This window comes from Chiloscyllium plagiosum, unplaced genomic scaffold (assembly GCF_037043375.1).
Source record: "Chiloscyllium plagiosum isolate Xiang-an unplaced genomic scaffold, Cpla_swu_hap1 HiC_scaffold_6, whole genome shotgun sequence".
NCBI classification, from domain to species: Eukaryota; Metazoa; Chordata; class Chondrichthyes; order Orectolobiformes; family Hemiscylliidae; genus Chiloscyllium; species Chiloscyllium plagiosum.
The window spans coordinates 99,050,896-99,575,694 of record NW_028270144.1 but is presented as its reverse complement, the minus strand read 5'-3'; the positions used below and the strand labels follow the sequence as shown (position 1 = coordinate 99,575,694).

Here is a 524,799-nt window from a genome sequence, read left to right as displayed (position 1 = left end):
TTTAAAGATTTGTTTTATTGCTTACCAATAAGAATTTTGCACAAGTAATCTGTATATATCTTCTTAAATTATACACTCTCTCCTTAGCAACAACTTATAGGAACTTGGAATCCTTATAATGTGGAAGCAGGCCTTTCAGCTCATCATGTCTCCAAACAGCATTCTGGCCCTCACAGACCCAATCTCTGTAAGCTTTCATTTCCCATGGCTAATCCACCTAGCCTGCACACCCCTGGACACCACACACAATTTAGAATGGCAATTCCATCTTACCTGCACATCTTTGGACTGTTTGAGGAAACAGGAGCAGCCGAAGAAAATCCATACAGACGTAGAGACAACATGCAAACTCCACATGGCTGTTTACTAGAGAGTGGGACTGAACTAGGTACCTGGTGCTGAGAGGCAGTAGTTCTAACCACTAAGCCAAGTGTTGCCACAATGATCTATAGCATCATTAAAATAGCAAAATGCTCCACGGTATTTTACAATTGGAATGAAACCCAAGGAGGAGTGGGAAGCAAGAGAAATTACCAAAATTACAATCAAAAAGTTAAAATAAAATGAAGAACAGCAAGCATCAGAAATCTGTAACAAAAATTGCTGGATAAACTAGGGCACTGAACCAGAAATGTAAACTGTTTCATTTCCACAGATGCTGCCAAACCTGAGTTTCTCCTGCAGTTTCTGTTTCCATAAGGCCTTAAAAAGGTGGAGAGACATGCATGAAGATGAATGGATTGTTATAGAGGTTTAAGATGTCGGGTGAATGGCTGAAAATTCTGCTTTAAATTATAAAGCAGAGAGAAGGGAAATATATTGTAATCTGGAATTAGAATAATGAATAGTCTGCTGCATACCTCTAACTAAAGAGGAGAGTGTGGAAAGAGGTGAAATGAATCATAGCACATTTCATACACAGCAAGTGATTCAAATTTGAGGATACATCCAGATCCTGAGGTCTAGGAATGGACAGAGTGGATTGACTAGAATCTATATGGTGAAAATAGATTTGAAAGTAAATGGTAACTTGACCAAAGTTGTGTGTAGATATGTCCAGAGTTTAGGTTGCAAAATCGTTCAAGCCTGATTGTCTGTGTGCTTGGCTATGTCAAGTTAGCAGTTTCTTTAATTTGGGATCAGATCTCACACTGTTAGGATGATACTTGATGATTACAAACAGAGCTTAATCTATTTTTTATTTGTTAATATTCTACTAGGTGCATTTTCAAGTGAATTGCTTATTACTAAGATGGTAGCTCTGTGGTTTTGGCTAAATTAGCATTCGGTCAGATAGATATTTCCAATCAACCTTTTCAGAGTTGTTATTATACGGATTTCTTTGTGAAGGATATTAGGTAATCACTTTTATAAATGTTTCATTTGTGAGGCGAACACTTAGCAGGATCCCTGCTGCTTATTTGATGCGACTGAGTGCTTCAGCTGCCATTTGAACACAAGAGATAATCATTTTTCAAGAAATAAAGATTTGAATCTACAATTCCTGTACCTTAGAACACGGCAATGTAATCTGTACCAGCATGTAATGAAATTCCAAATGTTTCTAATTCAAACCAAGTATAATCATTAATGTTATAAGATTCTTTAATTTAATAACAAGCATAAAGTAGACAATGTTTGTTGCTTATGGTCTGACATCATTTCATTTCTAAAGTAAAGAACACTGTATTCCTTCAGCCTTCTGCAAACTTTAAATTGTGTTCTTGTTGACATTCCCTCATGCACTTGTTTATAGTCAATGTGATATTTTTCAAAGAAGCACTAAATCAAAGAAAGGACACACTGAAACCCAATCTCGAGCTATGTAATGTCAAAAGCAACACAGTTAGAAAGGCCTTGAGACCCAGTGGCAAAAGCAAGCGAGCTATAATACATGACAATCGCAGCAAGTATGATCAACAGTCTATTAATGTCCTGAATAAGCAGCAACAGCCATCAATCTCAGACGACCAATGTCGGTCTCTATGAAATAGAAAATAACATTTGTTCCCCAGAATCACTGAAATTTACAGGAGAGAAAGCCACTTGTTGCACCGTGCCCATTCTAGTTGATAAATATACAGTCTAATTCCACTTTCCAGCATTTAATCCATGGCCTTGAAGAGTTTTAAAAATATTGAATCAGTTTTCATGAATGAAAGGCTTATTTTATGTTAGCCTATCTTAGTTTTTTCCAATAAATTTACACTTCAACTGCATATTCAAGACCCTTAAATATTCGGCATCAACATTAGCAGTGTGAATGGGAATGTTGTGTCCTAAATGGAATTTTGGGTAATTTCTGTTCAACATATTGCTCGCTAATTACATGGTGGGTGGCACGGTGGCACAGTGGTTAGCACTGCTGCCTCACAGCGCCAGAGACCCGGGTTCAATTCCCGCCTCAGGCGACTGACTGTGTGGAGTTTGCACGTTCTCCCCGTGTCTGCGTGGGTTTCCTCCGGGTGCTCCGGTTTCCTCCCACAGTCCAAATATGTGCAGGTCAGGTGAACTGGCCATGCTAAATTGCCCGTAGTGTTAGGTAAGGGGTAAATGTAGGGGTCTGGGTGGGTTGCGCTTCGGCGGGGCGGTGTGGACTTGTTGGGCCGAAGAGCCTGTTCCACACTGTAATGTAATGTAATGTAATCTAATCTAATCTAATGTGGTCCTCAGGAACTAAACTCTTCAGGATACTTATAGGTGTGGTCAGTATATTTGCATATGACACCAAAATTGGAGGTGTAGTGGACAGCAAAGAAGGTTACCTCATAGTTCGAGGGATCTTGATGGGCCAATGGGCTGTGGGGTGGCAGAGGGAGTTTAATTAAGATAAATGTATGGTGAGGCAACACAGGGCAGGACTTATACACTTAATGGTAAGGTCCTGGGTGTGTTGCTGAACAGAGAGACCTTGGAGTGCAGGTTCATAGTTCCTTGACAGTGGGGCCCCAGATAAACAGGATAATGAATAAGGCATTGGTATGCTTGACTTTATTGGTCAGTGCATTGAGTACAGGAGTTAGGAGGTCATTGTTGTGGCTGTACAGAACATTGGTTAGGCCACCTTTGGAATACCTTTGGAAGATTTACAAGGACGTTGCCAGGTTTGGAGAGTTTGAGCTAAATGGAGAGGTTTAATAGGCTGGGGCTCTTTCCCTGGAGGGTCAGAGGCTGAGGGGTGACTTTATAGAGGTTTATAAAATCATGAGGGGTATTACTGGGGTAGATAGACAAGGCCTTTTCCCTGGGGTGGGCAAGTCCAAAACTAGAGGGCATAGGTTTAAGCTGAGAGGGGAAAGATAAAAAGGGACCTAAGTGGTAGAGGGTGGTGCATATATGGAATGAGCTGCCAGAGGAAGTGCAGGCTGGTACAATTCAACATTTAAAAGGCACGTGAATGTGTATATGAATTAGGAAGAGTTTACAGGGATATGCACCAAATACTGGTAAATGGCACTAAATTAATTTAGGATATCTGTTGGCATGAATGAGTTGGACTGAAAGATCTGCTTCCATGCTGTACATAAATCTATGACTCTACAATACTGGATGTGAATGATAAGCAGTCAAATAATTTATCCTGAACAGTGCTTCCTGATTACCACATGAGGTTGAAATAATTAAGTTTGTTCGCAGATATGATTCCTGATTTGTATTTTAATGAATTCATTCATTTGAACTCAGCAGGAATTTGATAGTGGACAATTTGTTTGTCTTAGCCCTCACAGACCTAGATTTTCAGTCCTGAGACAATGAGGCAGAGTTGAGACTTGCTGATTTGCCGCAGAGGAAAAAGTGCCTGGAATGTCATGTTTCTTCATTGCAGGCACAGGCTAGTGTTGAGCTTAAGTTTCTCCCCTGCACACAAATTGGAGGGGCTGCTGAATGCTGACTTGGTCCGGGTAAAAGAACTCCCTCCATTTTCTGGAATCTTGCCACAGTTACATAAAAATTAGGCCCTCTCGTCCCCCTACCACTACACTCTATATTTCCATACCTGCCAACTCATGTCAATCCATGTCCATATCTAGTCCACTCCTCACCAACTACCCTCCCCACCCCACCCCCCCCTCAACCTCCCTCCATGGACTCTTGTAGGACCTGCGCAACAACTCATGATCCCCATTTAGCCCCCGGTCCCTTTTAACTCCTTTGCCAACTTAGTGCCAACTAATGACCATAATCCTATGCCCTCCGCGTACTAATACATTTAGTATCCACCCGAGCAGACCTCAGGAGCTATCCAGAGACAAAGCAAAAAGCTGTAAATGTTACATACTTCATTATAAAATAATAAGATAAACAAACAAGCCCTTCATGAAAGATGATTCAAAAGATTTAAATCTTTTTGAGTACTTAGCTTATGAAAAATATTTGTGTTTATAATGTGTCAGTGCTTAATTCAAATGGTTCTGCTGAGTTCAGGTTCTCTCTCTGTGTAAAGCATGTCCTGCCCCGGTTAGCCAGCTAGCAACATTAGGGTCTGTTGCAAATGTGGACAGGACTTCTGAATTCAGCTTCTCAGCACAGTCTGCACAACTTGTGAAAATTTAGACCACAGTCAAAGGAAAAGGATTACAATTTTGCTAATAGTTTTGATTGGCTAGTTGATTTTGGACTTCTAAAACTGGGATGATTTAATACTTTTGCTTCTTGCCCAGCTGGGACATTCCAGGACAATCTAGAATTCTGAAGATAGACTGCTCATTATGATATGATGTTAAACGGTTTCAAATTTGCAAGTCAGCAAAGGGACTTTATCTAATTAATATGAATAGTATGTTATTGTTTGTTAATTTCTTTGTTACAAGGAATGTAAAGAAACAGATTAAAATTTACTGCAAATGTAAAGAATTACTATATCGTTTGGTTAAAAATAAACTTTGATCACTTCACGAGGGAGTGTGTGCATTAGTCTGGATTCCAGAATAGAGATGTCATGTGTAAGATCAAGAAATATGGGCATTCACTGTTATGACCCATGGGCTGCATAATCATATGACTTGACATTGAGCAGGATCACAAGGTTTGTGGTGACTGCGAATGAAAGAGAGCAGTACTGTTGAATCCAAAAGTTATAATTGAGGTCAGCAAGACAGACCTTTTCTCCAATGCAGTCTCTTATCTTCACATATAAAAGACAACCAGCACTATTATTAAAGAATATCTTACTGCATCTCTAGCTACAGCAAATTCCCTAGATTCTTTTGCGGTCTGCCTGGTGCTTTGATTTTACATCTATAATCAATTTCCTCAGCCTCACTCCATTTTTAATTGTAGAAATTTCTTTTTAACAAACTTAAAAGTAACTTAAATCAGAAGTACAAATATTTAGCTCTTCAGCTTTACAAAGCAATTTTGCATTTGGAACTTTCAATGCAAAGGACCTATCACTTAGATCAGTAAATAACTTGGGTGTTTCTCATTCCTTCAGCTGAGGTACTTCAGAGAAAGAGGCCCTTCAACCATTTTGTCCATACCCTTCAGCATGGACGAGATGGACTGCAAAGTCTGTTTACATGCTGTACATCTCTATGACTCTATAATCAGACCTTTTGTATAGGAGTTGGGACATTATGTTGAGATTATACAAGATGTTGGTGAGGCCTCTTCTGGAATACAGTGTCCAGTTCTGGTTGCCCTGTTACGGGAACATTATTATTAAACTGGAGAGGGTGTGGAAGAAATTTACCAGGATGTGGCTAGGAATGGAGAGTTTGATTTATAAAGAGAGGCTAGATTGGCTGCGACTTTTTCCACTGGAGCATAGGAGGTCGAGGAGTGACCTTATAGAGGTGTGTAAAATCATGAGGTGTCAAGATAAGGTGAATGGCAGGTGTCTTTTCCCTAGAGTGGCAGATTTCAAGACTGTAGGGCATATTTTAAGGTGAGGGAAGAAAGATTTAAAAAAGACAAAACAGGCAACTTCTTTGTGTTTTTATATACAGAGTGGTTCGTGCATGGAACAAACTTCTAGAGGAAGTCGCAGATGCAAGTTACAACTTTAAAAGATGTGCACGTTAGACAGATTGGCCATGCTAAGTTGCCTGCAGTGTTTCAGAATGTGCAGGCTAGGTGGGTTAGCCATGCATGGTTACAGGAGTAGGGGGATGGGTCTGGGTGGGATGCAGTTTGGTGGGGATTCATTGGGCCAAATGGCCTGTTTCCAGACTAAAGGGATTCTATAAATTTATGACATTTAGATAGATGTATGAATAAGAAATGTTTGGAGGGATATGGACCAACCATTGGCAGGGGGTCTTTGTTTAGTTTGGGATTATGGTCAACATGGACTGTTTGGACTGAAGGGTCTGTTTTCATGCTGCGTATCTCTATGATACAATGGATGTTTAAGTCACTTCAGATCATAAAAACTAAAGAAACCTGTAACAGTGTTAAGTCATCATATTAGAGGAGAAAGTGAGGTCTGCAGATGCTGGAGATCAAAGTTGAAACTTTATTGCTGGAACAGCACAGCAGGTCAGGCAGCATCCAGGGAACAGGAGATTCGACGTTTCGGGCACAGGCCCTTCTTCAGGAATGAGCAGAGAGTGTTCAGCAGGAGAAGATAAAAGGTAGGGAGGAGGGACTTGGAGGAGGGGCGTTGGAAATGTGATAGGTGGAAAGAGGTCAAGGTGAGGGTGATAGGTCGGAGTAGGATGGAGGCGGAGAGGTCAAGAAGAAGACTGCAGGTCAGGAAGGCGGTGCCGGGCTGGAGGGATCCGGCTGAGACAAGGTGGGGGGAGGGGGGATGAAGAAACTGGTGAAGTCCAAGTTCATCCCCTGCGGTTGGAGGGTTCCCAGTCGGAAGATAAGACGCTCCTCCTCCGACCGTCGGGTTGTTGTGGTTTGGCGGTGGATGACTCATCCACCGCCAAACCACAACAACCCGACGGTCGGAGGAGGAGCGTCTTATCTTCCGACTGGGAACCCTCCAACCGCAGGGGATGAACTTGGACTTCACCAGTTTCTTCATCCCCCCTCCCCCCACCTTGTCTCAGCCGGATCCCTCCAGCCCGGCACCGCCTTCCTGACCTGCAGTCTTCTTCTTGACCTCTCCGCCTCCATCCTACTCCGACCTATCACCCTCACCTTGTCCTCTTTCCACCTATCACATTTCCAACGCCCCTCCTCCAAGTCCCTCCTCCCTACCTTTTATCTTCTCCTGCTGAACACTCTCTGCTCATTCCTGAAGAAGGGCCTGTGCCCGAAACGTCGAATCTCCTGTTCCCTGGATGCTGCCTGACCTGCTGTGCTGTTCCAGCAATAAAGTTTCAACTAAGTCATCATATTACTTTACTAAATAGGAAAAGTACTAACAAATCAACACTTGAACTATGTAGATCAGCTTATTTTTACAAGATAAAACCCTCATGATCAATCACTGTAATACACCCATGACTGTGTTGCCAAATTCTGAATGAATGCCATCTACAAGTTTGCTGACAATACTACCATGGTATGATAGATATCGAACAATGACGAGTCAGAATACAGAAAGGAGACAGATGGTTTGGTAACATGGTGCAATGAGAACAACCTCTCTCTCAAGGTTTGTAAAAATAAAGAACATGTCATTGACTTCAGAAAGAAAGGAGGAGAACACATCCTCCTCTACATCAACGAAGTAGAGGTTGAGAGGGTGGACATCATCAAGTTCCTAGGAGCGACAATAACCAACAACCTGTCCTAGTCTTCCCATGTAGATGCAATGGTCAAGAAAACACAACAATGCCTCTTCTTGCTCAAATGCCTCAGGAAATTTGGCATGTCCATAAGGACCTTCACCAACCTTTACAGATGCACCATTGAAAGCAAAGTGGCTGGGTAAATAACAGCCTGGTATGGCAACTGCTCTGTCCAGGACCATAAAAAGCTAGGAGAAGATTGTGTGCACAACCCAAACCATCACGGACGCCAACATTCTATCCATTGATTCCACTTACACAGTTCATTGCTGTGGGAATGCTGCTAACATCATCAAAGACCCATCCCAGCCCGGTAAAGCTCTCTTACAACTTCTTCCATCAGACAGAATATACAGAAGCTTGAACACACGCACCAGCAGATTCAGGAACAGCTTCTTCACTGCCATTATTAGACCGATGAATAGACTCTCTAACTTGCTAATGTTGATCTTGCCTAGTACATGCCCTGTGTGATGTAATGTATATGCCTCTAAGTTTTCTTTTCACCCTATGATCTGTATATCCCTGCTCATTATGATTTGTTTTTTCTGCTTGTAAACAAAGTTTTTCATTGTACTTCGGCACAGTGACAATAAATAAACCAAATCAAATCTTATACAGCATCAAATGACACTTAAAGTATCATCAAAATATTTAACACTAACCTGTCAGAATGTAGCTGACATCTCAGCAGGCTTGACTCAGTGTTCACAAGGTCTGAATCAAGGTGAAGTTTCCAGATACTATTGGTCCAGTTGAATATCAGAGCCCAGGAAATACACATTCTTCCTAGTGCTGGTTACAAGGCAATCCCAACGTCAGAAGATCTGCAGCCTGACTTTAACCTGAACTTCATTCTTCCCCATGTAAAGATTGTGTGGGCCTCTTTATATCCAGAAAACTTAGCTCTGCTTCAGAGAAAACAATATTTAAGTGACTCCTGACTCGATTCCAACTCCAAGACACAAAAATCCAGCCTTGTTAATGACCACTGTTGCACAAGGTATTCCATATTTGTGTTTGACACATCTTCCATGTAAAATCTGTCTTTGCTCTTGCCTTAGGAATTTTTCATTCTCCTCTATTTACTAAAAAGAATGCCCATGGTATCCAAAAACAGTGTCTTCATTGTCGAGCACATTTTCTTGAATGGTACAAGTGCAAAAATTAAATTCTGGCCACAAAATGAAGATCAAATTCACTGAAAACACAACATAAGTAAATTAGAAAGGATCAAAAGACATCTTCAAGGCTGGTCCCAAAGCTTCAGAATCACTGTCTAATCCTACAGGTCTCACCATGAATGAAGTACAACTATACAAAAAGTACAAGGCGTTAAATTTTGGGAAATTAGTTCCCTTCATCAAGTTTACAATAATATTTGTTCCATGGACAGAAACTTTGGGATGATATACTTAAAGCACAAAGAAAAGTGCAAAAGCTCAGTAGCTTAAAGCTCCCTAGTTTATGCTGCCTATATATCTGGTGTACTGGAGTGGAATTTCAATCCACAGTCTTTACTGAACCAGATTTTGTGCTGCTGTCATTATCAAACCGATTTCACAATTTTCCTGTCGATAGCACATTCAAATGTTCAATCACAGTGAAAGTAACACGACTAACAGCAAGTAAGCAAATAGCTTGACAGCTACGTTATTTGAAATTTTAAAAATCTGTCAGTTTGAAGATGTACCAAAATGTGATACTTGAAGTAAATTATGTGCCTGCCAGTCAACCAAATCCTTTTCTATGAAGAATATTACCAAACTGTCCAAGTCAACTGTAAAAAAAAACTGTTTTCATATCAATTAGATTTAATGCATACAAGTGAAAAGATTTATTTTCATAGTATTACTGCCCATGAATTATTGTTAAGCATATAAATTACACACTAATCCTACAGGTAAAGGTTTATGGACTGATTGATGTATTATTCTGATATTGTAAATTTTGATCAAGTGAAACTCACCAAAGCCTTTTTTTTTAGCTTCATGAACCAAGCTTGCATGGAAAAGGAAGAAGTTACTCTCGATCTCTCATGAGTTTAGGGGAATTAGAAAGGAATAGTACAAAAGGTAGAATGATTGGTTGAACACTACGATAAAAAGTTAACCTTGTACAGGTACACAATCCTTTATCCAAAATCCAAAAAACTCCAAAATCCAAAGTTTCTTCCATGGAGTGTCATTTTGGCATGCGAACAGGTGACCCAACTCCACACTCACTCGAACCAAGTCACTCAGATGTGACATGGCAGCGTGGCCCAGCACTGGCATGCGTCAATTGTGTCTCAGCACTCATACTATGCACACATGCATCTGCTGTTAGGTCATTTCTTTTTTATTTCATACTAAAAATGCCATTTATTTCAAAATCTGAAAAATTCCGAATTCTGAAAAACAAATGGCCCCAAAGGATTTTGAATAAAGGATTGTGTATCTGTACTAATTCTACTTGGTAAAATACTAAAAGAACTAATTTAACGTAAAGACACATGAAAGTATGCACCTTCAACTAATCGAATCAATACCTTCCTCAGACTATTTGCCCTAACTCAAATTAATTCTTTGTAAAAAGAGAAATCCTGCAAAAAGATGAAATTCTAATTCGTCTTTTCCCCAAGGGCAAGTGTAAAAGGCCAAAGTATTGATGCGTCTTTTCCAACCAAAATGTTCTGAAGAGGAGTCATTAGACTCAAAATGTTAACCGTTTCTCTCTCCACACTTGCTTCCTGCTTAGTTTCTTCACCACTTTGTTTTTATTTGATAACATTCATAAGCTGTGGTTGTGAAATAGTTTCTTATTAATCTACACATTGAGTCATGTCTAGGAATTTGCTGCCAGTGGTAACAGGATGAAATTTATCATTCTTTATACAGACCGGCCGCCATATTCGCGGGTCCGGTTTCCGTGGTTTCAGTTACCCACGGTTTGCTGCGATCCGAACATATTACAGGGAACGTTCCAGAACCAGGGGGCTGCTGCGAAGGATACGTTTCCCATTCATTTAAATGAATGGGTCTGCGATTATCCACGGTTTTGGGTTTCTGTGTAGGTCTTGGAACATATCCCCCACGGGTTGTGGGGGAGGAGGGGGACTACTATACTTTATGTTGGCTCTCAAGCACCATATTATGGTAAATACAGACCACTTCCTGTACAGATCTCTACACAGGGGTTCTGTCACATGTATGAGCATGGCAAGCAACAGTATGACTCCTAAATTATATACAAGAATCCACACTGAGATACAGAATCTAAATCAATCAATAAATAATAGAATAATGTAAATCTGACAAAGAAAAAAGAATCAAGAAAGACACAGAAAAACATCAGGTCGGCATGAACGAGTTGGACTGAAGAATCTATTTCCATTCTGAACACCTCTATGACTAACTAATCTAACAATAATTAAATTCTTAAAGAATGAGATTTCACATAAAAAACAATTCGAGCTAGAGAGATTCTATTTAAGAGTGAAGAAATTAAGACATGTCACAGCATCAAAAAAATCTAGTTACACTGGAATGCACTAACCTTAACATTTTATCAGTGTGCTGAATAGGTGTGTATCCCTTACAGAGATCTCAATGAAAAGTCTCTTAGCAAGGTGCCTGTGTGTACCTATTTGTAGAAGGAAGAGTAAGTTGTGTAGCAACTTCCAGGTTTCCATGTTTAACTGTGCATACATAAATACCTGAATTTTTTTCAAAATTTGTTCCACAATACCAGTGAGCACTAATTTTCATTACCCTACTTTTATTGAAAAAATCCAGGTCATTTGTTCGACAAACAATTGACCTCGAAGTCTATATGTTCACTGTGTGAACATTGTTTATACTGTTTATACCACAGGCATTTCTTACTAATTTAAGACCCTATTATTCCTAGTTCAGACTTCAGATAGAACACCTGATGAAACAAAGCTGCCATCTTTTGCTAAGCTTTCAAAAACATCAGCGATCAGTAAAGTGTGGGGTTGGGGCTGGGGATGGAGAGTGAAAATGTGGGGTTCAGTTGTCAGCATAGCAACTGTAGATATGTAAGGGCTGTCCATATTTGAAACACACAAAATGGCTGACAAGGCATTGTCAGGGATAAACAGAATTAAACAGCCTGTTTCAGCATTAAATGAAACAAAGGTATATTTGAACAGGGTTATTCCAAGGTGAATGGGCAGCCCTATACAAACAGCCATCTGTGACAGTTTGTATCAGAGGATGACTAAGGATAGATACAAGTTCATTAAGATATGACAGATGATTGATTCCAGCCTCATTAATGAAAGGATATTGTCCCATTAGGTGAATAGTGCCAGTTCGAACAAGAGAAGTACATCTCAGTCCATGTGACAGTCAACCTAACTCATTATGCAGCTATGAAAACAACAGCTGAAGTTATTCTATGGTAATCAGTTGTTTCTTTGAAGTTATTCACATTAATAAGAAATAGGTTCAAGTTAAAGATTCTTCTGATAATCAGAGATAGATTTCAACATAATTACAGATACACATATATAACCAAATATAATAGAAGCATTTGGGGGGTGGGGGGAAGAGGTCATTCAAACATAGATGTGGAAGTTAATTAGTCTCAGGAAATACTTTTCATATCTCTAAAAAACATGCCTGGCACATCCAAAAAGAAACAGATTGGTCGCAATTTACTAGTTAAAAAGTGCTAACTGTGAGAGTAGCTGTAAAACTTTACATACAACTTACTTTATAATAGGAATTAACACTAAATCTTATAGCAATTAGTTAGAACCAACTGTCTTTTGCATATATATTATATACATGTATATAAAATTGGGACAATGAATGATAGTGCTCGCAAAGGAATACAAGTAGTCCCTCAGAAATAAGCAAGCCTGGGACAGGTCTGAAGGAGTATAACCAGTAACTTTGGAATGCAAATTAGTAGGATGCATAGAAAGATCCCATGGCCTGCAGATTACAGTGTCTGTGAAATACCATAAGAATGTCCATCGTTGAGTAGGTGTTTCACAGGATTGGATGCATAGAATAAGGGTAAGGATGCAGTGACCATGTTGTATGTGATTATTGTAATACTAGATGCATAAAAAGTCTGTATTTCACCGCAATAAAACAGAGCATGTTATTGATTTCTCTTCCAATCTGAGCTAAAGATTAAGGAATGACAGGGTTCTCATGTCAAGGCCAGATTTGGGGAAGATCTTTGGCCCTTTCCCCGCATTAAACCGGTCGTTTCTTGAATAGGAATAAAGTCTGCCACATGCCTGAATCCTGCCTGCCTCCAGTTGGAGTGGGGGTGGGGTAACACTCACACAAGATACAATGTCAATCTTGCTTAGGAATAATGAATTGGAGATGCCAGTGTTGGACTGGGGTGTACAAAGTTAAAAATCACACAACATCAGGTTATAGTCCAACCTGTCCAAGTGTGCTTCCAATTAAACCTGTTGGACTATAACCTGGTGTTGTGTGATTTTTAACTTTGCTTAGGAATAATAATGCCAGAGTGACTCTATGTGAGCACAGGTCACTACATTTAACAACACTGATTGGAAGAAATGGGAGTGAGGGGAATGGGATAGAGGGAAATCACTGTCTTAAACAAAAATATAAAAATAGAAGATTCTGAACCCTCAGATTGATCAATGTTAGACAATTGGTAATTGACAGTAGTTCACAGTCTTGTAATCTTATTCAAAAAAGATCTCTCTCTCTGTCTCTCAGTCTTTGAAGAAGTGACAGTCTGTTCACTGAGAAACTAAACAGCATTAAACTGAATTATCACTGAGTAACAGTGTAACAGGAATCACTGCAGGAGTATTTCAGGGTTGTATTCTAGATCCAAACATACTCAGCTTCTTCATCAATACCCTTCCCTCCATCATAAGGTAGAAATGAGGATGTTCACTCATGATTATGCAATGTTCAGAACCATTCATAATACCTAATATACTGAAACAATCAGTGTCCGTACGTAGCAAGGTTGCTACAGCTTCCAGGCTTGGGTTGTTAAATAATAAATATTATGATCCCAGCTGATGTTATTATCAGACAGGTGAGATCCCGGACTGAAACCTGGCTCCATTGACCATATTTTGATTTGATTTGGTTTTAACTGGTCTCTCACTGAAACATAAGCATGCAACATTGCAAGTTTTGTTTTAATGGGAAAATAGAATTTTATTAACATAAATCAAACCATTACTTAATAATACAAATTCAAAAGATTTTTAAGTGCACAGTAAAAGAATAATCCTATTAATCCTAAAACACTCCTTCGTGCATTGAAAAAAAAAGAACAATTTTGTATAGTACACAACAGTAGTAGTAGTAGTAGTGGTAGTGGTATAAAGGGTGCCAGTACCGAAAATAGCATTCTTACAATACTCACAGCAGAGTCCCCATATTTAACAGTTTATTAAGTTTAAGTCACTTGTGACTTCCTCTTTAAGATTGGAATTGTAGATAGCTTCCTCCTGGAGCTATTATACACGTTAGCGTCAATGTACGCAACTTTAAGTAACCTATTCATGGCTTTATCCCAACACTTCTGATATGAAACAAAAACTAACTCTTCTCTAAGGTAATCTAGTTTGGTACGTAATAAAAACAAATTACTGCGGATGCTGGAATCTGAAACCAAAAGAGAAAATGCTGGAAAATCTCAGCAGGTCTGGCAGCATCTGTAAGGAGAAAAAAGAGCTGACGTTTCAAGTCTAACTGATTCAGTTGACTTGAAACGTCATCTGACTTGAAACGTCAGCTCTTTTCTCTCCCTACAGATGCTGCCAGATCTGCTGAGATTTTCCAGCATTTTCTCTTTTAGTTTGGTATGTATCCTTCCCTTCTCAGGTGCACTGGTCTACATCGCTATCTTTAAATCGAGGACTTCACGGGACTGCTCGAAACTCAAAGTTAAACTCAAACATGTTTCCCTCTGAGCTATGAGTGTTTTCTTAAAGTCAAATTCCTTTAGTTTCAAAAATAAATTCCAGAAGTATTTAGCAAACCTTGTGGAACCATTATTTAACATTCTGGGTCACAGAACAATTCAAACAAAGAAAAATAAATCCATTAGTAGTGCATGAAAGCTCATTCAATCTAAGATCCAGCCTCAAAAACCGTTTTAAAGGAAATCACCATGGCTACAGAGAAATTTGAAAATTAATTATCAACTTCAAACACACAGAAAATCCATAGGTGTACACAGTGAACTACCTACAAGATGCATTGCAGTAACTCACCAAGATTTCTTCAACAGCACTTTCCAAATTCGTAGCCTCTAATCTAGAAGGTCAAGGGCAGAAGACATGGGAACACCACCATTTGCAAGCTCCCTTCCCACTGACATTGCTAAGTCAAAATCCCAGAACTCCCTTCCCAACAGCATTCTAGGTATCTTTACAGTCTAAGGACTGCAGTGGTTCAAGAAGGCAACTCGCCACTACCTTCTCCAGAGCAATTAGAGATGGACAACAATGCCACCATCCTGTGTTGAAACTACAAAGCAACATGCTATCTATTCATTTTGTTGATTGATGATTGCTGGTCAACTGCTGAATAGCTCTGCTTGTACTTAAGCATATCCATTAAAAAATATTGTGCCCAACATTATAGTGAAGAGAAAACCTGTAACCAATACATAGCCTGTGATGAATCCATGGCTTGTGGCCTGGCATCATTCTTGATGATTTAGCAAACAGTTCATTCACATAGCACCATTAGAATAATATGATCAAGGATTAGTAAATAAATGCACTTTATATTTACACTGAATTGAATGTGAAACAGTTCAATGAGCAGAGTTAGGTATCATTCATTGCTAAACCTGCACTGTAAGGTAAGCTCCCTTCTTCAAACAAATATTTTTAATAAGGAGCACATTAAATGACTTGTCTGATTCATCCAGAAGTGTGTGTCATGGCATTAAGATTTAACTTTCTTACATTATCCTCAACTCTAAAGTCAGTTCTTTGGACGAATAGCTACAAATCCAAGTTTTTCAGGGAGAACAGGTCACTGCAGATTGTCCACCTTTTGGACTGCACTGGGGTTTCCTCATGCAGTGCGGTCAGGGGAATCTTGCACTTGCTGTTTTCAGTAATGAAGAAAAGAGGCAGGGCTGGCAATTTTGTGTCACACCAAAGTTTCTGTCAGTATCATTGCCCTTGGATACGATTTAAAGAATAATCTTCAGAGTTTCACATAACTCACCATGATTGGCAGAGATGGGCCTCGAATTTGTTTGAAAGGCTGGTTTCCTTTGCTCCGCAATCACCACATTTTTAAATCATCTCTCCAGAAACTTGTGCTTGACAGCAGCCCAAATTTCCTGTCCCCACTTAGCAGGTAGCATGACTATGCTACTAATGGCATAAGTGCTCATCTATTTTATGTCATTAACCTGATCTCATGGTGGTTAATCTGGTAGTTGGAATCAAAGGCAGAGTGGTCATTGGGTGAAAGTTGGAGTGGCAGTGGAGTAGGACCTTTGTGTTTTCAGACCTATTAACATTTATCCCAGGTTTTTAAAAACAAAATCAAATGAGCATAGTTGACAAGTATGATCTACTTAATTTCCGAGTTCACTTTTAACAACTTGAGAGAAATGTTATCAGGCCATTAGTCTAAGAAACACAAGACTTTCTGATGCTGGAGATAAATCACCCCATTTGTAGTGAAAACACAAGCTGGTGCAGCTATACTTCCTGATTAGCCACAATTGATAACAATATCATTTCACAAAGATTGTTAAAGAGGCAGACAGTACTCTAAGTTTTTTTTGTAAACACTTCCCTTTGCATACAGAAGATCAAATGCGAAATTAACCATCATAGTTGAGGAGGATTACCTTGCATTAAATTGTATAGACAGTGTCATAGGAACACAGGAACTGGAGTAAACCATTCAGCCCTTCAAGCCTACTCACTATTCAATGAGATCATGATTGATCTGTGGCCTAACTTCACATATCTGCATTTGGCTCATACCCCTTACTACTTTGCTAACCAACATTTATATAACTCAGACTTACAATTAACAGCTACAAACAACATCCAGCATCCAAAGAGAATTCCAAGCATCTATTACCCTTTATTTGTAAAAATGAGATCGTAATTCCAGGAGTATACCGCTAGTTCTAGAGTCCCAACCAGAGGAAATTGGTTAGATAAACTGTCTATTCCTGTTAGTATCTTGAAGATATCAATCAGATCACTCCTTAACCTACATTCCAGAGACAACAGCCCTAACTTGTGTAATCTCTTCGCAAAATCTAACCACTGATGTCCAGGTATCATTCTTGTCAACCTACCTATTTCTTCCTAAGGTGTGGTTCCCAGATCTGCTCACTGTACTTCAAGTGGGGTCTAATCAGGATTTAATAGAACTGAAGCATAACTTTTGCATCATTGTATCCCAGTCCCCTAGACATAAAAGCCAGAATTCCATTAGTTTTACTTTCTGCACCTGTACGTAACAGTTTAAAGGTCTATGCACCTGAACCCGCAAGTATCATTGGACTTCCAATGTATTTAAAACCAGCTGGAAAGTAGTTGATCTTTTTTTTGGTCCAAAATGGAAAACCCCACACATGCTTACACTGATCTCCATCTGTTGTGGTTTTGCCCATTGGTTTGTCAGGCATTACTTACCAGTCGTGAGCCCATGTTGACTTTCCCTGATAAACTGAAATTTCAAGATATTCAGTTACCCCATTCTTGATTACAAACTCCAACAATTTCCCCATCACAGATGTTAGGCAAACTGATCTTTAAGTTCCTGGCTTTCCTCTCTAACCCCTCTTTAAAAAAAAAGTGTGACTTGTAATTTTCCAACCTGGATGGATGACTCCTGTAACAAGGGAACTCTGAACGATTACATTTAGGACATCTATATTGCAAGCCCCTACTTCCTTTAACCCCCTCGGATGGAAACTTTCAGGTCCATGGATTTGTCACTCTTTAATTGCTATGAATTTCATTACCAATGTTTTACTTACATCAATTTTATTTTGTCTGTTCCCAATCCACAATTAATTTCCACAGAACTTCAGGCAAGCTGTCATCTTTTGCTACTGTAAATATAGAGGCAAAGTAATTATTCATCATTTCTGCCATTTCTCCATGGTTATTGACAATATCCCCACTTTTAGTCTCGATGGTGTCAACATTGCTCTTGACTATTTGCTTTTCCATTATGTAAGTAGAAAATTTCTTCTTATTGATTTTGATTTATCTAGCAAATTTCCTTTCATAACACCTTTCAGGAGCTCTTATGAGCCGCTTTGTGGCTCTTTGTTGGTCTTTGTACCTTTCCTGTTCAGCAGGATGGTTTTTTTCTCTCTCATGGGTTTAAACTAAACTAATCAAAACAGGAGTCAAATCAGAGGGCAATTTGGATTAGGACGTATATTTTTGACATAATTTTAAAGTCACATATAATGTCTTACTTGTATGAAACTCTAGTTTTATATATAAACAAAATGGCAAAATCTCCAGAGATTTCAGCAGGAGTTGGTTGTAGTATATTAAGTGATCCTTCAGTAGATGTGTACCATCACTGGCAAGAGCTTGCAATTACAGCATGACAGTTTACATGTTGTAAATATGGTCATGGATATTACTGATACAATTGTTGACCGAAAAATTGTGATAACAGAAAATACCGTTTTGTCGATAAGCTGCATGCAGACATTCTTATGAGAAATTTCTCAGTTGTTTTTAGAACAGTCTGTTGACAACCAACACATCCATATCAGTAAAAGTGTGTTCTCATCCGAACTGACACTAGTTGTATCCTCTTATGTGAAATTAATGTCTAAATTACAGAGATAATTACATTTAAATATTTCATAATCACACCAATGTTATTCAATTTTCTAAATTAATTTCAAATCTATAATTTGCTTATTTTTCCAACTTAATTATTCTCTTATTCTGAGGTTTTCTACTGTTTTCTTTCCTATGTAGATTGCCACACTCCTGTCAGAAATTTCAGGTCTCCCCTGAAGTCCTTTACCCATTCTTTAATTAATAATAGATGGCAGAGTAGGTATAAGGATTAAAAATTCCAGTATAATTAAGACTAGAGACATTTGTTATCAGGACATAAATAACCTGCCTATAATGAGAAATTAGGACAACTGGAATGATTTCTTGCAATTATAAGAGATTAAAATGAGTGTAAAATTAATCCTAGGATTAAACAGGATTGGATAAAAGTCAACATTTCGATATCTTAATGCAATTTGAGGCAATTGTTCAAATTTATCCTCAATTGAGGGGTTTGATTAGCTTGGATAGCTGGTTTGCAATGCAGAGTGATGCTAGTTTCAATTCTCACACTGGCTGAAGATACTGTGAATAACTCTCCTTCCCAGCCTCTCCCCTCATGTGTGGTGATCCTCAGGTCAAAGAACCACCATGGCCTCTCTCTGATGAGAGCGCATCCCTCTGCTCTGGTAAGACTATGGAGATTTTATCTTCAACTATTAAAAAGTTTGACTTGTAATTTTCCAACCCAGACAGATGACTCCTGTAACTAGGAAACTTGGAAAGATTATAATTAGGGCATCTATAATGTGATTAACTTGGTTTCTTCCAAAGCATTTTATGGTACAAATAAATCACATTAAAGACTAAAACACTTCCTGGATTGTACATTTGTAATGTTTCTAATGTACAATGAAGTATGGCTAAGTGTCAGTAAACCTTAATATTCACATTTAAAAAGGAGGAACATGACTTTACTGCATCTTCCTTGGGCCCTACTGTTTGAGTTTTCCCCTGACTGACTGACTATACTGATTCAGTATACACAAATATCGATCAAATGGGTATATGATTTGATCTAATTTTAAATAGAACTCCTACAGGAAAGCCATCCATCATTTACAATTTCATTAACATTCACACAACTGTAATTAGATTAGGTTAATTATTCTGTTGTATATTCTTAATCTCACCATGAATTAGGTTTGAAAAGAATACTGAAAGCCATTACAACATAGTACTCTTTCAATATTTTAGGCATTTGGCAAAGGCAAAGTAAAAACACATACGTTTATGCAGCACCCTTCACAATCAGAGCATATCAAAAATGCTTTTCAGGCAAAGTACTTTTTGAAATGTATTCAGTGTTGTACTATAGGTTAACAACAGCCAATTCACACACAGCACACTCCCAACAAACATGACGAGACACACTGTACTTGAAATGTTAATTTAAGGAGAAACATTAGCAAGGACATTAGGGAGAAGTTTGATACTGGTCTGGGTTGCCTCATTATAGGCAGGATTTGGAAGCTTTAGAGAGGGTGCAGAGGAGATTTACCAGATGTTGCCTGGATTGGAGGGTATGCCTTGTGAAGAAAGGTTGAGAGAGCTAGGGCTTTTCTCACTAGCATGAAGAAGGATGAGAGGTGACTTCATAGAGATGAAGGGCTTTTGCCAAAGTGTCAATTCTCCTGCTCCTCAGATGCTGCCTGACCTGCTGTGCTTTTCCAGCACCACACTCTTGACTCTAATCTCCAGCCCTTACTTTCGTCAGAGGTGCACATGGTGTTGAGAGGCACAGGTACAGTGAACAACCAGGGCATTAATGGCTATCAGGAGGGGACATAATTTTAAGGTGATTGGAGGAAGGCTTAGGGGAGATGTCAGAGGTAGGTCCTTTACACAGAGTGCATGGAATGCACTACCAGCAATGATAGTAGAGTCAGATACATTAGGAACATTTAAGCAACTCTTGGATAGGCACGTGGAAGATAGTACAATGAAGAGTATGTAGATTAGTTTGATTTTAAACTGGGGTATAAGGTCGACACTCCATCGAGGGCCAAAGGAAGGGCCTATACTGTTGTATTCGTCTTGGTTTAAAAAAAAAGTGCTGCGGGACCTTTTACATCCACGTTACAGAATAGAGGAAACCTTGCTTGAACAGCTAACTTGTTAGCACCTCTAATAGGTTCACAGTTCTTCACCCTCAAATTAGATCACTGCTTCCCAAACTTCCACTCCCGCTGTCCTATTACAAGGCTTGAAGACGATCATGTACGAGGAAGACAAGACCAGGAAGTGGGGAATACAGCCTTCTTGATCCTCCTTTTAGGAAGTTCTGATCCAGATTTTGTGCTCAGGTTTCTAGGTGTAGATCAAGACTCCACTGAGATACAGCTGACATGAAGGAAGATGCTTTCTGAAGTTGAATTAGCACCAGAATGTGAAAAACAATCCGGAATTCTAACCATGCAATCATTAAGTTTAAAAAAACACTACACGTAACTTTTTAAACCAAGTATCCATAGAAAGTCAACAACCCCTGTGTTTCAACAAGAACATTCTGAATGTTACAACTTCCATGGCGACCCATTTCACAGTATCAGCTCCTATTCTTGACAGCCTCTTAATTTCTTGAAGATTTACGCATCACTTTGAATTGCTCGCTATGTTTCATAATAAATTCTTTTTATCTTCAAAAACTCAGCTGTTTTCGATTTCATGCCTCATTCACGCACCAGAGCTGAACATACATTTTACAAAAAAAAAATTAAAAATAACCTCTACCCAACCTAATTAGAATCCTAGCACCCTCCCTATATTCACTGCGAGAGGGGCCCCCCGCTGTTCATTGTTCACTCGTGATTAACGTGGTGGTAAGTGGCCTTAGAGGAAACGTAATGTAAGGTTTCTATTGTAGATGATGTACTTTTGCTATTTTTATGTTCCTAATTAATTTCCCGTACATTTTGTTTTCTCGTTTTTTAAGTGCTAACCAAGTGAAATGGTATTTACCCCAGCAGAAATCCGTGCTGTCTCCTGACAGCACTAAAAACAGACAAGAAGGTTGTGTTTTTCACGTGCAAGGGAACTTGCCAAGTTGATTGCCTTCCTCGCCCACAAAGTGGCGTCCGCTTCCCCCAAGCAGTGCTGACACTTTGCTTTCTTTCCAGTAATAAGTTAAACAGATGCATCACGTTAGCCATGCTTTGTTGTTTAAAATAAGGGTACGCATTGATTTGTTGGTTGGTAAACAGAGCGTCTATAACTAAAAGTTATACTATTTCACATAAATTCATCTTAGGCGGCTGTGGCTCGTTGCATGGCATCCCCACTTTCGAATTAGAAGGTTGTGGGAGTCAAGTCTCCCTCCAGAACTTTGATACAAAAATCAGTGTAGACGTTTCAGTGTCGTATTGAGGAGTGCCATCTTTCAGCTGTGGCATTAAACTGAGGCACTGCCTGCCTTCTCAAACACCTCAACATCTCATGGTGCTATTTTTTAAGAGCATTTGTTTGATGTCCTGGCCAATATTTAACTCTCAATTAGTAATGCAAAAGCACAACACCATGGATGCTGAAAATCTTGAAATAAAACGATGCTAGAAATACTCAGCAGGTCAGGCAGTATGTGTAGATTTGAGAAAGGCAGAGGCTCATCCACCTGTAACATTAACTCTGTTTTTCTTTTCACAGTTACTGCCTGACAAGAGTATTTCCAGTGTTTTCTGTTCTTACATCATGAACAGATTTTTAGGTCATTTTTCACATTACTGTTGTTAGGAACTTGCTGTGTTCCCATTAGCTGCCATATTTCTTACATTACCTCAGTGACAACACTTTAAAAGTGCTTAGTTGTCTGCAAAGTGTTTTGAGATGGCCAGTGATTTTGAAAGATACCATATAAGCTTCTTACTAAAAATGTATTTTAATATTTCTTGTCATCCTTAAATCTCAAATGCTCTCTGGTGTTTAAGTTTTCAGCACAGTTATTAATGATGTGGATTTGAATGCCTTGGTACTTCTATCCATTCTTTCCTGTAAATCAAGTAGAAAACCACACTAGCTTTTAATCATCTCAAACCATGAAAAAAATGAAAACATGTATGACTTCCATATAGGTGGGTGTTAAAATGTAATTATTGTAAGCTATACATTTTCTTTCATGCATATATTTGAATAAAATCCAAATATATTAACAACAGTATCTGAGTGCATATATAAGGCACTATTCTATGGGCACTTTCAGAAAACAACATTGTTCCATAAATCCCACAAATCCATAGCAATGAATGTAAACTAAGATTCCAGCCACCACATATTCTATTTTAAATACTGTATACATGTTTTCTTCATCTTTCCTCCTTTTCTCTTGAAGGGATTGATGTATTGTTAGAGGAATATTCTGATAATGTTAATTGTCTTCTGGCATTTTATCTAATTGGCCATTGTTTATTTCTACTTTTAATACTTGGCTTTAAATTACTTTAAGGTTTCTGTTTGTCAGTGTTGTTCCAGACAAGAGATTGTGTAACAGCAGTTTTGAAGGCATTCTTTCGGGAATAATAAATATACTCATTATGCAGAGCAATTTGAATGGTGAAAAAAGATTTTCAATGCACCAAATGGGAAAAGATTTCTGTAATCATCACCTTCCCAAGTTTAGATATACAGCTATATATAAATTAAAAACTGGCTTTAAATGAGGCTGGTAATTGCAATTCTTTGTCTAGGTAGAGTGTAATAGCCAATAAAGAGAACTATTCTTGTTCATCTGCATGCTCATTAAGATAATTTCTACTGGCAACTATAGTTGAATTGTTTGACTGTGCAAGTAAAACAGGATGCAGAATCCTTTTTTAGATGGTTCTTTGACAAATTATAGCAAACCTGTAAATTTCAGTTCCTATAGATCAGACTTTATGAATAGTTTCAATAGCTAGCCAGTGTAGATATGTGAAATTTTGGTGAAATTGAAAAAAAAAATTATATGAAAGTAAAGTACTGCAGGTGATCGAAAATAAAACAAAGTGCTAGAAAAACTGAACAGCTCTGGCAAGACTTGTGGAGTGAGAAACAGAGTAAATGTTTCAAGCCCAATGACTCTTCTCCAGAATTGATTTGCTCTGTAATGCTCCTAGGTCATGGTTCTACAAGATAAGTCAGATTCCAGAAAGCTGACTTGATAGTTTTAAAACAAAAAATTTGGTAATTTGATGGTCATTTACTGAAACTTAATCATGCATGAATTTCTTTTAAAGCAGAAGTCTATTGCGCAAGAAAACCTGTTTAAATATCGACTGTAGTTTGAAAGATCTTAAAATGTACAGCAAAACAAAATCTCATTGTGATTGCTGACACTACCCATCACAGAAACTCAAATCCAGAGAAATGGCTGCTCTATATCAAATCTTTAACTTTGACTTAACTGACTTTCCCCATTCTTTCCAGTGTATTATAAGTACTTTCACAAGAATACTCTGAAAACTGAAAGCTTCAACTTTCTCTGCTTCTGACAACCTGTAGATTTTTTAATCAAATACTCCTGGTCTAGATGTGTCACTAATTAAACTTTACTACTGAGGTAACTGTGCCTTTGCCTGAACTTTAATACGCTCCTTTCTAAGAAATAAACTGTATTTGCTTCAGACTCCAGTTAGATCTGTTCCAAACTGCCCTAAAACCTTCAATCTCTGCATTTCTTAAGCTAAAATTCAATCCTTGGTTATCCTGAACCAAAAATAAGTCAAATACCATTAATCTGTAACCTATATCACTGTAAGTAATCTAATCTAAATCTAAATATGTTAAAAACCACAACAGTAGACAATTGTTCCATACTCTGCAGAGGTATTTGTTATCAAACAAAACCATACTTTGTGAAGGGGTTGAGCTGTTGCAACTAATCTGGTGTTGCATTGTCTTATCAGTGGTTGTGTTACAATATTAAAGTTTGTAATGTTATTATATTTTTGGGTTGTAACTGTAAATTTGGTGCAAATGAAGTGTGTCTTGTGACCTTATCTGAACTCTAAATTCCAGTCAGGTTGTGTGGTTTGATTGTTGGGAACAAGGGACAAGGTATTTATGCTTGTAGACAATAGGAGAATTCTGAGTTTATCTTGATAGACCTTTAGTCTCTGAAATGTCTAGGTAAAAACAATGACTGCAGATGCTGGGAGCCAGAGTCTAAATTAGAGTGGTGCTGGAAATGCACAGCAGTTCAGGCAGCATCCGAGGAGCAGTAAAATCGACATTTCGGGCAAAAGCCCTTCATCAGGAACCCAGGCTCCATCTCTCTGAAATGTCTAGAAAGGTGTTGTTGGTATTGGGTTGTACACAGTTATGTTGTCGCAATCACATGTGTTATAGTGACACAGGAGACTATTTGGCCCATCATGCCTGCACTGGTTCTTAAAACAAGCATCATTCTTTAGATCCAATCACTTGCTTTTCTCCAAACCATTGCAAACTATTTCTACCTAATGCCCTGTTGAATGCCTCAACTGAACCTGCATCCACTGCATTTCCAGGCAGTGCATTCCATACCCTAACTATAAACTGATTTTTTTTTTTCTCACATCATCCTTGCTTCATTTGCACATCACTTTAAATCTAAGCCCTCTCATTCTTGTTCCTTGTGTAAACAGGAACAGTTTCTCTCCATTTACTTTATCCAGCCTGCTTATTATTTTGAAAACCTCTGTGAAATCTCCTCTTAGCTGCCTTCACTCCCAGGTGACTACTGCCCAATTCTTCCATTTATCCTTACAATTGAAGCTTCTCATTCTTGAAATGAGAAATCTTTAGAACTGTACCTCCAGTATTGACTTCAAAGTACGCCACCTCACACTTCTTAGCACTGAACCTCATCTGCCACCTATCATTTCACTCACACCAACTGTCCACACTGTCTTCCTCACAGTTTACAACTTCTCCAAGTTTCATATCATATGCACGCTTTAAAATTGTCTCCTGCACACCAAGACCCAGATCATTAATATATATTAGGAAAACCAGAAAACTGACCCCTGGGGAACTCTACTACAAACCTTCCCTCAGGCTGAAAAATATCCGTTGACCATTGTTGTCTGTTTTCTACCACTTGGCCAATGTTGCTAGTGTGCCTTTTATACCAGGTCTCTGGCATGGAGCCTGTCCCCGTTACTCAGAAGGGAAGGGTGAAGAAGAGCAGAGCAGTAGTAATTGGAGACTCGATAGTTAGGGGCACAGATAGGCGGTTTTGTGGGAACGAGAGAGACTCACGTTTGGTATGTTGCCTCCCAGGTGCAAGGGTACGTGATGTCTCTGATCGTGTTTTCCGGGTCCTGGAGGGGGAGGGGGAGCAGCCCGAAGTCGTGGTCCATATTGGCACCAACGACATAGGTAGGAGGAGTGCCGAGGATGTTAGACAGGCTTTCAGGGAGCTAGGTTGGAAGCTCAGAGTTAGAACGAACAGAGTTGTTGTCTCTGGTTTGTTACCCGTGCCACGTGATAGAGATTCGAGGAATAGGGAAAGAGAACACTTAAATGCGTGGCTACAGGGATGGTACAGGAGGGAGGGATTCCGGTTTTTGGATAACTGGGGTTCTTTCTGGGGACGGTGGGACCTCTATAAACAGGATGGTCTACACCTGAACCTGAGGGGCACCAGTATCCTTGGGGGGAGGTTTGATAGTGCTCTTGGGGGGGTTTAAACTAACTCTGCAGGGGCATGGGAACCCAGATTGTAGCTTCAGGGTGCAGGGCCTGGAGTGTAGGGAGGTTAGGAACATGGCATCAATTTCCAAGGAGGGTGTCTGTAAACAGGAAAGTGGCTTGAAGTGTGTATACTTCAATGCAAGAAGTATACGAAATAAGGTAGGTGAACTTGCAGCGTGGGTTGGTACCTGGGACTTCGATGTTGTGGCTATTACGGAGACATGGCTAGAACAGGGACAGGATTGGCTGTTGCAGGTTCCAGGATTTAAATGTTTTAGTAGGGTCAGAGGTGGGGGTAAAAGAGGGGGAGGTGTGGCATTGCTTGTCAAAGATAGTATTACAGTGGTGGAAAGGACGATGGATGAGGACTTGCCATCTGAGGTAGTTTGGGCTGAGGTTAGGAATAGGAAAGGTGAGGTCACCCTGTTAGGAGTCTTTTACAGGCCTCCTAATAGTCCTAGAATCATTGAAGAAAGGATAGGGAAGGTGATTCAGGAGATGAGTGACAGTAATAGGGTGGTTGTTATGGGGGACTTTAACTTTCCTCATATTGATTGGGAAAGCTATAGCTCAAGTTCGTTAGATGGGTCAGTGTTTGTTCAATGTGTGCAGGAGAGTTTCCTGACACAATATGTAGACAGGCCAACAAGAGGTGAGGCCATACTGGATTTGGTTCTGGGTAACGAACCAGGCCAGGTGTTAGAATTAGAGGTAGGTGAGCACTTTGGGGATAGTGACCATAATTCGGTGATTTTTACTCTCGTGATGGAGAGGGATAAGTGTGTACTACAGGGCAAGAGTTATAGCTGGGGTCAGGGAAATTATGATGCGGTGAGGCATGACTTAGGATGTGTGGCTTGGAAAAGTAGACTCCAAGGCAAGAGTGTAAATGATATGTGGAGCTTGTTCAAGGAGCAACTATTGAGTGTCCTTGATAATTATGTACCTGTCAGGCAGGGAGGAAAGGGTCGTGCGAGGGAGCCGTGGTTTAATAAGGAATTGGAATCCCTTGTTAAATGGAAGAGGGCGGCCTATCTCAAGATGAGACGTGAAGGTTCAATTGGGGCGATTGAGAGTTATAGGGTAGCCAGGAAGGACCTGAAGAGAGAGCTAAGAGCAGCAAGGAGGGGACATGAAAGGTCCTTAGTCGGTAGGATTAGGGAAAACCCTAAGGCTTTCTATAGGTATGTTAGGAATAAAAGAATGACTAGGGTAGGAATAGGTCCAGTCAAGGATAGTAGTGGGAAGTTGCGTGTGGAGGCGGAAGAGATTGGGGAGACACTGAATGAATAATTTTCTTCAGTATTTACTCAGGAACAGGACATTGTCGTCGATGTGAATACTGAGTCACAAATAAGTAGAATGGATGGCTTTGAGGTATGTAGAGAAGAGGTGTTGGAAATCCTGGAAAAGGTGAAAATAGATAAGTCCCCTGGGCCTGATGGCATTTATCCTAGGATTCTCTGGGAAGCAAGGGAGGAGATTGCAGAGCCATTGGCCTTGATTTTTATGTCCTCTTTGTCTACAGGAGTAGTGCCAGAAGACTGGAGGATAGCAAATGTGGTTCCCTTGTTCAAAAAGGGGAGTAGGGATAACCCTAGTAACTATAGGCCGGTGAGTCTCACTTCTGTTGTGGGCAAAGTCTTAGAGAGAATTGTAAGGGATAGGATTTATGAACATCTGGATAGGAATAATGTGATCAAGGATAGTCAGCATGGTTTTGTGAAGGGCAGGTCGTGCCTCACAAACCTTATTGAATTCTTTGAAAAGGTGACGAAGGAGGTTGATGAGGGGAAAGCGGTAGATGTGGTATATATGGATTTTAGTAAGGCGTTTGATAAGGTTCCCCATGGTAGGCTACTGCAGAAAATACGGAGATATGGCATTGAGGGTGAGTTGGAGGTTTGGATTAGGAATTGGCTGGATGGAAGAAGACAGAGGGTAGTAGTTGATGGCAAAGTTTCTTCATGAAGTGCCGTCACTAGCGGTGTTCCGCAAGGATCTGTTTTGGGACCATTGCTGTTTGTCATTTTTATAAATGACCTGGAAGAGGGGTTAGAAGGTTGGGTGAGCAAGTTTGCGGATGATACGAAAGTCGGAGGAGTTGTTGACAGTGAGGAAGGATGTGGCAGGTTACAGCAGGATATAGAGAAGCTGCAGAGCTGGGCAGAAAGGTGGCAAATGGAATTCAATGTAGCTAAGTGTGAGGTGATTCACTTTGGGAAGAATAACAAAAAGATGGGGTACTGGGCTAATGGTCGGATACTTGGTAGTGTGGATGAGCAGAGGGATCTTGGTGTCCATGTACACAGATCTCTGAAAGTTGCCACCCAGGTAAATAGTGCGGTGAGGAAGGCATATGGCGTACTGGCTTTTATTGGTAGAGGAATTGAGTTCCAGAGTCCTGAGGTCATGTTGCAGTTGTATAAGACTCTGGTGCGGCCGCATCTGGAATATTGTGTGCAGTTTTGGTCGCCATACTATAGGAAGGATGTGGAGGCACTGGAACGGGTGCAGAGGAGGTTTACCAGGATGTTGCCTGGTATGGAAGGAAGATCGTATGAGGAAAGACTGAGACACTTGGGGCTGTTTTCATTAGAGAAAAGAAGGTTTAGGGGTGACTTGATTGAGGTGTACAAGATGATTAGGGGGTTAGATAGGGTTGACAGTGTGAACCTTTTCCCGCGTATGGAGTCGGGTATTACAAGAGGGCATAGCTTTAAATTAAGGGGGGGTAGATATAGGACTGAAGTTAGGGGTAGGTTCTTCACTCAGCGAGTCGTAAGTTCATGGAATGCCCTGCCAGTAGCAGTGGTGGACTCTCCCTCTTTATGGGCATTTAAGCGGGCATTGGATAGGTATATGGAGGATAGTGGGTTAGTATAGGTTAGGTGGGCTTGGATCGGCGCAACATCGAGGGCCAAAGGGCCTGTACTGTGCTGTATTCTTCTATGTTCTATGTTCTATGTACCATGACCTATGACTTTCCTCGTGAGTCTGTGCTGTGGAATTGATTTAATGCCTTCTGGAAATTCATTTGTACCTCATCAAGCCTTTCCGTTATCTCTTCAAAAAGGCCCAGCACATTTCTCCTTTAGAAATCCATGCTGGGTTTATTTAAAGATAAAAAGGGGGGGGGGAGGGGGGCTATTGGGATGAGGAATAGTATGTGACCTTCTGCCAGGCTGCTTGTTTTTAATTCTAGGAGATCATGTATTTTAGTATAATTTTTTTTCAGACACAGCCCCGGTGACAGTGTTCAATCCCACTGGTCTGGTACTGGAGTCTAGTACAGAGGATTGTATTTGATCCCACTATTTTGGAATTAAGTTGGACTGGTGAAGGGTTTTCAGATTAGTCATGATCTGCACTTAGAAACCTTCTGTTTGAATGGGCTGCTTTGGGCTTCACAAGGCCCAAAAGTTCAGGCAGGTGTCTTTGGTGCTAGATGGATGTTCATCACTCATTAAATGAGAATCTGTAGCAACAACAATTTTCAGTATAAAGCCAATGGAACTTTGATATTCTGCATCAGATTCTCTACTTTGCTCTCAAATGCAATATTGAGTTCACTTTTGGTCCTCTCCTATGATGAATGATACATAGACCCTGATAAGGAAGGTCACTGAAAGTCTTCTCTAGTTTAAGAGCCTTTTTGTATTACGATAGCTGGGTTCTGTTATTCTAGCAGTAGTTGGATATAAGCTATGTCTGCTTTGAACATATCATTTGGGAACAGGAGTATACAATCTGGCCCTTTTAAGCCTTCTCCACCATTCAGTAAGATGATGTCTGATCAAGTTGTGGTCTCAGCTCCACATTCCAGTCTGCATTCCATAATCCTTAGCTTTATTCATTTAAGTCAGCTTTGAATAAATAAATATAAAGAAGCAGCCTCCATTATCTTCTTCAGAAGAGAATTCCCAAACAGTAACAACCCTCTGAGAGAAAATAAATTCTCCTTAACTTTCTTAAAAAGGAGACCTCTTAAATAATGTCCAAAAGTTTTAAACATCTCCACAAGAGGGAGCATTTTCCTAGTATCCATCCTATTCAGCCTTCACAAGATCCTTATAGTTCTGTCAAGATCTCTCATTCTTCTCAACTCCAATAGATATAAACCAAAACTGTTCAACCTTTTTTCAGAAGATAAACCTTTTATCCTATGAATGAGCCAAGTCAACCTTCTCTGAATTGTGTCTAAAACAATTGTACGCCTTTTCATATAAGGAGATCAAAACAGTACACAGTGCTCCAGATGTGGTCTCACCAAAGCCATGTGTTGCTGCAGTTAAAATTCCATATTTTTATATTTATTCCCCTTTCAATAAACAACAATATCTCATTTGCCTCCCTAATCAATTGCTGCATCTGCATTTAATTCATGTGCCAGGATACCCAGATCCTTCTGTACTACTAAGTCCTGCAATCTCTCTACACTTAAATAGTATTCTGCTTTTCTGTTCTACCTGCCAGGATGGACAAGTTCATATTTATGTATGTTATAGTCCAGCTGCCTCGGTTTTTCTAACTCACTTAACCTGGCTTTATTCCTCTGCAAACTCTGTCTTGGCTTAACAGCTTAATTTCCTTGAGGAGAAAGTGAGGTCTGCAGATGCTGGAGATCAGAGCTGAAAATGTGTTGCTGGAAAAGCGCAGCAGGTCAGGCAGCATCCAGGGAACAGGAGAATCGACGTTTCGGGCATAAGCCCTGAAGAAGGGCTTATGCCCGAAACGTTGATTCTCCTGTTCCCTGGATGCTGCCTGACCTGTTGCGCTTTTCCAGCAACACATTTTCAGCTTAATTTCCTACCTATCTTTGGTGTTGCCACCAAATTTAGCTACCATATGTATAGTCCTGTCATCCAAATTATTGATGTAGATTGTAAATAGTTGAGGCGACAGCACTGTTCCCTGTGACATTCTGCTAATTACAGCTTACCAACTTGAAAGAGATCTACTTATACCTCCTCTTTGCTTCCTGTTAGCTAAAAATGTGTTGCTGGATTCTATCTCGGGCGACCGAATCAACACGGACATTTACTATAATCCGACCGACTCCCACAGCTACCTAGACTACACCTCCTACCACCCTGCCCCCTGTAAAAACGCCATCCCATATTCCCAATTCCTTCGTCTCCGCTGCATCTGCTCCCAGGAGGACCAGTTCCAATACCGTACAATCCAGATGGCCTCCTTCTTCAAAGACCGCAATTTCCCCCCAGACGTGATCGACGATGCCCTCCACCACATCTCCTCCACTTCCCGCTCCTCCGCCCTTGAGCCCCGCCCCTCCAATCGCCACCTGGACAGAACCTTATTGGTCCTCACCTACCACTCCACCAACCTCCATATACATAGTATCATCCATCGTCATTTCCACCACCTCCAAACAGACCCCACCACCAGGGATATATTTCCCTCCCTTCCCCTATCAGCATTCCGAAAAGACCACTCCCTCCGTGACTCCCTCGTCAGGTCCATACCCCCCACCAACCCAACCTCCACTCCCGGCACTTTCCCCTGCAACCGCAAGAAATGCAAAACTTGCGCCCACACCTCCCCCCTTACTTCCCTCCAAGGCCCCAAGAGATCCTTCCATATCTGCCACAAATTCACCTGCACCTCCACACACATCATTTATTGCATCCGCTGCACCCGATGTGGCCTCCTCTATATTGGGGAGACAGGCCGCCTACTTGCGGAACGTTTCAGAGAACACGTCTGGGACACCCGGTCCAACCAGCCCAACCACCCCGTGGCTCAACACTTCAACTCCCCCTCCCACTCCACCAAGGACATGCAGGTCTTTGGACTCCTCCATCGCCAGACCATAGCAACACGACGGTTGGAGGAAGAGCGCCTCATCTTCCGCCTAGCAACACGACGGTTGGAGGAAGAGCGCCTCATCTTCCGCCTAGGAACCCTCCAACCACAAGGGATGAACTCAGATTTCTCCAGTTTCCTCATTTCCCCTCCCCCCACCTTGTCTCAGTCAAATCCCTCGAACTCAACACCGCCTTCCTAACCTTCAATCTTCTTCCTGACCTCTCCGTCCCCACCCCCACTCCGGCCTATCACCCTCACCTTGACCTCCTTCCACCTATCGCATTTCCAATGCCCTTCCCCCAAGTCCTTCCTCCCTATCTTTTATCTTAGCCAGCTGGACACACTTTCCTCATTCCTGAAGAAGGGCTCCTGCCCGAAACGTCGACTCTCCTGCTCCTTGGATGCTGCCTGACCTGCTGCGCTTTTCCAGCAACACATTTTCAGCTCTGATCTCCAGAATCTGCAGTCCTCACTTTCTCCTTCCTGTTAGCTAAGCAATCCTTTATCCATGCTGACATGTGACCTGATACCATGTCACAACCTCCTCCTCAGGCTAAACCACCACCAGTCATTTCTCTCTAATAGAGAGCAGCTCTATGGTCCAGTCAGACAATGGCAACTTTACTTGTAGAGACTCTGTCTATTAGTTTTTAAGTGTTAACTGGTTAGCTTTCTCTCATTCTCTGATTTCTGCCTCATTATCTTCTTAGTCAATGTTGTTTTGGATATTAAAATTGGAGAGGTTATGGGCCATGAACAATTATGTACGAAGCATTGCACTATATTAGACAATCAGGAGGAGTTATCAATACTTGGACTAATTGATATACTTGTGTAGTTAATACAACTGTAGAAGTCCAATAAAACATTTGACATATTGCTATAGGTGGGAGGTTGAACATGTTCTACTTCATAGTTATTATAATGCCCTATTTTTGTTTGCTTGTAATTCTCTGAGAGAGTGCCCCAGATTTTAAAAACATTTCTGCACGACATTGCTTGGAGGTTTGGTTGAAGTTTTTGTGCCTTTTCCAAGAGATTGCAGAGCAGAGGTTTGTTTTTGGGGTTGCAGCACAAAATAGTGTGGAGAGGAGCGGGCAAGGCGAGGAATCAGCGATAGGCAGTCAATATCACAGAGAGGAGTGGGTGTTATGAGGACTCTGCAACTTCATTTTGAGGTTGTACAGAATGTTGGTGAGGCCTCATCTGGAATATTGTGTCCAGTTCTGGTCACCCTGTTATTGGAAGGATATTATTAAGCTGGAGAGGGATCAGAAAAAAGTTACCAACACCTCAGGAGTGTTGCTGAACAAAGAGACCTTGGAGTACAGGTTCATAGCTCCTTGAAAGTAGAGTCGCAGGTAGATAGGAGAGTGAAGAAGGCATTTGCTATGCTTTCCTTTATTGGTCAGAGTATTGAGTATAGGAGTTAGGAGGTCATGTTGCGGCTGTACAGGACATTGGTTAGGCTACTTTTAGAATATTGCACGCAACTCTGGTCTTCTTCCTATTGGAAGGATATTGTGAAACTTGAAAGGGTTCAGAAAAGATTTACAAGGATGTTGCCAGGGTTGGAGGATTTGAGCTGTAGGGAGAGGTTGAATAGGCTGGAACTGTTTTCCCTGGAGTGTCGGAGGCTGAGGGGTGACCTTATAGAGGTTTATAAAATCATGAGGGGCATGGATAGGAAAATTGGACAAGGTCTTTTCCCTGGGTTGGGGAGTCCAGAACTAGAAAGCATAGGTTGAGGGTGAGAGAGGAAAGATATAAAAGAGACCTAAGGAACAACTTTTTCACCAGGATGTGGTGTATGGAATGAGCTACTAGAGGAAGTGGTAGAGGCTAGTATGATTGCAACATTTAAAAGGCATCTGGATGGGTATTTGAATAGGAAGGGTTTTTAGACATATGGGCCGGGTGCTGGCAGGTGGGACTAGATTAGTTTGGGATATCTGGTCGGCGTGGATGAGTTGGACCGAAAGATCCGTTTCTGTGCTGTACATCCCTATGATTCTATATTGCTGGGAATAGAGGATTTCAGTTGTAAGGAGAGGTTGAATAGGCTGGGACTTTTTTCACTGGATCGAAGGAGGTTGAGGGGAGACTTTGTAGATGTTTATAAAATCATGAGAGGTATACATAAGATGAATGACAGGTGTCATTTCCTTAGGGTTGGGGATTTCAAGACTAGGAAGAACGTTTTTAAGGTGAGAGGAGAAAGATTAAAAAAGACAGGACAACTTTTAAGAGTGGTTTGTATATGGAATGAACTTCGTAATGAAGTGGTGGATGCAGGGACAGTTACAACATTTAAAAGACATTTGGATGAGTATGTGAATAAGAAATGCTTGGAAGGATATGGGCCAAGCACTGCTAGGTGTGACTGGTTGGGATTAAGGATGGCATTGACCGGTTAGACTGAATGGGTTTGTTTTCGTACTGTATAACTCTATGATTGGCAGTCAATATCACAGATGAGGTGAGGACCTGGTGACAAGTGGTCAGTATCACAAACAGGAGTGACCAATAAAAATAAAAATTTTAAAAAGTTACATTGCAACAATATTAAAGAGGAAGGTATCAAGCCCTGTATAAAGGTGATTGAATGAATGTATTTATTGGTAAAATTTCTGACATTGTGTACTGATTCCTGTTATAAGTTTCAATAAAAACTAATTCTTATAATAAACAAACTATGGTACTAAAGTAGGATCTTTAAGTATTTGTCATTGTTTAAAGTTTTTTAAAAATATGCATGTATGAATATGTGAATATGTAGAATTAGTTTGCAATACAGAAAAGTTTGAACCTGTGATATTAGTATTAAGAATAATTACTGTGCTGTTTCTGCAAACTTTCAATTAATTACCATTCTAAGAAAATCTTCCTTTCCCCGTGTTGCCAATCCCAACATCTTTCCTTGTTTTGACTAGTAATGTTCTTTCCTAAGTGTTTACAAATTTTGGGAACAATTCCCTTCCACAGTATTACCAGTTAACCCCTAGGAATAGGGCGGCATGGTGGTTCAGTGATTAGCACTGCTGCCTCACAGCGCCGGGGATCTGGGTTTGATTCCGGCCTCGGATGACTGTATGGAGTTTGCACATTTTTCCCGTGTCTGTGTAGGTTTCCTCCGGGTGTTCCGATTTCCTCCTTCAGTCACAAAGATGCGCAGGTTGGGTGAGTTGACCATGCTAAATTGCCAATAGTGTTCAGGCATGTGTAGGTTAGGTGCATTAGTCAGGGATAAATATAGGGTAGGAGAATGGGTCTGGGTGGGATACTTTTCGAAGGGTTGGTATGGACTTGTTGGGCCAAATGGCCTGTTTCCACACTTATAGGGGTTCTACAATTCTTTTCTTTCAAAAACATGTTAGGTTGGTCTATCCAAAATGTGGCCAAACTGAAGCATCCCTCACTGCCTCTTACAATCTCCTTAAATGTGCCTTGTTTTGATTGTCACATCATTACCTCTCCATTGTTGGATTTCCTCTTAACACCACTTCCATTGTCTTATTATTCATGATCAGACCCACTAAATTATCAACTTCCTTTCTAAAGAAAGTATTGAATGATAAGACAAATTGTTATCAGTAAGGTTGCAGTTGCACTGTGGAAATTCAGTTATCACCAGTTTTCCTTAAAGAAATGCGATCTCTCTTAAGAGCAGTGAATGGCTCCACAGTGTCTTGCAATACCATTTTGAAAGCTATGCTCTCTATTTTACAGCAGAACATTGGTGGATTTAGAGACATGGATTCATTGAATGAGACCCTAGTAAAAGATAATTTAGTATCAACTGTAATTGGAAGGTGAGTTCATTCTGAGTTCATATTACAAGTTCAGAAATTGATAAAACTAACATGAAAGCAATCAGGATCACAAGGAATCCAGCCCAAAAGTTATTGCTTGGAATGCTTTGAATATTCTGCATACAATTATTTGTGATTTTATTTTGGTTAATTATTTGTGGTTTATTTTGGTTATTTCTGTTTCAGCTCAATTTTGTAATTACTGGTTGAACTGAAATGAGATCATTTTTCATGTAAAAACAGTGAATTCCAATCAGAAATCTATTTATGGAAGAGATTTACATAAATCCATCAGTACACGTGACAACAAATCGACCAATCAAATCTAATAGCTTGAATGTGAATCACAATAATTCCGCTATGAATACTTAAAATAATGACTTTCCCCAAGTAGAACTATTTTCTTCATGAATGGGAAAATATTTCAGGTGATGATTAAATTTTGGCCTAGAGGTTACTCTTCTTGAAAATTACACAAGCTACAAAAAAGGATCATTGAACTCTATTGCAGATTTCATACAGATCTTTTTGTGGTGAATAAAGGTACTAATTTGACAAGTCAAGCCCTTCATCTCTTCATTTCAATTTCTTGGTCAAGAGCAACTGAGTTAAATAATAATGTCTGTTTTCAGAGCAGTAAAGAGGCTGCAAAAACAGTGAAATATGATATGATTCAACAACATTTGTGCTTACTTAGCTCAGAATCTGAAGAAAATGGTGCATTACATGAAATAGAGTCACCCGAATCCCCATCCTCAGAACCCACCTGCAAGAAACGTTGTGTGGATGCATTATTACATAGTGACATTGAACGGATGAGAAGGTAACAGGTTGTTTGTTGAATGTAAGATTAAATTAAAATTAATTGGAAGTGTGCGTGTCAGAAATAAATTGTGATTCCACTTCTTACTTATTCTCGGGAGGTTGGTGTCAGTATTCATTTCCCATCACTGATTGACCTTGAGAAGTTGGTGGTGTGCCTTCTCCTCCAACAGTTGCAAGCACTTTGGTATAGCTGAGTGGCCTACCTGGCAATTTCAAAGGGCATTAAAAAGTCAACCACATTGCTGTGGGTCCAGTGTCACATATGGGCCAAACTGGGGAAGGCCAGTAGATTTGTTTTCCAGGTGAACTAGGTGTTTTTTGTTAAGACAATCCAATAGTTTCGTGGTCATAATTACTATTATTAACTTTCAGAATCCAAATTGATTTAATTAATTGAATTCAGATTCACCAGGTTTGAACTCAAGGCTGCACATTATTTGTTCAGGTCCTTGGATTACTTATCAAATAACAATAAATTTGATCCAATACTCATCATAGGGATTATAGGCATTTAGGTTGTCCAGGAAAGGGAGAAGACAGGAGAGGTAGTTTTATGTATTTTCTATAATTTGGATGTCAGTAAATTTGAACCAGTATCTTGGGAAGGCAAAGTATATATTTGAACTCAAAAGCAAGTAGAAGATAGAATTAATAATTAGGAGTGGCTAGAAGGAGAAGATCATGGATTTGTGAGAATAGGGAAATCCTAAACTGATATTCATGCAAAGCGACCGCTAGCGGTGACAATAGCAAATAATGAAGTGCACAATAATGAAGATGTTAATTATCCAGTATTATAGCAGTGAAAGAATGCAGTGACCACTTTAGTTAGCACAGAAAATGGGAATAGGAATGCAGATTTTGATAATGAGCAAGAAAACAAGCAAAAGAAAATGGTGTAGATGGTAGATAGTTTAATTGTGGAAGTCTTAGCCAGTTAGTTCTCCATTCTGCTTTGAACTGGGACTTGCAGTGATCATATATATATATATATACATACGCAAGAGCACACATTCGGATGGAATACTTTGACAATAATTGTATTCTGATGTGACTTAACAAAACAATATTTGGAGACTACATGACAAATGGCTTATTCTCTGTTATACTGCCCTTGTCTGCTGGTTAAGATATCTTTGCTTTAATTTGTAACTTGGGACTTTGTGTGGATTTAAATGACCAAGTTTCAGGTTATTGCTGAGATCTAAGGACACTGCTAGGTTAACCAGCATTTACATGCCAACCAGAGAAGTAGTAGAGGCTGATTATAATTACAACATTTAACAGGCGTATAGATTGGTCTATGAATAGGAATGGTTTAGAGGGATATGGGCCAAATGCTGGCAAATGGGACTAGATTAGGTTAGGATATCTGGTCACCATGGATGAGTTGGACGAAAGGGTCTGCCTTTCCATGCTGTACATCTCTATGACTCTGTCACCACCTGAGAGTCATGTTTTATTTAGAGCCAGAATGGCAATGCAGTCATCCACAATCTGCAGGGCATAGCTATTGACTGAATAGAATGAAGACCCTGGAGAGAAGTGGTTTACCAACATAGTGACTTTATGTATCTTTGAAAAGGGAAAATGTTTGATTAGACAACTAACCCATGTAAGTGTGATATCAATAGTGCACAAAATAGTCAAAAAATTAGTTCACTGGATTATGGCCAATAATTTATTCATTGATTTAGCACCATTTAGAAGCATTTGATGTTGTTCTACAAGTTCTTTGAGATGTTAAAATTTAAGTAGAAAGTGAAACACCTTACATTTAGACTTTTGACATTGTCAGAATTTTATTTCAAGTTAATGGGATCAAAAGGCAAGTCTCAGCATCATGAAAAATAAGTAATAAACAATTATGTTAAAAAAAATCAACTTTTATTTAAAGAATAATAACCATTTGAAATCATCTATCAGGTGTGGATATTAAATTAACACTTGGACAATTCCAAATGTAGTTACAATAAAGGCAGCAGGAGAACATTAAAGTTCAAGCCTAATGGCCTTGACTCATATTTCAATAAGTCTTTCTTATGTTTTTATTGGAATTATGAAGGAATTCATAACGTTTTTGGCATTTACTATCAGGGAACGCATTAAAGATTGCTGTGACCAGTTACGAATGCTGCTGCCTTATGTGAAGGGTAGACGAACTGATGTGGCATCCATTCTGGAGATGACTGTGGAATATATGAGATACATTTATGGTAGAATACCAAGCAATGTTATATCACAGGTAAAAAAAACCGATGAAAATTAGGGGGTGAAAAAAGAAGAATATGCAGGTGCTTTTTAAATTCAAGTTTTTTGTTTGATAATTAAAGCAAAATATCTTTTGGGAATGTCACAAAATTGATTTTGGTTTTAAAAAAGGTGTTTGAAACTTTGTGGTAATAAACAAACAGGCTTTTTCCTTCTGAATAGAACATGATGTGTACTCATGAGCAATGGTGAAACAGAGTTATGTGTGTAACTGTGAAATATTGGACTACCTTATTTGTATGTTGAAATTGTGAGCTATAATCCGATTTCTGTGTTAGGAAGAACATACCTGGTGGAATTTTTCAAGCCCCTGAACAAAGGTGATTCAGTTGGGAAAATAGGATGAGACTGGCAGAAAAGGACTTTGTGACATAGAGAAGAAAAAGACTGATTTTCCAACCAAGTATTGAACAGAGAAACAAAAATCTTGATAGTATACAGTGAGAGGTTGATTTGCATCCATTTGCATGAATTAGTATGTCATTATTACATACTCTCACCCCACTGATATGAAGTTTCCCTTTCTCCTACCTACTTGATAGAAACCAAAGGCCAACAACCCTCAATATGAAAGTCAGAGGGTGAACCTCACCACATGCTTCTCCAACCCTCCATCTTGGGCAGAAGTCACCAGCACCTCAGGGCATGCTCCATGGACAGTGACTGCTTGCACCCTGGCTTTGCTTGGGTGGGGGAGAGGTTGGAGAACAACGCAGCGAGATGTTTGACCTGGTTAAGCTGTAGATCTGTGGCACAGGGGGTAATGTTGAAAGATGGGCTTGTAATTCAAAGAGGTGTTTTGGAATGTGTAGAGGATCAGAACTGATGGGTACAATAGGGGGTGACTGGAAGAAAGGAACATAGAGGCTTGGTGGGGCCTGTTCATTACCACGCTGAGCCTGTGACTCACTCCACCAAGCCTGAGTAGCATTGCTTTCAAAATTAATACAATTCTTAAATAAAAACTGGAAATAGAAAATGGTTGTGACCATGTCAGCATGGGTAAAGTAGTGTCATTTTTTTGCCTGGACACACTTGTGAATGATGACAGTCCCTTCCAGTGGCAGTTACATTAATCTTTCACAGTACAGGCTGAAGTCATCTGTAATCATAATACCCTACAGGTAAAGTACAACTGTGTGGGATACAAATCCAGGTCACATGCATATGAAAAAGAGTAGGCCACTCATCCCTTTTGAGCTTATTCCGCCGTTCAATAAGACCATGGCTGATCTGATTTTAACCTTCCTGCTATCGGTAGGATGTTGTGAAACTTGAAAGGGTTCAGACAAGATTTACAAGGATGTTGTCAGGGTTGCAGGGATTGAGCTACAGGGAGAGGCTGAATAGACTGGGGCTATTTTCCCTGGAGGGTCAGAGGCTGAGGGGTGACCTTTATAAAGGTTTATAGAATCATGAGGGACATGGATAGGTCGAATGGACAAAATCTTTTCCCTGGGTGGTGAGTCCCAAACTAGAGGGCATAGGTTTAAGGTGAGAGGAGAAAGATTTAAAAGGAACTTAAGGGGCTACTTTTTCATGCAGAGGGTGGTACATGTATGGAATGAGCTGCCAGAGGAAGTGGTGGAGCTGGTACAATTCTACCATTTAAAAGGCATCTGGATGGGGATATGAATAGGAAGGATTTAAAGGAATATGGGCCAATTGCTGGCAAATGGGACTAGATTTGTTTAGCATATCTGATTGGCATGCATGAGTTGGATCATTGGGTCTGTTTCTATTCTGTATCATCTCTATGACTCAGCTCTATATTCTGCATATTCCTGATGATTTCCCATCCCCATAGTAATCAAGAATGTATGCCTTAAAAGATTTAAACATTCTACTTCCACTGCCTTTTGAGCAAGTGAATTCTAAAGACTTGCAGTCATTAGAGAGAGAAAAAAAATCCCATCTGTGTTAAATGGGGAATCCCTTCTGCTTAAACTATGATCCCTGGTTCTAGATTCTCTCACAGGAGGGAAACAGCCTTTTGACATCTACTCCCTCAGGATCTTATATGATTGAATTAAGTTAGCTCTGACTCTTTAAACTCCAGAGGATATAGGTCCAGCCTGTCTAGACTTTCATTAGAAGCAATCTGCTCATTACAGGTATCAGTCTAATTCATTGCTTAAGTATGGTGATCAATACTGTGCACTGTAGTCCAAATGCAGTCTTGACCATGTCCTTGGTCATTGTGGATTGAAGATAGTCATCTCAGTGAAACAGGAGTAATCACACCTGGCATTAGAAATGGCACCTATTGGCCACTATTCACAAGATAATCCAAGATCTCATCACAGAATCACAGAATTGTTATGGCACAGAAGGAGGCCATTTGGCCCATTGTGTCTGTCTCTTCAAATGGGCATCCTTGTCTAGTGTCAGTGCCCTGACTTTTCCCCATACCAGTGGTTCAATTCAACCTGCATCTACTTTTAGGCAGCCCATTTCAGATCATAACTGAAAAGATTTTTCTCACATCACTTTAAACCACGCTTTCTAGTTTTCTTCCCTTTTATAAGCAGGAATAGCTTCCCCCTTTCTACCCTATCCCACCACACATTTGAAAACCTCTGTCAAATCTTGTCTCAGACCTCTCTCTAAAGAAGAACAACCCCAACTTCTTCAATCTCTCCTCATGGCTAAAGTTTGACATTCCTGGAATCATTCTTGTAAATCACCTCTGCACTCTCTCCAATCTCATCTGGTCCTGGTGCCTTGTCAACTTTAAGCACCAACAATCTATCCAAGACTTCTTCCTTACTAATTTGAATTCTTCTAGTGACAGGGATTCCTCCTCTGTCACTATGGCCTCAGCAGCATCCTCCTCTTGCCATACCCCCGCATCCATCTGTAAATCCTCTTTTTAATCACTCTGAATTCCTTCTTTAACCACTCTTTTATATGCCTCCCCGATAACTCTGGGACTCCCCTTCATGTTTGCTGCTCATATTTTCTCATAATTCTGCTTTACCTCTGTAATTTGCTTTATCACCTCCCCTCTATACCTTCAGTAATCCCCTGGGTTCTCAATTGTATTTCTGCTTTATACCTGTCATAATCCCACTTTTTCTTTATAATGTTACTTTATATCTCCTTTGACATCCAGGGGTAGCTTGCTCTGCAATCTGTCAACACTTAGATAATATACTTGTTTTATATTCTTCCCGCTAAAATGAGTGATTTCACATTTCTCACATTATGCTCCATTTGCCAGATCTTTGCTCACTCACTTAACCTATCCAGGATTTGTTTGTCCTGCCTTTCCCATCTGAGGGAATATGCCATAACTGTACTCAAACTGTATCCCCTTTGAAGGTAGTCCATTAGTTAGTTACTATTTTCCCCACCACTCTCTCTTGTTCCAGTCAATTTTGCACAGCTCCATTCTTGCCCCATTAAAGTCAACTCCTCACCAGTTGAGTTTTCCCACTGAATTGTTGCACATTGTTCTCTAACACCATCCTGAACCTTATGATACAATGATCACTGTCTCCTAAATGTTCTCTGACACATGATCCACTTGGCTCAACTCATTTCCAAAGACCAGGTCCAACAATGCATCCTTCTTTGTTAGACTGGATACTATACTCCTGTAGGAAACTCTCCTGAACACATTTTGGAACAATTGCTCATCACAGCCCATTACATTATCAGTATCCCAGTCCATATTTGGCTATATGAAGTCCCCCGTTACATATATCTGACAGGCTGCACAAAGTTATGCAATTGATTTCCTCTCCCCTTGAACTGTGCATATTCATCAACATGTTTTTAAATGAAATGTTTGTCTTTCTTGGGTGATGTAGAGGATGGAAAGACAAGGTATCATTCATCATTAATCGTACAGCATTTATAATCTCATACTGTGTTTGCAGGACATGGCTTATTTTTTGGCCCAATGACCCTTCTAAGGAAGGATCACTGGACCCAAGACATTAACTCTGATCTCTCTTCACAGATGCTGCTAGACCTGCTGAGCTTTTCCAGCAACTTCTGTTCTTGTGTGTAAACACTGACTGTTTGGATTCTTAAAAAACATTGTGCTGTAAATGCTCTTGAGACCTTTTCTCCTGGTAGGAAGGTTTTTTTAGCCTTGACCTTTTTATAAGGCATTTGAAAACTATATGGGAGCTATGGAATACTGCTGCAATAATTCTCATGTTGTTCCGTGTCAATTTAACTGCTCTTTTCAGAGATTACTTGTTTATCGCTCTGCTGAAAGTTTTTTTTCTGCTTTTCCAAGTGATTTTTCTCCTATTGAGAACCAAATTTTGATTCCACAATTTGGGACATGATCAATTTTGAAAAGAATAAGAGAAAATGAGACAAGTTCAGACATTTATTTTTAAATGAGTACCTCCTGCACAGATTTCCTGGTTTGTTAGTGAAACAAAGGCATGAATCAAAGTGGCACTTCATAGGGCTTGGTAAAGTTCTTAAGTCCATTACGAATAGATACTTAGGGCCTACAGATTTTTTTTTCAATTTCCTTTGGAAAACATTGACAGCAATACTCCTTCTGAGAGACATGTTTGTACTGCCTGGAAGCATTCACACAGACTTTGGTGACCAAATGCATAAAAATGACACATCAGGCTATCCATTGTGACCATGTCTTAAAACAAAATATTTCTGCAGGAAAAATAGTCACTTTTACTCAAACTTGACTTGAGATTATGTTTTAAGCTGTGAAAAGCAGAAAGATAGAAATGACTCAAAATGAGAAAAGGTCGCTCATCTTATTATCCATGTTGCATTGGCAGACGGTGTTGAGGTTACTCGAGTAACAAAACCTGAGACAAATTATTGATTCCATGTGGCAAGATTGCACATGAATATTCCTAGATTGTCACTCTTAATTAAACCTCAGAATATTTATAGATCCTCAAAGTGGCACTGTCTATTGGTCTGTAAGCATTTTTTTATTACTTGTAGCCCCAACTGCAAAAAATCTGATGTATCATCTGGGTGTTTTGATAATTTCACAGGTTTAAACCTATCTATATAACCTTTTAATAGTATTCTGTATGTGTATTAATCTAATTTATTTCTGAAAGTATTAATCAAGACTACATCAGCAGCTTTGTTTGGAATTTAATCACCTATGCACAATTGTGTGGGAATCTTACCTCACTTGATACTAGTTGATTTTGAGATTCTTAGTTCTCTGCTTCTTTCTAAAGCTTTCAAAAGCTTAATAAAGTAATGCAGTCCTGAAGACACAATGGAATTAAAATGCAGTGCACAATATTCATGTACAACAGCACACAAACGTCCAAATGATCCATCTAGCTAAAGCTTCAAGCACCACCTGCCCACACATGGCAAGATCAGCAGATCATACATTGGATGGAATTAACAGCCATGTCTGAACCTATTGACCTATAGTGGAAACAGGTAATCCTCCATCCTGACTGTCTAAGAAGAAGATGGTCATAAGATGTCTATGTAAATATAAATTACAAATCAGAAATGCAATCTTATAAATACCAAAAAAATGGATCATAATTATTTGCAAAGTTTTCTATGGTCACTCTAGTCTTTTCTCATATCTGAGAATCCCTGGATTATCCTGGTCATGCTTCTGAATTATTTCAGGTGCACCCTTTTTCAAAAAAAGGTTGTGAAAATTGTGCACATCAATTCATATTTGATTGCAGCAGTGATGAATAAATGGTTAATATAACTTCCTTTGACTTATTATAAAGTGTCCTTGAGCTATATTCTGGCATTTAATTTGCTGTGTGGATAATTGTTCCACACTGATTGGAAACTTCCAGTGAAAAATCATGCCTCAATCCTTTCACCCTTTCATTTTCCACTCTTGCTAATAAGGCTCACCATACACTGCAGGGATACACCTATTGACCCATTAATCTGTTTTGGCAATATCAAGATCAAATCTTAACTTCTCAGTGCAGTTGGAATATAACTTGTACAATGGCCACTTTTTGTATGATTCTGAAATAATTTGGTTATTTAAGATTTGGCCATCAGTATATTTGTATTTGTTTTAGTTGCATTTATTTTATGTATAACCTATCATTTGTAGAATGGCTTGACAGGGTTACACTGATGTTAAAAAGAAATATAAACCTAAAAATTGAGCAGTGTTAATCTTTGAAAGCTTTAATATATGTTTGCATTAAATTCATGTCTCTTCAATTTTAAAAAGTGTGTAATCTCTCTGTAAAATGAATAGGTTAATATCCCCAGTTAAATATATTGTAGAGGGAAGCTTCATATAACTGCATAAAGCATTCATGAGATTACATCAGTCAAAGAGGTTTCTAGGTTATAGGCTTAGCATAATTCTTCTCTTGCTTGAAGTTGATAAATCATTTCCCATCTACTAATGAAAGATCACTTAAAAGAGTCCAGGTACTCATATACATATTAATTCTCAAAATAGCACATTAATTTGTGGAATGTTTTAACATTTCAGATTATTGAAATCTTTCAGACAAATACAAGATATTGTAAGTATGTATGGAAACCAAATGATCATAAATATTCTCAAAATCAGTTGCCACCCAGGATTGGTTTAAAACCGAGGTAAGAAACATTTAAACATATTAGTTGCTGTGTGATATTTTGTAAACATGATTGGAAACTATTCTTTGCAGAAGTATCCACAAAGTGGTACTGCTACATACTTTAATATTTGTAAATTTATTTGGTAAAGTTTGAATCTATTCTACTTATCATAAAAGAAAGTATATTTTAAGGATAGTTAGCCAGCACATCAAAATAACTTTGTGCTGTAATGATTTTCTTTGGGAATGGAATGTGAATTTCTAGCAGGGCATTTAGTTTGTTGCTGCAAAATTGCTAGTGTGACATTGTTTGTTATTTATTTAAATTTATAGCTCTGATGGACAGTTTAATGCACAATTAGCTGAAGTTTCATTGGCTTGTTTTGGAAGGTTAAATTTAAATGGATGTAGGCTGATTTTCATGAAATAAATCAGTGTGAGATTGGGGTCATGCTGATAATGAAGAGCAGCTTTAGGAGACTATCCCATTGTAGGCTAATTTTAGTGTTTAATAATTGATTTCAGAACAGTGTGTGCTACTAAAGGGAGTGTAATGAATTAGTGTTGAATTAGTGTTCTGGTTTATTTTACAGGAAGAGTATCTTCATGGATGATTCTTCAGAAAAAGTAAAACTGAATGCACAGTTTGCTCCGTACCAATATATGGAAAATGAATATTTCAATAATTACAGTACAGTTGGTATGAATACTTTCTAATTATACACATTGTTATAAAGGGAGTTAAAAATCATTGTGTCCAGTGTACTATCAGTTAGTTCAGTTTTCTGGACTGCTGGTTTGTGGTGTAGCGTGATGCTAACAGCATGGATTCAATTCCTATACTGGCTGAGGTTACCATGAAGGAATCTCCTTCTCAACCCCTCCCCTCGTCTGATGTGTGATCCTCTGGTTAAACCACCACCAGTCATCTCTCTCTTTTGAGAGATCAGCCTTATGTTTTGGTGGGACTGACGTGACTTTACCTTTACCATGGAAGGAGACTATATTGATCAATGTAGACCAATTTGTTTACTCAAAAATGAAAAGAGAAAAAGCTAGGAACTAGAAGCAATAACGAGTAGCAATTGGCATGAATTTCAGCTTGGAGTGTCATGTTTGACTGAATTGATTAACTTCACAGAATTTAAAGAGCAGATAGGGGCAACGTGATATTATTAGATTTTCAAAAGGCCTTCCAAAGCCAGACAATACAAAACAAAACAGAGTAAAGGTTAAGGGTAACTATTTGGATTGGAATAAAAAACAGAGAGTGGTCCCTCATGGATTGATGCTGGATGCACTGTTGTTTACACTTTACATTAATGATTTAGATTATGAATCAGAAGTATGATTTCAAAATCTATTGACAATTCGAAATTGGAAGTTGTTGTCAGTATTAAGAAGAATGTGATAAGTTATTATTACAAGTTATTAAGACATTATTACATTTGAAGAATGGGCAGTTCATTGGAAATGAATTTCAATACAGATAAATGTGAAGCGATATAGTTTGGCAGATAAATAATGTGTCACATACTGCTTGGATATTAAGGCCTGGATTTTTTGTGGAGTGAGAAAAATTCCAGAACTATTTAAAATTGGAGGATGGAACCCAATTCTGGCAATCTAACCTCTGTTCACTTCGACTTTGCTGAGTCAGGATAAGGGTGAGGGTAGTGAGCCCACACGGTTCCACTCCTGACAAGGATGGATGGATTATGGGATTGGCATATCACAGACAACCATATTTTGAAAAGAGTCAGGGCAGTTTTACATGACTTGTGGTTCATGGATTGTGGAGAAATCATGAACTATAATTTGGATTTAGGAACCTTTCAAAGGGTAAGTTTAAAATATCTGACCTTTGAACCTTGAAATAACGGCACAGAGGTTGGTAGCCTGTCACCAAGTCACCCGTTATTGATGTGTGCATTGTGCTTGACACTGCTTCGGCTTCTTCAGAGCTAGCTCTGAGTGAACAGAACCTGAGATGCTCCTGTTTATATGAAGGGTGTCCAGAAATTTTAAAACCACAACTGACTCTTTCAGTGGTGGCACCACCAGTGGTGTATCTGCCAGTGGAAGGCAGCTCAAGGCATCTTCATTTTACACACCTAGAATGAGAACCCACCACTGAATTCAACCTAAAGCTATCGACAGCACGGCCTTTATTCTTTTTGAGTAGCCCCAGCAGGGGTTTGTGATCTGTTATTACAAATTTATGTCCAGAAGGTATTGGTGGAACTTCTTCACACCAAAGATGACTGCCAAACCTTCCTTCTTTATCTGGGTGTGTTTGCGCTCTGCATCAGCCAAAGTCTTGGAAGCAAGCACTATTGGGCGTTTCTTTCCGTTGGGCCATCTGTCAGCCAATACTACCCCGATATCATATGGGGAGGCATCATACATCAGCACCAGATCTTGCTTAGATGATAATACCTGCTTCATCACTTTCCTAAAAGCTATGCGACTATTTTCAAGGTGGACCCTTTTTCATAAGTAAGGGTGCCAGGATTGAGGCCTGATTACATATGAACTTTGCATAATAACTCAGTACGTTGACAGGCCGACGAGGGGAGAGGCCATTCTAGACTTGGTGCTTGGAACCGAGCCGGGGCAGGTATCAGATCTTGTGGTGGGAGAGCATTTTGGTGATAGCGACCACAACTGCCTCACATTCTACATAGCTATGGAGAAGGACAGGATTAGGCAAAAATGGGAGGATATTTAATTGGGGAAGAGGAAACTATGATGCGATTAGATATGATTAAGGAAGCATGGATTGGGAGCAATTGTTCCATGGTAAAGGCACTATAGACATGTGGAGACTGTTTAAGGAATAGTTGTTGCAAGTGATGAATAAATATGTCCCTCTGAGACAGGCAAGATGTGGTAAGATAAAGGAATCTTGGATGACGAGAGCAGTGGAGCTTCTCGTCAAAAGGAAAAAGGTAGCTTACATAAGGTGGAGGAAGCTAGGGTCAAGCTCAGCTCTAGAGGATTACAGGTAGACGAGGAAGGAGCTCAAAAATGGTCTGAGGAGAGCCAGGAGGGGGCACAAGAAAGGCTTGGCAGAACGGATTAGGGAGAACACAAAGGCATTTTACACTTATGTGAGGAATAAGAGAATGGTCAAAGAAAGAGTAGGGCTGATCAGGCATAGCATAGGGAATTTGTGTGTGAAGTCTGAGGAGGTAGGGGAAGCTCTAAATGAGTTTTTTGCTTCTGTCTTTACGAAAGAAACAAACTTTGTAGTGAATGAAACCTTTGAATAGCTGGTGTGCATGCTGGAATGGATAGAGATAGAGGAAGCTGATGTGCTGAAAATTTTGTCAAACATGAAGATTGACAAGTCTCCAGGCCTGGACCAGATTTGTCCTCGGCTGCTTTGGGAAACGAGAAATGCATTTGCTTCGCCACTTGCGAAGATCTTTGCATCCTCGCTCTCCACTGGAGTCGTACCTGAGGACTGGAGAGAGGCAAATGTAGTTTCTCTCTTCAAGAAAGGAAATAGGGAAATCCCCGGCAATTACAGACCAGTAAGTCTTACATCTGTCGTCTGCAAGGTGTTAGAAAGGATTCTGAGGGATAGGATTTATGACCTTTTGGAAGAGCATGGCTTGATTAAATGCAGTCGACATGGCTTTGTGAGGGGCAGGTCATGCCTCACAAACCTTATCGAGTTCTTTGAGGATGTGACCTGAAACGTTGATGAGGGTTGAGCTGTGGATGTGGTGTATATGGACTTCAGCAAGGCATTTGATAAAGTTCCCCATGGTAGGCTCATTGAAAAGGTCAGGAGGAATGGGATACAAGGGAACTTAGCTGTCTGGATACAGAATTGGCTGGCCAACAGGAGTGGTAGTAGAAGGAAAATATTCTGCCTGGAAGTCTGTGGTGAGTGGTGTTCCACAGGGCTCTGTCCTTGGGCCTCTACTGTTTGTAATTTTTATTAATGACTTGGATGAGGGGATTGAAGGATGGGTCAGCAAGTTTGCAGACGACACAAAGGTTGCAGATGTCGTTGACAGTATAGAGGGCTGTTGTAGGCTGCAGCGGGACATTGACAGGATGCAGAGATGGGCTGAGAGGTGGTAGATGGAGTTCAACCTGGATAAATGCTAGCTGATGCATTTTGGAAGCTGAGTACAGGATTAAGGATAGGATTCTTGGCAGTGTGGAGGAACAGAGGGATCTTGGTGTGCAGGTACATAGATCCCTTGAAATGGCCACCCAAGTGGACAGGGTTGTTAAGAAAGCATATGGTGTTTTGGCTTTCATTAACAGGGGGATTGAGTTTAAGAGTCGTGAGATCTTGTTGCAGCTCTATAAAACTTTGGTTAGACCGTACTTGGAATACTGCGTCCAGTTCTGGTCGCCCTATTATAGGAAAGATGTGGATGCTTTGGAGAGGGTTCAGAGGAGGTTTACCAGGATGCTGCTTGGACTGGAGGGCTTATCTTATGAAGAGAGGTTGACTGAGCTCGGACTTTTTTCATTGGAGAAAAGGAGGAGGAGAGGGGACCTAATTGAGGTATACAAGTTAATGAGAGGCATAGATAGAGTCGATAGCCAGATACTATTTCCCAGGGCAGAAATGACTAACACGAGGGGTCATAGTTTTAAGCTGGTTGGAGGAAAGTATAGAGGGGATGTCAGAGGCGGGTTCTTTACACAGAGAGTTGTGAGAGCATGGAATGCCAGCAGCAGTTGTGGAAGCAAGGTCATTGGTAACATTTAAGAGTCTACTGGACATGCATATGGTCACAGAAATTTGAGGGTGCATACATGAGGATCAGTGGTCGGCACAACAGCGTGGGCTGAAGGTCCTGTTCTGTGCTGTACTGTTCTATGTTCTAATTCACCGAACCAAGGAAAGTCTGAAGCCCATGTACAGACATGGGAGCCAGTTCACTTATGATTGCTCTCACTTTATCTTCCAACAGGTGTAACCCAGTTTTGTCAATTCTATAGCCCAAGGAGGTCACTTGGGATGTCTGGAACACACGTTTTTCTCTTATAAGGTGCACACCCACCTTGGAGAAATATCTGAGGACGATGTCCAAGTTCTTTAAGTGCTCTTTATTGGTCTTCCTTGTTGTTAGCACATCATCCAGATAAATGGTGACCTGGGGTAGACTTTGTAAAATGTTTTAGATTAGATTAGATTCCCTACAGTGTGGAAACAGGCCCTACGACCTAACCAGTCCACACAACCCTCCGAAGAGTAACCCACCCTGACACATTTCCCTCTGACTAATGCACCTAACACAATGGACAATTTAGCATGGCCAATTCACTTGCTTGCACATCTTTGGACTGTGGGAGGAAACCGGAGCACCCGGAGGAAACCCACGCAGACACTGGGAGAATTGTCTACTGAAAAATGACACAGGTTGATGATACCCCAAATGGCAGTCTCGTATATTGGTACAAACTCTTATGGGTATTAGTTGTAGCATACTTCTGGGAATCATCATCCAACCACAGTTGCAGCGATGCATGGCTCATGACCAGCTTCATGAAGGACAGCCCTCCTGCCAGTTTTGCACATAAATCATCCATGCGAGGGAGTTAGTATTTATGCAGCTGTGAGAAATGATTTACTATTTGTTTAAAATCCCCACAGAGGCAAACTGAGCCATCAGACTTCACAATCAGTGCAACAAGTGCTGCCCATTCTGCAAACTGGACTGGTTAGATGATTCCTTCACTTTCCAGTCTCCTGATTTCTGCCTCTACTTTTGCACATGTGGCAAATGACACACAGCGGCCCTTGCTGAATCGTGAAATTACTTCCTGGTCAACGCGCAAGTTGGCCTTGGCTCCTTTGATAGTCCCTGGACCTTCCTGAAAATCTTCCAGGTATTCAATTAGGACTTCACTCAGGCAGCCATTTTCTAATCAAAAAAAATGTTGAGCTAATCAAGTTGAATCTTTGTCGAACAATTTAACCCCATCAGTGGTAACTGAACCAGCTGCTTCTCATTAGAGACTAGATCTGAAGTTGTATCTTTAATCTGTAAAGGTTCCCTGATTGTAGGTTCTCAGTCTCGTCGAGGCCTTAAGCAAGCTTCAGGTTTGGAGTCCATGGTGAATTTTATTAAAAACTGGTTCTGTGATCACTGATACAGATGCAAAACCTCCATTGGAACCAACTGACCATTTAGCTACATGTTTATTCCGATTGGTCTGATTTGAATGTTACTAAGCAATTTAGCTGTTCCAAGCCAGATATAGATGCACTTTCCAGGGTGTGCACTCTCCTGGATACTGGCCTAAGAGTTCTCGTACTTATTTCAGGCCTCGTGGGACTCTTTTGCTGTCTTGAGTCTGCACAGCAGCAAGAATTACTGGCTGGTCTGGATCCTGAAGAAAATGTTAACTGTTTGGTGGAGGCTTGAATTTGTTTTGGAATTTTGCTGTGGGATGACCTAAAGTCCCTCTGTTGAGGATGTGCCCTGAGTGAGGCTATGCTATTGCATTCCGTCAAGTGGTGTCCCCCAAGTGCAGTTGGCCTAGTGATGGTGTCCACTCCATCAACATGCCCTGTAACGTATATACTCCACTTGCCACATTTTCTAATGACAAAGCCATTTGTAGTGTCTGTTTGACGTTCAGTTGGGCTTCAGTTAGTAAGCACTTCTGCACGGTCGCATCATTGATCTCACATACCAAACAGTCTCTCAACATCTCATTAAGGGTTAAATCAAAATTACAAGCCTCTGCCAGTCATCTTAATGTCATCAAAAATCCCGACACTGATTCCCCTGGTTCTCGAACTGCCAAGTAAAACCGATAGCATCTCAGAATTAGCAGAGGCTTGGGGTTGTATATTCCTTAGTTGTAAATTCATGAAATTTTGGAATGTTTCAGTACCTGGTGCCTCAGAAAATGTTAGGCTCCTAATAACTGAAAAAGCTATGGGCCCACAAGCTGTCTGGAGAATTACCTATTGCTTTTCATTTGCTCCAATACAAGGCAACCTCAATTATCCGAATGACACGGGCGGGGAGTATTTTGTTCAGATAATCAAATATTCAGATAACACAGTTCACCCAAGCATCGGGACCTTGACATCTTGTTTGGATAATCCGAAATTGGGATAATCAAGGCTGTTCTGTATCATTTGCCCAGAAAAAAAAATGCATGTTTTCCATATGCTTGGCCCAATCTTCAATGGCAGAATCAAACAAGTCAAGCTTCCCACATAATGGCATGGTGCCAGAAATGCTTACCCCAACTCATAAGGTTACTGTTACGAGTGAATCTCTTTAAGTGTATTTTTCTTCTCATTGCAACTGAAATAACTCCAGAGGCCGGTATCCCATCACCAAGTCACCCTTTATTTACATGTATTATGGTACTTTGCCCTGCTCCAGCTTCCTCAGAGCCAGCTCTGAATAAACAGAATCTCTGACACTCATGTTCTTATCTGTCAGCCAAGGCTCCCTGATTGGACCAGATTAACTGCCACAATCAGGGAACTCATACGCTGTGGGGTCCATCTAGCTGAACTTGTTACAATAACTATACCCCTATTTTGTACATCAAGTATGTGGGGCGAATATGCATGGAATAGCCATGAGTCAGCATGTGGGCTATACGAAGCCTGAGAGAATTGGCATGGGAAAATGGAGCTGGCATTATGAGTGGTCAGGAGGTGAAATTCTGAGTACAATGCACATTCTGGTTTCGATAACATGGAAACAATATGGACGCATTACAAAAGTACAAAAAATGATTAGCGAAGGTGATACTGGAAGTGAAAAGATAGCTAGGAATCGTTTCACTAGAAAAAGGAAAGATGTTTTGATAGAGGGCGCCAAGATAATGAAAGGGTTTGTGAGAGCAGCTGTACAAAAATCCATTCGGCTTGAAGTGAATGTCAAAATTAGCGGTTGTAAAAATAAGAAAAAAATTCTTCACCCAAAGAGTGGTCAGAATATGAAGCACATTACCACAAGGAGTAGTTGAGGCAAGTAGCATAGGTGCATTTAAGGAGAAACCAATAAGTACTCAAGAGAGAAATCGATTTAAGATACTCTAATAAAAAGTGAGAAGAAGAGTGGAAGCAGGCTTATATGGCCCATGTAGTCTACAGCACAGAATAGCCAAATTCATTGCTATTTCGTGAGTGAAATATGCAAGAGAAATGATGTTTTTAGATGTAGAACTTGAGTAAATGCCACTATTGTGCACCTACTGCTAACCTCACCATGTTGGATTTCATCTTATTACTAACATCAACTATCAATTTGATTCTCTAATTTTAATTCGCAAGCAGAGGAGTGGCAAAATATAGTTGATTATTTGAGCTAATTACCATTTTTTGCACATATTTCAAAAAACGCTCTGTTTAAGTCCAATATTTGAGTGATATGTAACACACCATTGAAAGGTACTACACCAATGGCTGGGGTGTCAACACACCTCAGTAAACCCTGGTGACTATATCGCACGCTGGGAGGGGGAGTGACAATTGCTTCCCAGGACCCTTGACAACTCTCCCCACGTCAAGTCTGCTTCATCCAGATCAAATAGGCAGGTCCCAGTAAAGTCTGCCCTCCAGTTAAACTCCTGGATGGGGCTAATTATGGTCAGTGCTCTGGCAGTTTTTGGATGTGGGACACTCTACATAATGAAGGTGGAAGCCATGACTTTGGATAAACAGGTTGTCTGACAATCCTCACAGTGTGCTTGTGACTTTCCGAGCTAGCGGAAGTGTTTTTGCCCCTAACTTTCAGCCACTGGGCAGCACCATTGCCTCTGCTTATAATTCAGTCAGCTGTGCGCATACTGGTTTGTCATGGTTACATTTAACAGTGGGGCACTAATTGTGAGGTATTTTGACTGTCAGGAGGATAGGGACATAAATGCAAGATGTTTAAATTGAGTATTCAAAATTGACTGTACAGTATTTGTAGTGAACGTTGTTTTTTTCTCCCTAGCTGCAGGTCACATGATGTACAACAGCAGAGTTAACGAGGCTGCATTTGAAACAAATCAATACTGGGTTCCTGCTACAGAAAGATTAGTTCCACAAATTCAGACTAATACTTTGTCTCCAATTATTCCTCCTTCAACTTTTTTTCCTAGACCATATGATGTTCAAAATCTTTCACTCCCTAATCTAACAAATATCTCAATCTTCCCTTCTGTTCTGTGCCCTAATGATTCTTATTCAATATTTGCAGATTCTAATGGAAGTTTGTGGTCCGCTGGTATTGCCAGATCTGATATCGGATCCTCTCCTTTTCTATCTTCTAGTAATTGCTCAAATTATTTATCTTCACTTCCTTCAGATTATTCTGCCAACCCTGTTTCTATAGTTTCCACCTCTCCTGCACAGACAGCAGGAAGAAACATTCAGCTCTGTCCTGTTGACACACCCTCTTCATCGGTAATTCTATCCAATAGCACAAATCATACACAACCTACTGTCTCAGCTGTATTTCCAGCAAAACCTCTTGCAACAGATTGGACAACCAATGGAGAATGACCAAGAATGGAAGAAAGAGCTACGTAATTGATTACATTATCACTCGAAGGTATGCTACTTGTTTGCTATTGTACATATAGCAAACTTAATTATATATATTAATCAAATTTTGATAACATGGTCATGTAAAATATATTGGTGGTTGAGGAGTGGGATTCTTCACCAATTCTGACAGAGCAGGATCTCCAACTGCACTTCCTTATTCTCCCCAACCTATTTACTCGGTTGGAGTTCATTCATGGGCATCAATGGCATTATTAACATTCAGATGTATCCCCCCAAGTACACAGTCTTGACCATGTTACAATAAGAATGCCGCTACCGCAGCAAGTTATCTTAAATAGCTGAAATGCTCCAAACATCAGAAGAAAAATTCCAACTGAACACCTCAGCAGACGCACTAAACTTCAGTTAGTCGAAAGACTTACTGTAGGGAAAGGAGGCCATTAAAAAGCATTAGATGAGCATTTAGGACCTAGGAAATCTTATAAATGTGTTGGAGAGATTAAAATATACACATGACATCTGGGAAAGGAGCACCCAGTGACGTTTCTGGTGAAGATGTGGGGAATGGACTAAAATGGCACCAAATTTTTCAACATTGTTTACCTTATTCCCAGTAGATTTTGTATACACTTTCAGAGAAAAAACAATCTCCCATAACATCAGCTGTGCTCATAGTAATATTCTGGTTTGCAAGTCAATAGTCTTGAGGTCAAACCTCACTCTATGGAATTGATCTAGATATAAATGCAGTGCTAAAGTGGGTGTTGCAATATTAGATGCACCATGTCTTGAAGACCACTATTCAAATGACAGCAGAAAATATGTTTTGGATTCCTGACCTACATTTATTTCTCAACCAAAATGCTAAAATGGATTGACTGGATTCTGACATTCTGGTACCAATGAATATTGCTAGCCATTCGTTACACTTACACTTGCATACAGATATTTTATTGCCTACTGTACCAGAATGTGTGATATTTAGAAATCCAAATCAGTGCACTACTCTCTACAGAGGTTCTTAACCCTCTTTGAATAGGGCAAGCAACTACATTCTCCTTGACTACTTGAGCAGTTCTTATTTAGGCATGCAGAATCTAAAAGAGCGAATTAAAGTTTGCATAAATTTAATTCATTGTCAAATCTTTTAGAAATTGACATCAAGAGAAGGAAAATAATAAAACCTAGATAAAATGGCCAAAAATAAAAGATATATATTTTTAAAAATTCTACTTAGAATTAAAGTCTGAGGGCATGAGATTCCTCACTGATTTTATTAGTTTTCAGTGCCAGAGATTTGATTTGAGATTTAAACCACCCTGTTAAAACTACAGTTATGTTTAATTGACCCAGGACTAACTTATCTGGCACGTTTAGTGAGTAACTAATGGATAATTATCACAAGCTCAGGTCCTTCATGTATTTGAAAATATATTTCAGTGAGATAGTATTGTGCAGCTTCTGGAGGAGCTGGGAACTCTAACAACAAATTCCTGATCTCTGGATTTAACAGTGATATGGAATTGGTGCAACTTTGTCTGACTTACCACTTATTTTAAAATAATGGTAATTGATATAATTTCAGGCCATCTTGTGTTGATTTCTGTAGTGGCTATACAGCAGGATTGGCCTGCAGCAATGATGTAGACACGTTGAGATCAAACCAGTATTGATGATCATTTCGTAATGTTTGCTACTGAAGAAAATCTGCTGTGCTGCAGCAGTCTGGCCAATGTGTGACTCCAGATCCATAACAATGTGATTAACTCATAACTGCCATCTTGAAATGGCTAGCAAAATACACAGTTGTATGCAAGAAGGCAGTTGACCGCCATCTTTTTTTGAGGGCTATTAGGGATATACAATTAAGTCTGGCCTTATCACTGATGCCACTACCACATAATTTTATTTTAAAAGGCGTGTTATATAGTGATGAATGCCATTATCTTCCCACTTTGTACACTGCTGGTGAATGCATGCATACCAATACATTCACCACGTGGCACCTGTTAAATCTTGAACTAAAAGTGTAGTTGGATGTCTATTTCGAATCAAAATGACACTCGTGGAACTAGAAAACTAAGGAGTCAAATTTTGCAGCTAGATTGCTTCATGGGTTGCTTTGCATTACAAGGTCAATATTTAAAAAATAAATTATATAAATTTTCATGGGCACTAATGATGTTTATTTAGCAGAGCAGTTCCAATGATTACATTATGATGCATTCCCACCTCTTAGTATCATATGTTTGGATTGTGACATGACAAACTACAAACCTGATGATATCATTGACTAAACTTTTGGAACTTGCAATATTCTAGTTTTCTGTTTTATTTTTGGAGCATTTATTATAAATGACTCAACTCACAGATAAGTGCAGTATGTTGATTTTCATTTTTGTATATCTATCTATCTAGGGAAATTAGCCTGCCAAATATTACCACTGAATGCAAAGAGGGAGGAAGAAATTAGGAAATGGTTAGAAATCTAAAACCATTTAAAGGAAAATCTTTGAACACAAATGACAATCATATGACAATGATAATGATAAATGATAATGACAATGGTTGAATTGTATAATGGCACCTGCATTAGTTATTTTAATTATTCTAAGTCCTATTATTTTGACTTATTCTACAGAAATTGTTTTCTCAACTTTAGTCAGTGCTCAGATTTGTGACTGGTGCTGGACATATCTCCGTTATATTTGGTGACTGGAAATTCTGTCTCAGTCAAGAGTTCAGCTTTGTTGGTGAAAGAAGCAAATACACAATTTCAAGCTTATTACTTGTAAAATGAGATTACTAACTTGTTATTGAACTTTATACAAGCTAAAATCTATGTGCTATTATAATTGTGTTATATCAATATGTAGACAAAGGCTTTTAGTCTCATGAGGTAAATAGAAAGACAACTTGGAAATTTTCAGACAGTTATTTTGAGACCAGCAGAGTAATTCTAACCTAACCCCCAGAAACATGATTGCATTGAGTAGAATATCTGTTTTGAATGTGTTTGATTTTTCGCTCCGTTACCTTCATTATAAAATTGGGCAAGATGAAAATTGAGTGTTTGATCTGAATTCACCCCATTGCTGCTGGACTGTTTCAGTTAAAGTTGCCTCCTTTGTGAAAGTATTAGGTTTGACAGTTAGTTGACCTAAGTGCTTTTGTTATTAAGTGAGAAAAAGTTACATATGATCTTTCAGAATAAAAGATTGATTAAATATAAATATTCAGAGAGTAAATGGAATTTTATTTTGAATAATAGAAAATGCAAATACTATATTTTTGTTTTGGGGTTTCTAAATTTTATAATGCAATGTAGGCTGGATTTACATATTACACTTGTACTTATACTAGCAGACAATGGAATTCCTATCTAATATAGGCATTATCAATATCTACCATATCAGATTTAAGATATTTTTCTTAAAATGTCATCAACACAGTGAAACAGACAGGAAATATTATCAAATAGTAAGTATAGGTTATTTTAAACTTATGAATATATTTTTCACGAAACATATCAATTGTCTTTGGAATGTGTATCCCATTGACAGTGGAACAATTGTAGCATCTGATGAAATCTTTATTGGACAAAATAAAAGAGAAGCTCTCGTGCTAGGGGGCTGAATTTCTTTTGATGTAGAAATTTAAAATTCATTGTTGAAGAAAATGTTCCACTAACTGGATTGAGCTGAGAAACTCCTTCCTCCAATCTTGTTAGTTGATTTTTTTATCAATTGCTCTCTCAGTAAAGCGATAGTCAGTTATAGGGATGGGACTATAAAACCCATTGTCACCATCAATGTTATGTTATGTTATTAATCACCATATTCCAATTTATTGCTGAAACAAAATTTGGAAACATATTTTGCTGGTTTATATTTCAGGTTTGGATCCTTCAGGGCTCCATGAGGTCTTATGTTCTTAATAGCCAACTTTTTCTTGTTAGCTTTCATTTCCCTGAAGTGTATAATTTGATACTAGCAATGCTAACAATATCTAATGTATAAGCAGTTTCCAATATGTTGTGTAATCTACCCAGTTTGTTTAGTTGCTGTACTTTGTTTAGCAGCAATAATTTAGTGTTATTGTGATTTTTTTGAAACCGAATATTAATTATAAATGCAAATAAAGGGTTGTGATTATTAGAAACTTTATTGCTAAAATGCATAAAAAATTGCCCCCTAGAAAGAAGTCAAAGCCTTGATGGAGATTATAAATTCTTTCTTTAGCTTTTATTTGCTTGGCAATTGATGAGTTTTCCAAATATAAGCAAAAAGAGAACTGTGTATATTTTTTTTTTCCTTGATCACTTATATAATGGATAGATGAGTGTGTAATTCGAGTGAAGATTTAACATTTGGACTGCACAAATGGAGCACAATGTACTTTTTTATTTCTGTATATCTGACAATTTATTATGTTCAGCAACTGTATGACCATGGCTCAGGTTCATTGATTCTTGGGAAATAAGTAAGTATTTCAAGTTCCTTTCTTATATTAAGTTGTCACATTACACTGATGTTCAATAATTAACCCAGACATAGTATTCTGACAATTGACAATACAGTTGTAGCCTTGCTCTGAAATGTAATATAAAATATTTAAGTAAAGTATATATATTTCAATATTGTTTTGTAGTTTTATATGGTGTAACTTCTTGACTGTACTTCCAAAATCCACATCTACCACAAATAAATCACCATCTCCTTCTCAAGCAATTTCCAGTTTTATCTACATTCCTTATGAATGAATAGTCAAAAAATTAAAAATTGTTGCATTGTTGAAAATATCACAACTTCTGCTATCAAATTATTGCTCTAAACTTTTAATTATTATTTTGGTCTAGATTTTCAAGTAGATACACACTTAAAATAATTTTTGTGCAGTATTTTGAAGCCAATATGGTAATAGTTTTATAAATCTTCTGAAGTTGGAAACTAAATCTAATAGCATTGCAATTTTTAATCTGCTGTCAGCAGTCTGTTAATTAAGTTTATTTTCAAAGGACAAGGTGACAATGCAACTGAGAGGGGAAAGGGCATAGAAACTTCAGAAATTTGGCACCACAAAGAGAACTAGTGGTTGGGCATTGCAAGTACCTCATGACAGTTGATATTGCAAATTTAGATGGGAAGTATTAACAAAGTTGCAATGGTATTTATTGACATGAAAGCACCACAAAATAAAGGACAATGCTTGTGCATTCTACAGACAATTTTTAAAATATGAATTTAATTGAAACACTATCTATTTAATGGTGGAATCTACTTTTGAATTTATCAGATTAAATAAAATTTATTAAATAAGTCATTATTTCTAACTAATGGGGTTAGACATATTGTCCTTCAAAGCAATTATACACACAATTACACTTACCTTTACATTCATTGTAGGAACATTTTCTTGAGAACTACTGTTAGTTTAAGTATTTCATTTATTCTAAAGATTTGGTATTCTACTTTTACAAAGAGTAGGGAGAAACCTTATTTTGCACTATTAGTGTTCAACTCATTTCTTAATTCTTGATCAACATAATACTTATATATGTATTTACAATATATTAATGATTTAGATGAGGGAATTAATTGTAATATCCCCAAGATGACACAAAGGTGGTTAGAGGGAGAAAGGTAAACAAGATGTATTTGGACAAGTTTGAGTGTATGGGCAAACACATGACAGATGAAGCATATAAATGTGAGGTTATCCATTTTGGTACCAAAAACAGGAAGGCAGATTATTATCTCAATGTTGATTGATTGGGAAAGGGGAAGGCACAACAAGACCTGGGTGTGCTTGTATCCCAGTGATTGAAAGTAAGAATGCAGGTGCAGCGGACGGCCAAGAAACCAAATCATATGTTGATTTTCCTGTCAAGAGAATAAGAGTATAGGAGCAGGGATATACTACAATTGTACGCATTTGTGAGACCTGAAATATTGAGTGTAGTTTTGGTCTCCTTATCTGAGGAAGGATGTTCTGTCTCTGATACATCGAAACAGAAAATAAAAGCAGGATTATGTTGTTCACCCCTTCGAGCCTGCTCCACCATTTAATATGATCATGGTTTATCATCCTACTCAGAATCCGATTCCTGCTTTCTCCCCATAGCCTTTGATCCCTTTTAGCCGTCAGAACCATAAAGGAAGGAGTGCAAAGAAAACTTACCAGACTGATTCCTGGGATGGCAGTCCTGGCACATGAAGAGAAACTGCATCAGTGAGGATGGTATTTACTGGAGTTTGTTAGAATGAGCGGGGATAGCATAGAAACCTATAACATTCTAAAAGGACTGGACCTGGATATACTCTAGTGTTAATTAGCTTAGTTGGTTGGACGATTAGTTTATAATGTAGAGTTATGCCAATAGTGCAGGTCCTGCTTTCTCTCTCTCTCTCTCTCTCTCTCTCAAGAGAGAGTAGCCCTTTGGGACTGTTTTTTTATTCAGGAAGTATGATTCCAATGACCATGGAGTCCAGGACCAAGGTTACAGTCTAAGGATAATGAATAGGCCAATTATGATGTTCTTCACCTAGAGAGTGGTGAGACCATTGGAATTCTCAGCCACAGAAAATAGTTGAGAACAAAACATTGAATGTTTCGGAGAAGGAGTTCAATATAGTTCCCATGACTAGATATCAAAGACTGGGAGAAAGTGAGAATGGGTGCTGAGTTGGATGATCAGCCATTGAATGTTCGAAAGGTCAAATTGCCTACTTTTGCTCCTATTTTCTATGTTTATTTACTTTATTCCTAGCAGATATAAAATTACCAGTACTCTGACAGATGTCCCATTATATCCAATTAAATGATAGCAAACACATGGTGATTCTTAACCATTTAATTGCTCAGCTGCTACAAGCTGTTGTTGTTAACTCCTGATTATGTTTGTCATTATCAACCGTGACCACTCCGGCTTTGTCCATCACTCTTTTGTTCTGGAATTCCCACGTGTTTGTAGATTAATGAATATTGCTCAGTAAGCAAGTAATTAACTCTCCATCGGATTACTTGTTTGCACATTATCATGATTTTTCACTGTTTCTTTTCCTCCATTAAAATGCATCAAATTACACTGTTTCAACTATAAATTGTAAAATGAATAACTCTTCCCATAAGGTAGGCTTTCTTTTGCCAGATATTCTTATTGTTTGAGTAACGTTGCAAATTCAATGATCACAAATAATCATGAGAATGTGCTCATTTCTTGAAAGACTTGAATATCCATCTTCCTCAGTAGGTTTAGCTATATTCAGCGCCAAGAAGAACCTTTGCAGCATGCAAAAACTTCCAATTTTAGCAAATAATTTAACATTAAATCTGTCCAGGCTCGACTCGAACATCAATTGGAAACCCTGGATTTCTTGAGGTGGGAGGACAATTTAATTAGGCAGGATAGTGGTGATTCAGAACACTACCGCCACCACCTGAATTATGTTGTGGGTGAAAAGGTTCACCCTTGATATTCCTGCCCCACTGCCAGTGCCAACCAAGGGCTTTCTCTCAGCTCCAGTGGAAAGTAAGAGATGCCTATGTTACTGGTAATCCAGTGTTCCCCGGCAGACCACATTTAAACTACAGCCCTGTTTTTACCCTCTAATCTGTCTGGACCTATCTCAAAGGCCACAAAAAGTGGGATCCCATTGAGTCTGCCATTGAATGAGATCATGGCTGATCTGAAAATCCTCAACTCCATTTCCCTGCCTCTTCCACATAGTCCGTGATTCCCTTACTGATTTTGAGGAGGCAAAGGGGATGTCTTTTAAACAACTCTGAACAAGCAAGCTACACACCTGACAAAAATGGAGGGCCCCACCTCCCACCCCTGCCCTGAACATACCGGTGACAGGCTGCGTTCCAAATGTTATTCATTTGTATCATGCTGTTTCTTTTTACTGCTTTGGTGATATTATCAGTTAGGGTTGATGTGAAATTTGTACTGTGCATGGGAAATCCACTGTACAGTTATTTTCCAAACATGTAGAGAGAGGGAGGAAATAACATGTTATTCAGGAGGGATTTACGGAACACCTGGAAACAGTCAGATTATAAATCCATCGTGCCACACAGCCGTGCCTTCATCTCACATGGTGAGAAAATAATTATAAACAGAAATATTCCAGTGGTCAGCAGAGCAGCACAGATTGGAGTTGTGTGCCTGGACCATACGAGATCTCTAATGCAGCATGCAACAGCACCCCACTCCCACACCCAAACTTTTCCTCTGCTATGTTGATGACTGTATCGGTGACATTTTGTGCTTTCATGACGAGGTTGAATTGTTCATCAACTTCACGAACACCTTCCACCCTGATCTCAAGTTCACCTGGACCATCTTGGACACCTCCCTCCCCTTCCTGGACCTCTCTGTCTCTATCTCCGGAGACCGACTCAACACGGACATGTACTTCAAACCCACTGACTTCCACAGCTATCTGGACTACACCTCCTCCCACCAACCCTCTGTAAAAAGGTGATCCCTTACTCCCAATTCCTCCACCTCTGCCGTATCTGCTCCTGCGAGGAGCAATTCCACTCCAGATGGCCTCCTATTTAAAGGACTGCAATTTCCCTCCCATGTGGTCAGCAATGCACTCCATCGCATCTAGTCCAGTTCCTGCACCGTTGCCCTTGAACCTAACCCCCTTCAACTGCAACAAGGACAGAATCCCCCGGTCCTCACCTTCCACCTCACTAATCTCCAGATACAGTGCAACATCCTCCACCATTTCCACCACCTACAAACTGACCCCACCACCGGACATATATTTCCCTCCCCACTGCTATCAGCATTCCTTCATTCCCTTCGTGACTCTCTCATTAGGTCCAAGCCACCCACCAACCCACCCTCCACTCCTGGCACCTTCCCTTGCCGCTGCAAGAGGTGAAAACCTGTGGCCACACCACCCACCTCACCTCCATCCAAGGCTCCAATGGATCCTTCTACATCCAGCAGCGATTTGCCTGCAAATCCAAACACCTCATCTGCTGTGTCCATTGCTCTCGATGTGGTCTCCTCTACATTGGGGGGAACAGGATGCCAACTTGTGGAACATTTCAGGGAACATCTCGGACACGCACCAAACAACCCCACCACCCTGTGGTCAACCACTTCAAATCCCCTCCCACTCTGCCAAAGACATGCAAGTCCTGGCCTTCTCCACTGCCAAATCCAAACCACCTGATGCCTAGAGGAAGAACGCCTCATCTTACACCTTGGGACCCTCCAACCACATGGCATCAACATCGATTTCAGCAGTTTCCTCATCTCCCCTCTCCCCATCTAATCCCAGATCCAAACCTCCAACTCGGCACCGCCCTCTTGACCTGTCCTACCTGTCCATCTTCCTTTCCACCTATCCACTCCCCCTTCCCCTCTGACCTATCACTATCATCCCTGACCCACATCTACCTATCATTTTCCCAGCTACCTTCCCCCATGCCCACTCCCACCCCCTATTTATCTCAATCCCCTTCTCCCCTCCCACATTCCTGATAAAGGGATTATGCCCGAAACATCAATTCTCCTGCTCCTCGGATTCTGCCTAACCTGCTGTGCTTTTCCAGCACCACACTTTTCGATTCTGATCTCTAGCATCTGCAGTCCTCATTTTTCCCAGATCTAAAAGACCCATCAGCCCTCTTCTTCCAAACTGAAACCTCCTTCATCCCTGTCACACCGAAGGCCCACTCCCCACCGGAGCTGACATCCAATCCAGCCCAATGTGCCTCCACCCTGCCCAACCTCTGTCAGTCATGACAACACCTTTTGTTGGACTGAACACTTGCAACAATCTGCCCATCAGAAACAAACTCTCTGCATTACTGCCAAACATGACTCTTGCCTGACCCAACAGCCCGTCACTCCAGTCAGACCCAACTCACGAACCCCCACCCTTGGCTCCCCCACTGCATCTGATGTTTTCCACCCCTCTGACACTTGACACCAATCCTCCAGAAACATCTATAGCTCAACCACCCAATCTTAACCTACCCTTAGTACTCCATTGCTTACTTGGCAATCTAACCCCCTTAACCAATTGCCACCCTAACTCCTCATGTACCTTAAAGTGTCTGGCTGTGCTGCTGGACAATGAAATCTTAGAACCTAGCACACTGACTGTTGCAAAAAGGAATATGGTCTCACATCCCCCAACTATCTTGCCGCATGATTTTAGTACACTCCACATTTCAGAATCAGCCAGGATCAGAATTCCTCACTAGACATGTGGAGCTCAGAACACAAGGAAGAAAATAAAAGTGCAGTCTCAATCTGGCTGTAATTGTCATTCCTTGGAAAATTCATGCTATTAATTATCTTTTCCCATAAAAACTTTGTTGTCATACATAGTAGTTTTTCTTTTGGTTTCTTAGAATTTCTAAATGATTACAGTTTACCTGAGGGACTCCTGCAGTTTTGTGATTTATATCAAAAGACAGTGATAACCAAAACTTTAACCAATACAGTAACATAAGGTTAATTGAATAGAATAATTAATGTTCCAAAATACTCTGCATACTATTCTATAATGTGATTCCATGCCTGCAATTTTTTTCTGTGAATTTCGTTGACTTGTCATTTTAAAGGTGCCTCTTGTGTTTTAAAGATGGTAAAAGAAAATCAGAGCACGTGATCATTGTGATATTAAAGACTTCCAGAATGTTCATAACTGTTCATGGACTGAATGAATCAACTAAAAGATAAACTATCATATATAAAATAACTCTGTTTGGAAGAAATTATTATGGAACAAAGACAAGCTGTTACAGAGGCTCAAGCAATTAGCCATGTCTTGGCAAGATTACGCAAACTAAACTGCTCTGACACCTGCTTGATAAACTGAATGCTTTATCACCACAAAAGGCAAGGAGGAATTTAAGGGGTTAACTACAGGAAAGCTGCATCTTTGAACTGACAATTAAGGCCAGATGTAACAGGAAACAAAGGAACTACTTGATAAGGGAGCTAGCTGCAGACTTGCAGTAATTGGATGAAAGGACATTTTAAAAAAAACATCAGTACATCACATCAGAGACAAAGGACAAAAATGTGTATAAGAATCAAACACCAGAATAACTCAACAGCAGAACTTTGAAGAACAACACTGTGCAATGATCAAATGCTGGAGACTCTCCCCACCAGTGACAGAACACTATTGGTTGAAGTCCTGGCTGGATGTCACCATTAACCATATAATAGCTAAGTTTGGTCACAATCTGAAACATGGTTACTTGAGGGGTCTAATATTTGGTTGCTACATGCAATAAAGTTTGAATTATTGTTTCAGTACTTGATTATCTGTGAGATTTCTTAATAAGTAGCTGAATTAAAGATAACTTGTGGTCATTTACCCACAACAATTGACATCCCTGGATGGGCTTTGGTAGGAAGTGACTTTAAGTTGCTCAGAATTCAAACTTCCCAGCCTTGTATTCTCAGAAATCCTGCCTGAGCTCAAATTAAGAGGGCAGCTGCCCCAAGTGACAGCCAAGAAATCAAGAGAACAAATGAGGATAGAAGCAACAATTTTCAGATTTAATTGGAACATATACATTTTTGTATTATTGAATTTAGCATTGGAACATAGCTTTAAAATCATGGCAGACAATCAATCTGATACAGTATTGGGAAGCTTGTAACGTTATGAGCCCCAGGATACCAGATCATTTGTTCATGTCAGTCAGTAAGTCCGTGGGAAAGTGTGCACCCAAGAAGACAGGCTAATGGGAGTTTGTTGTCTGTTTGCAGAAACACGGTACATCAAGTATGTGTTCAAGCAGAGAAATGCTGAGATAAGTGAACTGAAGTCAGAAAATGCAGAGCTAAAACAGAACCTTGATACCTTACAGACTCTTAGTCAGGCAAGGGCTGTGGGCTGTTTTCCAGTTGGCAAACACAGAGTTAAAGGGAAAGGTTAAATCCCTAGAGATTGACGGTCAGGTGAGGATAATTTACTTCTTAAATGATCAAAGTGAATTTGAAACAGCAAACAGAAATTCTGGGAAGGTACAGAAACAAGTTCAAAAGTCAGAAATCAGGACTAAGAAATTTGACAGTAAATGTAAAGGTCCCCAGGCAACGCTAAAATTACTGCATCAAACGCAGCCTGAGCAATAAATGCAAAATGCTGATCACTGTAAATGTCAATATGAAATGCCAAAAAGAAGTGTCAGCTTTCCAGCCAGAGAGGATTTCTCTGTGCTTTGGGATCCATACAAAAATTAGGAAAAGAAGGGTGCGATTCTGATTAGGAATTGGTGAAGGGTGAAGCTGTGTATTATTCCGTTCAGGTCAGGGAATATGATCATAATCCTGACCCCGATACCCCTCTGCTATACTCAGATAAAGGTTCCCTATATCTAGCTACACCAGTCTGGTACAAGCCCAAATTAAAGATAATGATTTAATGAAAATCCAGTAACACAAATGAGCACACAATTTGGTGATAAAAAGATGTTCTGAAAGGTGAGATAAACAAATGGCAGAATTTGAAGCTGGGTTAGTTCAGGATGTCAGTAAACTCAAGAGTTGGTCACAAGAATGGCTAAGGCCTATCTCCTGGAGTGTCAAAGGAGTGTGACATGTTTTTCTAATACACCTTCAACTTAAAGAGGCTGGAATGGGAATTTAGTGAATGCCAGACACTAAACCCAAAGATTTCCATAACCCTGTGAATCCAGAAAGAGAGAGAGAGTCAGAGATGGGGGGAGTGGGGCTGTGTGCGGGCGGAGAAAGAGAGAGACCGAGAGAGAGATAGAGAGACGGAGCGAGAGGGAGTGAAAAGGGAATAAAGCTAAGTTCGAACTGCAATTCTTTGAGAAAGTAATAGCATCAAGGTAAATTTATTTGGAGCAACAAATTGGTCAAAGTGTCTGTATGGAATATTTCACAGGCAATAAGTTTGATGAGTACAAATTTTGGAAGAACAAAATTCAGATTAAAGATCTGTACAAACAGAAACTATAAATGAGAGCAGGAATTACCCTGATCTTTTGTTTTTGAGCTTTAGATAAACTATGAAGCTGATTATTGGAATTGTATTGGTGGCTTGGCTTTTGCAAGTGAGGTAAGGAGTCAGCAGCATTTGGGATCCAGTGCTCAGCGGAGTGGCTATGGTATGCATACATAACCAAACATTGATATGTGCAGACTGACAGGATTGGAAGATCCCTCTGCCTACAACATCAAGATTTAATTTGACATGCAATCCAGAAGTCACATACATTTATACTGATGATTTGCTCAGAATGTAAGATCATACTGGCACTTAGATCAGAAGTGACTGAAAACTCTATAGACTGTTCTACAGGAAAAAGAAGGACCCAAGGAGGGATACTTATATGAAATACAGGTAAAGCATTGTATGAAAATGTCCCTCATGAATTGATGCAAGTTATTCTGAATCTCTCAGGTAATCAGTTGCCATCATGGTGTCCATACTTTTAACTAGCATTTATAAGGAATTGGTTAGAGTTTTGTTTATCAAGAGGGTTACACATGCATTAATGGTGCAGGCATTTCTACAGTGTTATAAATGATTGATTAAATCAATTAATTTCTCAAATTAAAGGTCCAATGAATGATAACACTAAATCTAGTAGTCAAGCAGGTGACATCATGAACAGTGCTGCATTTCATATTGTTGACATCTTGGAATAACATGCTGGTGTGATTAACAAGCTAATAAAGGAAGCAGGAAAGAGCAGTTAACATGAAATAAATGCAACCTTATGTAATATATGTAGCAATTGGATATTGGATTAATACGGAGAAAATATAAATCAGATGAAAAAGGGACAAGTTCCCACTTGGGTTGATGCCACTAAATTAAGGAAATTAGCTGATGGGACAGGAACTTTAATTAAAATCACTACCTGTGAGCTAAGGAGATTAACAAAAGTGTAGACAAGTGACTCATATATGGGAGGGAACAGAATAGGTCTTATATTGGGGATACTTGATATATCTAAAGATGACAAACCATTAAATTTTACACAAGTATGAAATATTGGAGTGATCCAGAACACCATTCTAGATGAGAGTTAAGGAGTTTCTAACTTACATGATAGAAAAGGGCGGGGGAGGGGGGAAGACTTGTAGTTACAGCACATATGGAATGCTAACAGACTGAAAAAAAACTATTGTTTGTCCTTATCCCATTCAGACAACTGGACAAGCCATTTACAGAGGAACTTTGATTATCTGGCATTCGATTATCCGAATTTCGGATTATCCAGACAAGATCTCACTATGCTGATGCTTGGCTAAACTGTGTTATCCGGCATTCGATTATCCGAACATTCTATTATCCAAACAAAATACTCCCTGCCCAAGGCGTTCGGATAATCGAGGTTCCTCTGTACAGTTTTTGAATCCAGCTGTAATGGCTGGTAATTAAGGTAATTCTACTCTCAAAATTTCAAATACCACTCAAGACAACGTAATCAGAGTTGGATATGAAGGTGAAGGATAATACCATATCACAACATCTTTAAAAGAATATCATTTTCATAACCTATCTTGTCCCATCACTGATTCGACATTTTGCATTAACCCTCAAATGCCCATTCGTATAGGAATAATGTTGAAAATCTGTGAATTTTAAAGAGATGGATTTAGCTAGAGAAATGGCTTGTCTTATTAGAAAAGGTATTTTGAGAAAAGCACATAAGCTACATGTTAAAGTTCAGCAGAATAGTCAATCAAGACAGATGTTAAAAACATGAAAGAACATTCTTGGTGGGATGACAGCTGGAATTGAGGATCTAATGGAGACACAGTCATGTGGGGTTTGTGTTATTTCACATCGTGTAGTTCTGTTAAAACATGATAATCTTAAAACTGCAATCTAATGCATACTTATTGCCTCAGTTTTGTGCATGTTTATTATTGTTTTGATTTATTTACTGATCATTCTTATGTATTTCATTTATTGATAATTAGTTTGCATATATCTGTACCAAGTAATGAAATGGTACATATTAAATTGGACATGGTGTAGCGATGTCAACTTGGTTATGAAGAGATGTGGTTGGAAATGGCCAATTACTAGTGTTTGTTCATCATATTAAGAATAATGAACAGAGGTGGAATCATGCTAATGTAGACTTCCAGAACTTTAATAACTTTTCATGGACTGAATGAATCAACAAAAGATAAACTATTACAATAACTCTGTCTAGAAGAAACAATTAAGGAACAAAGACAAGCTGTGACACAGAGACTCAGGAAATTAGCCATGTCTTGGCGCGATTACATAAACAAAACTGTTCTGACACCTGTTTGATAAACTCAATGCTTTATCACCACAAAAGACAAGGATTTAAAGAGTTAACTACAGGAAAGCTGTGTCTTCAAACAGACAGTTAAGGGCAAATGTAACGAAACAAAGAAATGACTTTATATAATAATGCAGCAGCTTCCAGTAATTTGGATGAAAGAACTTTTGAAAAAAATCAATATATCACCTCAGAGACCGAAGGATGAAAATCTGCATAAGAATTGAACATCAGAACAACTCAACAGTAAAACTTTGAAGGACAACACTGTGCAAGGATCAAACCCTGGAGAACACTCCACCTCCACCCCACCTTTGAGTGATAGAAGGTTGAAGTCCTGACCAGATTTCACCATTAACCGGGTAATAGCTAAGTTGGGTCGCAGGCTTGTACTTGCTTACCTGAGGTGTCTTATATTTGGTTTCTACAGGCAATAAGCTTGAATTATTGTTTCAGTACTTGATTATTACATTTCTTAATCAGTAGCTGAATTAAAGATAACTCCAGTTAAGAGAAAACTGAGAATTGACTTTATGCATTGTCTTGACCACAAAAATCTGAGTAGCCCATTTTATAAAGAAGGTAAAATAAGAGGAATAGGACAACAGCACATTTTGCAGACAAGGGAAATGCTATGTCAGTAAAGTAACTTTTAACCGAGAACATCTTCTGCCTTTCTTGATTTTGGTTTGTTTTACTTCCATACATGTTGATATATCTAACCGCAGTGAAAATATATAGGACAATGTTTAATTAGAGCCTCTTTTAAAACTAATTGTTTCCATCTATTGCAGAATTTCAGCTGACTTACTAAAATTCTATTCATATGTCTTTTGTGATATACTTATGGTTTTAATTAATTTGAAATGCTTGCTGTGTTCAGTGATCTATAAACAAGGTAAAACACTCCTCTGCATGAGTTTATTAAGCTGCTTTGTTATTCCTTATTTGAAGAAAACAAGCAGCATCTTGTTCAATATTTACCGCTTCAGTAACATCACTAAAACATTTATCTCATAATGTTTTATAGGAATATAGAACAGGGGTCACCAATTCAGCTCCACACGTCTGTTCTATAGATTCATACTCTGCACAAATTGCTCCCATGTTTCCACCAATGACCACACTTGAAAGCATTTAATTGGCTGTAAAAGCACTCTGGCTCTACCTTAGTTCCGGAAAGAAACTTCACGCAAATGCTTTTATATTCTGGTGCTACTGCACAGATGGAGCTATTCCCACCTGGACACAAAAGCATAAGACTGTGGATACTGTACATATAAAGTAAACAACTACAGAAAAATGTTTGGCCGAGTCTGTGGAGAGACAAACAGGGTTAATATTTCAAGTGTGTGATCTTTCATCAGAACTGGGCAAATTTAGAAATGTGATAGATTTTTGGAGGGCTAAGCCATTTCTTAATAATTAATCATTCTGACTTGATTAAGCAAGTGAGGAATTGCATTCCGTACTATTTGAGTGTGGTTACTTGTTAAAAATGTCTCTGTAATAAAGGAATTACTTAACTCAGATCAAAAGCAAGGTTAATAGTTTTATTGTTTTAGGGCTCAGGCTAATGTAAACATAGATTTGTGTAGCGAGGACAACTTTTAATTAAATGCACAAGTTTTGTCTTTGAATAGTTTAGTTTGTTACAAAATATATAACAAACTTATGGACATGTTTATGTTTGCATAACTTTAGAATTTGCTTCATGAGTTCTGTAGTCTTGTAGCTGTTTGATCCTTTTGGATGTATCATTTGGAACATTCAGGGTGATAGTTAATTGCTGGAAGGTGACACAACATGACAGACACACAAATTGCTTAATGTGCTATCTCATCCTGGTTAAGGTCGAGGAAATAGTTAAACCTATGTTGAAATATAAATTAATGTTCTTATGTAAAGAGGAACAAGCTGTTCATAAAAGATTGCTCTCGTAAGATGTCTGACATATGAAAGAACGACAATTGGGAGTGAAATTACTAAGATGACCATTACTTTTAAAGGGACTAATCTGAAATTGATGATACATGACCCAGGCAACTGAAAGTTGACCATTAACCAATCATGCACTGTGCATACATCACTTAGACAATGAATCTAATCATTAGATTAGATTTTTTTTTAGATTACTTTACAGTGTGGAAACAGGCCCTTCGGCCCAACAAGTCCACACCGACCCGCCGAAGCGCAACCCACCCATACCCCTACATTTACCCCTTACCTAACACTACGGACAATTTAACATGGCCAATTCACCTGACCTGCACATCTTTGGACTGTGGGAGGAAACCGGAGCACCCGGAGGAAACCCACGCAGACACGGGGAGAATGTGCAAACTCCACACAGTCAGTCGCCTGAGGCGGGAATTGAACCCGGGTCTCTGGCGCTGCGAGGCAGCAGTGCTAACCACTGTGCCACCGTGCCGCCCACGTAGATTAGATTACAGTGTGGAAACAGGCCCCTCGGCCCAACAAGTCCACACCGACCCGCCGAAGCGAAACCCACCCATACCCCTACCCCAACATTTACCCCTTACCTAACACTATGGGCAATTTAGTATGGCCAATTCACCTAACCTGCACATCTTTGGACTGTGGGAGGAAACCGGAGCACCCGGAGGAAACCCACGCAGACACGGGGAGAACGTGCAAACTCCACACAGTCAGTCGCCTGAGTCGGGAATTGAACCCGGGTCTCTGGCGCTGCGATGCAGCAGTGCTAACCACTGTGCCACCGTGCCGCCCACTAATCATGTAACCAGTCAGAGTTCAGAGACATCTCAGATAATGCCAAGAGTTGTGGTTTGGAAAGGGTTAATAAGGCCTTTTTTTTTCCAGTAGTTGTGTGCATGGGAATAAGAATAGCACCTTATCAACTGAGTGAAGTGGCTGAGTCCACTACCTGGATCAGCGTCATTTCTGTTCTACTTGTTTTGATATCTTAATAAATTGATAAGCGTTGTCTAAATACACTTGTGTCTCATATTTAGTTGGATCCTGATTTTTACAATTAAAGATAAATTGGATTTCAGAATCCTACATTTTGAACAAGTGAATGGGGAAAGGGTGGGAAAAAGAATAGCTGGAAAAGTTGGAAATAGGTGGAGAGCAGGAAAAGCAAAATGAAAATAGTGGGTTCGTGCTGTTAGTCTGAAGAGTTTAGTAATGGTACAAGTAAAGAAGATAAATACATGTCTAAAGGAGTTGGAAATGACAAAATTCTGAAAAGCTGTCACCCAAGAACAAAACAAAAGGGAAATAAGAGATGGATAGGAAAGAAAATAAATAAAACAATACAAGGCAGAAATTGCAATTTCAAATTGTTGAACGGAATATTGAGTCAGGCTGACTATGAAGTGCACAGTCCCAAGGATAAACCATGTTCCTCAAAATTGGTTTGGAGCTCTGTCCAAATTATTTCCAGACGTCTAAGTTATTTTGGAGGTAACACCACTAGAATTTCATGTGTTGGTGTTTAGTGAACTTTTCCTGTGAATCTCCAATCCACAAAAGAAATGGAACTGACACTAAAGCTCTGTAGTTACCTCAACATTGGACTAATGCCATTTTGAAAAGATACAAACATTTTTTGCTGATAAGATGGTCTTTTTTTAAACACCACGACAAAATTTAGAATTTTGAAATCTGCTTCTGAAGAAGGGTCACTGGACCCAAAGCATTTACTCTGCTTTCTCTCCACAAATGATACCAAACCTATAGAGTTTTCCCAGCAATTTCTGTTTTTATTTCTGACTTCCAGCACCTGCAGTTCTGTGTTTGTTTGTTTTGGTAAAGTTTTGAACAGATTGGCTGATTAAGCTTTGGGTGACTTCTTTGTACAATGACAGCAAATTTTCAGAGCTTTTAACCTTGAAATAGTCTACTGGATGTAAATATATTTTCCTGAGGAAGATCTCCTCTAAGATGTGCTTCGTTCGTATTCATAAAAACACAGAAGCATACAATAGCGAAGAAGCTCTTTGGCCCATCACGCTTGTACCGCCAAAGCTACACTATATCTAAATTAGTCCCACTTTCCATCACTAGGCCCATTATCTTGAATGTTATGACATTTCAAGTGCTCATCTAAAGGTTGTGAGCCATCTAAACTACCCTGCCCAGGCAGTGCATTCCAGATCCCCACTACCCTCTGGCAGAAAGAAAATTCCTCAAATTCACTCTTGTTTTCACCTTGAAAGTATGCTGCCTTGTTCTTGACCCTTCGACTCAGGGGAACAGCTGCGATCCAATTAAAGTTTATTAATAAGATGTAAGTAAATTTAGCACAAAAAGGGTCTTTCAGTTTCCATTGCTACCATGGTGAAGAAGCATAATGTTAACTCCATCTGTTTTGGCAATTTTCCAAAATTCAACAGTTTCAACACGGGTATAGTATGCTAAATTCGTCCAGGAAATTTTGAGGAGTTGAACAGAATTAAATCCTGCTTCAAATATTCTGATTGTTCTGTCTTTGTTGGTTAATCATAAGTAAACGTTATTTATATCTTTAGATTTGTTGGCTGGGAATACACAGACTGTTCCTGGAAGGAAGAAGACACATTTTCAAATATGAGATCATACCATTGTGGGTTTTGAATATCTCCCGTATAAATTTAGAAACTGAACAAAGTGCTTCAGTAAAGGATGATGATTAGATAACATTTGGTCTACAGAGGTGACTGCTGATTGGTTTGTTTAAGCACTGCTCCTTCACACTTCTACTACTGGAAATATTGCACATTTGATTTTTGTGCAATGATGATTCAACATTGTGCAATGTTAAATTAATTAAAAGAATAATGAAATATCCATTGAGATGAAGAGGAGCTAAAACTACTTATCTCAATGAAAGAAAATGTAAGTACATATGATGAAGCTTTGAAAATAATACAATTAATTGAAAATGTGGCTGTGAGAGAATATTCTGTCAGAAATCAGGACAGAGAAACTAGTGAACATGACCACAACCTAAAGAAGTCATCAACTAAGTTTAGGAAGTCATTTTCCCACTCTCAACATCAACTACCACTGACAGTGATATTTAAAAAGGAATTCTTTAGTTAACTGCAGAAAGTGCTGGGAATGCTTAGTAGGTCATCCAGCCTGAAAAGTAGGCATGTGAAATTACAGATCTGAAATGTTAATCCCATCTTCATTTCTCCACAGATGTTTCCTAACCTACTGAATTATTCTAGACTTTTCTGTTTTTATTTTAGATTTCTGAGATCTGCTATATTTTGATTTTTGTTATTTCAATTTGTAATTCAGCAGGAAGAGTCAAAGTTAGAAAAGTTTGAAAACAGGTATTACGCAAGAACTTTCGAAAGCTGTTTGGGGGCAGATGTTCGCAGGTAAAGGGACGGCTGGAAAATGGGAAGCCTTCAGAAATGAGATAACGAGAATCCAGAGAAAGTATATTTCTGTTAGGGTGAAAGGAAAGGCTGGTAGGTATAGGGAATGCTGGATGACTAAAGAAATTGAGGGTTTGGTTCAGAAAAAGAAGGAAGCATATGTAAGGTATAGACAGGACAGACCGAGTGAATCCTTAGAAGAGTATAAAGGAAGTCGGAGTATACTTAAGAGGGAAATCAGGAGGGCAAAAGGGGACATGAGATAGCTTTGGCAAATACAATTAAGGAGAATCCAAAGAGTTTTTAACAAATACATTAAGGACAAAAGGGTAACTAGGGAGAGAATAGAGCCCCTCAGAGATCATGAAGAATTCCTGAAGAAGGGCTAATGCCCGAAACATTGATTCTCCTGTTCCCTAGATGCTGCCTGACCTGCTGCGCTTTTCCAGCAACACATTTCCATCTCTGATCTCCAGCATCTGCAGACCTCACTTTCTCCCCTCAGAGATCAGCAAGGCGGCCTTTGTGTGGAGCCACAGAAAATGGGGGAGATACTAAATGAGTATTTTGCATCAGTATTTACTGTGGAAAAGGATATGGAAGATATAGACTGTAGGGAAATAGATGGTGACATTTTGCAAAATGTCCATATTACAGAGGAGGAAGTGCTGGCAGTCTTGAGATGAGTAAAGGTGGATAAATCCCCAGGACCTGATCAGGTGTACCCTAGAGCTCTGTGGAAAGCTAGAGAAGTGATTGCTTGGCCTCTTGCTGAGATATTTGTATCATCGATAGTCACAGGTGAGGTGCCAGAAGACGGGAGGTTGGCTAACGTGGTGCCACTGTTTAAGAAGGGTGGTAAGGATAAACCAGGGAACTATAGACCAGTGAGCCTGACAGCAGTGGTGGGCAAGTTGTTGGAGGGAATCCTGAGGGACAGAATGTACATGTATTTTGAAAGGCAAGGACTGATTAGAGATAGTCAACATGGCTTTGTGTGTGAGAAATCATGTCTCACAAACTTGATTGAGTTTTTTGAGGAAGTAACAAAGAAGATTGATGACGGCAGAGTGGTAAATGTGATCTATATGGACTTCAGTAAGGCGTTCGACAAGGTTCCCCATGGGAGACTGATTAGCAAGGTTAGATCTCATGGAATACAGGGAGAACTAGCCATTTGGATACAGAATTGGCTCAAAGGTAGAAGTCAGAGGGTGGTGGTGGAGGGTTGTTTTTCAGACTGGAGGCCTGTGACCAGTGGAGTGCCACAAGGATCGGTGCTGGGTCCTCTACTTTTTGTAATCTACATAAATGATTTGGATGTGAGCATAACAAGTACAGTTAGTAAGTTTGCAGATGACACCAAAATTGGAGGTGTAGTGGACGGCGAAGAGGGCTACCTCATATTACAACAGGATCTTGACCAGATGGGCTAATGGGCTGAGAAGTGGCAGATGGAGTTTAATTCAGATAAATGCGAGGTGCTGCATTTTGGGAAAGCAAATCTTAGCAGGACTTTTACACTTAATGGTAAGGTCCTAGGGATTGTTGCTGAACAAAGAGACCTTGGAGTGCAGTTTCATAGTTTCTTGAAAGTGGAGTTGCAGGTAGATAGGATAGTGAAGAAGGCATTTGGTATGCTTCCTTTGTTGGTCAGAGTATTGAGTACAGGAGTTGGGAGGTCATGTTGTGGCTGCACAGGACATTGGTTAGGCCATTGTTGGAATATTCAGTGCAATTCTGGTCTCCTTCCTATCAGAAAGATGTTGTGAAACTTGAAAGGGTTCAGAAAAGATTTACAAGGATGTTGCCAGGGTTGGAGGATTTGAGCTATAGGGAGAGGCTGAATAGACTGAGGCTGTTTTCCCTGGAGTATCGGAGGCTGAGGGGTGACCTTATAGAGGTTTACAAAATCATGAGGGGCATGAATAGGATAAATAGACATTTTCCCTGGGGTGGAGGAGTCCAGAACTAGAGGGCATAGGTTTAGAGTGAGAGGGGAAATATATAAAAGAGACCTATGGGGCAACTTTTTCACACAGAGGGTGGTACGTGTATGGAATGAGCTGCCAGAGGAAGTGGTGGAGGCTGGTACAATTGCAACATTTAAGAGGCATTTGGATGGGTATGTGAATAGGAAGGGTTTGGAGGGATATGGGCCGGGTGCTGACAGGTGGGACTAGATTGGGTTGGGATATCTGGTCGGCATGGACAGGTTAGACAAAGGGTCTGTTTCCGTGCTGTACATCACTATGACTCTATGACTCTATGTAAGCACATGCCAGCTCAAATCCCTGTATGAGCTGTTACTCATGATCAAGGTCACTGTAATCATCTTTTTTAAATGTAAGAATCTACCAGGACCTATTGGGTCAACTGTGGTAGAAGAAATCTGTTTCCTGGACTAACTAGAAATCTCTTGTAACTAACAAGCCATAGGCTATTGCAGTTAGCAAGTAATTACAGGTTATATTGATGTGATCAGCACTGTTAGAGACTTTCAAGGGAACAAGATGTTAGGTCTCGCTCCTTTAAAATCCTACACTGTTCTGCCCACGAGTCCATGTGATATCAAAGTGATTCGTTGTATTAACCATTTTAGACCCATTTATGTCTGCCCACAAGATTTTGTTCTCAATATTAGTATTATACATTTGTATAGATAGCTACGTTAATCTCTATGCCATCTAATGTTTCTGACTTTACAAATACGAGTAGCCTGGACATTTCACTATTCTTTTGGAACACATTCTCTTTGGACTTGGACAACTGATAATTTGCTGGCGGAAGTCTGTTGTCTTTGATTCTCTTGACAGTCTGATGTCTGGAAATTCCATTAGACTGAAAGGCTGTTAATCTTTTGGATTTTCTTTATGGGGGATGTTTTCCAGATGAAACAGGCAGCATCTTGACTCATTGGACATTAACTGACCCTGTGCAATGGTTACTTCCATGGATTATATGCACAACATATTCAATTTGTGTTAACAGAATTTTGTTCTCAATTACCATGTGTGCTGAAGCATGTAAGCCTTTTATTTCACATGTTGATTGGTTTTGACTCTCCCATTCGCCATTGACAATCGTATTATAGGTGAAACCAACATCTTCAGTTCTGTTATTGAAAGATTGCCACTGGCATGGCTTGACCCTCTGTCACAGAGACTGAGATTTCTTTCTGGGAAAATAAAGAACCAACTGCTCTGCTTCAACTCTTCTGAGTCATCTCAGCATCTGACATCAGACTTGAATCTGTCCTGGTTATTTATTCACCAATCCAGTATGATCATCAGTTCCCAACTCACTGACAATACGAAATAAATTTCCGATCTCAACATAATCAATCCCAATGGATTCTACCTTTTCACGGCTTCACTGTATGAATTCTATTGTGTCTTTAATAAATGATTCCTGCTTTATTTACAATTGTATGAAATTATTCCTGCTCCTGGTGATCTAAATTAATGATTTTCGCTTTTTATTATGGTTATTGTGAAGGATTCTGCCATTGTTCTGTGGCTTGTATCAAGACTCCCAAACTCTCTGTTTACCTTAGACCAAATCTGCTTTAGCTTTCATTTTGCCCAATGTTGTCACTTTAATTATTTGGCTCATGCCATTCCATGGTTTGTGATATTAATTTAATATTGTTTTTATAGTCCTTTTACTTCCATGTTTTGTGGTGTCCACTCACTGTGGCAATGACAATCAAATGAAATGAAGTAATTTTTTAACATCTTGTGTCTCCAGCCAAGATGATGGCACTTTTTAAAAGTTTTCCCCACCCAGTAGGAATTTAGAAATTAACTCGCATAGCTTCTTAAGTCTGTTCACCCACCACTGTGGTTTACCCCCATAGACTCAGTTCCTTGTGATGCAGTTGGCATCTGCTTTGGGGTTATTAATTCTCTTTCTCCAGGGAGTTGCTAACTTTCCTGGTACATTGTCTCTGTTATGATGTCAGGAGTACTTTTACCTTTCGCTGGACTATTCTTATTGACAATTGTCATGAAGGTTTCTTCTACAGGAATTGTATGACTTCAGCTCTTCCCTGCTGCTGACTGCGCTGTGAGTGATAATTTAAAGCTGAGTCTGAAGATCTTAAATCACTGCTCATCATGTCTTATATGTGCAGTCAAATCAAATCTGCATTGCTCCTTGCATGGTGTGTCGGCATGTCAGCATACCTCACTGTATGGACTGCTGCTCCTGGTGAAGGTTGCTTAAACAATCCTGTAAGGTTAGGAAACCACAGGGTCTGCTTGGTCTCATGTGGTATAGAATAACCACTTACTACTGTAACTAAAATAATCTCTTGTAGTCAACAAGATATAGTATATTGCATGTTAGCAACTTATTACAGATTATATGGATATAAAACTGTAAGACCATAAGTCATAGGAGCAGACATAGGCCATTCAGCCCATTAAGTCTGCTCTGTCATTGAGATCCCTGGCTGTTTTTGTAATCCTCAAATTCACTTACCTGCCTTTACCCTATAACCCTTGATTCCCTTACTGGTTAAAAATCTGTCTATCTCAGCCTTGAATATACTTAACAACCTAATGATGACAGCCCTCTGTGGTAAAGAATTCATTACTCTCTGGGAGAAGAAATTCCTCCTCATCTCTGTCTTAAATATGCAACCCCTTATGCAGAGATTTTTACAACTTTATAAACAGAATGCAGGTGTCACTGGCTAGAACAGTATTTATTATCCATCCATAAATGCCCAGAGAGAATGAACAGTCAACACATTGCTGTGGATCTGGAATCACATATAGGCCAGACCAGGAGAAGACAGCGGACTTCCTTCCCTAAAATACACTAATGAACCAGATGAGTTTTAATGATAATTGACAATGTTTACATGTTTACCATTGGGTTAACTTTCAATTCCAGATTTTGATTGAATTCAACTTTCACCTCTGCCATGGCAGAATTCAAACCCGTGCCACAGATTATCCTGGCTCTCTGGATTATTATCTCATGGCATTACTACTACACTACCTCCTACCTTTATGCCCTCTGGTTGTAGACTCTCCCACAAGGGGAAACAATCTTTCCCTATCTACATTGTCAAGTCCCCCAAGAATCTTGCACTTTTGAATAAGATCTCCTCTCATCCTTCTAAATTCCAATGAGTACAAGCCCAATCAATTCAACTTCTCCTCATAAAACGGTCAGTTAGGAGGAAGGCAAAATGTTAGGTATTTCTACTTTGAAATTCTAAGCTATTTTGCTTACAAGTGCATGTGACATCATCATAGTGGGTGGTGTTTATGAAATTCCTCAGTATTAACCCCTGTAGACCATTATACAATTATAGGTAAGCTGACAGCTACATATTTATGCTATTGATCTTCTGCAGGAGAAGTAATGTGGTAAGAATAATAGTGAAACTATCATTGTTACTATGGAGTGAACTGGACAACAAATTGCTTTCATAAGACTATTTTGGCTGCTGCACTGAAATGTTTGATTTTCTGACCCTTAATTTCACAGACTGGTTCCAATGATACATCTTGGATATCCTGGACTATTGCCTAGTCCTTTCCAAATTTCCCTCACATGAACGCCACACCCCATGCCCCCCACCCCCATTCAGTCTTTTCATAGGCATAATAATATGAATCACCAGAACACTGATCCTAGCACTGTTCAAATAAAGACCATCCCGTTGCTACAGCTCCCTCTTTCCCCAGCATTGGTGTCCTATGAATCAACACCCATTTTTCCCACACCAGTATTTACACCAAGTATTCAACCATGCAATTGTATCAACCCTATGCCAACTTACTTGTGGTTTAAGTTGTTATCCAGAGATAATTGGCTTTGTGGATTTTCTTTTTAACCTAGCTTCCAACTGCTCAGTTCCCTCTGCAGAACCTTTTTAGTGTTACCTTTGTAATTGGTATCAGAATGCAACACAACAACTGGATTCTTCCCTTCTCTCTCCAAATTTGTGTCAGGCACTAGTCAGGCAACACAGCCTTTGTAACTCAGTCTCCCCAACTATATTATTTCTTCCTAGAAGCACAATCATTTTCTCTCCATCTATTTGAATGGCACCCTGCTATGGTCAGTTCATCTATCCTCCCAGCATCTTTGCTCTCAACCATACAAGCTGCAAACACCTCAAGTCATTTGGAAAATTGCAGTTTTGTGTTTCCTCTACAGCTACCTTGTGTGTTCCCACACTTTCTCCACTCCCTGAGGGCTAACCAAATCAGAGGCATCAAGCTGAAAGGATTTGACTGCTTCCAGGAAATAAGCCCAGCTAACTTGCTTCATTCAGACGCAAAGTGTCAAAACTCCACTCATTAACTGAGCTGAAGTTCCTCAAAGTGGACACATTTACTGCAGAAATAGTTGCTTTTTCCACCCACATGCAACACTTGTGAAACATCATCTACCCTGCCATCTTTAAGTATTTATTTAACTGACTATGTTTCAAGTTTAGAAATATCACTCAGCTGTTATCTTTATATTAGGTGATTTAACTAATGAAGCCATGACTGTAATGTAATACATCTATTGCCTTAGTACTGGCTAAAACTATTGCCCTTGTTTACAGTGATAAAAGTATAAACTTACATCAATCACCCATCATCCAGTATGGTTTCACCAAAGCTCTGTATAATTACAGCATTACATCCCAGTTCTTGATTTAGAGTTGCCGGTGTTGTACAAAGTTAAAAATCACACAACACCAGGTTATAGTCCAATAGGTTTAATTGGAAGTACTAGTTTTCAGAGCGACGCTCCTTCATCAGGTGGTTGTGGAGGACACAATTGTAAGGCACAGAATTTGTAGCAAAATTGGAAGCACACTAGCTTTTGGAGCGCCGGTCCTTCATCAGGTGTGCCTTACAATTGTGTCCTCCACAACCACCTGATGAAGGAGCGGTGCTTCGAAAACTAGTACTTCCAATTAAACCTGTTGGACTATAACCTGGTATTGTGTGATTTTTATCCCTGTTGTTGTACTCAAATCCCATCACTATGAAGGTCAATGTATCATTTGCCACCTTGACTGCCTGCTGCACATGCATGCTTACTTCAGTGCCTGGTATACAAGGCCACAGGAGTCTCATTGGACATTCTCCTCTCTCAATTTATAGCCATTCAGATAATAATCCCCCTTCCTATTTTTATGCCCAAAATGGGTAATGTCACATTTATCGACATGAAATTGCATCTGCCATGCATTGACCCACTCATTGTTTTTCCAAAGCTCACTGAAGCATCTTTGCATCCGACTCACAGCTCACCCTCCCAACCAGTTTTGTGTCATCTGCAAACTTGGAGATATCACATTTAGTTCCCTCAACTAAATATACAGTGAATAGCTTGGGTTCTAGCACTGATCCCTGTGGTACCCCACTAGTCACTGTCTGCCATTCAGAAAAAAAAGTTTATTCCTACTCTTTGTTTCCTGTCTACTAGTCAGTTTTCTATCCCTCAATTCCATGTGCTTTACTTTTATATGCGAGTCTCTTAGGTGGGACTTTGTTGAAAACCTTCTAAAAATCCAAATGAACCCTATCCACTGGCTCCTCTTCAACCACTCTATGAGTTACATCCTTGAAGAATTTCAGTAGATTTGTCAAGCATGATTTCCCTTTCATAAATTCCATGCTGATTCTGTCAGATCCTGCCACTATTGTCTGTGTGCTCAGCTATTAAATCTTTTATAATGGACTAGCATTTTCCCACTATCAATGTCAGGTCAACTGGTCTATAATTTGCAATTTTCTCTCCACCTCCTTTCTTAAACAATGGGGCTACATTAGCTACACTCTAATCTGTAGGAATTGTTCTAGAGTCAATAGAATCTTAGAAGTTGACCACTAATGCATTCACTATTTCTAGAGCCACTTCATCAAGTACTCTGGGATGTAGATTATCATGTCCTGAGTTTTTATTGGCCTACAATTCCATCAATTACCTTACCACCATTTCCCACCTAATACTGATTTCCTTCAGTCCCCCCCCCCCTTTCACTAAATCCTGACTACTCCAACACATCTGTTATGATTTTCTGACCTGTTTTGTGATCACAGAACCAACGTATATATTTAGCTGGTCAGCCAGTTCTTCAAAATAGGTCTCCTGACACCCTTCATTTTGCCTTGCATTAATGTAAGACTTTAAAATCTTACAACTAACAGCATTGCAAAACATAACAGTCATATAAACCTCATAACTGTAACAGGCCAACAGAACTTCTGCTCATTTAAAAGTGGCAGTTATATTACCCCATTGGAATTCACTCCTGCATTAAGAAATTAGGCTTAATTTATAAGGTCATTGCAAAGAGCAAGATAATGAAGTTTACTTTATTTGCCACTGAATCACTTGATGTTTGGATGGAAGTACTATGCAGTAAGAAGGAACATCAGTGCTTAAAAACTAAACAGGCACATTCTTTGTTAATGTTTTATGCTGTTTTATTAATAGATTGTGTACAATCTGTCATATGTTTTAAGAGATCAAACCTTGAAGGAAATGTAAAAAGTAGGCAAGTCATTTATACCATGATCACAGAGAAATTGGAAATAAAACTATTCCCCACAGTCCATCCCAATAAAAAGTGTGTTTCAAGGGGGAAGACAATTAATCTGACTTTCACAGTGCCACATCATTTCACTACAATATATGTTCAGGCATTGTACTGGGAGCTACAGGACCTGAAAGGTAGGGGTAGTCTCACAGAGAGATAAACCCATGGAAACAGGGAGAAAAGGATACTTTTGACAGAGAGGCGATGGGGGACTTGGGTGTGTTTGGCAAATCCTGTGGAGGTGCGCTCAATGCTGAAAGGTATGTGTTGAGGAGGCACCTCCTTCTTCCTGCCTACTATATAGGAAGCATATAGGATTTAAAGGGGATTGACAGGTTAAATGCTGAGAGGATGTTTCCCTGCATGGGAGAGTCAAAATCAGAGGGCGTAGTTTCAAAATAAAGGGACACCAATTTAAGACTGAGATGAGGAGGAATTTCTTCTTTTGGGGCTTGTGAGTCTTTGGAACTCCTTGCCACAGATAGCTGGAGGGCAGAGTTCTTCTGTATACTTAAGGCTAAGATATACAGATTCTGGATCAGTCGGGGAATCAAACGTTACAGGGAGAGAGCAGGGAAGTGGACATGAGGAATGTAGATCAATCCTATTGAATGGTAGAACAGGCTCAAGGGGCCAAACATCTCATTCACATTTCTATTTCTTATGGTCTTGTATCCAGGTGGACTATCATTCCAGGTTTCCCCTTGGCCCCGAACTCCTCCCGCCGGCCTCATTTTAAGGTCAGATGGGAAATATCTATAAGTGGTCATTAATTGTTACCGATGGGGCTCAACTGGGGAAAGGGCAGGGTGTCTCACTCATCCAGGTCAGGGATGGGTAGTGGGAATTCTATCCAGGGACATTCCGTCTGCAGAACTGTTCGTTGGGGAACTTAACATCTACTCCTAAATGTATATTAAATTCGTGCTTCTCTGAGTAGATCCTCAGTTTCCTGACCCAGAGGCCACAATCAGTGAAGATTGGGGACAATATTTCCTCCTCATCAACACTCAACACTGGAGCCCCCCAGGGGTGTGTACTCAGCCCCCTACTGTACTCACTGTATACTCATGACTACATTGCCAAATACCAGACTAATGCCATTTACAAGTTCGCTGATGACACCACCGTAGTCGGCCGAATCTCAGCTGGCAACAAAAGAGACTACAGACAGGAGGTGGAAGACCTGGGAAAATGGTGTGCTGATAACAACCTAGCTCTCAATGCTGGCAAAACCAAGGAACTCATTATTGACTTTCAGCGGGATATTACTCATGCCCCCCCTACACATTAACAGCACAGAGGTGGAACTAGTGGAGTGTGTCAAGCTCCTGGGAGTGGTCATTCATAACAAGCTTTCTTGGACTCTTCATGAGGATGCACTGCTTACAAAGGCTCAACAACATCTCTTCTTCCTCAGGCGGCTCAGGAAATTTGGCATGACAGCGAATACCCTTGCCAACTTTTATAGGTGCACCTGTCTGGATGTATTACTAGCTGGTATGGCAACTGTACCATTCAAGATCGGAGACGGTTACAGAGAGTGGTGAACGCGGCTTGGACGATCACAAAGGCCAACCTCCCATCTATAGAATCCATCTACCAGGCCCGCTGTCAAGAAAAGGCCGCCAGCATTCTCAAAGATCCATCCCACCCTGGCAATGTTTTTCTACAACCTCCACCATCAGGGAGAAGGTACAGAAGCCTGAACACACGCACCAGCCGGTTTCGTAACAGTTTCGTAACAGTATTGTTAGAATACTGAATGGACTCACAATCTCTTAACATTTGCCTGCACTGTGTTTTTGATTTTGCTGTTGTTTACCTATTATTTATTTATCAATGCTAATTAACTATGTGATCTGCCTGTGTTGCTTTTCACTGTGCCTTAGTACACGTGACAATAAATTCAATTCAATTCAATATCTGTTTACTTGTGCAAGAACCAATCCTGAGGTGGGCCCCCTATTTGTTATCTTCAAGAAGCAATTGGCCATGTGTGCACTGAAATGTTAGCCCTGAAATAGTAAGTCAACTATAGCAGGTGTCCATTGTGGTGGTACCATTACATCAATTTGTATCACAGCCTGATGTAAGATTGGGGAAGGCAACACTAATCTGGAGGTTTTACTGAAAACCATTTTCAATGGAAATGGTGGTGGCAAATATATAATCACATGCTGCAGATGTAGTTAAACTAGTTTGATATTGGTACCAATGAAAGGAGATATATGTTGGAGAACCATTTCCTGAAGATCTTACAGCAAACACTAATTAGTTGATAGCCTATATTTTTGCTCGGCTTAATTAGGTCAATATCTTTGCTCAGTGCCATAATCACTGGTGTTTGGCTTTCAAGGATGACAGTAAAACACAGAAAAGTCATGTCTGTTATAACCTTATGGACCAAGGTTCTTCAATAAAATTCAGAATTTATTTTGGTTGCAGTGCCAGATTTTGTATCACATAACTCCGAGGCAGATGGTATAAAGACCAATATAGAATTGTTGACAAAAATCAAAATTTGTTGTGTACTTTCTGTTTCAAGACATTGTCATTGGTGGTGGTGCAGGTGATGTGCCACTTTTAATAGATGACTGATAATAGCAATAGTTGCTATACATGCTGAAGTATATGCAGTTGTATGTTGGGTACCCAAGTATTCAATAGAAGGATGAGGTTGCACCTTTTGTGAACTCAGGCAAGTAATATATATCTGTGAAGTTGATTCTTCCTAGATTGTTCACTAAACAGTATCAAATGATTGAAGAAGAGATTTTTCAATACCCAGGTCAAAAAATTGCTTCTCCAGTTTCAATATGACAGCACACTCTTTATACCAGTATAGTGTATAGAACAGGTGAAAGCCATGGGCAGCTTTGATGAGCATCTGCCAAGTGTTTGCAACTTTTTCTTTCAGAATGTTATGTGGTTGAATAGTAAAATGTATTCATTCCAACAGCTGTGTAAATAAGCTATATTTAAGTTACTGACGTTAAGTTGTGTTTTTGGCGAATGGTAGCTAGCATAGATAATGATGAGTGTTTAATGTAATGGAAAGTTGTTGAGAACAGTTTACTTAGTTGAGTGTATGTCACTATTAATTGATGTGATCCAGCAGATGTCAGGTGAAGCATCTTGATTTCAGGGCCTGAGCAGAAGAATCCATCTTATTTGGAGTTGTAGATCAGTACAAGGTTAATACAAGATGCCTATTTTTTAAACCAATCACTCTCTCCATTTGATGGAGTAATCCCAGTCTGTATGGTGACTGTTCATATTAAAGTAACTGATCCAGATAAGCCATGTGTGAAAGAGATGGACTTAGATGTAACTAGGATTGGCTTTGTGACTTACAGGAACTATGTTAGAACAAGGGAGGACCTGGCTAAAGTGGACTGGAAACTGGGATTTTATGGTGCGACAGTTGACGAGCAATGGAGGACCTTCAAAAAGATTTTTCAAAGTGCTCAGCGAAAGTATATTCCGATGAGAAAGAAGGACTGTAAGAGGAGGGATAATCTGCCATGGATGCCTGAGGAAATAGGGCAGGCTATCAAAGTGAAATAGAATGCATACAAAATGACCAAAAACAGCAGGGATCTAGGAGATTGGAAAAACTTTAAAGGTCAAGTAAAGCCACAAAAAGAGTTATAAAGAAAAGAAAGATAGAGTATGAGAATAAGCTAGCACAGAATATAAAGACAGAGAGCAAAAGTTTCTATAAATACATAAAATGAAGAAGAGTGGCTAAAGTAAATGTTGGTCCTTTAGAGGATGAGAAAGAGCACTTAGTTATGGGATATGATGAAATGACTGAGGCATTAAACAGGAATTTTGCGTTGGTCTTCGCAGTGGGGGACACTAATAACATGCCAGTAAGTGACAAAGAGACGAAGGAAGGTGAGGATCTGGAAACAATTACTATTATGAAACAGTTAGTTTTGGGTAAGCTAATGGAGCTAAGGATAGAAAATCTCCTGGCCCTGATGGAATGCATCCCAGGGTATGAAAAGAGATAGTGAGAGAAATAGTAGGTGCACTGGCGGTAATTTTCCAAAATTCGCTGGACTCTGGGGCAGTCCCAGCAGATTGGAAAATAGCAAATGAGACTGCACTGTTTAAAAAGGGAAGTAGACAAAAGATGGGGAATTATAGACCAGTGAGCCCAATCTCTGTAGAAGGGAAGATGCTTGAGTCTATTATCAAGGAAGAAATAGCAGGGCATCTTGAAAGAAATTGTCACATTGTACAGGCGCAGCATGGGTTCATGAAGACTAGGTCATTCTTCACAAATCTTTTGGAATTCTATGAAGACATTTCAAGTAAGATGGACAATGGGGACCCAGTGGATGTGGTGTACCTTTCAAAAGGCCTTTGACATGGTGCTGCACATGAGGCTGCTGCATAAGATGAGGATGCATGGTGTTAGGGGTAGAGTATTAGCATGGATAGAGGATTGGTTGATTGACAGGGTGCAAAAAGTGGGGATAACTGAATGCTATTCTGGCTGGCACTCAGTGTCTCGTGATGTGCCTCAGGGATCAGTGTTGGGACCGCAATTATTTACAATTTATATAGATGATCTGGAGTTGGGGACCACGTGCATGGTGTCAAAATTTGGCAATGACACTAAGATGAGTGGCAGAGCAAAGTGTGCAGAGGACTGTGAAACTTTGCAGAGGAACATAGATACATTGAGTAAGTAGGCAAAGGTCTGGCAGATGGAATACAATGTTAGTAAAATAAGAAGTCATACATTTTGGTAGGAGTAACAACAAAATAGCATATTACTTGAATGGTAAAAAGTTGCAGCATGCTAATTTGTGGAGGGACCTGGGTATCCTTGTGCATGAATTGCAGAAGGTTGGTCTGCAGGTACAACAAGTAATTAGGAAGGCAAGTGGAATTTTCTCCTTTATTGCTAAAGGGGTTGAGTTTAAAAGCAGAGGGGTAATGTTACAGCTGTACAAGGTGCTGGTGAGGCCACATCTGGAGTACTGTGTGCATATTTGGTCTCCTTACTTAAGAAAGAATGTACTGGCACTGGAGAGGGTGCAGAGAAGGTTCATTAGGTTGATTCTGGAGTTGAGGGACTAGGCTTATGAGGAGAGACTGAATAGATTGGGATTATATTCATTGGAATTCGGAAGAATGAGGGGGGATCTTACAGAAACATATAAAATTATGAAGGGATTCAATAAAATAGAATAGATAGGATGTTTCCACTGGTAGGTGAGACTAGGACAAGAGCGCATGGCCTTAGGATTAGAGGAAGCAGGTTTAGAACTGAGCTGGGAAGGAACTAATTCACCCAGAGAGTTGTTAATCTATGGAATTCCTTGCCCAGGGAAGTAGTTGATGCTACTTTGGTAATTGCCTTTAAAGCTGAGGTTATCTCCCACGAGTGAAAGGCTGGAAAGATGAGTGAGCATTGTTCCCTTTAAACCATACCTTTGCAGGCCACACATCAGCTTGGAGGGTACAACAAAGGCTAATTGCATGTTATCTCCTCAAAGATACAGCCTTTGAAAAATAAAGGAATTAAGGGATGTAGTGAAAATGCGGGTAAGTGGAGCTGAGTCCACGATAAGATTAGCCATGATGTTATTGAGCCTTCTCCTGCTCCTAGTTCTTATTTTCTTTCAGAGGTTTTGCAATCTTGAAATCACTAATCTGTATAACATGAAACAATTTGATAATGTGTGAGTTATATCCACGATGTTGTTGTAGGCATAAATAGCTCGACCATGGTTTACAGGACAGTCATGGTATACCATGTCAAATCCATCAATTGCAAAGCAACCTGCTACCCCTGTTGCAATGGAAGCAATGAATCAAGAACAGATTGGAAGTTTCAGTAAGCATACATGTTTCATTGTTGGTTTTTAAAGTGTTTTGAGACATTTCAGGGAACTTGATGAGGTCAACGGAGAAGATAAGAGAGTGCAGAATATATACAAGTAAGGTCTGAGGTTGCAGATTAGATTGGAAGGGATGAGATATAGCAGAGCATGCAAAATGAGTAAAATGCACTCAGTAATGAAAACACATACAGTAACAAATAAGCAAAGGCGTAGGCTCATGATAGAAATGGAAAAACTGTTAATTGGTTGTCTTAACGATCAGCATTAATGTCGCTTAATCTAAAGCTTATTCAAGAAAAGACAAAAAGCCTTTACACAGAGTTAAAGTCTAAGTGTGGTGTTGAAAGTGATTGTGAAAGTTTTGTTGCTCATTGAGGTAGGTTTACTAGATTTAAATGGAGGGTAAATTTGCTCAAAATTAAAACAACAAGGAGAAGCTGTTCGTGCTGGTCTCGATGCAGAGAGTGAATTTCCTGATGATTTAGCTGAAATAATTCAGGAGGGGTGGGAATAGTGCTGATTAAGTGGTCAACATTGATGGGACAAGGTTATTTCAGAGGAAGGTGCCCTGACAAATGTACATTGTGAAGGAGGAAAAGTCTATGCCAGGGCATAAATCTGCTAAAGATAGGTTGACGCTATTGCTTGGTTGTAATGCTGCTGGTAATTGTCAGTTGAAGTCCATGCTTGTGCATCAGGCTGAAAATCCTTGGGCTTTCAAGGGAATCTGGAAAGCATCACTTCCAGTCATATAAACAATTTGGATGAGAATATGGGAGGCATGATTAGTAGTTTACAGAAGACACCAAAATTGGTTGTATAGTGGACAGTGAAGAAAATTATCTAAGATGACAATAAGATATTGATTAGCTGAGCCAATGGGCCAGTGAGTGGCAGATGGTGTTTAATTTACGTAAATGTGAGATGTTGCATTTTGGTAAGACAAACCAGGGCAGGACTTACACAATTAATGGTTGGGCCCTTGGGATTGTTGTTGAAGAGAAAGATTTAGGAATGCAGGTACATAGTTCCTTGAAAGTGGCGTCACAGGTAAATAGGGTGGTAAAGAAGGCATTTGGCACACTTTCCTTCATTGGTCAGAGCACTGAGTATAGGAGTTGGGACATCGTGTTGCAGCTGTACAAGACATTGGTAATGCTTCTTCTGGTCGCTCTGCTATAGAAAGAATGTTATTAAACTGGAAAGGGTCCAGAAAAGATTTACAAGGATGTTACTGAGACTGGAGGGTTTGTGTTGTAAGCAGAGACTGGATAGGGTGGGACCTTTTCCCTGGATTGTAGGAGGCTGAGGGGTGACCATAGAGGGGTTTATAAAACCATGAGAGGCATAGATAGGATGAATAGCCAAGGTCTTTCCCCAAGAGTAGGGAAGTCCAAAGCTAGAGGGCATAGATTTAGGGTGAAAGGGGATATATTTAAAAAAGACCTGAGAGGCAGCCTTTTCACACAGAGGGTGGTGTGTATATGGAATGAACTGCCATAGGGAAGTGGTAGAGGTGGGTACGATTAGAACATTTAAAAGACATTTGGACATGTTCATGAATTGGAAAGGCTTATAGGGATGTGGGTCAAATGCAGGCAAATGGGACTAGTTCAGTTTAGGAAACCTGGTCGGCATGGACAAGTTGGAACGAAGGGTCTGTTTCCATGTTGTGTAACTATATGACTATGACATAGCTTATGAAAGTGGCACAGAGGCTCAATGGCTAGCACTGCTGCTTCACAGTGCCAGGGACCTGTGTTCGATTCCACCCTTCAATGACTGTCAGTGTGGATATTGGGGAGGGTTATAGGGATAGATTAAGGGGTGGATCTGGGGTCCTGGAATGCATTCTGAGGTGTGGACTTGATGCGCCAAATGACCTGCTTTCATTCTATAGGATTTCTATGGATCAGAAATGGGGATAATAGAGTGATTTGGGCAGGTTGTTAGCGGTTCTGAACAGGCTTAAATTGTCCTTTCTCTCAAGGACTTATCTCTGATTTAAAAGTCTGCTGTAACTTGGCCTAGTCATGTTAGTTATTGTGGTGTGCAACTCAGTTGTCATATATAATGTGTGGTCTAGTTTCCTGCTGAAAAAGAAATTGTACAGAAATACCACAGATAGCAAACCAAAAGATGAAGAATTTTGAGTTAGGAGAATGAAATTCTCAGAGTTAAGGTGTAGATTTTCCACAGGAGAAAAGGTTGAAAAATTAAATAAGGCAATGACCAGGAGGAAGTCTGGTTCAAAATGACTGCTATTGAATTTACCTGGTACTGTTACTTGGGGGTGGCAGGCCTAATGTGAAAGCAAGGCCAAGGGTGGTTGTATATATTAATGGGAAACTTTATACTTCAAAGTTAATTAATATAATGAAAACTAGGGAATGATTTCAGACACAAACGAAATTGCTGGCACTAAAAATGCACAACATAAAAGCTGACTTCAGTTAGAAGAAAAGAGTTCATGGTAAAGGAATGTGCTGGAGTAAAAACAGAAATTACTGGAGAAACTCGGCAAGCCTAGCAGCATTTATGGAGAGAAAGCAGAGTTAACATTTTGAGTCCAATTACGCTTCTTCGGAACAAATGTGCTGGAATATCTGGAGTTGGGTTAGGGTGGGCGTTGATTTTAAGAAGTGTGAAGGAGAGGGAGTTGTTCAAGTGAGGAAAATGGAAGACTACAGAGATGGACCAGTTAACTATAGGAGCCAAGTACCACTAACACTCGTGCAGTTGGCAGGAAAACTGATGAAATGCACAACAAAGTATTTGATTAACAGGAAACTCATTCCTGATAGTTTTATTGAGTTATAGGTTGAAACTTATTCAGAATAGTAATGTGAATAGAAACAATCTTGTTCAAGAGAGGAGACAACTGCAGAAAACATTGAAGGAATGGATACCTGGATGCATATGTGAGTGGAGTGTAGTAAGTGAATTGAAAGCAAGTTAAAGAAATTGACCACCAAAAAAAAGAGAAGCTGATGAGGTAACTTCTGAAACAAAGAGATGACCAGCTTCAGTGGTTGTTCAATGAAAGACAATACCATGTGCAATGATGGGCTTATGTGAAGATATCCAATTTTGCATAAAGGGAACCTTTGGTTTCTCTACAGAGAGCTGCAGCCTCCGGGTGTAGTAGAAGCCTGCAGTGGCTGAATGACATTAGAATTAGGTGGAGTAGTGAGTCAACAGGGGCAGTCTTGTCAATATAAACATTTCCTTAGTTCTCTCCACACTTCCTTGTTTAATGTCAGAGCAAACAGGAGGGACCAAATTGCATACTTCTGCTGCTACTTTGTTTGTGATTATTCACCTCAGACTGCTGACGACATATTCAAAGGATCCACATGCAAATTATGCCAGATTGAAACATATGAGATTATTTAGCTTTCTGTCTTATAGAGTTACAGTGTTGTGAGCTTCTTATTCCTCATGCTTTGAAATTTTCTTACTAATCCCAATTCCCATTCCAACTGGAAACTGACTTCAAAACCAATCTCAGTTCTTTGTTTCATTATTCTCCACACTAGAGAGATTGCATAAACTTGATTTGCTTTCACTTGAACATCGAAGGATGAGGGATGACCTGATTAAAGTTTAAAAGTTATGAGGGGGATGGATAGAATGGTTAGTTGGAGTCATTTTCCCAGGGTAGAAATGTCAATTACTAGGGACATAGGTTTAAGATAAAAGGTCGTAAGTTTAAAGGAGATGGGAGAAATAGGTTTTTTTACTTAGAAGGTAAGTGCCTGGAGGACGCTGCCAAAATGGGTGGTGGAGGCTGATATAATAGCAATAGTTTAAGAGGCATATAGGACAGACACATGAATAGGCAGGGAATAGAGGGATATAAACTGCGAAGAGACAAAAGATTTTTAGTTTAGAAAGGCATCTTGTGTTGATGCAACAGTCTGTTTCTGTGCTGCTGTACTGTTATTTGTACTTTGGATTAGTCACTGATACTTCCTCTGCTGCCCACTATTCTCTCATGATTTACCATTATGTTAAATGACTAATGCTGGTGTACTATTTGATAATCTCAATAAAGTGCCTACACTCTCAGTTTTATCCAATTCATAAATGTGTAAGTGTTACTGAAGTTAAATACTTAGGTATCTCCCATTCAGATTTAGCAAAATGTTTTGAGTCACTTCATTTCATTTAAAAAAAACACTATCAAGCAAGTACCAAAGCTTATCTTGTATGATTTTCCAATTACAGCTTTTTTAAATTTCTGTATTTTATCGCGATTTAAAGTCAGTGTTTCTCACACCCATCTATGTTTCTTTTCTAAACTCCAAAGTATTTTCTTATATTCAATTCATTCTTCCCATAACTTTACGAAAATTATGAAACATGTCAAATCTGGAAGCAGTAATTGCCCCAATCTCTCTGTCCTTCCACAAACAGTAAGCTTTTAAAAATCAGATTTGGCATATGTAGTGACTAATTACATACTTGTTTTACTCTTTGATTTGGTGATGTCTTCACTGAATTTGCCAAAGACAAAACAGTTAGATTAAAGCTCTCAGAATGTCACAAGGACCAAGGATGACATTATTTATCATCCAAAATAACTCTGTTATTTAAAATATACAGTGTTAATTACCATTAGATTTTCCCATTGCTTAATAAATCATCATACCAACCTCACTCCCTGTACTATCCCAGGAGAGAGTGCTGCATAATTCTTCCAAAGCTCTGCTAAACTATTGTTCCACATTTAGAACATAGAACATAGAACAATACAGTGTGGAACAGGCCCTTTGGCCCTCGATGTTGTGCCAACCTGTGAACTATTCTCAGCTCGTCCCCTACACTATCCCAAAACCATCCATGTGCTTATCTAAGGATTGTTTAAATCTCCCTAATGTGGCTGAGTTGACTACATTAGCAGGTAGGGCATTCCACGCCCTTACCACTCTCTGCGTAAAGAACCTGCCTCTGACATCTGCCTCACAGCGCCAGAGACCCGGGTTCAATTCCCGCCTCAGGTGACTGTGTGGAGTTTGCACGTTCTCCCCGTGTCTGCGTGGGTTTCCTCCGGGTGCTCCGGTTTCCTCCCACAGTCCAAAAGATGTGCAGGTCAGGTGAATTGGCCATACTAAATTGCCCGTAGTGTTAGGTAAGGGGTAAATGTTGGGGTATGGGTGGGTTGCGCTTCGGCGGGTCAGTGTGGACTTGTTGGGCCGAAGGGCCTGTTTCCACACTGTAATGTAATCTAATCTAATCTGTTTTAAATCTATTACCCCTCAATTTGTAGTTACGCCCTCTCGTACATGCTGACTTCATCATCCTAGGAAAAAGACTTTCACTGTCTACCCTGTCTTCCATGATTTAGTAGAGAAATCATGGAAATTTTAATATATTGTACTTATTTGTGTGATTGTTCAATATTCATGATACAATAACAAGGTATGCGATTGAAATGTATTGCAAATTGTTTACATTTTAAAAAAAACTTGGCCCAGTGAAAACCAAAAAATAGGCCCTTCAGGATTTCCAATGAATTGTTTTGAAGAATCATTCCACTTTAATGGTTTTAAGCTAAGTTTAATTAAAAAAAAGATTCTGGACAGTTCCTATAAGGATTGAACGTTATTTCTAATTCTGGATGTGTTCTCTTCAGTTTCATTGATGCATTGTAACAATTACACCAGGCCCTTTAGTTCGATATTCATCACCAGAACGTGAAGAAGTCCCTAAGATAAAGATTCGTACGATTAGTATTGCTACACTAAAATATTGCAAACACTTTTTTGTGACACTCCTGTACTCTTGCATCTCCTTCTCTGGCCCTCCTCTTAAATTCACTGGTGAAAAATAACAGGGTTGTTGCTGACCCGAACCTTGATCTTGTACAAATTAAACAACTTTAAAACTGGTTTGTTCACCAAGCGGACGGTGACATGATGAACCGGCCAAGCAATATGCGCGTATTTGCAATCGGTTATCAGTTTCTCTGGGGAGTATTGAACGAGTGTGTGACTGGTGTGAAGGATGAATTTAAATGAGGGACGGGCCAATGCAAATCACAGTTAACAGCAGAAACCGGCAGCTGCAGCCCTGTCTCTCTTCCCCCTCTCTAACACACATACAGACTAGACACAGAGGTCCGGAGACACAACAAAGGCGCTCAACATCTCGCCCTCTGCCTCTTTCATCCAGCCCATACAAATATAACAGGAAGAAAATCTCCTGGAAATAGAAGCGCCTCGGGATCCACGTTGACCTGCAGATATTGGTATGTATTATGTTACGTTTCGTGTAATCAAATTCACAGAGCAGGGATCAAATCATGGTGTCAAAGGCGTATTGCTCAATAAATATTTTCTTAATTAGTAAATTTGAGATGGGCTTTTTCATATTTGATGCTGACAGTGATGGGACGTGTGGGCTTTTAACAGTAAATCCCCTTTGTTGTAAGTCAGCCTCGGTTTAATGGACTGCAATAAGTTCTAAAGACAGACATGTTTGTCTTTTTTTCCCCTCTCTTTTAACAAATGATCATTCTAGATCAGATCAATATGGAGAGAGATTTGGAGTTTGAACATTTTGATGAACGAGACAAGGGGATGAGGTATGGCAGAGCGTCCCGGTTGAACGGCTTACCCAGCCCCACACACAGCGCCCACTGCAGCTTCTACCGGACCCGCACCCTGCAGACCCTCAGCTCCGAGAAGAAAGCCAAGAAAGTGCGTTTTTACCGCAACGGGGACCGCTACTTTAAGGGCATCGTATATGCGGTGTCCCAGGACCGCTTCCGCTCTTTCGAGGCTCTGTTGGCTGACCTGACCCGAACTCTGTCCGATAACGTCAACCTGCCCCAGGGAGTCAGGGTCCTCTACAGCATTGATGGCAACAAGAAAATCACTAGTCTCGAAGAGCTGGTGGCAGGTGTGTATTGAAACCAAACTGATACACAAATAAAATGCACGTTTAATTTATTGATGAGGCCCCAGCAATGGCTGCACTCGATTGCAGATTAATCCTGTGTGCAACTGGACATCTCAGTGTAATATACCGCACCCTCACCCCTCCCCAAAACACACACACACACACAAAAATGAAGCAAACGCAATTCAGAACAAACTCCTTCCTAGTGATGCCTCAAGCTGATATGATCGGAAATAGCAAAACGTCTGAATGAAAAACTCAAAGCTAGTAAGATTCGCTTCACTTTTTTTTTGAATTGGACCACATTTAATTCCACAGACAGTTCGTGGGAGGGAAAGAGAAACGCCGAGCTGTCAGTATTATCAGGCACTGGGGCACAATTCAAACTCCTTTTCCCAGCGACGTTTCCGTAGATTCTCCCAGAGCAGCTAACTTTCAATGGAGAAAGGTTTCTTTCTACAGCCCGCACCCAAGCCCTCCCCACACCCATCATCTTGCAGCTTTGGATTTTTGTTACACATATTAAGGATTCGAACAATGCTGAATCTTCGATTGGCGTTTATTTCTTATTCCTAGTTCACTGCAGCCGACAGAGGAGTCAATTGCCGGAATAAGAAATGGGTTGGCTGACATTGTCAATCTATAGAGAATATTAATATTCTGACTGATAATGCTCTACGATTATAACAGCAATGTAAGGCTGAGTGTTTAAAAGAAGGAAATAATCAAACAAATTAGAAAATAGAGCAAGGATAATTTCATCCCGTTCTCCTTCACCCCTACATTAGGATGCATATATAATCTGCTGACGACGTGATTTTTTCACAGCTCCCGGCGGTAACAATTAAACATCTCATAACATTTTATATCTACCCATTCACCTTTAGTTCGAAAGAATGGGCGCAATAAAATAAATACGTAGTAGACAGTACATACGAACATACAGCATATCTGCAATGACACAAAGAAGATATCTGGGTGGAGCCAGCTTGCTTTCCTTTATTCCGCTTTATTCGTTATTGTATAGAACTACATTCTTCTAAATGTAGTAAATTTTCAATGGGCCATTCGTGAATTGGTGGTTAATTGCTGGTGGTATCATATCATGAGTGTGACATTATTATTGAGCTGTACCACCGAAAAGGCGGCTGCTCTACTTATCAGTCAAGCCCTCCCCAAACACCCAATGCTCCTGGTTTGCTTTGCTAAAGATTCATATTTCAGTCGATTCCTTTTGGGTAAATCAGTTGGCAAACTATTAATTTATTGATTAAGAATCTTGCCACTCTGATAAATGATGATGGATGTTCTTGTGTGGTTAATTGAAAGGGGTCTTAAAAGGGGTTTGTGAACATTTTTTTTCATCCTGAATACCCGACATCTCCTTTAACTTGAATCTGCAAAAAAAAATGCTACAAAGAACAATGATTCAAACCAAAATGCAGAGAATCCATCTCCTTAGCTCACCTTTAACCCCGATTCAGAATACTTGAGGATGCTGTTGCCATTGACGACTGTGTTGCAGTAAATTGGATTTAGTAAGGATGGCTTTATGCTTGAATGGGGTTATCAATTTCAAAACAAGAAGTGACCCTTTATAGGTCCTGCAGTGTTTGGAAAATTTTACATAAGGGCTGTGGCCATTTCAGACTAGTGGGAAAGGTGTAAGTGGTCGGGGTCATAGTTTTCCTGTTTCTTCCCCCCCCCCCCAACCAAAGAAATTAATTTCTAAATTAATTTTCATGAACATGTCATTTTTTAAAATTAAAAAAGAACTACCATAACTAATTGTCAAGTGCAATCAATGGAAAACGTTTAATCCACTCCTTTGTGGTCAGTCTGGTCTAGAATATTATTGAGGAACTCTTTCAGAAAAGTCTTGATAGTTGACACTATAAATGAGGAGTCGATTTGCCTAGCTTAGTCATTCATCTGTTTAACTTAATAATTCAATATTCTACTGGTCAGTTTGATTATTGCACGCAGCATTAATTGGATAAGTTGGGCGGGAAGTTTCATATGACTCGTTGACTTCACCCGTACCTGTTTCAGTGCAATTTGCCATTTTTTTATCTGATATATAATACACTATTTTTATTTCATTTGTCATTGTTATTCTTATAACCTGTTACAGACTATAACTTGAGTTATCAATGCAATTTTACTGCCCAACCCAGTATAATTTGGCATAATAATAAGGGGGTGGCACAGTGGCTCAGCAGTTAGCACTGCTACCTCACAGCACCAGGGATTTGGGTTCAATTCCAGCCTTGGGTCACTGTTTGTGTGGAGTTTGCACAATTTTCTCTTGTCTGTGTGGGTTTCCTCCCACAGTCCAAAGAGTTGCAGGTTAGGTTAGGTGGAATTCCTGGTGTCCAGGAATGTGTAGATTAGGTGGATTAGCCATGGGAAATGCAAGTGTACAGGGATGATAGGGATTGGGGGGGGGGGGGGTGAATCTGGATGGGATGCTCTTCCGAGGACTTGTACTTGTTGGGCTGAATGGCCTTCTTTCCTCACTGTAGGGATTCTGTGAACATAATTTGTACATCTGACCACGTTACTTTGCTTTTCCATTTAACAGGTATATACACATCAAGCTTTTGAGTACCCATGTGTTGCCTCAGTCCCTATCCCACCTATCTGACATTTGTCATAACTATTACCATTCTGTTTGTCCCTCAGCCAATTTATTACATTTCTCTAGCTTTATCTTTAATTCTCAAATGTTTGAACATTATTATTCATTTTCATTGTGCAAGTTTGGTCAGTGCATTTCTTTCAAGTAGTAGTTGAGAATCAAATTTGAGGATGATGGCATGAGCAACTACTCAAGTAAAGAAATTCCTTCAGAACCTCCCTAAGCGGTTCAAGAAGACCCCTCATCACCACATTCTCAAAATCAACTAGGGCGGGCTATAAATTCCAGCTCAGTCAGCAATGTCCACATCCCATGAGTGAATAAACTAAAAGTGATATAAAGTTATTTACAATTTTCTGTATGTTGGTGGACTATATATACTCAAAATTTTAAAATTCTTTAATTGTGGGAGAAGGCAATAAAGCAGAGCATTTTATACAATATTAAGCGTATTCAGTATCTCTACATTGATGTATTGATGTTACTATTTGCAGGTAACCAAGTGTTCCTTATGGAAACTTTACAGTTTTTATAAAGCTTATAAATCCAAAGGCAAATTTGGAACCATCAATCTTAAATGATTTAGACCTGGGTTGGGGACACACTATGAGTGGATTCGCATTTATGGTACAGCTAACTTGAGGAAGTCTATGCTACTTTAGGAGGACAGAGACAAGTTAGTGATCAGACAGATTTTAGATCAAATTTATTGTAGAGAAATTTCAGTTGGTACATTTCAGAAAGAGGAATAAAGGGACAATATGTACTATATGTTAAAAGTTTAAAAGGAGTAAACAGGTTTAGATAAACAGATGGGATGGGATAGGGGAACCTGATCCCCAGCAAAAATGAGCATGAAGCCAATGGAGCTGGTGTTGAACAGACTGACCTATTTTTGGTACCATTGGTGAGGAAGTGTTTTCTGGCATCAACTCTGATTAGGTTAACTCTAATTTTAAAGGACTGTCCTCTCAATCAGAGTTTCTGTACCAGAATAAATAGTTTCCTATCTAAATTGTCATCCTCCTAATCATTTTAGACATCGAGATTAGACCGTTCCTTAATTTTCTATATTAAGTCAATTCGAGCTGAGTCAATGCAACCTGTTCTCATATTTTAACCTTTTTAGCCCAATATCAGTCTGGTGAATCTGTATTCCACCACCTCCTTACTCCTTGGATACATGGTGTGTGAACTGATATGAATGCAGTATTCCAGATGGCATCAAACCACAACTTTCTACAACTTCAAGATAATATTCACTGCTTTTGAGTTCAGCCCCCTTGAAATAAAGGCCAACTTTCCATTAGCCCTTGAAGTTACTTGTTGACCCTGTCCACTACTTTTTAGTGATTTTTTATCCCTCAATCTCTATGACCATCCACAATATCTAACTTCTCAACATTTAGAAAATACTCTGACGTATCTTTCTTAGATCCAAAGTGAAATATGTTGATGCCTTTTAATATTGAAGCACCAGTAAGAGGTTACCATGAAGGGCTTTCCTTCTCAACCTCCTCCCTTGCCTGAGGTTTTGTGGCCTTCAGGTTAAAATCACTACCAGTCACATCTCTCTAATAAAAGAGCAGCCCCTATGGTCTGGTAAGACTATGGCAACTCAACAACAAAACAAATCAACCAGTTTTACCCACTCAGTTAATCTATTAGTTTCTTTTAAGTCTTTCTGCTTTCATTTACACTATTTGAAGTACTCCCTATATTTCAGCAGCAAATTTAGATGCTCCACACTCTATATTTATAAATAATTTTAATCAAGGATTGTGACAAGCTGAGGCCTCATTACAGATCTGAGGGTGACATTACGAGTGTCATCATTCTAAAGTAATTCCAAACCTCTGTCCTTCCTATTTCCAAACTCTTATATAATTCACTACCAAGGATTCCAGGTTGCCACCAATTTCTTGGTCTAAGTCTTTATAAATAACAAAAAGTGCTGATAATATTCAATGGGTCAGGCAGGACCTGTAGAGAGAGAAAGAGTTTCAGGTCAAACTGGAAAAGTTAGAAATATAATAGGTTTTAAGCAGGATGAGAAGGTGAAATAATGAACAAAAGGGAAATCCAAAAGCAAGTTGCTGGAAACCTGAGATAAAAACCAGAAAATAGTGGAAAATTCAATAAATTGGGATTGCACCTCTGGTAAGAGAAACCGAGTTTACTGATACAAGGTCACAATCTGAAAGTTGTCAAAAGGGAAATGATGTAATAAAATCATTATGGCACAGAAGGAAGCTATTTGGCCAATCAAGTCCAATCTGGTTCTCTGTAATGCAATCTTAATCAGTCCTGTTCCCTTGCTTTATACCTCTGCTCTTGTAAGTTCATTTCCCTCATGTACCCATCCAATTACCTTTTGAAATCATTCTTTGCCTTCACTTCGAATGTCACTATAGGCAGAGAGTTCCAAGTAATTACTATTAGTATAAAGTGTATTTCCCTTATCACCCTGCATCATTTGCTCAAAATCCTAAATCTGTGTCCTATAATGCTTGCACCATCAGCAGCTTTCCCTTGCCTATCTTATCTAAACTTGTTATAATTTTGTACACACCTATGAAGTCATCTTTGGTCTAAGGAGAACAACCTCAACTTCTCAAACCTAACATTATATTTGTGCCTAAGAGGCTCTGCTGATGAATGTTAATTACTAAGTAGTTAGAGGTAGTAAGGTAAACAGGTGTTTTTTTTCAAGTTCCACCTGCTCAGAAGTGTGTAATAACATCTCTCAACAGGTTAATTTGAAATATTTAATATATGAGAGGTGGACTCTCGTGGTGCAGTGGTAGTGTCCCTATCTCTGAGTTAAAGGGCTGGGTTCAAGTCCTCCCTATTCCAGATGTGTTTTGTGACATCTCCCAACAGGTTGATTAGGAAATATCTATAATTCAACCTGTAAAAACAGAAAATACCTAATGTGTGTGAGATAGAGTTAACCTTTGAAGGGCTTTTGTAGTCCAGTGGTAATGTCACTCCTCTGAGCCAGAACGCCCACGTTGAAGTCCAAGCTGCTTCAGAGATGTGTCATAATATGCTTGTACAGGTTAATCAAAAATACCTAATGTATGCGAGATAGGGTTCTTGTAACACAATAGTCACTACCAATCAAGGATTATACCCTTTAAGCTGAATTTGTGCAGTAATTCTTTTGTTTTGAACTCTGTGAAATGTGAAATAGTGTAAAAAACTTTCAATTTGGCAAGGGCCCCTGTCCTACCTTTATACCCTGATGTTTTTTACCCTGTAAAAGAAATATCCTTTTACTGTTCATTTCACATCATTGTATATTTTATCTATTTAGGCTATTTTTATTTCTGCCTGAGCAGTCCCCCTTCCCCTAGACTTTTATTGGTTTAAAGTTCTTTCTGTACACTATTTATTTTCTCAGCAAGGAAGTTATTCCCAACTCAGTTCAGCTACATCTTATCATATGGTCTTAGTACTTATATTGGTGACCTGTGAAATGGCATCCCTCCTTTTTTACACTGATCCCTATCCATGTTTGTTGATTGTGAGGGAAGTCCCATGATCAGGAGGGCTTGAGTGAGTTTGGGTTTGGGAAATCTCATCACGGCTTTAGTTCAAACATGAATAAAAGAGCTAAACCCCAAATAAATAGTGAGAGTGACTGTCTTTGACGTCCAGGCCACATCTGGCTGCTGTGGCATCAAAGAGCCCTAGCATAGTGGGAATCAATGGAAATCAGGGAAACTCTCTGCTGATTGGAAATCATACTACCAACTGTAATTGTTGGAGGTCAGTCATCTCAGATCCAGGACCATGTTTTAGGACTTCATCAGGGTAGTGTCCTAGGCCCAACCATCATCAGCTGCTTCATCAGTGACCTTCCCTCTATTAAAGTCAAAAGTGGTGACATTTGCTGATAAACCTATGACGTTCAACACCATTTGTGACTCTTCAGATCCAGAAACAGTCCATGTTTGTATGTAACAAAACTGGCCAACGTCCAGACATCAGCTAGTAAGTTGCAAGTTATGCCACAGAAGTGTCAGGCAAGGTCCACACCCATTGACATTCAATGGTATTACCATTAATTAGAACTTGAACTAAAGTAGCTATATAAATACAATGGCTACAAGGACAGGTCAGAGGCTAGGAATACTGCAGCAAGTGACACACCTATTGATCCCCAAAATTGGTCCACCATCTGCAAGGCACAAACAGAAGTATCATGGAATATTCTCCACTAGTTTGGAGAACCCTATCTCCAATAAAACTCAAGAATCTTGACACTATCCAGGACAAAGCAGCTGCTTGAGTGGCAGCACATCCACAAACATCCAGTCTCTCCACCACTGACATACAGTAGGAGCAGTGTGCACCACCCCAGCTACAAGATGCACTGCAGAAATTCACTGAGGGTCCTGAAACTGGACCTTCCAAACCCACAATAACACCATCTAGAAGGACATTGTCTGCAGATACATGGAAACAATATCAACTGCAAGTTTTCCTCCAAGCCAATCACCACCTTGACCTGGTTAACATTGATTACTTCAGTGCCCTTAGCCCAATATCGGAACCATTATACTGGCATACCCATGTGGAATTCAATTTTGGATATACTGAGATGCCTTCCTCAGCCTACATCATCCATGAACAATCATGATTAGGGTGAGTTTGAAGGGTGCTACTGTCCACAGAATTATGCCTCAGCATGAATAAGCTCCTTCAGGACCAGAGGGCTGAAAAAAGATAAACAAACAGAAGCTTAAAATTTGAGAGTTTATTAATGCTATTCGGAGTAAATTTTAGAGTTTATTGTAAAAAACTGCATTAAAGTTTAGAAATGCTATAACTGATTACAGATTATCTAGGCTATCCTTTAGATTGTTAGACTGAACCTTGTCTTTGTATTTATTGAATTGGACCATTATTTTTCCATAGGGGAAAGTTATGTCTGTGCATCTTTTGAATCATTTCGAAAAGTGGACTACACAAAGAACGTAAACCCAAACTGGTCAGTGAATGTCAAGGCAACTACAACTGCACGTACACCAACATCTATCAGTAGTTCCAAAGCAAGTTCCACTGAGACTAAAGAAAATAAAGATTTCATTCGGCCCAAGCTGGTGACCATCATTCGGAGTGGTGTGAAGCCACGAAAAGCTGTTAGGATTCTGCTCAATAAAAAGACTGCACATTCATTTGACCAGGTTCTTACAGATATCACTGATGCCATCAAGTTGGATTCAGGAGCAGTTAAACGTTTGTACACACTGGATGGGAAACAGGTATACTTATATTGCTTCATGTTCAAATACTTTCTCAATTAACTGGAGAGGAATTACTAATAGTAACATGCTATCATTTCACCTCTGATTTTCTTTCCACTATCATTTTGTAGTCATATAAAAGCTTTCTGTGTGGCTTAGCATTTTGGTTTTTGAGGTATTACCTTTGGTTGTTATAATTTTTGGTTGCTTTTGAAAAATATATTCTGTATTTGCTGAAATGTTCATCAACATTTTGATCTGTGTATTTCACAGTCAAATAACTGGCAATATTTGATTTTTGTACTCCAATAATAAGTATAAGATTGCAAACAAGAGCAGAAATCAATGTTATCTAGAGCTGAATTGACTCACCAGTGGATTGATAATATTACATAAGAAAGAAGCCTTGTATATCTTCAAGGAACAATTGACAAAGTAATGTTGAAGACTAGCAAAGATGGAAAAATAACACCAGTTCAGAAAATATTTCAGAAGTAAGTTACGTAGTTATACAGACGTTGCTTATTAGACTTGAGGAAACTGGTTTTACACACAAGCTGGAGTAGGTAATTCGCCCTGTCAAGCCTGTTGTGTCATTCAGTGAGATTATGGCTGGTGATCTACCTGAAAGTGTTTGGTGGCACAGTAGCTCAGTGATTAGCACTGCTGCCTCATAGCATCAGGGTCTCAGGTTCAATTCCAGCTTTGGGCAACTGTCTGTGTGGAGTTTGCACATTCTACCTGTGTCTGTGTGGGTTTCCTCCGGGTGTTCTGTTTTCCTCCCTCAGTCCAAAAATGTGCAGGTTAGGTGAATTGGCCATGATAAATTACCCATAGTATTAGGTGCGTTAGTCAGAGGGAAATGGATCTGGGTAGGTTACTCTTCAGAGGGTTGGTGTGGACTTGTTGGGCCGAAGGGCCTGTTTCCACACTGTAGGAAATCTAATAAAAAAAAGTCATTCTCCTGCATTTCCCCATACCCCTTGGTGTCTTATATATGTCATAGTAATAATTTAAAGTATTTGTATTAAGATAGAAATTCATTGCCTTTACTTCTTAATAGTAAAATTGAAAATAGATAAGATTGTATTGTTGATGGTGAAGTTGATGTTGTTAAGGTCCAACAACAATACTGTAGAGGTAGAAAATACAAAGTGCTGGAATCATGCAACAGCTTAACAAGTTAATGTTCCAAGTTGATTATCTTTTACCAGAATCTTTCTGACCTGAAACATGCGGTTGTATTTTCCCAGCCTTATGGAGGCAAGCATGGAGGTGGAGCAAGTGGGCAAATATGGAGAAGCATTGTCGAATAGCATTCCAATGCATATCTCCCTCTGGCAATCTTTCCCTGGAGATGGATTCCGAGAAAATCAGTTGTCTGCTCTGCAAAAGTGCATACTTAATGCCCCAAATTGAGCTGATACTTCTGATATTTGCAGGTGGTAGAGCAACCTCCTCCACCTTAATACCACCCCTGTACCACAACCTTTGGCTGCATAGGCCACAACTCAATGATAGCCACAATGCATGCAGCAACTGTAAGGCAATTGGAGGTACAGGATCTATATAGCAAAGAGAAGCCTCTGCTTATAAAAGGCCACAGTTGTCACTGAAACTAATTAATTGAAGGTGGTTTTCCCCCCAACTCACTTGCCATACTGGTGTAAATCCCATTTGTTTTCATTCCATGAAATTCAGGCTTATAATTAGCAACCTTAGGGAGCTTGTGTGGGCAGCACAGTGGTTAGCACTACTGCTTCGCAGCACCAAGGACCTGGGTTCAATTCCCGCCTCGGGCAACTGTCTGTGTGGAGTTTGCACATTCTCCACGTGTCTGCGTGGGTTTCCTCCGGGTGCTCCGGTTTCCTCCTACAGTCCAAAAATGTGCAGGTTAGGTGAATTGGCCATGCTAAATTGCCTGTAGTGTTAGGTGAAGGTGTAAATGTAGGGGACTGGGTCTGGGAGGGTAGGTGTGGACTTGTTGGGCCGAAGGGCCTGTTTCCACACTGTAAGTAATCTAATCTAAAAAAACCTCCATACTGAAGCACTCTTGCAGTCTCCAAAATACCTGAGTCACCTTTTTCGCTTGGGCTGCTGATTCTCTTGAGATCCCACCCTTCTTTGATTGGCTGGCAAACTTAGAAGAAGCTAATTAGGAGACCTCTTCTGATCTTGCTCCTGACATTAGGGTCAGAAGTTCGAGAGAAAATTCTGAATCCTTGACATCTGTATAGAGAAAAACAGAGCTACTGCATCTGCTGAGCATTTCCAGCATTTTCTATTTTAGCTGTTCCAGTATACTGTTCAGGAAAATACAATCTTTTAAAGTTCATACCTTATGTGGGTGAAATTACATTTAGGAAATCATTGCAATTCCAGTATAGTGACAGCACTTAAAAGTCAGAGCGTATTTTTAAGATATTTTTCTCATTTTTAATTATGTGTTTAACTTCTTTCAATCTTGAATAATCAGGAAGTTACACATAACTATTTTAAGCATATAAATTGTGATTTCATTGATTGTAGTTGAACTGGACCAATGGAGAAATGCTTTGTTTGGCAGCAGGTCAACAAATATTGAAGGCTGAAGGGAACCAGTATGTGTGTGCCAATAGCTATTGTAAAAGGTCTAAGCATTGAAACAAAACACAATACCACAATTTTATATTGTGAAGCAGTATGGATTTCAACATCCATCATACTGGTATTACGAGACTAGTATTGTTAGTTCTTTTGATTTTTATTGTAGATAGAAGAATGTGCAGTTAAGAGATAGATAGTTAATTAGATGAATGTTAAAAATGTTATTATGTACATTTGGTTGTAATAAGACTCTCCCAAAATGAAAATTGCAGAGGAAATAGATCAAACACAATTTTATTATTTGTTACTTGCGTTTCAAATATTCCCATGGAATTTTTTTTATCAGTAAAGTATGTCTGTAAGTCAAGGTTAGTAGAGATTACCTTAATTTTAAGAAATTATTGGAAGTAAGTCAATAAATTGTCTCTTATCATTGATTCATGTTATGTTTGAATTTTATATATGCCTTCAATTGTTTGACAGTAGTGTTCTGCTTGTTTAAAGAGCCTCTCTTACCAATTACTAATCTCTTGACATACTATAATCAATAGATTAACCAGTCTACTTCCTTCAGTAAATTGATAGCAAATGGAAGTTTATCACTGACTTTTAAAAAAAAAGAAAAACAAAACCCATATTTTCTTAATTTCTGCTAATACCACAAATAGAATATGTGGAGGTTAAGATTTTTTGACGTACAAACCTTGTATAGATACTGACAGAACCAGTCTTCCTATCCTGAGCTATATTGATGGAATTAGAATAATACATTACTATAGCATTTTTAGAATGATTCAAAGGTTTATATTACAAAGAAATATTATTTCTAGATGTAAAGCAGCGAATACAGTAGTATGCTGGTATGTTGATTTTTTTAAGTATTCACTGATTGTGTCGTAATGGGATCATATCTTCTAGGATTTGCCAGTGCAATTATAATTTATTTAAAATTAATTTGTGCCTCTGTTTCTTAATATTGTTATTTTGCTTTGTCTAAATGAACATTCACCCATGACTGTGGTAAATAAATATCAGTAATGTTCTATGATGCACCATCACATTCATATAATGCTCAAAGTTGGTGCAATAGGTCGATCAAGGATAAAATATTATTAGAATCTCAATGCAGTTTTGGAAAGTTGAAATTATTTTTGAGAACACTCCGCTAACTTTGGAAACTAGAGCAGGACAAATGCATTAGACATTGACGGAGCTATTTTAATTGTAGTGTTGTTGACCACATTTAGAGCTAGTATCACTGGGCTCAAAGTGCAACCATTTTCCAGTTGTAAAATTTAAGAGAAAGATTTTAAATGCACTTACACCTTGAGATATGTTTTTTTTCAAATTGAAATATATTCCAATGGAAGGGAATAGGAATTTGTTTAATGGGTAGGAGTTGGATGTTTTTCAGTTTGAAGTGATGTAGATAGTAGCATCCACGGTGTGGAAAGGTCAGTTTGGGATCAACACTAAGAAGAAAAACTTTATCGTGCATGATTTGGTATGACCTACCTCCAGCAACAATACTTACGTTAACTGTAACATAAGAAACTGGGTATGAGTATCACAGTGTTGAAAAATCTAATAGACATTAATTACAACTAACAATTATATGCAAATATTACATTCTTTACGCACTTAAGCGTCTGGGCTAGTATTAAGCTATAAAGTTACAACAGATGAACATATGTCCAGTAGAGCATCATGCTTCAAGTGATTCAAGATAGGATGGAAAATGAAAATTTTATGCCCTAATGTCACATGCCATGTTAGTTGTGTCATATGACCCTATCTCTTAAAGGTGTGCTGAGACATGACACAACATCCCACTTTCTCCAAAGATATAAACTTATCCTAAAAAGATACACATGGTCGTACATAGGCATGTGCTGTCAATTTGATAATTATGCAAATTTACAACACTTTACAAGACTAATATTTCAATCTTCAGTGTAATGCTTTGCAGCTTTTGAGAACTCATCAGATGTGGTGATCATATATCCATCTGGAGAGATATATGTTGTTCTCTGTTGTGCCTGTTGATAACTTAGTTGGTCTTGTTGCTGGTTGTTGTCATTCAGCATCACCACATAATCATCATTGGAGCATTCTTCCTTACTGCCTTTGGGCATGACTGCTGTGTCAAACATTGGTCTGAACTGGCTTCTGTTTCCTTTGCAGTGTAGCACTATCAATAATGACCATATGATTTGGGCTGGTTGCATATTTTATAACACTGTACTGGCATACAAGTATTTGGATTTCTAACTCATACTCTGTCTGGTGCAATGTTTTAGTAGTTCCCTAACTGCACATTCATCATGTATCTCTTTCATTCTTTTCTATCTTTAAAGATGAATGACCAGTGTCTTGTAATGTTTGGAATGCTGAGCAAAGTGTTTTGCACTTGCCTTTGAAGCATAAGTTGTGTCGGAGATGGTAATGTTTTTCCCATAGATATTATTGTGTTTTTGTGCAATGCAATGGGAAAATCTTGCTTTGTTGCTTGACATTACACGATCATTGATTTCATAGTACATACCATTATATTCTGGGAGGTTATTTGAATGTGCGTGGTGGGGTATTGATGTCATCCACTTAGTAAATGCCTTGAAACAGTTTGTCAGCAAATGGTGATCCATTGGCTGACACTACCCATCCCTGGACACCAAATAAACTAAAGAGAGTTAATAAACTGAAAAATTGCGCCAACCATGGCCTTGTTTGCATTGCTAAGATATCAAACAATGGAAAATATGGAGAAGTAATCCACTATAAGAATATAATCTTCCCTGTGCATTTTGAGTAGGACTGTAGCTACTTTTGTCCAAGGGGTAGATGGAACATTGTGTAAATATGAAAGCTGTCTCTCTGGGGTCGATATGTTTGGCATGCCTCACATGCATTCAAATGTTGTTACATGTTCTGATTCATTCCTAGTCAGAACTCAAACACATGTGCTAACTGTCTTCTACGTTCAATACCCATACGTATGACATCTTAGCATCATGTCTCTGGTATTAGGGCTTATTTGCCCTTCATATTGACTTGTTGTGATGTACCAGGTTCATCTCTTTATGGCCGAAATGAACAAATCTTCTCAAATATTTCATTAATATTGTCTCATCTTCAGGCTAGATAATGATGTTTTGCAATTTTTGCAGTTGTTCATCTTTTATCTCAGTACATGTGACAGCAATAAATTAAACTCAAACTCAAAAACTGCTAATTGTATCTATTCACACTGGCCAAAGAAAAACAGATGAACCTTGAGAAAGTCATCATCTTTAAAGTGTTCAGTATCCATATGTGGATCAAGTGGAATTGTCCTGGTTTATCTTTGGGAAGGGCGGTGTGTCAAATGTAATTATCATTGTACCTGGCTTTGTTTTGCCTTTCTGGGGTATTGTGCATGTCACAAAACTTAAAGATTTTAGAACAGTGCACAAAAATCCTCAATTTGCCTGTCTCTTAGACCCAGGTTGAAAGAAATTGTCGATCAGATTCCTGTGCTTAGCAAGAATTGCTATTTATAATAAGTAAATAGATTTTGTCTTCAGTTAAACAATTATGAACTGTTGACATAAAATTCTATTAGTTAAAATTCTAACCCCTTCTAAATTCCCCCTCCACATACACATGCGAATGGACACAGATAGGAAAGAAACATGGATATTAAAGGTGGAGAGAAAGACTAGGAAGACAGTTCAATTATCCTTCTTCTCAGAGTCTGCTGAAATGGTTTGTCAGGATGTGCTGCTCCTTGATTCTTCTTCTCCAAAAACTTTCACTTACTTGCAGAAGGTAGAGGGTAGCCTGTTCACACTTACGTCTCTAGCTTTCTTGCAAAGAGCCACAGTTTACAGCAACTGGAAAAGGGGAAATAAACTGGCTGTCTACAGCTTTGAGAGGCATTTTACTGCAGAGAAAAGATATAGCACCTATCTTTGCAGTGTTCCCATTAATTCTCCCAAATGTTTACATTTCCAAGTTATCCATTTACCTGGGAGCCAATCAATCATTTATTTTTTGACAGGCTGAAGACCTATGTCATCAACAACTTGTCACTAGTCAATGGACTAATCAGCTTCTTATTCAATTTGTATACGTCCCTTGGCTGCAGCCTATCTACAAGCCAAGGTTCCAGGACTACCTGATCAATCAGCTGTGTTAACAGTACTCACAACAGTGTGTAGTTATAAGGTTCCTTGCTGGTAAAAAATGCAAGATCTAATGATAAGCGTGGAATCAATATTGATAGTTGGAAAAACTCATCTGGTTCACTAATGTCCTTTTGTAAAGATAATTGCCATCCTTACCTGATCTGGCCTACGTGTGACTCCAGGATCCACAGCAATGTGATTGACTCTTATCTGCCATGTAGACAATAAGGGATGAGCAATAAATCCTGGCTAGCCAGCGATGCCCCCACCTAATGAATGTATTTATAAAAAGGTAATTGTTGTTGGCATCCATTAGTGACTTATACATTTTCAAATATTACATCATTTAGTCATTTTCTTGACTAAAAGATCCTTCCTAAAGGTTTGAATTGGTGTAGAGGTGATAACAAAGGGCCCTATGACATATCCTTTTTGCAAAAGTCACACTCATGCCCTCTGCAGCATTTACTGGAAAACTGGTAAATGCACTCTTGAGGTTGCTACATGTTGGAGTCTATTAATTGTTATCTTGTGCTGGTCTTCAAGAACCTTTTGGAACCTATCTGATGAAAAGGCCAGGCATGTTAATTCTGCAAAGCTCCTCTTGGTAATTTCAAGCAAAACTTTTAGAGCTCTCCTCGGGATCATCCATCACTAGACCTGTAAAATAGAACTCCATTTTTATTCAGACAATTGTAATGCAGAAAGGGTGTCACTGGATACAACCCAATCTGTACGATGGTTTTTGCTATTGTATTTCCACTTTAATAATGTTGAATCTGCCACATTAAAGCATGTGGCTCTGGTTTTATATCAACGTAAGTTTGAAAATTTCCCTTTCCTTAATGTGAAAGACTTTGTAGCAGTTGGTATAAGAAACTGTTACTAATTTATTCATCTTTAGGAACAGAGCATTCTAGTCCTCATAGCTTTTTGTACTGCAATGCATTAGCGTGCACCGCCACCTTTTTATTTTCTTACTTTAAACAATACAGTCTTAAAAATTGCTTTTATCTTGTCAAAACTCGCATTTAAACAAAAATAAATGTGTTCTGTTTTCTTAATGGTTAATGCCCTATCTACAGAACTGAACAGCTTTCTCTACTTGGAGAAAATGTTGCTTAAGCTTGAGGAACTGTTCCAATAACTCTTCAAATCTGTCATCCAGTTGGTCTTCAAATGATGCCAGTTGTCTGGAAAACCATGTGAAGTATTTTATCGGTGGTCACCATGGTGCAAGTTTGCCTCCAAAGGGGCGTTTTACTTGATGGGGTAATGCTTCTGTTATCCACCATAAAATAAGAAACTGGGTGTGGATATCGTAATATTGATGAACTCAGCTTACATTTATTACAACTAGTTAGTGCATAAAAACATTTCATTCCTCAAACATGTGTGTATGGGTTAGTATTAAGCTATTGTTACAGTGGGGGAGCATGCTTCCAATAAAGTATCATGTTTCAGACGATGTGAGGTGAGATGGAGTATGAAATCTTTATGCCCTCAGGTCATATGCTGTGATTCAGTGATAATCTCATGAGCCTATCTCTTAAATGTACACTGACTGTGAGACATAATACATGGTTACCAGTGACGAGGACAATAAGCTATTCAAGAGGACATAGGCAGGAATATATAAAGCGCTAGTTATTTAACTTTTCAGTCTGTTCTGCCATTCAATTATATCATGGCTTATCATTATTTTAACTCCATCTACCTTCCTTCCTTCCATAACTCTTAGTACTCTTGCCTAGTAAATCTGAATTTCAACATCAATTGACCAAACCTCAACAGCATTTTGGGAAGGAGATTTATATTTTAGGTTAGTCATTTAGGCTGACAGCTGTATGATCAAATGCAGAGAAATACAAACTTGTATATAATGGGGAGGAATAAGGAGAATACATGCATTGCAAAGATTTTGATGTTAATATACATGGGCATTTAGGAGAAATTTTACTTCTATCCAAAATAGTCATGATATCACAGGTGGGGCCCTTGTTTAATGACCAAAGTGAGCATAGGAAGGAGTTAAACTATCTTTTAGGTACAAGCCTCATTTGAATGCTGGTGAAGAGCTGGGACACAAAATATATGGACAATTCAAGGACTAACAATTTCTAACTGAAAATTGCAAACAAGGTCTGACAATAAGTGTAACCTACAACTTGATGTATTCATACACTGCATACCAATGCTATTAAAACTGCTCACCTGTTTACAGCCCTGCCTGAGAGTGGTATGAGTATTAATGCAGCAGACAACATGCCTGCAATAACTCTGCAGACACCAGTAACCCGTCATTAAGTCATCCTTCATTTGTACGCAAACATTCCTTGACCATAATATTGCCTCATACAGAGTCAGGGACCAGAGAATCAGTATCTCTGACACTCATCCTTTTTTATATGTCAGCCAGGGCTGCCTGATTGGACCAGATTAACAGACCCAATCAGGGAACTCATATTCTATGAGTTGGCTGACCTTGTTACAATCGTTTCAAAACCTGCATCTCATTTTTCAAATGAGAAGAGAAATGAATGATGGTAGTTGAAAGACAGTCCCAGAAATATTTTAAAGAGGGATGAAAAGTTATCTAAGCTGTTTAATAAATGGTCAGTTGAATAAAAAAAACTAATGAGTTAATATTAAATCTGCCAAATTTAAGACCATAGTTCTAGTTTGGGCGATGTACTTAAGGGAGAATGTTTTGACCATTGACAGATTTGCAGAAGAAGTTTGCTGAAATGACAACTATAATAATAAGCTTTAGTTGTAGAGAATGATTAAAGAAACCAGGAAATGGTTCATTAGAACAGTGCTGAAAATGACAAAATCTATTAAACGTATTCAAACTTATGAATCGGTTTAACAAGCAAAAAAAAAATCACATTGGTCTGAGGAACCATGAAGTGCCTTTAGACTTAAAATCCTTAATAAATGGGTTATAGTAGAGGACAGAAAATATCTGCTACCAAGAATAGCTAAAGCATTTTCCCAACCAGAAACAGTGACTGAAGCAGAATCCTGTTAACTTTTAAAATGAAAATGATTTAATATTTGAAAGATAAACATTAAATTATGTGTGGTGAGGGCAGGAGAATAGGATTAAGTGGATAGTTTGTTCAGCTTTTGTGATTTAAAATTCTAATTGCAATCTCTGAATTTACAACAGTTTATACCATGAGGCCAGGCTTTGACGACTAGTTTAATGACTTGTTGCTAAAAATTTGATTTATGCTTAAACATGCTCACTGATTGACATGAAAATGGCTTTCCCTGCAATACTTTTATACTGCCATTAGGATATATTTATCATATGCTGTAATCTGTTATTAATAATGACTTGCATTTATCAAGTTCTGTAATGTGCAATAGCAGAGTACTTCACATATAAACAAAGAAAATAAATGCTGTATGAAAAATTGTGACGAATGTTTAAACAGTTGTATTTCAAGGACCTTGGAGGAGGAGAGAGAAGTGGAAAGATTTAGAGGGGACTTTCCAAAGACTAGGATGTAAATGGTTGAAATAATATTATCAATTATGTGCTGAAGTGAAGGGAGAAGGGTTAGGCAGAAAAGTGAAAGGAACAGAGAGAGATCAGGAAGGGAGTTTGTAAATCAGCAGCAGGCTAAACTGGTTAGGAAAGGAAGGAAAAGTTTGTGCGAAGATTTGTAGCTCAGGTGCTCGTTGTTGTGGTTCTGTTCGCCGAGCTGGAAGTTTTTGTTGCAAACGTTTCGTCCCCTGGCTAGGCGACATCATCAGTTCTTGGGAGCCTCCTGCGAAGCGCTTCTTTGATGCACAAAACATTATATAGGACAAACAGGAAGACAGCTAACAATCCGCATACATGAACATCAACTAGCCACGAAACAACACGACCAGCTATCATTAGTAGCCAAACACGCAGACAACAAGCAACATGAATTTGACTGGGACAACACTACTATCATAGGGCAAGCAGAGAACAGCCAGGGAATTCCTAGAGGCATGGCATTCATCCACAAACTCCATCAACAAACACATCAACCTGGACCCAATATACCAACCACTACAGCGGACAGCTGAAACTGACAACCGGAAGCGGCAGGGACAGACCACTATAAACACCAGAGGAAACATCAAAGAAGCGCTTCGCAGGAGGCTCCCAAGCACTGGTGATGTCGCCTAGCCAGGGGACAAAACGTTTGCAGCAAAAACTTCCAGCTCAGCGAACAGAACCACAACAAAGGAAGGAAAGTTTTACACATGGGAAAAAAATGTATTAAGCCATTATTTTGAAAATTTTTATCTGGAAAGCATCTTGCATTGAAAATTATCTTCATCAATAAAGTAAATACATATTTTTGAAAATGTGCGAATAGGTTAATTAAATATTTTTAGACTTTTGAACAAGCTCACCAAAGTGCAAGTTAAGGTTGATGCAAAAATGTTAATTAAGGTAATTTGGAATCATCTAAAGTGTTATACACACATGCAATATATGTACAAAGTTAAAAATCACACAACACCAGGTTATAGTCCAACAGTTTTAATTGGAAGCACACTAGCTTTCGGAGTGTCGTTCCTTCATCACGTGGTTGTCACAACCAGCTGATGAAGGAGCGCCGCCCCAAAAGCTACTAAGCTTCCAATTAAACCTGTTGGACTATAACCTAGTGTTGTGTGATTTTTAACTTTGTACACCCCAGTCCAACACTGGCATCTCTAAATCAACCAATGTATATAGTTTTATTAAAACATGCCCTGTCCAAGTTATTCTTACGACTTGTGTCATGATTTTTTTAAGCCTTGGGTATTCCCAAGTAAAATTATTGAATATGTATCAACACTTTTATTTAATTAGAGAATCCTATCTTCCTATCATAACATTGTTGGAAGTCTTCTATCACTTGACAGTATTGCCAGAAGTCAAGTTACCTGACTGGCAACGCAGGACTGGATCATTTGCACACCAAGCATTTTAAAATCATGATTCTGCCTCTAAAACAAATGACATTAGTTCCTAGCAGAGGTATGATTCAGTCAGTCTAGAAGAGTAGTTAGAATATTCCATTCACCACAGCTGTTTTTTTTTTGTTTGAGAAACTTAGTTATCTTTAATTTAGCAAGCATTCAATTGTTATTGCTTAATTAAATCTAATTGAATAGTCACATTGAGCAAGAAATCCAGAACAAATATGGAAAATACTAAGTATTGTAATTTCAGATGTGATTGTTAATTAGGTTATTAACCAATGCAAAACAACTCCCAATCCTCTTTGAATCTTTATTCTCTCCCAACAAAATATTCCTGAGCTATTAAACATGGAAGGCACTTTTCACAGTCATTACTGCTTTGCTAAGTTTTGTGTAATTTTAAAAAGATAGTATGGAACACCATGCAAGTTAGTGTCCAATCATCAGTTTACTAAAGGAGTAGGGTGTTAAATTTGACGGGGTTTTATTATTGACAGGATTGAGATGCACGATTAACCTGCGCCCATTCAATTTTAGGCAGACAACATTGCCAACTTTGTACTGCCACTTCCTTTGAATGATTGTTAATTCAACAAATTCAAGATCCAACAAAACTGAGAAAATCATTGACTGCACACTCAATGTTAAATGAGTATCTCATGCAAATTAAAGGCAGTCTGCACCTCTTAAAGAGGAGGTGCATTTGGTCGGAGCATGTTCTGACAGTTGTACAGAAAATCTGATCTGGGCTAGAGAGAAGGTTGGTGTATCATGGGAGGATGTGGGCTCCAATGCTTTCAGAGCCAGAAGTAGCAAGTTTGAAAGCCTTGGTGGAGAAGGTGGAAAGAGGAGAGATGAACCCTTTAGGACACCGGAAGGAAACCTTCCAATGACACACTCTAAAGTATGTCAAAACAACCATGATGATCAATGACAAGAACCTGGACTCAAGGACGTGGAATCACTTCATAGGAGTGGGCAATGTCTAAGAATGCATCTTCAATTACATGCTGTCACCTTCAGAGTTTACAATTCTTCCAAGTGCCTGTAGTCCATGAGATCCTACTCCTGTATCTTAAATTGCCCCTTTCGTTGTAATGATTTCCTTAGTCAGCAAGTCCAATGAACTCCATTCCCAGACCTAAGTTTCCCATTTTCTCCAGGATTCTGTGGACAGCCCCCTATTGGGCCAACCCCCTCCGCCTCACAACCATTGGACAGTCACAACTAAGCATGACCCAGTCCACAGGTTGATTCTCACAATACAATGCTTTTGAACTCAAACATAAAGCTAGGGTAACAACTGTTTTTAGAACCTCTTAAAGTAGGCTATTAAAGAGACAGAACTCTGCAACCTCTCAGTCCTTTAATCAATGAAAAAAAATAGAATTTTTCATTGTCATCAGCTTAGGATAATTAATCCTTCTCCCCATGTATATTAATTGTTAAAAATTTTCACACTTTAATAACAACTACTTTAAATCAAAACACAAAACCCAACAGCAGGAGTTAAAGAGTTTTTAAATGACAGAGACTAGCTTACAGACATATAAAAAAATCAAAGAGACATAGGAATTACCCCTCAATAAAATAGACCATGAGAAACAGGAACATGAGTAAGCCATTCAGCCCCTCAAGCCTATTCTGCCATTCAACAGGATCAAGGTTGGTCTAACATTCCTCACTTCCACTTTCCTGACCTTTGTCCTGTACCCCTTGACTTCTCTTCCGATCAACAATCTATCTATCTCAGCCTTAAAAATACACAAGGACTCTGCCCCCACAGCTTTCTGTGGCAAGGAATTCCAAAGACTCACCACCCTCTGAGAGAACGAATTCATCTTCAACTCAGTCTTAAATTGGCACCCCTTTATTCTGAGATTGTGCCCTCTGGTCCCATGAGGGGAAGCATCCTCTCAGCATTTTCCCTTTAAGAACCCTATATGTTTCAATAAGATCACCTCTCATTCTTCTAAACTCCATGAGTAGATTCCCAAGCCAGTTAGCCTTTGCTCAATAGACAATTCTTCCATACTAGGGATCATCACAATGAACCTTTCCAGAACTGCATCCATTGAAATGATATCTATACTTAAATAAGGGGAACAAAACTGCTCACAGATATGGCCTCACTTGTACCTTGAACAGTTGCAGTAAGACTTCTCTACTCTTATTCTCCAATTCTCTATCCGCATCAATATAACACCTTCAACACAATGGGCTCTATCTTATGACTTAACCTTTTGAGAGGTCTTGTCAAACATGCTGACATTCAAGCTTTTCTCTTGCTTTCCATAGAGCATTTTAAACCTACTATGTAACATTCCATCTTCTCCTATCCATTAGCTTTAACTTCACACTTTACTTTTTATCTCTTACTTTCTCTGTGTACACAAATAAATTACCAGAGCTCTTAATTTATAAGAGTGGAGTCTCAGTTGTGCTTTACCTGACAAAAAACAAATAATCAGTTCTTATGAGCCGAGTAGAATTTATCAAGCAATATTTTACAAATATTCAACAGTAAGTAGTGTTGACAATATGGAAGGCTGAGAATAATTTGGAAGGCACCAACAGAGGTGATGCCTTGCTACTTCTGGCTCTGAAGTGACATTACATTAAACTGCAATTGTGAAGAATGATAACGCAGAAGCAATTGTAAAAGTGCCACGAAAGACAATTTCAATCTCATATCAAAAAACCAAAGAACTGCGGGAAATCAGAAACAAAAGCAGAAACTGCACGAAAATGCAGCAAGTTTGGTAGCATCTGTGGAGAGAAGGCAGAATTAAACGTTTCAAATAAAGCGTTAATCACATATTGTTCTGACAAGCAGTGCATTGCTGAGGCTTGGGAGGAGAAATGCTCCCCTAGCTTATATGGCTTTTCATTTCATGGTTCATAAAGTTAAAAAGGTAGGCAATCACATTTACTATTTTATTTTAAAAATGTATCCTTAATCACGTTTTTTCCAAATCAAACATTAAAGCTTTCAGAAACAAACACAGTAAATGCTGGAGAGGCTCTGGTTTGGCAGCAGACCTGTGGAGAAAGAAACAAGAAAGGTAAAGAGTCCAAATGACTCCTCTTTGGAACTTCTCTCTCCAGAGATGCTGCCTTTTGAGTTTCTCCTTCATTTTCTGTGTTTGTTTCAGATTTCAAACATCCACATTATCTTGGTTTTAATAAACCTTTCAATCTGCCTTAGCATTAAAAATATCCTGTAGAATATTTGATTAGTGAATATTATTGATACTAGTGGGCAATTTGCAAGGGAGTTACTAAGAACAATTTGTAGATGGAACCAAAGCAATATTGATAGAAGTGAGAATCATAAATCAAGTGCAAGAGATCAATTTGATAACATTGAAAAATTACCTGCTTGTTTTGACAGCTGAGAATGTATCAACAACATACAAATGTATGGAGAATAAATTTCTGTGCATTAAATTTTTAAAAATTAACAAATCAGAATTACATTTTTAGACTAAACAGTTTGTCAGTTTTTATGTACATTATTGATTTACCAGAATCATGAAATAATTTATTTTGGATAAAATTTGATTAAAACCTGAGAAAATTAGTGAAATTAAACAAGCTTACAGAAAATATTATGGACTGAAAAGTCAATGGATCTATCCACTATTAGTCTTTCTGACCCATTTGTCAACTTTATCTGATAGTTCCAATGAACAATCTGCTAGTCTCCAAGCTCTGGCCAAGTAGAAACTCTAGGGTGTTGGCCATTGGTGCCCGGTTGCATGACTCTGGTGCTCTCCAATTGACTTATTTAATAATGTTACTCCACACAGTAGTCATATCAATAACACCAATGGTTTGATGTCTCAAGTGGCATCTGTGTAATATAAATCTATGTTTTTTGAGGCAAGAAATGCTGAAAATCATGTTGGTGTGGGTATGACACCAGAGCTACATGGAGCAAGTTGGTCATACTGACTTGACACCAGTGCTGCCATTTTAGAGCTAAAGGTTCCATATATTACTTAATTTCTTAACCACATATAGTAGCAAGATTACCCCTCCAAAACTGTTTAAGGGACCATCAATTTCTCTCAAGTTATTTGCTAATTGATTTCTTTTGGCTGTTGTTGCTATTTTACAAGAGTTTGACACTTTCTAAAGTTGTTTTAAGTTATCAGTGCAAACTGGAAATGGTATGGTTGTTGCTCAAGGATTTTTTTGCGGACTTTCACAAACCAGTTGTACCAAGTGGGGAGGTGCTGGCCAAGTGGTATTATTATCAGATTATTAGAACTGGTTGTGTTCTGGGGACCTGGATTCAAATCCCACCATGGCAGATGGTGAAGTTTGAATTTAATAAAAAATCTGGAATTAAAAGTCTAATGTTGACCATGACACCATTACCAATTGTCAGGAAAAACCTGTCTGGTTCACTGATATCCTTTAGGGAAGGAAACAACTGTCCTTACCCAGTTTGACCTTCATATGATTCCAGACCCACAGCAATGTCATTGACTCATCACAGCCCTCTAGGTAATTAGGGATAGACAATAAGTGCTGGCCCAGCCAGTGATGCCCACATCCCATGAATGAATAAAGAAAAAAAAGATTGAACTGATAAGTATTCCCCTTGAGAAAGCAATATAACTTGGAGTTAAGCACCTCATCCTACCGTGAAGAGGAGGATGAGTTGCTGGAAGAGGGAGAAGGAGATGTCTTGGCAGGAAGTCAAATTTGCTCAGAGTTTGCCAGAAACCAATTCTTCGACTTGAACATCAGAAAGGAAGAACATATGAAATAGTCATGGAGTCATTTATGATATAGAAGGAGTACCATCAAGTCCAGCTATGGATCTATTATGGTGTATCTCTGCGGCACTCTCTCTCTTCTGAGGGCTTTTACATCCCACAGTAGGTGTGCTGATCAGAACTAGATGCTATCCTTTATTCGGCACATAAATAGAGCCTTATAAAGGCTTTCAACTTACCCACTTTTGTATTCAATGCCTCGATATATGAAATCCAAGATCGTTTATGTTTTGTAGATCACTTTCTCAATATACCCTGTTACTTCAAAGATGAACAAATAGACTCCAAGTCCATCTATACCTGCACACTATTTTCTCTCTTGTCCCTTTGCCTAAATGTATAACCTCGTGCTTCTGCTATTTGCCTGTCCATTCCATGAGTTTATTTATATCTTGTTGTAGGCAATTTTATATTCTTCTCACTGTTTGCCATTCCTTTGAGTTTAGTGTCATTATAACATTTTGAAATTGTACTCCTGCATTCCAAGATTCAAGTCATTAGCATGCAGTGAAAAAAATCAATAATCTGAGCACAGACTCATGGGGAATTCCAGTGTCTACTATTCTCCAGCCTGAAGCATAGTCATCTAGTAAAACTTGCTGTGTTCTGTCTTTGAGCCAAAGTTTTGATTTCATTGAACATCGACCCTCCTGTTCTATAAGTTTAGATTATTTTAACCAGAATGTGATGTCAGTTGGCTGATTTATTTTTATGAAAGTTTTAAAAAATCTAGGTCAGACTTTTAAAATCAGGTCTGGAACACTGACCTAATCCTGTATATCTCCAAGAGTAGGTGACTGTGAATCCTTGGAATGTTAATGGGAAATTGTTTATTGTGGTGGTTCATGACACTGAAGGGAGAAAGTGAGGACTGCAGATGCTGGAGATCAGAGTCGAGTGTAGTGCTGGAAAAGCACAGCAGGTCAGGCAGCATCCGAGGAACAGGAGAATCGATGGTTCGGGCACAAACCCTTCATCATGACATTGAAACGATTAGGTAGCTTCCAGATCTGATTAATTGAGGATTGATTTGAATTTAGAAATTCCTGAAATTGAAAGTTTTTGAGGGCAGCAGGGAGAAGAGCTGACTGGGGTCAGAAGCATGTCTTGCTTCTCGCCTAGAAATGAGATTTTTTTGAAGAACAGGACAGGGAAAACACAAAAGTTGAAAAGTGTGGTGCTGGAAAAGCACAGCCAGTCAAGCAGCATCCGAGGAGCAGGAGAATCCATGTTTCGGACATAAGCCCTTCATCAGGCTTGTGGGCTAAGAGAGCTGAGAGATAAATGGGAGGTGGTGGGGCTGGAAGGAAGGTAGCTGAGAATGCAGTAGGTAGATGAAGGTGGGGGTGAAGGTGTTAGGTCGGAGAGGAGGATGGAGCAGATAGGTGGGAAGGAAGATGGACAGGCAGGGCCATTCATGAAGGCAGTGCCGTGTTGGAAAGTTGGAACTGGGATAAGATAGAGGGAGGGTAAATGGGGGAACTGGTGAAATCCATATTGATCCCATGTGGTTGGAGGGTCCCAAAGCGGAAGATGAGGCGTTCTTCCTCCAGGTGTCGGGTGGTTAAGATTTGGCGATGGAGGAGGCCCAGGACCCGTGTGTCCTTGGTGGAGTGGGAAGGGGAGTTAAAGTGTTCAGCCACTGGGCGATGGGTTTTATTAGTGCAGGTGTCCCAGAGATGTTCTCTGAAACGATCTGCAAGTTGGTGTCTTGTATCTCAGATGTAGAGGAGGCCACATTGGGTGCAATGGATACAGTAGATGACGTGTGTGGAGCTGCAGGTAAATTTCTGTCAGTTGTGTAAGGATTCTTTGGTGCCTTGGATGGAGGTGAGGCGGGGGTGTGCGAAGGTTTTGCACTTCTTGTGGTGGCAGGGAAAGGTGCTGTGAGGGGAGCGGGGGTGGTGAGAGCTGGGGGAACTTGGATCTGACAAGGGAGTCGCAGAGGGAATGAGCACTCCAAAATGCAGGTCATTTGGGGAGGGAAATATATCTCTGGTGGTGTGGTCTGGTTGTAGGTGAAGGAAGTGGTGGAGGATGATGCGATATATCCAGAGGTTGGTGGGGTGGAAGGTGAGGATCGGGATATGCTGTCCTTGTTGCAATTGGAAAGGTGGGGTTTAAGGGCAGAGATGCAGGACATGGAGAAAATGTGCTGAAGAGCTTTGTCGATTATGTCAGAGGGGAAATTGCGGTATTTGAAGAAGGAGGCCATCTGGGATGTTCTATGGTGGAACTGGCCCTCCTGGGAACAGATGAGGCAGAGGCAGAGGAATTGGGAATAAGGGATAGCATTTTTACAGGAAGCAGGCTGGGAGGAGGTATAGTCCAGGTAGATGTGAGAGTTGATTGGTTTGTCGTGGATGTCCATGTTGAGTTGGTCACTGGAAATAGAGATGGTGAGGTCCAGGAAGGGGAGGGAGGTTTCTGAGATGGTCCAGGTAAACTTGAAGTCAGATGGAAGGTGTTTCTGAAGATGATGAACTGTTCAATCTCCTCGTGGAAGCATGAGATAGCGCCAATACTGTCATCGCCCGAGTCTCAACCCCTTCCCATTTATCTCTCTACCCCTTTGGCCCACAAGCCTCATGCCTGATGAAGGGCTTATGCCCGATATGTCGCTTCTCCTACTCCTTGGACGTTGCCTGACTGGCTGTACTTCTCCAGCACTACACTCTTTGACTCTGATCTCCAGCATCTGCAGTCTCACTTTCTGGGGAAAACATGAAAGTTCTCTGAACTTTACCTCAGGCTGGGTTATTGAGTATATTCAAGATTCAGCACTGAGATAGACAAATTGCACTTTGCTCTGGTTATTTCTCTCCTAAATGTTGTCCGATGGCATCACTGCTACTTTTCACTTTTGAACCCATATCTACCTCCCTCGTACTTTGAGAACTGGGGAGTGGTTACACATTGGAATATGCCACTATGTGCACCAGTTGATGCAAGTAAAAGATCAAAGTAAAGTTGCCATAGTCCAAAGGGCTGCTTTCTCATCAGAGAGAAAAATTACTGTTGGTGAGTTTTACCTGAGGGTCACCATACTTCAGGTGAGGGATGAGGTTGAGAAGGAGAGTCGTTTGTGGTAACCTCAGCTGGAGAAAGTGAGGTCTGCAGATGCTGGAGATCAAAGTTGAAACTTTATTGCTGGAACAGCACAGCAGGTCAGGCAGCATCCAGGGAACAGGAGATTCGACGTTTCGGGCACAGGCCCTTCTTCAGGAATGAGCAGAGAGTGTTCAGCAGGAGAAGATAAAAGGTAGGGAGGAGGGACTTGGAGGAGGGGCGTTGGAAATGTGATAGGTGGAAAGAGGTCAAGGTGAGGGTGATAGGTCGGAGTAGGATGGAGGCGGAGAGGTCAAGAAGAAGACTGCAGGTCAGGAAGGTGATGCCGGGCTGGAGGGATTCGGCTGAGACAAGGTGGGGGGAGGGGGGATGAAGAAACTGGTGAAGTCCAAGTTCATCCCCTGTGGTTGGAGGGTTCCCAGTCGGAAGATAAGACGCTCCTCCTCCGACCGTCGCGTTGTTGTGGTTTGGCGGTGGATGAGTCCAATGACCTGCATATCCTCGGTGGAGTGGGAGGGGGAGTTGAAATGCTGTGCTACAGGGTGGTTGGGTTGGTTCGTCCGGGTGGCCCAGAGGTGCTCTCTGAATCGCTCCGCAAGTAGGCGGCCTGTCTCCCCAATATAGAGGAGGCCACACCGGCTGCAGCGGATGCAGTAGATGATGTGGGTGGAGGTGCAGGTGAATCTGTGGCGGATATGGAAGTTTCCTTTGGGGCCTTGGAGAGAAGTGAGGGGGGAGGTGTGGGCGCAAGTGTTGCACCTCCTGCGGTTGCAAGGGAAGGTGCCGGGAGTGGAGGTTGGGTCGGTGGGGGGTGTGGATCTGACAAGGGAGTCGCGGAGGGAGTGGTCTCTACGGAAAGCTGATAGGGGAGGGGAGGGAAATATATCCTTGGTGCTGGGGTCTGTTTGGAGGTAGCGGAAGTGACGTCGGATGATGCGCTGTACATGGAGATTGGTGGGGTGGTAGGTGAGGACCAGTGGGGTTCTGTCCTGGTGGCGGTTGGAGGGGCGGGGCTCAAGGGCGGAGGAGCGGGAAGTGGAGGAGATGCGGTGGAGGGCACCGTCGACCACGTCGGGGGGGAAATTGCGGTCCTTGAAGAAGGAGGCCATCTGTGTTGTACGTATTTTGAACTGGTCCTCCTGGGAGCAGATGCGGCGGAGACGAAGGAATTGGGAGAATGGAATGGCGTTTTTACAGGGGGCAGGATGGGAGGAGGTGTAGTCCAGGTAGCTGTGGGAGTCGGTTGGTTTGTAGTAGATGTCCGTGTTGATTCGGTCGCCTGAGATAGAAACATAAAGGTCTAGGAAGGGGAGGGAGGAGTCCGAAACTGTCCAGGTGAATTTGAGGTCGGGGTGGAAGGTGTTAGTGTAGTGGATGAACTGTTCAACCTCCTCGTGGGAGCACGAGGTAGCGCCGATACAGTCATCAATGTAGCGAAGGAAAAGATGGGGGGTGGGGCCAGTGTAGTTGCGGAAGATGGATTGTTCCACATATCCTACGAAGAGGCAGGCATAGCTGGGGCCCATGCGGGTGCCCATGGCTACTCCTTTTGTTTGGAGAAAGTGGGAGGATTGGAAAGAAAAGTTGTTCAGGGTGAGGACCAGTTCGGTCAGTCGAAGGAGGGTGTCGGTGGAAGGGTACTGGGTGGTACGGCGGGAAAGGAAGAAGCGGAGTGCTTTGAGTCCTTCGTGATGGGGGATGGAGGTGTACAGGGACTGGATGTCCATGGTGAAGATGAGGCGTTGGGGACCGGGGAAGCGGAAATCCTGGAGGAGGTGGAGGGCGTGGGTGGTGTCACGAACGTAGGTGGGGAGTTCTTGGACTAATGGGGACAGGACCGTGTCGAGGTATACCGAGATGAGTTCGGTTGGGCAGGAGCAGGCTGAGACGATGGGTCGTCCGGGGCAGTCAGGTTTGTGGATTTTGGGCAGGAGGTAGAAACGGGCGGTGCGGGGTTGTGGGACTATGAGGTTGGAGGCGGTGGATGGGAGGTCCCCTGAGGTGATGAGGTTATGGATGGTCTGGGAGATGATGGTTTGGTGGTGGGGGGTGGGGTCATGGTCAAGGGGACGGTAGGAGGAGGTATCTGCGAGCTGGCGTTTGGCCTCAGCGGTGTAAAGGTCAGTGCGCCAAACTACTACTGCGCCTCCCTTGTCAGCTGGTTTGATAGTGAGGTTGGGGTTGGAACGGAGGGAGTGGAGGGCTGCGCGTTCCGAGGGTGAGAGGTTGGAGTGGGTGGGAGGGGTGTGGGAGTTCAGGTAGCGGTTAATATCGCGGCGGCAGTTTGCTATGAAGAGGTCGAGGGCAGGTAGGAGGCCAGCACGGGGTGTCCAGGTGGACGGGGTGTGTTGGAGGCGGGAGAAGGGGTCGTCAGAGGGTGGGCGAGAGTCTTGATTGAAGAAGAAGGCACGGAGGCGAAGGCGGTGGAAGAATTGTTCGGTGTCACTCCGTGTATTGAATTCATTGACCCGAGAACGTGTGGGAACGAAGGTGAGACCTCTGCTGAGGACTGATCTTTCATCCTCAGAGAGGGGCAAGTCTGGAGGGATGGTGAACACACGGCAGGGCGGGGAGCTAGGACCTGGTGTGGGGCTGGAGCTGGATGTGGGGGCGGGGTTAGGCCTGGGGGCGGGGACAGAGGTCAGCGTGGGGGCGGAGTTGGACATGGTGATGGACACCGGCGGGGGGGCGGGGTTAGGCGCTCAGCTGGTCAATAGATACAGTTAGGAAGAAGCTAGATAAGCATGTGGGTGAAGAAGATTTAGAAGTCCACGCTGACATTGTGGCATGTGGAACACCAGTGTATACCAGTTGGGATGAATATTTGTATGAATGTACATAATAATAATTGTGCATAAATTGTGCAAAAATGGTCTTATATTCAATGACTTTAATTTGACATCTTGGCTCACTGTTTATATCACACCCTTATTTGTGACTCAATTTTCTGGGACTTCCATGCCCTAATATTGCTCTAATGTCAATATTGTGTACGGGTCTTCGTAAGCATCATTGTCATGGCTTATCTCTTGTCCAAATCAAGAGAAATAAATAGAGAAAGAGACCACACAAGTAAAGAGAAAGAACAAAGAAAACTAAGCATAGGAAGCAAAATATTGATGGAAGACAATAATTTAAGAGGATGAAAATGGACAGAAAAAGCAAGAAAAACCAATTTGAACAAGTAGAAAAAGGAAATTGTAGTATAATTACACTCATGCAATACTATGAATGAATTTTAAGATAGATTTGTGACATTTACAAGTATTCTTGACTGTAAAGTGGCGGAACAGCAAATTCCATTTGTTATAATCACAAATAATGAAACTGCTTCCATAGGAAAATGGAGGCATTACCGGATAAAAAAAACGAAGTTGCCTTCTCCTATCCTATCTCTCCACGCTTCGGGCTCTCTGCCTTTATTCCTGATGAAGGGCTTTTGCCCGAAACGTCGATTTTGCTGAAGCTCCTCGATGCTGCCTGAACTGCTGTGCTCTTCCAGCACCATTGATCCAGAATCTGGTTTCCAGCATCTGCAGTCATTGTTTTTACCTTAATGACAGTTGAGTTAGCTTATCATTTCAATCAATCCTATCAGTTGGGCACCAGCAGATCCAGACATTAATGCAGTAAACGTCCACTGGTGGAAAGCTTTGGGAAGCATAGGTCCAAAGTTAACATTCTCCTCTCAAGCCTGTAGCATTTACCACATCATATCTTGAATTAGTAGTATACAATCAACCAAAATTATTTTCTGAATAAAAACTAGGTACCAAAACAGTTTTGTGCTCTGGAAATGACTGCTGGCTGACGTGAACTGGATTATGAATGGGAACATTTGCATGAAAATACTGCCAAGACAGATAAAATATCTTACAAAAACACTTCTAGGAACAATTTCCTGTTTGCTGATTTGAATCTTCACAGCTTCATTCCTCCTCTTCTGGGCTTTCAAGGTTGGGTGTCATGTTAGGACCTAGTAAATTTTGTCCTTAACAAGGTCCGTAAACCTAAATAACAACCCTGAATGGCTGCAGGGAGATTAGTTTGCATCAGTGGCATAACAGTAGCAATTTTATGATGCACAATGAAATTCAATGGGGAGTCTCACAGCAAGGTTGCAATTTGATTCATTTTGTCAAGGCTAATGATGGAGTGGAACAATTGTCCAGCAGTTCATGGGGAATTAAAAAATCATGATGCATCATTTTGACAGACAAATTGCTTAGGATGTTTTTGCCTAACTGATAATGGGAAAGGCCTTTAATTCTGCAATGTGCTTCCACAATTGCTGGACCACTATCTTGAAAAAATTCCAATAAAGTCAGGAAGCATGCAGAACTAGCAACTTGAGCTTTATTCTGACATAACAACAGAACAAATGTAGAGCATACTTCTGCAGTAAGCAGTATGTACTTTTGGTTTTCTCAGTTTTTAATTTTTTTTGATTGAAGTTGTTAAGTTATAGATCGATTTGCATTCCCTACAGTGTTGATACTGTGAGCACGATTTCCAATGCTGCTTCACTGAAACCTACTCTAATTCCTCATTTACATTTCACAAAACCTGATCTGGAATAACTTCCTTCCTATTTGGCTGTGAAGATACTAAGCAAATCAGTTCTGAGTATGCATTTCAAGAATTTCTTGCCCCCTTCCTTTGCACTGTTTTTTTCTCATTCCTCGGTCAATTTGAGGATAATTGAAGTCCCCCAATCCCACAACATTATCACTGCTTATTTAAAATAAATGTATGATGTTCTTGTAGATTTTTCTCCTCCATCTCCTTCCCATTATTTAAAAGTCTGTTTTGATAGTTTTATGGTTTTGCACCTTACAATATTGGAGCTTTTCTTTGCTCCTTAAATCTAACCAAATACCTTATTGCCTTTGAGCCTTCTCGTACATCCTCCATTTCCAAGACTTTAGCAGTGTTTTTGGGAACATCACCCTCAATTTTCTCCCATACCTAATTATTCCTCATGAATAAAACTATAAATAAAAATTAAAATCTAAAATAAAAAAGCTAGTCTAATGGTCATGATTTGGAGACGGGGGTTAGACTGGGGTGTACAAAGTTAAAAATCACACAACACCAGATTATACTCCACAGGTTTATTTGGAAGCAGTAGCTTTTGACACCACTTGATGAAGGAGCCGTGCTCCGAAAGCTAGTGCTTCCAAATAAACCTGTTGGATTATAACCTGGTGTTGTGTGATTTTTAACCTAGTCTAATGGTGACCATATAACTATTGTAGTAAACACCCATTTGGTTCACTAACATCCTTTAGGGAAAGAAATCTGTCATCACTACCTAGTCTGGCCTACATGTGACTCCAGACCCACAGCAATATGGCTGACTCTTAACTGCCCTCTGAGCAGTTAGGAGTGGACAATAAATGCTGGCCTAACCAGCGACGCCCATAATCCATTATTAAATAAGAAAGCTACAATAGAGCCAGAAATGTTAAATTTCTATTCCTGCCCTTCCTTTAGCCAGATTTCAATTTTTCCAACGATATCAGATCCTTATATGGCAAAGTATTTGCAGCACAAAAATCTTTGTGACATTCCAGGTACTTGTAAATACAAATTTGCCTCGCTCTCCAATTCATTGCCGTCCTCCTGTTTCTGGAGTAGCCTTTTTTTTAATGTGGCTTCTCTTTCCTAGACCTCGATGCTGCTGTTTGTCCTTTGATACATTATCCTGGTTCCCCTCCCCCTGCCTTAAAATGATAAACTCGACTGCACCAACAAATGCACTTGTATACAATAGCTACATGAAGGATGTCAAATGAAGAAAGACAGGAATTCTGTAATTGAAAACGGTCTGCCAGCTGAGATACTCTGATGTTTTGACACATGGGCATGAATACTCTGGTCAGCTACACCTCACACATTTCAGCTTACAATATTTGTCAGCCACTCTCTTTTGTAGAACAGAGCTAGATTTTCAGATAAGTGTTGTTGTGATATTTATTCATATTGCCAGCTCTTCCTGTAGCTGGATGAAATGACAAATTGGAAAATATGTGTAATTCCTTCCATCTAGTGATAAAATCATTAGCATTATCTTTTTCCTGGTATCTATGAACAAGAAAACATAATGGATTTAAAATATGTCACTTATATAACCATTTCTTTCCTTCAACATTGTCTTTACAGTTGCAGCATTTTTGCAGATTACAAATTAGTCTGATTTGTCTCCATGGTAAAATAATTGTCAAAGCTTGTTGCTAAGCAACAGCATCTGCAGCGTGAATCTGCAGGGCTCTGTAATTCAATGATGTCATTCTCCAAGTGATGGGAAGTTGAATGATCTGTGGTCCATGGATTGACTAGTTAACAGAAATGCAACTGGATTAACAAATCAACTGAATTTGCAATTATCTTGTTAATTGGGGAAATAATAGATTTAGGATAACCAACCTTTCCTGACTTTTAAGGGATTGTCCCTTAGTTTCACTGTTTGTGCATCCCTTAATGGATGTGTTTTGACCTTCTTAATTTCCAAGACATCCTGTGAGAGATTGAAACAAATACAGAAATTGCTGGTGAAACTCAGCAGGTCTGGCAGCATTTAGGAAGAAAGCAGAGTTAACATTTCAAGTCTGGTGAAGTTTCAACAAGGTTGGGGTAGTGTAAGTGAAAGGAGAGATAAACAGATAGGTGAAGATGGAGTCAAGACTAGAGTTGTGCTGGAAAAGCACAGCAGGTCAGGTAGCATCCGAGGAACAGGAAAATCGACATTTCAGGCAGGAGCCCTTCATCAGGACTCTAATCTTGACTCTGATCTCCAGCATCTGCAGTCCTCGCTTTCGCCTAGGTGGAGATGGAGCCTAGAGACAGAGAGCGAGAGAGAGATGTGAACAGGTAGGTAAACAGTGGGAGTATGGCTGGGAGGAGCGCAGAACATGCATAAGTGATAATGAGATCCTAGGGTAGCAGAGAATGGGTAGTCTGTGCTGAAAGCAAACTATGTTTTGTGAAAATAGTCCTGAGATTGGGTGAAAATGTGTTGGCTGTGCTAAAAGTAATCCATATCATTACATGACTGGGTGTGGTGGTGGTGTGGTGGTGGGGGTGTGAAAAGCATAGAAGCATGGATTCAGGCTCTTAAGTATTGACCTCGATGTTTGAGTTCCAGAGGCTGTAGATTCCCCAAGTGGAAAATGAGATGCTGTTCTTCACGATTCTGCTAAAGCTCGATGTAACACTGCAGCAGGCCTGTGACAGAGATGCTGGTATGGGAGGAAGGTGGTGTGTTTAAACAGCAGGCAATCTTTTGGGGTAATCTTTACAGACAGAATGTCAGTGTTCTACAAAACAGTCACCAAGTCAGTGTTTCATCTTCCTACTATAGAGGAGACCACACCAACAGCAAATATAGTAGACTAGATTGAATAAAGTACATGTAAGTCGCTGCTTCACTTGGAAGGTATGTCTGGGGTCTTGGATGTTGAGGAGGGAGGGGGCAAATGGGCAGTTGTGACTCCTTCTGTGATTGCATGGGAAGGTGCCATGGGGGTGTGCGGTGGAGTTAGGAACAGAGGAGGAATGGACCCAGGAGTTCCACAGAGAATGACCCCAGTGAAATGGTGATAAAGCAAGGGAAGAGATTATTTCTAGTCATGATGTTGTCATGAAATGACAAAAGGAAGGAATGAGAAAGTCTATAGCCTTAAAACTTGTCCTTAAACATTTAGACTAAAATGTAATGTTGAATTATAGAACACATTTGCTGCACACTAGAGAATAGACAGGCAGGGAGGGTAAGGCAATTAAGAACTTTTGCCTCAACATCAGTGAATCTGTATAAACAGGACACTGAGTGATAACATTCACAGCTGTTCCTTTGTGAAATTAATAACAGTGTTTGATTCTGACCTCAAAACGAAACTCGGTATCAATTAACTTCTCGCCCGAATTATTATCCTTCACTGGTATCTGTCTAGTTCAGAACATGCAGTGCTTTTGTAACTTTCTGTATAAAGAAAGCCTGTTTGTGACAGTACAGCTTTTGTAAACTTTTGTGTATGGTAGTCTGTTTGTGATAGTACAACAGAGTAGCCTGATAGGGCTCTTGAAGAGCTGATATCCTACTCTCCTGGGTTATTGGAATCCAGTTAGCCTGGCTTAGTATGAGTGTTATGATGTAACAGTGATGCTATTAGTAAATAAAGGGGATGACTAAAATTAAACTATGATTGGGAGTGGCCGGTGTTGGACTGGGGTGTACAAAATTAAAATTAAACTAAACTGTCTGTAAGAGGTTTTTTTATTCCAGACTACCAAAAGTAGGATCTTTGGGATGAACCAAGACAGGCATGCAAGTTGAGCCCACCCTGGACTGTATCAAATCTGTACTTTATCAGTATCCTGTTAGAGGTGACAGAAATGGCAGCTTACAATCCTTTGGATGTGGAGGCTAGTCAGGTGGTAAGTGAGGTGGTAAGTGAGGACCTTACCATTAAGTGCATGACTTATACACTTAATAGTAAGGTCCTCAGGAGTGTTGCTGAACAAAGAGACCTTGGAGTGCAGGTTCATAGTTCCTTGAAAGTGGAGTTGCAGATAGATAGGATAGTGAAGAAGGCGTTTGGTATGCTTTCCTTTGTTGGTCAGAGTATTGAGTACAGGAGTTGGGAGGTCATGTTGCAGCTGTACAGGACATTGGTTAGGCCACTGTTAGAATATTGTGTGCAATTCTGGTCTGCTTCCTATCGGAAAGATTTTTGAAACTTGAAAGGGTTCAGAAAAGATTTACAAGGATGTTATCATTGTTATGGGTGGGAAGAGAACAGGTAGGGCAGAATGGGGGGATGGGTCAAACACGGCTAAGGGTCCCGTCAACCATGGTAGTGGGTATCCTTGGTTGAGGAAAAAGGTGGACATTTCTAAAGCACCCCTGCAGAAGGTTGCATCATCAGAACAGATATGATGGAGATGGAAAAAGTGGGAGAATGGGATGGAGTGTTCACTGGAAGCAGGATGAGAAGATGTATAGTCTACGTCACTGTGGGAGTCACTAGGTTTGTGGTGGACATTGGTGGCCAGTCTATCACCAGAAATGGAAACAGTGATGTCAAGGAATGGAAATGGAGGAATCAGAAATGGATCAGTGAAGTTGAGATCAGGGTGGAAATTGGAAGTGGAATTGATAACATTTTTCAAATTCAGAACAAGCGAGGAGGCAGCACTGATGATGTCATCAATGTTCAGATGAACGTGTTGTGGGAGTGGGTTAGAGTAGGACTGGAAAAAGGAATGTTCCACAGCCCCCCCCCCCCGAAGAGAGAGACAGGCATAAGTAGGGCCCATCTGGGTACCTTTGATTTAAAGAAAGTGAGAGGAGTTAAATGAGAAGTTGTTCAAATAAGGACCAACTCAGCCAGGCGGAGGAAGGTTATGGTGGATGGGGACGGTTCAGGCCTTCTTTCCAGAAAGAAGTGGAGAGTCCTGAGACCATTTTGATGGGGGATGGATTGCCAGGACCAGTATCAGGAATACCGAATGGCGGTGTCGATTTGGTGAACTTGCAACGAAGGACCACTTGCATGCCAATCAACAGTAGTCAGTAGACCAGGAGAACTATCACCCAACCAGTGGATCAATATTAAGATCTGCAGTCCTGCCATAACCAGTCATGAATTGAGGTGGACAATTAAAAAAACAAATAGCTGGTGAGGGTCCACAGATATCCTTATCCTCAGTGATGGAGGAGCCCAGCACATTAACGTGAAAGATAAGGCTGAAATATTTGTATCCATCTTCAGCCAAAATTGCAAATGGGTGGCACATCTCTGTGAGCTACTGAGATTCCCAGCATCATTGATGCCAGACTTCAACCAATTTGATTCACTCTGTGTGAAATCAAGAAATGAATGAAAACATCAGATACTGCAAAGACTGTAGGCCCTGACAAGATTCTGCCAATAGTACTGAAGACGTGCTCAAGAACTATTTGCACCTCTGGCCAATTTGTTTCAGCCCAGCTGTAACAACGCAGAAAATTGCCTGGTGTGTCATGTGCAAGAAAAGCAAGATAAATCCAACTGAGCCAATAACTGTCCTATCAGTCTAATTTTGATCGCCAGCAAAATCATGGCAGTGGTTGAAGACAGGCCTATAAAGCACACTTACTTAGTAATAACATGCTCATTGATGGTTAGCTTGGATTTTACAGGGCCACTTCTTCTTACCTCATTACAGCCTTGATCCAAACATGGTCAAAAGAGCAAAACTCCAGAGGTGAGGTAACAGTGACTTATCTTGATGGCAAGGTAGTATTTAGGTTGCCTCAGCAAAATAATTAATGGGAACTGGGGAAAAACTGTCTGGTTGGAGTCATTCCTGGAATAAAATTAAGATGATTGTGGTTTTTGGAGATCAGTCATCTTGCCCCAGGACAACTCTACAGGGGTTTCTCTGGATAATGCCCTATAGGCCCAACCATCTTCAACTACAAAAACAGAAATTGTTGGAAAAGCTTCAGTAGGTCTGACAGACCTGTGAAGAAAAGTCAGATAAGGTTTTGGCTCTGGTAATTCGTCATCAGAACTTCAGCTGCTTCATCAACAACCTTCCCTCCATCATAAGGTCAGAAATGAGGATATATACTGGAGAATGCAATGTTTAATAGTATTCATGATATCTCAGATACTGAAGCAGTTACATCCATATGCAGAAAGACATTGACAATATCCAGGCTTGATCTAATGTAGGCAAAAGTGAGAACTGCAGATGCACATTGATCAAATGTGTGGCAAATGATCTGTTAGTTGTTCAGTGCCAAACAATGACCATCTCCAACAGGACAGAATCTGACCATCATCCCTGGAAGGTCAATGATATGGCTATTGCTGAATCCCCCCACTGTGAACATCCTGAAAGATGCCATTAACGAGAAACTGAACTTGATAAACTATATAAATACTATGCCTACAACTGCAGGTCAGATACCTGCTATACCAAGGCATTGCCTGCCCACCATTGACAAGGCACAGGTAGGGAGTGTGATGGAGTATTCCCTAGTTGCCTGAATGAGTACAGCACTAACAACACTCAAGAAGCTTAACACCATGCATAAAACACAGGAGCAGAAATAATCTATTTATCCCAATAAGTCAGCTCTTCTATTCAATGAGATCATGATAGTCATCAACTCCACTTGCCTGCCTTTTCCCTATAATCTTTGTTTCCCCAACTAATTACAATCCTTGAATATACATAAAAACTCAGCCTTGATAGCTCTCTGTAGTAAAGATTTCCACATCCTGACTACCTTCTGAGGGAAGAAATTTCTCTACATCTCTGTCCTAACTGGGTGACCTCTTACTCTGAGATTATGCCCTCTGGTCCTAGTCTCTCCCACAAAGAGAAACAACTTCTCTTCATCTACCCTGTTAAGTCCCGAGAATCTAGGACAAAGGAGCCCACTTGCCTCGCCTCTCATCCACCACCTTCAACATTCAATCCTTTCACTACCAATGCACAATAACAGCAGTGTGCAGTCTATATGATGCATTGCACGACTCATCAAGGAAAAAATGAGGACTGCAAATGCTGGAGATCAGAGTTGAAAAGTGTGATGCTGGAAAAGCACAGCCATCAGGCAGCATCCGAGGAGTAAGAGAATCATCTTTTCGAGCATAAGCTCTTCATCAGGAATGAGGGCTCGTAACTCACCAAGGCTCTTCTAACAATACTTTCCAAACTCATGACTTCTACGGCTGAAAAATACTTTTGTAACAGTAGTAGAACACTGGCAAGATCCCCTTCAAGACACACATCATCTTGACTTGGTACTATATTGCTGATTATTCATTGTCACTGGGTAAAATTCCTACAACTCCCTTCCTAAGAACACTATGGGTATTACAACACACCAAAGACTGCAGCAGGTTAAGAGAGCAGCTCACCATTACCTTCTCCAGGGCAGTCAGAAATGGGCAATAAATGTTGGCTGAGGAACCAGTGCTGACATCCCATGAATGAAAACAAAACGTAAAAAGACATCCTAACTTATATAAATAAGAGTTTAACACATGCTTCAGATTCACCTGTAAATGTTGGTTTATAATGAGTCGAGCAGAATCTGGGCTTGCTCAATTCCAGATCCTTATTGCTCTTTGCAGCCATTGATAAAAGACAAGTTTAATTTATTTTAGTTTAGATATCCTTCTAAGCCTTGAAGCAATTAGGAGCTGAAGTGCCCACACAACCCAAAGCAATTGCAACTAATCATTCCTGGAACTTGTATTTGGCAAAGTAAATAGTTGGTCATTTATTCTTAATAAAGGGTGAGCTGATTATGGAGGTGCAAGATGTTTGTCCAAACACTAATAGTGTGACTTCAACATCAGCTTCAGGTTGGACTTGTGTCTACTGGTTGGTGCTTGTGCAGTTTCCATGCCTTTGATTTTGGGAACAGAATGATGTTGGTGAAGATACCTAATTTTGATCAGGTCAATTGATTAGTTAAGACTCTTTGGGAATCTGATGATCACCTATTGTTATGAATTGCATAGAGTACTCATGAAGTGGAAGGCAGGAAGCTAGAGTTTGTTTGTTTAACTGATAGGACAGAGAGCATGGTCCCTTTAAGAGATAAAGTGCTTTTCAAAGTTTGGAGATTAAAAAAATGTCTGCAAGCAGCTGTACGTGCACAGACAATTTTAAAATGGAAGCATGTAACAATTGGCTGTGTGACTGAAAAACCTTAGTTTGTTTAATTCTTTTGGTAACTAGCTTGAATCCAGTTGATTAATTTAATCCAAGCCCTTAGATACTGAAAACCTATCTCACTTAAACTTGATGGTTTTGACTATTGGGAACCAATCTGATTGTAAAGAAATTAATCGGTCATAAAGAAATTAAATTATAAAAGATGCAGGCATTTTGAAAATTGAGCCAAGAGCAAACTGCCATCTGAAGAGAGAGCAAACCTGCCATCTGAGAAATAAATACTGGGCTCTCACAAGAAATCTTCATGTTCTCTTAAAGAAAAAGGACCATCTATCTATTACATGTACCACGGCACTTTTAGGTACTATTCTAGAGGAAAGAAATTACAGCAAAAACATAGGAAAAGGCATTTCAGATAGAGGGAGATGACGGAAGAAGATTCTGAAACTTTTGGGATACAATCTGTGTGAACTTTGACAGACTGAGTTTTAATTTATTGTTTTCTTATTTTTGGATTTATATAAGTGGGACCTGTGTTATTGGAACAGCATTCTATTAGAATCTTGTTTTTGGGAATTGGTAGTTAGGGAGGGATTGATCGGTTTGTTAGTAATTCTGTTAATTTGTTCACTGTTGGAGTTAGATAAGTAAATTGTTACTTCTTAATTATAGAGTGGGTAAAAGGATTCCATTTTATTTAACCACTCCTTTACAATAGATTGAGGATACCTTTCACACTACATTTATCAGATTACGAGGCAAGGTGAGCTTCTCTGCGTGTTTGGGTTTTAATTATCAGAGGGGTGTCAATCTCCCCTTCGTAACACTACATATGTTAAGCATTCACAGAGGGACTTTCAGATTGGAAGTAAGCATTGGATTATTGTTTTTAAATTTGAATATTTAATTGTTGCACCGTTGAATTACAATTGAATTTAATGTCATGAATTTTTTCATCAAATGGGCAGGACAAGTGACTGAGGTGTCAGTGGGGGAGCACTTTGGGGCCAGCGACCATAATTCTATCAATTTTAAAATAGTGATGGAAAAGGATAGACCAAATCTAAAAGTTTGAGGAAGGCCAATTTTGACGGTATTAGGCAAGAACTTTCAAAAGCTGACTGGGGACAGATGTTTGCAGGTAAAGGGATGGCTGGTAAATGGGAAGCCTTCAGAAATGGGATAACGAGAGTCCAAAGACAGTGTATTTCTGTCAGGGTGAAAGGAAAGGCTGATAGGTGTAGGAAATGCTGGATAACTAGAGAAATTGAGGCTTTGGTTAAGAAATAAAGGAACCACATATCAGGTATAGACAGCAGAGATGGAGTGAATCCTTAGAGTATAAAGGCAGGAGTATACTTAAGAGGGAAATCAGGAGGGCAAAAAGAGGATATGAGATAGCTTTGTCAAATAGGGTTAAGTAGAATCTAAAGGAATTTTATAAATATGTTGAGGACAAGAGGGTAACTAGGGATAGAATAAGATCAAAGTTGAAACTGTATTGCTGGAACAGCACAGCAGGTCAGGCAGCATCCAGGGAACAGGAGATTCGACGTTTCGGGCATAGAATAAGATCAGCAAGGCAGCCTATGTGTGCAATTGCAGGAGATGGGGAAAGATGCTAAACAAATATTTTCCCATTAGTGTTAACTGTGGAGAAGGACACGGAAGATGTAAAATGTGGGGAAATAGATGGTGAAAAATCTCCATATTACTAGGAGGAGGTGCTGGATGTCTTGAAATGCATAAAAGTGGATAAATCGCAGGGCCTGATCAGGTGTACCCTAGGACTCTGTGGGAAGATAGGGGAGTGATTGCTGGGCCCGTTGCTGAGATATTTGTATCATTGATAGTCACAGGTGAGGTGCTGAAGACCGGAGGTTTGCTAACATGATGCCACTATTTAAGAAAGATGGTAAGGAAAAGCCAGGGAACTATAGACAGGTGAGCCTAACATCGATGGTGGGCAAGCTTTTGGACGGAATCCTGAGGGACAGGATTTACATGTATTTGGTAAGGCAAGGACTGATCAGGGATGGTCAGCATGGCTTTGTGCATGGGAAATCATGTCTCACGACCTTGATTGAGTTTTTTGAAGAAGTAATGAAGAGGATTGATGAGGGCAGAGAGATGGATGTGATCTGTATGAACTTTAGTAAGGTGTTCAACAAGGTACCTAATGGGTGATTGGTTAGCAAGGTGAGATCTCATGGAATACAGGGAGAACTAATCATTTGGATACAGAACTGGCTTGAAGGTTGAAGACAGAGGGTGGTAGTGGATTGTTGCTTTTCAGACTGGAGGCCTGTGACCAGTGGTGTATCATCAGGAATCGGTGCTGGGTCCATTGCTTTTCATCATTTATATAAATGATTTGGATATGAACATTGGAGGTATAGTTAGTACGTTTGCAGATGACACCAAAATTGGAGGTGTAGTGGACAGCAAAGAAGGTTACCTCAGAGTACAAAGGGATCTTGATCAGATGGGCCAATGGGCTGAGAAGTGGCAGATGGAGTTTAATTTAGAGAAATGCGAGGTGCTACATTTTGGAAAAGCAAATCAGAGCAGAACTTATTCACTTAATGGCAAGGTCCTAAGGAGTGTTGCTCAACAAGCATACCTTCGAGTGCAGGTTCATAGCCCTTGAACGTGGAGTCGTAGGCAGGCAGCATAGTGAAGAAGGCATTGGTATGTTTTCTTTTCTTGGTCAGAGCATTGTGTACAGGAGTTGGGAGGTCATGTTGCGGCTGTACAGGACATTGGTTAGGCTACTGTTGGAATATTACTTGCAATTCTGCTCTCTTTCCTATCGGAAAGGTGTTGTGAAACTTGAAAGGGTTCAGAAAAGATTTACAAGGGTGTTGCCAGGATTGGAGGATTTGAGCTATACGGAGAGGCTGAATAGACTGGGGCTGTTTTCCCTGGAGTGTCGGAGGCTGAGGGGTGACCTTATAGAGATTTACAAAATCATGAGGGGCATGGTTAGGAAAAATAGACATTTTCCCTGGGTTGGGGGAGTCCAGAACTAGAGGGCATACGTTCAGAGTGAGAGTCGAAAGATTTAAAAGGGACCTCAGGGGCAACATTTTCACGCAGAGGATGGTGCGTGTATGGAATGAGCTGCCAGAGGAAATGGTACAATTACAACATTTAAAAGTTATCTGGATGGGTATATGAATAAGGAGGGTTTAGTGGGATATGGGTCAAGTGCTGGCAAATGGACTAGATTAGGTTAGGATAACTGGTTGGCATTCATGAGTTGGACTGAAGAGCTTGTTTCTGGGCTGTACATCTGTATGACTCTAAATAAACACATCTAATAATTCAACATGGAGATATGTATTTTTTATGTGATTAAAAAAGGAATATATATGCAAGAAATTGTATGTTTCTTTTGTCAATTTGACAATTGTTCTGCTAGATTTTTTCTGGTTTCTGTACTTTTGAAGGTTTCAACTCGAGCAGGTGTTTGTTCCCACATGCAGTGATCTCCAGGGAACCTTATCAGATTGGTCATTCTCCATGTGTGAGCCTAGATGCTGAAAGTACTTTTTATTTGTGGGGAAGTATTACATCATTTTTCATTCTGTCATCTTCAAGTGAATTGAAGGAAAGCTGAAAGATAAGTTTTCTTATATGGGCTCCCTGGATGAATGCACCTACTTTGGAAAAATCTCTTCTGCTTCTGATCCTCTTATGACTTGAGCATTACCTGGTGGGAAAACTGCAGCCTTTTCCCACTCAACTCAAAAATAAAGTTAATAGTAAACTGCATAGTTAAAGAAGGACCAAACCATTTTCAGTGAGTGCTTTTGTTGCCTGCTTGGAGGGCAGGTTGAAATAGAGGTTGGGGTCAGTGATGGTCCACTCATGCAATTTCTACTGCCTACCTGGCTTCAAATAATTGAAGAGTAAGAATACCCTAATGATATACCAGCCAGAATGCTGAAAAGTTGGAGAGGAGATAAAGCAGCCATTGAAAAGAATTTTCCAAAACCCTTTGCGAAGGGAAATTCTGCTGAAGAAATGGAGGACACCAAATGTTACGGACCTGCTCAAAGAAGGTTTTGGGGTTAAGTGGGGGTTTCACTTGCTAATTTATGTTAGTTCTTGTGAATATGTAAAATGAAGTTAAATTACTGAATACTTCAATCGGCATAAATGGATTAGGAACAATCACTAATGGTTTATAATGGTAGCCGGTCTTGCTTGACCAATTTAATTGGATTTTGATTTATTTTGTGCAGATGCTAGACAAAGGGAATGAGTTTTCATAAGGCATTTGGTAGCGTGCCAAATAATAGATATGTAAGGAAAATTCAAGCATCATGTGTTAAAGACCACATGAATGGAGAGCTGTCTACAAGACCAAAACAAGGAAAACATTTTTTCTTAGTGAGGGGGTGCGTGTGTGTGGCAATCTTTAAAGGAGTATGTCTTAAATCGTGAGATGCTTAACAGGATGGAGGATGGAGACATTCAAGTAAAGAAATACACAGAATCAGCAGCATAATGGTAATGTTGCTTGGCTAATAATCTAGAGGCCTGGAATAATGCTGCCGGCACATTCATTCAAATTCCATTCTGATAGTTGGAGGAACTTAAATTCAATTATTTAATAAATCTGGAATTAAAAGTTAGTCTTAGCAATATTGATTATGAAACTACTGGATTGTAGTTTAAAAACAGAAAATGGTTAGTTAATGACCTTCTGGGAGGAAATTTGCACTTTTATCCCGGTCTGACCTGTATATGATTCCAGAAATGTAGTTGATGCTTCACCTCCCTTTAGAAAGTCCTTACATGCCATTGGTCAAACTGCTACAGAAAACTAAAATAACAACAAAATAGGGTAAACTATCTGGTCTGTACCAAGGCACTGAAAGTCACAAAGGTACATCCTGCTTAGAACATATTAGGCAACTCAGAACATAAGAGCATAAGAAATAGGAGCAGGAGTAGGCCATCTGGCCTGTTGAGCCTCCTCTGCCATTGTATAACATCAGGGCTGATCTTTTCATGGACTCAGCTCCACTTACCCACCTGCCTACCATCACCCTTAATTCCTTTACTGTTCAAAACTCTATTTTTGCCTTAAAACATTCAACTAGGTAGCCTTAACTACTGCATGGGTAGGGAATTACACAGATTCACAGTCCTTTGAATGAAGAAGTTCCTCCTCAACTCAGTCTTAAATCTGCTTCCCCCTTATTTTGAGGCTATGCTCCTAGTTCTACTTTCACCTGCCAATGGAAATAACCTTCCTGCTTCTATCTTACCTATTCCTCATAATTTTATACATTTCTATAAGATATCCCTCATTCTTCTAAATTCCAATGAGTATAGTCCCAGTCTACTCAATCTCTTCTCATAAGCTAACCGTCTCAATTCCGGAATTAACCTAGTGAATCTCCTTTGCACCCCCCTCCAATGCCAGTACATCCTTTCTGAAGTAGAGACCAAAGCTGTGCACAGATATGGTCTCACCAAAACTCTATAAAGCTGCGGCATTACCTCCCTGTTTTTAAACTCCATCCCTCAAGCAATGAAGGACAATACTCCATTTGCCTTCTTAAGTACCTACTATACCTGCAAACCAGCGTTTCATGCAAAAGGACAACAAGGTCCCTGTGCACAACAACATGCTGCAATTATTCACCATTTAAATAATAGACCATTTTGCTGTTATTCAAACCAAGATGGATGACCTCACATTTACCACCATTGTACTCCATCTGCCAGAGCCTTGCCCACTCACTTAACCTATCTATATGCCTCTGTAGACTTTCAGTGTCTTCTGCACACTTTTCTCTATCACTCATTTGAACGTCATCTGTGAACTTTGATAGACTTGGTCCACAGCCAACAGTCGCAACACAGTTCTATTTAATCATTATCTGTGAAGCTCATGGCCCAGTATATCCCTCAATTTCTCATCACCATATAGCTAGGGGACTAATACTGGCTCAGTAAAGAGTTTAGGAGAGTCTGTAGTTAGCACCAGCTGTACCTAAAAAATGAGATTCCAACCTGATGAAACTAAAACAACAGAAGCAGTATATGACAGAGATGTCACAATTAATTAATCAGATCGTAGCTCTGCAATCCTGTCACTTCTAGTGATTATGTGTGGTGGACAACTAAACTGTCTTTATGTACATATATACATAACTAAATATACATAACTAGATATGCATATATTTATGTACATAACTAAACTAAATCTTTGGAAGAGACTCCAAAAACATCCCCAGTATTACCGATGTCAGAGCCGAGCTCCTCAGCACAAAGGAAGAAGCTGAAGTATTTGTTTTCAGTCAGAAGTACCAAGCAGATGATCCATCTTGGTTCCCTGAGGTCCACAGCATAGCAAATGCTAGTCTCCAGTCAATTCAATTCACTCAATGTAATGTCAAGATGCCAGTTGAAAGCACTGGATATAGCAAAGTCAACAGACATTGCTGCCTGTAATATTGAAGATGTGCTCCAGAACTAACTAAACTGCTCCAGTTACAACACTGGCATTAGCCTAATAATATGCAAAATTGCTCAGGAATGTCCAATGCATAAAAAATCTAGCAGACTCCAAATCCTACCCATCTACTTCTTAAAAGGAATGTGTCATCACTAGTGCTATCAATAGACTACATAACGATGATTAGTTTCTGTCCTGCCTCCAATCCTTGTTACAGCCTTGGGCAAAACATGGATAAAATAATTGGATTCCAGAGATGAGTTGAGAGGATGATTGCATTTGAGACATCAAGGCAGCGTTTGTCTGGGTGTGGCATCAAGAACCCCTAGAAAAACTAAACTCCATGGGAATTGAGGGTAGAAGATGCAGGCTAATTTTTTCCATTGGTTGAAGCCATAGATAACGCAAAGCAGATGGTTGTAATTGTTGGGGTTCAATCATCCCAGTTCTGAAACATTTCCTCAGGCTAGAGTCAGAGACTTGACCATGTCTAGCTGTTTCTTTAGTAAACTTCCCTCCAATATAAAATTTGGAGTGCAGATGTTAATTGAGTGTTCAATACCGTTTGAAACTGCTCAGACACTGAAACAATTGGTCTGTGTGCAGCAAGACATTAACAACATTCAAACAAGTAACCTTCATGCCAAGTGTATGCCAGGTACTGTACCATCTCCAGCAAGACAGACACTAACCATGTCTCAACATTCAACAGCATTGCCATCATTGAATTCCCCCTTCTATTAACATTCTAGCAGAAACATAACTGGATCAACCATGTAAATACTTTGGATGCAAGAGCAGGAGATGAGAGAGAGTGTCTGGAAATACTGTGGTGAATCACTGTCCTCCTGAATGGTCTGTTCCCCTATCAATAAAGCAACATCAGGAGAATGATGTTGTACTCCTTGCTACTTGTCACCTCTCACAAGGTAACCTGCTAATTGATATCTCTTCCATCGCATTAAAATTCTCTCCTACCATCACTGATCCATTTTGTAACAGTGCATACAATGAACAAAATGCATGACAGTAACTTGCTGAGGAATCTTCAATATACCTTTCAAACGTGACCGCTATCACCTAGAAGGACAAGAGTGGTTGACTTGTGGGAGAAAGTAACTCCCAGTTCCCCTATAAATTATTCACCATATTGACTTCAGACATCGTCAGTCCTTCAGTCTGCTATGGTCAACCTCCTGGAGTTCGCTCCTTAACCCACTGTGGTCGTATTTACACCAGGTGGATTGCAGTGATTCAAGAAACTCACTACCATCTTCTGAAGTGCAGTTAACAATGGACAGTAATCACTTGTTTTGCTGATGATGGTTACATCCCATGACTGAATTTTAAAAGGTTTTTAAAGGTGGCAATGTAAGTGGATGATGTAATTAAAAAGGAAAATATATATATGGTAATGTTGGATACATTAGTAAGGGATGGCTGTTTAGTTTTTACATATTGACATGATTAGATTATTGAGTTTAGTTTTGTGAGCCACAGGATGTATAAGAGACCATGGACAGGGTACCGTGAAGATTTCCTATTTTGATGCCAGGGAGAAAAGCTTTAATTGTGATGACAGACTAAAACTGTAGGCTTTTCAACCAGAACAAAGCAGAATCTAGCAGAAAATGTAAAAACTTTTAAACTAGGTGATAATAATGAAAAATTGCTGAATCAATAATAGAAACAGGAAAACCCAGGCCTATAATATAAAGAAGCACCAAAGCTGAGAAAATATTAATGGGAAGTAAATCAGAAAGAACAAAGAATGTTCACAGCCCAGGAACAGGCCCTTCGGCACTCCAAGCCTGAGTCGATCCAAATCCACTGTCTAACCTTGTCGCCCAGTTCCTAAGCACCCCACCTACTCATGTATCTGTCCAGATGCATCTTAAATGAAGCTACTGTGCCTGCCTCTACTACCTCTGTTGGCAATGCGTTCCAGGCACCTACCACCCTCTGTGTAAAGTACTTGCCATGTGTATTCCCCTTAAACTTTTTACCTCTCACCTTGAAAGCATGACCTCTCGTTATTGAATGCTTCACCCTGGGAAAAAGCTTATCTCTATCTACCCTGTCTATACCCTTCATGATTTTGTACACCTCAATCAGGTTCCCTCTCAATCTCCTTTTTTCTAATGAAAACCATCCTAACCTACTCAACCTCTCTTCATAGCTAGTACCTTCCATACCAGGCAACATCCTCGTAAACTTCTCTGCACCCTCTCAAAAACATCCACATCCGTTTGGTAATGTGGCGACCAGAACTGTACACAGTATTCTAAATGCGGCCGAACCAATGTTTTGTACAATTTTAACATGACTTGCCAGCTCTTATACTCAATACCCCATCCGATGAAGACAAGCATACCATGCGCCTTCTTGACCACTCTATCCACCTGTGCAACAACCTTCAGGGTTCAATGGACCTGAACTCCTAGATCTCTCTGCTCATCAACATTTCCCAAGGCTCTTCCTTTCACTGTATAATTCGCTCTAGAATTAGACTCCCCAAAATGCATCACCTCACATTTGCCTGGATTGAACTCCAAAGGAATGATGAAGTGACTCAACAAAAAAACGGGTTCCAAAAAACTGTAAGATTATGGAAGGAAGGAGTGGTTGAGGGAAGCTTTGAGGTCCTGAGAGATTGTGGGTAAGAATAAAAGATTGTGTGATGAATCTTTATTTCAAAATTAAAAATCACACAACACCAGGTTATAGTCGAAACAAGTTTATTCGAAAACACTAGCTTACGAAGCGCTGCTACTTCATCAGGTAGCAGCTGATGTGATACTTGACCTTGTCCAACCCTGTCCAATAACGGCACCTCCACATTGAGTCTTTATTTCAGAATGGTAACAAAATAGCGTAGAGGAATGCACTTGTGAAGTTGCATTTGGAGCTGAGAAAGTAATGACAACATAATATTATAAAAAATATTGACAGGTTGGTCGATTATGACAATAGGTGTCAAGTGCAATTCAAAGCATAAAATTGTAGTATATATTGTAGAGGAAGAAGAAGGAGAGGAAATGTACACTAATAGTAAAATGTTAAAACATTAGAGGAGTAGACATGAGATTTGCACATCTATAAAAGAGAGGATTGAACTACAAGAAGAGCTAGATTTTAAAAGTACAGACACTAAGTACAAAGGAAAAGAATGTTTGGAAGATCTTTTTCTAAGTCATTGTTCTGACCACAGTTAGAATATTCGAAATTTATCGTCTTCTAATTTATATTTTAAGCTGTCACTGAGTGAGAAGGGACCTGAAGACCTGTATGTGATGGACTGTTGAAGCATGAAACATTTTGTGACAGGCAATGGTTGAGGCAGTGACCATTACATCTTTTCAAAAGTAATTAGATAAATATTTTATGTTTAACAGTCATATAGTTTCAGATGTATCTAGTGAAGATTCATCACAGACACAATGGGACCAATAAGCTTTCGCTGTGTTAGAAATTCGGTGACTTCTGATATTGTAGGTCAGTTGCTATTTTGACAACTGATGTCATATCCAGACTGTGCAAGGTCTTATGTACGTTCCAGTCATTCTCAGTGTGCATAAATAGCATAATGCCAATCTGGTGGGCATCAGCTGCTTTTCCCATATGACTGTAAACCTCTCACACATGGTAGACTGCAATTTTTCATTAAGAACTGCCAAACCTGATCGCAGAATTACTCGCAGAGTTGACCTTCTGTCATACAAGAACAAAATCTGAGGAGCCATACAGTAACATTTATCTTTTCATGTCTTAAGTATTTTTTGTAAGAAAAGGCCAATGTTAGTTTGTGTGCTGAAGTCAACGGCTTTTCTCAACAGCAAAGAACTTACATGCATATAGTTCCTTTAATATAAGTAAAATAATTAAAAATGCTTCACATGATTGTTTCCAAATAAAATTTGACATCAATCTAGATTAGCAAATATTTGGTCGGGCGTTAGGTGTTTGCTTATATCATTAACAATAACTCCTAGGTTACTTCGACTGATCACATTAGGAACCTATGGACACTAAACAACAAATAATTGAGATGAAAGAGACAGGAAAGTTTTCACATAAATCACTAAAGTGAGAATAGAAGCATTTCCACAAGAGTTTGATAAGCAATTATATTTTTAGTATTGATCAAACCTATGTGTACTTTGGGGCTAAAGCATCTAAACGTTGTCACATACAAAACAGTTGCTAAGATGTACGCATTGATAAAAATTCACAGATATCTAAATATTATGTATGTAAGGATAACAATGGTATCACATAAATATTTAAATGTTCTCTTTATTTACACAACATTTGATTTTCAAAGATTTGAACTGAGTTTTATTGGATTTGACATAGGCTTACGTAGGAGTGGCACAGTGGTTAGCACTGCTGCCTCATAGTGCCAGGGACTTGGGTTTGATTCCAGATTTGGGTGACTGCATGGAGTTTGCACATTCTCCCTGTGTCTGTGTGGGTTTCTGTGAGATGCTCAGGTTTCCTCCTGTAGTCCAAGGATATACATGTTAGATGAATTAGCTATGTTAAAATTGTCCCAGGGCTGAGTAAGCTAGATATATTGGCCATGGTAAATGCAGGCATAGAGTGGGTCTGGGTGGGATGCTCTTTAGAAGGTTAGTGCAGATTGAATAGGCTCTAAATGCACTGTAGGGATTCTATTGAATTTTTTTTAGGGAAGAGGTGAATAGTTTCTCGATAGCAAGGATGGAAAGTTATTGGGTATGCAAGAATGTGGATTTGAGGTTACAATCATAGAGTCATAGAGATTTATAGCACAGAAAAAACACCCTCCAACCCATCATGTTCATACAAATATTCAAATCCCATTTTTGAGCAGGTGGCCAAAAGTCTTGTATGTCTTGACATTGTAAGTACACACCTAAATACTTCTTGAATGTTATGAAGCTTTCTGTCTCCACTACCCTTAGAGGCAGTAAGTTCCCAATTCCCACCACCCTTGATCTTATTGAATGGTGAGACAGGCTCAAGGGGCCTGGTCCTGGTGCTGATTCATCACGATTATGTAGAATTCATAGCTGGCCATTTGATTCAACTGGTCTGAACTCTCACACTCCACACAAATTACCTCCTACATCTAACATACTCTTATATAATAATCTTATAGTAATAACATAAAATCACTAAGAATGTAATAATACTATGATCTCATCTTAACTTACACTGCTCATCCAACTCTAAGCATTTGCTTGTCAGCAAAATTTCAGAAGATTTGCTTGAGAACTCAAAGAGTTTACTTCTTTTCTTGACCATTGAGCAGTGCTATTGAAAGCACTGAAGTTCTGGATTTGGCTCATTGTACCCTTCTTTAGTTGCCAGCTTTCCCAAAATCTCTGGAAACCTAGACAGGAGATGTTGATTTCAAATTACTTCTGAAATATCAGGAAGGAAGGTGCAACTTATAAATTCTAAGTACTGACTGCACAAGATGGGGCTCTTCCAAAACCTGCTGTAGCTTTAACCGAAACAAGCATGTTTGTAGACAAATAAGAATTTGCAAAATGGTGATTGACCCTCCTGCTAATCCTGTCCAGCCAAATTTAGGGATTTGGAAGTAGGCTGTTTAAATTTATATGCCTAAAATTTCATCCATCATGTCAGACTTTCTGGTAACTTTTCAATATTTTTGCACTCCCCAGATTACCTTCCTATCGGAAGGATGTTTTGAAACTTGTAAGGGTTCAGAAGAAATTTACAAGGATGATGCCAAGGTTGGAGGGTTTGAGCTGTAGGGAGAGGCTGAATAAGCTGGGGCTGTTTTCCCAGGAGTGTCGGATGCTCAAGGATGACTTTATAGGGGTTTATAAGATCATGAGGGGCATGGATAGGATAAATAGACAGTATTGTTTCCCTGGGGTGGGGGAGGACATAGGTTTAGGTTGAGAGGGGAAAGATATAAAAGGGACCTAAGGGGCAACTTTTTCACACAGAGGGTGGTGCTAGAGGAAGTGGTGGAGGCTGGTTCAATGACAGCATTTAAAAGTTATCTGGATGGGTATATGAATAGGAAGGGTTTGGTGGGATATGGGTCAAGTGCAAGCAAATGGGACTAGATTAGGTTAGGATAATTGGTCGGCATGGACAAATTGGACTGAAGGGTCTGTTTCCATGCCATACATCTCTATGACTCTATGACACTACCTGTGAGTTTATCTTGTAAATCGCTTCATGGTTCTGTCGCTATTCTGGTGTTTCTTATGTCCATGTCATACTTTCTAAATTCCTTGACAATTTCGCTCTTGTTTTTTGTTGTTTTAGTTGATTGCAACATGTTAATTCACAGAAGCTTCCTCTCTTTTGGATGCCTTTCTCTCAGACTTAAAGAACTTAGGTTTTTAAAAGGAACCAATTTAACCAGGATTTCTTGAATTAACAACAGAGTGAATTCAATAGTTACTGAATGCAAAAGAAATTTCTGACACAAGACATGTGCACATAGATTAAAAATAAGAAGTGAGGCCAATATAATTAAAAACTTTGGTAAGCTATCCTAACAAGCTCCAGTGGTGATTGATCACTGCTTCAGCTTCTTACTGTGTGAAAAAGGAATCCTAACCACACAACAAAAATGCAGTTCCCTTTCCCATTTCCCCATCTCTTCTTCCCATTTTACTTAGGATTGGTTGAAATTGCACACAACTATTCAGCTATTTCTTTTATGTATTTTGCAGATTTTCTGGCTGTTCAGTAAACAATAATTAATTGGAGTCTCCTGTGTAGAGTATCGCAACTGGCTTCTGTTCAGAGCAAGTTACTCTATTTCATCACAATATCACTTCACATCCATGAGATAGTGGTTTTCCACTGTTAATGATTATAGCTAAGTCTGTAATGGGCATATATTGTCCCTGGGTTGCTTCTGTCATGAAAAGCATTTTTGCAAGTTGTTTGATTCTCAAGCTGCTACCCAGTTATCTGGCAGAGTGCCTTAAGTCTGACCTTTTCCTTTTGAACTTTTTGGCCTTGTGTCCCAATGAAGAGTCATGTACCAGCCAGTGTATCTCTTAGGCTGACTGGAGCATGCAAGATTTGCCAGCATGTCAAGCTGTAGTCCTCTGGGAAGACCATAGTTACAGTGCTGTATGCAGTCCTACCTTTATAGAGAAGACATTAAAGTAAAGGAGAATGTATTGTATTGACAATGTCTAACACTAATTTACCAGGATGATTCAAGGTTAAGAAACTATTGTGATGAAGCATTGAATGGTAATGAGTGATAAAGTATTGAGAATGTTACCACTCAAACAGTAATGACTAAGAATGGAAAAATAAGGTAATCAAAAGCACTGGTGGGCTTTGATGGTGGCAGAAAATCAGTACTATGTCCAGTTCTGGTTGTCCTGCTCTAGAAAGAATATTATTAAGCTAAACGTTTACCAGGATGTTGCCAGTAATGGATGGTTTGAGTTATCGGGATATGCGGGATGGGCTGAGACTTCTTTCACTCGAACAAAACCCGTTGAGGGATGACTTTTCAGAGGTTTTTAAAATCATGAGGAGTATAGATAAGGTGAGTGGCAGGTGTCTTTTCCCTAGAGTGGGGGAATTTTAAAACTTGGGGGAATATTTTTAAGGTTAGAGGGGAAAGATTTACAGTAGACATGAAAGGCATTTTTATTTGCAGAGAAAGTGGTTTGTGTGTGGAATGAACTTGGTGGATGTGGGTACAGTTACAACATTTAAAAGACATTCAGATAAGTAAATGAATAAGAAGTGTTTGCAGGGAAATGGGCTGAGCCTAGGGACTTGGGAATGGTTTAGTTTGGGATTATGATCGGCATGGACTGCTTGGACCAAAGGGTCTGTTTCTGTGCTGTAGGATTCTATGACTCCATGACAAGATATTATCCATTTAAAATTGCTACCAACAGAATTAAAAGGAAGGTGAATGAAAGGGAGATGTAATGGAGCATGGCATGTTTTGCTATGAGGAGATGTTGAAGCAGGGGGAGAGAGTAAAAGAAATATCTACTTAATATTTGAAGAAGAAGGTGATTCTAATGTAGGAAGAGAGCATGAGCTTGTGGGATTACTTTTCACAGCTCCAGCAACATGCCAGCACAGACAATGATGGATTGATATCCTCTTTCTGAGCTGAAAATGTGTTGCTGGAAAAGCGCAGCAGGTCAGGCAGCATCCGGGGAACAGGAGAATCGACGTTTCGGGCATAAGTCCTTCTTTCCTCTTTCTGAGCCTTGCACATGTAAGCCCACTATACATTTTGTTAAAAAAATGCAAAATCAACATAAGCTTATATTTTAATAAGTATCAATTAAATAACAACATTGATAAATATTGTTTGTTGGAAAAAGAGTAAAAGGGCAGAACAGTATATCAGCATTTCACTCAACCTCCTACTTTATTAAGAATCCTACAGTAAAAGTTTGAATACTGTTAATATAAAAGATAATTGGATATTCCTGAACTGTTCCTACTGTTTTTAGAAAATGTTGTTACTAACATGAAATGTCAAAACAGGAAACAACTTTATGTCACACAATTTGTATTTGACAAGAGCCAGATCTAAAATAAAGTTGGAACATGTTTATTTCAGAATTAGCTACTGTAGAGGTCCTCATTTAAAAGATTTTAGAAAATTGACAATGTTCAGATGAGAGGGACTGGTGGAGGAGGGTTTGGGTGCATGGGAACTTTAATTCCCTAAAATTGATGGTCGGTCAGAATCTCGGCACATCCTGTCCTTTTCTAGGTTTCACTTTGGACGATTTGCAAACAAATGGGAAATTCAGTTCACTTGTCTTTTACTCACCTTCAGCTACACCTCCCTGTGTACCTTTCATTGTAGCCAGCCAGTAAATAATTTCTGCTTTCCACCCCATTGACGATCAGCTCCAGCAGCCTTCTCTATAGCAGGTTTCTCCCTGGCAACATTCTGCTCTCGAGGGCAAAAGGGATGGTCACACAATTCCAGGTTCAAAGAATTAAGATTTTCCAATACAGGAGAACCAGCTCTCCCAAAATGTGTGTACGCCTATGCCTCAGGAGGCCCAGGCTTTCAAGGTAGGTCATTGCTGAACTTTAGAGTCTGCTGGAACACGGTGCTTTCCGAGATGCTATCACTGGAAGGCAAACTCCGAGAGGCTGTGCACATTCTTCTACAGAGAAAGAAAGCAAAGTCATGCATATAAAAATAGTTTGGAAAAAGGGAAGGACAGTGTTTGTGGAGTGTTGCTGTGAGGCATGAATGTAAGATGACAATTGGATGATGATAAGTGGGAGTATTGATAGTTCTGATGGTAATGTGATCGGGAGCTTGGAGAGAGAGGACCAAGTGGATCTGCAAGATGTGTTTTGAGGAATGTGGTGCAGCATAGTGTGGGGCTAGGCTCTTGAAAGTATTGTGCCTCTCACCCACCATGCTGGTGGTGCAGATTCTCTTGGTACCATGTTGGTGCACACTTCCTTGGTCACTTACATCCACCTCTACTTGATTTGAGAGGATTTCTTTTCCTCCCATCATCAGCAAAGATCTTGCAGCAGGACCTCCAGCTTTGGGTGAAAGACCTGGGGATCAGATCTCCATTCAAGAATGGAGGGACAGACAAAAATAAGTGAACTACAAGCTACTTAGCCTGGCAATACCTGTTGGGACGATATTGAAATCTGTTGTCAAGAAAATGTGACCAGAAATATCTACATGATTTGGTAGAGTGTTCGTGGTTTTATGAAAGGAAAATAATATTTAACAAACCATATTTGAGTTTCTTGATGTAACTATCAATACAAATAAAGGGCAGCAAATAAATATAATGTATTTAGTTTGTCAATAAGGTCTTTGATAAGGTGTTACATGCAAATCTTTGCCCAAGATAAGGAGTGATAGGATTGGGGTGCAATATTACCTCAGATAGAAAATTAGTTACAATACATGAGTCAGACTAGGAGCAAAAGAATTATGTTCATATTACCAGACAATTACTGGTGGAGTGCCACGAGGATCAGTGCAGAGACCTTTGTTATTTGCAATTCATATTAATAACTTGGATGAAGTGATTGAGTGTAATGTATCCAAGTTTACTGACAATGCGAGGTGGAAAAATACAAGGAGAACATAGACAAAGTGAGGGAGCAAGGTTGTATATGGAATATGATTGGTGGAAAAAATCACACTTTGTTAGTGTGAAATGCTAATTATTTGGTTTCCTTGTAAATAGAACACAGTTAACAGGCAAGTGAGTACAAGAAGCAGTTATGAATACAGATAATATATTAGCTGTTATGGCAAGGGAGTTGCAGCAAAAGAATAAAGAAGTTTTATTGCAATTGTAGAGTACATTGGTGAGACCACACGTGGAATAATTTTGGTCCTTGCATCTAAGGAAGAATATATTTGCATTATACTTCTGAACAGTCATTAATTGGTTACTGAGATGAGTGTGCTGTCCTTCCAACAAGAGAAGAGTAGAATGGCTGTACATTGTCTAGTGTTGAGAAGAATGAAACCTGAGAAGACCTGACAGGGGAGTTGAGAGGCTGATGAATCCAGAACTAGACATTATAGTTTCAGGATATGGGATTTATTATTTGAGTCTGAAGACAAGAAATTTCTTCAATTAGATGATTGAGGATTCTTGGAATTCTGTAAGATGGGAGTGATGAATGCTAAGTCATTGAGTGTTTTCAATGTTGAGATTAATAAATCTTATAAGAAATCAAGGGGTGTCAAGCAGGTTGCATGGAAAATCTGAAAATCAGAAATTTTCATGTTAAATGACAATGTAAGTTTAAGGACTTTTTCTGGCCTCCTCCTGTTCCTATTTCTTAATTTTTCCCATGAAAACCACAGGCTTTCAAAGTTAACACTGTAAAGGCCTTGAGTTGTGCAGCCTAGACCATGTAGAAAAACTTGCTTCGTGAATGTACATCAGATGTCTTTGATGCTGGGTGATTTCAAGCATTACGTTTGGAGATCTCAAATGTGTCTTTCTCTTCTTTCATTCTATTTGGAGAACTGAACCTGTCAATTCGAAATTAGATTCATAACAGCCATAAGCAACTTCATATTGTGAAGGTCAATGAATGACGTTCAATCAAGTGTTTGGTTTGTTTTTAACTTGTGCTCTAAAAGGTGCTCTAATGGCCTAATTTTAAAAAAATTGTTTTAAGCAATATGTGTTCAGTAATGCGTGAAGCCTAATGTTTTGTTAAAAATCACACAACACCAGGTTATAGTCCATCAGGTTTATTTGGAAGCGCTAGCATTCAAAGCAGCGCTTCGGAAGCTTGTGCTTCCAAATAACCCTGATGCACTATAATCTGGTGTTGTGTGATTTTTAAGTTTGTCCACCCCAGTCCAACACCGGCTCCTCCAAATCATAACTTTTTGTTGTCAAGTTCACAAACTGCAGGATAAATTTAACCTGATTGCTTGATTGATTGATTATTACAGGGTAATAAACCTACCCTGCATCATCAGCAAAGGAATGGAAGTTATCAACCCTGATACCAAGTGGCATGTATTCATCAAGAACCTTCTCACTGATGCTATGTTTTGATACTGCCAGGCCTAGTTGGCTATGGACCTCATATGTAACCTTGGTCAAAAAAGGGAAACAAGGTGAATTCCAAGACAGTTAATTTGATTTTACATGCCCTGTCCTGGCCTGTTTGTGGGGATAGTGGAAAGGATGGCAAGTATAATAAAAAGACTGAAAGAACTGTGAATGGTGGAAATCAGGAACAAAAACAAAGATTGCTGGATAAACTCAGCAGGTCTTTGGAGAGAAAACAGAGTTAACGTTTCAGGTCCAGTGACCCTTCTTTAGAACTCTTCTGAAGGAGGCAAGTATAATAGGTGGGCGATCCGTAAGGTGTCTTCCATAATTTGTATCCTGCCCACCATTTGTCAATTAACAATTAAGGCTCAACTGAGATAGTTAAAAGCCCAATTCTCACCACTATCATAACACCCACACCATAACATAACATGGGCGAGAGGGAACAGTCCGCTTAAAAAAGTTCTTTGTACGAGAAAAAAAGAGATGGAAGTATTATCTTAGGGTGTGGTTTCCACATTCCCCCCCTCCCCGAAGGCAGAGACTTGGAGTTGCTGAGGGGAGGGGCAGAACTTCCCTGATCCATTATTTTAACCTGCCCAGGGCAGGCACCATTTCAGTCTGTTGGCTGGTCATACTTTCCTTCTGGAGGATTTCACAGTCTGCACTCCTCCATAAATTCCCCTATCCCAGCAAAACTAATGTCAGTTGAGATTGGTGGAAATTTCACTGACAGCTAGATTCATGATTGTTCCAAAGGATAGAAGCTGTTAGGAAGATCTCTGCTGCAGATCTTCATCACCTTAGATAACATCCAAGGTGAACATACCTTCAGGAAAATCCTTCGTCCATCATGAAGTCATAAGGTTTTGCTGATGAATTGAGCTGAAAACTGTGATCAAATTTCCTCTGATAATGAAGTTGGATACATTCTGCAAGACCTAGGTAGCGTTAAGCGCTAATAATGCCAACTAATTCATGCCACACAGTTGCTAGGCAATGACCATCTCCGACAAGAGAGCCTAAGCATCCACCTTGGATATGCATAACATTGTAATTGCTGAATCAACATCCTGATTGACCACATCAACTGAAACCAAATTAGACCAGTCATATAAATGCCAAAATTGCTGACTGAAACTTTTCGGAAATTGGGTATTCTGCATTTGCATTGTTTTCCATTTTTAATAAATAATGAATGAAAAAACCATAAGAAATCTTCTAAGTTGCATTGCTTGTTTGATGGACAAGCCCAAGATCAAAACCTATTCTTGCATGGTCACTGATAGAATTTTGATATGATCTTCACTAATTCCAAATACTGTGTCTGATATAGGTATTCCTAAATACCAACTACCAGTATTCCTTTTTCTGTGCCACAAGAAATTCCATATTCTTCTTAGAAATTCCATCCTCTGATGCTTCTTTCTTCACTTTATTGTCAATATAGTTACATGGGTCTTCCCATTTTCTCCAAATTGATACTTTACCCAACAAAATCATTACAAGCTATTGTAATCAACATGATCTTCTCATGTTGGGGATAACTCTGCATCGCTCAACCCATTGATAAAATGCTAAGCATTTTCTTTGAAACATGTGAAGTTGATAAAAGATATCGGAATTCATGATAGAGACATTTAAAAAAAAACAATATCATGTCAGCATCCCTCGGAAGGCCAACAGTTTACATCGCATCACTTGTTACTTTCCTGAGGTGGTCTTGTTCTTGAGCTGCTGTAATGAAAGTGCTCCTACAGTAGTGTTGGCCAGAGAGTTCAAGGAATTTGACTTAACAATGATAAAGCAATGTTTAAGTCAGATGGTTTGTGACTGGAGATTCACATCTTTTTCTGGATTTGTGGAGAAACGATTAGTTTTTGAATCCAAAATAACTCTTCAATGATTTTAAGTAGAGACATAAAATATTAAGTTGGTTTCTCCTTGGGCAGATGCTGCCAAACCTGCTGAATTTCTCTTTTTATTTCAGATTTCCAGTATCCACAGTATTTTACTTCTATGCTCATGTTCTGTTGCCCTTATCCCTTCCAGGTGAATAGCATTGTGGTTTGAGGAGTGCTGAGAAAGCTTTGTGACTTTCTACTTTGCAGTGTATTTGCAGGATGCAGCTATAGTATGATGCGGTTTGGGCAAGTGAACTAGGTGGATTGGGATTGTGCTGACTTTCATAATTTGTTTTAGCAGGAACACTGACCCAGGCCAGGGGCAAGAGTTTCATAAGAATTTTGGCTTGAATGTTGTAGATAGCAAGGCTTTGAGAAATCATAGAATACCTAGTTCCTGGCTTGCTTCATTCAATGGCAATGCTATTTCTCAGGATTCTCTGGATGAATTTCTAGTTATTAGTGATTTCTAAGATGTTGATAGTGGGAAACCTGCCAATAATAATGCTATTACACGTCAAGGAGAGATGATTAGAAAAATAAAGAAAAAACTATTATTCTATTAATATAGTGCCTGGTGAAACAGCTGGGCTTCCCAAAGTGCTTTATAATCAATGAATTGCATTGTAACGTAGGAAGTGTGGCATTCTATGTTATTGTGATATTGATTTAAAGATAAATATTGACCAGGACACCAGAGGTCCAAAATAAAACAAAGCCTTGATTTTTGATCTGGTCTTAGAGCGCAAGTTGAAACCATAACTTTGACTCAGAGTGAAAGCACTATTGACTGAGTTACAGCTAACATTAGGCTCTCTTGGAGAAAATCATTGCCTGACTCTTATGTGACATGTATATTTGTTGCCAGTTAACCACCTACGCTTGAATTTTATATGGGTCTGTGATTTGTAGTAGCATTTTGGAATGAGATTTTCATTTTCACTGTTCAGACAGTAATCTGGTGGGTGGATCACATACGCTTTATTAAATTTTCCTGATTTTCATTCTAATAAAGTTAATTGAGTAAAAATGAGGTGTGTTTTATAATGGCTAGTCAATTGCTGGTTACCCATGTAATTCAATGTTTATATCAACTGCAATAGGCTGGATATCTTAAATAAAATTATTTAATTGATTTAATTTTGCTATTTATTAAGGGGATATCGACTTCACTGGCCGGGCAACATTTATTGCCCATTTCTAACTGCCCTTGAGAATGTGGTTGTGGACTGTCTCTTGAACCACTGCGGTTCATTTGCTGTAGGTGCACCACAATGCCATTGGCGAGAATGTTCCAGAAATTTGACCCAGCAACAGTGAGGGAGCAATGATATATACTCCAATTCAGGATGGGTGAGTTGCTTGGAGGGGAACCTGCAGGTATTGGTGTTTCTATTGTATCTGCTAGCCTTATTCTTCTTGTTGACAGTGGTTGTGAGTTTGACTAGTTCTGCCTTAGCAACCTTGGTGAATTTCTGCTGTGCATCTTGTAGGTGATACATACTGTTCCTATTTTGTGGTATGGTGGTAGAAGGAGTGAATGTTCCTGTATCTAGTGTGTATTAAACAAGCTGGTTTGTCCTGGATATTGTAAAGCTTCTTGAGTGTTGTTAGAGATGTAGTCAGTCAAGTGGGCAGAATTCCACTGCTTCTAGTTGCTGGCATTGCATATTAATTATTTAAATCAAACTCTAGACTTGTGCCTTGGAGATTGTCACGCAGCATCCAGGGAACAGGAGATTCGACGTTTCGGGCACAGGCCCTTCTTCAGGGACTGTGCCCGAAACGTCGAATCTCCTGTTCCCTGGATGCTGCCTGACCTGCTGTGCTGTTCCAGCAACAAAAATTTCAAATTTGATCTCCAGCATCTGCAGACCTCACTTTCTCCTTGGAGATTGTGAAAAGGCTTTGGGAAGTCAAGAGGTGAAAGATTTCTAGCCTCTGACCTGCCCTTGTTCTGGCAGTATTTAGTGGCTAGAACAATTCAGTTTTTGGTGAATGTTAACCCTCAGGGTAATGACAGGCAATTCAGTGATGGTAAATCCATTGAATATAATCAAGGGTGATGATTATATTCTGTCTTGTTGGAGGTGGTCATTGCCGACTACTAGTGTGACACAAATTTCTCAGGCCAAGCCTGGATATTGTTTAGGTATCTTTGCTTTTGGACATGGAGTGCTTCAGTATCTAAGGAATCACGAATGGTGTTGAACATTGTACAATCATTAGTGAACATCCATACTTTGAACCTTATGATGAAAGGAAAGCCTTTGATGAAGCAGCTGAAGATGGTAGGACCTAGGATACCATCCAGAAGAACTCCTGTGATGAGGTCCTGAAATTGAATCTGAACCAGTTGCATATGAACATCAAGGCCAAGTTTTTGGGTGAAGTGCAGTAAAAGAGTGGAGGAATCATTGAGACAGGGAAAAGATGTAATGCAGTACTCCTTAATGTTCTATACTTATTGTATAAATAGGAAATTATTAGTGGTAACTGTGTCTGGAAACTTGATTTTCTGTTAATACACCTCCCAGCTTGGTTGCCACTCCCCTGCTGGTAAGCGATATCTGGTAATTCTCTTTGATTTATTAATTTAGTCAGATACTCAATATAGAGTTCTACAGGGATCACTATCAATCAGTATGGAATATATTTGTGTCTACAATTGTGCAGTTGCATGGATTGCAAAAATCCTAGTGACATATATTGTCATACACATTTGCTGTCTCTCATTCTCAACATTAAATACTCATGCTAAAGAAATTCACATTTTAGAATTTTGAATTACTGCAGTTTGACTATGTTGGGACATGGCATTTGATTGAAAATAATTAATATGCAATGCCAGCAACTAGAAGCAGTGGATCCATATTTAACTAAGAAAGAAAATATGATATAGTATGAACATCAGCTCTATGGTCATTCGTTTTCTGGTAAGAGTGTGCAGATGGGAATTAGTTTCACATTTTTAAAATTAGACTGTGCAACCCACACACAGGTTGAATTGCTTTGTTAATATAAGCAGTACCTATTACTGCCTAGACTGGAGACAGTGTGATGAATTGCCACAATCATCTGTCTACTCTTTGTTTACCCCTCGGGGAAATTTAGTTCCTTTTTAATTATTGATTTGAGAGTTATTTTCTCCCCTGATTAGAGAAAAAGCCCAGTCATTGTCAGTTGTGAGTCCAGATGGGTGACTGGCTACCAATCTCCTTTCAATTCTGATATAGTCAGCGAACATAAGGCTGAGTTGTCCTCCGGTTTTCTAGTTCTCCCATAAAGAAAACCCTGTCCTATGTTTTAGAGACTGTACCAGTTACTCAGCAGAGGTTACTTGCACCGAGTTTACATCCATGAGCTCATTCTAGTATGGACCCATTGACTTTGTGGAATTGACGAAAGGGAACCCAAATTTCATGGAACAGTTAGCTGCAGATGTGAGTGTCCCTCTGGTATAGGTCTGGTCCACTGATTGCCTGCCTTCCATTGGTGAAAGTCGTCCAGACCACAACTTTGGTTGTCTATATAAGTGACCGATCACGAGCGTACATTTCAGAATGACCAGTCTTTTGGCATCCAGGTTGGTTTCCTAGCCTACATTTCACCACACCCCTGTCCAACTCCCCAGCAATTCACTACATGTGCCTCACTATCCCCAACCTCCTCTAATCAAAGAAATAGCTCAATTCTGCATGAAAGCAATTGGTACATTTCTTCTCTCTGGACATATTGCCTCCAATATTAAGTCACATCTTGAATATACTGATAACTCCCCAGACAACTTTTGCTGATTGGCAAAACACTGGTTCTGGCCTTTAAAATGCAGGCTGGAAAATCCTGGAAGTCACAAGGATGTGGCAACATCTATGTTTTATTTCTGGTTATATCAATCTCCACTTGGAATAACCATCAATTTTACATTTTTGTAACCATTCTTACATTGACACTGAACTAGCTCCTGTACCAAGAGCTATGGATATAGTAAAACAAAAATAACTACAACAATATTAAGCTAGGTATCAGTTACAAAGTGAAGACTATTTCGTCGCTTTCAAACACAGATTTATTTATATCTCTAACTTCTGTTTGTGAAGGATTGGATTGGTAATCCATCATTCCAAGCTAATGTCTTGGGGAGATGGGTTTAATTCCCACCATGACAGTTGATGAAGATTGAATTCAATAAAATCTGGAATTAAAAGCTAGTCTCATGGTGACCAAATCATGAATAATGTTTCTTGTAAAAACCCAGTTGGTTCATTAATATCTTTTCTGCCATCATTACTTGGCCTGGGATTAAGGTTAATCGGATCAGCCAAGATCTTATAGAATGGCAGAGCAGACTTAATGGGCTGAATGGCCTACTTCTGCTCCTATATCTTAGGTAGCGGCAATGGTAAACCAATGGGAGGGAGTTGCCCTGGGAGTCCTCAAAATTGATGTGAGTCCCGTGGAATCTCATGGGATCAGATATAAAATGTGCAAGGAAACCTCATGTTAATTGTTACCTACTATTCTCCCATCCTCCCTCAGCTGGTGAATCAATGCTCTTCCATATTAAGTGCCACTTGACAGAAACGCTGAGGTGGCAATACTGCAGGATTCATTTTGGGTGGTCGGCTTCAATGTCCATCAGCAACCATGGCTTGCAGCACCGGTACTGGCTGAGTTGATCAAGTTTTAAAGCCCATAGCTGTCAGACATAGTCTGCTGCAGGCGGTGAGGAAACTGAGAAAAGAGAAACATCTACTCAACCTCGTCCTCAGCAATTTACCTATTATAATTGTACCTCTGATCATATGGTAGGAGTGACCACTACAGTCTTTATGGAAACAAAGTCCCATCTTCACATTGAGGACATTGTTGATTATGTTGTGTGCCAATTGTTAAATGGGATAGATTTTGAACAGATCTTGCAACTCACAACCAGGCATCAGCAGAGTCACAGTCCAACACAATCTGTAACCTCATGGCCCAGCATATCCCCCAATCTACCAGTACCATTAACCAAGAGATCAAACCTGGTTTAATGAAGAGCTCAGGAGGACATACTGGTGCAGCACCAGGCAAACCAAAAGCTTAGGTCAACTTGCTGAAGCTACAACGTACAATTACTTTATGCCAAGCAGTGGAAGCAATATATAGGGGTAAGCAATCATCCAACCAGTGTATGAGATCTAGGCTTTTCAACTCTGCCACATCTTTTCCTGAATGATGATGGACAATTGAACAACTAATAGGAGGTGGAGGCTCCACAAATATCTCAATTTTCAATGCTAAGGGAGCCCAGCATCACAGTGTGGAAGATGAGGCTGAAGCATTTTTAGCAATTGTCTTTCTGAGTGCTGTGTGAATGATCCATCTCAACTCTATCCAGAGGTCTTCAATATCACAAATACCAGTCTTCTACCAGTTCCATTAATTCCACTGTTATGTCGAGAAATTGCTGAAGGTGTTGGGTACTGCAAAGGATATGGTCCCTGAAAATATAAGACATCAGTAAGGCCACATTTGGAGAATTGTATGCAATTCTTGTCATCACATTATAGGAAGGATATGGAGGCTATGGAGAGGGTGCAAAAGAGGTTTACCAGGATGTTACCTGGATTGGAGTGTTATGTCTATAGGAGAGAGTAGACAAATTTTGATTGTTTATGCTAGAGAGTGGGAGGCTGAGTGGTGACTTGATAGAAGTACATGAAATTATAAGAGGCACAGGAGTTGGAGTCTTTTATCGAGGGAGTAAATGCCCAATACTAGAGGGCATAGGTTTAAGGTGAGAGGGAGAAAGTTTAAAGAAGATTTGAGAGGAAAGAATTTTACACAGCTGTCAGTAAGTGACTAAACATGCTGCTGGGGGAGGTGGTAGAAGCAGATACAACAGCAACATGAACAGACACATGAACAGGCAGAGGGTAGAGGAATATGGACTATGTGCAAGCAGATTGGATTAGTTTGGAATGGCATCATGTTTGGCACAGACATGGTAGCCAAAGGGCCCTCTGCTGTACTGTTCTATGTTCTATGTAATATGATTATCGAAACAATATGGAAACTCAAATATATATATTTTGATGAAATGATTGCTAGCCTTATTTCAGATATTGTCCTTGGTGCTGAATATTGGTCTTGCTCTCAAACTAATCACATCACTGACTTAATCATAGAAACTAGTTTCTTCATTGCCCCTTGATATTCAGTAGCATTACCTTTGCAGAATCTCACACTATCAACATTCTGCAGAGTCTCGTACACCAGGAACTGAACTAGACCAGCCATATAAATACCATGACTATAAGAGCAGGTCAGAGGCTTGGAAATCTGTGATGAATAACTCAATACTCGGCAAGCCAGTGCCTGTCCACCTTATACAAACCATCAGCAAGTGGTCAAAAAATCCCCACTTGCCTGGACGAGTGCAACACCAACAAAACTCAAGAAGATTGGTACCATCCAGGACAAGGCAGCATTAATTGACATCCTGTTTACTATCTTCAACATTGATTCCTTTCATCACTACTGTGCAGTAACAGCAGTGCGAAACATCTTCAAAATGCACTGTTGTGAGTCATCAAGGCTTCTTGGATGTCAACTTCCAAATCCCATGACCTCTGCCATCTAGAAGGACAAGGATTGCAAATGCATGGAAAGCCAACACCTACACGTTCCCCTCCACGTCATGCACATTTTGACTTGGAACCAAATTGCTGTTTCTTCTTTGTCACTGATTCAAAATCCTTGAATCCTATCTTAACAACAATGCAGGAATACCCCTATGCTCCAAGTACTATAAAGGTTCAAGCCAGCAGTTCACCAGCAGTCTCTCCAGGACAATTAGGCATAGGTAATCATATTGATCTATCCCCTCATGACTTTTTGAAGCTCAATGAGGTCATTCCTTCCCCTGAGCTGATCATGTTACTGACATTATCAAATAAATTAGATTTTGGTCTGATTAGATTTTGATTGATAATTTGTTTTAGAAAAACAAAATGAATTTGCAAGCCTTTTTATCTTTCTCTTTAGAAACTGAATATATATTTAATATATAGGAATTGTTCCAATTCATTTTGACATTTTCTCCTTTAAATTTGCATTTTACTTTTTGAATGTGATATTTGTGAACCAGAGGTTTTCAAGTGATTTAGGTAGAGATCATCACCTTGTCTGACTGCTAATTGATTTGATAATGTGTACAACCATGCACTGAATGCCACATTTCAGGGTTTTTTTAATTTTTGATTTAACTATATTTGGCAAAATGTTCCTTTGTTTGTGCACCTAGTCGTTAGGCAGTATGGTCCAGTGCTACAGGCTCCTTCTGGGCAACTTACCTGTCTCCTACCTGCCTACAACATTGAGCTCCTGATCGAAATGACCATTCAGCAATAAAAGGCTTTTTTATGGTTAAAAACTCTTCAAATGACCATTTCATTTTGCAGAACTGGACCTTACTGATGGAGTCCGCAAGCAATTTTGCAAAGACTATATATTTCCATTGCTTGACGTACAGGCCGTTAGACCTCTTGGAGTCAGGAGCAGAAATTCCTGGTTCAGAGGTTTTCTGGGTGTTGTCTTTGTCCTATCTTATAAGGGATAGAGAGAAAGAAAACTTTTCCAGAAATGTCTAAATCCTGGATCATATTAGTTTAGCAAAATACGTAACATATATTGAACACACTATAAAATGTACTATCTACTCTTTACAGCAATTACATTCAAATATGAGTTGGATAAAACTTGTTTTCATCACAAAAACATCTCAATTCATTTAATATCACTTCCAATATTTTGCATTATTCATAATCCCACTGGAGTTGTGATTCTAGTATGCTTTTACAAGCCTTTACTTCTGCAACCATGCAAGATATTGAACCTTGCTAAGTGAAGAAACTATCATCTGCTCAATTTTACAGCTTTCTAAATCACATATTTCTGGAGTATCTCTTGAATCCAAGAGAATTGCTGCAGGTGACTTGCTGGGACTCCCATGGAAGTTTCTAGGCGAAAGTGAGGATTGCAGATACTGGAGATCAGAGTCTAGATTAGAGTGGTGCTGGAAAAGCACAGCAGGTCAGGCAGCAACCACTCCCATGGAATTTTGTCAATTGTCCATCAGAAATCGGGACAGGAGAAACCTGGGAGACTGTCAATATTTCCACAAAAATAACTACCTTACCATGACTGTAACAGTCTAAAACTTTGGAAAAAGAAGATTACTGAATATCTCAATAGGTTGCTTGACTTGAAGCTGTGGCATCCCAGCAAAACCAAATTCCTTATAGAGACTGATGCATTTTGTTTCTTGTTCACTGTACTTGCTTCTGTGATCCCCATGCATGAATTTCTTTTATTAAAAACCTGACAGTATTACTGCTAAGAAAACTTTATTCTCACAGAAATTAGTAATCTAATTTTGCTTTAAAATTTAATAAAGTAATTAGCAAACTATCTTTTAAGAATTGTATTTATTGTACCTCAGTATAAAATGAATATATATCTTCACGCAATACATACTTACTGAGCATTTAGTCTGCTTATTTATATGTAAATCATGACATTTTAATTGACAGTGGTAATAAATGTCATCATCACACCCTGGGATTGAATTAAAATACTAATCTTTCAAATTAGAATTTCATGACAATTGTTTGATAAAAACTGCATTTCTCAAAACAGAATTTTGCAAAATATAATTTAGTAAAATATATAACAAATAATATATATTCACTCTTTACATTTTAACATCTTTATTGGATATATTACTGCCTCCCTTTGTTTGGTTTCAATGTCAGTTACTGAATAATGCTTCCAATATTTCTGCCAAATTCACATTCCCAGTGGATTTGCATATCACTTTACAGTCCATTTGTTTCTGTGATCATGTAAGATTGGTAATTGAAGAAACTATCATATTCCAGTTTTCCAGCTCTTGATATAGCAAAGCAGGAGCCTGTAAAAAATCATGGTGTGCATATTGAGAATATTTTTATTGTGGTTACACATGTTTATATGTCTAGAACATGATAATAGGCAGCACACTCTTCTTAGGTATGGCAGAAGTGGGTACTGCAGATGCTGGAAATTAGAGTGGTATTGGAAAGCAAGTAGATCAGGCAGCATCCAAGGAGCAGGAAAATCGACGTTTTGGGCAAAAATGCCTGATGAAGGGCTTTTGCCCGAAACATCGATTTTCCTGCTGCTTGGATGCTGCCTCACCTGCTGTGCTTTTCCAGCACCACTCTAATCTTGACTCTTCTTAGGTATGTTGTATTCTATAAATTGGATGAGCATGTTGAATGCCATAAAGCTGTAACATTTCAGCATAATTTAACAAGGTTGGTCAATAGGTTTACAATCCGGCCTGTGCTGCCTACAGGCATCCAATTGCTTCTTCCCGTGGGGAGAAAAGAAATCATTATCTGGCACAAGGACTGGTTTCCCATTGTGCTCGTAAAGATAAATTCAACCACACTGTGTTTCAGAACCTAAACCCTCAGGATGATAATATCTAGGCCAATTCACTTGTCTCTGTTTAAAGGATTTTGTCATTCAGTATTCAGTGTGGCAGTTCTCAACTTATGGCAGAAGCTGCTTGTTGAAATGACTGATGAAAAGCCAACCTATTTTAGTCTATGGCTTTCACCTCCTACCATTTTGATCTACAAGAACTATTGCCAATTTACTCATTGTCAATCAATTACCTGGATTTTGCAGCCAATAGCAAATGAAAGACATTCGCTGATCATTATGCGAAGAGTTGCCACAGATTATTGATGGAATTTTATGCAGCAATTTACATATCTGCATAACACACTACCCCAAAAGGGTTCCAGGACATATGTGAACAAGACTCAAGCAAAAGTATGTCACCTCAAACAAACAGATTGAAGAATCCTTACTGAATGATGCATGGAGCAAATTATGGATATATAGAGGCCTTTTTTTTGGCTGTACTAGTGCTTTAAGAGGTCCAAAATGGTGTCTGCAGAATGTGCACATGCATGAGGTGTGATTTGCATTGCACAGCATATTGCGAAGAGAGTCAAAAAGTGTGGTGCTGGTAAAGCACAGCAGGTCAGGCAGCATCCGAGAAGCAAGAGAGTCGACGTTGCAGGCATAAGCCCTTCATCAGGAATCTGCTCCTCAATGCTGCCTGTGCTTTTCTAGCACTACGCTTTTTGACTCTGACTCTCCAGTATCTGCAGTCCTCACTTTCTCCATGTTGGGAAGGGAAACAGTTTGAAAGGAATTAGCAACCACCAGCAATATGCAGTGTAGGCAATTCATGGTGGATAATGTGGATTTGATGGTGCTGGTGCCATTTTGGAACTCAACACTCAAACTAATGTCCTCATTTAAACATGCATGGCTGACCATATGTTGATTGATTGATTTCTAATGGCTTTATGATAATTGTGCAAGTAGTTTCTGAAGTGCTTTAAAGATGTTGAAATTTTTTGAGTTATGGCAGTAGGTGTTGGACATGTTGCGGCTTCTAGGCTTTTGCACAAATAAATTGCTCTCACATGGTCCTGTTGGAATAAAACAAAATCTGGAGAATGAGTGTTAATCATGCAGAGTGTGGCAAGCTGATTGAAGAGGGAAAGTGGCACAAGGGTTCTCAATGGGGGATCAGCTCTACTCAGGGAATACAGAGAGTCATTCACATATCTACATCTCAAGGAGAAACAATGTGTGAAATGTCTGCACTTTAGTAAAGAGGTCCTGATGGAAAACTTGCATCTATTTTAGCTTCTGAGCAATGCTAGACCTCATTGTCAGTGTTTGTGAAGGTGGCTCATTCAAAGGAGAATTTGAAATGATTTCTAGTTTACCATGCACTCTTTGTAAGGGAGGAAAATTCAAAGAGTGGACTGCATTTGATACTCTGGACATATGGAACATATACATACAGTTTCATGAGGATGTACAAGGTAACATTGACTCCATACATATTGCTTTGTAGACGTTCCATGTCATGTTAGGTGTACCTTAATTGAAAGAGATTCTACATCCTCAAGGGCCAACTGATGTGTGACCATAGAGAATGATTTGTGTAGGCTAGTGTCTAATATCCTCATAGCTATAATTCATTTTTGGCAGTATATGTGATGTATACAGATGAGACATATGACATATCAAAAGGAGGCTATGAAGACTATTCATTGACCATCCAGTTCATGACTTAGGCACACTGTCTATGTTGAAACATGTAACATGTTGGCTCTGTGTCAGTGTTACTGAACTAGTTTTTAATAGTCATAGTCATAACTGTGGGAATACAAGTTCAAATTCCACCCCTACAGCTGGTGGAATTTAAATGAAGTTAATTAATAAATCTGCAATTAAAATGCTATCTCATTAATAATAACCATGAAACTAGCGAATTATTCTCATAAAATGTCTCTGATTCACTAGTGTCCTTTAGGGAAGGAAATTTGCCGCACTTACCTTGGTTCGGTGACAGGTGACTCCAGGTACACAATGTAATTAACCCTTTAATAGTCTGTGGAATACTCTAACAAGCCACTTAGTGTTTCAAAACATTGCAGAAAACATCAAAAACCAGCATAAAACCAGCATCAACATAGACACTAGAAATGAAAATGGCACATGTTGACCAACCTGTCCTGCAAAGCCGTCCTTACCAACATCTGGGCACTTGTGCCATGATTAGGAAAGATTAGAGTGGTGCTGGAAAAGCACAGCATGGCAGACAGCATCCAAGGAGCAGGAAAATTGGGCAAAAGCCATTCCTGATGCCAGAAACATTGATTTTCCTGCTCCTTGGATACTGCCTGACCTGCTGTGCTTTTCCAGCACCACTGTAATCTCCAGCATCTGCAATACCCACTTCAGCCATGATTGGGAAAGTTGATCCATAGACTTACCGAGCAATAGACCGACATGGTCCTACACACCAAAACATATCTCCCAGCTAATGTTCCATTCTCCACCATTATCACTCTTAGGCATTTTCTGTCCCATTGGCGGGACAAAACCAGTAGAGGTGACAATTGTTGTACAGCTGACAGGACATTACCCTGGAAATCCTCAATGTGACTCTGTACTGCATGTATCTGGTGGCATCAGGTCAAGGAATCCTTCTGCTGATTACTATCTACAGCAGGTGTGTCACTGTGCATTCACTTAACAAATCACTATCTCCTTGTATTTTTATGTTTCTATCTATACCTCTTAAAATATCTTCATGTCAGCAGCAAATCCAGCATCCTATCATGTCATCTAAGTTGCTGATGAGTACAGTAAATAGTTACAGTCCCAACAAATCCTCACAGGATACTTCTAGTCAGATCCTGCCCAATACTTCTGCTGTATGTAACATGTTTTGCTAATTATAATTGACCCCTTCCAAATACGAAAAGCCACTATTACACGCACAGATTAATAGATTGTTCCTTAAATAGAAACACTGATTGGCTTGTTGCATAGATACCTTGTGGTGTACTCAAACGGCTGAATAGCCTCCAGCTGTGCTATACTGATTCTACAGCCAGCACTGGCCCTACCCACAAGGACAGAAAGTCAAGTGTGATCCAGTCTCGACTGGCCATGAAGCTTTCCATTTTGCAAGCAACTAACTGCCTACAGCCAGGGTTTCTGACCCTTTAAAAAAGGGACAAAGTGCCATTTTTCTTGAGAGCTAATATCAGTGAGCCAGCAGTATTCAGTCTCAATGGGACTACTGGAACTAGTGGCCACTGCTTATACTTTACCAGGTCCAAACAATCAAAGATGAAGGAGGCCCTAGTTTGACATTTCCAAACCAGAGCAGTAAAATGCCTTCAGTTCCATAAGCTTCCATTTTGTCCAATAGTCTCTGATGATGCTGTAAAATTTGGGGTTCACTTTAACTAAATTGTGACAGGAGATAATTTACTGTTGTAGACTGAGTTGGAAAAGCTTAGTGTTCTGTCAATGGAAATCTATTATTTTAATACATCTTTCTATGTACCAGGCTGCTAAAAATGTGCTGTTTGTAAATCCTAGGCGAGCCAATACCTTTGTTCCTGTGTGGTGTTCCTGAACTCTAGCTCAAGCAGCATGCGATCAGTCACTGATTGGTTAGGTGATGAGTGATCATTATTTGATTTCTTAAAAATGATAATCACCTCACTGATGAAATTTCCGGTTATCACCTCACCGGCTCCCTAAGATGCTGATCATTTGTGGGACCATCCACTCATCATGGTCTTCTATTATAACTGGGTGCCTGGAGATAGTTTGAGATAATTGGGGTGCATAATGTTGAGTACGGTAGTAGTAATTCATCTTTGGGCTCATCATTCCATTTGCATTTGTATAAGTATCAGTGTTATATTTAAAATCATAGAAGCTCCACTGTGTGCAAACAGGCCTTTAGGCCCAACAATTCCACACCGACCCTCCAAAGAGTATCCTACCCAGACCTATTCCTCTACCCTATTATTCTACATTTCCCCTGACTAATGCACTTAACCTACATATCCCTGAACACTGTAGTCAATTTAGCGTGGCCAATTCACTTAATCTACACATCTTTGGACTTTGGGAGGAAACCAGAGCACCCAGAGGAAACCCGTGCAGCTACGGAGATAATGTGCAAGCTCCACATAGATAGTCGCCGGAGGCTGGAATTGATCCCAGGTCCCTGGCGCTGTGAGGCAGCAGTGCTAACCACTGAGCCACCGTGCTGCCCGTGGACCTCTTGTAAAACCCTCTTCAAGGCAGACATTTATCAGTGTGTTTCTGTTTAAGGAACAGTCTATTAATGTATGTGCTTAATAGTGGTTTTTGGTGTTTGGAAGGGAGTCAACTATAATTAACAAAAAAAATTACATTCAGCCCTAACTTGGACTTCAATGGCTGTTACTTTCTCACTGCCACTGGCGTTTTATCAGTTGGAGGGAAGGTGGTAGAGAATCCTCCTACCCTTAGCCCAATGGAGGTCCTCAAGTGGCAGATAAGCACTTCAAGTATGGTATGCGCTGGTAGATTCATTTCAGACTTGGGGTTGGGCGACTATCCTGATTGGACATCCTGTGGACCATGGAGGCTCCCATTAGGTAGGGTTGCCCAGCTGAGATATTCCTTCCCCTTCCTGCTACTGTGAGGCCTGTCTGCTTGGCTGCAGCATGTCCAACTAGGGTCTCCTTCATCTTTCCTTGTTTGGATCTGGTAAAGTATGAGCAGTGGCCACGAGTCCCAGTAGTACCACGGAGACTGAATACTGCTTGGTCACTGATTTCAGTCTCAAGAAAAATTGCACTTTGTCCCTTTTTAAAAGGGCAGAAATCCTGGCTGTAGGTGGTTAATTGCTTGAGAAATGGCAAGCTTCATGGCCAGTCGAGACTGGATCACACTTGACTTTCTGTCCTCATGGGTAGGGCCACCGCTGGCTCTAGAATCATTATATCACAACTGGAGGCTATTCAGCCCTTTGAGTCCAATGTGAAGTCTCCGTACAGCAAATCAGTTGGTCCCTAGCTCTGCTCTATCCTGTTAAGCTTGCAAGTTCATTTTCCTGAAGTGCCCACCTCCCATCTAATTTATTTGAAATCATTCCTCATCCAGATGGTTCACTGGGTTTATCCCTGGTAGTGGGGGTATATTCTTAAGAACAGAGTTTGATTAAGCAGGCCTGTATGCTATAGAGTTCAGAAGAATTAGAGGTGACTTTACTGAAACATAGGGGGTTTGACAGGATAGATGCAGAGAGATTGTTTCTCCTTGTGGATGAGTCAAGGAACATAGGACATAGTCTCAGAGTAAGGGGTGTCCATTTAAGACAGTGTTGATAATGAGTTTTTTATCCCTCAAAAAGTAGTGAACCCATGGAATTCTTTACCAGTGGGGGCTTTAGAGTCTCGGTCATTAAGTATATTCAAGAGGAATCAAAGGTTGTTGGGAAAACACCAGTTAAGGGAGTTGAGGATTATCAGATCAGCCATGATCTCGCTGAATGAAGAGAAGACTCAATGGGCCAAACGGCCTACTTCTGTTCCCACATCTCATGGTTTTATCTTTGCTTCAACTTTGTTACAGACAATGACTTGCAGGTCAATTTCACCTACTGCATTAAAATGTTCTTCAGCACATTCTTCCACCTCCCGCCCCCCCCCCCCCCCCCCCCCCCCACCAACTCAATGCCTCTTGTCCAAAACCTTAAATCTATTTCTTATAATCCAAATAGCATCCGCTAATGGAAGCCAAATCTCTTACCTTTCAACCATTTAAGTAAACCTCCTTGATGTCATTAATTTATTCATTGTATTTGTTTATGTTAATTTCACTTATTCACTGTCCACAATTCACCAATAGTTTTTTGGAGCGTTTGGTAAACATAAGCAGAGAATACGTTGGAAATACTTAGCCGAACAGATTGTTTCTCTCCATAGATACTGAGTTAAGGTTTCAGATCATGGTGACCCCTTTGCAGATGCTTCATATCTATTCATTTCAGATATTCAGCATTTGCAGTGTTCTTTAAATTATTTGATCTGCACCATTTCCTTATCATTCAAACTTTACTAATGTCTCGTGGCCCTGTGATTTTTATTTTATTCACATGGATGTGGGTGTTGCTAGCTGGGTTATCATTTATTACCTGTTGCTAAGTTGGTCTTGAGAAAGTGGTAGTGAGCTGTCTTCTGAAACCTCTGCAGTCTGTGTGCTATTGGTAGATCCACAATACTATTAGGGAGCATTTTTGACCCAGCGACAGTGAAAGAATGAAGATATATTTCAAAGGCAGGATGGTGAGTGACTTGAAGGAGATCTAGCAGGTGGTGGTGGTGTTCCCTTGTAGATTGAATTGGTTCTGGGTTTGGAAGATGATGTCTAAGTACCTTTATTGAATTTCTGCATTGCGTCTTGTAGATAGTTCACACTGTTGCTACAGAGTGTCGGTGGTGGAGTGATTGAATGTTTGTAGATATGGGCCAATCAAGTGGGCTGCTTTATCCTGGATGCTGTCAAGCTTTTTGAGTATTGTTGGAATTCCACACATCCAGACAAATAGGGAGTATTCCATCACACTTCTCACATGTTCCTTGTAGGGGATGGACAGGCTTTGGGAAGTCAGGAGATGAGTTACTTGCTGCAGCATTCATAGCCTTTGACTTGCCCTTGTTGTCATTGTATATATATGGCAAGTCAAGTTGAATTTCTGGTCAATGGTAATCCCCAGGATATCGATAGAGGGTGGGAGTGAGGAGGGGTGGTAGGATTCAGTGATGATAATGCCATTAAATGTCATGAGGTGATGGTTACATTGTTTCTTATTGAAGAAGGTCCTTGCCTGGCATTTGTGTGACATAAATGTTGCCACCTTTCAGCCCAAGATTGCATTTGGACATGGAGAGCTTCAGTATCTGAGGAGTCACGAATTGTGTTGAACATTGTTCAATCATTGGTGAACATCCTCAGTTCTGACATTATGATGGAGAGAAAGTAATTGATGAAGCAGCTGAAGATGGTTGGGCCTAGGACACTACCCTGAGGAACTTCTGCGGAGGTGTCCTGGTGCTGAGATAGCTGACCTCTTAGAAACCAACCATCTTTCTATGTGACAGATATGACTCCAACCATCAAGGAGTCTTCCCACTAATTCATTTTGATTCCAGTTTTGCAGGAGCTCCTTGATGCAGCGCTTGGTCAAATGTGGGCTTGATATCGAAGGCATATTAGTCACACCTCTTCTCTGGAATTCAGCTATTTTGTCCATGTTAGAACCAAGGCTGTAATGAGGTCAGGAGCTGAGTGGCCCTGGTGGAACCCAAACTGAGTGTCAGTGAGCAGGTTATTACCGAGCATGTGCTGCTTGATAGCACTGTTAAAGACATGTCCCATCACTTTACCGATGATCGAGAGTAGACTGATGGTAATTGGCAAGGTTGGATTCATTCTATTTCTTGTATATAGAACATACCTGGGCAATTTTCCACATTGGCAGGTAATTGCTGGTGCTCATAAAATCCGTACAGTGTGGGAAGAAGGCCATTTAGTCTACCAAGTCCATCCTGCCCGTTTGAAGAGCATCCCACCCAGACCCACTCCCTACCCCTTTCCTGTAACCCTGCATTTCCCAAGGGTAATCCATCTAGCCAACACATTCTTTAACATCATAGGCAATTTAGCATAGGCAATCCACCTAACCTGCATATCTTTGGATTGTGGGAGGAAACCGGAGCACCCAGAGAAAATCCTTGCAGACACGGGAAAACATGGACAGTGTGCTGAGCTGGAATAAACCTAGGTCATTGGCGCTGTGAGGCAGTAGTGCTAATCACTGAGCCATTTTGCCGTGCTGTAACTGTACTGGAAGAGCTTGATTAAGGGTGCAGCAAGTTCTGGAACACCAGTCTTCAGTACTATTTCTCAAATACTATCAGGACCCATAGTCTTTGTATTGTCCAGTGTCTCCAATCATTTCTTGTCAAGACATGGAGGAAATTGAATTGGTTGAAGACTGGAATTTGCCAAGATGGATCATCCACTTGGTCCTTCTGACCTAAGATTGCTGCAAATGATTCAGCTTTGTCTTTTGCACTAATGTGTTGTGCCCTCCCGTCATTGAGGATGGGAATATTTTGTGGAACCTTCTCCTCCGATATGTTGTTTAATTATCTACCACCATTCACAACTGGATGTGGCAGGATTGCAGCACATGGAATCTGATCTGCTGATTGTAGATCACCTAGGTCTGTCTGTCTCTTGCTTCTTATGCTGTTTGGCATGCTGTTAGCTGTGTTTGGTAACTGCACTGGCTTGATAACTCCTTTTTGGGTAAGTCTGGCTGCTCCTGAGCTATTCATTGATCGCCTGGCTTGATAGCAATGTACAATGGGGGATGTACCGGACAAAGAGGATGAGGATTGTGTTGGAGTAAGATTCTCTTGCTGTTGATGGCCCACAGCACCTCATGGATGCTGAGTCTTGAGTTGCTAGATCTGTTCAAAGTATCTCCAATTTAGAAGGGTGATAGTGCCTACAATATGATGTAAGGTATTATCAAGATGGGATTTCACCTCCATGAGGACTGTGCAGGGGTCACCCATACTGATACTGTCATGAATGGTTCATCTGTGACTGGCAGGTTGGTAAGGATGAGACCAGGTCAATTTTTCCCTTTTGCTGGTTCCTTCACAGCTGCCATAGACCCATCCTTGATGTCTCGACCAGCTTGGTCAGCAGTGCTGCTGCTGAGCCATTTTTAATATTGAACATTGAAATCCCTAACCCAGAGTCCTTGCTGAGCCATTGTCACCCTGACTGCTTCCTTCAAGTGTTGTTTAACATGGCAGAGCACAGAGGCATCAGTTGAGGGAGGACAGTATGTGGCAATCAGCAGGCGGTTTCCTTGCTCATGTTTGACTTGATTCCACAAGACTTCATACAGTACAGAGTCAATGTTGAGGACTTTCAGGATAACTCCGTCCTGGTTGTACAATTGTGCCACTCCCTCTGCTGAACCTGTCCTGTCAATGGAGCAAGATGTATCCAAGGATGTCGATGGTGGTGCTACTGGAATTTTATTTTTAAGGTATGATTCTATGAGTATGACTATGTTATGCTCTTGCTTGATTTGTCTGTGAGACGGCTTTCCCAATTTTTCCACCACCCTCCAAATATTAATGAGGAGAACTTTGTGGGGTTTACAGAGTGATTATGCTGTTCATCATCCCAGTGCCTAAGGCAATGCTAAGTGGTCCACCTAGTTACATTACTTCCTTGAGACTTTCTAGCAATTGATACAACTGAGTGATTTCTTTTTTGTGATGTTAATTAAAGGACAACTATTGGTTAGGGCATCAGCAATAATTTACATTCTATGAAAGACCACCAGTGGATCTTTTACATGTACCCAAGCATGCAGACAGAACCTTGGCTTAAGGTCATATCTGACAGATTTTACAACAGGCACTTGGTATTGCAATCACTTTGTGCTAAAGCTCTGGAAGGGGGACGTGACTTCAAACCTTCTGTCTCTTCGGCAAAAGTGCTACCAGCTGAGTCACAGTCAGTAGCCTTGAATGGAATTAAAACGGTTTCTGTGTTGAATTTGATATCTACTGCCTGACTCATTTCATATGGTATTTTCCCAGCATTTTCACCTTTTGCTACTCTTTGTATCATTCACAGTTGTCAGAATCTGTTATTGTTGGCATTTTTTGTAAAGTTTTTCTGTTATGTTGCTTCTCACCTCTAATTGTCCATGTCTGACTTTTATGGCAAATAGAACCTTTGCTTTTTAAGGATATAAACTCATTCAATATCATGTTGGTTCGTTTTGTTTTTGAATACCTTCCATGGATCTTTTGTTTTACTCAGTTGTAAAATTTCGCATTTTACAGTCTGTGTCTTATCCTTTTGAAGTCAGCATTATCTATGCCCAGAAACTTAGTTACTGTGTCATAATTTTCTCAGACAGCAAGCTGAATCTGATCAAATCTCTGCTGCACTCGCTCTGTACTGCATTGAAATTTCAACTTAGATTTTTTGGTCTTTTTTTTGGTCGCACTTGAATCCACAGCATTCTGACTCAGGCATGTGTGATACCAACTGAGGAAGTTGACAATTGGGCAAGGATATGCAGGCATACCTGTCCAAACCTAACTCCTGCTGCCCCTGGTTTGGTGCCACCTTGTCTCATTAGAGAGGGGGAAAGTGTCTCTAACTGGGTGACGTATTTGTCACATTTGAACAGTTGATAGTGTGCGATCCTGTTCCAAAGCTTTCTGAGCTTGTGTCTGTATGTCCTCCTGACCATCTGTGGATATAGCACCGAAATGCTTCCTTTTTGTTTCCTTTACCAAAGCATCAAATGCAGGAACATGCACTCTCCCATGTTACACCAGAATAAGACCTTTTTCTACATTAGGGTAATTTGTACAAGGACTTCAACCTACAGCTGTAGGTGGATCGCACATCTTCTTTCAGAGGAGCAGAAAAGTGGTACAAGCTATCTTTAACTTCTAGCTTCCTGACAGATACATGAATAAGCAGGATGGACCATGTAGAGGCAAAAGGTTTTTAGTTTAGAAAGATGTCAGATGTCAATGCACTCTTGATGGGCTGAGGGCCTTTTCCTGTGCTGTACAGTTTTTTTGTTTTTAGAATATATAAAAAAAACCACTGGTTGTAGCCCTACTTAGTGTAGAGGAAGATGACTGTGGCTATTGGAGGTCAGACATCTGAGTTCCAGGACCCCTGTGTAAGAATTCCTCGGGGTAGTGTCCTAGGCCCAACCATTCTCAGCTGTTTTTTCAATAACCATCTCTCCAAAGAACACTGGAGAAAGTTGAGACATCATCCTGGTCAAGGTAGCCTGCTTGATTGACACGACCAAGTATTCTTCAACAGCACTAAACATGTGGACTGTACCCTTTAGATGCACAATGGCTGCAGAGGCACAGGCACAGGGGCACTCCCAAACCCCTCCAACAAGTTCCCCTCCAAACTAATCACATTCTGACTTGCAATTGCTGCACCATCCCTTCAATGTCACTAGGGCCCCAAATCGTAGAACCTCCCTCCCAACAACACTCTGTGTGTACCTACTTTGCACAGGCTGCGTTAGTTCAAAGAGGCAGTTCACCATCACTAACACAAGAATAGCTAGGGATGAGTACTAAATAGTTCCCTAGCCAGTGACACCCACATCCTGTAATTAATGTAATTAGAAAAGATGAGTAGTTTACGCTTTGTTTGATTATATTTTTCCCATTGGATACATTGGTTCCTTCTTGTTGGTTGCAGTGCTATGATATTTTGCAATTGCATGAGTTTTCTCTTTTTTTTAGCATCACTCTGTTTTAATGTGAAGTGATAGAGAATAAATGCAGTCGAGTCATCGAATCATAGAGATGCGCAGGGGCTGAAATTTTATTCTGGATTGATCTGAAGATTTAATTGGTGGGGAATGTGCGAAGATTGAGTCATTGGAGGTGAATGAGGAGTGAGTCCTGGAAAATGAATCATTGGGGGGGTTCTGGAGATCATTGAGAGGGAGGCAAACCACTGGATGTTTGTCAGGCTGGCAAAATGCAAATCTTTTCCTCCTGGCTGACAAGCAGTGTTGATAAAACATGTCGCTGCTGGAGTCAACGTTCTTACCTCTCTTGAGTTGTTGGGCTTTCTGAATCCTGGCAAGCCTAGTCCATGGGCACCAAATCAACATAGCTGTTAAAAGCTGCAGCACACGGCCACAACACATTGGAAAGGCTGGTCACCTCTTGAATGTAGATTACATCCCTGACCTCGAACCCAGTCATCTCCGCAGTTGTCTCTGGCTGCAAAATGCAAATTCACTTCCATGTTTCATGAACTTTTAATTAGTTTTACTCAGTAGTTAGTTAATACAGTGTTGAATTTTTTTAATTAAATGCATTCATATAAGTTCAGGAATAAAAGGGCATAACATTGAAAAGGAACTATTTTTTCCCAAACCTGTGAATGGTGAGCAGTTATCTTGTCTTGGTCCTCAAAATGTGTTAGCCTATTATGTTAGAAGGTCTCTGATAGCAAGAGGGTGCTGGCAATTTTTTTTCCTTCTTGGTGTGAACAGAGGCAAAGATAAGCTGGCAGTTGAATAAGACAACAAAGACCGCCATGGATTTTTAACAGCATCCTCCAAACAGAATCTTCCGTCAGATTAGAAATAGCATGAATGAATGTAATTAAGAACTTTTATCTTCAAAATTCCACAGGCTGCAAACCTGGCAAAATTGCTAGATGCGCAATGGTGTCCTCTGACATTAATCTCATGGAAATGACTAGCACCATTAAATATCTGAGGCAATCTGAAATTTGTAACACTGCTGCAAAATAGCGGTGTTCTGGACTGCAGGAGATGTTGGGTGAACTTCTGGGATACATGAATGATACTGTTGCCAAGAGAATATTGGGTGCAAAAACCTGAATATTCTGATGTATACCGATAAATAAATAATTTGACAGAGTGCAAATGGAGTTCAATATGGGGAAGTGCAATGTCATCTAATTTAGGTGCATGAAGATATAGATCAAAATATTTTCAAATGGTACAAAACAGGGAACTACAGCAGGAGTGGGATGAGTTTCTAAAAATTGTGGTCAAGTATAGAAAAATAATTATAAAAGCTAATGGAATGTTAACCTTTGACTAAAAACACTAAAAGAAAGATGGGGGGATGATATGCTCCAGCTGTATGAAGCCTTATTCAGATTGCATCTGGACAATGCTACGTCTCTGGATATTTAATTTTGGTGCAACTACAGTGCATTCACCAGGATGTTATCAAGGTTTTGATGGTTAAGATTACATAAACTTGGTTTGGTAACCTAATCAATGATTTTAAAACATGATAAAAAGTGCTATGATGGATAAATAGAAATGATCTCTTCTAGTGGGCAATTTGGCAAATTGGATTCAGAGTTAGTTGCAGGAATCAGAGGGTGATGGTTGAAGCCGATTTTTGTGACTGGAAAGCTGTGTCAAGTGGCATGCCACAAAGTTTATTGTTGTGTATGTTTATGATTTAGACATGAATGGAGGAGGTATGGTCAGTAAGCTTGCATGTGATATGAAAGATGGTAGTGCGGTAAATAGTGAGGAGGAAAGCTTTAGACTACAGGACAATACAAATGGCTGTTAAATGGAATTTAATTATGAAAAGCATAAGGTGATATATTTTGGGAGCACTAACAAGGTGAGGGAGTACACATTGAATGGTAGGACCCTAGAAAGTACAGAGGAGCAGAGAGATCTTGGTGTACTTGTTTAGATCCTTGAAAGCAGCCCGATAGCTAACAGCAAGGAGGTTACGATGGAGCTGTGTATAATGTTAGGCAACAGTTGAAGCACTGTGTACAGTTTGCTTGACACATTATAGAAAGGATATGATTGTTCTAGAGAGGGTGCAGAGAGATGCACCAAGATGTTGCCTGGGCTGGAATGATTCAGCTATGAAGAGAGATTAGACAGGCTGGTGTTGTATTTCTTAGAGCAGAGAAGGCTGAGGGGCAAATCAGATTGAGGTGTAAAACATTTTGAGGGATATAATCGGCAGGGTAAATAGAGAAAATCCTTTTCTCTTAGTAGAGGGGTCCATCACCAGGGGGCACAATTTTACATTGGGGAGCAGGCAGTTTTGAAGGGATTTTAGGATTTTTTTTTACCCAGAAGGTTATAAGTATCTAGACCTCACAGCCTAAGGGTGGTAGAGGCAGGAACCTTTAGACACTTAAGAACTATTTAGATGAACACTAAGGCTATGGACTAAGTGCTGTAGAATGAGGTTAGACTAGATAGATATTTGATGTCTGGTACAGGCATGATGGATCGAAGATGTTACTTCCATGATATAAAAACCCTGACACTAAACATAGCAAAGATAAAATAGAATAAACCAAGCTATTTGCATATAAGACAATTTGAAGCATTTCAAAACACGTGGTGAAATACATTTCAGTCTGTCTTAACACGTTCACTTTATAGTTCCCAAATGCCAGAGACAGCTTTCCGTCATGATTATAACTTTGACCTAATATCTAATCTTGAGAGTTTGATAAGCTCTTCCCTGATTATTCACACTATCCACTTTGACATTTTCAGCTTGAAATAATCCCTTCAGGTTCCTAACCAAACACTTCTGATCTGGAACATTAAAATTTAATTCGCTTACACTGAGATAACCTATTTCCTAACTTTACAGGACAAATTCCATTCTCTGGGGATAATGTTTTCTACATCTAACTTCAATCAGAACATCTATGAACTGTCATCACAAGGGTTCCGAGCTATGAGTTTTCCCCGAAGGAAAAGAAAATCAATTCCCCATTCTTTTATTCGAAAGCAAGCTAATCCTCTTTGATATTTGCTTTGCTCATAAAACTCTTCTAGTGCAATTTAATTCACATTATCACTCCTGGGACCTCTTCTGTCATATTGTTCATTTTCTTTTAAAAAGCTGATTACTCCGGAAATGTTGGCAAGTTAATCATTTAAACCTCACTTACACACAGATAAAAACCCAAATGCCACGAGTTCAAAATTCAAACTTTAAAGTAAATTACATTAATTTCTAGGAGTATTATATATAGATGTTTCACACCTTCAATCACAACTAATTCATAGTTTGTTCATTGATGTAATATTTTCTCGTATTTTCCATCATCAAGCACTTTAGTATAGAAGTATTACCATCAGTGACAACAGCAAAAGCATATGTGTAGAGGACAATATCTTGTTTCAATTTTAACATACAAAAGAAAGCGAGTTAATATTTATGTTAACACTGATGTGGACAAAAGAATTTTCTATGAAGGTTTCAAACAATTTTGTGCTAATATTGCTAATTTTCATTTTGTAATTTTCTGATTTTTAATTTAGTTATGTTTCTCAGTGTCTACATTATAGCATCTTATAAGATTGATAGACCTTTGTCGCTTTCCAGCTAAATCTGTTGTGTTTGGCTTATTATATTTTTGCTTCAGCATCAGTTTATGTCAGCTTTAATATTTATCTGAATATAACACTGCTATCTATTTCCAACAATGGGAAATGATTCATTAAATCCAATCTTAGGTTCATTTGTAGTAGCAGAATCAAATAAATTTCATTCAGAAATACTATAGCATCTAACATTTTTCTACCTCCTACAGCTGAAAGCAAGAAATATCAAAACTGATTATAGCTATGCTGTTTTTAGCAGAAACTGAGTGGGAGACCATTTTAAATCAATAAACCTTCCAACGCCCACTCTCTTCACACAGTATTCAGAATTAACCAGCTCTTTTGAACAAAAAACAGCCTCTCCAAATCCACCTCCCTCTGCGGCACTTTTCTGAGAGCTGAGGACTGATCTTTCAGCTCTCCCAATCAACCTTCCATTGCTTGAGCCTCCTGTCTGTTTCTGCCTGGAGGAAAGTTACATCCATTTGTTTCAGTCTGGCAACTGACCTGGGCATACAAATAAAGCTTGGCAATTGAAATCACTTTCTCCTACAGCCTGAGGTCAGGAATAGGTTGCTGCTCATCATGAAATCCCCAGGTTAAGATCAGGGTTACCATAAATCATGACATAAATTAACCTGTCGTTTAAACAGACCTATTTTTCTGGCCTGAAAAGTCATATTTTTAAAGCACACATTTGATATATAAGGTGACGTTTCATCATGCTCCTTCATAACCACAAAACTTTATGCTTGTTTTTGAAATTGGCCTTAATTTTCTACCCCACAAATGAATGCTTTATGTACCAGTTGGTACCTTATATTTCAGCGCAAGAGATCCATCAAGTACTGTAATATGGCTTATGTTATGAGGCTGCTTGGGAATTTTAGTCACACCAATTGGTTGCATCAGATGCTGATCTCATTTCAAAATAGGACCTTCTTCACAGCTATGGCAGTTCACTTTCATGACTTGACTCCTGTTTTGGATGAGTTTTTTTGAATCTTTGCAACTGCAGTAGTTTGATCATAACGACATGAGTAATCAGAGCAACAGTAAGTGTTTTGACCCTTTGAGCCTGATCTGCCATTCAATGGGATCATTGCTCTGATGGTGACCTAACTGCATTTTTCATGCTTGTCCTCCCTAACCTTTGACTCTCTTGTAGATCAAAACCTTGCCTATCTCAGCAGTTTCCGGCCCCCATTTCTATCTGAGATAGTGAATTCCAATGATTAACAAACATCAGAAGAAATTCTTCCTCATGTTCCACTTAAATGGAAGACCCTTATCTTTAAACTGTATTCCCTAGTTTAAGATTGCTCCACAAAGGGAAATAGTGTATCAGCAATATGTCAAACTGACCAAAGAAGTTGATATGATTCAATAACATCTCTCATTCTTCTAAATTCCAATAAATACATACCCAAACTGTTCAATTTTTTTTTAACATAAGACAACCCCTTAAATTTGTGGAATGAACCATATGAACAATTTCTGAACAACCTCAAACGTAGGTCTACACTCTTTAAAAATAAGGAAACCAAAACTGTATTTGCTACTCTAGGTGTGGTTTTACTAATTCCTTGTTTAGTTACTTTTCTTAATGTTATACTCCATTCTTCTTACAATACAGGCCAACATTCCATCTGTGTGCTTCATTACTTACTGTGTCTTCCTGCTAGCATTTTATGATTCATATACAAATACAGGTAGGTCCATCTGTGTTCCTTAATTCTACAATCTCTCTCCATTTAAATTCTCCCAATCCCACATCCTCAAATTTTATAACATTATACTCCATCTGCCAAATTTTGTTTAGCTTTGGAGTACTTAACCTGTCCAAAGGGGTATGATGACTGTCCAAAGGAATTTACAACATTTAGATCTGCCCTTAGCATGCTAAACTCTGGCCTGGTTTGGCCTGACTCTACTCCTGTCCCAATGAAATGGGAAATGCTAAGTTCATGTGCAATTTTAGGCTAGTTTCTGCTATTCTCTGTAATGAAGAGCCTCTTGTGATGAAAATGTGACCCTTTTGTTTCCTTCTCACAACTTATTTTCCAAATTAGCATTGTATTGTCAGGAAATTTAGCTACAGTGCACTCAGTACCTTCATTCAAGTTATAAACACAGATCATAATTTGTTGCAGATCCTTCAGTAATCCCTGTAGCATTCCACTAGTTATAGTTTGCCTGAAAATGACCCATTTATTCCAATGCAGTCTTCTGTTGTTTAGCCAGTTCTCTGTCCACGATGACATGTCATTCCCAATGCCATGAACTCTTATCTTGTGCAGTACTCTTTAATGTGGCAGAATCCAAATACATTACATTTACCAGTTTCATGTTATATACTTATCCTTAAAGACTCTAATAAATTTGTCAAATAGTATTTCAATTTCAGCAATTTAATTTGAGCAACAGGTGAAGCCAGCTTTTTAAAGTTGCTATAATGCAGTCGCAACTTGTATGGTGTTCACCATTAACACGGTGCTATCAAATCAATAAGACACTCTGTCTATCATACAAATGAGTAATGTGATGTAAGAATTTCAGTCTTGGTATGATGTTTGGTATGTAGGCTTTATGTCCCAAGGAATGGCAGATTCTATGAAATAGCATGTTCCTTGGACTCAAAGCTTTGACAAAGGGTCAGTTAGACTCAAAACGTCAGCTCTTTTCTTTCCTTACAGATGCTGACAGACCTGCTGAGATTTTCCAGCATTTTCTCATTTGGTTACAGATTCCAGCATCCGGAGTAATTTGCTTTTATCCTATGTTCCTTGGACTGTTTGCACCAGGCAAAGTACTGACAATACCCAATAGCCCATGTTTGCAAAACTCCAAAACACTGCCCAACATTAGATTCAATTCTGTGATTGGACAACATTTGCTAAATAATCCAGAGCATGCTAACCACTGACAACCAGTTTAACATTCAGTGAAGCTTCCAGAATGATTGACATACATTTGCTGGAAGGACGCAGTGGGGAACAGTTCACATTGAGTTTATTTTAAATTCAAACCAGACGAGTTGATAATGATTGAATAAAGTTAAAAATCACACAACACCAGGTTATAGTCCAACAGGTTTATTTGGAAGCACTAGCTTTTGAAACGCTGCTCCTTCATCAGGTGAATTGGATCGGGCCTTGTCCTGGGGGAATGTACCAGGAAATGGTTGACACCAAGTTTTTGTTTCATTGACGATGATGAAATGAGTGGACAAGTTCTTTCTGATTACAATGAAATGAATAGACTAGAGTGCTGTAAGCATGCGTAAGCCATATTGTGAGCCTGACTGAAAGTTAAATTGCTTGTTAGTGTAGTTGTTAGCACAATCAAGATTATTTAGTATGTATCGACCAATAGCAAAAATACATCTATTGATCTTTGCAAACAGAACCAAGACCCTTTTTCATTACTGTATTGATCTTATCCTTTATTAAGAGACCTATCCAATTCTTTTTTCCTATTGAGTCTTCCCCCCACCCCAGTCAAAAGCAATAATTTAAGCATCCTAATTCCATATTGTAGCAATTGGCCCAAGCCTTGTCGGCATCACAAGTGTACTTCTAAGTACTACTTAAATATTATGTAGGTTTGTGCCTCCACCCAGTGTTGGAAGTAGTATATTGCATGGATAGAGAATTGGCTCATGGGTAGGAAACAACAAGATTAGATTAGATTAGATTAGATTATTTACAGTGTGGAAACAGGCCCTTCGGTCCAACAAATCCATACCGACTCTCCGAAGAGCAACCCACCCAGACCCACTCCCCTACATTTACCCCTTCACCTAACAGTACGGGCAATTAACCATGGCCAATTCACCTAACCTGCACGTTTTTGGGATGTGGGAAGAAACCGGAGCACCCGGAGGAAATCCATGCAGACACGGGGAGTATGTGCAAACTCCACACAGTCAGTTGCCTGAGGCGGGAATTGAAGGTACAACAAAAGAACAGAATGTTATTAAAATGGAGAAAAACTGCAGAAAGCTGCAACACAAAGGGACTTGTGGGTAATTGTGTCGAAACACAGAAAGCTAGCGGACAGTTGCAGCAGGTAAGGCTACTGGAATGTTGGCCCTTACTTCAACAGGAAATTAAGAGTAGGTGAGTCCTACTACAACTGTACAAGGTATTGATGAGACTACGCCTGGAGTAAAGTGAGCAGTTTTGGTCCCCTTCTTTAAGGGAAAAAAAGCATTTCATTGGAGGCAGTTGCCTTTTGGCTCGGAATATGTGTAGTTCCTGAGGACCAGAGGAAGAGATTCTGCTCGAGTGCTGCAGGTCCGACGCAGCAGATGTGTGCTGGCGGGAGACAAACCACGGGGATTGTGTTGCGAGTCATTGGAGCTGCTGGAGACCATCGCTGGATCGTGATTGGACGTTGGAGGATCGTTTGGTTGTGCTGACCTGCTCTTGGTGGATCCTTATGCTGGCTTCGGCCTAATACCAATTCAGGTACCAGCCAACCTCAGAGCTATGGCCTCAGTGTCTACTCGCAGCCCAGGCCAGGGCATTCGCAACACAGTCAGGGTGACTGTGAAGAAGGTGGAGGAGCACACACCAGTCGATCGGACGGTGCTTATGAAGAAGATTTTGCTGGAGTGCTGTGGGTTTGAAATAGCGGATGTGTACTGCTGCCTCATCGCCAGAACTTTCCAACAAGCACCAAGACATGGCTTGGCTGGTGGTGAGAAGGGCTCTGCCTGTGATATCCTTTATGCACCCCCGGACTCTCAGCCGCACCGCACCGCACGCTGCCCTTTAAGTGGCTGCGGGGGAGACGAGACTGTCACACACCTCCTTCTGGAATGTGCCTATGCAGAGGAAGTCTGGAGAGGAATGCAGTGGTGTTTGTCGAGGTTCGTCCCGAGCAGCACCGTGACTCGGGATTCCGTGCTCTACGGTCTGTTTCCCGGGACGCACACCGAGACGAACATCAACTGTGCCTGGAGGATCATCAACTCGGTGAAGGACGCTCTCTGGGTGGTCCGAAACCTGCTGATCTTCCAACTGAAGGAGTTGGCCCTGACTGAGTGTTGCAGACTGGCACATTCCATGGTCCAGGACTACGTGTTGAGGGACGCGCTGAAGCTTGGGGCAGCTGCTGCCAAGGCGCGGTGGGGAAAGACCACTGTGTAAAGTCTGCCTGCCTAATGATCAAAAAATGTACAGACCTGTATAAAAATGATAAGTTTTGATCTCTGTATGTACATGTTTACATATGTATGGCATGACCAACTGTACAGACCATCAAATTATTTTATGAATAAAGTATATTTTTGAAATAAAAAAAAAGGACGTGTACTGCCTGCAGGATTTCCCTGCGGCAGGCTATTTCGATGTGACCTTCAGGAGCGTGAAGAATTGCAGGCAGCTCCTGAAGGTCTTCAAGGAGAAGGAAGGGGAACCTCTGTTCTCCATCTTGTCGGCGGTCCCATTGTGTGTGCTTCCTGCGCAGAGGAGTCGGGTTGTAACAATCCAGACGTACAACCCCCACGTCCCAGCAGCAGATGTCTTGACCTTCTTGAGAAGATACGTCCAGGTCGAGGGAGAGAGTACCGATGGTGTCGATCCTTTCGGGATCTGGACCAGCAAACGACAGGTCAGGGTAACCCTGAGAGTCGATGCCAGTGGGAACATCCTCCACCCACCCTCCAGCTTTGCCAAATGAGGAAGCAGAGGTTACCTCTCATACACAGGGCAGCCGAAAGTGTGCCGAACCTTTGGGAGGTCAGGCCACATGGCGGCGGATTGTAAGGTGACTGTCTGCCGAAACTGCAAGCAGGAAGGCCACCCAACCAAGGATGTAAGGAGGCCAAGAACTGTAATCTGTGCGGGAGGCGGGTCACATGTACAAGGCCTGCCCAAGACGAGGGGCTGCCACCTACGCACAGATGGCTGGAGGTGGCAACATGAGCCGTGGACCGCCTAAGACCAGGAAGGTACCACAAAACGGTGTCTGGAGGCACCCAGAAGGAAGGGCAGGCTGTAGCGGAGCAGACGGCAGACAGCGGGGAGATGCAGCAGCCGATCCAAGCTCCTTCAAGACAGATGGAGGAAATGGAAGAGGAGGGATCAAAGGAGGCAGAGGATTGGATTACTGTCAAAAGCAGGAAGAGGAAACCTCTCAAGGGCCCCAAAGCCACCCAGCATGTTACTTGTGCACTTACTGATTAACCCTCCTATACTTAAGTCTAAATCATTTATATACACCACAAACAGCAGGGGTCCCAATACTGATCCTTGTGGATTTCTACTGGACCTGGGCTTCCAGTCACAAAAGACGCCCCTTTTAACCATCACCTTCTGCTTCCTGCCACTTAGCCAATTCTGGATCCAACTTGCTAATTTTCCTTGGATCCCATGGCCTCTTATCTTCACTATCAGTGTCCATGTGGGACCTTATTAATAACCTCGTTGAAATCCAAATCAAATGCATGGCCCTCATCTACACACCTGGTTATTTGTTCAAAACATTTAATCACATTGGTCACACATGACCATCCCTTAACAAAACCATGCTGACTGTTTTTGACTAATCCCTGACTCCAAGTGCAGATTAATTCTGTCCCTCAGAGTTGCTTCCAATAGCTTCCCCACGACTGAGTTTTGATTAACTGGTTTGTAGTTTCTTGGTTTATCCCTTGCTCCATTTTTGAATAACTTTACCAAGTTGGCTGTCCTCCAGTCATCTGACATTTCTCTTGTGGTCAGAGAGGAATTGAAAATGATTGCCAGCAGTCCTGCTATTTCCTCCCTTCAGCTGTTGACCTTAGTCACCTTCTAACCAGGTGTCTCTCATTGCTGTTGTATCATAATTCTTTGGTTCTATTTGTGCTCTCAATTCATCTATCGTGCTATAACTGTGTGCATTCAGATAAAGAGCCAATAATACCACATTTTTATTCTCTTCTCCTTATTCTGAACCTATCACCTGGCTTGCTCTTACATTTGCATAATCTATCCCTTGGGGAGAAAGTGAGGTCTGCAGATGCTGGAGATCAGAGATGGAAATGTGTTGCTGGAAAAGCGCAGCAGGTCAGGCAGCATCCAGGGAACAGGAGAATCGACGTTTCGGGCATTAGCCCTTCTTCAGGAATCTTCCTGAAGAAGGGCTAATGCCCGAAACGTCGATTCTCCTGTTCCCATAATCTATCCCTTCTCTTATTCACGGGTGTATCATTACTATATTGTACTCCACACTGTTGGCTTGTCATTTCCTGTCAACATTCTAAATCTCTTCTCATGTAAACTTTCTGCTACACTTCTCCCTCCATCGACCCTAAACCAACCCCTACAAATATATTTTGGTGTAAAGCATTCTCTTAATGGGTTATAAGTTTTGCCAGGACCCTGACCCCAGTACAGTTCAAGGAAAGACAGTCCCAAGCTAATTTGAATCTAATGCTGCTGGATGTAGTTGTATAGTCATTTGTTCTTAAGAGGTCTTTTAACATACCATCACAAATGTTTCTCCTCCACAGACCAGTGGTTAATTTCATCACATGCCTCATTGCCATCCCTGAAGCACTTGACAAGGAAGACGTTACAAATAACTATAGATGTTTTTCAGTCAAATTTGTGAAAGTTATTGGGCATGCTGTTTCTTTGAGATTGAATGATTCCCCTGCAGCATAGGTCCAGAATTACGTCAGCCATGAAGCTGAAGATTAAATTGTTGTTGCAGTATCAAAATTTATCCCAGGATCTTCTGACATAATCACTTGCAGCTATAAAGAAACACAACCTACATTTATCATTTGGACTATTATAAAGCAGAATTCCAATTTATAATTTTGGCTTCAAACAGTCATATTTTGTATTGTATTTTTGGTGTGCACCTTGCAATGTCATGTTTTTATGGGCTTTTAATTATCTGCATCTATCAATTTAAGCACAAAAAAATTAACTTGATGTTAATTTTCAAGTCCAATTTGGTGCTGTTTGATGAAATGATGTTTGCACTTCACTGCATTTGAAATATTACAGAAATATTTTGTTAAAAGTTTGGTTTCAAGCTGCACAAAATGGTTTCTGTGGAGGGAAAGCATAATAAGGCAAGTAGAGCATTGAAATATAGGTCAGATATATCAAAGTCAGATCCAATTACTGGGGATGATATTGATTTAATATGGTCAGACTCAAGCTATCATTGATAGAAGCATTTTTAAAAATGATTCTGAACCAATAATAACCCGTCAGCATCCCATATCTTTCTCTATAATGTGGTAACATTCCATACATGGTTTATAGTGAATGTGTAACAAATATTACTAGTTGATAGAAATAAAAAGAGAAGTGAGTAGTTGTGTAGAGTTTCCAGTGTGAATTTTAACTAAGAAGACCAGTGACTAGCTCTTGTAAACAATGATTATTTTGCATTACCATCTTTCACTTAATGATTTAAGACCACAATATGGTAATTAAATAACTAGGATTCAATAAACAGTAGTTTTCCGTACAAGATTTGTGGACAACAATTTGAAGAAATACCTAATTGATAACTCTTAAATTCTCTTCCACTGAGGAAGAGAATTGCAACAAAAATTAGCCCTCTCAAATCCAGTTGAGAATGACAGTGGACAATTTGGCAACTAATTGGAGGGGATGGCTCCATAATCCTCTCAAAACCTGCCAGTCCATTTAAGGCCTACAACATACCAATTTCACCTATTTAATTTGGTTCATCTTTGTAGATAATCCCTCCATTCTGCTTTCTTACACTTCTACTCCAAACTTATACCAATTAATTATTGCTTCCTTTCAGTAGTAATAATAGTCGCTGCAAAGTTTTCATAAAGTAGGCAGCTTTTGTGAAGGTTCATTTTATGTGGTACAGAAAGTTGGTGCTTTGTTGTCTGCCCCCTGATCTTGTTAGTATATGCGGGATTGAATTAGACAGTTTTCTTCTATTTGTACTTGGCTGTACTCTGACAATGATAGATGTACAAACATTGTTCTTTATTGCACTTTTACTCACAGACATACTTTATTTACATTGATCCACTTTTCACAGCAATGCCCATTCACAGTGGTATTGGTAGAAGTGACTACCCAAAACTCTTGCCTTGTCAATGAGGATATCCTTCTGTCATGCAGTTTAGCACAACAGTTGTGCTAAATGGGAAAAGATTAAAGATTCAAGTATGTTGGTGAAAACTGGCACTGTGACCGAGCAGCCAAAGATTTATATGTCCTTTTGTAATCTCATGATCAAATATATAAGTCTTTTACCAATTTGTCAGGATTTGATTGGGAATGACAGCAGTCATATCTTAAAACGGGGTATTGAGCTAATGAGTTCATAATATAGAGCTGCCTGCATTTGAAACGCAAACAGCAGCAGCATATAGATAGGGCTAAGCAGTTCCAGAACCAATAAATCACTGCAACAAACATTAGCCCTCTCAAGTCCAGTTAAGAATGATAGTGGACAGTGTGGTAGCTAATAGGAAGGGAGGGCTTCATAATCCTCTACAATGCAAGAGCATAATATATGAGTGCAAGAGGTAGGACTGCAATGATGAAAATATCACCAGCTAGAAGACCTAATCAATAAAATCTGACTACATTAACTGGAAATGGCAATTACCATGGTACTGAAAATCTATACTGGGCACTCACCATCACCACCCCACCGTCACTCCATTAGCTCTGAAACAAGCTATTCTGGTGAGCCGTAGCAATGGCATTCACATGACAACATAGAAAAGTTGAACAGTGTGGCACTGGAAAAGCATAGCTGGTCAGGCAACATCCAAGGAGCAGGAGAGTCGACATTTCAAGCAGAAACTCTTACTGATTAAGAGCTTATGCTTGAGATGTCAACTCTCCTGCTCCTCGGATGCTGCCTGACCAGCTGTGCTTTCCAGCACCTCACTTTTTTGACTCTAATCTCCAGCAACTGCAGTCCTCATTTTCCCCCAATGTGGAAAGGTTACCCAGCATGTTTTATCTACAAAATAAAAGCAAAAGAGATATAACTCATCCAGTTTCTATAATGTTAGAAAGCTCCTAATCATCAGCAAAGTGATGGAGCAACCACTGGAAGTGCTATTCCTCATTGATTAACTTGCTTGATGACACACACATTGAGGTTTCACAAGAGCAGCAGGACTCTTGCCTTCATGATAACAAGATAAAGATGAGAAAAGGTGCCAAAGCAACATTTTCACTTCTGTCTGTGAGCTAGTGGTCTCTGCTGAAAGCTGTACTTTTTAGTGAGTATATGACCACATTTAGTAAGATGGAGCTTGCAACAATTATCTAAAATACAAGAATATCCAGTTTGGCAGAATTTCACAATAAGTGCCAACAGTTCTGATATGGTGATATACATCTGTAGGGGGTCATATCATTATTTTAATGTGGGCAATGAACCACCTCAATAAAGGTACATGATTGTTAAGCAGTCTGAAGTAGCAATGATAGAGATCGGATATACTATACTTAGCTCTCAATGAGCACTGTAACTAATGTTATCTTTAAATAAAGAACCCACATAATTGTTTCACTAATTCTTGTGAGTGATTGGTACATTTGGTAACATGACAACTGGCAATTCTGAAGACTTTTACGTATACCATCCATAATACATTTGCAGCACGGTTTTGAAAATTTGGCAATATAGTATACAAGCTTCATCTCCATCATATCCAACAAATTACTCAACCTGAACATTGGACAGAAAGCCCAAGTACAATATCTAACTGATAGCACCTGGGATCCAGCAGCAAGCAACAGCATATTGCCCAGAACCAAGATCCTATTGAGTACAAATGCTAAATGACATGAAAAAACAGACATCAAATCTGAATAATAGCATAACCAGAAAGACCCAGCAACCCTATTGCAACTAGAATATGGTTGAAAATGCAACAAGAACAAAACAAGCCCCAGCCAGCACCTTGAAACTACCTCCAGAAAAGATCACGATGACGAGGTCTGGATGGATAAGCAAAACTTTGATACTTTTCATATTGATACTTTTCAAAACTTACAGCTTTATTCCTCCACATTAAGTACATTCAGATTCATTGTTATTTTATTTTGCTGTTGTGTAAGTAGTTTGATTCTTTAGAGTAAACATTTAGGTACTAAAAAAGAGGAGTTAATAAAAAGAGTTTTAGTGTCTTAAAATACCCACCCTGCAAGTATATATGCATTAGTCCTAAGACTCGTTAGGCAGTCTGAAGCAGCAGTGAGAGAAATTTGAAGTATCATACTTAGTTCTCAGTGACCTTTATTTATAACTAGTCTCATCTTCAAACAAAGAATTCACATTATTGTTTTGCCAATCCTTGTATGTGATGGCTACACATACATCTAAGAGAATATGACTCTGTACCCCACAATGAATCACCACTTTTAACAAGTCATTAGTCTTGGAGTTATCTAGTAATTAGGTGTCAGACTTGCCTCAGTGACAGCACCATTGCTTATGAGTCAGACAGTTATGGTTTCAAACTCGTTCCTGAGATGTGAATAAAAGTTGTATACTGAGTGCCATCTTGGACTGAGTGAACAATACCTGATGGTAATGCTGTCAAATTAAATTTTGTTTTCAAGTCCCCATAATCATATTTACCATAGTTACTAGGTTGATGCAGGTGGGACTAGATTGGGTTGGGATATCTGGTTGGCATCTATGCGTTGGACCGAAGGGTCTGTTTCCATGCTGTACATCTCTATGACTCGATAAGTACAATGTTCCTAAATGTTCAATATTCCTAAAAACAAGTGATCTCATTGCTGTTGCTAAGATCATACTCTGAACAGAAAAGGCTAACACATTCACCTATGATGGTGACTGTGCCTTAAAGATGATGTAACAGATTTGGGTAAGGTTATGAAAGATACTATATCCAAAAGAAACATTTGTTTTTAGAATTGATGTAAAGTTAAAATTAGAGGTAAAACATATATCTAAAATATTTGGCACAATTTTAATCTCTTATACAGACTACGCCAAGGTTTTCTTGTCTTCTTTAACCTGTTTCTTAAACTTTTATTTGTCCGTGTACTACTTTCCAGTTAAGTAGAGCAGCTGACATCCTCTGGATCTTTAGTAATGTCATGCATTAACTGTCTCTTGGGAGGTTTGAGGAAGCGCTGTGGGTCACTTACCTTCCATTTTATCTTCCTTTGTGTAAGGAAATGCAACCTTTGCTTGCTGCTTTGCAATTTTTCTGTGACAGTACGACTAAGGTCAGAATGATAGCATAAAGCAACAAAACTTGTTCAATCACTCCATGGGACATTGAACTACCTGACAACAGCTTTTCAAATCTATTTTCATCAAGCAGTTCTCCATTTAATTCATCATGTAAGTTAGTGCAGAATTTTATATTGCAGGATGGTATAGGATGTTTCCTTACAGGATCGTCTAATCTTGCAAATCACAGAATTGTAAGTAGTTAACCTGCTGGGTTTATATATATTGTTAAAAATCACACAACACCAGGTTATAGTTCAACAGGTTTATTTGGAAGCACTAGCCTAGTGTTGTGTGAGTTTTGACTTTGTACACCCCAGTCCAACACCGGCAACTCCAAATCAGGGTTTATATATGATTGTATGTCGCTTCAAATGCAGGTATAATTATCCATTTGTGTTAAAGAGGAAAACATATTACTGTATATCAATATTTCTTTTTAACTACTGAGTATCTCCTTTCAATTTCACAAAGGATCATGTTTGAAAACAGAATTATTTTTGCATGAAATGACATATACTGAAAGATAATTAAGAAAGCTCGGAAGGAAAGAATATCCCTGCACCAATTTTTCAAAGATTGAAGGTAGAGTGGCAGAGCTTCCACTGAGACTGTACTAATAGTTCATTAGGAAAACTGGGAACCCGCTCTTAAAAATTGCAACCCCATTGCTATTTCTAGTGCTGTGTGTGGACATACGTGTACAGAAGATATAAAAGAAAAGAAAATCTTATATCTTATAAAATAGAAAATCTTATATAATACATCCTGCTTTGTCTTACTAGTTCTCTCAACATATTGATTTTGTAGCTTATATAAAGCAAATTTTTGCATATTAATAACTAAAACATCAATGTAATATAAAAATGGCATCATAAATAGATAAGGTTGTGAAAATCTAATAAGTATGAGAATCTCTAAGATGCTGTTTGAAGATTAGAAATGTTGTCAAGTACTCTTCTCGTAAAAGGAGTATTGCATCCTGCTCTTTCCACATTATGATTGCTGTTTTGAAATGGGATGATGTGATCGTACTGCCCAAGATATCTACATGAATTATGTGCAAATTTGCAGAGACACAGATAATGCCCTGAGGAGCTGGATTTGAATTCTAACAAAGTGCATGATGGACCTGGTCTGGCTTATGTGTGACTGCAAGCCCACAGCAGTATTGTTGCCCTCTGAAATTGTCTCGTAAGCTGCTTGAGTTGTACAAACTACTCAAAAAAAGTCTCAAAGGAATTAAACTGGACAGACCACCTGACATTGACCTCGGCAATGGAAATGATAATGGCAAACAGCTTTGCAGTCAGCAAAGCCCACATTCCCTGAATGAATAAAGTAAAAACTCACTTTGCATTACTTTACTTGAAAGCTGCTGCATGTGTTCTCTTACTCACAGACCTGTTTGAGACTCCTAAAACAGGGAAATTGTATAACGTCTGAGTGAAGTTCAATATTAAGATTCAAAGTTAAACCTCCCAGTTAAGCCCATGTACCTGAAGACCAAAAAGAACATCATTATAAAACAATTAGGCTGAGTTAAAAAAAACATATTTATTTATTTTGACTAGTTAAATATTTGTTGTGGACCTCTTATTAATGTGTGTAAAAGAAGTTATTGAAAATTATTTTTAGTAATAACTAAACTTACATTTGGAAAACATGGTATTCCCAGAGAAAACATGGATTTGTTGAAGGAAAAATCCTGTTTGACCATCTGATTCAATTCTTTGAGGTAGCAGGGATGAATGATCGTGGCAGTGCAACAGATGGATATTTGAACCTTTGGGAGGCATTCAACAAAGTACCTCACAAGAGTTGTCTGGAGATCATTCAGACTAGAAGATCTTTTGCAGTGGTATTCCCCAAGGTCCTGTTTTCGATCAATTATTTTCTTCAATTTCTGTACTTTTTTTTTACACTCAGGTAGAGGAAACAGCAAATGATACAAAAGTTGCCAAAATGGTAGTTGGTGAGGGTAATTGTACATTTCTGGATGACACAGGCATTAATAGTAAAATGTAGAAAAATGACAAATGGAGTTCAGTATGGAGAACTGTAAGGAGGTGCACTTTGGGGAGTTTGAGATAAAAATACTGTATGCTTCAATGGCACAATTCTGAAAATAAAAATGGAGGAACAGAGAGACCTTGTTGTCCATATTCAAAAATCCTTAAAGATGGTAGGGCAAAACAGATAATGTAGGAAGGTATCATGCTAGAACTTTATAAATCATGGCGAGGCATCAGCTGAGTTGTGTGGACAATTCAGAGCTTCATAATTTTAAAAAAATTAAGCTGGGGTAAAGAGAATGTTTACATTCACTGCTGCAGTTTGTAGTAGACTGATTTGATGTTGGACCTCCTCATCACTGGTAACCATTTGACAGAGGTACTGCCAAGCTGTGGGAACTGCTTAACATATTCCAGATGGTCTCTTTTAACATATGTAGGAGGTGGAATACTTGACTACCCAAGTCTTGGTTGATATGGATTCAAGAATGGGTTGAGTCTCTTGTACACAGAAATTTAGAATCACTTGCAATTCCAGTCCCTGTAATTCTGGAAAAAAAATCTTTCTGCCTGACCCTAGTTACTATGGCTGATGTATTTCAGCCACCATCTGAAAGAATTAAGACCAAATATTCAATGATATTATTATTATTGAATCCCTATCAACAGTTACCATTGACCAGACACAGTAGTGGGCTAACCATATAAGTACAGTGGCTACAAGAAGAGGTCAGTGGGTAGGAATCTTTCAGCAAATTACTCTCTCCCTGATTCCCCAAAGCTCATCCAACATTACCAGGCACAAGTCAGTTGTCGAATGGAATATCCTCCACTTACCTGGATAAGTGCAGTTCCATGACCACTGAAGAAGCTTGCTATCATCCATGACAAAGCAGCCCCCTTGATTGGCACCACACCCATCATCTGCAACATTCACTCCCCCCAACACCAATGCATAGCTGCAGCAGTGTGTACCATCTACAAGATGCATTGCAGCCACACAGCAAGGTTCCATCATCAGCACCTTCCAACCCAGTGACCTCTACCTCCTAGAAGGACAAGGGCAACAAGTGCATGGGAGCTCCACCTGCAAGTTCCCATCTAAACCGCACAGCATTCTGCTTTGAAATTACGTTGCTGTCTAGCACCTTTCAGGGTGATTATGAATGGGCAATAAAACCAATGTGATGCCCACATACAATGATTGAGTTAAAAAAAAATACTGTGGATAGCACCTTATTGTTATTAGATGTTATAGACCAGACCTGTGAATCAAACTTGGCATCCTTCTGAGCTTGGTGGCTCAGATAGTCAGTGGCTAAGTTTATTGGATGACTGGAGTTATTGTTTCTGAAGTTCGACAAATTTTAAAATATATATCTAGTAGCTTTTGTGGAGAGAAAGCAGTGTTCAAAGGATTTGAACCTAGGTCCCCAGAACATTCACTGTGTCTCTGGATTAATAGTCTACTGATACTATCATTAGGCCATCGTCTCTCCCTGGTATTATCTAAATTTTACAGACATTCTTTCTTGAATTCAAAAGAACCATGTAGACAAAATTCAAAGTAGATTACTTACACTGTGGAAACAGGCCCTTCGGCCCAACACCCACCCATACCCCTACATTTACCCCTTACCTAACACTACGGGCAATTTAGCATGGCCAATTCACCTGACCTGCACATCTTTGGACTGTGGGAGGAAACCGGAGCACCGGAGGAAACCCACGCAGACACAGGGAGAACGTGCAAACTCCACACAGTCAGTCGCCTGAGTCGGGAATTGAACCCGGGTCTCTGGCTCTGTGAGGCAGCAGTGCTAATCACTGTGCCACCGTGCCGCCTTATGTTTTTGTGCAGAGGAAGCAGTAACAGTGGTGTCATATATTTTTAATATTTTAATAGAAATGTGATTGTTTTGTTGATTGGATTAATTTAATAATAGTTAATTATTGGTAAATTATTGATTTTAGTTTCAATCCAATGCCACTATTAGTTCCACACAAGGAATATAAAATGGTTATTAAAGTGCTGTTGAATATTTCAGTAATTATAGTAAAGCACTGATTAAGTGAGTAGCGAGAACCACCTGCACATTACTTCCTTTTTATTGCTCTATCGGGAGATTGAATTTGAGATTTGTCATGTCACTTGATTAGTAAATGCATCCCATTGTTACTTTTTGCCTATTAACTGGACTGTAAAATTTGAAATGGTCTACAACCACGTTTGTGTAGCATAAGCATTTCAAATAAAATGTGCATAAAAATTATCTCCTTCTTACTCATGCAGAAGGAAGCAAGTGGTTATTGGTATGAAAACAAAAAAAAAACTGCAGATGCTGGAAATCTGAAATAAAAGCAGGAGGTCATGGAAAACCCCCGCAGGTTTGCAAGCATCAGTGCAGAGAGAACCGAGTTAATGATCAGAGTACAATATGACTCTTCTTTGAAGATTTAGACTTCTTGTTCATATAGAGCTTGTGGGTTGCAGGAATAGAAACTAGTCAGATGAAGTATGGAATCATTGAGGTTGCTGGCTGACCTAAGGGAGAAACCTGCTGATTTCCAGGGCACCAGAGGGATGTGAGATTGGAAAGGGGAGAACTTTACTTCATTGATATCGATTAATGTTAGAGGCTGTATGAGAGATGTGGGGGATCCTGGGATCCAGAGGGTGACAGGTGTTGGCCACCTCTGCATGCAAAAAGATACTATTCTGTTCATGTCGTCAACGAGCAATAGACAATAGGTGCGGGAGTAGGCCATTTGCCCTTCGAGCCAGCACCACCATTCATTATGATAATGGCTGATTATCCTCAATCTTTCTTGAAAGTATCCAGAGACTTGGCCTCCACAACCTTCTGGGGCAGAGCATTCCACACACTCACCACTCTCTGGGTGAAGAAGCTTCTCCTCAACTCTGTTCTAAGTGGCCTACCCCTTATTTTTAAACTGTGTCTTCTGGTTCGGGACTCACCCATCAGCGGAAACATGCTTTCTGCCTCCAGAGTGTCCAATCCTTTAATAATCTTATACGTCTCAATCAGAACCCTCTCAGCCTTCTAAACTCAAGGGTATACAAGCCCAGTCGCTCCAATCTTTCAAGATAGTCCTGTCATTCCAGGAATTTACCTCGTGAACCTACGCTGCACTTCCTCAATAGCCAGAATGCCTTTCCTCAAATTTGGAGACCAAAACTGCACACAATATTCCAGGTGCAGTCTCACCAGGGCCCTGTACAGCTGCAGAAGGACCTCTTTGCTTCTATACTCAATTCCTCTTGTTATGGAGGCCAGCATGCTATTAGCTTTCTTCACTGCCTGCTGTACCTGCATGCTTGCTTTTATTGACTGCTGTACAAGAACACCTAGATCTCATTGTACTGCCCCTTTACCTAACGACTCCATTTAGATAGTAATCTGCCTTCCTGTTCTTGCCACCAAAGTGGATAACCACACATTTATCCACATTAAATTGCATCTGCCATGCATCTGTCCACTCACCTAGCCTGTCCAGGTCACCCTGTAATCTCCTAACATCCTCCTCACATTTCACCCTGCCACCCAGCTTTGTATCATCAGCAAATTTGCTAATATTAGCAAATACCCTCATCTATATCATTAATGTATATTGTAAAAAGCCCTGCGGCACACCACTGGTCACCACCTGCAATTCCGAAAGGGAGCCGTTTATAGCTACACTTTCTTTCCTTTCAGCTAACCAATTTTCAATCCAAGTCAGTATTTTGCCCCCAATACATTGTTCCCTAAATTTGCTCACTAATCTCCTATGTGGGACTTCATCAAAGGCTTTCTGAAAGTCCAGGTATACTACATCCACTGGATCTCCCTTGTCCATCTTCAGAGTTACATCCTCAAAAAATTCCAGAAGATTAGTCAAGCATGATTTCCCCTTCATAAATCCATGCTGACTCTGACCTATCCTGTTACTGCTATCCAGATGTGTCGTAATTTCATCCTTTATAATTGACTCCAGCATCTTTCCCACTACTGAGGTCCGACTAACTGGTCTATAATTCCCTGCTTTCTCTCTCCCTCCTTTCTTAAAAAGTGGGAAACATTAGCCACCCTCCAATCCACAGGAACTGATCCTGAATCTATAGCTGTGTTGTCTACCAGAGCCTTGCCATCTCCCTACAGACAAAGTCTGTGAGAGTGTAGTGGACCATACAATAAAATCAGAGCCTTATATGACAGTATTGGAGACTTAAGCAAAATTGAGGACTGCAGGTGCTGGAAACCAGAGTTTAGATCAGAGTGGTGCTGGAAAAACACAGCAGGTCAGGCAGTATCCGAGGAGCAGGAAAATCGATGTTTCGGGCAAAAGCCCTTCATCAGGAATAGAGGTGGAGAGGTAAATGGAGGGGTGGGTGGAGCTGGGGAGAAGGTAGCAAAGAGTACAATAGGTGAATGGGGGTGGTGATGGAGGTGGTAGGTCAGAGGGGAGGGTGGAGCAGATAGGTGGGAAGGGAGATTGGCAGGTAGGACAGGTCATGAGGACAGTGCTGAGCTGGAAGGTTGGAACTGAGGTAAGGTAGGGAGAGGGGAAATGAGGAAACTGGTGAAGTCCATATTGATGCCCTGGGGTTGAAGTGTTCCGAGGCGGAAGATGAGGCATTCTTCCTCCAGGTGTCGGGTGGTGAGGAAGCGGTAGTGGAGGAGGCCCAGGACCTGCATGTCCTCGGCAGAGTGGGAGGGGGAGTTGAAATGTTGGGCCACAGGGTGGTGGGGTTGATTGGTGCAGGTGAACCGGAGATGTTCCCTAAAGCGCTCTGCGAGGAGGCATCCAGTCTCCCCAATGTAGAGGAGACCACATCGGGAGCAACAGATACAAATAAATGATATTGGTGGATGGCAGGTGAAACTTTGATGGATGTGGAAGGCTCTTTTGGGGCCTTGGATGGTGGTGAGGGAGGAGGTGTGGGCGTAGGTTTTGCAATTCTTATGGTGGCAGGGGAGGGTGCCAGGATAGGAGGGTGGTTTGCAGTGGGGGAAGGGGTGCGTGGACCTGACCAGGTAGTCACGGAGGGAACAGTCTTCGCGGAAAGCGGAAAGGGGTGGGGAGGGAAATATATCCCTGGTGGTGGGGTCTGTTTGGAGGTGGCGGAAATGTCGGCGGATGATATGGTTAATGCAAAGGTTGGTAAGGTGGAAAGTGAAGACCGGGGAGTTCTGTCCTTGTTATGGTTGGAGGGGTGGGGTTTGAGAGCAGAGGTGCAGGATGTGGATAAGATGCATTGGAGGGTATCTTCAATCACGTGAGAAGGGAAATTGCAATGTCTAAAGAAGGAGGCCATCTGTTGTGTTCTGTGGTAGAACTGGTCCTCCTGGGAGCAGATACGGCAGAGGTGGAGGAATTGGGAATACGGGATGGCATTTTTGCAGGAGGTGGGGTGGGAAGAGGTGTAATCCAGGTATTGGAGACTTGCCATGTTCAGGCACTGGAGTTGTATCTTCACTGGCCGAATGGCCTGTGCAGTGAGTGCTCTGCTGAGCAGGTATTCAAAAATTGTGGCACTGGAAAAGCACAGCTATCAGGCAGCATCCGAGGAGCAGGAGAGTTGATGTTTCGAGCATAAGCTCTTCATCAGTCCTCACTTTCTCCTCCCTGCTGAGCAGGTAGCATTGGTTTAGTCATACCTTGTGTAGGGCTCTGCTAAGGAGGTCAGTAGCTACCTCTTTAAGGGAATTTTCAAGTAGAGTCTTTTCAGTTTTGATACATTAAAGCTTTTTTCTCTCCAGGGATGCTGCCAAACTTGCAGAGTTTCTCCAGCACTTTGTTTGTTCTGTTTTGGATATCCAGCATCCACAGTACTTTGCTTTTCATGAAGGGAGTTCTTTTGTCCCCATAGAGTCCACCTGAAGGCGGAGCCAAATGGAGATGATTGCAAACCAATGCCACAGGACATTGTGACTCTGTATCCAGATACAGTTATCTGTGTCATCAGCATCAAAAACCGTGCATCTCCAATCAACATTGGAGGTTGGAATGAAAAGCAGAGGTAGCCTGGACTGGCACAAGATGACAGAATCATGTCAACTGCCAGGAAAGCAAGTGCACATATTGAGTAGCTTTTGATGAGATCACAGGCCAGTTGGATTTTTGAGAGAATGACAGCCTGTCGTGTTTTGGATCTCAGTGGCCAGTCACTGAGTGCCTTGATGGCTGCATGCATGTACTCAATGATGCCATGCAGAGAGTGAGATGTAACTCTTCATTCAGTGTCCATGTGTCATTGTCTATGTCCAGTTCTGTCAAAGTGACCAGCAAGATGCAGTTGTGTGCCCTGGTTTTAAGATGCCATTAAGGATCACCGCTGATCCTTTGAGGAGGTGAAGAAGTAAGAGTCATAGTGACGTTGACAGCTACAGGTAGGGCAGAGTGACTGAGACTATGCTGTGTGAGGCTTTTAGGAACTGCTAGCATAGTTGACTACATATGGCCAGAGAATCTCAGACTCCTGTGGCTTTGGTGCGCAATCATCTCCAGTTCGCTCTGGCTTCCTTGGATTTTCTGGTGTCAAATACCTTGCCTCTGTTACTTTCCTGTTCCTCTTTCTTCTCCCATTCTCTCCTGATAGCTGGGGTTCAGCCCTTTTTGGAAAGGGTGCTGCCCCTTCATTGTCCTGGGGCCGACAATTGGACAGTCATGCCCCTAATTGCCAGTTGAATGCCAATGCTCTCTTGCCATCTGTGTGGCACCAAGTGCATCCTCTTACTAGGTGTCCAGTGTCCCTTTTATTCCTGTTTATTTTCTTATGGAGCTAGGGTGTTCTGCTGAACAATTCATGACCAGATCTCCCGACTGTACGTCCCTCCCTTTAGCTGTCTTATGTCCCTTGAAATATCTCATCCTCCACAAACTGTGAACAAGCTTTAAGCTTTAAATAACCATGGGATGTGCTATTTGGGAGCCTATGACAATTCAGCTCTGAAAGCTGAACTTCTAACCTTTATCTCTGCTATTCAGTGAATAACTGTACTAACCGATTGGAGCTGCTTGTAAATGAACACAAAATGGATAATAAATATTCTAAATTAATCAATCCTTCAGGTGTTCATACGGCAAAATATAAGCAATGTGTCATCTCCAAACAGATAACCTAGATAAAATTAATGGCTTTAATACAAATGAAATACAAGTCCTCAGCAGGCTAAGAAGGAACTGAAAACAATAAATCACCAAGATATACTGCATAAATACTAGCCTGCGAGAGAAACAAGGGAAGATATTGGTGAAGTGCCGACAGTTATAATGGGGGTTGCTGAACACTGGGAATGTATCAGTAAATTGAAGACAGACTGAACTATGTTTTCAAAAGCATAACAAAACAGACATTAATAACTCCAAACTCAGTAGCAAGATCCTGTTTGATAAACCGCAATATTCTTGGAGGAGATGAGAGATAAAATGGGTGGGAGACATCCAGTTCACATCTTATACATAAACTTTCAAAAAGCTTTGAATTTAGGAGATGATTAAATAATTTAAAATTAGTTGGTGGGTAATGAACTGGTTTAAAAACAGATTGGAAGAGACAAGGGGACAAGAGGCATTAAGTGTAGTTACTCAGTGGATAGAAGTAGGTAGCAATGTTCTGTTCAGGAACTATTAATGTTTGCTGTATACATCAATCATTTGGATGTAGTGATAGATGAAATAGTGTCCTAATTTCCTGAGCATACCAATGAGAAAATTACAGTAAACATTTTGGAAGACCAAAGAAAGCTTTACAAAAGACTATGTAAGATGGCTGAATGGGAAAATAAATAGCAGATGAAATTCACTGTCACTTATTGTGAAGTTCTTTTTTTTTTGGTTTTGGTTCATAAAAATAAAAGCTGGCTAATATGAAAAAGAGAAAGCATTTTGGAGTTTGGGTTCATTGAAAATCAAAGCAGCACTTCAAAATCACCTTTAAAAAAACCTGATGGAATATTGGTTTTAAAGGCAAGAGGCATAGATTATCAAAATGAAGATGTAATGGTAACGTTTTGAAAAAATTGAGGAAATCAGAATTGGAGTATATTGCAGTTTGGGGTCCACATTATAGGAAAAATATTGAATCAACAGAGGGGTTATGGAAAAGATTCGATAATTCTATCAAATATGAGGAATTATAAAAATAAAAGATTTGAGTAACTAGACCGTTTTCGTTGTAATATGTAATGGTTCAGGAGGGCAGCTCACCACCACCTTCTCAAGGGCAACACGGTAAAGGCAATAAATGCTGGCCAGGTCAGCAATGCCCATGTCCCATGAGTGAATTAAAAATAATGCGATTACAGGGTTATTTATAGAAGGGTTAAAGAAAGGAAAGCATGAGACAAAATTGATGGAAACATATTCTTTTGATTGAGGGCACTGGAATGAACCAACATAAATACAGGATTAAATATAAGAAATTTCAGACAGAAAAGTGACAAAAATGTTTTTATTTGGTACAGTGGAATGTCTTAAAAGATTTTGTGAGGCAGAGACTATGTCAGCATTGAAGAGGTTAGATCAGTGGCTGAGGAGAAAATTAATAAATCAATATGGAACAGGGAAGCCACATGGGACTTGGGTTGCTGCTCCTGTGAAGATGAATACCAATGCAGACTATTTTCAGTTGTAATTTCTGGGTAATGCCATACATTTGCTTAAGTCTTCAACCAAGAATGGAAGCCAATTATTATGTTTCTGTCAGGTTTGCCAGCCATCTCAGGTTGGCCAGTGGTTTTTCAGAATTGCTGATCTATGTTATGGTGACTGGTAGAATTCTTCAAAGATTCAATATTAAATTCACAGTATTTATTTTCTTTCATTCAGTATGAGTCATAAAACTAATATAAATAGTAAGACTTCCTACGTATATGGTGATGAAAGATATGTAATGTTTATTATTACAAGTTTTAGAATTGAATTCTTTTTTTAAAAAAGACTTGGTTGGGGCAGTTAAGTTTTATTTTATAAGTGAAGGGTCAACAAGTCATTATAGAATCCCTACTGCGTGAAAGCAGGTCATTTGGCCCATCAGGTCCACACTGCCCCTCCAAAGAGCATCCCACCCAGACCCATCGTATTCCCATAATCCTGCATTTCCCATGGCTAATTCACCTAATCCTACACAACCCTGGAACTATGGGCAATGTAGCGTGGCCAATCCACCTAATCTGCACATCTTTGGACTGTGGGAGGAAACCAACACATCCTGAAGAAATGCACGCAGACATGGGAAGAATATGCAAACTCCACACAGTCAGTCACCCAAGACTGAAATTAAACACAGGTCTCTGGTGCTGTGAGGCAGCAGTGCTAACCACTGAGCCACCATGTCACTCTAAATTCAGCATTGCTCACAAAGCATGGGACTGTAGGCTCCGCCCTCCACAGAAAGGAATCTGAAAGGAGTTAATTAAGTAAAACCCTAAAGAGACAAAAGATGGGTGTAGTTTCTCCGGACTTGACTCCATTTTTACAGAAAAACAATTTGGAACTTTGTTTTGTTGTTTACCTTAAGACATTTCTAATTGATGTGCTAAATCTGTGTAATTTCCTTTCTTTTTTCTACGTTTTCTGTAATGAATTTGATCTATCAAGCCAGGTTTCATTCTAGAATCTGCCTTGTTCAGTAGTATCATTAGCTGGGATCCTAATATCATACATACAATATATGTCTTTAAATATAAAAGCAAAATTAGCTGAGTGATATGAAACAAAGAGTAATGATCAATGAGTATTATTTGGCTAGGAGGAAGGTTTGTAGAGTGTCAATATTGAGATCCTTGCTTTTCCAGATATATATTGTGATCTGGATCTTGATGTCCAGTGGTCAATTTCAAAGTTTGCAGCTGATAGGAAACTTGGAGGAATTCTAAACTGTGAGATGGACAATATGGAGCTCCAAAAGAACAGATAGGAGATAGATGATGTTCAGTGCAGAGAAGTGTGAGGTGATGTACTTGGGTGAGAAGGACATTGAAAGACAACATAAAATAAGGGGTACAATTTTAAAGGGGGCTGCAGGAACAGTGGGACCTGGATGTATATACGCACAGATCATTGAATGAAGCAGGACAAGGGAGAGCAATTAATAAAGTATGCAGTGACCTCAGATTTATTAATAGCGGCACTGAATACAAGAGCAAAGAGGTGATGTTGAACATGTATAAGATTCTTGTTAGACCTCAGCTAGAGTATTGTGCACAGTTGTGAGTGCCACATTATAGGAAATAAGTAAATGCTTTGGAGGGCGTGCAGAAGCAACTTACAAGAATGGTTCCAGATTTGGGATTTTGAGGATAGATTGAAGAAGTTGGGACTTACTTGACACAAAAACATTTGAAGCTTTCAAAATCATTAGTGGGCACTTGATACAGAGAAACTATTGCTCGGACAAAAATGAGAGGATATAGATTACACAAAAGAAGCAGGGTTATATGAGAGAAATGTTGCATTTAGTGAGTAGTTGGATATGGAATGCACAACCTGGAGTATTGAGGGGCCAGGTTCAACTGAGACTTTAATAGGGGCACTGGATGATTATTTAGACCAAAATTTTGTGTAATAGTACAGGGAAAAAGCAGGAGGTTAGCATTAACTAATAATGCCTGTTTGAAGAGTTGGTGTAGGCATGATGAGCTTCTTCTGCACTGTAACAATTCTGTGATTCTGTAATTGTCAAATTCATTTGTATTGAACGAGAACTCTTTGTTTTAATTGTATTTAGTAAGCCCCAAGTTTGGTGGTGCCATTGCAAAACAGTTCAATTTTACACACATTGCAATAGTCAATAAGTTAAAAGTAATTTAGAATATTGTATCATATAGCACAGTGACATAATCTTTTCATCTAATATGATTTGTCAAAAGACAAATTATGTCAACAAAAATAGAACACTACCTTAGTTTAGTTTGTATTTTTAAGTTTATGAATAGTATGTTTTTTTTTACATGCAGCATTTGAAACATACACCAACTATTTCTTTGTCCTAGATATTAGAGGTGAAGGTTTCTTAAAGGGTAACTGCAGCATGTTCACGCTTGTTAAGAATGAAGTCAACAGCTTACATTACTGAACATCAATGTCTCCTGGATTCATTGAGATGGTAATGTAACAAAAATTAATTTCTGTAAAGCACAATATAATCATGACTGCTGCACTCTGCATCTGGCAGCAAACTCATCATTTATACTCAGTTCTTTAGAATATATTAAAATGTAACAATCAAGACCAAAATGACTGTTAAAGGTCACAAGCAATGCATAAATTAAGCATGGCAGTAAATTATTTGTTACCTTTGAAATGTTAGGCAAATGGAGCATTCACACTTCAGTGAAAACTAGGGACAGAGTATTTGTTATTCATGTGAGTTGCTCGATTTGGGAAATCTCTGTCTTCGTAAAAGTGCCCAGATACATGCAATTCTTGCTAGGGGAGTAAGGATGGAATATAGTTGGTGTGCCAACTACAGATGTGTTGCATAGGTAACTGGGGGGGGGGCTTTGGGAGGAAGACAAGTATGAAGACTGGCTAGTTAGCAGGCCTGTTTGTTGTTGTCAGTTGTGTTATAAATTGTTAGGTCCTCCAGCCTCAACCCCACACACCCTCAGTCCCCAGCCAACTCCCTACTTCATAGCTTCATGACAACTCATACCACCTATCCATCGCATACCCCTTCAATGTTAATTTATGCAACTCCCCACCCCCCCACAAAACCCATCTCCAGGCTCTCTCATGCACCCATGAAACCTTGCTAGACACGCATAGGGTATCCACGATGGACAGATCTCAGAAGCCAAGTAGAAACTCAATAAAATAAACTTTTAACAATCTAATGAAGGTCTCCCATGTATGTATCTGACAGTGAAAAGAATTCCCATTAAAAGCTGATAACTCTCCTCAAGTGTTTAATTAGATTCCCTACAGTGTGGAAACAGGCCCTTCAGCCCAACCAGTCCACACCAACCCTCCGAACAGTAACCCACCCAGTCCCCTCTGACTAATGCACCTAGCACTATGGGCAATTTAGCACGGCCTAATCTGCACATCTTTGGACTGTGGGAGGAAACCCACACAGACACGGGGAGAATGTGCAAACTCCACACAGACAGTCATCAAAGGTTGGAATTGAACCTGGGAGCCTGGTGCTGTGAGGCAACAGTGCTAACCACTGAGCCACCATGCCACCTTATAAAAACAAACTTTAATATGAACTGCAGATCAGAGGCAGATATTAGCTTCATTAGTCTATTAATTAAAGTGTTAGAAATCCCTGCTGAATTAAATACAGCTTTTGAAACTCAGCCAATGATTCACAATGGCATAAAAATTGGCCTTAGGGAAATAGCATCAAGGAGCCCTTTAGAAACTTCACTGAAAGTTGCTAATTTTAGAAGAAATGGCCAGATGGTCCTTCTTTCCTCAAATCTCCTCTAAATGTCTTGCCTTTCACCTTAACATTATGCCCTCTTGTTATTGACCATCCAATTAAGAGGAACAGCTGCTTTCTATCCACCCTGTCCATGCCCCTCATTATTTTATCAACTTCAATCAAGTCACACCCAGCCATCTCTGCCCCAAAGGAAACAACGCAAGCCAGTCCAGCCTGTCTTCAGAACTAAACTGTTCCATCCTAGGCAACATCCAGTGCAATCATGTCCTTCCTATAGTGTGGTGACCAGAACAGCACACAGTCCCCAAGCTATGGCCTAACCAATACAGTAACCTCCATCATAACCTCTCTGCTCATATAATGTATGCCACAATTGATAAAGACAAGTTATCCATTCACCTTCTTAACTACCCTATTAACCTGTCCTGCCACCTTCAGGGATCTGTGGACAATCACTCTAAGATCCTCTGAGCTTCCTGTGTCCTGCCACTTATTGAATACTCTCTTGCCTTGAATTGAATTGAATTGAATTTATTGTCATGTGTACTGAGGCACAGTGAAAAGCGATGCAGGCAGATCACATAGTTCAGTAGCATAGATAGTAAATAATAGGTAAACAACGGCAAAATTAAAAATACAGATACAGGTGAATGTTAAGGGTTTGTGAGCCCACTCAATATTCTAACAACAGTTGGGTAGAAACTGTTGTGAAACCAGCTGGTGCGTGTGTTCAGGCTTCTGTACCTTCTCCCTGATGGTAGAGGTTGTAGAAAAACATTGCCAGGGTGGGATGGATCTTTAAGAATGTTGGCGGCCTTTTCTTGACAGCGGGCCTGGTAGATGGATTCTATAGATGGGAGGTTGGCCTTTGTGATTGTCTGGGCCGAGTTCACCACTCTCTGTAACCGTCTCCGATCTTGAATGGTACTATTGCTATTCCAGGTAGTGATACATCCAGACAGAATGCTCTCGATAGTGCACCTATAAACGTTGGCAAGGGTATTCACTGTCATGCCAAATTTCCTCAGCTGCCTGAGGAAGAAGAGAATTTTGAAGAACATTAAGATTGTTGAGTCCCCTGGACCAGATCAGATTTATCCTAGGCTGCTCCGGGAAGCGAGAAAGGAGGTTGCTAAGCCACTGGCGAGGATATTTGCCTCCTCACTCTCCACAGGAGTCATACTGGAGGATTGGAAGGAGGCGAATGTTGTTCCTCTTTTCAAGAAGGGTAATAGGGAAATCCGTGGAAATTACAGACCAGTCAGTCTTATGTCTGTGGTCAACAAAGTTTTGGAAAGAATTATGAGGGATAGGATTTATGACTATTTGGCAAAGCACAGTGTGATTAAAGGCAGTCAGCATGGCTTTGTGAGGGGCAGGTCATGCCTCACAAATCTTATTAAGTTCTTTGAGGAGGTGTCAAGACAAGTTGATGATGTGGTCAAGCTGTGGATGTGGTGTATATGGACTTCAACAAGGCATTTGATAGGGTTCCCCATGGTAGGCACATTCATAAAGTCAGGAAGTATGGGATACAGGGTGATTTGGCTATCTGAATTCGAAAGCAGAGAATGGTTGTAGATGAAAAGTATTCTGCCTGGAGGACAGTGTTGAGTGGTGTCCTGCAGGGCTCTTTACTTGGGCCCCTGCTCTTTGTGGCTTTTATAAATGACTTGGATGAGGAGGTTGAGAGGTGGGTTAGTAAATTTGCAGATGATACAAAGGTTGGAGGTGTTGTCGAAAGTATAGAGGGCTACTGCAGGCTACAGTGCAACATAGACAGGATGCAGAGCTGGGTTGAGAAATGGCAGATGGAGTTCAACCTGGATAAATGTGAGGTGATGCATTTTGGAAGGTCGAACTCAAATGCTGAATATAGGATCAAAGACAGGATTCTTGGCAGTGTGGAGGAACAGAGGGATCTGGGTGTGCAGGTACATAGATCCCTCAAAGTTGCCACCCAAGTGGGTAGGGTTGTTAAGAAAGCATATGGTGTTTTGGCTTTCATTAACAGGGGGATCGAGTTTAAGAGTTGTGAGGTTTTGCTCCAGCTGTACAAGTCCCTGGTGAGACCACACTTGGAATATTGTTTCCAGTTCTGGTCACCCTACTATAGGAAAGATACAGAGGTATTGGAGAGGGTGCAAAGAAGGTTTACCAGGATGCTGCCTGGACTGGAGGGCTTGCCTTATGAAGAAAGGTTGAAAGCTCAGACTTTTCTCTCTGGAGAGATGGAGGAAGAGAGGAGACCCGATTGAGGTGTACAAAACAAGGAGAGGAATAGATAGAGTCAATAGCCAGAGATTTTTCCCCAGGGCAGGATTGACTGGTACAAGAAGTCATAGTTTGAAGATCTTAGGAGGAAGGTATAAAGGAGACGACAGAGGTAGGTTCTTTATGCAGAGAGTTGTGAATGCATGGAATGCGTTGCCAGCTGTGGTGGTGGAAGCAGAGTCATTAGGGACATTTAAGCAACTGCTGGACATGCAAATGGATAGCAGTGAGTTGAGGGGTGCGCAGGTTATGTTATTATATTTTACATTCGGATTAAATCTCGGCACAACATCGTGGGCCAAAGGGCCTGTTCTGTGATGTACCTTTCTATGTTCTCTATGTCTATCACTGATATAAGGCTCACTGGTCTATAATTCTAAAGTTCATCCCTACCATCTTGCTTGAAAAATGGAACCACGTTAACTACTCTCCAGTCCTCTGGCATCTTTCTGTGACCAAAGAGGAAGTGAAAATTTGGGTCGAAGTCGCCATAATTTCCTCTTTTAATCTCAAGTGGGATACAGCATTATCCAGACCTGGGAAATTGTTCAATTTTAAGCTTGCCAAAACCTGCCAGTACCACCTCAATTCTTACGTCAATCTGCTGAAGAACCTCACAGCTCCTCATCCTGAATTCTGTACCTACATCTTCCTCCTCCTTTCCCCTAGAGAAGACAAATGTGAAGTATTAATTTAACAACCTGCCACTGTCCTCTTGTTTGATGCATGGATTGACCCCCTTGGTTCCTATTGGGTCTTACCCTTTGCCCTTATCCTCTTCCCCTTGTTATACTTACAGAATTGGGATTTTCCCTAATTTCACCCATTTGTGTTTTTCCATGTCCTCTATTTAGCTTTCCTAAGTTCCGCCCTGCACTTTCCAGACTTCATTAGAACCTTAGTTGATTTGCTACATCTGTACCTTCAAAGAGCCTCTCCTTTCCTTCTCTTTCGGTCCTGAATGTTCTTAAACAACCAGGGTTCTCTTGGCTTGTACAAAGAGAACTTATTGAGTGTATACTCTTCTCATTTTTTTTTTGAGCAACTCCACTCCACCCCCTACCCCATGCCCACTGTTTGTTTTCTGCAGATTCTCCCACAAGAAGCTATTCCTAGTCTACTTTGGCCAGGTCCTGCCTTATTTTAATAAAGCGTGTCTTTCCACACTCCCAATCCAAAATCCTTTTATGTATTTTCCCTTTTTGGTAACAGATTTAAATTTTACTCTGTTGTGGTCACTATCACCAAAATGCTCGATCACTGTCACCGCAAAGCCTGCCTGGCTTTGTTCCCAGAATTAGGTCCAGCACTGCTCTGTCCCTTGTTCGAACATTTATATGTTGACATAATAAGGCTAACTGAATACATTTCATGAAATCGGTCATCCTTTAAAATCTTTATGGTATGAATCCCTGATCACAGTCACTCCTCCTTCCTTTCCTGTACAGTCTGCTCTCTGTTCTCTTCTGAAGTTCAGCTGTAGGAACAAGCGTTCCAGTAGCAACAAGTCCTTGCATTGTTAAATACTAGCCCTAACTATTTGTGGCTTGTTTAAATCATTTTAATAGCAAATGTAGCTGCACCTTGACACTCATTTGAGGGAGAATAATAGATTTTGCAAAGCTAATGGAATTTGCAAAGCTATTGGTTGAGTGGTAATTAGTGGCAATTTGCAACTCATTGCGTATCTTTTCCCAACCACATATCACTGAGATTTTAAAAATTCAGAATCCATTTAACTCCCCATTATATTACCAGCAAATCCTGTGCCATTATTTTAGTTTGTAATGGTTGTATGACTCACATGTTGCTTGCCAATTTAGTAATGACTCTTTAAAGGTGTTTCTGTTTATGTACTTTAATTGGGACTAATGCTATGTAAATACTGGACCCCTTCATGAAATATTACTGATTTTTTTTGTTTTAGATTTCCTTCTGTGGAAGAATACTTATAGCCAGTCATGAGGACTTTGTTAAAAAAAAAATGAGGATTCCAAAGACTTCGTGTTGCTCCACATTAATTTTCAACATTCCATGTTCCATTATCTACAAAAGGGGTGTATGAAAAAATTATACTTGAAGTGATAACAAAAGTGTGCCTTACACATTGGAATCTAGGACTTACAATTCAGCAAATCAATACACCAGAGTTTAGCATGAAATCAGTGAAATGTTTTTTGAAGCTATTGGTGACTTGCATTGCACTGACTGCAACTTATGGATATTGGTATTTAACTGTGCATCTACTCCTTGACTGTGTTTATTGTAATATTTGCACATAAGGAATTGTGAATGTCTTTATAGTTTGATCATTGTCAAAATGAGCTTAACCATAATCTCTTTCGACCAAGATCTGGATAAAATGGTAGATCAGTTAACTCAATGTGCAGCATTAAATTGAGAAATGTAGAACATCTGGTTGATGATATGTAGATTCTTCCACCATGGTCTAGGCAGGTATCTGTAAAATCGCTGTTCTTAAACCTTGATGACAGCTGGAAGGATTTACCGGGATATAAGGTGTGAAAGCATATGTTCTTATATTCAGGATGTATGCTGATTGCAGTTAGTTTGAAAAGATGAAAAGATTGCACTTAAAAAAGTCCTTGACCATTCTGTTCTAGAAAACTACAATATCATCTCTAAATTACCTTTTCAATGAGTTCTTGAACATTTTTGTTGTTTCACAAACACAAATCCATGTTCAAAGTTTGTGCGAAGATTTGTAGCTCGGGTGCTCGTTGTTGTGGTTCTGTTCGCCGAGTTGGAAGTTTTTGTTGCAAACGTTTCGTCCCCTGGCTAGGCGACATCATCAGTGCTTGGGAGCCTCCTGCGAAGCGCTTCTTTGGTGTTTCCTCCGGTGTTTATAGTGGTCTGTCCCTGCCCCTTCCGGTTGTCAGTTTCAGCTGTCCGCTGTAGTGGTTGGTATATTGGGTCCAGGTCGATGTGTTTGTTGATGGAGTTTGTGGATGAATGCCATGCCTCTAGGAATTCCCTGGCTGTTCTCTGTCTGGCTTGCCCTATGATAGTAGTGTTGTCCCAGTCAAATTCATGTTGCTTGTTGTCTGCGTGTGTGTGAATTTGACTGGGACAACACTACTACCATAGGGCAAGCCAGACAGAGAACTGCCAGGGAATTCCTAGAGGCATGGCATTCATCCACAAACTCCATCAACCAACACATCAACCTGGACCCAATATACCAACCACTACAGCGGACAGCTGAAACTGACAACCGGAAGCGGCAGGGACAGACCACTATAAACACCGGAGGAAACATCAAAGAAGCGCTTTGCAGGAGGCTCCCAAGCACTGATGATGTCGCCTAGCCAGGGGATGAAACGTTTGCAACAAAAACTTCCAGCTCGGCGAACAGAACCACAACAACAAATCCATGTACATGTTTCTTGCAACTTCATATTTGAACCTCACCAATCTGGTTTCTACCCTGCCACAACATTAAAATTGGTGTGATGTCATTTGTATATATTCACAAAGTTGTTGCGCTTTTGACATACTTATCCAGTTCACCACATCTTCCTTTATTCTTCTTGTCCTTCTTCTAATCTTTGACGTTCTTCTGTAATAGTTCTGCACCATTCTCCGTTTAATACAGCTGCTCAGGTCACTCAGATCACTTTTACATATTCATCATTGCCCAAAATCCATCTGCAGTTCTCACCCCCCAGTGATTATGCCTGGTCCTCTTATTTATTTCAACATGTGCAGCTTCTAAGTGACATAATTTGAAAACACAGTGTTAGGTTCTGCATGTACACTGACACCTAATTCTACCTTGAGAACATCGCTTTGGCTCCTCCATTGCTTCTGTTTTTAGTCTACTTGCCCAACACCCAATTCAAAATGAACCAAATGTTTCTCTACGTTGGGGAGGGCCAAATCCATTGCTTCTAATATTTTGTGGAGATAGCGAGAGGGTGATGGTCATGGTTTTGTATTGAAAACATGGGTTTCTTGGACATCCTGCTAACATTTATAAGTTACAACATTTACTTTCAAATTTAATGCTTAAAATATTTTAATCAATTTTCATGCCCAACAGTGAATTGGTTGACTTTCTGTCAGGCCCGAATGTCTGTAATACAAAACTGCAGCTGGGGACAATAAACAATGGAAGAAGTTGTGGGAAGGGGAGTTATCCTGGTCAGTAGGTTGTGGACTCTGAATTAGAAGATCGTGGTCAGGATTGGGGAGGATGTGGTAGAGATTGGGAGGAGTTGGAGATCGTGAGAGGAGAATCCAAAGTCATGAAGTTGGTGGGGTTGATAATTGCATAAATGAGCCAGAAACCTGTGGGGTATGATAGACTATCTTACCTCCTAATGGCAACCACCCTGCTTTGAAATTGAGTTTAAGATTGAGTTTGACTATTTTTGTCTATCTATGATCCTCTTATATCCAACCCATGGATTCACAGAGGTTAAGATTACTGTGGTTGACTTCAAGCCCTGCACAAGCTTTGTTCCATAGCCATAAATTCCATTGTTTCTCCAGACTTCTATCCATAGTCTCTCTATTACTACAACCACCCAATTCCACTTTTAGAAATTTTGTTCCATCATCATCCTGATCTCAGGCCATATGTTACAGGAATCCTTATTGTTGCCTTTAATGCTTCCAGACTTGACTATTGCATGGCTTTCCTAATGGACCAATCATGTTCTGTCCCTTATAAAAAGATAGATCTTGTCCAAACATCAGCTGTCCATGTTTGGATCCGCACCAAGTCCCATTCATTCATCACCCTTCATTTACTGATCAATATTAGCTATTTTTACTCCATAGGTCAATTTTCAAAATTCTCATCTTTTTGTTCAAGTTATCATTTCTTTGTTATCTCTGTAACTTTCTTTAGTTTTTTAACCCTCTGCATTCCTTCAATTGTCTTCTTGGCCATCTTAATTTCATTTATCCCATCCCTGGCACTCATGTCTTTAATTATCTAGACATCCTCGGCTTTGGAAATCCCCCTTAAATCTTTATATGTTTTTCTTAGAAGGAAACGTGAAATAAAATTAAGGTGTTGATGTGTCTTATTTGTTTTATTTGGAATGTAATGTATAAATATTGGTTTTATCGAAAGGGCACAGCGAACAAAGATATAATAATAATGGGATTGTGTATTTAATATGAGTGGGAAGAAGATGACTGCAGTTTCTAAATATTGGCTGAAAATTCACAATGATCTTGTGATTTTGGTTTATATGACATACTCTGCTGAATAAAAGTGACAAACAAGGGCGTGGACAAACACATAAAATGTATTGAACTGTGATTAACCATGCCAAGATTTGATACAAATACTATTAGGATATGCTGAGGATGTCCTTCTGTGACTTACAAAAGGCATTCAAATTTTAGCAAAATTTTTTTTCCAAAGATATTGTGAATCATAAATCTTTTACATGTACCTGCATTTTGTTGTGTCACAAGATTTCTGAAATATATTCAGTTTTAAGGGTATTACTATCTCACAAAAGCAAGCTGCAATCCTTTTCATGGCTGAGTACAGAATGTAGCCATATAATAGTTTGAGTGAAGTAAATCATTGCATTGCAGAAATGTTATTTCCATGTAATTTTGCCTTAACAAAATATGACATGCAGTTCCAATAGTTTCTCTTGTTGATGGCAAGAACATATCATTAAGACAAATATATTTTCAATAAAGTAATTGATTTTTTTCTTTAAGCTACCAAATTATATTTTGTATTAAGGATTTTTAAAAGCTTATTACCATTGTGAACAAATGCTTAATGCAGATTCATCTCGTGTTCAGCTTCCCTTGCCAGCCTCCTTTTGGTGAGACCATGTATTTTTCAGACAGTGTTAATATTTCAAGTCCCGGCTGTTTCCTCACTGTGAATTAATAATTCATCAACCCACTTGGAAAGCTAATGGTTCATGAAGTAAATGAAGCACTGAAAGCTGGGTAAATGCCAAGAATTGCACACTGTATAATGACATCACTTTATTTCAACCATGCCACTTTTCTAGAGAGAAGGCTGTGTGCACCCATCTGTTTGCATTAGCTGTTGTGCAAATGTGAAAGATAACAAATGAATGAAAAGAAGTGATGTTTTGCAGTATTTGTGTATTGTTAATGGGACTGAATTTCCAAATAGCTTTTTATCAATTCGATCTTATCATACCAATGAATAATGGAGCTCGGAAGTAGAAGATTTTATTGCTTATTCACTCATTGAGCCACTATTTTAACTTAAAATTTCAAACAAATTTATGGCTACAGTTTGATTAAAATTGTGAATTAAAATTGATTAATTAAGGTGTAATATTTTAACATATCTGCCATCAAGCTAAAAGTAATAGAGCTAACCTTGAAGGCAGTTTTCACTGTGTCATTAGATTCAGATTAGCAATGGACAAAAGAAAAGAATTTTCTAAATGGGAAGAAGGCTAACTTCAATGGGCTGGGAGAAGATCGAACCAAGTTAAAATCCATCCCAAGACTGACAGGAAATATGCTAATGAAATAATGTTTCAGATATAAGGGAGGTACATTTCAGCAATGCGTAGATAGGAGAACCACAGCCAGAGCTCTTTGGATGTTGAGGGAGTTAGAGGATATAAGGAAACATGAACAAAGGATGTGTGATGTATGTCAAATGCATTATTCAAGCTATACCTGGGATCAAAGACAATGAGTTGAGAGGGGAAATGAACAGGAAAATAGACTGGAAAACAGAAAAAATGGAAAAAAGAGTAGCAGTTAACAGAAGAGGGATGTCGCATCTAAATAATGATGTAATAAGAGAGCAGAGTTGGTTATTTTTAGGGTCATAAAAGAGCGATGTATGGGTTGATTTGCGAGGCGAGAATAGTTAATGAGTCCTATGTATCAGCAATTTCTAAAGAAGAGGAATCTGACAAAATATCAGAAGAAGCAGGGACGGGATGAAAATAGTTTGCCAGATTGAGTGGGGAAATTGATGTAAATCAAGAGATGCAAGTGGAGTGTGAAGAAGAATTTCTTTATGTAGAGAATGGTAATGTCCTGCAAGAGTCGTGGAAAGTGGAAACAATCAATGATGTCAAATGGAATTGGTTGAGCACTTGAGGACTACGAGGAGACAGTGAGGGAATGTGACTGGCTGGATTGTTGTATAGAAAACTGACATGGATTCAGTGGGTTAAATGGTTTTCTTTCTGTTCCACTGTGCAGCAAATGCAGGTTTACCAAAAAAACATATTGAGGATAGAGGTATTTTGTGTGTAGAGTGAGAATAAACACATTTCAATTAGTGAAATGCAGGCTGGGATTCATTCAATCCCAGTGGCAGGAATGAAAATTACTTCAAAGAAAGTTATGAAACTTTATTTGCTCTCATAAGCATGTCACACTCCACTGAAAACTTTGCATTTCTGCAGACAACCTCAGTTAGGAATGATGATAAGGGTGGCTTAGGATACTGAAATCAGGATGATAGTTTCCTTATATTTTCAAATTTAATCTATGTGATCTGTCTCCTTCAGATAGTGAAATGTGTTTTATGAATTAAACAAACACACAGATTGTATATAACATTTGGAATTAAATTTAAGGATGGATGGCATATTCTTTCAGATGTTAACCTAGTTGGTACAGATGCTCAAGACCTAAATGTTAATTCAAGGGATTAGGCACACTGGGAAATGGCTGATTAAAATTTATTTAATGTCACATTCTGTATAAATTATGCATGGTAACGTATTTTGCAATTAAAACATTCTGAATTTCTGCCTACTTCTGTAACCTATTTGTAGTTAATTTAGACTTTCAAAAAGGTAACATTTTCATAGACTTACTGAGTCATAGGGTTGCTCTCTGAACCTCAGGTGAGGGGGGAGGTTGAGGAGGAGAGTCCGTAATGGTAACCTCATTAATGGCAACCTCAGCTGTTGCAGTAATTGAATGCACAATGTTAGCATCCTGATGTATTGCAAACCAGCCTTTCCGCCAACTGACCCCCTAAATATTTTGATAAAATAGTTGTTGTCAAGTGTGTTGTCTAAATATGTTAAAAAAAGACTGCTGGGGCAAGAATTTTGAACTTGTGCATGAATGCACATGAACCCCAAGTTCTTTCCCTTGCAACAGAATTTAAGCTTCAGCAAAACATGGTAAACAGGGTGTCAACCCAGCTGATAGCTGAGGTGAAAAGTCAAACTTGAGTTTGCATGATTTTCAATCTGAAAGGCAATTTAACAGTGGTAAAAAGACAATGCTTGCTATTAGCCACAAAGAAAACTGCCCATAAAAATCTAACAATCCTGAGATGTGGATTTCATCTTACCCGACCTTCCGTTGATCTTGGCACTACCCGTAAGGAATCTCTGGCATCAGCTAACAATTATGTCATTGAGCAGGCTGAGCAGCCAATCATATATAAAAAAACTCACAAATAACAAACCAGAAAATAAAATGAAGATCATCTCCCACTTTTTAAACTCATTTGTGGAGCTAAGTAAAATTGGAACATACACCAGGGATGAAAGTAGAAGCTGAAACTTTATCTACTTTTTAAAACAAAATCTATCAAGGACCTGTGGGGAATTTTTATTATAATGGAGAAGTGTGATATTCCACATGATTGAAATTACTTTTTTCTTTGTCAGGTAAGCTTTTCAATAGTAGTCATGAAGTTAGTACCTGTTGAAAATCTGCTTGGACTTCATTCATGACAGCATAACATTCAAATTGATCACTAGACAGATAGCATAAAAAGGAAAGTTCAGATCAATTCAAGTGATTTTAAAATATTTTCATCTGTGTGGATTTCAACTCCTGTGAAGGAGTATCACGGACAGCAACTTCTGGATTTCCACATGAAATTGCATTTAATCTGGCATCAGACGTTATTCACAAATGCTGACAGCTTCCTTTCAATACAATGACTAAATCTGGACAAATTCCATCCTTAAGGAGAGTAAAGTAGTCACATAATAAATGCTTTACCTGAAATGTTATCCAGCTGCAGAAGTGGACCCATAATTCCAGTTATGATAAATAAGAAGTTCTTGTTTTTATATCAGATAAAATATCTTCCTTGCACTGCTGAAATAAATGGGCAAAGTTGGCAATTGTGCAGTCTGACTTGTTTCTTTGTTTCTTTGAATGACAGAGAAAGCTGGAGCAAGGATTGGGGGGTTGTGACGTTCAATGTTATTTAGCATTAATTGATTGAAGCCAACTAGATAAAATCAAGAGAAAGAAAGTCCTGAAGTTCACTAACTTCAACTGTACTTTTGCTTAAATAACAGCACAGAATGGAAGAGATAATACATTAACTAACCTGTTGTTTCCTCTTGAATGCTGACTCTTTGACTGCACCATGGAGTGAACTTCAAATTTGATGCTAAATTTCATTTAGCTGCCCTGAACTGCTACCTTAACAGATTGGGAACACCAAAGTCATTTTGATCCTCAGTGTAACATGCATTCCCTTACTTTGCTTGTTCTGCCTAAGTGCATCACTTCACACTTATCTATTTGAATTCTTTTACCACTGATCAGACCATCTAACCAGCCCATCTATAACCTGCTGTTGTCTAAGGCTATTCTCCTCACTATTTACCAGCCCCCCAATTTTCATAACATGCATGGACTTACTAATCAACCTTTCTGTATTCAAATCTAAATCATTTATTATACCACAATCAGCAAAGGCCCTACACTGATCCCTGTAGAATCCCAACAGACACATGCATTCATTCACAAAAACATCCCTCGACCATTATCTTCTGCTTCCTGCCATTCAGCCAATTCTGCATTCAATTAGCTACGTTTCTAATGCTATGTTTGGTATGACTCCTGCAGAGGAAACCAGTGCATTCCAGAAATGTTGATCAAAGAAACAAAGAACAAAATTTTCACTGTAATAACAAATCCTGGATAAGTTAAAAGCTGACAAATTCACTGTGATCTTGTGCTATCTCTGTATTGCAAAATTCAGTAAAGTTACAGGGATTGTTCTGTTTACTTCAGTGTTAACAAAACCATACGACCTGTTCTGCCAACAACAATTTATAGGTTGCTATTGCCAGGCTTATTAACACTTCTGTGCTCCCGGTTATTCCATTATCCTGTAGATTTGGCCTTCAAAGTTGTCAGTAGTGAGTTGGCAGGTTGAATATGCTCCTGGATTCATGCTTTCTGATGCTAAAATTGTTGGTCAAGGTATTAAAGTTTCTGGTACTTTTGATTTATTTTCTGGTTTTTCAACTCAGGTGTTGGTTGAAACAAATTGACATAACCATCCAGTCCAGGAACAGGATGAGAAATAAGGCAATAATTGTAAACCTGTGGGTGAAGGTTGATACTGGAGCACAGAGTAATATCATCTCACTGCTACCACCATGTTTTGTCTTTGGGTTATCTAATGGATTCCAGGTGTTTGGAGTGATTGCATTTAAGGTTTGGAAAGATAAGAGTTCTTCTAATTAATTCTAACTTCCATACTGCTGTCTGGAAGACTGTCTGAGGCCAGTGTAATATTACAAAAATCATTACATCCCAGGACAGACATGAATGTTTCCCATTGTAACGCTTATAGTTCTTAGCTAATTAGTTCCTAACTTTACAGATAATGCAACAATGTGTCCCATTAGCTCACAAAACCATTCTCACCCTAGTTTCTCTTTCTCTTACACTGCTGGCCTCAGGTAACATTGGTAATGAGTATTTATCGCCCATACTGAGTTGCCTCAAGGGGATTAAAGTCAATTATATAGCATGGGATTCAAGTCACCTGAAAGATAGACAAGATACAGGATGGAAGACTCCTTATATTGATTAACTAATTTGATTTTTGCAACATTCTGAAATATTGGTGATTGTCTTCTTTATGCTACATTTGGTTTTCGTGTCATGGCTTGCCAAGGTGGAGCTTGAACTGTTATGGGAAGAAATTCAAGTATAGTGACAGGCTTTGGCTTCTTGAAACGAGTGGTATAGAATTTTAAACAATGCATTGTCATCTGTCTCACCAATGTGGCTTAGATTTGTGGATCAGCAAGCTGATATGATTTAGGCTGCAGAAAAATGAATAAATATGACTATTTAATTGAGATTCTTAGGTCCGATTGTACCCAGCTACATTTCTGTATCTTAACTGAAATATATACAGTATTTGAGACATAACTTATTCATGGAGTTTATTCCTTCAAACTACTTTGATAAAAAAAACCTTATCTGTAGTTTCTGTCTTTATTCATTTTTACCCCTTCCATCTGTCTCTTTGTCCACGTCAGTTCTGCATTCCTGCTTTCAAGGTAGAAAAACAGCCCTGTCAATGAACAATGTGAACTCAGCCTCAGCCTAATAAAAAGAAAGGCATTTTATTCAAGAAATGTGTCCACATTCTGAAAGCTGAATTGCAATGTGACCACCAAACAACAATTTTTTGAGCCAAAATCTGGTTAACCATCTGCAAAGCTGTAGTTAGAAAATGCATAAACAAATTTCGCAGGTAAGAGAGGAGCAGGATATTAAAAGGTAGGTCAATGTTAAATTAAAATTGCAAACTAATACTCAGTTGCTACATTACTAGACTTTGAAGTACTGGTAATTTTCTGCATTTAAGTTCTTCATTGAGGACATGAACCATAGAATTAGGTACATTTTAAAGAACATAGAAAATTACAGCACAGGAACAGGCCTTTCAGCTCTCCAAGCCTGCGCCAATCCAGATCCTCTATCTAAATCTGTCGCTATCGTGTCCGCCTCTACCACCTCCACAGGCAACATGTTCCATGAGCCAACCATCCACTACGTCAAGAACTTTAAACACATATCTCCCTTAAATTTCTCTCCTCTCACCTTGAATTCATGACACCTAGTATTTGAATTTCGCATTCTGGGAAAAAGCTTCTTGCTATCCATCTTGTCTATATCTCTCATGATTTTATAGACCTCAATTAAGTTCCCCCCTCAACCTCTGTCTTCCTAATGAAAATAATCCTAATCAACTCAATCTCTCTTCATAGCTATCACCCTCCATATCAGGCAACATCTTGGTGAATCTCCTCTGCACTCTCTCCAAAGCATCCATGTCCTTTTGGTAATGTGGCAACCAGAATTGTACGCAGTATTCCAAATGTGGCCAAACCAAAGCCCTATACAACTATTACATGACCTGCCAGCTCTTCTACTCAATACCCTATCCGATGAAGGAAAGCATGCCGAACGTCATCTTGACCACTCTGTCGACTGCGTTGCCACCTTCAGGGTACAATGGACCTGAACACCCAGATCTCTCCAAACATCTATTTTCCCCAGAGTTTTTCCATTTACTGTATAGTTCGCTCTTGAATTGGGTCTTCTAAAATGCATCACCTCACATTTGCCTGGATTGAACTCCATCTGCCATTTTTCTGCCCAACTCTCCAATTTATCTATATTCTGCTGCATTCTCTGACAGTTCCCTTCACTATCTGCTACTCCACCAATCTCAATGTCATCTGCAAACTTGCTAATCAGACCACCTATACCTTTCACCAGATCATTTGTGTATTTCAATCCTGCAATTCAAGAGTTGAATTTAGTCCAGCTTCTGATTTTCCTTGGGTGTAGTGATGCAGTGTGGGTGACCAGTTCTGAAATCAGATAGCCTAAAGGATTTTCTGAACTTAGTGTAAATGTTATCTTTATTTTGTTTGAATGTTTACTCATAAATTTTATAGTAAACACGGAAAGGATTCAACTCATTATGCTGCAAAGTTCTTCTCTCACTAGAGCTTTTTATTATTTTGCTATCCCTCTATGGCCATGACATGCTTTTTATGCTTGATATTAAACAAAATGGAGAGATGCATAGGATGGAGTAAGAGCTCAAACCTAAGTGGGAAACTTGTTATTCTTCCTCACCTTTTAATACTGATATTTCCTGAGCAGCTGAGGTGACTCCCAGCTTCATTTATATGCAACAAAAATCAGCAATTGCTGGAAAAGCTCAGCAGGTTTGACAGCATCTATGTAGAGAAATCAGACATAACGTTTCGAGTCGAGTAACCCTTCCTCAGAACAGCTGAACTTTTCCAGCAATTTGTGCTTTTTTCTTTCTGATTTCAAGCATCTGCAGTTCTTTTGGTTTTCATTTATATGCAAATCTGAATTCTCAGATTTAAATGAAACTTTAATATTAACGTTGCTGCTCAGTACATTTCTGGGTTCTACACATATGGAGGCACAGTGGCTCAGTGGTTAGCATTGCAGCCTCACAGCACCAGGGATCCTGGTTCAATTTCAGCCTCGGGTGACTGTCTGTGTGGAGTTTGCATGTTCTCCCTGTGTCTGCATGGGTTTCCCCCGGGTGCTCGGGTTTCCTCCCACAATCCAAAGATGTGCAGGCCAGGTGAATTGGACGTGCTAAATTGCCCGTAGTGTTAGATGCATTAGTTAGGGGAATGGGTCTGGGTGGGTTATTCTTTGGAGGGTTTGTGTGGACTTGTTCAGCCAAAGGGCCTATTTCCATACTGTAGGCAATCTAATCTATATAGTTTGAGATCCTGCTAAGCAGACATCCTCATTTTCACTCCAGAGAAACTTGTTTTCAATACTCCTTCCCTGAGCTGACTGACATTCTGACAATCTCCAATCTGCCCTATCTGCCTAAAGCTGGGGCCCAAGGTTGGAAATCTACTTTGAACATCAGTTTTGTATGGTGACAGGCTGACAGGATGCGGTCTGACTTTTAAAATGAACCCACCCTCCCATGCAGTTTCTGGACTAAATGTTTTAGGGCATGCTTTCCTCTTTGCACAAGTTGCAGCAAAACAGTATCATGAATGTCAAGTAAAGTTCCTTGCCTTGTGTCACAAATGCTTTCAAGCTGCAACATAGTGAACAAACTCGTTTAAATGATGACAGCACCACCGTGTGTGCAAATGACAAAGCTGCAGGATGATAAGCAGAAGCTGAAAATTCTAGAAACACGGGGAAGATTCGAGTCAGTGACTGTGCCTGGAGATATGTTTTTAACTCGAGGTGGGAAAGGGAGCTGATAGAAGAAAGACATTTAGGTAGCACCTTTCATGAACAGAGGATGGCCCAAAGGGTTTTAAGGCTATTGAAATAATTTTGAATAATAAGGCTGAATTGTGTGGCTTTTTCACCTAAGTGTGAGTTGCATTGAGTTTGTACAAGTGATTCCTGCCATTGAGTAGGCTTTGACGCCACACAAAGTGATGCTTCCGCCTTTATGGTGTGTATCACATTCAATTTCTGCCTCACTTACAATGACCGTTCCCCGGGTAACTCTCCACTCACCGGAGTTCCAGAATTGTCTAGCATCCCGGGGGCTGGCACCATATTTAAGAAATGATTATACACCCAGTCAGGCGATGTCGGTCCCGGGAACCTGCAGGTCCGGACTTCGCTCTGCACATGGCAGGCAGGTAGAAATCCAGGCATGGTCCTGGAAATCCTGCTGGATGGGATGGTGCATTGGTGGAACCAGTATAGATATCATGACACCAGACCATACTAGCCTGCTTCAAGGTTGCCACCCTGATTAGAGCAGTTCAACCATCTGCAGGAATGGCCAACATTATAGGAAGAAGTTTAATGTCCTTCTTCACTCCACCAGCATAAGCGCCTGCATTTCTCTATGATATATCACACAGACTCTATCTCGGCTGCAGCTGTACCACCCTCACCAATGCAAGTAATGTCTTCCCCACTTGTCTTCAATCACCTCAACCACTGATACCAGTAACACTGCATGCTGTCTGCATGGCCTGCTCACTCATTCAGGAAACCTCCCCATTTAGCTGTGCCAGTCACTTGCATCTTCTGTAATACTTCCCTGTCTTTCATTTCAGGAACAAAATACCTCATAAATAGGGCAGAAAGAGTCAGGAGAGGTGGTGGGCTCCCTGCCATTCAGCTGCTCAGCCCCTATGAGCAGAGCATCCTGACTGTGACACTGCAAACAGGGCCTGGACTGGTATGGGACACTGCCCTTTTCTTACTGTGCTGGGAATATCCCCTTTTAAGTGCACTGAGGCCTACTGACAATTGTGGCAAGCTCCCTGGCTCTGTGTCTGAGCTAAATGGCATGCCAAAACAGTCATATATGATAAAGCTCTGATGAACAGCCATCTAGACTTGAAACGTCAGCTTGTTCTCTCTCCATGCATGTTGCCTCACCCACTGTGATTTCCAGCATTTTTTGCTTTCAGTAGTAATATGAACCTGGCAACTTGAGCTGAGGGGCAAAGTGCAAAAGGTCAAGGCAGTACAATATAACATTGGGATGCTGCTAATCCATGTAGTCTCAGAGTGAGTGAATGCTATGACAGGAAGTGACAATCCCAGAGGTGCAGCCTGGTCCAGTCGATGAGCTGGGTAGATGCCCTGAGTGCATAATACCCTTGCTGTGATATTAAAATGAGAGTTGCTGGTGCAGCCTGTGGTGCATCATTGCAATGCAGAAATGTGCTGGAAGTAGATTGGAGAGGTGCCATAATAGCCAGTAGAGCTGGCACATGTCAGATGTCAATGTCTGTGGATGTGGAGATGTGTGTGGCCAGTGATGTTGGTCCAACATGGAGGCCTTTTTTAGCAACAGTGTGTTGACTCCACCAAGAACTCTCTGGTTTCCATGTCGGGTTTTCCTGATATCTAGTTTGTTTGCTGAGTTTGGTACTCATGGTGAGTTGGACTGTTAGCAAGACTTTTATCAGGTAGTAATGAGCATCAATTGGGAACTTACAATTGCCCAGTGAGAATTTGCTGTTGGCATATAGGTTGTATAGCAGGCAATGTATGCACAAGCTCTGCAAACAGCAAATTGATAATGACTGTAATTCCTTTTGCAATGTTGATGGAGGGATAGCCATTGGTTGGGATACTGAAATTAAATCCCTTTTTTTATAATATTGGTTTGGAATCTTTTACGCAGACTTCTTCAGTGCTGCATATTGGAATGTCATCTCATAGTTTTGAGCTCAAGTGCTGGAGAGGAATGAAGCCACCTCCTTACTCCGAAGTGAGAGTGCTGTGAGCTGAGCCTTATGTAGCGCTTAATCAGTCTCTTAGTCAGGGTCTAGATTAGAGTGGTGCTGGAAAAGTGCAGCAGGTCAGGCAGCATCTGAGGAGCAGGAAAGTTTAACATTGTATAAGGTTGAGTTAAGAATATAGGGCAGGATCTAGTGACATGAGGAAGAAAGAAGGTGCATTTGTAGAATCTTACAGTGTAGAAGCAGGGCATTCGGCCGATCAAGTCCATACTGACCCTCCTAAGAGCTTTGCACCCAGACCCACCCCCTACCCTAACCTTGTAACCCTGCATTTCCCAAAGCTAATTCACTTCACTTGCACTTTGGGAGGAAACCGGAGCACCCAGCAGAAACGGGGAGAACGTGCACAGACAGTTGCCCAAGACTGGAATCAAACTCAGATCTCTGGTGCTATGGGGCAGCAGTGCTAACCACTGAGCCATGCTGCCCTAGTCACCTAGGTTGAGATTAAGGGATTAAATCCCCTAAAGCATGTTGGCATTTTGGTCAGAGGAAATTTAATGGGGATGGGTAATGATCAGATCATGATATTTTTCTTGCATTGTAGCCAGATCCAGGGGCACTGACACTACCATTCTTTGCTACCTTTCTCTACCTGCAGCTGACTAATATTTCCAATTCCTGCTGACCCTCAGAGAGGAATAAAATTTGTGCACAGGGAAAATGAGCACCCCCCACTGCTACAGCAGAGAATGTGGTGATGGGAAATGGGAACAAAGATCAAAGTACACCTGTTTGCTGTTGTGTGTGCATCCCAATGAAAAATCCACCTCTTCATTAAAGGGTGGCACAGTGGCTCAATGGTTAGCACTGCTGCCTTGCAGCGCCAGGTTCGATTCCAGCCTCAGGCAACTGTCTGTGTGGAGTTTGCACATTTTCCCCGTGTCTGCGTGGGTTTCCTCTGGGTGCTCCAGTTTCTTCCCACGCTCTAAAGATGTGCAGGTCAGGTGAATTAGCTATGCTAAATTGCCTATAGTGATAAGTGCATGAGTTGGGGAATGGGTCTGGGTGGGTCACTCTTCGGAGAGTTGGTGTGGCCGTTTCTGCTCTGTAGGTAATTTAATTTACAGTTTCCATCCAGAATCAAACCTGCAAGGCCTTTAACTTTTAAGGCAGAGGTAGATAGATTTCTGTTTGGCAAAGGAATCCAAAGTTCTCTGGGATAGATGGGAATGGGGAATTTAGAATACAAACAGATCAGCCATGATTTTATTGAATGGAAGAGCAGACATGAGGGACCAATGACGCTGAATTCATGTTTTGTCACTGTTGGATGTGAACCTATGACCACAGACCCTCGATTATTAATCTAGTGATTATATCACTGTCTTCTCGTAACTCATTGATATTGCCTCCTTGTTGGGATGTACTGTGTTTTTTTTAATAGATCTTTCTCACCCTTGATTTCAAAGCCCGGGGAGGGGCGTGGACCCCCTATTCACTGTACACCTTCAACCCTCTGAGATATCTGTGGTTTTTCAATGCTGGTCTCCTTTTCGAGAGAGAGAAGGGAAACAAAACACCCCGGAAACTATGGTTAACCTCAATGTTGGAATCTATTATTAAGGAAACAGTAGGAAATCATAATATGGTGTGCAGCTGCACTTAAATGCTCCTGCTTGTTGGTGCATATTTTCTTGAAATTGCATATATTCTTCACCAGTCAAGCCTTCTGCAAAACTTTCATTTAAACCCCATGCCAACCTTGTGGCCCCTCTCAGATCTGTGGATGGATTCTAGTGGACAAGAGCTATCTTTTCGGGGGGGGGGGGGGGGGGGGGTGGGCATCACCATCTACATATGCATCCCCCACCATATGCATCTCATCAAATAATTCTTGACTTGCTCAATATGTGCTTCTTGAATTGTTTAGGTGGTACCCTGCAATATTCAATTGCTAGGGCTTATCACATAATCATGCTTCACTATACGCTGCAAAACATAGCACAGCCAAGAAGAGTTACCTTTAAAGAAGGGTGTGAGTTATTCAGAGGAAGAAGATGAGCTTGTGAATGGAGAGGATGGGGAAGGAGATGACTGAGGCCTCTTCTGTCAGCGGTAACCTTGGAGATGCTCAGACTCATGGTGTCACAATGAGCGCTGCTCAAGATGTCATTATTGTGAGTAGCAACATAATTCAGGAAAGATCCAGCAGATGAACTCTGAGGCTTCCAGGACTTGTCACATGGCTATGAATATAGCAAGCATTCACTGTCATAGAAAGAACAACACATAACATCTTACCCCTCACAAAGGGATGGATTGGTGCCTACAATCTTCACTGCCACTGGTGAGAAGCTATTAGATTTTTAAAAATTTAGATAACAAATGCACATCCTAGAAGTCGCATCAAATCATCCTCATTGTGGGTTCACACCTTATAATTTTATGTTAAACAGTAGTAACAAAGTCAAAGTGCCTTTTGTCCATACATTATAGGCTGATTTATAAGAGGTGACTGATACCCTGCAGGGTGGAACATGGTGGTTAGAGATCACTGTGACTTGTGTGAGATACAAGAGGAATTAATGAGAGTTAACCTAGGAGCCCCACCACCCTTGGTCAGCATGTTTTCAAAGGAAATGCCATGCAGTACCAGCACTCTTCCACTCCCCCCTCATCCCCTTGCGCATCTCCAACCACCATACCACTTGTACCTGGGCCTCGTAGTGATCATGTGCACTTGGGATGATGGTCTTACCATCCTTGCCTTGTGGGATCTTGGAAATCTACAAAGCTGCCTCCTGTTTGTCCTGATGGCTCTCCTTAGGGGTCACCCCTGTACAGGCCATCCCTCAGGTGTATTTGTGTTCCTGGTTCTCCAATAAGGTCATGAAAAGAAGGGAGATAATGCACTACATTCCTGCATGGAGAAGGTCTTTAAATAGACTGAAGCAGCATGTTGGTGTCTTCAGCTGGCTTCACAAACACTGAGTGCAGTTTAGCCTCAGTAAGTGTCCTGGGCACACACTTCTTCAGTGGTGAGAAGCAGCATGCACCCTGTGTCCCCTCAGCTGCTGGGTATGTTGGGCTTATGCCCAAAACATCAACTCTCCTGCTTCTCGCAAGCAGATTGACCTGCTCTGCTTTTTCAGTGCCATACGTTTTCACTCTGATTTCCAGCATCCGCAGTCCTCACTTTCTCCATGTTGCAGGCTGTGTAAAAAAGGATTTCTTGAAAGTCATGCTCATATTCCTACACCACAAAAGGTGACTAAACCCCAAATGGCACTGGGGTTTAGTTTAGCAATGACCCCAAACACCCCTCCTTGTAACATCGGTACCATCAATGCTACTCTATACTGCCTTGGTAATAATAGATGGAAGTACTCAGCCCTGTGAGAGAATGATGTCCCTCTTGTATCGGACTTCATTGATGAAAGCCTGATGTTTGTATCAATGAACCTTGCGGCTGATGTGTCCCAATTCTTTTTGCTGGTGGATGTCTGTGACATTTTGCTGTTGGAATGCAGCGAGTACAGAAATTAGAATGTGAGTTTCCCTCATGAAACATACAGAATCAGCTATGCAAGCTTATGTGGGGGGGTCTTGTGATGCAATGATAGTGCTCTTGATTCTGAGCCAGGAGGCCTGGGTTCAAGTCCCACCTGCTGACGAGGTGTAATAAATTTCTGAACAGGTTGATTGGAAAGGATATCCATTTGAATGTGCAGGGCTCGTGAGTCTTTGATTCCTTCCCAATGCTGGGTGGTTTATTTGATGGCGTGGCCGTGTCACTGTTCATATTTTCAGGCCATCATAGAATGGCTCCTGCTGTATGGCAAAGTAGTTGAGAGATAGACCTCCCTAGTTTATTCACTTCCATTGGGATAGTGTGATGTTGAGTTTCCAGGGCATTGCAAAGTTGATGTCCTCCCCTCTGCAGGATGGTTAGATGAAATGTTGCTGGAAGAGGGCCTTTGTATCAGAGACAAATGTGGAGAACAGCCTCTGAAAAGCGTGATTGTGCTTTAGTTCCAGTAAACACCAATAAAACTTGCTAATAACGGGTATTGATCTGAACTGGTCTTGTACACATTAAATATGCAATTCCAACTTTGACGAGTATCAGTTATTTCCGTGTTGTATGGATTTAGGAGATGATTAAGGAAGCTGGCTCTAAATTTAGTGGAGTTTACAACGACGAGAGGTGATCTTTTGAAATATATAATATCTGAGAGGGCTTGATGGCATATGCTAAGTGTAATGTGGAGTTAAGGCCAAGATCAGATCAGGTATGATTTAATCAAATAGTGGAGTAGGCTTTCTGGGCTATATGACCTGCTGCTCTTTTGTATGTGATGCTTTATCTTCCTGACTTTTATCAGTCCATCATTGAGCTCCAGCTACCTAGATCCTAAGCTCTGGAATTCCCTCCTACCTGCTTCTGGTTTGTACCCTTTGAGATGCTTATTAAAACATAACATTTTCAACCAAGGTTTGTTCACTTGTTCCAATAACTCCTTGCGTTCTTGGTGTCTATTTTTTTAGCACTGCCACTGCACAGAACATTAGGATGTTTTGCTGTGTTATAGGTGCAAAATAAATGCAAAGTGGTACTTTGTGTGAGACAAGATATTTTTGTGCTTTTTGCTTAGGTAATTCAGCTCTTCACGTTACACTAGTTGCTACTTTACATTAAGCAGGCATATAGAGTATTAAGTTACTTAGTCCTTCAGTTTTACTCTTGGTGTTTGAGTGGCAAGATCTTATTTAAAGGTAATTTAAGTTGACTTACAGTAGACGTAAGATTCACCTTTAGAAAAGTCAGGAAAGAATTCACAATTTAGAAATCCAATTATACACTCTGTCATATTGTTGGAGTATTTAGAAATCCATAACAGGCCATCTTAGAAAAGACAGCTCCTGAATAGAAAGTTGGACAAAAAAAGTGGAATTGATGCAATATTGGCTGCTGTGAGTGCAACTGAAATTGAAAGTTCTGCTTTATATTTGACAGCAAGGTAACCCAAAGCAGGAATATGCAGTCCATTTGAATTTGGGTAGAATATAACTATTGTAGTAACAAAGACTTGTGTGTCAGAATAGCACATTCCAAAACATGTATCTATCCCATGAACATAGTGAAGTAGTGACAATGTGCAGTCGGTTTTCTGCTCCTGATGTACTTAGTACAGATACAGTTATTGGATATGACTAAGAATAGCAGTTTCCTGACTTCCCACATAAGAAAGCAGGTAGCATAGGATACTATGCTGAGAATGATACATTTTTTTGACAGTAATATGGATGCACCATTGTTGTGATGCTGCTATTTGTTGAAGTGCTGGCCTTTTGAATGAGGACAATTAACCAGATGTTGGTTTCCTTGCTAATAGATTTGGCATTGCTAATGGCGGATTCAATTTGTTATGTAGTCATTAATGCTTTGTCGAGGGTCAGGTGTTCACAAAGAAATAATCATTCATAAATGCAAGGTCGACAATTTTTCCCATTAACTGGCCCCTAATTACTTCATTTGTCATGCCCCCATGACATGAATAATTCCCTTAAGACCATTATGCAATGCTAGTGATGTGCATGTTATCAAATTGTCCGTTTGGTTACAACATTCACCTTTTCAGAAAGTAGTCATTTAGATACAGAGACTATACCTTTCTTTATGTTCAAGCTGCAGCCAAAGAATTCCCACGGGTACGGCATTTAATAGAAGTGGTTATTCATTGACTTTTTTTTATGATATAATATTTCATTCACTGCGTAAGTATTTGGGAAATCTTTTTATCTTTGTACAAGTCAAGTGTTTACTACATTCAGAATTATAGTTTGTGCACGGTGAATGGGATGTTGGTGCAATTCAAAGGCATTTGAATTCAGGAATTTATTCAGAGACTTTCCAAAGAACAGTAAGTGCCTGAGGACTGGAGCTTGGTGACTAAATGAACAAGAACCAAGAATAGGCTGGAGGGAGCAAGACTGTCCAGTTTTATAGGATTGGAAAGGGAATGTCTGGTTAGAGAAAAATTATTTTATAGACCAAGGTTAGAATGTTGAATTTTCCCATATGAAATGTCTTTGGAAGAATTTTTAAATTCTACGAAATAATTATTTGGGAAAAGAAGATGTTTCAAATAGCACTGTGATCAAGGAAGAAAGTAACATTGGGCTTGGCTCACATGAAGTAAAGCACTGATGCAGACCGTATGGGACTAACAGACTGCTCTGTGATGGAGTTGCATCCACAAGACAAACTCGTACAGCTTAGAGGCAAACATAATGGTTCTAAGTACATTGGCTTATTGCAACAAAACTCTGGTGAAGAATTATACACACCTCCACTCAATCCTTTTGTAGGAAAGCCAAACCATGTTTGATTCTAAAAACTCATTGTGGTTAGGTGCCCTCAGCCCCATTACCTCTAGGAGAAAAATCTCACATGGATACCCCCCGTTTCTGGCCATTATCTATTTACTCCTGCTGGTGAAGAAGATAAGTAAAGGTTACGTGAGGAGGTCATGATGTTTCTATGCTGAATAGCCTGCTGACTTTCACTTTGCATGTTGATACACAGGGACAAAATAAAGTGCTGGAGGGCAACTGCCATCTGTGAAACAATATCTTAGCAAAGAGTTGAGTGCCTTTGGGAGAGGAAGGGCAAGAAGAGCAGAATAGATGTCGAAATACAGTCAGGCAACATATTATGAAACAGCCAGTGTATTTTCCTTTGAGTTCAATGTTTAACATTTGAAAGAAGAGTTTTTATGTAGTTTCAATAATTTAACAAGTTTTAAATATTTGATGACATGATCAATAGTATTTGCTTCTTCTAGTGTTCGCTGTTAAAGCTGATCATTTATTATAGCTCGGAAAAACAAGTAAGATGGGATTGTTTTCACTGGAAAGATGGCAACTGAGAGAAGACCTGATAGAAGTCTATAAAATTGTGAGAGAGCGGATAGTCAGAGGCTGCACCCTCTGACTGAGGAAGGTAATAGCACTATCAGTATTATAGGGTGGATAGTCAGAGGTTTTTTTTCCCAGGGTTGAAGTTTCAATTACAAAGGTGCACAGGTTCAAGGTGAGAGGGTGAATGTTTAAGGGAGATGTGTGAGGGAAGTTTTTCATGCAGAGAGTGGTAGGAGCCTGGAATGCACTGCCAGAAGAGGTGGTGGAAGCAGACACATTGGCGACATTTAAGAGGCATCTGGAAGGTTATATAAATGGGGAGGGAATAAAGGGATACAGACTGAATAAGGGCAGAAGGTTTGTTTTTTAGTTTTGTTGAGGCATGATGAGCAGCCCAGGCTTGGAGGGCTGAAGGGCCTGTTCCTGTGCTGTACTCCTCTTTTGTTCTTTTATTTTATGCTGTAGAATTTGTTCAGCATTCTTATTTTAAGTGTATGCTGAAATCTTGCTAGAAGTTACTTTCCTTGACAGCATGAGGGAGCTAAACTAACATCAAAAGATGTGTGTGTTGTGTTTCTTCTGTCTGCAGCAGTTCAGGCTATTTGGACATTAAATATGAGGTAATTACCCACATTTACCAACCAAATGATAATGTGCAGTTTAGCATTTTTACTGCAGGCAATAAATTAATGCCATCCACTTGAATGTTTGATTGATTGAAACACACAAATTAAACATCTTAACAATCAGAGATAAACCATGCGATCCTTTGTTACTAATTTCATTTAAATTTTTTTTCTTTGTTCCTGAGATGCAGGCTTCACTGACTGAGCCAGCATTTGTTGACCATCACTAAATGCCCTTGAGAAGGTGAGCTGCCTTGTTGAACTGTTGCAGTCTTTGGAATGTAGATATGCCCACATTATGCTGTCAGGAAAGGAATTCTAGAATTTTGACCCAATGACAGTCAAAATGGCAAATTACTTCTGGGTCAAGATGTTATGAAGCCTGGAAGGTGCTGATGTTCCCACGCATCAGGGGGCAGCACGGTGGCTCAATGGTTAGCACTGCTGCCTGACAGCACCATGGACCTGGGTTCAATTCCTGCCTCGGGCGACTGTCTGTATGGAGTTTGCACGTTCTCCCCGTGTCTACGTGGGTTTCCTCCCTCAGTCCAAAGATGTGCAGGTTAGGTGAATTGGCCTTGCTAAATTGCCCATAGTGTTAGGTACATTAGTCAGAGGAAAATAGGTCTGGAGAGGTTACTCTTCGGAGGGTCGGTGTGGACTTGTTGGGTCGAAGGGCCTGTTTCTACACCGTAGGGAATCTAATCTAATATGCTGCCCTGGCCCTCCTAAATCATAAGGGTGGATTTGGAAGGGGCTATCAAAGGACGCTTGGTGAATTATGAAAGTGCATCTTGTAGCTGCTACATATCACTGTGTATGGATAGGACTGAATGTTGGAGGAATAGATGGGATGGAGGAGAAAGTGCAGCCACCTTCAGGGTACAATGGACCTGAACTCCCAGATCTCTCTGCTAATCAGCTTTTCCCAAAGTTCTTCTGTTTACAGTATAGTTTGTTCTAGAATTAGACTTCCCAAAATGCATCACCTCATATTTGCCTGGATTGAACTCCATCTGCCCCTTCTCCGCCCAACTCTCCAGTTTATCTATATTCTCCTGTATTCTTTGACAGCCCCCTATGCTTTCTGCTACTCCACCAATCTTGGGGTTTCACTGTGAACGCCCCCAAGTTGACACCCACTCAAAGTGTGTCACTCAGATGTGACATGGGGGGAGCGTGGCCAAGCACTGACAGGCCTGGGGTTACTCTGTTAATGCCCCCAAGTTGACACCCAGTTGATGTGTGTCACTCAGATGTGACGTTGGGGGGGGGGGGTTGGGGGAGGCATGGCCAAGCACATTCTTAGTTAGAAGTCTGCTTCTCCAGTAAGATTTGTAAAAATTTCGCCATTAAACTGTCACATTTTGAAAATTGAAAAATTCCGAATTCCAAAAAACAGCTGGTCCCGAGCATTTCGGATGAAAGATCTTCTACCTGTACAAACAACAGTAACCCCAGCACTGATCCCTGTGGAACACTACTGGTCACCTTTCTCCATTTCAAAAAACTCCCTTTAATGATTTCCCTCTGTCTCCTGTTCCTCAACCAGTTCTTGATCCACCTAGCTAGCATACCCTGCACTCCATGTGACTTCACTTTCTCCATTGGTTTACCATGGGGAACCTTATCAAATGCCTTACTAAAGTCCATGTATATGACATCTACAGCCATTCCTTCATCTATTAACTTGGTCACTTCCTCAGAGAAAACTATTAAGTTGGTAAGGCACCGTCTCCCCCGCACGAAACCATGTTGCCTATCACAGTGGTTAGCACTGCTGCCTCACAGCGACAGAGACCCGGGTTCAATTTCCGCCTCAGGCGACTCTTTGTGTGGAGTTTGCACGTTCTCCACGTGTCTGCGTGGGTTTCCTCCGGGTGCTCCGGTTTCCTCCCACAATCCAAAAATGTGCAGGTTAGATGAATTGGCCATGCTAAATTGCCCGTAGTGTTAGGTGAAGGGGTAAATGTAGGGGAGTGGGTCTGGGTGGGTGGCGGGTCGGTGTGGACTTGTTGGGCCGAAGGGCCTGTTTCCACACTGTAAGTAATCTAATCTAATCTGATAAACCCATTCGTTTCCAAATATAAATAGAGTTTATCCCTCAGTACCTTCTTCAGCAACTTTCCCACCACTGATGTCAGGCTCACTGGTCTGTAATTAGCTGGAATATTCCTACTACCCTTCTTGTACAGGGGGACATGAGCAACCCTCCAGTCCTCCGGCACTTCACCTGTGTTTAAGGATGCTACAAAGATATTTGTCAGGGCCCCATCTATTTCCTCTCTCACCTCCCTCAGCAACTTGGGATAGATTCCATCCAGTGCTGGGGATTTGTCCACCTTAATACCCTTTAGTCTACCCAACAATCTTCCCTCCTATGTCAACGTGATCCAGGCTAATCAAACTTCTATCTCTAATCTCAACATGCATCATGTCCCTCTCTTCAGTGAACATGACACAAAGTAATCATTGAGAATCTCACCTATTTTCTCAGGTTCGACACACAATCTTCCTTCCTTATCCTTTAGTGGACCAACCCTTTCTCTGGTTACCCTCTTGCTTCTTATATAAGAATAAAAGGCCTTGGGATTCTCCTTAATTCCCCTCACTAAAGTTGTTTCATGACCCCTTTTAGCCGGCTTGATTCCTCATTTAAGATTGGTCCTACTCTTCCGATATTCCTCCAAGGCCCATTCTGTTCTTAGCTGCCTGGACCTTATGTACGCTTCCCTTTTCCTCTTGGCTAGTTGCATGATTTTCTCCTGTCATCCACAGTTCATGAATCTTGCTTTTCCTATCCCCTTGTTTTCAAAGGGACATGCCTATATTCCACTATCTTTAACCTGTCTTTGAAAGCCTCCCACATATCAAATGTGGGCTTTCCTTCAAATAGCTGTGTCCAATCCACATTTCCCAGCTGCTGCCTAATTTTGATATAATTGGCCTTGGCCCAGTTTAGTACTCATCCCTTAGGACCACTCTCATCTTTGTCTACGAGTATTCTAAAACTTACAGAATTGTGGTCATTATTCACAACGAAATCCCCCACTGCAACTTCTACCACCTGGCCTGGCTCATTCCCCAATACCAGGTCCAATATGGCCCCTTCCTTAGTTGGACTATTGACATACTGCTCTAGAAAACTTTCTTGGATGCTCTTTACAAATTCTTACCCATCCAGATCTCTGACACTAAGTGTATCCCAGTCAATGTTGTGAAAATTAAAATCTCCCATCATCACCACCCTGTTGCCTCTACATCTTTCCATAATCTGTTTACCTATTTGTTCTTCCACCTCATGCTCACTGTTGGGAGGCCTGTAATACAGTCCTCCCAATGTAACTGCACCCTTCTTATTTCTCAGCCCCAGCCATAATGCCTCACTGCTCAAGCCCTCCATACTGTCCTCCTTTAGCACAGCCGTGATATCATCCCTGACCAGCAATGCAACTCCTTCTCCCCTTTTACTTCCCTCCCTGTCCTGGAACATTTAATTGCCAATCATGCCCTTCCTTCAACCAAGTCATACTCCCAGGTACCAATCGAAGCCCTAAGTTCATCTACCTTACCCACAGTATATGCACTTCAGGCCGCTAATTCTTTTGTGTTCATCTGCTCTCTGCCTATTCTTCCCCTTGGTAATGCTAACTTTGTGATCCTTACAGTCTCCAGTTTCCATTTCACTATCCACTAGTCTTCTCTTCAGGTTCTCAGTCCCCTGCCACATTAGTTTAAAACCTCCCCAATAGCAGTAGCAGAAACTCCCCCAGGACATTAGTTCCAGTCTGGTTCAGGTGTAGACCGTCCAATTTGTAATAGTCCCACCTTTCCAGAATCGGTCCCAATGTCCCACAAATCTGAACCCCTCCCTCCTACACCATCCCTCAAGCCACATGTTCAACTTGCCTATTCTTTCATTTCTACGCTGGCTAGCATGGTAGCAATCCTGAGATCACTACCTTTGAGGTCCTCCTCTTTAACTTCTCTCCTAGCTCCCTGAATTCTGCTTTCAGGACCTCATCTTGTTTTTGACTTATATCATTGGTGCCAATGCACCAAGACAACTGGCTGTTAACCCTCCACTTTTAGAATGCTCAGCAACCAATCAGTGACATCCCTGACCCAAGCACCTGGGAGGCAACATACTATCTCTGAGTCTCATTTTTGGCCACAGAACCACCTATCTACTTCTCACTCAAATGCTGATTTGATGTCAAGGATTGTCACTCTCAATTTACCTCTGGAGTTCAGCCCTTTTTTGCATGTTTGAACCAGGATGTAATGATATCAGGAGCTGAATGGCTCTGGTGGAACCTGAACCATGTGTCGGTGAGCAGGTTATTACTGACGAAAGTGATAGCACTGTCAATGATGACTCCTTCCATTACTTTGCTGAAAATTGGGAGGAGATTGATAGTGCAGTAGTTACCCTAGTGGGATTTGTCCTGTTTTTTTCGTGTGGACAGATAAGTTCCACATTTCAGGGTGGATCCCAGTGTATTGGAATAGCTTGGGGTGCTGTTGGTTCTGGAGTATAAGTCTTCAGTACTGTCACTGGAATGTTGTCAGGGCCCATCTCCTTTGCTGTATCCAGTGCCCTCTACTATTTCTTGATATCACATAAAGTGAATTGAGTTGTCTGAAGACTGCTATCTATGTTGCTGGGGGCCTACAGAGGAGGCTGAGATAGACCATCTACTTGATGCTTAGATGAAAATTAATGTAAACAATTCAGCTTTATCTTGTGCACTGATGTGCTGGCTCCCCCTTGGTTGGGGATATTTGTGTGGTCTCTTTCTCCTATCAGTGGTTTTAATGTCTTTCATCATTCACCATTAAATGTTAGGACTCCAGTTCAGTTATGTTTTGAGATTATTCTTCTACAGTTCTGAAGTTCGCGGCAGTTCTTATTCCTGACTCTGGATAAGTTGGTGAAAGTGTACTGAGTTCTTTTTCAAAATAACTAATCATAGCCTGAGAACTACCTGCAATGGCTTCTCTTCCTCCTCCCACCTTGTTAACCATGGTATCTCCAAGGTTCTATCCCTAACCGCTTTCTATTTCTCATGCTACCATTCGCTGACACCAACCCTAAAAAGCATGTTTATTTTTGAATGTACACTGATGACACAAAACTATACCTCATCATCATCACCTCTCAACTCCTTCACTGTTTCAATATTATCAGACTATTTGGCTGACATCCTGGACTGGATGGGAAGAAATTTCCTCCAGTTAAACTTTGGCCATTTCAATACTCTGATTTCCATTGACCTACTTCATCTCTCTCCTCAGCAACTGTCTGAGGCTGGCCCAAACTGCTTACAACCTTGGTGTTATATTTGATATGGAAATACATTTTTAACTACATCTCTATCTCTGCCTTCCTCTGTAACATTGCCTCACTCCACCACGGTCTGCAGTCATCTGCAGCTGAAACCAGCAATACCTTTCAAATATTTAGACTTTACAGTTCTTGGTCTAGGTAACCTTCCTAACCTGCAAAATTCAGCACCGCCTTCCTAACCTGCAATCTTCTTCCCGACCTCTCCGCGCCCACCCCAGTCTGACCTATCACCCTCACCTTGACCTCTTTCCACCTATCACATTTCTGACGCCCCTCCCCCAAGTCCCTCCTCCCTATCTTTTATCTTAGCCTGCTGGACCAACTTTCCTCATTCCTGAAGAAGGGCTAATGCCCGAAACGTCGATTCTCCTGTTCCCTAGATGCTGCCTGACCTGCTGCGCTTTTCCAGCAACACATTTCCATCTCAGTTCTTGGTCTACTCTCTTTAATCTTAAGGAGATTGTAAACTGCTGCTTGTATCATGACTTGTGCCTCAACCCTGTGCTCAGTATAGGCAAAATGGCACAAATATGAAAAGTGTACGTAAGCAGAGACCTTGCTGTTTATAAATATAAGTCTTCAAAGATGGCAGGGCAAGTAGATAAGATGGTTAAAAACATATAAGTTACTTGAGTTGATCATACAAGTTACTTGAGTTGATAAATAGGAATAAAACGTCAAAGAGCTGTTAAGTCATAATTGGGTAGGCCATAATTGGAATATTATGAACAATCTGAACATACCACTTCAGGAAAAGTGTAAGGGTATAGGAGATGTTTCTTGTCTTTAAACTTTATGGCTTGGGAGTGTTGTGAGCAAGAACAGCCTTGGACTGGAAAGCTTACTAAACTTTCAGAGGACAGTTAAAAAGCAGCTTGTGGGTCTGAAGTCACATGTAGGCCAGCCCTCATAAGGACAATGGATTTCCTTCCCTAAAGGGCATTGATGATCCTAATGAGTTTTTACAACATTGGTGATGTAGCCACCAAGACAACCTTTTGTTTCAATAAATTTATTAATGAAATGTAAATTCCACAAGCTGCCACAGTGAAATCCATTTCCCTGATTGGTCTGGGTCTCTAGGTTACCACACCAGTGACATTACCATGACACTTTCATCTACCTCTGAGTAAAATACTGTCAGAGATGAGGAATTTGAGTTTTGAAGATAAATTGGAAAAGTTGGGTGAAATAACTCAACAGAAGCCTGTATCTTGTCACCAAGTCACCCTTTATTTTTACGTAGAAAGTCCTTGACTCTTGTATAGCCTTGTCAGAATCAACTCCCAGTGTGTCAAGGTGTCTGACCCTCTTGTTTTAACTGGCAACCAGAGCTGTCCACAGATAAAATGTACTTTGTGGGATTCAGCTGCTGATTGGGAAAATAAATGAAAAAACTTGGTGATGAAAAGGATGAGAGAAATTGAGTCTTGTTGCATCCATATTTTTGGGTGTAAAATTGGGTCAGTTTTGAATAGCAGCATCCCATATCAAAGGGTGCTAAGAAATTTCCGACTTGGAATTTGGTGAGACAATTTTCAGGCTTCTCTGACTGCTGCCTAAAATAGGAATTAAGCCCCTTCATATGTAAACATTTAGGGTTGAATTGTTCAATGTTTTGGCAAAATATAATTTTCATCAAGTTGCATGTTTTCTCGGCTATTATCCCCAGTTCACCTCATTAACATTTGATGCTAACCTGATTTTCTTACACACGATAGCTTGAAATAATTTCCCCTACCAGGATTCCTGGCAACAATGCCACATTTAAATTGCTATTATGCATTCACTCAAGTACTGTCAATCTGGAACTGCCCTGAATTGCTCATGACATTTGTCCTGGACTTGGCAGATAAGGAGAAATAGCGCTAGTAGATTGGATGATGCCTCCACAATGACAGTATTTGCTGCCTCCACAATGACAGGAAGTGCACTCACTGCTCCCATAGTCACAAAGATTGTATTCATTAGAATTTCAAAGGGTGAGGGATTATCTCATTGAATCTTATAAGATTGTGACAGGGCTGATGAGACAATGTTCCTCCTGGCTAGAAGGTGGAAGGAGTGGTCTAGAAGAAGGGGTTATGGTCTCAGGATACTGGGTAGATCATTTAGGAGTGAGATGAGCATAAATTTCTTCACGGACACTGTGAAATTCTCTACCATATGAGCTGATAGAAGCAAAGTCACTCAATATATTTAAGAAAGAACTAATACATTTCTTGATCCTAAGGCATCAAGGGGTATTCATAGAATCCCTACAGTGTGAAAACAGGCCATTTGGCCCAACAGATCCACTGACCTTCTAAAGAGTATCCCACCCAGACTCATTCCCCGACTGTACAACCCTCCATTTCACATGACTAATGCAGCTACACATCACCGAACACTATGGGCAATTTTAGCATGGCCAATTCACCTAACCTGCACATCTTTGGACGAGAGTATGGAGCAAGAGCAGGAATGTGGTGTTGAGTTAAAGAATTAGCTTCAATTTTGAATGTTGGAGTAGGCTCAATGTGCTAAATGACATACTTTTCGTCCTTTCTTTTAATATTTTCATTTCACTCCAAATAATGCTGCAGATAGTTGACTGCTTCTGAAAATGTTCCTTTTATGTCAATCGTGGTTCATTACTGAACCCACATGCAGCCTCACTCACTGCCCTACTCCCTGTGTGTGATGTGACGAGGGGAGCAGTACATACCTGGCAGCAAGTGAAACAGAAAATTGGGAAGTGAGGAGGAGAGTGATGAGCAGGACTGCAACAGGAAAGAAGAATGAGGTGGTGAGGGGAGGGTCTGGTTGAGCAGAGAGGGGAGTTGTGAATGGGACTGCAAGAGGAATGAAGAATGTTTGGGCAGTGAGACAAATGGGGCAGCGAGTAAGGTGGAGAATGGCAGGATTTCCAGTATAGTAGGAGAAAGTGAGGACTGCAGATGCTAGAGATCAGAGCTGAAAATGTGTTGCTGGAAAAGCGCAGCAGGCCAGGCAGCATCCAAGGAGCAGGAGAATCGACGTTTCAGGCATGAGCCCTTCTTCAGGAATGAGGAAAGTGTGCCCAGCAGGCTAAGATAAAAGGTAGGTAAGGAACTTAAGGTGAGGGTGATAGGCCGGAGTGGGGGTGGGGGCGGAGAGGTCAGGAAGAAGATTGCAGGTTAGGAAGGTGGTGCTGAGTTCGAGGGTTGGGACTGAAACAAGGTGGGGGGGAGGGGAAATGAGGAAACTGGAGAAATTTGAGTTCATCCCTTGTGGTTGGAGGGTTCCTAGGCGGAAGATGAGACGCTCTTCCTCCAGCCGTCGTGTTGCTATGGTCTGGCGATGGAGGAGGCCAAGGACCTGCATGTCCTTGGTGGAGTGGGGGGGGGGGAGTTGAAGTGTTGAGCCACGGGGCGGTTGGGTTGGTTAGTCCGGGTGTCCCAGAGGTGTTCTCTGAAACGTTCTGCAAGTAGGCGGCCTGATTCCCCAATATAGAGGAGGCCACATCGGGTGCAGCGGATGCAGTAAATGATGTGTGTGGAGGTGCAGGTGAATTTGTGGTGGATATGGAAGGATCCCTTGGGGCCTTGGAGGGAAGTAAGGGGGGAGGTGTGGGCGCAAGTTTTACATTTCTTGCGGTTGCAGGGGAAGTTGCCGGGAGTGGAGGTTGGGTTAGTGGGGGGTGTGGACCTGACGAGGGAGTCACGGAGGGAGTGGTCTTTTCGGAACGCTGATAGGGAAGGGGAGGGAAATATATCCCTGGTGGTGGGGTCTATTTGGCGGTGGCGGAAATGACGACGGATGATACGATCTATATGGAGGTTGGTGGGGTGGTAGGTGAGGACCAGGGGGGTTCTGTCCTGGTGGCAATTTGAGGGGCGGGGATCAAGGACGGAGGAGCGGGAAGTGGAGGAGATGCGGTGGAGAGCATCGTCGATCACGTCTGGGGGGAAATTGCGGTCTTTGAAGAAGGAGGCCATCTGGGTTGTACGGTATTGGAACTGGCCCTCCTGGGAGCAGATGCGGCAGAGACGAAGGAATTGGGAATATGGGATGGCGTTTTTACAGGGGGCAGGGTGGGAGGAGGTGTAGTCTAGGTAGCTGTGGGAGTCGGTCGGTTTATAGTAAATGTCCTTGTTGATTCGGTCACCCGAGGTAGAAATGGAGAGGTCTAGGAAGGGGAGGGAGGAGTCTGAGACGGTCCAGGTAAATTGAGGTCGGAGTGGAAGGTGTTGGTAAAGTGGATGAATTGTTCAACCTTCTTGTGGGAGCACGAGGCAGCGCCGATACAGTCATCGATGTAGCGGAGGAAAAGGTGGGGGATGGTGCCAGTGTAGCTGTGGAAGATGGACTATTCCACATATCCTACGAAGAGGCAGGCATAGCTGGGGCCCATGCGAGTGCCCATGGCTATTCCTTTGGTTTGGAGGAAGTGGGAGGATTGGAAAGAGAAGTTGTTCAGGGTGAGGACCAGTTCAGTCAGTCGAAGGATCGTGTCAGTGGAAGGGTACTGGTTGGTACGGCGGGAAAGGAAGAAGCGGAGGGCTTTGAGTCCTTCATGATGGGGGATGGAGGTGTACAGGGACTGGATGTCCATGGTGAAGATAAGGCGTTGGGGACCGGGGAAGCGAAAATCATGGAGGAGGTGGACGGCATGGGTGGTGTCCCGAACGTAGGTGGGGAGTTCTTGGACAAAGGGGGACAGGACCGTGTCGAGGTATGCAGAGATGAGTTCAGTGGGGCAGGAGCAGGCTGAGACAATGGGTCGGCCAGGGCAGTCAGGTTTGTGGATTTTGGGCAGGAGGTAGAAACGGGCGGTGCGGGGTTGTGGGACTATGAGGTTGGAGGTGGTGGATGGGAGATCCCCTGAGGTGATGAGGTTATGGATGGTCTGGGAGATGATGGTTTGATGGTGGGAGGTGGGGTCATGGTCAAGGGGGCAGTAGGAGGAGGTGTCTGCGAGCTGGCGTTTAGCCTCAGCGGTGTAAAGGTCGGTGCGCCAAACTACTACTGTGCCTCCCTTGTCTGCCGGTTTGATAGTGAGGTTGGGGTTGGAACGGAGGGAGTGGAGGGCTGCACGTTCCGAGGGTGAGAGGTTGGAGTGGGTGAGAGGGGTGGAGAGGTTGAGGCGGTTAATGTCGCGGCGGCAGTTGGCTATGAAGAGATCGAGGGCAGGTAAGAGGCCAGCACGGGGTGTCCAGGTGGAGGGATGTGTTGGAGGCAGGAGAAGGGGTCGTCAGAGGGTGGGCGAGAATCCTGGTTGAAGAAGTAGGCGCAGAGGCGAAGGTGGCGGAAGAATTGGGCGCGGAGGTATAGTATAATAGTATGAGGTGACATATTAGCTCATAAATCTTCTTTCCACACTAATAGGAAGCTGAGGGTGGGCATAAACAGGTCATTTTCAGGTTACCAGGGCATAACTAGTAGAGTGCCATAGAAATCATGTTGACGCTGCATTGATTCACAATCTATATTAAATATTTGGATGAAGGCATTATAATGTATAGAAACTACATCTGTTAATTATACAGAGATAGGTAGGGAAGTAAGTTGTTAAGAAAACGGGAGGAGTCTGTAAAGGGATATAGATGGTTCAAGCGAGTGGCCAAAATACTAGCCAGGTGGAGTATAATGTTGGAAGATGAGAACTTGTTCAATTTGGCATAGAGAAGGATTAGGCCTGTAAATATTGAAGTTTAAGACAATGTGAAGTGATCTCATTGGAACATATAAGATGTTGAGGGGACTTGAGGTGGAAACTGAAAAAATGTTTCCTAATGTTGGGAGTCTCGAACTAATCACCACAATTTAAAGTGATTGGTCTCCCATTTGAAATGGAGATAAAAAGGATTTTTTCATCTGAGGGACAGAAGCTTTTGCAACTCTTTTCCAAGAGAATGGTGAAGGCAGGACCATTCACAATGATAAGATGGGGTTAGATGGTGGTGTTGAAGCCACAACCAGATCAGTTATACTTTTATTGAGTTGGCAAGGGGGTTTGAGCCGCCAAATGGTGGGGCCCTCCTGATTAATACGTTCATAAAATGAAGTGCTTAACATAAGATTTTGCTATTCATGCACAACTTGGGAAATGATGCATGAGGCAAGTGTTCAGTCTGCTCTCCTTATAGCTAGCACCAAAGACCACAAAACTAAGGTTCAGGTGATGTTCCATTTGGACAGTAGGTATCAGTTAAGAGACATGGTTTTGGGAGTGCATAAGTGTATGAACACATTTTTGATCCCTGTTACATTAAAACTACTGTGGACAGGAAAACGTGCATGAGTAAGTGGACTATGAGTCAAAAGACTGTGATGTAAATTGTGTGATTTATATATAATTTTAACATTATGTATTGTAAGTTGGGTTTTTGGTTGTTCAGTTGGTAACCTGTGGACTTTCTGTATGTCTGATGTTAATATTTCTAAACTTAAATATCTCTAAATTTCACAGAGACACCCATAACCCAAAGAGGGAGACTTTTGTTTTCAGTTTTACTTTGAGTGGGGCAGGCTGAGATCCTTGGTTGAGTCTGGCGATATAGACACTGCTCCTGAAAATGAAATGTTATATAGTGAACTAACTTATGGTGAAGAGTTAATGTTAGTCCCAAACCAGAAACGGTGGGGTAAAATGCTGAAGAGGTTACTTAAAGCTGAGTCCGTTGAGACTCAGGTGTTTAAGAGCTCCAGGACAAACCACCTGCAGTTCCAGCCTATAAATTGAAGTTACAAGGGACTTAAACCTATCATGTTGTTAGATACAGGAACTTGGGTTTGGATATTGAATGAGTGGCATTTTGGATACTGTGCTGGAGCTGTGTTTTAGGGACTATATAAAAGCTTTATTACCTCCTTTCCAATTTATAAAGGACCGTTTTGGGATTATTGAGATTATACTTTTGTGTGTTTAAATATCTTTGAATTTGTGTCATAAAGATATGGGCTTGTTTTCTTCTATTTTATCTTAATTTCTTTTGTTGATAATCTTCTGTTTTATTAAAACAAAATCTGCAGTGCCAGGAGACCATTCATTAAAACCAAAATTTGATCTATCAAGACAGGTTTCAGTCTGGGATCTGGCTTGTCCATTAATAATTTTAGCTCAATCATAACAATACTGAATGTATGGCTATCTGATACTGGCAAGTGGCCAGAGCATCTAAGTGTTGAGCCTCTAATCAGACTCTGATATCACCCTGGATTTTTCGGTGATTGCTATGACTTAAGTAATGGTTTCCAGAGAAGCCTGGGGGGGATGTTGTTTCAATTGGTTTTAAAATAAGCTGTAAGTGGCCTCTGAAGACATAACTGCATCTGACAACTTGCACAAAAGTGAACCCAGAACCTAATTTCTGGTCAGGTTCAGAAGTGCATGTTGGTTTGTGCTGATTCAGGGACCAAACCACAGGCCTATGTGTATTTTTGCCCCAATATTCTACAGGCAGCAGTGTTTAGTTTTGGTGGCATCCACAATTTGCCTAGGTTTGCACGTCGCTGTAGAAATGTAATGGACCTCGACAGGTGGGTGGCATCCAAAAGCTCCACCTTTGTTTCTGACAAATTCTATTCTGGGGGTGCAGAGGCCAATCATGTGCACTTTGTGACTCCCACACAAGGGCAACCCAAACTCAGCAGGGTTATTTGAATTCAATGCAAAGGTTGAACAGATTCATTCAGCTTTGCATGAATTACAGATTTCTACAATAGACGTAAGTACACGTGCAGGGCAGTTAAAGTCTGTAGAACTGTCAAGTTATTTAAGTAACCTATCATTTAAAATTTGAAAAAGCAATGGCCTTCCAATGTCAGAATTGAAAACTTCTATTTTTATTGTTTCAATAGCTGTTTATCGCTGTAATGCTAAGTGCTGTAATTCCAGCATTATTGCAGGTTGACTGTTTCAACACCATAACATTATAAAAGTCGGTGAGCAAAGGGTGGGGATGGGGCAGTATGTTTATAGTTTGATTGAAAGCTCCAAGAGGTTATTAAATGATTACAAGCCTTTATAGGATATAAGTGTTTGTTTTGATAAAATATTAAAATTTGAGGGGATTTTAACATATTAGATGGGCTTCATTGTTGAGGTTTTCTTAATATAATGATGTCTATAATAAATATTTAGAAATTTATTTTGCTTCATTTTGGCGTAGCTGCCAGGATCTGCTAATAGTGAATATTGAGAATAAAAACAAAAATTGCCGGACAAACTCAACAGGTCTGGCAGAATCAGTTAATGTTTTCAGTCAAGTAAGAAAGTCATAGAGTCATAGAGATGTACAGCACGGAAACAGACCCTTCGGTCCAACTCGTCCATGCCGACCAGTTATCCCAACCCAATCTAATCCCACTTGCCAGCACCTGGCCCATATCCCTCTAAACCCTCCCTAATCATATACCCATCCTGATGCCTTTTAAATGTTACAATTGTACTAGCCTCCACCACTTCCTCTGGCAGCTCATTCCATACACGTACCACCCTCTGTGTGAAAACATTGCTTCTTAAGTCTCTTTTATATCTTTCTCCTCTCACACTAAACCAATGCCCTATTGTTCTAGACTCCCCACCCCAGGAAATCCATGCCCCTATCCATGCCCCTTGTGATTTTATAAACCTCTTTCAGGTCACCCCTTAGCCTCCAATGCTCAGGGAAAACAGCCCTAGCCTATTCAACCTCTCCCTATAGCTCAAATCCTCCAACCCTGGCAAGAATGGAGGTGTTGCGAATGGTGCATGAGCTACCACTAGGGAGTCATTTAGGAGTGAGAAAAACTCAAGCTAAAATACAAAAACATTTTTACTGGTCTGGACTTGTCAGCACAACTTCACTGATTTTGCACTCTCTGTCTCCTTTGATAAAGACTAGGATTTCTGATTTTATTTTCAACACTGTTTATCAATTTGAGCTTGCTAATATCCAATGTCATCTTATGTACCCTAAGTTAATTATTTATCTTCTTCCTATATTACAAATAACTGATCAGTACAACTATCTCTGTGGGGTTCATTTTTTCATGCAACTGTTAGCATTAAGGATTTGTGGTCTTACATACCAAACTTAATGAAGAGAACTGTTGAGCGATTCACATTTTAAATATTTTCGAAGAGGCATCTGTGGCCCGAATTTTGCAATTGGTATTAGTCTAAAATGGGGTGTTGCTAATATTAAATTAATGTCAAATCAAAGATCTGAGCTTGTGAATTAGACAAAATGTTCTGTTGTAGTTATATCTGCCATTTTTAGTTTTTTTCCCCTGTTAGGTTTGCGTGGTAGATCTTGTCTTAAGTCTTATTGTCTGTCAGTAAGGTATTTTCTACTAGTCATGCACTTTAGGATGGTAAGGTGATATTGTCTACTATTTCCAGCATTTATTTCATATTGTTCTCCCAACTTACTTCATGTTTAAATTCACATTACAGCTCATAGTGTGCATGGGTGTATGGTGTAGTTAACCTTTGTTTCACCACATTAAGCATTTTTCTTTAGCCAAGTGGTACTGTGACTAGGACTGGTGATAAATTGCTGAACCAAAATGTTAGCCTGTCTTTCTTTTCTGATCATAAAAACATAGAAAGTAGCTTTAAGAGTAGGTCATTCAGACCTTTGAGTGTGCTCGGCCATTAAATATGATCATAACTGAGTATCTAATTCAGTATTCTGTTCCTACTTTCTCATCATATCCTTTGATTCCTTTAGTCCAGAGAACTATATTTATCTCCTTTATTATTATGTTCAATTTTTTGGCCCTCAACAGTAGTCACTGTGTTGAAGCAACTAATTCTTCAATGTTCACTTTATGTTTCTTATTTCTTTAATATTCAAGTAGGAGCTTCATTATGTGATGAAAGAAGCGTAATATATGGTAATATTTTTAGAGTTTGGATTTCAAAATAGTGACATGTGGGGTTTGGTTACTTTTATGAGCATTTTCTTTAAAAACACGATCAGAGAGTCTATCTAGAAAAATGACCTAAGTTAGCATTGCTGAAAAAGTAAGTGGCTGTAGAATCTTGTGGTATGTTGATGAAAAATTGCTAGTATTGTAATGGTTTTATGACAGGTGAATAAACATTGAAAGCTATTAACTTGCTTTCAGTTCAGGATGCTGAAGGATTGAGTTTAGCCTGGAAAACCTTGAAAGCTTTTAGGGAAGTTCAGAAGAGACCTGCTTGGGGTTAGAGGCAAGTTTAGTTTTCGGTCCTTAAGGGACAATGGGACTGTTCAAGGAAATCAGTTACCTCAAAAGAAAAGATTGTGCAGCTTCCAGATGAGTGGAGTTTGATTAGAAACCTGCAGGCTACTGGAAATGCAGAAGGTCTGGTCTCTGTTTTGTGAGTATTGTAAGAAGACACCACAATTCATAGGAAAGAAATTGGAGAGAATCAGGTTAAGTAGAAATTAAAAATTTGATTTTGAGGGGTAATTTGTCTGGACTTAGATCTCTGTAAATGGATAGCTTTGGGAAATAGGTTAAAGGATTTGTTTTGCTGTATATTATAATGTTTTCTTTATTTTTTAAAGCAAAAAAAAATCATGGGATCTGGCATCATTGATTGGGCCAGTCTTTATTGTGTATTCCTTATTGGTCTTGAACTGAATGGCAGTGAGAGTTAACTACAATGCAATGGGTCTGAAGTCCAATATAGGTTGAAGAGCAGACAAGGAAGGCAAAGTTCCTTCCCTTAAAGACAATTGATAGATAGCTTGGTTTGAATTTTTGTTTTATCCATTGTATAATAAACCTCTATTCTATTATTAAAGAAATTCGTGGAAATGTTTCAATAACTGATCATCATGTTGACCAAGGTAAAAAAAAAGTCATTCAGGTCAGATTTCATTCTGGGATCTGATTTGTCCTGTAGCACATTCACCTTGAAACATAACCATTAAAATATTCAAAATGACTTAGTTCCACTGCATGTTATCATGATGTATAATTGCAGATTTTGCACAAACAGTACTGCTGTGCTCAAAGGAGTAATGAGTTAAATAAAGATGCTTAGAGATGAGCATTTCAAGATATATAACCCCATCATGTAAAGTTAATAATCGGTTTTACCTTCTGAACTGAATAAGGTAATGCTCTTATGGTGAAGCAGCAGGTGTGGACAGTGGCCATGTAATTATCTCCAGAATATCAGAGCAGAATTGTAATTTAAATGCCACACATTGTATTATGAGGGTGGATAATAAGCAATAGAGGATTGGAGGTAGGCAGAAACAGCAGGTTGAAAGGAGATAACAATTGTCTCTTGTGTTACTAGTAGCAAAAACGTATTTTTTAGTTCATTTTGTGGCATCTTATTAACCCTCTTGTTTGCTGCTTTTCGTTCAAGCATGTTTATGAAAATATTTGAAATTAAGGCTGCTATTGACAAGATCAGGTGGTTAGCGTTGAACGGCAATAATTGATTTCATAGAATTGCTACAGTGTGGAAGCAGGCCATTTGGCCCATCGAGTTCACACCAACCCTCTGAAGAGCATTCCACCCAAACTGACCCTATCGCTGTAACCCTTCAATTCCCATAGCTAATCCACCTAACCTGTACATCCTGGACACTATGGACAATTTAGCATGGCTAATCCACCTAATATGCACTTCTTCAGACTGCAGGGGAAAACTAGAGTGCCAGGAGGAAACGTACTTAGATGTGAGGAGAATGTGCAAACTACACACAGACAATCGCCCAAGTATAGAATTGAACTCAGGTCCCTGGCGCTGTGAGGCAACAGTGCCAACTACTGGACCACCATGCCACTCCACATTGCAGAATATAACTATTTTTCCAAACTGCATGTGCTGTGGAGTACCAAAGGTGAACTGACATGAAATTACATTGCAGAAGAATGTATTTGTATTGAATTGGACCCTTTCTTTCAGCTAAACTTTTCTTTCTGTTCTGCACTTTAAAAACTGCATGGTACACAAAGTGTTATCGACACTAGCTTAATTTCTGTCAATTTTATATACAGATCTTTCCCTAGGAGACACAGTGGATATATGATGCAAAGCTATGAGATTCTGATTTATGTTCCATGGTCGTGTAAAGATTGCAGTATTCGGTGGAGGTGGTGAATAAATAAATGGCCCGTGACGCAAGTTAGCATTATGGCACAGCATGTTGGATCTGAAACACAATAGGTCATTGAGTGGTTGGAAGCATCTACATCTTTGATTTCCACATTGTACATGATCTTGATCTGAACTTTGTTGTCCTACATTGATACCACACAGAGTGCTTACACAGTGAAGAGACATTCACAGGTGAGCATACTGAGTTCTTCCTCCTCCCCAGAACAGGAATATTTATGTATCTATCTATACTGTTACCATCAAAGGCTCAAAGATTCGTAAGGACTTAGATGCAAATAAAAAAAGGCCATTCGATAGGACAGCAACCTAGGGAGAAAAGATCCTTTGAACTGATGTTTGAAACTGTCATCTGTTTACATTTATATCGCAATGGACAGCTCCTGATTCATGAACACCTCCAAAAATAAATTTATTTTATCAAGTAAACTTTTTACTTTTAAACCAAACTAAATGCATTAAAGGTGAAAAATTCAGAAATGCCAATAAACTGGTGTCGTGAACAAGGGATTTAGCAAACTGCAGAGTCAGGATTAGCCTTTGTATTGAGGGAAGGGATACAGTACCATAAATAGAGCGATTACACAGTGCTGCTGATTTTCCTCTTAGTCCTGAGGATCAAGGAAAACTTGCTTCCATTTCAGTTTAATGGGTTCCGAGATGGGTGATAAGTCTAATGCATGATCTATTGACTGCTACATGTGAAGCAGCTGGTTCTGAAGGATTGTGTATAAGTGTCGTTTGGAGTGTTACATAAAATCTAAGTCAGATGTAGTTTATTTATTTTATGGCTTAATTTTTAAACATTTATGCATCTACAATCTCAGATCAGGTTAAATCTGAGATTCTGCCACATCTAGTTATAGATGGTGGTGTACAATTAAACAACTAACAGGAGGTGAACATAACTCTACAAACAACCCCATCATCAATGATAGGGGAGCCGAGCAACTTGATGCAAAATATAATTCAAAAGCACTTGGAACCAACTAATGCCAGAAATGCCGAGTGGACAATCCAGTTCAGGGTCCTCCTCAGGTCACCAGCTTCATAGGTGCCAGGCTTCAGTCAATTCACCACACTTCATGTGATACCAAGAAACGGCTGAAGAGACTGGTTGCAGTAAAGACTGTAAGATTCGACTCTGGAACTGGAACATAGACAATAGGAACAGGGGTAAGCCATTTTGCCCTTTGTTGAAAAATGTGGTCCTGGAAAAACACAGCAGGCCAGGCAGCATCTGAGGAGCAGGAGAATCGACATTTTGAAGAAGGGCTTATGCCCGAAACATCGATTCTCCTGCTCCTCGGATGCTGCCTGGCCTGCTGTGTTTTTCCAGCACCACAGTTTTCAACTCTGGTCTCCAGCATCTGCAGTCCTCACTTTCTCCATTTTGCCCTTTGTGCCTGCTTTGCCCTTTAATATGGTTATGGTTGATCATCTAACTCAGTACGTTGTTCTTGATTTCTCCCCAAACCCTTTGGTCCCTTTAGCCTCAACAGCTATATCTAACTCTTGAAGCCTTATGCTCCAGCATGAGTTATGCCTCTGGCCAAACACTTGCAGTACAACTATAACGACTGTTAACAGGGATCAAAGTACATTTGTGTAGGTGAGAAGGACAAATCTGACGTCAAAAACCTTCAAAGTGGTTTAGAATGTTCAATCTTGGGAGAAAGCAATGGGAGAAAAGTTGCCTCCTGGAATTAGAATGGACAGATTCTCCTAACACAGGCTATTTCCCTGCCAGGTTCACTAAACAGTCCCAAACCCGGGAGAGATACAGCCTGTGATTCGAGGAGCAGCTGGGAAGGTCAGTGTTTGTAGTGAGTGTCTGACTGGGGTTGATGTTGGCTGAGTCTGATGTTACATGAAAAGGGCTGCAGGGTTGGGAAAATGATTTGGCCTGCACTACAGTAGGGCTGAGAAGATGTGGCTTGGTGCATTGGTGGGGCTGCTATGTGGCTGGAAATGGAAAGGGAGAGAGGGAAGCTGCAAAAGAGAGAACCATTCAAATCTGCCAGTAAAAGAATATTCAGCTATCTAGGAAATCTTAAGTCACTGAGGTGTTGAATTTCTTGAAAATAAGCATGTGATCACCAGCTTAAGACAAATATTTTCCAGAGCTACAAATGAGGGAAAGATGCAGTGGATAACACTGTGATGAAAATTGTGACAATTGATGAATTTAAATCCTGGATTAAGATTTGTAATGTAGTACAAAGGATAGGAACTGCTGGGTTGTAATGACAAATGGTAAATACCATTTGGATCATCTAAATGATGAGTAATGACCATCGCCAATGATAGAGAATCTAACCTAAATATTCAACTAAATTATAATCAATGCATATCTACCTATCAATAGCCTGGGGGTGGGAGGGAATGGGTCACCAATAACCAGAAACCAATTTTGGCTGGCCATATAAATATTGAAACTAAATACGAAGAGCACATCAGAAACTAGGAATTTTCCAGCAAGGAGCTCACTTTCTGACCTCCCAGAGGCTGTCTGTGTTTACAAGTCCCGAATGTAATGGAGGACTGTCTACTTGCCTGAATGAGTATAGCCTCTGCATCAGTTAAAAAGCTCAACACAATCCAGGACAAAGGTGTCCACTTCATTGGCAGATCATCAAACACCTTAATTAATATATCCCCCCAAGAGTTAAGCTGGATTGCCAATAGCAAGTTCCCCACCATGCCATGCCCCATCTTTTTGTAATTTTAACTTTCATTCTGATTTGTGTCAATGTAAATTAAGCATAAAATAACAAGTAAATCACAGTTAGTATGAAATGTGAATTATAATTAGAAGGGCATACACCAAGAAGCAGGCAATCTAAGTGGTTCCAAATTCAGCTGTATAATTCTTTCAAGTAGATTTCTCTTCAAGTAACTGGCCAGTTCTCCATAGGGAGCAGAAGCCCATCTGTTCATTTGATCTCTCTTACTGTCCGTACCCATACAGTCTCTAACTTCCACTTGGTGCTGCTTCGAGGTCAAGGGTCGCCAGTTGATCTGGATGGTATTTCTTATTATACAAAAGTTATAAATTGTCCTTTTATAAATGCTTAAACATTATTTGCAATCATTTTCCAGAACTAATATAGATTCCCCAAAAACTTTCAAGTAGTTACAAATTTCCTGAGTTATTGCCTCAGGGTCAAAAGTTAAGCATAGAAATTCCTGTCTGGTTTCTAAATTGCACTGTGAGGTGATTTGAAAGAAAAATGGCTTTCTAAATTGAGCAAAGCTGGGTGTTATAGAACACCTAAGACAGAGAAGAAATTAGTAAGATTTAGAAGCAGAAAATTATATGTTGAAGAAGCTCCAAGGCTAGTTAAACATTTAATATTTTAATTCCATAATACTTTACGTGTTTGGATTTGGATTTTCACTTAACTGGATTAGCAATATTTGATAGCTTTCATAAATTATAATCAACGAAGAGTAGCTCAAAGGACATTTCTATCTCTTTTATTAATGTCATTAATTCCAGCATGTTTCATTATAAAACAATCATTTCACACAGAAACTTGTGCCTTGGAAATGATAATATCATTTTCACCATGAGGATTTAATTCTCACATAGAAGGATGAGGTGCACTCTCCATCTCAAATTTGTTAATTATCTTTCTGTCAGTATATCATATTATTGCAGGAATGTTGTGTTTGAAGGTAGTATCATTAAATGTGCAGAAAGAAAAATTGCTATTAATATCACATTTGTGGAACGATAAAGCTAAAAATGAAATGAATATGGAACATCCTCCTGCAACAACTGGAAAATAATTTAAAACATTGGGCTATTATTGAAGAAATACACTCAATTTACACCGTCTAAAAATAGCTTAGTGTCAAAAATACAATTACTCAGTAACAAGCTTTATGTGTGGGTTTGAAACACTTCTTTATATAGCTGCCTGGAAAGAACTAAGCACCTACTGCAGTGCAAAACTCTGCATAACATTTAGCTGTACTTCTGGTGGTGTGTCGAAACAAAGACAAGCATCTTGTTCTATCATCTAAACATTTGATTCTGCTTAGAAAAGTTCCACTTTGAGACCTTTCTTTACTGAAGCAATGCTGAAATAAGCATATATTTTAAAAACTCATTTGAAACAATTATAAATTGTTCTCGTAGGATGGTTAGATCATCACTGTATTTAACGTCATGTAAATATTAATGACACTTCACTCGATTTTGTCTCTTATTTCCGCTGAAGAGTGTTAAACTTGGAAGATTGTAACGTTTTATGATCCAAATACAGCCCATGCCATGGAATTCCATCCAGTGTCATGTGGGGTGGGGGTGGGGGAGGGATGGACATTCTTGGATTCCCAGAAGTCACCCAGAGATTTGATTGTCAAGGTCAAAGAGAATGTGTATATTGGACTGCCTTAAAATAAAAGCGTCGCCATAGCTGTCAGTGATCCGAGGGGTGTGCTGAATTGCAAATTAGCTGCTGATCAAGAAACTGTGGATATTAGTGATATCATTGAACAAGACTCCCTAAATCTTCAAGAATGCTGCAACTAATGCCTTGCCATTACTCTTGCGAGCTACTCATGATGTACTTCAACGGTGAAAATGCATTCATATCTGTCTAAATACATGTAAACAGGTACAAATTAGGAACAGAATTAGGCCTTTTTACCCCTTGGGCTTGCTCCACCTTTCAGGCATGTCCTCCCCGCTGCTCTGATTACTCCATGTTCCTACCTACTCGCACTAACTGTTCACCCTCTTGCTTATCAAGAATCCTTCCTTTTTCGCTTTAAAAATGTCAAAGACTACTTCCACTGCCTTTTGAAGAAGAGTTCTAAAGATTCCTGACCCCCTGAGAAAAAAAGTTCTTTTCAATTTTTGTTTTAAAATCTGAAAAAGCTGGGAACCAAAGAAGGAAAGGTGATCTTCGGATCACTGTAATTGCTACATAGAGTCATCGAGTCATGCAGCATGAAAACAGACCTTTAGATCCAACCACTCAATACCAAACATCATCCCAACTCAACTAGTGCCATCTGCCTGCTCCTTGCCCACATCCCTCCAAACCTTCCCATTTATGTACCTATCCAAATATCTTTTAAGTGCTGTATTTGTACCCACATCCACCACTTCCTCAGGCAGGTCATTCCACCCCCGACAATCCTGTTTGTAAACAATTGCCTCTTGTGTCTTTTTTAAATCTGTCTCCTCTCACCTTAAAAATGTGCCCCCAAGTCTTGAAATCTCCCATTCTAGCAATAAGCAACTACCGTTAACTCTATATAATCCCCTTGTTATTTTCTAAGCTTCTACCAGGGTGCCTCTGAACCTCCTATGCTCCAGCGAAAAAAATCCCAGCCTATCCAACATTTCTTTACAACTGAAACCTGGCTCTGTGGCTCAGAAAGGAGGGATGTTGAAGAGGAGAGTGATAGTGATCAGAGATTCGGTGGTGAGAGGAACAGACAGAAGATTCTGTGGTCGTGAACAAAATTCCCAGATGGTATGTTGCCTTCTGGGTGCCAGGGTCAGGGATGTCTTGGATCAAGTCTAGAGCGTTCTTAAGGGGGAGGAAGAGCAGCCAAAGTTGTGGTACACACTGGTACCAATGAGATAGGTAGGGAAAGGGATGAGGACCTCAAAAGAGAATTAAGGAGTTAGGTTGGAAGCTAAAAGGCAGGACGAGCAGAGTAGTCATCTCAGGACTGCTACTGGTGCCATGGGCAAGTGAGGCTAGAAGCAGAGGGCATGTGCAGATGAGCACGTGGCTGCATGGCTGGTGTAGGAGGGAGGGCTTCAGATATGTGGATCATTGGGATACCTTCTGGGAAAGGTGGGACCTGACGAGGAGGACAGGTTGCACTTGAACTAGAGAGGCACTAATATCATGGGCGGGAGGTTTGCTGGAGCTCTTCAGAAAAGTTTAAACTAGATTGGCAGGGGGATAGAAACTGGAGCTATGGATCAGATAATGGAGTAGGTAGTGAACAGCTAGATACAGAGTGCAGAGTGTCTGTGAATATGCATAGACAATTGATAGAGCAAAGGTGCAGTCAGAGTGATGGGTTGAACTATGTCTATTTTAACACAAGAAATGTCAGAAATAAGGGTGATAAACTTAGAGCATGGATTAGTATTTGGAACTATGATTTGTGGCCATAATAGAGACTTTGATACCACAGGGGTAGGAATGGTTGTTGGATGTTCCAGGGTTTAGATGCTTCAAAAGGAATGGGGGAGATAAAATAAGTGGTAGAGTGGCATTGCTAATTAGGGATAGTATCACAGCTGCAGAAAGGGTGGTTGTCGTGGAGGGTTTGTCTGCAGAGTCACTATGGGTGGAAGTCAGAAATAGGAAAGGACCAGTCACTTTATTGGGAGTTTTCTACAGACCATCCAGTTGCAACAGAGAGGAGTAGATTGGGAGGCAGATTTTGGAAAGGTGCTGAAGTACCAGGGTTGTTGTCATGGGTGACTTTAGCTTCTCTGATATTGATTGGAACCTCCTTAATTCAAATAGCTTGGATGGAGAAGTTCTTTTCAGCTGTGTTGAGGAAGGGTTCCTGACTCAATATGTGGATAGATCGACTAGAGGGGAGGCTATATTGGATTTGATGCTTGGCAACGAACCATGCCAGGTGCCAGATCTCCTAGTGAGAGCATTTTGGTGATAGTGATCACAACTCCCTGACCTTTACTATAGTCGTGGAGAGGGATAGGAGCAGAAGGTATGGGAAAGTATTTAATTGGGGGAGCAAGAATTACAATGCTATTAGGCAGGAACTGGGGTACCTAAATTGGGAACAGATGTTCTCAGGGAAATGCATAGCAGAAATGTGGAGGTTGTTTAGGAAGTATTTGCTGATAATGCTGGACAGGTTTGTCCCACTGAGGCCAGGAAGGGATGGGAGGGTGAAAGAATCTTGAGTGACAAGGGATGTGGAATATCTAATCATGAGGAAGAAGGAAGCTTACTTAAGGTTGAGGAGGCAAGGATCAGACAGGGCTCTAGAGGGTTATAAGGTAGACAAGATGGAACTGAAGAATGGAGTTGGGAGAGCTAGAAGGGGCATGAAAAAGCTTTAGCGGGTAGGATTAAGGAAAACCCTAAGGCATTCTACACATACATGAGGAACAAAAGGATGGCCAGAGTGAGGGTAGGGCCAATCAGGGATAATGGAGGGAACTTGCGCCTGGAGTCAGAGGAGGTAGGGGAGGTCCTTAATGAATACTTTGCTTCAGTAATCACTACTGAGAGGGACTTTGACATTTATGAGGACAGTGTGAAACAGGCTGATAAACATGTTGATGTCAAGAAGGAGGATGTGTTGAAAATTTTGAAAAGGATAAGGATAGATAAGTCCCCTGGGCCAGATGGGATACACTCAAGGTTGCTGTGCGAAGCTAGAGAAGAGATTGCTTTGCCAAAGATGATGATCTTTGCATCATCACTGTCCACTGGAGTACTGCCAGATGATTGGAGGGTGGCAAATGTTATTCCCTTCTTCAAGAAAGAGAATAGAGATAATCCTGGGAATTATGGACCCGTCAGTCTTATGTCACTGGTGGGCAAATGTTTGGAGAGGATTCTGAGAGACAGGATTTATGATTACTTGGAAAACCATGTTTGATTAGAGATAGTCAGCATGGCTTTGTGAGGGACAGGTCATGCCTCACAAGCCTTATTGAATTCTTTGAGGATGTGACAAAACACATTGATAAATGTAGAGATAAACATAGAAACATGTTCTATGTTTCATGTCTGGCAAAATCCTGATAAACCTCTACTAAACCTTCTCCAGCTTAATAATATCTTTCTCATAACCGGGCGACTAGAATTGGACACACTGCCCTGTACAATCTCAGAGGTAGGTAGAGCATTAGATGTGGCGTACATGGATTTTAGTAAGGTGTTTGATCAGGTTCCCCACGGTAGGCTCATTCAGAAAGTGGCTGAAAAGGTGTTGCTGGAAAAGCGCAGCAGGTCAGGCAGCATCCAAGGAACAGGAGAATCAACGTTTTGGGCATAAGCCCTTCTTCAGAAATGATTCCTGAAGAAGGGCTAATGCCCGAAACGTCGATTCTCCTGTTCCTTGGATGCTGCCTGACCTGCTGCGCTTTTCCAGCCACACATTTTTAGCTCTGATCTCCAGCATCTGCAGTCCTCACTTTCTCCTCATTCAGAAAGTAAGAAGGCATGGGATATAGGGAAATCTGGCTGTCTGGATACAGAATTGGCTGGCCCATACATGACAGAGGGTAATAGTTGATGGAAGGTATTCACTCGAGCTTGGTGACCAGTGGTGTTCCACAGGGATCGGTTCTGGGACCTCTGCTCTTTGTGATTTTTATAAATGACTTGGATGAGGAAGTGGAAGGGTGGATCAGTAAATTTGCTGATGGCATGAAGTTAGTGGAGTGGTGGATAGTGTGGAGGGCTATTGTAGGTTGCAACAGGATGCAGAGCTGGGCTAATAAGTGGCAGATGGAATTCAACCTGGAAAAGTGTGAAGTGATTCATTTTGGAAGGTCGAATTTTGAATTCAGAACATGGGGTTAAAGGTAGGATTCTTGGCAGTGTGGAGGAACAGAGGGATCTTGGGGTCCATGTTCATAGATTCCTCAAAGTTGCTACCCAAGTTGATAGGGTTGTTAAGAAGGCATATGGTGTGTTGGCTTTCATTAGCAGGGTGATTAAGTTTAAGAGCCACGAGGTTATGCTGCAGCTCCATAGAGCCCTCTTTAGACCAGACATGGAATATTTTGTTCAGGAAGGATATAGAAGCTTTAGAGAGGATGCAGAGGAGATTTACTAGGATGCTTCCTGGACTGGAGGGCAGATCTTATGAAGAAAGGTTGAGGGTGCTTGGGTTTTTCTCATTGGAGTGAAGAAGGATGAGAGCTGACTTGATAGAGGTGTAAACGATGATGAGGCATATATAGAGTGGATAGCCAGATTCCTTTTCCCAGGGCAGAAATGGCAATCACAAGGGGCCATAATTTTATGGTGATAGGAGAAAGGTTTAGGGGAGTTGTCAGAGGTAGGTTCTTTACACAGAGAGTGGCGGGTGCATGGAATGCACTGCCAGTAGTGGTAATACAGTCAGATACATTAGGCATATTTAAGCAACACTTAGTTAGGCACGTGGCTGATAGTACAATGAAGATTGTGTAGGTTAGTTTAATCTTAGAGTAGGATAAAAGGACATCACAACATCGAGGACCGAAGAGCCTGTACTGTGTTGTACTGTTCTATGTTTCATGTCTGGCAAAATCCTGATAAACCTCTACTAAACCTTCTCCAGCTTAATAATATCTTTCTCATAACCGGGCGACTAGAATTGGACACACTGCCCTGTACAATCTCAACATGACTTCCCAACTCCTCTACTCAATGGATTGAGCAATGAAGGCAAGTGTGCCAAATGCCTTATTAACCCCCGTCTATATGTGACACAAATTTTAAAGATTTATGTACCTGCACCCTAGATCCCTCTGTTCTACAGCACTACCCAAGGCCCTACCGTGAATTGTATAAACCCTACCCCTTGTTTGTTGTACCAAAATGCAATACATCGCATTTATCCAGATTGGACTCCCAACACCATCCATTGATCCATTTGATCAAGCTCCCTTTGTAATCTTAGAAAACTTTCTTCACTGTCTACTGTGCCCCCATCCTAAGTAGTTGATGTGTGGTGCTGAAAAAGCACAATAGGTGAAGCAGCATCTGAGGGACGGGAGAGTCAACGTTTTGGGCATAAACCTTTCACAAGGAATATGGACACTCCTGATGAAGTGCTTTTGCCACAAACATCAACACTCCTGCTCCTTGGATGCTGCCTGACCTACTATGCTTTTCCAGCACCATACTTTTCAACCCTGATTTCCAGCATCTACAATCCCCACTTTCTCTACCCTCCTAAGTAGGATGAGTAAGACCATGGAGATGAGAGAGTGGGCAGAGAAAGAGGCTGAATTTTACATTGGGAGTGGCTTTTGAAATGTGATAGTGGTACTGTGTCTCCCAGGGTCAGGATGTCCTGCTCACATGAGCTGTTGGATGATCTGACTGGCTGGCAGCTGAGTAGTCTCAGATGCATCACAATGTAGTAGTGCTGATGCTGAGACTATAAACAAGTCCTGAGAAAACGATACCAGATGTAGTGATTGTAACGAGATCAGCCAGCTGGACCTTATAGAATATGAGTTCCCTGATTGAGGCTGTTAATCTGGACCAATCAAGGAGCCCTGGCGGATAGATATAAACAGGAGTGTGCCATAAACAGGTCCAAGCAGCGGGCCATGGAGGGGGTCGTTAGGGCCGACTGCCTGCCCGTCTTCCGCGGTTAAGTTAGGGCGCGGGTGTCCTTGGAGAAGGAGCATGCGGTGTCGACCAACACCCTGGAGTTGTTCAGAGAGAGGTGGGCGCTGCAGGGAGTGGAGTGCATCATTTCTCCCTCCAACTCTATTTTGATTTAGTCCCTACCCTCCCCCTCACTGTTTTTGATCACCCAGCACTGCCCTTTGATGTGAAGGGCAGTGTTTGTCACTGGCCACCCGGGTGTTTTCCTATCTTCCTTGTGGTGGAATTTGAATAAAGATTCGTGCACTTTGTGTCTTTCACTGTGTCTCACACCTGCACACACACACACCATGGGCGCTGGGGATAAAATAAGCACTACCACACTTAGGTGGTAGTGTGGGGGTTAAAATTAAAAAAAAAAACAGGAGTGTGGGTGCTGCACGCAGCAGTCCCCTGCAACCACAAATTGCGGTGGTTCACGGACTCCCAGCCCAACTGCTTGTTCTGTGGCGCTGTGGAGTCCGTGGACCATGTATATAAAAAAAAACAGAAGAAAAAAAAAACAGGAGTGTGCCATAAACAGGTCCAAGCAGCGGGCCGTGGAGGGGGTCGTTAGGGCCGATTGTCTGCCCGTCTTCCGCGGTTAAGTTAGGGCACGGGTGTCCTTGGAGAAGGAGCATGTCGTGTCGACCAACACCCTGGAGTTGTTCAGAGAGAGGTGGGCGCCGCAGGGAGTGGAGTGCATTATTTCCCCCTCCAACTCTATTTTGATTTAATCCCTGCCCTCCCCTTCACTGTTTGATCACACAGCATTGCCTTTTGTGAAGGGCAGTGCTTGTCACTGGCCACTCGGGTGTTTTCCTATCTTCCTGCTGGTGGAAATTGAATAAAGATTCGTGCACCTTGTGTCTCTCACTGTGTCTCACACCTGCACACACACACACCATGGGTGCTGGGGAAAAAAATAAGCACTACCGCAGTTAGCTGGTAGTGTGGGGGTTTTAGAATGAAAAAAAAGAAAAAAATATATAAACAGGAGTGTCAGAGATTCTGTTCACTCTAAAGGAAATAAAAGACAAATAAACAGGAGCATCAGAGGTTCTGTTCACTAAAAAGAGAGAAAAAAAACAGGAGTGTCAGAGATTCTGTTCGCTCTCCAAGCTGCCTCTGAGGAAGCAGGACCACTATCAATTACTATGAATGTGTAAATAAAGGGTGACTTGGTGATGGGATCTGGCCTCTGTAGAATTATTTCAGTGTTGATGAGAAAAATGCTCCTGAAGAAATTGTCTTTGAGTTGGAGTAAGTATTTCTGGCATTATGCCTTTATTTGGGAAGCTTGACTCATTCAACCCTGCCTTTGAAAACTGGGAGAAAGTGAGGACTGCACATGCTGGAGATCAGAGTTGAGAGTGTGTTGCTGGGAAAGCACAGTAGATCAGGCAGGAGGAGCAAGAGGATTGACGTTTTGGGCATAAGCCCTTCATCAGGAATGAGGCTTGTGGGTCGGGAGGCTGAGGGATAAATGGAAGTTGGGCTGGTCTTGGGGGGAAGGTAGCTGAGATAGGGATAGGTGGATGAAGGTGATAGGTCGGGGGGGGGGGGAAGTGATGGACACGTCAGGAGAGTGGTGCTGAGTTGGAGGTTTAGGACTGTGATAATGTGGGGAAGGTGAAATGAGGAAACTGTCAAAATCCATATTTACCCCATGTGATTGCAGGGTCCCAAGGTGTTCTTCCTCCAGGCGTCTGGTGGTAGTGTTTTGACGGTGGAGGAGGCCCAGGACCTGCATGTCCTTGACAGAGTGGGAGAGGAGTTGAAGTGTTCAGCCGTGCAACCTCTGCATACATCGCATCATCCTCCGCCACTTCCGCCACCTCCAAACAGACCCCACCACCAAAGATATGTTTCCCTTCCCACCCCTATCAGTGTTCCAGAGAGAGACCATTCCCTCCGGACTCCCTCGTCAGGTCCACACACCCCCACCAGCCCACACCCGATTCCTGGCACCTTTCCCTGCAACCATAGGAAGTGCAAAAACTACACCCCCACCATTCCCCTCACCTCCATCCAAGGCCCCTAAGGATCCTTCCACATGTCAGAAATTTACCTGTATCTCTACTAATGTCATCTACTGCATCCATTGCACCCAATGTGGTCTCCTCTACATCGGGGCGACAGGATGCCTTCTTGCTGATCATTTCAGAGAACATCTCTGGGACAGCTGCACCCACCAACCTTACTGCCCCATGGCTGAATGCTTCAACTCCCCCTCCCACTCCATCAAGGACATGCAGACCTTGGGCCTCCTCCACTGTCAAACCATTATCACCCGAGTTACCACAAGTTAAGAAATATTATGAACCCATGCCTCCTCTAATTCTGAGATAGTGTAATTTTTACTCAGCAGTTTGAGAACCAGAGAAATCTATGTTGGACTTTTTGATGACGTTAAGAAGAAATGCATAGGCATGTGAATTTGGTTTGACTCTTAATGGATGCTGAGAGGCATTTTGGTATGTGGAACTAATGACGTAATCATGCAAAAGCACCTATTAGCTGAAGCCCAACTGGACTTCAAATAGCACTACAACTGATTTTGCCATTAGAAAATGTGGCAAGTGGTGCATTAGAGTTACAGGATCTGTCAATGGAAGTGGACACCGTCACTAGGCCACCTAAGCTTGGCGAACACCACTTGAGTGAAGGCAATTGTATAGCCTCACTCAGGACATGTGCAGAACAGAGGGACTCTGGGTCAGCCCATAGCAAAACCCCAAAACAAAGCCAAGCCTCTGCCAAATGGTTAATATTTTATTCAGATTCTGGGCTGGCAACCCATTGTAGTTGCTGCTGGTATGCAGACTCGAAACAGCAAAGGAGTTCCCATTTGATTTAAATGGAGTAAGAGAACTCATAGCCCAGTATCCAGGAGAGTACACATCCCTGGAAAGTCCACTTACAGCAGGTTTGGAACATTTAAGTTGCTTAACAACATACAAATCAAAATTAATCAAAATAAAAATGTAGTCAAATTGTCACTCGGTTCTAATGGAGGTCAATACCAGCTGGCTGTATCAATGATTGAGAACCAGTCTTTAACAAAATTCACTCTGGGCTCCAACCCTTAAGTTTGCATGAAGCCTCAGCTAGACTGAAAACTAATACAGGGGAGCCTTTACAGATTGAGCATACAACTTTGGTTCTGGTCTCTGGTTACTTGCTTCCATTTTGAATTGTGTCTTTACAACATCAGACTCAAAGTCAATTGTTTAAAGTTGTTTGCAGCTATATCCTTTGGAATGCACATGAAAATAAATATCTAATCTAAAATCGCTTTCTGTTTAAGGTACCCAAAATGTATATGAAAGTCAGGATGAGGTGATAGCACTCATCTTCATTTAACATCAAGTGTCACAGCAACGTCAGCTGAGAATAAATGTGTGATAAACTTGAAAGTCACAAAGTTGCTGTTGGAGATGTCTCTCTCAACCATTGGGTTTGAAAAAATAGCAATCATACCTTCCAGTATGCAGATTATCGAGGTTGGCTGTAGACCAGTGGAGATGCACATCAGGACCTCACAAGTCTAATTGCACATTTAAATACTGAAATTAATCTCTATGTTTAAACTTCCAAAGGAATGATTTCCTCTGCCAGGGAATCCTTGGATCAGATATGAAGCTGTGTGGAATGTGGTGGTGGTATTTGGTGGTGGTGGTGGTGGAGGGGGCATACCTACATAGTTAGCCTTGGAATGTTGAGTTACACCAGTTATAATTGAACCTAAGGATAAACCGGAGTAACTCAACTGAGCATCGCAACCAACCATCCCACCCTTGTATGTACCAACTTCACCACCCCTCCACCTGACTGACCTCCCCATGACCCTGCCCAACCTGACCCAACTACCTCTCCAAACTACCTGTCCATGCTCACTTGACTATTCACTCAAACACTGAAGGACGTATGACCTTTAAAAACTTGCCTGAGTAAGGCAGCGACTATTATGAAAAGAGAGCTTGTGCATTGGATGTAGTCTTCCAATCAGGCTGTATTGCTTTTTACTTTTCAAGTTTATTCCAATTCCTGTTTAAACATTCCTGTTGATGCTGCTTCCAAAACCTTATCGACATGTGTATTGAAGATTAAAGGGACTCAAAAAAATCGCCTCTCTTGGTTGGGTCTAATTATCAGTATCATATTTCTCAGTAAGTCCCAATTATTAGTAATAGCAGATTGAAATACGGTTGGTGAAGGGGCACTCCATGCTGTAAACTGCTTTTCGTCATTAAAATTAATGATATTGATCACTTTGCTAGAGGAAAGGATAGAAAGGCATAGAAATTGTATAAAAAATCTTTAAATGAATCAATCTTTAACATTAGCAGACATGGTTGTCATTGTGTCACCCCAGCTGTGAAAGTCCATTCTCTGGACTGCTATCTGCTGGTAAGTAAGGGTGCCTAGTTATTTGAGGACTCGATCAACTTTAACTTTAAATGTAATTGCAGTTGAATGGCTGATTGATGTTGTCTAGGGGTTGAACCTCAAGGTATTTTGGCTAAGTGCGAGTCACAAAAAGTTTGATGGAGGAATTGTCACTGAGTTTTCTCACTTTATCTTACCAAATTAAGCATTATTTACCATTCCCATCCCATGATGTGTATTTTGCCCGATTTGCACCATATCTTACTATGCAATGTTCCCAGATTAACCGGCATCCCTGGTATAGGTGCTATCTTTAAAAGCCTGTCATGCACCATGTCATGTTCCTGACATTTGCCGTAAACTTGACAGAGGGGGATGGATTGGCATTCCATTTTGCCTGGAGGTTATGCTGAATGGAATGGTACAGAGTCTGGACTTCTTGCACCTCCAGGACAAGCTGTGGAAGTCATAATGCCAGTCTATGCCAGCCTGTTCCAAAGTTGCCACTTGGGTTAAAATTACTTTTAGCCATCTGATGGAATGCCCAGCACTGTAAGAAGAAAGTCAATTACCTTCTCCACTCCATCAGCATAAGCAACCCCACTCAGGTTCTATCTCTGCTGTTGTACCCACTTCCCACCAAATCATATGCTGTATCACTTTTAATATTGCCTGCAACATCTTCCCCATTTTTCCCGACGCACCCCAACCCCTGACACCATTCATCTTGTATGCCCTCTGTACTGCCTACTCACTTGGGCTATCTTTACACTTGCACCAACAGAGGAAAACAGCCCATAATACATCAGAAAGAGCCAAGAGGAGTGCTGTGCTGCCGCCATCAGGCTCCTCACCCTTATGAAGAGATCATCCTGACTCTGGCTCTCCCTGTCCCTGAGCAGGCTGTGGCCTGGTATCACAGGCTTCCCTTGACTTGCTATGCTGGAATATCCTGAGCAAAGGCAGTCTCCCTTGACTGGACTGAGGCCTACTGGCAAAGGTTGCAAACTTCCTAGCTTTGCGTCTGCTCTAAATGGCAAGGCAAACCAGCAGTGACATGAGCATGGTACCTACGTGCATGAAGTCAAGGCAGTGCAATGCAAGGCAGAGTTGCTGTGAGCATCAAGGTAGGCTCAATGTGTGAGTGCTATGACACTGAAATAAAGAGCCTGGAGATGCAGCCTAGTTGATCCTTGCTGCAGCATCATAGTGATAGTTGTCAGTGCAGCTGGAAGTGCATCGTTGAATTGCAGACACGTCCTCTGAGTGAATCTGAGATATGTCATGAGGGCTGTTAGAGCCTGGCACATGTAAGATACCAGTGCCAGTCACATATGGGGTACATGTAATGGTGCCCATGCAGCTTGCTCTGAGATTTTAGTGTCTAGTATCCACCGTGGGGGTCATTCAATGCAAGTGGCGAGCTCAACTTGCCAAGCAGCTTTTCTGGTTTCCAACGTTGAGTTTGCCTGATGCCTAATTTGTTGGGAGAATTTTGTTAGATCATAACCAGTTTCTAAATGGACCTCTTGTGGTGCAGTGGTAGCATCCCTACCCCTAGATTGGGAGACCCGGGTTCAAGTCCTACCTGCTCGAGAGGTGTGTGATAACATTTGTGAAGAAGTTGATTACAAAAATTAGTAATAAATGAGATGAATTGGTCTGTTAACAAGTGTAAATCACTATCAATTGGCAACTCATTGTTCTCTGACAAGAATCTCACCACTCTGTTTGCAAAAATCATTAAAGATGTGGTAAGATTTTCTTGACTTTGAGATATGCCTCACTGGACATTTCACTCAATTCTGCCACACACCTCGCCATATTGCTCAGGTCCTTATAGGATTCTGCTTTGAGTCCTAAGTTCACATGAAAATCACCACACTTTGTGGTATTGGAAATCTGATACCTGTGCCTTCAGAGGAAATCAAAAATCTAGACTTTTGAGAGCAATTTCTTGCAAGCTCCATTTATCAGACACAAACAATTTATATACTGCAAATAAAATATTTTGAAAACTAATAAACCAAAAAAGTGACCTGTAGGTAAAGGGAAACTTTCTCTGTATTGGACATTTATATTGAGTAAATATGGAATTTTAACCTGTGATGTTTACGAACAGAGAATCCCTGTTGGAGACTGATAATTTCTGATATACTTGCAGTCTTTTGTCATGGGTATTGAAATACAATATCTCTTGCACATTTAGCACTGATACAATCAAAAACATGCTGTAAATCTGAAAGAAAGATAGAAAATGGTGGGAGAAGTAGCAAGTGAGTTAGCATCTGTTCTGAAAACAAATAAGTTAAAAGTTCTAATCTAAACCTTACACTAGAAATGCTTAACCGTGGTAACCTTCTTGTTTGAATGTAGGCTTTCAAGGTCTTAAAACTAAGTGTAGTGCCACTGTGGGCAAAATAATGAAGTCACCATCAGAAAGATGCTCAGTATATATTTAGTATATATCCACAAACTTCTTTGTGGACTGAATCGTAAAATTCCTGGATAAATGTAGATGGTGGCAGGGAGCATTGTCCTTGATCATTAGAACAAAAGTGATGTTTTAAAAAGTCACATGCAGCTATTTTGTTTGTATTTCATTCAATATCAGCCAGGAACCTTGCACAGATAAGCCAAGTGAAATCTTGGTCAGGGAATTACATTGTCCATAATGCTGTAGAAAAATATAAAGTTCTGTTTTTACTGAGGTTCTGGAGCAATGATGGTGAATACAAGATTTAGCAACAGAGATTCAAGTCCAGGCAAAGTGAAATAAAAGAGAAACTGGTAGATTTTCAATATGCCACCCTTTATAAAAAACAGCCTGCTTTTCCATGGTGATGAGATCAGCTGGAAAGAGAATTGGGTGGGTTGTGTACACACATTTTGTTGTCGGTTTGATTGTGATAGAATACTTACCTTGTTATTCTTCTGTCCACTCTAGGTGATGTGCCTTCAGGATTTCTTTGGTGATGATGACATTTTTGTTGCCTGTGGTCCTGAGAAGTTCCGCTATGCACAGGATGACTTCTCACTGGATGAAAACGGTAAGTTTCTTTTGGCATATAAACTGAAGCGTGACTAAAATAAACAACAAATGAATGTTACATTGTCAGAAAAAAACAAAACAATTCCAAGATTGTGACAGTCACTGACCATAGAGTGTAAAAGCAAGGAAATGATGCTACATCTCTACAATTCATCGGTCAGACCACATTCGGAGTATTTTGTTCATTTCTGGGCATCTTATTGAAGGAAGGATGTTAAAAACTTAGTCTTATCTGCTCTCATCTGATTGCCACTTCCTAGCAGGAATCCCTGAATAGTCGTTGGAGGCAGGATTCATTTTGGGGCTACATTTGTTGCCACTGCAACTATAGGGAATACACTCAGCCCATGCAGGCGCAGTGTCTATAACAAGGCTGTCAGCAATGTCACAGGATTTGTGTCATGGCTTCATACTTAAGTTTATGAAGCAGCATTCTGCCTCTAAAATGTGTTAGAAATCTACTGATCCAGAGGAGCGTTCAGAAAGAACCCTTGTTGTCTCACTCGCTGCCACACTCTGAGTGAAATGGTGAAGCAGGCAATTAGTGATATAGCCAACAGAGTGGCAAAGATGATGACCAGCTGAGGGACGTGGCTAGTGAGACACTGAGGAGATGCTACAATCGATGGGTGTACAACCTCTACTTTCAGTGTGGTGTGGGTGCACAATGATACCATTAACATTACTGACTCCTAGTCAGGCAGCATCCGAGGAGCAGGAAAATCGACGTTTCGGGCAAAAGCCCTTCATCAGGAAATGTCAATTTTCCTGCTCCTCGGATGCTGCCTGACCTGCTGTGCTTTTCCAGCACCATTCTAATATAGGCTCTGGTTTCCAGCATCTGCAGTCTTCACTTTTGCCATTACTGACTCCTATTCAGGAATCACATCAGGTTTTTTTTCCTAATCTGAGAATGGCAACATAAAGACAACCCAAAATGCTACTGCCTTACCATGTATTGGTCTTGGAGCCAAAGGCTTTTTTGGCCTGTACCTTTTTGGCATCATTTCTGGAGCCCTCACAAATGTCCTTGTACCTCTCTTGTGCAGAAATTCCTTGGGTGTTGACTGCCATAGCTCTGGCAAAGCCTGGAGGAAACCCCAGAAGAACAGTATAGAAATGTTTTCAAGAGGTTTGGAAATATTTACCCAAGTTTTCTCTTTTTGCTTTGACCTTGTCATCTCCAGCAGCAGAATTGTATTCAACAAACTGTAACCTCATGGCCTGACATATCCTGCACTCTACCATTACATTCAAACCTGGTTCAATGAAGAGTACATCAGGGCATGCCAGGAATATCATCAGGAATACCTGAAATGAAGGGTCAACCTGATGAAGCTGTAACATAGGAACACTTGCATGTCAAACAGCTGAAGCAGTGATAGACTGAGCTACTGTAAATTCCACAAAACATGGATCAGATCTCAGCTCTACATGCTGCTACATCCAATTGTGTTTGGTAGTGAACAATTAAATATTCAGTGAAGTCGGCAGCACCTATGGAATCAGAAACATGAGTTAACATTACAAATCAATGACCTTTTACCACTTCTTTTGACCACACCAGAGAAAGGAAATGGTACAGCAAAAGAAGACCAAGTAATTGTTTATAATTATTTTGTGATTTAGGAAGGAGCAGGAGCATTTCTGCACTAAGTTGCTTGCACCTGGTGATCATAGACCCTCCAGCCGGAACTCCCCAGATCTCTGAAACTGCAGGGACTCAGATGGTAATCTGCACTGGTCTGGCTGTTCTGCTCTTCACACTGATCAGGGCACCTTCATGAAGGATAAATTGGTCAGGTTACCCATTCCACAGGCCAGGTGCCTGATAATAAACATCCAGTCTAAAGATTTAGTGCTAAAACTGAGGAGATCGGATTTTGGCTTAAACATCCTCTGTTGCTAAGATTTTCTTTCCACTGTATGTTGTACTCATTAGTCATTGTAGTGAACTTAAAGCAGAAGAAAGGTATAGTTCCTTCTGTTAAAAACAATTCTCCCCTCTGTCTGAAGTGAATACAAATCTACCATTATTACAACTTAAGTGTATGGACCAACCAAAACTGTCATTTTGAGTTTCCTATCCTCTCTACTACAATAATGTCAATTTCAAGAGCAAACTGTTTCTGGGCCAGAAAATGTATATCCATTTCAGTGAGAGCCAACAGTTTAACTTGATCAGGAAGTGGCCACTTGACCCGAGAGTACATTCTGTCAAATGCTGGTAATGACTAATCCAAAGGGGACATAGGTCATAAAGGAAGTGGTCCTGATACAGACAACACCAGAACTGTGCTCTCAATGTAATACAGGTCATTTTAGAGTCAGCACCATGATGGGAATGAGAGGGTGTTCACAGTGCATCATCAGTCCTGCTGTTGATCCCAGCGCTGGCTCCCGTCCTGGATAATGTAATTTATTTTGTTGACCATAATGCTGCACCCGACCCTACAAATACATCTTAGTAAGAGATGATCAATGAACAATGAAGGTCAAAATGTACAACTTAGGGATGATTCAAAGGTTTTCACAGTGCCTCGCTATATGTGACAATCAATTCAATTCAATTCATTTGAAATTAGAATTTAAATTGGAAATGCAGGAACTTCATGGGTAGGACAGAATTTGACAGGCTTTGCCACCCTACTACCTGAAGCGTCTTAAGGGAATTAATCCCCATAGAGTAAATGATGCCATTGCTGCCACATTCAACTCAGAAGTCCTTCCAATGCCCTCTGTCAAGCTCTGTGAGCTGAACACAAGTCAAGCAGTAGGAATGCTATTCTGCCAGCAGTCACTTTATGATGAGGAGGTGCCGGTGTTGGACTGGGGTGGACAAAGTTAAAAATCACGCAACACCAGGTTATAGTCCAACAGGTTTATTTAGAAGTGCTAGCTTTCGGAGCGCTGCTACTTCATCAGGTAGTTAGTGGGGCAGGGTCATAAGACACAGAATTTATAGCACAAGATAGTGTCATGCAACTGGTACGATATATCGAACAAACCTAGATTGCTGTTAAATCTTTCAACTTTTAATGGGCCATTCTAAAAGATGAAAGACTTAACAGCAATGTAGGTTTGTTCAATATATCATACAAGTTGCATGACACTATGATCTTGTGCTATAAATTCTGTGTTTTATGATCTTGCCCCATTAGCTACCTGATGAAGGAGCAATGCTCCAAAAGTTAATACTTTCACATAAACCCTGTTGGACTATAACTTGGTGTTATGTGATTTTTAACTTCCTTCTGTCATATTCAGGTGTGCCAACTCCCATTATGCAAAATCAAAAGATGGCTTCTGGGTGACTAGGGATACTCATGATGATGTGGCTTATGCCTCTGGTATTCAACCCATGCATACTTACAGAGCCTACATACATTGCTGTTTTGTACATGTTGGAACCATCCAGGATGCCTTGGGTAGATTCACTGACACCAATCCCCCTTGTTGATATCAATCTAATGGATAGAGGAATGGCTAAACACCAGAAGGCAGCAGGCTGGGAGAGGGAGGAAATTTCAGGATGGAAACCTGCAATTAGTGGAGTGCCACAGAGATGAGTGCTAGGGCCACAGTTAATTTCAGTATATATTGATGATTTTGATGAGGAAAGTAAGGTACTATAAAATGCTATAAACAAGTTGTGGGTGACACAAAAATAGTTGGGAAGGCAAGTAGTGAGGATGACAAAAGGTATCCACAGAGGGAAAGAGACAGGTTAGTTGAGTGAGGAAAAACTTGGTAAATGAAATGTCATGTAGGAAAATGTGAGGGTATGCATTTTGGTAGGAAGAATAGAAGAGTGGAATATTGTTTAAATGGAGAAAGTCTGCAGAAAGCTACAAAGCAGCGGGATTTGGGAGTTCTAATCAATGTATCGGAAAAACCTAGCATCCAACTTCAGTGGGTAATAGGGAGACAATGGAATGTTGGCCTTTATTTCAAAGGAAATGGAGTATATAAGTAGGAAGGTTTTGCTAAAACTATCTACAAAGCAATAGTGAGACCACAGCTGGAATACTGTGAGCACCTCAGGAAATATATATTGGCATTGGAGGTAGTTCACAGAAGGTACACTAGTCTGATACCAGGTAGGAAGGGTCTGTTTTTAGAGGAGAGGTTGAGTAGATTGGGCCTGCACTTTATGGAATTTAGAAATATGTGAGGTGACTTTATTGAAACATACGAGATCCTTGGGCAACTTGACAGGGTAGATGCAGAAAAATAGTTTATCCTTTGTGGGAGAGTTTGGGACTGGAGGCTATAATCTCAGAATAGGCAGATAGGCATTTAAGTTGAAACTTTATTGCTGGAACAGCACAGCAGGTCAGGCAGCATCCAGGGAACAGGAGATTCGACGTTTCGGGCACAGGCCCTTCTTCAGGAATGAGCAGAGAGTGTTCAGCAGGAGAAGATAAAAGGTAGGGAGGAGGGACTTGGAGGAGGGGAGTTGGAAATGTGATAGGTGGAAAGAGGTCAAGGTGAGGGTGATAGGTCGGAGTAGGATGGAGGCGGAGAGGTCAAGAAGAAGACTGCAGGTCAGGAAGGCGGTGCCGGGCTGGAAGGATCCGGCTGAGACAAGGTGGGGGGAGGGGGGATGAAGAAACTGGTGAAGTCCAAGTTCATCCCCTGCGGTTGGAGGGTTCCCAGTCGGAAGATAAGACGCTCCTCCTCCGACCGTCGGGTTGTTGTGGTTTGGCGGTGGATGAGTCCAATGACCTGCATATCCTCGGTGGAGTGGGAGGGGGAGTTGAAATGCTGTGCCACAGGTTGGTTGGGTTGGTTCGTCCGGGTGGCCCAGAGGTGCTCTCTGAATCGCTCCGCAAGTAGGCGGCCTGTCTCCCCAATATAGAGGAGGCCACACCGGCTGCAGCGGATGCAGTAGATGATGTGGGTGGAGGTGCAGGTGAATCTGTGGCGGATATGGAAGTTTCCCTTGGGGCCTTGGAGAGAAGTGAGGGGGGAGGTGTGGGCGCAAGTGTTGCACCTCCTGCGGTTGCAAGGGAAGGTGCCGGGAGTGGTGGTTGGGTCGGTGGGGGGTGTGGATCCCCCTCCGCGACTCCCTTGTCAGATCCCCCCTCCCCCCACCTTGTCTCAGCCGGATCCTTCCAGCCCGGCACCGCCTTCCTGACCTGCAGTCTTCTTCTTGACCTCTCCGCCTCCATCCTACTCCGACCTATCACCCTCACCTTGACCTCTTTCCACCTATCACATTTCCAACTCCCCTCCTCCAAGTCCCTCCTCCCTACCTTTTATCTTCTCCTGCTGAACACTCTCTGCTCATTCCTGAAGAAGGGCCTGTGCCCGAAACGTCGAATCTCCTGTTCCCTGGATGCTGCCTGACCTGCTGTGCTGTTCCAGCAATAAAGTTTCAACTTTGATCTCCAGCATCTGCAGACCTCACTTTCTCCTCGAAGATAGGCATTTAACACAGGGAGGAAGAGGAATTTCTTCTCTTAGAATTTGGTGAATCTGTGAAATTCCTTACTGCAGAGGACCGTCAAGCTGATTCATCATGTATATTACGTGGAGATAAAGAAATTTTTTTTATCAGAGTTATAGGGAAAAGACAGTAAAATGCAGTTCAATATTATCAAATTAGCGATGATCTCATTGAATGGCAGAGCATACTTAATGGGCTGAATGGCCAGTGTCTGCTTCCACAGAAAAATGCCTACATGAACTCTTCTGCAGAAAGTAGGATAAGTCTTGAACAATAAATAGGTTTGCTATGTATACCAGAACACAGCACCTCACAATTGCCTTTAAATAAGTATAAAAATTACTCTCTCTGAGACTTCACTCTAGCAGCCGGGAACTTAAGGTTTTAGCTCAGTAGGCAGTTGCATCTTTCAACTCGGGGCTTGGATAATGCTGTAGAACAAAGAGACCTAGGGGTTCAGGTACATAATTCTTTGAAACTTGCATCACATATAGATAGGGTGGTTAAGAAGGGCGGCACGATGGCACAGTGGTTAGCACTGCTGCCTCACAGCGCCGGAGACCCGGGTTCAATTCCTGACTCAGGCGACTGACTGTGTGGAGTTTGCACATTCTCCCCGTGTCTGCGTGGGTTTCCTCCGGGTGCTCCGGTTTCCTCCCACAGTCACAAAGATGTGTGGGTCAGGTGAATTGGCTATGCTAAATTGCCTGTAGTGTTAGGTTAAAGGGGTAAATGTAGGGGTATGGGTGGGTTGCGCTTCAGCGGGTCGGTGTGGACTTGTTGGGCCGAAGGGCCTGTTTCCACACTGTAAGTAATCTAATCTAATCTAGAAGGTGTTTAGCACGCTTGCCTTCATGGCTCAGACCATTGAGTATAGGAGTTAGGACATTTTGGATTACTGTGTCCAGTTCTGGTCTCCCTGTTACAGGAAAGACATTATTAAGCTGGAGAGGGTTCAGAAGAGATTTACCGAGATGTCACCAGGAATGGAGGGCTTGAGTTATAAGGAGAGGCTGGATAGGCTGGGATCTTTTCCCTTGGAGGATAGGAGGTTAAGAAGTAACCTTATAGAGGTTTACAAAATCATGAGCAGTGTAGATAAGGTGAATGGTAGATGCCTTTTCCCTAGGGTGGGGGATTCAAAGACTAAGAGGTGTATTTTTAAGGTGAGAGGAGAAAGATTAGAAGAAAAGACATGATGGGAAATTGTTCTGCACAGAAAACAATGATCCAAGTGTGCAATGAATTTCCAGAGAAAATGATGGATGTGGGTACTGTTACAGCATTTAAAAGACATTTAGATAAGTACATGAATAAGAAAGGTTTGGAGGGATATGGGCCAAGTGCAGGCAGGTGGGATTAGTTTAGTTTGGGATTATGGTCAGCGAGGACTAGTTGGAATGAAGGGTCTGTTTCCATGCTCTGTAACTAACTGAAAGCAAAACTAAAAGCTGTCTGGTCTGTGTGAGCTCAGACCCCACCCACTACTGCTGCTTTAGCCTCATTTTAAAAAGAAACACCAGGGAGAACTCAAAAGCTGTTTACCACCTACTTGTCAGAAGGAGACATTTCAGTACCACAGTGGCAACACCCATCTGCAAGAGAAACAGCAGAGAGCACCTCTCTCATGAAAGAGCAGCCTCAACACAGTGATGATCTTTCAGGAAGTACTGGAGTCAGGTAGGATCCCGGAGAACTGAAAAATGGAACACCACTAGTTATAAAAAGAGGGAGGCAGAAAACAAGAAACGATAGGCCAGTTAGCCTGACTTTGGTTGTTGATAAAAGTTTAGAGTCCGTTATCAAGTTTGAGTATGTAGGAGTGCATGGTAAAATAAGGCTGAGTCAGCACAGCTTCATCAAGGAGAGGTTGCACCTGAGAAATCTGTCAGAATTCTTTGAGGAGATAATGAGCAAAGGACAGCCAGTGGATGTAATCTATTTGGATTTCTAGAAGGCCTTTAACAAGGTACCCCACAGGAACCTGCTAAATAAGATAAAAGCCCATGGTGTTCGGGGAAGGTACTGGCATGGATAGAGGATTGACTGATTGGCAGAAGGCAGAGAATAGGAATATAAGGGTCTTTTTCAGGATGGAAACATATGACTAGTGGAGCTCCACAGTGATCTGTGTTGGGACCACAACTATTTATGTTATACATTAACGACCTTGATGAAGGAATTGAGGGGTTTGTTGCTAAGTTTGCAGATGATGCAAAGATAGTGGAGGGTCTGGCAACATTGATCAAGCGGGAGGGCTGCAGAAAGACTTGGACAGGCTAGGAAAGTGTGCAAAGAAGTTGCAGATGGAATACAATGTGGGAAACTGACGTTATGCACTTTGGTGAAAGAATAGAGCTGTAGACTATTTTCTAAAGGGTAAGCCTTCCGAAGTCTGAAGCACAAAGGAACTGAGGAGTCCTACTTCAAGATTCTTAAGGTTAACATGCAGGTTCAGTTGGCAATGGGAAGGCAAATGCAGGGTCAGTATTCATTTCAAGAGGGCTATAATACAAGAGCAGACATGAGGCTGTATAAGGCTCTGATCAAACCACATTTGGAATATTGTGAACAGTTTTGGGCCCAGTATCTAAGGAAGGATGTGTTGACATTGGAGGGGGTGGTCCAGAGGAAGTTTACAAGAATGATCTAGGGGATGAAGGACTTGTCATATGAGGAGTGGCTGGGAACTCTGGGTCTATATTCACTGGTCTTTAGAAGCATGAAGGGGGTTCGGATTGAAACTTAGAGAATAGTGAGAGGTCAGGATAGAGTGGACATGGAAGAGATGTTACCACTAATAGAACAGACTAAGACTTGAGCCCACAGCCTCAGAGTGTAGGACGACACTTTAGAACTGAGATGATGAGGAACTTAAGTGGAACTCATTGCTGCAGAGAGCTGCGGAGGCCAAACCATTGAGTGTATTTAAGACAGAGAGATAGACAGGCTCTAGGATTCTCGGGGATAAAGGGTTATGGGGAAAAGGCAGGTGAATTGGGTTGAGAAATATATCAGACATGATTGCATGCAGCACAGGTGGCATGGTGGCTCAATGGTTAGCACTGCTGCCTCACAGAGGCAGGGACTTGGGTTCGATTCCGGCCTTGGGTGATTGTCTGTGTGGAGTTTGCACATTCTTCCCGTGTATGGGTAGGCTTCCTCCCATAATCCAAAGATGTGCAGGTCAGGTGAATTGACCGTACTAAATGGCCCATAGTGTTAGGTGGATTAGTCAGAGGGAAATGGGTCAGTGTGGACTTGTTGGGCCAAATGGACTGTTTTCACACTGTAGGGACTCTTAAAAAAAAACTAAAGAATAATGCAGCAGATTTGATTGACTGAATGATCTAATTGTTCTCCGATATCCTGTGGGATCCTATGGTCTAATCTAAATCCTTTCAGGTACTAACTGCATTATCAAATGATTGCCTCTAGAAATGTGATAGAACTAGCATTGTTATGCTAAAGCAGGAATTCCAATGGCAGAAATATTCTGGAATAGCGAGTAGGACTTGATGAATTATTCTCCTGATTTGTAGTAATATGCTGTGGGCTGCACAACCTTGGCATCATGACAGGACTGCTCTTGCCAACAGCTTACAGGCAAAATAATCAGTGGAGCAAGAATCCAGTCAGCCCCTTTCAGCCTTGATTGTACATGCAGAGGTAATCTGAGTGCAGTACCTGTAAACACAATTCCAATTCCCCAACAATCTCTTACCTCACCTTCTCTCTGTCACTGTCCATCATATGCCCACTTCTTCATAATTCAAAAATAAAAGCCAGCATGAAGTAAACATTCCAAATCAAATCTCTAATTAAAATAATGTCACATTGCATAAAAATATGAACTCATCACCTTTGTGTTTTCCTTGATTTTCCTGACTTCCTTATACCTTTGCACATTTGAGATGTCTTACACTGTGTATCTCAGTGGATGCATCGTGACTTGCTGACTTTTAATAGGGGGAGATGCAGATGGCTCTGAAGTGAGAGCTGTGGTCGTAGAAGACTTCGCTGTAGACAGCATCAACTCAGCATGGACAGCAGCAGTTAGAGCTCTCAGGCTCGGAGGATACAGCAAGGGCACTGGAAGAGCGACAGTAGTTAAAAGCTGATGGTCGTCTCCCGAGAGAGCTAGCCACGGAACTATTTTCCGTCTCCTGGTGTGAAGTCCCAGCAATCTAAGTGATCTGTTGCTGTCAGATTGCTTTATTGTTGTGACAACCTGAAAGCCACTTCAAACACTGGCAACTGCAGACGTGACGGCAGCAGTCTGATCTTAATGCTTCAGGCTGAGTTTAGATGTTAAAGCTAAGGTTTGTAACATGGTTATGTATAAACTGTCTCCTTCATCTCAGAATAAAGTGGAAAGGAGGAGTGTAATCTTCAATCAAATGTGCCCAGAGACAAGCCTATGTGACCTCTTCCTAAACATGAGCAGAAACCAATCTGTGCAAAAGCAGAAACTCAAATCATAACCTATCGAAAATAAGGTGGCAATTCTAACATCTGGATACAAATGCGGAGGCAGCTGGTCTTGTTGTACATAGACTCTCAGCAGCAGAGAAATGCATATAGGGAAGGTATCCTACGATGGGTGCTGCTAAGCTAAGCAGGTGAAAGTACTGCTTTAGGGTTAGCCACTGACTATAGTGCTGGTGGATTCCATGTTCAAGGAAACAAAACTTGTGGAGAATTGAAGACCAAGGGGTTTCCAGAAGATGTCTTGCTACTGGAAGTCAATCAATTATTGAGTCAGGGTACTTTGTTTAAAAGAACACTGGAAGTTTCACTGTTTGGAGATCCTGTTAAAGCTGGGAGGAGTTTGGACTTTAGAGACAAGATTACATTTCTGCTGAAAGTATTGTGCAATTCATAAGCATGATGTGAGTTTTTCAATTGTTAAGGGATTGATGTGGAGTTATTTTCTGTAGTTTAGAATATTTGCTGCCAAAACTAAGAGCTATCTTGTTGATGTTGATTTTACTTTGCTTACGAGAGTAAAAGTCTTACAACATGGGTACTTATTGTGAAATTTTTTTGTCTTTGTCACTGGGAAATTTGTTTTACTTTTTAAAAATCATTAGCCCCTATAGAAGTCATATAAACTTTGACCGTGGCATTCAGACTTTTAATGGAAACAATTTGGTCTGCTTCAGATCCTGATGCAGGCACTGCAGCATGTGTGGGTGTACAATTGTATTACTGGAGCTGACCAACATTGCTTTTGCTGGCACTAGTTTCTGGCAGACCTCCCAAACACAGTGGATTCTGTTGTGCATATCAATCAGCTGCCTTCTGTGCTTGGGTATTAAACTTTTCATGTGAGCTCTCAGAGTTTGGATATGGCCTCTTCATCTGGAAAGGCAGTACCTGTGCTATCCTTGCCTCTTGAACTGGTCGCAGCACACCTTCCCTTGTGCACACAATGTGTGGCACTGCCTCCAAAGCCAGAACATCCTTCCTTAGATAAGGAGACTAATACTGCACACAACCAGTCAGTCTTACGTCTGTGGTCAGCAAAGTTTTGGAAAGAATTCTGAGGGATAGGATCCATTACTATTTGGCAAAGCATAACGTGATTAAAGGCAGTCAGCTTGGCTTTGTCAGAGGCAGGTCATGCCTCACAAATCTTATTGAGTTCTTCGAGGAGGTGACAAGACAGGTTGAACAGTGGATTTGATAAGGTTCCCCATGGTAGGCTCATTCATAAAGTCAGGAAGTATGGGATACAGGGAGATTTGGCTATATGGATTCAGAATTGGCTGGCTGACAGAAGTGGTTGTACATGGAAAGTATTCTGCCTGGAGGTCAGTGTTGAGTGGGTTTCCGCAGGGCTCTGTTCTTGGGTCTCTACTCTTCGTAGTTTTTATAAATGATTTGGATGAGGAGGTTGAGGGGTGGGTTAGTAAATTTGCAGTTGACACAAAAGTTGGAGGGATTGTCGATAGTATCGAGATCTACTGCAGGCTGCAGCGCGACATAGACAGAGCTGGGCTGAGAAATGGCAGATGGAGTTCAACCTGGATAAATGCGAAGTGATGCATTATGGAAGGTCGAACTCAAATGCTGAATATAGGATTAAAGACCGGATTCTTGATAGTGTGGAGGAACAGAGGGATCCGGGTGTGCAAGTACATAGATCCCTCAAAGTAGCCACCCAAGTGGATAGGGTTGTTAAGAAAGCATATGGTATTTTGGCTTTCATTAGCAGGGGGATCGAGTTTAAGAGCCACGAGGTTTTGCTCCAGCTCTACAAGACCCTGGTGAAACTACACTTGGAATATTGTGTCCAGTTCTGGTCGCCCTACTATTGGAAAGATACAGAAGCTTTGGAGAGGGTGCAAAGAAGGTTTACCAGGATGCTGCCTGGACTGGATGGCTTGTCTTATGAAGAAAAGTTGAAAAAGTTAGGACTTTTCTCTCTGGAGAGAAGGAGGAAGAGAGGAGACCCGATCGAGGTAAACAAGATAATGAGAGGAATAGATAGAGTCAATAGCCAGAGACTTTTCCCCAGGGCAGGAATGACAGATACGAGGGATCATAGTTTTAAGATATTAGTGGAAAGGTATAGAGGAGATTTCAGATGTAGGTTTTTTATGCAGAGAGTTATGAATGCATGGAATGCGTTGCCAGCGGCGGTGGTGGAAGCAGAGTCATTAGGGACATTTAAGCGACTGCTGGACATGCACATGGAGCGCAGTGAGTTGAGGGGTGCGCAGGATAAGTTATTATATATTACACTAGGATTAAACCTCAGCACATCATCATAGGCTGAAGGGCCTGTTCTGTGCTGTACTTTTCTATGTTCTAACACTCCAGGTGTGGTCTCACCAAAGCCCTGTGCAATTGTTGCGAGACAAGGCTGAAGTATCTGCATCAACTTTCATCCAGATGTGTCAAATGGATGATATATCTCTGCTTCCTGTTGATGGCCTAGCTTCACAGATACCAGTTTTCAGCCAATTCAACTCTCTCCACTTCGTATGAAGAAATAGCTGAAGGCACTCGATACTGCAAAGGCTGTGGGCCCTGACAACTTTCCAGCAATAGTTCTGCCAGGGACACTCAGCTTCTGATCTCATTGATCTCTCAGAGACAAAAGAGCTGTACTCACGAGGTCACCACGACCTTCTCCAGGACAATTCAGGATGAGCAATAAATGTTGCCTGGTTCATGTGTAGTGAATGAATTTGAAAAAAATTAGTGAGGTCATAGTGACTACCTTGACATCAAGGCCATATTTGAGCAAGTGTGGTATCAAGGAGCCATTGCAAAACTGAAGTCATCAGGAGTGAATTACTGCAGATGCTGGAATCTGTACTGGAAACAACAAATGCTGGAAATCACAGCGGATCAGGCAGCATCCATGGAGAGAGAGAGCAAACTAATGTTTTGAGTCTAGATAACCCTTCATCAGGACTTGTGTCACAAAGGAGGAGGTTCTTGGAGTGCTCTCATCTCAATCCCATGACGTCTCTGTGGAAGTTCCTCAGGGTAGGGTCCAGCTGCATGATTAATGACCTTCCCTCCACCATAAGGCCAGAGATGAGGATGCTTGCAGATGATTGCATAATATTCTATAAATGCATAAGAAATAAGAGCAGGGGTAGGCCATTCGATCTCTCAAATCCATTCCGCCATTCAATAGGATCAGTGCTGATCATATATTTCATATGTCTACTTTGCTGGATTTTCCTCGTAACCCTTAATTCCCCTATTGATCAAGATTCTATCTATCACAGCCTTAAATATACATAAGGACTCTGCCCCCACAGCTCTGTGGCAAGGAGTTCCAAAGACTTGCAATTCTTCCTCATCTCAGTCTCAAATTAGTGCACTTTATTTCTGGGACTATGTCCTCTGGCCCTAAACATCCTCTTGAGAATAGGCAGGCAGGAAGCTGGAAGAACACAGCAAGCCAGACAGCATCAGGAGGTGGAGAAGTCGACGTTTCAGCAGGTCTTCTCTCCATTAGGGAAACCAAATGTAAACTTAGGGAACAGTTCGCTGAGCATCTGGGGCCAACCAGACCTCTCAGTCACCGCCCATTTTAATTCCCCTTCCCATTCTCTTTCTGACAAGACCATCCTTGGTCTCCATCATTGCCACAACAATTGCCAAACTGCAAATTGGGCTTTCATCTGGGCAGCCTACAGCCCAGAGGACTCAACATGGAGCTCTCCAATTTCAAATAACCTTCCTTCCCTTCCCCTGACTCTCTTCCTAGTCCCTCCTGCTCCCTTCCACTCCTTCCAGCCACCTACCGGATTCAGTCCTCCCATTGACCAACCAGGTCATACCCTCTGCCTGTCTTCTCCTATCCCCACTTTACCACCCGGCCGCCTCCACCTCCTTTATCTGCATCTTCCCCTACTTTCACCCTCAGTCCTGAAGAAGAGTTACTCCTGAAACGTTGACTTCTCCATCTCCTGATGCTGCCTAGTTTGCTGTGTTCTTCCAGCTTCCTGCTTGTCTACGTTGGATTCCAGCATCTGCAGTCTTTTTGTCTCTAAACATCTTCTCAGCATTTACCCTGTCAAGTCCCTTCAGCACCGTTCACCACTTCTCATACTGAAGCAGCCAATGTCTATATGTGCCAAGACCTGGATTATATTCTGATGTGGTCTAATAGGTTGATAAGTGACATTTGCATCACACAAGTGTCAGGCAATGATCATTTTAACAGGAGAAAATCTAACCATCTCCTCTTGTGTTCAATATCACTACTATTGCTGAATCTCCCAATATCAACATCCTGGATGTTACCATTGACCAGAATCTGAACTGGACCAGGCCTATAAATGCTGTGGCTACAAGAGCAGGTCAGAGTCTGGGAATAAATTGTATAAGAAACTAATTCCCATTTGGAGTATTCATAACAGGTCTAGGCACCACACTCATAACTCGAGAGACCAGAGCCTGTCTACCACACGTCAGGAGCAATGAGATACTCTTGACTTACGTGGATGGCTGCGGCTCCAACAGCAAGTGAGAAGCTTAACACCACTCTGCACAAAGCTGCTCTATCTTGATTGGTACGTTACCCTCCACCTTCAGTATTTACTCCCTCTGCTGCTGCTTCACAGTGATGGCAGTGTATAATATATATGAGCTGCTCTGCAACAACTCACCTTGGCTCCTTTAACAGCAGTTTCCAAACTCATGAGCTCTGTCAGCTGGAAGGATAAAAGCAGCAGATGCAAGGGATAGCACAACTTGCAAGATCCTTTATTTTTCCCAAAAACATAATTTGTATATAAAATTTGTAAAAATATTTTACCCAAATTACAGAAGTTGTTCTGGAATTAATCTTGTCTCCCTATGTCATGTTCTACTCAATATGATTGCAGCACTCAATATTTACAGTACACACTCTATTTCAGGCATGCAGCACAAGACAAAACATTGTCGTAAGTTAATATAAATCCACTTTTCTGTATACACTATATTTTACTCTGAAGTGCTACAGCCACCTGCAAGATACCCTCCAGGCCACACACTAACCTGACTTGGAACAATGTCACCAATCCTTAGCTGGGTCACCATCCTGGAACTGCCTTCCTTTCAGCACTCTGTGTGTACCTGCACCATGTGGACTGCATTTGTTTAAGATGGCAGCTCGCCACCACTTTCTTGAGGGCAGTTGGGGATGGACAATAAATGCTGGTCTGGCCAGTGACTGCCACGTCCTATAAAAGAAGGAGAATAAAGGTAAGCAGTTGTGTATCTCTTTAGCCTAATAGATTGAAGAATTACTTATGAACAGCACAGTGTAAATTAGAATAGTGATTTCAATGCTTAATCAGGTTGGAAAGTTTTGTCAAGGTAAAGACAGGTTGTGTTAAGAGGGACAGGAATAAAAATAATTATAATATCAATTTATAGCCTACATATTTAACAGCTAATTTTCAGTGCCAGGGAGGTTGTATTATAGTAATCAAGACTAGTCATGCAGTTAAAGGGTACCATAAAAGGTTCCACTCATTTTTTATCTTGCCAAGCAGAAAATAGTAGCCCATATTGAAACTTCATGCCATTTAATACACTGTAATGGTGAACTAAATGCTGAGATGCTGTTTTCATATCACCTTTCAATGAGAAGGCCACCTCATCAGCAGCTTCACATTTCAGGATTAAAATGTACAGTTCAGGAAGTTGCTGCCCAGTTTACACATTGAGTGTTGTTAATCTCACTGTTATTTTGACAGCTCTATAAATAATACTTTTAGAAATAAATGCTAACTATTTGCTTTAGATTTTTTCCAGATTCATTGGCGCTTATCAAACCCACAAATGGGTTGAGGACCTTCTGATACTTGTATTTATAGCCTATACATTCTTATGAAAACTACTCATTCCTCGTGAGAAGGGATATCCTTCTATGTTTTCATGAAGCTCATAGGACACAATTAAGGCTGCATCTATTCTGGATGCCTGTTAATCTTGTGCAAACCAGAGCTCCAGATAGTGTTGAGGGGTGGGGAACACTTTGATACGGTATGAAGACCCTCATAATGCCTGTGCTTCTCCTTGGGGGAGGTAGGTGGGGGTGAGGGTGCTCCCAGATATAGTTCAGGCTGCTTTTGCATTTCCTGTAACATACAGAAAGATTATGCCACTGAATGACTGACTCTATCCCCAGATGAGAAGTTAACCACAACTAAGACAAATAGATGTATGCCACCCTGCACAAATTGTAGTGCAAATTGTTTAACTGGACATTACTCTCCCCCCACCCCAAAAAAATTCTACATTCCCACCTTTTTGGCTCACCTTAAGGACTCCTGGGGTATAGTTTGTCATTTCCTAATCTATAGCACATTACTTGCTGGTGCTTCAAAAAGAAAATGGTATTAGAATTTCATTCCTAAAATTGCTTCACCTAACTGATTCAGTCAGAGTGCTTAAATAGCCTTTTCTGGGTTGGTGGCAATTGTCTGGATGCAGCCCTACTGAGAAACTGGGGGCTATTTTCTTATTAAAAGTGCTGTACAAATGCAAGTTTTGTTGTTTACTTCACAAGATTCAAAATTTACTTTCGTGCCAAGACTGGAAGGAAAGTGTAAAAGATGCAATTTATTCTGATTCTGCTTGAAGGAAGGTTCTATACTGTTCAAAGTTTTCAAAGAATTTCAGTAACACTGCACTATTACTGGACATCACGAGGGCAATGATCCCTGTAATTTTTCTTTGTCGTCTACAGTTTGTTGCACTGTATAATAGCTTTAAGATTGCTGCACAACTGTGCACTTAAATGGAACATTGAAATAACAATGAAGTCTGGATAATCTCAGCAGGTCTGGCAGCATCTATGGAGAGAGAAAAACAGAGTTAACATTTTGAGTTAAATAGGATTTTCCTTTGGAACTTGAAACCTTTTCTCTCACCACATACACCAGCAGAGCTGTTGAATTTTTTCTGTTTATATTTCAGTTCTCTAGGCTCTGCAGTATGATTAAAAGGAATGATGGTTGTATGCAGCCTGTTTGTTCCCTGTGCAGTACATACCAGATAACTACATGACCATGCATCTGTTCAGGGAACAGCACTGTTGTCTTCACTGCCTGTCCCGCTGACACAAACTGCTTCACCGCATAAAACTCCATACAACTTCTATCCTCACCTGAAATTTTGTGCTCTCCCCTCCATTATCTCAGGTTGATCCAGATTGTCCACACTTTTGATCTCCTGTGAGACCTGGAGCAATTTCATCGCAATGTCTGTGTAATTCTATCTCCACAGTATCATGCTTCTTTGCTCCTGCCTGAGCCTGTCTTATACTGAAACCCCTATGCATTGTCTCCTGGCCAGCCTTGCATTCTCAATCTTTCATAAATTTCATCTTAGTTAAATCTCTGTTAACCATATGGCACTGCAAATTAAATTCTGCTCATCTATTTCCTTTGTCTTTGCTGACATGCATATCATCCTCACATAAAAATCACATGGCAATATCATGCATTCAAACATCTCCTTTTTATCTAAAGCAACAAAGAATTTCCATTCGCTATCATTTTCAGTTACGCAATATTGATGGTCAACAGAGAAATGATCATTCATTAACAAAACTGTGTGATTCTTGACTGTCCCATTTTCATCAGTCTCTGCACATATATTGCATTCATAATCTCTAAAGCATTCAGGTCTTTGGTTGACATGCAGAAGTGTTCCTGTTGTCAGTTTATCTGTTATCTGCTTATTCTGAGGGAAATGTTTCTGCCATAAGGAGGATGGTTCCCATGGTGAATGCTTGATCAAAGCAAAATGTTTGTCTTTCGAATTTGATGTCCTGCTAGATTGATCCTTGTAGAGCTGTTGTTAGTTTTTATAATATTAATGAAAGATGCTTCTTATTCTATACTAAATATAATTGTGCATTCTTAGCTTTCTTAATAGTGCACACTCTGATAACAAATTAAGCAAGAAGCTTGCTAAGTAGTTCATGAATTCAACAAACCATTTCATTCCATTCATATCTTTTGGTAACTATCTTTATGTTTCATCTCTGACTTTGTCAGGATCTGGGTAAAGTCCTTTTTACTGTCAATATGATGGACTTAAGGCATCTTCAATTAAAGATTTTTCTTCCTGTTCCATTCTTTTGTTCTTATCACATTTTTCTTCAGCTGTTCTGTGAAGACATCCAGTTCTGCTTTCTCTTGGCAGCTTTGGTGTTTAGCTGTGAGCTTCTGAACGAAAGAATTCTTGACTTTTACTTTTACTCCATTTTTAAGGATCCCGTGGATTAATGGAGTCACGAGATCCTCTGTCTTGTCCTTCAGGCTGACCTTGAAGTCAGCTGGAACTCTCCTTAGCAGATCTAGAGTTAGTTTCAAACTCCAGTCTACTTTTAGATCATGTTCACCAGGAAGGAGTTGGTAGTGTTGAGATAATGTTACTGAACTACTAATCCATAACTTCAGACTATTGTTCTAGGGGCATGAGTTTGAAACCCACCATGACAGGGGGCAAAATTTGAATTTATTAAAAATCTAGCTTACGTGTAGAATCCCTACATGTGAAAGCAGGCCATTCAGCCCATCAAGCCAACACTGATCCTCCTATCCGGATCCACCTCACTACCCTATAACACTGCATTTTTCTTAGCTAATCCACCTAGTGTGCACATCCCTCCATACTATGGGCAATTTAGCACGGTAAATCCACCTACCCTGCATATATTTGGGCTGTGGGAGGAAACCAGAGCACCCAGAGAAAACCCACACAGATACGGGGAGAATATGCAAACTCTACACAGACAGTTGCCCGAGGGTAGAATTGAACCTGGGTGTGAGGCAGCAGTGCTAACTACTGAACCATTCAACTACCCTGCATGGCAGGGAAGTCATGTGACCACTTTTGATTATTGTAAAAACCCATCAAATTCAGTAATGTCTTTTAGAAAAGGAAATCTGTCATCCTTACCTGATCAGGCCCTCATGTGAACTGAGGCCCACAGACTGTGATTGATTCTTAACAGGTATCTGGCAATTAAGGATGGGTAATAAATGCTGGCCTGGCTATTGCTGCCCTTATCCCATGAAAAAAAAGTAAAATGACAATTAAGATCTTTGTAATCTTGCATCATCTGTTCAGTCACTTAATGGCCTGCTAAACACTGCAGATCACTTATAGCATGTGTAGCTTGGCCAGACTTGCTTCAGCTAAGATGAATCGATTTGCTTAATGTTGACGAACTGAAACTCGAGCTGTTCATTCTTCCCTTCCATTGGGCTCCCGCTTTTTTTTTATTTTCTTCAGTTGAGCACTATTTGTTTATAAGATGGTTGACTTTTGTATTGAGACTTAGAGGGAGGAACTTCCATAGTGTAGGGATCCTATGATTATGTTAGATTTATTTTGAATTCAAATTTCACCATCTGTCTTGGTGGGATTTGAACTTATGCCCTGAGGAAAATAGTCTGAGGTTCTGAATAAGTAGCTCAGTAATATTATCTCTATTCTGCCAACTCTTCTTTCCTGGTGAACATCACCTGAAAGTAGACTGGAGTTGGAAGCAGCTGTGCTGAGCTTAACTAAGAATAACTACAAGGGAATAAGGGCTGAGCTGGCTGGAGTGGACTGGTTTATAAGCAAAGACATTTGAGGAACAATGGCAAACGTTTAAAGAGATAGTTCATGGCTCACAGCAAATACATATTCCAGTGAGGAAAATTAATGCTAGGAAGGGATAAAGCAAACATGTTTAACAGTAGAAACAGACTGATTCCTGTGGCAGGACTGATGTATGAAGAGAGATTGGATCTGTTTGGAATATATTCATTGAAGTGGAGAAGAATGAATGGGGTATCTCAGAAAAACCTATAAAATTCTAACAGGACTAGACAGGGTAAATGCAGGAAGGATGTTCTGAAGACTAGGGAGTTCAGAATGAGGGGTCAGAGTCTAAAGATCCAGGGTAGGCCGTTTAGTAGTGAGATGAGGGAAAATTCACCAGAGATTATAATTCTCTGCCAAAAAAAGCGATTGAGATCAAAACATTGAATGTTTTAAGGAAGGGGATAGATATATTATTAGGGCAAAAAAGATCAAAAGGTATGGGGCAAAGGGCTGTTTACACAGGCTACTTTTGTTCATATTTGCTATGTTTCCATGTTTAACTAGGGAGGTTAAGGATAGCATCAAAGTGAAAGAAGCAACATACAATGTGGCAAAGATTAGTGGTACGCTACAGGATTGGAAAAGTTTTAAAAACCAACAAAAGCTGACCAAAGAATAATAGTGAGAAAGTAAATATTGAGGGTAAACTTGCAAATAATATCAAGACATATAGCAAGAACTGATTTAAATATATGAAAAGGAACAGAGAAGTCAAAGTAAATGTAGGCCCCTTAGAGAATGAACCCGGGATAATCATAATGGGGAATCAAGAAATGGCAGAGGAATTGAATAATTACTTTGCATCAACCTTCACAGTCAAAGACACCTATAGCATTACAAAATTACAAAACAATCAAGGGGCTAAAGGAAGAGAGGAAATAAAAATAATATTTATCAGGGTTTATAAATTCATGAGGAGAATAGATAAGGTGAATAACCAAGGCCGTTTCCTCAGGGTAGGGGTGTCCAAAGCTAGAGGGCTTAGGTTTAAGTTGAGAGGGAAAGGATTTAAAAGGGACCTAAGGGGCAATATTTTCACACAGGTAGTGCTACGTATATATAGAATGAACTGCCAGAGGAAGTGATAGAGTTGAGTAAGGTTCCAACATTTAAAAGACATGGATAGGATAGGTTTAGAGGAGTTTGGGCCAAATGCAGGCAACTGGGACTATTTCAGTTTAGGAAACCTGGTTGGCCTAAACAAGTTGGGCCAAAGAGTCTGGTTCCATGATGTGTGACTCTAAGACTTAATGGCTCTGAAACTATCACCAGATTAAAAAGTGCTTGGGAAACTAATATGGCTAAAAAACAGAGATTTGGAAAACTGTCAATATAACACCTTTATTTGAAAAAGGGAAGGAAACAAAAAACAAGTATCTCTGGGCCAGTTAGCATCACTTTTATTTTGGAAGTTGTTGGAACCTGTCATAAAGGATGTAATAGCAGAGCATTTAGAAATGCATAATATAATCAAACAGAGATGGCACAGCACCATGAAGGAGGAATCATGCCCGGCAAGTTTACTCGCATGTTTTGAGGAGGTAACAAGCAGAATAAATAAACGACAGTGGTGGGGGGCAAAATATTTCTACATTTAGAAGGCATTTGATAAGATACCAACATTGGGCTACTTAATAAAATAAGAGCCCATCGTGTTGGAGGTACATGTTAACATGGATGGAGGATTATCCAACAAATATAAGACAGAGATTTGGGATAAAGGGTGCAATGTTAGGAGAGCACCCTGTAACTAGTGGTGTACCTCATGGATCAGCGCTGGAGCTAAAATTATTTTAAGTATGTATTAATTAGTTGGATGAGGACAGTTAATGTACTGTACCAAAGCTTGCAGCTGATACAAAAATAGGTGAGAAGGCAAATGGTGAGAATGTCACAAAGAATCTTCAAAGGAACATAGACAGCTTAAGTGAGTGAGAAAAAACTGAGCAGATGGAACATAATGTGGGAAAGTGTGAGCCCATGCATTTTAGCAGGAAGAATAGAGGAATTCAATATTATTTAAATTGAGAAAGACTGCAAAAAGCTGCAGAATTGAGGAATTTGGGAATCCTTATCCATGAATCACAAAAAAGCTAGCATTCAAGATCAGTGGGAAGGTAAAGGGAATGTTGGATTTTATTTCAAAGGGAACAGAGATTTTTCTAAATTCATAGAAGGCACTAGTCAGATCAAGCTGGAATACTTTAGATAATTTTAGGTTTCTTATCTGGGGCAGATATGCTGACATTGGAGGCAGTCCAGGGAAGATTAACTAAACACATATGAGGAATGGAGTTACTGTCTTATGAAGGGTATTTGGGTAGACTGGGCACCTATTAATTGGAATTTAGAAGACTGAGAAGCAAAGTCAATGAAATATAAATGATTCTTAGAGCAGTGTCCAAGGTATGTGCTGCAAGGTTGTTTTCCCTTTTTGGGAGAATCTATGACCAGAGCAGATAATCTCAGAATAAGGGATCATAAATTTAAGACAGTGATGAGGAGAATTTTCTTTCTCTGGGAAGGTAGTGAACCTGTGGAATTTTTTATCACAGAGAGCTGTTGAGGCTGGGCCATTAAGTGCATTAGAACTGAGATCGAAAGATTTTTAATCAGTAAGGGATTCCCGAGGTTCTGGGGAAAAGACACAAGTGAAATTGTGGATTATCAGCTTAGCCATGATCTCATTGAATGAGATGTGCGAGGTGAGGTGCCGGAGAACTGGAGGTTGGCTAACATGGTGCCACTGTTTAAGAAAAGTGGTAAGGGCAAGCCAGGGAACTACAGACCAGTGAGCCTGACGTTGGTGGTGGGCAAGTTGTTGGAGGGAATCCTGAGGGACAGGATGTACATGTATTTGGAAAGGCAAAGACTGTTTAGGGATAGTCAACATGGCTTTGTGCATGGGAAATCATTTCTCACAAACTTGATTGAGTATTTTGAGGAAGTAACAAAGAGGATCGATAAGGGCAGAGCTGTAGATGTGATCTATATGGACATCAGTAAGGCATTCGACAAGGTTCCCCATGGGAGACAGATTAGCAAGGATAGATCTCATGGAATACAGGGAGAACTAACCATTTGGATACAGAACTGGCTCAAAGGTAGAAGACAGAGGGCGGTGGTGGATGGTTGTTTTTCAGACTGGAGGCCTGTGACCAGTGGAGTGCCACAAGGATCGGTGCTGGATCCTCTACTTTTTGTCATTTGCATAAATGATTTGGATGCGAGCATAAGAAGTACAGTTAGTAAGTTTGCAGATGACACCAAAATTGGAGGTGTAGTGGACAGTGAAGAGGGTTACCTCAGATTACAACAGGATCTTGACCAGATGGGCCAATGGGCTGAGAAGTGGCAGATGGAGTTTAATTCAGATAAATGCGAGGTGCTGCATTTTGGGAAAGCAAATCTCAGCAGGACTTATACACTTAATGGTAAGACCCGGGGGAGTGTTGCTGAACAAAGAGACCTTGGAGTGCAGGTTCATAGCTCCTTGAAAGTGAAGTCGCAGTTAGATAGGATGGCGAAGAAGGCATTTGGTATGCTTTCCTTTATTGGTCCGAGTATTGACTACAGGAGTTGGGAGGTCATGTTGCGACTGTACAGGACATTGGTTAGGTCACTGTTGGAATACTGCATGCAATTCTGGTCTCCTTCCTATTGGAAAGATGTTGTGAAACTTGAAAGGGTTCAGAAAAGATTTACAAGGATGTTGCCAGGGTTGGAGGATTTGAGCTAATGGGAGAGGCTGAATAGGCTGGGGCTGTTTTCCCTGGAGCGTCAGAGGCTGAGGGGTGACCTTATAGAGGTTTACAAAATTGAGGGGCATGGATAGGGTAAATAGGCAAAATCTTTTCCCTGGGGTCGGGAAGTCCAGAACTAGAGGGCATAGGTTTAGGGTGAGAGGGGAAAGATATAAAAGAGACCTAAGGGGCAACTTTTTCACACAGAGGGTGGTAAGTGTATGGAATGAGCTGCCAGAGGATGTGGTGGAGGCTGGTACAATTGCAACATTTAAGAGGCATTTGGATGGGTATATGAATAGGAAGGGTTTGGAGGGATATGGGCCGGGTGCTGGCAGGTGGGATAAGATTGGGTTGGGATATATGGACGGGTTGGACCGAAGGGTCTGTTTCCATGCTGTACATCTCTATGACTCTATGACAAAGAGATTTGATGGGCTGAATGGCCTTTACTTCTCATATATATTATGTCTAATGGAAAAATGTCTTACCCCTGCATGTCCTGAATTAATATTGCGTCTTATATCTTTGCTCAAATGTCTCTGAGTCTGATTTATTCCATTTTCCCATGCTGTTTTTTTTCCCATGATCGAATGGTTGTTAATCAGACATCAACCCTCCTAATTTTTGGAACTTCATCCTAAATTCTTTGGATGAAACATTTCTTCTCACATAATGCAGTTTAAAATTGCAACATACAGATTTCTTTTGATTTCCATGTTACTAGACAGTGTCATTGCCTCCTGCCTCCCCAGCATTGATGGCATTGAAGAATCCCCTTCACTACCGTGTGTGTTTGAGTATTCAGCACAGCAAAGTGTTCAACACAGGGACTTTATTGAAGTGAAGCTTACGATGTCAGCTGACAATGTGGGTCATGGCAAAGGACACATGACATGGCATGCTAGATCAGGATATGTGCATGGTTTCATTTTTTTCCAAAAATTCCACATTTATACATAAAAAGAAAATAATGCAGAAAAGTTACCAACTGCCTACATTACTGTTCTCATGCCTTAGCAGTTCATTATTTCCTTCAGTGTCTGCATATGCATTGCACACACAAACCGTGTTGGTCTCTTAATGGTAAGTGTGCATTTGTCATTGATTGTTCAACTGCATGATGTTCTTTTGTGAAGGAGTGTCATTCCTGTGTTATTTGGGGTTGCTGTTCTATTTCTGATGTTGGATTGCTGTGGACTTATTATTTTCTTTTGCAAGATGTTTTCCGTAATGTTTACATTCAGCTCTTTGTCTGTGATTATTCCACCCTGTGAGCCTGGTGTATCTGTCAGCATAATACCAAGACCTGTTTTCCTTCTGCCATGAATATGCTCCACAGTACTTATACACAGATCAATTGCTCTCCTGTGTGTAAACAAGCCAAATGAGGAGAGATGGAGCAGTTTGTGCCTATGTTCGCTAGAAATTAGAAGAATGAGAGGAGCTCTAATTGAGGTATTTAAGGTAAAGAGGATTGACAAAGTCGACATACAGTCAGTGCTTCCCCTTGTGAGGCAATCTAAAATGAGGGATCATAATTTTTAGCTAAGGGGTGGCAGTTTTAAAATAGAGAAGAGGAGGAATTACTTCATTCAAAGGATTGCAAAGCTGTAGAATTCATTACCTCAGAGTGCGGTGGACACCAGGACACTGATTATGGAGGAGTTAGATAGACTTTCCTTTAGGAATGGATTAAAGGATTATGGATAGTGGGTAAGAGTGGACTTGAGGCTAAGGTGAGATCAACCGTGATTGTGTTAAGTGGTGGAGCAGGCTTGAGGGGCTGAACTTGTGTTTTCTATCATGAGGTATGGTTTCACTTTGGATCCCTTATGCCCAAAACAATCCTGGCTTTCATTAGTTCATTCCTTAATTGTGTAAATTCATAAGTTTCTGCAAGCAATGTCACTAATATCATATTTTGATTAATGGACTCTTTCACTTTGTTCACTAGTTTTGAATAGATATCATTCATTCCTAGCTTTCACTTAGAGCTCTATGAGTTTCTTCAAAATGTTAAAAATTACTGATTCATATTTTTTCTGCACTACAGAGTGATTCAAGGTGGAATATATTTTGAAAGCGTCTCTTCCTAACAGTGTTAAAAATATAGCAACTTGTACTTATTCTGGTTTGCTCAACAAATCTGTAGATATTTTATAATTCTGCCTTGCCCAGTGAAGAATTTCAGTTTTTTTTTCCATATCCCCAGTAAATGGAAGAGGAACTGAAAGGGGAGAAGCTGCAGCCATTTTCTCCTGATCAGCATTTTCATGATGATCTTTGTTTTATTTTCTTTCTCATTGGCAGCTCAGCTCTGCAGCTGTGCATTTTGTTTGAGCTCTGGACGTTCACCACTTCTGACACCATGTTTTCAGTGTATGACAGCAATGTGATCCTTATGAGAACTTCATTAAAGCCTAAGATGCCTGCCTACAGTGTGTGTGCTTCTTGGTAGGGGTCACATGTGAATGGCAAATTAGAACAGACACTTGTAGACATTGTATTTTAATCTAAATACATTGAGCTGTTTGAAGTAGCATTATGTAAACAAATCTTTCCCTGATAATGCCTCTATTACCTCCTCCTTGCTATAAAAAGTCTGCCACAACTTTAATGCTCATCCATACTTTTCTCCTCAGCGCTTCATTTAATTCTATATACTCATTTCCCTGATATTGATATTGTCCATTATAATGGTATTGTCAATTTATTCTCCAATGTGTGAATTGTTCTCTACAGCTTTCTGAAATATCATGAATTATGAAAATGTACATTATTGTTGAGGTATGTTTTAAGTTCCAGAGCAAAACATATTTTTGATTGTCTAACTTTCTGAAAAAAACTTCCTTTCTTTTGCACCCACAGAATGTCGAGTTGTTAAGTCTACTTCATACACTAAAGTTCCTGGTGCAGGTGGTGGTGCTACAGCACGAAACATTACCACTAAGAACCCTGGGCCTTCCCGACGTAGCAAGTCCCCAGCTTCTACTGGCTCAGGTAATGAAGACAATATTACCATTTTATATTATATTACTGTACTTGATAACTCATTTCTGAAATCAAATCAACACTTCCATAAATACAATTAAGTAAGAAATTGCATTTTAATAAGATTCATGTAGAGCGTATGAATGGGAGAAAAGTCTCTGTTCAGCAAACTGCACCATTTTATGATTAATGCCTATTCACCCTCCCGTGTTCTCATAGCATCTCCAAAATAGAGAATACATTTGATGATAAACTATGAGAGTAGAACTCATTTGCTTATTAATTGTTATTTCAATCTTGTAATTAGATTACAGACTTGAAATTGCTTCCTTTTCAATTATATTATATTATTATAATTTATATTATTGTAAAAGCATTTTAGCACTTTCTTCCTATAACTGGAGCATTGTTCACCTTTCAATTTTATACCTCACTCTTTCAACGTTTGAATCTTTTAGTTTCCTCCATCTCTCTGCCATTCCACATTTTCTCTTATAGCTGTCTATATCTTTCTTGCTTATGACTCTTTTACATCCACTTTCCCTTTGTATAAGTTGACTCTTTGTCTCCTGCTCTGTGACCATAAGCATAGAATAATGTCCTTGAATGTCAGGTATTCTGCTATTCTTATAATTTCTTCCCTCTTTGCTAACTTAGCATTATTTGAAGGATCATGAAAAGCGTAAGGATAGATGCTGGCCTGTGGCTAATGACATCATTGTGTATATGGGTGAAAAATATCATAATATAGATGGAATAATGTATGGATTCAGATTGTGGGAACTGCTACAGACAGACTGGCCAGGATTTGCAAAAGGTTCTTGCAGCATGTTACATAGTATATCGCTATTGAGGTCACAAGAGAAAGAAAAGCAATGGCAGGTTTCTACTGCTGGCAAATCTGCCTGCAAGACAGAGCACTGACATGGAGAGAAAATCATTCAGTCAACGAGAGTTAACAGAAAGTGTCTAACAAGCCAAACCTTTATCTAAATACTTCTCATGTAATGTGGTCAGCTTTAGAACAGCAGGCAATAGTAACCAAAAAAAATCTGAAAGTACAGCAGCCTTCTCGATGTAAGTAGTTAGAAGGATGCCAACGTGTTGGATGTATCTGTGGAAGTTTGCTTTGAGTGAAGTGTGGGTTAAGAGAACAAGACTGTTGGAGACCAATGAAAGAAACTCCTTAAAGATAATGGTTCAGACTGTAGAGGAGTCAGCAAGAGCAGTCATCTTAAGAAATGCTGCACAACAGCCAAACTAATTTTTTACATATAGGGAAACCTCTCAATTAAAACAGGGTTCATCCTATTCTGTGTTTCAAGTTTGGCTTTGATTAATATTAATTTATCATGAAATACTGACCTCTCTTATTTTTGATTAATATAACTGTCAATTTCTAGTAAGTTTTGGACATCATTGATTGTAAGAAAACCTAAACTTGCAAGTTTCCTTTGTGATAATATTTTACTGGTCAGAAGTCCACATTTTAATATTATAATACAACTCACAGTTATAAATATTTCGTCCTGAATGTAGTTTCCTTACCAATTCTTCTATCTTCCTGAGAGTAGCAAAAATGTGCCTGTGGGGCAGCTTTTTACGTATGAACCCTTTCTAATCACTGGATTCTTTGAACTCTTGTCTTTAGGAAAATAACTTTTTTTCTCTTATAACCATTCAAAGTGGCCATTTTCTTTATGCAGTACTCTGCACCAGTGGGCCTGAAGAATGTGATGGAAATTGCTGTCCAGCCTTTGGGACAATAAGCTTATTTCCAATCACAAAAGGGGCTCAGCACCTTCTGTCATTGCAATAGAGAAACTGTACATACAGCTTGAAGAACTTGAGAAAGTAAGTTAGCTGACACAAGTGGATGGATACAATAGTAAGAAGTACTCACCATGATTCGAATCATTGGCTGGTTTTAGTACAAGTTATATTTTTTTAAACCAAAAGCATATTTGAACACTTGGAGGTTTGCGTTAATTTCTGCCTGTGCTTTCAGCTTTTGGGATTTTGAACGATAACATGGTAACTGTAGACATTCATTTCATTGTGCAATTTGTTGGACAGTGTGTGGGTGTGAGGGTGTTTATGAGATAGTTTTTATCTGGTGAATTGGCTGTAGTTTATTGAAACCACAGGACTATAAAGTATGTTCTCCTTTCTCTGGCCACCCATTCTAGACCTTCCCTCCTTGCAGACCATCCACATGTTACTAGGACACAGTTGAATCTACCCCTCTTCATTGTCAACAACTTCAAATTCCAGAAGCTGGAAGTTACCTGCTTTATGATGTTATTGCAATGCACAACAGACTACAATGATTCCTGAAACTCTTGCTTGAATACATTGTAGAATTTATGTGAGCATCTAAAACAAAATTATACATTGGTTGCTCTAACTCAGTTAATACAGTGACTTCATATCTATTGCCCCATCTGTCTGTGAAATGTTACTGGAATCATAAACCACAAGCGGGTGGGAATTAGAGCGACATATCTGAGAGGGGGGTAGTTGTAGGTGGGGCAGTGACAGGATGTAGTGAACCTATTGGGAAGGTTTCTCACGTGATGAAACAAAGGGATCAGTTAAAGTGTGTCTGCTTTAACGCAAGGAGTGTCAGAAATAAGAGTGATGAACTTAGAGCATGAACAAGTACTTGGGGCGATGATGTTGTGGCTGTAACGGAGACGTGGGTTTCACAGTGGCAGGAATGGGTTGCTAGAGTGGAAAAAGAGGAGGGAATGCAGCATTGCTAATTAGAGAGTGCATCGCAGCTACAGAAACTAAGGTTGTTGAGGTTTGCCTACTGAGTCAGTATGGGTGGAAGTTAGGAACAGCAAGGGAACAGCCACCCAATTGGGGGTTTTCTCCAGTCTCACTAATAGCAGTAGAGAGATTTAAGAACTGATAAGCCGGCAGGTTTTGGAAAAATGCAGATGTAGCATGGTTGTTGTTAAGGGTGACTTCAACTTTCCCAATATCGACTGGAACCTCCTTAGTGCAGATGGTTTGGATGGAGCCGTTTTGTCAGGTGTGTTCAAGTGGGTTTCCTTACTCAGTATGTAGACAGGCCAACGAGGGGAGAGGCCATTTTGGATTTGGTGTTCGGCAATGAGCCAGGACAGATGTCTGATCTCGTGGTGGGAGAACACTTTGGTGACAGTGACCACAACTGCCTCACATTTACCATAGACTTGGAGAGGGAAAGGTGCAGTCACCAAAGGAAGATATTTAATTGGGGAAAAGGAAATTATGACACTGTCAGACAGGAGTTAGGAAGTACAGCCTGAGAGTAATTGTTCCACAGAAAGGGAACAGCAGATTGTTTAAGGAGCAGTTGTTGCGAGCGATGCACGAATTTGTTCCTCTGAGACAGGTAAGAAGGTGTAAGATTATAGAGCTGTGGATGACGAGAATAGAGGAGCTTTATCGTCAAAAGGAAGAAGGCAGCTTACGTAACGTGGAGGAAGCAATGATCTAGCACAGCTTTCGAGGATTACAGGCTTGCTAGAAAGGAACTCAGAAATGGACTGAGGAGAGCCAGGAGGAGGCACGAGAAAGGCTTGGCAGGAAGGATTAGATAGAACCCAAAGGCATTTTACTCATGCGTGAAGAATAAGAGAATGATCAGGGAGAAAGTAGGGCTGATCAGGGTTAGCATATGGAACTTGTGTATGGAGTCTGAGCAGACAGGGGAAGCCCTAAATGAGGTTTTTGCCTCAGTTTTCACCAAGGAAATGGAACTTGTTGTGAATGAGAACTTTGAGGAGCTGGGATATGAGATTGGACAGACCAAGATTGATGAAGTTAATGTGTTGGAAATTTTGGCGAACATTAAAATTGATAAATCCCCAGATTTATCCTAGGTTGGTCCGCGAAGCAAGAAAGGAGGTTGCTAAGTCGCTGGTGGAGATCTTTGCTTCCTCACTCTCCACAGGAGTCATACTGGAGGATTGGAAGGAATTGAATGTTCCTCTTTTCAAGAAGGGTAATAGGGAAATCCCTGGCAATTACAGACCAGTCAGTCTTATGTCTGTGGTCAGCAAGGGTTTGGAAAGAATTCTGAGGGATAGGATTTATGACTATTTAGAAAAGCATAGTGTGATTAAAGGCAGTCAGCATGGCTTTGTGAGGGACAGGTCGTGCCTGACTAATCTTATTGAATTCTTCGAGGAGGTGTCAAGACAGGTCGACGAAAGTCGAGCAGTAGATGTGGTGTATATGGACTTCAGCAAGGCATTTGACAGGGTTCCTCATGGTAGGCTCATTCATAAAGTCAGGAAGTATGGGATACAGGAAGATTTGGCTATCTGGATTCAGAATTGGTTGGCTGACAGAAAGCAGAGAGTGGTTGTAGATGGAAAGTATTCTGCCTGGAGGTCAGTGTTGAGTGGTGTCCTATAGCACTCTGTTCTTGGGCCTCTGCTTTCTGTAGTTTTTATAAATGATTTGGGTGAGGAGATTGAGGGTTGGGTTAGTAAATTTGCAGACAACACAAAGGTTGTAGGCGCCGTTGATAGTATTGTGGGCTATTACAGGCTGCAGTGTGACATAGACAGGTTGCAGAGCTGGGCTGAGAAATGGTAGATGAAGTTCAACCTGGATAAATGCGAAGTGATGCATTTTGGAAGGTCGAACTTGAATGCTGAATATAGGATTAAAGACAGGATTCTTGGCAGTCTGGAGGAACAGAGGGATCTTGGTGTTCAAGTACATAGATCCCTCAAAGTTGCCAGTCAAGTGGATACGGTTGTTAAGAAAGCATATGGTGTTTTGGCCTTCATTAACAGCGGGATCGAGTTTAAGAGCTGCGAGGTTTTGCTCCAGCTGTACAAGTCCCTGGTGAGACCACACTTGAAATATTGTGTCCAGTTCTGGTTGACCTACTGTAGGAAAGATACAGAGGTTTTGGAGGGGGTGCAAAGAAGGTTTACCAGGATACTGCCTGAACTGGAGGGCTTGTCTTATGAAGAAAGGTTGACTAAGCTTGGACTTTTCTCTATGGAGAGAAGGAGGAAGAGAGGTGACCTGATTGAGGTGTACAAGGTAATGAGAGGCATGAATAAAGTCAATAGCCAGAGACCTTTCCCCAGGGCAGGATTGACGGGACGAAGGGTCATAGTTTTAAGATATTAGGAGGAAGGTATAGAGGAGACGTCAGAGGTAGGTTCTTTATGCAGAGAATTGTGAATGCATGGAATGCATTGCCAGTGGTGGTGGTGGAAGCAGGGTCACTGGGGACATTTAAGTGCCTGCTGGACATGTACATGGACAGCAGTGAATTGAGGGGTGTGTAGGTAAAGTTATTTTCTTTTTTTTTAGATTAGATTAGATTACTTGGTGTGGAAACAGGCCCTTCGGCCCAACAAGTCCACATCGACCCTCCGAAGAGTAAACCACCCAGACCAATTTCCCTCTGACTAACGCACCTAACCTATGGGCAATTTAGCATGGACAATTCACCTAACCTGCGCATCTTTGGACTGTGGAAGGAAACCGGAGCACCCGGAGGAAACCCACGCAGACATGGGGAGAATGTGCAAACTCCACACAGACAGTTGCCTGAGGTGGGAATTAAACCCAGGTCTCTGGCACTGTGAGGCAACAGTGCTAACCATTGTGCCACCATGCCACCCACACATTAGGATTTTACATTAGGATTAATCCTCGGTACATCATAGGCTGAAGGGCGTGTTCTGTGCTGTACTTTTCTATGTTCTATGTTCTAACTTCAGTAGATGACCCTGAACAATACTCTAGCATCCTGATGCATGGTTCTGAGGGATGAGGACAAATATGGTGCATTGTCACATAGTGAAAACATCATGGTACCTCCATCGGGTTCTCAAGATATACTATACTAATTAAAAGGATATAGGACACATAACATTTGTCTGGGTGTTTTAAGCTGGGTTTAATTTTTGAGCCTTTTCCAATGACTTTAAAGAAGAGGTGCCTCCTGAAATGTTTATTCCAAACTAACATTTCCCATTCTTATCTTTCATCTATTTATAACACAAATATAAAGGAGTTCCCTTTAGAAAGTCTGTCACCATAAAAACATAAGGAATTAGACGAGGATTAGGACATTCAGTCCTTCAAGTCTGCTCCGCCATTCAATGAGATGAGACTGATCTTTTATTTCAACACCATTTTCTTGAATTGTCGTCATTTTTTAAATGCTTTTAATGTTTAGAAATCCATCAATCTCAGTCTTAAACATGTTCAATGACTGAGCCTCCACAGCTCTCTGGGCTAGAGAATTCCAAAGATTCACCCTCTGAGTGAAGAAATTCCCCCTCAACTCAGTCCAATGGCCTCCCTTCTTAATCTGAGACTATGTCCTCTGTTTCTGGGTGCTTTAGCCAGAGGAAACATCCTGCATCTGTCCTGTTGATCCCTCTAAGAACTTGCATATTTGAATGAGGTTTCCTTCATTGTTGAAAACTCCTGAGAAAATAGTAACCTATTTAATCTTTCCTCAAAGGACAGTCCTTCCATCCCACAAATCGTCTGGTAAGGAAACCAAAAATGCAGGAAATACTTCATGTCTGGTTTCAACAAGGCTCTATATAACTGCAGTAAGAATACTTATATTCTCAAATCCTCTTATAGTAAAGGTCAACATACCATTTCCCTTCTTAATTGCTTGCTGTTCCTTCATGTTAACTTTTAGTGACTCATGAACAAGGATATCCAAGTCCCTTTGAAGTTCAACATTTCCCACCTCCTCACCAGTAAGAGATATTCTGTATTTTGATTTTCCTGCCTAACTGGTTAAACTCACATTTCTCTACATTATATGTTATCTGACAAAATTATGCCCACTCACTTAGTCTCTTCAAATCCCCTTGAAACGTCTTTGTATCCTCCTCGCAACTCGCACTCCCACCTAGTTTTCTGTTCACTGCGAACTTGGAAATATTACATCTAATCCACACATTGTTCTCTTTGTGAAAAGTTGGCCCAAGCACTGATCTTTGCAACACCCCACTACTCAGAGGCTGCAATCCCTGAAAGTTTGCCATTTATTCACACTTTTTTTTCTGTCCATTTTACAGCTATCAATCCATTCCAGTCTACTTCCCATGTGCTCTAATTTTGCTCATTAAAATAAGAATTTCTTTGAATTACACTGGTTGAACCAAATAGCGAAACTACTTAACTACCGACTGCTAAAGAGTACTACCAATTGTCAAGCCGGAGCATATTGAGTTTGCCTCTTCAATGTATTGTCTACCTTAGTGATATTTTCCTGCTGTTCACACTTGGTTTTATATATATAAAGTAATATTTATGCTTTTCACCTTATTACAGACCTTCCTTTCCCTTTGTTCTTTTGCCCATCCTCTGCAACCTAGACCAAACCTCCTATCTTGATGAAAACGTTTTACATCACTATCTTTTCTCCATTCTGACGCATGGTCATCAACTAGAAAATCTGAGCCATATTTTGCCACAAGCTGTTATCAAAACCACTGCTATGTCTGGACCCCAGAGGATTTCAGAGAAAGAAATTCAGGGCAACTTGGTGCACTTGCAATGGACGTGAATAGTGTCCGACGTGCGACCAGGGGAAGGACAGCTGTGACACATGTAACAGAGAAGCACACAATAACTATCAGCATCTGTGGAGTGGCTCATAGTGTTCAGAGGCAGTCTTTCTGGGAATTCCACATGAAGTAGATGAGATGAGAGATGGGAGTACAGCAGCCTTTCCACTTGCTGTCATTGAAAATCCCCTTCATTTGTAACATGGTCTCCAATTGTGGTTATGTAGCCTCCTCCTTTCGTTGTTGAGATTTCGACACCCTGTGGTGGGCACACAGATCTCACTGTAAATCTCAATTTCTGCCACTGCTTAGTAGTTGTGGCCAGGTCTGTGGTGCACCATTGACAAAAGTACAAAAAAGCAAAAGCAGTAAGGAACCAAGGTGGATACATTTTATAAACCTTTGCTGGCTGGACTACCTTCAAACCTAACTTGGAAAATTCTTGCTGTTAACACTGTTCCTGTCTCCCTAGAATACCTGCTGAGTATTTCCACCATATTCCGTTTTGTTTCTATTATTTTGGGGGATTTTTGAAAACGGTTTTAGGAAATGAATCAAAATGGTTCGCATGTGCTCTTAAACTATTAATGTGCAGCAGATAAAGTGTTATGTCATTGCAAATGGTTAGTGGTCCTACCTACGAGCAGAAATCACTCTCACTTCTCGTCCCACAATTGAGATACTTGACATTACAACAAAATTTCACCCAATCACTTGTGATTATCAACTTGAAATGATCAACATATTGCGATCCTGGGCCATATGAGGACAGACCAGGCAAGTCAGCAAAAGTTTCAGCAAAGATGCAGATTTCAAGGGGTATCTTAAGGACGGAAAATGCGGGGTAGGGAAGTGGAGCAGTTTAGGGACTAAAATCCACAGCTGAACGCACACGCACATGGAGAAATGACCGTCTATGGTAAACTGATTGAAATAGGGGAGTGCTCAAATACCTGCAATTAGATGACTGAAGGGGTTGTGAGACTGAAGAAGATTACAGACATAGGGTGGGGTGAGACCATTATGGGTTTGCAAGCGAGATTGAGATTTTGAAAATTGAGGTGTAGTTTAATTAGGAAATGTTTTAGGTGAGAAAATACAGAGCAATGAAAAGACAGGAATTTGGTGCAAGTTTGGACACAGGAAGCATTTTGGATCATCTCAATATTACAGAGTTGAAAACTCTGTCAAAATAATTAAGTTGAGAAGTAACAAAGAGACGGTGGAGTGCTGCAACTCCAGGTAAGTTGGGACAGTGTTAGAGTGGGTAATGTTTTAGGGGGAGAAATAAATGGTCTTTCTCACAATTTGGCCACATCACAAAATATGACAGCAAGGCTCTGACTATTTAGTTCGGGTGCAATTGGTTACCTCGGAGAGGCATAGAGGATAGTGTGAAAGAGTTGGGCGTGGAAGTCCAGGTAGTAGTAGAATCAGCATGCGTGGCAATTAGGAACATCTTGGATGACAAGAGAAATTGAGAGCTTGGTCAAAAAGGTATACGCAAGCAAGGATTTAGGAGGGCTAAAAGTAGCCGTGAAATTACTTTGGAAAACAGAATTAATGAAAATCCTAAAGCATTTTGTGCATATACTGTATAAGAAGCAAGATGGTAGCTAGGGAAAGGATAGGTCCAATGAAAGACAAAGGAAGGAGTTTATGCATTGAGCTGGAGGAAGTGGTTTAGGTGCTTAATGAATTGTATCGGCATTGACAAAGGAGAAGAGTATGGTGCACGCTGAGGGATATTCTAGTGCTCAATATAAAAAAGGAGGAAGTGTAGAGTGTTTTGAAAAGCATTAAGGTAGACAAGTCCCCAGGACCAGATAGGATCTATCCCAGAATGCTGTTGGGGCAGGTGAGGAAATTGCATGTACCTTGTATGAAATCTTTGAATCCTGTTTAGTCACAGGTGAACTCCCACAGGACTGGAGAAATCCCAACATTGTTCCTCTCATTTAAGAAGAGCAACAGGGATAATCTGCGAAATTACAGGCCAGTAATTAAGGGTATTATTGGAAAAGATTAATCAGGATGGAATTTACTCGCATTTGGAAAAATATTAACTTATTAGCAGCAGGCTAATAATGACTGTGTCTGGAATGCAGTCCCAGAGGAGGTAATGGAGACAGACACAATAGTATCATCGAAGAGGCATTTTGACAGATATATGAATAGGCAGGGAATAGAGGGATATGGACCGCATACAGGCAAAAAGGTTTTTAATTTAGAAAGGCATCATGTGTGGGTGAAATCTTGGTGGACTGAACAGCCTTTTCCTGTGATGTACTGTTCTTTGTTCTTTGGAAGATCATCAAGCACTATATTGCATCTTTAAAAAAAAGCAACGTAATCATTGTGAGAAACTTTTTTCTTCATAAAGACTAGATAGATCAATTGGCAAAGGTGATCTGGCAGATGAGTTTGAATTTATTGAATGCTTTTATGACAGTATCTTTGAAAAATACATTGTGCAACCAAATAGGGATAAATCTCCTTCAAATCTAATACTGCAAATTAAGGCAGGGTTAACTAATCAATAAAAGAGCCATTGAGGAAAGAATAATCATCATACAAGTAAATTCCATATTAACTTTGAAAGTAGTCTAATCTAATTTCAAACAAGGATCTTTAATCTGAAATGATGTAGATATGGGGAGTGGGTGGTGAAGCTGGTTAAGTTTGACTGGTAAATAGATTAAAAGTGCAGTGATCCCTTTAAAAATGGGAGATTACAAAGAAACAACTCAAAATGTTCAGAAGAAAAGAACAGGCCATTAGAAAAATAAAAACTCAGCTAGAGACATCCAGCCCGATTTATTAATGAAGGTCAGGGTATAGTTGATAGTACAGAATTTGAGTATTGCTGATAAAGTCACATTTCATTAAAGCTTTTCATCTTGTACCCTAGATGATAAGCAAAAATGCCAATTTTCAAAGGGAGTTTTCATTCATAGTTTCATAGAGATGTACAGCATGGAAACAGACACTTCGGTCCAACCCGTCCATACCGACCAGACATCTCAACCCGGGTCCCACCTACCAGCACCCGGCCCATGTCCCTTCAAACCCTTCCTATTCATAATGCATTGGTAAAAAGGGTGCTTATTGGTTGGTAAGTCAGCTCTGGCGGTTAAGGCATTGCCATGGGAATGCACCAGGAGGTATTGTCCCAAAAGTACTTAATGTTCAACCACTCACAGCACTTTGTTACATTTCCTTTTCCTGCAGAGAAAAGACCCTTGCTTATGAATATATGTAAACCTAGCAAGCAAGCATACTACAAGACCAACTGTTAATATTTAACTTGGTTGTTAGAGTAATTCTTAGCACACTTGGGATTGTTCAGCAAGTTGTGTCCAATCACAAGATTGCATCTAACGTTATATATTATCTTCTGAGTGTTGTAAGTATACCCTGGTTGAGTACAGTCTGGCCAGCACAAACAGCTAAAATGACATGCTGTTTGATACAATCCAATAGTAGTAGGTCATGTGGTCGAGATTATTTTGTTCATAGATCTTTGCAACACAGAATGAAGCCATTTGGCCATTCGTGTCCAAGCTGGTCAACAAAGATCTGACTACATGATTCCCTTTTTCCAGCTCTTGAACCATAGCCCTGGAAGCTTGTGAATGCAATGAATATTTAATTACTGCTAAAATATTATGAGAGTTTCAGACTCAACCTCCCATTCAGGGAATGAGTTTCAGATTACTACCACTATCTGGGTGAAATAACCTTTCCTCAATGTTCCTTTTGGCCTTCGATTTCTTACCTTCAATCTATGCCACCTGATAGAGTCATAGAGTCATGGAGATGTACAGCATGGAAACAGACCCTTCAGTCCAACCCGTCCATGCCGACCAGATATCCCAACCCAATCTAGTCCCACCTGCCAGCACCCGGCCCATATCCCTCCAAACCCTTCCTATTCATATACCCATCCAAATGCCTCTTAAATGTTGCAATTGTACCAGCTTCCACCACTTCCTCTGGCAGCTCATTCCATACACGTAGCACCCTCTGTGTGAAAACATTGCCCCTTAGGTCTCTTTTATATCTTTCCCCTCTCACCCTAAACCTATGCCCTCTAGTTTTGGACTTCCTGACCCCAGGAAAAAGACTTTGTCTATTTATCCTATCCATGCCCCTCATAATTTTGTAAACCTCTATAAGGTTACCCCTCAGCCTCTGACGCTCCAGGGAAAACAGCCCCAGCCTGTTCAGCCTCTCCCTATAGCTCAAATCCTCAAACCCTCGCAACATCCTTGTAAATCTTTTCTGAACCCTTTCAAGTTGCACAACATCTCTCCGATACGAATAAGACCAGAATTGCACGTAGTATTCCATCAGTGGCCTAACCAGTGTCCTGTACAGCCACAACATGACCTCCCAACTCCTGTATTCAGTACTCTAACCAATAAAGGAAAGCATACCAAATGCCTTCATCACTATCCTATCTACTTGTGACTCCACTTTCAAGGAGCTATGAACCTGCACTCCAAGGTCTCTTTGTTCAGCAACACTCCCTAGGATCTTACCATTAAGTGTATAAGTCCTGCTAAGATTTGCTTTTCCAAAAGGCAGCACCTCGCATTTATCTGAATTAAACTCCATCTGCCACTTCTCAGTCCATTGGCCCATCTGATCAAGATCCTGTTGAAATCTGAGGTAACCCTCTTCGCTGTCCACTACACCTCCAATTTTGGTGTCATCTGCAAACTTACTAACTGTACCTCTTATGCTCGCATCCAAATCAATTATGTAAATGACAAAAAGTGGAGGACCCAGCATCGATCCTTGTGGCACTCCACTGGCCATAGGCCTCCAGTCTGAAAAACAACCCTCCACCACCGCCCTCTGTCTTCTACCTTTCGTCTGAGGCTAGTCTATCCTGTGGTATGATGCTCAGAATTGAATGTGTTAAGATCTCTGTAGAAAAATAACCTTTTAAAATATACTTAAATTCCAAGTGACTAACTTAAAAGAAGTTACATGACAGGATTTCAAGTATTAAATCATAGGATTTGAAGTATTATTCAGTAGTAACTTACTGTAATAAGCTAAATACAATATTGACTAAACATAACCCAGGAGGCAATTAATATTCTAACAACATAACAAATAACTCTTATGAATATCTTAACATAACCAACAACCCCGCACCCCAAATATATATGTGGTTATAGCCTTTATGGAAAATCGTCCACAGCCATACCTACTTCCAATGGATTCATATCACTCCTACACTGATCTGACCACTTAAAGGATCTTCTACCAGTTTCCAAAGAATTCCTGACTAACTACAGCAGTAAAAATCACTGTGATGATTTCTTTATCTGCCCTTGGCGGGAATATTTTCCTGAGGCTTTAGGTTGCTATAGGATTCATCACTTCAAGTGGAGACTGTCCTCCCTCTTACAATTCTGCCTGGTAGCTTTCAAAGGACTAGAAGCCTTCTCCTCTCTGCTGACCACAACGACTGCAGCCTATCTCTCTGGGACACATTTCTCACTCACATTTTCTTTCCAAAGCCTCTGAGACAGAAAGCCTGCCTGGAGTCAGCACAGGTGCTTCTGTTCCCAAGTGTGTGAACATTTGCACTTTGCTCTCAACAAGCCTCAGCTTTAGCTGCTCATCTTCACAGACACTACAAAATACAGTCATCTTATAAAACTTTACATTTATGACAAATGTTGTAATCCAGGTATGGTCTAATGAAGAAACAAAAACAGAAGTTGCTGGAAAAGCTCAGCAGGTTTGGCAGCATCTGTGCAGAGAAATCAGAGTTTCGGGTCCAGTCACCCTTCCTCTGAGATTGTTGCCAGACTTGCTGAGCTTTTCCAGCAATTGCTGTTGTTGTTTCAGAATTACAATATCTGCACTTCTTTCAGTTTTTAAATGGTTTAATGAAGGATTTCTATAGCTATAGGATGACATGTAACTCCTCACATTTTAACATTTTTAGGTATGAAGGTGAGAATTCCATTACCCTTTTGTATTTTTTTTTAACCATGACATTTTAACAATCTATGTGCATTACCTCTTAACAACACTCAGAATGTTTCAAGTGTTTCACTATTTAGAGAGTACTCCATTATGTTTTTTTTTTAATCCAAAAGCAATTGCCTCACACTTACCTATTCTGCTTGAAGTAGAACTTGCTTTTATTGAAAGTCAGCAGCAAGGAGCTGGATGGACAAGAACTAAAAGTAATCCATGACTACAGAGCAAAGATGTGGTAAAAATCAGAAACTCTGACCCATTCATGAATGAACACAGAATTATATGAATAAAAAATAAAATTGTAGAAGAACTCAAGGAAAAAAGTCACAATACAGTAGACTACATTCACTTGCCTGTCAGCGTTTCTGGAACATTATACTATCCTTGTATTCTACAAAGGTGATGAAATAGGTATGTCACTGTGTTGAATTATTTATCGACAGAATCAAATAATTAAAGCTCCCAGGTTTTTAAAAATATAGCCTCGAATCTGCCCATTTTCTTTTTTAATTTATTCATTTAACCTAATTAGTTTGCAGATGAAATATCTTGTGGGCATGTTAGCAATATGGTAAATGTAATAGAAAACTCTCATTTCAAGTTTTGTTACACAATTTTATTTCAATTGTATCAAGTGGTTAGGATTATTTAAATTGATAACTAGGACACAACAACAGATATAAGTCATGAATCAATGATCGTCACCACAAACCTTTAGAGATCTTTTAACCTCAACACTATTATAAGGTCACAACTTTTTCAGGGTCTGTGGTTTCATTGCATTGTGATCCAGGATTTTCAGTCAAGCCTAGGTGAACATCTGATTAAATATACTTACTAGTTGCTTACTCCATTACAATTTCAGTAAAGCCTATGATGGGTTTTTGCTATAAGCTGATGGTTCCTATTTTAGGTGAATCCATTCATGAAGCACAGACCCATAGCAACGTAGTCACAGTCAAGTCATTGCCTGTTAGTTGATCACATCAGCAGAGTCAGTCAATCTCAGACTTGACAGCAAAGTAGTTGTGGATCAATGACAAGTATTGATTTCATTTTCAGAAGTGGATGATGAGTAATAATTATTTTATTGATTTGCTAGTGTGTGAGGTAGAGATTACCCACCATGCACTGATCTCAATTAACTTACTGTCCTGCAGTAACATCTCTTGATTTCAAAATCTGTAAAGATGACCTTTTATTAAAAAGATCAGTTTTACATCTTAAAAAATTATGTATACATTTATATAGTGTTCAACTTAAATATGAGTCAATTTTTGAGCATAAGTAGATAGCAGATAACCTTGCCTGCCACCCGTCTATAATAGAAAATCATGGATAACAATCTCTCAATTTTCAATTGTTTCTGGCAGTAAGCAATATTTGGTGTCACTAGTATCCATTAAAAAAACCTTATCCACAATGACGAATTTGTTCTTTTCCAATATGTAAGCTAACAAACGATACCTTTTCAAAATTGAGAATAGCTAGCCAAACACCTGCCTAAAGCTAAGGTTTAAATCACATCATTCTAACTAGGTAATGATGTGGGCACAGAAATTTAGCTACACAGTGACTGTTTCTCAGGATTTAGACTGTTCCTAATATGGTAGGCAGGAAGCACTCTCTACATTAAGTGCACTGCCTGCAAGGCTGCATTAAGTAAAATAAGATGCTTATTCCATATGCAGTTAGGAACAGCGTTCTTTCAATTGATATTACCTCACAGGCTGCAACATGCCGCCACAGCTATTGCTCTAGTCAGTGGCCTTTGCCATCCCATCCCAATTCCACTCTAAGCACTTACTTAGTTATTATTGCTGGTAATGCATCAGCTTAATCATCTATTCTGCTTTTGACATTGAGCTGTCTGTTAATATCCATCCCTCACGGGTTTGAAAATGAGGCCTGAGCCTGTACAATGACTGTTTTGGATCACATTGTCAGTATTAAAAATGCAGGTCCTTTTAAGGATAAACCAAAAAAAAATTTAGCTCCAGAGTTGATTGAGAGCATGTAGTGCTCATTTAACATTGGGCTGTGGCTTGTAACTTTGACAGAGTTGCGATGGCGCAACTCCAAGGCTGGGAAGATGCCACTAGTTTACAGAAATAGTTCAATGGGTGGCATGTCCTACGGCTGGATCACAATGGACCCCCTTGCTGATGTGGTCCCAAAAACTGCAGAAATGTTTTTTGCACTGTGCACTGGCAAGAAGAGGTTTGTTATAAGAACTTGACAATCCACTGAATAAACATTGCTGGGACGTGAATCTGTAATGAGAAGTTTTCTAGTGTTAATTTCAATTAAAGTGTAGTGGACCTGGAACCCTGTCAATGGCCAATCCTGGGCCAAATACAAATGGATCCATTCTTTACATGCCCTGTAGCTACTGTACGGTTGGATGAAAAGCTTGATTTAATTGGTAAAGTGATACTATGGTGAAGATGGAGAAATTGGGCTACGATGAGGGCAAAATGTTAGGGTAGGTTAGCATGATTAATTCTGAACAGATGCAAATGGAATTATACAATTTAAATAAAACATGATTATTTGAGTTTCCAAAGCAAATCCTAGGTTCTCTCCCTCCAACATAATTTTGAGTTAACTCCTCTGTCTTTCCATACCCTTCACTTAGTTTTGTTGCTGTTGCATGCCTGTGCTAGGCATTGCTTGCAAATTGTTAATTTGTCAATTGGGTGATCTGTTGGTGGGCATTAAAACAGAAGTGTTGGGTTCTGGCAGCTCTTGTGATGCAGTGGCTGTTTCCCTACCTCTGAACCAGGAGGTCTGGTTTCAAGTCCCATCTGCTCTAAAGGCAGAACACGGAACAGTACAGCACAGCATAGATTCTTTGGCTCTTGGTGTTGTGACAACCTTTTATCCTACTCTAAGATCAAACTAACCTACATACCTTTCATTTTACTATCATCACTGTGGCTATCCAAGTGTCACTAATGCATCTGATTGTACTACAACTGCTGGCAGTGCGTTCCACACTCCCACCACTCTCTGTGTAAAGGACCATCTCTGACACTTCCCCTAAACTTTCCTCAAATCACCTTAACATTTATCCCCCTTGTGATAGTCATTTCCCCCCGGGAAAAGGTCTCTGTCTATCCACTGTATCTACGCCTCTTAACATGTGTATACCTCTATCAAGTCACCTCTCATCCTTCTTCACTCCAATGAGAGAAGCCCTAGTTCACTCAATCTTTCTTCATAAGGCCTGCCCTCCAGTCCAAGCAGCTTTCTGGTAAATTTCCTCTGCATCCTCTTGAAAGCTTCCACATCTTTTTTATAATGAGGCGACCAGAACTGATTCCTGAAGAAGGGCTTATGCCCGAAACGTCGATTCTCCTTCTCCTTTGATGCTGCCTGACCTGCTGCAGCATCACATTTTTAAGACCAGAACTGAACACAATATTCCAAGTGCAGTCTATCCAGGGCTCTATAGAGGTGCAGCACAACCTCGTGGCTTTTAAACTCAGTACCCCTGCTAATGAAAGCCAACACATCATTCGCCTTCTTAAGAACCCTATCCACTTGGGTGGCAAATTTGAAGGATCTATGGACATGGACCCCAAGATGCTGCTGTTCCGCCACACTTCCAAGAATCCTGCCTTTAACCCTGCAATCTGCATTCAAATTCAACCTTCCAAAATGAATTACTTCACACCTTTCCAGATTGAAGTCCATCTGCTACTTATCAGCTCAGCTCTGCATCCTATCAATGTCCCGTTGCAACCTACAATAGCCCTCCACACCATCCACCACTCCACCAAACTTTGTGTCATCGACAAACTTACGAATCCACTTTTCCACTTCCTCATCCAAGTCACTTATAAATTTCACAACGAGCAGAGGTCCCAGAACAGATCCCTACGGAGCACCACTGGTCACCGAGTACCCGGCTGAATACTTTTCATCTACTACTGTCATCTATGGGCTAGCCAATTCTGTAAGCAGACAGTCAGTTTTCCCTATATCCCATGCCTCATTTCTTTCTGAATGAGCCTGTCATGGGGAACCTTATCAAATGCTTTGCTAAAATCCATGTACGCCACATCTACTGCTCTACCTTCATCAGTGTATTTTGTCATATCCTCAAATAATTAAATAAGGTTTGTCAGGCATGACCTGCCCCTCACAAAGCCATGCTGACTATCTCTAATCAGACAGTAGTTTTCCAAATCATCATAAATCCTATCTCTCAGAATCCTCTTGAATAATTTGCCCACCACCGACGAAAGACTGACTGGTCTGTAATTCCCAGGGTTATCCCTATTCCCTTTCTTGAACAAGGGAATAACATTTGCCGCCCTCCAATCATCTAATACTGCTTCAGTGGACAGTGAGGACACAAAGATCATCGCCAAAGGTGCAGCAATCTCTTCCCTTGCTTCCTATAGTAACCTTGGGTATATCCCTTCTGGCCCAGGGGACTTATTTATCCTCATGTTTTTCAAAATCTCCAGCACACCCTCCTTCTTAATATCAACCTGTTCAAGCGTATCAGTCTGTTTCACACTGTCTTCACAAATGATAATGTCCTTCTCACTAGTGAATACTGAAGCAAAGTATTTATTAAGGACCTCCTCTACCTCCTTTGACTCCAGGAACAAGTTCACTTGTTCCCTCCACTATCCCTGACTCTGGCCAATCTCTTGTTCCTCAAGTAAATGTAGAACCCCTTGGGGTTTTCCTTAATCCTATCCACCAAGGCTTTTTTCATGTCCTCTTCTAGCTCTTCTAAATCCATTCTTCAGTCCATTCCTGGCTACCGTGAAACGCTCTACAGCCCTGGTTGATCCTTGTTTCCTCAACCTTAAGTAAGCTTCCTTCTTCCTCTTGACTAGATGTTCTACATCTTTTGTCATCCAAGGTTCCTTCACCCTACCATCCCTTCCTGGCCTCAGTGGGACAAACCCCTATCCAGCACACACAGCAAGTACTCTCTAAACAAACTCCACATGTCTGTCATGCATTTCCCCGAAAATATCTGTTTCCAATTTATACTCCATTGTTCCTTCCTAATAGCATTGTAATTCTCCCTTTTCCAATTAAATATTTTTCCATATCGTCTGCTCCTATCTCTCTCCATTACTATACTAAATGTCAGGGAGTTGTGATCACTATCACTGAAATGCTCTCCCACCGAGAGATCTGACACCTGACCTGGTTCGTTGCCATGCACCAAATCCAAAATGGCCTCTCCTCTGCTCGACCTATCCATATTGAGTCAGGATTCGTTCCTGGACACGCTGACAAAGTCTGCTTCATCGAAACTATTTGCACTGAGGAGATTCCAATCAATTTTAGGGAAGTTGAAGTCTTCTGTTACTTCTGCACCTTTCCAAAATCTTTCTTACAATCTACTCCTCCGTGTCTCTGTTGCTATTGGGGGCTCCACAGAAAACTCAATAAAATGACTGCTCCTTTCCTATTTCTGACTTCCACCCATACTGACTCTGTAGACAAATCCTCCTTGATGACCTCTCTTTGTGCAGCTGTTATATTATCTCTGATCAGCAATGCCACTCCCTCACCTCTTTTCCTCCCCCTGACCCCCATTCCTTTTGAAGCATCTAAACCCTGGAGCATCCAACATCCATCCCTGCCTCTATGATATCCATGTCTCCATAATGGCAACTACATCACAGCTCCAAATACTGACCCATGCTCTAAGTTTATCACTCTTATTCCTGAAACTACCTGTGTTAAAATAGACACACTTTAATCCATCACACTGACTCCAACTTTGCCCTATCATGTATCTATCCTTCCTTACAGACTCTCTGCATGCAGTATCTGCCTATTCACTAGCTATCCCATCCCCTGTTCTATTGCTCCGGTTCCCATCCCCCTGCCAAACTAGTTTAAACCTTCCTAAAGATCTCTTGGAAATCTCCCACCCAGGATATTGATACCCCTCCAGTTCAGGTGCAATCTGTCCTCCTTGTACGGTACCATCTTCCCCAGAAGGTATCCCAAAGACCCACATATCTGAAGCCCTTCCGTCTTACACTAGCCCTACAGCCACGTGTTCAGCTACACTTGCTCTCTGTTCCCAGTCTCACTTGCTCTTGGCACGGGTAGCAATGCTGAGACTACTACTCTGCTAATTCTGCCTTTTACCTTCCAACCTAAATCCTTATATTCACTTCCAGGTCCTCATCCCTTTTCCTAGTTATGTCATTGGTACCGATGTGTACCATGACATTTTGGCTATTCACCCTCCCTTTTAAGAATCCTGTGTACCCAATCCGAGACATCCCTGACCCTAGCACCCGGAAGGCAACATACCATCCGGGAGTCTCGCTCGCTACCAGAGACTCTCTTGACTGTTTCTCTAACCATTGAATTTCCTATCACTATTGCTGTCCTATTCTCTAATATCTTTGAACACAGGCTAATTACGAAAATATCTAGCCTCTGTTTGTGCAGACAGAAAGGCGAACAAACTAGCACAATTTGCTGTTGTCATTTTGTGAAAAAAGCTGTATTATGGGGCTCTTTAGGTCTGGGTTCAAGTCCCATCTGCACAGGATGTTTGAACCATGTCTAAAAAGATTAATTAAAAATATCAAGTGCTAGGTTGTGGCACAGTGGTAGTGTCCCTACCTCTGAATCAGAAGATTGAGGTACAAATCCTAGCTGATCCAATATTGTGTCATAACACACAAACAGGTCAATCAAAACTATTAGTAACAAACCGATATTCCCTTTTGAATTGAACAACTATTTGAATATTAGCCTCTGGTGGGCAGTGCTTGTTAATTATTAATACTTAGTTGTTTTCATTAGGTAAGCTGGTGTTGAGTATGCAAAAAGGAAAAAAAAAGCTAGGTTCTTCTTGTCTTTCTTCTGCGGCTATGATCATGCCAGGTGACCTCAGAGAGAGAGAGCATGACATGACCACCAACACATTGAGCATTCAGAGAGTTGGACACTGTGGGGTCTGGAGCACATTGTCTTCCCCTTCAATTCCATTTTAATTTAGTCCCCTCCCTCTCTTTCTACCCTGTGTTTACTTCAGTTTTGCTGTGCTATCCCTGGTAGGATTCGGAGTTGGGTTATCAAACAATAAAAAGCTGGGTTCTTCCTCAGTGGGGAGTTAGCTCCTAGACAAGGAAATCATCCAGGAGGGAAAAGTGGAAACTGGTTTTTCAGCTAACTTATGTGTTCACAGTAAAAACCTTGTAGATCTCTGAAAGTTGCTTTACTAATTTGATATATGGATATTTGCCTGTGAAACATACTTCGCTAATGTAAGAGATTTGAATCTTGCACCACACAAGTACAACCATATTTCAAGACCACACAGTGAAACAAAACTAGAATATTTCTTGAATTTCTGTCTATTTTTGCATTTTTTTAAACAAAACTGCACTCTACTGCCAATACGTGTATGAGTTGAGTTGTTTTCCTCTCAGAAATGATTGGATGTCTCAAGCTGTTATGCATTTCAGTTTTTGATATCAATAGTTACTTGTAAAATTCACTGTAGCTGTGGCTGGACTTTAATATCATAGAATGATACAGTACAGAAGTAAGCCATTGAATACATCCTGGTTATGCTGGTTCTTTTAAAGAACTGTTCAGTTAGTTTCATCCTGCTGTTCTTTCCCTGTAGCATTAAGATTTTTCTTAATGAAGTAAGTACTGAATTTGATTTCGAAAGTGACTGTTGACTCTGCCTTCATCACCTTTCAAAGCAGTGCATTCAAGATCATAACAACCCCACTGTGATTAACAGAAATATTCTCCTCATCTCCTCTCCGATTTTTTGGGAAAATGAACTTAAAACTGTGTTCTTTTGTTAATAAACTTTCAATTACTACAAATAATTTATTTCTAATTTCTTATTTCATGGGACATAAATGTCATTGGCTAGATCATTATTTATTGCCAATCTCTAACTGCCCTTGAGAACTTAGTAGCAAATTTGAACTGCTGCAGTTATTAAAGATGGTAGTTTAGCTGACATATCAAGGGTGACCTCCTGGATCCATTTGTGACCTGGGGCAAAAGCATCTGCAGTAAATGTTTGAAGTTCAAGCAGATATGGCTCCGAGGTTATGAGCTGGAGGATAAGGACTTCTGATATGGTCAGTAATTAGGGAGGGAAAAGTGTGACTGTGAGTGAGACAGCTGAGGGAACCAGAGGGCAGGTTTGATGTTCTCTCAGTCTTTTTGAATGAAGTCGAGCCTGCAGGGTGGATGTGCAAACTGACCATGATGCTGATAGGAAGCAGTTCAAGTGAGGAAAGCAAAAAGGTGGTATAGCCACAGTTGTTTCTGATAATATAGTGAGGGGAATCTTTAGTCTGCACCAAAGAATGAGAATCCAGGCAACTGCATTGCCTGCCCAGTTTAAGTGAACAAAAACAAAAATTGATGGAAAATCTCAGCAGGTCTGGCAGCATTTATGGAGAGAAATCAGAGTTAACATATTGGGTCCAGTGACCCTTCTTCAGAACCCAAGGGTTAGAGCATCTGTTCAGGGCTTGAAAGGAACTTGCAGTGGGAGGGGAAGTTAAGGCAAGAGGGGAATACAGTGGTATGGGAAATGAGGGTCAGTGAATAGCAGGATGAAGCAGAAAGATAAAAAGAATTACAGGAATATACCAACAATCAAGACTAAATATTACAAACAAAAAAGACAAACCTATAGGCTCTGTATAATTTTGCAGTCAAACAGAGTAAACAAATTGAGGCTGGACATTGAAGTAAATAAATATGACCTCATCCCCATTAAACAGACATGGCTGCAGGATGACAATGATTGAGTCCTGAAAATTGAGGGCTATACAACATTCAAGAAAAAAAGGAAGCTAGGTGAAGATGAATGGGTAGGTAGCACTGTTAATCAAAGATGGCATTGATGAATTGATTAGAAACAAACTTAGTTCAGGAGATCAGGATGTAGAATCAGTTTAGGTGGAGATGAAATATAGTAACATAGAAAATAGGAGCAGGAAGAGACCATTCAATCATTCAATATAATCATGGCTGATCATGCAATCTCAGTATCCCATTCCTGCTTTCTCTCCATACCCTTTGATCCCTTTAACCTCAATGGCCACGCCTAGCTCCTCCTTGAATGTACATATATAATGAACTGGCCCTAACAGCTTACTGTGGGTGAGAATTCCACAGGTTTGCAACTCTCTGAATGAAGAAACTTTTGTGGATCACCGTCCTGAATATCTTACCCCTTATTCTTAGATTGTGACCCTTTGTTCTGGATTTCCCCAATACCAGAAACATTCTTCCCAAATCTAGACTGTCCAGTTCCATCAGGATTTTATATGTTTCTAAATTCCAGTGGGTACAAGTCCCGTCGATTCAGTCTTTCCTCAGCCATCCCAGGAATCAGTCTGGTGCATCCCTAGCTAACCGTACCCATAATATGACTGAATTTTGCATCTAATTTAAAAAGGAGAAAATTATTTTAAGTTTAAATAAGAGTAACTCCGTGGGCATGAGAGTTGAGCTAGCTGAAGCGAACAGGCACACGTGATTAAGGGACAGATCAATAGAAATGCAGTGGCAGTCATTTAAGGGAATATTTCAGAATACATAGAATAAGTATATTCCAACTATATAAAACATTTAAATGGGGATACACCCATGATTAACTAAAGAAGTTCAGGAAATAATCAAATTAAAGGGACAAAAAGACCACAAAAGGGTCTGGCTGGTCGGGTGATTGGTCAGAATTAAAGAACAGCAGATAATGAATAAAAGGTTAAAAAGGAGGAAGAAATTCAATTATGTGAGGAAGCTAGCTCCAAATGTAACAATGGATAGCAAGAAATTTAAAAAGAAAGAGTAAGTAAAGTGGATAGCCTCTGTAGAGTGACAATGAGGAAGTCAAAGTAGATAAAGAGGAAATGGTAGATGAAAGGAACAAATAGTTTGCTTCTGTGTTCACTATGGAGAATACAAAACATTGCAGTAATAGTTGTAAATCGTGGTGGAAAAAAGAGAGAAAGAGGAACTTAATGAAATTACAATCATGAGGGAAATGTGACAAAACAAACTGATGGAGCCATTGGTTCCACTTTCATCCTAAGGTCTTAAGAGGTTGCTATAGATGTGTAGATGTTAATTTTCTAAAACTTTCCAGACTCAAGAAAAGTTCCATCAGCCAGGAAAATAATAAATATAACTAATCTATTGAAGAAGGGAGGGTGGCAATAAGGGGGAAACTTGCATGCCAGTTATCTTGACATCTACTCATAAGACCAGGAGAAGTACAAACAGAAATGTAGGCCATTTAGCCATTGAATCAATTCAATGACACCTTCAATTCCTGGATGATCTGATAAGCTTCAACTCCACTTTCTTACATTTAGCTTATAATTCTCGATTCCCTTACTGATTAAAAATCTGCCTATCTCAGCCTTGAATATACTGTATGTTACAGCCTGAACTGCCCTTTAAGGTAATGTACTTTACAGATTCACTACCCTTTGAGAGAAAGAATTCCTCATTATCTCTGTCCTAACTAGGTGACTCTTTATGCTCTGATTGTTCCCTTTGGTCCCTACACTCTCCCACAGGGGGAAGCAATCCCTACCCTACCAAGCCCCTGAAGGATCTGAAATGGTTCAATAAAGTTGCCCCATATTTTTATGTTACTAGTGCTCTCATATTAATTAATGAGCCAGAATGTATATTGTACCAGCATGCTTCACTGGAACATAACATCTACACATTATAGGTACACTTACTGAATGTTCACATCAGTTGTTGGTTGGTTATGGACTAGGAGGAATGTGCAGCAAGTCAACACCATTGTGAAGAGGAATGGGAGCATAGACCTGTGTGAGCAAGGCAATGCTAACAGGAGATAAAAACAACCAGAAATAAAAACCAGATCATTGAACCCATTTCTACCTTTCAGAGCTGAAATGTGACACCTCAGGAAACCAGATATGTGATAGCTGAGTTTTTCTTACATGTCTCTACTGTTTGGCCAAGTTGTTCAAAATCAAGAGATGTTATTACAGCTATTTTTAAAAAAAAAACTTTCAGTTTCATTACGATGAATAGAGTTGGCTAGGAAGGTGATGTGTTGCAACTGTAGTATGTGTGAGCTGGTGGACGCCAGTGTGGTCCACAGTAAACACATCTGCAGCAAATGTTGGCTTCTCAAAGAACTTCAGCTCAGAGTTGATGAGCTGGAGTCTGAGCTGCAGAAATGGTGACACTTCAGGAAGAGGGCAAGTTAGCTGGACATTATGTTCTCGGAGACAGTCACACCCCTTAAATAATTACATCAAATTTGATCCATGGTCAGAGACAGGTAGGTGTGAAGCAGGTTTGGGGGTTCCAGAATTTAGTTTTGAAAGAATCTCAGCCAGTGCCCTTGTCCAGTAGGCACGATGTTCTTGCTTCTCATGTGGACAATGACACAGACTGCAGGGAGGATGAGCGAACTGACCAAAGCACCATGGTACACAGCATCATTTGAGTTGAGTGAAGAGACATGTAGTTGTAACAGGGGTACAATAGTTAGGGGAATAGATACAGTTCTTTGCAGCAAAGACAGAGTTCTGGAGGCTGTGTTGTCTGTACTGGGTTGGGAAGGATTCGGGTGCAATGATCCATGTAGGTTCAGATGATGTAGGTAGAACTAGGAAAGAGGTTCTGCTGAGCGTTTATGAGAAGTTCAGGGATTTAAAAAGCAAAACCACAAGTTAATAAACTCTGGAGCCACATGCAAATTAATTTAGAGTAAGTGAGATTACAAAGTGAATGCATAATTCAGGGATTGGTCTGGGAGAGAGGAATTCTAAATTTTAGCACACTGACACATGCACTGGGGAAAGAGAAATACAGAATCACTACATTGAGTGTGTAGAAGGAGGCCATTGTGCCTGCACCAGCTCTTCACACAAACATCATCACCTAGAGCCAATCTCCTGCCTTTTCCCCAAAGACACCATTACAATCCAAACAATCATCCAATGCTGTCTTTAATGCATCAGTTGAACCTGCCTTCACCACATTTCCAGGCATTGTATTCCGTACCCTAACTATTCGCTGTGTGAAAAAGCTTTTTCTCTAACATTGTTTTAAAATTTATGCCCTCTCATTCTTGTTATTTCTATGAGTGTGAAGAGCTCCTCCTATCTACTCTAACCTGCTCATTCCTGATTTTGAAAACCTTTATCAATTTTCCTCTTAGCCTTCTTCTGTCCAAGGAGAACAGTCCTCACTTCTTCAATCTATCCTCATATCTGAAGTTTCTCATTCCTGGAACTATTCTTGTAAACCACTCTGCACTCTCTCCAATGCATTCACATCCTTCCTATAATGTGGTGCCCACAACTGTACACAATACCTCCGGGTGAGTTATAATAAGTATTTTATACAAGTTTAATATCACCTCCTTGCTCTTGTCTGCTCCGATTAATAAAGCCAAGGATACTGTTATGTTTGACTTACTGCTCTCACTAGCTGTCCTTACCTTCAATGGTCTGTGCACATATACACTCAAGTCCCTTTGTTCCTGCACCTCCTTTAGATTTTACCCGTATTTTATAAAGTCTTTCAATATTCTTCACCAAAGTGCATCACCTCACACTTCTCCACATTGAAGCTATCTGCCATCTATCTTCTCACTCCCCAACGTGCCCTTTTAGAGTTCCACACTGTCCTGCTCACTGTTTTCAATTCTTCCCAGTTTTGTGTCCCCTGCATAGTAAGATCTAAATCATTAATATATTTCAGGAATAAGTCTCAATACTGACCCCACTGTAAACCCTCCTCTGGCCCGATAAACAGCCTTTGGCCATCTGTTTCCTAGCACTCAACCAATTTTGTACCAATGTTGCTACTGTCCTTTTTATACCATGACCTGTCACTTTTCTCATAAGTTATTTATTTGGACTTTAGTAAAGCCTTTGACAGAATTCTGCATGGTAGACTAATTAGTAAAGTTAGGTCACATGGGATTCAGAGTGAGCTTGCCAATTGTGTAATTGGCTTAATGGCAGGAGACAGGGAGTGGTGGTGGAGGGTTGTTTTTCTGACTGGAAGCCTGTCACCAGCGGTATTCCTCAGGGATTAGTTCTGGGCCCTCTTTTGTTTGCTATTGACATAAATGATTTGGATGAGAATGTAGAAGACATGGTTAGTACATTTGTGGATGACAGCAAAATTGGTGGCATAGTTGACAGTGAAGAATTTTTTCTAAGATTATAAAGGGATCATGATCATATGGGTCAATGGGTTGGAGATGGAGTTCAAACTGGATAAATGCACAGTATTGCATTTTGGTAAAATAAACAAGTGCAGGACTTATACAATTAAACGTAGGGCCTTGGGTAATGTGAGAACAGAAGAACCGAGGGGTTCAGATGCATAATTGTTTGCAGTTTGCGAAACATATAGACAGATTGGTTGAAAAGGCATTTGGCACGCATGCCTTCATTGCTCAGTCCTTTGAGTAGAGGAGTTGGGAAGTCATGTTGAGATTGTTCAGGACATTGGTGAGGTCTCTTCTGGAATACTGTGTCCAGGTCTGCTCACCCAGTAATAGGAAGGATACTATTAAGCTGGAGAGGATTCAGAAGAGATTGATCAGGATGTTGCCAAGTCTGGAAGGTTTGAATTATAAAGAAAGGCTGGAATTATTTTCTCTGGAGATTAGGAGGTTGAGAGGAAACCTTACAGAAGTTTATAGAATCATGAGGGGTATAAATAGAGTTAATGATAGTTATCTTTTCCCTAGGATGGGGGATTTCAAGACTAAGGGGCACATTTTTTAAGGTGAGTGGAGAGGCATTTAAAAAAGATATGAAGGGCAGATATTTTACTCAGAAGAGTGGTTCACATGTGGAATGAAATTCCAGCAGAACTGATGGATGTAGATGTAATTACAATGTTTAAAAGAACATTTGGAGAAGTACATGAATAGGAAAGGTTTGGAGGGATATGGACCAGGAGCAGGCAGTTGGGATGAGTTTAGTTTGGGATTATGTTTGGCATGGACTGGTTGGACCGAAGGGTCTGTTTCCATGCAGTATGACTCTATGACAATGTGTGGCAAGTGTTAAACATCTTCTGGAAATCTGAAAGAGACACAGAGAATGCTGGTATGGCAGCATCTGTGGAGTTAGAAACATTTTGAGTCTGGTATGACTCTTCTTCAGAACAGCCTTCTGGGCCATGTGTACCAGCATTACTGTCATCCAGCCTTTCGTACCTTGTCAAAAAACTTCAGCAAGTTAGTTAAACACACTGCCTCCATCAGAAATCCATATTGACTCTTCCTAATCAATCCATTTCTGATGAAGGGCTTATTCCCAAAATGTCAACTCACCTGCTCCTTGGATGCTTCCTGACCTGCTGTGCTTTTACAGTGTCACACTTTTTGACTCTTCTTTTTCCATTTAACTACTAATTGTACCCCAAATAATTGTCTCTAGAAGCTTCACCACCATTGAAGTTAAACTGACTGGTCCTACTCTGGCTAGGATTATCCTTATAAACTTTCTTGAACGTTCGCTTCTCCCACCAGTCCAGGGAAGAATGAAAGATTATGGCCAATGCCCCAGCAATTTCTGACCTCACTTCTTTGAAATTCTTGGATGTATCTTATCCAGTCCTCATGCCTTGTGAAGCTTAAGAATCACCAATCTATCCAGGACTTCTTCCTTATTAATTTGGAACGCCTCTTGTGACAGAGTTGGCCATTGCTTCTCTGTCACCATGGCCTGGGCAGCATCCTCCTCTTTTGTAAAGAAAGATACAAAATTAATTACATTTAAGGAAGAGATGGACCAATTTTTAATTAGTAATATGTTAAAGGGTTATGGAGAGTTGGAAAATGGAGTTGAGGCTGAGATGAGATCAGCCATGTTTATATTAAATAGAGAAGCAGATTCAAAGGATTAAATTGCCTACTCCTGCTCCTAGTTCATATGTTCATCTAATTCCTCAGCCATATACCCTACCTCCATGTGTAAATCCCCTTTTTGCTCACTAATTGGCTGTACTCTTCCTTTAACCATAGCTATTCGATTGACATGGGTTTCATTTGAACCATGCTAAGATGAGTTGTATAACTAAGGTTCTAGATAAGGATTTCTAACTAATTAGTGGGTGGCAAGGAGGGTTCAACTGAAGGAAAGTTTAGACAATCAAAAAACGTCAGGGAGCAGAGGAGTGAAGAGGGGAACAATATTCAAAGTATGATTGGAAGGGGCAGAAAATACACACAGAGCAGTGCAGCAGAAATTAGAACTAGAGAGAGCAATAATGGGAAAACATCAATGCATAATACTCTTTATCTGAATTCATGCAGCATTTATGAAGAGATAGATGAGTTGATGGCACAAAAAATAAATAATTGTGACTTGATGGCTATTACAAAGACTTGGTGGCAGGATGATCAGGACTGAGAACTAAAAATAGGCACAAAGGAGACGGAGGTGAGGTATTCTTGTTCATAAAGAAAGTATGAGTGCAGCGGTGAGTAGGCGATGCATTAGATAATGGCATGGAATCGGTTTGGCCGAAGTAAAGAATAGTCGGGGAAAAACGTCGTGGTCAAGTGCAACATTCCCTCTAAGCAGCACAGTTGCGAAGTTGCTGGGAAGCTTTGCGCACAGTAATTGGCATACAGGGCTTCCCCTTCCTGAAGTTGCAGCAGCAGTAAAATTCAAGAGAACGTTGGCTGGGAGTAGTCTATGGGCCCCAGAAGAGATCCCTGACTATTAGACAAAATATAAATTAGGAAATAGTGGAAACGTGGGTGACTTTAATCTGCATTTTAGCTGGACAAATCAGATGGGCAAGAGTAACATGAAAGAAGAATTTGTCCAGAGCATCAGCAATTATTTCTTGTGCAATGTACTCACTAGCAAGCTATTTTGCAGCTAGTGTTGTGTAATAAGGTAGGATTACTCAAAAAAATCATAGATAAAGATCCACTGGAGGTGGTGATCACAATAAGGTAGAATTTCAGATTCACTTTGTGGGAGAGATACTCTGGCATCAAACTAATGTTGAGAGTGTGATATTGGAAAAGCTCAGCAGGCCAGGCAGCATCCGAGAAGCAGGAGAATTGCCGCTTACAGGGAATGTTGCACTTTCCCATGACTTTTTCCCTAACTATTCTTTACTTCTGCCCAAACCGATTCCTTATCACTATGTAATGCACCACCTACTCACCACTGCACTTATACTTCCTTTATAAACAACAACACCTTCCTGATGAAGGGCTTATGCCCGAAACATTGATTCTCCTGCTCCTCAGATGCTCCCTGAACTGCTGTGCTTTTCCAGCACCACACTCTCAGCTCTGATCTCCAGCATCTGCAGTCCTCACTTTCGCCCTCAAACAAATGTCTCAACTTAAATAAGGACAATTATAGAGGCATGAAGTAAGAGCTGTCTGAAGCAGTTTGGGAAATTGACCAAAGGCAAGATCTGTAGATGAGGAGTAGCAGATATTTAATAAGCCTCAGGAAATATGTTTCCTAGTCAAAACATAGACTCGATGACTCCCGTGGTTAACAAAATTGGTCGAGATTAGTATCCTATAAAAGCTGCAAAAACAAGTGGTAAACCAGAGGATTAAGAATTTTTTAGGGAACAGCAGTGGAAGACTAAAAAGCTAATAAAAATGAAGAAAATTTATTTGTGAAAGTTAATTGGCTAGAAATATAAAAACAAACAGCAAGAACTTCTGGGGGTTATATAAAAATGAAGAAAGTAGCTAGGGTGAGTGTGGGATCTCTGGAGGATGTGACTGGGGTATTGGTAATAGGGAACAAGCAAATGGCAAATAATTTAAACCAATATTTGTACCTCGAGGGTGTCATGGTGTAACAGTGACAGAAGGTTGGCATGCAGATGCAGCAGGTGGTGAGGAAAGCTAATGGCAGGTTGGCCTTCATAATGAGAGGATTTGATTATCAGAATAAGGATGTTTTGCTGTAGTTATTCAGGGCCTTGGTGAAGCCACACCCTACATAAAAGCCTAGTATGGCAGCTGCTCTGCCCAGTGCCATAAGAAACTAAAGAAAGCTGTGTGCACAGCCCAGACCATCACGAAAGCCAATTTTCCATCCATGGACTCCATTTACAATACTTGTTGCCATGGAAAGGCTGACAACATCATTAAAGACCCCTCGCACCCCAGTAATGCTTTCCTACAACCTATTCCATCAGGCAGAAGATACAGAAACCTGAACACATTTCACCTGTGGCCAAAAAGGAGACAAAAATGTCTTTCAATGCTCCAGCAATTTGTTCCCTTGCCTCGCTCAATATTATGGGATAGATCCCATCAGGACCTGGGGACTAATTTACCTTAATACTTTTTAAGATGCTCAACACTTCTTCATTTTTAATACCAACTTGGCATAGAAATTCAACACTTCCTTCCCTGAGATCATCCTCCACCAATTCATTCCTTCTCTTAGGTGAATACTGGTACCAAGTATTCATTTAGGACCTCACCTACCTCTTCTGGCTCCATGTGTAGATTCTCTCCTTTGTCCTTGAGTGGGACAACCCTTTCCCTGGCTACGCTCTTGCTTTTTATATGTGTATAAAAACCTTGGGATTCTCCTTAATCCTGTTTGCTAATGATTTTCATGATTCGTTTTAGGCCTTCTAATTCATTGCTTAACTTCTTACCCACTTTCCTTATATACTTCAAGGGCTTCAACAATCTCCATCCTCTTAGAGTTTACATTTTGGCCAAGGTCATGACATTCCTGGTCATCCAAGTTCACATAGCCTGCCATACTTATCTGTTATTCTCTAAGCAATAAGTTGCTCCTAAGATCTGATAAACTGTTGTTTGAAATACTCCCACATGTCCAATGTGGATTTTGCCTCAAACAGTCACCTCCAATCAACAATCTCTAGTCCCTGCCTAATTTTGTTGTAGTTTAGCTTCCCCCCAATTTAAGATCTTCCCTCAAGGACTGCATGTTTTCCCTATCCATGAGTATCTTAAAACTCACAGTATGATGGTCACTACTCACGAAATGCTCCCTCTCTGAAACTTCACTCATCTGGCCAGGCTCATTACTGAAACCCAGGTCCAATATAATTCCTTCCCTGGTTGGACTGATTTGGACTGACAACATCTGCCCCATCCAAGCCCCTAGCATGAAGTGTGTCTCAGTCAATATAGGGCAGGTTAAAAATCACTCAACCCTGTTGTTTTTATTCATTGACCACTGAAGACTACTGCTATACGTCTACAAACAGAAACTTGGAGTGAGACATTAACAAATATCTGGGAACAGAATCTGTTTGGGGAACCTTAAAGTGAAAGTAAATTTTTAAATGGCACGATGTAAAAAAATTGCTGCAGTCACTTTTAAAAACTGAAGTCATTTTCTAAAGACCGAAGAGTTTTGCAAGATAGCTTCTCGAGTATTTGATTTTCTAAACAGTGCATATTTAATGTTAGTAAGTGATAACACTACTCATGGTGACCTATTCCCAAGTCCTAGAAGAGAAGTGTGAAAGCACATAATGTACATAATGCCCATGTCACATTTTACAGCTTCAAGTGTAAGTGCAGAGAAACTGTCTGACGCAGTACACTTAACTGGTATAATAGTGCAGTAAAGAAGGGTAGGAGTCTGTGCTGGTTATGTACGTCAATGTTGCTGTGGAAACCAACAGTACTGTCTAAAGTCATGGGAGGAAAGAGTTTTATGTAATAATGAGGAATCAACAAATGATTTTGAATCAATAAACGTTTTATAGGCTTCCTGTTTCATTTTTGCTTCTTCCATCCGAATATAAACACAATCATACTCTCACTGTTACAATAACCAATTGATTCGAAAGATCAATGAAGATAGAAATTATTTTTCCAACCTCTGTCTGTTACAATGTGAAATTCACTTTACAGTTTAAACATGTCTGCAATCAACAAAAAGCCCTTCTGTGTGGATGGCAACTTCTGGTGTTTAACATTTTATTGTTCATGGTCACTTTGCTAACAAGATTATAGAAAAGCCCATCATAATGACATCTCATTATTGTAATATCTACAAATACATATTCAGAAGCATATTTTATTTATTATATAGAACACATAATCCATGGACTTACATCTTTGACTTGAGTAATTTTACCTTTTTGTCAAGGAAAAAATCTTAAGTAACTCCATGGGAAGTCACACATGCAGAAACCTTACTGTTAGTGTCCAATATCACAAAGTTGACAGATTCTTGGAATTGGAATTTGTTGACTTTATCTTCCTCAAAACTTGATGTATCGAATTGTGACACAGCAAGGCTGAACTGCTTGTTCCTGGAACTTTCTATATTCATCACACTCAAAGGAAATTGTAGGCTGACATTTGCAGTGATATTGATGTGTGTGCAGCCAGTACTAATGCAGTAGCGCACATCTATGTAATGGTTTTAACATAGGAAATGCCACGTTTCACAGAGACATAATCAGACAAACTGGATATTGAAACAAAAACAACAATATTAGAGAGAGTGGACAAAATCTTGTTTGAAAGGCAGTTTCTAAAGAACGCCTTAAAGTGGAGAAGTTTAAAAATGGAATTCTAGAACAAGGGGCCTAGATGCCTGTGAACAGTTGGGTGACGGAAGAAAGAATGCAATAAAAGAGCAGAGCCAGGTAATAGATAAACTCGGTATGGAGTTTGTCGTTATATGTCTGTAGGGGTAACAAGCTGATGCAGTAAAGCCATGAAAGTATTTGAACACAAGAAGAAAACTTTTAAGTTTTAAGTTGTTGAAAATCTGGAGCCAATCCACATCAGGTGGTGGATGGGCAGAATAAAATCTGAGTAGCAGAGTTTTAGATGAGTTGAGGTTCATGATCTGTGATTGTGAAACATACTCTGAAGAGCATCAAAATACTCAAGTCTGGAGGCTTCACAGACATAGATGAGTTTCAGTCAGAGATGGTCTGACAAAGCAGCAGAAATGAACAATAATATTGGGAGGATGTATGTGGTCTTTGTGATGGAGAAGATATAGAGTGATTGGTTCAGTTCTGGTTCAAATATTGCAAACTATCTGGTTGAATCAGAAACAATGGTGACAGAAAAGCATGAAATTGGTGGCAGTTGGATAGAGTTTGTACTGGAGACTGAAGATAATGACTTCAATTTTCCCTGTGTTCTCCAGTACAGTGTTCTCCAGTTTGGTCCTTTCATAAATAAAAAGATGAAAAATGCACACAGTAAGCCAGGCCTGTATTCAGCAAAGTCCTATGCAAGCACAGCAAGCCTTATATCTCTTTGTAGTTCAATCCCCTTGCAATAAAGAGCATTGTGCCATATGGCTTTTTACTTACTTGTTCTACCCATGCTAACTTTCTGTGTTCTTTGTACATGTGCACCTAAGTCTCTCTGAAAACGGTATTTGACAATTTCTTACAACCAAAATGAATAACCTCAATCTTGACCACATTATTCAATCTCTGCTACCTTGTTGCCCATTCACTTAACCTGCTGATATCTCTCCACAGCTTTTTTGTATCCTCTTCACAGCTTGCTTTGTACTTCTAGAAACTTTCAATGCGTTAGTCTCCATCTCTCCATCTAAGTCTTTTAATATAGATTGTAACGTAAACAGCTGAGACCTCAGCACTGACCTTGCAGCACTCCACTAGAGACAGCCTGCCAACTTGAAAATGACTCATTTATCCCTACTTTTTGCTTTAGTAAATAAAGTTATTTTTAACAAACTTTAAAAAAAATTGCTGCCTGCAAATTTCTGGGGTCACTGAAGCAAACCCACAATGGAGAATGCTGTTTAGGTGAGACCAGCAGGCTGAAAAGACTATGATCACTGAAACTGAAGAGCTGAAGCCATGGACAAGTATGTGTCTGCTGAAAACAAAGAATGCTGGAAATCACAGTGGGTCAGGTGACACCCATGGAGAGATAGCAAGCTAACATTTTGGGTCTAGATGACTTCATCAGAACTCAAGAGTCTTCTTCTGTTTGCACTCATTCTGAAACAATGCTTTCAGTGCTTGACAGGTGATTCTCACCTTCATGGAAACCTCTTCACCTGTCTTTTAATTTTTTCACATTTTTTTAATTAGATTCTCCACAGTGTGGAAACAGGCCTTTCAGCCTAACTAGTCCACACCGACCCTCCGAAGAGTAACCTTCCCAGACCCATTTCCCCCCCTGACTAATGCACCTAACACTATGGGCAATTTAGCAAAACCAATTCACCTAACCTGTGGGAGGAAACCGGAACACCTGGAGGAAACCCACACAGACATGGGGAGAATATGCAAACTCCACACAGACAGTTGCCCGAGGTGGGAATTGAATCCGGGTCCCTGGCACTGTGAGGCAGCAGTGCTAACCACTGAGCCACTGTGCTGCCTCTTTTAGCTGCACTTTGCTGCTGCCACCCTTCACAATGACATGGGAGAGCCTCCTGTACCTCTACTCTACCCCTCAGATCAAAAGAAAGAGAAGCAGCAACTCCACTAGCATCAATTGGTTTCTCCACAAGGCAGAGAGGTTCCAAAGAGGTGAGCCTCACTACAAGGTCTAGAAGGAAAGCATCAGCTTTCTTAACGTGTGAGGTTCAGCACCTCAGGAAAACTCAAATGATCACAGCGGATTGCTGTAAACATCTGCAACTTCCTGTAACAAAACCTCCTTCAAATGTGGCATGCATTTCCAGTGGCTGTCAAGGGTACTATCACTATCACTAGATGGCTAGCACCCACCCAATACCCAGTGGTGGTGTATTCTCCTGCAGGGAGAGAAAGCAAAGCATTAATAGCATTTGAAAAAAAAACTTGCCTGAAGAAGAGAGACATAACATTTGTGGAGGGTGAGAGTGAGACTTAGACATGGGAGAGCTTTAAGATGAGGCTAAGTCTGAGTGCTGGCTGCTTATATGCAAGTGTGAGATGTCAGCAGGGCAAGGAATGAATGTGGCTACAAGATATATTGCTCTAAGGAGTGATGTGCTGGAGAATACCAAGGGAAATCAGAGTATGGGGCTTGGCACCTGAATGCCATGTACCTTTCCTGCTCTCCTGAGGTCCTAGATACTCTTGGTCCATTGTCTCCAGTTTGGAGGGATGACACTTTTGTTCATGACCTTGAACACTTGAATCCAGCCCTGTTTATATGCAATAGTTGCCTATCTTTCCTGTTCTTGAGAGAGCTCACCCCACTGCTAATAGTTTTGGAGGAGTATTCAACCACGGGACTACTTCTGTGTTCTTGCTGCCACTCAGTACTCTTAATTTCACTTAACTCTTCAGCACATGATTTCTGCTTTAATGACACCACTAACTAACTGTGTACTATTAAAATAAACTGTTTTGTGAGTACCATAAATAATAGTAGTCAGTTGTTTACCTTGTAGCATTTATGTTTCTGAGCCATTTGGTTTTCTGCTTAAATTCCATTCAGGATTTGGACACATAGTTTATAATGGGCTAGTACATGTGTTGTCCTCTGAAAGAAGTATTAATTTAATATCTCAGGTGATAGCTTCAACTCTTTGTATTTATACTATGCAAGTTAAGCCTACAAACATTTTTTTCAGTGGGTGTTGCTGGCTAAGCGATAATTTTTATTGTCTATGCCTAAATGCCTAGAGGGTAGTTAAGATTCCCTCACATTTAGCTGTGGATCTGAAGTCACATGTAGGCAAGACCAGATAAGGATTACAGTTTCATTCCAGAAAGGATAGGCATTTTTGAAAATGGTTTCAGGATCATCATTCCACCATCTCCTCTGATGGAATTTGAACCCAGAATATTGTCTGGGTCTGTGGGTTAATAATATAGGGATTATATCGCAAGGCCATCATCCTCCCCATAACATAATAAAATAGTAGTTGGAAGTTCAATAAATTGATTTCTCACCTGGCGCCGCACTATAGAAACATCAATGTATTTATGCCTTTCACATCATCAATGTTTTGAAGCACTTTACAGACAATAATTGTCTTTGAATTGTAGTCAGTGTTCATATGTAGTCAATTGTGATAAACAATTTGTGCACAGCAAGTTGCCACAAAATTAGCTAGATACATAGAAATCAGAAGCAGGAGTAGGCCTCTTGAGCCTGCTCTCCCATTCTGTAAGATAATGGCTGATCTGATTGAAACATCAAAACCACATTTCCATCTACCTCTGGTAACTTTTCAACATTCTAAAAAACATTACTGAAAATCTGTCACTCTCTTATATGTATTCAAAGCCTTATATGTATTCTACTTCCACCACCTTTGCAAAAAGAGAATTCCAAACAGTCACAACATTGTAAGAGAAAAAAAAAAGCTAACTTCCTTTTTAGATGGGTGATCCTTGATTTTTAATCAGGGATTAGTTCTATATTCTCTCATTAAAAACAACATTATCTCAATGCCTATCATGCCATCTCCCCTCACAATTCTATGCTTTAATAAAGTTGCCTCTCATTCTTCTAAACTGCAGTGCATTCAAGCATAGCTTGTGCTTCCATTCCCTCCTAACACAATCTGTTCATTCCCTCCCAAGACAATCTGTCCATTCCCTCCTAAGACAGTCTGTCCATTCCCTCCTATGACAATCTGTCCATTCCAAGCACTAATGTGTTGCTGGAAATCAATATTTCGGGCTGGAGCCCTTCATCAGGAATGAGGCTTATTCCCGATGAAGGGCTCCGGTCCAAAACATCAATTTTCCTGCTCCTCGGATTCTGCCTGACCTGCTGTGCTTTTCCAGCAACACACTCTCAACTCTGAACTCCAGCATCTGCAGACCTCATTGTCTCCCATTTCAAGCACTAGTCTAGTAAACCCTCTCTAACCTGCCTGTAATGCATTTACCTCCTTCCTTAAGTAAGGAAACCCAAACTGCACATGGTACTTGAGGTGTGGATACATCATTGACTTGTACATTTATGTCTTACATATAATATCCTTACTTTTAATTCCTCTTGTAATAAAAGAGAGCATCCCATTAACCTGCTTGACATTTTGCAAAGTCCCTAGATCACTCAAAAGTCTCCATTATATCTGTACAAAGTTAACTGTAAACAGCATAAAAACAAGTCTATTGCCAATATGACATTCAGTGTTGGGTTTCTTTTGTTCCCCTGTCGTGTTTTGAATGTCCAAATTCATCTGTTTTATAATCATGTAGTCACCAATGTGTTTTTTATTTTAGAGATGAAGACAACTGACTATTTTGAAATAGGTCCTAATTGCTGTTGCTCATCAACATTTCAGTATTCTAATGTACATTTAAATCATGTAGTGATCTCAAATTTTTAATTTTTAAAGTAGAAAGGTGCATTGATATATGAAACTTAAATGTTCTGTTGAGCTTTAGTCAATGGAAATCGGAAGTCTTGATTTCCAAATTATCCTTCTGTTTTCTTCCACCCAACGTTTGTTCAAAATTTTATATTGATAAAAACCTAATTGAAAAAAATGTCAATTTGTTCTGTGCCAGCAGCAAACAATTATGTCTGACTCACTGGTGAAAACCCACCCACTGCTGGCTGGTCTATAGACTGTTGTGTATGTGCACAGAAAAACAATTACTGTTTGCTCAATTGTTAATATTTCATTGAACACAAAATGAAATAAAGAATAATTTTGAGAAAAAAGCTCAGGATTTTCATACAGTTTAACAATTAGTATTATTAAAGCTTTTAAATAATCCGGAACATATATAAGAGTTTTTGTTGTTGAATACAAAAGTTCAATTCAAGTAATAAAAGAAATAATTATTTACCTTTGCACCGAAATGCACAATATTTAGATGCATGATATCTAATATTAAATTCCTTGGTTTTCATTGGTGATTGCTACATTGATTATCTAAATTGTGGATCATTTTTCTTACAATCAAATATCAGTGGCATCTATTAGATTATGTAGGTAACCTGCTGCTGCTAATTTGTTTGTGCCATAACCTAGATAAATTGCAATATGGTCTTTAAAATGAGATATTTACTGTAATATTACGTCAACAGCTATCTTACTTGAAAGCCTCCGACAAGTAATTTTAAATAGGGTACTGGATGAATCATTCAGTACCTGACTGTAAGTTGAATCATGCATTCACATTCTAAATTATTCATTTTTTTTCCATATTGTCAAAGGGGCAGAGTTGTTTAATGTTCCTGGGTACTTGCAATAGATTTAATTGACATCTATGATGCAGCCTTAAGAAACCACCTGAACCACCCACTCCTGAATCATGGACGTCAGTCTTACGCAGCAAAGCATTTGCTTATGATAGCTGCTTCTTACTCAGCTGTCCTTACTAGCAGGTATTTTGTCTGTGAGTCTACATCTCAGCTATCTTTTTGCTTCATTTTGTTATTGTTCTTCTTGAAGCTACATACAATCTGTGTTTAGTATTTGTGAATTATCTGGAAGAAGTTTTGTGTGTTGAAAAAAATCCTCTCATAATGAAGTACGTAGAAGGTATGTATGACCATGACCATTTAGAAGTTATATAAAATCTTTCAAAGCATAGATAATTAGTTATCAAGCTGTGTAAATGTTATATTTCAGACTGTGTAGCAACTAAATGTTCCTTTATCTCATCGTACTTAGGGAAGCTGAAATAAACTAAGAAGTTATATCTGCAAAATTAGCTTCACTGAATGATATTTTCAATGTTCTTAACTTCTTCTTGGTATTCAGTATTTTATACTTGAGGAAGTTAAACCTCTTTATGTTCTTACAAAATGTTCTTTATTGAATATTGTCAATTTTTTTATTATGGGCTTACGGAGTGGGGAACAGAAATAAACTACAATGTTGTGTCAGCATAAAAATGTTGTATCTGAAAATGTCTTCCTACATTAAACCATTATGATTTCACAGTTTTGGCAAATGATTCAAATATTCTGCGACTTATGTGATGTATCTTGGAACTCCACTACTTACAATAGTTCAGATAAAATTTTTGCATTACCAACCAAAAGTGATGGGGCTGCTGTTACATTGTCCACACTCATTGCTGTGCAGTGGCAGAAGGCAAAATTCTGATGCATCAATTTATCCTGATTGAGACAAATTGATCGGACAGTCATTTCTTTTCAATAAGTGAAAACTAAAAGATAATTTACTGTAAAAAATGTTATAAAAAATTAGAGCATATGAAAGTTACGGCATATAGCATTAATGACCAAAATGTACCAAGGCTCTTCACAAAATTATAATCAGGGAATAATGATGAATGGGAGGCTAGCCAGAATAGCTTTAGAATAGTTGAGCCTGATAGGAGGCTTTGATGGGGAATTTGGTTGCAGATAAACTGGGTAATGTTACAAAAGTAGAAGTTAAATTTCTTTGTCACTTGGTGTTTTGAGCCTAGTTCAGATGCTGAGCATGCAAAAGTGAGGTGGAAAGGTACAACAGTGTAGTCATCAGTGTAAATGTGTGTCTGTATTCCAGGCCTTTGGATATCACTGAATGGAAAGATACACATAATGAGAAGTGTTCTAAAGTTGGATTCTTGGGACCTCCAGAGGTAATGGTGTCGGTGTGTAAAAGAAACCATTATTGGAGATGCTTTAGTTTACTGGACAACAGAGAAGAAATTCTAGAATATAATGATGTGGCGTATCCTACCAAAGACTGCAGAGGGATCAAGAAGATGGGCTGTGTACTATTGGACACAAATATATTTCACCTTCTTTGGCGCTATCTGAAACCTGTGGCAAGGATGGAATTCTGACTGTAACAATTCAGATGTTGAACTGCAGGTACAAATTTGGGAGGCAACAAAACGTTAAAGAGTATTGGTGAGGAGAGGAAGGTTAGAGGTGAGGCTGCAAGTTGCAAGGTGAGAGGAATGAAGGATTTTTTTTCAGGTTGGAGTGATAGTTGTTTTGAAACAAAAGGGTCAATATTTGAGGGAATGATTTGCAATATCAGTGGTATGCCGGTGGGGAATTTGGAGGTGGTTTGGTTTTGTGGGCAAGTGAGGATGTAGCAGTGGTACAGTGGTTAGCAATCGTGCCAGGGAGCCAGGTTCAATTCCAGTCTTGGGGAACTGTCTGAATGGAGTTTGTATGTTCTTTCCATTTCTGTGTGGTGCTCTGCTTTCCTCCCACAGTCCAAAAATATGGATTGGCTACGTTCAAGTGTTCAGAGATGTACAGGCTGGGTAGGCATGGAAAATATGAGATTATGCGGACAGGGTGGGATACTCTTCAGAGGATTGTTCAAGCCTTGATGTGTCAAATGGTCTCCATCTGCACTCTAGGAATTCTAATAGCAGCTGTGACAGTCTCAGTGTCCATGATAAAGATATCCATTATCTCCTTGAACTTGTGGATTAATTATATGTTTTAAATGCCACGCCAGTTTTCAAATTTTGTTTTTGTCTTTGGCTTTATTTGGGACTAAGGCATGAAAGACCATGATGAGAATGTGATATGTCAGTTTGACAGCTGTGAGAAGCATTATGATGAACTGGATATCAATGAAAAAGGATTGTGTACTATTGACGCACATTTTTCAGTTAGAAATTAAAACAGTTCAGTTATATTCATGTACAGGTCGAATTTTGAGATGGCTGTTTTAAGCTGAATTTAGGGGTCAACGTTTCCATGAGTTATTGCTTTCGAGGGGCTGAAATTCATGCTGTAGCTCAAAATACCACATTATTAGCAGAAATTTGAGCGCACAACTAATCCCGAGTAAAGAAGAATCCTCAATAGTTGCTGAATCCTCATCTTCTACTGGCCATCTTCCTGCTGGGTCTGAGTCAGGAACACAAACTTTGCTTAATATGCTATGTTCTCTGATTCAGTACATGGAGTTCCAATCTCTCTGTGACTGTCAGGTAGGCGGGTTCCTTGCTCACAGGTTGCAGCTCTGATTGGCTTGTGGCCTTCCCATCAAGCAAGCCGGAGTTCTGATTGGCAGGCAGTGACGTCATTGGAGACAGGTGTCCTGCACCCCTTGCATGGGACTGTGCTGATAGAAGGCAGTGAAGGATCGTATTCAAGCACCGAATAGGGGATGGGAGGAGGGTGGAGGAGGAGAGGAAGAGATGGGGATGGTAGCGACTTACTCAACAAACTATGCTCGAATTAAAGATATGAAACTTAATCTGCACACCCACACTATTATTCTAAAGATAGCACTAATTGTAAATTAACTTAGAATAACTACACCAGCACTGATTAATACAAAATTGGATTTTAGAAGAGGAATGATGTATCCTGTAAAATCCTCTACATGAGTGGATTTAATGTTATTCCTCAAATTGTTTTGGAACTAAACAAAGCAGTATAATGAAATGTCAAAGAATTAAAGATATGCCAGTATGTAGAGAATATATCTCACTTTCATTCAGATGTAATGGCACAATTAAAATTATTAACTTTTTAACGATATTAACCTTTAGATGTATAGTGAACAAAGTGCAATAAGTACCGATAGACTTAGTTTCAGTCTGAATGAATGAATGAATCAAAACGTGCTGTAGTAAAACAAGTGTGTTAAGTAGAGTTATGAATGAATGAATGAATAGAGATGTGATATGCTGATAGTAAAAATAAAGAGCAATGAGTTAACGGTATGAATGAATGAATGTAATTTTGTTTAAGTGGATTAATGGGAACGTTGACTTATTTTCTTCATTAAGCAGATATCTTCTGAAAAATCTGTGAAATTTCTGCAAAATAAGTTAATGGGAACATGCAGTTTCCTTTGTAAGAGGTTTATAACGTGATATAGCAGGATCGACTTATATATGAGATATATTGGAAACACAAGATTTTTGGCCAAAAATAAGGGGTGTACTTATACATAAGATCGACCGATACATGAGTATATATGGTAGATGGTGAATTTTGCATTAACATCTTGCACAGTGCTGCTGGGTGGTATAACAATGAAGTAAAACCAAAAGATGAAGTGCCCACATTTACTCTGGTCTCACAGCAACTTCTTCCACACATTTCAATAGTTCCATGCTGAAAATGTCTTGAGGAAAAGAAACATAAAAGGTGCAATGCAACAATATTGTTATTACTTGTTTAACTTTTCTAGATTAGAATTAATCACATTACCTTCTTTTTACTAATTTATTATTACTTAATATCTTTCTTTTATGTCTGTTCAGAATGCAGTCAAATCCTTCATTACACAATGAAACAAATCTCAAGTGCTAGTTAGTCGAACATGTTAGTGAATTGATTAAAATTCTTGTTGGAATGGAACTATTATTCATATTATCAGTTTACATTTACATTCTGAGATAATATTTCTTTATTGAGTCTGCATTCAAAATGCCACTATGTTCTATAAACTTCAGGATCTAATATACAAAGTTCCCTCTGTAAACAATATGTATTAAAACTAGAAACATGTTTACATCTTTCATCATTTTAATGGCATAAAAGATGGCACATAAAGAAGATTTTCCACTTTAGAGTTATAAGTGCCGATTCTCAGCATAACAGCAGTTTCTCTTTACCATGGCTGTATATATAAGAATTTATTTTATTTTTTCCTAAAGGAAAGTGTCAATATAGAATTCTTCTTTAATATGTTTTAGTATGTTTTGGATTAATCAAGAGTAGAAACCAATGTTGAGATTGTGCTGATTGAATTATTTTAATGAAAATTACTCTTGTGCATGTTCCCAGTTTCAACAAATTCACATTCAGTAATTCTTAACTAGCAAACTTTACTTTGTCATTCATGCGCATCAGGAAGGTTCCAGTTTCATTGACAGGACTGCTGAATTTAATCTGAGCTACAGCAGGAGTGGGGACACAGAACAAAAGTAAAATACCAAGGAGCCTGGCAGTCTGAAATAAAAGGGGGAAATATCAGCAAGACTAAATAGTTCAGGCAATATCTCTGGAGAGAAACAGAGTCAATGCTACAGGTCAATGTTCATTAAAACTGGAAAAGTTAGAGATGTAACAGGTTTTCTTTGTGAATGCAAGGGCAGGAAAGGGAGAGGCAGAAGGAACAGAAGGGACACCTGGTTTTATGAATGCAGTTAATTATATCTTCCATTACCAACCAATTGAGTCCATGTTTGTTTTGGTTAATTATATTGGTAAATAAGAGTAATTGGTTTGTACGTGTAATTTCAATATTGAAGCTCAGCTGACAGCTTGGGTAGCATTTGGTGTTTGACAGTGTTTGCATGATTTGAATCTGACATTTGTCTGTTTCATATAGCATGACTGCAATTTCTTTTTTGTTATTGGGAGAAAACCTACAATTTTGTAACAACTCTCAATGATATTTACATAGAGAAAATTGGTGTGAATGGAAATGCAATAATGGTTCTATTGTCCAAAAGTTAAAAGAGGCAAGCAACAAAATGATTGACGAGTTAACTTGATTGATTTATTGTTGTCACATGAACCGAGATACAGTGAGAAGTGTTGATTTGTATGGTATACAGGCAGATCATACCATATAAGGTACATCAGGGCAGCAGAATAGAATGCAGAATACAGTGTTCCAATGGCAGAGAAGGTGCAGAGAAAGGGATCAGAATTAACATTTGATAGGTCTGTTCAAAATTCTGATAACAGTTGGAAAGAAGCTGTTCTTGAATCTATTCATACATGCATTCAAACTTTTGTATGTTCTGCCTGGTGGAAGAGAGTAAAACCGGGATGGGACAGGTCTTTGATTACATTGGCTGCTTTTCCGAGGCAGTGGGAAGTATAGTTGGAGTTAAAAGATGGAAGGCTGGTTTGTGTGATGGACTGGACTACTCTCTGTAGTTTCTTCTTAATTTGTTTATGGAGATGTTGATTGAGAAGTGATTTAGATTTTAGATTCCAAACAGTGTGAAACAGGCCCTTCGGCCCAACAAGTCCACACCGACACTCACGAAGAGCAACCAACCCAAACCCATTCCTCTACATTTACTCCTGACTAATCTACCTAACTCTATAGGCAATTTAGAATGGCCAGTTCACCTAACCTGCACAACTTTGGACTGTGGGAGGAAACACACACAGACATGGAGAGAATGTGCAAACTCCACACAGACAGTTGCCCGAGGCGGGAATTGAACCTGGGTCCCTGGTGCTGTGAGGCAGCAGTGGTAACCACTGAGCCACCGACTTGGGAACTTGCTGTATTCTTTATTTTACTAAGATCTTTTACCTAAATAGGATGTTACCTTTTACAATGCAACACTTTTCTATGCTACTTCTAGGTTACCCTTTTCCTTCCTTTCACATGCTACCTTTCACAACAATATTAACAATAATAGGGTTAGCTTTCACAGATGGAATGATGGCATCGAGCTCTGGTTCTCCATCAATCCTCTTTCTTTCAACAAGATTGGTGTTGTGAAACTGTTCATCCAAATCAGTTACTGATCAAATGCAATTTCCTTTCATGCAATACTGGGGATGCTAAAGACATAAAATCTATTCTATTGCCACTATCTGCTCACCCTCTCAGATTGAACCAAGTCATTTGCAATATTAATAACCTTTTTGACCTTGACGAGCGGTGTACCATCAAGTGTGTATATAAGGTGCACCGCTGCAAATATTTATCATCCTTCTGTTGTGAATGGAATAGTTATGATATTTTAGGTACTTGTAAAATAAAAAACGACTTTATTTTAAATGGATACTAAGGACCTTAAACGAAACAGCTTTCAAATGTCAACTGATTTCTCTTGTGGATTCAAGTGTAATCAGCCAGTTTGAGGAGCCAAACTGTCCTTAGCACAAATGATACTTGTAGTTCAGTTCACCTCAGACTGCATAATTGAATCTTCTAAAGGTATGAGAATTCACAGCGTCACTGTTGCCAGCAGGAACAATCTCTTCAAAGATTGTAACAACCAATTTTCTGGACTTGTCTGAAGCAATCCCTTTTTGAAAACTGACATAACACACATTTTGAACATTTAAACCATGTAAAAGGTAGGCCTGTGAAGTGCTTGGTGAAAAAACTTCAGGAGAACCTGGGAAGTCAGTTCAAGGCCATAGCTTTCAGCTGAACTAACTATAAACACTATGTGACAGTGGAATTTTTCACAAAGAAAGCTATCCAAAAACTATCCTTATTCTGCTGAAAAGGAGTCCAGGCAGTTTTGAAGTATAGTGCCAGTGGAATCAATAAGGAAAAGAGGCCTTCACTCTCTCCCTGAAAGTGCTGTACCTACTCTATTCAACTACAAAGGCCAACTCCAACTGTTCAACTACAGAAGTTATTGGAGCTGAACACAGCTTTTCAACTCTTCACTACTTCAACTGCAAGCTACAGGCTGGCAACAAGGATTGAATTGAATTGAATTTCATAAGTAATTTTCATCCTTACTTACATTTAATATTTGAATGTGTTCAGTTGATAACTCAATTATATTTACTTAAGTAATTTACGGTAGCCTTTTTCCTAAAAAATAGCTTTTGATATGTTTGAAACAAAAGGTTTCTGGTTATTTTGAATTTGAACCATAAGTTGAAGGGGCTATGCACATTCTCACACTAGTGCACACACACACACTCAGCAGAGGCCTATACTGTCTCTCTCTCTCATACACACACGCACACCTCAGCTACCATTTTTATGCATACGTTTGCCACTTCTAGACATAAATACTGTAATGCTTTATTTACCAACTTCCCACCTGCCTTTTCTCATAACCTCCATGTTTAAACTCTGTTTTTGACATCTTTCTTGTATTTGCCTGCTATCTTGTCAGCATTTTCCCTGTTATGCACAACAAGGAATTATCTCAATAGTTTTTCACAGTATTATTCATCTCCTTTCTTGAAGGTAATAATAATTGTTGCTTTACCAAAGTCAGGTTATGTTAAGCAGGGAGTTCCTTTTCCTTCCATATCTTCACTTTGAGTATATGGAATCCAGGTGTGAGCTAAGGCCCACTACCAGATTCTACTTCAGCTGGAATACCATGGGGGCTGCAGACTTTGTTGTTTTTCATTCACTGAGTTCCTTGTTGCAACTCTCCCACTGACAAGGACCCACCAAGAGATTCTACAGTAGACCACTGAGGGATTATCTAGAGAGAATCAACTGCACTATTTCAGATTCACAATTGATGATTCATTTAAATTTTTCTTTCCAGCATTTATCAATAGCATTATTGGCCTTAAGAGAGGCGCCATCCTATGTGTGTGAGGGAATTTTGTTCCTTTTACATTGATATATAGATAGCCGTTGGATCTTCAGCAAAGCTTTGCATGTTCTGATGGTCAGCATTCTGTTAATTTCCTGAGCATCCTCTTCCTACCACTTGTCTTTTAACTTTTGGATTTTTCTTTGGATGTCAGTCTTAAGTGATTGGAATGCTGACTTCTTAATTTGCAACCCTGGCTAATTCTATCAGGCAATGAAGGCTTCTTGTGTTTGTTCCAGGAGCTCACCTATGTCTTTCTTATTTTCATCAAACTAGTAATGGTGAGAACATTGTTCAAACACAATGCTCTGGACCTGCATGTCCGGTACTACAGACTTTATTCAAGGTCTGAAGTCAGCTCTACAAACATTCATTGCAAAATCAATCAAGATTGGCTGGGTACTCCCCTGCCAGGTGTCTTCTTCTCAACTCTTAAATAACCAACAATCCAGGGAAGATGTCACAAAGACATTCTAAACCTCTCCTTGTAGCATGGCATCATTGATATTAATGACTGGAAGAGCTTACAAAAAGCCATTCAAACTGGTGACAACTTGTCCATCAAATTTTGTCATGTTTTCATCGAAATGCCTTGATGATAAGGCAGAGTAGCAGCAGGGAAGGAAAGAAACGAAAGCAAATCTTGCACTCCAGGACCCACTACTTCATGGAACACCCTGCCTCATTTACCTAAAGATCTGCAGGTTGAGAATTAGCCTGTTTGCTCACATGAAGACCCACAACAGGCACATGGGACCCTGAGTGGATGTCATATTCAATTGAGGGACAGTAGACTATACTTAAAGTCTTTGAGGAGAAAGTGAGGTCTGCAGATGCTGGAGATCAGAGCTGGAAATGTGTTGCTGGAAAAGCGCAGCAGGTCAGGCAGCATCCAGGGAACAGGAGAATCGACGTTTCGGGCATAAGCCCTTCTTCAGGGCTTAAAGTCTGCCATATACACCATTTGCATGAAATCCAAATAGTCCTTCACTCCTACTGCTGTTCCTTCTTTTTGCTCCCCTGTACCCAGCACTATTCTATTCAAAATCATTGTTTTGTCCATAAATCCCTCCACACTTGTGTTACACCCTACTTCTGATTTCCTTTACTTATTCTTTCTTGCACATGCTCCCTCTTAAGGCTTCTATATATCATTATAAACTTCGATTAGATGACAACTGGAGTATTGCCAATACAGGGACCCACACTTGAGGAAAGGTATGAGGGTCTAAGAGTGTGCAATGGAAATTTACTTGAATGATCCAGGGATAAAGAATATCAGCTACAAGATTAGGTTGAGGGAAATATTTGCTAGATGTCAAGTCACTTTGTAATAAGCCAAAGTCTTAGGTTAATGATGTGCAACTGATCAGCAACTGGTAGAATGTAAGTTCAGTTAATACACCTGCAATATGAAGCTACTCTCCATAATGATGACTGTGAACATGTCATCAAATGTCATAAAAACACATATGGTTCACTAACGTGCTTTAGGAAATGAAGTCTGTCAACCCTACTTAACCTAGCTGGTCTGTAACTCCAGACTCACAGCAGCACATAGTTTCCACTGAGATACCCTAGCAAGCTTCTCAGTTCAATGGCAGTTAGGCCACAGATACTGTCGTTATCAGCAGTGCATGCATCGTCTGAAAGAATAAAGTGAAGAAAAGTATGGTTGTTCTCCTTGGAACAAGGGAGATGGTGGGGAAATAAGGTAGAAAAAGAAGAGTTGTTCCCATTAGCTGATTGAGCAAGGACTAAGGACACAATTTTAAGGACTTGGGTGAAAGATACCGGGGGAAAAAGATGAGGATAAACATTTTTACAATGCATCAGGACGTAAGTTTGCTTGCTGAGCTGGTAGGTTTGTTCTCAGACGTTTCATCACCATGCTAGGTAACATCATCAGTGAACCTCCGTTGAAGCACTCGTGTTCTGTCCCGTTTTCTATTTATGTGTCTCTTACAGTGGTTGATAACATTTCTGATTCTTTTTCTCAGAGGTTGGTAAATGGGGTCCAAAATGATGTGTTTATTGATAGTTCCGGTTTGAATGCCAAGCCTCTTGGAATTTCGTGCATGTCTCTGTTCAGCCTGTCCCAGGATGGATGTGCTGTCCCAGTCAAAGGGGTATCCTTCTTCGTCTGTGTGTAAGTCAGTCAGGCAGCATCCAAGGAGCAGGAGAAGTGACGTTTTGGGCATAAGCACTTCTTCAGGAATGAGGAGGGTGTGCCAAGCAGGCTAAGATAAAAGGTAGGGAGGAGGGACTTGAGGGAAGGGCTTTGGGAATGCGATAGGTGGAAGGAAGTTAAGGTGAGGGTGAAAGGCCGGAGAGGGGGTGGGGGTGGAAAGGTCGGGAAGAAGATTGCAGGTCAAGAAGGCGGTGCTGAGTCCGAGGGTTGGGACTGAGGTAAGGTGGAGGGAGGGGAAATGAGGAAGCTGGAGAAATCTGCATTCATCACTTGTGGTTGGAAGGTTCCTAGGCAGAAGATGAGGTGCTCTTCCTCGAGGCGTCGTGTTGCCATGGTCTGGCGATGGAGGAGGTCAAGCACAGCTAGCTAGATTACACCTCCTCCCACCCTGCCCCCTGTAAAAACTCCATCCTATATTCCCAATTTCTTCGCCTCCGCTGCATCCACTCCCAGGAGGACCAATTCCAATACTGAACAACCCAGATGGCCTCCTTCTTCAAAGACCACAATTTCCCCTCAGACGTGGTTGACGATGCTCTCCATCGATTCTCCTCTACTTCCCGCTCCTCCGCCCTTGAATCCCGCCCCTCCAATCGCCACTAGAACAGAACCCCACTGGTCCTCACCTACCACCCCATCAACCTCCAGATACATCCTTCATCATTGTATCATCCTTCATCATTTCCGCCACCTCCAAACAGACCCCACCACTAGGGATATATTTCCCTCCCCTCCCCTATCAGCGTTCCGGAAAGACACTCCCTCCGTGACCCCCTCGTCAGGTCCACACCCCCCACCAACCCAACCCCCACTCCCGGCACCTTCCCCTGCAACCGCAAGAAATGCAAAACTTGCGCCCACACCTCCCCCCTCACTTCCCTCCAAGGCCCCAAGGGATCCTTCCATATCCATCACAAATTCACCTGCACCTCCACACACATCATTTACTGCATCCGCTGCACCCGATGTGGCCTCCTCTACATTGGGGAGACAGGCTGCCTACTTGCGGAACGTTTCAGAGAACACCTCTGGGACACCCGCACCAACCAACCCAACCACCCTGTGGCTGAACACTTTAACTCCCCCTCCCACTCCGCCAAGGACATGCAGGTCCTTGGCCTCCTCCATCGCCAGACCATGGCAACCCGATGCCTGGAGGAAGAGCACTTCATCTTCCGCCTAGGAACTCTCCAACCACAAGGGATGAATGCAGATTTCTCCAGCTTCCTCATTTCCCCTCCCCCACCTTATCTCAGTCCCAACCCTCGGACTCAGCACCGCCTTCTTGACCTGCAATCTTCTTACTGACCTTTCCGCCCCCACTCCCTCTCCGGCCTATCACCCTCACCTTAACCTCTTTCCACCTATCGCATTCCCAATGCCCCTCCCCCAAGTCCCTCCTTCCTACCTTTTATCTTAGCTTGCTTGGCACACCCTCCTCATTCCTGAAGAAGGGCTTATGCCCGAAACGTCGATTCTCCTGCTCCTTAGATGCTGCCTGACCTGCTGCGCTTTTGCAGCAACACAGTTTTCAGCTCTGATCTCCAGCATCTGCAGTCCTCACTTTCTCCTAGTGATACTAGTGGTCATGTCTTTTGGTGGCTAGTTGGTGCTCATGTAACCTTGTGACTGGTTTCCTGCCCTTCCGCCTGATGTAATGTTTGTTGCAGGGTATTTTGTATATGACATTCGTTTTGCTGGCTGTTGGTACATGGTCTTTTAGGCTCATCAGTAGCTGTTTCAGTATGTTGGTATGTTTATGGGCTACCACCACACTGAAACCCTGATGATATGTTGTGGCCCGTTTAACTAATGTCCTGATGCAGCTCCGTTTGTGGGTGTTGTGATGATTGCTCCAGTAGTTGAGTATCTTAGCCGTGTGAGTTGCTTTCCTGTAGATGCTGGTCTGCAGTTCTCCATTGACTGTTCATTTCACGGTAACATCTAGGAAGAGGGGTCTGTTGTTGTTCTCTTTCTCTTTGGTGAAATTTATGCCAATAAGGGTGTTGTTAATGATATTATAGATTTCTTCTAATTTGTTCTGTTTTGTGGTGTCATCCACATAGCAGACCCAAAGTTTGGGTTGGACTGTGGGGAGGGCTGTTCATTCTAATCTTCTTCTGCTAAGAATCCGGATATTGGTGATCCCATGGGTGTCTTGTTGATTTGTTTGTAGGTCTTGTTGTTGAAGGTGAAGTGGCTTGTGAGGCACAGGTCTACTAGCTTGAGGATACTGTCCTTGCTGATAGAGTTGGTGCTGTCTGGTGTTTGTGTCCTTGGTTTGTCAGTAGTGAGGTCAGTGTTTCTTTGGCCAGGCAGATGTTAATTGATGTGAATAAGACGTTGAAGGAGACCATGACTTCATCTTCTTCTATCTTGGTGTCTTTGATGATATTCAGAAATTCTTAGATGGAGCTGCATCAGGACATTATTTAAACAAGGCACAACACATTACAGCACCCAGGAACTATGAGCAGAAGAAAAATACCTATACAATGCATTCAAGAACAACGGGTACCCGATAAGCACAGTCCGCTGATCCTTAAACAACAAACCCAAACAAGAAGACACACCATGCCTAGAGACTCTAGCCACCCTATCTTACATCAGAGACATCTTGGAGATGATGACTACTCCGACCCCTTGGCATCATGGTAGTCCACAAACTTACCAACACACTGAAACATAGGAAACTAGCCAGAAGGATACACAAGCACCAACTAGCCACCAAAAGATATGACCAACTATCACTAGTATCCTTACACACAGACGAAGAAGGACGATGGAAGGGTCAGCACTTCCATCCTAGGATAGGCTGAACAGAGACATGCATGGGAATTCCTAGAGGCTTGGCATTCAAACCGGAACTCCACCATTAAACACATTGATTTGGACCCCATTTACTAACCTCTGAGAAAAAGAATCGGAAATGATATTACCCACCGTAATAGACCAAGACACACAAATAGAAAGTGGGACAGAACACGAGTGCTTCAACGGAGGCTCACTGATGATGTTACCTAGCATGGTGATGAAACGTCTGAGAACAAACCTACCGGCTCAGCAAGCAAACTTACAACCTGAACCTCAACCTTGGCTACAAATCTTTTCAAAAATTTGCAATGTATAGTAATGACCTGGAGCTCACTGCCAATGAGCATGGTGAATGTGGAGTTCATTGCAGATTTCAGAAGGAGATGGATGGTGACTTGAGGGAACTAACTTTACAGGGCTAGGGGCATAAAATAGGGGAATGTAACTGACTGGATTACATTACAATATGACATAATATTAACGGTCTTAATGTGGCCTGTCCCATGATCTTGGAAATCTCTTCGACAACAGCTGCCAATTATCATCAATGTATCTCTTTCCAGATTCTTATCCAACTCTCTTTTAATTGTTTTGGTGCAGTTAGTCCCATTGCCTCCCACAACAGTCAGTTCAATGCGTTGTGCAATGTGTCAGTCTTTTATCAGAGGGTTTTCTACTGTAATAGTTATTCATTGACAACATTTATCTTGATTATTTTTCCATTGTTAAACCTTTGAGGCAAAAAAATCATTTTTTTAGCAAAGAAAAGGGTGAAGTTAGTGGACTTCTGTGAACAAGAATTGGATGGAGGAATAGGCAAGACAGCCCCTTGAGCCATGTATTATGATCATGATAATTTTATCTCAGCCTCAACTCCACTTTTCATGCCTTCTCCCAATAACTGTTCAACCCATTATTAATTAAAAATCTATTTCCTCTTTTAAAATTTCTCAATATACAGGCATCCACTGTACACCCAGATAGTGAATTCCACAAGTGTACAACCCTTTGAGGAAAGTAATTCTCCTTTTTTAAATCGACTATCCTTATCCTAAAAACTTGACCTCTCATTCTTGAAGCATTGAGTTTAATTAGGTGCAATGTTCTTGTTAAAATAAGAGGGAAGGCAATGGCCTGGTAGTACTATCGCTAGATTATTAATCCAGAGACCCCGGTCATGTTCCGTGGACCTGGGTTTGAATCCAGCCATGGCAGATGGTGGAATTTGAATTCAATTAAAAAATAAATTTGGAGTTAAGAGTCTCATGAAAAGCCATTGCTGATTGTCAGTAACTGGTTCCTTCCTTTAGAGAAGGAAACTGTCGTCCTTACCTGGTCTGGCCTACATGTGACTCCAGACCCTCAGATTGATACTTAACTGTCCTCTGAGCAATAAAAATTGAACTAACCAGTGATGCCCACATCACAGAAATGAATAAGGAAAAAAGAACCTGGATGGCTATCTAATCAGGTGGAAGGGAAGTTTGCCCACACTAACTTTAAAAAAGAAATTCTGATAAAATTTGGAAATGACAAAGAACACAGAAGGCGCAGTGCATTGATTTTCTGTGCTGTAACAATATGGAAGGTATTGCTCACTGGGCCAAAATCCTGCCTAACAACATTGTGAGTGTATTTACACCAAATAAACCATAGTAGTTCAAAAAAACAGCTGACTAACAACTTCTCAAATGCAATTATGGATAAGTAATAAACACTGGCCTAGTCAGTGAAGCCCACATCCCCCGAATTAATAAAAAAAATCCTATAGACTTTAACCTCTGCAATAAATGAGTCAGTGAAATGGAAGGAAGGTGTCTCCCCAGGAAGAAAGCAGAAAATCAGAAAGGAAGCTTGGACGCAAGAAACTTTCATTCATCTTTTCATGCCTTCTCAAGTATCAACTCTGGAAAAATACAAGCCATCTGCACCCACTGAGCCAAAGAAAGTGGTTGTAGACTGAGGAATCTGAGTGTCAATGCAATAAATAGCAGCAAACAAAGGTACACAAAAAGCTTTTAAGATAATGCTAACTAAATTATTAATGCTTGCAGAATTTTGAGTCAACTCTTATTTAGAATGTCACAGAATCAGGAATGTCCACATTTCTCAATTGCCACTAACCCTTGGTCTAAGAATCATATTACTCAGTCCACAAAGCCTGTCCAAGTACACAACTTTTCAATAATTATGACCTTATACATATTTCTTATTTCAGTGAATGGAACGCCTGGTAGCCAACTTTCTACTCCACGTTCGACCAAGACACCAAGCCCATCACCAACCAGCCCAGGCAGCCTACGTAAACAGAAGGTGAGATGTTGTAATTACACACAGAAGGGCTTATCTGGTCAAAACAGTTAATCATCAAAAAGGTAACAATACTGGCGAAGAGCTAATTAAAAACAAGTGAACTGCTCTTGGTGAGAAAAACAGCCTTTCATACACTTGGGTATTAAAAGTACACTGATATTTGTGTCAAATGAAAAGCAAAATCCCTGTTATAGAGAAAGCACTTTTGTAGATGTATATCATAATGAAAATCTAAATCTGTCAACCATGAGTACAGCAATGCAAATTGTTGAAACGAAAAAGAAAGACACAACATCATATGGAGGCTAGTATTCAGTGTAATCATTTTAATTGCAACTTTATTGATTATTTATGTACTTTATAAAACAATTTTAATTGCAAACTTTATTGATTATTAATGCACTTGATAAAATTTAAATGCTTTTGGAATTGTAACCAGGATAATTAAACAAGTAGAAATATTTGGTATAAGCTTGATTTGACCTTCTTACCTAAAACAAAAATCATCCTTTTGATATATCTACCTTTTGTCATTGTTCTGGTATGTTGCATGGCAACAAGCTCAACTGCACATGTTCAAAAACATGAATGAATGCAAAACAATATTTATGCCTACCCAGGTGAGAGTTTATTGCAATAACTTCTGAAACGGATAGCATTTTTATTTTAATAGGGAAAAACTCATTTTAATTTTCTTAATTTTGTGGGTACAATTATTTATTAGCCTGTAATAAACCTTACTATATTTCCATCTATTTTAACTGATTTTAAGGAAGGTTCAGATGCTGCAAAGACCTATTCTGCCAATTTTGCCAGATGTGTTCATGAAACAAATAAAGTTCATATTGATGGCAGTTAAAGATGTAGAAGAGGTTTGACAATGCAGTTTGACAAGTTGTCCTTTGACAGATAAAAGTCTTCTCTTTACTAATCCTTACAAGTAGAAGAGATGGGACTTGTAGTCACTTAAAATAATGAAAATCCCTTGGAGCATGATCTGGTGCTGTTGAGTTTGGCTGGCAAACTGATGTTGAGTCTGCAGTCTGAGCTATTCAGTTGCCCAGCTCCATGGTTGACTAATGGCTCCCTCACCAGTTTTCTTCACTGACTTATATTTCACTGCAGTGAAATATTTCCTCGTACAATGTTCACTGTTTTTATTAAAGCAGTACAGTAAGTGTTAACAAAATGTGACATTTCATTTCACACAATACAGCTGGAAAAAAAATTAAAATGCCTCAGCAATAGATACAGCCCTTCATTTTACAATGTTTGTACCTCCGCCTCTCTACAGATGATTCAGATCCTGTGGGAGACACAATACAGAGAGACAATGGAGCAAAATGTCAGGTGCTTGTTATGTAAGAGTAGAACATTTAACCATCGTTGTGCTTCAACTTTTTCAATTTTTTCCCAAATTGTTATTGAAAATGAATTGAAGCTGGAAAAAGGGATGACATTTATGGTTCAACCTATCATTCATAGTTCTTTCAATAAGGCAATGACTACATGATCTAGAAGTAGTTAATATCAATACAAGTGACCATTAAGTTGGTGAATTGTTGAAAATACTGTTATTTAGTTAATGGTTCGGGAAATGTGTTCTTGAATATATCTCTTAGTTTTTTTGTTTACAAATATTATATGCAGTTTCAAAAAAAAAGTTTTAAATATAGAACAAGGGCAAATGCAATTAAAACAAATTTGGACCATCTTAGAACTATAAGGTTACAGTCATACTTCCTAAAGAGGTTAACAGCTGACACAACAGGTGGATTTAGTTAGCTAAAGAGTTTGAGACATAATGTCTCTGGATATATAGTAATAAGAGAGACACAATGTCTGCTGTGCTTGTGAATAGTAGAATCCAGAGATATGTTTTTGTTTTAGAACTTGGAGCTAAATGAGATGAAAACATTCACAGAACCATGACAGGTGGTAAATCCATTTATTTCAAAAAAGTAAAGAAGAAATTGTAAATAGAGAGCATCCAAACCAAAGATCATATTGAGCACATCCTCCCAAAGCAAGAGACATTAGCGTAGAGATTGGTGAAACTTAAGTGTCTCTTGTTTCAATTAATCTGTGTATTTTTTGGAAACATTGATTACAGTTTGGATTTTGTGAGAATTACAGTTCACTGAGAGAAAATAGCCAAAGTAAACAGAAGTTAGTAAGACCTGTATGGTATCAAAGCAAATACTAAGTTTACTGAGTGTGTGGGAGGTAGCTGAGGCTTAATTTCAATTTGAGTTTTGAGAGAGAACTGCTTTTGGAAAGAAACTTGCTATCCTTACCCAGTCCGGCTTAATATGTAATCAGTTTGACAATGACCTGCCATCTGTAGTGGCCTAGCAAGCCTGTTAGTTGCATTAATCAGATACTGCAGAAGTTAAAGTTGTCCACTACCACCATGTTCTTAGCCAGGGTTGGGCAATCTTGCCAACAATGCCCGTTCCAAGAATTGAAGCTGATGTTTTTAACCATTCATGGGATGTGGGTATTACTGGCTGAGCTAGCATTTGTTGTCCACCCTCGTTGCCCTTGAGAAGGTGATAGTGAATTACCTTCTTGAATCACTGCTGTGTGTGTGATGCAAATACACTCACCATGATATTGGGGAGGATGTTCCAGGATGTTGATCCAGCAATAGTGAAGGGATGACAATAGAGATCCAAGTTAGAATGGTCGTGGCTTGGAAAGGAACTTTCAGATGGTGGTATTGCCATACGTTGTCTGACCTTATCCTTCTAGGTGGCAGTGGTCACAGGTTTGGAAAATCGAAGGAGCTTGAGTGGGTTGCTTCAATCAATCTGCAGATTGATACACACTGTTGTCATCTGCATTGGTGATGACCGGAATGAGTGTGGATGTGATGCCAATAAAACAGGCTGCTTTGCCTGGATGATGAGAAGCTTGTTGCATGTTGTTGGAACTGCAACTTTCAGACAAAAGCAGAATATTCCATCGCACTCTTGACTTTCACTTTGTAAATGGTGGACGGACTTTGGGAAGACAGAAGATAATTTACCATAATAAATACGGTTCCTAGTTTATGCATTTTATCCTACAGATCGTTATGCGACCAGTACTCATGCACAGGGACTAATCTTATTGTCACCAATTCTCAACTTTTGATTCTAATGCTGTGATCTTACCAGCTAGTTGAGAGGTTGGGTAGGACGTGGGTTTGGACAAAACATCAGGAGGACTCACTCAGCTGGATCATTTACCTAGTGATAGGATGGGAAAAAATTTGAGCGTTCTGCAACTGAGACAGGTGACTGAGTAACAACCACCTTTCATGGAGCTTCCGAGGCTGCAAAGCTGCTGGCCTTCTGATTGAGAGATTGATTCATAATAATTACAATTTATTACTTTGTTGTAGTTGCACTTACACTTGAAATAACAAGACATAACCATTGCACAAATGCACCAACTTTGTGGCGTGGGACAGACAAAAAACAGACATGAGCAAGGAGGTAATGTTGAATTTGTATAAGGTGCCAGATAAACCTCACTTGGATTATTGTGGATGCAACATTACAGGAAGGACTGACACAGTGTAAAGAGTGCAGAAGTAATTTACAAGATTCAATGCAAGATTCAGAAACTATGAGCATAGAATGACAAAGTTGACACTGTTCTCCTAAGGGAAGAAGGCCTAGAGGAGATCTGGTGGAGGATTTAAAAATTATGAGGGAGCTGAATACAGAAGGAAAAACTATTCCCACTTATAAAAACAACAAGAATAAGAGAACGAAGACTCAAAGTGGTTTTAAAAGTAAGGAACAGCAATATGAGAAAACATACTTCCAGACAGTGAGTGATTAGGATATGGAATGCACTGCTTGATGTGTGGTGGAAAAAGATTAAATATGAGCTTTTATGAGGACAGTAGATGATTATTTTGGATGTAACTAATGTTGAAGGGTATGGACAAAAAGCAGGAGATTGGATTAGGCAGTGATTTGAAGATCAAGGCACAATGGGCCAAATGGCCTCCTTTTGTACCGTAACACTTCTGTGATTCTGTGAAAAAATGTTTTCATTAGGTAATGGTAGAATGGTGCAGCTCTGACACCTTTTTTAATATTGGCATTTAAAAACACATCTGCTCTTTGCGCTCATTTACTGGACCATATATTAAACAAATATAGCAAATCTCATTCACCTCTTAGGTATATTGAGAGGGAAATTTGTTCCAAAGTTATTCTATGCTAATAGATAAGAACCATGTTTATATTTTCACACTGCATTGAAAATATTCAATGGTTTTGATTCCATTTTTCTTATGCTCAGTGAGTTGAGAAGTCTTCTGGTTCCAAATTACCCATTCAAGTATAAAATACTAAAGAAATCCATAAACATAATAGTGTGTTTTTCAATTAATAATCATTAGTAGATGGATATGCATTTTTTTTGTGTTGTAATTGGCTGCTCAGTGGCTGGTGATCCCCAGTAGACATGTAAATTCTCCACATAAAATTTGATTTGAAAACAATACTGCGAGTATGATGTCTGGCACAGTCTCCTTCTGGTCCAATTATGGAATAAGGAGCAGAATTTGATTAAAGCAATTGCATTTGATCAGTTTCGAATTCCCTGTTCTAACACAGAATCTACTGTGGACTCCACTTTAACCACATTATGCAACATTCTGACAATATAACGTTTACCTCTGAGCCTACATTACTAATACAATAAACTGACAGAAATGCATACAAAATTTGCACTTTGTGTTTTATCTTCTTCCTTCAACCTATTCTTCTTTTAAATATTCCTTAAGATACACAACTATGTAAGTAATCAGGAGTTGCAGCTCTCCAGTTCTCTTTTTCTTACATTTGAACAAACCTGGCTTTCTAGATACCTTGACGAATACCCTGTGTCCATGAAAATTTGTGTGAGGAATTGTAGACATTTAATTTTCCTCCTAGAATGTGGGCTCTCAGTTACTGCCCATTCTCTGTTGCCCTGAGAAAATTATGTTGGGGTTTCTATTTCAACCACAGGATTCTGCGCAGTGATGGAGTTTCCCATAATGTTGGTGAGGGAATGTCAGGATATTATAATGCAACAAGAAGTATTAACTCCCATGACATTGCCACTCTTATCCTTTCCTGTGGTGGCCACCTCAGGAGAAAGAGCTATTGTTTGAATTGCTACAGCATATTCAGTAGATCATCTCATTAATGTTGTATTACAAAAATCAACTTTCCTGTTTTGTAAAGTACACATAAATATCTGTTTTTAAATTTTATTTATAATAATGTTATTAATAGAAAGGTGAACATTTATTTAATATCTTTAATTGCCTTTGAGATGCTGTGAAAGTGCTTCCACTGTGATGTTAGGGAGGGAGTTCTGGGATTTTGATCCAATGACATTGAAAAAGTGGAGACATAATTCTAAGACAGAGATGGGTAAGTGGATTGGAGGGGAAATTGTGAGTGGTGGTAGACCCATGCACTTACTTTCCTTATTCCTTAAAGTGGTATATTAGCCGTGGTTGGTTAGCTATATTGGCTGGGTGGTTGGTTTGTGATGTAGAGTGACACCAACAGCGCAAGTTCAATTCCTGCACTGACTAAGGTTACCTTGAAGGTGCTGCCTTCTCATTGAAGTGCAGTGATCCTTTGGTTAACCTCACCACCAGTCATCTCACTCTAAAGAGAAACCCTATTGTCCTTTTGGATCATGGTCACTTGCGGTACCATAGATTACATATTATGGAGATGCTGTGGTGCAGGTAGTCAATGGTATGTAGCCAAGGTGGAGGGAGTGAACATTCAATTTGATGGATAGACTGTCAGTCAGAAGGAAAGACTTGCACCTATATAGCCCACTTCATGACAGCAGGATGTCTGAAAGTGCTTTACAGCCAAGAAGGTACTTAAATCAAGCAGGCTGCTTTGTCCTGGATGGTTTTGTGTTGCTTGAGCATTGTTGGAAAGCCACTCATCCAGGCAAATGGACAGTATTACATTATATAGAAGCAGAGGAAATAGCAGGAGTAGATCATATGGCCTTTTGAGCCTGCTCTGTCATTCAATCTGATTGTAGCTAAAAATCCTACTCAACAGCCTGTTCTCGCTTTCTCCCAACACCCTTTGATCATTTAACCACATCTAACTCCTTCCTGAAAATATTTGATACTCAGCCCCTTTTTGTGGCAGAGAATTCAAAAGGCTCGCCACTCTTTGAGTGAAGAAATTTGCACTCATCTCAGTCACGAACAGCCTACCATGTATTGTTAGACTGTGACCCCTGCATCTTGACTCCCCAATCATTGAGAACATCCATCCTGCTTAGCTTGTCTTGTCTTGTCAGAATTTTATAGGTTCTTTTGAAATCTCCCCTCATTCTATAAACTTCACTGAATATAGTCTTAACCAATCCCGTGTCTCTTCATAATTCAGTCCTGCCATTCTGGGAATCAGTCTGGTAAATTATATTCCTGACTTGTGCTATATAAATAGGGGAAAGATTCTGGGAAGTCAGAAGGTGTTTCAGTTGATGCAGAATGTCAAGGCTCTCATCTGCCCTAATATTTATGTGGCTGTTCCAGTTAAGTTTTCAATCTTTTTGCGCCAGTCTACAGAGACACATGAAATATTTATAATCCTTCTGTCGTCATTATGATCAATGGCAATCAGAAATTTCTGAACTGCTTTGATTGTTGCTGCCACTTACAATACTGCAGACAGGCACTAATGGATTACAGAATAGTGCCTAAGAGATTTGAAGCAATAAATATTAAATCATTCAGTGGTTGCTGTATCAAAGATAACTAACAAATTGCTATATTGATCACAAATTTAAGCAGGTATAGACTCATACTAGCATTTCTCAATACATCGTGAAGATTGGCTTCATTTCATAATAAACTTAAAAATTTAACATATTTTTAAATAATCCTAAAAATAGAGGTTTTTGGTTTATAAACGTGCAAATTGGGGTTTGGGTGCATAGAGGATATCTCCTGAAATACATGCAATCCCACCAATGTTATTTTACCAGTTTCAATGCATGCTTTGTGCATAGGTTCAGCAATATTAATAAATCGAGAATGAAGACTGAATCAAAGCTCTTTTTTTATTAAAGAATTATCCCAAAAGACTGTGGGGAACATAGCTAAAAATTGTCATTCAGTATCATGAAGTAGTCTGTACACATAATTTGGATTGTAGCCCATTGTATTGCCTGTTCATGGATAATTGAATGAGTTTTTCACAATGTCATAAAAAGTTGTTGTGGTTCTGTTCGCCGAGCTGGAAATTTTTGTTGCAAACGTCACAAAAAGTTGTCAATAATATCAATTCAAATAAAAGCAAAATTCTGCAGATGCTGGAAATCTGAGATAAAACAGGAAGTGTTGAAGAAACTCAAAGTCTAGCATCTGTGGAAAGAGAAACAAGAATTAACATTTTGAGTCCAATAGCTTTTCTTTAGAACTGAAGCAGAGTCCAATCATTGGACTTAAAAGATCCACTCTATTTCTCTCTGCAGATGCTGTCAGACCTTCTGAATTTTTACAGTACCTACTGGTGTTCTTTGAACTTCTAAGCAATTGAATATAATGGACCATGAGTTTTATGGGAACAATAAATAATCTACTGTTTTATCTGACACCTTCAACGCGTAACAGATATTGGCTGTATCATTTTGACTCACAACTACGCACACCATGATTAATTAGTACCCCAGCAAAGATCAAGAGTAAAATTATGGCATTCATCACCTAATTGCCACTGCAGTAAATTCCCGGCTCTTATGCACAAATGCTGTTCCTACCAAGGAGATTCATTTGAATAATAGATGTGATTGAGTGACGACTCTTCTGTGACAACATATGACTATGCCAAATATATTTCACCTAAACAGCAATCAATTATGCTCCACCATTTAAGTGATATCTCAGAAATGAATGTACACTTTCATATATATGCACCTATGTAAAATGGAATGATTACTTATTAAAAGTACACATTTTGGATGGAAAACTGGATTCTGTAGGGGGTGAGATTACTCCTCAGAAACTGACTGCAAGTTCAGGATGTTGGGCATTAATGCAGAAATCCTGTGATATGTCACTCAGGGCTTTAGCACACTCCACACTATGAATATCCCCTGGAGCCAACAGTCATAAAAATCTTGAAGGCTTTCATCTCTTCCTTTTTTACATCACCATTTGGAACCTTTTAAAAGGTTGTTATATATGGATGTGAGGATTGACATAAGCAGTATGGTGATGTTATGGAGTTGTGAACAGCATAGGCCTCGTTTCTTTGAGATCCTAACATGTGGTCCTCCTCAACGTCTCTGTAATAATTTACACATATCAAATAAAGCCTGAAACATTTGGCAATAAATGACAAACAAGCTACAAATTCCATTTTTGGAAACTGGTGATGGCAATGGTTCCTCAAGGGAGTACAGTTAGAGTCAAGCTCATGATGATACGGGATTCCCTTGTCAGTGGATCAGACAGGCATTTCTGAAGTATTAAACATGACTGCAGGATACTATGTTGCTTCCCTGGTACCAGGGTCGGGGTAACATGTAGCAGCTACAGAACATTCTGGGAGAGGGGATCAGCCAGAAGTTGTGGTCCAAATTGGTACCAACAATATGGGTAGGAAGAGGGATGAGGTCTTGAAGGCAGGTTTCAGGGAGTTAGGAAGGAAGCTAAAAATTGGGACCTCAAGATCAATAATTGCAAGTTACTGTACAGCGTCATGTACTAGTGAGCATAAGAAAAGGAGGATTGACTGATGATTAAATTTCTAGAGAGCTAGTATGGGAAGAGGGAATCAAGTTTCTGAGGAATTGGCCCCAGTTCTGGGCAGGTGAGAAGTGGACATGTTATACTTTAATGGAAGTGAAATTATCCCAAAAAGACAAAGTTAATAACATTGTACCTAAATGCAGTGTTGTATCTGTACTGGAACTGCTTGGCTCAGGCCATGACCAGTTCTGGAGCAGAAGTCTTCAGTACTATTGCTGGAATGTTGTCAGAGCTGTAGCCTCTCCAGTATCCAGGGCCTCCAACTGTTGCTTGATGTCACATAGAGTGAATCGAATTGGTTAAAGGCTGGCATTTGTGACCTCTGGAAGAGGCCAAGATGGATCATCCACTTGGTATGTCTGGCTTAAGGTTGTTGCGAATGCTTCAGCCTTATATTTTGCACTGATGTGCTGGGCTCTCCCATTAATGGGGAAAGGGATATAGACCACCAAATAGTAGTAGTGGTACTGCAGGGAACGGTATAAATCAAAGGATACGTGAAGCTTGTAACATAGGCAAACAGTTATCATGGGTGACTTCAAACTGTGCATAGAATCAATAAGCTAATTGAGCATTAGAGATATGGAGGAGAAGTTTCTTTGTTAGGGTGGTTTTCTAGAGTAGTACGTTGAGAGCCAACTGGAAAACATGCTGTTTACATTGAGTTTTATATAATGAAAAGCTAATTAACAACCTTGTTGTTCAGGATGAATGTCTTCAATAAGATAGACTTTATGTCTGAAAGTGAAGTAATTCAATCTGAAGCAAGGGCATTAATTTCAATTAAGGAAAATTATTAAGGCATGAGATACAAATCAGCTGGGGTGGATAGGGAAGATGTATTAAAAAGCATGACTATCCATAGGCAATAGATATTTTTCAAAGAATTATTACATGCATTTTGGTGCAACAAACAGAGGCAAGACTTATTCAGTTAATGATAGGGCCTTGGGTAGTGTTGTAGAACAGAAGGACCTAGGGGTTCAGGTACATAATTCTTTGAAGGGTGCCTCACATATATAAGGCTGGATGAGCTGGGACTTTGTTCGCTGGAGCGTAGGCGGTTGAGAGGCGAGCTTATAGAGAATTATAAAATCACGAGGAGGTATAGATAGGGTTAATAGTTGGTGTTTTTGCCCTAGTGATGGGGGATTTCAAGACTCAGGGGCATATTTTTAGGGTGAGCGGAAAGAGATTTAGAAAGGACATGGGGGCAAATTGTTTACGCAGAGAGTGATTTGCATGTGGAATGAACGTCCTGAGCAAGTGTTGGAATGAATAGGCAAGATTTGGTGGATATAGGCCAGGAGCAGGCACGTAGGATTTTAGTTTGGGTTCTTGTTCGGTGTGGACAGGTTAGACCGAAGGGTCTGCTTCCCTGATTCATGACTCATTTACTATGACTATGACTTTAAGTGACTATACGTTCCTTCAAGGCACAAAAACTCAGAAAGGTTATTCAACAGTGATTAAATAAAAGAAAGTTCAGGTTGTAGAGCTTTTAATTAAAAATGCATATAAAGTTCACAGAAATAGCAGTAAATCTGAGAATTGGGAAGTTTTTAGAATACAGCGAAGGAAACACAAGAAACTGATGAGGAAAGGAATTATGAACGCAATAAAGCAAAGAAAAATCCTAAAAATGGACTGTAAAAGCTTCTATAACTACATATAAAGGAAATGTTCAGCTAAAATAAATGTGAATCCATTAAAGGCAGAGTCAGGAAAATTTATGATCAGGGATAGAGAAATGGCAATGAAGCTAAATAATTACTTTGCATCTGTTTTCATTGAGGAAGCTACCGGAATCCTTCCAGAAATGGAGATCCAAGTAGTTAAGGAGAATGAGGAGGAATGCAGGAAATTAGTGTTTGTAAGAAGATTTTACTGGAGAAATTAATGGTACTTAGCATTGCTGACAACTACATCCTAGAGCATTGAAGGAGGTGGTTACAGATATAGCCCATAGTCCAGAATTCCATCGATTTTTGAATGATTCCTACGGGTTAAAATATAGCAAATATTATCCCGCTATTTAAGAAGGAAGCAAGAGAGAAAACAGGCAACTACATGCACGTTAGCACGACATCAGTGATTGGAGAAATGTTAAAATTTATTATAAAAGATGTGATAATTAGACACTTGGATAATAAGGATCTTACTGGGCATAGTTGGCATGGATTTGCGAATGGGAAATAAGGTTGAGTGAACTTAATGATAAACGAGAGCCAGTGGACATTGTAAACTTCAATTTTCAGATGCCTTTTGATAAAATTTCACACATGAGGTTGGTTAAAAAGTTAAAACACATGGCATCGGTGGTAATACATTGGCATAGATTAATGGTTAGCTCACAGACAGGAAAAAAAGAGTCGGAATAAATTGGTCATTCTTGTGTTGGCAAGCTGTGACCAGAGGGGTATCACAAAGATCAGTGCTTCCCTGTGCTTCACTGGTTCCCGCAGTTGTGTACAATATAGATTAATAATATATAGAGGCTATGAGGTGGGAACCAAATATAACATTTCCAGATTTGTAGATGATACAAAGGTAATTTCAAAGACTGGAGTGTTCAAGAAAATAACTCACCATTACCTTCTCAAGGGCAATTAGGCCTAGCCAGCAGTGTCAACATCCCATGATATTTGTTCTAAAGTTCTGTTGTTGATTCTTATAGCATAAAGTAATATATTTTGTTCATATTATAACCTAATTCAAAGTATGAGATTCTGAGTATAATTACTCTCAGTAATAAAGCATCTTTTGCTTTCAAAATGGTGATTAATTATTTTCCAATGATAACTTTTGGAAATTGTACAGAAACGATTTCATTTTACTGAAGTTGACCTCTTCTTTAGGACAGGAATATAGTTTCATAAATAAGCTGATTGATGTATATTGTCAGATGAATGCATTACAGATTGTAATGGAAGGTGCACTTTCAGATGACTTTGTTGCATTCACCCACTGCAAACACAATTTTTTTTCTGCTAGAGTTCTCAGCATGGTGGATCCTCAACATCTCTGGCATCAACCAAAGTTTGCAGCTCCATGGATGAGAATGAAGGCCCTGGTTGTGAAGGTAAAGATCAAACCAGTAAAGCAACATTGTTTGAACAAGTGCTGTTTTGAAATTACTACCACTACAGAGCTTCTTATTTCTCAATTATGCAAATTGATGGTGTTGTTACCTTTGAACCTTGCGTTTCAGTTAGAGGGGAAAATGTGCATCAGAAGAATGGGAGATGGGAGGGTTGGTATGATGTGGGGAAACCTAGAATTAGGTTGAGGTGGATGAGAATATCAGATTCTTGAGCCAATTAAGATCTGGGAGAGATCAGAAGAGTCATGAGGGAGATCGGAAGCTTTGGCAAATTGGCGGGGTCAGATGGGGTTGTTCAATCATAGGTAAAGCACAAATACTGAATTAAAACAGGTGAGTGGGGAGGGCCACACCTTCTGATCAAGCAGTGTTTGCTTCCCTCCACCCATCAGGTTTCCTGAAGCTTGGAAAACTCGGCCTACAAATTGATGGTTATTTACAAGGCACTGTCTGATCATAATATTTAAATTGTCTATCTACTCCCTTGTGGGTGGGATCGTTAAAAATTGCAGAGGTTATAGCCTATTCAGCTCATTGTGTCTATTCTGTCATTCTTTTTAATCATTCATGGGATGGTCTGGCCAGCATCTATTGCCCATCCCTAATTGCCCAGGGGACAGTTAAGAGTCAACCACATTGCTATGGATCTGGAGTCACATGTAGGCTAGACCAAGTAAGGATGGCAGTTTCCTTCCCTAAAGGACATTGGTGAATCAGGTGGGTTTTCCATCAATCAACAATGGATTCATGGTCATCATTAGATTCTTAATTCCAGACTTCTTTTGAATTCAAATTCTGCCATTTGCCATGGTAAAGATTTGAACCTGGGTCCCCAGAACATTACTTTGATCTCTGGATTAACAGTCCAGCATTACTATCACTCAGCCATCACCTCCCCAGTAAGATCATGGCTGATCTGATGTAGTCTAAATTCCACTTTCCCACATTCACACCCCCTGGTATAAGCCTTGACCATGTTGTTGATCAAAAATCTAACTCAGTCTTGAATATATTCAATGGTCCTTTCTCCATTGCTTTATGAAAAATAATTCCAATGATTGATAATCTTCTGAGTGAAAAAATTCCTATCATCTCTGCTATAAAGGGATACCCCTTATTTTTAAGCTGAGTTTCCTTGTTCTAGATTCCTCATGAAGAAAACAGCATCTATCCTTGAAGACTCTCAGAATTTTATTTTTGAATTCTTCTAATTCATTTAAACTTCAAAGAATAAAGGCCCAGCACACTCAACCTTTCCTCCCAAGACAATGCCTTCATCTCATTAATCAGCATGATGAATATTCTCTGAATGCAAGTATACCTCCTTAAATAAGCAGATCAAGATTGCACACAGTAACCTAGGTTGGTCTCACCAATGCACCAATGTAGTAAGGCTTAACTACTTTTATACTCCATTCTCCTTGTAATAATGGCCAACATTCCATTTATCTTCCTAATTCCTTGCTGTACCTGCATGCAACATTTTGTGATTTATATTCAAGAACACCTTTCCATCTCAGCATTCTGCAATATTTCTCCATTTAAATAATATACCATTTTCAATACTTGCTGTCAAAGTGAATGACCTCACATTTTCCTCCATCTACCAAATGTTTGCAGATATACATTATCTGTGTCCCTAGGCAGACTCATTGTTTGCTCTCCACTACTTGCTGTCCTTACCTATCTTTGTAATATCCGTAAATCTGGCTGCAATATGCTAGGTCCCTTTATCCAAATCATTAACATACATCATTAGTAGTTGAGGCCCGAGGACCCATCCTGTGGTAATATAATCATTATAGCTTGGCAACCTAAAAATGAACTTTTTTCCTCCAACTCCTTTGTCTCCAATGTCAGCATTTTGCTTTTATTCCTATATTGACTTGACCTGATTGCATTCATGTTTTTTAAAATCTCCTACTGCCAATTCCTAATACTGGATTTCAGCATCTTCCCAATTACAAATGTTAGGCTAACTGGTCTATAGTGCTCATGACCCAGATGGTCTTTTTATTATCCTTTCTTGTGATGATTCCTATGTTCAGTTTTTGCTACTCGTGGTGTTTTTCCATTTATATCTTGAAGATTTATAAATGCTACATTTTATACTGTATAATGTTGTAAAGGCATTGCAATTCAAATGAACCAGGTAGAGTGATTTATTTGCACAATGATTTTTTTATAATCAATGTGCATCTCTTTAGCAGAGACACTGGCATTATTTGAAAGTAAATACTTACTATTCACCTAAAACTGAACATTTTAAATTTTAAATGATTTTAGCTTGGAAATTGTTGTTGATCTTAGTGGAGTAGAACATATGACATTTCTCTGGTCATTATGCTATCAAATGCATTAACCCTATTAACATAAACCTACAATAAAAGAGAAGGTACTGAGTATTTCCTACATGTACAACCAACATTAATTTACCTTTACATAAAAGCTTAGCTTTTGTGACATGGTCATCACATTAACTAATACACATTCTTGCAGAAGTTGTCGAGGAGACATTCCAAGTGCCAGCATCCATAGCTGAACGTTACAAAGTTGGAAGAACTCTCGGTGATGGAAATTTTGCAATTGTGAAAGAATGTATAGAAAGGTTTGTATATAAAAATGTTCAAGTAGTTGTTAGCTGTTTGAGCAGATATATTAAGAGTGTATTTTCCAGGACTCTGTAGTTGCGTTATAAAGTAGTGGAAGAATTCAGTAACATTAGATGTCCATTCTTTGTAGGTATGCCTAAATATACTTAGCATTATACAGTGAGGCATTTTTAGCTTCTTGTGTGAGATCCTTTTTCATTGAGTAGATGGATGCCCCATTATAGGGGATCCTGAAGGTAGTTGATGCAGAGGCCCATCCTTTGGCCACATGACCTGGATGGTCTGTCTGAGTGCATAAGTGAAGGACTCAGCTTACAAACCTATCAGGTGAGTAAACACTTTTTGTGTTGTATCCCACACTTTTCCCTACAGGTGAATTGTGTCACAAAGCTAGTCCCTTTCGTTTCTAAAAGCTGTTCCTTGACTCAAGGAGACTCTGTCCTTGATTTTTATTTAGAGGGGCAATAAACCGGGCTGGGCTCTGTTCAGTCTGGTTTGGTACAGAGATGAAAAGGATTTTGAGAGGCCTTTGGTTTATATGTAAATTGATGAGACTTCAGGCCAAAGTGGTCATGGTTTAGAAGTGGCCTGTATAAAGAGAGGGGCGTGGTCAGCTCTCCAGCTGAGCAGAGCAGTTTTAGTTCAGTCTTGAACTAGGAAGTTCAGTAAGGAGCTGTGTGGACTCTCTCTCTCTCTCTGCCTCTCAACTTCAACCTGTAAGCATGTGTTCCATTTATACTGGTTTTTAAAGGGGACTTTGGTTGTTGGTACTGTTGTGTATATTCAGAACAGCATAATTACTTCTAGTTGGACAAGTTGAGTTCTGTAGGGGTCCTTTACTGTGTTCTTTGTGTTTCATTGTGTAATGCTGTGAACACATTTTTGTCTGTTTTAAAATCTAGTAGTCAACCTCGCTAACTTAATCTGGGAAATTTTCACTGTACACTTACCAAAACAAATTGCAAAGTTATGGTCTGAGGCTGCCTGCTTAAGAATGTTTTGAGTGGTCTGACCTAATCCACACAATTGGAACATGTGGCTCTTCTGGCAATCGTCAGAATTTGTAATCTTGGTGCTACCTGTACATCTGGAGTTATTTGGCAATTTGCTCCCTGGTATTGGTACACAAGGCACATCCTGGAGACAGACCTGTGAATGGAATGGACTATGCAAGTAGCAAGGACAGGGAAGATATAGGCAACATCTTTCTCACAGACACAGTGCATCTGCATAGTAAAGCTTCCATTCAGTTTTAACTCAAATGTTGTAAGTTATATCATGCCTTTGGATGCATATGTACATATTTATCAAATACTTTTATTAACTACAGATTAGAATCATAAAGGTCCACACTGCCCAACAAGTCCACATCAGTCAAGTCCACGTCACCTAACTATTCTATATAACTGTTATTAATTCAACTGCTATTAAATTAAAGAAAATGTACAACAAATTAAAATAACTTCTGTAATTGATGTGTGTGCTATGCCATCATTTTTAATGGTATTTTTTTTCTTTAGGTCAACTAGTAGAGAGTATGCTTTGAAAATTATTAATAAAAGCAAGTGTAGAGGCAAAGTGAGTACTGGAAACATTATTTTATTCAAATGCTGGTAAAAACTAGAATTGTAAATCTCTGGAACATTTACAGTATTCTACATAAGGGGCACTCAGTAGGTCAGTTAGGCTCATGATTTGAATCTCAGCATTAATTAGTCTATATTCATGCATGTCCTTGGTAGATATATTATAATCTTTCTGGCAGTGAGACAGCAGACTATTCCATCTTAGATTGAAGCAAGATTTGTCAAAACATAAGTACTGCACAAATAATATGGCTTCTGCTGTCTACTCTGAGAAAATGATGATGCCTACAGCACTCTTTCTGCTGTAAGTACAAAAATGGGAAAGAAGCATTTGGACACAAGAATTTAAAGAAGTAAATACAATAAGTAATGTAAAATAATACTTTTCATGTATAGATGGTTTAAAAATCTATCAGGAAGTGAGACTGGACTTATTGTGTATCACATAGGTAAAATACAAGTTAGTAATCTTTTAAGGACAAAATAACTTAGAAATTAGAAATTGCAGACAACTGCTGTTCATGTCTACATTGATCTCTACATTGTGGAGGCTGAACGCAGGCTCTCGGTCACCTCTGCCTATCTCTCCCTGGACCATGACCCCAGCATCGAACATCAAGCCCTTGTTTTCATGACCAGCACCCTCCCATAGCTTCCCCCAACCCCTCTTCCAACTTCTTCCCAAAATCTATAACCAGGACTGCCCAAGCAGACCCATACTTTTATCCTGTTCTAGTCCCATGGAGCTTATTTCTTCCTACTTTGACTTGATATTTTTGTCTAGTCGCTTCCCACTTACATCTGCAATTTGATTGATGCTTTATGTCGATTTTGAAAATTCCAGTTTGGCAGCTCCAACCTCCTTCTCTTCACCATGAATGAGCAGTCCCACTCCATATACATCCTCCATTAAGATGGTCTGAGGGCTTTCCATGTCTTTCTTGGGAGAAACCCTGAACTATCCCCATTCACCATCACCATCCTTGCCTGGCCAAGCTCATCCTCACTTTGAACAACTTTATCTTTAATTCCTCTTACTTTCTTCCTCATGTGGCCATGGGCACCCATATGGGCCCCAGCTATGTCTGTCTCTTTGTGGGGTGCATGGAACATTGCTTGTTCCAGTCCTACACTAGTTCTTCCCCAGAACTCTTTCTCTGATGTATCGATAACTTTGACTACACAGCCTCATGCTCTGCTTCCTGTAGGGATTCCATCCCATTCTCCCTGTTTCTCTGTCTCTATCACATCATTTCTGATGATACCAGCTTCTGCAGGAGGCCTCAAAAAATTCCCCTTTTTTCTCCACTGAGGATTCCCCACTACCATGGTTGAAAGGGCCCTAATTTTCCCACAGTTCTGCCCTCAGCGTTTCCCACTCCTCTCACAACAATGATAGAATCCCCATTGTCCTCACTTTCCACCCCACCAGTATCCATATTAAAAGGATCATAAACAGTCATTTCCAGAGGGATTGCACCACATTCCTCTCCCTACACTGTCAGCATTTTGCAGGGACCATTCCCTCTGGAATACCCTTGTCCACTCATCTTCCACTCCCAACATGTCCCCACCTTCCCTTACAATCACAGAAAGTGCATCATCACTTATCCATTTACGTCCTCCTGCCTCGCTGTGCAAGGCATCAGACAGATCATCCTGGTGAAACAACAATTTACTTCCACTTTATTCAATTTAGTCCACTGCTCACAATGTAGTCTCCTGTACTTTGGAGAGACAAAATACAGACTGACTGACCACTTTGCAGAACACCCACATACTATCTGTAAAAACAACCCAGAGCTTCCATTTGCCTACCATATCAACACTCCCACCATGTTTCCATCCGAAAATGTCTGTCTCAGGCCTGCTACAATGCTCCAGCTAGAGGAACAACACCTCACCGACCAGCTAGTGACCTTACAGTTTTAAACCATTGAGTTTAGCAATTTCAGAATGTGAACACTCTTCTCTATGTTTGTTACCCTTCCCTCTGTCTTGTATTGGCACAGCTACCCATTTTCAACCATTTACATTTCTCGTTAGCATTCTACCTAGCTCTCAGCTCACCATTAATAACCTCTATGTTTGCCAATCCTTTTGCTCTCTCTCTCTCTCTCTCTCTTTCTCTTCCCCCCCACCCACCCCCATCTTCACCCCATCCCAGCCATTTTCAGTTCTGACAAAGGATCACTGGACTCAAAACTTTAGCGCTGTCTTTCTTTGTGCAGATGCTGCCAGACCCGTTGATTTTCTCCAGCACGGTGTTTTGTTTAAAAAATTAAGACATTCTAGGCTACCATATCTTCATTGTCAGCAATGCCAATTCGACATCATGCAAATCCTAATTCCCTGACCTTCCTTCATGTTCCCTCTATTTTAAATTTCAAACAAATCATTTGTATATCTTCACACTTAGAGCAACACAGTGGGCAGCACGGTGGCACAGTGGTTAGCACTGCTGTCTCACAGTGCCAGAGACCCAAGTTCAATTCCCACCTCAGGCGACTCTCTGTGTGGAGATTGCACAGTGGCACAGTGGTTAGCACTGCTGTCTCACAGCGACAGAGACCCAAGTTCAATTCCTGCCTCAGGCGACTCTCTGTGTGGAGATTGCACATTCTCCCTGTGTCTGCGTGGGTTTCCTCCCTCAATCCAAAAATGTGCAGCTTAGGTGAATTGGTTAGGCTAAATTGCCTGTAGTGTTAGGTGTAGGGGAATGGGTCGGTGTGGACTTGTTGGGCCAAAGGGCCTGTTTCCACACTGTAAGTAATTTAAATTTATTGTTGTTGACTGTAAATTTACAACCCAGTTATTTTTCTGGACATTTGCTGAACCATAGAATCCTTACAGTGTGGAAACAGGCCATTAGCCTATAAAGTCCACACCGACCCTCTGAAGAGCATATCACCCAGGACTGCTCCCCTACTCTATCCCATGGCCAATCCACCTAACCAATACAGACACTTTGGAATGTGGGAGGAAACCAGACCGCCCAGAGGAAACCCACATGGACACATAGTATGTGCAAACTCCACACTGTCACCTGAGGGAGGGATCGAACCCAGGTCCCTGGCACTTTGAGGCAGCAATGCTAACCACTGAGCCACCATGCCGCCCTCAGACACCAGCAAATTTTCCCTTAGATGTAAGTTTCAGCATACAAAATGACAACTAGTTTTGTATAACTACTGTTCAACAGTGGATAACATATATTTGCCTTTATATTGCTGTTGAAAAGTGTGGTGCTGGAAAAGCACAGGAGGTCAGGCAGCATCCGAGGAGCAGGAGAATCGACATTTCGAACATAAGCCTTTCATCAGGAATGTGGGCTGATTATTTTGCTGTGTATGATAAGAGCTAATTACAGAATATGAACAGTATTTTGATTGCTTTGGTTTTGTCATGAAAATCATGTCAATCTTAAAAATATTGGACTAAAATACTGCTTCTTCTGCCTCTGACAGGAGCATATGATTCAAAATGAAGTGTCCATCTTACGAAGAGTAAAACATCCAAATATTGTTCTTTTAATTGAAGAAATGGATACACCAAGTGAACTTTATCTAGTCATGGAACTTGTCAAGGTAGAACATTTTGTTGAGATATGAGTCACAGAATGAAATAAGTCCTGAAGAATAATTGTTGGCATGTTTTATTCTCCAATTGTATTTTGTGGAGTTACATTCTCAGATGAATAAGGCAACTTTATGTTTAAACTAGAAATCTTTATTAACTCTTCACTGCAAAGAAAAGATGTGATTTATTGACTTGTTCATTGATACAGAAAATATTCTGTTTTAATTGCATTTTAGTTCTACGTTTGTAAAGGATTCTCAAATTAATTAAGTACCTTAAATATGTCAGAATGCATTATTATTTCCAATAACATGAAAGCAGCAGAAATAGCTTCTTTATCTATTCTGTTTGATAAGGAATGTACTTGACAAATATTCATGAAGTGGTATTTTTTTCAGGGTGGAGATCTTTTTGATGCTATTACTTCCACCAACAAATATACAGAGCGTGATGCCAGTGGAATGCTGTACAATCTGGCCAGTGCTATCAAATACCTGCATAGCCTTAACATCGTGCACAGGGATATCAAACCAGAGAATCTACTGGTAAGTTATAATTATGTCTTTAATTAATTACTTATAATGACAACGCAACTATAATACAGTATACTGGAACAATATGAGAAAGAACATCATTTAAAAGGGGAATGACTGGCTTATTTATAAAAGATCTTGGGAATTATTCACCATTATTGGTAAGTCATAAATTGTTAGTTGTATTAATAATTATGTTAGAAGTAGAACCAAAGTAACTCCCTCTTCGTGACATCGGCCAGACTTATAATTTCAACCTGGTCTGGGTTATAAGTCACCCCAGTGCAGAAAAGCATGATTAAATGTTAACGTCAATTCCATTTATATAAATGATTTGGATGTGAACATAAGGGGTATAGTTAGTAAGTTTGCAGATGACACCAAAATTGGAGGTACAGTGGTTAGCAAAGAAGATTACCTCAGATTACAAGGGGATCTTGATCAGATCGGTCAATGGACTGAGGAGTGGCAGATGGAGTTCAATTTAGATAAATGCGAGGTGCTGCATTTTGGAAAAGCAAATCAGCGCCGGGCTAATATATTTAATGGCGAGGTCCTGGGGAGTGTTGCTGAACAAAGAGATCTTGGAGTGCAGGTTCATAGTTCCTTGAAAGTGGAGTCATAGGTAGATAGGATAGTGAAGAAGGTGCTTGGTATGCTTTCCTTTATTAGTCAGAGCAATGAGTATAAGAATTAGGGAGGTCATGTTGTGGCTGTACAGGACATTGGTTAGGCCACTTTTGGAATATTGCGTGCAATTCTGGTCTCCTTCTTATTGGAAGGATGTTGTGAAACTTGAAAGGGTTCAAAAAAGATTTACAAGGATGTTGCCAGGGTTGGAAGATTTGAGCTATAGGGAGAGGCTGAATAGGCTGGGGCTGTTTTCCCTGGAGCGTTGGAGGCTGAGGGGTGACCTTGTAGAGGTTTATAAAATCATGAGGGGCATGGATAGGATAAACAGACAAAGTCTTTTCCCTGGGGCGGGGGAGTCCAGAATTAGAGGGCATAGGTTCAGGGTGAGAGGGAAAAGATATAAAAGGGACCTAAGGGGCAATGTCTTCACAAAGAAGGTGGTGCATGCATGGAATGAGCAACCAGAGGAAGTGGTGGAGGCTGGTACAATTACAGTATTTAAAAGGCATCTAGATGGGTACAAAAGATAGGAAGGGTTTAGAGGGGTATGGGCCAACTGCTGTCAAATGGGACTACATTAGGTTGGGATATCTGGTTGACATGGACGAGTTGCACCAAAGGGTTTGTTTCCTTGCTGTATATCTCCTTGAATCTAAGTTATTCAAAAAGACCTATCACCACCTTCTTCAGCAACTAGGGATGAGAAACAAATATCAACAGCCACAATCTAAGAATGTATATAAAAATAAGTTTTGTCTGCCCTCTCCTGTGGATATTGCATTTGTTATGTATTATTTGACAAGATATGGGCAAGTTCTGAGAGGCAAACATATCATGGTTGTTTTTGGAACCAAATGAAGGCAGAACCAGAAAAAATACCACTGAGCTAGAACTCCCAAGTCCATTTTCACCCTCAGATATTTTCACAATGCAGGGGTAGGAAGCAAGCATCAAAACTCATCTCCTGTTAAGTGATTGCATTATGGACTCAAGAGTTGGGTATAGTTTTAATGGAGGCAGCCTAGATTTCAGCAGGTGTCACATGTTACCTGGTAAACATCACTTCCACAATACATTGAGGGTGACATGGGCATAGAATTTGCTATTGGTGGGACACTTTAATGCTCACAGTTGTGGTTTGGCAGCACCACGATTGACCCTAAGGGATGGAACTGCTAGCTGAGTTCTGCAGCCTGTAAAAAAGGTATCTGTGGCAAATGGTGAGCAAGTGTTTGGGAATGAAGTGACTGCAACAGATAGATCAAATCTAAGCACTGTATTCTGCTGCATATTGGAGTGTATAGTGGTGGACAATGAAACAACTGATCAGAGGTGGAGCTACACAAATATCCCCAATTCTCAACAATGAGGAAGCCCAGCTCATCAGTGCAAAAGCTAAATCCGAAGTATTTGCAAGCAGTTACAGCCAGAAATGCTGAGTCGCTGATCCGTATCAACAACTAGCTCTGCATGTGTTGATTGGTATTGGCATTGGTTTATCACCTGTGTGCTGATATAGGAGGGAAATGCAGCTGGAAAGAAAATGAGAGGGAATACTGCATCTCAGCCTCCTCCCCAGGACCCCAGCATAACAATGTCAGTCTGCAATCAATTTCATTAATTCAATTGGTGACAAGCTGCAGGCATTGGCTATTGCAAAATCTTTGGACCTTGACACATTCTGGCAATAATCTCAAGGCTTGTGCTCTGGAACTACCCTCTGCGCTAATCAAGCTCCTCCAGCACAGATACAACACGGTCATCTACCAATGGAAAATTGCTCAGCTATGTTCTGTCCTCAAAATGGATGAAACCAACTGGAGGTGACAAAATACAACTTGCTTCATCATATATACTTCCACTGACTATATGATAATCTAGAAACCTCATGGTCACTTTATCTCTGGATTTGTGACATGTTTGAAATTGTCATTTGCCACAAGGTTCGATCTGAAACCTTGAAAATAATCCACCTTAGTTACTGATTTCCTGAAAATGTGCAATTCCAAATGACTATACCATGTCAAATGCTTTGAAGATTGAATTTACTATTCTGTAGCACTTCATATCAAACTGGAGAAACAATCTTTATGTTCAATACCATCAATTTTCTTTCAAGTGCTTGGTGCTGTGTGCATCATTAGTTATATGTTTGCTTTGGTAGTACTTCAAAGAAATTCATTTTTGACATTTTCTAAAATATGCTTAAGGCTTTTGCCTCCCAGAAAGTGTTGTGTAGTGCTACATAAGAGTTTAATTAGTTGAAAAATATTAATGATTACGGCAAAATAAGAACATTAATGAAGTAAGTAGTTCTAAGGCCTGGAGATGGATTACCATGATTTAGTATGCTAATCATAGACATAGGTCTGGGTCTTTAGAATGGAGATTTGATAGATAATAAGTTGCATATTTAGAGAATAACACCAATTTCAACAAAAAAAAATCATTTTTTTATTAAGTATGGTAAAATATGGTTGCTACTATCGGAAGCAGCTGGCCATCTTCAGCAAAGCTTCTGACGAACATGTCAATACCAGAATTATAAATATGTAGACTGGTCTTTTCCCATAAAACTATTCTTCACAATTGAAACATTGTGACTCAGGCACTCATATGTATATGATATACTTTCATTTAATTGACTCAAACAAAAACAACAGAAAATCACAACTGATTATATAACAAAACTTGGGAAGGAAGGAGGAATTATACAATATAATGCAATGTGAAGAACATTAACCAGTATAATTAGGTTAGATTCCTTATAGTGTGGAATCAGGCCCTTTGGCCCAATAAATCCACACCAAGACCCATTTCCCTCTGACTAATGCATCTAACACTATGGGCAATTTAGCATGGCCAATTCACCTGACCTGCACATTTTTCGACTGTGGGAGGAAACCAGAGCATCCCCACACAGACACGGGGAGAACGTGCAAACTCCACACAGACAGTCGCCCGAGGCTGGAATCGAGCCTGGGACCATGGTGCTGTGAGGCAGCAGTGCTAACCACTGAGCCACCGTGCCACCCCACTATTGGAAAATGCAGCAGCCAACTTGAACATGGTGAGTCTGTCCAACCAACATTAGTGCACTGATCAGATAATGACCTGACACTCCTCCAAGTGACAATTATGATCAGATTGACACTCTGTGTCTATTTCTTTCAGTTCATGCTGAACTCCACATTACTAGCTGGCAATTCTGATGCTGTCTCCTTCAGAAATACAGAGCCTACTTGAAAACAAATAGATCTCCTCGGATTGGGGGAGGTCAGATTGTATCCCCTTTTGCAGCAGTCACTGAGCCGCGTCTTGAGATTTAAATGTTTAACAGCATGGCCAACCCCTGTGAAAGGGTATATGTGTAATTGTTAGTTTAGTTTGGCAACTGGATAGGGTGTCAGGGTGCCAGGTAATGAGGTGTAATTGGGTAGGTGAGTGGTGTGCTGGGTAAAGTGAGTTGATCAGTTTACTAGTTATCCAGGACTTAGACTGGATTTTTTTCTCACCTTTACCTTTCCTAGGTAACTTAAGTGAAGCAAAACTCTCTAAAGTCTCTGACCTTCGAATGGAATAGAAATTTATTGTCATGTGTACTTTTACGTGGAAAATACAACGAAAAGTTTTATAAGTCGCTCCACCACAGCACCTACATCAAAGACAGAAGTTATACAAAATATTAAAACAAAAGTACAATTAAGACAAAGCTCATCACAGTTTAGTTCATGGCTCCTGAGCTCAGGAATTAAGGAGCAATGAAATACCCTGAAGACACAACTGAGACATAACTGCCATTCTGGGACAAGGCCACCACACCAGGCCACTGGAATACTGGCCAGAAGCCTCTGTTGAAGAAAACCGCTATGCCAGCCGATACTGCCAATCCTGGACAAGATTTGGAGATGCCGGTGTTGGACTGGGGTGTACAAAGTTAAAAATTGCACAACACCAGGTGGTAGACAACCACCTGATGAAGGAGCAGCACTCAGAAAGCTAGTGCTTCCAAATAAACGTGTTGGACTATAACCTGGTGTTGTATGATTTTTAATCCTGGACAAGGCTGCCTGCAGGGCCACTGGCATACCAGGAAGACAACATTATTAGGTTTTTCAGAGCTCTCCAGATGGAGAGAAATTTCCCATTGGAATATTCAGTTTTGCAGGCAATTTCCAGAGTCTGTATCTGGGATGCACATGATCGCAATGCATAACTCCAGTCTGTGTTACTCCAGCAGCTGTCTGCCCACCAGAGTATCTGGATCACTGTGCTTTTAGAGATGTGTATTCATTACAATATTGGAAGAATGACCCAGCTGTTCCACCACGAGATGTTCACATACACCTGAAAGGGCATTTCCAACAGTCCAGCAATCCTTTAATTCTGCGGTGATGCGTCATTCTTGATTTTATGCTTGAGTCTTTGATATGATTCTGGAATGCATAAATTTCTAAGTTAAATGTCAGAATATATAGACTACTGAACTATAGCTGATACTCCCGCAAGTAAGGTATGATAATTGCCAATAATTATCAGAGATATTAAAACTATCTAATGATTACCTAGAGATACTAAAACTACCAATGCAAAAATCAGCAAGTAGCAAACAGGGACCAATTAGCATTGAGGAAAAAATAAACTAATGAGCTTTAAAAAAAATCTTTGGACTACTGTCTTATTTTGCAAGGAAATATATCAAAAAATGGTTGCTGATATCATAAACCACGTAAACAAATGCGTAATTCATAACAAAACTGAACACATTTTCCAAAATCCAGTTTAAGGCTTCTTTCCCAATACAATAAACAGCCAATTCTTTTATTAACCTGCACCTACCGGACCCGGAATGTGTGGTTGAGCAAATATTTCAGATAATCAAGAGGTACACATAACCGCAGTAAACCCTGACCAAATGAAGCTTCGACTCACCAGCAGCCCTCAATAACTCTATGTAAAGACATTAATATACCTGCTAAAAATGATGTAAAAGCACACAGTAAGTAATAGAAATGTAATTCAAGGAGGTATACACATCACTGTTATATTTTATATTCAGCATAAATATTCCAATATTGCAGTAGATCACGTCATTAGAGGTATATAAGTTTCGTCGGTTTGTCAAGAATGCTGGTTGATAAGGTGTTGGTTACAATTAAGTTTGCTGTATATAAAAAGAAAGGTAACAATTGAAAATACATTTTATAAATGATTCTAAGATTGGTCATTCCTGCTCATGTACTGGAGCTTGATATTTGTAAGTTCCAGTCTATCTCACGAATATGTCTGCACAGGCATTAGTCCTCAGAACATCTCTGCATCAGTTGTCTGCCCAGAATTATCTTTATTGCCAGGTTTATTTTCAGGACCTGACTAAGTATCAGAAGTGTTTCTGAAAATATGTTGCTGGAAAAGCACAGCAGGTCAGGCAGCATCCAAGGAACAGGAGAATCGACGTTTCGGGCATAAGCCCTTCTTCAGGAATGACATAAGAAGGGCTTATGCCCGAAACGTCGATTCTCCTGTTCCTTGGATGCTGCCTGACCTGCTGCGCTTTTCTAGCAACACATTTTCAGCTCTGATCTCCAGCATCTGCAGCCCTCACTTTCTCCCCAGAAGTGTTTCTCCCAACCTCAGGCATTCAACTTTATTGCCATCAGTTGTCAGCTAACTGGACATACACTTCAACTCATACTTGCTTAAATTTGAGCCTAATAGCATACTTTTTGTTTTATTCACTTGTGGGACATGGGGGTCACTGCCTGGGCTAGCATTTATTAACTGTCCCTACTTGCCCTTGAGAAGGTAGTGGTGAGATGATTTCCTGAACTTCATGTGTTGCAATAAACCCATAACGTCATTAGGGAAGGTTTTCCATGATTTTTATCCAACAATTCTGAAGGAATGGTGATATATTTTGAAATCTGGATGGGAGCAGCTTGGAGGAGAACTTGCAGGTGGTGATTCTTCCAGTGCACCTGCTGCCCTTGTCTTCGAAATGGAAATGGTCGTAGGTTTCAAATCTGAATTTACCCAAACAGTCTATAGATTTTTGCCATGTAAGAGATGTTCCTTGAAATGCAGGAAATAGCAAAAGTCCTAGGTTCTGCACCCAAACATGGTACTTCCCATTTCGCAGAAGCAGGAATGGAGTCAGCCATAGTGGTTTACAGAGGGTGGCTGGCCATTTAAATCACTAGCTACTTCTCCTCCTGTAGGATTTTGAGAAGGACTGAAATCTAAAATCTCGGGAGGTAAAAGCATGCTTTAACCTTGTCAACTTTTTTCTTTGAGTAGGCAGAGTATCTTTTGAGAGAAAAGGTACCCTTTTTGATCTGGTCCCATTTCACATCTGAGGAAGATAAAGTCCACTTTGGGAGAAGTTAGTTGCTCCTTTTGAACAGGTCACATGCCCTTTGAGATTATTCATAGTGAATATGCTTTTGGGCAAAAAGCACATTGATTTATTGGGACTGTCAATCAGTCAAGGAATTGTCTGGAAAAGTTTTAAAAAAAAAGATTGTTTTCTATTTCAGTCTGTCTGTTGACAATAGCCTGAGGATTTCCATGACTAAAATAGTGGAACAAGTCTGATTTCACAAGCATCCACTATCACTGGAGGATGCCCTTCTTTTCAGTTTGGTTGATGGCTACAATGGTTTTGGACTTTGATATAGAGTTTTAATTCCAATGTTTGTTACGCTTGAATGAAAAGTTTGATATTGTAAGACTTAATTGCGATGAAGGAATTTGAAAATAATGAATTTATTTTCGCAAATGGGTGTGCTTTTATTAACGTAGTAATGTCTGAAATACACATATTTTATTTAATGAATTTTAAAAAAATCCCTGCATAGATCCCAAATTCTGCCCATGATGGACACTAGATGTGTTGACATAGTAGATGAAGGGGGAAAAGATGACAAGTGGAGGTGTCTGGGTTGGTGTGAGTTGGTACTAAGATGTCATTGAGCCGTAAAGAACAAGGGTTAAATAGGGGGCATTGATTAGTGTAGTGGGTCTGGGGGTGCCATGAGGGCATTAGGAGTCATTGGTTCGGTTGTAGGAAGTGTGGATAGTAAGGGAGTTGAGGGCAAGTGGGATGTTTTATCTGTTGCTCTTATTTTTTAAACTTTGGACCAGATTGACAGAATCTCCAGGCAGGCTTTACATCAATCCTGCTTTTCCTCCAAAACCAAATCACAATTGGGAAGATTGAGCAGTCGTTTGTAAAGGTTGGGTGTACACGGCTGGAAAATTCTCCCTGTTTCTGCACACTTGACCTGGAAACAAGACTCAGGGCCTGAATATTGCTTGTATTTGCTATTTTGTTTCGGATGTGCAGCTTATTATTGATATTTAATTGGAGGAGTTAAATTTGTTTTAGTTTTTCTAAAAAATCATGAATACTGCATTGGTTCTTGTACCACTTATGATGTGTGATTATGCTGTTTTCTTCACTCGTGGGACATGGGCATCGTTTGCTAGGTCAGCATTTATTGGCACATTTTAAACCGTATTTTAACCCTCCCTCTTAAATCTTTGGCCTAATTTTAACTCACTTAAGATGCATTCACTTGCACAGAGTAAATGTCAGGTCCTATCCCTTCAATTACACATCCAGTAACCTATTGTACTTGTTCCAACTCCTCTTTTGGGTGTCTACTTGGTGAAATACTTCAGGGTAGCTTGCTGTATCAACAGCAATGTAAAGATGCCAATTTTTGTCATATAGCTACTGTCAAAGGTTGGAAAATAGATAGCAAACATTCTTTGCCTTCATTCATAGGAAAGTCACATTATAGCCATCTACAATTCATATCTTTAAATCTTTTGAATGCAAAGCATGTTGTTTTCTCGCTTCTTAATTCACATTCTCATTTTTGCAAGCATGTACTGCTTTGGCAACTTATGTCTTTGACCTTTGTGCTCAGCCATGTGCAGCCTTGGAACTGATGATTCCTTTAAGGCTGAAAGAAATAAAGCAAGGTGGTATTTTGAACAGTGACTAATTATTGGGTAATGATGTTTCAAATTAGTTGTTAAGGATAACAAATGCTTATTATTTCTTCTAACACCAGGGAACAATTAAGCTAGATAGTTGCTAGAAGTAGAGTGTGATTTAATGATACTCGAAAATGGATTTACTGTTTCACAGTTGAGCAATTTTTTTATAACAAATTTTGATTAGTATGCATTTTTAATGTTATTATTAGGTTGTTCTTCTGAACCAGAGAACAGTACGCTCTAATATTATATTATACTGAGAATAATACATGCAGAAAGAAGAGGGCAGTAAATCTCAAAGCAAATATCTAAAGACATTAAGGAAAATTATGAAACTCTTAGAGAAGTGCATGCATTGAATACTGATGTAGACTCTGAATGGAAATATCTTAGTTACAGGCAACTGTTACCATTACCAGATTGGTCTATTGACCCAAATTCTAGAATGCAAAGACAATGAATCCACGTCAAGTTAAACAATTCACAGAATTAATGTTCCGATTAATATAGTAAATATCAACTGATGTGCACCGGAGAGCCATTGCTTTGGCAGTGAGCAGTTACATTTACTGATTCTTTTTACATTTTGTCACCACAGGTTTATGAACATCAGGATGGAAGCAAATCTCTAAAATTAGGGGACTTTGGCCTTGCTACCGTAGTAGATGGGCCTTTGTACACTGTCTGTGGAACACCTACATATGTGGCTCCAGAAATAATTGCTGAAACTGGGTATTGTATTACTCAATATGCTCACCATGTTATTATGTGTTGCATATCCCTTTTTTCAATTATAACTTACTTCTTCTTTTGCCAATTGAAAGCTTTTTTTCCTGTTTTCTCCTGAAGTCACTTCTGGCTGTCATATGGTATCTCAATTAAATATTTCATGTATATTTCAGCTATAGACCTAAATAAGGACAAGGATAGGCTATGCAATCATGAAGAACATCACACCCAAGCTTGGAATTCTTTCTATCTTGAGCCCAGGTGTGGTGGTGGCAATTCTGATCGCTCCTATGGGATGCGCTGACTCAGTACAGATTTAAGAACTGAGACAGACTCTTGTTTAAAACAAGGTTTTTTGCATAGCTTATTAGGGCTACCAGGCTCCTGAACAGACTTCACACACTAGCTCCAGCCAAATAAGGTTGCTGACTGGCTACAAAAGTACAAAAGACCCACTATTAAATGGGCCCTCCTGTCAGGCGGTCTTAGTGAGTCTCAGCCGTTTTCCATTTAGCTTGCAGTTGACTTCGGGAGACCCACAAATTGGTAACCATCTGCTTAATTGATGTCCTCATACAATATAAAAGCATTTTGGTGCTATATCAGGTTTGTCTTTATCTGCTAAGGCCATCTGAAAAGTTCTGTTTCAAATTTACAATGTATATAGAGGACATTTCACTCGTATCAGTGTCAGTGCGCGGTTCTTTGATGTGTATACAGGACCTGTAATCTGTGAATCAGTTATGAGTGCTTTCTATGTGATGGAATAGATGCCTAAGTACAGTGCATGAACAGATATTCTCTTAGTTAAAAGAAGACCACTTTTCTTGATAAATCGGTGGCAGAAATATGTTTTAAATTTAGTTCTAGAATATTTGCTGACCTGATTCATATTTACTTTTAACTTACCATATATAGTTAAGTAAAAGTTGAACTCATGTAAAAGTTGACCCTGTATTTTGGCCAAAAAAATATGGAATTTTCCATATATCTTGTGTAAAAGGGGACCCTCGTTCTTCACAGATAACAGATCAACATTTGTGAGTCAAGGTATTTTCCTGTACATAAATATTACGATGAGGAAATGAGTCTTTTTGTGCTATGATGTGTTTTGATGTACAAATCACACTGATTTGGCACAAAAGTTTAAGATGCAGCAGGTCAGAGACAGGTGACAATCTCCCTTTGCGTGCAGCTCAGCTGAGCTTAGTTCCCCTTAGCACTTGTGGAATACAGTCAGAAGGATAGAATTTCAGATTTTAAGGCAAGTACTGGTTGATGCACCAATGAATTACCATAATTCATTGTGATTTTGCTCTTTATTAATTTAGAGATTGATTGGGCTTCTGCTAATGAAATGGTATTTTGGGTGTAGCATGAATTTCAGCCCCTCAAAAGTAGTATCAATGTAACAGTTGATCCTATAAATTTAACCTTAAAAAATAGTCTCAAAAATTTGACTTTTACACAAGTATATACAATAATTTTTACTTGTTACAACCCTACTAATATCTCAAATTCCACATGTTCTTAAAAGCTTCAGGTAAATTTTCTATGCTTAACAAATATATTATGTGAAATAGATTATTCATTATTTAAAACCAGGTGACAGCTCTCAGGTCAGAGTTTACTTAAGTTAATACTTAAGCTTGAATATAGCTTGAAAACACTCTTAACCAAACCTCAAAAAAGCATTTCCTTTTGCAATAGTGAGCCATTTCGATTGGATGTATAAACACTTCTTGTGCCAACTTGATTGCCAATTTAAGGGGAGATTTTGAGATAAAACAGCAGAGCTCTTTTCATGTAGAGCTTGTGAAGCATCTGTTGATTTCTGTTGATTCAAACCTATATCTCAGAAATGAGAGTAACTTTAACTTTTACTTTGTTGCTTTCTGCTTTATTATTATAATGATTTTTAAGTCACAAGTCAGTATTTCTTCTTTGAAGAGATGGATCAAGTCACTTTTATTTAGAATTCTGCCTACTCACCCAACTGGAAGCTAATAAAACACTGACTGAGACATCAAAACAACTTTAGTACTATCTTAGAGTGATAGCTCTCTAATTGAGAGACAAAAACATCGTTATTCATTAGGATAGTGTATGGTGTCTCTTAATTATAATGTAGCATTTTCTCTGATAAATATGCGTGAATCTTATAGTAATTCATATTATGCAAATCGGGGCAGGGCTTGATTATACTTCACATTTCTAATGTGGACCTTTTCTTCAAAGCTATGGTCTGAAGGTGGACATCTGGGCTGCTGGTGTGATTACTTACATTCTACTTTGTGGTTTCCCTCCATTTCGTGGGTAAGTACAGTGCACATTCTTTCTGGTTTTGGCATTTTCTATATTTTTTTCAGTCCTGGCAGATGAATGTTTAACAGAGTCATATGGTGTTCCATTGTAAAAGGCATTAACCTGTTTACTTTAATGAGTTAATGATAAAAAACTTGTTTTTATATAGTGCATTTGAAGTAGGCAAGCATTCAAAAATGCCTCACAATAGTGTACCTAAGCCAAATAAGGTAATATTAGGATTGGTGACTGATAGCGTGGTCCAGTACACAAGTTTTGAAGATGGTCTTAAAGGAGGTAAAAGTGGAGAGACAGAATTTGAGGAAACATTATAATTTAGTACCTAGATGGCTGAAAGCATAGCCACCAAAGGTGGAATGAAGGAAATGGAAATGTGTAGATGGACTCCATGGTTGGAGAAACACAGATTTCTTAGAGGATTATAGGACTGGAAGAGGTTACAATTGAGAGGATAAAAGCCATGAAGACATTTGAACATGAGGATGAGAATTTTGAAAATTGAAATGTTGCTGGATTTGGGAGCCAATGTAAGATTGTGAAAACAGACCCATTGCGACTTAGGATGTGGAACACAAAGTGTTTACTCAGCTTATTTATGGAGTTTGGAAGCTGGAAGGCCAACTAGGGTAGCATTTAAATAGTCAGTAGCAATAAACTGAGGTAAAGATGAAGATCAGCAATGTTACCAAGATGAATGTGTATTGTCTTTGGGATGGTGAGGTCAAAAATTTGTAGATTTTTGGTTGTAGGTTGTATATGCTTAAGTGTGATACTAAGACAACAAACAGTCCAGATCAAGCAGAGAAATGGATGGAATTTGTGGTGAGAGATTGTGATAGAAGGTTGAACACAATTGCTTCAGACCTCACAGTATGTAATTGAAGAAAGTGGTACCTCTAGGACTGGATATCAAATGAGTGGCTTGACAGCACAAAGGAAATGCAGAGACCAAGAGAGGCAGTGTACAGTAGAACCTGTCTATTCCTTCAGATGATGTTATTGGGAGTTAAAAGGTAGCTGAGAAATTGGAAGAAGCCAAGGATAGGTCTTCCAGAAGTGAAGGTATGGGCGCAAGAAGAGAACATGATTTAGGTGATTCTCTGGCAGCAATTGAATAATTAAGAGTAGGACAAGCCAACCTATTGGAGCTGAGTAACAGAAAAGACCTGGTAGAGACAAACACTGTGGTGAGTGTGTCAATGGCTGTGGATTGGTCAAAAAAAAACAAAAGGGAACAGTGAAAAATGATCACAACTCAAAAGATATCATTTATGACTTATCTCGCCATTTCAGTGTTGTATCAAAGGCAAAAACGCTCACAGTCACTCCCTGAAATCTATCTCTTTGATCAAGCTTTTGGTCACCTGCTATACTACAGCTTTATTTGGGCTAATATCAAATATTGTCTTGGAACGTACCTGTGAAGTGTGCGGGGACATTTTACTGTGTCAAAGATATTTTAGAAATTCAAGTTGTTGTTTAGATTTGCCCATGGTCGTTTTTTTTAAAACGTAGATTTCGACAACAGATTGGGATTATTAGTACCACCTAGTATGGGGTCAGAGAGAATTTGGGTAGTCGGCAGTTTTATGGGAAAAGAGCAGGAAATGTTTACATAACAAGATGTGCTTGGGAAGACCATAAGAAAAGAAAGGAGAGAAATTAGAGGAAAGTGCAAGTTCAGGGCTAGGGAATTAAAGTAGGCAGTGAAATTGTCTATTAAAATAGTAAGGAGATAAATGTCATACAAATTTTTTAAAAATTCATTTATTAATAACCCAAGTGTAGTTTTTAATCTTATATAATTAGTTGTTTTCATCCGTGCATGCGCTTATGTATATTAAGTTTATTTAAAATTCTGTCTCAAAAATAATATATATTGAAATAATTCAAGTTTTCAAAAGACTGTGAATATATCAAGTTGATAAGTATTTGTGAATATACTGTCAATGTCTTATTATCTCAGTCAACTATGAATTTATCTCTCTCACTTGGCCTGATAGCTCCCCAAATTCTTTCTGGAACAGCTATGAATAATCATTTAACGCTAGGTGATTATTCATCATCTTCAAATAATTATTCACAGGTTCAACTAAAGTTCATACGAGTAAAGGTCAACTGGGATTGGTTGATGATGAGATAAATAGTATTATAAATGATGAGCTGAAAGAGATAATCAATTACTATCAAGTATCTGTAACACCTTCTATTACAGTCTTAGCAATGGCAGCCAACTAATCGTAAAACCCTATATTCCATCACAGTGCAATACCAAAGCTCTCTGTATGCCTCAGTGAATTAGTTAACTGAATTCAGCAGTGTCTTAAATTTTCTAATATAAATAGAATCTAAGACAAGTAGACCTTTCTGCATGGCTAAGTCTGAAGTTTGACTTACTCATAGTATTTAAGATGCTAGGCTTCAAATATCTATCAGTGTGTTCATTAGTGCGTAGCCATCACAGACTGTTTGCAAGCTATTTTGTTGTGCAGTTTTATGACAGCATACTAAATTTTATCCAAAGATATGCTGTACCTAAGGATTAATCCAGTAATCAGGTCCTGATCTCACCGAGGTCACTGTAAGCAAACACAGAACAGAAACAAAGCAAAAGGAGAAGATGCTGGAAACATGCTGACAGCATCCACAGAGAAAACAGAAACCAATGACTCCTTTTTAGGAAAGGACAAAAAAGTCAAGAGAGACACTAGGATCATTACATTGGCGCATTGTACTGACTGATCTCAAAGTGACTTGCCTCAGGCTTGGCAGAAGTTTAAAAAAAAATGAACAGGACTTTTGCAACGTCACTCCACATATATATTCGATGGAAATGTTTACATGTCTTAGTATGATTTCCAAGTACTCCTGTAAAATTAATTACTTTTACTTTAATGTGTTCTATATTGGGCAAATCAAGCATTTCAAATAGTTACATTCAGCACCATATTCATGCACTGATGAATACATACAGCACAAAAGAAGACCCTTCAGCCCATCATATCCATACTAGTCAACAAGGATGCTACTATTGCTAATCCCCTTTTCTATTTCTTAGCCCATAGTCATGGAAGCTATGGCAGTATCTAAATACTGCTTGAATACTTTAACTGTTTCTGAAACAAACATCCGTTTAAGCAGAAAGTTTGAGACACCTAGCATCCTCTGTGTGAAAATAAATTCTCAACTCTCCTCTTAGCCTTCAACCCCTTACCTTATATCCATATCCCCTGGTTACTGATCCCTCTACCATTAGAAAAGGTGCCTTCCTATCCATTGTCATTTTAATCTTTTACACCTCTGTCAGGTCCTCTCTCAACCTTTGCTGCTCCAAGGAAAAGAGCCTCAGCCTGTCCAATCTTTCCTCATCACTCAGACCCTCCAGCCCAGACAGCAACCTGATAAATCCCCTCTGCACCCTCTATAGTGCAATTACATCTTTCTTATTAGCTCAGAATGTGTGTTGGCTAACTAATAAAAGACAGAATTGAGATAATAGGAATATTTCCAGGATGGAAGCCTGTAACTAGTGGTGTGCCATGGGGATCAGTGCTGGGGCCACAATTATTTACAATATATATTAATGACTTGGTTGAAGGAAATGAATGTACCAAAGCTAAATTTGTAGATGATTGGTGGGATGGAAAGTAGTGAGGATGACATATAGAGTCTGCAGAGGGACATTATCAGATTAAGTGAGTGGGCAAACACTTGGCAGATGGAATATAATGTAGGGAGAAATGCGGTTATGCATTTTGGCAGAAAGAATAGAGGACATTAATATTATGTAAATGGAGAAGGATTGCAGAGAGTTGCAGCTTAGAGGGATTTGGTGTTGGGGTCCTCGTGTATGAATCACAAAAAGCTAGCATCCAAATTCAGCAGGCAATGTGGAAGGCAAATACACTATTTGCCTTTATTTCAAAGGGAATACAGTATAAATGTGGGTAAGTCTTGCTAAAATTATAGGAGACACTAGTCAAACCACAGCTGGAATACTATGAGCAGTTTTAGTCCCCTTATCTAAAAGACATATTTGGCATTGGAGGCAATCCAGACAAGGTTTACCAGATTAATTGTGAGGAACTGTTTAATGAGGAGAAGTTGAACAGGTTGGGCTTGTAGTTATTGGAGTTTAGAAGGCAGGAGATCTTATAGAAGCATGCAAGATTCTTTGGCGTAGATGCAGAAAGATTGTTTCCCCTTGTGGAAGAGTCTAGGGTTAGAGGGCATAATCTCAGAGTAAGGGGTCACCCTGTTAGGACAAAGATGGGGATTTTTTTTTCTTTGAAGGTTGTCAATCTATAGAATTCTTTACTACAGAGGGCTGTTGAGGCCAGGTCATAAGGTATATTCAAAGTTGAGATAGACAACTGTTTAATAAGTAGAGAATCAAGGTTACAGGTCAAGGAAGAAAGTGGATTTCAGTATTATCAGATCAACCATGATTTAATTGAATGGCTCAGCATTGTTACCAAATAGCTCATTTTGCTCCTTTATCTTGTGGTCCCACCCTTTTTAATTTATAGGAACAGATTTATCCTGTGCTCTCGTTATTTCCTCCTTGACTTCCTCATGTTGCTTTGACAGTTTTATCTGCAAGTAGCTGCTCCCAGTCCACTTGGGTCATCATATATTAAATTGTATATTAAATTGAACTATTTTCTAGAGCAAACACTATGAACTGAGTGAAAGTGAGGACTGCAGAGGCTGGCCCTCATGACTTTATAAACCTCTAAAGGTCACTCCTCACCTCCTATGCTCCAGTGAAAACATCCAAGCTTATCCAGCCTATCTTTATAATTCAAACCCTCAATTCCTGGCAACATCCTCATAAATCTTTTCAGAATCCTCTCCAATTTAATAACATCCTTCCTGATGAAGGGCTTTTGCCCAAAACATCGATTCTCCTGCTCCTCTGATGCTGCCTGACCTGCTGTGCTTTTCCAGCATCACACTCTCGACTGTGAACTGAATGGTTTCCTCTGCTATTTCATTCTCTGATTCTATATGTTTTCATTTCTAGTTTGTTTTTCTGTTACACCAGGTCCTAAGAATACTGCCTTTAACAAATGGTAATTAGATTCATAGACTCGGAGAGTCATATAGCATGGAAACAGAGCCTGCAGTCCAACTAGTCAACGCCAACCATGTTCCCAAACCAAACTATTCCCACCTGCCTGGGCTTGACCCATATCACTCCAAATCTTTCCTATTCATGTGTTTATCCAAATGTCTTTTAAACATTGTAATTGTACGTACATCCACCACTTCCTGCAGCAGTTCATTTCACATATGAACCACTGTGTATAAAAAAGTTGTCCCATGTCCTTTTTAAATCTTTCTCCTCTAACCTTAATAATATGCCCCCTTGTTTTGAACTCTCCTATCCTAGGGAAAAGACCCTTGCTATTCACCTTAACTATGGTCCTCATGACTTGATAAACCTCTAAACCTCAATCTCTGATGCTCCAGTGAAAAAGCCCAAGCCTATCTTTATAATTGAAACCCTCAATTCCTGGCAACATTCTCATAAATCTTTTCAGAACCATCTCCAATTTAATAACATCCTTCCTGTAGCAGGGTGATCAGAACTGTACACTGTACTCCAGAAGAGATCTTACCAACATCCTGTGCAACCTCAACATGACATCCCAACTCCTATACTCAAAGATCTGAGCAATGAAGGCAAGCATGCTAAATGCCTTCTTAACCACCCTGCCTACCTGTGATGTAAATTTCAAGGAATTATGTATCTGAACCCCTAGATCCCTCTGTTCTACAACACTACCCATTATACAATTACAGTCTGCCCTAGTTTGTTTTACCAAAAAGCAATACCTTGCATTTATCAAAATTAAACTCCATCTGCCACTTCTCATCCCATTGACCCAATTGATCAAGATCCCTTTGTAATCTTAGATAACCTTCTTCACTGTCCACTATATGACTAATTTTGGCATCAGCCACAAACTTACTAACCATACCTCCTAAATTCCCATCCAAATCATTTATATAAATGACAAATTGTTTACTTTTTTTTATAATGGTGATGAGTAGGCTTCAGTGAACATCTTAATTGCCAAGGATCAGTTAGGCGAATGTCAAAGTATTTTGTAGTTCTAACTACAGATCCTGGAGGCATATTTCCATTGTTAAAAATACTTAAAAAGACATCAATGATCATTAAAAGATTGAGACACAGTTATTATAGTTTTTCCAGTAGTATTTTCTAAATCAAACTTTATTTATTAAATAAAACAGTATGCGCTGAAGGAAGTCACCAGGTCTTGTAGTATTTATGGAGAGTGAAATAGAATTAATGTTTCAATTCCAATGGGACTGTTCTCTGGAAATTTTATTTAATTGCAATTTATTATTAATATGGAATAATAAGAAATAAACTATTTCAATTAGGGCTGGTAAGGATGTTAACTTTGCTCCGTTCTGATTGTTAGTATGCTTTGGTGTGCTTTGGCTTACACTTAAGCGCAAATTCTAATGTTGGACTGAAAAGATCAAAAGTCCTGCTTCCAGAAGAGATGTTAAACTGAGACACAGAATCCTGACCAACATTCATTGCTCAACCTATAGCCTCAGGAACAAATCAACAGGCCATTTTGTCTTCCTGCTATTTAAGAGACTGAGTACTGTGCAATTTGACTGCTGTGCTTGCCTGCAAAACACCATTGACTAAAATTGAAAACAGTTCTTTGGCTATAAAGCACTGGAGAAATCTATTTTTCATTTTTCATGCTGGTTGTTATTAGACTCTTTTTATTCCTAAAAGCACCACCTTTGACTGTCTATCAGTTGTACAACAGGATTGTATAGTATTTTCTCCTCTCTTTAAAGGTTCAAACTGTAATTGAGTATTTCATGATAACCAGCTAACTTTATGTGAACCTAGACAGTAGGCGCCCTTTAAATTACATAGACATTGCATTTTAACCCAATCAAGCGACATGCACAGTTTCCAGGTCACTGAAAATCTCTCTACGTAACTATCCTCTTTAGCATGGGATCATTGACTTCAATAGCAGAACCTACTACCACCCCAGCTGAGATCAGCTAACTCATCACAAATCAGGGATCAAACCAGAGAGCTTTCATGGTCTTTTTGATTATTCCATCATGTGTAATAATGCACTGAGGCAGCAGTGGCATTTAGATCAATCAAATTCTTTCTGAATACAATACTTTTTATATAATTTTGTATCTTATGTTTAAAAAATTGTTAACATGAATCTTAAAAATTTAACTCAGCTGTTTTTAAGAAAAAAATTCAGAAACTTTCTCTAGCCGAGAAAAACATGTTTAAATCCTGGCAGCAAAATATGTTATGAATTAAAGAAGTGATTGACTGAAGAAGAGTGGCTGCTCAAATACCTTTGTGTTCTGTTTCATGGCTGCACCAAAGAGAGCCAGAGCTGTTATCAATAGAGATAAAAGTAATTTTCAAAGTTAAATATTCAAATCCAGATTCACTTTCTTTATGTTGCAAAACATAAAGCACTAATATTGCAATTTCTCATCAGATCAACTGACGCAGAATACATCCAAAATATATTTGGAATATTTAAATAGATCTCTCGGTGTCCTCATAAACTTACTTTCAATGCCCTCTAATAGTACTCTATTCCAAAGATTTCACTGAATCTTCCCTTTCATGTATGGAAACTAGACTCCAGTTTGAAATGGGCTGTCTTGACCTATGTTTTCTTGTATTTATAACAGGTGACTAAAGACAGCATCAATGGAACATTACCTCTCATGAATTGTTGCCAAATTACATTACACCTTGCTTTCTCCAACAGAGTCTTTGAGCTTTACCCATCTCTGCCCACTATAAACTTCAGAATATTTTAGCCATGCCCTTATCAACAACATAACTTCTAGATCTTCACCTATATTTTTCCCAAACTTCATTAAGCCTCTCATGAACAAAGAAATTACTTTCAAGATTTTTGCCAACATCTTTAAGTCTGAACTGACTTTGACGCATTCTATTTGGTCATCTCCTCAGGAGGCTCAGAACTTCTGGCATACCCTCCACTCTCAGATACAAATTTGCCTTCACTTCACTCTGCTATCTGTAACCACTGTTATAACTAGCTACTTCTGTCCTTTAGAAAGCCCTTACACAATCTTCAAAATGCTCTCTCTTTCTATCAAATGTCCCCTAACATCTTTTAGTTGAACTATGTTTTTGGCTACCTACCTCTTCATTCCTTCTGAGCAATTTTCTCTTTCATATGGTGTCCATTTTCCTTTGCTTCAAAAACTGTTTTCAGACATGAGAGTTATTATAACAATTCTGGCAACTCATTTTACTCATAATTAAGAAATGCTACACTTACCATATTACCATGGCAACAGCTAGGATTGTAAAAGTATTCCAACAGATAAGACACTATTTTCCCCTTTTTGCAACCAGTGTAGGGGGTTGGGTGTAAGGTGGTGACTAACATGTCACCTCCGCTGTTGAGAGAACCCATCTGATGGTGAGCCAATCAGATTAAGAGCCTATAGGTAAGACAGGGCAAGTTTGTAGGCCAGTAGCAGGCCCACACTTGCATCCCAAAGCTGAGCGCTTCGGGGTCATGATCCTCTAGCTTCCCATTCATGTGTCTAATTGCTTCCAAATTGGGGCATTTGGAGGCTTCTCCACACTCCCAACTCGGCAGGCAGGTTACCCTGGCTTTCCAGGTGGGAAACTAAGCACATTTTTCATCCGCCAAACCACATATAAGTATTCCATTGTGGTTACAAGCATACTTTTATCTATTTTATTACAAAATTGCATAATGTATTTCACAAAGATTAGGAAGAGGTGTCAGTAACTAAAATGCAAAATTTTCTTATTGACAGGCACAGCAATGACCAAGATGTTCTATTTGACCAGATACTGATGGGGCATCAGGAATTCCCATCACCATATTGGGATAATATTTCTGACTCTGCAAAAGTGAGTATCTGCCAATATTAGCCAGAAATCCATTAAGGTGAAGGGCATGCATGCAAGTTAAATGATTTATGGTACCTTACTGAGATCGATAGCACCTGTTGTTTGAAACATAGATTTATGGGGAAACCTAGGGTCCAAAACACATCTTTGTCTGCTTGTACTTTTCAGGTAAGTTATATTGGTGATGAAATTAGTGTGCACACAGTGAATGGCTATTGGAAATATGGTTAGCGTGACTATTTGACTCCTAAGGTATAATTTCAAAACCAAGTGTTAGAGGATTGGTATCTAAAGAGATCATCAATCAATGGTGGCTCAATGGTTAGCATTGCTGCCTCACAGGGACTAGGATTCTATTCTACCTGGCAGTGGCTGTCTGCATGGAATTTGCACGTTCTCCCAGTGTCTGCATGAGTTTCCTATGGGTGCTCTAGTTTCAATCCACAGTGGAGTCTGCACAGTCCTTCAAAGATTATCCCATCTAGACCCCCCCCCCCCCCCCCCCCCCCCCCATTATCTCTGTAACCCTGCATTTCCCATGGCTAATCCACCCAGGCTGCTTATCCCTTGACACTCTAGGGCAGTTCACCATGGCCAATCCAGATAAACTGCACATCTTTGGACTATGGGATCCACAGTTACTGAGCCGTTATGTCACCCTATTGCTCTTGACATAAAGAAGCTCCCCACTGGACTTTTTACTTGATTTTTCCAACCTTCTTGCCATCATCCACATCATTCCACCCATAGTGTGACTTCACGATCATATGCTTCTTGGTGTTTATCTATTGCCCTCTAGCCTACCTACTTGAATCTCTGAAAGGACAAAAAGCAAAAAGGGCAAGTTTGTAGGATAAAGAGGGGCAAAAGTAGGAGATGCATTCTTTCACCCATAAGCAGCTTGTAAAATAAGAAATGTGTGTGATATAAGGAGGAGAATTAGGAGTGATGACACTGTCAATGATTTCAGTCCCTCCCGTGGCCATATCCTCAGTGATTAGCATCCCAATAATAGACAGCATAGTCTACACTACAGGACTTGGGACAAAAGGCATACCTCTCTCTCTCTCTCTGATTAGCTTCTACTGCCTCTGGTTGCATGTCATCTTGCACTGACAGAGAGAGGGAAGTGAAAATGGGTTTGTACATTTTGTTTTGGTGTGGCGGTCATGGTTCATTACCAGGCAGTGTGTGCAAGCTGTGATGTGGGTGTGAGGCTTGCAGCAATGCTAAGTATATGAGGGTGTGGTGGGGCATAGGAATGTTAGGTTTGAACCTGATTGATGATGATTGTTAAGTTAATGATCGTGTGCAGTACAAGGAACATTCAAGAGTGCAGTTAAATTGCTGCAAGGCAGCCATCAGGGCTCACCACTGATCATTTAGTTGGGACTTTGGAGATGGGGGGTAAACATGGCTCCCTCTAAATGTCAGCCATATGCTTTACCTTTGATGCTTGGATAGAACTGGACAGTAAATGTCATAGAAGTTTAATTGTTCATTGCATTAAAAGATTAATTATTACAAGTGTGGTTTATGAATGGAACGATTTTGATTCCACATTTTTGGATTCTCTTGTACAATAGCACTCTTAAAATCCCTTGAAGGCACAGGCTTACACAATCTAATTGTGTTCCTTTCTACTAAATGAGAGCGCTCTGACACTGGGCGATGCATGGAAGTACTTTATTTGGACACAGACAGAATGTTGCTGAATGATAAGGTGCAGAGTAAATATACCACTCAGCGGAATTACAACCTCAGCAAATCTGCTGCAGGAGGCCAGGTGTCTCTGCATGCAGGCAGATGGAATAATTGGTTTGCAAATCTTCATTGGGCTGTTCTTGTGTCACTATCAATTCCAATCAAGAAAATATTTGAATACATCTGTAGAAATTACTGTTCTTCTCATTGTTACAATGCTGCAGGCTGGTAATATGAATATGACTTCCCTTTGCACTCAGCACACAGAGATAGTAGTGCAGTTGTTGATAAAGTATAAAATTAGAAATATGATTTCTTTTGAAAACTGCTAAAGGGGACTTTCACTCTACAGCTTGAAGGTCCTAATGTTACTGCGTTTCAAGTGATTATTATTCTGAAAGAATTTTACTTTTCTCCTTACACAGAACTTTGCTATTATACTGCAATACTTTAAAATGGTGAAATAATTCGATGTAAAATTCATTGATTTAAGTAGGTGCAGAAAATTAGGAGAGTGTGTGGATAATATGACTGTCTCAATGCTATCATAGATGATTACTGATCCCATGACTGAGATGACACTGATGGGACCATAAATCAATAATTAATTTAGTTAAGCTTATTTACCTTGATACAAATTCTAGACTTCCCTTTGGCCTGACTCAATTTATTTATTGATGTCTGGAATGTTTGTATGTAATGAAGGACAGGATGCAACTGCACCACAATGGCTGCAGCTGCAATTAGTATAATATTCTGCCATTTGTAATTATATCAATTTTGGCTAGTTCAAATGAGTGCATTTGGAATGATATTTCATGTCATGGTAAACAGGATAAAAGAATTTTTCATTGACTCAGCGAAATGTATTATATCATAATTAGATGTAGTCAAGAGAGCCAGATAAACATTTCAATTAACTTAAAGTCACACAAAGTAATATCTTACTAATGATTGCTGCATCATTTTAAATTAAAATTAGAAATATTAAATTCTAAAGTATTAGGGTTGTATGGTGGCTTGATTATTTTGCCAGATAGATGATACATCTAAGACGGTGGCAAAGTTTGGAGGGAATTTGGCCTTCATTTTTTCAGAATACAAAAAGCACAGTAGAATATTCCCACCACCTTCAAATCAGATCCCAAATAAATGTGACAGGACCCTCATTTCACCCACTTCTCTCAGTGATGCTGACTGACTATTACAGGGTCTTCACCTTGCCCAGTTCTCTCAGTGATGCTGACTGCCTATCACAGGGTCCTCAACTTGCTCATAGCCCTTGAGACCATTCAATCTTGGGCTGATAAATAACAATTAACACTCGCCATGCAGATGCTAGATAGTGATTATATTTTCTTGATGTTCAATAAAATTAAGATCATATGACCAAAAGAAGTAGGAACATGAATAGCCCATTTTATCCATCGAGCATGCTGCACCATTAATATAGGATAATGGCTGATCCAACATTCCTGATGTCTACTTTCCCTGTAACACCTTCCATTGCTTAATTGCCCCAGTATTAACATCCTGGGATTATCGTTGACCAGAAATGGAACTGACCAGCAATATTAACACTGTGGCAAGAAGAACAGGTTATTCTGCCAGTTCCTAATTCCCCAAAGCTTGCCCGCCATCTATAAGGCACAAAACAGGAGTGTGATGGAATAATATCCACTTGTGGGATAGGTGTAGCTCAATAACCCTATTCAGAACAAAGTACATTTGTTTGCCATCCCAGCCACGACTTTCAACAGCCATTTTCTTTACCACTGGCGCATTGTGAAAGTAGTGTGTACCATCTACAAGATACAGTGCAGTAACTCACCAAATCATCTCCAATACCACCTTCTAAACCTGTGACCTTTATTGCCCCAGAGGTCAGGGCAGCAGCTGCATAGTCATGTAACCATTTGCATGTTTCTCTGCCAAGCCACACACCTTCACTTGGACCTATGTTGCTATTCCTTTACAGTTGCTGGTAAAAATCCTAAATCCCATGGTCTGAAACAGTTCAGAAGTCAGCTGAAGATCACCTTAACCAGGGCAATTCAGAATGGGCAATAAATGTCGAACATATGTAGAATAGCTTAGATTTTAAGCCACGATCTATAATCATCTATAAAATAATTGACTGTTCTCCAGAATTGCTGGGGAAATATTAACAATTAAAATTTCTGGGGAGCAAAAGCTTAAAATTTCACCAAACTTGAATGCATTGATTGGGAGAACTAGAGACCCTAAAGTAACCAAAAGTTTTGAATAATGGAAGAATAGATTCACTAACAAGTAGAGATTGAAGTTACTGTTAGATTTATATGAGAAAGCTTGGAAAATGTCATGACCTTTCTACACTGTTTACATGATACTTTCTAAAATGTCTGCCACATGCCATACTATTTTAACCATATTGATAAACATAGTTGAAAAGGGGATAGATTAAGAACTGAGAAGTTTTCACATGTTAAGTTATATATCTACTAAAAAGTAAAGTCATATTTATTAAAGGATCATTGAGCATGCTTCCCTACACTACAACACAACTGAAAAATTAGTAAGAGTTGGCAATTAGTTCTGGCAATTAGCACAGTGTGCTCAAAGAATTACTAAATAGTGTGGTCAGTAGAGTAGCTAATATTAGGTCATTCACCTGAAAAGTTTTTAAAAATCCATATTTATTTATCTAATTACAACAGTGTGAATTTTGGATTAGTCTACAGTTGTGCATAAACAGCAAATAATCATTTTCTAAATGTTTCCCTTTTTGGTCTAATTGAATAAATATCCTTCAACTCTACTCTTGTATTCAAATAATTATTCCTTTTATTTTATAGGAGCTCATCACTATGATGCTACAGGTTGATATAGAACAGCGATATTCTGCACAGCAGTTGTTGGATCACCCTTGGGTGAATGTAAGTCTTATTTAATGCGTGCTCGTACTTCAGATCTCTGGGACATATTACTGATGACTTTGGCAGAATGCTTAATTTTATTTTTAGGTTTCTTCTTGGTCTGTACAATTCTTTCATCTCTATAATTGGTTTAACACATTTTTTCAGATCATCTGTGATAATGGATATATGGCTAAGCTATTGTGTTCAGCATTGTCTCCCAGAAATACTGCAGATGTAAAGTGAAGCAATAACATATTGGTGATAGCTTGAATTTATATTCTTTCAAATGCAGCTGGTAGACAATGCTGGAATTACAGTTGTGTTTCCACACCTTAATGCATGTTTATACACACAGTAGTAAACATGTCTGTTATTATTATGGTACTATCACAAAATATCCAATTAAATACATAATGGAAAATGGCATTTCTGGCAAATTGAGCAACTCTATTGGTGGACAGAAATGTATAATAGTAGTTGATCAGAATGTTCATACTAAAAGGAGCATCCTGGCATGTTAACAAGCATACTGTTTTACTTTAAATCTATTTTACCAAATATAACATTTTACAGCAGATGGATTTTTTTTTAATTGGAAGGGTTTTCACAGGAGAGACACAAAATAAGTGTGATTATTTCCACTGTGCCAACTTTTTAAAAAGGCATTTTTAAAAATAATCTTGACTGGTTTGCTATTTTAAAATGTACAATTTGTTCAGGAAAATTTGCAATTAGATAGTTTTTTTTTGTTAAACAAAGGTATTAAGGGATATAGGTTGAAGTGTTAGGCCAACGATCAGACATGATCTCTTTAAATGGTGGAAAGAGTTGAGGGGCTAAATGGTCTACTACTGTTACTTTGTTACTGTCTTTCTATAATGTTTAAGATTTTAAGAGACTAAAACTCCATGTAAAATCAGAGAATAATACAAATAAATGGACCAGTTGCTTTTGAATAGTTAAAGACTATTCCCATACACCAGGAAACAGAGCAAACAGCTATGATTGACTGTCGATTTGAAGTTAACAGTCTGGGAAGATCACTTTTTGTAAATATTATTTTGTGCCTTTCTATTTATGAGACACTTTTTAAGAACTTTGCATATATTCCAGTACTACTCAAATCATAATTAGTTCCTTTTCCCACAGTAGACTATTCACAGAGTACTTAAACTGCATTTTAGTGTGTCAGCCATAACTCTTTTAGTAGCACTAGACAAAGTTCCAGGTCCAAGCCTCTCTTCAGGGCTTGAGCGTAAACATTATGCTGATGCATTTGTATGCGCTCATGAAATGTTGCATTGTGGAGGTGCCATTTTTCAGTTGAAATGTTACATTTCATTAAACCTGCTGACTAGAGTAGATGTGAAAGATCCCATGGCATCCTTTCTGTAGAAGAACAGGGAAGTTACTCCTGGTGTCCTGATCCATATCTATCTTTCAACCAACATGACAAAAAACAAATGATCTCGTCATCATCACATTCCTACCTGTAGGAATTTGCTGTGAGCAAGTTGCCAACACATTTCCTACAGTACAACAGTGACCACACTTCAAAAGTATTTCATTGACTATAAATATTTGAGATGTCTCATGCTATATAAGTGCAAGATTTTCTTTCTTCCATCCCTGGTATCTTGGGATCTTTCATTTCAAATTCTTTTACGAATGCAAGTTGTTGCTCATAGATCATTATATCGAATGCTTCTAATTTTATTGCATATATTCAGTGCTGATTCATAGCATTACATCGTTGCTTCGATTTACATAGCATCTCTTTAATTAGATATTTTTTCATTCATTTACATGTGAATGTTGCTGATAGGACCATCACTTAGTTCCCATCCCTTACTTCACTTTAAGATGGTCTTATTGAGCCATCTTCTTGAATTGAAGTTCATATGAAGTAGGTACTCCCATAGTATTGTATGGAGGGGGTTTCATGACTTTGAGCCAGTGACATTGAAAGATTCATAACATGGTTCAAAATCAGGATTGTGTGTAACTCGGAGAGGAACTTCCAGGCAGTGGCATTCCTACGTGCTTATCTTGTTTGTTCTTCATAGTATGGGAGATGCACTGGAGGAAGCCTTGGTGAACTGCTGTATTGCATCCTCAAGGTGAAGTACACTTCTGCTATTGTGGCTTAATGATGGAGAAAGTAAACATTAAAGATAGTAGATGGGGTACCAATCAAGTAGGTTTTTTTTATTATTAGATTCCCTACAGGCCCTTCAGTCCAACAAGTCCATACCGACCCTCTGAAGAGTAACCCACCAAGACACATTACCCCTGACTCATGCACCTAACACTATGGGCAATTTAGCATTGCCAATTCTCCTGACTAATACATCTTTGGATTGTGGGAGGAAACCGGAGCAAACCCGCACAGACTCCACATAGACAATCACCCGAGGCAGGAATCAAACCCGGGTCGCTGGCTCTGTGAGGTAGTAGTGCTAACCACTGAGCCACCGTGCCACCCTGTTTTTGTCAAACTTCATGGGTGTTGTTGAATCTGTGCTCATCAAGGCAAGTATTTCATTGACTATTGCCTTGCAGAAGTTGGATTTGGGGAGTTGGGAGGTGAGTTACTCGCTACAGAATTCTCAGCCTCAGACCTATTCTAGGTACTGTATTTATGCAGCTGGTCCAGTTCAGTTTATCATTGATAGTTCACCTCTGCCCTGAAAAATATCATGATCAAATCTAAGAAGAAACAATGACTGTTTCCAAATCAAAATCAACAATGCTAATGGAAGGAATGAACCTTCCAGCCAAGGCATGTTGTAACCAATATAATTATTGCTGGAAAAACAAATAAGAACATATTTAAAAACAGCAAATCAGTTAGTTATCCAGTGAGTTAAAACATTAAAAATTGCAGTTTGAAGGCAAAAGAAAGTGCTAAAGTTCCCCTTTTCATCTTGGATCTAGATGTGGCTGCATTGCAAATAACTGAAACCAAAGGCTACACTTATCGTTCCAAGGGTAACATTAATTTGAGCCAGGCGAAAGTGAGGACTGCAGATGCTGGAGATTAGAGTCGAGAGTGTGGTGCTGGAAAAACACAGCAAGTTGGGCAGCATCCGAGGAGCAGGAGAAACGACGTTTCAGGCAAAAGCCCTTCATCAGGAATTTATTAATTTGAGCAGTCCTATTTCAACTGATCCTCTGGTTGAAAATTCTCACCTTCACAGGACGTAATGCATATTTTAGCACTGGTTGACTTCAAGGTGACCAAAGTGAGAAGTAGAAATGTTACACTGTTTAAGTAAAGGGTTTAAATGTTCAGTTTTGGTATTTTATGGGATATTAGAGTACTTTAGTCTTCAGGTATCCATGGTACATCTGACCTGGAGTACCTGATAGGGGAACCTGCTAAATTCTTCATTGACAGAAGGCATTTGATATGCTTTCCTTTATTGGCCAGTGCATTGAGAATAGGAGTTGGGAGATCACATTGCAGCTGTACAGGACATTGGTTAGGCCATGATTGGAATACTGCATGCAATTCTGGTCTCCCTGCGAAAGGAAGGATGTTGTGAAACTTGAAAGGGTTCAGAAAAGACAAGGATGTTGCGAGGGTTGGAGGGTTTGAGTTGTAGGGAGAGGCAAAATAGACTGGGGCTAATTTCCCTGGAGCGTTGGAGGCTGAGGGATGATCTTATAGAAGTTTGTAAAGTCATGAGGGGCTTGGATAGGGTAAATAGACAAAACCTTTTTCCTGGACGGCATACATTTAAGGTGAGACGGGAAAGTTTTAAAAGGGACCTAAGGGGAAACTTTTTCATGCAGATGGCATGCATGTATGGACTGAGCTGCCAGAGGAAGTTGTGGAGGCTGGTACAATTACAGCATTTAAAAGGCATCTGAATTGGTATGTGATTAGGAAGGGTTTAGAGGGATATGGGCCAAGTGCTGGCAAATGGGACTAGATTTATTTAGGATATCTGGTCGGGATGGACGAGTTGGACTGAAGGGTCTGTTTCCATGCTGTATGCCTCTATGACTCTCTGACAAACATAAAGTATATAAATCCCATTACTCCTATTTCAGCATCATGCCAGCTTGTAATTTTCAGAGAGGTGGAAAAATTGTTTGAAAAATACTTTTCATATCATAACTTGCCTTACTTTTACCTTTTTATCCCTTTTCCTGTAGGATGATGGGTTGCCAGAGAATGAGTATCAACTATCGGTGGCTGGAAAGTTGCAGAAACATTTTAACACAGGCCCCAAACCGAGCAATACTTCAGCTGGAGTGTCTGTGATAGCAGTAAGCATCAATAATTATTAATCATTGACATTATATCCTGGAAATGACAGTATTCATTTTGTAACTGACATGGTTAAAATTCAAAGAAACATTGTTTTTCTTTCTCAGTTCCTTGATAAAGTACCTATATTTTTCTTAGCCTATCTAACCACCCTTCAAAATAAAAATAAACATCATAATGCAGTGGAATCCATGGGAACTGTAAATGTTCTGCTGTTTATTTTGTTTTAAAAACTGAAATCTCTGCAAAGAGGGATAAACAGAAAACACTGATTTTCATATAGTTTCTGTCAGCAAAACAAAATGGATACTGTAAATTCAACAACATTAGTGAAATTTATATATTTAGACCTAAAATATAAATGCTCAGACATTTTTTGCAGGGTACTTATTGAATGGAACAACTTTTCATGATTAGCCTTGATAAGAATCCTGTAGTGCAAGGGAGAAAGATGATGTGGTGCAAAAATCTACACAAGGATGAGACAGACCTAAAAAGGACTGGCTTAGTGCAGTCTTGATGATAAATGGTTCTGTCATCATATCATGTTGTACTCCGCATATTTAATATCCATTCATACTGATAGATCATGAGTTGGAAAGGTTGCAATTACAAAACTTCCTTTTTAAAAAAAAACTTCATTTTAATATGCAGAATAACTTTCTGCTGACCTCATTTTACTTTGCTGCACATTTTCATGGCATCAAATAGCATAGTCTGTGAACTAGTGGCCCAGCGTAGTCTAATTCCATCTCAGAAATAATAACTAGACTGAAAAACCAATGAAGACATTCATGTTGTTGGAACTTGTTTGTCAATAGCAATAAAGTATTTGTGCCATTCAAGATCCCATCTGTGTATATAAAATGTATATATAACAGGAGATTTTAAATCTGGCAGGAATATAAATAAGTAGTATAAATTTGGATTGTTTCAATAATATGCCCTTGAAGGATCATCGGTAATGTTGCAAGGTGTGCTTTTCTGATATCAGCAAAATCTTCCAGGCTAGTATATGCATACACTGAAAAATAACAGAAATAAGACTAGATAAAAATTAGCTACGCTATTTTTGTTCTCCATCCCTTTATAAATTGTCATGATTTTTAGATAAAAATAGAACAAAAATTGTGAAAATGCATGTAAAACTATGATTCTGTTGTAAAATATTTATACCTTAGCATGCGTAAATTTAGGAAAAATATGAATAAAGGAGATATTTTTAAGCTGGCAAAGTTTAACTAACAGAGTATGACAAGAATCATACTTGGGGCTCAGCTATTTACTTTATATTAAAGACTTAGATGAGGGGATTGGGTGTAACATGTACAGTTTTGCTGCCAACATAAGGTTATATGAAACAGCTAGTGGCAAGGAAGATGCAAAAAAGCTGCAGAGGATTGTAGACAGGTTGAGGAGTCAGCAAGTACATGGCAAATGGAATACAATGTGTGTGAAATTATCTGCTTTGGTACAAAACTATTTTAAAGACATGCAGTTTGAATGGTGAGAGACTGAGAAATGTTTTCACATTTGAGGATTGAGGAATGAGTGACCTTGTACATGAATCACAGAAAATTAATCTGCAGGTAAAAGATTACAATCTAAGACTAAAGAAATCTTATTACAATTATAGTAATGAGACCACACTTGCATTGTGTGTAGCTTTGGTCTTTTTGCCTAAAGAAGGATATATTTGTGCTAGAGGGACTGTAATAAAGATTTAAGAAACTGGTTCCTGGGATGGTGGTTTTGTCTTACATGATCAAGCTTCTGGAGGAGCCTTGACATTAAAACAATAAGAAGTGAGCTAATTGAAGCATATTGATTCTTAAAGGAATTGACAGTGTAGATGCTGAGAAAGTGATTCCTTTAGCTGAGGACTCTAGAACATGCAGTCTTAAAATAAGGGACCGGCTATATAAGACTGAGCTGAGGAGAATCTACTTCATTCAACGAATTATTAATCTGGGAATTTTGTATCCTAAGAAGCTGTGAAAGCTTAGTTGTTGGTATACTGAAGGCAAAGGTTGATAGGTTTTTTGACACCAAGGAGATATGCAAATAGGACATGAAGGTGAAATTGAGGTAAAAGATCAGCCACAAACGTATTGAACAACAGAGCTTGAAGAGCTAATAGACAACTTCTGCATCCATTTTAAATGTTCTGAATAACTCATTGAAATTATTCACTATGGTACCATAATGCTTCTATTAACATTTTCAGCTTTATTTGAACATCAAACCCTCGTAATCTAAATAATGAGAGGCTTTCTGAACAATTATTATAACTCAATCCAAAATATAAACAAGTATGAAAAATAAAAAAAAACAAAATTGGTTTTCATTCATAAATAATTTACTGTTGCACCATAGCATGTGTACAATTCACCTATGTATGTAGGCGAAATGACCATCACAATAGGTAATTCCTGGCCAGCAGATTTGCTCTTTGTACTTCAGTATATTAACTAAACAGTATACCATGTAAGTAATATGTGAATGCCAGCAGGATATGAAAGATCAAGTGCGCTTTTTGCTTTAAAAATTATTTTGTTGTAACTTGTTAGTTCATAAATACAAGAAGTGAGACAAAATAAGAAAAATATTTAATAATTTTCTTTTGCTGTTCACTTATTTTTAGCAAGAAGGCTGAGATCCTTTTATGATACCCCTCCAAAATGTTGTTCCAATACTAAAGTACAAACAGAAAATGCTGGTGCTACATAGGATCTGAAAGGAAAATAGTATGTTAATGTTTTAGATCGGATGCGTTAGAATCAATGGGCCTAGCTTATATTTCCAGCATTTTGTGTTTATTTCAGATTTTCAGCTTTCCAACTTTTTCTTGCTATTTAATTATTTTAACGCATCAACCTCATTCCCACAGTGTTCCCGTTCTTATCTATAGTTAAGTTCTAACCTCTTCTTACAATGTGCTTCTTGCATAAGTATGTTTGGAAAACTTTCAAATAGACAATTACAGGTTTAATAAAAGCAACTCCCTCTCTAACAGCACTGTGGGCTTACCTATAGGAAATTGACTGCAATGGTTCATGAAGACAGCTTACCACCACCTTCTTAAGACTAACTGGGACGGGCAATAAATGTTGGCCCAGCGAATGTTGCCCCATACCCTATGAATGATTAAAAACAATTACCGTAGGCACGCAAATCTGTTGCACAGCTTTGCAATACCCAGTGCATAGGAATAGAAGAGCTTAAATGATAGCAAGACTCAATAATTTACAGCATCATTGCTCTAGTATAATGGGTCATCAGGAGTATAAAAACTCGTTGGAAAATTAATTAAGGGGCCATCTGTTATATAGCTGTCCATTGGTCTTGATTATATGTTTACATTGTTTGCTGAACTTACGTAACAACAGTTTATCTATACTTTAATACTAATCCGTAGGCACTGAATCTATTTGGGATATCTTGAGGATGTGAAAGGTGCTATAGAAAAGTAAATTATTCGCAAAAAGAAAAATAGAATTTTCGGTAATTCACATGAGCACAACTATTTAACACACAGATGATCCAGTCTTTGTTTTATTTTTGGTTGTAGAAGCTTGCTGTGCATAATGGGCTACTACTTTTACCTACAATACAACAGTGACTACTTTTCAAAAATAATTAATAATCTGTAAAGTATTTTAGGTTGCCCTGAGGCCATTGAAGGTGATCTATATTAGTAAGGCTTTCTTTGCATTTGACAGTCTGCTAATTAATTTTGCATGAAGTTTTGTGGTGTTGATTGGAATAGTTAACCATAGCCATAAATTTATTTCCATTTTACGACCAAATGGATTTTTCAAAGCTACTTAATTCTACTTTAGGCCTTTCTAGGTTAAACGTTGTTGCTAACAAATATTTTGTTTTCCTACACAAAATATTGTTTGAAAATTGCTATTCTATAAAGAGAAGTATTGTTGTTGCATCATTTTCCATGTAGAGATTGCTGTAGCAACATAGCTTTCTTTTTTTGACAGGGTTAGTAGATGAACTGAAAGCAAGGGATTAAATCACCAAACTAGAAACATCAAGAATTTGATGTATTTGATTAAAGTGGCTTCCATTTGACACTCATTTATTAAAAGCTTTGCCAAAGACTGTTAATTAAATTTACATTTCATCAAATTCCTTCAACCAAAAATAGCCTATTTAACCTTGGTTAAAAGTGATCTGTATTCATAATTATATTTACATTGCTTTGTAGTCAGTTTTTTCATTCTTTAATTGTTTGCTGATTTATTTGTAGCTGTCATAAATAAAATAGTTAATCTGACAGAGACTGTAAAAAAAAATGCTACAATTAAGTCTGTTTTAGAAACTCTAATCTACCCTGTGTTACTACAGTTTGATTATAGGAAAGTTCACTAATTTAAGACTTGCACAGCAAAATAGCAGAGTGCAATTCCCAAAGCATTTGTGAAAATCCTGTAAATCCATATTATAAAAATGGAATTCGAATTATTCAGTCACCACAGTAGTTAAATTATTAATAAATTGAAATGTAGAATATCATCCCCCAAACAAAGCTCCAAAGAACACATGTAATAATGAAGGATTTTGATCTTTTGTAGCAAGTGTAAAACAGTGGGTTATTGTCATGAGTTTTATTACTGTTTTTTAATATCATTTCATTATTGCATATGTTGGCATTATCTAATCCCAAATATAATCCAATTTTCTGTCTTCTCAGCAAAATATAAATATGTAAGGTACAACGAAACTCCTAATAGGCGTTAAATAATCATTTGGGATATCGTACTTATAACATGGTGGTTGATTAATATGTATAAAAATTGGACTGTTCCATGACTATACCTGCATTGAAGGTGGTACAGTATCAATTCATTAAATTGGTTCCTGGAATGACAGGGTTGTCCTATGATGAGAGGTCGAGTAAGTTAGATCTATATCATCTGGAGTTTATAAGAATGAGTGTTTACTTTATTGAAGCATCCAATATTCTTGAAGAAATTTGATAGGATAGATATTGAGAGATTGATTCCGCTGGTCAGGGATTCTGAAACATGGGGACACAGTCTAAGCAAAAGGAACTGATCATTTAGGCTGAGATGAGAGAAATTACTTACCTGAACAGGTTATGAATCATTGTAATTCTCTAACCCATAAAGTTTAAGGTGCTTCATCATTGGATATGTCTAAGATAGAGATGGACAGAATATGCATTCCTCAGGGAATCCAAGGGATTTGGGAGAAAGTAAGCAAGTGGAGTTGAAGTCTAGGATAGCCATAATTGTGTTGAATGCTGGAGCAGGCTCAAAGGCCATATGGTCCACTTATGCTCCAATTTCTTGTGTTCTTTAATGATTCAAACAATAATCGAAAATACTGGAATTGCTCTACAGTTCAATTGCTGTGCATTTCCAGAAGGTTTGTTTGGTTCATCGCAGCTACTGCAGCATTTTGCTTTTGTTGACATAACAAAAGTTGCTCTTTAACCAATGTGTTTGGATATTTACTGCATAATATCTCATTCAAGATATGTGTTGCACAATAGTTTTTCAATGCAGTCTATCAGTTGGATGGAATGAGTGTAACATTCTTAGCCACAGTGGGAAAAAGAAAATCTAATCAGTAAAATAACCAGACCTCTTGTTTGCACAAACCTGGAAACAGTAACCAGTAGCTTAGACAATGATGTGAATGTTGGAGAGATGAAAATTAAATGGACAGAAAAGATAGAAAGATTAGAACAATGATAGTTGTATTGCATTCTCAAGGTATTTCTTGATCGAGCATGAAAAATTATTTTTGATATTATGAAAATTTTTTCATTATTTGTTAATGTTCCCGTAAAAATATGATTCTACATCGTTATTGCAATTTTAAATTACTTGCAATAGAAATGTAGGGAGAACTTGCTAGTAAAGCGGGTTGCTAAATTAAATAAATTCCATCCCTAATACAATACTGCAAGCTTTGTAAACTAAATAATGTCAGAATTTTCTAATGGCTGAGTAAGTGCGTCCTGTTGTATGCTCCCAGATTTGCTACTTAGTTAGTCCTAGATTCAGTAATCTAGGATGACAGCAGGGGCCTCTGCCCTTGACCTAGGATGTAGAACAAAATGGCCAAATTCCTCCTGTAATCCCTGCTGGAGATGTCAGTGCGTGTCAATGTCAAATGAGGACAAAGCTGAGCTTTTCTATGATGGTCATGTGACAGTGCTGTTGAGATGTAAAATGTGGTGAGGAAAAACATGAATATTTTAAGCATTGTCCAGGGACTTCTGACAGAAGTTGCACAGTTTCCTATTTCAATGGTTCATCAAATGTCTGGTAGTAGGTTATAGTACATCTGATGGCAAGCAAGAGGAGTAAGTTTTAACTTAGGCTGTTCACTATAGATTTGGTTAAAAATTCAAAGTAATTGATTTTCTGTCCATTTTACAAATTATGTTCTATTAAGTACTAGGATCGGTAACAGTCAATTACAGGATATTGTATGTAAGCTGCCAGTGTTAACCCTTTCCTGTTCATTTGTGCTCCTATTTTTACATATTTTTCAAAAGCTGTTTCTTTTAATCTCACAAAGTCCACTTTAAATGCACGTTAATGACAACTTTCACATCTAAGAAATTTATTTTTAAAAAAGACCTTCCCCTCTGCATCTAATGAGAGGATTAGACACTGCATAGTACAGAATTAGTTGTATCTGTCAGAGGGATTGACTTTTAATGGAAATAGGCTATTTCAGTTTCATGTTTTGCTCTTGAAATAATTTACATATTAGAAACTACATTTCTGCACTGGTTTTGCTTTTGACCCCAGAGTCACCACAGGACTTCAATCAGATATGTCTTCTTTGTTCAACTCTTTGACATGTTCTATGAGTTGAGAATAACCTCTAACCTCTAACATATCCTGTGAGGCCAGTCATTTCTTTTGGGGTCAGGCACAAAATGGCTAAGGTTTCTAACAGGATATGCCTGGTGGTGAGGAGTTGTTTCCTCACGTACATGCCTTCTGGAACTTCTAAGCTAATGTAACCTCTTTTACCTAAATTATATTTTCTTAAATTATAATTAATTTTTACAAAGTTCTGCAGAGGGTTTGAGCTATAAGCTGAATAGGCTTGGGCTAATGTTCCTAGAGTGTCAGAGACTGAGGGATGACCTTATTCAAATGACTTTCATATATTTTAATATTCACTATTAATCATAGATTCATAAGTCTGGCCTATGAGATGCAATAATGGTCATAATATTGTAAGGGATATTACAGTAACTTAAGTTATTGATACTTGTTGAAGCAAAGAAATACACTGTAGATAGGTTTCTTTTCTACGTCCACCCTGAACAGAAAGTAGTAAATAAAATCCTTGCAAAATTAACATTAGCATCAATTAGCTTAGCAGGAATGAGGTCACCAAAAACATTGCTATTGTATTGTAATCTTACAAGTTTGAGAACTAGTGCGATTTCTCAGTTAAATTAATTTCTATTAGAATTATTACTAATTCTATTAGTAAATCAAACTTGTTAACCTTTTGTAAATAATTTATTGAAATAACTGTCAACAATAGCTGGAAATTAATGTTTTATATTAACATATCCTACAAAGTAGGTACAGTGATAGTACAATATTCACTAAGCTTTCCAATGCAATTGTTCAATTTACCTTGTAAAACATTTTTAAGCTTTACTTATTAAATTTGGAAGAGTCATTGTAGAGTCATAGGGATGTACAACATGGAAACACACCCCTAGGTCCAACCAGTCCACACTGACCAGGTATCCTAAATTAATCTAGTCCTATTTACCAGTAAATGCTCCATATCCCTCTAAATCCTTCCTATTCATATACCCATCCGGATGCCTTTTAAATGCTGTAATTGTACCAGCCTCTACTACTTAATCTGGCAACTCATTCCATTCATGCATCACACGTGAAAAAGTTGCCCCTTAGGTCCCTTTAAATCTTTCCCGTCTCACCTCAAACCTATGCCCTTTCATTTTAGATTCCCCCAGCATGGGAAGAAGACCTTGACTGTTCACCCTATCCATGCCCCTCATGATTTTATGAACTTTGATAAGGTCACCCCTCAGCCTCCAATGCTCCAGGAAAATTAGCCCTAGCCTTTTCAGCTTATAGCTCAAACCGTCTGACCCTGGCAACATCCTTGTAAATCTTTTCTGAACCCTTTCAAGTTTCTTAATATCCTTTCTTTAGTAGGGAGACCAGAATTGAAGACAGTGTTCCAAAAGTGGCCTAACCAATGTCCTTTACAGCCACAACATGACCTCCTAGCTCCTATACTCAATGCAGTGACCAATAAAAACAAGCATACCAAACGCCTTCTCCACTACTTTGTCTACCTGCAACTCCACTTTCAAGGAACTATGCACCTGCACTCCACGGTCTTTGTTTGGCAATACTCCGTAGGGCCCTACCAATAAGTGTATAGGTTCTGCCCTGATTTGGCCTACCAAAATACAGCACCTCACATTCATTTAAATTAAACTTCATCTACCACTCTCTGGGCCATCTGATCAAGATCTCATTGCACTCTGAAGTAGCCCATCATTTGCAAACGTACTAACCACACCTCCTATAGTCACATCCAAAACATTTGTATAACTAACAAGTTGATTAATAGTATCCCTACAGGGCAGAAGGAGACCATTCAACCCATCACATCTGCACCAATCCTCTGAAGGGCATCCCACTCTATCCCCATAATCCTACATCTCCCATGACTAATTCACTTAGTCTGCACACTAACAGCAAAATAGCATTGCCAGTCCACCTGATCTGCACATCTTCAGATTGTGGGAAGAAACCAGAGCACCAGCAGAAACAGTGAGAATTTGCAAGCTCCACACAAACAGTCACCCAAATCTGGAATTGAACCCAGGTCCCTGGCACTGTGAAGCAGCAGTGCGAACCACTTAGTCACCATGCCACCGATTAATTATTTTAAAAGTGGTAATCCTTAAATAACATACAGAAGAGAAATGAGAATTAACTAATTACTGGAGACTTAACTGTTACATTCTTTCATGCCATTTAAAGAAAGTTACAAAAAAATTGCACAAATTAAACAACCACCAGATGGCATCTGTGGGTAAGAGGAAATGGCTTCCATCTGTTAAAAGCAATGGATATGATCAAATGAAGAGCGTGGATATAGCTTGAGGGCAGTTTCTCAGAATAAAAAAAACGTTGTTTTGGTAATGTGTAAGATGTGCCAAAGCACCACAACACAAATTGGACAATATTTTATGTAGAAAAGCTTTATATTTATGGTCAGAAAATGCCTTTCCTTGTAAGGTCAATTTAAACAGAAACTGTTGCAGTTTAAACTGGTATTTTTAGCTTGGAATAAACAGACAGCCAAACAAAAAAAGGTTTTTTGGTCATATGGTGTAGTCATATGGTATCATGATTTTCAAGATGACCACTTGCAACTGAACTGGCACCATCTGTTAGAAAAAAATAAATAAATGCCATACGAAACATCTATTTTAAAGATATTAACAGTGATATGAAGTAAGACCTAATTTTATTCAGAACTGACCTGACTGATTCTAAAACTTGATCTGCTGTTTTATTAACCCATATTTTAAAATTGACAATAATACTAGCTAATTCTGCATTTCGGCTTTAAAGGTCCAAATAGAGAAAAAAAATTTTGCTTTGTGAAAAAAAAACTTGTGTGTAATATTACAGCAAATAAATATTTCTGAATAAATAATAGACTTCAGATGTTTTCCAAAATAAAATATGACATATTATAACCTAATTTATAAATTAAAAACCTACATGTTACGTGTGCAATTTTAATAAAGTATTAGACCTAAGACTAATTAAAGTTCCATCAGTTTTTAATGTATAAAATGTTTAAATAATTTAAGATTTCATTCAGTATTTTAAAATCAATGCTAGATGTTATAACCAAACTGTGTGCAATCCTTAATATAATTTGAAATATGTAGTGGCAGAGCCAGCATTTATAAATGGTTTTTATACCTGTGTTTTTCACATCCTCATGCTCAATGAACCACAGACTCTTAAACTGATTGCGTGACACATCCCAGGCTGTAGGTTCTGGATATTTAGCCATTAAGAGAAATGCTGATATGAGACAATTATGTCCAGTCATCTCTTGCATTCCCTCTTAAATAAAAAGTCATTACAGCAAAGGCAATGTTCTTTGCCTTAGCATTGATATTTGAACTCTTATTGTAAAACCCAAGTGTAGCAAGTGAGTTAGAGTGACAAATAGCTCTGGAACCTCAAAGCCACGGTCAGCAGTTAGGAAGTGAGAGGCCCACTGTTGTGCTAACAATGAGTGGCTTGTACTTGGTACCAGTACCTTAACCCTTCAAGCACTAGTTCATTGTATTCCATGTCGCCAATTTTGAAAAGGATGGTTAATGATCATAACAGAAAAGATATTAAGGAATGATTAAAAAGCAGAAGAAATATATAATGCAGAAATATAATTAGAAAAATAAGATAACCGTGCATAGAAGTATTGTTAAACCTGGAACAGTATTTTGGTACAAGCAGCTGTATAAAAAATAATCAGACAGCATATTGTTGCATATCAAACTGTGAACACTATTGAATTGTTTAAAATCCCTATCATTTCCTGTACATAGATTATTCTAAATTAAATGGAACCAAAGTGATAGATCCATGGAATCAAATGAATCAAATTTAAATGGTGTGAATTATAAAATTTGCTAAATCAATCTGCTATGTTGTAATTGACTCTGGTTGTAATTATTTTAAGAATTAAAACTGCAGCTTGTTACAGCATTATAGAGACTATATATTATGTGAGATTTGCATGTTATTTATAATTAAGTAATGCAGCATCGAGACTTTCCCAAACCTGCAATTTGACGATATTTGTAAATTTGAAATTGGTAAAATGTTACCAGACTAATGTCTGTAGCCCTGTATGAGTAAGTAGCAGGCTGGTCTCGTCATGGGTCTGGTGGGTATGGGGACACAATGGCAATCCACTGAGTTGCCGATTTCTCTCTGCTCAGCTGGACCAGGGGTTTTCCATCAACCGATCAGAGTCATTGGACTACTACCAGCAACCAGGAATGTATTGGATAAGGTATGAAATGGTGCAGTGCCAACAGTCAGTGTTTCCATGACAACGTGCTGGCAGTCTCCATTAACCTTACTTCAGCTGTCAGTTTATGCAACTAAAACTGTGCCTTTGATTTATCAAGTCCATATGCTGCTTTATCAGTCTCATTTCAATGTACAAACACCAAACCACTCATTTTATTTTCCACCCATGAGTCACGCTGACATTGCAAGCTTATACCCATTCAAATTTATATATGTTTAACTTAAATTTTCATCATTTTACATGTGGACCTGAAAAGTAATACAGCCGTAATCAGGTTAAAAGAGACGGCCTGTTCTTATTGCAGTATTTTGCATGTACTGGAAGTGGATGTATGTTGAAGGGTGGGATGGGCAGGGGTTGAAACTGATCCTTGCCAGGTGATGAAAAACAGCCAGATAGTGAATTGGCCACCTAATTTACATGGTGTCCTATTTTCTTTTGCACTAAAGCCAAGCGAATAGAAAATCAGCCATGGTGCATATCATGCTGCTGATTGGTGATAAACTAGTTTCATGCCCAAGAATGATTTGTGTAGATCAAATAAGAACTTAATCAGTCAGATACTCCAGTAGGGTGTTTTTTTCCCCACTTTTGAAACATTTACATTTGTTAATCTGCTCCACTTCTCATATTCCTTTTTGAATTGGTAGAAAACTAAATCCTCATATTACGTCAAGCATAACTTTCCCTGTTATATAGCTTCTGTCTTAGCTTTGCCCTTTTGTGTATCCATCTCCCTACATCCTAATTAGGTTTTTAATGTGAACAACTGAGCCGGAGACTTGGCTCTTATTTTCATTGCCAATCCTGGCACAGTCTTAGCCAGCTGGCTTGCATTATTGGCTTGTAGAACATCCCATTTGATAATTGGCTTGTACTCTATTTTAAATATGAATAATTTTATATTTTGGTTTTTCTTTCTTTTAGACTGTACAGTATTTTTCCAAACTCATGTCTTCCAGTTTAGAATTGGATCTGTCACAGATCCATTTACTCTCAACCATCTGGTAGAGAGGACTGATGTAGACTGTGACTCTTCCAGAATTGATTTCAGGATTGTACAGTAATATCCAGGAAATCTCATACAAATCAGGTTGAGCACAGTTTCTTTCGATGTCTCTCACCTTTTGTTCAAAATTGAAAAATTGGTTCACGTTTGATACTCCACTTACTTGCTTGGTTGGGAATTGATTCAACTTAGAAAAGCACCATCTTCTGCTTCAGTAGCAGTGCAGCCGCAAGAAACTAATCATTAAAAAATAAACCATTCCACAAATATAAAATCTGTTTTTCTCAGCAAAAGAGGTTGTTAAGTAATTTCGATATGGTATACACTGTTGAAAAAAAAATTTCACTTTGTTTGACAAGGCGTAATCTTAAAAAATGTTTTTATAATAACACTTAATAGCAGAAAAAAGTTGAAGTTCACATCAAATCAGTAATTTCCATTTGTTTCAATCTGCAAGAACGTAACAGATCCTCTGGAGGAATGCGAAATCATTGTCAGCAACTTCTTTATATCGGTATTTAATTGTGGAAGTGTAGAAGCCAGAAGCTGCAATCAGTTTTTCAGAGTTAAAACAATAAACAATTATTGACAGTTTCACCATTTTTAAAACCACAAAATCCAGATTAGTGTTTTTTTTACCAGTACTGAATAACAGTGCAAATTACTCCCAGTAAGTGTAAATATTGTACATTGTGGTAAATTTATACTTTAATATAGACTGCTTTTTCATCTTCTGTATTGTTCACAGTCAATGCCACTTGTCACATTCACAATAGCATCTTGTGTTTTACTGCCATACATATCTTATTTGAGTGTAAAGGTTGAATGTTAAGTATTTGTTGACCTAACTGTAGAGGTCCTGTTATTCTAGAGGGTATGAATTCCTATTTAGAATGGAATTTTATGCTTGCAGGCTGGATACAAAATAATAACAGTTCTTATAGATACCATCAATGTTTAGAATCAGTATTATTTATAGCAGTATTCTCCACAGTCTAAAAGTGGGTGACAACAGTCTACATCGAAAGATGATTGGCGTACCCATATCATCAGTATGTGCTTGCAATCCTGCCATTAGTTCTGATGTTTGGAGGCAGCAGAAACATTTTCTTTGTGTATGGGCATATATTCAGTCACATACATACAAAGAACTTATGAAAGAAAGAATATGCATTTGTTTAGTACCTAATTGCATCCTAAGGATGTCACAAAGCTCTTTACAACCATGAATCACTGAAATGAAATCACTTCAATTCTCAAGTCATTTGTTCAAATTTTTTTTTGGTCAGTTCTGTTTATGGATTAATGCAATAGCTATTTTCTGAAATAACTGCACAGAGGCCAGAATCCTGACACCAAGTCACCCTTTATTTATACGTGCATAAATAAAGGGTGACACTGGTCCGGCTTCCTCAGAGCCAGCTCTCAATGAACAAAACCTCTGACATTCCTGCTTATACCTGTCAGCCAGTGCTCCCTGATTGAACCACGTCAATAGCCCCAGTCAGGGAACTTATATTCTATGAGGTCCACCTGGCTGACCTCATTATAATCACTACATCCCTCCTTCTCAATATCTGGGCACATAGGCCTGTTCTTTTTCTTGTAGCCTCTACTGGGGCATTTTCACACCAAATTCAGTTCCTCTGACTCAATTTCAGATATCGGTGGTGTGTATGCCAGGAGTATGCAAGAAATTCATCTTCAGATGGTAAAGACGTCGAGGCTGCGACATCCGCCGATGTCCATCTCAGACTCCGAGGTTTCTTTGACACTAGATGTGAGGGAGAGCCCATGGGTCCTGGCAGCCTTTCTGGCTATTCTGAGGGGCTGGGTGTGTTTTGCTCCTGCCCTGTTTCTGAGTTTGCAGCTTTTGTGTGGTCCACATGCTTGCTCAAGACCACCTCACCTCCCAAACTTTGTACATCACAGGACTTGACCTCACATCAACCATGCCTCTTACCCGTCCTAGACCATTTCTGTAGTTTCAATACCAAACTCCATCCCCTGAAGTAAACTGTCTCTGTCGTTTAGAGGAGTTTTGTGTCCAGCATTGGCATTCCTGATGTTGTTTCAATCCCCCCCCCCTCCCCAGGTCCAGGAACATCTGGTTTAACCTGATATGGAGTCTTCTGCTGATTATCAACTCTGCTGGAGCTATCCCTTTGTTGCCTGAAGAGTGGTCCAATAATCAAATCCGATCAACGACAGTTTGTTATGGAGTGAAGCTGTAAGCTGTTTCTTTAAGCTTGTATTCAAAGTCAGACCATTCAACTTCAGGAAGTGCTTGAATTCCCTGCTGGTAAATGATGGCTGATTGTCTGTGACCAATACTTCCTGGAGTCCATATATTACAAAAGATGTGCACAGCTTTTCAAACATCATCCCTGTGTTTGATGAATAAACTCTGACTGTCCAACTACTTTGAGTGGGTGTTCACAATGACTAAGAACGTTGAGCCCATGAAAGGGCTAGCACAGTCGACATTAACTGAGTCCAGGCTTTACCCGGCCATTCCCACAAGTGTGGGGGAGCTGCTGGTGGTGACTTTTGTCTTTGTTGGCACGCTGGGTCCTGCGTCACCAGTGCAGTTTTGAAGGCATCCAATCCTGGCCAACAAAAATAACTTCTCACCAACACCTTCATTTTGAAAACTCATGAATGACCCTGGTGGAGTTCATCCAGTATCTGGCAGCGACCTTTACTTGCATTGGAACAATCACTCTTGCTCCCCATAACAATGTATTGTCTGCTATGGTGATCTAGTTTCACTGGGTTCAGCAAGATTTCAGTTCTGGTTTTCATGGCCCTTTGGCTCCCCCCATCATAACCAGTTGTTTTAGTTTTGCCAGGATCAGATCTTTTTGCATCCACAGTCTGATGTTATCAGTGGTGACTGGAAGGGTGTCCAGAATGTTTAAAACCAGAATGGACTCTTCCAGTGGTGTGTCTGCCAGTGAGAGGTGGCAGAAGGCATCTGCATTTGCAAATTGAAGTTGCAGACGGTGTTCCAAATTGTAATTATATGCATTTAAAATGAGACCGTTGAATTAAACCTAAAGCTACAGGCAGCTTGGCCTTGTCCTCTTTGAGTAGCCATAGTAAGGGTTTGTGTACTATTACTGTTATAAATTTGCATCCATAAAAGTTATTGGTAAACTTCCTTGCACCACAGATGACTGCCAAACCTTCCTTCTATCTGGGTGTATTTGCACTCTGCATCAGCCCAAATCTGGAAAACATACACTATAGGACATTCCTCTCCATTGGGCCATCTGTGAGTCAATACTACCCAATACTGTACGGATGGGCGTTGGATGTCTGCATCAGATCTCACTTGGGATCATAGTGTGCCAGCATCTCAGATGACAATAGCTGCTGCTTCAATTCCCTAAAGATTACACCTTGGCTACGAGACCACTTCCAAGACTGCCCCTTTTTTCAATCGAAGATGATGTAAGGGTGCCAAGGTGGAGGCCAGGTTACGTATGAACTTTCCATAATAATTCAACAATCCAATGAAAGATCTAAGCTCAGGTACAGACATGAGCGCCGGGGCACCTTTGATCACCCTCATTTTATCTTTCAATGGGTATAACTCAGTCTTATTGACACGGTAGTCCAAGTAGGTCACTTGGGGTGACTGGAACATACATTTTTCCCTTCTAGGGTGTACACCCACCTTGGGGAAAACTCTAAGGACCATGTCCATGTTCACTAAATGCTCTTTATTGGTCTTCCCTGTTGTTAGCATGTCATCTAGATAAATGGCAACCTGAGGTAGATCTTGTAAAATATTCTCCATTGTCTGCTGAAAAATAGGACAGGATGACAATATCCCAAATGGCAGTCTCGTATATTGGTACAGACCTAATGGATATTAATCATAGCATACTTCTAGGAAGCCTCATCTAACCACAATTGTAGGTACGCATGGCTCATGTCCAGCTTTGTGAAGGACAGCCCCCTCACCAACTTTGCACATGTCGTTTATGTAAGGCATTGGGTATTTATCCAGCTGCAAGAAGTGGTATGCAATTTGTTTAAAATCCCCACACAGTCAAACTGAGCCGTCAGGCTTCACAGTTGGCACGACCGGTGCTGCCCATTCTGCAAAGTGGGCTGACTTAATGATTCCTTCACTTTCCATTCTCCTGATTTCTGCCTGTACTTTTAAGGCAAAAGACACTGGGCGGACCTTGCAGAATTGTGGAGTTGCTTCCTGGTCAACATGCAAGATGGCTTTGGTCCCTTTGATAGCCACTAGACCTTCCTAAACAACTTCTGGGTATTTATTTCACTCAGGCAGCTATTTACTAGGTGAAAAATGTTCAGCCAATCTAAGTGAACCTTTCTCAACCAATTTCACTCCATCAAGCTTGGGCCCGAGCCTTTTACTACAATCAGCGGGAACTGAACCAGCTTCTTCTCAGAGGAGATTGGAACTGAAGTTGCACCCTTAATCTGTGAATATTCCCTGGTATAGGTCCTGCCAAGGTCTTACTCAAACTTAAGGGCTGGAGTCCAGAGCAAATGTATTTAAAGACTGCATCTGCAATCACTGATAAAGCTGCATCGGTATCAACCTCCATTAGAACCAGATGACCTTTTAACCAGACATTAATTTTGATTGGTTCTGCTTTGGATGTTGCTAAGCAATTTGACTGTTCCAATCCAGAGGTAGGTGGGCTTTCTAGAGTGTGCACACTCCTGGATATCAGCTTTTGAGTTCTCTAACTCAATTCAAGTCTAGTGTCTTGAATCTGTTTACCAGTAGCAGCAACAATGATGGCTTGCTGGCCCAGATCCTGAAGAAAATGTTAACCAACTGGCTGAGGCTTGCCTTTGTTTGGGCTTTTGCTGTGGAGATTTTAAAGTCCCTCTGCTCAGAATATGTCCTGAATGAGGCTGTGCAATCACCTTCACTCAAGTGGTGTCCCCCAAGCTCAGTCTCCCCGGTGAGGATGTCCACTTCCATCAGCAAACCCTGGAACTCATTTGCTCCACTTTGCCACATTTTCTAATGACAAAATCACTTGTAGTGCCTGTTTGAAGTCCAGTCGGGCTTCAGCGTGTACATGCTTTTGCATGATTACGCCTTTAATACTAAATACCAAACAGTCTCTTAGCATCTCATTAAGAGTTAACCAAAGTCACATGCCTCTTTTAGTTGTCTTAACTTCATCAAAAATCCCGACACGGATTTCCCTGGTTCTCGAACTGCTGAGTAAAACTGCTCAGAATAAAAAGAGGCTTGGAGTGGCAATATTGCTTAACTAGATCTGTCAACTCTTGAAAGGTGTTAGTATCTGGTGCCTCAGGAAATGTTAGACTCCGAATAACTGAAAACATTGCAGGTCCACAAGCTGTCAGGAGAATAATTCCTTGCTTTTCATCTGCATCATTTACCCTTTAAAACAAAATGTATTCTTTCTACATACTGGGCCCAGTCTTTGACGGCAGGATCAAACTAGTCAAGCTTCTCAAATAACAGCATGATGCTAGAATTGCTTACCCAACTCAAAGATGACTGTTGCGAGTGGATTTCTTCAGGAGCATTTTTTTTTTCTCTCGTCACCGTGGAAATAACTCCACAGAGGCCAGTATCCAATCCCCAAGTTCCCCTTTTTGTACACATGTATAGTATTTGACATTGGTCCAGCTAGCACTGAACCAGCTGCTAGAGTGAGCAGAACCCCTGACACTTCTGTTTATATCTTTCAGCCACAGCCCCCTGATTAGACCAGGTTAACAGCCCCAATCAGGGAACTCATACTCTGCTATGTCCACCTGGCTGACCTCATCACAATCATTTCATAGCCCAGTTCTCCCACATTGTAATAAGTCAAATTTAAGTTAGCATGTGATACAAATGGCTATTAGCCTCTTTTTTCTTTGAGTTATTTCTTTTTGCTCTGATATTCCAAAAGGTGGATTATGTAAACCACTTTATTTTTCTCTGGTCTGTATTTCAGTCTGTCCACCAATTTAACTGCAATTACTCTTAAGTTCCATCCTTAATATATTTAAAGACATTGACCTCTATAACTATCTGCTTGCTTAATCATTACTTATTTCTTCTTTGTCAGTCCCTCTGGGTAGAGGATGACTAACTTTTGTTTGGCTTGCTTATTGGTTCATCCATAGTACTTTTCCCTATTGTTAGTTCTTAACAAAATGTTTTCTCTGGGATTACTCACAATAATCATCATTCATAAACTTTTGCAAATGTATTCCTTATTCCTCCTGGTTAATTTGCTGGGATAAAGCCATTCTCCCCATGAATTTCATTCATTCAAAACATAAATATAATGGATCAAAAATCATTGCTAAATTGCACTGATTAAATTACAAATTCAATTCATACCTCACAATCAAATTGACAAAGTCAGTAATCCATACCCTGCAAGATATTTTTATGTCCCAAGTGAAAGACTGATAAAGCGAGTTAAATTGCTTAGCTGCCAACTAATAGCTGACAATTATATCAACTGATTTATGCAAAAATAATTCTACTGATAATCCAACATGACCATGTCCCTCCAGTGGGAGTGGCCTCTCTTGGAGATTGCTTATAAGTAAACTGAGAACTCTTTGTTTTGGGCTATTGAGCCATTTGCTGAGAAGACTCCCAGCATCGATAGATCATATCTGATTTTCCACAAGTGAGTTTTGCTGACAATACTTCACTGTTTCAACACTGAAGTTTCTTCACAGATCAGCTAAGAGGAAAGTCAAAGTCATAGTTTGTACACAACAAACTGGAAAATAATCAAGAACAGTTGTGTTTTGATCTTACACTCATTTTTGAACATTTTATAAATAAAACAATGGCTGCATGAAGCAAAGGAATTAAAAGGTGCTACGCTCATAAACCTACTGAATTTTCAATATTTCAATTGAATTATTGATTTTATACTTTTGGCAATTCATTCTGAATTAATTACAGTGTTTGCACTGAATCCATACTATCAGAAAAATGAACGGTGACCTTGAAATAAGTCAAATTGAACAATTATTGCCCTATAAAATGAAAATTGTCAACATAGCATTTTGAACATGATAAAGAACTTATATAAAGCTAATATCTTAATTTTCAAATAAAATCTGCAATCTTTTGTGCAGGCTTAGTGCATAATAATAGGGTCGGAAAATGGGTGGAGCAAAGTAAAACACTTATTTCACCCCTATGGGAGAAGAAATGACTTCGCACTCCAGTCTTAAAGGAGTGTCCCCTTATTTTGTAACCATGTCCCCTTGTTGGAGATTGGTCATTTCTCACTGTCACTCTCAGCCCTGTCCAGGCTCCTCAGAACCTTATATGGTTCAATAAGATCACCCCTTGTTCTTTCCTAAAAGTCCATCTACTTAATTAATTGATGTACCTGCATGGTAATTTCTGGTATTTCATGCACCAGATCACCCAAATCCCTCTGCACGGCACCTTTTTTGGAGTTTCTCTCCATTTAGTGCCTTTTGATTCTTCCTACCAATGTGAATGACCTCACATTTTCCAACATTAAACTCCATCTGCCAAGTTTTGCACATTCACTCAACCTATCTCTATCCTCTTGCCAAGTCATTATGTTCTTGTCACAATAAACCCATCTACTTTATTTATCTTCAGTAAATTTGGATACACTATACTCTGCCTCATTCTCCTCCAAGTCATCAATATACCGTATATACTCTAGTAATAGTCAATCTCATGTAAAAGTCGACCCCCCCCCCCCCACTTTTGGCCAAATAACCTGGAATTTTCCACATATCTTATGTAAAAGTCAGCCCTAGTTATTCACAGATAACCGATCAATGTTTGAGTCAGTGTGCCTGCTGTCACATTCTGCTCCAGCTTTCCATCTGCCGGTTGTTCCACTCCAATCCCCGTGTTCCAATCTGCTGGCTGAATAGCTCCACTCCGGGTTTTCAGAATTACCATAAGTCATTTTTTTTCTTTATTCGTTCAGAGATCAGTTAGCATTCTGTTAATAATATGAATTTTGAAGGGCATGACTTTTAGCGCCTCAAAAGTAGTATCTATGTAATAGTCGAACCCATACATTTAACCTTAAAAAGTAGTCAAAAAAAGTTGACTACTACTTGAGTATATAAGGTAGATAGTAAATAGAGACCCTAGGATTGATCCTTGTGGCACTCTACTAGTTAAACATCTTTCTAATCCAAAAAAGACCATTAATTTGGACTCTCTAGTTTCTGTATGTTAACTAATCCTCAATCCATTCTGAGATATTACCCCCAAGACATGAGTTGCTATCTTGAGCAATACTCTTTCATATGGCATCTTATAGAGTGCCTTCTGAAAGTCCAAATACTGTATATCTATTAGTTCCCCTTATCAATTCTTCTTGTTATATCCTTAAAGAACTCTAGAAAATTGGTCAAACATGATTCCCTTTCACAAAACATATTGATTACGTTGAGCTTTTCTAAATGCCTTGCTATTTCTTACTGGATAATGTACTCTACCAATTTTCCAATGACAAATGTTAGGTTAACTGGTCTATTGTATCTTTATTTCTGTCTATCTCTCTTCTTGAACAGAAGCACCATATTAGTAGTTTCCAATCCAGTGGCACCCTCCTAGAATCTAGTGAGTTCTAGAGTATCTCATCCAATGCTTCCACTATCTCTGCAGCCCATTTGTTTAAATATTTAGAAAAAGACCATCTCATCAGGACCCGGTGACTTCTGTGCCGTCTGTCACATTAATTTTGTCAAAATCTTTGTTCCTCATGATATTTTACATCAATCATTTACAGGGCACTAAACGCATCTCAGGCTAACAAATAAGCAAGGTGCTCGTGGGAGGAAAGGTTATGTAACAGCCTCTATCACGAGAAACAAAGATTTTGACAAAACTAATAGGGAACGTGGAAGTAATGGCACTGAATGAGCAAAGTAGTAGTTTTTGAAGCAAGTCATTGTTGTAAGAAGTGTGCCAGCTAATTTTCACACAGTAAGACCCACAAACAGGTAATTAAATAAAGGTAATTGAATGTTTATCATAGTGATATTGATTGAGGAATGAATATTGACAAGTACACCAGGAGATCTCCCTTGCTTTTCTTTAAATCATGCCATGGGGGTCTTTTCATCCATCTAAGTGGCAATTGAGAAGTCACCTTTTCTTCTATTCTAAAAAGATGATCTGTCCAACAGTACACCACTCCTTCAGTGTAACCAAACCACAATTAATCCAAAAGAGCTCAGTTGTTATGTACAGAGTAGTATAACCACAAAAGATACAAGGGGAAGAAACATTTTAGGATTGGCCCTCAGGCCATATTGAAGTATGGTTTACAGAGATTAAACTCCATCATTCTTATCATTTTAAGAGCCATTTAAAGCCACTCTTAAATGATTATTATTACCATATGCATTCCTAAACATTCAGGTATTTATGGACTCCCCTTCAACCTGCAGAATATTGGTATTTTTGAAACTGATAGCTGTGCCCACAATGAACACAAACCTCCCAGCAACATCAGGAATAATATGCACTTGTACTGTACCTTTTAGGAGATTTAGTTAATTGCCTCTGACCTGTGACAGTGGCTAGGAACTAACATTACCAGTCAAACATTATTGCTCCTGTCTTCCAAAGAAAGATTATCAGTAACGTACAATAAAAATAATTCTCATTTCTGTGGCTGTGGGGTATCTGGCATGTTATTGTTATTTCAAGACATTTTCAGCACAGTGATAAGACATAAAAGAGGCATAGAAGAACTTTTATTTGTTTGAAATAAACAAGATGCAGTTATTACAAAGCTGTGCAAATGTTGAAATCAATATGAATAGGCACAGTCTGGACTTTCTGGTTAAAATTAAAGTGTGCTTTTTCTTATTTTACATCTAAAATGCACTTACTTGATTATGCTTAGTAACTGGTCCAGCTTCCAATGCTCTTTGGGAGTGCTAACCACAGTGCAAATGTCCGACTAAACAAATGAAAAATATATTACATTTTTGCAAGTGTGCTTACTTTGCAAATTAAAATTACATTAAGTAAGATCTGGCAGCATCAGAAATCATCTTTAAGCATCTAATTTTGTTCACCAGGATTTTTAAAAGCATGCTTCCCATATTTGATCAGTAAAATCTTTTAATTCTTCACGGAAATGCAATAGGGCTATATTTGATGAATGGCATTGTTGGCTGGGGGGAGCAAGGTGGAATGGCAGTGGCACAAGGAAGCACCAAATGTGAAGGAGGGAGTAAAAGTCATAGAATCCCGACAGTGTGGAAACAGGCTATTTGGCCCATTGAGTCCACACTGACCCCCTAAAGAGCATAACCCTGCATTTCACATTGCTTAGTAACCTACATATTCCTGGATTCTATGAGCAATTTAGCATAGCCATTCCACATAACCTGCACATCTTTGGACTGAGAGAGGAAACCAGAGCACCAGGAGGAAACCCATGCAGACACGTGGAAAATGTGCAAACCCCTCCAGACAGGTGGTCACCAAAGGGTTAATTTGAACCTGGGTCCCTGTGAGGCAGCAGTGCTAACCACTGAGCCATCATGCCATCCTAAGGGGAGCCTTTCAGTTACACCTTCTTGTGTATTTTGCCTGTAGGCTAAATTGGTTAAATGGCTGGAAAACATTTGTTCACATCACTCTCTTTCCTTTGGCACACACTTCAACACCAGTTGATATCACAGATGTGATCAAGGCATTGAGCAAGTGTTAGTTTTATGAATGCTTGGCGCAGTTGCTCATTACATTCATCTCTGGTCTTTGCATTGTGCTTACAAGATCGGATGAAAAACTGGGCACCAAATTCATCCAAATACTTTACTTGTTTTGTTGTGTTTAACTTAAACAAATCCATAAACATAAATGGTCAGTTCAATTTGTACTAGCTTCTGATCTAAGATTTTTGAAGGGAAGCCCATGACTAGCATATGTTTCCAAGCTATTTGTTGGATCTTCTCACCTAATACCAGCTACTACCATAGGGGAATTGGTTTAGTTCAGTTGGCTGGATTGTTGGTGGTGATGCCAACAGCATGGGTTTAATTCCCATCACCGGTTTGAGGTTACCATGAAGGTCTCTCCTTCTCAGCCTCTTTCTTTGCCTGAGGTCTGGTGGCCCTCAGGTTAAATCACCACCAGTTGCTTCTCTCTAATAAGAGAGCAGCCCCTATGGTCTGGTAAGACTGTGGCGATACAACCAAACTACCATTGATGTCACCTGACAGCACATCTTAGCTTGCATGAATTTAAACATTGCTAAAGGAGACATGAAGTTGAAACTTTTTGTCATGAAAAAGGACACCGATTTATACAGAATGAGAAGAGGTTGCCCATTGGCTGGGCCACAGCAAGCATGGAGATGCAGCAAGAACAGTTAGCTGTTGATTTTGGTTGTCAGACATGGTAGTCAGACTGTGATTGGTCACAATTTTGCCATGGGAATGCAACGTTTTCACAAATTTCTTTTACTTACATACTTACAGTGTAATCATTAGTACTGTCCAGATTATTCTAAAAAAAGTTGTTGAATAGCAGAATCACCATCTAATGCTGGACATGGTTTCTAACACTTGTAACTGAGAGCTGGTTGAGCATAATTTGAATGCTACCCAATGTGCATGAAAAGCAGAATATATTATTTGATACAATCTGTTAGTATGGCTTACACGGAGAAAGCTGAAAATGTGTTGCTGGAAAAGTGCAGCAGGTCAGGCAGCATCCAGGAAACAGGAGAATCGACGTTTCGGGCATAAGCCCTTCTTCAGGAATGAGGAAAGTTTGTCCAGCAGGCTAAGATAAAAGGGAGGGAGGAGGGACTTGGGGGAGGGGTGTCGGAAATGTGATAGGTGGAAAGAGGTCAAGGTGAGGGTGATAGGTCAGACTGGGGTGGGGGCGGAGAGGTCAGGAAGAAGATTGCAGGTTAGGAAGGCGGTGCTGAATTCGATGGATTTGACTGAGACAAGGTGGGGGGAGGGGAAATGAGGAAACTGGTGAAATCCGAGTTCATCCCTTGTGGTTGGAGGGTTCCTAGGCGGAAGATGAGGCGCTCTTCCTCCAACCGTCATTTTGTTGTGGTCTGGCGATGGAGGAGTCCAAAGACCTGCATATCCTTGGTGGAGTGGGAGGGGGAGTTGAAATGTTGAGCCACAGGGTGGTTGGGTTGGTTGGTCCGGGTGTCCCAGAGGTGTTCTCTGAAACGCTCCGCAGAGCATCTGCTTATCAGAGCAGATGCCTGGCCAGCAGTGAAAACATGGTCAGGAAAGGGAGACTACATCTGAAATGAGACTCAGCCTAGGTGAGGACATAGTTTGGGGAATTTGGAGGCAGTGTAGAAATTCGGTGCAGAGGGGAGAAGATGTTTTTTGGTTTTTTTTGGCTCATAGCTCGTGAAGTTTTATTTTAACAGGATAAGTTGAAGCCCAGGATCGGGGCCAGCACAAAGTAGTGACATCACAGGAAGACTGTAAGTTCATTGGTTGGTAATAGCTGTTAATTTGACTATGTTGTAGATTATTTTCAGACTGAAAGTCATTGGGAGAAATATTTACAGACTAAAAGCGAAAAAGATCAGTAGGAATTTTTATACTAAGTAAATAAAATAGAGGTGCAGGGCCAGGTGATGTGTTGTACCTGCATGACATGGGAGCTGGTGGACTGTATTGTGGTTCCTAGTGATCACAAGTGTTGGTTACCTAAGGAACTCTAGGTCTGATTTGATAAGCTAGAATCTGAGCTTTGAACATTGAGGTATGAGGGAGAGGGAGAGGGAGAGGGAAAGTTACCTGGATGCTGTGTTTCAGGAGGCAGTCCTTAGGCTAACTACCTCGAATTCAGTCAGTTGTCAGGGTCAGGAGACTGTGACTACAAGCAAGGCAGGTAGAGGGATTCAGGAGGTCATGCTGAAGAAGCCTCAGTCCTTGAACTTTGTCTAACAGGTTTGGGAATATTGCTCCCTATGTGGATAAGAGTGAGGGCTGTAGGGAGGATGAGCAAACTGACCATAGCACCCATGGTAAAGAGAGCCATTCAAGATGGGGGAGAAAAGAGAAATGTAGTTATAATTGGGGATGGTATAGTCAGGGGAAGATAGAAAGCCCCAAAAGCTGTGTTGCTTGCCTCGTGCCTGGGTTCAGAATATTACAACTGGGTGCAGAGGAACTTGGTGTGGGAAGAGAAAGATCCAGTTGTTATGGTCCATGTGGGTACTAACAGTCTAGGTAGAAGTTGGAAAGAGGTTCTGCTGAGGGAATATGAGTAGCCAGGAGCAAAATTGAAAAGCAGAACCTGAAAGGTAATATGCTTTGGATTACTACCTGAACCACGAGTAAATTGGCAAAGGTTCAACAAGATTAAAGAGGTGAACACATGGCTCAAAAATTAGTGTGAGAGTAAGGGTGTCTAATTCATGAGACATTGGCACCAGTACTGGGGAAGGAGGGAGGACTTGAAATAGGTGGAGGATGAATTCACTTGCATGGAAAAGTATGAAAAAGGCTAAAAGAGTAGAGGGCCGGGATGAGGTTACTAAAGTTTTCAGAAGAAATAATAGCAGAGAATATTGAAAATGTCAGGAACCTAATTTCAGGCACAGCGGATTAGGAGATAATTATGAGAAGCAGGAAAATCAAGGCATGACTGAGACTTAAACATGCAATATGTGAAATAAGGTAAATGAGCTTGTGGCGCAGATTGAAATTAGGGGGTACTATGTCATGGAATCAGAGGCATGTAGCTGCAAAGGGATCAGGGCTGAGAACTAAGTATCCAACTATACACATTGAAATGACAGACAGATGGGCAGAAGGGATGGAGTTGCCTTGTTAATAAGAAATGGAATTCCAGAAAATGAAACCCGATAGGACCAACACCCCACGATTCTACGGACTACCAAAAATCCATAAACCAGGAGCCCCCCTCAGACCCATAGTCTCACTACCCGGAACACCAACTTACAGACTGGCCAAAGAACTACATGCAAGACTGAAGTACCTAGTAGAAGAGTCACAGCACTCCATCCACTCCACCCAGGAATTACTAAAAATCATCAAAAATAACAAAATAGAGGAAGACGAAGCAATGATCTCATTTATCGTAACAGCACTGTTCACCTCCACCAACATCGACCTGGCAAAGGAAACACTTACCACACTTTTAGAAGAGACCATCACACATACCCCAACCACCATCAATCACATTACCAACAAAAACATCATGAAGCTAGTAGACCTGTGCCTCACCACCCACTTCACTTTCAACAACATACTCTACAAACAAACCAATGGCACACCCATGGGATCTCCATTATCAGGATTCATAGCAGAAGTGGTAATGCAAAGACTAGAACAAACAGCCCTACCAACCATCAAACCAAAAATCTGGGTCCGCTACGTAGATGACACTTTTGTCATCACAAAACGAAACAAGATAGAAGAGACATTCAACATCATCAACAACACCCTCACAGGCATAAACTTCACCAAGGAGGAAGAAACCGACAACCTGGACGTCACAATCGAAAGAAAGGACAACTGAGAACTACAAACTTGCGTATACAGGAAACCGACAAACACTGACCAAATACTTAACTACACCAGCAGCCATCCCAACACACGGCAGCACAGACGAAGCTGTATCAGAACACTATTCCAATGAGCCACCACACACTGCAGCACAGATGAACTTCGGAAAACAGAGGAGAACTACCTATACAACGTATTCAAGAAGAACGGATACTCAAAAAATACAGTGCGCAGATTCCTCAAGAACAAACCACGACAAGCAGACCAAACACAGCCAGAAACCCTAACCATCTTACCATACATCAAAGACGTTTCAGAAATGACAGCCAGACTACTAAGACCCCTCGGAATCCTAGTAGCACACAAACCCACCGACACTCTCAAACAAAAACTAACTAACTTAAAAGACCCAGTACAACCCATGGACATAACCAACGTCATCTACAAAATTCCATGCAAGGACTGCCACAAACACTACGCAGGGCAAACAGGAAGAAAGTTAGCCACCAGGATACACGAACACCAGCTAGCCACAAAAAGACACGACCCTCTCTCCCTCGTAGCCCTACACACGGATGAGGAAAAACCACCATTTCAACTGGGACAACACATCTATCCTGAGACAGGCTAAGCAAAGACATGGCAGAGAATTCCTAGAGGCCTGGCACTCCAACCACAACGCCATAAACAAACACATAGATCTAGATGTCATCTATCAATCCCTCAGAAAACGAACAGGAAATAACATCACCACAAATCCCAGGAACTCCATCCAGGAGAAAGATATAAATAGAAAGCAGGAGATAACAGCTTTGCTTCACTTGGAGGTCACCACTGATGATGTTACCTAGCCAGGTAATGAAATGTCTGGATATCAAACCTACAGCTCAGCGAGCAAACCTACACCCTAAACCTCAACCTGAGCTACAAACCTTCACAAACCTTGCAAAAATGGAATTAAATTGATAGCAAAAAGCAGTATAGAGTTAGAATATGTAAAATCTGTGTGAGTAGACTTCAGGAACTGCAAAGGAAAAAAAACATGATGGGAGTTATGTACAGGCCTCCTAGCAGTAGCCAGGATATGGGGAAGAAAATAAATCAGGAGATAGAAAATGCATGTAAGAAAGGCACAGTTATAATATTCATGGGGAACTTCAATAGAGACTGTGAAAATCAAGTTGGTAGTGGATCCTAAGAAAAGGAATTTGTGGAATGTCTACAAGATGTTTTTTTCAGAGCAGCTTGTGGGAAAGCCCACTAGGGAACAGGCAGTTATGGATTTGGTGATGTGTAATGAGGCAGACTTGATTAGGAAGCTTAAGGTGAAAGATCCCCTAGGGGGCTGTGACCTTAATATAGAATTCACTCTGCAGTTTGAGATGGAGAAGGTAGAATAGATATGGCATTACAATTGAGTAAAGGCAACAACAAAGAAATATGGGAGCTAGTCTGAGTAAATTGTAAGGTCAGCCTAGCAGGGAATGTAGTGAGTAGCAATGGCAGGGGTTTCTGAGGGTAATTCAGGAGGCAACAGCAGAAATTCATCCCAAGGAAGAAGAAAAGTAGTACAGGGAGAAAAGGCAGGTGAGGGACAGCATAAAAGCAAAAGCAAAAGAATATAATGTGGTGAAGGTTAGTGGGAAGCCAAAGGTTTGGGAAGTCTTTAATAACCAGAAGAGTAAAACTGAAAAAAGGAGCAGAAAATGAAATATTATTAGCGAATATAAAAAAAACTGCAAGTCATTTTTTAGATGTATAAAATGTAAGAGTGGACAAGAGTGGACATTAGACCACTGGAAAATGAGGCTGGAGAAGTAATAATAAGAAACTAAGAATTGTTGGAGGACCTGAATAGATACTTTGCATCGGTTTTCACAGTGGAAGACACCACCAAATCCCAGAGCTTCAAGAGAGTCTGGGGGCAGAAGTGAGTGTCGTGGCAATTACTAAGGGTAAGCTGAAATGTCTGAAGGTGGATAAATCATCCAGACTGGATGGACTACACCCCAGGGTTCTGAAGGAGATAGCTGAGGAGATTAGATTAGATTACATTACATTGTGGAAACAGGCCCTTCGACCCAACAAGTCAACACTGACCCGCCGAAGCGCAACTCACCCATACATTTACCCCTTACCTAACACTACGGGCAATTTAGCATGGCCAATTCACCTGACCTGCACATCTTTGTGATTGTGGGAGGAAACCGGAGCACCTGGAGGAAACCCACACAGACATGGGGAGAACGTGCAAACTCCACACAGTCAGTCGCCTGAGGCGGGAATTGAACCCGGATCTCCAGTGCTGTGAGGCAGCAGTGCTAACCACTGTGCCACCGTGCCGCCCAGATTGTGGAGGCATTGGTGGTGATCTTACAGGGATCACTCCAGTCAGGAAGGGTCCCAGAGAACTGGAAAGTGGCTAACGTAAATCCCTGCTTAAGCAGGAAAGGAATCAGAGGACAGGAAATTATAGACTGGTTATCCTGACTTCAGTCATTGGTTAGATTTTAGAGTCCATTATTAAAGATGAGATTGTGGAGTACTTTGACATTCTGAGTAAAATTGATTTTCTCAGCACAGCTTCATCAAGAAGAGGTCATGCCTCACAAGTCTGTTAGAATTCTTTGAGGAGTTAACCAACAAGTTAGGCAAAGGGGACCAGTGATGTATTGGAATTCCAAAGGTGCCAAATTTCACATTTCAAAAGCTGCTCAATAAAGTAAGAGCTCGTAGTGTTAGCTTGGATCAAGGATTGGCTAACTGACAGAAGGCAGAAAGTGAAGATAAAGGGGTCTTTTTTAGAATGGGTCAGTGTTGGCACCATAACTATGTTAATGATCTGGATGAAGGAATGGAGAGCATTGTTGTTAAGTTTTAGATGACACAAAATTAGATTGAGGGACAGATAGTCTTGAGGAAGCAGGGAGGCTACAGAAGGACTTGGATAGGCTAGGAGAGTGACATATAAAATACAATGTAGGAATGAATCACGTTATGCACTTTGCCAGAATCATAGAGGCATGGACGGTTTACTAAATGGGAAAAAGCTTTGAAAATCTGAAGCACACAGGGACTGAGAAATCCTAATTCATGATTCTCTTATAGTTAACTTGCAGATGCAGTTGGCAGTCAGGAAGGAAAATGGAATTTTAGCATTTATTTCAAGAGGCCTAAATTACAAGAGCCAGGGCTGTACTGCTAAAGCTTTAGAAGGCTTGCTCAGACTACATTTGGAATATTGTGAGCATTTTCGGCACCGTATCTAAGGAAGGATGTGTTCACCTTGGAGGGGGTCCAGAGGAGGTTTACAAGAATGATTCTGGGATGAAGGGCTTGTCACTTGAGGAGCATTTGGGGACTTTGGACCTGTACTCAAAGTTTGGAAGGATAAGGTGGGGGAATCAGCTTAAAACTTAAGAATACTGAGGGGCCTAGATAGAGTAGGTGTTTCCACTAATAGGAGATACTAGGACCCAAGGGCACAGCTTCAGAGTGAAAAGGTGACTCTTTGGAATGGAGATGCGGAGGAACTTATTCAACCAAACTGTGGTTAATCTGGGAAAGGCACTACCACAGAAGGCTATGAAAGCTTAATCATTGGGTATATTTAAGACAGAGATAGATAGATTCTTGATTAGTAAGGGGATCAAAGGTTAGGGGAAGAAGGCAGGAGAATGGGATTTAGAAACATATCAGTCATGATCGACTAGTGGAGCAAACTCAATGGACCAAATGGCCTAATTCTGCCCCTATATCTTATGGTCTATTCACGAGATTGCCAATAAAATTTATCTTGTATTGTGTGGAACTTTAAGAATTGTAATACTTCAATTGACCATAGACTTTAGCTAATTAATGGTAGAGAACCTTTTGGCAAATTTCTCAAGTAATAGAGTCATAGAAACGTAGAGATGTACAGCATGGAAACAGACCCTTCAGTCTAACGCATCCCTGCCGACCAGATATCCTAAACTAATCTAGCCCCATTTGTCTGAACCCTTTCGAGTTTTATAACATCCTTCGGATTGGGAGGAGACCAGAATTGCACGCTATATTTCAAAAGTGGCCTAACCAATATCCTGTACAACTGCAACATGACCTCACAACTCCTATAGATTAAATTAACTACAGTGTGGAGGTGGGCCATTTGGCCCAACAAGTCCACACTGACCTTCCAAACAGTAACCCACCCAGACCCAATTCCCTCTGACTAATGCACCTAACACTATGTGCAATTTAGCATGGCCAATCCACCTGACTTGCACATCTTTGGATTGTGGGAGAAAACCGTAGCACCCGGAGGAAACCCACATGGACATGGGGAGAATGTACAAACTCCACATAGACAGACTCCGAAGGCTGAAATCGAACCTGGGTCCCTGATGCTGAGAGGCTGTAGTGCTGACCACTGAGCCATTATGCTACACTCAATGTTCTGATCAATAAAGGAAAGCATAATAGATTGAGGCAACGAAGCTCATTTGATAATTCCGTTCAATGGCCAATTTGAGTGCTGATTCCATCAAAGATGTCCATCTCCTGGTAATGGACACAAGTGTCAACAGCTGACCTTAAGGGAATTCAATGGCAGCAGCAACTATTTTGGTGTCTGTGGTGCCAATGAATTTGAACTCACGTGCAGGAGCTACTGTTTGATGAACACAGATTCAGAAACTGTTGACACATCTTGTTTGCCATGATATACTGTTAATGACTTCATTGGGTGATACATTGGTAAAAGGCTCGCAATGTCAAACGCACATATGGACATGTTATTGCTCTCAAATTAATGGTCTTCATGAAGGTGAAGGAATAATCCTCACAGTTTGTGTGGAAAACTCATCTAAACCCGGTTGTAACAGCTCATAGCCTTTGGAAAATTCTTGTGCTGACCCAGCTATAAATAACATAAAGCTTAAAGGGACATCACTTTTGGTGTCTTGAGGAGCCCATTTGTGCATGGATGATGCACACCTTGTTATATATGTCACTTGGAGGTTAGCACTCTTAATGCAAGTCCAACAAGCACTTCTGCAACTTGCCCTTGGGTATGATTGCATGATCATGTGTCATGGCAAGTCCTTCGGGTATAAATTTGGAAACATCATTGGGCCCAGCTTTATTTTGCTGTAGTCACATTTGTTGAGTATGTAAATTCCAATTCCTTTCTTGGGTTTACATATTTGTAATTAGGCATGCTTTGAAATTATGCCACACTACCAGAAGTTTGCAATGCAGATGAAAATCGATCAAGAGGTTAGTTGTTCCAAAAGATGTCTGTGCCAGATCTGCTGGGTTTGCTTTCTGGGTCTCAGCATCCTTGTTAGATGCTAGTTTGTAATGAGAACTGGTAATGAAGGAATTTGAATGCAGCAAACATTCTGTTTAATGAAGGATGAGGGCACACTGAAATTGAAGCCATGCATGAGAACATGCTCCTCATTTTTGGGGAAAACATGCTCAGGGATTTATCACATGTTTCATGGCATCTTTCTCCAGTTTTCTCATTTCCCCTCCCCCCACCTTGTCTCAGTCCCAACCCTCAAACTCAGCACCACCTGCAATCTTCTTCCTGACTTCTCTGCCCCCACCCCCACTCTGGCCTATCACCCTCACCTTGACCTCCTTCCACCTATCGCACTTCCAACGCCCCTCCCCCAAGTCCCTCCTCCCTACCTTTTATCTTAGCCTACTTGGTACACTCTTCTCATTCCTGAAGAAGGGCTCATGCCCGAAACGTCGATTCTCCTGCTCCTTGGATGCTGCCTGACCTGCTGCGCTTTTCCAGCAACACATTTTCAGCTGGAATGAAGTTTGCCCTCTTTACAACAGAATTACTTGTTTTTGTAATTATTTTACAAATAGTAGTCAGTCATATCCTACTTATTCAAAACATGGTGCATTGTTTGGGAAAATAGATGTGAATACCAATAGTTTTTTTGACACTTTTCAAAATACAAGAAAATGTCATGGTAAATTTGCAGGGAATAGTTCCAGCAAACACAATTGCTTTCGTATATTAATTCAGTTTACAGTATTTTACTTTGTCTCTTCCAACATTATTCTGTCCTGCTCTGTGGTGTATTTCAGACCAATACCTCATTATTAACTATACTCGCCTTGAACAATACACCAATAACCTATCCCTTCCCAGATATAACATACTAAATTTTTTAATTGACCTGTTCAGACATGTTATGACATTCCTCTGGAGCAAGTGGGACTTATACCTGACCTTCTAGTCCAGAGATAGGGATACTGCAATGGCACCACATCACTTCAAACCTCCATACCAATTTATAAAGACTCAACTAATTTGTAACTGCAGATTATAATGAAGTTGAAATTCAGTTCTTCCACTAGGGAATGTGAAGTTATCATCAGTGCATTTTCACAAAACAATATTTATATATAATCTCCACTTGCCTGGCTGAGAGGAGCTCTAACAAAATTCAAGAAGCTCTATAAAGCAGATTGGCACTTTATTTACCATGATAACATTCACTCCACCCAACACAGTTGCAATAGTATTTACAATCTGCAAAACATATTGGAGCACCTCATGAAAGCTCCTGTGACAGCACAATCAAACCCATTACTTTTGCTGTCCAGAAGGATGAGGACAGAAGATGCATGGGAAAACCACCACCTGTAAGTTCCTTTCCAGGGCATGTAGAATCCTGACTTGGAACTATATCAGCATTTCTTCACTGTCGCTGCGTCAAATTCCTAGAACTTTATTCCTAACAATATTGTGGGTATAGCAACATTATTTAGACTGCAGTGGTTCAAGAAGATGGATTGCCGCCATCCTCTTTGGTGATTATGGATAGGCAACAAATGCTAGCAATGCCCACATCCCATGAACGAAGAAATGAAAATATCCCGCTTACTTCCATTTTCCAGAACGTGACTGCAAAAGATCATTTAAATCATTAAAGGGAGATTTGGATCTTGACATGAAGATGATAAGGAAAGTCATAACAATTTACCTCTTCCACTGTGTATATACCTTAATTTGTTGATGCTATTAAAGCATCATATTAACATGAAAACTGATATTCTTCTTTGCTATTTTAACTTGAACTTCAATTGAAGTTTGCAGTAATAAGATTCCTGTTTCAAATGTCAGTATTATAAATTCTTACTTGCCATCATTGACTTATAGTATCACAAACCAAAATTCCTGAAAGTCTATTCATATAATTTTTAAACATTAACCAGATTATCTAAAAATATTGTGTTTGCACCTCAGATATGAGTAACTAAAAAAAAATTAACTTGTAGCAACTGCACTAGTATTTTACATGCCAGAGTAAGCACAAAGGACCTATTTTCAGAAACAAGAACAGAGAATTTTAATCAGCTCAAGGGCCTTTTTTCCTGTGTAAAACATACAGAAATGTTGACTATTGCCATTAATACATCATAGCAAGTAATTGTTGAACTCAAAAGAGCTGGACTTACACTTGGATTGTCTACTTTTATCACTCTGGATCAGTGGTGCTGGAAGAGCACAGCAATTCAGGCAGCATCCAACGAGCAGCAAAATCGACGTTTCGGGCAAAAGCCCTTCATCAGGAATAAAGGCAGAGAGCCTGAAGCGTGGAGAGATAAGAGATCTCTCCACGCTTCAGGCTCTCTGCCTTTATTCCTGATGAAGGGCTTTTGCCCGAAACGTCGATTTTGCTGCTCGTTGGATGCTGCCTGAATTGCTGTGCTCTTCCAGCACCATTGATCCAGAATCTGGTTTCCAGCATCTGCAGTTATTGTTTTTACCTCTACTTTTATCACTCCTTAATCTCTACATTCAGTTGTAATAGGTTAAATAATCTTTTTAACATTAAATTATTTTATTATTTCTGTAATTAAAGCTATTAACTGTTTTAATAGTTTTTATAACAGAAAGATTAATGTATTTCAGTGTTTCTGAGCGATTAGAAGTCATAAAATGAAAAGTTATGAAGTATGAATGTTGGTGGAAATGCTCAACTTGGCTGGAAATGCTTATACAAGAGTGGAAAAACCTTGAGATCTTTAATTCACATTCTTTCTGTTTGTTCTACACTGTACTTTAAATTCCTAACTTGTTTGCCCCATGGCAACATGCTGTCTGAGAGGTTCATTATAATTCAAATCTAATTCCAAAAATTGATTAATACTGTGATTTTCCTCGTTTCACATCCATCTGGGCTAAAGGCCAAGTAGCTTCTTGTGTGCCTAGAACAGATTTCTTAAAGCTGTACACCAATTCTGTTTGTTGCTATATTAGTTCACTTCAAAGATTGCTTTCAGATCTCACCTCTCACCCTATGTAACAGTATGAAACAATTAGTATTCGGATTCCAGGGATGTCAGAAAGTATCAGAGGCAGATTGGCCACATTTTCTCATTAACTGGATCTATAAGCTGAAGCACAATGACTTGGTAATTGCAGAGAAAATCTGACACTATCAACAGGCATATAGAAAGAGGGCAATTGGGAAGCTGTGCCAGTGGTTTTAGGATTGTTAACCACATTCAATCATAGCAATGTCACTGCCATTGTCAAATTCACTGAAATCAATGCTGTCTCAAGTCTATTGTCTCTTATGCAAGGAGCCAGTTGTGGAAATCAACTGTATTGGTTAATTTGTTTTCCACAGCAATATCAAACAGGTTATTTTGTTGTTCAACAGGGCCAACATTCACCTGCATTCCCACTGAACAGCAATAGGCTATCCAATTTCCCAATACCACTGGAATATTCAGGATAGCATTGAATTAGTCATTCTTCTCCCTTGACAAAACAAAGGGTTTCACGCCATCAATTTGAAGTAAATATAAACCATGAACCAAGTAACAGAGGATACACTAGGCTTTAAAAACAGCCTTTTCTTTTTAAAACATTTAACTTGTTGCAGATTTATTTAATGGCAAAACCAAACAGAAAGGATGTCTTTTTGAAGACCAATACTATCAGCCCTATAAAACAGCACCCTTGCAGTGTCTGTAAATGGGAGCAATGCCTAGATACCATAAAGTCTGTATTTCCACCAGGACACTTACTGTTCAAATATCAGCATAGAGTCATAGAGATGTACAGCATAGAAACAAACTCTTCGGTCCAACTCGTCCATGTCGACCAGATATCCTAAACTAATCAGGTCCCATTTGTCAGCACCCGACCCTCTAAACCCTTCCTATTCATATATCCATCCAGATGCCTTTTAAATGCTGTAATTATACCAGCCTCCACCATTTCCTTTGACAGCTCATTCCATACACATACCACCCTCTGCATGAAAAAATTGTCCCTTCGGTCCCTTTTATATCTTTCCCCTCTCATCCTAAACCAATGCCCTCTAGTTCTGGACTGCCCTACCCCAAGGAAAATACTTTGTCTATTTATCCAATCCATGCCCCTCATGATTTTATAAACCTCTATAAGGTCACCCCTCAACCTCCAACACTGCAGGGAAAACAGCCCAGCCTGTTCAGCCTCTCCCTATAGCTTAAATCCTCCAACGCTGGCAACATCCTTGTAAATCTTTTCCAAACCCTTTCACGTTTCACAACATCTTTTCGATAAGAAGGAGACCAGAATTGTACAAAATGGGAAAACCAATGTCCTGTACAGCCGCAACATGACCTCCCAACTCCTGTACTCAATACTCTAACCCATACCAAACCCATCTTCACTATCCTATCTACCCATGACTCTACTTTCAAGGAATTATGAACCTGCACTCCATTGTCTCTTTGTTTAGCAGCACTCCCCAGGACCTTACCATTCAGTGTATAAGTACTGCGAAGAGTTGCTTTCCCAAAATGGAGTGTCTTGCTTTGATCTAAATTAAACTCCATCTGCCGCTCCTCAGCCCATTGGCCCATCTGATCAAGATCCCTTTGTACTCTGAGGTAGCGTTCTTTGCTGTCCACTACATTTCCAATTTTGTGTCATCTACAAACTTCCTAACTATACCAAATCATTTATATAAAATGATGAAAAGTAGTGGACCGAGCATTGATCCTTGTGGCACACCATTGTTCACAGGCCTCCAGTCTGAAAAGCAACTCACCACCCTCGGTCTTCTACCTTTGTGCCAGTTCTGTACCTAAATGTCTAGTTCTCCCTGTATGCCATGAGATCTAACCTTGCTAACCAGTCTCCCATGAGGAACCTTGTTGAACGGCATACTGAAATCCACATAGATCACGTCTACCACCCACCACCAATGTTACGCTTACCAGTCTACAGTTCACTGGCTTTTCCTTACCACCTTTCCTAAATAGTGGTACCACGCTAGCCAACCTTCAGTCTTCTAGCACCACACCTGTGACTATTGATGATACAAATATCTCAGCAATGGGCCCAGCAATCACTTCCCTAGCTTGCCACAGAGTTCTAGGGTACACTAGATCAGGTCCAGGGGATTTATCCATGTTTATGCGTTTCAAGACATCCAGCACCTCCTCCTCTGTAATAAGAATATTTTTCAAGATGTCACCACCAATTTCTCCACATTCTATATTTTCCATGTCCTTCTCATTTAGTATTTCTCCATCTCCTGCGATTCACAACGTAGGCTACCTTGCTAATCTTTGAGGGGCCCTTTTCTCTCCCTATTTACCCATTTGTCCTTAATGTATTTGTAAAAAACTCTTTGGATTCTCCTTAATTCTATTTACCAAAGCTATCTCATGTCCCCTTTTTGCCCTTCTGATTTCCCCCTTAAGTATACTCCAACTTCCTTTATACTCTTCGAAGGATTCACTCGATCTCCCCTAACATTTCTCTAGTCATCCAGCATTCTCTATACCTATCAGCCTTTCATTTCACCCTAACAGTAATATACTGTCTCTGGACTCTCATTATCTCATTTCTAAAGGCTTTCCAATTTCCAGCCATTTACTTACCTGCAAACATCTGCCCCCAATCAACTTTTGAAAGTTCTTGCCTAATACCATCAAAATTAGCCTTCCTCCAATTTAGAACTTCAACTTTTAGATCTGCTCTATCTTTTTCCTTCACTATTTTAAAATAGATTTATGGTCGCTGGCCCCATAGTGCACCCTCATTGACACCCAAGGCACCTGCCCTACCTTATTTCCCAAGAGTAGGTCACGTTTTGCACCTTCTCTAGTAGGTAAATCCACATACTGAATCAGAAAATTTTCTAGTACACACTTAACAAATCCCTCTCCATCTAAACCCTTAACACTATGGCAAGTCTATGTATAAAGTTAAAGTCCTCCACCATAACCACCCTATTATTCTTACAGATAACTGAAATCTCCTTGCAAATTTGTTTGAGGGGGTCTATAATACAATCCCAATAAGATGATCATCCCTTTCTTTTTTCTCAGTTCCACCCAAATAACTTCCCTAAGTACAGCAGTAATGCTATTTCTTATAAAAAAACGCCACTCCCCCTCCTTTCTTTCCCCTCTTTCTATCTTTCCTGTAGCATTTGTATTCTGGAACATTAAGCAGCCAGTCCTGTCCAACTCTGAGCCACATTTCTGTAATTGTTATGATATCCCAGTCCATGTCCTGAGTTCATCTGCCTTCCCTGTTAAGCTTCTTGCATTGAGTAAATGCAGTTTAATATATCAGTCCTACCTTGTTCTCTGCTTTGTTCCTGCCTGCCCTGACTGCTTGAGTAGCTTCTTAACCGTACTAGTCTCAGGTTGATCTCTTTCCTCACTATTTCCCTGGATCCCACCCCACTGACCTTACTAGTTTAAAACCTCCCGAGCAGCTCTAGCAAATTTCCCTGCCAGTATATTAATCCCCTTCTAATTCAGGTGCACCCCATCCTTTTTAGACAGGTCACTTCCACCCCAGAAGAGATTCCAATGAATCTCTGGTGCACCAGCTCCTCAGCCATGCATCCATCTGCTCTATCCTTCTATTCCTATTCTCACTAGCTTGTAGCACCTGGAGTAATCAAGATATTACTACCCTTGAGGACCTCCTTTTTAAATTCCTGCCTAACTTTCTTATATTCTCCCTTCAGAATTTCATCCTTTTCCCCTCCTATGTCATGATTTGGAGGTGCCAGTGTTGGGCTGGGATGCACAAAGTTAAAATAAACCTGTTTATCTATAACCTGGTGTTGTGAGATTTTTAACTTTATCCTTCCTATGTTGCTAGTTCCAATGTGTATAATGGCCTCCTTCTGGTCCCTCTCCCCTTTGAGAACATTCTGCATGCCCTCTGAGGTATCTTGAACCTGCTTTGATGGTTGTGAATTCCAGTTGTGTCTTACAATGTAGCCAATATTTCTAATATCATTGTCATCTGCTATATGCTGCACCATTTTGCAGTAATTATGAAGATCAAATGCTGATTAGCTAGTCTAGCTAAAATGAAGTATAAGCTCTCTGTGGCAACATAATATTTTCATTGGGTTGTGGGATTTAATAGACCGATGTGAATACTGTTGGAGTTGACTTCACAACAGAAATATTTCTGTGCCTGTGAGCAGTTAAAATGAGACCATCTGAAACTTGAATCGCAGGAACAGAGTGGACCATTTGGCTCCTGGAATTGATTCTCAATTCAATTTTATCATGGTGATCTGCAACCTAACAAGAAGCAGTATAACTCTATGTTCATTACATTTATGAGAAAAGCTTTTATATCCCACATATTGCCATGAAGTTTTGAAGTTTTCCTGCTATAGAATTTCCAGTTATGTAATTCCTACCTGTTTTGGTGTATATTTGTGTGTGAACAGTCTCTTTTTTATTACTCAGTCCTTTGAGGTCTACAGCATAACTCTTTTCTGCTGTGCAGGATGGGAAGTTGGTGCTGTAGCAATAATGATACTTCACTAGTAATACAGAGACCAGATTAATGCTCAGGGGATATTGATTCCAATTCAAGCTTTTTTTTTAGATTACATTACAGTGTGGAAACAGGCCCTTCGGCCCAACAAGTCCACACCAACCCGCCGAAGCACAACCCACCCATACCCCTACATTTACCCCCTACCTAACACTACGGGCAATTTAGCATGGCCAATTCACCTAACCTGCACATCTTTGGGCTGTGGGAGGAAACCGGAACACCTGGAGGAAACCCACGCAGACACGGGGAGAATGTGCAAACTCCACACAGTCAGTCACCTGAGGCGGGAATTGAACCCGGGTCTCAGGCGCTGTGAGGCAGCAGTGCTAACCACTGTGCCACCGTGCTGCCCAGCTTGACAGCTGATGCAATTTAAATTCAATTAATGAATCTGGAATATAAAGCAAGTCTTCGTAACGGTGCAATGAAACTCACATTGAGGGAAGGAAGTCAACTTTCCTTACCTGCTCTGGTAGACATTAAAATCCAAAGTATTGTGATTGAATGGCTTGCTAGACCATTAAGAGTCAGTTAGAGGATGGACAATGCACACATCCCATGAAATAAGTTTTAAGAACTTATTATGCATATTGGTAGGAGATAGGTGAATATATTATAGCAGTATCTTTACTCTGAAAAGTGCATAACGTATTTGAAGTTTCTGCAGTGGCAAATATGACATACCTAAACCACATTTCAGTAGAAGTCATTCCAAGGCCATTTTAAGCATAGTCCTTAATCTATATCCTAATGACTTTCAAAATTTTGAGTACACATACTTGCAAGGTTACAGTGGTTCAATGACATAATTAGTTTTTCTGCTCTTCCAAATACTAAAAAGCCTAAGTATGCATAAATAATTAATCTCACTTAAAGCTTCAAGTGTTTTAAATCAAATGTTCTCAGCTTTCTTTGTAAAATTGTGGTCTGTTTCCACCTTTGAGTTTGATTGTAACTCACAAGTGACAGTCGAGTCAGTATCAGTTATGGAAGTAAAAGCCTGACCATACAGTAACTAAATATTATCACTTTCAATATGCACGTATACATGTAGGAAGAGATGCCTAACTGAGACATTAGGCATGGGAAGTCAGCTGGGTCAGTGTAGGTATAGTTTTGGAAGAGCCTCAGCCCTTGACTTTGACCAACAGATACAAGCTTTTTCCTATCTGTAAAGATGAGTCCAGAACTGCAAGATCGATTAGCATTCAGGTGCAAGATGCTGTTCAATAGGGGGAGTGATGAGGTAGTGATAAGAAAAAGTATATTCAGCGTATATATTCAGTTCCTTGTCATTGGAAGTTCTAAAGTATAGGTTGCCTGCCCAATGCCAGGGTCAAGGACATCTCTTAACATCTGAACATGAACTCGCAAATGGGAGGGAGGGATCTAGTTGTTGTGGTCCACATATGAATCAGCAATATAGGTGGAATGAGGATTGAATATGCTTGAGGAGTTAAAGGTCAAATTAAACGTAGAAGCTCAAAGGTGAAAATTTGTAGAGAAAAACTTGAGCCACTGTCAATTGCATAGGGTCTGACAGAAGGGAGAATTAAATATGTGGTTCAAAGAGTGATGTGAGAACAAGAGGTTGTGATTCCTAGGGACCAATATGTAGGAAAGTAGGAGCTATTCCACTGGGTTAGGCTTCCCTTAAACCATGATGGGGTTATCAGATCAACTCTGATTTCATTGAATGCAGTGCAGATTTGATGGGCTGAATAGCCTTAGTCTGCTCATACACCTTATAGTCCTTAATGAGTCATAACAAGGCCTGATGAGTAGGTCCGTAAACTAAAAGGGAGGGGTGCAATAAGTTCAGGTGAGGGGAGATTTAGAAATCTAAAGATAAAATTGGAGAGAATTAAATGGTGTAGCACTTTGAGTAAGGACAAGAACTGTAGGACAAGAATGGACAGAGAGAATAATGGTAATAATGCAGCTGTGTGTAAAGTTTTGCAAAAGGTAGTTACAAAAGCTATAAAACTCTTTATCCAATTATGCAAAACATTCACCATATGGTATTTGCACTAATGGTACAAATAGAGATTAATAGTTTTCACTTAATCACAATTACAGAGATTTAGTTATAATGTGACCAAGTATGGGGAAATAAATATTCTCTGATACATAAATTCAGACGGAATGCTAAGAACGAGTGGGTGCCCTGATAAAATGAATTGTTGCTCAGATGTTCAGGATGTAGACTCCATACAACTAAACATTGGGAATAACAAGAATCAGAAAATACTGTTAAGAACAATTTATAACAATGGTAGTTATACTGTTAGACAGAACATTAAGCAGGAAATAATTGGGGTTTGTTACAAAGGCAATATAATAATTGTAGAAGATCGTAATCTTTTTTGTACACTGGACCAATTAGATTGGCAAAGTGTTCTGGAGGATGAATTTACAGGACACTGTCGCAAGATGTTTTGGAACCAACTAGGTATAAAAGCATTGTGCAATGAGGTCAAAGATCATAGTAAATGACCCTCTTGAAAAAAAACTCATAATGCAGTGGATTTCCATATTAAGTTTGAAAGTGACATACTCAAGTTTTGAACAATAATATTAAATGCAATTATTTATATTAGATATAAGGAAGAGCTAGCTAGCTAAGCTTGATTGCTTAAGTGAACTAAAATAAATAGTGGGAAATACTGAAAGAAACAATTAATTGTTCAACAAAAACATATTCCATTGAATAACAAAAATAATAGCAAGAAACCTCATTTGTGGCTTTTTAAGGAAGTTAAGGATCATGTTTTAAAATGCAGAAAAGGAACACCAAAACCTGATTAAAAAGAATAAAATAGCCATGAAAATAAAAAAGACTGCAATTTCTTTTATAGCCATATAAAGAAAGAGATGTGGTCAGAGAAATCTTTTTTCCCCCCCATTTGAAGCAGGGAAAAGAGAAATTACTGCATGGAATGAGGTAGAGACAATAAAAAATTGTTGAGTGATTATCCCCTCCCTAAAAGTGGCAAGGAAGGTACCCAGAAAAGCAAAACATTTGGCGTGTTAATCATGAAGAGATACTCACCCCTTTCTTATCATCTCAGCAATTAACGGCTGGGCTAAAGGTTTATTTATTTATTTTTCTCTCTTTTTTTTAGATTTAGCCCCCACACTACCACCTAACTGCGGTAGTGGGCTAAAGGTTTATTCTGAACCTTGTTAATTTTGCCATCAATTAAGATCCTTAAGCAGATAATGAGCAGCACTTTAAGGGGCTCAGCTCACAACCAGCTTGGTGACCTGCATTCCTGCGTACAAAAAGGGGGTGACGAAGCTACCAGGTAGTGGTGGTGGCAGTGGGAAGGGAGTTGGACTCCATTTGTTCCAATCTGGAGCTAATCAGAGGTTGTGATATATGACCGAAGGGTTGCTACTAACCCTGTCTTCTTGAGATCTCCATTTCATGAGAGCTAACAGAAATCAACCTACCATCTTGCTGTTGGATTCACTGAAGTCTAGGCCTCCAGCAATAATCCCTAGGACCCAGATACTTCTGATTGGGAGGGACTTCACTGTCAAGGTTTTTAATTTTTCATGAAAATCAGCTGGTCCACTCTTAAAACTGGTTGATTGGAGCTTGACCTATTAAGCTTTCTTGCTGATAAGGATGGGAAATCAGGAATCTTTGCAGTTTACCAACCCCCACACATAATGCATTGAGCACTAAATCTCAGCATTTTTGGCCACCTTCATTACGAGGAGGGATAAATTGCATACCAGAAATAGAAGGTAACCAAGGGCTAGTATGAGTGATGAACTTAAGATAATTAAGTTTAGCAGATAAAAAAAGAGAAATTTATAGGACTAGAATCTGACAAATCCTCACTTCCCGAATGCTTAGGTACTCATGTCCTGAAGGAAGTAGCTGTTATTATAATAAAAGCCCTGGTTACAATTCTACAAAATTCACTAGATTCTAGAGAGGTTCCAGTGGATTGGAAGATAAAACATGGTTAATGGCTGGGAAGCAAAGAATAGGGCTAAATGGGACATTTTTAAATTACCAAGCTGTGACCAGTGGAGCATCACAAGGATCAGGATTGGGGCCTCAGCTATTTAAAACCCATACTAATGACTTAGATAATACAAACTCGGAGAGGATGTAAACTGTGAGGAGAACAAAATGAGGCTGCAAAGAGATGTGGGCAGGCTGAGTGATAGGATAGCAGTATAATATAGGAATTTGTGAGGCAAGCACATGGAATGTGTTTTACTGATTTTTTTTGGAGGGCATCACAACTGCACCTTGACAAATCAGAAATATGCCTCTGACAACAAATGTATCAATAAAAGGAACATGACTATCTATGAACTTTAATTTTAGTTGTCAACCAATGTTGCCTCACTCTGTAAATTTCACATGATCAATTTTGTTTCCCATTTAGTAATCATAGATATTACTTTATAAACAGTTCATGGTGAATGATTGCGTTAAAATATACTTAAGTGGGGTAGTGCAATTTTATTACTGATTGCATTCCGTGGTTCTGTTGTTCTGTCCATGCAAATAGAAAACCTATTTGGTCATGCCTATATTTTATGATTATAATCAGCATGATTGCCGAATGGTGACTGAGTGAGTCAAATTCAATTTTTATTTCATGGAATTCCAGGATATTTGCTGTTGTTTTGGGTATCAGAGTATGCAAAAATAAACAAACCAATGTCTGTGTTAATTATTCTGAAATGAAGACTAGAAGTATTTTGAACTGTAAATATAAATACTGACCAATTGAACTAAGTACTAAAGGTTAATACACACCATAACCATGCAAAGAGTCAACATTTGTAAGCATCGGGGTTGGGGGTGGAGGGGTAGAAGAAAAAAAACTGATTGAAAAATTAATCCCTTTTCTTCAAAGAGAGCAACTTAAGGAATGTATGTGATCTCCAGCCTCACTCTAACAGAGCTGCTAGTATTCCTGCATTATAATAAATGGTCCATAACATGGAAAAGCCTTGAGCTAAAAACCTTGAGCTTAAGCTTTTGCAATATATTGGGTGCAGTGAATAAGAATCTTATAATGAGGTGAAACTGGATTTATTTTAGCATGAATTTCCCATTTCAGAGCCAGTGCAATAAAATTACTTTTTGCGTATTGGGAAGCTAACTTGAACAGATAGGTTCTGCAAGCATCATTTTAGAGTAAATGAGGTTTGCAGAATATGACAAATGCCAATGCTTCTAAAATCACAAGTTTAGAAGTATGAAAAATTCTGAAATATCCATGAATGAAAATATCCAACAATGAAAAATACATTAAGTATTGATTGTAATATTGTTTAATATTAGATTATGTTCCTAAATTTGCCCCAAACTTGATTTTTTTCTCATTTACTATTTTATGACCCTGACAGACCACCGCTCTTGATAAGGAGAGGCAGGTTTTCCGAAGAAGATGCAACCAGGATGTGAGGAGAAGCTACGTGGTACAAACTAATGCACCAGAACACAACTCTGAATCTGAAGATTACTCACCAAGCTCTTCTGAGACTGTTCGCTCACCAAATTCTCCCTTTTAATGAACCCTATTCTCGTTACCAAGCTCCAATTGCTTACTGCAATTTTATAACTCATTTCTGAAGAAATAATGAATGTTTAGTTAGTCAAGCTAGGACAATGTTGCACTGATATATGAACAGTATTGATTCTAGCATGGTTTAATGGAAAAGCACAAGGCATGTGAAGGTGTAGGTGATTCCAGCTGCTTTGCAATTCAGCCATTGTCTGTATTCTTAACCATTTAGGCGCTGTGTTTTCCTTGCATCACAAAACACATTGACGTTCTCTATCTCTGACCATCTCTCTATATAAAGAAATCAGTTTGTTATGGTGCAAAAATGCTACTGTTGTTCAAAGGATTCTGAATTTCTGCAAAGTCATAATATTTGCCAGTCTATGAATCCTGAATTCTACAATATAATCAGTAAGCATTGCGTTTCCTTAAATAACTTTATCTTTCTCTTGATTTTCAAATTAAGTTGTAGCAGTTTAAAAGAAACCAGTACTATTGTAAATCATTGATAAACAACTTGATTACTCCAAAATCTAGTATGATAAAATTCTGTTTGAACAGTACTTGACTCAGAGCATAGAATGGTGAGATAGGTGACTAGGATCGTATCTGTGTGTACCATCAACAATCACTGAACAGCAGTATTGTATGATATGATAAAACTGAAGTAAAGCTCCACAGTTTGATATTTAGTTCATTAGAGAAGTAATAAAATTTATGTTAGAATACTTGTATCAACTGTGTAAAACATCCTTAAAGATGAAAAACTTTCACTGGATAAACTTCTACAGTTTTAAAATAGTTTCTTCTATGTATCAGGCACCCAAACCTGATGTTAAGAAGATCTTTCCTACAGACTATTTTGTAGAAAGTGGTGAAAGTTAACTCATGTGAAATGTCATTGCTTTACAGTAGTCATCATGTGACTAAGTGTGGTGCATACTATAATAAATAAATAAGCCAAATCTGTGAATAAATGATTTATTGATAACCATAATCATGCATGTTGGTTGATGTGTGTTTTTTTATCCATCAATAGATGGAAAGTGCAAAGTATATTTCAGTTTTTGACTTCGGTTGTGTTGTTCTTGGATGCTCACTTACATAGCTATTGAAGCTTTTTCTCATCTGATTACTTTCAACATTAGAATGTTTTTGAGAACTCTTTTATTGTTTGTAAGCTGTTAATCTGTGAGCAACACATTTGAATTACTAAAATAAAAACAAAATCCTGTGATGCTGGAGGTCTGAGATAAAAAAAGACAGGAAGTACTAGAAAAACATAGCAGGTCTAGCAGCATCTGTGGGGAAAGAAACAGTGTTAATATTTCATATCCAGTATGATTCCTGAACTCAAGAAGTCATCTTGGACTTGGAATTAGATACTGGATTCTGTGCTCTAACAATTCTATTTTTCAATTTGAGCCTCAATGCCCAAGCAGCTATTCTTAGAGAGGGACAAATTGCAAAAGCAAAGAGCCTAAAATGAAACAATCTGTTGCAGTCAATTCAGCTCAAAACAGCATGCTAGAGAAAAAAACAGAAATCCTCTTTGAACCACACATGTATACTACAACACCAGCCAAGTGTTTCAACATACACAAGTCAGTTTGTATCCTACTCATGGAAATTATCCTTATTTTAACTTCCACCTAGGTATACAGGATGCATTGTGGATGGCTTCCAATTATAAAATCTACCTCCCTCTACAATTTTGCTTCCCATTGTTAGTAATAGAAAATGGTTGGCTTCTACAATGACCAGTATATAATATCATATGTCAGATGCCAGATGTTAGGTAAAATGCTATTTAGAAGCACAAACAAGGTACAGATAAGAATGCGATGAGAGAATACTAGTAAAACCTTTAGCTAAAAGAAAAGTGGCAGTCTAACAGAGAGGAGTTCTTTAAGTTGAGTAAGGAAAAAAAACTGGTCTGTGAATCAGTAACTGCAGGACATGATTTTAAAACAGTTAACTGAAGAATGAAGGGATATGTGAGGAGAATGTTTTTCATGCTGTGTAACAAAATGCAAAATAGAATATGAAATGAAATTTCAGAAGTAGTGGCAAAGCAACAGTCATAAAAAAACAATTGGCTAAATATTCAAAAAAAAGAAAAATATATAAATGCTAAGGCAAAGATCAGGGAAATGAAAGTAAGTGAATAGCTCTTCCAGAAAGCTGGCATAAACACAATGTAATTATTTATCAGTCTACTTCCATCAAACTAAATGATTCTTTAGAGAGCATTCAGAACTCAGAATCTGTGAACTGTATATGTAAGCATCAAAAACAAATAATCCATGAGAGTAAGTATATTTTGAGTTAAATAAATCAGTCAGCAAGATAAAAATCTTTAACTTGTTTACTACCAGCTGTGTATCTGAGAGATAATGAACACAGCACAGCAGTTGGAGATAGACAATGCTAGGAATCAAACAGGCAAACTGTTGTGAAGTCAATAGATTGTGATTTTTACAGATGTGGGTGACTAATTCCCTCTGCACATTTTAAAATTGATTTACTATTGATAAATCATTACTTACTATTTCTTAGAAAAGTATTCATTTCTGTGGCTAATTGTAAAAAAAATTAAAAATTGTATGAAATGAGGATGTAAAATTAATTTGTTGGTATTTCTAATGAAGGCCTTAGACCTACCATGGCCTCAAGATTTATTTAATCTTCAAAGATAAAGGATCAACAATAGGTAAAACTTTCAAGCACATAAATGTATGAGATTATTCTATGAACACCACAAGGTGATAAAGTGAAGCAGTATATCCATCTCAAATTCCAAGTTGCATCATTTAAACCTGACCAGTTGCATTGCAAAGATGACAATTCTAAGGTGCCCTAACGTTGCTTGATTTCAAGTATATTTACAATTATACTTCAAACATTCTTTCCTATTCTCAAGTAAATTTTCAATAAACAATTTGAAGTTATTAATTAGTGGTGAAATTAACATTTATAAATTAATTAAGATGTCTACCATTCCATAAATGTTTTCTGTTTCTGTTTTTTGCTAAATAAGAGAGTTTTGATAACATAGTCGAACAAAGATAATTGGAGAAACTACCATATTAACAGGGTAGGGAGGGATGAATGGAATGAAAGGTTGAATTAATAGCTGTAAAGCACTAATTCCCAACACCTCTATGGCATTAACAGTTTTGGAACTTCCATCTTGACTTCTGTATCTAAAGTATACGATGTAAGTTATTGGAATCCTGTTTAAACGGTGAGTCACATTTTCAACATCAGAGAGGAAGAAATGTTTTGACCTTGCAGGCATTTGGGATTTATAATGCTGAGTTAAATGAATTATGTGATAGAGAAACATTTAAGCAGAGATGGTTAGGGATCAACAATTTCCCTTGTCTATTTATTCAAGCTTTCACGTAACAAAATCAGTAATCCTTCCCCCTGAGCTCATCAATACTGTAGCCAGGTGTGGCTATTTAAATAAATCATAGTCATTTCAAAATACTGAAATAATAATATGATTAAAGATAACCCTGACTCTTTGCAATGGCTTAATTTATTCTAAAAGCGTTCAGATATTTAAGTTCTTTCTTTAAACTCAAAAATGTTGCACTAATAATTTCTCTGTGTGTTCACTTATGCTCCCAACATGTTTTTGGCATCTTGTATGTGGAAATCCTAAAGTAATGATGCAGTTCAAGGATTGAATTAAATGCCCCTCCCAAGGCAGGCTGGCAGCAAGGGTGGGGGTGTTGGAGAGAGGGTTGGTTGATGCATATAATGAGGCATCGGGGCTTGCTACCTTCCCAATTCCACAATCAATTCCAGGCTGAGAGGGGTCAACAATGGCCTTCTTGCCTGGTTCAAAGGCAACCTGCCACCACCATTGATTTTTAGTCAGCTGCAGGCCTCATCATATTGGCAAGCCACCAGTTTATCCTGGTGAGTGTTTCCTCTCAAGCATCCTATGCCCAATGGAATGACCCACTGTTGGCAAGGGAGGAACTCAGTGGGAGCCACTCTGGCCTTTCTAAACACCCCCTGTCACTTCCTTACGATTCTTACTCATACTCCAATGCACAGGATTAGTAAAGTAATTCAGTCATGAGTTCAATCCTGTAATTGCAAGGTTTGAAATTGCATTCAAGTAACCTGACAGTTTGAAAATTATTGCTATGGAAATAACCACAAAACCACTGGATAGTTTTAAGAGTCCATTAATAATCATTAATATTCTTCAGAGAAGGCAACCTGCCACTGATGTATGACTGCAATCGCATTAAATTATTTACTCTTAAATCATTCAGAAATGGTTTGGCAAATGTTACTGAGGTTGTGCACAGTACAACAAGCCCCACAATTTAAACTCAAAAGTTAAAAACTTTAAAAAACATGCAAAATTCCCAAATTTATCTATCTTTTAGACTGAGAACAAAAAGCATGGACTTGTATTTCGCAAATATTACTGTTTATTACAAATAAGTAGATCTAGTGACAGGGACATAGTTATTAACCATCGACATATAACTTTACCAATTAAACCTTTCTCTCTCTTTTACCCACACACATACAGACAACTTACACACACACACGCAGTGTTATGGAACAAAGAACAATACAGCGTAGAACAGGCCCTTCGGCCCTCAATATTGCACCGATCTGTGAACTATTCTCAGCTCGTCCCCCTACACTATCCCAATATCATCCATGTGCTTATCCAAGGATTGTTTAAATCTCCCTAATGTGGCTGAGTTAACTACATTGGCAGGTAGGGCATTCCACGCCCTTACCACTCTCTGAGTAAAGAACCTGCCTCTGACATCCGTCTTAAATCTATCATCCCTCAATTTTTATTTATGCCCCCTCTTAAAAGCTAAAGTCATCATCCTAGGAAAAAATCTTTCACTGTCTACCCTATCTAATCCTCTGATCATCTTGTATGTCTATCAAATCTCCTCTTAGCCTTCTTCTTTCCAATGAGAGCAGACCCAGGCCTCTCAGCCTTTCCTCATAAGACCTACCCTCCAGACCAGGCAACATTATGGTAAATCTCCTCTGTACCTTTTCCAATGCTTCCGCATCCTTCCCAAAATATGGTGACCAGAACTGTACACAATATTCCAAGTGTGGCCGCACTAGCATTTTGTATAGTTGCAGCATGATATTGTGGCTCCGGAACTCAATCCCTCTACCAATGAAACCTAACACACCCTATGCCTTCTTAACAGCACTATTAACCAGGGTGGCAACTTTCAGGGATCTATGTACATGGACTCCAAGATCCCTCTGCACATCCACACTACTAAGAATCTTTCCATCGACCCAGTACTCTGCCTTCCTGTTATTCTTCCCAAAGTGCATCACCTCACATTAAACTCCATTTGCCACCTCTCAGCCCAATTCTGCAGTTTATTCAAGTCCCCCTGCAACTTGTAACATTCTTACAAACTGTCCACTACTCCACCAACTTTAGTATCATCTGCAAATTTAGTAATCCATCCACCTGTGTCTGCATCTAAGTCATTTATAAAAAACAGCAGTGGTCCCAAAACAGATCCTGTGGCTCACCACTGGTAACTGGACTCCAGGCTGAATATTTTCCATCAACCACCACTCGCTGCCTTCTTTCAGAAATCCAATTTCTAATCCAAACTGCTAAATCACACTCAATCTCAGGGAAGGAAAGATTAGGAAGGCAATGGTACTTATGATGATTCTTGTGATTGATGTGCTGGTCAGAATGCCACTTCTCAGCCAACCTTCTCAAGATTTTTTCACTGACTTGTAAGAAGTACAGTGTGGCTGGATCAATAATAAAAGCTCTCTGACTTATGAAGTAAAAGTCACAGTTTGCTGCCATTGCTGAAGGAACGATAAATTGGGTTTCTTCGTGCTTAAAGTGGCTTTTGCAGAGAACAGAGAAAGTTCCTGAGCTGGTGGAGATCTGATGACTACTCTATATCTTGTTCATAGCCCCAAACTGTTAAGGAACAAGTTCCCCAACTCCCCCTGTATGACCTCTGTGCTGTGCATTCACTCACTTATGACACGTGCGTCACTTTTCCCCCACTTGAGCCAGCACTAATGGCTGTGACACCCGTATGCATCTTATGTAAACTCTCCGTTCCTTTCGTTCTTGAAGTAACAGCCCACAACAGAGTAAAAAGAGCCAGGATGGATCATGGGATGCCTAAACAGCTGCTCTTCATCCTCGAAGAGGAAAGGATCATGACCAGTAAGAATGGATGGAGATGCTGAACCATCCGTGCCTCAGCAACCAAGTAAGAGGCATTGTTTCTTGCTATGTTATTCTCCCAGTACCCCAATAGTGAGGTACTTGTAACATGTCACAACTTCTACCCCCTGTTTGTAATGCATTCTCCCTTCTGTCTCCTGCACCTATGGCTTTGCCATGGTTTCCATTGTCAAGAGAGTGACATCTCAAGCCATCCTAGTTTTCACCTCTGTGGAAGATAGATGCCTCAGAGGATACTCCAGCAAAGCTCTCTCCTGGTAAGTACATCACTGCCACATTCTCTCAACTGGTCTGAGAGAAACACCCAGGTCACTTCTGCTCAAGGGACTGCCAGAGATCAGGCACCTTTCCAGCCCCAGACAGCAGATACCATGTTTTCAATCTGTGACTTCATTGATATGCACAAGCAAATGCAGGAGCAACTGGCAGGCTTGTCAAGACACTGGGCTAACTGACACGAACATTGCAGGACTGCAGCAATGCTGTTAGAACCATGCTGCGTCTGGCATGTGAGTGTTTGGCTGCTTCCTTGGACAGGTTGACAGTTGCCATGGAGTGCCAAGGTCTAGCATTCTCAGAGTCTGATGGTTATATGCATAGATTTGCACTCCAGAGCTTTAACCTTTGGTGCTCACCACCAATAGCAAGGGTACAGGGGTCAAGGGACGTTGAGATCCACTCTTCCTCACAAAGAGACAATGCAGTACCAATAGAGGCTAAGGAACCCAAAAGTTTCCACTGAGGGCACTGCAGAGGGTGCAGGGCTTTCCACCTCTCCCCTGTCTGCAGCCCTCAACCTTATGTGTGTTTCTATTGGGAGGGTGCACCTGCCCTCAGGCAGGACAAATTCAGCAGGTCTGCTCTGTCTGCCACCAGGCTCACCTGACCAGAACTCCAGGCCAATACTCCTCTATTGGGCAGATTGCCTCCATCCCAGTTATGTAACCAGCGAGACATAGAGAGAGAAAAAGACCTCTGAGGGCACATTGGTGGTACAGGTGTCATGTAAATACATTATCACTTTTGTAAATATGTGTTGATGTTTCTTCATCAGATATCTAAGTGAATGTCTATTTTGCCATAACCACAAGCTTGATGGGCCAAGGGTGTGAAATGAACAGCTTCTGCATCATGTGCAGAATGTACATAAATGGCAGGTGATTAATGCAGTGGCAGGTGATTAATACAGTGAGTCTGGTACATGTCAACGTCAATGGAAGTGAAGTTCACATGAGTGCTACTCACGGAGTGATGGGTATCCAAGTTGAGAATCCGGAAGAGCTGGAGTCACTAGGTAACTGCTCTGACATTCATGTCAGGAAATCTCAGAGTCTAGTTTCTATCTGGAACATGGGAGAATGGGAAGCTACATATTAATGAGACAATTGTGAGGTCTTGCATTTTGGAAATTCAAATCAAGGTAGGAGTTTCCTGGTGAATGGTAGGGCCTTAAGGAGTGTAGTGGAACAGAGGGAGCTTGGAGTTCAAGTGCACAGTTCTCTGAAAGTGCAGTCACAGGTAGACAGGGCAGTGAAGAAGGTTTTTGGCACATTGGCCTTCATTAGTTAGGGCATTGAGTATAGAAGTTGGGACGTCATGTTGCTGTTATGCAGAATGTTAGTGAGGCCACACTTGGAGTATTGTGTTCACTTTTGGTCACCTTGTTTTCGGAAGGATGTTAATGAACTGGAAACAGTACAGAAGAAATTTATAAGGATGTTGCCAGGACTCAATGGTCTGAGTTATAGGAAGAGGTTGGACAAGCTAGGCCTTTTTACTTTAGATAGCCATCAGATTCTGAGAGTGCTGAACCTGGCACTCTATGGCAACTGTCTGTACATAGAGGTGTATAAGATCATGAGAGGCATAGGGTGAATGCACTCAATCTTTTTCCTAGGGTTGGGGAATCACAGAATAGGGGGTATCAGTTTAAGGGGGAAAAATAAAAGGGAACCTGAGGGGCAACTTTTTTACGCAGAGGGTAGTACGCATATAGAATGAGATACCAGTGGAAATAGTTTAGGTGGGTACATTACCAACATTTAAAAGGTTTTTGGATAAATACATGGATAGGAAAGGTTTAGAAGGATGTGGACCAAGTGCAGGGAAATGGGATTAGCATTGATGGACACTTTGATTGGCATGGACCGATTTGTGCCATAGGGCCTGTCTCCATGCTGTAGGACTCTGACTGTCTAACTCTATGACAAGATTCGATAGTAATGAAGGTGATAATGAACGATAATCCAGCAAGTTGGCCATTAGCTGCTTACTGGCCAGAATCTCAGCATGACTTCCAACACTTAGTTGGATAATGCGACTTTTAGATATGAACATTGTGAAGGTCTCTGCTGGACATCTGACATAATTTTCCCAAATTTTCTGCCATAGCCTACATTGTTCAAGGGTTGGGAAGTTTCCACATCACGAGTTTCTATGCATGTTACATTAAACTATTGCTGTTTAGTTGTCTGGTTAAGTGTAAGGTACGATTAATAAATTAAACTGCATTTATTTCAATGCAAGAGGCCTAACAAGCTAGGCAGATTAACTCAGGGCATGGTTAGGAACATGGGATATCACAGCTATTACAGAAACGTGGCTCAGGGATGGACAGGACTCGCAGCTAAATGTTCCAGGGTACAAATGTTACAGGAAGGACAGAAAGGGAGGCAAGACAGGAGGGGGGTGGCATTTTTGATAAGGGATAGCATTACAGCTGTACTTGGGGAGGATATTTCTGGAAATACATCCGGGGAAGTTATTTGGGTGGAACTGAGAAATAAGAAAGGGATGATCACCTTATTGGGATTGTATTATAGACCCCCCAATAGTCAGAGGGAAATTGAGAAACAAATTTTTAAGGGTATCTCAGTTATCTGTAAGAATAATAGGGTGGTATGGCAGGGCATTTTAGCTTTCCAAACATAGACTGGGACTACCATCGTGTTAAGGGTTTAGATGGAGAGGAATTGGTTAAGTGCGTACAATAATTTTTTTGATTCAATATATGGATGTATCTTCTAGAGAAGGTGCAAAACTTGACCTACTCTTGGGAAATAAGGCAGGGCAGGTGACTGAGGTGTCAGTGGGGGAGCACTTTAGGGCCAGTGACCATAATTATATTAGTTTTAAAATAGTGATGGAAAAGGACAGACCAGAACAAAAAGTTGAAGTTCTAAACTGAAGGAAGGCTATTTTTGATGGCATTAAGCAAGAACTTTCAAAAGCTGATTGGGAGCAGATGTTGGATAAAGGAAAATGGAAAGCCTTCAGAAATGAGATAACGAGAGTCCAGAGACAGTATATTCCTGTCAGGGTGAAAGGAAAGGCTGGTAGGTGTAAAGAATGCTGGATGACTAAAGAAATTGAGGGTTTGGTTAAGAAAAAGAAGGAAGCATATGTAAGGTATAGACAGGATAGATCGAATTAATCCTTAGAAGAGCATAAAGGCAGTAGGAGTATACTTAAGAGGGAAATCAGGAGGGCAAAAAGGAGTCATGAGATAGCTTTGGCAAATAGGAAAATATAAAGGGTTTTACAAATATATTAAGGACAAAAGAGTAACTAGGGAAAGAATAGGGCCCCTCAAAGATCAGTAAGGCAGCCTTTGTATGGAGCCACAGGAGATGGGGGAGATACTAAATGAGTATTTTGCATGAGTGTTTACTGTGGAAAAGGACATTGAAGATATTGAATGTAGGGAAATAGATGGATAAATCTTAGAAAATGTTCATATTACAGAGGATGGCTAGTGAGACTAGATTGGGTTAGGATATCTGGTTAACATGGACAAGTTGGGAGATAGGGTCTGTTTCCGGGCTGTACATCTCTATGATTCTCTGACTCTATGTTGACTGTCGTCTTGAATAGAGTTATTTCACTGGTTGCCCATCAGTGCAAATTGCGCATCAAATTGGGCGGCATGGTGGCACAGTGGTTAGCACTGCTGCCTCACAGAGCCAGAGACCCGGGTTCAATTCCCGCCTCAGGCGACTGACTGTGTGGAGTTTGCACATTCTCCCCGTGTCTGCGTGGGTTTCCTCCGGGTGCTCCGGTTTCCTCCCACAGTCCAAAGATGTGCAGGTCAGGTGAATTGGCCATGCTAAATTGCCCGTAGTGTTAGGTAAGGGGTAAATGTAGGGGTATGGGTGGTTTGCGCTTCGGCGGGTTGGTGTGGACTTGTTGGGCCGAAGGGCCTGTTTCCACACTGTAAAGTAATCTAAAAAATGTTTTTTTTTAAAAGTGTCTCCTGTTGTCTGACTCTGATATATTTCAAAAGCCTCAGTACAAATCAACATCCAATTAAAGTTTTGCTATAAAATCAATCAGAACCACATTCTTTTCAATAATTATCTCCAAAACTTGTTCCATTACCGGGTATGAGAAATGTTAATTATAGAGACAGATCGGAGACATTGGGACTTGTCAGAGAGGAAAATGCTGTCGGAGATCTGATAGAACTTTTCAAAATCATGGTGGGGTCTGGACCGAGTAGAGAGGGAGAAACTATTCCTGCTCATAAAACAATTGAGAACCAGAGGGCAAAGTTTTGAAGTGTTTTACAAAGGAAGCAAATGTGAAGTGAGAAAATGTTTTTCACACAACAGGTGGTTTGGATTTAGAATGCACTGCCTGGAAGTGTAGTAGAAGTAGGATCAATTGAGGCATTAAATGTGAACAATGTGCTGGGTTATGGGGATAAAGGAGGTTGGCCACAAGTCAATATACACTGAGAGCTGGTGCTCATGTGAGGGGTCAAATGATATCCTTCTGCGTCGTTGCAATTCTGTCGACAGAAGCCTCAGCTTGTGCACCCAAAGGAGATTTTTATCGAGGTTGGGGCAGTGATTTGCGATTAGTCCTCAGAAAATTCACCCTCTACTACTTTGTTAGTTCACTAACACGTTGGTGTATTGCTGCTGTTATTACAGAGTAGTGTCATGATAAGTAAACTTAATTTCCAAGTTTGCCTGAGAAATTTGGGTCCTTTTTTTAACTTCATTAAGGTACTTTATTTTCAAGCACCTCCAGTGCAATATTCCCTAGTTCAGCTATTGGATATTATAAAATGAGCATGCCAGTGCAATTAGCAGAGCTTAGACCATATTTGTGGACTTGGCTTATTTATCAGCCAATGACTACAGGCAACTGTCTCAAGTTCCTGTCAGTTAGCAGGATGTCAACTGCTGAGATTTGGATCTGCAGCAACAGTACCTGCAAGCTAATTGAAACATTGCAATGCCATGATCCCAACTCTCATGGTGTGAATCATTGCCAAGCGGCACTGGAAATCTGCAACTACACTACTCATAAATGAAATAGGTGAAATTAGCAGCTTTTCAACTATCTCCCAACAAATACATTCTCACATTGCTGCATTCCTAGAAACATGAGGTCACGCCCTATGAACAATCTGGTTTTCATCATGGGTTATCAGTAAAAGACCTCGTTCGTATTACTGCAGTTGACATACAAAACTCCTGGAAGATGTATTCCACAGCCTAGCAATGTAAATTGGTAGGGGAGGGTTCAAACTAAAATGCCAGGGAGATGGGAACCTGTATTGGGAAACAGAGGGGAAGGAAACAAAGGCAAAAACAAAATATAGAATGGGAAATGAGAAAAGTGAAAGGCAGAAATGCAAGGACCAGAATCAAACAGGGCCACAATGTAAAAATAATGTGAATGTGATGAAGAACATTAAAAAGACAAGCCTTAAGGCCTTGTGTCTTAAAATGCAAAACATTCACAATATCCTGGATGAAATAGTTTTACAAATACACTTTTAAAAGAATTATATTGTTGGAATTACAGAGGCAGGGCTGTAGGATGACCAGTGATGGGAACTGAATATCCAGGAGTACTTACCCAGAGGGTCTAGTGAGAAGGAGGAACTGAAGGAAATCAGTATTTATGCAGAAATGGTACTTGGAAAATTAGTGGGATTTAAAGACAATATATCCCCAGAGGTCGATAACCTGCATCTTAGAGTTCTTAAGGAAGTGGCCCTACAAATAATGAATGCCTTGGTGGTCATCTTTCAAGATTTTGTAGACTTTGGAATAGTTCTTATGGATTGTCGGGTAGCTAATGTTATCCCACTACTTAAAACATGAGGTAGAGAGAAAACAGTGTATTATAGTCCAGTCAGCCTGACATCAGTATTGGTAAAAGTGTGAGAGTCCATTAGTGAGAATCCACGATGTAATGGCAAGGTACTTGGAAAACAGTGAGGAGTGGACAGAGTCAGCATGGACTGACAAAAGGGAAATCATGCACGACAAATCTGGTATTTTTCGAAAATATAACTAGTAGAGTGGATAGGTGAATCAGCAAATATGGTTTACTTGAACTTTTGGATGGCTTACGTTAAAGTCCCACATAAGAGATTAACATATGAAATGAAAGCATAGAGGATGGGGTGATGGAAAGTCATGGATAGAGAACTCTTCGGCAGACAGAAAAAAGTAGGAATAAACATGTCACTTTCTAAGTGCAGGCATTAACCAGTGGGGTACCACATGCATCAGTACTTGGACCCCAGCTATTTATAATATATATTCATGATTCATATGAGGGAACGAAATATAATATATCCAAGTTTGCAGATGATGTAAAGTTGGGTGGGAGGGTAACCTGTGAGGTGGATGCAGAGATGCTTCAATGTGATGTGGACAAGTTGAGTGAATGTGCAAATGCATGGCTGAAGCAGTATAATGTAGTGTTATCCACATTTGTAGCAAAACCAGGAAGAAAGATTATTATCCGAATAGCAATAGATTGGGAAAGGGGGAGGTGCAATCAGATGTGAGTGTCTTTGTATACCAGTTGCTAAAAGCAAGCATGCAAGTGCAGCAAGCAATGAAGAAGACCAATGACATGTTGGCCTTCATTGCAAGAGGATTCAAGTACAGGAGCTCAGACAACTTGCAGTAGTTCTGCTGGAGTACTGTGTGCAATTTGGTCTCCTTACCTGAGGAAGAATGTTCTGGTTATGGAGGGAGTACCACCAAACTGATTCCTGGGATAGCAGACTAATGTACAAAGAGAGCTCAGATCTGTTAGAACTACTTTGACTAGAGTTTAGAAGAATGAAGGGATTCTATAGAAACATACAGAATTCTTGCAGGACTAGTCGAGGTAAATGCATGAAGGATGCTCCCGTTGGCCATGTAGTTTACAACCAGGGGTCGCAGTCTAAAGATACAGGCCTGAGAAAAAGAGAAAGTTTTTCTACCAAAAACAATGGTAAGTCTGTGGAATTCTCAGCAGTTGAGGCTGAAACATTGAATGTTTTCAAGAAGAAATTAGATATCCTTCTTCAAGATAAAAGGATCAAGGGCAAGGGGACAAAGCAGGAACAAAGTACTGCATTGGATGATCAGCATGATCATAATTGAATGGTTGCGCATGCTCAAAGAGCCAAATTGCCTACTCCTACTCCTTTTCCATGTGTTGATGTTTCTATGCTGCTTGATTGAGTTCCTTACTGAAGTATGGGAGATGGTGATGTAATGGTAATATCACTAGTCGAGTGATCCAGCGACCCAATCTCATGCATTATAGGCTCAAATTGTGCCAAGGCAAGGGGTGAAATGTGAATTAAATAAATTTGAATGTGAATTTAAAGCTAGCCTAATGTTGATCACATAATCACTGCTGATTGTTGTGAAAACCCATCTGAAACATAAATGTCCTTTAGAGAAGGAACTCTGCTAATCCTTAATCGGTCTGGCCTATATGTAGCTGTCCTCAGATATAGGCAAGAGAGTCGATCGATTCAAAGGCAACTAAGGATGGGCAACAATGCCAGCGTTGTAAGCAATGTTCAAATCTAATACAAGATAGAAACAGATGGATTTAATGTTTGTATGATGATCTGGCAAGGTTTATGTGGGATAGCTTGAAAGGTTACATTCTGTCATGTATAGTCACTTAGTTGTCAGTGCTTTCATGTAGTTTTACAAGTTCACAATAACCTGTTGCCAACTGCAGCATCCATTCCCAGCTTCTGCAAATATCGTATACATCTTTCAGTCTGCCTGCCATCATTTTCCAGGCACATTGCATTGTTTTCACGTAAGCTTCTTCTCAAGAAATCCCACATCCATTGCAGCAATCAATAACAACCTGAACAGCCCCACCATTAATCCATAAACTCTCTGACACAGAGTGGAAAAAACTGGGGAGGCAAAACTGTTACATTTTAAGGGTAAATTTTGTACAAAATCTAGGACTGCTTGCTGGAAATGTAATATTTCACTTAAATTTATTTTTGTAAGTCAAGGCTTGAGGGTAGGTCTAATCAAACAAATCAAGGGTTCTGCTGATGACTAGGTGAGATCAGCTAATTAAGTAACTGCCTTAACTGTTCTTTGAAACTACCTGCTAGGAAATTAATCAGAATCCCAGTAGTATCAACAAGAGAGGTTAGCGGTGTAGTCTTGTGTAGTTACTGTGTCCCTTTCTTTGAGGCAGGAGACATAACTCCAAATCCCAACTGTCCCAGAGGTGTGTTGTAACATATCTGAACAAAAATACTTTAAATAAGAATTGTCAAGTGCTCTGGGACAGAGTGGAAAGATTGTGAAATTGTGAGGTGGAAGATCTAAACAAAAATACTTTAAATAAGAGTTGTCAAGTGCTCTGGGACAGAGTGAAAAGATTGTGAAATTGTGAGGTGGGAGATAAGAGAACAAGGAAATGGCAGAGCAATTAAGCAGCTACTTAAGTTCTGTCTTTGCAAAAAAAAACGTCAATTGCTTCCCAGAAGTTTTAGAGAAATTAAGGTCTATTGGGAAGGAGGAATTACAGGAAATTAACATTAATAAGAAAAAAAGTGCTGAAGAAATCAATAGGTCTGAAAGTTGATACATTTCTAGAGCGTTTTAATCTATAGCCAAAAATACTTAGAGGTGGCTAACTAAAAAGTGGATGTGTTGATTGTCATCTTGCAAAGTTCTGCAGATTTTGGAACAGTCCAGGCTGATTAGAGGATAGCCAATGTAACTCTACTATTATTTTCTAAGAATGAATAAGCAGGGAATTATGAACCAGTTAGCCTAATGCCAGTTGGAGTCTGTTATAAAGTACGTCATTTCAATATACTTAGAAAATACCAATGGGATTAGGCAAAGCCAACTTGGATTTAGAAAAGGAAAATCATGTTTCACAGGTTTACAGAATTTTCATGAGGGTGTAGCTAATAGAATTGATGTGGGAGAATCAGTGGATATGGTTTATTTGGATTTTCTACAGTCTAAAAGTTTCACGTCCTTTCTGTGATGTGCTGTCCTAATTTGCACATAGTACTCTAATAAAGTCAAAATCAGTGTTTTAGGAAGATCTTACGTAATTTCTTTACTTTCATACTCACTGCCTTGGATCCTTGGATCCCACGATCCTATTTGTCTTTTGAGACTTTTTCTTAACTTGCCCTGAAATCTTCAATGACTGGTACACATTGCCACCAGGTCTCCTTTCTTTTCTGATATATTTTTCAAAAGAGTTCTATCCTTTACTTTATGTTGCCCATCTTCATTCTTAGTACCAAAAGATTTCATCATTTTCTCTGCAGTAGATTTCATCTGGTATGTGTGTGGCTGGTTGAGTGCACAATGTCTATCATTACCTGATTCACAGTATAACTATGCTTTCCACCATTTACAAACTTTGAATCTGTGCCACATACGTAAATATGAATGAAGGGTTGCATTAGGATTTTGCTTGATTACCTGTAGGACCGGGCAATATTTATGCATAACCTTGCCTCAGTTATTATTTTGGTGATGTTTCTTGCTTTTCACGAGAGTATATGATATTATACATATCCTGTGGAAAGGTATAAGTTGCTGTGGTTAATGATGTTTTCTCATTCTTTGCTTTATGACTTAATTTCCAAGATGGCAGGGGAGTAGGATGCTTCAGCTGGAGCTCATCTGCTCTGTCCATTTCTTTATCTTTTTTCTCTTTAGTGTTTTCTGTTTTCTTCTCAGCGATTTTCTGAACTCCCAGCCTTATCATGGACTTGGACTCTCAGCCTCAGCACCAGCTAGCAAGGCAACCTTTTGGCCTGACATGGCAGTCTCCTGGCCCAGTGTAACAATCTCTCAGCAGCTCAATGTGGCAGTCCCTTGGCAAACCAACATGGCCTCAGCTTAGACTTGCGGTCTTGAGATGACTCAAGGTGCCAGCATTGACTGGGTTGGAAGGACTGTTATTCTGAACTTCTTATTTCTCAGTTTTTAAAATTATTCTTACGATCTGAAATGCTGGACTTTCTAGTCCTTTATATTTCTATTTTCTTCCTAAGAACTTGTACTGAAGAATCTGTACCTAACATTAGATTAGACTACTTACGGTATGGAAACAGCCCTTCGGCCCAGCAAGTCCATAACGACCCGTCAAAGCGCAACCAACCCAGACACATTCCCCTACATTTACCCCTTCACCTAACACTACGGGCAATTTAGCATGGCCAATTCACCTACCCTGCAAATTTTTGGATTGTGGGAGGAAACCAGAGCAGACACGGGGAGAATGTGCAAACTCCACACAGAGAGTTGCCTGAGGTGGGAATTGAACCCAGGTCTCTGGCGCTGTGAGGCAGCAGTGCTAACCACTGTGCCACCGTGCCACCCATAAGCTAGCACCGTAAGTGATGATTTGTAAACTTTTTACTGTACACATTTGAGAACATGTGACAATAATGCTAGTCCAAATGCTAATTATTTGCCATAAATGTAGTTTTTAAAATTAGGAACAAGCAAATCAACATAGATTCTAAAGAATTTTTTTTATGTAACTAACGTTTAACTATATAGTTTAAGGAAGTTCAGGGCAAATAACATTGAAAGCTGATCAAATCTTTAAAGATTTTGGTTAAATTGTAGCTTCAAAATCTATGGAGCATTCTTAATTGAAAATATTTTAACTGTATACTTTTTCAAAAGTTGAAAAAACCCTCAGATGATGTTTAACTGTTTATAACAGCGTAACAATAGTGGTACTATTGTTCTGATTAGTACCCGAGACCCTCTCATTTATCCAGTTTACTTTGGTCATAAGTAGTAAAATACATAAAACTGAATACATAAATGCTTTAATTGCTTCTAGAAGACAAATCATTACTATGCCTCATGATTTTTATGAGGCCTTTGCAGTCACTAGCAGTTACTTTTCAAATAAACAGATTCTTATCAAGATCAAAAACAGCAATTTCTGGAAATGCTCCACAAGTCTGGCAACATCTGTGGAGAGAGAAACAGAGTTAATGTTCCAGATCAAGGCCCCTTCAACAGAATCCAGTTGTGAAGAAAGGTCTTTGACCTAAAACATTAACTCAGTTCCTCTCTCCAAAGATGTTTCCAGACCTGCTTAGTAATTCCAGGCTTTCCATTTTCTTATTTCAGATTTCCTGCATTCACAATAGCTTTCCTTCACTTTTGTTTTTAACTAGCATGCTGGAAGAAAAATTGACATTTAACATGTTCTTACCCTTTAAGCTAGACCATATTCCATTCAGCTCTCTTCAGAGTGCCAGGATAATTCTTTAGACCTGTTGAATTGAAACAGATCTGGCATATATTACGCTATAATAAGCGTTTTTAAATGATTTGGAAAGTAAAATTCTTAGCTCATTTTCCTGTGTTAGTAATCACTCCCTAGTACGTGTGGTTCATTGCCAAATATTTCTGGAAACATAAGGTAACATTAAGCAAGTGTAGTCTGACAGCTCATATTGAAGTGAAATACCCATGTGTGTGTGTCCCTCATGTTTGTAAAATCTGTTTAGAATAATCTATCAATCCTAGCATTTTTTCAGAATGTTGGATGAAAAGTTTCTCTGCCAAAGCAAAGTAGCAGAGATGGACTTTGCAACTTGCATGATACATGTTTAACCCACAAATCCTAACCTCCACCAACTGATATTGAAAGGAAATGTTTTCAAACTAACAAATCACAAATGGAGCTTTTAAGTGCATTTTGAGATTGATGGTTGTAGATTCCTCCCAGTCCATGGCAGAAGGAGACCATGATGAGTTTTACTGCCAGGCCTCACTGGCAGTCGCATGCTGTTCATTAACTTTCCACCCAAATTTCAAGCCTAGTTAGATAAGGCATGCTGACTGTTTGACAACAACCAAAGATCTGACATTCTTTTTTTTTGAAAGAGGAAGGCAACAGAGGTAGACTTTCTTCCAGGCACAGCATTCAATCGCTCAAGACTCCTCAAAGAAACTTTCCAATCTGAATGTACCCTTAGCCTATTAACGCAATTAAGTCACAGGAATGACCGTCTAAGTCTGAAGATCACAGTAAAGTCCATGGTAAGTTTACTAGAATTTACAGTTTTTGAAAACTATTGAGGCCCTGAATCATAACTATTGCCAAGGCCATTTCAGCATAAACTAAAGGTTACAACACTGGTAACACAAGCTTCTTTTATCAGCAGACCCTGCAGGCTAATATATGATTTAATTTTCTACTTTTATTTTAAGTGTCATTATCCCAGGCACAATCATCTTTAGCTACATCATCATCAAAAGAGATGAATTTCAGAGGTGAGACAAGAGTGACAGCCCTTGACAACAGGACTGCATTGACTGAGCGCGACATCAAGGAGCCCTAGCAAATCTGGAATTAGGGGAGAACTCTCCACTGGTTGGAGTCTTACCTGGCACAAATAAAGATAGTTGCAAATGTTGGAAGTCAGTCATTTCAGCTCCAGGATATCTCTGTGGGCATTCCTCAGGATCATGTCCTATGTCCAACCGTCTTCAGTTACCTCATCAATGGTAACTTCGTCATTAGATCAGAAGTTGAGTTGTTTGCAGTTGACTGCACAATGTTCAGGACTATGTCAAGACTCCTCAGATACTGAAGCAATGCAGGTCCAAATGTGGCAAGTCATGGACAGCATCCAGACTTTGAATGGAAAGTGCCAAGTATGATTCGTACCACACACAGGCCAGTCAATGACAAACATGAGAAAGCCTAACCATTGTCCATTGATATTCAGTGGTATTATCATCACTGGATCTTCTACTATTGACATCCTGGGGGTTACCATTGACCAGAAGCCGAACTGAACTAGCCATATACAAATGGTTACAAGAGCAGTTCAGAGGCTAGGAATCTTTTAGTGTTGAATTCCCAAAACCTGACCACCATCAACAAGGTACAAGTCTGAAGAGTGATAGAATACTGCCCACTTGCCTGGATTGGTGCAACTCCAAACACACTCAAGAAGCACAACATATTTCAATACAAAGCACACTGCTACAGCACTCCATCTGGTGCCTTAAAAATTCCCTGCCTCCACCACTGGCACACTGTGGCAACTGTATGTTGTCTTTAAAGATGCTTTGCATTGACTCCCCAAAGTAGCTTCTTCCAAGTCCATAATCACTTTCAGCTCATAAAACTCGTACAGTGTGAAAACAGGCCATTCAGCCCAACGGGTCCACATCAACCATCCAAACAGCCCCCCACCCAGGCCCATCCCTCTATCCTATAACCCTGCATTTCCCATAGCTAATCCATTTAGCCTAGACACCCCTGAGCACTATGGGCAATTTAGCATAGCCAATCCACCTAATGTGCACATATTGGAATGTGGGAGGAAACCAGAGTGCCCTACTGAAACTTATGCAGACACAGGGAGAATGTGCAAAATCCTCACAAACTAATGGTGGAATTGAACCCAGGTCTCTCATGCTGTGAGGCAACAGTACTAACCACTGAGCCACCATGCTACAGGAACAAAACCCATAACAGATGCATGAGAACACCACACCCTGCGACTTCACACACGTCTGACATGGAAATAAATATAGTATTATTCCTTCACTGGATGAAAGTCTGGGAACTCTCATCCTTACAGAACTGTGGTTGCAGCTGCAGCACGTAGACTGCAGCAGTTCAAGGAGGTACACTGCCACCTTCTTGAGTGCAATAAGAGAAGGACAATATGTGTCGGGTTTACTGGGTCTGCCCATATCCCATGAGAGAAGTTTTAAAAAACCTTGAAGTAAAATTTAACTTCTCCCTGAAATTGCAAAAAAAAATTAAAATGGGACATGTGTTTTGATCCAAGAACTTGTGCAATGGAGTGAGGGGACATTTCTTTGGCTGGATAATCATCCTTGCATTAAATTTCCGAAGTTATTGGGCCTTAAAGTGAAAACTAAAACTTTCCCACAATTAATAAGGGATAACTGGAGCCGGTTTCTATTAAAGAATTTCCCAACTCAAGAACGACATTGTTAGAGGGAGCAGATCTGTTGGAGCTTATCCCAGCTGAGTGATGTTGAGGCAAAATAAAATCTTGGGAAAAACCATAAAAATTGATTATTAAACTGAGTTAATATGCATTTAAATAATTGTTGCGAGTGAGATGCTTCATCAAAAGACAGGGGAAATCTTTTTACTGTCTGACCACAGTAACTGGCTGATTCCTAGAACAAGTAATTTCATATTCTACTTTAGCTGTAGAAAGGTCAAATTTGTTGAAAAAAACACTCAAGGTTTTACTTTGTAGAATGAAGAGATTCCCAGTGAATGGCTGGAATGTTAAAATTAGCAAGCCTCTATATGTGGATGATCTTTGAATTGAATAGCAATTCAGATCAGACACAACTAAAGAGTAATAATGTGATTAATCATATCAGTAGCACTTGAAGTACTTTTTCTTAATTATTCATACATTGGATGTGGATATTGCTGGCTGGGCCAACACTTATTGCCCACCCCTAATTGCCCAGAGGGCAGTTAAGTCCATCATGTTGCTGTGGGTCTGGAGTGACATATAGACCAGACCAAGTAAATATGGGAGATTTTTTTAAAGGGCTTTAGAGAATCAGTTGGGTGTTTTTTTTCGTAAAACAACAGACAATGGTTACATGGTGGCCATCCTGCTAGCTTTTCATTCCATTATTAAAAAAAAAAGACTTTGAGCCCATGTTTCCAGAGCATTATCCTGGAATTATGGATTACAAGGCCAATGACATTACCTTTACACCCTCACCTCCCCACCTCCCAAATGCAGTTTGGACACTAGATCCAGATTCATCAGGTTCAAACAGCTGCCACTGTGTGGATTGAAAGTACTATGTGCAAAGGTCATAAAATGTTTGGAATGCACCCAAGTTAAAGGCGATCCCAATTATTAAAGTAGAACTCCTGGAAAGCCTTCCAATCACTCCATGATTGTGACCAAGTTGCTGCTTTGAGAGCTGGATGTAACAAAGTCTAGTATTTCTCCAGACTGCTTCTTTCTTCCAAAAAAAGCCTTCTTTTCCTTGCACCTCTTGTGGCTTGGTTTCCAACAGTTGAGGTGTGAATGATGTTTATCTGTCTTCAGCATTTTTCTTCTTTCGGAGAAGCTTCATTTTATGTCATGCGCATTTATCTTGTGCCAGCAGACCTTTTAACAACTACTATTGTCAAATAATTCAGCCCTGTTACCAATAGCACCTCTATTCTATTAAAGATCATGTTAGAAAATACTTCAATGCACTGATCTTATTTCGTAAAGTGATAGCAGCCCAGATTCAAATAACAGTTGAAATACCATAGTCCTGGCATTAGTGTCAGAAAAGCATTATTTATTCTATTATGCTTGTCTCTACTTGTATGAGGAGATCTGCCATATAATGTCATGCTCATTTATCTTGTCATTTTGGAGACTAGCGAGTGAGATGCTTCATCAGAGGAATGCAGCAAGATCCAAGTGGTGACATTGCAGATTCACAGATAAGGAGGGCACTAGTAGTAGGCAATTTGATAGGGGTACAGAACAAATATTTATGTGGCCATAGACATAACTCCAGGATAGGACGTTGCCAGTGTGGTACCAACATTAAACATATCCCAGAGCAACTGCAGAGCTACCTTTTCGCAAGGGTGAAGAGCCAAAGGTCATGGACCAAAAATATTAGTAGAAAGAGGTTGAAGTCCTGAAATTAGAATTTAGGAAGCGAGATGAGAGACTAAAAAGTAAGACCCCTAAGGCAGTAAACTCAGGACTTATTACAGTTGCTAGTGAGTATAGAAATAGGGAGATTGAGTATGTGGTTAGGAAATGATCGAAGATGGATGGTTTTAGATTTCTGAAGCAAGTGAGACCTGTACAAGGAGAATGGTTATACCTCAGTAGAAATGAGTCTAATGTCCTTGGAAGAAGTCTTGCTAGTGTTGTTGGGCATGTTATTAACTAACTTGACAGGGGGATGTGAACCTAAGAGGGAATTCAGAATAAAAACAATGCTGGTTATGGGAAGTAGAAAAGTTGTAATTGAAGATGGAGAGCAGCAGAAACAAATCCTAGAATCAAGCAGGATTAAATTGCTGAATAGTGTTAAAGCAGAATTATAAGCACTCTGTCTGACTGTATGCAGTATTAGTGACAAGATTGGTGAATTGATAGCATTCACAAAAGTAAAGGGCATGACTTAATTGTGACTATGGAGATGAGGCTGCAGAGTGAACAAGACTGGGGACAGAATATTCAAGTGTATTTGACATTTAGGTGGGACAGGTGAAAAGAAAGTGGGGCAGAGCTGATAATAAGGGAAACAATCAATGCTTAACTGAAAGGGGAACTCTGATCAGACGAATGGGGTGTTGAATCTGTTTGGGTTGAGCCAAGGAACTGCAAAGCACAGCAGATATTGGTAGTAGCAGTTTGTAGAAATATACAACTTAGGATACACAAAAGGAAAAGTGAGGAATGCAAGCTAATAAGGGAAGTTAAAGATAAAATCAATCAAAGGAGGAGCTGTATAAAGTGACCAAACAGTAATGATAAAGTAGGATATGATATAAATTAGAAAAATTAGACACACTGTAGTAAAGGGACTGTAATAATCATAAGTGACTTCAATCCACATATATTCAGTAAGTTCAATGAGCACCAATGGCTGTAGAAAAAAATTCTGGAATGCATTTGTGATGACAGTTTTCTGGAACAATATCTTGAGGAACCAAATAGAACACTATTTTAGATCAAATGTAATGCAATGAGAAAAGCCTAATTTACCTTGCAAATGTCTGTACTGAGTAGTGACCACAGTACAAAAGAACCTTCTACTAAGTTTGAAAAATGTTTCACTCAAACTGAAACCAGGCCTCTTATTTAAACAAGGGCAATTGTCAAGGTAAAGGGAAGAGGCTGATTGTGGTGGATTGGAATGGTTTTTTATAGTAGATAAGCAATGACTATTATTTAAACAACATTTGTTTTCAAAAACATTCATTGTTTAAGACAAAAATGCACAAAAGGAAAAGTGAGAGATGCAAGCTAATAAGGGGAGTTAAAGAAAGTATCAGTCAAAGGAAGAGCCATATAAAGTGACCAAACAGGCTTACAACTTAAGGATCGGGATCATTTTAGAATTCAACAAAAAAAGACTGAGAAATTGGGACAGATGCAATCTAACTCACTGACATTTCCTAACTGAACTTTTTAAGAAATGCTCCTTCTACTTAAACTGTAAAATAGTTTAGGAGTTTTTGCCAGCTCTGAAAGCCTAGGAACTTTAAGGCTGGAGGCTGCCCAAAAACCAAACTGACCTTCTGCTGGGATGAACCCATTCTTCACTAAAATGTGATTACTTTAGCTGGCTACTTTTTTCTCTAGTTATAAAATGTTTCAGTGATTAACTTTCCAGGTATCTTACTAATCATTTTCAGTTGAATCATTTGTGTTCTTGGAAATTGTTTGACTATACTGTACAAAAATTACTTGGTTTTTGTTTAAATGTCACCTTTGCAGAACTAAATTCAAAATTCCATTTACCTGTACTTTAGAATCTCATTCCCAAATGATGATATATTAGAAATATCTATTACAGATGGCATGGAAGTGTGAGGTTATCCACTATGTAGGAGAAACTTGGATGCAGAGTCTTTCCTAACTGATCAGAGATTGGATAGTATTGATTTCTAAAGGGTCCTAAGTTTACTTGAAAAAGTCACTGAAAGCTTGCATGTACGTGCAACAATTGGAAAGGTAAATGACATGATTTTCTTTGGCAAGAAGATTTTACTATGGGAACAAAGAGGTCATGCTTCTATTGTACAGGTGAAACTACAGTTGGACTATTGGGTGCAGTTCTGGGTTGAAATTAAATGTTGCCCTTTGACCATGGCAAGATGCTCTGACTGAGAAACATTCTCAGTCAGAGCGGCACGGTGGCACAGTGGTTAGCACTGCTGCCTCGCAGCGCCAGAGATCCGGCTTCAGTTCCCGCCTCAGGCGACTGACTGTGTGGAGTTTGCACGTTCTCCCCGTGTCTGCGTGGGTTTCCTCCGGGGGCTCCGGTTTCCTCCCACAGTCACAAAGATGTGCAAGTCAGGTGAATTGGCCATGTTAAATTGCCCGTAGTGTTAGGTAAAGGGGTAAATGTAGGGGTATGGGTGGGTTACGCTTCGGCGGGTCGGTGTGGACTTGTTGGGCCGAAGGGCCTGTTTCCACACTGTAAGTAATCTAATCTAATCTAATCTAATTCCTTTTGACTTGACCAAGGACTACTGCCTTTAGACTTGGTGACATGGCCATTTGGATGAAGCATATGCAATGTGTTGTGGATGCTGTATGTTTAACATTGATGCAGCATGATGCAGTATGGCAACATCACTGGCCCCTTGACTAATAACTGCTGGCAACTATCGGCAAGGTCCTTGGCTTTGTCTGCACTAAATGACAAGGAAAGACCAAGGAGTTGTGATTTCTCAATTCTTCAAAGAAAAGGCAGGGCAGAGATACTTTGCCAGTGTAGATATTCACAGTGAGCGAATCCTGAAAGCATGCAAGGATTGAGATGCATCCTGGTCCGATCCATGAGGTAGGTGCTTGAGCACAGGGAAGAAGTGTTCTGGCAGCAGCATTGCAATGACAGGTACCAGCACATTCCAAAGTGCAGCTTTGAAGTGGAGAGCTACATTTTAAGTGGATTGGAGATGAGCCATGAGGGTACAGTGAGGGTGGTAAGTGTTCACTGCCAACCTCTGTGGTCGGGTGGGTGGGGTGGTTGATGATGCAGGTGGTTGCTGCCTATGGAGTGTATCCTGAGATGTTGGTGACTGCTGTCCAAGGTAGAATTTCGAACACATAACAGTGAATTGGAAGTGACTGGTACCTCCTCTGACATCCATGTTGGAGAATTGTTGCCATTTAGTGTCTATTTGCCAGAATGGGAGAATGGGAAACTCCATCTCACCATTCAAATCATAGTTACAAATTCAGTTTTTTTTCTCTCTTGATGTCGAGAATCTTACTTTTCAAATTTCACCATGGTTTTCCCAATTAACTCATCAATGCCCATGTTATTCATGGGCTGGAAAGGTTCTGTCCTGTATAAGATATTACGAAAAATAAAACTGTTTTCAAATGTCCTTCTTTTAAATGTAATGAGGATTCGAATACAAACAGGGATGTCTTGCTGCAATTGTATAGGTCATTAGGAAGACCACATCTGGAGTATTGTGTATAGTTTTGGTCTCCTTACCTGAGGAAGGATGTCCTGGCTATGTACTAAGAGCAAAGAAGATTTACCTGACTGGTTTCTATGATGGCAGGACTGATGTATGGGGAGAGACTGGATCAGTTGGGATTCTATATTCACCACAGTTTAGAAGAATAAAGTCAGGGTGGGGGAAATCTCAAAGAAATTTATACAATTCTAACAGGATTAAATGGGGTAGATGCAGGAAGGATGTTTCCAATGACCAAGAAGTCCAGAAGTAAAGGTTACAGTCTAAGGATAAGTAGAATGCCTTAGGGGTAGAGATGAGGAATTGCTTTGCCCAGTGAATGGTGAGTCTGTGGAATTGTCTGCCACAGGAAACTATTGAAGCCAAAACACTGAAGACTTCCAAGAATGATCTAGGTATAGTTCTTCGGACTAAAGGGATTAAAAGATATGGGAAGAAATGGGACCAGGGTACTGTGTTAGATGATCAGCTATGATCATGTTGAATGTGTGAGCAGATTTGAAGGGCCAACTGGCCTACTCTTGCTCTTGCATTCACTTGAATAGGGTCATATTACAAACAGTGGATTTGAATCCTTAAAAAAAAATAGAGTTGTCACTGAAAGAAGGCAGAATGTTCAACATTTGGAAACAATTTAGTCAGGAGGACTCCACATAAAGGCACCTCCCTGTGTTTTATTGCACATAATAACATTATTTATGAGGAGTTTTATTGAGAGAGGACCTGCCAATTTTTGGTGGAAGTTTTTGTAGTCTTTATTTTTAATGGTAACAGAAATGACATTTTCTGCTCAGTAGGGGTTTCAGTCAAATATAGAAGGGTTATTTTCTCTCTGCTGTATGCATGAAAATAATCAAACAAACATTTATGACTCTATTACACATTACACATGGATTACAACTGGCTGCAATCTATTAACTAACCAGCTGGTTTGAGAAGAGAGCTCACTGTCATATCCTGATTTGGATAGTTCACTGCCACCAAAACTTTCTCTGGGCTGAGTCTTGGGCCTATCTATTTATCAGTGGTAAAGTCTAGCCCACTAGTAAATCTAAATAGAGGTGCAAATCTTGTATAACGTGGCAGTTCATTGCATGATGATAATAATTGGTGCAATTTACATTAACTTGCTCAGCATAATTACTTCGGATTATCAGGAGCTGTGCAGGACACGCCTCCTATAGGCATCTTGCGTTAATCTCCACTACCTTCACCCAAAGAATGGGTGACATTATCAGATTGAACGGAGCTTAATGTAACATTGTTAACTTCTTACTTCTATCTTCTTCCCTATACATTTAACAATCCCTATCTCCCTCCAAGCCTATGACCCCACAAATGCTGGTGGCCTGGATGTTTCAAAATTATCCAAAGAATATAAACTTTCAGACTTGAAAGATTGGTAGGTCTTTTGCTCGAGGACTGTTAACGTTGATTTTGAACTTCTGCAAGTCAGTTCTGCACAGTAGATTCTTTGATTTGTTAGATGTCCTTCACAAAGGAAGTGAAGAAGGGCTAATGCCCGAAACGTCGATTCTCCTGTTCCCTAGATGCTGCCTGACCTGCTGCGCCTTTCCAGCAACACATTTCCATCCATAATAATATAATGACTACCCATCCTGGAAAACGTGACCTTTATGCTTCCTGCCCCCCCCCCCCCCCCCCCTCACCCCCGCCACCCCAGCCCACCATTGCAAAGCATACCCACTTTCCTTCACCTTAGCCTCATGTCCTTCTCCAGGCCAAACAGTGTACCACCATATTCATTCATCATGATACACTGTATATTATACAGCTGTTTAACAGGTGTATGGCTGCCTGGGCTCACAGACAAAAATACGTGATGGTGCTTTGGTGAGACCCCAGACAAGCTCTTGTGAAACACCTGAGGCCCTGCTTTATTCTCTAACTGATCTCTGCTATCAGTTTCGCAACTTTTGTCAGCAGACGTTTTAAGTGTTTTAAAGTGATTTGCGATTTCAGATATTGAAACTTTAAAGAATTCGAATAACAGACACTTTCATTGGGTTGCAGTAAACGGAGAATTTTTTTTGTTGAACAGTGGTTTTAATGAAGTGGTAAGTTATAAATGAATCTTTTTAAAGTTTTATACACATATTATCACCATAATATTCATTGCTTCTATAGAGTGCACTGTGATTGAATGGGCATAGAAGTGCAATTTCTTGTATAGGCAGCACAATAGAGCAAGGGGTGAGAAGAGGGACATTCTTTTGGCATGAAGACATGACAGGTCAACGGGACAGGGAGGGAGTCACAGATTGGCATGGGCACAAGAGGCCATCTCAGAGTGGGATAGGAGGAGCATAATTTGGAATGGGGGAGAGGCATGAGGGCTCATGAGAGATTTGGTGGCATCATCTGGCTGGATGGGACTTGTGGAGTTTGTGGGTGTTGGTGAGGTAGGGAGGATGGAAATCCAGCTCTTTTGCTTCTTCTGTAAAACAGAAGTCCTGTTAAAACTTCCAATATCTAATGATGATGTAACTAGTTGCCACTTGCTACATATCTTTAATTTGTGGGTTATCCACATCATCATTACCAGCTCCCTTGACCCTCTCAAGTCTCCATGACAAAATATGTCCCGCTCCTCCAAATCCATGGTCCATTCTACCACCCGTCATAAAGTATTGTAGTTCTAAACTGCAAAAATGGGAGGGGGGGGGCCGGCAGGCACGATGATGCAGTGGTTAGCACTGCTGCCTCACACCGCCAGGGATCCAGTTTCATTCCAGCTTCAGGTAACTGTCTGTGTGGAGTTTGCATGCTCCTCCCATGTCTGTGTGGGTTTCCTCAGGTGTTCCGGTTTTGTCCCACAGTCCAAATCTATATTTATACTTGATTGTACTTGTTAGGTGGATTAGCCATGCTAAGTTGCCTGTAATTTCTGGGGATGTGCAGGTTAGGTGGATTAGCCATGGGAAATGCAGGGTTACAGGTTTGGGGCAGTGGAGTGGATCTGGGTGGGAATCTCTTTGGACCGTTAGTGTGGACTCGATGGACCGAATGGCTTGCTTCCACACCATAAAGATTCTATTTTATTTTATTCTAAATCCACTCACTCATCATCACCAGGGCTCACTTTAAAAAGCAACAGGTGAGATCAGAGAATGTGTTCTTCAGCCAGTGATGTTCATTTCAGGAACACAAAATAGAATGATTCTACTTTATTCAAAGGAATGGTTTTGACCATTGAGATGCACTATATGATGCAGTGCATTGGGTCTCCATTCACATTTTCTCATTCTGACATGATTGAAAAGCATCAAGAAAGCAAGAATAATGGTGCCAGTTCTAAAAAAAGACATTGACCTCAAATAATAGCTTTCTTTTTCTCCACACAGATGTTACCAAACCTGCTGAGCAATGATCGATTAATTGTTCCTGCAGTGCCAGGAGTTCTTTGGACATCCATGCATGGCAGCAGCTTCCATAAGCAGAAGCTAAGCATTGGCATGCTGGCTGACATGCTCAGTACATCTCAGCAGTAGCTTAGAAGGAAACGGATTGCTGCTGTGTACTCCAGCACCCTGGTGTTTACATCAGATTTCCAACACTAGCCATACTGTGCTTGTGTATGTCGAAACTAAAACGCTGATGTGAAGGAAATATTGTCAAAAGTTCTTTAAAAAATCTGATGAATTATGCATATATTTTTTTCAGAAGAAACTAAATCTATTTATAGAAGTTTCTTCAGAACACAGAAATACAGGGAAGAAGAAAAAATTCTCAGCCAATCCCCATTCCTACCCTGCGCCTCACTTGCAAAAATGACAATTTGTGTCACCATTCACTGAATCAAGGCAAATTCTTCATTTGCACTCCCATTGGTACAGATGCCCATCAATGCCCTTAAAAACAAAGGATTTGTTGTCTTTTGACTTGCTAAATAACTAAGTTATTGTTTATGAAGGATCTGGAGGAGTCCGCTCACAAGTTGACTTCTACATATGTTGGAATACAATGCAGGACAATGCAACGAAAACTGAAATTGTTGGAAGAACTCAGCAGGTTTGGCAGCATCTGTGGGAAGAAACCAGAATTAAGGATGAGTCCAGTGACTGTTCACCAGCAGGACAATGTAAAACTGCAATTCATAAGTACAGGAAATGTTTGTATGGTGGGTCTTTAAACTACACCATTGTTTAGATTGGGTTCATAAGTACAACTGCTCATAAATCAGAAATTTGTAAATTGGTGACCCTCTTGTACAGTTTTACCCAATTACACTAAGATCATGATCTTTCCCTCATATCCCTCCCTCATATAATCTCTTACATCATCACAGTGGGAGGTCTACTCTCATTATCCCAGGCATTGAACCATTCAAACCCTTATCTGACATCTCATTTAAGTTTTTTTTTGCTTTCTTTTTACATATGTTCATTGATACTTTTGTATAATACCCTATCTCACCCAAGTTCCTGATGTCACGGATTTTACCTGTCAAGGCTTCATCATCTTCTAGTCAAACACAGATGTGTAGACTTTCTCTGAACTCTTGATTCTTCATTGAGGTTTGTAGAATCCAATTCTTATGAACTTGAGATACATCATCTGGTTTATTCAAGTGATTGACATCATTGAATAAAAATAAAATTTCTTCTGTTTCTTTAATTGTTCCATCTGAAGTAAGTACTTAAATAAGATCTCTGATTGTTATCTCTCTTGGTGGTTTTCTCCCTTTTTTCCATGGTCACATGCCCAAACCTTTTCTCCTTCCTTCAATTTGGGTATGTCCATGATACAACATCTCTTGTTATAGTTACAAGCTTGTTTTGATAATCCTGGAATTTGAGTCCCGGAAATAATTTTTTGGGAAAATTGGGAGTTATGCACTAAGCTTTCCCTGCATCAATTGTTCTCATGGTGGAAACAATGCAATGAAGTAGATCTGTGTTTAGGGTTATGGTTTGAAAATCTTCATTCGTTGATAACAATGCTTTGATATTTCTGCCTCTTCTTCCAGGTTCACATTAACTGTTTTAAAATCCTTGTACTACAGGGTTATATCTGCTCTATGAAATGTAGGAGGAACAGTGGTAAATTGTTACAAGCATTTCCACCATTATACCAGGATATATCACCTCGTGTGAGTTCTGAAGTAGCGTCATTGGACCTGAAACATTATCTCTGCTTTCTCTCTACAGATTCTGCCAGAGTTGCTGAGTTTTCCCAGTAATTTCAATTTTTGTTTCTCATTTCCAGCATCCATAGTTTTTTTATACCTATCCCTGTTGGACATTTCAATTATATATGGTTTCAAACCACCTCAACTGCATTTAACAGATACTTTAATCTGAAATACCCAAAATTATAGTCAAAATTCCAAATGTAGCCATATTGAGAAGCCAAGAACTTAGAATTTTTTAATGAAATGCCTTTTTAAGATGCGAACCCAGTGCAAGTTATTAACAGTTTCAGATTGACTCAATGCTGTCAACAAATGATTAACAATCATCATCACATCCTTTTCTCCTTTTCATCTTTACAAATACAATATTCATACCCCAGCCCTGTGCTAAGATTAATTTACTCATCTTTATCCACCATCCAGCTAATCTGCATTTCTTTTTCTATCCAGTCAACTGGTTTAGAATTATTTTCACGTAACTAACCTTTCTTATACTCCTCACTTGGTCATATATCTCTCTATCACCAAACATTGTCACAATATTATATTACACACTGCATTCTCAGTACTTCTGGATATTGCAAATGGGAAATAAAGGTTCTATAAGCCTCTACTCAACACTGTCTCCCAGACACAGCTCTTCCCATTTATCATTTCCCTGTGTGCTTGTTTCCTTTTGCCAAATCTATCTCCAATCCAGCCAGTTCATTTGCTTTTAATTCCAAAACCTTAATCTTCCTTCAACTTCAATGGATAATTCAATAAAGGTCTTTTGAAAATTAAGCTCTATTAACCAGATTCTAATTTTCCTCCATTAGATTTGTTAAACAAGTGTTATTGCTTAAGATGATCAGAGGCTGTATTGTTTTTGTTGTTGCAATTGTGTCGAATATGATGTTTGGCTAATTTTTCCAGGTGTCTATTTTGTTTTGAATAGTTATCTTCCAATTATAAGAAAACTGCAGTATAATTAGATGGAGATTGTGAAAATATCTCAGTTCTCTCAGTTATCTTTGGTATTTTGCCATTTAATTCACAAACTCTGTTCACAATACACACCTTACTGACCTTGAAATACATATTAGATTTCGAAGCCAACATGAGTTGTGGGAATCCATTTATAATCTTTAGCAGTAGTTTCACACCATCTCTAATAGTTCTGTCATCTTTAAGCTCTTTAAAGATTGTATCTGAGCATTGATACACTACCTCAGACCTTATTCTATTTGTCCTTCTCTACTTTCATTTTTTGACCTTTAGTTTGTTTTTACCATTTGCATTCAACTCTATAATCTAACTATCCAATCAATTTATGTCAACTGAAAGTTGACCTCTTCTAGCATGACTATTCTGCCATAACTCCTAATTTATTTTTCAGTTTTAGAGCAATTTTTCATCACTTCACTGATCCATCCATCCATTCTAAATTATTTGTAAAATCTGAATCTGAGAGAAGAGGATTATTAAATCTCCATTTTGAGAACATCATCCTTGGAATATAAATGTGACTGTGTGATTACTAGAGTGTGTAATACCTTTTTATAACAAAAATGCTACTGTGAGCTAGAATGGACAGTGAGTAGATATTAAAGAGAAACCATGCAAAAAAAGATATATAGGCTTGAAAGGGGCAGTGAAGTTAAATGAAAAAGCCAACCAATTACTGGTACAATCTAACAAAATATTTATTTAAATTAACTGCAACCGCAGAAATCGAACAAAAAAACAGAATCAAAATGAAATTAAATTTTTCTCCAAAGTAAAAAAATTTAGACTAAGGTATTAGATTAAATTATAAAAAGAGATTATTCTGTTTCTTGATAGAGTTTTTAGAGATGGTAATAGCAATTTTGGAAATGATTTAGTCCCAAATTAATAAAATGGTTAAACGATCCCAAAGGGAACTTATGATTAGCACCTGAGAGATTCTACTTGTATTAACCTTTCTACTTCAATTTGAAATCTGTATGCATGATCTATATTTTAGTACAATCACCTCCTCAATGCTTTACCTGTAAATTGAAGAAGTCTTAAAAGTTACCAATGGTTTTACAAAAACAGATGTTGAATTATAGTTATTGAATGGATCCTTTAGATAACGAAATTCAAATCCATGTCATAAATACAATGGACTGCAGTGTGCTGCACCATTTATTATAATCACAGTGTCCACTTATCTCCAGAAATTGAGCTAAAATGCATTTATTCTGAGAATACAAATCTACCCCTTCTGGCATAAGTTTCACTTTTAAATAAAGTTTAAGCAAACTTATCTAAGCTTCTAATATATGTAGTCTATTGTACCAATCTGTACATAATTCAACAAAACCTACAACTCCACTTGAGTGACTTTGAGTGCAGAAAATGTATTAAGATTAAGAGAGCACACTGCTGGAAGCTGTCTAGGGAACAAAATAGATAATGTTATGATCTCTGTAGAGGCAATAATATTTCAAAACGAATTTGGATTTCCAATTCACTGAAAGAGTAATACAACAAGATTTCACATTTTGAAATGTTTATTGCAACAAATAACTAAAAGCACTATTCACTAAACATTATTCTCTTTTTGTGGACTGCTTGTGTATTGAACTGCAGAAAGTGAAACTTGCTTTCATACTATCACCACCTCACTCTTCAGAGAATTACAGTTCTTTTGGCAAACTTTCCACAATTTTTCTGTTTCTATTGGATTTCCCATATTCCAATTGATAATCCCATATCCCAATTGATAATCCCATAGCCAAGTGATTGTCCCCAAGTGCTTTCCTTCATTTTCAAATCCACCACCAACAGTAAAGCATGTTCTGATGAAAGTTATTCTCCCAGCCATACAGAATAAATATTGCAGAATCTATAGAGGGATGCAGGATGTGTTTGATCTGTTGTTGAACAAACATTTCCCTCCAGAATTCCACTCTGCAAACTCAAAGACAAGCAGGTTTTCTTTCTTTCTGCTGACCATGCAGTGCTTCTATCTGTGTGGTCTTTGCTGATTTGTAGAAAAGCATGTGGCATTATCTGATGATGGTCTCCTCCATCCTTTTCCCAAGGTGATGTGAAACACATTAATCTTTATATTTAGATGAAACTGCTGAATACTCATCCTTAACCTAAACTCCCTTTCAGCTAGGAAGTGAAATGATAGTCTACAGCACAACAATTTGCTATTGTTACCTACAAGATATTTCTGGGATTTTGGGAGACCTTGAGGTTTACTCATGAACTCAGAGACACTGTTTTTGTCTCCTACTGTAAATGTTAGAAAATGTTGTTACCTGTGCTAGAAATATCAAAAGTGCCTTGCGCAGATTCACTTCCAGCAACCTTTCTTATTGGTTTTAGTCTAAGTCATTGAAATAAAGTCCTCAGCAGAAGAGGCTCAATCTTCTTAAACAGAATAGATTCCTTGCATACTATGTGGGCGGCACGGTGGCACAGTGGTTAGCACTGCTGCCTCACAGCACCAGAGACCCGGGTTCATTTCCCGCCTCAGGCGACTCTCTGTGTGGAGTTTGCACATTCTCCCCATGTCTGCGTGGGTTTCCTCTGGGTGCTCCAGTTTCCTCCCACAATCCAAAAATGTGCAGGTTAGGTGAATTGGCCATGCTAAATAGACCGTAGTGTTAGGTGAAGGGGTAAATGTAGGAGTATGGGTCTGGGTGGTATACGCTTCGGCGGGTCGGTGTGGACTTGTTGGGCCGAAGGGCCTGTTTCCACACTGTAAGTAATCTAATCTAAATGATAGCTGGTTACATTGCTGAGTTATGTGGTCGTCTCTGGTAAGACATCAAACTGAAACATGAGAGTAAATATAGATTACTGTAAGGTACATAGACTTAGCAGTAGAACTGTTGAAGCTGAACAAGTTAGCTCCCTCCTGGAACTGTCCTTTAATATCCTGATGGGCAGCTTGTGATGTCAGATAGCCTTGTACAACAAATACTTTTTCTTCCCAGTAAAACTATTTAAGCCATCCTGTGATCTCTAACAATAAAACAACACAGGTTTACTCTCAGATCGATGTCAAAACAGGTCTCTCAACATTCTTTACTTTACATTTAATGGTCTCAAAATTATAAGAATCTTTTAAATCTCATAATTGTAACAAAAAGTGATCCCACATTTTTGCACCTTGTGTGCTTATTCTGCTTGTCTCTCTGTATTGCGTCATATTTTGTCTACATTTTTACCACCAGCCTTCTTATTTAATTTTGTATTTAATTTAGTTTTTAATTCCATTCACCATTCTTTGTCTTTACATTTTCTCACACGCATCTAACTGTCTTTGCTATTCAAATATGAAGTATTTGTGCTGAGCGGAAGCACATTCCATGTTCGTCTCTGATGGTTTTCGTTTGCTTCATCCATCCTTTAGTTAATAAATTCCAGAGCCTGATGCCTAATGGAGGGAGCTTCACTGTGTCTGTTTCTCTGATTGAGTCATGGGTTTCTCTCATTCCATGTTCTGTTTTCTAACCTGATTGGCTTTTACTCTGCAATAAGCTCCCAGGTATTGTTCAGGGACAGAGCATAGACATTACATGAGCTTTCATTTTCCAATCAATAGATTTTAATTGGAGCACTGTGCAATGGAAATGGTACAGACTCTATTCTTAATTAGAAATCACTCAGCATTTTAGATCTATATTTATGACCTGGTAACAGAAAAAATTTGTAAACAAGTGGCTCCCACTGACCTCTGTATCTGGAAGAAATGACAAGTAGAAAATAGGGGAAATTGGATGTGGGGGTTGAGGGGAAGGAAAGGGTCACTTGAAGGGAAATTTTAAAGAAATTTAAACCTAGGGTCTAAAAAGAAAAATTAAGGAAATAGACTACTGCAGCAATTTGGGCAAAGCTGAGCAGACTGGGGCAGAGAGAATAGTAAAAATGCATCAGCAAATAAGGTCCCACCAAAAAAAACGTACCAAAATGTAAATGCTCTTTATCTGAGAAACAGGGAGTTGTAGAGTAAGATGGGTCCACTCATGGCACAAGTAGAAGTTAATGGTCCTGACCACCACACTCCACTCCTCAGCCAAACACAAGTAAAACAGTTATTTGCGTGTGACAGGAATATCTTGGCAACTTCTCCCTTTGGGCTGAAGTTAAAGTTATGTTTTGGACATCTTGATGATTGTGAATAAGAATGACACTGCCTTTGTCTCAGTGTCTATCTAAGATTTCCCATTTAAATTGAAAATGGCAGCTTTCTGGTGGCTAAATAACATGCACACTGTAACTGTCGACTGATTCAACTGGTAAACATGAAATCCACTCCCCTCTACTTTGGCTGCTAATTCAAACCAGGTGAGATAGCTAGGGGCTTGAAATAAAGTTTGCAGAAAAAAGCAGTGGCAAATACTCAGTCATCTTGATGTACTAAACAGAAAGAAGTTCTTTAGCAAAGTTTAAAACTTACCTTTGAAATTCTAAAATAGTTTGGCTTCATCTAAAATGTTCATTGCTGAACAGGGCACCAAGAAAGGAGGCAGCAAGTTTGAAAATAGCATAGAGACCAGAGCATGGCTTCGTTCTGAGCACTGTGTGAAAACTACCAGAAGTATATCACAGGAAATCTAAGTTTATTGGTTGGTGAAAAACTGCTGCTAGAGAGTGAGTCTAAATAGCTGAAATAAAATTTTAAAAATCATTTATAAGGAAATGGTAGCTACTTGGATTTCAGGAAGGAACACTAGCAAAAGGGAGGTAAAATTAAATCAAAGTGACAAAATTAGTTAGTAAAACCAAAGGAAAATGAAGTTGTTAATTGTAAGTTTCAATAATTTGTATTTATTCTAAGGGTAACAAACAGTTTCCAGAGCTATGGGATGGCAATTGAGCAGAGGGAAGTTGAGTGAACAGCCTGAGGCACGAAATCATAGAATCCCAATAGTGTGGAAGCAGTCTTTTCAGCTCATCGAGTCCACACTGACCGTCTGAAGAGCATCCCACCTAGCACTGCAAGATTGGAAGCATACAGGCAGAGAAGTAATGTGTGACTGCAGTGAAGCTGAAAAAAAATCAAGCAGGTTGAGCTAAAATGCCTTATATCTATTGTGCTTGCTAATCAGTATTCCATCCAGGAAATGAAGTGAAGATGATTTGTTCCTCAGGGGACTGCAGCCAGAGACAAATCCATGGCACCAAAGGCAAACTTGTTTCTTTTTTTATTCATTAGTGGGACATGTGTGTTGTTGGCTGGCCAGCATTTATTGCCCACCCATAATTGCTGTTGAGAAAGTAGTGAAGAGCTGCCTTCCTAAGCTGTTGAAGTCCTTGTGCTGTAAGTTGCCCCACAATACTCTTATATGGGAATTCTAAGATTTTAACCCAGCAACAGCGAAGGAATGGAAATATATTTCCAAATCAGTATGGTGAGTGGCTTAGAGGGGAACTTGCAGATGTTGGTGTTCCTATGTATCTGCTGCCCTCGTCCTTCTAGGTGGAAGTGGTCTTGGATTTGGAAGGTGCTATCTGAGGATCTTTGATGAATTTCTGCAGTTCATCTCATAGATAGTACACACTGCTGCTATTGAGAGTCAGTTGTGGAGGGACTGGAATGTTGTGGATGTGGTATCAATGTATGTGTTGCTTTGTCCTGGATGATGTCAAGTTTCTTGAGTGTTGTTGGAGCTGTACTCAACCGGGCAAGTTGGGACTATTCCATCACATTCCTGACTTATGCCTTATATATGTTGGACAAGTTTTGGGGAGACAAGAAGTGAGTTATTTGCTGCAGTATTCCCAACCTCTGACCTGCTCTTTTAGTTACTATGTTTGTGGTGAGTCCAGTTGAGTTGTCAATGGTAACCCTAAGGATGTTGTTGGTTAGTGATTCAGTAGCGGTAACACTGTTAAATGTCAAGGGGTTGTGGTTAGATTGTCTTCTATTAGAGGTGGTAAGTATCTGGCATTTGTGTAGTATAAATGTTACTTTCCACTTGTCAGCCCAAGCCTGGATATTGTCCAAGTCTTATTGTATTTGAACCTGAGGTGTCACAAATGGTGCTGAACTTTGTGCAATCATCGGTGAACATTCCCACTTCTGACCTTATGATGTGAGGTGCAAGTTCTTAAGGTCAGTCAACTGTGGCTGACAAAGGATGTTAACGTTTGTATAAGATTTAAAAAAAGGCTTTTTAAAGATAAATCTCCAGATTTGGCAGGTTTCTAAAATACAACAAAGTAGAACCAAGAAACTGACGGGGAAAGGAAGGAAGAACAGAATCTAAATGCGATCTGGCAAGAAATGTAAAAATAGATTATAAAAACTTTCACAGATATACGAAAGGATATTTTTGACCAAGGCATACATGGATCCAATAAGAAAAGAATTGAGAAGACTGTTCTATGAAGAAAGGTTGAGGAAACTAGAGCTGTATACTCTAAACCTTTGAAAAATAACAGATAATTGCATTGAAACTCACAAAATATTTAAAGGAACAGACAGAATAGGTTTAGATAAGATATTTCCCTGGTTTTGGAGGTGTAGAACTAGAGGGCACCATTTAAAAATAAGAGGGTTCCATTTCAAACGCAAGAAGTTTTTAACTCAGATGATTGTGAATTTTTGGAATTCACTGGAAGCTCAACTTTTGAGTATATTTTAAAGTAGTGGTTGATAATCCTTTACACCATTGATAAATCAAAAAAAATAATGAGGATAGAGTGGGTAGGAGGCATTCAAGTTTTTGACTAGCCACGATCGCATTATATAGCAAAACAGGCTCAATGTACTCTTATGTTCATTCGTTGTCTATGTGTAAGGGAGTAAGTCCACAGATAACTGATCCATCTCATCTGGCTCCATGCTCCAGACCAGAAGCATTCCTGACTGCAATGTTTGGGAGATTTGGCTGTGTATCAGCCGATCTGTTAATGGTTCATGCATGTCTCGCTAACATTGGTCAAACTCTGGATCACCCAAGTCAGGCCTCCATCTACACCAAGCTGTCTTTCCAGGAGTGTTGGTAAGGATGATAAAATGTTATGTAATAAGGTACTACTCTATGCCATGAGCTGCTACCAGTTATTTTAAACATATTCCCTCTAGGTTAGTTTGAGTGGTGTTTGGTTCAGACTCCAGCACTGTATACAGCTTTAATAAACCATATGGCAACTACTAGTCTAACAGTTGGGGATGGCTGACAGCTGTTCTCTTGATTCTGCAAAAATGTCAAATTAAACACAGGGATAAAAGCAAAATACTGTGGATGTTGAAATCTAAAACAGCCACACAGAATTTTGAAGAAACTCAGCAAGTCTGTGGAGAGAGAAACAGTCCTGAAAAACACTCCCTCAGAACAGGCAGTCTGGGCAATGATGTCACCATGGTAGTTAACATGAGAAATCACGCATAAGTTCAATTGGTTCTGCAGTGCCTAAGGATGATATGCTTAGGCAGATGAGGAAAAACCTGAAACAAATTAATGACAGTGAGGTACCCCTGTGGATAACAAATGCACAATACTTTTAATTTATCATGACACAGGGACCATTGCCTGACCAGTTACCTGCTCAGGGGTTTAATCTGTATATGTTAAGGATTCAGAATGTGTGTTTTAAATAATGTTAATTGGCATTGTTACAGAAATCCCAGTTATACCAGAGTTAACATCCATTAAAACATATGTATAGTAGAGAAGGTTGAGAAAATTAGGGTGTATATTGTTAAAAGTATTAGAATATATCACCAATAGAGTGGAGATAGATGGTAATAAAGTAAGAACCACTTTAGATGGCATACATATCTGATGCGGATACAAGGCAGAAGAAGCAGGATGTAGGGTGGCACGGTGGCTCAGTGGTTAGCACTACTGCCTTACAGCAGCAGGGACCTGGGTTAGACTCCACCCTTGGGCGACTGTCTCTGTGGAGTTTGCACATTCTCCCCTTGTCTGTGTGGGATTCACTCCGGGTGCTCCAGTCTCCTCCCACAGTCCAAAGATGTGCAGTTTAGGTGGACCAGCCATGCTAAATTGCCCATAGTGTGCAGGGATTTGCAGGCTAGCCATGGGGAATGCAGGGTTACAAGGATAGGGTAGGGTAGGCAGTGGGTCTGGGTGAACTTGACCAGCCAAATGGCCTGTTTCCACACAGTAGAGATTCGATGAAATCAATGTGTTTAACACAACAACCAATTGTACACAGAAAATTAAATGTTTGCAATGGAACTAGCTCACTTTGCTCAACTTTACCCATGGAGCTATTGTATTACCACATCTGAAAAGGCATACCAATATGGGAATAATTAATCCTCTTCTATAACCAGCCATCTGTTGTGTCTTTACCTACAGGTAACTGCTAGGATAGGAAAGGTAGAACTAGTGGAAAACTGCATGCGAGAAACAGTTAACGTACAGGCAAAGGAGGACATTAAGGAAAATCTGACAGTATCTGAGCCAGTTCTCCTATGACATCCCACTTTTCCTGAACAGTTCAGTTGAGGCACAGCAAGTAGCTCCCCTCACCCCACCACATCCCAGAACCAATGTCGACTTCACCAGTTTCGTTATCTCCCCTCCCCACCTCATCCCAAATCTGATCTCCAATTCAGCACCGCCGTCTTGAACTGACATACCTGTCCATCTTCCTTCCCACTATCTGCTCCACCCTCCCCTCTGATCTATCACCATCAGCCCCTCCTGCATCTATCTATCACCCTCCCAGCCCCACTCCCAGCCCCACCCCCAAACCCACCCTCCTATTTATCTCTCGACTCCTCACCCCCTCCCCATTCCTGATGAATGGCTTATGCCCGAACCATTGACTCTCTTGCTCCTTGGATGCTGTGCTTTTCTAGCACCACACTTTTCGGACTCTATATTACAAACTGCAACAACACATTAGGGCATTGGCCGATAATGTCAAATGAATAACAACACGACTTAGGGGATCTTTTGGATTTGGAGGTGGAATGTACAGATACACCAATGGAATAGGATCATCTCCCATGTTTTGTTATTGCTAAATTGGGATTGGTACTATATTTAACAAACGTGGTTCACCATATCAGAAGGACATACAAGAGATGTCAAGGAATATGGGATTTGGAGAATTTGGGGCCAAAATACATGAAGCAAGAGCCAAGTCAACTTGTACCTGTGTCCTTCTGATATGGTGAACCAAGTTTGTTAGTATAGAATCAATTCCAATTTAGCAAAAGCAAAACATGGGAAATGATTCTATACCATTGGCATATCTATACATTCCACCTCCAATTCCAAAATATCCTGCTAATCGTTGTGTCCATTCATTTGATATTATCAGCCAATGTCCTAAGTTGTTGTTACAGTTTGTAATATAGAGTCGAAAAGTGTGGCGCTGGAAAAGTACAGCAGATCAGGCATAATCAAGTTCCTTTACAACCCTAAGTTTGGTTCCTGACCAGTATCTATGGTCAGTGGAGTGTCAGGAAAAGAGACAATACCACTAAGTTGACTACCTTGGGCTAGGGCCAAGAATGGGGAAGCTGAAATAATTAAAGCTGAAAGAGTTAAATACAGTTCTAAAGTAGTTCAGTTTTAGTTTTGGTAAATTAAATGTTTGTCGAACAGAGGATTAACAGTTTTACTCTAGATTCTATGCCAGGCTAGGCCAAGAAATGAGTGATAGACACAAGGATGCAGCCTATACTATAAAATCAGAAGGATAAGGGGAGGTTTTAAGTGGATATGAATAATATTTATGTATTATGGAGAAAAGGTGACATTTGGTTAACATAATATCCAGTATAAATAGATCAGATTAGAAATTAAGTACATGATCTAAGGAGTATAAGAGATGAAAGTTTGTGGGCTTTTGACATAATTCAGATTTAGAATGTTTATAATTTATGCATGTTTACACAATGACAATCAGCAATCATAACCTGTGTTATGGACCAGGCCAGACCCCGTCAAAACATTTCAAGAAAGTAGCCTAAACCCAAACTTTGCTAGTTGTTTTAAGCAGGTGTAATAAGGATATTCCAGGAGGGATGCAGCTGGTCAAAACACTTAGTTTAAACAAAACAAAAAGTATTTACAAGATTACCAATGAAACACAAATAAAAGAGAACAGAATATCAAATACCTATCCAAAAACCCAACAGCCTATCCCCACTTAATAATGCTGGTCCAGATACTTGCAACAATCCCCATAAACACCCCTTGGCACAAAAGGTAAAATGAAATACAGGGTTTTACAGGAGAGAGATGCCAAAGAGAGAGGAGGATAAGCATGGACCTGCCTCTTTGGGTCCAGCAGCTTCCATACTGCCTGACTGCTTTCAATGAAAGGTCAGACCAAACCAATCCAGAGAAAAGCTGAGCTGAGAGAACTGGCCACACCTCTTTCATTGGACAAATGTTTTGTTTTAAAGTTAAAACCCTTTGCTGAGGCAGTTTCTGTTAGCTAATTCAAATTGACCCTAAAACCCTTCAAACCCAGACTTTTCAGAACCTGTGTTTTCACGACCTCCTGAAAATAAAATCAAGGACAACATAACCATGTAAAGGAGAAGCATCATCACAACTGTATTTGGGTTTTCTGGTAAATTTTGACAAACTGAACCCCAACAATATGAATTGTTGCAAATGTAGATAAGTATTGCATAATCACCAATAAATGCCTTAACGTCTGACCTTATGATGACCTGAGAGTTAGTGATGAAGCAGTTGAAGATGGCTGGGCTGACAATACTATCCTGAAGAAGATCTATGATGACATCTTGGGCTGAGAAAACAATTGCAATCATTTTTCTTTGCACTAAGAATGTCCCAGGCCAATAGAAACTTTTCCATCTGATTCCCAATGTGTCAACTTCATTCGTGGTCCCATTCTCAGTTAAATTTTCAGTGACTCTTTCCTCATCTTTTATAATTTAGCTTTTCTTGTCCATGTTTTGACCAAGGCTGTAATGAAATCTGGAGCCATGAAATCCTGATAGAAGCCAAAATAAACATCAGCGAGTAGGTTATTTCCGTGTAATTGCTGCTTAATTGCACTGTTGACAACATCTTCAACATTTGTTGTTGATTGAGAACATACTGATGGGTAGCAATTGGTTGGATTTGATTTGTCCTGCTTTTGTAGGCAGTTTTTTTATTTTAGGTAAATTCCAATGTTGCACAAGAATAACCTGGCTACAGATGGAACTAATTCTGGAGTACAAGTTTTCCACACTGTGTTTGTGCTGCCAGCCCAAAGCATTTGCTACATCAAGTACACTTTGTCGTTCCTTGATATTTATGTGGAATGAATTGAATTGCCTGATTTCTGTTATGGAGAGAATCTCTGGGGGAGTTCAAAATGGATCATTCATTTAACACTGCAGCTTTATCTTTTGTAGTTAGGCACGCAACACGACCTCCATTGAAAAGGGAATCTTCAATGACCCCTTCCTTTCTTTAATTAGTTAATTATCTATCTCTGATGGCTGGCAGAGCTAAAGGGTTTTGATCTGATCAATTGGTTGGGGGGCTGCTCAGCTCTGGCTATGGCTTGTCATTTTTACAATTTAGCATTAAGTTTTGTTTCACCAGGTTGAAGTATCCTATTAGTCTTGCCTCTTGTGATGTTTCTGCCCTTATTGAACCAGGTTGTTTCTCTGGCTTGAAATAATGACAAAGGTTATAGATTATGGTCCATTTCAATTCTATTGTTGATAGCTTTATGGATGTCCCATTTTGAGCTGATAAATCTATTCCATTTGGCATAGTGATAATATATATATATCAAAGTTAGGATGGTGAGTATTTTGATGAGGAAGCTGCAGGTACCTGCTGCCCTTGTCCTTCTTGACAGAAATGGTCATGGGTTTGGAAAGTGCTGCCTGAGTAGGCTTGGTGAATTTCTGCTTTATATCTTGTTGCTTGTACACATTGCTGCCAGTACACATCAGTGGTAAAGGGAGTAGCTGTTTGTGGATGTGACACCAATCAGGCGGGCTACTTTGTCCTGAGTAGCATCAACCCTCATGCATGTTGTTAACGTTGCATTCAGCCAGGCAACCGGGGAGAATCCAATTACATTCCTGAAGTGTAATGTTTCCCTTCTTGTTAATTATCTCACTACCTGCCACAGTTATAGTCTGGCTGATATATCCTTAAGGATACAACCAACTTATTTAATAGTTCTATTGTAGACATTGTTGTGGATATGAACATTACAGCTTGAATGGGTGATGTTATTAACTGACTTCATTGCTGACTACATCTGAATGAGAAGGGTCAGGTACTGTTGATAAAGATATCAATGTAATTAAAATTTTCAAGATTATAGCATAATAAGGAAGATCTCTTTTGGTGCAGTAGTAGTGTCCCTACCTCTGAATTAAGAAGCCAGGGTTTGAATAACATCTTTGAACAGGTTGATTTTTTAAAAAATCTATAGCATAATAAGGAGAAAAAAATAACAGGACCGAGACAGAAAGGTTACAAAGATTACAAAGAGGTCTTGATCAGTTGAGTCAATAGGTCAAAGCATGGCAGATCGAGTTTAATTTGCATAAATACAAAATTTTACATTTTGGCAAAATAAACAAGGGCAGGAGTTATACAATTAAAAGGTAGGGCTCTGGATAGTGTTGTAGAACAGAGAGACCTATGGGTTCATGTACATAATTCTTTGAAGTTTGTGTCACATATAGCTAGGGTGCTTAAGAAGGTGTTGCACTCACTGCTCAGACTTTTGAGTAAAGATATTGGGACGGTATGTTGAGGTTGTACAGGACATTGGTGAGGCCTGTTCTGGAGTTCTGTGTCCAGTTCTGGTTGCCCTGTTATAGGAAAGATATTATTTTTAGCTGGTGAAGGTTCAGAAGAGATTTGCCAGGATATTGTCAGGAATAGAGGATTTGAGTTATAATACAAGGCGAGATAGGCTGGATCTTTTTTCCACTGGGGTATAGAATTTTGAGGGGTGACCTTATAGAAGTTTATAAAATCATGACAGGTATAGATAAGGTGAATGGTAGACATCCTTTCCCTAGGGTAGGGAATTTCAAAGCTGTGGCTTTATTTTTAAGGTGAGAAGAGAACAATATAAAAAAGACACAAGGGGCAATGTTTTTACACAGAGAGTGGTTTGTGTGTGGAATGAATTTCCAGAAAAATTGGTGGATAGACAGATATGGTTACAATGTTTAATACACATTTAGATAGGTGCATGAATTAGAAATGTTTGGAAGGATATGGGCCAAGTGCAAGCAGGAGGGACTAGTTTAGTTTGGGACTTTGGTCAGCATGGACTGGTTGGACCGCAAGGTCTGTTTCCGTGCTGTATGACTCTATGACTGAAATAAGCAGAGGGGATAAAAACCTTGTGGAGTTATTATTTTATGAGCACAAGTATACTTAATTTATGTAATGAAAGGAATAAAAGCTATCACCAGTAAATTAGTTCTGTGGCATACATTGGAGATATCATGCATGCGTTTGAGCCCTTTCTTGCTACTCCAGCTCGCTCTGCCTGAAGCCAAGGCACTAACAATCTTACAAGCTTGTTTGGGAAGGTGAAACTGAGATTATATTTAAAATGAGAAGAATATTTCATATTTCCATTATTTGTGAATGCTTTAGCCACTGAAATTAAAACAATAACTTTAGTATTAGATGTCATTCTACTGTAGGATAAAATGACAGCCTGGTTCACACATGATCATTGTAAGACACATTTATATAGATGTTTCATCCAAAATTGTTACGATTCTACATTCGTGGAATGATTTTATGGTTGACTGCTTACAGGGTGCATTTACTTGGAAGTCGCATGCATGGAGTGCCAGATTTTCTGTCTATTTAAATTAATAGACAGTCTGTTAGACACTACACTCCCTGTGAGTGCACTTCCTTGTTGGAAGTGTACAAGCACAGTAAAATCTTTTATGTCGTTCCAGGTTCTCACACTGGAACTTGCACAGCTTGCAAATGTTGCATTTTACTATTCGGTACCAAATAGTCAATTGAATCCCAACTCATTTAGAAGTGGAATGTGTGAATGTCAATACCACTGGCAACTGAAGATCTCCAGTTAGGGACGTCAGTCATTCAGGATTGGGCTGGAGTCTCCAGAAATTTAAGGCACTGGAGACATATCATGTGACATTAATAAAGGTGGTTCTTTTTTGTCATTTTCTTTGAATGTTTCTCTTTGCTCGCAGTTTCAACATTTTTGCATTAGGTGAAGACTGATTTAGCTGATAATCAAGCGTCATCCATTGGGTAATGAGTCTTCTTGCTTTCCAATGGCATATGAAGGCAATACTTCACAAGGATGGATCCATTGGCCAATGAAAAGCTGGCGCATAAAATCAAGTCATAGAGTCATAGAGATGTACCGCATGGGAACAGACCCTTCGGTCCAACTCGTCCATGTCAACCAGATATCCCAACCCAATCTTATGTCACCTGCCAGCAGCTGGCCCATATCCCTCCAAACCCTTCCTATTCATATACCCATCCAAATGCCTTTAAAATGTTGCAATTCTACCAGCCTCTACCACTTCTTCTGGCAGCTCATTTCATACACATAACACCCTCTGTGTGAAAAGGTTGCCCCAAGGTCTCTTTTATATCTTTCCCCTCTCACCCTAAAACCTCCCTGTGTCTGCGTGGGTTTCCTCCGGGTGCTCCAGTTTTCTTCCACAATCCAAAAATGTGCAGGTTAGATGAATTGGCCATGCTAAATTGCCCGTAGTGTTAGTTGAAGGGGTAAGTGTAGGGGAATGGGTCTGGGTGGGTTGCGCTTCAGCGGGTCGGTGTGGACTTGTTGGGCCGAAGGGCCTGTTTCCACACTGTAAGTAATCTAAAAAAAAACTTTTTAAAAAAGTGGGCGGCACGGTGGCACAGTGGTTAGCACTGCTGCCTCACAGCACCAGAGACCCGGTTCAATTTCTGCCTCAGGCAACTGTCTGTGTGGAGTTTGCGCATTCTCCCCATGTCTGCGTGGGTTTCCTACGAGTGCTCCAGTTTCCTCCCACAGTCCAAAAATGTGCAGGTTAGGTGAATTGGCCATGCTACATTGCCCGTAGTGTTAGGTGCATTAGTCAGAGGAAGATAGGTTTGGATGGTTGCTCTTCGGAGGGTCAGAGTGGACTTGTTGGGCTGAAGGGCCTGTTTCCACACTATAAGTAATCTAATATAATCTATGCCCCCTTGTTCTGGACTCCTTCACCCCAGGGAAAAGACTTTGTCTATTTATCCTATCCATGCCCCTCATGATTTTGTAAACCTCTATAAGGTCACCCCTCAGCCTTCGATGCTCCAGGGAAAACAGCCCTAGTCTATTCAATCTCTGCCTATAGCTCAAATCCTCCAACCCTGGCAACATCCTTGTAAATCTTTTCTGAATCCTTTCATGTTTCACAACATCTTTCCAATAGGAAGGAGACCAGAACTGCACGCAGTATTCCAACAGTGTCCTAACCAATGTCATGTACAGCCGCAACATGACGTCCCAATTCCTGTACTCAATACTCTGACCAATAAAGGAAAGCATACCAAACACCTTCTTCACTATCCTATCTACCTGCGACTCCACTTTCAAGGATCTATGAACCTGCATTCCAAGGTCTCTTTGTTCAGCAATACTCCCTAGGACCTTACCATTAAGTGTATAAATCCTGCTAAGATTTGCTTTCCCAAAATGCAGCACCTCACATTTATCTAAATTAAACTCCATCTGCCACTTCCTTCTCAGCCCACTGGCCCATCTGATCCTGTTGTAATCTGAGATAATCTTCTTCGCTGTCCACTACACCTCCAATTTTAGTGTCATCTGCAAATTTACTAACTATACCTCTTATGCTCACATCCAAATCATTTATACAAGTAATGAAAAGTAGTGGACCCAGCACCGATCCTTGTGGCGCTCCACTGGTCACAGGCCTCCAGTCTGAAAAACAACCCTCCACCACCATCCTCTGTCTTCCTGAGATGACATCTTCATTCACTGGTGGGATGTGACTGTCATTGGTTGGCCAACCTTTACTGCCTTTCCTGATTGCTCTTAAGAGTGGTGGTGAGTTGTCTTCTTAAACCATTGCAGTCCATGTGTGGTAGGTAGACTCATAATGCTCTTAGGGAGGCAATTACAGGATTTTGACCCACTGACAGTGAAGGGACAGCAATAATAAAAAAAAGATGTCACATACATGGACTTTAGTAAGGCGTTTGATAAGGTTTCCCATGGTAAACTAATGGAGAAAGTGAAGTCACATGGTATGCAGGGTGTTCTAGCTAGGTGGATAAAGAACTGGTTGAGCAACAGGAGGCAGAGAGTAGTCGTTGAAGGGAATTTCTCAAAATGGAGAAAAGTGACCAGTGGTGTTCTACAGGGATCAGTGCTGGGGCCACTGTTGTTTATGATATACATAAATGATCTGGAAGAGAACACTGTTGGTATGATCAGCAAGTTTGCAGATGACACAAAGAGTGGTGGAGTAGCAGAAAGCATGGGGACTGTCAAAGAATACAGGAGAATATAGGTAGACTGGAGAGTTGGGTAGAGAAATGGCAGATGGAGTTCAATTAAGGCAAATGTGAGGTGATGCATTTTGGAAGTCTAATTCTAGAGCGAATTATACAGTAAACAGAAGAGCCTTGGGAAAAGTTGATGAGCAGAGAGATCTGAGAGTGTGGGTCCATTGTATCCTGAAGGTTGCTGTACAGATAGATAGAGTGGTCAAGAAGGCATATGGTATGCTTGCCTTCCTCGGACAGGGTATTGAGTATAAGAGCTGGCAGGTCATGTTAAAATTGTACAAGACATTGGTTCGGCCGCATTTAGAATACTGTGTACAGTTCTGGTCACCATATTACCAAAAGGATGTGGATGTTTTGGAGAGGGTGCAGAGAAGGTTTATGAGGATGTTGCCTGGTATGGAAGGTGCTAGCTATGAAGAGAGGTTGAGTAGGTTAGGATTGTTTTCATTAGAAAAAAGGAGATTGAGGGGGAACCTGATTTGAGGTGTACAAAATCATGAAGGGTATAGACAGGGTAGATAGAGATAAGCCTTTTCCCAGGGTGAAGGATTCAATAACGAGAGGTCACAGTTTCAAGGTGAGAGGTGAAAAGTTTAAGGGGGATACACATGGCAAGTACTTTACACAGAGGGTGGTAGGTGCCTGGAACACATTGCCAGCAGAGGTAGTAGAGGCAGGCACGGTAGATTCTTTCAAGATGAGTAGGTGGGAGCAGAGGGACACAGATGCTTAGGAACTGGGCGACAGGTAGAGGCAATGGATTTCAATCGGCTCAGGTTTGGAGGGCTGAAGGGCCTGTACCTGGGCTGTAAATTTTCTTTGTTCTTTATTTAATCACCGCTGGTGACCTTAGTTCTGATTTTTGAGGATGAGTAATGTTTCTTTTTTGCTTATTCCCCAAATGAAGATTGATTGAATGAATTCCTCAGTTTCTTCTAAAGGGAACGGAATTTTTACCACGAGGTAACTGACACATCCTCAGAAATCTCTGTTGTGACTTCTAGCAAAAACGCCTCTGTGTGCATCACACAACATTGCCACTTCAGCAACACTAGAAATTAATATTCTTTGTATGAAGGATACAGACCAAGCCATGGGGAGAATCTAATCCAATAGAACCAAGGCTGATATTACATGCACACAAAAAGATTACAGAAACTCTGACATTTTCATATTTTTAGCCAGGTTTTTATACTAAGGTCCAAAGCCATATTTCAGTTAGTGCTGAGTGCCATTATTGCAGCTACTCAGAAATGTTAAAAAAAGGAGAAGGTGTTTAGTTTCCCCTCTGGCTGGGGGATCAGGAAAATGCCGTGTTCCAATTAGGTTTCCTTTTGTTTTTCAGTTTGGGCCCAGAAAGAGCAAAAATGATCATCCAGACCCCCAAATCACCTCCCATAGATCCCGAACCCTCTCCTAATGCAGGAACTCTGGAACCTCTTTCCCCATCCGACCTGAACATGTGTGGAGCAGACACTGAAGCAGTCGATGTCTGTGCAGTATGACATGGATAATGTCCAGGCTTGAGCTGATAAATGACAATGCTTTGGCAGAAGATAAGCTCAATCTTGATACACACAATAAGTTTGTTCTATCCAAAGTACATCAAGTCCCTTGATAGACCTTAGATTAGGCTTGGGAGTAGGTACACATTACTGTTAAGTATATACAACTAATTATTAGAACATATGGAAAAATGGTTTGCTCCTCCTAAGAACAGTCTGCTTTATCCTAATGGATGAAGCTTATCTCATGATGTAAGTCAACCTTTTTGTCTTATTGTGTAATAAGAATCATATCACACATTTGCCAGGCTATTACCTTCAACAAAAGAGAGTCTAACTGCCCACGTTTGCTACCTGACAGCATTACATCAATTAAATTCTCAATTGTTGACATCTGGGTCAACCAATGTTCGGACACCTTAGTGGAAACCTTAGTGGACCTGCTGCATAGATAGTTTCTCTGTAAGAGCAGAGCAGAGATTGGGAATTCTGCACTGAGTACCACCTCTTCTGATCCCTTAGTGCCTTCCAAAAATTACAAGCCTCAAAAGTATATCCATTTAGCTTGATGAGCGCGGCTCAAATCACACTCAAGAAACTCAATATCATCACAGGGAAAGCAGCACACTTAGCTTCTTTTCTCAGTTGACACCAAATTGGAGGATTCTTCGATACAGAGAAGTATTGTAACGACAGGTCTTTCTAATATGTGTACTTCACCAACATGAGTTGGTTATAACGAGATTGACAAATTGTGGATATTGTTCGGATCATGCAAACTTTCTGCATAGTAATTTTCTATAGCGATCTTCAACAATGCAATTTCCTAAAGTGATCTTCAACATTCCGATTTCCTATAACATTTTTCCACAGCGCGATTTCCTACAGTGGTTTTCCATAATACAATTTTCTGTAGTGGTTTTCCACAGTGCAAATTTCTATAACAGTCTTCCAACATGTGATTGTCTATAGCGGTTTTCCATTGCACGATTTCCTATAGTGGTTTTCCATAACAAGATTTCCTACAGCAGTTTTCCATAGCGTGATTTCCTACAGCAGTTTTCAATAGTGCGATTTTCTATAGCAGGTTTCCATAGCGCGATTTCCTATAGTGGTTTTCCATAGCGCGATTTCCTATAGCAGTTTTCCATAGCGTGATTTCCTCCAGCAGTTTTCCATAATGCGATTTTCTATAGCAATTTTCCATATCACGATTTCCTATAGTGGTTTTCCATAGCGCGATTTTCTATAGCGCTTTTCCATAGCATGATTTCTTATAGCGCTTTTCCGTAGCACGATTCCCTACAGCGCTTTTCCATAGCATGATTTTCCATAGAGGTCTTCCATAGTGTGATTTTCTATAGCAGTTTTTCATGGCGTGATTTCCTATAGCGCTTTTCCATAGCGGGATTTTCTATGGCCGTTTTCCATAGCACGATTTTCTATAGTGGTTTTTCAAAGTGTGATTTCCTATAGCGCTTTTCCATAGCACGATTTCCTCTTATGGTTTTCCATAGCACGATTTCCTATAGCACTTTTCCATAGCGTGATTTCCTACTGTGCTTTTTCATAGTATATTTTTCTATCGTGCTTTTCCACATCGTGATTTCTTATAGCAGTTTTCCATAGTGTGATTTTCTATAGCAGTTTTTCATAGTGTGATTTCCTATAACGGTTTTCCATAGCGCGATTTTCGATAGCAGTTTTCCATAGGGTGATTTCCTATAACGGTTTGCCATAGTGCAATTTACTTTAGCGGTTTTCCATAGCGTGGTTTTCTATAGCGGTTTTCCATAGCTCAATTTTCTATAGCGCTTTTCCATAGCGCGATTTTCCATGGCAGTTTCCAATCGCGTGATTTTCTATAGTGGTTTTTCATAGCGTGATTTCCAATAGCGCTTTCCCATTGCACGATTTTCTATAGAGGTTTTCCATAGCGTGATTTTCTATAGCAGTTTTCAATAGCGCAATATTCTATAGCGGTTTTCCATAGTATGATTTTCTGTAGCGGTTTTCTATAGCATGATTTTCTATAGCAGTTTTCCATAGCGCAATTTTCTATAGTAGTTTTCCATAGTGTAATTTTCTATATATTGGTTTTTCATAGCGTGATTTCCTATACCGCTTTTCCATAGTGTGATTTTCCATGGCAGTTTCCAATCGCGTGATTTTCTATAGTGGTTTTTCATAGCGTGATTTCCAATAGCGCTTTCCCATTGCACGATTTGCTATAGAGGTTTTCCATAGTGTAATTTTCTATAGTGCTTTTTCATAGCTTGATTTCCTATAGCGCTTTTCCATTGCACGATTTTCTATAGAGGTTTTGCATAACATGTTTTTCTATAGCAGTTTTCCATAGTGCGGTTTCCTATAGCGCTTTTCCATAGTGTGATTTCCTACAGCGCTTTTCCATAGCATGTTTTTCTATAGCACTTTTCCATAGCATGATTTCTTATAGCAGTTTTCCATAGTGTGATTTTCTATAGCACTTTTCCATAGCGCGATTTTCTATGGCACTTTTCCATAGCGTGATTTCTTATAGCAGTTTTCCATAGTATGATTTTCTATAGCAGTTTTCCATAGCGCAATTTTCTATAGCAGTTTTTCATAATGTGATTTCCTATCGCGTTTTTCCATAGTGCGATTTTCTATAGCAGTTTTCCATAGCGTGATTTCCTATAGCGGTTTGCCATAGTGCAATTTTCTCTAGTGGATTTCCATAGCGCAATATTCTATAGCGGTTTTCCATAGCGCGAATTTGTATAGCGGTTTTCCATTGCGTGATTTTCTGTAGCAGTTTTCCATAGCACAATTTTCTATAGCAGTTTTCCATAGTGTAATTTTCTATATATTGGTTTTTCATAGCGTGATTTCCTATACCGCTTTTCCTTAGTGTGATTTTCTATGGCAGTTTCCCATAGCGCGATTTCCTATAGCGCTTTTCCATAGCATGAGTTCTTATAGCGCGTTTCCATAGCGCGATCTCCTGTAGCAGTTTTCCATAGCATGATTTCCTACAGCAGTTTTCCATAATGCGATTTTCCATATCGCGATTTCCTATAGTGGTTTTCCATAGCGCAATTTTCTATAGCACTTTTCCATAGCACGATTTCCTATAGTGGTTTTACATAACACAATTTTCAACAGCAGTTTTCCATAGCATGATTTCTTGTAGCGCTTTTCCATAGCATGATTTCCTATAGTGGTTTTCCATAACACGATTTTCTATACCGGTTTTCCATAGCGTGCTTTCCTACAGCGTTTTTCCATAGCGCGATTTCCTATAGCGCATTTCCATAACGTGATTTCCTAAGGCGCTTTTCCATAGCATGATTTTCTATAGAGGTCTTCCATAGTGTGATTTTCTATAGCAGTTTTTCATGGCGTGATTTCCTATAGCGCTTTTCCATAGCGGGATTTTCTATGGCCGTTTCCCATAGCACGATTTTCTATAGTGATTTTTCAAAGTGTGATTTCCTATAGCGCTTTTCCATAGCACGATTTCCTATAATGGTTTTCCATAGCACAATTTCCTATAGCACTTTTCCATAGCGTGATTTCCTACTATGCTTTTCCATAGTGTGTTTTTCTATTGCGCTTTTCCATAGCGTGATTTCTTATAGCAGTTTTCCATAGTGTGATTTTCTATTGCAGTTTTTCATAGTGTGATTTCCTATAGCGTTTTTCCATAGCGTGATTTTCGATAGCAGATTTCCATAGGGTGATTTCCTATAACGGTTTGCCATAGTGCAATTTTCTTTAGCGGTGTTCCATAGCGTGGTTTTCTATAGTGGTTTAGCATAGTGTGATTTTCTATAGCAGTTTTCCATAGTGCAATTTTCTATAGCAGTTTTTCATAGCGTGATTTCCTATAGCGCTTTTCCATAGCGCGATTTTCTATGGCAGTTTCCCATAGCGCGATTTTCTATAGCGGTTTTTCATTGCATGATTTCCTATAGCGCTTTTCCATAGTGTGATTTCCTACAGCGCTTTTCCATAGCATGTTTTTCTATAGCGCTTTTCCATAGCATGATTTTCTATAGCAGTTTTCCATAGCGCAATTTTCGATAGCAGTTTTTCATAGTGTGATTTCCTATAGCACTTTTCCATAGTGCAATTTTCTGTAGCGGTTTTCCATAGCGCGATTTTCTATAGCGGTTTCCCATAGCGTAATTTTCTATAGCAGTTTTCCATAGCGCAATTTTCTATTGTAGTTTTCCATTGTGTAATTTTCTATTGTGGTTTTTCATAGCATGATTTCCTATAGCGCTTTTCCATAGTGCGATTTCCTATGGCAGTTTCCAATCGCGTGACTTCCTATAGCGGTTTTTCATAGCGTGATTTCCTATAGAGCTTTCCCATTGCATGATTTTCTATAGAGGTTTTCCATAGTATGATTTTCTATAGCAGTTTTCCATAGCGCAATTTTTGATAGCAGTTTTCCATAGCGCAATTTTCGATAGCAGTTTTTCATAGTGTGATTTTCTATGGCAGTTTCCCATAGCGTGATTTTCTATAGCGAATTTTCCATAGCGTGATTTTCTGTAGCAGTTTTCCATAGTGTGATTTTCCATAGCAGTTTTCCATTGTGCAATTTTCAATAGCAGTTTTCCATAGTGTGATTTCCTATAGTGGTTTTCCAGAGTGTGATTTTCTATAGCAGTTTTCCATAGTGCGATTTTCTACATCAGTTTTACATAGCGTGATTTACTATAGCGCTTTCCCATTGCACAATTTTCTATAGAGGTTTTCCATAGCGTGATTTTCTACAGCAGTTTTCAATAGCGCAATATTCTATAGCAGTTTTCCATAGCGTGATTTTCTATAGCAGTTTTCCATAGCGCAATTTTCTATAGTTGTTTTCCATAGTGTAATTTTCTATAGTAGTTTTCCATAGCGTGATTTCCTATAGCGCTTTTCCATTCCACGATTTTCTATAGCGGTTTTCAATAACACTTTTTTCTATAGCAGTTTTCCATAGCTCGATTTCCTATAGCGCTTTTCCATAGTGTGATTTCCTATAGCGCTTTTCCATAGCGTGTTTTTCTATAGCGCTTTTCCATAGCGTGATTTCTTATAGCAGTCTTCCGTAGCGTGATTTTCTAAAGCAGTTTTTTCTAGTGTGATTTCCTATAGTGTTTTTCCAAAGTGCGATTTTCTATAGCAGTTTTCCATAGCGTGATTTCCTGTAGCGGTTTGCCATAGTGCAATTTTCTATAGTGGATTTCCATAGCGCAATATTCTATAGCGGTTTTCCATTGCGTGATTTTCTGTAGCAGTTTTCCATAGCGCAATTTTCTATAGCAGTTTTCCATAGTGTAATTTTCTATATATTGGTTTTTTATAGCATGATTTCCTATACCGCTTTTCCATATCATGATTTTCTATGGCAGTTTTCCATAGTGTGATTTTCTATAGCGGTTTTCCATCGCGTGATTTTCTGTGGCAGTTTTCCATTGCGTGATTTTCTATAGCGGTTTTCCATAGCGTAATTTTCTATAGTGGATTTCCATAGCGCAATATTCTGTAGCAGTTTTCAATATTGCGATTTTCTATAGCAGTTTTCCATAGTGCAATTTCCTATAACGTTTGTCCATAGTGCGATTTTCTGTAGCAGTTTTCCATAGCGTGATTTCCTGTAGCGGTTTGCCATAGTGCAATTTTCTATAGTGGATTTCCATAGCGCAATATTCTATAGCAGTTTTCCATTGCGTGATTTTCTGTAGCAGTTTTCCATAGCACAATTTTCTATAGCAGTTTTCCATAGTGTAATTTTCTATATATTGGTTTTTTATAGCATGATTTCCTATACCGCTTTTCCATACCATGATTTTCTATGGCAGTTTTCCATAGTGTGATTTTCTATAGCGGTTTTCCATCGCGTGATTTTCTGTGGCAGTTTTCCATTGCGTGATTTTCTATAGCGGTTTTCCATAGCGTAATTTTCTATAGTGGATTTCCATAGCGCAATATTCTGTAGCAGTTTTCAATATTGCGATTTTCTATAGCAGTTTTCCATAGTGCAATTTCCTATAACGTTTGTCCATAGTGCGATTTTCTGTAGCAGTTTTCCATAGCGTGATGTCCTATAGTGGTTTTCCATAGTGTGATTTTCTATAGCAGTTTTCAATAGTGCGATTTTCTATATGCGTTTTCCATCGTGTGATTTCCTATAGCGCTTTTCCATGACGTGATTTTCTATAGCAGTTTTCCATAGTGCGATTTGCTATAGCCGTTTTCCATAGCGTGATTTTCTATAGCAGTTTTCCATAGTGCGATTTCCTATAACGTTTGTCCATAGTGCGATTTTATGTAGCAGTTTTCCATAGCGTGATGTCCTATAGTGGTTTTCCATAATGTGATTTTCTATAGCAATTTTCAATAGTGCGATTTTCTATATGCGTTTTACATCGTGTGATTTCCTATAGCGCTTTTCCATAATGTGATTTTCTATAGTGGTTTTCCATAGCGTGATTTTCTATAGCAGTTTCCATAGTGCGATTTGCTATAGCCGTTTTCCATAGCGTGATTTTCTATAGCAGTTTTCCATAGTGCGATTTTCTATAGCGGTTTTCCATAGCGCGATATTCTATAGCAGCTTTTTATAGTGTGATTTCCAATAGCGGGTTTCCATAGTGCGGTTTTCTATAGCAGTTTTTCATAGTGAGATTTCCTATAGCGGGTTTCCATAGCGGGATTTTCTATGGTAGTTTTCCATAGTGCGATTTTCTATAGCAGTTTTCCATAGTGCGATTTCCTGTAGCAGTTTTTCATAGTGTGATTTCCTATAGTGTCTTTCCATAGCGTGATTTCCTATAGCGGTTTTCCATAGTGCAATTTTCTCTAGCGATTTTCCATGGCGCAATTTTCTATAGCGTTTCCATAGCGTGATTTTCTATAGTGGTTTTTCATAGCGTGATTTCCTACAGCAGTTTTCCACAGTGCAATTTGCTATAGCAGTTTTCCATAGTGTAATTTTCTATAGCGGTTTTCCATAGCATGATTTTCTATAGCAGCTTTTTATAGTGTGTTTTCCCATAGCGGGTTTCCATAGCGCGATTTTCTATAGCAGTTTTCCATAGCGTGATTTCCTATAGCGGTTTTCCATAGTGCAATTTTCTATAGTGGATTTCCATAGCGCAATATTCTATAGCAGTTTTCCATTGCGTGATTTTCTATAGCAGTTTTCCATAGTGCGATTTTCTATAGCGGTTTTCCATAGCGCGATATTCTATAGCAGCTTTTTATAGTGTGATTTCCAATAGCGGGTTTCCATAGTGCGGTTTTCTATAGCAGTTTTTCATAGTGAGATTTCCTATAGCGGGTTTCCATAGCGGGATTTTCTATGGTAGTTTTCCATAGTGCGATTTTCTATAGCAGTTTTCCATAGTGCGATTTCCTGTAGCAGTTTTTCATAGTGTGATTTCCTATAGTGTCTTTCCATAGCGTGATTTCCTATAGCGGTTTTCCATAGTGCAATTTTCTCTAGCGATTTTCCATGGCGCAATTTTCTATAGCGTTTCCATAGCGTGATTTTCTATAGTGGTTTTTCATAGCGTGATTTCCTACAGCAGTTTTCCACAGTGCAATTTGCTATAGCAGTTTTCCATAGTGTAATTTTCTATAGCGGTTTTCCATAGCATGATTTTCTATAGCAGCTTTTTATAGTGTGTTTTCCCATAGCGGGTTTCCATAGCGCGATTTTCTATAGCAGTTTTCCATAGCGTGATTTCCTATAGCGGTTTTCCATAGTGCAATTTTCTATAGTGGATTTCCATGGCGCGATTTTCTATTGCGGCTTTCCATAGTGTGAGTTTCTATAGCAGTTTTCCATAGCACAATATTCTATAGCGGTTTTCCATAGCGCGATTTTCTATAGCGTTTTCCATAGCGTGATTTTCTATAGTGGTTTTCCATAGCGTGATTTCCTACAGCAGTTTTCCACAGTATGATTTGCTATAGCAGTTTTCCATAGCGTGATTTTCTATAGCGGTTTTCCAAAGCGCGATTTTCTATAGCGGTTTTCCATAGCGTAATTTTCTATAGCAGTTTTCCATAGCGCAATTTTCTATTGTAGTTTTCCATTGTGTAATTTTCTATTGTGGTTTTTCATAGCATGATTTCCTATAGCGCTTTTCCATTGTGCGAATTCCTATGGCAGTTTCCAATCGCGTGACTTCCCATAGTGGTTTTTCATAGCGTGATTTCCTATAGAGATTTCCCATTGCATGATTTTCTATAGAGGTTTTCCATAGTATGATTTTCTATAGCAGTTTTCCATAGCGCAATTTTTGATAGCAGTTTTCCATAGCGCAATTTTCGATAGCAGTTTTTCATAGTGTGATTTTCTATGGCAGTTTCCCATAGCGTGATTTTCTATAGCGAATTTTCCATAGCGTGATTTTCTGTAGCAGTTTTCCATAGCGTGATTTTCCATAGCAGTTTTCCATTGTGCAATTTTCAATAGCAGTTTTCCATAGTGTGATTTCCTATCGTGGTTTTCCAGAGTGTGATTTTCTATAGCAGTTTTCCATAGTGCGATTTTCTACATCAGTTTTACATAGCGTGATTTACTATAGCGCTTTCCCATTGCACAATTTTCTATAGAGGTTTTCCATAGCGTGATTTTCTACAGCAGTTTTCAATAGCGCAATATTCTATAGCAGTTTTCCATAGCGTGATTTTCTATAGTTGTTTTCCATAGTGTAATTTTCTATAGTAGTTTTCCATAGCGTGATTTCCTATAGCGCTTTTCCATTCCACGATTTTCTATAGCAGTTTTCCATAACACTTTTTTCTATAGCAGTTTTTCATAGCTCGATTTCCTATAGCGCTTTTCCATAGTGTGATTTCCTATAGCGCTTTTCCATAGCGTGTTTTTCTATAGCGCTTTTCCATAGCGTGATTTCTTATAGCAGTTTTCCATAGTATGATTTTCTATAGCAGTCTTCCATAGCGTGATTTTCTAAAGCAGTTTTTTCTAGTGTGATTTCCTATAGTGTTTTTCCAAAGTGCGATTTTCTATAGCAGTTTTCCATAGCGTGATTTCCTGTAGCGGTTTGCCATAGTGCAATTTTCTATAGTGGATTTCCATAGCGCAATATTCTATAGCGGTTTTCCATAGCGCGAATTTGTATAGCGGTTTTCCATTGCGTGATTTTCTGTAGCAGTTTTCCATAGCGCAATTTTCTATAGCAGTTTTCCATAGTGTAATTTTCTATATATTGGTTTTTTATAGCATGATTTCCTATACCGCTTTTCCATACCATGATTTTCTATGGCAGTTTCCCATAGTGTGATTTTCTATAGCGGTTTTCCATCGCGTGATTTTCTGTGGCAGTTTTCCATTGCGTGATTTTCTATAGCGGTTTTCCATAGCGTAATTTTCTATAGTGGATTTCCATAGCGCAATATTCTGTAGCGGTTTTCAATATTGCGATTTTCTGTAGCAGTTTTCCATAGCGTGATGTCCTATAGTGGTTTTCCATAGTGTGATTTTCTATAGCAATTTTCAATAGTGCGATTTTCTATATGCGTTTTCCATCGTGTGATTTCCTATAGCGCTTTTCCATGACGTGATTTTCTATAGTGGTTTTCCATAGCGTGACTTTCTATAGCAGTTTTCCATAGTGCGATTTGCTATAGCCGTTTTCCATAGCGTGATTTTCTATAGCAGTTTTCCATAGTGCGATTTCCTATAACGTTTGTCCATAGTGCGATTTTCTGTAGCAGTTTTCCATAGCGTGATGTCCTATAGTGGTTTCCCATAATGTGATTTTCTATAGCAATTTTCAATAGTGCGATTTTCTATATGCGTTTTACATCGTGTGATTTCCTATAGCGCTTTTCCATAATGTGATTTTCTATAGCAGTCTTCCATAGCGTGATTTTCTAAAGCAGTTTTTTCTAGTGTGATTTCCTATAGTGTTTTTCCAAAGTGCGATTTTCTATAGCAGTTTTCCATAGCGTGATTTCCTGTAGCGGTTTGCCATAGTGCAATTTTCTATAGTGGATTTCCATAGCGCAATATTCTATAGCGGTTTTCCATAGCGCGAATTTGTATAGCGGTTTTCCATTGCGTGATTTTCTGTAGCAGTTTTCCATAGCGCAATTTTCTATAGCAGTTTTCCATAGTGTAATTTTCTATATATTGGTTTTTTATAGCATGATTTCCTATACCGCTTTTCCATACCATGATTTTCTATGGCAGTTTCCCATAGTGTGATTTTCTATAGCGGTTTTCCATCGCGTGATTTTCTGTGGCAGTTTTCCATTGCGTGATTTTCTATAGCGGTTTTCCATAGCGTAATTTTCTATAGTGGATTTCCATAGCGCAATATTCTGTAGCGGTTTTCAATATTGCGATTTTCTGTAGCAGTTTTCCATAGCGTGATGTCCTATAGTGGTTTTCCATAGTGTGATTTTCTATAGCAATTTTCAATAGTGCGATTTTCTATATGCGTTTTCCATCGTGTGATTTCCTATAGCGCTTTTCCATGACGTGATTTTCTATAGTGGTTTTCCATAGCGTGACTTTCTATAGCAGTTTTCCATAGTGCGATTTGCTATAGCCGTTTTCCATAGCGTGATTTTCTATAGCAGTTTTCCATAGTGCGATTTCCTATAACGTTTGTCCATAGTGCGATTTTCTGTAGCAGTTTTCCATAGCGTGATGTCCTATAGTAGTTTCCCATAATGTGATTTTCTATAGCAATTTTCAATAGTGCGATTTTCTATATGCGTTTTACATCGTGTGATTTCCTATAGCGCTTTTCCATAATGTGATTTTCTATAGTGGTTTTCCATAGCGTGATTTTCTATAGCAGTTTTCCATAGTGCGATTTGCTATAGCCGTTTTCCATAGCGTGATTTTCTATAGCAGTTTTCCATAGTGCGATTTCCTATAACGTTTGTCCATAGTGCGATTTTCTGTAGCAGTTTTCCATAGCGTGATGTCCTATAGTGGTTTTCCATAATGTGATTTTCTATAGCAATTTTCAATAGTGCGATTTTCTATATGCGTTTTACATCGTGTGATTTCCTATAGCGCTTTTCCATAATGTGATTTTCTATAGTGGTTTTCCATAGCATGATTTTCTATAGCAGTTTTCCATAGTGCGATTTGCTATAGCCGTTTTCCATAGCGTGATTTTCTATAGCAGTTTTCCATAGTGCGATTTTCTATAGCAGCTTTTTATAGTGTGATTTCCAATAGTGGGTTTCCATAGTGCGGTTTTCTATAGCAGTTTTTCATAGTGAGATTTCCTATAGCGGGTTTCCATAGCGGGATTTTCTATGGTAGTTTTCCATAGTGCGATTTTCTATAGCAGTTTTCCATAGTGCGATTTCCTGTAGCAGTTTTTCATAGTGTGATTCCCTATAGTGTCTTTCCATAGCGCGATTTTCTATAGTAGTTTTCCATAGCGTGATTTCCTATAGCAGTTTTCCATAGTGCAATTTTCTCTAGCGATTTTCCATGGCGCAATTTTCTATAGCGTTTCCATAGCGTGATTTTCTATAGTGGTTTTTCATAGCGTGATTTCCTACAGCAGTTTTCCACAGTGCAATTTGCTATAGCAGTTTTCCATAGTGTAATTTTCTATAGCGGTTTTCCATAGCATGATTTTCTATAGCAGCTTTTTATAGTGTGTTTTCCCATAGCGGGTTTCCATAGCGCGATTTTCTATAGCAGTTTTCCATAGCGTGATTTCCTATAGCGGTTTTCCATAGTGCAATTTTCTATAGCGGTTTTCCAAGGCGCGATTTTCTATTGCGGCTTTCCATAGCGTGAGTTTCTATAGCAGTTTTCCATAGCACAATATTCTATAGCGGTTTTCCATAGCGCGATTTGCTATAGCATTTTCCATAGCGTGATTTTCTATAGTGGTTTTCCATAGCATGATTTCCTACAGCAGTTTTCCACAGTATGATTTGCTATAGCAGTTTTCCATAGCGTGATTTTCTATAGCGGTTTTCCAAAGCGCGATTTTCTATAGCAGTTTTCCATAGCGTGATTTTCTATAGCAGTTTTTTATAGTGTGATTTCCTATAGCGGGTTTCCATAGCGGGATCTTCTATGGCAGTTTTCCATAGTGCGATTTTCTATAGCAATTTTCCATAGTGCGATTTCCTGTAGCGCTTTTCCATAGCATGATTTTCTATAGAGGATTTCCATAGCGAGATTTTCTATCGCGGTTTTTCATAGTGTGATTTCCTATAGCACTATTCCATAGCGGGACGTTCTATGGCAATTTTCCATAGCGTGATCTTCTATAGCAGTTTTTAAAGTGTGATGTCCTATAGCGCTTTTCTATAGCATGATTCTCTATAATGGCTTTCCATAGCATGATTTCCTATTGCGCTTTTCCATAGCACGATTTCCTACAGCGGTTTTCCATAGTGCGATCTCCTATAGTGCTTTTCCATAGCGTGATTTCGTACAGCGCTTTTCTATAGCGCTTTTCCATAGCGTGATTTCTTATAGCAGTTTTCCATAGTGTGATTTTCTATAGCAGTTTTCCATAGCACGACTTTCAATAGCAGTTTTCCATAGCATGATCTCCTACAGCGTTTTTCCATAGCTTGTTTTTCTATAAAACTTTTCCATAGCGTGGTTTCTTATAGCAGTTTTTCATAGCGTAATTTCCTATAGCAGTTTTCCATAGCGTGATTTCCTATAGCGCTTTTCCATAGTGTGACTTCTTATAGCAGATTTCCATCATGTGATTTCCTATAGCTGTTTTCCATAGCGTGATTTCCTATAGTGGTTTTCCATAATGCAATTTTCTATAACAGTTTACCATAGTGCAATTTTCTATAGCAGTTTTTCATAGTGTGATTTCCTACAGCGTTTTTCCATAGCGTGATTTTCTATAGCAGTTTTCCATAGCGTGATTTCCTATAGCGGTTTTCCATAGTGCAATTTTCTAGAGCGGTTTTCCATTGTGCGATTTTCTATAGCAGTTTTCCATAGCGTGATTTTCTATTGCGGTTTTCTATAGCGTGATTTTCTATAGCAGTTTTCCATAGCGCAATATTCTATAGTGGTTTTCCATAGTGCAATTTTCTATAGCGGTTTTCCATCGCGTGATTTTCTGTTGCAGTTGTCCATAACGCAATTTTCTATAGCAGTTTTCTATAGTGGTTTTTCATAGCGTGATTTCCTACAGCGCTTTTCCATAGCATGATTTTCTATGGCAGTTTCCCATATCGTGATTTTCTACAGCGGTTTTTCATAGCGTGCTGTCCTATAGTGCTTTTCCATTGCACGATTTTCTATAGAGGTTTTCCATAGCGCAATATTCTATAGAGGTTTTCCAAAGCGCGATTTCCTATAGCGCATTTCCATAGTGAGATTTTCTACAGCACTTTTCCATAGCGTGTTTTTCTATAGCGCTTTTCCATAGTGTGACTTCTTATAGCAGTTTTCCATCATGTGATTTTCTATAGCAGTTTCCAATAGCATGATTTCCTATATCGGTTTTCCATAGTGCAATTTTCTATAGCGGTTTTCCATGGCACGATTTCCTATAGCGGTTTTCCATAGCGTGATTTTCTATTGCAGTTTTCCATATTGCAACATTCTATAGCGGTTTTCCATAGCGCGATTTTCTATAGCGCTTTTCCATTGCATGATTTTCTATAGAGGATTTCCATAGCGCAATTTTCTATAGCGGTTTTTCATAGCGGGATTTCCTGTAGCGCTGTTCCATAGCGGGATTTTCTATGGCAGTTTTCCATAGCGTGATCATCTATAGCAGTTTTTCAAAGTGTGATTTCCTATAGCGCATTTCCATAGCACGATTCTCTATAATGGTTTTCCATAGCGTGATTTGCGAAAGCGCTTTTCCATAGCACGATTTCCTATAGCGCTATTTCCTACTGCGCTTTTCTATATCGTTTTTTTCTACAGCGCTTTTCAATAGTGCGATTTCTTATAGCAGTTTTCCACAGTGTGATTTTCTTTAGCAGTTTTCCATAGCGCAATTTTCTATAGCAATTTTTAATAGTGTGATTTCCTAGTGTGTTTCTCCATTGCGTAATTTTCTATAGCAGTTTTCCATAGCGTGATATTCTATAGCGGTTTTCCATAGCGCGATTTTCTGTAGCAGTTTTCCATAGCGTGATTTTCTATCGCAGTTTCCATAGTGCAATTTTCTATAGCGGTTTTCCATAGTGTGATTTTCTACAGCAGTTTTCCATTGTGCAATTTTTTTTTAGATTAGATTACTTACAGTGTGGAAACAGGCCCTTCGGCCCAACAAGTCCACACCGCCCCGCCGATGCGCAACCCACCCATACCCCTACATTTACCCCTTACCTAACACTACGGGCTATTTAGCATGGCCAATTCACCTATAGCAGTTTTCCATAGTGTGATGTCTGATAGCGGTTTTCCATAGTGTGATTTTCTATAGCAGTTTTCTATAGCGTGATTTTCTACATCAGTTTTCCATAGTGTGATTTCTTATAGCGCTTTTCCATAGCAAGATTCTCTATAATGGCTTTCCATAGTGTGATTTGCTATAGCGCTTTTCCATAGCACAATTTCCTATAGCAGTTTTCCATAGCATGATTTCCTACAGCGCTTTTCTATAGCGTTTTTTTCTATAGTGCTTTTCCATAGCGTCATTTCTTATAGCAGTTTTCCATAGTGTGATTTTCTATAGCAGTTTTCCATAGCGCGATTTTCTATAGCAGCTTTTCATAGTGTGATTTCCTATAGCAGTTTTCCATAGCGCAATTTTCTATGGCAGTTTTCCATTGCATCATTTCCTATAGCGGTTTGACATAGTGCAATTTTCTTTCGCAGTTTTCCATAGTGTGATTTTCTATAGCGGTTTTCCATAGCGCAATTTTCTATAGAGTGATTTGCTATATCAGTTTTCCATTGTGTGATTTGCTATATCGGTTTTCCATAGTGCAATTTTCTATAGCAGTTTTTCATAGTGTGATTTCCTACAGCATCTTTCCAGAGCGTGCAATTTTCTATAGCGGCTTTCCATGGCGTGATTTTCTATTGCGGTTTTCCATAGCGTGACTTTCTACAGCAGTTTTCCATACCACAATATTCAATAGCGGTTTCCCATCCACGATTTTCTATAGCGGTTTTCCATAGCGTAATTTTCTGTAGCAGTTTTCCATAGTGCAATTTTCTATAGCAGTTTCCCATAGCACGATTTTCTATAGCGGTTTTCCATCGTGTGATTTTCTATGGCAGTTTTCCATAGTGTGATTTTCTATATGTGTTTTACATCATGTGATTCCTATAGCGCTTTTCCATAACGTTATTATTTATACTGGTTTTCCATAGCGTGATTTTCTACAACGCTTTTCCATAGCGTGTTTTCATATAACTCTTTTCCATAGCCTGATTTCTTATATCAGTTTTCCATACTGTGATTTTCTACAGAAGATTTCCATCGCGCGATTTCCTATAGCAGTTTTTCATAGTGTGATTTCCTATAACGTTTGTCCATTGTGCGATTTTCTATAGCAGTTTTCCATAGTGTGACTTCATATAGCGGTTTGCCAAAGTGCAATTTTCTATAGCGGCTTTCCATAGTCCAATTTTCTATAGCGCTTTTCTATAGTGCGATTGTCTATAGCAGTTTTCCATCTTGCAATTTTCTACAGCAGTTTCCGAAAGTGCAATTTTCTATAACAATTTTTCATAGTGTGATTTCCTACAGCGTTTTACCATAGCGTGATTTTCTATAGCAGTTTTCCATAGCGTGACTTCCTATAGCGGTTTTCCATAGTGCAATTTTCTAGAGCGGTTTTCATAGCGCGATTTTCTATAGCAGTTTTTCATAGTGTGATTTCCTATACCGTTTTTCCATAGTGCAATTTTCTATAGCGCTTTTCCATAGCTTGATTTCCTACAGCGCTTTTCTAGAGCGTTTTTTCTATAGCGCTTTTCCATTGCATGATTTCTTATAGCAGTTTTCCATAGTGTGATTTTCTATAGCAGTTTTCCATTGCGTGATTTCCTCTTGCGGTTTGCCATAGTGCAATTTCTTTCGCAGTTTTCCATTGCGTGATTTTCTATAGCGGTTTTCCATAGTGTGATTTGCTATATCAGTTTTCCATAGCGCAATTTTCTACAGCAGTCTGTCATAGTGTAGTTTTCTATAGTGGTTTTACATAGCGTGATTTCCTACAGCAGTTTTCCGTAGCGTGATTTCCTACAGCAGTTTTCCATAGTGCAATTTTCCAGAGTGGTTTTCATAGCGCGATTTTCTATAGCAGTTTTTCATAGTGTGATTTCCTATAGTGTTTTTCCATAGCATGATTTTCTACAGCGGCTTTCCATAGCACGGTTTCCTATAGCGGTTTTCCATAGCGCGATTTCCTATAGCGATTTTCCATAGCGTGATTTCCTACAGTGCTTTTCTATCGCGTTTTTTTCTATAGTGCTTTTCCATAGCGTGATTTCTTATAGCAGTTTTCCATAGTGTGATTTTCTATAGCAGTTTTCCATAGCGCAATTTTCTATAGCAGTTTTCCATTGCATGATTTCCTATAGCGGTTTGCCATAGTGCAATTTTCTTTCGCAGTTTTCCATAGCGTGATTTTCTATAGCGGTTTTCCATAGTGTGATTTGCTGTATCAGTTTTCCATAGCGCTGTTTTCTATAGCAATTTTCTATAGAGTGATTTGCTATATCAATTTTCTATAGAGTGATTTGCTATATCAGTTTTCCATAGTGCAATTTTCTACAGCAGTTTTCCAAAGTGCAATTTTCTATAACAGTTTTTCATAGTGTGATTTCCTACAGCGTTTTTCCATAGCGTGATTTTCTGTAGCAGTTTTCCATAGTGTGATTTCCTATAGCGGTTTTCCTTAGTGCAATTTTCTATAGCGGTTTTCCATTGCTCGATTTCTATTGCAGTTTTCCACAGTGTGATTTGCTATATCAGTTTTTCATAGCATGATTTCCTATAGCGGTTTTCCATAGTGCAATTTTCTATAGCGGCTTTCCATGGCGTGATATTCTATTGCGGTTTTCCATAGCGTGACTTTCTATAGCAGTTTTCCATACCACAATATTCTATAGCGGTTTCCCATCCACGATTTTCTATAGCGGTTTTCCATAGCGTCATTTTCTGTAGCAGTTTTCCATAGTGCAATTTTCTATAGCAGTTTCCCATAGCACGATTTTCTATAGCGGTTTTCCATCGTGTGATTTTCTATGGCAGTTTTCCATAGTGTGATTTTCTATATGCGTTTTATATCATGTGATTCCTATAGCGCTTTTCCATAACGTTATTATTTATACTGGTTTTCCATAGCGTGATTTTCTACAGTGCTTTTCCATAGCGTGTTTTCATATAACTCTTTTCCATAGCCTGATTTCTTATATCAGTTTTCCATACTGTGATTTTCTACAGAAGATTTCCATCGCGCGATTTTCTATAGCAGTTTTTCATAGTGTGATTTCCTATAACGTTTGTCCATTGTGCGATTTTCTATAGCAGTTTTCCATAGTGTGACTTCATATAGCGGTTTGCCATAGTGCAATTTTCTATAGCGGCTTTCCATAGTCCAATTTTCTATAGCGCTTTTCTATAGTGCGATTGTCTATAGCAGTTTTCCATCTTGCAATTTTCTACAGCAGTTTCCGAAAGTGCAATTTTCTATAACAATTTTTCATAGTGTGATTTCCTACAGCGTTTTACCATAGCGTGATTTTCTATAGCAGTTTTCCATAGCGTGACTTCCTATAGCGGTTTTCCATAGTGCAATTTTCTAGAGCGGTTTTCATAGCGCGATTTTCTATAGCAGTTTTTCATAGTGTGATTTCCTATACTGTTTTTCCATAGTGCAATTTTCTATAGCGCTTTTCCATAGCTTGATTTCCTACAGCGCTTTTCTAGAGCGTTTTTTTCTATAGCGCTTTTCCATAGCATGATTTCTTATAGCAGTTTTCCATAGTGTGATTTTCTATAGCAGTTTTCCATTGCGTGATTTCCTCTTGCGGTTTGCCATAGTGCAATTTCTTTCGCAGTTTTCCATAGCGTGATTTTCTATAGCGGTTTTCCATAGTGTGATTTGCTATATCAGTTTTCCACAGCGCAATTTTCTACAGCAGTCTGTCATAGTGTAGTTTTCTATAGTGGTTTTACATAGCGTGATTTCCTACAGCACTTTTCCGTAGCGTGATTTTCTATAGCAGTTTTCCATAGCGTGATTTTCTATAGCGGTTTTCCATAGTGTGATTTGCTATATCAGTTTTCCATAGCGCAATTTTCTACAGCAGTCTGTCATAGTGTAGTTTTCTATAGTGGTTTTACATAGCGTGATTTCCTACAGCACTTTTCCGTAGCGTGATTTCCTATAGCAGTTTTCCATAGCGTGATTTCCTATAGCAGATTTCCATAGTGCAATTTTCCAGAGTGGTTTTCATAGCGCGATTTTCTATAGCAGTTTTTCATAGTGTGATTTCCTATAGTGTTTTTCCATAGCATGATTTTCTACAGCGGCTTTCCATAGCACGATTTCCTATAGCGGTTTTCCATAGCGTGATTTCCTATAGCAATTTTCCATAGCGTGATTTCCTACAGTGCTTTTCTATCGCGTTTTTTTCTATAGTGCTTTTCCATAGCGTGATTTCTTATAGCAGTTTTCCATAGTGTGATTTTCTATAGCAGTTTTCCATAGTGTGATTTCCTATAGCAGTTTTCCATAGCGCAATTTTCTGTAGCAGTTTTCCATTGCATGATTTCCTATAGCGGTTTGCCATAGTGCAATTTTCTTTCGCAGTTTTCCATAGCGTGATTTTCTATAGCGGTTTTCCATAGTGTGATTTGCTGTATCAGTTTTCCATAGCGCAGTTTTCTATAGCAATTTTCTATAGAGTGATTTGCTATATCAGTTTTCCATAGTGTGATTTGCTATATCAGTTTTCCATAGTGCAATTTTCTACAGCAGTTTCCCAAAGCGCAATTTTCTATAACAGTTTTTCATAGTGTGATTTCCTACAGCGTTTTTCCATAGCGTGATTTTCTATAGCAGTTTTCCATAGTGTGATTTCCTATAGCGTTTTTCCATAGTGCAATTTTCTATAGCGGCTTTCCATAGCATGATTTCTATAGCGCAATTTCCTATAGGGCTTTTCCATAGCATGATTTCATACAGCGCTTTTCTATAGCCTTTTTTTCTATAGCGCTTTTCCATAGCGTGATTTCTTATAGCAGTTTTCCATAGTGTGATTTTCTATAGCAGTTTTCCATTGCGTGATTTCCTATAGCGGTTTGCCATAGTGTGATTTGCTATATCAGTTTTCCATACCACAATTTTCTACAGCAGTCTTTCATAGTGTAGTTTTCTATAGTGGTTTTACGTAGTGTGATTTCCTACAGCACTTTTCCATAGCGTGATTTTCTATAGCAGTTTTCCGTAGCGTGATTTCCTATAGCAGTTTTCCATAGTGCAATTTTCTAGAGCGGTTTTCATAGCACGATTTTCTATAGCAGTTTTTCATAGTGTGTTTTCCTATACCGTTTTTCCATAGCATGATTTTCTACAGCGGCTTCCCATAGCACAATTTCCTATCGCGCTTTTCCATAGCGTGATTTCCTATAGCAGTTTTCCTTCGTGCAATTTTCTATAGCGGTTTTCCATGGCGCGATTTTCAACTGTGCTTTTCCATAGTGTGATTTGCTATATCAGTTTTCATAGTATGATTTTTTATAGAAGGTTTTCATAACGCGATTTTCTATAGCAGTTTTTCAGTGTGATTTCCTATAACGTTTGTCCACAGTGCGATTTTCTATAGCAATTTTCCATAGTGTGACTTCATATAGCGGTTTGCCATAGTGCAATTTTCTATAGCGGCTTTCCATAGCCCAATTTTCTATCGCGCTTTTCCATAATGCGATTTTCTATAGCAGTTTTCCATCTTGCAATTTTCTATAGCAGTTTCCCAAAGCGCAATTTTGTATAACAGTTTTTCACAGTGTGATTTCCTATAGCAGTTTTCCATAGTGCAATTTTCTAGAGCGGTTTTCCATAGCGTGATTTTCTATATCAGTTTTTCATAGTGTCATTTCCTATAGCGTTTTTCCATAGTGCAAGTTTCTATAGCGGCTGTCCATAGCGCGATTTTCTATTGCGGTTTTCTATAGCAGTTTCTCATAGTGTGATTTCCTATAGCGCATTTCCATAGCACGATTCTCTCTAATGGCTTTCCATAGCGTGATTTGCTAGAACGCTTTTCCATAGCACGATTTCCTATAGCGGTTTTCCATAGCGCGATTTTCTATCGCAATTTTTAATTGTGTGATTTCCTACAGCGTTTCTCCATAGCGTGATTTTCTATAGCAGTTTTCCATAGCGTGATTTCCTATAGCGCTGTTCCATAGCGGGATTTTCTATGGCAGTTTTCCATAGCGTGATTATCTATAGCAGTTTTTCAAAGCGTGATTTCCTATAGCGCATTTCCATAGCACGATTCTCTATAATGGCTTTCCATAGTGTGATTTGCTATAGTGCTTTTCCATAGCACGATTTCCTATAGCGCTTTTCCATAGCATGATTTCCTACAGTGCTTTTCTATATCTTTTTTTTCTATAGCGCTTTTCAATAGTGTGATTTCTTATAGCAGTTTTCTATAGTGTGATTTACTTTAGCTGTTTTCCATAGCGCGATTTTCTATCGCAATTTTTAATAGTGTGATTTCCTACAGCATTTCTCCATAGCGTGATTTTCTATAGCAGTTTTCCATAGCGTGATTTCCTATAGCAGTTTTCCATAGTGCAATTTTCTACAGCGGCTTTCCATAGCACGATTTCCTATCGCGCTTTTCCATAGCGTGATTTCCTACAGCGCCTCTCTATAGCGTTTTTTTCTATAGCACTTTTCTATAGCGTGATTTCTTATAGCAGTTTTCCATAGTGTGTTTTTCTATAGCAGTTTTCCATTGCGTGATTTCCTATAGCGGTTTGCCATAGTGCAATTTTCTTTTGCTGTTTTCCATAGCGCGATTTTCTATAGCAGTTTTCCATAGTGAGATTTGCTATATCAGTTTTCCATAGCGTGATTTTCTATAGCGTTTTTCCATAGCATGATTTTCTACAATGGCTTTCCATTGCACGATTTCCTATAGCGCTTTTCCATTGCGTGATTTCCTACAGCGTTTTTCTATAGCGATTTTTTCTATCGCGCTTTTCTATAGCATGATTTCTTATAGCAGTTTTTCATAGTGTGATTTCCTATAGCATCTTTCCATAGCGTGATTTTCTATAGCAGTTTCCCCTAGTGTTATTTCCTATAGCGGTTTTCCTTAGTGCAATTTTCTATTGCGGTTTACCATGGTGCGATTTACTATTGCGGTTTTCCATAGTGTGATTTGCTATGTCAGTTTTCCATAGCGCGATTTTCTATAGCAGTTTATTATAGCATGATTTCCTATAGCGGCTTTCCATGGCACGATTTTCTATTGCGGTTTTTCTTAGTGTGAGTTTCTATAGCAGTTTTCCATAGCACAATATTCTATAGCGGTTTCGCATAGCACGATTTTCTATTGCGGTTTTCCATAGCGTAATTTTCTGTAGCAGTTTTCCATAGTGCAATTTTCTATAGCAGTTTCCCATAGCACGATTTTCTATAGCGGTTTTCCATAGTGCGATTTTTTATATGCGTTTTACATCATGTGATTCCTATAGCGCTTTTCCATAGCGTTATTATTTATACTGGTTTTCCATAGCGTAATTTCCTACAGCGCTTTTCCATAGCTTGTTTTCATATAGCTCTTTTCCATAGCCTGATTTCTTATATCAGTTTTCCATAGTGTGATTTTCTATAGAGGTTTTCCATAGCGCGATTTTCTATAGCAGTTTTTCATAGTGTGATTTCCTATAACGTTTGTCCATTGTGCGATTTTCTATAGCAGTTTTCCATAGTGTGACTTCATATAGCGGTTTGCCATTGTGCAACTTTCTATAACGGCTTTCCATAGCCCAATTTTCTATAGTGCGATTTTCTATAACAGTTTTCCATCTTGCGATTTTCTACAGCAGTTTCCCAAAGCACAATTTTTTATAGTAGCTTTTCATAGTTTGATTTCCTACAGCGTTTTTCCATAGCGTGATTTTCTATAGCAGTTTTTCATAGTGTGATTTCCTAAGGCGTTTTTCCAAAGTGCAATTTTCTATAGCACGATTTCCTATAGCGGTTTTCCATAGCGCGATTTCCTATACCGTTTTTCCATAGCGTGATTTCCTACAGCGCTTTTCTGTAGTGTTTTTTTCTATAGCGGTTTTCCATAGCGTGATTTCTTATAGCAGTTTTCCATAGTGTGATTTTCTATAGCAGTTTTCCATTGTGTGATTTCCTATAGCGGTTTGCCATAGTGCAATTTTCTTTCACAGCTTTCCATAGCGTGATTTTCTATAGCGTTTTTCCATAGTGTGATTTGCTGTATCAGTTTTCCATAGTGCAATTTCTACAGCAGTCTTTCATAGTGTAGTTTTCTATAGTGGTTTTACATAGCGTAATTTCCTACAGCACTTTTCCATAGCGTGATTTTCTATAGCAGTTTTCCATAGCGTGATTTCCTATAGCAGGTTTCCATAGTGCAATTTTCTAGAGTGGTTTTCATAGCGCGATTTTCTATAGCAGTTTTTCACAGTGTGATTTCCTATAGCGTTTCTCCATAGCATGATTTTCTACAGCGGCTTTCCATAGCACGATTTCCTATCGCGCTTTTCCATAGCGTGATTTCCTACAGCGCTTTTCTATAGCGTGATTTCTTATAGCAGTTTTCCATTGCGTGATTTCCTATAGCGGTTTGCCATAGTGCAATTTTCTTTCGCAGTTTTCCATAGCGCGATTTTCTATAGCAGTTTTCCATAGTGTGATTTGCTATATCAGTTTCCCACAGCGTGATTTTCTATAGCGTTTTTCCATAGCATGATTTTCTACAGCGGCTTTCCATAGCACGATTTCCTATAGCGCTTTTCCATTGCGTGATTTCCTACAGCGCTTTTCTATAGTGTTTTTTTCTATCGCGCTTTTCGATAGCGTGATTTCATATAGCAGTTTTTCATAGTGTGATTTCCTATAGCATCTTTCCATAGCGTGATTTTCTATAGCAGTTTCCCATAGTGTGATTTCCTATAGCGGTTTTCCTTAGTGCAATTTTCTATAGCGGTTTTCCATGGCGCAATTTACTATTGCGGTTTTCCATAGTGTGATTTGCTATATCAGTTTTCCATAGTGCGATTTTCTATAGCAGTTTTTCATAGTGTGATTTCCTATAGGGTCTTTCCATAGTGCGATTTTCTATAGCAGTTTTCCATAGCGCGATTTTCTATTGCGGTTTTCCATAGCGTGAGTTTCTATAGTAGTTTTACATAGCACAATATTCTATAGCGGTTTCCCATAGCACGATTTTCTATAGCGGTTTTCCATTGTGTGATTATCTATAGCAGTTTTCCATTGCATGATTTTCTATAGAGGATTTCCATAGTGCAATTTTCTATAGCAGTTTTTCATAGCGTGATTTCCTATAGCGCTGTTCCATAGCGGGATTTTCTATGGCAGTTTTCCATAGCGTGATCATCTATAGTAGTTTTTCAAAGCGTGATTTCCCAATAGCGCATTTCCATAGCATGATTCTCTATAATGGCTTTCCATAGCGTGATTTCCTACAGAGCTTTTCTATATCGTTTTTTTCTATAGTGCTTTTCCATAGCACGATTCTCTATAATGGCTTTCCATAGCGTGATTTGCTATAGCGCTTTTCCATAGCATGATTTCCTATAGCGGTTTTCCATAGCATGATTTCCTATAGTGCTTTTCCATAGCGTGATTTCCTACAGAGCTTTTCTATAGCATTTTTTCTATAGTGCTTTTCCATAGTGTGATTTCGTATAGCAGTTTTCTATAGCGCAATTTTCTACAGCAGTTTTCCAATGCGTGATTTCCTATAGCGGTTTGCCATAGTGCAATTTTCTTTCGCAGTTTTCCATAGCGTGATTTTCTATAGCTGTTTTCCATAGTGTGATTTGCTATATCAGTTTTCCATAGCGCAATTTTCTATAGCTATTTTCTATAGAGTGATTTGCTATATCAGTTTTCCATAGTGTGATTTGCTATATCAGTTTTCCATAGTGCAATTTTCTATAGCAGTTATCCATCGTGTGATTTCCTATAGCGGTTTTCCTTAGTGCAATTTTCTATAGCGGTTTTCCATTGCGCAATTTTCTATTGCGGTTTTCCACAGTGTGATTTGCTATATCAGTTTTCCATAGCAGTTTTTCATAGTGTGATTTCCTATAGCGGTTTTCCATAGTGCAATTTTCTATAGCGGCTTTCCATGGCGTGATTTTCTATTGCGGTTTTCCATAGCGTGACTTTCTACAGCAGTTTTCCATAGCACAATATTCTATAGCGGTTTCCCATCCACGATTTTCTATAGCGGTTTTCCATAGCGTAATTTTCTGTAGCAGTTTTCCATAGTGCAATTTTCTATAGCAGTTTCCCATAGCACGATTTTCTATAGCGGTTTTCCATCGTGTGATTTTCTATGGCAGTTTTCCATAGTGTGATTTTCTATATGCGTTTTACATCATGTGATTCCTATAGCGCTTTTCCATAACGTTATTATTTATACTGGTTTTCCATAGCGTGATTTTCTACAACGCTTTTCCATAGCGTGTTTTCATATAACTCTTTTCCATAGCCTGATTTCTTATATCAGTTTTCCATACTGTGATTTTCTACAGAAGATTTCCATCGCGCGATTTCCTATAGCAGTTTTTCATAGTGTGATTTCCTATAACGTTTGTCCATTGTGTGATTTTCTATAGCAGTTTTCCATAGTGTGACTTCATATAGCGGTTTGCCATAGTGCAATTTTCTATAGCGGCTTTCCATAGTCCAATTTTCTATAGCGCTTTTCTATAGTGCGATTGTCTATAGCAGTTTTCCATCTTGCAATTTTCTACAGCAGTTTCCGAAAGTGCAATTTTCTATAACAATTTTTCATAGTGTGATTTCCTACAGCGTTTTACCATAGCGTGATTTTCTATAGCAGTTTTCCATAGCGTGAGTTTCTATAGTAGTTTTACATAGCACAATATTCTATAGCGGTTTCCCATAGCACGATTTTCTATAGCGGTTTTCCATTGTGTGATTATCTATAGCAGTTTTCCATTGCATGATTTTCTATAGAGGATTTCCATAGTGCAATTTTCTATAGCAGTTTTTCATAGCATGATTTCCTATAGCGCTGTTCCATAGCGGGATTTTCTATGGCAGTTTTCCATAGCGTGATCATCTATAGTAGTTTTTCAAAGCGTGATTTCCCAATAGCGCATTTCCATAGCATGATTCTCTATAATGGCTTTCCATAGCGTGATTTCCTACAGAGCTTTTCTATATCGTTTTTTTCTATAGTGCTTTTCCATAGCACGATTCTCTATAATGGCTTTCCATAGCGTGATTTGCTATAGCGCTTTTCCATAGCATGATTTCCTATAGCGGTTTTCCATAGCGTGATTTCCTATAGTGCTTTTCCATAGCGTGATTTCCTACAGAGCTTTTCTATAGCATTTTTTCTATAGTGCTTTTCCATAGTGTGATTTCGTATAGCAGTTTTCTATAGCGCAATTTTCTACAGCAGTTTTCCAATGCGTGATTTCCTATAGCGGTTTGCCATAGTGCAATTTTCTTTCGCAGTTTTCCATAGCGTGATTTTCTATAGCTGTTTTCCATAGTGTGATTTGCTATATCAGTTTTCCATAGCGCAATTTTCTATAGCTATTTTCTATAGAGTGATTTGCTATATCAGTTTTCCATAGTGTGATTTGCTATATCAGTTTTCCATAGTGCAATTTTCTATAGCAGTTATCCATCGTGTGATTTCCTATAGCGGTTTTCCTTAGTGCAATTTTCTATAGTGGTTTTCCATTGCGCGATTTTCTATTGCGGTTTTCCACAGTGTGATTTGCTATATCAGTTTTCCATAGCAGTTTTTCATAGTGCGATTTCCTATAGCGGTTTTCCATAGTGCAATTATCTATAGCGGCTTTCCATGGCGTGATTTTCTATTGCGGTTTTCCATAGCGTGACTTTCTACAGCAGTTTACCATAGCACAATATTCTATAGCGGTTTCCCATCCACGATTTTCTATAGCGGTTTTCCATAGCGTAATTTTCTGTAGCAGTTTTCCATAGTGCAATTTTCTATAGCAGTTTCCCATAGCACGATTTTCTATAGCGGTTTTCCATCGTGTGATTTTCTATGGCAGTTTTCCATAGTGTGATTTTCTATATGCGTTTTACATCATGTGATTCCTATAGCGCTTTTCCATAACGTTATTATTTATACTGGTTTTCCATAGCGTGATTTTCTACAACGCTTTTCCATAGCGTGTTTTCATATAACTCTTTTCCATAGCCTGATTTCTTATATCAGTTTTCCATACTGTGATTTTCTACAGAAGATTTCCATCGCGCGATTTCCTATAGCAGTTTTTCATAGTGTGATTTCCTATAACGTTTGTCCATTGTGTGATTTTCTATAGCAGTTTTCCATAGTGTGACTTCATATAGCGGTTTGCCATAGTGCAATTTTCTATAGCGGCTTTCCATAGTCCAATTTTCTATAGCGCTTTTCTATAGTGCGATTGTCTATAGCAGTTTTCCATCTTGCAATTTTCTACAGCAGTTTCCGAAAGTGCAATTTTCTATAACAATTTTTCATAGTGTGATTTCCTACAGCGTTTTACCATAGCGTGATTTTCTATAGCAGTTTTCCATAGCGTGAGTTTCTATAGTAGTTTTACATAGTGCAATTTTCTAGAGCGGTTTTCATTGCGCGATTTTCTATAGCAGTTTTTCATAGTGTGATTTCCTATACCGTTTTTCCATAGTGCAATTTTCTATAGCGCTTTTCCATAGCTTGATTTCCTACAGCGCTTTTCTAGAGCGTTTTTTCTATAGCGCTTTTCCATTGCATGATTTCTTATAGCAGTTTTCCATAGTGTGATTTTCTATAGCAGTTTTCCATTGCGTGATTTCCTCTTGCGGTTTGCCATAGTGCAATTTCTTTCGCAGTTTTCCATAGCGTGATTTTCTATAGCGGTTTTCCATAGTGTGATTTGCTGTATCAGTTTTCCATAGCGCAGTTTTCTATAGCAATTTTCTATAGAGTGATTTGCTATATCAGTTTTCCATAGTGTGATTTGCTATATCAGTTTTCCATAGTGCAATTTTCTACAGCAGTTTCCCAAAGCGCAATTTTCTATAACAGTTTTTCATAGTGTGATTTCCTACAGCGTTTTTCCATAGCGTGATTTTCTATAGCAGTTTTCCATAGTGTGATTTCCTATAGCGTGTTTCCATAGTGCAATTTTCTATAGCGGCTTTCCATAGCATGATTTCTATAGCGCAATTTCCTATAGGGCTTTTCCATAGCGTGATTTCTTATAGCAGTTTTCCATAGTGTGATTTTCTATAGCAGTTTTCCATTGCGTGATTTCCTCTTGCGGTTTGCCATAGTGCAATTTCTTTCGCAGTTTTCCATAGCGTGATTTTCTATAGCGGTTTTCCATAGTGTGATTTGCTATATCAGTTTTCCATAGCGCAATTTTCTACAGCAGTCTGTCATAGTGTAGTTTTCTATAGTGGTTTTACATAGCGTGACTTCCTACAGCAGTTTTCCGTAGCGTGATTTTCTATAGCAGTTTTCCATAGCGTGATTTCCTACAGCAGATTTCCATAGTGCAATTTTCCAGAGTGGTTTTCATAGCGCAATTTTCTACAGCAGTTTTTCATAGTGTGATTTCCTATAGTGTTTTTCCATAGCATGATTTTCTACAGCGGCTTTCCATAGCACGATTTCCTATAGCGGTTTTCCATAGCGTGATTTCCTATAGCGATTTTCCATAGCGTGATTTCCTACAGTGCTTTTCTATCGCGTTTTTTTCTATAGTGCTTTTCCATAGCGTGATTTCTTATAGCAGTTTTCCATAGTGTGATTTTCTATAGCAGTTTTCCATAGCGTGATTTTCTATAGCAGTTTTTCATAGTGTGATTTCCTATAGCAGTTTTCCATAGCGCAATTTTCTATAGCAGTTTTCCATTGCATGATTTCCTATAGCGGTTTGCCATAGTGCAATTTTCTTTCGCAGTTTTCCATAGCGTGATTTTCTATAGCGGTTTTCCATAGTGTGATTTGCTGTATCAGTTTTCCATAGCGCAGTTTTCTATAGCAATTTTCTATAGAGTGATTTGCTATATCAGTTTTCCATAGTGTGATTTGCTATATCAGTTTTCCATAGTGCAATTTTCTACAGCAGTTTTCCAAAGCGCAATTTTCTATAACAGTTTTTCATAGTGTGATTTCCTACAGCGTTTTTCCATAGCGTGATTTTCTATAGCAGTTTTCCATAGTGTGATTTCCTATAGCGGTTTTCCTTAGTGCAATTTTCTATAGCGGTTTTCCATTGAGCGATTTTCTATTGCAGTTTTCCACAGTGTGATTTGCTATATCAGTTTTCCATAGCGTGATTTTCCATAGCAGTTTTTCATAGCATGATTTCCTATAGCGGTTTTCCATAGTGCAATTTTCTATAGCGGCTTTCCATGGCGTGATTTTCTATTGCGGTTTTCCATAGCGTGACTTTCTACAGCAGTTTTCCATACCACAATATTCTATAGCGGTTTCCCATCCACGATTTTCTATAGCGGTTTTCCATAGCGTAATTTTCTGTAGCAGTTTTCCATAGTGCAATTTTCTATAGCAGTTTCCCATAGCACGATTTTCTATAGCGGTTTTCCATCGTGTGATTTTCTATGGCAGTTTTCCATAGTGTGATTTTCTATATGCGTTTTACATCATGTGATTCCTATAGCGCTTTTCCATAACGTTATTATTTATACTGGTTTTCCATAGCGTGATTTTCTACAGTGCTTTTCCATAGCGTGTTTTCATATAACTCTTTTCCATAGCCTGATTTCTTATATCAGTTTTCCATACTGTGATTTTCTACAGAAGATTTCCATCGCGCGATTTTCTATAGCAGTTTTTCATAGTGTGATTTCCTATAACGTTTGACCATTGTGCGATTTTCTATAGCAGTTTTCCATAGTGTGACTTCATATAGCGGTTTGCCATAGTGCAATTTTCTATAGCGGCTTTCCATAGTCCAATTTTCTATAGCGCTTTTCTATAGTGCGATTGTCTATAGCAGTTTTCCATCTTGCAATTTTCTACAGCAGTTTCCGAAAGTGCAATTTTCTATAACAATTTTTCATAGTGTGATTTCCTACAGCGTTTTACCATAGCGTGATTTTCTATAGCAGTTTTCCATAGCGTGACTTCCTATAGCGGTTTTCCATAGTGCAATTTTCTAGAGCGGTTTTCATAGCGCGATTTTCTATAGCAGTTTTTCATAGTGTGATTTCCTATACTGTTTTTCCATAGTGCAATTTTCTATAGCGCTTTTCCATAGCTTGATTTCCTACAGCGCTTTTCTAGAGCGTTTTTTTCTATAGCGCTTCTCCATAGCATGATTTCTTATAGCAGTTTTCCATAGTATGATTTTCTATAGCAGTTTTCCATTGCGTGATTTCCTCTTGCGGTTTGCCATAGTGCAATTTCTTTCGCAGTTTTCCATAGCGTGATTTTCTATAGCGGTTTTCCATAGTGTGATTTGCTATATCAGTTTTCCATAGCGCAATTTTCTACAGCAGTCTGTCATAGTGTAGTTTTCTATAGTGGTTTTACATAGCGTGATTTCCTACAGCACTTTTCCATAGCGTGATTTTCTATAGCAGTTTTCCATAGCGTGATTTCCTATAGCAGTTTTCCATAGTGCAATTTTCCAGAGTGGTTTTCATAGCGCGATTTTCTGTAGCAGTTTTTCATAGTGTGATTTCCTATCGTGTTTTTCCATAGCATGATTTTCTACAGCGGCTTTCCATAGCACGATTTCCTATAGCGGTTTTCCATAGCGTGATTTCCTATAGCGATTTTCCATAGCGTGATTTCCTACAGTGCTTTTCTATCGCGTTTTTTTCTATAGTGCTTTTCCATAGCGTGATTTCTTATAGCAGTTTTCCATAGTGCAATTTTCTACAGCAGTTTCCCAAAGCGCAATTTTCTATAACAGTTTTTCATAGTGTGATTTCCTACAGCGTTTTTCCATAGCGTGATTTTCTATAGCAGTTTTCCATAGTGTGATTTCCTATAGCGTTTTTCCATAGTGCAATTTTCTATAGCGGCTTTCCATAGCATGATTTCCTATAGCGCAATTTCCTATAGGGCTTTTCCATAGCGTGATTTCATACAGCGCTTTTCTATAGCCTTTTTTCTATAGCGCTTTTCCATAGCGTGATTTCTTATAGCAGTTTTCCATAGCGTGATTTTCTATAGCAGTTTTCCATAGCGTGACTTCCTATAGCGGTTTTCCATAGTGCAATTTTCTAGAGCGGTGTTCATTGCGCGATTTTCTATAGCAGTTTTTCATAGTGTGATTTCCTATACTGTTTTTCCATAGTGCAATTTTCTATAGCGCTTTTCCATAGCTTGATTTCCTACAGCGCTTTTCTAGAGCGTTTTTTTCTATAGCGCTTTTCCATAGCATGATTTCTTATAGCAGTTTTCCATAGTGTGATTTTCTATAGCAGTTTTCCATTGCGTGA

The 524,799-nt window shown here is 39.8% G+C and overlaps 1 protein-coding gene across 6 annotated transcripts; it reads left to right on the top strand.

The window, feature by feature from the left end:
• The first annotated feature begins 95,882 nt into the window (after nucleotides 1-95,882).
• On the top strand, nucleotides 95,883-445,266 carry dclk1a (doublecortin-like kinase 1a). Of its 6 annotated transcripts, none has more exons than XM_087988274.1 (19): nucleotides 95,883-96,287; nucleotides 96,560-96,940; nucleotides 104,508-104,854; nucleotides 269,031-269,133; nucleotides 295,332-295,463; nucleotides 349,369-349,463; nucleotides 361,249-361,336; nucleotides 363,857-363,965; nucleotides 365,490-365,547; nucleotides 369,023-369,142; nucleotides 369,533-369,679; nucleotides 378,906-379,039; nucleotides 381,275-381,352; nucleotides 390,233-390,329; nucleotides 394,871-394,951; nucleotides 397,000-397,053; nucleotides 399,098-399,211; nucleotides 410,251-410,324; nucleotides 413,450-413,655. In XM_087988274.1, the coding sequence occupies exons 2-19, from the start codon at nucleotides 96,571-96,573 to the stop codon at nucleotides 413,586-413,588; spliced, it is 2,340 nt and encodes a 779-aa protein (XP_087844400.1). In that variant the 5' UTR covers nucleotides 95,883-96,287; nucleotides 96,560-96,570; the 3' UTR covers nucleotides 413,589-413,655. The 6 variants fall into 6 exon arrangements, with proteins under 6 accessions (XP_087844400.1, XP_043548006.1, XP_087844401.1 ...); XM_043692071.2 differs by lacking the exon at nucleotides 413,450-413,655 and adding an exon at nucleotides 444,107-445,266 and having other exon boundaries at nucleotides 95,886-96,287; XM_087988275.1 differs by lacking the exon at nucleotides 397,000-397,053 and having other exon boundaries at nucleotides 95,889-96,287; nucleotides 413,450-413,645.
• The last annotated feature ends 79,533 nt before the right edge of the window (nucleotides 445,267-524,799 follow it).

Excerpts from the sequence above, each read along its gene's own strand:
- dclk1a (XM_087988274.1), top strand. The coding sequence starts at position 96,571 with ATGGAGAGAGATTTGGAGTTTGAACATTTTGATGAACGAGACAAGGGG. Across the intron at positions 363,966-365,489 it reads GTGAAAGAATGTATAGAAAG|GTCAACTAGTAGAGAGTATG; the intron begins GTTTGTATATAA and ends TTTTTTCTTTAG. Across the intron at positions 379,040-381,274 it reads GAAATAATTGCTGAAACTGG|CTATGGTCTGAAGGTGGACA; the intron begins GTATTGTATTAC and ends TTTTCTTCAAAG.